The following is a 500,950-nucleotide window of genomic DNA, read 5'->3' as shown; positions in this document are numbered from 1 at the left end:
GTGTCAATGTATGTATATGGAGTAGGTTAGGGTGTAGCATTATTCATAGTCAGGTTGTAATTTAATGGTGATGGTGATTGGTGGTTTAGTTGCTAAATTATGTCTGACTCTTGTGATCCCGTGGTCTGTAACCTGCCAAGCTCCTCTGTCCATGGGATTTTCCAGGCATGAATACTGGAGTGGGTTGCCATATCCTTCTCCAGGGGATCTTTCTGACCCAGGGATAGAAGCTGCGTTTCTTGCAATGCAGAGTTCTTTACTGGTCAGCCATTTGGGAAGCCCATAATTTAAGGGTAGTAGACATCACCAGATGGTCAACACCGAAATCTGATTGATTATATTCTTTGCAGCCAAAGATGGAGACGCTCTATACAGTCAGCAAAAACAAGACCGGGAGCTGACTGTGGTTCAGATCATGAACTCCTTATTGCCCATTCAGACTTAAATTGAAGAAAGTAGGGGAAACCACTAGACCATTCAGGTATGACCTAAATCAAATCCCTTATGATTATACAGTGGAACTGAGAAATAGATTTAAGGGACTAGATCTGATAGACAGAGAGCCTGATGAGCTATGGACGGAGATTTGTGACATTGTACAGGAGGCAGGGATCAAGACCATCCCCATGGAAAAGAAATGCAAAAAAGCAAAATGGCTGTCTGAGGAGGCCTTACAAATAGCTGTGAAAAGAAGAGAAGCAAAGGCAAAGGAGAAAAGGAAAGATATTCCTATTTGAATGCAGAGTTCCAAAGAATAGCAAGGAGAGATAAGAAAGCCTTCCTCAGCAATCAATGCAAAGAAATAGAGGAAAACAACAGAATGGGAAAGACTAGAGATCTCTTCAAGAATATTAGAGATACCAAGGGAATATTTCATGAAAAGATGGGCTCGATAAAGGACAGAAATGGTATGGACCTAACAGAAGCAGAAGATATTAAGAAGAGGTAGCAAGAATACACAGAAGAACTGTACAAAAAAGATCTTCACGACCCAGATAATAACACTGGTGTGAACACTCACCTAGAGCCAGACATCCTGGAATGTGAAGTCAAGTGGGCCTTAGGAAGCATCACTACGAACAAAGCTAGTGGAGGTGAAGGAATTCATTGAGCTATTTCAAATCCTGAAAGATGATGCTGTGAAAGTGCTGCACTCAATATGCCAGCAAATTTGGAAAACTCAGCAGTGGCCACAGGACTGGAAAAGGTCAGTTTTCATTCCAATCCCAAAGAAAGGCAATGCCAAAGAATGCTCAAACTACTGCACAATTGCACTCATCTCACACTCTAGTAAAATAATCCTCAAAATTCTCCAAGCCAGGCTGCAGCAATACATGAACCGTGAACTTCCTGATGTTCAAGCTGGTTTTAGAAAAGGCAGAGGAACCAGAGATCAAATTGCCAACATCTGCTGGATCATCGAAAAAGCAAGAGAGTTCCAGTGAAGGAGGAAACAGACAGAGCTGGGCTCCATCTTAGGCCAGGCTTCGAACATTAGGCTACACACATGGCCACCCTCCCAGTGGACTCTGAACTTTGTGCCCAGTGTCTATAGAAGTGGCATACCAATGGAAAACCAGACCCCCAATAAAAGAGCCTCAGGACTTGTACTTGGACTCTCTGTTACCTAAAAGAATATGCTAATTATCTCTGTAACAGAACAAAATGGTAAATTCCTTTATGTTTATCGGGATATGACCACCAGCCTATTGATAAATATCCACTGTTTATCTAGTCTGTGACACATGAATCATGGGTTACCTTTGATCGTATCTTTCTTTTCCATTGTCCAGACTAGTTTCAAGGAATTTGGGGAGGTGGGTTTGAGAAAGTACACTTAGGGTATATAAGGTTTTCACAAAAACTGGTTGGAGTCCTTGGCTAAGAGGATACTCTGCCTTGGGTCCGCCGGTGTAATAAACTGCATTCCACTATCTGTATTGTCCTGAGTGAGTTTGTTTCCCGGAACGCATGGCTACAACACCAGAAAAACATCTATTTCTGCTTTATTAACTATGATAAAGCCTTTGACTGTGTGGCTCACAATAAACTGTGGAAAATTCTGAAAGAGATGGGAATACCAGACCATCTGACCTTCCTCTTGAGAAACCTAAATGCAGGTCAGGAAGCAGCAGTTAGAACTGGGCATAGAACTACAGACTGGTTCCAAATAGGAAAAGGAGTACGTCAAGGCTGTATATTGTCACATTGCTTATTTAACTTAGATGCAGAGTACATCATGAGAAGCGCTGGGCTGGAAGAAGCATAGGCTGGAATCAAGATTGCCGGGAGAAATATCAATAACCTCAGATATGCAGATGACACCACCCTTGTGGCAGAAAGTGAAGAGGAACTAAAAAGCTTCTTGATAAAAGTGAAAGAGGAGAGTGAAAAAGTTGGCTTAAAGCTCAACATTCAGAAAACTAAGATCATGGCATCTGGTCCCATCACTTCATGGCAAATAGATGGGGAAACAGTAGAAACAGTGTCAGACTCTATTTTTGGGGCTCCAAAATCACTGCAGATGGTGATTGCAGCCATGAAATTAAAAGACGCTCACTCCTTGGGAGGAAAGATATGACCAACCTAAATAGCATATTAAAAAGCAGAGACTTTACTTTGCCAACAAAGTTCCATCTAGTCAAGGCTGTGGTTTTTCCAGTGGTCATGTATGGATGTGAGAGTTGGACTGTGAAGAAAGCTGAGCACCAAAACATTGATGCTTTTGAACTGTGGTGTTGGAGAAGACTCTTGAGAGTCCCTTGGACAGCAAGGAGATCCAACCGGTCCATCCTAAAGGAGATCAGTCCTGGGTGTTCATTGGAAGGACTGATGCTGAAGCTGAAACTCCAATACTTTGGCCACCTCATGGGAAGAGTTGACTCATTGGAAAAGACCCTGATGCTGGGAGGGATTGGGGGCAGGAGGAGAAGGGGATGACAGAGGATGAGATGGTTGGATGGCATCACTGACTCGATGGACATGAGTTTGAGTAAACTCTGCAAGTTGGTGATGGACAGGGATGCCTGGCCTGCTGCAGTCCATGGGGTTGCAAAGAGTCGGACATGACTGAGCGACTGAACTGAGGATTTATTTCTAGGAACCCTGGTGGCTCAGATGGTAAAGAATCTGCCTGCAGTGCAGGAGACCCTGGTCGGATCCCTGAGTGGGGAAGATCATTTGGATTTTTCAATAAGATGTTGCAGAAAAAACCAAATGAACTTTTGGGCCAACCGAATAACTTGAGAAGCAACCAGTTCGTAACAGAGCTCTGGAAAATGCAGGTGCCTACTAATAGACTCTATGTGAATCCTGTCTTTCCTAAATTTATCAGATAGCTTTCTAATCTAAGGACTGAAGAAAAAAAAAGGATACTCATTAGCATTGTGGGAGCTTTCTGTTGTGCAGGAGGCCAGTGTCAGAAAATAAACTCTTTTAAACAGGTTGTTGCAAATGAAAGGACCCCCTCAGGTAAGAGAGGAAGAGGGGGAGAGGAGGTTATAGAAGAGGTAACAAATAAGGTAACATCCTTTATCTCAGCAAGCTGCATAGAGGGAGAGCCAAGCAGACAGGCTTTTCAAAGTAGATGCTCTGGGACTTCCCTGGTGTCCCAGAAGCTAAGACTCCCTGCTCCCATTTCGGGGGGTGGGAGAAGGGAGGGGTGCGGAGTTCGATCTTAGGTCAGGGAACTAGATTCCCACATGCCAACAAAGAGTTTGCTTGCTGCAACTAAGATCCGGTGCAGTCAAATAAAGAAATAAATAAATAGAACATCCTCTCATGGAGGATGGCACTCAGAGAGAGTGGTAGGTAGACGTGAAGCCCAGGGGAGCCAGAGGAGAAAGAGTTTGTGAGGGTATGGGGGATGGTGGTAAGCGTAGAGAAAACCAAAATAAGGAAAACTTAGTAATTCAGAGAATTTAAAGAAGCTCATTGATTTTAGCTGGAAGATTGCTTTCTAGGGGCAGGAGTGGGAGTGTTTAGGAGGAAGAATGGAGAGACAGCTAGAGAGGTAAGCAGATCATGCAGAATCTTCTAGGCCATGCTTGAAAATTGCACTATATTCCACAAACAATAGAGAGGCATTGGAAAGACAATGACAAGATCAGATTTTTGCTTAAGAAAGACTACTTGCTGCAGGCAGGAAAAAAAAATGAGGACAGGAGATAGGAACGAGAGAAAACAGGGAGAAGAGCTTTAGAAAGGGCACCTGGTCAATGAATGTATTGTTGCGTTAGTCACCCAGTCCTGTCGGACTGTGACCCCATGGTCTGCAGCCTGCCAGGCTCCTCTGTCCTTAGGATTATCCAGGCAAATAGCAGCTTGTGGATCCTCATGCCTTTTGGTAATCCACCCCACAAGACGTTCACAGAGACACGAACTTTTCCTGATGGAAGGGGTGGAGGGAGGAGAGCCAGTGATTGTCAACAATTGAGAAATAATAGATGTAAACAGAAATAAGAAAGAAAATGGTCTGTTTGGGTTTTCTGGTTTTTGTTTTTGTTTTTTTTTTTTACAAAGCACTTTATTTATACATAACTCTATTTCATATAGACTTCCTTGGTGGCTCAGATGGTAAAGGATCGGCCTCCAATGCAGGAGGCGCAAGAAATGTGGGTTTGATCCCTGGGTCAGGGTCAGGAAGATCCCCTGAAGGAGCAAATGGCAACCCACTCTAGTATTCTTGCCTGGAAAATTCCATGGACAGAGAAACCTGGCCCGTAGAGAATCAGACATGACTGAGCACATCCTTAATTTTCCTTCATATTTTTTCTTTTCTATTTCTCCTCTCCTCTTAATTTTAACTACCTCTTCATTGCTCTTTTTCCTTTTTTCCTTTCTCCCTTTCCTTTTTGCTTCATTAATTGACTCACAGATATTTTTGTATCCAGTATCTATCTTGTATTTATATGGTGCAATCTACTTTGATACTGGGGTAAAAGCTGAATCTACAAATAAGTCCAAAGCAAAAGCCTTATCCTTGAATTCATAGTGGATTGTATGACTCAGGAGTCTATGGTTGCAAGTAATAGAAATGCAGTCAACATAACTTCGGGAGGGGGGAGGGGAGGGGATTGTTTAAGAGGTAACTGGTCTATCACCTGGAAGCCAAACATATAGATACAGACAGGCTTCCTCAACAATCTGAAATGGGAATTGAATACAATCAGGAATCTCTTTCCTTCCCTTCTTTTTTTCCCCTCAAGTCTGAGAGCTGACCTTGACTGCCTGCACACACCTTGTATCTCCCAAAGGGGCAATTTCTAAAATCCCATGTGACCATGTCACAGGAAGACTCTGCGGCTCTGGGCCTGTGACCCTTCTGCAAGGTCTTCCTGTCTCCCCCCTGAACTTTGGCAGATGCTGAAACTCCCCCAGGTGGGAGAAATAAACTGTCTGCTGCCCACAAGCAGGGAGACAGACCCCAGACTGGCTGGAACCAGCCTGATGATGCTGACTCACAACTGCCTCATCACCAAGCAATCAAAAGAATGCCCACGAACTGATCACATCTTCCCCTTTGAACCCATGACAATAAAACTCCTCTCTGCCCCTTCCAGGTCAGGACACAGTTTTGAGGGCATTAGTCTGCTGTGGTCCTCTTTGCCTGGCAAAGAAATAAAGCTGTTCTCTTCTACTTCATAAATAAGTAAGGAAATAAATCTAATAAGAAGAGGAGAGGAAATTCCCTGGTGGTCCAGTGATTAGGAATCAGTGCTTTCACTGCCGGGGCCCATGTTCAGTCCCTGATCTGGAACTATGATCCCACAAGCCTCGCAGCATGGCCAAAAATAAATAAAAATAAAAAGAGGAGAGGTGTGCTAGAGAATGGGTTTAGCTTTACTATGTTGAATTTCAGATAAAAATGGGATATTAGGTGAAGAAATATAATAGGCGATTATAACAGTATGATGCTCAAAGAGCAAGTAAGTTGTCCAATATGTTGATTTGGACTTTATTAATCTAGACATCATTGATACCATGGGTGTGGATGAGATCACCCAGGAAACTCACATGTAAGGAAGCAACCAAGGGTCTATGGGGATCCCTGAAGAACACCAACTTTGAAGAGGATGGCAGATGAAAGATAGCCAGCAAAGGAGGAGACCCAAGAGAAAGCAAGTACATGCAATTCAAGAGAAAAAACTTTTGAAAGAAGGGGTGGTTAAACAGTACCAAATGCTGCATAAACAAAGTAAAAAAATAGTAGTAGGGCTTCCCTGGTGACTCATTGGTTAAAAAAAAAAAAACAACCTCCTGCCAATGCAGGAGAAATGGCTTTGATTCCTGGGTCAGGAAACACCCCTGGAGAAGGAAATGGCAACCCACTCCATTATTCTTGACTGGGAAATCCCATAGACAGAGGAGCCTGGTAGGCTTTAGTCCCTGGGATCATAAAAGAGTCAGACACAACTTAGTAACTAAACAACAATAAAAAGTACGTGTGTGTTAGTCACTCAGTCATTTCTGACTCTTTGCAACCCCATAGACTGTAGCCCACCAGGCTCCTCTGTCCTTGGGATTCTCCAGGCCAAGAATACTGGAGTGGTTTCCATTTCCTTCTCCAATAAAAAGTATAATAAAAAGTATAGGAGTTTCTAAAGAAGTCTTTCAGTTGTCTATTCCGAGATCATTATTGGTCCTTATGAGAGCAGTTTAACTGGAGTGCTAGGATACCAAAATACTGTACGTTGCATTAGATTAGGATTTCTTAATCTCAGCACCATCTTTTTGTTTTTTGATTGCACCAGGTCTTAGTTGCAGAATGTGAGATTTTTTTTTTTTTTTTCTGTTTTAGTTACGGCATGTAGGATCTACTTCCCTGACCAGGGATTGAACCTGGACCCCCCCTGCACTGGAAGCCCCAGAATGTTAGCCACTGGACCACCAGGGAAGTCCTTTCAGCACCACTGATATTTTGAACCAAATAATTTTTTGTTGTGTGACCTGTCTTGTGCATTAAAGGATGTCTAAATAGCATCAAAGCCTTTACCCAGTAGATGCCGGTAGCATCCCCCCTCTATGTGTGACCAACAGATGTCTCCATGTTGCCAAGTGTCCCCTCAGGGTATAATACCCTGTCCCCACTGAAGACTCACTGGATTAGATTGAGATGGGAAGGGGAAAGAGACAAAAACCAGTTTATTTTTTCCAAAAAACTAGTATTAGGAGGTAACATCTTCTTTAAAAAATAAAAAATAAAAAAACTTTTTCTTTTCCTAATATGCAAACATCTGTTTATTCTAAGTTTCATTTTTTAAACCCAAGCTGCCTTGGGTTTGAGTGGGGAAGATACCCACTCCAACCTTCTCTAATTCCTTTAAATGAGTCATTTGAAAAAGGAAATGTTTTATTTATAAAAGTCTATAGATTCAAAATAGAATTTTCGGGGATGGGAGGGGGAAAGGAAGGGCCTGCAGCTTGCAGGATTTTAGTTCCCTGAACAGGGATTGAACCTAGGCCCTCAGCACTGAGAGCATGGAGCCTGACCACTGGACCGCCAGGGAGTACTGGACAGAAATATTTTAGAGTTACACATTTATTTTCTAAGAGAACACTCCATTTTGACAATCTTGTGACAATGCTGAGGATTTCTAGCCAACTTGCAGTGGAAAATGTTTTTCTGCTTCTGATATTATGATTCTGCCAGTAGCAATGTCATTAAATATAAACATTGAATATTAGTCCATAAGCGGAAAAACCCCTCTCAACAGAGATGATCTCTTTTATTTTACAACAAACAAAAGAAGTAATATCAAAGCTCTATCATCACTATTTCTTTGGTCTCATACCATGAAACAATTGATAAGGATATATTAATAAATGTGTTACAAATGATATTTGCTAGATTTAGAGCAAAATTAGATACTAGGGCCAAAACTTGGTAACCACTTATTCTTTGTTCTATAACTTATCTTACCATTTCTCTTACCATTTCCTACTATTTACTATGAATAGTCTTCTCTGGCTATTGTCAGAGCTAGAATATCCAGTCTATCAACCAACTGGATATCATTGCATTCACATATTTTCAAACCTAATCTCAAATTACTAACCTGTGGACTTTGGCTAACTCTACCAAGATAGAGTATGATATCTTGTTTTTAGAAGAGTCAAATGTGTCACTATATTTATGTTTATGACTGGGTTAAAATGAGAATCTGGTCATCGGTCATGAATAAGTCACAATCATTTACAGAGCTGATATTGCTGGAAGGTCTTTAAATAGCATCCAGACAACAGCCTTATGCCACTGTCTTAGAACCCAAAGGGGATATATTTCAATTAAACACATATTTTAAAAGTATTTGTGTCAGGCATTGTGCCAAATACTGGAAGAGAATAAGTAGCATGGACGTGGGCTCTGCCCATGAAACCTGTAGTCTGAGAAAGAGAGATACGTGTGTGTAAGAGCTAGATGTGTGCAGAAGAAAGATAAGATATCTGTGTGCAGTAGATGTAAAAACTCCTCAAGGCACAAATGAAACAAAAAACTTAAGAATCAGGATTTTTAATGTTTCTAAAATAAAACTGACAAATATCTTCAAGCACATTCCCCCATTGATCTCAATGGTAGCTTATTTGGTTGTAATTATGATATAGCCATGTCACCAGTTACTTCATATGTGCCCCCCGGTTGCCTAGACTCTTTGCAGTTAGGCAGGGTGGTATGACCCATCTGGCCACTAGCCAATGAGCAGAACCTTAGAAGAACAGGTACAAGTTCTTGTGCTATTCTGTTCCCCTAACATTGTGAACACTAAGGACTCATATTGAGATGATACCTCCAGACCTAAAGGAGCTTAGAGCAATCATTAAACCACAGGAAAGAAAGCCCCACGGAATTGCCTGAACTGACCAAGAGCTTTACAGAGCAAGAAACAAACTTTCCATTGTTAAACTGTAAATTGTTTAACTGCTCTTAAGCAAACTTTTACCAAAAGAATCTGTCTTATTCTGATATATCAACTCATCACAATAAACAAAAAAAATGCTCTGAATCTTAACAATAAAAAGTTGTTTTCGTGTCCATGCAGTTGGCAAATCCCTATTTCTTTTTCTTTGCAAATCCCTGTTGATCACTTACTAGGTGTCAGGGCCTACTTCAGGTGTCAAGAATACTGTGATGAACAAGAGAAAGTGCCTGCAGCCACAAGGAGCTTACATTTTAGTGAGGAAGACAGACAGTAAGCAACTAAAATTTTCAGGCAGTGATAAATGCAACAAAGGAAAGAAAGACCTTCCTTCTTCATCCTGCCCATTTTCAGTATGTCTCACCCCTCTCATGTTCCTTCCCTCCCTACTCAGCTTTGATTCTCTGCTCCATCATTATGTTCATTGTCCCACCCACATCTTCAACTCACCTTTCTCTCCTGTCTTTATACTTGTCTGACAAAAGGCAAACCTGGTTAAATCCAAATCTTCACTACCTCTACACCTACTCCTAGTAGCTGAATATGGATGCAGAAAAAATATAATCCTGGCTGGTCTCACTCTGACTTCTTGGCCACTAATGTCAATGGCTCCTCCTCACCACTGCCTGGCAACCCTACCACATTCATCCCCCCTTCTCCCATATGAATAGCTCCCATTCCTCTCTCTGAAACTGCCAACTGTCCTCTTCCACACTCACTGTCAAGGATTCTACTCCTGATTTCACTGAGAAAGTCAAAGGAGTAAGAACTTCTAAAGCTCCCACATATCTGCCAAACCCACCAGCTCCTCTCCTTTGCTGCTTCAGCTTCCTCTCCTGAACCTGGAGCTGGTCAGCTCCAGTGTACAGCCTTGACCCTCTCCTCACCTCCGTTGATATTCACTCTGCTAGTGAGGCCCTAGTGAGGTTGAAACCTAGACAGCATACTAAAAAGCAGAGACATTACTTTGCTGACAAAGGTCTGTCTAGTCAAAGCTATGGTTTTTCCAGTAGTCATGTATGGATGTGAGAGTTGGACTATAAAGAAAGCTGAGCACTGAAGAATTAATGTTTTTGAACTGTGGTGTTGGAGAAGACTCTCGAGAGTCCCTTGGACTGCAAGGAGATCCAACCAGTCCATCCTAAAGGAAATCATTCCTGAATATTCATTGGAAGGACTGATGTTGAAGCTGAAACTCCAATACTTTGGCCACCTGATGTGAAGAACTGACGTATTGGAAAAGACCCTGATGCTGGGAAAGATTGAAGGCAGGAGGAGAAGGGGACGACAGAGGATGAGATGGTTGGATGGCATCACCAACTCCATGGACATGAGTTTGAGTAAACTCCGGGAGCTGGCGATGGACAGGGAGGCCTGGCATGCTGCAGTCCATGGGGTCGCGAAGAGTGGGACATTACTGAACAACTGAACTGAACTGAATGAGGTCCTTCAGGCTCAGGGCTTTAAATACCATCTACTGGATTGCCATTCCCTTCTCCAGGGGGTCTTCCCGACCCAGGGATTGAACCTGGATCTCCTGCATTGCAGGCAGATTCTTTTTTTTTTTTTTTTTGCAGGCAGATTCTTTACCATCTGAGCCACCAGAGAAGCCCTCTTATATAGTGACAATTCCCACATCTATATTGTGAACTAGAGCTTCTCCTGCATGCAACTCTCACATCCAATCTGAATGTGGATTCAGATGTGAATCTGGATGTGAATCTCACATCCAGTCTGAATCTCCATTTGGAGTTAACAGGAATCTCACTGGGCTTCCTGCCACTGCCCTGATGGCGCAAGTGGTAGAGAATCTACCTGTGATGCGGATTGCAAGTTGGACATGACTGAGTGGCTGAGCTAACACAAAGCCAACAGGCCTAAACGAAATAACTGATTTCCTTCCCCACCACTCCTTGCCCCTCCCCACAACAAATACCCCTCCTCCCCAACCCCTGAGGTCTTCCTCATCTCAGTAAATGGCTGTTTATTGGGGCCTCTCTGGTGGCTCAGATCTAAAGAATCTGCCCGCAGTGCAGGAGACCCAGGTTCAATCCCTGGGTCAGGAAGAGCCCCTGGAGAAGGGAACGGCAACCCTCTCCAGTATTCTTGCGGGGAGAATTCCATGGACAGAAGAGCCTGGCGGGCTCCAGCCCATGGGGTTGCAAGAAGTCAGACACGACTGAGCTACTAACACTACGTTGACTGAAAACCTCCAAATCATCCATAAATCACATTCAAAACTCCAGAGGATTCTTAGAATATATCTACTATCTCCACTACTCTCATTTATTAGTAGTTAGGATCTCTTTTCAAATGCCATCTTATTAACAAGATCTTCCTTAAGTATCAAATACGTAAAATAAAACCCCATCCATCCTACTGGTACTTCACATCTCTTTTAATCTACTTTACTTTTATAGCTATTCACAGTATAGTGTATTCACTTGTTCACTGTCTCAACTAGAATGTAAGCTTGAAGATGGCAGGTCTTAGTGACTGACAGAGAGGAGGTTTGCAACAAATATTTTTGAATGAATAAGTTAATTACTGAAAAAGAATGGAAAGAGAATAGTGATGGTACTGGAGAAGGAGAAGCACTTCAGCATAGAGCTGTTGGAGTTTTAAGCAAGAGTAAATGAAAACAAAAAACTCCCATAGATTACCTTGGCTGCTATGTGACTAGTAGGAGGTGGAGACAGCAACGGGGAAGCCACCTGATCAGTGAGGAACTATGTCAAAATCCAAGCAAAACAAGAGAGTGGACAGGATTGAGTGGCCCCAGAAGAGTGGGAGATGGTTTAAAATTTGAGGGAAGAAATGACAGAATTTGCTTGTTTTCAGACAGAACTCGCTTATGTTTTCTGTAGGGGCACAAAAGGAAAAGAGAAGATTCAAAGACTATGTCTAATATTTGCCATACAAAGCGGAATCCATTCGGGCAAATTTAACCGACCCTGTTTCTAATATAAGTACGTCCAATAAAAGGATCCTTTGGGCAGACAGTGGTTTTCTGCGGGGGGCGTGAAACCACGGGGATCACAGACACAAAGGCGGAGCATTTGAGCGGGGTGTAGGGAAGGAGCAATGTTCCGTTTTAACAAAGCCAAGAGTGAGTTTATTGCGAGGGTTTCGACCTGCAGGCCGGGAAACTCAAGGCTATGGGAGCAATGTGTTCATTGTTTTTTTTTTTAAGTTTTAAAGGATTCTGAGGAGATGGCACACGTCTCCAGGAGAAGAGTCTGGACTGGGCGATACCGGTTTTTCTTCTATTGTAACGAACACACACGACTTCCCCCTAATATTTATGGGTCTGGAAATCTTTTTGTCTCCGGTAACGCGAACTTTCTATGCAGTAGGATCTTTTTCCTCGCGATGCACTTTGCAAGCGATGGGGTCCTCCTAACAGCAGATTCAGGAGTCCTCAGCAGCAGCGTGATCTCTGGGACCCAAAGGAGATCACTCACTTAGTAATTCCCCTCAACCTCTGGGAAATAACTGTAGCAGGGACTTAACTGCATGTAAACTTCTTCACCCTCCCTCCCTCCCGCCGCCTCCCGGACCCACGGCTGCTCCTCCTCCTTTCCGGGAACGAGCCGCGGAGACAATACACAGGCAAGCCCCCTAGCGTTCTTCCGCTCAGCGCCGCCACGCCGGCCCCGCGCCCGCTCCCGCCCGCCGTCCGCGACGCGGCCTGTCGGCTTTCCCCGCGGACCGCCGGGACGTCACCGGGGCGGCCCGGGAGCGCGCGAGGGCCCTGCGCCCGCGGCAGGGGCGACCTCTCGAGGCTCCACCCCGGCCCGGCGGGCTTTCCTCAGAGGCGACCGCCCACCCCGCCCCCCCAGCCCCGCGCGCGCCAACTCCCAGCTCGCGGCCCTGATTGGCTGCCGCATTCCCGCTTTCCTTCCCGAACCGCCATTTTGAAAATCTTGTTGATTCTGGGCAGCCGAGAGCGCGGCGCGAGCGTCACGCCAGCGAGCGGCCCGTGCGCGTCCTCCTCGGCGCCCGTCGCCGCCTCCGGGAGCCTCTTCGTGCCCTCGCGCGCCAGGCCCGCGGCCGCCGGGACCCGCGGTGAGGGCCGCATCGGCCGAGGGGAGGCCGAGAGGGCGCGCGGGGCCCCGCCCGCACCTCCGCGGCCATTTGGACAGCGGCCTGGGGCGCGGGGGGAGGGGAGGGGACGCGGGGCGGCCGGCGGCGCGGGGCCGGGCGGTGGGAGGGGCGGCGCGGCGGACGCGCTTTCCCGCCTCGGTACGCGTGACGGCCCGCGGGGCCGGAGGGAAAAGCCGCCCCCCCGGGGGAGTGAGCGCCACCGTCCCGGCTACGCGAGGAGGCAAACTTTGAGGTCGGGGCTCCTCGCGGCGGCGCAGGGTGGGCCAGCCGCTCGGGGCGGCCGGGGGGCGAGAGGAGACCGAGTCGAGGGGTTTGGTGTGCTCCGCGCCCGCAGGTCCACAGCATGTCCTCCTCGGGCACAGCTGCGGAGGGAGAGGCAGCCCCCGCCCAGCCCGCGTCCGAAAAAGAGCCCGACATGCCCGGCCCGAGAGAGGAAAGTGAAGAGGAGGACGAGGACGACGACGAGGAGGAGGAGGAAGAAGAGAAAGGTGGGGAGCGGACGGCGTCTTTCCTAGTGATGGATTGTACCGAAAACGCTTTTTCTGGCTCTTTGTGCACTTAAAGACGCTCAGTCGGAGTGATTTTTTTTTTTCTCAGTAAGAATGTGGAATTATCGTGTGTGTGTGTGTGTGTGTGTGTGTGTGCTCCGAGAGCAGCGGAGAAAATAACTTTGTGAATTCCAATTTGAAGAAAACAAAAACAAAATCCTCATTCCGTTGTTGTTATTTCGGAGTGCAGTTTACGTCTCACCAGCAACAGACGTTCATAACATTTCACAGTTTAGCAGGAAGTTTGTAAGTTTCAGATCTGGTTTTTTGTTTGTTTTTTTAATTGCTGGCCTTGGGGGTTTGCTACGGTAATGTTTTATTTTTGCTCTTCAGTACACAGCCTTTGCATTTCGAAATTGTAAGGCTCTGACAGTAAGAATTGAAGTTGTTAATGCTAGACCTGGAAATATTTTAATCGTTCTAGTATATTTGCTGAACTTCAGCAGACGTTCGTTTCAGAGGCTTTGGGGAGTTGCTTTCGCGGGGAAACACCGGTGAAAGCGGTTGCTACTTAAAGTAGAGTACGAAAGCAGTGAACTGTGAAAAGAAAGTTAAAGAGCTCAGAGTTGTTTCAGTTTTGGTGTGGAGGGAGAACAGTAGTGATCTATGTGACTGGACGCTTGAAACGGGGAGAACCTTACAGAATTGAGGAGTGGTCCTGCGGTCAATTTATCCAGGATTCACGGGGCAGTGCGTCTTGAGGTATGCCAGCTTCATGAAATGTTTCCAGCCACTTAAAACTCCGTATTGGAGATCTTAGCATTCTCTTAGGATATTAGCCCAATCTGGATTTATTTAATACTTGATTACGACTCAGCCAAACTTGGGAAGAGGTTTGAGATTTTCGTCTCAAACCCAAGTTTCGCTGTTTTTCTCCCCCTAGCCTAAACCAGTCCATAATCAGCATTATATGAATACAGTCTGGGTTGACATTACTTGGTGTGCTTTTGTTTGTGTAAAGTGGTAGGTGCTCTAAGAGGGGAAGCCTGCCCGCATTTAAGTACAGAAACGCTTGGGAGAAAAATACGGATTAATTTTAAATTATTCATAATCTAATAACTGAAAATTGGCTGCAGTATCTCACTGCCAGTACAAGACTTTCTCAGCACTTTTTCCTCCAGTTTTTGCTTTTGGATACCACTGAGATGATGAATTTCTTCACATCAGGAAAAAATTATAGAAGTCATGTGTTCAATAAGGGCACTATAAATGACCAGTACAGTAATGCTTGGAAGATTGATAGTTCAAATTGTGATTTTTTTTTTTTTAAAGACGTGAAAATTATTTTTAAAAAAAAGCTCAGGAAGTTCTGTAGTTTTCTTAAATTTGTTACTGTTCTGTTTTCCTCTGAGGTGTTTGTGTGACAATTTAAATCGAGGATGTTTTTATTCTATTTAGCCCTGAAAATACAGCTCTACTAGTGAGGCATCATAGAAACACGGAACTGAAATTTGTGCCAAATAAGGGGTGGAATTGACTTGACTTGGCAACGGTTTGGGGAGTGAGGGGAAAGGTGGCAGGAGATGCCTCATAAAAGATGACTTCTAGGTTTCTGTCTTTGGGAGCTGAGTAGATTTTACTTCCATTTTCTGAAACATAGAATTCACGAAGGTGAGTGAGTTTGGAGACAATTATGACTTCTGTTCTGGGTGCATTGAGTTTGGCGCCGGTAGGACATGAGCTGTCCAGTTGACAGTGAAGCACAGGAGACTGCTCTGGACTGGAGGTAGACCAGGGAAGTCATTAGCTTATAGACGGTAATCAACGGCCAGTGAAGGGCATACATCCTTCAGGGAAGGGAAGCCGGGCGATCTTCAGAGTTGCTTTAGAGTGCTTGGTTCAGCTAATACACGCATGGCCAGGACACACCTGCGGGAGGCCCTTTCTTTTTATTAATTCTTTCTGGGCAGAGCCTTACGTCTGCAGATCCTCCCTGTCCTTCAAAGCCAGCTCCAATGTCTTGATCCTTTTTCCATAATCCTAAAAGAATTACTCTTTCATCAACTCACAGAACTTCAATTTTATCTTTCTTGAACTGTATTATCTTCTTTGGAGTATATTTGAGTCTCCTAGACTCTACTAGACATGGTCTCTTTCAGGAAATACTGAATTTTTTTTTTTCTTTAATTTATTTGGCTGCACATGGTCTTAGTTGTGGCATGTGGGATCTGGTTCCCCAACCAGGTCTCAAACCCAGGGCCCCAGCATTGAGAGCTCAGAGTCCTAGCCAGTGGACCACCAGGGGAGTCCCTCAATTTCTTAATCATCTGTTGATGCCCCCTTATTATCTGGTGCAGCTTTGCACAAAACAGGCCTTCAGGTGAATGAATGGAAGTCCTTCCAACAATATGTAGTGTCCTCTTATTTGTCTGAGTTTATCTCAATCAGAAAGTAAATGGGTTTTAGAAAATCCCAGCTTAATGTTTTAAGTGTTAAAGTATATACTACCTAGCTTAAAAAAATGCAGTCCAGCCTAAACATTGCAAAAATTTTTTCCCCCAAGGTTTTATGACTGTTATTATGAACATCATTTATTGAACTACAAAGTAATGGCATCCCAGCTGCTTGCCTTAAATGTTAACTTGAGAATTTTACCCTAGCTGTAGTAACCTGGGTGCTCTGCCTTATTCTTGTTTTTCTTTCTTCTGTCTGCTTACTAAATTATTGCTTTCCTTGGTTATCTCTTGAAATTCTTATATCTCAATTTTAACTTGCTGTTTTCTGATGTACAGTAAACAGAATCCCAATAAATAGAATATGTCTTAATCAAATTGTAAGTTAATGAACATCTTGGTGATTTTTCACAAATTCTGTAGCAATAATTGTAGCTGGATAAAAGTTTGCTTTCTGATTTTTTTTTTTTTTAAACACCAGTTCCTCTGTGAGGTTGGCCAGGTAGATAAAATGTTACGTATTAAAAATTTTCAGTGATGGAGAAGGAAATGGCAACCCACTCCAGTATTCTTGCCTGGAGAAGTCTATGGACAGAGGAGCCTGGCGGGCTGCAGTCCATGGGATTACATGACTGAGCATGTGTGCACGAGGGTGGAGGGAGATGGGTTGGTAGCAATAAAGTGGTAGAACTTAAAAAAAAAAAAAAATGATGGGTTGGTAGCAATAAAGTGGTAGAACTAAAAAAAAAATCTTTTTCAGCGATGATACTAACATACCAAGTATTTTCACCTTTGTTGTGTCATTTGCTTCTCAAAATCATACTTAGGAGTAAGATACTAGGTTTCTACAGTTTTTGTCCCCCTACATGTTGATATAATACATCCTTTAAGCTTTTCCTTACTTAAGTGTTAAATTAACTTCTAGAAAAGAGCCTCATTGTGGAAGGCAAGAGGGAGAAGAAGAAAGTAGAGAGGTTGACGATGCAAGTCTCTTCCTTACAAAGAGAGCCGTTTACAATTGCACAAGGTGAGTTTATATTCCTTTCGTTCTGCAGTGAAAATGCCTCAGTATACAAAATGATGCTTAGCAGTGTTTATTTAGTTTTTAGTGTTTACTAAGTACTAATATATTACAGGTGTAATTTAATTTGTCCTATGAGAGCAGAAGTTATATGTAAATTAAGCTCTAAAAATAACTCTCATCATATGTTCTAACACATAATGGGTGTTTAACATATTTTTTTTTATTCTAGGAAAAGGGCAGAAACTTTGTGAAATTGAAAGGATACATTTCTTTTTGAGTAAGAAGAAAACAGATGAACTTAGAAATCTCCATAAACTGCTTTACAACAGACCAGGAACAGTAAGACCTTTTTTATACTTTTTACCTAGTAATGTACTTATGTGTTAAAATACTTCACAACAGGAACATAATTTTAGTTCTGGAAAGGACTTTAGTTCCAGAACTAAATCAACTAGATCAATCTCCATTCCGCACAAGTGAGCCAACTGACAGTTTAATGATGTATCCTAAGACATGTAGCTAGATATAGCCATTAGTATTGTAACATCCAGAGCTCTTTATACTGTAGTTGTTTTTAAATGAAAGTGAAAGTCGCTCAGTCTTGTCTGACTCTTTTCAACCCCATGCAGTATACAGTCCACAGAATTCTCCAGGCAAGAATACTGGAGTGGGTATTCTCCAGGGGATCTTCCCAGCCCAGGGATTGAACCCAGGTCTCCCGCATTTCAGGCAGATTCTTTACCAGCTGAGCCACAAGGGAAGCCCAGGAATACTGGAGTGGGTAACCTATCCCTTCTCCAGCGGATCTTCCCAACCCAGGAATCGAACTGGGGTCTCCTGCATTGCAGGCGGATTCTTTACCAGCTGAGCTATCCGGAAGCCCATAGTTGTTTTTAAGCCAAACTAAAATTTCAGATTGTGAAATCAAAGTTTTGATTTAGTGATCTTTAACTGTGTTAGAAGAAATTTATTTTTTGAATGTTTCTCGCCATTCAGAATAAACGATACAGAATATTGCGTCTCATTTTGAGGAAATATCTGATAAACCAGGGGATCATTTTTTGCTGACAGTTTGTTAAAATAAATCTGTTTCATTTACTGATCATAATACTGGTCACACAACTTCAGTATTGCATACAACTGAGGACACTTCGCTTTGGGCTATGCATGGGCGAAGTAAAGCTTGACATTGTTAGACTTGTCTGAAGCGTGGTAAGCTTTGTTTTCCTGTGTGTTACCTCATTCAACCCTGACAACAGTCTGATCTACACAAGTCCCATTACTGTTAAATGATACTGACTTTTGGAGGTACTCTTCTTAAAGAATAATTCCCTGACTTTCTTGTTTGAAAAATTAATATTACTGGTAGCTTGTATTACTCAAGGAAGGAGGTTTTTTTTTTTTAAGCCATTTATTTATTTTGGCTGCACTGCCTGGCTTATAGAATATTTATTCCCCAACCAGAGAATGAACCTGGGCTTTGACAGTGAGAGCTGGGAGCTGGAACCTCTGAACTGCCAGGGAATAAGAATGTTTTTTAAGTAGTAACTTTCCACTTCCCTGGATGCTATCAGATAACATTTAATTGTGGTTTTATAATTACTCGGGAAATTTCCCAAATGAAATACATTTAAATTCAAATTGTTATTTTCAAAGAATTAAGTTTGTAAATGTTTTATAATGTTAATAGTTTAGTAACAAATGCAGTTTTCCATTGTGAATTTTAAAATGTGGGTTAAACCAGTATTGTAACATGGAGACAGATGTGAAAAGAAAAATGTTGCCTTTGAAATTTTTCTTGTATACATTACTGAGTAATAAATAGCATTAATAATAGGAGAAACGTTTTCAGGTGTCCTCATTAAAGAAGAATGTGGGTCAGTTCAGTGGCTTTCCATTTGAAAAAGGAAGTATCCAATACAAAAAGAAGGAAGAAATGTTGAAAAAGTAAGTTATCTTTATAAATAATCACTAAGAATGTGCTTCAGCTTTTTTTTTAAACATTTAAGTATAACTGCTCTTAAATTTTCAGTAGACTGCTGATTCTTTGCTTTAAATTCCAAGACCATGTCATCATAAACTTTTTTTTTATCATAAACTATTAACTTGCTTTCTGAAAAATAGTGACTATAAAGATTATTGAAAGCTCAAAGACATTTCTGTTCCTTAGAAGAATGATACACAGTGGTAAATTATTCACCCAGCCCCAAATTCAGAAAGTCCAAAGGGAATGTAAATGTAGTAAAAACTCTTCCACTCCTATTCTGTGTCAGCCACTCCATTCCCTCACTTATAAGTGCCATTTAAACTATTTTGAAGATAATCAAGTTAATAGAAATAATTTCCACCCTAATGCAGACAAGATGATATATTCTTTTTAAACAATTTTTTAATGAGATGATACATTCTTAAAAGGTTTTTACTAAGTCCCGTGTAGTTTAAAACTCTTGAGTATTAAATATGATTACCTATTACCTTGTTTGAGACATTGTCAGTAGGAATACTCAGGGGAAAATGTAGTATTTAATCACCAGCCAGAAGAATTAACAAGTTTGTGAATTTTAAGTAATGAAAAGTTTTACATTACTTTCTAGTGAATGAAGTAAGTTTTTTCTTATACTGCCATTAAAACTTAAATGGTAAATTATGTTTTCTGTTTATTAATAGTACCTGGTTATATTTTGTGCATGCACCAGTCAAGAGTATTGGGAGTATTTCTAAGATTCAGAGAAACACTGGCTGCTTTCTTAATGTTTGTGGCTGAGCCAGTTGGGGTAGCTCTTATCTTTATATTGTGGAGAATGTTTATAAATTTTTCTACGTAATCACATTGGCTTTTTCCATTTTCTGTTTCAGATTTAGAAATGCCATGTTAAAGAGCATCTGCGAGGTTCTTGACTTGGAGAGATCGGGTGTAAATAGTGAACTGGTGAAAAGAATCTTGAATTTTTTAATGCATCCAAAGCCTTCTGGCAAAGTGAGGATCAATTTTTACTATTTCAGTAACAAATCAATTCTGTTTAGCCTCTCCTTTCTCTCTCTTTTTTAATGAACATTTTAATAGTTAGCAGCTTTGCTATCGATATTCAGTAATATCTTCTACATTCAAAGAATTTGCCTTTGGTTGACATACCCGCAACAATTTTGATAGAGAAAACAGAGAAGGCATACAGATGTGTTCTCCCTTATCAAGCATAAAGGATGTAACATTAAGAACGATAGATAATTGTTATGTAAATGTCAAATGGAACAGAAATGCAAAGAAACCAGAGTTCTGTATCTAGAAGACTCTTGAACAGAAATAGGGCTGAGGAGGAAGTATTGGGCTGGTGAGGGAGGGTGTACAGCCTGTAATCAGATCCAGAAAGACAAGGCGGTGTGTTAGAGCTGGAGATTTACTAGATACTGGAGTAAGGTTATGAAAAGGGGGTGGAAAAAAGCTGGCTTTTTGAAGTTGTGTTGGATTTCCAGAAACATCAAGAGAGCCCAGGACGGGGGAATGAAATGGTCTTAACGGTTTTTGCCATTCTTCTAAAATCTGGATTCAGTTCAGTTCAGTCACTCAGTCGTGTCCGACTCTTTACAACCCCATGAACCTTAGCATGCCAGGCCTCCCTGTCTATCACCAGCTCCCGGAGTTTACCCAAACTCACGTCCATTGAGTCGGTGATGCCACCCAACCATCTCATCCTCTGTCGTCCCCTTCTCCTGCCTTCAATCTTTCCCAGCATCAGGGTCTTTTCAAGTGAGTCAGCTCATCATATATGGTGGCCAAAGTATTGGCGTTTCAGCTTCAAATCTGGATTAGATTTGCCCTAATTGTTTAACAGTAGCAAAGGACATCAGTGAATTGAAGTGTTAATTATCTGAATTTGCCTTTTCAGCTTAAGTCTTTCAGCAGTTATTTTCTTTATTTTCTCATCTTAATCGGAAATAATTGAGAAGAGATCTAGAGGGCCTAGGAGCTCAGAGTCCCATTAATGAGGAGAGAAGGGCGTTAAGATTAGAAAACTGGGAAATAGCTCTGGGACTTAATTTTTGCCTGCTCTTGGTCCTGTTGACTATTAGCTAGACAGTGATCCCTAAGGATATTTTTGTCACGTAGCTACAAATTGAAGAGGTGTGGTAATAGGGAGGGAATTCTCATTGGTTTATCTAAAAGATGAGTTTGAACACTGTTTCCCCAGAAGCAGTCACTAAGTTGCCTGAATTATGAAGGATGTGTTTAATTCAACTTTTCCTCAGTGGTTTTCAAATGTATTTAGCTTCAAGACCCTGTCACTCTCTTAAAGTTAATGAAGACTTCTAGAGCTTTTGTTTATGTGAGTTACTTTGATATTTGGTAGTGGTGACTTAGTCCCTAAATCGTGTCTCACTCTTGGTGACCCCATGGATGATAGCCCACCAGGCTCTTCTGTCCATGGGATTTCCCAGGCAAGAATACTAGAATGGGTTGCCATTTCCTTCTGCAGGAGATCTTCCTACCCCAGGGATCGAATTCAGGTCTCCTGAATTGCAGACAGATTCTTCTTACCGACTGAACCACCAGGGAAGCCCATTTTGATATATACTGTATTCTAAATTAAAACTGAAAAATTCTAAAATAGCAGCAGACCCACTGCATGTTAACAAAAGTAATATTTTGTCTGAAAAATAGCTATACTTTGCAAAATTTTAATGAGAGTGACATTCTGTTTTTGCAAACCTGTTTGTGTCTTGATTTAAGGCAGGTCTATTCTCATTTGCTTCTGCATTTCCTTCTCTTGGAATAATGTATTTTTTTGCTTGAAATATAAGAAAAAAAATCCACCGTCACACAGCTATGTAGTTAGAAAAAGGGGGGATATTTTAAAAAGCCTTTCGGGTAATTTTGGATAGTCTCCTTTGATACAGCATAAACCTCCACAGTTTGGGGAGGGGTGGGGGAGTCTTAAAGGTTAGTTCTAACGTGGTATCTAAAACCATGTTAATGAACTTGAACCTTTTACCTGTGTGTGATTTTGTAATACGTACCCTCCATTTGGAAAATACTGATTCCCTGAATTACTCGTATCTTCCAAATGTTGGCACTTTTCACAGTCAAAAAGCCAGATTCACTGACATGACTATTATCAGGGACAAAAAAAATCTTTAGGTACTGGGAGGCTGTCAGGCCCATGATATTGGAGGTGAACTTTCCAAAATTTAATTTTCACTTGAAACTTTGAAATTTATCATTGGAAACAAGTGCTGTTAGTTTGGTGTGTGTGTGTGTGTTTTTTTTTTAGGTGACAAACTCACATTCATTTTTGAGAATATGTCTATCAAATACTAAGTCTGAATAGGCATCATTTTTCACTTATCCTTTTAAAAATGATGTTCCAAAGAAAAAAGTAGCTAACTTTGCAACCCTGTGGACTGTAGCAGCCCCCCAGGCTCCTCTGTCCATGGGATTTCCCAGGCAATTTCACTGCTTAATTGCACAAATGCTTTTTGTCAAGAAAATCAGTGCACTTCCTTATGCAGCCAGAGTACTGTGTGTGTATCTCCCATTTTGTTGTACAGATGTTGTAAAGACGTGCTCAGAGGTTGAGAGTTAACATCAAGGACTAGTGTGTGGTTGCTTATGAGGTGGTGAGGAGTAAAATGACTACAAACACAGGTTTCTGCCTCAGTCTCGATAGGGTATCAGTAGGTTTGCCTGCCTTCATTCTTGAGCAGTCACTACAAATGTCAGGACAGTGAAAAGAGCAAATAAATACTCTTGATATTACTATGAAAATAGTTCTGACCTTTAGTGCTTCTGGTAAGGTCTCAGGAAACTCCAGGGTCCATGAACCATACTTTGAGAATCATTGTTTTATCTTTTTTTAATGACGTCTTAGTCTTCTATCCATTTTTCATATCTGATTTTGTGATGATGACTCCTTAATCTAATGGTATCAATCTCAGGCCATTTTCTATGCTACCATATGCTTCCATCATTTAAGGAAAACACTATAAAGTCATTAGTATTCATCTTTTCTGCTCTAGAATAGTCCTAAAGGTGCCTAAAAGTGTTGATTTAACATTGTTTTACTCCTGTTGTACTTCTACCTTGTTTGTTAATCAGATTTTGTTCCTCAAACAGAATGATGCTCTTGACACTGGTTTCTGATGAATATATTCAACTATTTTTAGAACCACTATAGGAAAGTTCTAAGGCACTTTTATATTATTACTTTTTAAAAATGAAGATCTCTTCATTTATTTTTAGAAGTTGCATTTTCTTGATTGGGTTCTTGAATGATGAAACATCCTTTCATTTTCTTGTGTAGATTTATCCAGCATCCCCGCCGCATTCCAGTCCTCATCTTAACTGATTTCACATACAGATTATTTTCTCAACACCTGCATCTGGTTCCTGAGCTGACATAGGGAGATCACTTTTTTCAAATATATTCATGTCTTGGATTTCATTTCATGAGTAGTGAGTTTAGACAGTGAGAGTTAGCTTTTCTCCAAACAAACATAAAAGAATTCATCAAGATGGATTGGTTCCTGGTAATAGATGATAATGGCAGTAGTTCACATAATAAGATTATCTGTATATGTTTATTCTAGGAGATTTATGGAGAACCTCTCTGAGAAATATCTTTGTCCACTAACTTAGTTTCTGGAGGCACCTAGATTGACTATTTCCCAGTCTGCCTTTAGAATTGTAGGTTGGGCAAGCTGGAGGCTGTCCCGTGGGTTGTTGATAGCCTCAAAGTGCCACATGACACAGAACAGCCACTTCTTAATTTTGGTGTGGGTAACAGTGACTCCGAAGCCTGGGAGTTCCCGAAAGGGGAGGGAGCTGTGGTTCCGCTGTATTCGTGAGAGATGCTAAAAGTTACTGAGAGTGTGTACACAGTTGCATATCTTAAGGTTATGTTATGGAATTTTCCTTAATGTTTCTGCTTATTGTAAAAAGTAACACAGGCAAAAACAAAGACAAAAGATACCCATAATTTTAATTCCTTAGTGTATATCTTTTCAGAAACTTTATGCAAAGTTACTGTATAGTTTTCAGTTTCTGAAGTTACCAAATACTCCCCTAAGAAAGCATTTAAAAATTAAATTTGTTGGTTAATATAATCAAATCATTTTCCTCATGTGATCTCTGCTTTTTAAATATGCAAGGTTTAATTGAATATCAAAGTAATGGCAGTGGCACTTATTTTGTAGTTCCTAATTAGTTTCATAATTAACATACTCAACACTTAGAGCGTGTTTAAAATCGTAAGTGAGAATATAATCCTGGCATTACTGAAAGTAGAACCCCTAGGTAATATGAATATAAACTATATGGTTCATAAATTCAGGACGTGTAAAGGTTTTATTTCCTTTATGGATGATGTCTCTCGGTCTGTTGATTGGAGGGTCCCCTAAAGCAGGAAGACAGTGACAGTTTTATTGTTGATAGGAAATAAATTATGAGTCTAACTGAAAGTATTGTCCTGATGAAGTGTAAACAGACGTCTTAAACGTCACGCAGTGTGCACTCAGACTTCTAGTCCTATATCAGTATGTGAAGAGTCTCTTGCCTGGATGTTTAAAGTTCTAAACAAAATGAATAGCTATTGGCAATGCAGGCAAAAAGGTTAGCATGACACGTGAAGTTAGAGGTGTATTACTCTCTGTAAAGCTGCTAAGCTTGTGTCAGGAAAGAAGCATGATTTAAGAAGCTGTTGAGTTGAGAAGTAGTTATCAGAAACAGGTGATTGACTTGGAACTGTAATATCTCATTGGTATTCTTTATAAGACCTCATTGGTATTCTTTATTTTACACAGCCATTGCCAAAATCTAAGAAAAGTTCTAGCAAAGGCAACAAAAAGGAACGGAACAGTTCTGCGATGGCCAGGAAAGCTAAGCGAACCAAATGTCCTGAAATCCTGTCAGATGAATCGAGCAGTGATGAAGAGGAAAAGAAAAACAAAGAAGAGTCCTCAGAGGATGAAGATAAAGAGAGTGAAGAGGAGGTAAAACGTTGGCACTTTTTCCTCATTTCTTTTCATGAGGAGAGTTAAATATTTGTCTGTATAATAGATTGGTCAGGAAACACATATATACCATGTTGGTGGTTTTTAATTCCAAAGACACAGAAATGATGAAGTGTAAGCCCTTTCTTTTTCTTAAGGAGCTTTTAGTTTTATTACTGTGCCAGAGTGTAAAAGTTGGAAAAGAGTGAGGTTGGTGTGGACTTGATTTGCACTGGACCTTGTAGACTAGAGTACATAAATGAAGGTGAGGTGGGGGTGTGTGTGAGACAGGAACATAAAGGAGATCTTACTAGAATTTTTTCTTGTATATCAGTATTTTTTGATTGACTTGTGCTTTTTTACTGTTTTATGCAAAAAAGCAAGGGATTTAAGGACCACCATTTTATCTCATTTGGGGGTTATTTAATGAGACTGGCAGCATTTGAAGTTTATTTTGTTGATGGGCAAATTTTGTATCACTTAGGAATGCCTGCCATTTTCTTTTGCTTGGGAGTATTTTTTAAATGTTGGGGCGTCCATGGTGGCTCGGTGGTAAAGAATCCTGCCAGTGCAGGAGATGTGGGTTCAATCCCTGGATCAGGAATATCCCTTGGAGAAGGATATAGCAACCCACTGCAGTATTCTTGCCTGGGAAATCCCACGGACAGAGGAGCTTGGCGGGCTGCAGCAATCCACGGGGCAAGTAGATGAGGATGAGTGGGTACAAGGAGTGATTTCCTGTTGTTAGTAGTGGTTTGCTGACTCTGTTTTCATGTTTTGGTGCTCCCTTTTATGATCAGAACTTGCTTGGGTAATCTCCCTTGTTTTCCTTAGGGACTTGGTTAATATGGCTTGACCTTCTGGGTGGAGATGATTTTTCAGTGTGGAGGGAGGGAGGACTGTCTTGTGCATTGTAGAGTTTGCCTACTAGAGGCTAGTAAGCACACCCCTGCCCCCACCCTTTAGTTGAAATCAAAAGTGTCTTTAGACATTGCCAAGTGTCCCCTGGGGACAAAATCACCTTCAGTTGACAACTACTCTATTAGAATAAAGATGTGGTAAACTATGTTTTTAAAGGTTTGCGCTTTGTGTTTATTTGTCTTTAGGTATTTAAAAATCCGTACGTGTTTTAATGTCAGATTCTATAAAGACGTCCGTAAAGCTAAGTATGAAACACTTCCTAATTTTAAAAAGAATACTACAGATCCAGCAGGTGTTTCATAAATAGTATCTTAATATATTTTTGGTGTGAAGGAAGATGAGTAATCTGAGCACTGAGGTTTTTATGAAATAGATTTTACGGAAGTGGGAGGAAAACATGTTTGTTTATATGTGAATATGTATTGGTAGTAATTCTGCAATAGATTTCCTCATTCAACACATTTTTGGTTATCTATCTACTATGTGTGTTCATTAAACTTTGCAAAACCTTTTCAAAGGCAGATTTAAAGCATGAAAGGTTGTCTTAGAATATAAACATTTAATTTTTTCATAGAGGTACTATGGTTAGGAGCATGGCCTTTGGAAACTGAGTTCAAATCCCAGCTGTGTTCTGATCATCACTGTTTGGCTTTGGGCAAGTTACTTACAAACTCTGTATTTCAATTTCCCATCTGTATAATGGGGATAATAGTAGTAGTAGTGTCTTCCAAAGGTTGTATTAAGCACTTAGAGCAGTGCACAGCACAGTATTAAGTAAATATTACTTGCTGCTATTACTGTTATGATTAAGATGACATTTTATCATATGTAAGATTTCTAAATCCAATCTTCTGTCATTACTAAGGTGTAAGTTTAAAAGTGAGGATATTTTACAGTCATTTTTTTCCTTGCTTTCCAGATTATTGTCCCTTTGTTCTGAGTAGAGTTAGTTGTTGTCGGTGAATGCAAATAACTCTTGATTCATGACTATGTTGGTTGTCATATAAGGATCATACATGGAACTGTCCCACTACAAATCAGAGCTTTTCTTTCTACAGTGCCTTAAATGAGGGTCTTGTTAGAAATCCAGGTCAAATGATGAAAATCCATGAAGGAAAAAAACACAAAAATGCTTTTCAGACATTCAGAATTAGGTTGGTGCAAAAGTAATTGCGGGTTTACGTTGTTGAACTTTGCCATTCGATACTGGAGTACTTTTTTTTTTTTTTTGGAATACACTCTTATATGGTTCTATTCATTTAAATATGCGTTTCTCACTTTTTTTTTTTTGCTAATGACTTATTATTTGCTGTTTATATTTATTTTAGACTTTAGAAATGATTCTTAGACATAAAGCAAATTTGAGCAATTTTTTTTATTCAAGTTCAAAATGGCTTGTAAAGCAGCAGAGACAACTCAAAATCAACAACACATTTGGGCCAGGAACTGCCTATGAAAGTACAGTGCAGCGGTGGTTCAAGAAGTTTTGCAAAGGAGAGCAGAGCCTTGAAGATGAGGAGCGTAGTGGCCAATCATCAGAAGTTGACAATGACCAGTTGAGAGCCATCATCAAAACTGATGCTCTTAAAACTACGCGAGAAGTTGCTGCAGAACTCGTTGACCATGCTGTGATCATTAGGCATTTGAAGCAAATCTGAAAGGTGGAAAAGGTTGATAAGTGGGTGCCTTGTGATCTGACCAAAAATAAAAGTTTTTCTTTTGAAGTGTTGTCCTTTCTTAGTCTATACAACAACGAGCCGTTTCTCAATTGGATTGTGATGTGCAACAAACAGTTGATTTTACACAACTGGTGTGGACCAGCTCAGTGGCTGGACTGAAAAGAAGCTCCAAAGCACTTCCCAGAGCCATACTTGCACCAAAAAAAGGTCATGGTCACTGTTGGCTGGTCCCGTTTGAGCCACTACAGCTTTCTGAATCCTGGCGAAGTCATATCTGAGAAGTATGCTCAGCAAATCAGTGAGATGCACCAAAAACTGCAACGCCTGCAGCCAGCAGTTGTCAACATGAAGGGCCTAATTCTTTTCCATGACAACACGCGACTGCATGTCACACTTAACACTTCAAAAGTTGAAAGTGTTGGGCTACAAAGTTTTGCCGCATCCACCATATTCATCTGACCTCTTGCCGACTGACTACAACTTCTTCAAGCATCTCGACAACTTTTTGCAGGGAAGACGCTTCCACAACCAGCAGGAGACAGAAAGTGCTTTCCAGGAACTCGTCGAATCCCACAGCACGGATTTTTTTATGCTACAAGAATAAAGAAACTCATTTCTCGTTAGCAAAAATATGTTGATTGTAATGGTTTGTATTTTGATTAATAAAGATGTGTTTGAGCCTAGTTATAATGATTTAAAATTCATAGTCTGAAACCACGGTTACTTTTCAACCAACCTAATATACAGTCCCACAGCATAAAAGCTGTATCATCATGCTATATCGCTTTTCTGCTTGGGCTGGTAATGATAGACTTCATAAAATATACTAGTAAAATCTGGACTGAAAAGTCTTTGTTTTTCCTGTTAAATCACCCTCTCACAAACAGTAATTTTTCATTTCTCTGCAAAGACTTTAAAATTTAGGGCCATAAAATTTAGGGCCATTCTCACAAACTTTATTGCTGATTCTGTTACTGTGAAAGGCTCCAGTTTCCTTTGAAAGGTAAGTGCTGGCAGGAGGGATAGTATTTCTATAGTAACTTTGTTTTCCCTTTTTCTTCTATTTTTTGAAGACTCAGTTAAGTGGCAGCCTCATTAGGGACTTCATAAATGGAGATATTTTTGTTCAGTACTGTGAAAAGACCTCTTATTTCTAAGAGGCCATACAGAAGAGTTGCTGATTGATGGGAAAAGTTGAGGATTGCATATTGATAGAAATTCTTTTGCAGATTTTTTTTCATGGAAAATTACTTCATTAATAATTTTTATTTTTCTTTCCTGAAGTGAATTTTTCCTTCATAGGTAGAACTTTTTTCCCTGTTAAGATTAGCTTCTTGTTCTATTTTAGCTTCTTGGAGTAAATAAATGAGCTTGTTTCTTCTTTGCTCTGTGAATTGAGAGCTTTGGAGCATATAATTTACATCCTGTTGCTGAAGTCAGAAGTCTTAAGCAGAAATCCAGTTCCAGTTATGGTGTTCAGTAGCCAGTTAAGTGAGGCTGAGTATCACTCACCCGGTCCTTTTCATGTTTAGCTGTGTGAAAGAGCAGGATGCTTAATTTATAGGTGAATTTATTATTTCTAAAATACAGGATTAAACTTACTGAAAACTGTACTTAAAGAATGGGCAGGGTTTTTTGTTACTTAGTCTTTTGTATGAAGTGTGTCGCATTTAGCGTGTTAGCCAGCGATTGCTGAAGTCCTTTGTTTGAGGTTCTCTGTACCGGTACCTCTGTTTCTGTGAGACACAGTGAGGGGTTCACAGCCAGTTTTCATTCTCTCTTTCTTTAGAATTAACTCAGACAATAAGGTGCTGTTTCTGATAGTGACTGGGTAATAATTTCTTTATAAAAGAGCTGTTGTAAACATCTCTATCATCTTGGCTCTTGGACATTTGCTTATTACTCAGGGCGGTAGAAGGAGAGCATTTTGGAACCAGGCAGAAACTGGTACGTGAGGTTTCTTTACACAGAGAGCAGAGGTTTAATTACTTATTATGAAAATCAGTTGATTCCCGTATTGGAATAGATTTTTAGGAAAAGGTTGCTGAGATTAAACCACACTCAGGCATGCCTTTCACTCCGTGTCACCTTAGGCGCAGAGAACTCACAGGAGTGCAAAGAAAGGAGAAGCAGTGCTTTCCACATTGGAGACGACGACTCTGATAATGTTTTAGACCCTTAAAAGCCAGCTTAGTGCTGCCTAAGGTTTTGTTTCCTAGTGTTTTTATAAACACTATATCTAGGAAAGTGTAAAACTAACTGAATATTTACTTTGTGAGTATTGAATTTATCTGAATATTCCCAAATACATCAGGAATAACTTCAGCTCTGTACTTAAAACCCCTACTAATAATGTCCGAAACAGGAGTTACTTTTTCTTTCAGGACAGGGAACCCACAAATAGGCAATTCTGGGCCAGGACAGCAACTCAAGAAAAGTATTAAGAATTTAGGGACTATCTCTTCTGAGCCCTCATCTTGACATGTGCCATTTAACCTCATGATCTCAGGAAGATTGTTTTACCTTTAGGCATTGTGTCCCTGTGCCAGGTAGAGAAGCCAAAGAGATTTCTTTTGGTGTTTTCTCCCCTGGCAAGGATACATTTTACCAGAGATCTCCATGTGCATTGCATGGGCCAGAGCATTATTACCTGGCCACTGCTGGCTGTAGGGGAAGCTGGAAAGACCCAGGTGTTAGCTCCTGCATCTGTCGGAGGAAGACATAAAAAGTGGGATGTTGAGTGAGCCATCATACAGTGTTTACCCAGTCAGAGAATTTTGCAGTTACAGTTTTGGTAAACATTTGGACCATTTGAGGAATTATTTGGTAGTGATGGGAGGGTGAACATGAAAACTTTGTTGGTCCTTAATTATGTCCTAAAAAATTAGAATCTTCTCCCCCCCCATATGATCAAAGGAATTACAGAATTATATAAACTATTGGAACCTTTTGTTGGAAGGCAAAATTGAATAATTACCATAAAAAAAATCTATTTAAACTTGCTTTCCTGGTCTCGTGGAGTAGAGCAAGGCTTGCACATTCTTTACTCTTGGCGTTCTCGAATTTTCTCAGCCAAGTTATTAAAAGAATAGTGTATTAGAAGCTAATACTTATTTTGTTCATCTGTTCACCCAGTACAACCTTTCTGCTGTGAGGACAGGATTCTGGCTCTGTGACAGGCGTCTTTTTTGGAGACCCTCCTTCAATAGCCCTGCTGCCTATAAAAGATAGGTAAGCCTTCTCCCAAGGGTGGTTTTTGTTTTTGTTTTGTTTTTGCCTCCCTTCAAAAAGTGCTTGTGTCATTCCCCTGCTTCTGTACCTTCATGGTTATCAGACACATGGAAAGTCTCCTTCAAATTTTTAAAAGTTTCTATTATTACTGTACATTGTGAAAAGTTCAGGTTACAGTACATTGTACTGTCTGAAATTAACTGGCAGCAGTTGGTTTTATCTGTTTCCCTTAAGCTCATCAAAAACACTTACAATACTGATGGTTCTGATTGAATCGCTCACAGCATCTTCAGAAATGGCAAGCCAGAATCTAGAAATAAATCCCAATTTGGAAACTAGCTGTTTCTTTATTCTTTTTTTTTCCTTTTTTCATTTTTCACCTAATTTTTTCCCGTACATTTTTGCTGAAAGACTCAAAAGTCTTACTTTCAGTTTGATTAAATGCAAAAGGTATTAACTGTCATGAGTACTTCCAACATTTTTCCTGTATAATGCCTCATAATGTGTTTATTGTAATTACTAAAATATTCAGAATATTTTTTTATATTCTTCCCTTTTTAAAAAAAAAATAAGATATAAAAAAATTACCCATGTTTGAATATTTGCTACTACCACCAAGATCTGCACCTGCGGCGGCTCCACCCGGGCCCGCGCCCTAGGCTTCAAGGCTCACCGCAGCGGCCCTCCTACTCGTCGCGGCGTAGCGTCCGCGGGGGTGGGGTGGGCGGGAGGGTGTCCTCCCTCCCCACCCCTTCCTCCCGGGCTCCCGTCCCTCTCGCGCCTCTCTGACTGCCGGCAACGGCCGGGTATGGGCCCGATGCTCCAGCGTCATCCATTTTCAGGGCTAGTTGATTAGGCAGGTGAGTTGTTACACACTCCTTAGCGGATTCTGACTTCCGTGGCCACCGTCCTGCTGTCTATATCAACCAACACCTTTTCTGGGGTCTGATGAGCGTCGGCATCGGGCGCCTTAACCCGGCGTTCGGTTCATCCCGCAGCGCCAGTTCTGCTTACCAAAAGTGGCCCACTAGGCACTCGCATTCCATGCCCAGCTCCACGCCAGCGAGCCGGGCTTCTTGCCCATTTAAAGTTTGAGAATAGGTTGAGATCGTTTCAGCCCCAAGACCTCTAATCGTTCGCTTTACCAGATAAAACTGCGTGGGTTCGTTGTGAGAGCGCCAGCTATCCTGAGGGAAACTTCGGAGGGAACCAGCTACTAGATGGTTCAGTTAGTCTTTCGCCCCTGTACCCAGGTCGGACGACCGATTTGCACGTCAGGACCTCTACCAGAGTTTCCTCCGGCTTCGCCCTGTCCAGGCATAGTTCACCATCTTTCCGGTCCTAACACGTGCGCTCGTGCTCCACCTCCCCGGCGCGGCGGGTGGGACGGGCCTGTGGTGCGCCCTCGGCGGACTGGAGAGGCCTCGGGATCCCACCCCAGCCACCGGCTAAGGCGGCCTTCACCTTCATTGCGCCACAGCTGCTTTCGTGAGAGCCCCTGACTCGCACACGTGTCAGAATATTTTTTAAAAGACTTAAAAGTAGGAGGCCAGGTCTTAGTTTTTAATGTAATCACTTTTCGATTGCTCAGTTCAGTAAATTGAGCGTGTGCTCTGTGCTGTTGAGTAATACTTGGTACAGGATTTTGAAAGAAAGAGCATCTCTGTGTTGATGAGGGAAAGCTTTGGGAAGAGGTTGGAAGAAAACCAGTTGTAACTGACTTTGGGGATAGAAAGGAAAGTTGGACATGTGAACAAAGATGGGGAGTAGAAAGATACTACACACTTGTTTGTGGTTAGGTAGTTTGTCCAGAAGTAAAGCGGCTAGAGGTAAAGCTAGAGCAGTATACACTGAAGCCAGGCTATAGAGAACCCACGTGGTTTGGCCTTGTTGTGTGAGGAGTACAACCTCTGGGGACAGATTCAGCATTCTCGTTCCTTCAAAATGATTGCTTATTCTACCTGAGCGTTTTGCTAAGTGGAGAAAAAGAGACAGAGCCTCTTTCAGGGACTGACTGACTAGGTGGGGAGAGCTACCAGTCTTTCAGTAAGCCTTTATTGGTGCTTGCCAGGGAGGATGGGCTTCCCAGTGGCTCAGCAGTAAAGAACCCTCCTGCAGTGCAGGAGACCTGGTTTGACCCCGGGTCAGGAACCTCCCCCGGGAGAAGTAAATGGCAGCCCACTCCAGTATTCTTGCTTGAGAAAGCTCACTGATAGGGGAGCCTGGCGGGCTGCAGTCCCTGGGGTCACAGAAGAGTCAGACACGACTGACGACTAACGGCAGCAAGGAAGATGCTCTTGAGAATCTGTTATGTGCCATGTACTTTCACATCTTGTACCTTGTGTAGTCTTGACTCCATGAGAGAAGGTGGTACATTCTTATTTTTTGCTTTGACGATATAATTAATATCCAACTTCCCAGAGCTGCTAGTTCATATACTTCTGTCTTCAGCTCTATATCCAAATCTGATTTTAGCAGTAACTTTAGGAAAGTTTAACATGGGCATACATCCACTTCTGCTGGTGTAAATTTCAGCCTGTTGATCTCTCTGATTCTGCCTATTCTCTGTAATTAATGACCAGGAGTTGGCAAACTATGGCCTGTATGCAGATCCAGTTTTCATACAGCCTAGAAGCCAAGGATGGCTTTTCCATTTTTTAAATATTTGTAAAAAAGACAGAAGAGGAAGATTGTACAACAGTGACCATAAGGGGCCAGCAAAAGCTAAAATATTTGCTATTTGCACTTCATAGAAAAGGCTTGGTGACAGACCTAGACCATATATTTCTCTCATTTTACATGGTTTATAGCTAGGTGAGTAAGCTGTGGGGCTTTTAAGAAATACACAGGTCTCCAGCCCCCACCCTTAATTTTTTTCTCTCTCTCTTAAAATATACAACCTATTTAGATAAGTTGTGCCAAAAGACTGATACTAAAAAATCAAGAAGTTTGCCTAACTGCTATTGGTAGAAAAACTGTCTTAGCAAGCAGAGTGATTCTAATGAAATAGAACCTTGGAGTTGGAATAGATCTTGAAAAGTTATCTATAGTCTCCAAGTATCTTTTCCCATCTCAATTTTCCAAATAATTACATAGCAACAGCTAAGTGGTAGTTCTAAACTTGGCAGTGGAGATCAAGAAACAAGAAAGAGTCTCGGTGTTAAGCCGTTCAATCTGGTTGGCAGGAGAGGAGAGGTCAAAGATTAGGAGGGGAAAAGTATGGGAAAATAAAGAGTTAAGAAATTGGTTTTCTCAAGCTGGAGTATTTCTCTCTTTCTACGAGCAGGTAGGGAGCAAAGATCCAGACAGGGAAACCTAACAGGAGGTAACAGTTTGATCTGAGCCTTAAAGGATAAACAGGAGAGGCTGGCATAAGGAAAGAAAGGGGTTTGGAGAAAATGATGCAAAACTGAATTACATGAGAGGCCCATCTTAGCTTCACCAAAAAAAAAAAAAAGATTCTAGAGAAATGATCCTGGAGCCTGTACAGAGTTTGGAGGAAAGGGCCAGAGATAGCCCTAATACTGAGTTTGGTTACATTTTATTGCCTTTCTGTATTTTCTGCCAGCACTTTTAATTCTTTGTTATTCTCAGTAACATTTGTATGTAACAATTAGATCATGGTATCATTGACTTGCTGCACTGGGTCAGTTCAGTAGTTTTCACCTGTGGCTTACAGAAAACTAGCTACTTTGGTCTTCTCTGTAAGCAGCTAGTGCAGTAGGAGGGACACTGGACCTAACCAGGGTCTTGCTTCTTACTAGCTGTAAGGCATTGTTTCACTTAACTGCACAGATGTATTTTCCTCATTTATAGTAACGTCAGTTGTTTGTCATTGTGGGGTTTTTTTTTTTTGGCTTTGTTTTTTTTTTTTTTTTAGGTCATATGATCGTGTGTATATGAAAGCAGTGCTGTAAAAATGCCTTTTTCATTTTCCTTTTAAAAAAATTTTAACCATATTCTGGGTTCAGAGTACAGATAAACCAGATCCTGCAAATGATGCAGAGATGAACATAGCCAGAAATATTGAAGTGGCTACTTTATGGCGGGTGCTTTTGTAGTTTCTAGGGACAGAGCTAAATTAGATATTTGGGTGTCTCTTCTCATGGAGATTGTCAGCTAGGCCCCTAAGAAACTTGCAGTGTAGTGGGAGAACAGACATGTAAATCCCTACACTTTGAAACACATAAATATGTTAAATGTTTTCTTTGGTGCCTTTTATGTATTCGATCCTCACAGAAGTTCTACAGACATGGCCATAGTTGGTTGAATCTGCAGTGCCTGGAAGGCATCATTTAAATGTAGATTATAAATGTATCCCAGTATCTAAGATGTGGGAGGGGGCAAATGTTAAATTTAGCCAAGTCTGGTATTATTACCTCTACTTTTGCAGATGCAGAATCAGACATAGGAAGGATAAGTGATTTGTCTGAGAATTCAAAATTGCTCACTGATGGAGTCAAGACTTGAATCAGGAAGTTTGGCTCCAAAAACCTGTTTTCTAATTCACTGCTTCACAAAACCTTCCATAAAGACAGAGCAAATGAATTGTAGGTCAAGTACTGTGGGGGCTGCCGATTAATCAGATTGGCTGTACTATGAAAGATTTGGAGAATGTGATTGCTGAGAGAGGTTTAGACTCATGTGTGAAATTTCCCTAAGTAGAGGAGAGGGGATGAAAGTAATGAAAATGTGAAAGGTTGTGTAGAATTTAAGTGGGCATCGTTTTTTACTTTCCTTCTCAGTTTTCCCAGGGGCTCTTTTCATTATCTCCAAAATACTAGGTGATCTTGTTTGCCTTAACTTCCAAAAATTGTCTGTTGTTGCAATGTCAAGGTCTATCTTTTTGAGATTCCCTGTTTTCCGAAGTTCCTAATATATTTTTCCTGTACCCAATATCTTATCTTCAGGGCAATTAAAGTGGTTTTTAGCACCTGTAAGGCTAAAGCACGTGATGTGAATTATTTATCTGATTGTCTCTCTGCTCAAGATGAAACACATGAGTTCTACAGTTTATGTCACTACTCAGCTTTCACTGTTTCCCTATGCCAGTACTTACATTATGAAAAATATACTTTACTGAATTCCTACCATGAGTTTGTTACATAGAGTCATGGCCACCCCCTCCTGCATTCTTGCCCGGAGAATCCCGTGGACAGAGGAGCCTGGCGGGCTGCAGTCAGTGGGGTTGCAAAGTCAGACACAGCTGAGCGACCGACACACTAAAGATTTTTTAAAAACTGTAGTTTTGTCATTTTAATCTCCGTGTGTGTATATTTGCTTTTATTTTATTAGCTCTGAGTTAGTGTTTAAGAAAACAGGATCTGGAGTAAGATCTGTTTGAAGCTCTCATCTTTATTTTATTATGTGACTGTACAAAACCTCTCTGAGCCTTCATTTCCTCATATGTTTATAAAAAGTTACTGAGAAACTACTTTGCACTATTTTAGGAGTTAGGGATACATCAGTGAACACAAAAAGTTCAAAAAAATCCTTGTTCTCATGGAACTTACCTTTTAGTTGGGAGAGATTGACAATAAGTAACAGAATATTAATAGTACTTAATATTTTACAGGTTTTTTTTCCCCCAAGAGTAAAGTCTTCTGCATATAAAGTTTTCTCTCCATAGTGTGTAAGAAATGTGAGCACTTTATAAATAATAAGTTTGATTCTTTACCTCACTTGACTAGTCTTGTGTTGGGATAAAATTAAGTTTCTTGAATGTTACTCATCTCAGAAGTGGACAGTTAGTAATAATTTTCCACTGGTGATATTGACTACGTTAGGTTTCTCTACTGTTGTTGAGGGGTGTGGACAAGTAGAGGGATGGCAGTTAATCACTCATCAATGTATGTACTTTGTTTTTATTTCCAACAGCCACCAAAAAAGACATCCAAGAGAGAAAAGCCCAAACAGAAAGCCACTCCTAAAAGTAAAAAATCTGTAAAAAGTGCTAATGTTAAGAAGGCAGATAGCAGTACCACCAAGAAGAATCAAAATAGTTCCAAAAAAGGTATGTTAGAAATGACACATTTTCAGCAACCCTAAAGCTACAACTTAATATGCTATAGTGTGGTTTTTAAACATATGTGAAAAATAGGTAAACTATGAAGAACTTTGAGGGGAGTATACCAGTTTTGTGTAGTTTATCATTTTTCAAAATCGACAAAAATTTCAGTGCATGTTCTATAGGTACTATAGAGCAGTGATCTATAATTTTTTTAATTTAGTACCTTTTCAAGAATCTGATGAATGTTTATAGAATCTTTCCTAATCTGTCTTGAATATTAATTTATTTTTCTATGTAAGAAAAAATTTATTTTCATGTCATAAAATATCTTACTTATAGAAAGTGAATCTGAGGATAGTTCGGATGATGAACCTTTAATTAAAAAACTGAAGAAACCTCCTACAGATGAAGAGTTAAAGGAAACAGTAAAGAAATTATTGGCCAGTGCTAACTTGGAGGAAGTCACAATGAAGCAGATTTGCAAAGAGGTAATTGGACAGATACTGAGATCATTTTCCTTTTATTTGAAAAAAATCTTTCACCCATCCCTCAGGTTAAAGCTAGATTCTTGCATGCTTTCATTCATTGAACAAGTATTTATAGAACTACTACATGCCAGGTGTTCTTGTAGGCACTGGGGCACCACTTTCAGTAAAGTAGTCAAAACCTCTGCCCTATTAGAGTCATTTTATAAACAAATAGTAGAATGTATACAGTGACTGAAGTTAAAGTGATACATTCCAAACTGCATAGGAATAATCTTTTTTCCTAACCTGGAAACAATTTTTATTGATGCATCCCTAGATTATGTTAGTTTAACCAAGCAGAATCTCGTGGGCTACCTTACTTTCAGTACTACTATGATAAATGAGGTTAGATTCCAGGTTAGATTCTTAGCTCAAACTTTTGTGAAATTCTGATATTTCTCAGGAAATGATCTAGTCTTGAATATGATTCCATACTCTAGGTTGAGATTAGAAGATTTTAGAATCTGGTTTCTTATGGTAAAATGAAATTAAAATTTGAAATGTACTAAAGGTGGAATATTGTTAACTTTTTAAAGATATCAATTATTGTTTCTCATATCCATTCAACATTAGCTGAGCCTCTGCTACACATCAGGCACTGGGATAGGTGTTAGAAGTGGTATAGGGAAATGTGTTGCATCCTCTATAAGTTGTAACAACTTTGGGGAATAGTTAGGTAATAATGTTAAAACTTAAATGGCAAGTACCCTTTAACCTAGCAATTCCATTTCTAGGTCTCTATCTTAAAGACATAGTCACATCTATACAAAATGATTTCAATAATGTTCAGCCTGTCTGTAATACTGAAAAATCAGAAACAACCTAAATGGCCTTCGATAGGGAAATGTTTAAACTGTACATCCACACTTTTGGGATACTGTGTAGCAGTTCAAAAGAACATCGAAAAACCTTCCAGGTATTTTCAAGTTTTTAAAACAGAGGTATTTTCCTGTTATGTAAATACAGAAAGACTATATTGCCATTGACACATTTATATGTTTGTATATAAACTTATTTCTAAAGATCTGGAAGAATAATAGCAGACTGATAGCTCGATTCCTCTGAGAGGAGAGGCTGAAAGGAAAGTTAAAGGAAGACAAGTACTGTTCATTTTAATGACTTTGTGAACACATTTATGTAATTTTAAGGGGATTATTAATAACAGAGAGGTCAGGTGAGAAGAACATGAGGGTTTTTTTGGATTCCGTAAATCCAGAGGAAATTGTTGGCCCAATAGCAGTTCTGCAGGATGGTACATGCCAGGGTTATCCCTTTGACTGAGAATTAATAGGAAAGTGAATTAAAGTTTCTGTGTTAGTAATTAAATTGGAGAATGGTACAAGCTGATCAAATATTTTTTAAGGTCAGGGAGGGAGAGTGGAAGCTTGTGTTAGGCTAAGGGACAGTTGTGAGAAAGGAGAAGCTGAAGGTCCTGAGCCTTGAGAGATGGGTCCCTGCAAAGGTAGAGACAGAACTGTTGATGGATTCCGTACACATGAATTGGAGAAGAGGCAAGTCAGAAAGTTGAGGAAATTCAGAGTAATGCCTTCTCAACTGAGAGCAAGTGTGTGGGGCACAAATAAGGGGACGTTGCTGCTGGTGAGAATGCAAGGGGGACCTCATTAGAACTCCTTGGGATTTCTAGGGGGCTGTGACGTTGAATACCACAAACTTAAAACAGGACCAGTCTTTTTTTAACTTTATTTAAGTATAGTTGATAAAAGACCATTCTTTTCAAATTTGTTATATTTTCCTACAGAACTTAACCGTAGAAAATTGGTAGTTACACAAGGGTTGGAGTTTTGCAGAGAAAGAACAAAAGGCAATCAGTTAGAGTAATGGAAATGATTGACCGTGTTCGCAGAGGTTGGCAAAATACAGCCTGTGGACCATTGTACCACAGCTATACCCACTCCTCTGAGTATTGCCTATAGGACCATTTATGCTGCAGTGGCCTGGCTGAGTAGTTGTGACTGAAACGGTCATTGGAAAGCTGAGATCACTTCTAGCCCTCTGCAGAAAATGTTTGCTGACCTTGAATTGTACGATAGGAGTGAAGCCAGCCAGGTGTATATGGGCAGGTCAGGACTAGAAGTCATTGTGAAACCAAGTAGCAAGTATCAGATTGAGAAGTCTAGAGGCTAAAAATTTAGGAGTGGACTCAAAGATATAACTAGATCTCAGTGATAATAGCTTCGGGGAAGGGATGGAACAGTGATGTGGAGGCTGAAATTCACCAGAGTTGAAGTTGAGGAATCATAAATGTGTTAGATGCTGTAACAGAAAAAATAAAAGGATACCTTTAAAAAATGACTGACAGGTAACCTACCAATATAAAGAATTTAATCCACTTAACTAAGATCTTTCTAGATGGTTTCCTCATGCATGTTTATTGTTAACTCAGCTGTACTACTATATAAAACTGAGAATGTTTGCACGCTAGTTTATTTTCTACTCTATATACAGTATTATTAAAACTACTCATTTGCTGTAGAATTCTACATGGTGAATGAACCATTGGTGGTCAGCATGTACTGTTCAAAGCTACATGTAGCTCTTTGTCCATAGCACAGATTTCTTCATTATCTAAAGAGAATATTATTGGGTTTTTAAATCTACTTTTGTTTTCCCTTTTCACTATAGGTATATGAAAATTACCCTGCTTATGACTTAACTGAAAGAAAAGAGTTCATAAAAACAACTGTTAAAGAGGTAACTATATCCAACTTTTCCAGTTTTTATCATTTTAGACTTATACTGCATATTTTTCAAAATATTTATGTCATGATTTGTTGCTCAAAATTTCCTCAGGATAGGAAAATATAGTAATTTTCATCCCCATTTTAGAGCTTAAAAATAGAACATTAGTGACAAAACTTGGCCTCAGATGAAGATACGGGCTCTGTGTACATGGGCAGGCAGTCAGCTCCAAGGAGCTCACGCGACCACTTGAGCACATGTTCCTTCCTGTCCACCAGTTAAAGGCAGGAGAAAATCAGCAGTAGCTGTAGTCTTATATTGATCCCAGCTGATTTCCCAAGGTCACAGTAGTAAGGTAGAAGTTAAAAAATAAAGTGAGGTTTTGATTTATGTGTACCACATACTGTATTTTGGATATGAGGAAGTGTTTTCTCTTTTGTTACAGCTGATTTCTTGAGAAAGAGGACAGAGACAGATGACCTGTACCCATGGAGCTAAAGATCTGACTTATATACCATTATACCAGCAAAGAGAATGTATTTCCTTTTCTAAATCTTTGCAAGCATTGTTGGTAGAACTTCCTGCTGACCTTTTTATCTTGAGTGTTAGGTGAATTGCGTTTGCCATTTTAAATTGCATTTTTATGCAGTTTTTAGTTTAAATTTTTGCATGGCTACAGTAATTGTCCCTTGCTTTTATAGTTGTATTTTGTACATTTTGGATTTCTTTATATAAGACTAGATTCTTGAACTGTTGTAGTTTTTAGTGTACGTGCGTACTATTAGCTTAAGTCATACTTTTAATCAAGTAGAACAGAAACTATGGTAATTGGCATTTATACATGCAGAGACTGTTGCAGTATTTAGTAGCTGAAATATTTTGAATACACATCTGTCAGTGTTAAAACCAGTGGCGGTGTGTTCATCATGTTAAAAATATATGAGCTTCAGCTGCCCAGATGACTAAATTGGAACTTTTCTCCTGCATGTATATATATGTCAAATTGTCAGCATGACAAGAGTGACAGATGTTATTTTTGTATTTTTAAAAACGAATTTGTTGTATATAAAGTTTTTTTATTTCTTTTGTGCAGATCAATTTTTAAACTCATATAAGTAGGTATCTTTACAGTTACAAACTATGAAACGACAGTGTTCAGCCAGATGGTATGACGGAGCAGTGAAAGTCAGAATTCAGTGAAGAAAACACTGAAGCAATAGATAGTTCTCTGCTTTGCCTTGAAGTGTCATCAATTTATAGTTTTAGTGTTAACTCTGCAAGTGTCTGTAGATACATTTTATATTAAGGGTAGACCAAAATCAACACATCAAAACTTCAGAAATTGGGGGGATCTGGATCAAGTAGAAGCACATTTGGCTTCAAATAAATATACTGATTTTTATTATTAACTGCTTTTGCCCACATAAAAAGCTGGTATTTACAGGAAACCTGGCCACCTTTGTAATTATGGTTGAAAGTATCAACTGTAATGCCAGAAGATGATAATGCATAGACAGTAGTGGGTATCTGACAAAGTATTTTTCAAAAGTGATGGACCTATTTCTAACATTAAAGAAAGGTAACATATTCACAGAATCAGGGGTGTTAAGTTTTGGCCAATCAGGATTCTAGGTGATCAAAACATGGACCACTCCTGAATTGAGACTAATTTTGTCTTTTGATTGTCTTAACAATTTATTAAATAATCTCTGAATTTTAAAAACTGCTGCTTATGTGAGAATTAGGCCTTTGATGAACCAATGAGTGTTTAAAATATCTTTGCATCATAGTACAGAAATATATAAAAATATGTTGACTGTTAACAGGTATTTTCACAGGTTTGACTTGTTTCTTGATAAAGTTATTAAGATATTAAAGAAAGGTATACTTAATACAAATGAGTGAAATAAACAACTAAATGAGACTTGAGAACTGGCCTTTGGTTTTAAATACTTGATTTGTTCCTATAAACCTTGTCAATAAAAACAATAAATCAACGCCTCTGTCTCTTTACATTTGATATGTTAACATGTATTTCAGAGTAGAAATTTTTTTAATGGATTTATTAGCCTTGTAGCCCATATAGTTTGGAGTGCTCATCACTGGTAATTGATTGCTTTTACTTTGAAAAAATATATTACAAAGAAATCTGGGCGTGGCAGGGGTGGTTTGTGCTCTCACAAAACTAAGTTGGTCAGAGTTAACTGTGATCATTCACTTGAAAAGGATACAGTATAATGCGCACAGTCTAAAGAGGTTTGGAGGTTGAAGGGATTGAGTTGGTGTGTGTGAAAGACTGTGGTGAAGATGTATCTGCTGAGTGTGTATTCATCACTATAGTGCACAGTGTATTTGAAAAACATGTTTTATTAAACAGTTTTACACAATCAGCTGTTCACAGTCTGCAGTTAAAACACATCCACTGCTGTTAAACAAAATCTTCAGGTAGCAGTGAAAAACATACTCAAGAAAAAAAATTACCGTGGCTCCTTAAAGAACAAAATGTTAGGTGACATCACTTGAGATAGGAAGTGAGGGTTTTTAAAAAATACACATTTACTGTACTTTCTTTAGGTAGATCTCCCTCCTTGTTTGCTTATAGCACTATACAAGTTTAAGTGCCCAGAAACCAAAGTAATGATGGACTGTGAACCATTTCAACTTAAAGTGTTTTGCATTTATCACTTGACACATACTATTTAAACGTTTTAATACAGGAAACATTTGAAGCAGAATACTTCCCAATCAGTACCAATGACTTTCCTTAGATAACCCTAAGTATCAACCTTTTCCTGTTAACTTTGAAACCAATTTACTGCTGTTTGCTTTCTTTCAGCTGTATCATACTTCTGGGGAAGGAAGTATGTCTTAAGTTCTTTCTAAAGTTCACGATATATTCTTTGCATAAAATACAGTTTCTACTTACAACCTGGCTTTAAAAATACCTAATATTTTGAAAAGTGGTTTCAAAGTCATTTTGAGTCCTTTTTAAGCTGACCAACATACTGAAAGAATTCTTCAAAGACTTTTTAAAACAAAAGCACTGAAGTTACCCATATTTCTAACCTGTAAACTGAAGTTTCTTGGCAAGATGGGCATCCTGAAGACCCTGAAATCAGTGTTTATTTTTTTGTCATGAGTGAAAGAAGGAAAAGGTAAATATTTACTATGTTCTCAGGCTTTTAAGATATGGCTTATAAAATGTGTAATATTTATCCCAGGATATTTCACATTTTTCTGCAGTTTTCCAGTGGACCTGCCTATGGAATACTGAAAACAATTCTATAAAAAATATTCCTAGAGACTTAATCAGTTATTTTAAAAAGAGGCAGTAGGGAGAGACTTCTATTAAATTATTCTGACCCTTTTACTAGTGGTTGCCAAAGTTAAGGCTATTTAAAGTGTCCCATCTGCACAAACATGGCTCTAAGGAAAATAGCCATATTTTGTGTCTAAAGGACGAAGACCATACTCTCTCTTCTCCATTCTCAGTTGTACCACACCTGTATTGTTGAATCGAAAATTTTGCCAATGAGTGCACAGATCTAATATGTTTTATTATAAAAGATACCTGAATTTAAATTTCTTTTGAACACCTAATGGGAGGAAATACGTACAATATAAAATAGAAGTTTTATTTACCTTGGAAGAGTTTGTACTGTATCCAAAAAGGGAAGATTTCTATCTAAATTTAAGTAAAAGCTCAATATTAGAACTATATAAAAATCTTAAGGCTCATTGGCAAAGATACTGATAAATTGTCACAGAAGTACATGGCTTTGTTTTTTTTTTTTTTTTTTAATGATTCCTGCTTGACTTGGTTTTTCAATGTGTGAAAATTGGTCAGCCAAAAAAAAAGTCAGATTTCAAGGGATTCTCTTAACCATGGAAGAATCATATCCAAGGTCATACCTGAAGGTTATATTCTGCCTTACTCTGAAATTGGAACATTTAGCACTAGTCAGACCAAAGGAAAATGCTATTAAATATAAGTGCTTATAAAAGGATTCGTGTAACCCATGCTTTCAGAATGGTAAAAACTGGTTTATATTACCATACCACCTTGGAACATTTCAGTTTTGCTACCTAGAGAGGATTGTTTGATTTTATCAAAATGAGGTCTAACATGTTTTTCAAACCTTTCCATTTGGGATACAGAAGAAAGCTGCGTCCAAACAAATTCTATTTAAAATGCTGCGATCTTGCTTGCTTCTCGAACACCACTCAAATACGCCCCTGTAACAGTTTGTGGAAAATGCCTGTTTGTTGCCTGTTTAAAAAAAAATTCGAGATCATGTATAAGAAATTTAGATGACTATAAAAATATATCAAAATATAATACGAACTTATACTTTCCTCCCATCCTCCTAAAATGTTGCCACTCCTGTGTGCTCACAGGAACACTCGACTCACCCATCACAGGACCTAAACATTTCTGGCTTATCTCACCATGTTTCACCAAATTCATTCTACACAGTCAGCACTCGTGTGAAGTACTGTGACATTCATGAAGGTATTATGTATGCCAGGTACTGGAGTTAAGAATAATGACTAAGACACAGCCCCCTCCCATCAGACAATCAGTGGTAAGTCAAAACGAGCACAAGAAGTGAATCAGTTCATCCTTGGCTGGAGTTTTGCTGGATGGGTATTAACAAGAAGAGGTAACAAGGGGAAAGACAAAAGGTGAGGATTATCAACAGAACCTCACCTGCAAGGAGGTTATAGTGGGAAGAGAATAAGTAATGAGGTCAGGAAAGTCAGGCTTGGATTTACAACTGTTAGGTATTTTCTGTCCTTGTTGTTAGGTATTCTTGCCTGGAAAATTTGATGGACAGAGAAGCCTGGCATATATAGTCCATGGGGTCCTGAAGAGTCGGATATGACTGAAGCGACTGAGCATGCATGCAACCAAGACAGAGTCTGGGATGTGATTATGGGAGAAGAGTAGCTAAAATGTAGTCAAGTAGGTCAGAGAAAAGGGAATATAAGAAACATGAAGTTCTACGTGAATTTAGGTTCTATGTCACCCAAACTGATGCTGGAATGAAATGGAAAAACATCCTGGTGCCAAAGACTTTAATAAGTGGGAGGATGATCAGGAGGCCAGGGGGAACACCATTACTCGGGAAAAGAGTAGCAGAGTAATAGAAACGTCAAAAGAAATGGGTTTTACAAGAAGTACTTAGTTACTTCAGTCGTGTCTGACTCTTCGACCCTATGGGCTGTAGTCTGCCAGGCTCCTTTGTCCATGGGACAAAGAATATGGGCAAGAATAATGGAGTGGGTGCCATGCCCTCCTCCAGGGGATCTTTCTGACCCAGGAATTGAACTTGGGTGTCCTGCACTGCAGGCACATTCTTTACCACTGAGCTACTGGGGAAGCCCTTTTATAAGAAGTTGAGGCAGCAACTGGAGAGAGTCCCTTGGACTGCAAGGAGATCCAATCAGTCCATCCCGAAGGAAATCAGTCCTGAATATTCACTGGAAGGACTGATGCTGAAGCTGAAACTCCAATACTTTGGCCACCTGATGTGAAGAACTGACTGACTGGAAAAGACCCTGGTGCTGGGAAAGACTGAAGGTGGGAGGAGAAGGGGACGACCGGATGAGGTGGTTGGATGGCATCATCAACTCAATGGACGTGAGTTTAAACTCTGGGAGTTGGTGATGGAGGAGAAGGTCTGGTGTGCTGCAGGCCATGGGGTCACAGAGTCAGACACAACTGAACGACTCAACTGAGGTAGCAGTTGTATCAAAGCAGCAAAGAAAAGTCAAAACTTCTAAAGCCTGTTCATGGCCCTTTGGCCCTCTTAGGGCCATCTCTTGGAAGCAGTCAACAGTTGTGGCCTGGAATGCAACCATTCTGCTCTTTTCCTACAAAGTTGGTGCTTTACAGGCCAAAGAGGAAATCAAAGTCAGCTGGTTTTAAAATGATAATTTCTTTGTAATAATTCAAAAGCCCTGAAAAGAAAATATTAAAAACACTATTTTAGATGAATCAAGGAGAACTATATAATCCTAAACTGTATTAGGGTATGAAGACAGATGAAAGAGTGCTGAGAATTTACTGTATTTTGATGAACTGGATGGATGTGGAGGGTGGGAAACGGGTGATGGGGAATAGCGAAAGCAAACTAATTCAACCCCAGAAATCTTTTTTTTTTTTGTTTACCATTAATTTTAAAAATAGATACTGAAAAGAGGGATCTAGGAAGTGTGAACCCAAACCCTGGAAAGTGGTAAGGAGGAATCCTGGAAGGACAGATCTGCAGGAATCCCCAAGATAAACCAGAGCAAAGAGAAGGTGTCAGGAAAGGGGGTTTCAAGGAATGGAACCTACAGGCCGTCTATAGGGATTCAACTATGAACTAGAGAGGACTCAAAGTGGGGAGGCTTGCGACATCCCTGGTAGTCCACTGGTTAGGATTCTGCAACTCTGTGTTTCCATTGCAGGAGGCATGGGTTGGATCTCTGGTTGGGAAATTTAGATTCCCAGGCATGGCTCAACAACAACAACAAAAAGTGGGGAGGCTTAAGGAGCGGTATAAAAAGAGTTATGGAGAAGGAAATGGCAACCCACTCCAGTATTCTCGCCTAGAGAATCCCATGGACAGAGGAGCCTGATGGGCTGCTGTCCATGGGGTCGCACAGAGTCAGACACCACTGAAGCGACTTAGCATGCATGCACTGGAGAAGGAAACCGCAACCCACTCCAGTGTTCTTGCCTGGGGAATCCCAGGGACGGAGGAGCCTGGTGGGCTGCCGTCTATGGGGTCGCACAGAGTCAGACACGACTGAAGCAAATTAGCAGCAGCAGCAGCAGCAAAAGAGTTAAGCTAATGAAAAAAGAAGCTACTATGACTGAAGAGGAAACAGCTGTGTAAGAAAAGAATCGCGGTTGCCTTCCTGGCTCAGCAGTAAGCAACCACATCACATAAGCACTGACACCAATTTAAAATTGAATTGTGAAGTAAACAGACGGAAGAGATCAAACAGGCTAAGTCTTTAACCTGACAGGAAGTCTGGAGGTAATGTCTTAATTTCTTAAATCCAAAGACAACAATGTAAAGATCTTAAGGCATGATGTAAACTCCAGAAGAAAACAGCAAAAAGAGTTAAAAATGGCTGCTCAGGGAGTTTGAGGAGGATGTAGTCAGGGTACCTGCCGTTCGTTGCCGTAAGACTTTTGACGGTATTTGACGTCGCTTTTAAGCTCTGAACGCAAACCACTTCAGCTAAAAGCTAGTGATCCAAATGAAAGCAAGCGGGGTGAGAGTGACGAAACCCACCTCGCCAGCAAAAAAGACGGTTCCTTGTATTTCCTCAGCAAGGATGTCGTAGGCCTCACCGCTGCCCCCTGTCTTCACGAAGCTGTATGCCATCTGGATCCAGGGGTCCGTGCTCCAGCGGGTGACAAAGTACTTGTTGGGATCTGGGACCTCCTGTGTCGAGCAGAAGGATCGGAAGTGACTTGGACTGGATGCAACCCAACCGTTCTAAAATTACAGCCCTCCCGCCATCCGGAAAGTGAGTTAATCCCTGTGGCATTCTGGGATAGCAGTTCCCAGTATGACCCTCCTGCCCGCCCGTTGCTCTGCCCAAGGCTCCGTATCTGTGTCTCTTCCTCTATCGCTGCCCCATCTTTCTGACCTTCCCCAACACACACGTCTCCTCACTTCAACACCTTGTCCTTCTGCCAGAGACAATTTCCCCACCTACCAGGGGTCATCACCAAAGGCTAAGAGTCCAGGTATTCCTCTTCCCTGGGGCTTCCCTGGCGGCTCAGAAGGTAAAGAATCTGCCTGCCAATGCAGGAGACCCAGGTTCCGTCCCTGGGTCGGGAAGATCCCCGGAAGGAGGGCGTGGCAGCCCACTCCAGTATTCTTGCCTGGAGAATTCCATGGACAGGAGCCTGGCGGGCTACAGTCCATGGGGTCGTGAAGTCGGACATGACTGAGCGACTAACGTACACACACATTCCCCTTCTCATCACCTGGAACGCGCTGGACCAGAGGAGGGGAGGGACGGGCAGGGTCTGAGGACCTCTGACTGGAATTCTCAACAGGCTTCTCCACAGAACAGCTACACCAGTCATGTTTCACTCTTAAGTTTCAGATAATTCTGTAGGCTGACCACTGCCAAGCGCCACCGTGAAACAGATTTCTGTGCAAACTGTGTGCTAAGTTCCAAATAACTGATGTGAAAACGAATTTTGAGACAAAAGTCCCAGGCGAGGGACTAATGTAAGAGAAAATTGCACCATGTAAAGTAAGCAATACCGAGGGCCCCCCTCTTTCTAATGTACTTTATGTTTTGAGTCATTTCTTTCTACTCTGCTCCTTTATTGGAAAAAAGATATACATCATGCCATTTATAAATCTCCAGAGACGGTGAGATTTAGTAAACTGGAGAATACAAAGTACCTTGAGCTTCTTGGAGAAAAGGGAAAGAGACTAGTGGTGGGGGTGCAAGAAAATTCTGGACAAGGTCCCTTTGAATGGAAAACTGCTGTCAAAGCTTGCTAGGGTTTGGGAACAGGATACCCAAATATAGGATCAGTGGAAAATGCTGAGTCTTTTCCCTCTCGAGGAGAGAAAGGGGGTGTGCATGATGTAAGGAAAAAAAGGAAGAGAGTTAGAGGAGGAATGGGGCACTGTTATGAGCTTCACTGTGTCCCCTACTCAACTTCAGATGATGAAACCCTAACCCACAGAACCTCAGAAGGCGACTCTATTTGAGACAGGACTTCGATGAGGTAAGTCAAAATGACGTCATTCAGGTGGACCATAACCCAGGATGCCAAGTGCCCTTCTAAGAAGAGAGGATTAGAACACAGACGGCATAGACCGAGGCGAGACAGCAGGAGGACATGGGGGAAGCCGCCATCTGTGAGCCAAGGAGGGAGGCCTCAGGGGAGACCAACCCCCCACCCCCACCCCCTCGATCTAGTGTCCAGCCTCCATAATTGTGAGGCGATGGATTTTTGTTGCTTGGACTATCCAGCCGTGCAGTCTGTCACGGTGGCCCGGGTAAACTAATGCAGTTACTTCAGTGGAAAGCTGGGGCTTCCCTTTACTCAGATGGTAAAGAAACTGCCTGCAATGTGGGAGACCCAGGTTCGATCCCCGGGTCAGGAAGATCCCCTGGAGGAGGGAATGGCAACCCACTCCAGTATTCTTGCCTGGAGAATCCCATGGACAGGGGAGCCTAGCGGGCTACATACAGTCCATGGGGTCGCAAAGAGTCGGACACGGCCGAGTAACTAACACTTGGATGTTAAAAGAGAGGAAGACTGCGGCCCGCGGCCCTGAGCCCCTTCGTGCTTGGCATTGAATGGATTTGCTTTGGGTCCGCGCCACCCTGAAGAGCACGGGAAGTTATCGATAAGCATGTTTCTCTTTTCAAAGAGTGTGTCTGACCTGCTCCTTGAAGAGCTCGCGCAGGGTGGCCATGCACTGCTGCAGCACCTGCTTGTCCTCCAGGTTCCGGACGGCCGCCACTGCCTCCCCCGCGATCACCGACATCAACACGCTGTGCTGCTTCTGGACACGTGACAGGGAAAGGCACTTTACATGCTGGGCTCTGCGGACCCAAGTCTCCAGAGGCGCGGGTCTAAGCACTGGGGTGGCCCAAAAGCTCGTTCGGGTGTTTCCATCTGATCTCATGCGAAAACCCGAATGACCTTCTGGCCAACGCAACAGACGTGACCCTCATCCTCACAGGTCACATGACATCATTTCCTACTGTCTTGTGACCCAGACCACCCACCTTAATTTATGCATTTTATTGTTCCCTGCTGGAAAAACTCAAGAAGTCATGTACGTATCAAACCCCCAGGTTCTCTTGGCTTTTCCCTTCTAAGAACTTGTTTTAGAAGAAATGGAATGAGATTGAGAAGGGAAGTCTGCAGCTATAATAATGGGTGGGGGGGGAGAACCCTTCTTGAACAGTAAGGACATTCTGCTTTTGGCTCCCATGTGGAACCTTTGAAAATAAAGTGTCTTGGGACAGACAGGCAGGAGGAAAAACAACTGTGAGGGTTGGCAGGACATCAGCACAACCATCACTTTCAAGCCCAGGTAAAAGTCCTCTCCTCAGTCCTCCTCCCCCAATCAATCTCATCTAGTGAATCCCAGACCCACCCTCATGTGGGCCAATCATACCCTGCCCCTCTCCCCCCTGGAGGACCCTTGGGGAGAATATTTCAAGTACTATTCATTACTGTGCTATCACCAATTCTCCCTAAGAGGTATTTTTCCATCAGGAAGAATTCTTCCACTTCCATGGCAATGAATTCATTTCCCAGGGACCAACATTAGTCCTATATGAGAGATACGGGGGCTCCTTTCCTACAGGAAGACATGCCCTGCAACTGTCCCCCCAGCATACAGACAGACATCCAGAGCGTCTACAATGTCCATTAGTTCCTGGGCTTGACACGGAAGTAACTACCAAACCAAATTCTAAACTGTTAACAAGGGAATCCAAACCACGGTCTAACACCCATGACTTTACCTGGGGATCCATGTCATAGAACACGGCAAAAAGCCCTCGCTTGCTGGCACTAGGAGGAACGTGACCAAAAAAGTCAGCCCCTTGAACTTTACTGTCCCAAAACCTATAAGGAAATTGCAAGGCAATCTGGAAAGCAAGCAAGAGAAAGGTGGTTATTAAGAGTTCACTGAAATCAAAAGTGTGGCAATCTCTAAGAAGCCACCCATAGCTCTTAAATACTTATGTTTGAAAAAAAAAAAGATGTTCCAAAAAACTCAAACACACTCCCTTTCCGTTCTTCTATCCTTTGTTCTCCCTGTGACCATCTGTTTTTTAATATCATTCAGTCCTGTCCTCCCACGGATAATGGTGGGACCCACTGACAACCTCTAGGCTAATCCGAAGATGCAGGGCACTGCTGAGACTTAGTCTTGAAGCTTACGCTCAGGAGATAAAAGTCTTACTACTCATAAGTCTGCTGGTACCTACTGCAGCACTGGCAGATTCTGCTAAAGCAGTTTTTCAAGGCAAAGGAAGTGAAACCCTCTCCTCGTTGGGGTTAATTAATGAAGTGTACTAGGGGTTCCCTGGTAGCCCGGTTGGTAAAGAATCTGCCTGCAATGCAAAGAGACTGGGATCCAATCCCTGGGTCAGGAAGATCCCCTGGAGAAGGAAAGGGCAACCCACTCCAGTATTCTTGCCTGGAGAATCCCATGGACAGAGGAGTCTGATAGGCTACAGTCCCTGGGGGGGTCACAAGAGTCAGACATGATTTAGCGACTAGACTACTACTACTGGTGAAGGGTAGACATGGAAAGCAGGAAAAAAAAATAAGAATTGCTTATTTATATACCCAGTTCAAATCCTGAATAATGAAAAGTCTTTCTCCTGAATCAAAACTTGCAGAGCTCAGTCCGCTCTCCTCTTTTTGTTTTGATAACATCCTTCTGAATTCTTCAGGAACAATTACTCAAAGGAAGAGGGAGTCTTTGAATGTGACGTGGATTCAAAAATCACCTATTTCCCAATACCAGAGGTTTGGGAATCCCTGTCATCTGATACTCATCTCTCTAGTTGCCAGGGTTACGTAATTCAGTCACCTTTTCAATGATGCCTGCTCCTAAGCTGTTGATGGCCTTCATCTTCTTGTCTGACAACGGTGGATTAAACTGAATGGCACCTTTCTGCAGTAAAGCCAGCGGCACAGTGACTAACACCTGTGGGAAATAATGAACCGTTCACATTTTGTCAAGTGTTTATCAATGCACCCTGTTGGGCTGGAAATCTTTCACTTGTAAGCTGGGTAACTTCCAGTTGAAACTGTGATGTGTGCTGACTACTAAAAATATCTGCTTTCATCATTTCAGAGCAGGCTTTTTGAGTCACAGCCTGAAACTCCACCCTAATTTCTCTAAAAGCCAGAATACAAAGAAAAAGAGCAAATGGGCCAGGTCAGGGTCAGGCAGAGGGTGACACAGCAGGGTTAGCATACCTAGCATGTGGTCCTGAGCCATGAGCTGACTTGCAATTTTACAAGGCCTGTGTGTGTTAGTCACTCAGTCGGGTCTGAGTCTATAGTGACCCCATGAACTGTAGCCCACTAGGCTTCTCTGTCCTTGGGATTCTCCAGACAAGAATACTGGAGCAGGTTGCCATGCCCTTCTCCAAGGGATCTTCCCAACCCAGGGATTGAACCCAGGTCTCCTGCATTGCAGGCAGACTCTCTACCATCTGAGCCACAGGAGAAGCCTGCAATTTATAAGGCAGTATTTAAAAAAAATTTTTTTTACCATTAGGAGGAATACTAGATATTGGCCTGATTCTCACCTGGGGAGTCACAAATATGGATGCTACTGACAAGTGGTTTTCAACTCTGTCACATGTTGGAATCACTTGGGAAGCTTTAAAAACACAACCAGACCAGTTCAGCAAGAACCTATGTGGGGTGGGACTTTGTAACCTTTCTTGTTAAGCACCTCCCAGGTGATTCTACCCAGGGAAGGAAATGGCAACCCACTCCACTATTCTTGCCTGGAAAATCCCATGGACAGAGGAGCCCTGTGGGTTACAGTCCATGGGGTTGCAAAGAATCGGGCATGACTTAGTGACTAAACCAGCACCACAGGTGATTCAGAGGTGCAGCCAGGGCTGAGAAGTACTGCTAGTCCAAAGTCTATACGACCAATACTCACTACCTAGCTAATTAATGGCAGGAACAATATGAGGAATTATTCCATCCCCCCTGGAATTATACACTACCCTGTCTTTCCCATTTGACATGCAATCCGTCATTTCTGTATGAATACCAAGGACTATGAAATATTTTTAGTTAACTGAAAAGCATAAAACACAGCTAGTCTAGGAACCAGTGATAGTTCATCAGTTATACTTTTCGGTAAACACTTCAGACATAATTAAATAAATCTATGGGGGTTATTAAGCCCCCTCCACCCCAACACTTTGTTTTCCAACACTACAGAAATCTCAATGTGATTTCTTATATTACATTACAGCACCATTCACAGTCCGCCTACTAAAGTTGTTTACAAAAAATTCAAATGATATAAAAGTACTTCTGCCAGTTTCAAGATAAAAACACAGTGTTCTTGATCTGAAAAAAGGTTCTGTGGTACAGAAACAAACACACCACCCACTTAGAAACCACTGAATTAAACAAAGGAAAAACAGGTTGCTAAAATGCAGGACTTCTCAGAGCCTTTAATATGTTCTTATTTAACTTGAAACGTAAACTCATATATCATACTTACAAACTTGTTTGGTCAAAGAATTTCTTTTCTTGTTCAACTCTCAGAACTAATGCAGCACTACCCAGAATTCCATCTGCCTTGAATCTATATGCTGGTCAAATAATTAAATCCGATTTGTACATCCACACACCACTAGTGGAGATACAGAATTCTTCAGAGGTCAAATAAGGCTCCAGGGAGATGGCTAAAGGCAAGCCACTCGGTGGAAAAGCCTGGTCTCTCTCACTCCCAGGCCACTGGCAGCACCCAAGGGAAGCACAGTGCTTACCTTCTGAGCTGGACACGCTATTCCGTCCGTAGTGGTAACTTGCACTTCATCTCCAGAATAGTCAATACTCTGTACCTGCTCAAGAAAAGCAATTATGGAAAACATAATGAGGGATGGAACCACACAATCCGGGGTCCTCTCCAATTCTCTTATGATGGGAGTTTACATTTCCAAGGCTATAGGAAACCACTTCCTGGCATTCGAAGAACTAAACAGTTATCGCTTCCTTCAGGGAATTCTCACTCCGTCATTGAAATTTATTAACACTATGTCAGAATATAGAAAAATCTTTACAACATCGTGTAAGGTGAAATACAGACACATATATGTAATTGCCTCTATGATTATAACCATGTACAATATATTTGAGGGGAAAATTTAAGTGTGAAAAGAACCACGCTGGGTCAGGGAGGTGGTGAGCCACCCAAACGCTTGATTATTAATAAAAGTGCATCTCAGTCACTATTGTTTCCAACAACAGCAGCGACCTAATCGACAAAGAATGCAACTGATCACAGTATAAAAAGTACCTGGAGACACTGGCTGAACGTCAAAGCAGGCGCCTGTCTGCTATGTAACCTACATGTCCCAAACTTCACATGCTCCAAATGCCACCAAACCCGAGCCACCCGCCGCTGTGGACACTCACGGGAGACCTGAGCCGGATGTCCAGTCCCTCAGCCAGTTTTTCTAAGATGACGGAGTATCCGGGAGTGAGGAGGGTGTGGTCACCCGCAAACTGGGCAAAGAATTCATTGTGGTCCCAGGAGCGAGCAGACACCTGGGAAACACCAGGAGAGGTTGGAAAACAAGAGGTGGTGGAAAAGCTGCAGCCTGCACCTAAGGGACAAGAAAAGGAACCCAGGGTGGGGAAAGCCATCCCAGGCAGGAGGACAGAGGGTGAAACAGGAAGGAAGCGGGGAGTGACGGACGAACAGATAAGGCCAGGTGGATGCTGCTGCCAGGGGAAGGAAATTTCTCAGTAATGCATAGGAAAGCTTATTTTAGTACAAAATGTAGATATGATTTGGCCATGGGTACCACTCCCCGACAAAAAGATGTATTATACATCAACAACACTGGAAAAGGACAATTCTATGGAAAAGGACAATTCCTGCATCTGATCAACTCCATATAGAAATATGCCATCTAGATGTCTTCAACATGGGAATTCCATAGAAGCTGAAATGCAGCATGATTCTGGGAAAGTGTTATTCCAATTGCAAAGAATCACTGAATGCAAACATCAATTGTTGTCCCTCCCCCACCCCTACCATAGAGGATAATTAAGTCGGGGATCATCCACAGAACTGTGATTCAATGGTGCAGCATATCCAAGTCGCATGATCAGAGCTGGTGACATGAATTGAAAAGTGAAAGTTAGTTGTTCAGTTGTGTCCAACTCTTTGCGACTCTATGGACTGTCGCCTGTCAGGCTCCATGGAATTCTCCAGACAAGAACACTGGAGTGGGTAGCCATTCCCTTCTCTAGAGGAACGTCCCGACCCATGCAATTTTAAATTTATTTTAGCAAGATGAACAGATCCTAATTGCAAAGGTGCTCTATTCTGGTTTCTTAAGAGCAGTGTTTTCAGCCCCTTGTTGCACAGGCATGCCTTGAGGGCCCCCCCGAAGAGGGCAGTGGACAGACACAGGCCCATGACCCCTCCCCCTCAGCACAACAGCCTTCCAGTCTTCAGGTTGACAGAGTGAGCATCTTCAAAGTCACTATTTGCAGAAAGGCTTCTCCTGCTTTAAAGAATTTTTTGTTCAAAACCACCATAGGGTTCATACACTCTAAAGTTGTGGTTTGGGGACTTTTAAGCAGCAGACCCGTGGAACTCTGTTATCCAGACCATCACGGGCTCAACATTTCGATATGTGAACACACACACACAGAAAGAAGCATGTTCAAAGCCCACCTGATGAAGGTTGCTGCCACAGGCATATTCCAGGTTACTGAGATGGAACTGAAGCACCTGCTCCTCCAGCTCACTGAACTGGATTCCAGACTCTTTGATAAAAGCTTTGTAGATCTCCTCTATCTTTTCTGCAATGGGAAGGGAGCAAAGCAGAAGAAAAAAAAATAGTTTGAACATTATGGTCCAATTCCTTATCCTTTGCGCTCCACCTCCTTCAACCCGCAAGAACCCAAACTTTGGAAGATCTTTCCCAGGTAGACACAGGGGAAAGGGTAAATGTCTTGACAAGGTTGGTTTCTCTTGGGAAGGAAAAGCATATCTTAACGGGGAACGAAGCTATGAGGGTCCTATGTCTTCAACCCTGTTTCATTTCTGCTTAGTGGAGAACCAATTTTTCCTTTTGCTTGAGATAAAGGAAAAGTGACCTCTGTATATATACACAGAGAGAGAGAATTCCCATTCCCTTTCTGCTCCTACTGCACCACCTTAAAGTCAAGTTCTTATAACAGCTCACCTCCACCAAAAGATCTATCACAGACTGACAACTGGCTATCGTCTCTCGCAAACATTCCAAATATTCCACCATGGACTTCCACGAAGGCAACTCTCTGGCTCAACACCTTTAATTACTGGTTCTCCATTGCCTATGTAATAAATTCCAAAACCCACAGCCAGACAGAGTGAGCACATTTTTAGCTTTTCCAAAGACAGCAAACCCCACCTGCCCACTCACTCAATCTTTTCCTGGTAAATGCCAACCCTGCCACGTCTGCTACTACCATGCTTCTCCCTGGAATGCCCTGCCCCTGCACCCCAGTCCCGTCCATCCTTTATAGACCAGCATCACCTGGTCACCACCAGTCTCAGGAATCGCTCCCTGGTTATCAACCCCCAGCACTTATCTATCCCATTCAACTGGAACTTTCAACTACACATACACATCCTTGTGTTATTCCGATGACTGTCTTAGATTCCTTTCAGGGGGAGGTGGAGGAGGAAAAGGCTTGTGCCTGACAAATATCTCAGCAAAAATGACCTCTTTAGAATGTTCCCAGTGATGACAACCATCCAACAAAGACGGGGCAGACTCAAAGCTTCTATAAGGCATTCTGCACATGCTTGACTAGAAACAGAACTGGGTATCAGTTCGCTTTTTTTTTGACAACTGAAGGTTCTCATTAATATGTTCCATTCTTATGCTAGACTGCTGTATGGAGATGTCCACGGCATCTTTGTGCTACACTCTTGTTCCTAACCTCTGGGTTTTTTCCACTTTCAGTACCTTCTCATACCAATCCCATCCTGGTCTCCCACTATGTAGTTTCTGTTTTCCTTTGGGTTTCGTAAAGGTGTGGGAAGAACCAAGATTGCTAAAATAGTACATAAAATTAAAGTATAAGCAGGCTGAGAGAAGCCTTCATGTGATTTCGACGTAAATAACATTTTAAAGCTTTAGTCCATTTGCTTTGTGAAATTCACTCTAGCTTCTAACTACTTATACTTTTGTCTTCTGAACTAAATCTAATGAGGTGAGAGCTCAGACAGCTGAGATACTACACTAGGCAGGCTCTAATGTAACCTCATGTAGAGATGGGGGCATTATTACTAAAGCTTTTCAAAAAATATATCAATATGATGAAACAACTACTTATAGAGTAAATATTGCTGATCTTCCCTTAATAACTTGTTTTAAGTAAAGCCAAAACATTACTAATTTTTGTAGATAATGACCCTGAAAGAATCATGACGAGAACGCCACCCAGCGACTGTCACACACTAACCAAATTCTGAGAACATCCTGGAAGTCCACCTAGTTGCTGTCTTCCAGAAAATTCAATTACCTGCCACTTGGCCTGGGCACTACCACATTTGACTAAACGACCCCAGTCAACCCCAGGACGTTTCTAAAAATGTTCTGTTATGGTTTGTCTGTCAACACTTTTACTAAGGGCAGTTAGAAAGTGGGTCGGTCTCAGAGGTGAAGACTTGAGATAATGGGGGGTGGGGTGGGACGTGATGAGAGGATTAAAAAAGGAGACAGACAGTCCCTGCTGAGAAATTTACCCCAAACAGAGATGGTGCCTATGCCAGAACCCTCACACAGACACACAAAGTTGAAGCCAATTAACACCCTGGCAGTTGAGTTAAAATGCTCACAATGTAAGAGACTCCAACATGCTCCCGAGAATTACAAATGAATACATTCAGGTCATGAAATCGTAGGTTAAATAAATATCAATTTAAGAAGCAATATAGTAAGATCTCAGCTGGCACCCTCAGGAAATGAGCTGTTACTGTTAGGTTTTCTAGAGGGTTGTGGTGAATATGGTTCATTCGGTACCAAAGCCTAAAAGTTTTGAATTACAATTCTTAAATTATAATATAGAGTCTTGCATTCTTAAACAAAATATATGTATAAAATAAATCTTAACCTTCCGTCTGAAAAAGGAAAAGAAATCCTGGCACATAGAAACTCTTATCTAAAGTCATTACATGGTGGCTAGTTATTCACATAGGGCTTATCACATGTTTTCTTAAAAGCAAGCTCTTCTGGGAAATTGAAAATTAAACACTTACATGATTTTTTAAAACACAGGCTATTGTGTGAAGTAAGCTGTGTGCATGCATGCACATGCACACACACACATCTAAAGGTCCCTGAGGCAGTTTTGCTCCCCTTTGTGGAATGGCCAGTTTTCCAAAAGGGATGCTCCGAAGGACTATTCTCACTGGGTCCACCCAGGCTTGTGGATGGATGATGCTACCGCTGATCAAGCTTAAGTTAGAATGAGACTCAGATGGAACAATCAGAACACCATTCTCCCCATACCTCCTAAAGGGACATCTTGGAGCTGAGTCTTATCCTTCCTCCACTCAGAGACCACATCCAAGAGAGCATTAAAATGAAAATCCATGCGCTTGTCAATAGTGGGGTCAGTTATTCTTCCACCTTCCTGAATTAAGTCACATCTTTCTCCAAACTTATGCATGCTGATGCCAAGCTTCAAAATAATAAGAATAAGAAGGTGAAAAGTTTTCCCTGGAAAAAATAGGTACAGGTTCTAAGCTGCAATCAGACAGAGCTCTCGTGGAACAAAGAGTCAGTAAGGATCTCTCAAAAATACAGGCTGATCAGGGCATGGCCACAAAGGCAGGCAGTGAAAAACCAGCATGGGACCGGAGAATGGGAGGGTGCCAACAACAGCTTCGAGGCCATGCCCTCCACCAAGGTTTATCCATGCTTCAGATGCTATCACTGCGCACCGCCCCTCCCTGCTCTGACATCCTTTCTCCTCTGTGGAATCTCACAGGAAAGAGCACACAAACGCACAGACATTCACAAAAGTTGAGGCTGAACTGACTGTCAATCAACAGTTCACAAAAACCCTTGGGTCTAGCACAGGTCTTCAAAGAAATCAGGTAGGGTTACCCGACGAGAGACAGGAAGCCCCATTAATTCTCAGATAAACAATGAATAGTTTTTTTTTTTAAAGCATAAGTAGGTCCCAAAGAGTGCATGCAAGATATCCCATGTGATACTGGGACATACTTATATCAAAAAAATTATCGGTGTTTATCTGAAAGTCAAATTTAAGTTGGCATTCTGTAATTTTGTTTGCTTAATTGGGCAACCCTACAGCAATGAGCTAATCAAGTGACCTGCAAATTAACATGCAAATATAATTACAGACCTGGGGGGGTGGATTAAGTCTTCCAGTTCCGCCTTCGGAGAAAGAAGAACTGTAATTGTTCTTATTTACTTTTCAGAAGGGATGAGGGGCAACAAATCATTCTGGGTTTATTACGTATTATCTAGAGGCATATTAATACTGCACACAAGCAAACTGAGGGCGTCTTTTGTTCATCTACAGTACAAATCTTAAAGAAACTCACTTGTTCACACATGAGTGCTACTGGGTTGTTAACACAGCCATTGACAATCTGGGCTCCTCGTCCCACCGTGACGCCTGTGAAAGACTTATCATCCCATACTCGGCCTCCGATTCTGTCTTTGGCCTCCAGGACAGTCACCTAAAAAGACAGACAATCAGAGAAGCTGAAGAAGATGGAACAGTCATAACCAAATGCAGTACAAATGTAAAGTGACACAGTAAGATGAGTTTTGCATCTAGTTAATACATTATCATATTATTAGAAAAACAACTTTTAAAAGAGGGCAGTGTGTCAAGGATCCAGCAATTCCATTCCTAGGCGTCTCTCCGGAAAAAATTATAATTTAAAAAGATACATGCATCCCCATGTCCATAACAACACTATTCACAATAGCCAAGATGTGGAAAAAACCTAAGCATCTATCGACAGATGAATGGAAAAAGATGTGATGTATATATATATATGTACACACACACACACACACACACACACACACACACACACACAGGAATACAATTCAGCCATGAAAAAGAAGAAAATAATGCCATTCGCAGCAGCATGGATGGACCTAGAGATGATCATACTAAGTGACGTAAGTCAGAAAGAGAAAGACAAATGCCACATGGTATCACTTATATGTGGAATCTATTACACAAATGAATGTATCTGCAACACAGACAAAAAAAAAAAATCACATGTGATTCTAAGCACGACCACATGGGCTTGGCCAGCACAGACTGGTCCCACAGCCAGATTACTTTATCTCCTCCAAATTTCTGATGCTGGAGGTGGAAGCAGCTGCTCTCAGGTGGACAGCCCTGTGCCTCAAAGAGCAACCCTGCCCTTGCTTGCAGAAGCTGAAAACGGGACGCCTCCTCAGTGCAAAAGCAGTCCTTTTGCTTCTGGAGCCCCAGGAGCAGTCCTTCAGACGGCTCCAGGAGGCTCCCGAGCTAAGCATCTCTGAGGTTACTCAGAGGAATCTATTTCCTAACCAGGAGGGGTGGTTTCCCCAGAGAAAGGGGAGAACAACAGAGGTCCCCTGAATATTCTTCTTCCTCGGACCTAAATTTCTCACTCTGTCCAACTAGAAAGGCTTCAGCTCTCCACCTTCTCTCTGACTTCAGATGAACCCAGAGCCATCCATTTCTAGTTTCTTTTTTAGTTTGTAAGAGGAAGGCTGAATGTTAAAGAAATCTCCTCCTCCCCCGACTTTGGCTAGAAATAACTTTTTTTTTTAATCGAAATATAGTTGACTTATAATGCTTCTGGTGTACCACAAAGTGATTCAGTTATACATATGTATATATATAATTTTTTTCAGGAATAACTTTCCCTGTAACATAATGTGAATTTCCCAAGCAAAAAACAAGAAACCTTGGCCCTAATATCTATTGCTGAAATATACATATGGCCAATTAAAATACCTCACAGCTTAATACAACCTCTCAGACAATATTTTGAAAGGCAAACACACTTCCTATAAACTCAACTCAGATTCTCCTGTTTTTGTTAGTAGTATATACAGAATCCAAGACGTAGATCTTGCTTCCCACCAAAAGGAAAACCTCTGAGGCACAACCACTGAAAACTTTCTCATTTCTGAAACTCCGCCAGCAGAGAAGATGCTGTGAAAAATGTTGATTCTTTTAGCCACACAGAGCACAGCAAAAGGCTAATTCAATTCTACCAAATTGATTTTCATGTTTGGTTTAATGGAAAACCAAAGTCCTTGCAAAACAAGTTTTTAAAAAATGGAGAAATGAGTCAGACCTAGGAAGTCCCAAAAATCTGGGAGACTTGAATGAATCTAATGGAAATTAGATACTGAATTGCACAATTTTTTTGTAATCGACTCTATTTTGGCATTTTACAAGTAGTTATTCTACTAAAAAGATAAATAGATAAAAAGAAATAATATAGCTAGCTAGTGGGAAGTTGCTATATATCACAAGGAGCCCAGTTAGGTGCTTTGTGATGACTAGGGATGGCAGGGGGAGGGAGGTCAAGAGGGATGGAATATATATGTATAATTATGGCTAATACTCATCATTGTATGGCAGAAACCAACACACACAGAAAATAAAGGATTCCTAAAATTAATAAAAATAAAATACATTTTGACATGAAAATTAAAAAGAAAGAGTATCTTTCCTTGGGGAAGAAGGCTACCCCAAATACAGTAATTTAGTCGCTAAGTCGTGTCTGACTCTTGCGACCCCATGGATGATATAACGTAAGTAGCATTCTTTGCTAAAATCAGGAACTAGTTTCCAAGTCTTAGAAAATTTGGACCAAAGGAGCAGTTAACCATCTGTTTTCATCTCCATGTCCTCCAAGTCTTACCTTAATTCCAAAGTTATGCAGTTGCCTAGCAGCTGCTAATCCGGCTGGACCAGCCCCAATAATGATGACTGATTTCTTTACGAAAAGAAAAAAAGAAACAAAAATCCAATTAGAGCAATGAAAAAAAATGTACTAGAAGGGGCCAACTGCCAAGCAATGTTAGTTCATCTGTATTTCTTTATTGTCCCGTTTGTAGAAAGGTACTTCCCTAAAGAACATAACAGTACTTGTCCTAAGTCATCCACCCCTTCCTCTTTTCTACCTTCCAGGGGAACAGTGGTTAATATTCTTTTCCCTGAAGAAATGCATAATCTACAAAAGTCTCACTTTATAACTTTTAGAGCGATAATGTGAGTTTTATTTGTATTATTAACATTCAATCATGGATCATGACCATTGATAGCAGCACTGCTAGAGTGACAGTCACCTACATTGTGGTAATCTTTAGGCAGAAGATGCTGGTCGGGGCCGACGCTGAGAACTCCTGTGTTGATGAGACCTTTCCTCGTCATAAAATAAAGTATCCTCTCCACCTCCTGAACGCATCGAATGCGCACGAGACCCCGGACGATGATGTGAGGAATACATTTCTGAGGAGTAAGAGCTTCCTGTGTTTGGAAATAAAACCAGATTGTTAAACTAACTGACCGAAAACAAGTCTTGGTTCCTCAAAAAGGGAAAACACAAGAATGACCATATGACCCAATAATTCTATTCCTATGTGCGTACTGGAAAGAACTCAAAAGTTAGTTTAAAAAAAAAATGCATGGTAGCATTACTCGAATTGCCAAAAGGTGGGAATGATCCAAGCGTCCACCAGTGGGTGACAGTGTAAAGCTAAATGTGGTCTATCCATACGTGGACTATGATTTGGTCATAAAAGGAAATGGAGTACTGACACATACTACAACAGGGAAGAACCTTGAAAACGTCATGCTAAGTAAAGAAGCTAGTTGCAAAAGGCCACATGCTATACGATTCCATTTATGTGAAACACCCAGAACAGGCAGATTTTATAGAGACAGGAAGCAGGCAGTGCCGTGCTTAGTCAGTCGTGTCCGACTCTGTGCGACCCCATGGCCTGCAGCTCACCAGGCCCCTCTGTCCATGGAATTCTCCAGGCAAGAATACTGGAGTGGGTGCCATTCTCTTCTCCAGGGGATCTTTCCAACGCAGGGATCGTACCCTGGTCTCCTAAACTGAAGGCAGATTCTTTACCATCTAAGCTACCGAAAAAAACCAAAAACCTCCCAGGGTAACTGGAATCCACCATTTATCACTAAGATAGAGTAAGACCAAAGGGAGGTCTGCCTGGAGAAGAAGGAAAGGAACAGAAGAGGCACATAGCAATCTATGTTTTATCACCTGTTTCCGCTCGCAGAGAATGACCGATACGGGGAGTGTGGGTGCAGCGCACACCACAAATATATTCCTGACTCAACAAACCACAAAACAAAGGCCATTATAGAAACCCAGGCTGCTGTTGGCCCTGGGATCTGAAAAAGCTGGGTTCTCATCACTGATAAGATGAAGGAGGAACGGACTTAGGAACTTTTCAGAAAAAAAAAAAAAAGACCCTGACCTTGTTTACTCCAGAAGCTTTGGTAAGGGTTGGTTCAGCTCAAAGATTCAAGAGTAAGGTGGCCTCCTCGCAGGGTCGTGAAGTTAGAACAGGTTTGGGCCACGGGGCACAGAGGGGAGGTGCCCATACTGGTCTTTCCTCTACTTGTCCCCAACCCCCAGCTCCAAGAGAATCTGATCAAGCACAGGAAGATGACTACAGGCTCAAAATACGAGAGAAATAACAAGTACAACATTGGCTTGGATTGCAGCAGAAGATTAAAAAATGTGTTTGTATTCATGACTTAAAAAAAAAAAATCATAGTCTGACTCCTTGTTTTTCTGACTCCTTAAAAGCAACCATATTTTAGTTTCCCCACTAGAGTATTAAACAGACACATCTTATGATCCTATTACAAATGAAAACAGATCCACACTGACAAGTGGAGGACTTTTTAAATAAGTCTTCCACAGCATAAGTCCAATTTCAAAGTCAACTAAAAAGAAATGTCACGAAAAATGAACCCAAGGCTGTTTCTGAAAAATGCATCTTCACAGCTTATTTACAGGAAAATTCTGACCACAGTTTTGTTTTGTTCAGCAAATGTTTACTGAATACCTACTTTAAGGCTGCTGGAGAGGAAATGAGTAACTCTACTTTGCCCAACCCACTCACCTGGGTATAATTCATATCAACTGCATTTATAGCTGTAACTTAATCCAATTATCTAGGGCTGGGGTCTAATTCAATGAAATACCAGAGCAGACCCAGAATATCTTTCTTTAACCAAGACTGGCAGTCTGGCAAAATGTTCTACATTCAGCAGTCACTCAAATAATTGCAGAAGAAATTAATAAATTGGAAAAATACTAGGGTCAGGAAAGACTTTGCTTAAAAAAAAAACTGTAGAATACATGTAAATCCATGGCTAATTCATTTCAATGTATGACAAAAACCACTGCAATGATGTAAAGTAATTAGCCTCCAACTAATAAAAATAAATGGAAAAAAAAAAGCTAAACTAAAAAAAAATAAATAAATAAAAGATAATTATCATCAAAAAAAAAAAAAAACCAACTGTAGTCTCCCCACCCATCCATCCCCCAATTTATCTTTATCCCTTTCAAGCTAAGTGCTGTTTGAAGTCCCTAACATTCATTCAGTCCCAGAAAAGAACCAATCACTGGTTTCAGATGCTTAAGGAAAACACACAGAGTAAGAATTCCTGCCCTCCAGGGGGTTTATGATCCAATCGTTAATGTTTTATTCTTTTTTCTCCTGGCATTATCATTGGAACTCCTTGACCCAACTGTGCACCGTATACTCACTCACTAGAGCGTCAAGAGTTCTGGTGACACATGGTCTAAAGCAGTGGTTCTCAGGTGCTGAGACGCGGCCCCGTTTGGCAATATCTGGAGACATTTTTGGCTATCACACTGGGTTGTGGGGTGGGGGGTTGCTATGGCATCTAGTGGGTAGAGGCCAGGGATGCTGCCTCAACACCCTACAATGCACAGGACAGCCCCCACACAGACAGTATCCACCCAAACGCGTGGTGGAGACACACGGATCTAAAGGAGACCACGCCACTCCTCTAAGAGAAGTCTGTGTCCACGAGCTGCTGGCCAGCCTGCCCTCCACTCACCTTGCAGTTAGTGAACCACAGGGCGAGGACAAGGTTCCGCAGAGCCAGATACATGGTGGGGTCCCGAGAGTACTCCGGGAACTCGTAGAGCTCATCCAGCTCCATCACGTCTGGCCGCACGCACAAGGCTTTGCCGCACTCGTTGGGCTGGTAGAAAGGCTGGAAGTACCGGTTCATGCCTGGAACTGAGGGGAGAAGCAAAGGAGTAAATCTCACAGGCTGTAAATTCCAAGTCTGGGTAAGTGTTAGTCGCTCAGTCATGTCCGACTCTTTGCGACCCCATGGACTGTAGCCCGCCAGGTTCCTCGGTCCATCGGATTCTCCAGGCATGAATACTGAAGTGGGTTGCCATTTCGTTCTCCAGGGGATCTTCCCGACCCAGGGATCAAACCTGGGTCTCATGCATTGCAGGCAGATTCTTTACTGTCTGGGCCACCAGGGAAATCTGGGTAAGCAGAAGAGCAGAAAGAAAACAAGCCAGAAGGGAGGGCCCAGACAAGCTTCCCGGTCTGTCCTACGTAAATGCTTTCACTTCCTCTGTCCAATTAGACCTGCTAGGTGGAAATTAAAAAATATTTCCCCATTCTTTCTTCACAAATTCAACTTCTGTGGCACAGAAATTTAAAAAAATTTTTGTTAAAGAAAAACATGTGCTATAAAATCTGCCATCTTAATCATGTTTGAGTGCCGCTGCTGCTGCTAAGTCCCTTCAGTCGTGTCCGACTCTGTGCGACCCTATAGATGGCAGCCCACCAGGCTCCCCCATCCCTGGGATTCTCCAGGCAAGAATACTGGAGTGGGCTGCCATTTCCTCCTCCAATGCATGAAAGTGAAAAGTGAAAGTTAAGTCGCTTAGTCGTGTCCGACTCGTAGCGACACCATGGACTGCAGCCCACCAGGCTCCTCCATCCATGGGATCTTCCAGGCAAGAGTACTGGAGTGGGGTGCCATTGCCTTCTCCTTTGAGTGCTAGATATTCACATTGTTTCTCAACAGATTTCCAGAATGTCTTCATCTTGCAATCTGTGGTGTTGCAGAAGACCTTGAGAGTTCCCCTGGACAGCAAGGAGATGCAACCAATCAATCCTAAAGGAAATCAAGCCTGAATATTCATTGAAAGGACTGATGCTGAAACTGAAGCTCCAATATGCTGGCCACCTGATGTGAAGAGCCGACTCACTGGAAAAGACCCTGAGGCTGGGAAAGATTGAAGGCAGGAGGAGAAGGGGGTGACAGAGGATGAGATGGTCGGATGGCATCATTGACTCTATGGATGTGAGTTTGAGCAAAGTCCAGGAGACAGTGAAGGACAGGGAAACCTGGTGTGCTACAGGCCACAGGGTCACAAAGAGTTGGACATGACTTAGCAACTGAACAACAACTTCATCTTGCAAACCTGAAATTCCAAACCCAACCGAATGCCAAATCCCCACGGAAATGTATCTTAAAAGAAACTATTATTGAAGTTTTTCTGATTAGAAGACAGGCTCACAGAAGTAAATAACCAATCACTAACCCCTGATAATCCTTGAGTGGTGTTAAACCCAGACTAACCTACGTTCTGCCTCTATGAAAGAAAGAAAAAAAGCCCAAAAAAATGCACTGAAAAGGGTTTTTTTTCCTACCTGCTTTTCAAGAACACTGTCCCGTATCATTAAACATGACTTCCATGCACATACAGTGCTATCTTATTTATTATCTACTCCCCTATTTCTGGGCATTTTTATTTTATTCAATTATTTCACTACTATAAACACCACACATCTTTGGACTTACTTTTGATAATCTTCCATAATTTAGGATAAATTCCTACAACCAAAGAGGATCTACTGTAAGGTTTTTGATTCACACTGCCAAACTGCCCTTCATATATGTACACACCAACTAATTAGTGTCTGAGGGCCTGTTTCATTCCACCTTCGTTAACACTGGGATTTATCACTTCCGTTGTGATTTCGACCACATCTCGACTTTTGGAGGGTCCAGTGCTACTAGTTAAAACCTTAATAAAAGGCCACAATGTAAAAATCCACTTGCACCAAAGATGAAGTTGGTTAGTGCGCAGGAGATGATGTAGAATTCTCACTCGTACACAGAGATTTCTGACGGAGAATTTTTTAAATCCCTTGAAAGTAAACAGTCATCAGTCAGCTTGCCTTGACCTGAAGTTTTTTCAAGAGTGGGTCGTTTTGACTGTAATTATCAATGGCATAATTAGAAGCAGAATGACTCAAAGAGAAAAAAGAAAGGTGGCTCATCGAGTCAAAACTTTCTTCTGGCATGCCAGAGTGAGTAGGCACTATCATCAAATTACGCAGCTATCCAACTTTCAAAGAAATGCTCATTAAACTCCGTAGGTACAATTCCTAGAAAAGTGTTACAGGCGTTCCCAATGATTAAAGGAAAAATTAACTAATGTGTACAAATAATATGAGTGATCCACAGTAAAACCAGATTCATGAAATAATGAGGTTCTCGGTATCAAGTGAACACATTTAAAACAAACAAACAAAAAAACCATCTTTTCCATTCTGCTCACCCACACATTTCCAGGGCAAGGTAGGGGAGGGAAGGCAGGGAGGGCCAGGCCCAGCGCTCACCCAGCACAGAAGGGACCGCCTTGGGGTGCTCCAGCTTCCCGGGGCTGGCGTCGCTGGCCACGCGGTGCGTGCTGGTGCAGGATGGACTCATGCCCACGCAGTCTGGGTAGTAGGCCGAGAGCAGGGGAGCAGCCACGCTGTCTTTCAGCAAAGGAGGTAAGATGAGCATGGAGTACCACCAGTGGTTGGACACTTCCGACACTCTCTGCAAGGGGGCAGAGCAAGACAAACAGGGACAATGGCGGACAAGAAACAGACATGCAGGGTCCACCAAGGACAGAGGGTTCTCGTTCTGTCATTCATTCTCATTCATCCTCCACCCTTGTCCTGTGCCTTTGCTCAGTCCTAGACCAGAGTCCTGCACAGGCAGACTGAGAAATAAAGACCCCTGATGAAATCTGGAGAGCATGTTTCTTAAGCCGAGTTCCTTCAGATCAACAGCAAGAGGTCTCCCTTTCCCCCCGGGAAAAAACTTCACCAACACCAGGTTAAGTCTTTTTTTTTTTTCTGGCTGCGTCCTGTGGCATAAGGGATCCTAGTGCTTGACTAGGGATCAAAAGCATGCCCCCTGCATTGGGAGCACAGAGTCTCAGCCACTGGACCACCAGGGAAGTCCCAACATCAGATAAGTCTTGATGGTGCCTCCACTGACTCTCCAGGAAGCCTAGGTTTGTTTAAGTCTGACACGAGGAACTTCCTTCTGTTCAGGAATCATGTATCACCTGGCCCTTCCCCCTTTTAACTTAGGATCTAAAGCTAATGGAAACTGCAAAATTCAGCAAAAAAAAAACAAAAAAATTCTCTGAAACAGCAGTCAAATATTACTGCTTTTTGCCAGAGGTTACGAAAATTTTTTTTCAGAGGGAAAAATACATGACAATCAGCAAAATAAGATGCTCCATGTAGACTGAAGAAACTATTTTTGGTCTTAAAATATGTGATCATATTCCAGATTTTGAATTAACATATGGAGTCATTCGATCAAAGCAGCCTGGTGATGACTGTTGAGATAAAAATAAAATTTACCTGCTTCTAAAGCAACACTCCAGAAATCCTATAAGAGGTAGATTTTGCTAAACATGATCTTGAATGTATGCTTCAGGAATTCCAGGAATCTAATAAAGAAGAACCCTGGGCTCGGGAACCCTCTTGATGTTAGTTCTCCAGTCTCCAAGCAAATGCCACCTGCCATCAAGCTGTGGTTTATGAATTAAAGATGCATTATTTGCCCTTCAGATTTCAGAGTCCAAATCTCAGGCAAGCATTTTCTCAGCTTACTACAAGCCCCAACATCCCTCATAAATTATTCCCAGCTGGTTCACACTTTCTTTTCTTTTTTTGATGCAGACCTTTTTTTTTTTACTTACTAAATCTGCTACAATATTGCTTCTGTTATATACCTTTTGTTTTTTTGGCCATGAGGCATGTGAGATCTCAGCTCCCTGACCAGGGGTCGAACCCCCACCTCCCTTCGCACTGGAAGGCGAAGTCTTAACCACTGGACCACCAGGAAAGTCCCTCACACGTTCATTTTACTTGCCTGGCCCCTGATAGCTTTTCTGTTTGCAATCTTTGTCCTCGAGGCTTGTTTTAGGTGTGGCTACCCTTGACCAGCCTGCGCTGGACCAAAAAGAAGGAAAGTTCCATTTCATAAACCTGCCCCAGAGTCTTTCTTAACTGAAGACAAAAATAAGTAACTGGCATATGAACATCCAGGGACTTTTGGGAACTTTTTAAGGTTCTTTTATCCTAAGAATATGGCCTCTGTCCTAAAGTTCAGATTCCTTGAGAGCACAATGGTCTGAACACTAGGGGAAATATTCATAAAGTAATTTTTTAAACTGTATTTAAAGTTATTTTTTCCTTTGTTTCTATAATGTCATCTCATTTACCCTGAATCCAGAAATTATTTGGGCCACTGCTTTAGTGTAGAAATGTTTGAGGTACAGTTATTTATTTATTTTAATGTGGCTGTATGTGTGTGTCTCACATAGCCCTTTATGTAACAGAACAGACATGCCAGGGGTCAGTTCTCCCTCTGCCTGAACATCAATCACATTCCCTGAGTTTCACATCTAGAAAAACCACAAACTAACAATCTGAATCACTGTCATGCATAATAACTCAGAAACTCATAATTTAAAAAAAAAATCATCTTCTGAAATAGCCGTTGGATCTGGCTCTGTGGCAAAACCAGTCAGCTCAGGGAGCAAAGTTTCCTAAGACAAGCGACACGTGGCGAGGCTCTGCCAGCTGCTGCCCCTTCCACATCTGGGCAGAGACGGGACAAAGCAGTTACACTGAGGTCAGAATAACACGAGAACCCTCTCACAGCTGAATCTGGGCCAAGACCATCAAATTATGGGCCTCTTGTTCGTTTCCTGGAACGATTCAAGTGGCGAGAAGGTCATAAATTCCCCCCTGGAAAACAAGTATAACAAGTCTGATCCTTGTAGGAAGGCACGGCGTCAGTTTCTGCCTTTTTATTTCCTTTAAATATAAAACAATAAAATTTTAGTGTTTTTTTTTCAAGTTGGGTGAGGATCATTCATAACACCATTCCTGCTAGCATTTTCATCACATAGTTACCACGTGAGATTAAAAAGCCTTTGATCAGCAACCAAATAGACACTCATAACATTGTTACTGTGTTTTACTTATCATACTTATCACTGAAAGTGTGATGCAGGCTAATCTGAAACGTGTAGAAATACTCACTAGATCCTCTGGGAGGGAACAATGGTCTGAGGTCTCAGGCTGCAAAAACAAGACAAAAAGTATTAATTAAGTTTAATTATAAAATATAGTCTTTTTTTTTCAAAGATTCATTGATGTGGACCATTTTTAAAGTCTTTATTGAATGTGTTATACCATTGCTTCTGGGTTTTTTGGCCTCAAAGAATGTGGGATCTTAGATCCCTGACCAGCACTCAAATGTATACCCTCTGCATTGAAGGTGAAGTCTTAACCACTGGATCACCTGGGAAGTCCCTAAAATACAGTCATAAGTGTCAGTTTACCTTTAATAAGATACCTCTTTTCATCACTTAGATTGGAAAAGAGAAAGTGTGATAAAACACCCACATGAGTGAGAGTGTGAGGAAGACAGCTCCTCTTGCAAGGATGTCCTCGGTGGCAACCTACAACAATATGTAATAATCTGGAGAACAATCTGACAAAATATGAGACCTTTAAATGCATGATAATTTGGCATTATCTTGTATAACTGAAGATGTACATGCTATGATCAGTTCTACATCCACAAATTCAGTCAGCCTCGGATTAAAATATATTCAAAAACACTGCAGAAAGTTCCAAAAAGTAAAATCTGAATTTGCCGTGCACCAGCAACTATTTATATAGAATTTACATTATATCAAATATTAAAAGTAATCTACAGATGAACTAAAGTACACGAGAGGATGTGTGTAGGTTACATGCAATACTATGCCATCTTATACAAAGGACTTGAGCATCTTCAGATTTTGATACCTGCAGGGTCCTGGAATCAAGCCCTGCAGATATGACTGCATTATGCCCAACAATTCTAGTCTTGCTATACAGACATATCTCAGAGACATCGTGGGCTCAGTTTGAGACGAACCATTGCAATAAAGCAAGCGTCACAATAGAAGTGACTCAAAAGAGTTTTTTGGTTTCCCAGTGCATACAAAAGTTATGTTTACACTATACTGTAGTCTATTAAGTGTGCAATAGCTTAAAAAAAAAAAAACCTGCACATACTTTAATTAAAAAACACCTCAGGGACTGCCCTGATGGTCCAGTGGTTAAGAATCCGCCTGCCAAAGCAGGGGACAGGGATTTGCTCCCTGGTCAGGGAAGATTCCACATGCCTTGGGGCAACTAAAGCCAGTGTGCTAAAACTACAGAGCCCAAGTGCCCCAGAGCCCCTGTGCCAAAATGAAGACTCAGCACAGCCAAAAATAAATAAATAAATAAAGTAAAAATACTTTATTGCTAAATATGCTAACCATCATCTGACAATGCAGAGTTGTCACAAAGTTTCAATTTGTAAAAAAATGCATATCTGTGAAGCGCAAAAAAGCGAAGTGCAATAGAACAAGGCATGACTGTTACTTTCGGGAGAGACGCTCGTCCACATGGCACCAAGAAAAGGATTAGAAAATGCTCGAAGAAGCATAGTTTGTAAGAGAGAAAACCTAAACACAAACCAGAAGTCCATCAAGAGGAGAAGGCAGAAACAAACTGTACTACAGTCAAACAATGGTAGGGCAATGAGAGTAAACTGCAACACACATCACGGCATGGATGCACCTTCCAAACATGACAGTGAGTTGAAAGAAGCCACACCCAAAAGCATGCATATTGTATTATTCCATTTACATAAAGTTCAACAGGAAGCAACATCCACAGTGTTGTAAGTTGGAAGGGTAAGTAGGGACCTATAGCCACACCACCCTGAAAGCTCCTTTCCTCTCTGATCTCAGAAGCTAAGAGGGGTCAGGCTGGTTAGTATTTGGATGGGGAAGAAGAGGAAGTTAAGTAGTTACTCTGGGCAGGGGGAAGGGATGGACTCTTTAAGTGAAAGGTGGTGCAAGGGTGCTTCTGAGAGGCTGGTCAATTTCTTTACTGTTCAGTTGAGTTCAGTTGCTCAGTTGTGGTGACCCCCATGGACTGCAGCACGCCAGGCTTCCCTGTCCATCACCAACTCCTGGAGCTTGTTCAAACTCATGTCCATTGAGCTGGTGATGCCATCCAACCATCTCATCCTCTGTCATCCCCTTCTCTTCCTGCCTTCAATCTTTCCCAGCATCAGGGTCTTTTCCAATGAGTTGGTTCTTCGCATCAGGTGGTCAAAGTTTAGGAAGCATCAGTCCTTGCAATCAATATTCAGGGTTGACTCTTTTCAGATTGACTGGTTTGATTTCCTTGCTGTCCAAGGGACTCTCAAGAGTCTTCTCCAACACCACAGTTCAAAAGTATCAATCCTTTGGTGCTCAGCTGTCTTTACTGGGACCTGGCTAAATGTAGACTCTGAAAATTCGCTGAGCTATGGCATTTTGACTTGTGTGCTTTCTGTTTGTATATTTCAATTTAAAAAATTACCTAAATAAACTGAAGATTGGCATACCATATCATCTGGGAAATTTAGCCCTTGGAATATATTCCAGAGAAACTCTTTGCACGTGTGCACGAGGAAAACTGGAACAGGAAATGGCAACCTACTCCAATATTCTTGCTGGAGAATTCCATGGATAGAGGAGCCTGGTGGGCTACAGTCCACAGGGTCACGAAGAGTCGGACATGACTGAGCACAGCACAGGAGAGACATGAAAGAACAAGAGAGCCCCAAACTAGAAACAACCCCCACACACCTATGAACAAGAGAACAGACACGCTAAGGTAGATCCACAGCAAAATTACACAGCAGGGACAAGTAATGACTCAGAGCTGCAGGCATCAACACGGAGGCAACCGAAAAGCCTCAGTGTTAAGGAAAAGAAGAAAGCTGCAGAAGAACGCAAACAACAGGGTACAATTTCCAACCAACATAAAATATGCAAAACTTCACATGTTATTTAGGGTTTCATACATATGTATCAACTCAAAAACAAAAAGCAGAGGAATAATAAATACGAAATTTGAAATACTGCTTGCTCTTGCAGGAGAGGCAGAGGAAGACAACCACTGCGAGGCACCTCGGGAGTTACGGAGGCACCGGTCACGCTCTGTTTCTAAAGCTGGGTGTGAGGACACGGTGAGTGTTCAACTTTATTGTTTACCCCTTACACACAAGTTATACATCCTCTTGTGGGTCTAAGGATTATTTCAAATTAAAACAGCTTGATAGGACTTCCCTGGAGGCACAGAACATAAGAATCTGCCTGCCAATGCAGGGGACACGGGTTCCGTTCCTGAGCTGGGAAGATCCCACATGTCTCGGAGCAGCCAAGCCCGGACGCCAGGGCTCCTGAGTCAGAATTCTAGAGCTCACGAGCCACAACCACTAAGCCCGCAGGCTGCAACTACTGCAGCCCGTGAGCCTCAGCCCGTGTCTGCAACAAGGGAAGCCACTGCCACGCGAGCGAGGCCCTCGCACTGCGATGAAGACTAGGCCCACTCACCACTACTACAGAAAGCCTGCACACAGCAAGGAAGATCCAGGCCAGCAAAAATAAAAATACATAAATAAAACTGTAAAAAGCTGGATATGCTCTTTGACAGTAATGTTATTTCTCAGAATGGATCCCACAAATACACTAAAAACCAGCAAAGGCATGAAGCTATTCACTACAGTGCACTCACTGACGCTAAACGTTTAAATGTCACCTAAATGCCCTTCGACCACGCCAAATTCATCACAATCTATCCATTCAGTGGACTACGTACTATACAGTCTTTATAGGAGAAGAGCTCTTTATGCACTGAGACAGAAGCATCCTCAAGATACATTAAATGACAAAAAGTGAGCTGCAAACAGTGTGCATTGTTTGCTACCATTCTTTGTAATGTTTTACAAATAATCCTTTCCAGACTCTGTCCTTGACAGAGGACCAAGCTGAAAACCAAAGGGACTCTGAGTCAATAAACACCATTTAAATAAATATTTCAAAAGTTGAGGCTATAGACGGTAATCAATCAGAATGGAGCTAGAGGATCTCAAGGGAGGATTTCTTGGGCAGAAGGGATTTAAAAGATAAGATACCATCCTTAGAGGCTATGATCACTCTGAGCTATATTTCTTTAAACCTTTAAAGAGTAGTTTAGATATTTGTTTCCAGTGCTTAAAAAAAAAAGTGCCCTACCATAAATACATAATGAGAGCATAAAGAAAGTTCCAGTAGCATAAATGAATCATTAAGAGTTGTTATCTATCAGAGTGGGAAGAAAGAGATGGTTTAAAGGGGACTTTCATTTTTTTATTTACATATTATGTGTGTGCATGTACTTACATATGCACACATATGTTCAATTCACTTTTTTAAACTTAAGGTTATATTTACGTAATGCTTATGTAAAATTTAAAACTATAGAAAACAGAACTCCTAAATATTCATACCATTTTTCTCACCAGTTTACTCTGCAAAATCTTCCAAATATACTTATAATAATTATGAGTCACTTCAATAATATTTGTATCTTAAATCCCAGGCTTTGAAAAACTTGATCATAAACTTTATAAAGCTTTTCAAATGTTTCTCATTCATTCTTTAAAGCAGAATTTGAACTAAGAAAATATTTTGCTGGTGATAAATGCCTATCTGTGAATATATTAGTACCACAAACCACTTATATATATAAGTATAAACTTATATACTTTAAGAGGGTGAATTTTGTGAATTAAGCTATGTGAATTAAGTCAAAATTTTCAGAAAGGAAAACCATCTTGCATCTGAGATTACAATTCTTGAATATTCTTTAATGTACTGATAAAACAAGACACACTCTATAGATGAATGCTTTAACACTTTGAAGCAATTAGCACATTTTTCAATGCTAAGCAATTGTCAGATCTCCAAAGAGGCACAATATACCAATTAAGAAAGACTGCTAATAGCCCAAACATATGGTTATTGTCATTCAGTCGCTAATTCGTGTCCGACTCTCTGCAAACCCATGAACTGCAGCATGCCAGGCTTCTCTGTCCTTCACTATCTCTCTGCATTTGCTCAAACTCCTGTCTACTGAGCCCAAACATATATTCATCCTTCACTCTTTATTAACAGGATCCTAATTTTGATGCTGCTACGAAAGATTTCCCTCCAGTTATAAAATATAAAACATGCAACAGTTACGGAATATCTTCTTCCTTTGTCACCACTGTTGTTCAGAGTAGCTGTGAGATCCTACCCTGGCCGAAGAGCTATAAATAGAAATCTACTGTTGGAACTTCCAGGAAAGCTCCTGGTTTCCCAGTAAAAGGAGGAGAGACTTGGCTTATGATACTCCAGCCTTTCCCATCTTTTCTACTTTGAACTTGGAATGATGGCTGACAGTGCAGTAATGATCTTGTGAGAGAGCTGGCAACTAGAAGGAGAATTCCCTGGGCAACTATACCAACTCTGGACCGCCTGCTTCTAAACTGTCTATAATGAGAGAAAAATAAAAGCCTTAATCAGTTAAGCTATTGTAGTGGAGGTTCTCTTATACATGGGATAGTACCATCCTGACACAATGATCAATACGATAAAGGAAAAATTTACGTCATTACTACCGACTGACAACTAAACTAACCCAACAATTAATTCAAACAGAAAACCAAAGACATCTTACCTTAACAGCAGTATTTGGTTTCATACCACAACGGTAGGTCTTTGCTATCTGGGGAGTCAGCTGGATCTCCTTGGTAAGCTGCCTCCATTTCCTACACTCAGGTTTGGTACATTGAACCTAGATGGAAAGTAAGAAGTCAAGGGCAATGAGTTGGTACCTCTCGAGCGAGCATTTCTTCTATCTCTTCCTTGGCCATCTCCTCCACATGATCTGGGTTAACAAAGGTTCAGCATCAAATGCATGAGGTTAAGTGAAAGAAGCCAAATGTAAAAGGTCACATACTGCCTGATTCCTTTATATAAAGCATCCAAAATGGTAAATTCATTGAGACAGCAGATTAGTGGTTGCCAGGGGGTGGGGGTAGGGAGGAATGGGAGGTGACGGCTGAATGGGCACAAGTCTCCTTTGTGGATGATGAAAATGTTCTGGAAATAGATATAGGTGGGGATTGGACCACACTGTGAATGTACTGAATGCCACTGAGTTGTACACTTTAAAACGGTTAATGAAAAAAACTTTTTAAACTTGTTTTTTAATTGGAGGATAACTGCTTTACAATGTGTTGGTTTCTGCAGTACAACAATGTGAATCGGTCAAAAGTGTGTGTGTGTGTTCTTCCCTCTTGAGTCTCCCTTGTGAATTTTTTGTGAATTTAGAGTTATGTAAATCTCACTTCAATTAAGAAAAATTTTTAAGGGATGCAGAGAAAAGCTCAAATTACCTATAACATTAAATAAATTAGCAAATTTTTTTTTGCAAATAATTTATTGAATGATGGTATACTTATATATACAATCACTAAAGTGTGTTTTCAAAGAATGGCTAAATAGAAAAAATAAAGTTAAATTAATTTAAAAAAACTAAAAAAGCTACTAAAAACTTACATGCAAAGCATGATTCTAAACCTAATTAGGATTTGCATACAAAGCGTGAAACTGTGTTTAAATAAACACAGAAAAACACGAACAGAAAAAAAGAAGAGAGATATGGACCAAACTTAGCAATGGCTATCACCAGCTGGCAATGAGTCTAGTTTCTTCTTTATACTACAGGTCAAGTTAGGTGATTTTTCCACAAAAATAAAAAATTCCTTTAGTAGTTACAGAAAGAATAAATGGAATTAAAGAAAACTTTCCTAAAAATTGGAATTTTCATCCATTTCTTCTGCATTTAATGCTACAAATGCTTTTGCTGTTGTTTAGTTGCTCAGTTGTGTCCAACTCTTTGTTACCCTGTGGACTGTAGCTTGCGAGGCTCCTCTGTCCATGAGATTACCCAGGCAAGAATGACTGGAGTGGGTTGCCATTTCCTTCTCCAGGGGATCTTCCCGACCCACAGATCAAAGCCCTGTTTCCTGCTTGGCAGGTGGACTCTTTACCCTGGAGCTACCAGGGAAGCCCTACAAATGCTTCACAAAATAATACAGTTTTATCTTTTTTACCCAGTAGGGGAGCTGCTGGTCTGCCATGAAAGCTTTGGGACTAGGTTCAGTTTTTCCATTGCTTGTCCATATTTTTTTCCATGTAGTATATTTGTCATATCCATCCTTATGGCTGAAAAACAATAAAAATAAATACATCAAACAATAAGCTATTCAGGTTTTCAAAACAGGAGGCAGACAGAAATCTTATGTGAAGGACTTAACTAGCCATATTATAAGTGGGGAGGGGTAAGTTATCATAGCACGCATAAAACAGGTTGCATTTCTAGTATCTAAAACTATCAAGAAGGGAAGGTTACCTGTCTGTCCAGCACCCTCTGTCAGAATCCCCCACAAAATCTTTTCATTCCTGCCCCTTTGCATTGGCAAAGAAGAGCAAAGCAACTCCTAAATTCTTCAGAATTTGTGAACTACAGAGAGTAACTGTCTCATGGCAGATGCTTTCTCAGCTCTGAGTGTGCACACACAAGCATATATACATGCAAACTACAGCATCAAAGTTCTGGCACACCTGTAGTCAGCCCAGGTATGGAGGAAACAGTGAAATAATTCAGTAACCCGGGGAGGGGGCTGCTTAACCATCTGACCCCCTCCACTGCCCACTGCCCAAGCCACCATCCCTTCCACCCCAGAAAACTCCAACAATTATCAGAACAAACCTTCTGTAGTAATGGTCAAAGCATTCATTACAGAAATGCTCCCCACAGGAGAGGTGATACCATCGGGATGTGTAGCCATTTTTGGCACATCTGAAAATAGCAAAAACAGATAGCTTTGGTAACAAATAAACACTTCTCAATTTTTTTTTTAACATTTATCAAAGACCTCCTAGGAGCCCATTTTGCCTTACCTTCACTTAGAATCTTAATGACCAGGAGATTACAACAGAAGAAATGGAATTGTTGATTGGCACAGAAGAATGCATGGGGAAGACACAGGGACTTAGATCAGTGGTACCCAGCTGCCTGCTCATCAAAAGGGCCTGGTCTAATTTTATCAGGACTCCAGGGAGTGATGATAGGGTTTTGTTTGTTTGTTTTTTAGTTGGAGGCTAATTACTTTACAATATTGTAGTGGGTTTTGTCATACACTGACATGAATCAGCCATGGATTTACATGTGTTCCCCATCCCGATCCCCCCTCCCCTTGATGACAGGGTTTTAGGACATGATAGACGGGATGGCCGTGGGCTTGCGGCATGTGTGTGAAGGAGGGAAGTGTGGTCTCTAGTAGCAACATCTGGAAAGCTGGGATTGGACCATCCTGGGGGCAATCTGGCAAATAAAACCTGCCACGCAGCCAATAATGTAGCAAAAGAATGAACTATAAAGCCACTATGAACACTACCACCACCACTTCTTTGTGATTTAAAAAAAAGAAAGAAATTGTTTTCCAGGTTTCATTAAATCTTAACTGAAGTTTTTTTCCACTGGAAGTAAAAGGTCATGCCTGGATCATCCCAACAAAAATGGCAAGAGTGCAGTTAGCTACGTAGTTTGAATGAGCCCTGTATGTATCTTTGGAGGAGGAGGTATGGTGTAAGATGGAGAAAAGCAACCCAGAGAAATAAGCAAACATTGGTCTCTGTAGGAAGCTCAAGGTTCTCTCTACTCCCCCCTCACCTCCTACCCCATTGCATCCTCAAGCTATACCCCCATTCCCGACCATCAGAGGTACAACTCTGGGGGATGCGACGTGAGCATAGGTGGTTGGTCACTGTGCAGAGCTGATACAGGCCGTATCAGCTAGTAGGGAGTGAATAGCGGGGTACAATGTGTACAAAATGTACCGGCAATGTCTCTACTGCAGGATAGCGGTATCTCTATGTATCTTTAGGAAGGCTATCTTTGAAGATGAATGGGCTCATTGGCAGGAAGGTGAGGCCAAGACACGCCGTCTAAACAGACCTTTCAGAAGTACTTGCAAAGCACACAGGACACGTGGCCGTACAGCCTGCTTTTTCACATTTCCTGTACTTTTTCTCTGACCCACCGTCTTCATCCTCATCCGTCGTCTCCGGGGCCTTTTTCTTCGCCTGAGAAAGAACCAGCTGAGGTTGAGATCAACACTGGCCACGGCCCAGGGTGGAGGCGGTGGGATATTTACTCCTGAAATCACTTCCAGGTTAGAAGTTCTAAGTGTGAAGATCAACAGCATCCTGGTAGTAGGGTAGGGGCTGACGATAACAGCAATTTCCTTGAGACTGTATTGTGCAAACAATTCACTAATCTGCTAGAAATTTGGAACCAGCACTTCGACAACAGGTCTCTGAGTAGAGACCGAAAATGCATTCGAGTTTCTTTTAGGAAAAAGCTGTTTCAACTCTACTTCAATACTGATTATCTAACCCAGATAGTCTAACCAATAAAAAATGAAAAAAAAAATTCTTTACGCTGTATCATAAAAAATGAAAGCCACTTTCAAAAAAAATGAAAGCCACTTTCAAATTAAGATTGTTCTCTTTGCTTAGAGAAGTTCTATCCTCTCAGTATTGTAGATTTAAAAACTACAATAAAGATCTGTAGACAAATTCTAGAGAAAGAATTACATCATTCAATATTTTCCTTTAAAAAAAAAAAGGCCCTACAAGAAAGATGGCAGCGAGTAAGCCACAAACAGTACCCAACCAACCACTACAAGCTGAGGTCTAAATTCCTATGAATGACATCAAGCCAAGCATGATCTGGCCCTAGCTCACATCCTGGAGGCAATCACACAGCTGAACACCCTGTGCTGATTCACAGCAATGCCTTTATCTCCTCCAGATAAGCTTTTTTTTCCTACACTCTATCACTTTATCACACTGGAAGTCCCAAGGTGAATTTTTCCACTAGACTGCAAGTTCCTTGAGGGCTGGAATTCTGCTCTTTCATCTCTAATTCTTCAGTCCCAATCACAGTAAGTTTGTTGGCTCAAAACAGGGTCAATGAATGAACAAATAAGCGATACCTGCCTACCGGAACTCCTCAAAGGAAGGCTATCTGGAGAATGATCAAAAGATGCTTTTTTCTTCGTTCTCCCCCGTGAGGTCGCCATTGTATCAGAAAATCTGTCAAAAAAAAACAAAAAAAAAAACAAACCAGAAAACATTAAATAAGAGCATCTGCTAACACTTTCAACACTCTGGAATCAAGTTACTAAGTAGTTTTGGTGGTAAGAGTGCATGCCGTACAGTTAGATGGCCTGAGTGTGAAACCACTGCTTTCAAGTTATTTAAGCTAAGACTAAGCCTCAGCGTTCTCATATATAAAATGGGCACAACTAGTGTGTACCCTAGTATTGGTGTGAGGATTAAGTAAAATAATTGAAAGCACCAGGCCCAGTATAAGTACTCAATAAATGTTACCCATTAGTAGTATATACATTTTACATATATACAGGAATGAATAACCTATAAACAAAAGACACTACTGTTTATAAAATTCAATGAATAAAAATATCTTATTTTTGTTTATGTTCCTCTCTTTCTCACTATGTCTTAGTTCCCAAATTTTGATCTGTTTTACTTTAAAAAGTATACGGGCTTCCCTCATAGCTCAGTCAGTAAAGAATCTGTCTGCAATGCAGGAGACCTCGGTTTGGTTCCTGGGTTGGGAAGATCCCCTGGAAAAGGAAATGGCAACCTACTCCAGTATTCTTGCCTGGAAAGTCCCATGGAAACAGGACCTTGTAGGCAGGCTACAGTCCATGGGGTGGCAAGAGCTGGACATGACTTATTGACGAAACCACCACCCACCACCATACTTTAAAAAGAAAAAGCATTCATTCCTTCTCAGTAAAACCCAACAAATAAATCTCAGGTACGCTATCTGGTCACTACTGAATATAGGAATCTGGGTTAGGCAGTCACTGGACAAATTGAGTTCTCAAACTAGTTTCATCACAGCACAGTTAAAACATTAAGAATCAAAAGTCTACACAAAAACATAATGCATAAATCCATGAATGATTAAGACTTGTCATACTAGCATTTTTTTCAATTAACTTACATAAGGAATGAAAAATGCTTAGCATAACTAAGTACTGTTTAGTATAGGGATCCTACAGTTATCAGACATCTCCCTCCCTGATCTGTAATCAACTTTAAATATAATCACTCCACACACATACTCACAATAGCATGAGAAATAAATAGGACATACCTACAGATAAGCAATTGAAAGTGGAATTTGAAAGTGGAGAAGTGTTGTTATCTTAAGATACAAATCCCACATATATGATCCTAATCTTGGGTAAAAGCTTTGAAGGGCTTGTAATCCTATTGCTTCACTATAAACTGTGATCCTACTATTGACACTAACATTTGTAAGTGCACTTTTTATGGATTATGAACATCACATGTAAAAACTTTCAATCTGCCATCTACATCAGCTTTGAGAAATCTTGACACCAGCGTTATGGATGTTTTTCCTTTGACTCAGTCTTCCCTTTCTCAAAACCATTATGTTAGTATACAAACAAATATACTGTATACAGATTCTGAAATGCATTACAGCTCTTAGCCATTTAAAAAATTGCCATTAGTCCTACAACACTCATTATGTAGCTGGATAAAGCACTAGTGGTTTTAAAAGTACTACTGTCTACCTTAATTCTTATACCCTAAGAAGGGCTCCTGGCTCACATTTTCAAAATAATTTACACTCCCTTTACGTAAAACATATAACCTACATTATTCATAAAATGAACCACAAATAAAGCATATGTAAACATGTACACTGTATATGTTAAGTATTGCAGCAAAAATATTTGAGTCTAATGTGCGGTTTAGGAATGCAAATAAAATCAGTTCAAGAAACATTTGACCGTGTTACCTGGGAATGCAAGCACTCTCAAAAGAAAGCATAATTTCTGGAAATTTCATCAAACATTGTAACCCAATTGTATACTGAAAAACATATTTTTGATTGCAAAAGAATGATGTAATCCAAGAAATGGTTAAGAGGAAATGAAAACATTAGCTATGAAAGCCGTTAAGAAATCTGTGTGGTCTGGGAAAAATACGATTGAAGATTTTCAGAGTAGTACATTTTCACCTTTAATTATACAATTAACAGTTATGTACCTTCATTCTTTTTTGACACTGTAATTTCTTTATTTTCACTGCTGCTGGGTTCTTGGGGCCTCAAATGGAGGAAAAAGTTTTAAGTTGGGAGGTCTACAGTTACTTATGCTTTTAAATATAATCTTAGAAATATTGACCAAGCGTTAGTAAAGCAAATTAGTATACTGGAAGTGCTTTTCCGCCTGGTTCTTCAAATTAATAAACACACCTAACTTTAAATATAACCAATTTGTTTCAGGTCCACTATGACCTTATAAGCATAGTTCTTCCTAATTTTAAATTCGTAGCTTTGGTTTTCTCTTAATATGACAAAAGAAAGGGAAAAATGGTTGGGGGGGTACCTAAAGATGTGTGAATATATCAATGTCTAGATTTCTAGTTTAGTAAGTTCCAAGATTTTTTCAGAACTAACTTATTCAAAAAACTTAAAAAAAAAACCCACACAGAATCCATAAAAATATGAATTAAAGGACTACAGGTTGAAATAAAAATATATAGTGGCATTAGCATAATTTCCCGAAACTGGCCAAACTACTAGAAACTTCTCCAGAGACAACAGGAGCAAAAATTCCCCTTCGGGCCACTTAAAACTGCACCCCCAAGAATCAACTTTCAGACATATGGATCCAGTTCAATTGCCCGAACGCTTTGTTGACGACTTTCTCTGCACGGAGGATAATTAATTATTGATGGTCATTTTCTCCGGTACCTCCTGAAGAAAACCTTCCCTCCCACTCACCTTTCTTCCACTAAAGTCGGTTTAAAAAAAAAAAAAAAACACCAACCAACCGGAGAGTAAGAGCCCTGAGCTGTGTGCGCAGAGGTGGAGTGACCGATCCCCCAGATGAAGTGGCCTGGACGCCTGCACGCTCTCCCGAGGGAAGGCCTGGCCTCCATCTGGCTAGGTTCCAGGTCACAGAACCCCCAACTCGCTACAGCTGGGCCTGTCTCTTCCTTCCTCTTTCACCTGCCGGCTGCTGGGCTGTTGACTAACAGTTACCGAAATCGGGCCGCCCCCTCGGGGTCTCGGGTCCCGGAGGAGTCACCCCAGCAACCTGGCAATGCCGATCGCCTCTTAACGCGTGGTGCCTGCGCCGCAGTCCAGCTAACAGCACCTGCGAGGCCGTACCGGCTTCTCGCCGCCACGCTCTCAAAGCCGGGAGGCAAGCGACGGAGTTCCAGCCCCCGGACGGTGGGTGCCCCCTTCCTCGCAGCAGCCTCTCCCCGGGTGACAGGGCTCTGACAGCCCCCAGGAGGGAGCCCCCAAAGGCTCCCTGTGCCAGCGGCAGCCGCCTCGCTTTCCGAAAAGCTCTCTCGACTCCTCCGAAGTCGAAGAAGCCGCAGCCTCCCCAGGCTCACCTTTGCGCTGGAGGCGTGCAAGGAAGGAGTCGCGGGGAGACGGCACCCCTGTACAGAAAGCAAACATTGTGGGGAGGGGGATTAACCCGCAACACCGCGAGGAAGCGGGGAAGCCGGTCGCTCCAACACCCCAGGCCAGGAATCCACCCCCCCGCCCCCATTCCTCGGGCTGGGACCCTCCCCCGCACCCCTCGCCCCTTTCCAACCTGGGGACGGAGGGAGAGCCCCAAGGGACTAGTCCACCTCCCACCCGGGCGAGGAGCGCGGCACAGGGGCAGGAGAGCTTGCACCCCGGCCAGGCTGCTTTGTGCAGAGCTGTCACCAGAAATCCGCCGCCGCCCCCACGCCCGCCCCCGGAGCCGCGCGTCCCCCCCGCCCCCCCCACCTGGGAGCGCGGGCGAGACCGAGCGCGCCGCCCCGGGCTGCGGGCGCCTCTCCGGGGCCGCGCGCCGCGCGCACAGGACAGCAGGATCCGCGCCGCGAGCCGCAGCCCCAACTCCGCCGCCGCCGCCGCCGCCGCCGCTTCCGCCCCTGTCACGACGTGACCCGTGGTGGGAGGAGCCGGCGGGACCGGGGAGGAGCCGGGTCCCCGCCTTCGCCTCCGCCGCGCGGCTCGCCCCGCCCTGGCCATTTCCGCCGCTGCGCAAAGCCAGGCTGCCGGGGAGGGGGCGGGGTCTGTGCGCCGCGGGAGGGGCGGGCCCGGGGGCGGGGCTGAGCCGGGGGCGCGGGTCCACAGCCCGTGCGGACCCTGGGCAGAGCCAGAGTCAGTGGCCGGCGGGCGGACAGCACACGAGGTAGGGGCCGCTGGGCGCGGAGGAGGGTGCGGTGATCGGCGGGCCGTTTGCGAGTGTGAGTGTGTGATCGGAATCGGGAACGGGGCACCCCACCGTGCGCGCACCTCCCGGCAATCCGCGCCCTGAAATGGACTCAGGGAGCCTGGTAGGAATGAGTAATGAATGACCTTTCTGAGTCCCTGATTAAAGTGACCTCCAAATCACTGTCGGGTATGGTTGATTTTAAGAAAATAGAAATACTTGCCAGAATAGTGAGTGATGCGCTGGGGGCGGGGAAGTGGGGGAAATGGGGTGTTGTAAATATCCTGTGTCTTGCTCCATGGTAGATGCATAGGTGTATGCATATGTAAAAGGAAATCACTGATCCACACTCTTAAAATTTGTGCACTTGAGTTTAAAATCTTCAATTTTAAATTTACTTCAGTTTTTTAAATTCTACAATTTACCAAAATTTTAAAATAAATTTACTGAATTTTACTAATTTTAATTTAGGAAAAAAAAATTTTTTTCATTTATTTTTATTAGATAATTTAGGAAAATTTAACTTCAATTTACTAAATTTTCAATTTACTAAAATCTTAAATCTAAAGCAGAAACATGGTTTTATTGAAAAAGTGAGGAGGAAACTAGTCTTGGGAGAACACCCAAGGAGATTTGGGCACATCTGCTGTTTCTGTGTATGGGTAAGAATGATTGTGAAATTAGCCTTTCCTGATTCTTATAATTTTGCACTTTTATCTTGTTATAGAAAGAAATTTTTTCTTTCTCCAGAAAGGGACATGGACAAGTTAAGTACATGTTGAGAATCTATGAGAACAGCTAAGAATTGACTAAATTATATTCATGATACCAAGTCTGTGTGAGAGGGGTATGTGTGTCAAGTTGCTTCAGTCGTATCTGACTCTTTGCGACCCCGTGGACTGTAGCTCACCAGGCTCCTCTGTCCATGGGATTCTCCAGGCAAGAATACTGGAGTGGATCACCATTTTCTTCTCCAGGGGATCCTCCTGACCCAGGGATTGAACCAAGGTCTCTTATGTCTCCTGCACTGGTAGGCAGGCTCTTTACCACTAGCGCCAGCTGGGAGGAGATGTTGTTAGTCACTCAGTCGTGTCGGAGCTTAACTATTCCAGGCTGCGTTGCTCAGCCGCGTCCGACTCCTGCAACCCCATAGACTGGAGCCTGTCAGGCTCCTCTGTCCATGGGATTCTCCAGGCAAGAAGACTCAAGTGGGTTGCCATTCCTTCTCCGGGGGATCTTCCCGACCCAGGGATCGAACCCTGGTCTCCTGCATTGCAGGCAGATTCAAAGAGAATATTGCTTGTGTCAGTCAGATTCTTTACCAACTGAGCTACGAGGGAAGCCCAATAGGCTGCCCTTGTTCCATGATAAAATAATGCCTCCCTTTTAAGTAGAGAACTGTTTTAATAAGGCTCAAGTTCAGGTGTCAAAATTTGTGGCTGAAAATGGAAATGGGAAAACTACGACTCTCTTTTGCTTTTCTGTACCGATATAGTCAGATACTCCTCTCACCTCTCAGAAGACTCAAGAATCACCTCCTGACATGTCAGGGCCTTTCAAAAGCCATTTGTTAACAAATGTTTGCTGGAAAGTGATTTGTGTTCTTAATTCCAAGGGAGGTGCCTTCTCCTTTAAATCCTAAACACACTGAAGCCCAATTTGGTCATAAAGGGAACTTTTTCTTGAAGAACTTCTTTTCCGTGATGTTTGCTGTTCTCATAGATGAATCATTAACTCCACTGAAATTAGCCTGCTAGTGTAATCCAAACCAAATTAGTTTCACTAATGGTTCAAAGGATATATTAGAACTATTGTGTTGTATTGTCCTTACGTAACAAATTTCATATTGAAAAGACAGACCATCCACATAACTTCGGGTAGATTTGCAGTTATGTTCACATGTCTTTTTTCCTTAGTTCTCTTTGTAAAGGAAAAAAAAAAAAGGAACAAAGAGTATTGCTCATCATGCAGTTATACTAAGGGTTAAATTGCAACCCCCTGCAGAGAGTGATATTCCCTAAATGTTTCAGGACTTCAGGAAGGAAAATAAGAGTGAGGCATTATGTGTTTTGGATCAATGGCCCCTAGATAGCATGTTTCAAGGAGAATTACAGTGGTCCCAGATTCCTGCAACTTTTTGTACACAAAAATCACTAAAATCATTAACTTGAAGTATCTGTTCTTTGTGATTAGCAGTAATCTTTTATGCTAGACTGCGGGCTTCCCTAGTAGCTCAGCGGTAAAGGAGACACAGGTTCAATTTCTAGGTGGGGAAGATCCCCCTGAAGGAGGGCATGGCAACCCTCTCCAGTATCCTGGAGAATCCCTATGGACAGAGGAGCCTGGCGGGCTACAGTCCCTAGGGTCGCAAAGAGTCAGGCACGACTGAAGCAACTTAGCATGCATACACATGCTAGGCTACATATTTTTCCTAGTTAAAAAAAAAGGATCTTAGGTATACAGAACATACATATTTGAAACATTTTCCCAGAGCTATGCTCTGAAAGGCTGTGCCCCTAAAAGGCTCTCTCCCAGGCTATCATCCTCAGTGAGGTCCCCAAATAAAATTGAAACTCATAACTCTTAGGTTGTGTGTTTTCCTTTAGGTCAACACCTTTGTATGCATTTTCCCATTTAAAAAAAAAAAAAGGTTTAAGAAAAATTATTTGAAAATGCAGACCTATGGGATAGAGGTGGGATGCTGAATCCATGCATCTTCTTTTATCCCTTCCTGAAACTCCACCAAAACAACAACAGGATTTTTAAAAGCATGACGGACAAAAGAGCAGAATAAAATTTCTAAATCAAGAAAGCAGATGGACAAGTGGTGAAGGATTTTGCAGACTGAAGAAAGCTAAATTCTAAACCAGCAATGGGGAAGCCAATGAGCAATCCTACTTGCAGTGTAGAATTCCCCAGGGCTCAGGGGTTAGCAGCACCAGGTATCTATGGGAAATGGAAGGGTCTGGTCTAAATTAAGGCAATTGTTTGAAATTCTGATTCCTGAAAAGCTAAGTTCCTGATCCCTTCCCCAACTTCCTGCTCCTCATGGCATCAGCAGACGTTTGGGGGTTTATTCCCTGGAGAGGGTACAGTCTTTGGACTGGGAAGATACAGTTCACAGTTGGGGATGGGAGTACCATACTGAAAGTATGGAAATTAACTGAACATAAGCAAATGAACGCTGGCATCTTCTTCCGCTTTTATCCTTTTCTCATGTGAGTATAGAATCATGGTCCCAAGGACTCAAGCTTTCAGCAGGAATTAGAAGGTCCATTTATGGAAAGTCTTGAGTCCAAAAAAATAATAATAATAATAATAATAAAGATCATAATATCTAAGTTTCCAAATGATACCTGCTCACATCATTCTACAGTAAAGCTTAGAGTCAGTAAGCTCCATCCACAAACTTAACCTTATAATCATCTTTTTGGTATTTACTCTTAAATGTGAGTAGGTAATGGGGCTTCCCTGGTGGCTCAGTGGTAAAGAATCCACCTGCCAAGCTGGAGATGCAAGCTCAATCCCTGGGTCAAGAAGATCCCCTGGAGAAGGAAACGGCAACCCACTCCAGTATTCTTGTCTGGAAAATTAAATGGACAGAGAAGCCTGGCAGGCTACAGTCCATAGGGTCACAAAATCAGACATGACTGAGTGACTAAGAAATTGCTAGGCATTTAAGGACAATCACTAGTTTGGAAGACAGAAGACAAAACCAACAGAAAAAGTGACTCAGTAACAAACCATGCAGGTAAATAAAAGAAAATATTATAGCCATTCTGTACATAAAATGAGAATAAAACAAAATGACAAGAGAGCATCTGAAACAAAAAGGAGCTCTTAAGAAGTAAAGACTTGAAAGCAGGAAAGAAAAACTAAATAGAAAGATAAAAATAAGGTGATCTCTCAAAAAACAGGGCAAAACGATGAGGAGCTGGAAAATAGAAAAAATATGAGCAGTTTACAGTATTGGGTCAGGAGATTCTATTGTTATTGTTGTTTAGTCGCTCAGTTGTGTCTTACTCTTTTGGGACCTCATGGATTGCAGCCCGCCAGGCTCCTCTGTCCATGGGATTTCCCAGGCAAGAATACTGGAGTGTACTGTCATTTCCTTCTCCAGGGGATCTTCCCAATCCAGGGATCGAACCTGTGTTTCCTGCACTGTAGGCAGAGTCTTGACCACTTGAGCCATTTGGGAACTTCTACAACCACATAAAAGGGGTCTGAGAAAGAGAAATAGCAAAAAAGGGGGGGATCAAAATCATCTGAATAATTCAAGACTTCTTCCAGAATTGAAGAATATGAGCTTCCGGATTAAAAGAACTACACCAAACAGATGAGAGTGGATCCAGAGTAAGGCGTAGAACTATGAAATTGCACAAACTAAGGGACATAGAAAAGCTTTGCGAGAGAAAAATATTGGCCACGTGGAAAAAGCATCTGAATCCGAATGTCTTTGAATTTAAGCATTAACTCTGCAAGCTAGGTAATAAGGGAATGATTTCTTCAGAATTGTGAGTGAAAATGTTTTCTGCCTGAGAATTCTTACCCAGCTAAACTAGGCATCAAGTCAGTCATGTCTGACTCTTGGCAACCCCATGGATGGTAGTCCTCAGGCCCCTCTGTCCATGGGATTTTCTAGGCGAGAGCACTGGAGTGGGTTGCCAGTGGGTGGGGAATAGTGTGAAGATATTTTATACATGCAAAGTTGCAGAAGAAGCCCTTTTCTCCCATCCACCCTTTCTCAGAAAAGCTGCTGAAGGTTATACTTTACCAATATAAGGGTGATAACAAAAAAAGGTGGGGGATAGCCAATTAAGGAAACAGGGGATCCAGCACAAGATAAAAAAGAAAGCTTCAGGATGATGATCAGGAAAGATCCCAGAAGCCAGCTGTGTACCAGAAGAGAGCATCCACGTTAGAAGGCTCTTCTAAGGTGACATTGATAGGATATCTGATAACTGAGGACACTGAGCGTGTACTGATAGGAGATTGGGAGAACTTAGCATTGAATTAGTAATAAATACATAGAAATGTTATAAATGAAAAAGCCAGACACTTATTAACTATAGAATTAAAAAGTTGTACAGAACAGGAAAAGTAATCATAGAATTCTACTTGGCTTAGCTGAGAGTAGTATTTCTCTAGTCATTGAAATGTGTACTTGAAATATTTAATCACAAATATGCTATGTGTGTATGGATACAATAAGAAAAATGAGAAGGTGGTGTGTGTGTCTGTGTGTGTGTTGGCAAGTTGAAAGAGGGCTAAATGCTGATATTTTCTAGATGCTTCCTAGAAGTGAAAAATTAAGATATAAAATAAGCATGGTATTTGAGCTGTGTTTTGACTTATATGTCAATATTAAGCTAAAAGAATTAAAGATGGTTGCCTCTCGTTAGAAATGGGGACTGCTGCTTTCATAGCTCTGTTGAACTCTGAATTGTGTACAATATAATATTGGTTAAAAACAATAAGTAAACATTAAAAGAAATTTTAAAAATTAAAGAATGAGATGTTAAAGGGACTTCCCTAGTGCCTCAGTGGTAAAGAATCCGCCTGCCAATGCAAAATAATGAGATGTTAGAAAAAATTCTCAGCTAACAAAAGTTATACTGCCTGTTTATTTTTTTTTTATCCTCTCTCTTCTTTTTTAAAAACTTAAACTCTTTTACTCTAAGATGTAATTCAGTTTATTTAAAGATCCTTCCTAAGATGGATTATGAGGTATGCCTTTACCATCAGACTCACTGAAAAGTAATATTTGTGTGACTTTTCCTTTAATGTTGAAATATTTTTTAAATGCTACACTGCTGAAAATATTAGGATTTTATTTCATTTATCATAGAATTGAAATGCCCTTAAATGACAGCATTACAGACATTTTTCATTTTTAGGCACTGGGGACATTGGTTTGTCAGCCAGAGTCATCTACAAAACCATGGACGATACAAGAGCGGTGCTTGACAGCGAAGAGTACCCCAACAGTGAGGTTCAGAAAAGCCAAGTGCTGACTCTGGAAGAATGGCAGGAAAAGTGGGTGAATCACAAAATTGGATTTCATCAAGAACAAGGACATCAGTAAGAAATGCTTCTGTTTATATTAAATGCTAGTCTATAACAGAAATGCCCCATCAGAAACTGACTTTGGAAATAGAAATAGTAATATAGGTACACATTATTTGACTCATTTTTAAGATGCACAGGTTTAGTTTTTCACATCTGAGCATCTCTGAAGTCAGAATGCATCTGTGGCATGTCATGGTTTAATTGGCAGTGATATTTCTTCCCATGGAGTATAAATCATGGTGCAACCTACAGTTGATGGTCTCTTCAATTCTTGAAATATGTCTTTCTTTAATCCCCTGTAACATCTATTTGTTGGTCTTGTGTGTTTATACATACCCAGATGCTCAAGCTATATTAATTCTGCTATCTGTTTATATTGAAAAGTAGTGGTGTTGTGACTTTGCTTTCCAATAGCATATGTTCAAATGTTAAAGTACTGTCTACATGGTGGAAGAAGAGAAGTTGAGAGAAATGAATGTGAGCTAAACGCTGATCAATGTAATAGTAGTAGAAGTCAGCTTTGAAGCAGCAGCAATAAATGGCCCATTGCCGAGTAAAGTGGTCATGACAAATGTTCCTTCGTCCAGGCAGCCACCCTGACTGCCCAGAGGACACTGTTATTATTATTACATTTGCACACCTAGTAATAGTTGGGATATCATTCCAGAACCATTGTATGAGTTATCTCTGTCTTGTTGCTGGTCCCAGAACATACACATAGATGGTGGTGGTTTAGTCGCCCAGCGTGTCCGACTCTTGAGATCCCATGGAGCCGGTGTAGCCAGGCTCCTCTGTCCCTGGGATTCTCCAGGCGAGAATCCTGGAGTGAGTTGTCATTCCTTCTCTATCACATAGGTATACATTTTTAAAACATATCAACTAACGAAAAATAAAATTTTGTTTTTAATTACTAACCAGGAAAATCCCAGATTTTGGGTCAGGTTAACCCCTCACTAGTGACATGACTGAGTGAGCTGCTTAATTTTCCTGTTTTCTTCATATGTAAATTGGAGATTTTAATAACCAAGGTTCTCTACTGAGTAAAAGTTGTTGGGAAATATTATGTGAGATAATGCATGAAAAGTACTTAGCATTGTATGATTGTAGTCCTTTCCTCTGTGCCTTGGGCTAATTAAAACATTTTTTTTTCTTCCCAGGCTATTAAAGAAGTATTTGGATACTTTTCTTAAAGGCGAGAAAGCCCTGAGGGTATTTTTCCCTCTTTGTGGAAAAGCAGTTGAGATGAAATGGTATGAGCAGATAAGCATGAACATACTTTCTTGTCTTGATGATAAATACTGTGCGTGAATATTTAATAGGATGTAAGTTGAAAAAGTTCCTTTCTCAGGAAATGTACAGGGATTCTCTATTTAGTAGACTATTACTGATGGGTTCATAGGGGTAATATTCTCAAACAGTTAAGACACTGCCGAAAAAGAGGGGTGAACTTGTCTTTCTGTATTGAGTTAAGAAAAAGAATTAGTTTAGAATCATTGAGATGGGAAAGGGGAAGATGGAACCAGTCTTCCATCTTAAATCTCCTTCACCTTTGTGCATGGTTTAGTTTTTGTGGGTGTTTTAGGAATGTGGCTAAGTTAATTTTAGATATTTTAAAGAGAGGTGGACAGAAAAATGAATTACAGCTTTTTGGCAAGAATGTGTATAGTTCACAGTTCAACTCAGCCCTTCTCTCCCTGAACCAGCATGTAGGAGTTTTTGTTTCCATGAATCATTGCTAATAAAACCAGTGATAAAAGAACATGTTCTTGTGAGTAATTCTCTGTGAAAAGAATTCACTTTAATTAACAAGCCACTCTCACTACAGGTTACCCTAAAGTCACAAACCTGACAATTGTTTCCTATACAGAATTTGTTGTAATGATTGATGGACAGACACTATCTTATGTGCCAAGACGTACTATTCATTTATAAGCGTGAACGCTGAGAACTTTGATGATCAAGAGGAAAGAAAAATAAAATATATGAAATAATGATTAGTAAGTGAAAAATACAGTAACTTAAAAATGCTCTGTTCCCTATGCAAATATAGGTGGCCAAACCACAGAATATGTATGCATTGGGAGTGGATTTCTGAGTGGGGACAGTGACATTTTTGCAGCCTGCCACCATTCCCGCAACTTGTAGCTGAGAGATTTTGTGAGTGGCTGCTGTGGCTTAAAAAGTCTAGGTGGCCACGAAATTGAGAACGTTACATCCTAACCAACTCACTGAATCAGACAAGACAATTACTTTGGAAACTACCTGCAAGAAAAGCATTAACTCTATGAACAGATTGTCTTACTGTCATAAGTGATAACAACCTAGTTCTAGGAGAAGCTTTGAGGCAAGATCAGAAAACAGTACAAGGAAACAGCCGATTCAATGTGATTGCTGAAGATTGCTTTAGACTTTAGGGTCTAAAGTCATTTGCAATAAGAATGCCAGAACTAAGCTACTGTAATTGTATGGGCTTTCTCGGTGGCTCAGTGGTAAAGAATCTGCCTGCCAATGCAGGAATCATAAAAGAGGAGGGTTTGATCCCTGGGAGGGGAGGAAACCCTGGAGTAAGAAATGGCAACCCGCTCCAGGTTGCCTGGAGTGTTCCATGGACAGAGGAGCCTGGTGGGCTACAGTCCATGGGGCTGCCGAGAGTTGGACATGACTATTATTGTATAAAAGTTGTTATATTAGAGGATTTTTCACTTACCTAATAAATTTGTGTTTTAAAGGTCTGTACAGATATCCAGTGTGAATAGATAATCTATTAGCTGAAACTCAAAAACAATAACATAGAGTGTTTAGGACATTTTCTTAGATTTTGGGTTTTCTTAGGGCAATGTATTACAGTATAATCCAGTCTGCACAAGTCTGCAGTAGGCTATGCTTCATTTTTCCACATGTAAAAATTTGCACTTTTTGACTTCCTTCACCCATTTCACCCATCACTCACCCCCAGGCTCTGGCAACTATCAGTCTGGCCTCCGTGTCTATAAGCTTGTTTTTGTTTTTGTTAGATTCCACATGTAAGCAAGATTATATGCTGTTTTGCACTGATTCATCTAACTTAGCATAATACCCTCAGAGCCCATCTATGTTATCATAAATGGCAAGAGTTCAATTATTTATGACTGAATAATATTCCACTGGGACAGTAAAGTTTTTTTAATGTGTTCCCCCACTCCCATCCCCATAAACTTCATGATTTTGTTGCATGATTTTGCATGGTGCAGTGATTTTTAAGAAGGTATGTATTGCATTATAGCATAAATGACTTAGGTGTTTATTTACTGTGGCATAAAAATCAATACTGTACCTGGGTATTTGTGCCACGAGTGTTGTTCTCTCTGAAGTCTTAAGATCCCAGACTGAATTCTGTAACCATAATGCTAATCAGGAAAATACTAGCTATTTGCATCTGGTAATGAAATAAATTTCTGGATAAGGTTTAGTGTAAATAAGTGGAAATTTTAACACTGTTACAGAAATGGATGCTAATGTTCTAGAGCAGTGTACTCCAGTACTATATCTACCAGCCCCACGTGGCTGTTTAAACTGGATCATACAAGCCGTGTCTCAAGGGCCCTAGGCTATGTGGTTAGTGGCTGCTGGATTGAACAACACAGGTAGAGAGACTTCTCTCATCACTGAAAGTTTTAATGGACAGAGCTGATTTCGAGAAATTGAAAAGCATATCAAATTCATAGGGTGCTATTAAATAAAAAACTCTTCTAATCCAGTCCATTGGTAGTAAATCAACATTTTAAGGTATAATTTTCCAAGCTTTTAAATTTGCCCCCAGGTCCTATAAACCCTTTCCTCAGAACTCCACATAGCATAGGGTTTGCGAATATATAGATTATATTATATAGAATATATAGAGAATATATAAATCTACTCTCTGTGGATCTATGTGTTCTGTGAAACCCTATGAGTCTAAATTCATGCAAATCTCTTAAAATTAAGGAAAATATATGCTCATTGGTGTATATCCTTTTATTTAGCATTGTACTCGAAAGAAAACTTTAAGTGTAATTATATGATTTTCTGCAGGTTTGCAGACCGAGGACATAGTGTAGTAGGCGTGGAAATCAGCGAACTTGGGATACGGGAATTTTTTATGGAGCAGAATCTTTCTTACTCAGAAGAACCAATTATGGAAATTCCTGGAGCCAAAATATTCAAGGTGTGTTTCAGTTTTGGCAAATGTTATTTCCATACCCCCCAAAAAGGTTTTCCTCAGCATGAGTAAGTGAAGACACTATACATGTCAGCTGACCCCTCTTAATCATCAGATTCACTGGGACTTTACATAGCATAAGGAGCAGAAAAAGAAAAACCATAGCTGTTTTTGGTTTGCATTTGTTGGCTTTTTAATTTATCAACAAATGTTCTGAGAACCTGTCTTGTGCCACACCCTGCATAAGACACTAAAGAGATGAAAACAGTCCCTGCCCTAAAGAATCGCTTAGCTTAGGAGGAAAGAGAAGAGGAGGAGACTGTTTGTCGTTCGGGAGCTCTCGGTGAAATGACTTGGGGTATTAAGCAAACCGAGGGGGAAGTTTCCTAATGCAGCCTCTGGGGAGCTTCCTGAAGTGTGGTGACAGTTAGGGCTGGGACAGGCAGGGCATCAGGTCAGCCAGCTCAGATGCCCTGTGAGGCTGGTACCTCATTCTGCACCACAGGGTTTTAAGCCAGGTTTTCTTTTGCAACCAGCCACGGTGGCTCAGATGGTGAAGCATCTGCCTGCGATGCAGGAGACCCGGGTTCGATCCCTGGGTGGGGAAGATCCCCTGGAGGAGGAAATGGCAACCCACTCTAGTACCCTTGCTGGGAAAACCCCATGGACAGAGGAGCCTGGTAGGCTGCAGTCCCTGGGGCCGCCAAGAGTCGGACTAGACTGAGCGACTTCACTTTCACTTTCACCCTTGTAGCCTCAAGGGAAGTGAGTCTGAAGGGCGGTAGCCCCCTGGCAGAGAGACTAGATAGGAGGTTGTGAGCAGTGGTCCAGGAAAGAGAACTTGAAGGGCTGCACTAGGAGAGCGATGGGGTGCTTAGAGGAACAGATGGCTTAAAGCCATGTTTAAGGTGTCACACTGGGAAGTCTTTGGTGATTAACTGAGTGGGAATCCAGAGGGTGATGAGGTTACATTTCTAGCTCACATGACTGGTTGGGTGGCAGAGAATCAAGGAGAAACAAGTTAAAGAGCAGAGAAAATGAGCGTTGTTCTGGAGATGATCAGTTGAAAAGACGTGCGGTATGATAAGGGGGTACTGGCAACTGTCTCCGAAGCACGGGGCAGCGTCTGGGCTGGAAATGATAGATTTGAGAGTTGTCTTCCTCCTGTGACCAGAATGATCCAGTGAAACTGCTGCACTGGCTTGGAGTAATAATGTGGAAATAAACAGAATCCACCCGAATGAGAACAAGTAGAGACTGTTTGTTCAGAGGGAGTCAGCCAATTGCATTTGGCAGAGGCTCAAAGCCTGGCAGTGGGGTGGGAAAGCTTCCTGGTGAAAGATGTGAAGGCTTCAGGTGCTTCGGCTAACAGCACCCCGGTGACTGCTTTGGGAAGCATGTTTGAGTTGGAAGAGAGGGCGAGGAGAGGTGGTGGTGTAAATCAGGGAGGATGGTGGTCAGTTGACCACTGTCCTGCAGGGCTGTGGTCTGACTTCCTGGGCTGCTTGCTGCAGAGGCTATGTATCCAAGTTCTTTTATCAGACTTGAGTTGTTGGTACGTGCAGTCTGGCCACCGTGTGTTTGTACATTCAGTCTCTCGCAACGTACTCGCTTCTAAAGATTGAAATTAATCGCTCAGGTCAGTAGGAAGCTTGAGAGTACTTTATTTTACAGCTTCTTCCAAGTTCATTCTTAGATCATCTAGGAATCCCAGTTGCCTCGGTCCAGAGAGGCTAGTCCTCCTGGGGGCCATGGTTCTCAGCCCTGCTGGCACCTTTGAAATTGTCTGTGGATCTTTTAAGATTCCCAGTGCTCAGGCTAATTAAATCATAACCTCTCAAGGTGGGGCCTGGCATCAGGTCTGTGTAAACCTCCCCTGTGAGTCCCATGTGCAACCGGAGTTGACATTCATGGGCTGTTCTCCTGGCCTCTAGACCCCTCCTCCCTGTGTCTCTAGATGGGTCTGCAGAGACCTGCTCGCCTCTCATCGCAGCGTCTGTTGGCACCTCATTTCAGAATAAAATCCAGTCTTTTCAGGTCCTTTAGTACCTCCTACCCCGCCCCTCCCCCAGCCCCAGGCTCCTAGCCACCCACCCGCGCGGTGTCAGCAGATGCATCTAGCCGGTTCCTCCGCCTTCCCCAAGCGAGGGCAGTGAAGTGAGGTCCCCGCTCTGTTCCCACAGTTCTGGGCACACAACCAGAAGAGCACAGCCCATCCTGTGCCGTGGTGGCTCTCTGTTCCCACGCCTCCCTGCCTCGCCAGGCCGTCCTCACCGGGGTCAGAGCCTGCATCAGCTTCACTGCAGTATCTAGAACCCGGGCTAGCCCTGTCCACTAGACGCTTGGGAAATAAATGCTCATCGGCCAGTGAAAGAAAGAGACAAACAGGGGAGTCAACAGAACTGCAGTTTTAAAATGTCTGCCTGAAAAATAAAATAAAATAAAATGTCTGCCTGGTGACTGAGCGATCTATGTGCTGGTCTTTAGGGAGTTAAAATGTCAAGATTCTGCTAAACGAAACCTTGCTAAAATTTAACAAGTTCCAGAAGTGAGTGAGTGCTAACTGATCTTCAGGGTTAACCAGTCTCTGATTTTCCTTTTTGAGTTGATCCCAAAGAATCCCATACTGGTTTTTAATTTTTTTAAGTACCATTAAAAATTATTTTCAGTTAAAAAATATTTGCGAAAGTTGCAAGGTGCAGGAAGTGAGAGGGAAAAAATGGAGAGGAGCTCACCGAAATGATTGAAAATCACTGTTCAGATGGTGGCAGGCAGGTTTTTTATTTATTATGTAAATTCTTTATAATATGGTCATATTTATTTTATAATTTAAAAAATAAACATCTAAAAAATGATGTGTAAAGATGGTTTGCCATGAAAGTATATCCTTTATGTTTAATTACATATTCTCTCCCTACTACCTATGCTCTGTTTTGTCCCCTCTTTTTCTTTTTTTTCCCTCTGACCATTCAGGTACCTCCTAATAAAGTGGATATGTTTTTTTTACTTTTTCATTGCAGAGTTCTTCAGGGAACATTTCATTGTATTGCTGCAACCTTTTTGATCTTCCCAGGTAGGACTGATGTCTTCCTCTCCACTTTTAAAAATTTGAGTGTTTGCTGGACAGTGATGAGGTAGGTTAAGAATCTTTTTATCACTTCCATCCAATTCGCAGTAGCATCCAAGAAACATTCATTTGAGTCTGGTTCTGCAGCTGTTTTTACTGGAGCCTACATGTCTGCACATGTGATATCTTTGTCCTTGGGTAACTTCTAAGCTCTGGAAAAATTATTTTGATCCTAGGAAGGTAGGGAAAAGGAGGGGAAGAAAATGTCTTCCACTTCACACCTGTGTCTATAACAGAAGTGCATTTCAGTCTCAGATGGACAGAGGAGAGATCTCTTCTGAGAGTTCCTGATACCTGTTCCAGGGGCTGAGAGCAGAGTTGTTGCAAACTGTTTCTTGTTCCCCTGTCTTGTTAAAGATTCGGTTATTCTTACAGAATTTTTTTTTCTTTTTCTTTCTGGTAGAGCAAATATTGGCAAATTTGACAGGATTTGGGATAGAGGAGCCTTAGTTGCTGTTAATCCAGGTGATCGCAAACGGTTAGTGATTTGCTTTCTTTAATTATGTTGTTCCCCCCCCTCTACTTTTTAGTCTTAATTCAGTATCTAGTACTTTTTCTGGTTTCTGAAGATTCATAGACTTTTACTAGTTTGGAATAGGTTGTTGTATTTGGAAGTAGAAGACCTGTATCCAACAGTATCTTGGTCTAGAAAGTATAGGATTTGGCCATGGGGACACAGGTGCAAGACTTGTGGCTCTGTCACTTCTAAGCTGTGTTACCTTAGTCAGAACATTCAGTTCCTCTAAGCCTCAGTTTACTCCTCTGTAAAACTGTAATTTTTCTACTCATACCACTCTCATCACTTCCACTGACCCTACCAGCTAATAATATTTGTTGGATTCTTGCCATGTGCCAGACTTTGTTGAAATACTTTATGTCAATCAACAAGTTCATCCACAAAGTAGCCCTGTGAGGTAGTAAGCTGTCATTAGTCCCATTTTACAGATGAGGAAAGTAAGGTCAGAGAAGTTAAAAGTTATATGTCCGTAGAGTGGCAAGCAAGTGCATGACAGAATTGAGATTCAGGGACTTCCCCACTGGCCCAGGGATTAAGATTCTGCACTTCCACTGCAGGAGATCCCTAGTGTAGGAACTAAGATCCCACACACTTTGCAGTGCAGCCATAAGATAAAATAAAATAAATAAAAATAGTTAAAGCCACGCCCCCCTCCTATGGTTGTTGTGGGAATGGAAAGAAATGACATGTGCAGAAAGTGCCGTGTCAACCCTAAATGACAGTTTAAATATTAGCTGTTACTGTATTAGGGCTTTTGATCTGGATATTTTGAGTGGCCATTCGTCTGCACCTGCTCTTATTAGAAAATTAAACTATGAGAAGGTGTATTGAGTAAAATGTGATCTTTCCTGTGCACTTTCCAATCCAGATGTCATTCACAGACTTATCTGGGTGTGGCACATAAATATTGAATTATTTAGTTTTATGGGGGCAGACTCATAGCACATGGCAAAAAGGGTTGGGACTATACATCAGTGAAAAGAAATCTCAGATTTTAAAAGTGAATTGTTTGACAAATTCCGCTTGTTGCCACACCTCATCTTTTTTTAATTAGACAGTGCCGCATCCTCTTAATATGTATTTTTCCCTTTTCTTCCTGACGCTGCGCCTCTCTTCTTCCTTCTCTGGGGCCCTTCCCTACCTCACATGCTTGGAAGTCTTCATTCTCTGAGGGACCATCCTTAATGGGACTGTTCCTGCCTCCCTCCTGTGCTCCCTCCTCCAGTGATCGCTTCAGTTCTCCTGTTACTGGAAACTTCCGTCCCAGTGTTCAACAAATACGCATTAAGTTCCTACTGTGTCCAAAAACACACGATGCTGGGGAAATAACTGAACAAGCGCGCATTGGTATTGGCCCTCGTCATTTCTGTATTTCCGGTTCTGTTCTTTTCCAAAAGGTGCTATGGAAAAACCCAAACAAACTTTTTGGCCAACCCCAAATAGATATAAAATGTTAACGTGTAGTAAATGAAAGTGAAGGTGCTCAGTCATGTCTGACTCTTTGCGACCCCATGGACTGTAGCCTACCAGGCTCCTTCATCCATGGGATTCTCCAGGCTTCAAGAATACTGGAGTGGGTGGCCATTTCCTTCACCTAACACATAGTAAAAGTTTAATAAATATGTGTTGAGTTGATAATTGAGAACAAATTAGACTCAAAGCCAGGGAAATACACTGTTTCCCAGCAGCCACTATTGCCTCCTCTGTCCTAGAAATGAAGGCCTTCCAAGTGGCCCCTGAACCCTTTAATTCATGGTAAGAAAGTCATGAGGCTCCTCCGGAGCTCTTAGAGAATCTGGGTCTAGTTTGGCCACAGACTCTGTATTCCTGGTGCCCTTCTGCTCTTCTCCCCTTTTGGCCACCTGTGTCTGTGTGTATCTGTGGTCACAGCCCCAGGAACTCCTGAGAACACTTCGCCTTTGTTTCCGGAATAACTGTTTATTTTGAGCCACTGGACAGATCCACGACTTTATCTTACATTTAAGGTACTTGGTGCTTTATCCCACTCCTGCCCTCAGTACTGGGTGTCTTCCTGCTGAGATTACATGTGGGCAAGAACTGCTGTGTTTTCTGCTGTGACTCTTAGGCCTTTTGTCTGACATCAATCATATCTCTCGTTTTTCTGAATTTTTGGAAACAAGTTGAGAGAGAAAGTCTGCATTCCGAGAAGAAGGATGCTTGTGAGCCCCAGGACACCCTGCCAAACCCGTCTGACTCATCACTTCATGGGGACAGCAAGTTCTTTCTTCCTAAACATGCGAATCGGAAAGTTAAGAAGCGAAGGTTTCGGCTCAGAAGTTTGCTTAGGGCTGGTTCTTTCACATGCAAGGAAGAGCGACCAGCTCGGACCAGCTCGCGTTTTAGAGGAGTTTATGTCGTGGATGCTGAAGGAAGAAGTCACTGACTTGAGGGCCTACTACATACTGGGCAGTGTTCTAAGCACTTTCTATGTGTGAGCTCACTGAATCCTCACAGCCGCCTCTGCGTTCATTGCTAGTCTTATCCCCATTTAACAGATGGGGAAACTGAGGCACAAGGGGGTAAAGACTTCGTCAAGCTTACACACAGCCAGTAGATGGAGGGATTGGACTTTGAGCTTGGGGACTTTGCGAAGCCCATTCTCCTAATCCCGACCCTGGACAGCCTCCTTGATTTCTCCCAGGGCTCCAGACAGGGCTGGCAACACATCTGGACCCGATGGAAACCTGGACACCAAGTGCCAAAGCTCCTCCCCCAGAGCTCTGCAGCCTGTTGACCTCTGTCTGTCTGTCTCTCACGGCCACTCACCTCCTCGTGTGCATCTGCTCTGTCCTGCCTCGGCACTCGGCTTTCTCCACTGACACACCCCTGTTCACGCGTATCTGACTCACAGCCCTTAGCTTTCTCAGTTCCAGCCACCGCCCAGCACAGCAACTCCAGTGTTTAGTTCAAAGACCACAGCGAACCATCAACTCCTCTTTTTTTTTTCTTTTCTTTTCAACTTTTTATTTTATATTAGGGGCTTCCCTGGTGACTCAGTGGTAAAGAATCCACCTTCCAATGCAGGAGACACAGGTTGAGTCCGTGGGTCAGGAAGAGCCCCTGGAGAAGGGAATGGCCAAGCCATTCCAGTATTCTTGCCTGGAGAATTCCATGGACAGAGGAGCCTGGTAGGCAGCAGTCCGTGGGGTTACAAAGAGTCAGACACGACTTATCCACTAATAACAGCAAACAACATTTGATGCTGAAGTATAGCCCATTAACAATGTTATGATCGTTTCAGGTGAATAGCAACGGGACTCAGCCATCCATATACATGTATCCATTCTTCCCCAAACTCTGCTCCCATCCAGGCTGCCACATAACATTGACCAGAGTTCCCTGTGCTATTCGGTAGGACCTTGTTGGCCATCCATTTTAAATCCAGCAGTGCGTCCATGTCCATCCCAAACTCCCTAACTATCCCTTCCTCCATCCTTCCCCTCTGCCCCCGGTAACCGTGAATTTATTCTCTTAAGACTGCGAGTCTGTTTCTGTTTTATAAGTAAATTCATTTGTATCATTTCTTTTTAGATTCTATATATAAGGGTGTCATAGGCTATTTATCCTTCTCTGTCTAAGTGACTTCACTCAGTATTAAAATCTCTAGGTCCTTCTGTGAGCAACTCCCCTTTGGATCTCTTAACTCAGTTTCCCAGTGGAGTCATCTGATGGGTCAAATTCATCATTCTGTCTCCTGGTTGGTCTGCTGGTGGGCCCTGTTAGCATCTGGTCCCCACTCTGAACCCATCAGACGTGGCTGGGAAGTGGTATTGCCTGCCACCCAGGACACCTGCTCCAAACCCAAAGGACAGTTGCTGTAGCACCCAGAGGTCATACCATGCTTGCAGAACTTTAATGTCATCGTCCCTTGAATTTTGACCTGTTTATCAGTCTCATGTGAGGGCGTGCTAAGTCACTTCAGTTGTATCTGACTCTTTGCGACCCTATGGACTGTAGCCCACTGAGCTCCTCTGCCCATGGGATTGTCCGGGCAAGAAGGCTGGAGTGGGTTGCCATGCCCTCCTTCGGAGGCTCTTCCTGGCCCAGGGATCGAAACTGCATCTCTTATGTCTCCTGCACTGGGAGATGGCTTCTTTACCAATAGCATCACCTGGGAAGTCCGTTTATGAGTCTTCTTTCCAGCTAAAAGAGAGGAAAGGGATTGTTCTGTGCCTCTTTATCTGAGCCCCTGGCGAGCACCCCGTCACCCAGAATATTTGTTAGACTGCGGCATCCCCGGCCTCACAGCAAACCTACTGACTCAGTCTTGGGATGACTGAAGCCCAGGCGTCTTTTCTTCCCACAGATGCCCAGAACTGGCAGTGCTTCAGGACATATGTGTTCAAAGCTGACCAGCCTCCAGGGTCCACGTCACTCTGGAAGGAGCCTCTCCTCCACTTTATTTGACGTCTTCTGGTCTGAGGGGCTCCTTCCTGAACCCAGCTTCCTTTTCTTTTTTTTTTTTTTTTTTTTGGTCTGTTCCCTGAAGCATTTGGGTCTTAGTTCCCCTATCAGGGATTGATCCCATGACCCCTGCTTTAGAAGTGCAGAGTCTTAACCACCTGACTTCCAGGGAAGTCCCAAGAGCTCCTTTTGATTCCCATCTTCTCTATCTCCCAGCTTAGGCGGGTAACATCATTTGCTGAGCCCATTTCTGGCTGTTTAGAGTAAGACTCGACTTCATGTGATTTTTCGGAGAATTAAACTCAGTAACACATGAAAGGAAAACTGGCTTCCCTCCCTGCCTCTCGTCCTCCGCAGGCCTTGACTTTGTAAGGAAATGTAACACATGCCTTTTTGTATTCTTTTCAGCTACTCAGAGGTGATGTTGTCCCTAACGAGACCTGGATTTCAGTACCTCTTGTCTGTTTTTTCTTATGATCCAACTAAACATGCAGGTAAAGTTTCCTTTTTATTCTTTTTCCGGTTGCCTTGTTTCCTGATTTCTATGATGGGGATAGCATTATTTTCTCCTACTTTATCTCATGGGAGGCATCCTGCCTGTGTCAGCCATGATGGGGGGATGGGATGCGTTGGACTGATGCCAACAAATACACACAAATACATTTTCATAGGAAGATGGGGTGAGAGGTGCTTGTGGGAAGGTAGGAGGTGGGCAGGAAAATCTCTAAACTGTTGCTGTTTTTTAATTGCTGGAATTTTACAATTTATTGCATGTTAAAAATGTTCTTGTTCAGTCACTAAGTTGTGTACAACTCTCTGTGACCCCATGGACTGTAGCACGTGTTAAAAATAACTATATAGTGTAAAAGGGATGTTTTCTTCTGGATTCATTTCAATGTGTTTGAACATTAACGCTTGACCTTTTAAGTCCTGGCTTTTCAGGAAGACATGAAAACCAAGTGCATAGACTTTCAATTAGTAAACATTCCCTTTTTGATTTTCAGTGGAGCTTTTTAAAAAGTGCCTTGTTTTATACATATTAATGTTAGTTTTTTTTTCTGTTTGAAGAAGTCAGATCTTAAAAACTCATTAAAAGATGAGACCTAGTGTCCATAATTAAGTCTGGGAACAGTCAGATGGAAATAAAAACTAAGGGAGACAGACATCAGCCCCGCAAATGTGATTTAGCAACTTACTGACCAGAGAGATGTTAATACATCTTCCCTTTGTGTGTTTGTGTGTGCTCAGTCATGTCCAGCTCTTTGCAACCCCATGGACTGTAGCCCGCCTGGTTCCTCTGTCCATGGGATCTACCAAGCAAGAATACTGGAGCAGGTTTTTATTTCCTTCTCCAGGGGATCTTCCTGACCCAGGGATGGAACCTGTGTCTTTCATGTCTCCTGCACTGGCAGGCAGATTCTTTACCACTCTGCCACCAGAATATTATTGACTGAGACATTTCAGAATTCACTTACATAACAAATTGCCAGCCACAGGTGTTAGTTTCAGCAAAAATCCCCCAGTCAGTGCTCCCTTCCTGAGCAGTAGGCCTAAGGAAGGGCCTGTGGGAAGGAGGCTCTGTCTGGGGTGGAGGCTCAGAATCCCTTCTAGAACGGGGCAGAAGCTGTTTCCTTTAAAGTGCCTGCAGCAAAATGGGCAGAGTGTGTAAAATGAGGGTCAGTGCATGGTCGAAAATCTTTACTCTGGAAGCAGGAAGTCCCAGGGGAATCTGTTCATGAACTCCACGCTCACGTCCCTGTTCCCAAGTCCCATGGCTGACTCAGTGTCTCATGTAAGCTGGAGGTGTGCATCTGCCATTACCAGTCGTAAGCTGGTCTTTGGTATAAGATGTGCAAAATAAGCAGCAGAAGACGTGTCCTATCCTCACCTGTTTGGATAATCGAGTTGTATGTGGAATGAATATCCCTAGGTCATTGGGAATAAGCTGGGAAGTGGGCCCTGAAGGCTTGTTTCTCTTTAGAATTAGATCTATAGAACTTACTCTTCACCGTGTTTCTCTTTCACTTAGGTCCACCATTTTATGTTACAGATGGTGAAGTTAAAAATTTGTTTGGTAAGTTATGGATGTGTGCTATAATTAAGTAAAGTCAACTGTTTTCAGCTTTTAGCAAACTATTAATATCTCAAGTACTTAAAAGTCCAAAGCCATTTTATTGGAGACTATTTTAATCTCCCCCAAAAGGGACCCATCTCTGTAATATGCCTTTTTAGCTAAATGGTAGATTTATGTTAAAGACACCTCAATTCTTCTAGAGAGATGGTATATTTATTTTAACTCTTAGGAGTTAAAAATGATAATAACCATTCAGAGTTGAGAAAATGTACTCTCAGTATTTTCCCATTTTCATTAAGAAAGGAAAAATCTTCAGTACACACTGTTTTTAAAATCACTTGATATGTTTTTGAAGAATTGATCATATTCATCATAAAATTTTAACTTGCCACTTTCTTTTTGTTTCAGGTTCAGTATGCAATATTCAATGTCTGGAGGAGGTTGATGTTTTTGAAGAACGACATAAAAGTTGGGGAATTGACCAGATTATTGAAAGGTTATATCTATTTACAGAAAAGTAAATGAGACCTAAATAGAAGCAAATAATATCAAAATGTTTTTGAGCAATTGAAAATTGTGCTAAGGCATGAAAATGGATGACTTTTGGGGAAAAAATTGTTCACTAATCATATTGTAGATCTTTGCTAAAAAATGCTTATAACTTTTTAGAAAAAGCACATATTTTGGAAAGGAGCGTATGGCTGAGAATAAAAGATTATACTTGCATGTCTTACAGATTGTAAGAATTTTTTACAATCAACATGTATTATATAATTTAAAAAGAAATGCAATGTATATAACTTAAATATAATAGAAAAAATGGTATCTTTATGAAATTTAGAAACATTGAGGAGATGTAACACTTTTAATAGGGTTCAAGGTAAAAGCTAGCCATCTAAGACATTATAATAAAACATTAATTTTTACTATAAACCCTCAAATTGTACTAAATCCTAGCATTTCTTTTCACATTTTTCTTCTTATATAATTTTATATGCGACAGAATGAAGAAAAAAATTTTTTAACTAATGAAATTGACCACTCTATATGGAACAAAATATTTTTCCCACTAAAAATAAACTATATTTAGAAGTTTTTTTCCTGTGTTTGGCAGTTTTTTGTTTCTCTTAATTTAATCTTGCTTAAATGATAGTCTTGAGAAGTGAGGTGTACTTAGGGCTGGGTTCATGTCTGTTCATTATGACAGTTTAGATTCAGAACTTTTCAGTTTTCACTAACAGTCACGTTTTGTTAAATCAGACATTCCTCTCTTACTGCACTACCTAATACCTAAATGATTTAGCTTATTTAGCTCATCTTAGTAGGCTTGTGTGTATTAGGAAAATTATTTAATGGTGTGTGTGTGAAAATTTGAGAAGCGTTGAAGTGTCCAGGTTCTCATTTCCAACCATACAGCTCCAGCTCATTTTTCTGTGGGTACTCACCTTCAAGCCTCTACCACTCACCCCTCGCCACCAATCCCTCACCGCTGGAGCCAGGCAGGTAGCGGGGACGAGTTTATGAAATTAGATAGGCGGGTGAGTGCTGGAAGTCAAGGTGCCCCGGGGGGAAAGCAGAGCTGGAGATGCCACCAGAGCCCAGATCGGGTCCAAGGAATCACGCAGGTGACAGGGGCCTGCCTATTACGGAGGTGCCCCGAGGCTGGCCCAAAACTCAAAACTCACCAACCCAGGAGGGGTTCAGGTTGGCAATGGTAGCAAGGTTTTGCTCCTGTGAGCTCACAAGCCCGAGCTAAGGCGGCTTCTGTCTTTGCTCCTTCTCAGTTCAAAGGCTGCATCTTTCCTCCTGGACTGAGATGCTTCTAGTCTATGCCACTTGCTCCCTTCCTGCCTCTCTGGTCATTGTCAGATACACTCTGCGATATAACTGTGTCCTTGGACTTGTTCTGGGATTCCTTCTCAACTGCATGTATGTGGCGTGCCTTCCCCTGCCTGCAAAACCAGCAGCCCGCCTGCCTGCACGCTGACTCCATCCCCAGACTCCACGGCCTGTCGCCCTGCGCCCCCTTTCTGCTTTCAGCGCCTGAGCTGGGCCTCCATTTCCCCTCCTCTTCTGCCTGGTACTTCGCATAGGAGTCAGCCACAACCACAAGACCCATTCTTCAAACCCTTTGCCCCCTTTGGGGCTCCTTCTAGGTGGAAGCAGGAAGAGATGGTTGTGCTATTCCTGGACCCTCTAAGGGAGGAGTGTTGGAGGAAAGTACAGAGGAAATCCATGGAGACTTCACCACGGAGGAGGAAAGATTCTTCATAGCAAACTCAGAGTTAGACTCAGGGAATTTCTTTTATTAATCATCATGTGTGTATATGTGACAAGGATTATACTCTATAAGGTACTTGAGAAACCTTTCAATATGGACTTTAGAGATAAGCAACTGATTAGCATGATTCCTGGATAAATGCTATTTTCCTAACAATGCTATAAATACTAGAGAACCATCAAAGGATAGGTATAACATTGGGGTTTGCTGCCTGTATGTAGCATCCTTTTAAGTGTTCATTAATTCATCCATTTAAAAAACATATGTTGGAAGAAAAGCTATGATCAACCTAGACAACATGTTAAAAAGCAGAGACGTTACTTTGCTGACAAAGGTCAGTCTCGTCAAAGCTATGGTTTTTCCAGTAGTCATGTATGGGTGTGAGAGTTGGACCATAAAGAAGGCTGAGCACTGAAAAATTGATGCTTTTGAACTGTGGTGTTGGAGAAGACTCTTGAGAGTCTCTTGGACTGCAAGGAGATCCAACCAGTCAATTCTAAAGGAAATCAACCCTGAAAATTCATTGGAAGGACTGATGCTGAAGCTGAAGCTCCAATACTTTGGCCACCTGATGCGAAGAACTGACTCAATGGAAAAGACCCTGAAGCTGGGAAAGATTGAAGGCGGGAAGAGAAGGAGACGACAGAGGATGAGATGGTTGGATGGCATCACCAACTCAATGGCCATGAGTTTGAGCAAGCTCCAAGAGCTGGTGACGGACAGGGAAGCCAGGTGTGCTGCAGTCCATGGGGTCACAAAGAGTTGGACATGACTGAGAGATTGAACTGAGAACTTCCCTGGTGGTCCAGTGGTTAAGATTCCACATTTCCACTGCTGGGGGACAGAGGTTCCATCCCTGGTGGAGGAAGTTCCACATGCCACACATAGTGAGGCCAAAAAAAAAAAAAAAAAAAATTAAATAAAAAATAACGTGTTGGTCTCCCTCTGAGTACACGGGCAAGCACTAGGCACCGCTCTTTTGAACTTAGTTTCTCTCTTCAGAAAAGGAAAGAAGGGATGAAGATAACAATTTTAAGATTAGATAGAAAGGGAAATTGGACTCCATACACTTGGTAAAGTAGAAAAAGGATAAAGTAGAAAAATGACAAGTGGGGGTGGGGGGTTGGGTGGACAGGAACCTGGAGCAGTATCCCAGCTGTGAAAGACTGCAAACCTTCACGTTTTTAGGTCTGAAGCTTTGCGTCACGGAGAAGGCCTCAGCTCTGGATCAGATGCCACAAAGTTAGATTTCCATACTTTACCGATTAGAGTCCTGATAGCAAATGGTTGGGGTCGATTGTGTGTATATGTGCCACAGTGCTTTTCCGGAACCACTGTGCTGTCTTCCGGGACAAGTGGGAGACCGATTATCGGGAACATTCTTGAAGAAGGCGGATTTCTCGCCCGTTTGTCTGGTGTAACTTGCTGAACACCTCCAACCTCTTGGCGCAGTACCGCCGGCTGCCACGCGAGGGCAGCACAGCATGAAGAAGAAGGCGGTCCTCCCCCAGCGGAGCTGCGGAGAGGATGGAGGCTCCGTCGGTCAGCAGTGAGTGCCAGGGCTGGGGTGGTGGTCTTTGGATTCGTTCTAAAACAATGCGGGAGCAGAGACAACTTAAAGGCACGTCAGGCATCCACCAAACCCGTCTGGAAAGCATCTTGAGAAGGTAATACACCACGACTTGGTCTAGATCTCTAACTAGAGGTCTAACTGTTCCCCCGCAGCAATCACTCGTTGCATGGGGTTACTGAGCTGAAAAAGGATGTGCTGTAAGTTTTAAATACAGACTAGACTAGTGCTAATAAAACAGAGTGTAAAATATCTCATTAATAATTCTTACAGTGATTATATGTCATAAGGATAGCATTTTGAATATTTTGTATTAAATAAAATACACAGATGCAATTAAGCTCAGTTCACTAGCTTCTTTTTCCTTTTTAAAATGTGGCTACTAGGAAATTTAATATTATATACGTGACTCTCATCATATTTCTATTAGACAACCTTAATTCTAAAAACTTTCCACTTTTAGGTGGAATTTAGATTTCCTGAATGTTTTTTCTTAAGGATTACTGAAGAAAGCAATTTCTATTTGGAATGAAAATCTATTATAGTCTGAAATTATAATATTAAGTTGATTACTATGTCCCAATACACAGATAATCTTTGAATCTTGTAACACTCGGTAGGAAAATGTTCTTTCTTAGCTTACATTAAATCTTCCTCCAGGAGATTTAATGGGATAAAGATTTCCTGTTTTCTCAGAAGTCTAGCAAATAAGAGGGTGAATGATCATGGTAATTATCTCTAAATGAGGAGAAATGATCTGCTAAGTGATTTTGCCAAAGACAATGTTCATGCAGACATTGGGAGAATTCCTGAAAGTGACTGGTTGTAGTTCCACAGTGATTCCTGAGAGACTATGTTATCTCCTGTTTGAAGATTTTTTTAAACATATTGTATATTCCCTATGTTTTCCATATTGATTGAAGTTGAAAGAATTTAACCTGATGTCACTTGAGGGACTTTGTATCACTGGTTCTCAAACTTGGCTAAGCTTGAACAGATAAGCTTGAAGGGAACTTTAAAAAAATCCCAGCTGCCCAAAGACTTCCCTGGTGGTCCAGTGGCTAAGACTCCACACTCCAAATGCAGGGGGACTGGGTTCGATCCCTGGTGTGGGAACTAGATCCCACAAGCTACAACTAAGACCCGGTGCAACCAAATAAAAGTAAGTATTAAATAAAAATAAAACATCCCAGCTGCCAGACTACACCCTGGACAAATTAACTGTTGGAGGATGAGACCCAGGTATCTATCATGTGCTGGGATAGTTAAGAATGTGGGGTCTGAAAACTGACTGTCTTCAAATCCCAGTCTGGTCGCTTCCTAGCCCCATGACCCTGAGCAAGAAACTTAACCTCTGCAAACACTATGGCAGAAACAGGAAATAACACATCTTGTAGGACTGCCATGTGGTTTAAACAAGATAACCTATGCAAACCACTTAAAAGAGGGTGGGCATGGAGTAAGTTGATCATTAACTACCAACTTTTAAATTTCATATTCATTTCTCGGGAACGCATTTCCAGCTGTGGTCCTTGCCTCTAACACAAGTTCACCTGTGTATTTCCTGTATCGTCCTATGACATTCCTTCATTCACATTGTCATTGTTCAGTCGCTCAGTCATGTCCGACTCTTTGCCACCCTGTGGACTGCCGCACGCCAGGCTTCCCTGTCCTTCGCTACTATCTCCCTGAGTTTGCTCAAACTCATGTCCATTAAGTCGGTGATGCCATCCAACCACCTCATCCTCTGTTGCCCCCTTCTCCTCCTGTCTTCATTCTTTCCCAGCATCAGGGTCTTGTCCAGTGAGTCAGCTCTTTGCATCAGGTGGCCAAAGTATTGGAGCTGCAGCATCAGTCCTTCCAATGAATATTCAGGGATGATTTCCTTTAGGATTGACTGGCTTGATCTCCTTACTGTCCAAGGGACTCTCAAGAGTCTTCTCCAGCACCACAGTTCAGAAGCATCAGTTCTTCAACACTCAGCGTTCTTTATGGTCCAACTCTCACATCATACATGACTACTGGGAAAACCATAGCTTTGACTATTGGGACCTTTGTTGGCAAAATGATGTCTTATATAAATTCATTTTGCAAGTGTTCATTGAGCATCTGCTTTGCTATGAGAGGGCTTCCCTGGTGGCTCAGTAGTAAAGAATCCACCTACCAATGCAAGAGTCACAGGTTCGATCCCTGGATTGGGAAGATCCCTGGGAGAAGGAAATGGCCTGAGAAAACCCATGGACAGAGGAGCCTGGCAGGCTACAGTCCATGGGATCACAAAAGAGTTGGACATGACTTAGTGGCTAAACAACAAAAACAACAACTTACTATGAAAACTATACAAGGTTCAAAAGAAAATACATGCACCTGCCTCATCCACTTGGATTTTAGTTTCCCTCGTGCATCTGTGCTTTCCCAATAGATCATAAGCATCATGAGCTCTGAGACTAGGTTTCACACCTGGTCAGCCCCAGCCCCTAGCATCCAGCACTGCTGACAGGGAATTGGAGGGCAATTTGCTGGGTACCAGAGAGCCACCTGCTTGTCCTCAATAGGTTTCCTCAAGAGTGAAGGGAAGATGCTCCATCCAGGACTGGTGTGAAGATTACAGGTCTGACCACGTGTCTGGATTGTTATTCAGTCACTCAGTCACATCCGACTCTTTGTGACCCCATGGACTGCAGCACGCCAGGCCTCCCTGTCCATCATCAAATCCCAGAGCCTACTCAAACTCATGTCCATTGAGTCGGTGATGCCATCCAGCCATCTCCTCCTCTGCGGAGTTTACTCAAACTCATGTCCATGGAGTCGGTGATGCCATCCAGCCATCTCCTCTGTCGTCCCCTTCTCCTCCATGGATTAGCGCTTGTTAAAATCCACTGTCCGCCCATCCGGATACAGTGCCGCGCGCGCCCACCAGGGGGCAGCAGGTCTCGGCCGAGCGCCCGGCCAAAGTGGACGTCAGGCCCAGCGCCCCGCCCCATGACCGTGACCCCGGGCCGCGCCGGCGCCGCGTCCAGCTCGGCTGGCAGACGGAGCGGCCGGTGCGTGCGGGGCGGGGGCCGCGCGATGGGGGCCGAGGCCTCTGGGAGCGGGCCGGCGCTGCGGGAGCTGCTGCGAGAGGCCGAGACCAGCCTGCTCGAGTGCAAGGTGTGCTTCGAGAGGTTCGGCCACCGCCAGCAGCGGCGCCCGCGCAACCTCTCCTGCGGCCACGTGGTCTGCCTGGCCTGCGTGGCCGCCCTGGCGCACCCGCGGACGCTGGCCCTCGAGTGCCCCTTCTGCCGGCGGGCCTGCCGCGGCTGCGACACCAGCGACTGCCTTCCGGTGCTCCACCTCCTGGAGCTCCTGGGCTCCGCGCTGCGCCCCGGCCCGGCCGCCCCGCGCGCCGCCCCCGCCGCCCCGGGGGTCCTCATCTGCCAGCACGCCTTCGGCGGCTGGGGGACCCTGGTCAACCCCACCGGGCTGGCGCTGTGTCCCAAGACGGGGCGGGTCGTGGTGGTGCACGACGGCAAGAGGAGAGTCAAGGTCTTCGACTCCGGGGGAGGCTGCGCGCATCAGTTTGGAGAGAAGGGGGATGCTGCCCAGGACCTTCAGTACCCGCTTGACGTCACGGTCACCAACGACTGCCACGTGGTCGTCACCGACGCCGGCGACCGCTCGCTCAAAGTGTTTGACTTTTTCGGCCAGATCAAACTCGTCTTGGGAGGCCACTTCTGCTTGCCTTGGGGTGTGGAGACCACCCCGCAGAATGGGGTCTTGGTCACGGACGCGGAGGCGGGGTCCCTGCACCTCCTGGAAGTCGACTTTCCCGAAGGGATCCTCCGGAGGACCGAACGGTTGCAGGCTCACCTGCGTCGCCCGCGGGGGGTGGCGGTGTCCTGGCTCACCGGGGCCATCGCGGTCCTCGAGCACCCGCTGGGGCCCGGCGCCTGCAGCAGCACCACGGTGAAGGTGTTCAGCGCCACCATGCAGCTCATCGGCCAGGTGGACTCCTTCGGGCTGAGCCTCTTTTTCCCTTCCAAGATCACCGCCTCCGCCGTGGCCTTCGATCACCAGGGCAACGTCGTGGTGGCTGATACTTCCAGTCCGGCTGTCCTCTGTCTAGGCAAACCGGAGGAGTTTCCAGTGCTGAAGCCCATCATCACCCACGGTCTTTCGCATCCCGTGGCGCTGACCTTCACCAAGGAGAGTTCTCTTCTTGTGCTGGACAGCGCGGCCCATTCTGTAAAAGTCTACAAGGCTGACTGGGGGTGACGGGGTGTGCTGGGAGTCCTGGGACCTGTGCCAGAAGCCCTGGAGCCGCCCCTGTTGAGCCCTGGATCAATGACTTAATCTTATCTGTTCGACAGAGATGACTGTAGCTGCCTGGTAGACTTAACAAAGGTGGGGGCCATTATTAAAGAATAATAATGAAATCTACCATTGATGGATTATGTACTCAGTGCTAAGAAATTTGTGAATATTAGCGCCTTTAATCCTTTCAACGACCCAGTGGTAATTTCTATTATGAATCTCATTTTAAAGATGAGAAAACTAAGACCCAGAGAACTAAAGAGATTTACCCAAGGTCACATTTATTTACTCTGGCAGTCACAAATGGAACTCAATTCTGACTCCAAAACCCCTTGCTCTTAAATAAGACAGTAGATGTGGAAAAATATATATGAGTGTATATTGTTGCTACATGCACTCTATTTACACGTAGCTATTTACTTAGAGGCACAGAGCAGGAAACTTCATAGAGTTCAAGAGAAAAAGGATTTTGTGGTGGATGTCAGTTTAGTTCAACGTACAATTCCTTTGATGGCTCTTTAGATGGAGCTACTGTGGATCCTGAATTACTTGAAAAACAAAAGCAATCAGCTTTGCTTATTCAAAAGGTCAACACTTCTCTTAGTACCTGTATCTCGTCTGCTATAGGCACATAGAAAATACTACTTGGTTGGTTGAGAAAGGTTTGTGTTTTTTTTGTTTGGTGTTCTAAGAAATCTTAATCAAGATAAATAAGATTTTTTTTTCTTATGTTTTCTTCTACAAGTTATATATTTTTGGGTGTCCCATTTCGAGTTGATTCCTGTCTATGACATGAAGTATGGGTTGAGGTTAATTTTTTTTTTTTTTTTGGCATGAGGCTGCCCAATTATTCCAGCACTATTTGTTGAAAATATTTTTTTGGGGGGGGGCCTCCTTGTGGCATGAGGGATCTCAGTTCCTTGGCCAGGGATTGAACCATGCTCCCTGCATTGGGAGTGCAGTCTTAGCCTCTGGACTGGGAGGGAAGTCCCCGAGAAACACTTGTGTTGGTGTAAGTTCTGAACTCCAGTGGAATGCTCTACACATGTACTTGTGTTAGAGGGCTGGATGGTATTTCTGTTAATATAAGAGATAAGTCACCATAGTCAGTTCATGGCAGAAATTATTTTGCTTGCCTTTTTATGATCAGTGGTAATCTGAAGAACTATTGTGATGGCGTTTTTCTCTGTCCATCTAAATCTGTCCCACATGTTGCAAACACCAGGCACTCAATAAATTATTCCTTTGATCCTAAGTTGGTATTTAACCAGTGACAAATCCCTCGTGGTTCAGACAGTAAAGAATCTGCCTGCGATGCAGGAGATAGGGGGTTTGATCCCTGGGTCAGGAAGGTCCCCTGGAGAAGAGAATGGCAACCCACTCCAGTATCCTTACCTGGGACATCCCATGGACAGAGGAGCCTGTCAGGCTACAGCCCGTGGAGTTCCAAAGAGCCAGACATGACTTCGCAACTAACACTTCCACTTTTCACTTTCAGACACTTTAACTACTTCTTGAATTGAAGTGATGGCTTGACCAAGATGATGCCTGCTTTAAGGTTGCATTGATTAAGTGAATAGGTGGAGATTTCAGGTGAAGCTTATAGAAGCTGTGTGTCTAGCTGGTGTAAACATTTCAGAGTTGAGGACTGTTGGAAAAATACCAAATAGCCAGCGTCTCAGAAGCAGTAGCAAAACTTTTTCCTGAGGGAGGAAACAGTGGTTTTGAAAAGTGAGGGTCTGCTTTAGGTAATAACTGATGCTTTATCAACAGTAGGATTCTCATTTACAAAGCATTTTCATAGATATAATGTACATTCTAGAAAAAGATTGTAGTTCTTTGAAGCTAAAAGAGAGAGCTAGGCTCCTGCAACAGTTCACAGAAGCCCATTTTGCCTCAATGCTCCCATCATGGAGCACTGACATGATTTCAGGCATCATGGACCAACCACCATCTGTAAATGTATCATCCCAAATAGGGGTTCTGGGAACAGCCCCCACCTCCCCCACCATCACCCTATCCTTAGAAATCATCCTCAGGTCAGCGACATCACAAGTATTCTGAGTTGTCTCAGGTGGAGATGCAGGTTCAGACTTGGTCATTTGTGAGCAGGGCACCGTGGATTGATGTTACAAATGTTTTCCTTGGGAACAATCACATTTTAAGGCCTCCGGGTTCTTTGAGCCAATCAAGAGACCTTCTCTTATTTGGAATCATCGGTGGTATCATGTTTGGCTCTAGAGCTGCATGTATGTCTTTTTTCAGCCCAGGTGTGGAATACATGCAGCACATATCGAGAGATCTCGTTATCATGTGGATTACCCAGCCACAAGAGTGGGGTGTGAGCTCCCAAGATGACATGGGAACGAATCAGAGAGGGGATCACAAGTGGTCTTGTTAACGGCTACCTCTCCTTGGTAGATGATCAGGCTGCGGATAGTGAGCAGGGTTTCCGAAGACACAAGTTTTGCTGTTTCTAATTCACAGGCATGCACATGCTAAGGGGATAAGTTCAGTAACCTGTAACGGAGATGCTAAATTCACCTTCTGGGCCGTGCTCTTTAAAGCAAGCTGGTTTAAGCGCTCGAGCCCCACTCCTCTGAATACTGGGTTGTTAGAGGAACTGGAGAGTCTGAGATGGGCCAGAGGAAATCATCGCAACAGAAAGAAAGAGGTCCCTCAAAACTGTGCCTTTTGCAGAGACCTGGATGGACCTAGAGTCTGTCATACAGAGTGAAGTCAGAAAGAGAAAAGCCAACACTGGATATTAACGCATATGTGCTGAATTGAGAGAAACGGTACCGATGATCTTATTTGCAAAGCAGAAATAGAGACACAGACATAGAGAACAAACATATGGCTACCAAGGGGGAGAGGAGGGGGCAGGATGAACTGGGAGATTGGATTGACTATATATACTATTGACACTGTGTATAAAGTAGATAACTAGTGAGAACCTGCCGTGTAGAACAGAGAACTCTCCTCAATGCTCCCTGTGACCTAAATGAGAAGGAAATACAAAGAGGGGGTACACGTAACAGCAGCTGATCCCCCTTACTGTACAGAGGGACTAACAACCTTGTAAAGCAACTACACTGCAATAAAAATCAATAAAATTAAAAAATATATATATATGAGGTTCCCAGGTGATGGAGGAGAGTTGGAATGCCTCTCCAGAGGTCAGAGACAAAAGAACTCAACCACAAATAACTGGAGAAGGAAAAGGAATGGACTTTTCCTGAAAATCCCCCTCAATCAAACACCTTTAGGCCAGTGCTACCCACCACCCCTCGCCACCAGGTGCGTCTATAAAAGCAAGCAGAGGCCCAGTCAGCAGCGCCCGTGACAGCGTCCATTTGTTCTTGTTTTGCCCCATTCCTGAGGCTCGGACTGTCTCCTGGTTTTGGCCTTGTTCTGCCCTCTGGACTTGATTTTCAGTCTTCTTCCTTGGCGTTTCCTAAGGCCTGTGGCTCAGAGTCACACGTCTTCCCTCCACTTAGACACACTCTCTCTGGATCCCAGGACCCAAAGCATCACAACTTGTCTGTGCCTCATCCAGACCTTCCCTGGTGAGTGGGGTGAAGACCTCACTGGAAGTGCATTATGTGCCTTTTGAGGAAGTATTCCATATACCTCGGAAAAATGGGGAGGACCCACTGATGATGGCAGTTTAACCATCTTCCACCCGCCACCAAGAGACAAGAGGTAGGCAGGTGGCTAGGGCTCCACTAATAGCGACCGCTCTGGGGCTTCTGGGGCATCCCTGGTAGCTCAGTCGCTAAAGGAGACTGCAATGCAGGAGACCCAGGTTCAATCCCCGGGTCAGGAAGATCCCCTGGAGAAAGAAATGGCAACCCACTCAAGTATTCCTGCCTGGAGAAATCCACGGACAGAGGAGCCTGGTGGGCTACAGTCGATAGGGTCGCAAAGAGTTGGACACAACTTAGCAACTAAACCACCACCCCCCTGGTGGTGTACTACGGTTGATAAGGAGATGAAGTGTCTTCTTGAAGACTATATAGAAAATATGAGGGAGGCTGACAGGGCTCACCACAGTGACTGTGCTGAGCCGTCCTGGTTGTCTACCATGCCCACCGCCCCTTCTGAGCAAAACCCACTCCCCCCGCCCCCCAAAGGCCCTGCTGATGAGCTGGCCCTTGGCCGCCGTGTTTCCTACTGGCTGACCCTCTCTACCCATAGCTAATTGGATAGGAGTGCCCACCAGTATGAAGAGCAACCTGTCCATCAATGTCCTGCCAAATATTCAATTAGATCAAGAAGCTAGCCTACGACTTGGCCTCAGATGAACAGTTTTTCTCAAAAGGGACAAGGAGATCCAATGAGATTCTTTTCTTGAAGTGGCAGGATTGCCTTTTTTTTTTTTTTAATTGAAGTGTTGTTAGTTTTATGGACTTCCTTCTTGGCTCAGTTGGTAAAGAATCTGCCTGCAATGCAGGAGACCAGGGTTCAATTCCTGGGTCAGGAAGATCCCCTGGAGAAGAAAATGGCAACCCACTCCAGTATTCTTGCCTGGAGAATCCTGTGGACACAGGAGCCTGGCAGGCCACAGTCCGTGAGGTCACAAGAATCGGACACAACTTAGTGACCAAACCACCACCAGAGTTGGTTTACACTGTTGTTTTAGTTTCAAATATATAGCAAAGTGATTCAGTTATACATGCATCTTTTTAAAATTCTTTTCCCTTATAGGTTATTATAAAATATTGAGTGTGGTTCCCTGTGCTGGGTAATCTATTTCCATTTTCAAACCGCTGATGGATAAATCTGGAGGGACTAAAAGTGATGATACAGGAAGGCCAATTCCATTCCATTTTGGAGTTAATTTCCACAAAATTGTACCAGTCCCCTCTGGTGGACACTAAAATGTAAATCTTAAAATTAGTAACTTTTCTTCTCTGACCAGTCAGTGAGAAATACATTATTTGAATTTGTTAAATTTGCTAGCAGCACTGTCTGTACAAGTTGAACACATGAGGATATTCAGATGCATTCTGATTATGGACAAAGCCTATTAATTCATAAGGGTTTTGGGGAAGAGGAGAGAGTTATGTCTTTGTCAGGTTTTACCTTTAGTGTTGTGCTGGCCTCATACAATGAGTTGGGAAAGTTCCTTCCAGCTTTATTTCCTGAAAGAATTTGTGTGACAGTGTTGTCATTTCCTCTTAAATGTTTGATAGAGTTCATCAGTGAAACCTAGTGGCCCAAGAAATTTCTTGATGTGTGTACGTTCAGAGTTTACGGTTGTTTTCTGTAGAAAGATGGGCAAGTTGGAGCTTATTCAATCATACTGGAACAGGAAGTTAATTAAAGAAAACCTTTTAAATTTCTTTGATTTTTTTGGCAAGCATTTTATCATTGAGTATTTCCTGTGTGCTCATTTTGTGTTGAGCAGGGTGCGAAGCTGTGAGGATGTGAAGGTTCCCAGGTGCTGATGGTCGGGGGTCGGGTGTAGAGATGGACAAGCTAATCAGAAGAATACGGCACAGGATGGTGAGTGCTCTGGAAAGAACATGCTGGGGGGTGGGGCTGGGGGAAAGGGGCCCAGTGGCCAGAACAGAACAGATATTGGAAGAGATGACATCACCCTAGGATTCCAGATTGATTCATTCCAAATTGATTGATGTCATCAATGCTGGTCACTTCATCCAAAACAAACTAAAAAACTAAAAGTAAACATTTGTCTTTAAGTATTGATTCTTCCTGGTCCTGGCATTAGGATCTATTTTTCTGTCACTGTGGCCTGTCAGCGTTCTGGGACCATGTAAAGAAGGCAGGATGACAGCTTACGGTCAGTGATGCTCAGCTGAGTTTTTGAGCATCTCGGGGTATTTTTTGATATTTTTACATTTAGCTAAACACCACAGTAGTAAGTGTATTCTAAAAAGGTCAAAAGTGCCCTCTTTGGACAATGCTCATTTGTTGTTACAATGAAATCCTCCCCGCAGTGAAACATTTTATAATCCTCTCCCACATTTAGTCCTTTCCCATCATTGTGGCGGTGACAGATTTTATGGGAGGAGGAGTCACGTGGACATAACACGCACTTCCCTGATACAGAGACGCTTGCTATTGGAAGTGTCCTCCTGTTTCCTGTGGTTTGACACCTCTCAATGCTTGGCACCTGCTTCGTTGTTAAGTCAGGACCTTGCTGGGCATCTTGGCACTGATTACTCGAGTCGTCCCCTCCCCCAGCTTCAGCCACTCAGGCGACATCCCTCCTGATCCCATCCCTAACCGGTCAAACAGAGGCACAATATTCAAGAGAAAGACACTGCAGCTTTCACCTGGAGCTATTTTTCATGAATCGTAGACTGTATGTCAAAAGAGGCCAGAAACAGGGACTACTTTCAAAGAACCAAGATGGAGAAACATGAAACATTAGAACACTTTTGGCTCCAAGCACCCAGCACTTGGTCAGAATATGAGAAAAGCTTCTCCAATTATTGAGGATTAATTTGATGGGATATTTCACAACTGAGTTCGGAAGTATTTTGCGGGGGCTGGGGGATACCAGGACATGTGTCTATAAGATCCTATCTTTGTTGTGGAACGTGCCAAATAATTTATGAATACTGCTTAGCACCATCTCTTCTGTACACACCATCAATGAAAGGCTTCCCATCAGGACGTGACCTTTGCTTGGGTTCCATGCTCTCCCAGCCAGGTCGACTCATTACCGTCTCCCTCACTGGGAGAAGGGCTCCTGCCTGCAGCTCTCCGGTGGACACACTCTGAAGTTGGCCCCTGTCCCCCTAGGAGGAGTATAAGAGGCTTCCAGTTAAAGGCTTTCCTGTCTGGTGCCTGGGGCCTGCCATCCAGGGCATAGGCCTCACCACTGGCTCCCATCTAGGCTCCAGGGGCAGCCTGGACTTGGCTCTTACCTTCAGCACTGTGGTACCAACCCAGATATGACATCTGGGCCCCAGCTTTGCTCTCGTTCGGCTGCTGTAGGCATCCTTGCCTCCATCCTTAGCTGTGACCCACGGTGACCCTTTCTGTCTTACCTAATGCTGTTAGAGACCAGGGAGTATATGAGGTTGAGTTTTTTTAGACCGTTACTGGGACAGAGGCAGAGGATAAGAGAGTAGCAAGTGGAAACGGTACCAAGAATGAATGGCTTCTCATTGGATGCAGAGACTCTACACCGGGTACCAGCCTTCAGTTCTTACACAGACTCATCTCATCCTCATCATAGCCTAGGAAATATTGGGTTGGCCAAAGGCTGATTTGGGTTTTTCTGTGAGATGTTATGTATGTCCATAAGATGCTTTCCATAATGTCTTACAAAAAAACCCAAAAGAAACTTTTGTCCAACCAGTAGTTGCTATTGGCATTTTTTACAGGTGGGAAAACTGAGGCAGAGAGAAGCTAAGTAATTTGGTTAAGGTCACATAGACAGACAGTAAATAAACTGTTTAATCTCTCTGATCCTTAGTTTCTTTCTGTAAAATGGAAATTTAATAGTACCCACTTTCTAGACTTGTGAGACCTACATAAGTTTATGCGTGTGCAGTAGAACACATGATAGGTGTTCGGTCTCTCATTATTTTGCCTGAACTATTTTGGGGTAAGGCAGTACCCCTGTTTTTAAGCACAGAGGTTAGTGATCATGAAGCTTAGACCTGCAGGAAGCCATCTGTGCTCGAGTGTAGGGAGAACGTGCCCAACAACAACGCCCGTAGAACAGAAAGCAGAGCTGAAAGCCGGAGGAAGATGACATCCGTGTAACATCAGTTTTTCTATTCCTAAAGCTGGGCATCACCCTGGATGTCATGTATATCTGAGCTGACAAGTTTTCTGTTCTAAAACAAGTTTGAGTTGTGTGTCTGTGTTGTTGTTATTGTTTAGTCGCTCAGTCGTGTCCGACTTTTGCGACCCCGTAGACCATAGCCCTCCAGGCTCCTCTGTTCATGGGATTCTCCAGGCAAGAACACTGGAGTGGGGTGCCATTCCCTTCTGCAGAGCTTCTTCCTGACCCAGGGATGGAACCCACGTCTCCTGCATTGGCAGGTGGGTTCTCTACCACCGAGCCACCGGGGAAGCCAGCTGGGTGTCTATGACTTTCATCTAAAGGAGCCTCAGAGAGTCCAAGGTCAGGCTCCTAGAAGCCGTCATGTATTCATATTACAAGGACTTTGCTTTACACCCTATGTCGAGGCAGCACAAAGCTGGCTTTCAGTCTGTACTCAGAGACCCACAATAGAAGAAAATGATTGGCTCCTTTGAGTTTTGAGTGAGGTGTCAAACTACTAATAAGTTGTTGGACTTTTTTGTTTGTTTGGCCACACCATGTGGCCTGTGGGATCCTAGTCCCCAGACCACTTCAGTTTGAAATGCAGACTGTTAACCCCTGGACCACCAGGGAAGTCCTTACGCTGTCTGATTTTTTTTTTCTTTTTTGAGGAGTGGGAGAGTCACCTGCTACCCATTGAAAGGATTTTTTAATTTTTTTTTGGATTATCAGAGCTCCTGTGATACAAAAGGTTTTCAAATTTGGTAGGATCATAGAAAGGGCTTCCCAGCTGATGCCATTGTAAAGAATCCACCTAGCAGTGCAGAAGATGTAAGAGACACAGGTTCAACCCCTGGGTCAGAAAGATCACCTGGAGTAGGCAATGGCCACCCACTCCAGTATTATTATCTGGAAAAAAAAAAAGATATGGAATGCTTCAGGAATTTGCATGTCATCCTTGCTCAGGGGCCATGCTAATCTTCTCTGTATTGTTCCAGCTTTTAGTATATGTGCTGCCAAAGCGAGCATCCGCTCCAGTATTCTTGCCTGGGAAATCCCATGGACAGAGGAGGCTGGCGGGCTACAGTCCTCGGGGTTGCCAAGAGTCAGACATGCTGAGCTGGAGCACCCCCACACAGCCACATACACAGGGTAACAGAAATCTTGATGCATAAGTCCCTCACTGTCTAAATAAGTAAATGGAAGCCTGGAGAGGTTAAGTAACTTGGATAAGTGATTAATCTTCTTAGGAGAAAAACCAGAATTCTAAACCTTGCTGTCATTGGAATTCTCTCTGATTTTTGGATTTTCAGCAACATAAACTGCACACAGTGTTTTTTCTACATAGATATGCAGAATCGGAGAGTCAGCAGCTGATGTCAGCTCTCCTGACTCCTAACCAAGTTTGGTTTTCCCATTGTTATCATGCTTTTTCCTACAAGTAAACACTTTTCTTGTAACCAAGGTATTTACTTATCTTACTGTAATGTATATAAGCATATGACAAACATACAGTGTAGAATTCTAGCCCTATAGGATGTTACCAGGGGGTAATGTGGAAAAAGAGGTTCAGTATTTAATTAAATTTATGAGTTAAATGGGTTTCTTTATTGCAATAGATCTCAAAGCCATCAATAAGCTATTTTGCAATATAAATTGCAAAAATAAATTGCAATATAAATTGCAATATAAATTGCAAAATAAAGGGAATGGTTAGATACAGGGTACAGTGTTTTCCAAACTTATCCAGCCGCAGGTCTGCTGCTGGAAATACTGTTCTGGCAGCCTGAATGTTCATATTTTTTCCTTTTCCCCCATGATTCCATTCTGCCCTTTTCTTTGGTGTTCTTGTTTCTGGGTCTTCATTTTTTAATTTTTACCTTCAATTCTCATCCTCCCTCGCAGTCTTCTGTCACTCCAAGTTCCTACATTTGGGTGCTTTCCAGTGATAATTTCCTTTCTGTCAGTCTTTGTGTGTGGCCTTTTTTGGGGGGGTGGGGGGAGGCGGGGGAGGGGTAAAGAACGCCAATGAGCCAGTGTCTCTTGCAGGTTTAGGGAAGAATGACCAACCTGGACTCACTCAGATCAGCCTTTCCTTAATTGTATCTCAATATATCTGCCGGAGAAGGTAATGGCACCCCACTCCAGTACTCTTGCCCGGACAATCCCATGGACGGAGGAGCCTGGTAGGCTGCAGTCCATGGGGTCACGAAGAGTCAGACACGACTGAGCAACTTCTCTTTCACTTTTCACTTTCATGCACTGGAGAAGGAAATGGCAACCCACTCCAGTGTTCTTGCCTGGAGAATCCCAGGAACAGCGGAGTGTGGTGGGCTGCCGCCTATGGGGTCGCACAGAGTCAGAAACGACTGAAGCGACTTGGCAGCAGCAGTATATCCACACCCCAAGGTGGGCTTGTGGGAAAGAGCAGCTCGTACCGATGCCTTCCAGGGCCTGCCCAGAAGTGCCAAGAGAGCCGCTGTCCCCCTTTGTTGAATCCTCCTCACCTTTCCAGGAACAGCCCAGCAGTGAAACTTCTCTGCATATTATCCAGCCATCGGAGGTTCTCTCCAGACATGAGGTGTCTCACCAGCAAGCCAGTTCCAGCCCCACGTTCACCCTTTTCTCTCCAGACACAGGAGCTCTGTGTCCAAGGTGGCATTTACACTTTCACTGTGCTCTGCATTGTTGCTCCTGCTGTGGTTTGGGCACTGCTTGCGGGATCTTAGTGCCCTGACCAGGGATTGAACCCGTGCCCCCTGCAGTGGAAGCCCAGAGTCCCTACCACTGGACCCCCAGGGAAGTCTCAGCATTTATACTTTGACTCGGAGACTCAGCCTCCGGATTAAGAGCCCCAGCAGTTAACTCTGAATGTGTTGCTGTCTTCCATCTTTCTCAAGTGTTCTGTGTTTTCTACATCTGCCTTATTGTATCCACAAAATTCTAGCAGTAATTCTGAACATACTTTACACATAGGTATGATTTCTCTTCATTTAGAGTGGTAAGATTTAAAATCCCCTAATTTTCAAGGTTCTTTACAGACTTCATGGTAGAGTTTCGAGGAGTACCATGCTTCTTCCATCAAATAAATGGTGTCAGAACCTGCATTCATGCTGATTCCATTGAATGAACACCTCATGAACTTTTCTCCTTCTCACACTTTTCCCCCCAGAATTTTTCCTATTCATTCTGACACTGAAATGCATCCTACACAAATCACTTTTTTTGAGGAGTTTTGGGACCGTGGCTTCATTGTGGAGACCACAAAGCCAAACAAGCCATTTCCAAGGCCAGGTGTGGATTATTGACACGTAGCACTTTTGGTGGGCTTCTCGGTGGCACTAGTGGTAAAGAATCCACCTGCCAATGCAAGAGATGTGGGTTCAATCCCTGGGTTGGGAAGATCCCTTGGAGCAGGAAATGGCAACCCACTCCGGTATTCTTGCCTGGAAGATTCCATGGACAGAAGATCCTGGTGGGCTACAATCCATGGGGGGTCCCAAAAAATCAGACACGACTAAGAACACATACAGCAGGATGTACAGGATAAACAGGATAAACTTAATACTCATCCATGTTCATTTCAAAATTTGATACTATCTGTAAGAGTAAATAGAAAGCAAATTCTGAAATGTTGATGGTAAGCAGACTTTTCATGTTTTCTATTTTAATGGTTTCCTAGAGACACACATACCCTTCTTATTATTTTATATTGAATCAGGCCTTCCTATGGCTGTTTCTTGACACACAGGGCCATCAGCTAGTAGCTGACCATATGTCATCTTTAAGCATTTTGGCATATGTTGGGATTTGTCCATAAGGAGTATAGACTCTAGCTGGAAATAGGTAGAGAGCTACAACCAGCCACAGACTCTCCCGTGTACCCCTCATCCAGCCATCCAGCCATACCTTTGGGACTCACTAAGTGGTGACATCCAGTGCATACTCGGAAGGCCCTCTCCAGGTGCAACTGAAGGAAACCGTAGCAGAAATGATGCCTGATCTGATAACACCCAGATCCAGGAAAGACGAAGCTAAAGAAGGTTACTTCTGCTATATATCTGAGCCTCAGGTAATCTGATCAGTACTACTTGGCTGGCTATTAGTTTAACTAAGTTACTCGTTTGGGCTCAGGTATCACGTCAAGGTGTTAAATTTAATCTCTAAAGACTTATGTGGTTTGGACTCAGAATGTACTATGAACTCAACTTCTTTCCTTTCTAGTGTTGCATCTAAACTCTGTAACTGACCCAGATTTCAGGACTTGGCTGGGAACCACAGGGAAGGTTTGAGGCAGATACAGGATTCAGTTCAGGACGCCTCCAGTTCCGGTCTGGCTCTTTATTTATTTACTTTTTGGTTGCACCAGGTCTTCATTGCTGCTCATGGGCTTTCTCTAGTTGTGGCAAGCGGTGGTGGCTTCTCTTGGGGAACACAGTTCAAGGGCTTCAGTAGTTGCGGCACATGGGCTGACTCGTGGCTCACAGGCTTACTTGCTCCATGGCAAGGAGGATCTTTCCGGGCCAGGGATCGAACCCATGTCCCTGCATCACAGAGTGGGCTCTTAACTACTGGACCACCAGGGAAGCATTGGTCTAGCTCTTGATAGTCCAGCTTGTCCAAGGTTTCCAGTTTTCTGTCTCCCCTGTGATCTGAATGAAACTTAAAACCGTTGGACAATAGAGTACCAGACTTTCATCACGAGAGTCCAGGGTTGAAGTCTGTTCAAAATCATGGCTCTGTTCCTTTCTTCTATCGTCATAGATAAACATGGCCACAGTGGCGAATTCCAGTGGCCAGTTATTAGCTCACACTCTTCTTAGGATACTATTAATCACTTTGTAAGCATTCAAGTAACTTTTTGTTTGTCTTCTTTTCCTTCCTTGGACTAGAGTGTTCTCTTTCATACATAGAATAATACAAGCAATTTCTACCTCTTTTCTACATAGAAATTTTGGCCTTGGACACACCACTAACAATCATAAATCCAGAGGTTTCCAGGGCATCATTCAGGTAACACACTGGATTAGCCAGGATTGAGAACCACTGACTTAGATGAACCAGGACTTATCCCCGAACCACATCAGGGAGAAGTGAAATCAGAGGTCAGCCAGAGGACAAGGGGAAATAGCCCTTAGGTAGGCAACTCACAGGTGACAAAGAAATGTTTGTTGAATTTCTTCAAAGAAGATGCACAAATGACCAATAAGCACATGAAAAGAAGCTCAGCCGCTAACCATTAGGAAAATACCAGTGAAAATCACAATGAGATACCACCTCATACCCATTAGGATGGCTACTATTAAAAAATCAGAAAAAAGCAAGTGCTGTGGAGCAGGGAGAAATTGGAACCCTTGTGCACCACTGGTTAGAGTGTACAATGGTGCAGCCACTGTGGAAAACAATATCGTACTTTCTAACAAAATTAAACATAGAGTTACCGTAAAAAGTGAAAAAAGTTAAAGTGTAAGTCTCTCAGTTGTGTCTGACTCTTTGCAAACCCCTCGACTATAGCCAGTCAGGCTCCTCTGTCCCTGAGATTTCCCAGGCAAGAATACTGGAGTGGGTAGCCACTCCCTTCTCCAGGGGATCTTCCTGACCCAGGGATTGAACCCAGGTCTCCTACATTGCAGGCAGATTCTTTACCATCTGAGCCACCAGCAATTCCACTTCTGGCAAGGGCCCCGAAAGAATTGCAAGCAGGATCTGAAGAGATGTTTGTCCACCATGTTCATAGCAGCATTATTCACAATAGCCCAAAGGTGGAAGCAACATAAGTGTCCACTGACAGATGAATGGATCAACAAAACATGGCCTGTACATACAACGAAATGTGATTCTGCCTTAACAAGGAAGCAAATTCTGACACACATGACAGCTTGAACAAACCTGGAGGATATTATGCCGAGTAAAACGAGCCAGTCACAGAAGAGCAAATACTGTATGTCTCAGTCAGATCCATAGAGACAGAATACAGAATGTGAGTGCCCAGGGGCTGGGAGAAGAGGGTAACAGGGGGTTGTTTAATGGGTGTAGAGTCTCAGTTTCATAAGATGCAAAGAGTTCTGGAGATGGACTGCACAACAATGAATATACTTACCACTTCTGAACTGTACACTTAAAAGATGCTTAAGATGGCAAACTTTATATCACATGTATTTTGCCACAACTGAAAAATAAAATGTTCACCAAGAGACGCAGAGCTGAGAAAACCACCTGACTTGTGCGCTGGAGACTTGGTGGTGGAGAACCCAGGGGAAGAAGCTGCATAGGCGGGGAGAACCCTGAAAGCAACATGCTGCACTTCTTCAAAGAGCAGTGAACTTCAGATCCCTATGGTGTTCAGAGAGGAGGAAGGGCGGGAAGTAAGAATCCAGAGAGAAATTCCAGCAAGAGCCTGCACCTAGATAGTTATCGGCCTGCAGGGGAACTCCCGCCAGGTGTTCTTTGCAAAATGACCTGAGGACCTGGCAAGACAAGGCAGCCCAAGACCCCATGGATTTTCTAAGTCTCAGAGGGGATTTTGGAAGGGGCAGGCTGTCTACTCACCCCTCCCTTTCCCATTCTAATGAAGCCACCGGGCCTGGGCAACCCTAAACCACCCGTGGTAGCAAAGCCTCTTCTGTTTGGCTTAGGGCTGTGTTTGAGTACTGATGTTTACATCTGAATGGATATGATGGAGAGGGAATTTGTAGCCCATAAAGGAAGAAAATGAAGTTGTACTTCTAAGCTCCAGGTGGCGATGCAGGAGACACAAGAGGCAGGGGTTCAATCCCTGGGTCTGGAAGATCCCCTGGAGAAGGGGATAGCAACCCACTTAAGTATTCTTGCCTGAAGAATTCCAAGGACAGAGGAGCCTGGCAGGCTACAGTCCATGGGGGTCACAAAGAGTCGGACACAACTGAAGCGACTCAGCATGCACACTAAGTCCTGGCGATGTAAGCTGGAAGCTCTCCCGTCAGTCTCACCTCTCCAGGCCCAGCAGAAGCCTTCGGCTCAGTTCCTCCCTGCTCACGCTCCCCAAGGAGCGTGGACAGCATTCTGCAGGCCAGTGAAAACCACCAGCTTTCCCCACCCTCTTCCACCACTTCCACACCTCCTCAGCTTACTGTCTTTTTTTTTTTTTTTACCTCAATACTTCCTCAACAGGGCAGAGCACCTAATTAAATATTTTGGTGTAAAGGGGTTTTGCTTTAGGCTGTTGCCGATGAAAGGGAAGTCGTCTTAGTGCTAAGACAAAGACTTAGAAGTTTTCAGACTGTGCTTCCAGAAGTGTGGACAGCTAGCCACCTGACTCGGAATTACCTGAGACAGCTGTTAAAGATGACACTTCCTGGGCTGTAACCCAGACCCACTGTTCCATGGTGTTTGGAGGTGTGGCCTGGAAACTGCCTTTTAACAAGGTGATTCTTAAGCCATTGAGCATTGAGATAGTCTTCAAAGAGCGGTTGCCCGAGAGAGGCTGCTGAGTGAGTGACCTTGAGGCAAACAGGTACAGAGACAAAGGAGGAAACATTGATTGATTATCTCCTTTTAAGTATTTTGTATATAATTTATGCCATTTAAAGTTATCAATGGAAGATTGCCAACAAAGGTCCGTCTAGTCAAAGCTATGGTTTTTCCAGTAGTCATGTATGGATGTGAGAGTTGGACTATAAAGAAAGCTGAGCACTGAAGAATTGATTCTTTTGAACTGTGGTGTTGGAGAAGACTCTTGAGAGTTCCTTGGACTGCACGGAGATCCAACCAGTCCATCCTAAAGGAGATCAGTCCTGAATATTCATTGGAAGGACTGATGTGGAAGCTGAAACTCCAATACTTCAGCCACCTGATGCAAAGAACTGACGTATTGGAAAAGACCCTGATGCTGGGAAAGATTGAAGGAGGGAGGAGAAGGGGACAACAGAGGATGAGATGGTTGGATGGCATCACCGACTCAATGGATATGAGTTTGGGTAGACTCTGGGAGTTGGTGATGGACAGGGAGACCTGGCGTGCTGCAGTCCATGGGGTCACAAAGTGTTGGACACGACTGTGACTGAACTGAACTGAACTGAAGTGACTTGCCTAAAAGCTGAGAAAACTAGAACATGAATCTAGTTTGTCATTTGTTTGTTTTAGACTGAAACACATGACTTAGCAGGATCTTAGTTTTCCAACCAGAGATTGAACCTGGGCCCCTGGCAGTGAAAGCACAGACTTCTAACCCCTGGACCAGGGAATGCCCTGAATCCAGTTCTAACTGAAAGCCCATAGCTCTGCCCGCTCCCAAAATCTGTCCACTTTTGCATTTGTCAGGAAAGCCTAGAGTGTGATGAACTGAGTGGCTGTCTCCTGTTTACCTTCAGACCCTGTATTCATTTACGTCCATTGTACCCAGAGACCATTATATCTGTAATGCAAGCCCTTCACCCAATAGGAGGCTCAGGGACCTTCCAGGCACCTACTCCTTTAAAATTAGAATGTATAAACAAAACATTAAAAATAGAAACAAACAGCTCCTCCTCATGGGGCGAGTGTGACATCTGACAAAAGGAAGCAACACACCCTCAAATAAGGAAGAACTAGCCAAGTCCATGGGTGTGGTCTGATAGCAAATGCTCCCCTTCAGATCACATTTGAGCTTTGACCAGCTGCCGTTTTCATTCACCAGGACGACTTCACTTTCTGAGCTCTTGTGTAGTCAGTGCCTCGTCCTTTACATCCTCGTCCGTGGGAAGGTTCTGGTGGTCACAGTGGTCACAGTTCTTGGAAAGGCGATCAGGCACTGAAGCTAATCAGATGGTCATCCCACCAAAGTTTAGTAAGAAGCTGCAACTGTGTGCAAAAGTTAAATAAGGCACCAAACCTGCTCCCAAGGAGCTTACAGTCCAGAGGGGGAAGCCGCAGGAGACAGCCTGCTTTAAGAAAGATCCACACACAGTGAGTTTGGGGAGCACTGTGGAGCAGTGCTGAATCATTGTGGCCCAACCCAGGACCGGGCAGCAGAGAGGGCAGGGAAGGCTTCCTGGAGGAAATTACATCAAGAGAAAGGCTTAGAGGGATGAGGGGAAGTGACTAGCTGAAGGGGACTGGTAGAAGAGCCGCCATGAGCAAAGCCAAGAAGGGAAGAAAACAGTGTTGAGACTAAGCATAAATCTGCATCTACTGCAGAGATTCCCATCAACCATTTCCACGTCGCTACGTCAGCACATTGTTTTCTAGCAGATTTTCCCCAAACCTTTACTTCCCCAAAGGCCTTTGGCTATTGCCCTTTATTGTTTCCCTGGCCAGCTTATTAACTCTGAAATTAGCAGAAGTTCATCTGGTCTACCTTTCCCTCCATGCAGAAATCTTTTTTCCATTTGAAGTTTAGAGCACTTGTATTCTGCTTTCCATCCGCACTCAGTAATTCCTTAGTGTTTAGACATTCTGTTGGGAGACTGGTTTTAGTTGAAAAGGCTGAAACTATCCTATTTGATTATTGTGGGATGAGAGGGAAGAGTAAGGTATGTATCTGTTGATGTTAAATCTGGAAAGCAGAAAGCTTTCTTGAAGAGGTGTGATGACTCTGAGGGAGAGTATTGCCCATCCATTTGAAACACCCCCAGTGGGGTGTGAAATGCTTTGGCCTGGCCAACCAGCAAATGAGAAGAGTTCCCTCTTTTGGCCGAAGTCTTGAATTTTAAGCAATGTATTTCGTCATTCAGAGCAGGCCCAGCGCCACACAAACAATCTCCCACGTTTCTTTTAATTACTTCCTCATGAGAACAGATTTTTATGGATTGAAAGTCTATATTAACACAAATAGGATGAGAAACAGGAATCTGAGCCAACTGACTATTCCTATGGGAAATGCCACCACACATCTAGAAATTGACTGGAAGGGCCCAAAGATGTGGAAATCTTTAGAAATTTTTCTGCAGGAAAATGAAAGTTTGTGGAATTGCAATAATGAGCACCGGGCCAATGGAGCATCAGTGATGACACATTACAAATATAATAAGCTTTCTTTTGACCTTAAAGGAATAATCTCAACCCAAGCTATGTGATCACCAATGAAAGTCTTATAGCACGAAGTGTGACTCCTGACAGAAGAGTGAAATTCAGTTGTTCTCTTAAGTTCTCAATCATGCCTTTTTAATAGAACGATGAATCATAATTGCAGAGCCCAGGAATAACACAGTTATTAAGGACCCCAATCCTAAATGGAAGGCTAGACCACTGTCTTAAGTTGTGTTCAAGACTGACTACATAATTTGCAGAACCCAGTGTGCAATAAAAACATGGGGCACCTTGTTTATGAATTATTAATAATTTCAAGATGGCAACAGTAAAGTGTTAAACCAGACACAAGATCTTTCACAGGTCACACACACATGAAGCTAGCCCTAAAGTTCTTCCTTTGCAGACCCAGAGACTCTAGGTTATTTGGGAGGTAATTTCATGTAGCATCAGTAGGAGGAGTGGGGAAGTGCCATGGAACTGAAAATGTACCGTGTCCCTGGAGAAAAAGAAGAAAAAATTAAAAGGTTTTAATATCTTTGTTATTGATTTGTTTAAAGTATTATTTATTTGGTTGCACTGGGTCTTGGCTGCATCATTGAAGATCTTTGATCTTCACTGTGGCACGCAGCATGTGGGATCTAGTTCCTCCCCAGGGACCAAACCCAGGCCCCATGCATTGGGAGCACAGAGTCTTAACCACTGAACTGTAAGGAAAATCCCTACCCTACCTATTCTTGCACAATGTCTATTTTTTCCATTAGACCCCTTATCATATTAATCATAGTTATTTAAAATTCCTGACCTGATAATTTTAACATCTCTGTGATATCTCAGTCTAATCTCATGCTTGATCTGTCTCTTCTGTTTTTTGCCTTTTAGTCAGTCTTGTAATCTTTCATTCAATGCTGGATGTGGTATACTGAGTTTTTTAAAAAAAAAACAACTCCCATAAACAGGCCTTCAGTGATGTGGTGTTAAGGGGTGACAGAAAGGGGAGCATTTTTTTTTAATCACCCTATGATTAGGACTCAGTCTTTTTTTTCTTTTAAAAAATTTTTTGGCTGTACCTTGCACATGGGATCTTAGTTCCCCAACCAGGAATCGAACCTACACCCCCTGCAGTGGAAACAGAGTCTTAACTACTGCACTGCCAGGAAAGTCCTGGGACTTGGTCTTTTAGTGCACCTATGCCTCTGGACTGTGAGCTTCACACGTAATTCTCAGTTTCCCTCCTACTCCTCAAGTAGGGCAGGATGACTGGAGTGGGCTCTGGAATTGGGTATTTCTCTTCTGTCACGTGGAAGGCTCAAGCCAGCTAGTTAAGTATTTTTCTCTCCCAAGATCAGTTAGTCCTTGATAAAAACCCTTGAAGATTAGCTCTGGTTAAACAGTTTCTCCCGAGAACAGAGTGTGTTAAGTGCAGAATGTATTTCAAAATGACTCCTCTTCCTCCTCTGCTGGAATCACAAGGGGATTTTTCTCTGAAACTCACTGTGAGGACCTGCTAGAGATTCTGAAGGCAAAGCTCACAAAAACGTGGAGTGGCTCCCAAGTACTGGGTCCCTCTGGAGTTTTTATCTCTTAGTCTTATCTGCATGGAGCCTCCAGCAATTTGTCAACTACAGCTCAAGTTCCCTACTCCAGCCCTGGTTCCCACAAAGGTTTCTGCTCCAGTTAATTGTGATTCTTCTCATTTGCCTGTCAGTCTCTCTAATTCTGGGGGCAGCAGTTTGTCCTGTGACCTCCCTTCTCTTACAGACTTAAAAAGAGTTGATTTTCAAGTTTGTTTCATTTTTTACTTGTTGTTGGGACAGAGAGGTGACTTTTAGCTTCTTATATGCTGGACCAGAAACCAGAAGTCTTATTAGAGTCGATCTTTGTTTTTATTATTAGATAACAGATTACCACAAATTTAGCTACTTAAAATATTACTGATTTATTATATCACAGTTCTGCCAGTGTGAAAACCCGGCACAACATGGCCAAGTTCTCAGCTCAGACTCTCACAAGGCTGAAATTATGGTGTCAGCTGGGCTTGATTTGGAGACTTGGCTGATGAAGAATCTGCTCTGAGGCTCTCTCAGGTTGGTGACATAATTCAGTTCCTTGTGGTTGTAGGACTGAGGTCTCTTGTCTTCTCGGTAGGTGTTAACCTCAAGTCACTCTCGATTTTTAGAAGCCTTTCCGCTGTGTCCCCCTCCATCTTCAAAACCAGCAGCAAAGAACCTTCCTGGTATTGAGTCCCTTTCCTGCTTTCAATCTCTTCTTCAGGGTGAGCATACATGATTCAGTCAGACTCAGCAGGTAATCTCCCTTTCTTAGCTCTGCCGTACAACATGACCCAATCAAAGGAGTGATTCTCATATCACAGTCACAGGTCTTGAGGATTATGCAGGGTGTGTGCACCAGGGGCAGGAATATTAGAGGCCACCATAGAATTTTGCCCACTACAGACTAAGTCCCTTGAGGGCAGAGACTGTATAGAAAATGCTTCAGAACGTAGCGCAGAGTCAGCCCATAGAGTTGTTGTTCAGTTGCTAAGTTGGGTCCGACTCTTTTCGACCTCATGGACTGCAACACACCAGGCTTCAGCGTCCTTCACTACCTCCCGGAATTTGCTCAAACTCATGTCCATTGATTCAGTGAGAACTGAACAACTATTGTTGAGCTAAAGAAGTACATCACTGACCATTGCATTTAAAATGGCCCGCACTCAGTAACGTTTTATGTACTTTATCTTCTTAGCACTTGTTACCACCTGACATTATATGTGTATTTGTTTATTTATGTAGTATTTGTTCATTTTCTGCCCTCCTATCACTCCAATGAAAGTCCCATTGAGGCACGGACTTTTTCTAGCTTATTCACTCACCATTGAGTCCTCAGCGCTTAAAATGGACAGTGCCTGGCTCCTTGTGGCACCCATTAATAAAAATTTGGTAAACGAATGAATCGCAAACTGTCCACATGTTAATGAAGGTGCTACTTTGGGGCTGTAGAGTTATATAGTAGGTGTTCCAAATTTCAATCAAGGATAACTTGCATGTATTTGGAAGACACAAAACATGGGCATTCATGGAATGCATACCGTGTGCTCAGCAGGATGCCAAGTATCTTAACCAGCGTGGTCCATAGAGCACCCAGAGACAAAAAACTCAAGACCTAGATCAGACCATGTCCCTCTTCGGCTCAAAAGCTCCTAATGGCTCCGATCTCACTCTGGGAAAAAGCAGAGGTCGTCCTAATGGCCTGTAAGGCCCCAGTGACCTGCCCCTTCCTCGTTGCCCTCTTTTCATCTCCTCCCAGTTTCCCGCTCTGACTCCCCTCCAGTCCCCCTGGCTCCTGCATGTTGCTTATACCAGGCTTGCTCCCAGATCAGGGCTTTTGAGCCTTCTACCGGTCCTGCTTGTTCCCCAGACGCTTACATGATTAGTTCCCTCAGCTCTTTCAAGTAAGTCTTCACTCAGTTTCCACGTTCCAAGTGGAGACTTCCATGGCCACTCTATTTAAAATCATAGGTATTGATTATCCCTCCTCACCTAGAACTCTCTCTCTCCCCGCTGTTCTAGTTTTCTCCTTAGTACCGTGTACCACATATATTTCCTTTATTTGTTTTGTTTATTGTGTTGTCTTCTCCCACTGGAATGAAAGAAAAGCAGGGATTTTTGTCCATGTTGTTTGTCCATTGCTGTATCCCCAGCACCTGGTGCAGTGCCTGGCACACAGTAGGTCCTTGATAAATATTTGTTATATCCTTGAGAGCTGACAAGGATACAGCAGCAGCTCCTGTGAATTCTGAGTCAATATTTACCTGGTTAATTTCAAACTCCCAGGTTCTCAGGCTCTTATCCCAAGGAAAAATACAACCCCATCTCCCACCCTTTAAACAACTCATAAACCCCTCAGGAGAAGAGATTTTGATGTCTTCTAAGAAACCTGGTCGTCTTATTCTTTTCAATAGCAAAGTGCTTCTTAGCAACTCCTAGTAACATCTGAGCCTCCTGTTGCCTTTGTAGTTGGCAGGAAGAAGTAGGTTAAAGTAACTGAGCCTTTTATCTGAGCTAATGAAAGCACTTTGAGTCATTGTTTGCAATGCCTCGACCCTCCTTAGGAGAACCGTTGAACAAAAACATAAATGTGAGGTCTTGGGAATTCAAAGCAAAGATCCACAAAGGCTCAGGGGAAAGGGGAGTGTAGAAAACCCTGTAGTTATTACGATGCCTGGGCATCATCCAGAGGATTTAGGTTTGGACGGTGGAGCTGTGTTTGAATCCAGTATTGGCAGTCTGTGATTGGCTCTTCTCTGCACAGCCCCTATTTTCATTTCATTCACTTTATAATAATGCAACCTCACATTTCACACAATTGCAGCTCTTGAACCTCACTCCCAGCATGACTTTATTCTAATAAGCTAACCACACACAGCAGTTTCTAATGGATTCTAAACAGTGGCTGGACAATGTCTATAATTTGGGGTTTTGAAGAAAGTGAAAGAACCGTAACGGTCCTCTCTCCTTCTGAGTCTCTCTCTGTGGTAGATTTGTCCAATCGAAACTCCGTGCATGCTTGCAAGCCTCAGATACCTGGAAGAATAGACACATTCCTTGGTGTTTCCTCAAGAACTAACCCCCTCAGAGCCTGCTCTGGTTAGCCTGACTATTGATATCTTCCTCAGACATAAGGATGAGCCAAGATCTCGTTTAACTAGTTGATACTATAAGAGATGAGGTCATTTGTACCAGCCAGGATGTATGTTGTTTTTGAGTCCTAAGATGGATGTTGTGTTGTCTATATTGATAATTGCATTTTATATAAACAAAAGCACCTGCTTATATGTCCAGAACAGAAAAAAATGTGGAGAAAGAGAACAGATTAGAGGTTTCCTGGGATAAAGAGGTGAGAGCAAGGATTGACTGCGGTTTACACAAGGGAGCTTTTTGGGGAGATGCAAGTATTCTAAAACTAGATCATGATGAGCCTTGCACAATAATATAAATTTACTAAAACTCATCAAACAGCACATTCAAAAATTCCGCATTTTTAAAATTCAATTTACACTAGCATCAGAAAGAATAAAATGCTTAGGAATAAATTTAATCAAGAAGATGTAAGACTTGTGCTCTGAAAACTATAAAACGTTGCTCAAAGAAGTGAAAGAACTCCTAAATAAATGGAGAGACATGCTTTGTTCATAGATTGGAGTACTTATATTGTTTAAGATGTCAGTACTCCCCAAATCGACAGAGTCCGTGCAATCCCAATCAAAATGTCAATGGCCTTTTTTGCAAGTGTCCTCAAATTCACGTGGAAGTTCAAAGGATCTCAAAGAGCCAAAACAATATTGGAAACGAAGCTCTGTAAGTGACTAATGAGCACGTGAAAATATGTTCACCTTCACCAGACATTAAGGCAATGCAAATCAAAACCACAATGAGATACTGTTTCACACTCATTAGGATGGAAATGGTACCACCACCCCAATAACAACAGAAAGTAACAAGCTTTGGCAAGGATGTGGAGAAACTGGGACCCTTGTACTTTGCTGATGAAAATGTAAAATGGAACAATTTCTGTGGAAAACAGTTTGGTGGTTTCTCAAAAGCTAAACATAAAATTACTATAAGACCAAACAATTCCACTCCTAGGAATATACCCAAAAGAACTGAACGAAGAGAGTCAAGTGGACACTTGTATGCCAGTGTTCACAGCAGCATCATTCAAAATAGTCAAAAGACGTAAGCAAACCAAATATCTGTCAACAGGTGAATGAATAAACAAAATATGGTGTATACTTACAATGGGATATTATTCAGCCTTAAAAAGAAATGCTGAAGTCCTGACCCATGATCCAGCATGTACTATAAATGCGTGAACCTTGAAAACATTTTCCTAAGTGAAATAAGCCAGACACAAAAGGGCAAATATTGTAGGATTCCATTTATATGTTTAGATGAGGCAAATTCATAGAAGCATAAGATAGAATGGTGGCTGCCTGGAAAATGGGAAGTTATTGTTTAATGATTACAGAGTTTCTGCTTGGGGTGATGAAAAGTTTTTGGAAAAGATGGTGATGATGATTACACAACACTGTCAGCGTACTTAATGCTACTGTACACTTAAACTGGTTAAAACGGCAAGTTTTATGTTATATATATTTTACCACAGTAAAAAACAAATAGAAGCAACCAGGTCACTCTGGAGAAGTTAATTTAAAAACTCTGATTTAAAAAAATAATAATAATGTGTACTGTGGGCAACTATTCCCTCTGTTTCTTATCACTGCCGAGTACACCCAGTCCTGTGTCGTATAGAATTTGAGATACATGAGCACTCATTCAATGCTGACTAACCCTTTAAAATGGGATGATAGAAAAATTAGTTATAAGGGGGATAGCTCTAATCTATAAAATCATGTTAAGATTTACCAGGTAACATTCATGGGGAGCAATCTTCCAAGCAATAAAACATGTTTCCCGAGTGACAGAAGAAACTACTCTCTATTGAAACAGTTGCTAGTCTGGTATGCTGCCGATGATGAAATGTGGAAGATGCTAGAATTTTCCATGGACATGAAAGACAAAAATGATAAATAAAGGGCACCAATTAAAGCATCTTCCCTACTTGTTAAAGCAAAATATGCCCTAAAACACTGCCAACAATTTTCTGATGTCAGTCAGCAAATGACACCATCATCAAAACTCTGCTAAAATTTATTTTTCACTCTTGTTCTTGCCAACCCAAGCTTTGTCAACTTTGCATCTGTCACACAGGCTGATGAGGACTGTTCCTTTGCTGGTGATGGAATTTAGGGCAAGGCTTAGAGAGATGCTGGCTTCCATGGTGACTCAGATGGTAAAGAATCCGCTTGCAATGCAGGAGACCCAGGTTTGATCCCTGGGTCAGGAAGAACACCTGAAGAAGGAAATGGTAACCCACTCTAGTATTCTTGCCTGGAGAATTCCATGGACAGAAGAGCCTAATGGGCTACAGTCCATTGAGTGGGACTCGGCTCACTGACTAACACTTTCACTTTTCTTTAAAGGGCTTGGTCTGAGGCTTCCTTGTATCAGCCACATGTGAAGTACTACTGACCTGAGGGATCATCTGCACTGGTTAGAGGGGCCACCGATGGGAAAAATCTTATTTTTTTTCTTGTCATATACTGCTTTCTGTGTTACCATATTCCTCTTTTTTTTTTTTTTTTTTGATTGAAGTGTAGTTGATTTACAATGTTGTGTTAATTTCTGCTCTACAGTAAAGTGACTCAGTTACATACATATATGAGGCTTCCCTGGTAGCTCAGCTGGTAAAGAATCTGCCTGCAGTGCAGGAGACCTGGGTTCAATCCCTGGGCTGGGAAGATCCCCTGGAGGAGGGTATGGCAACCCACTCCTGTATTCTTGCCTGGAGAATCCCTATGGACAGAGGAGCCTGGCGGGCTATAGTCCATGGGATCTAAAAGAGTTGGACATGGCTGAGTGAATAAGCGCAGCATATACATATATACATTTGTGTGTGTGTCCTTTTCTATTACATTTTGTCCCAGGACATTAAATATTGGACCTTGTTGTTTATCTACTGTATGTGTGGTGGTTTGTATCTGCTAACCTCAAACTCCCAATCCATCCCTCCACCTTGGTAACCACATATCTGTTCTCTCGGTCTGTTTCTGCTTCATAGGTAGGTTCATTTATGTCATATTTTAGATTTCACATCATATGGTATTTGTATTTCTCTCCGTGACTTACCTAACTTAGTATGATAACCTCGAGGTCCCTCCCTGTTGCTGCAAATGATATGATCTCTTTCTTTCTTAGGGCGGAGTATTTCATTGTAGATATGTACCTTATCTTCTTTATCCATTCATCTGTTGAGCGACATTTAGGCTGTTTCCATGTCTTGACTATTGTGAATAGTGCTGCTATGAACATAGGGGTGCATGTATCTTTTTGAATTATAGTTTTGTCTGGGTACATGCACAGGAGTGGGATTGCTTCTGCATTGCCTGCATTGCAGCCGGATTCTTTACCACTGCAGGGGATCTGGGTTCAAAACCCGGCCAGGGAAGTCGATCCCACGTGCCTCAACTAAGATTTCACAGGCTGCAACTAACGATCCTGCTTGCTGCAACTGAGCCCTGGTGCTGTCAGATGAGTAAGTATGGTACATAAGGAAATATTTTAAGAGAAGGCGGTGAAGCACTCATGATTCTCCCTAAAGAGCGCCTGGGGCCACGCCGAGGACCAGGTTGGCTCCTGGAGTTCTAACAGTGGGGCCTGCTCTCCTTCAGCCAGTGCTGGGGTTGGCCTTGCCCCTGTGACCGCCTTGTCAAGGTCACTTCTTGGTATGGCGCTGACTTCGCCTACAGCAGCAGTGTGGTTGGACTTAGAGCCCACGTGGCCTCTGAGGAGGAAGGGCCCCTGGAGCCGCCAGCCCCAGTGAGATCAGGAGAAGACGAGAGCGGCCCGTGGCAGCTGGGGAGATGTTGCCCCACCCCGGTACCCCAACACGCTGAGTATCTCCCGTCCTCAACACGGGTTCCATCCCAGACCCCTGAAGATGAGGAGGGGCTGAGGAGCCCTCCCTTGTCATGTGCCCTCCATGAAATATCCTGTCCCACCCCCCAAATTAGAGATGCTTAGATGCACCATTAAGTGCTTAAGCAAATATGCTAAAACATTAACAGTAGCATCGAGGGGGCAAGTATATGGAGATTAACTGCACAGTCTTTCCATTTGCCCATGCTTTTGAAACTTTTCCACAATTATATGTTGGGAGGGGCCTTACTACAAGATTGAGACTCATAATGTAATACAGGTAGCAAGTTATCTGGAATCGTGTTACCAAGGTGTTGAAGCAACCTGAAATCAGCATGAGAATTAATTATACATGTGGACTAATAAGTCTGTTTACACATCACTGTCATCTAAAGACTTAATTGAGTGCTTATCCAACATGACCTTTGCTTTTAATCTCTGATGGGAAATGATTAAAGAGTGTGCCAGCAGAAAAACAGCAATCAGTTGCTACTGTGTACAGGTTAAGTCCTGTGCAGTGAAGACAAAGAAGAGCTTGTATTGCAATTCCCTGCCCCCCTCCCCAAGCCCAGGATGGTGGGTGCAGGAAAAAGATTTGGATTATAAACAATTAGAAAGTATTCAGTACTCTTATACTTCAAATGCTTTCTGTGGTCACTCAACATTCTTATTTTATTTATTTTTGGTTGTTACTGGGTCTTTTGTTGTTGTGCTCAGGCTTTTTCTAGTTGGGGCAAGCAACCCACACCACTCTAGTTGTGGTGTGCAAGCTTCTCATTGCAGTAGCTTCTCTTGTTGTGGAGCACGGGCTCCAGGGTGCATGGGCTTCAGTAGTTGCAGCGCATGGGCTCAATAGTTGCAATGCACAGGCTTAACTGCTCGGAGGCATATGGGATCTTCCCAGACCAGAAATTCAACCCATGTCCCCTGCATTGGCAGGCAGATTCCTATCCAGGGTACCACCAGGGAAATCCCATCCAATCATTTAATTTATTGGACAACTATTTATTGGAAGCTCATGATGTTGGCTCTGTTCAAGGTGCTGAGGATTTTTTAGAAAGCAGTGACTAAAACAGTAAAATAATAGTAGCCCTTATGGTGCTGACATTGCAGTGAAGAGAAAAAGACCAAAGAAATAAATAAAATAGATGTCACCTGGTAGTGGGTGCGATGGAGAAAAATAAAGATGGGAGGGAGTTAGGGGGTGCTGGGGTGGAGATGGACTGGGTTGCAGTTCCCAGGATGGTTAGAAAGGGCATTTCCGGAAGGGAGCTCTTGATCAAAGACCCCAAGTTGGTAAGGTAGTGAGCCAGGTGGGAACCTCAGAGAGGAACATTCCAGGAAGAGAATAAAGACTATTGTAAAGGCACTAAAGGGAGAACGTGCCCAGTGGGTCAGGGAATAAGATGGAAGCCACTGTGGGGTGGAGTAACTGACGGGGTTGTGAAGGGAGGTGAGGGCAGAGAAGTGGGGTACAGGCTGGGGAGATGATGCCAGTCCTTTGAAACCTTCATAAAAGCGACTGTGGCCACTGGAGGATTTGCGACAGAAGAGTGACATGATTTGCCTGACATTAAACATTTGTTGGCTACCAGTGCTGTTCTAAAGGGTTTGGACCTTCCAGGCATGGAAAACCATAAGCACAGGGCTAGGTTATTAGTTAAAGTTAATCTGGACAGTGAGATTTTTCCTTTCTTTGGAAATAAATTTTTTAATTGTGTTAAAAACACATTAACATAAATTTTTACCATCATAATCATTTTTAAGTATGCAGCTCAGTAGAGTTAAGCCTGTTGACACTGTTGGTCAAAATATCTCCACAACTTTTTCATTTTGCAAAACTAAAACTCAGTGCCCATTAAACAACACCTTTCCATCACTTCCTCCTCTCAGTCCTTGTCAACCACCATTCTGCTTTCTCTCTCTATGAATATGACTGCTCTAGGTACTGCATATAAGTGGAATTATACAGTATGTGTCTTTTTGTGACTGGCATATTTCAGTTAGCATACTATTTCTCAAGTTCATGCATGTTGTAACAGGTGACAGGATTCCCTTCCTTTTCAAGGCCGAATAATATTCCATTGTATGGTTCTTGCATATATTTTGTCTATTTATTCATCCATCAATGGGTACATAGCCATCGCTTCTATCTCTTGTCTGTTATCAATAATGCCATTATGAACATAGGTGTGCAAATATTACTTTGAGGTCCTATTTTCAATTCTTTGGATATAGGCCCAGAAGTGGGATTGCTGGATCATATGGTAATTCTGTTTTAAAATATTTGAGGACTCACCATACTGTTTCCATAGGGCTGGCATTATTTTACATTCCTACCAACAACACACAGTGGTCCTAGCTTCTCCACATCCTCACCAACACTTGCTATTTTTCTAGTTTTTTGATAGTAACCATTCTATTAGAAATCTGAGATTTCTCTCTTTCTTTTTAAATACCACAAATACACAGATTAATTTTTTTAAGATATGTATTTTTTTATGTGGACCTTTAAAAAAAACCTTTATTGAATTTGTTACAATATTGCTTCTATTTTATGTCTTGGTTTTTTGGCCACAAGGTGTGTGTGGAATCTTGGCTCTCTGCCCAGGGTTCAAGCCCACACCCCCTGCATTAGAAGGCAAAGTCTTAACCACTGGACCACCAGGGAAGTCCCTCTTTCTTTCTTTTTAATTGAAGCAGTCACTGTTCTCCAGTTCTCTTTACCACTTCTCGTTTTCTCTCTTACACCAAGCAAATTTCCACTACCCCTTCTATTTCTATTTTTCTGGAACCGGTTGTCTGGATACGGAGGCCAGGCTGGAAAAATTCCCAGTGGCTGCAAGTCCTTCTTTCCCCCGCCCCCCACCGCCCTCCCCGTTTCATATCAGGGGAGCTGAGCATAAACTTTGCTAGGTTCTGGGGACAAAAGGTCATTTTTAGCACTGTGTGTTAGCCAGATTTCACCACAGAACACTTCAGAAATCTAGGAGAGAAGGAGTTTGATTTGTATCAATAGTTCCCTTAAAGCGAAAGCGGCGTCCTCTGGGCACGGTGATCGCCACCCGACCAGAATGTGTTTTGGCCTCTGTCGTGATCCATACTTAGATCGCATCCCGTGTTTATTGTCTGACCGTTAAGATGTGTGTCTCCAGCTGATTAGATAAGGAATTCTGAGCACGGGTGGAGGAGGAAGATGATAACATTAAAGACTTTTCTCTGGCAGTTCCTCTCAGTGAAGCCGGCCTTCACGCTCTGAATTTCCCTCAAGGAGAGCCACTTAGTAACCATGTCCTTGGCAAGTGTTGACACGTGTTTAAAAGTTTTCTGCTTTGAATAAAAAGTCTTTGATTTTTTTTTTTTTCCCCTTCTGCCCTTAAAATAAAAAATGCTGTAGTTAAGTGCCCTGGGCCAAATTCTGCTCTTAGTTACTATTTCTATGGCATTTGTATTGTACACACAAGCAAACCCTGAAGTTGATTCCACTGCAGGGTTTTAATAACAGTTTACATCTTTGTATCATTTTATGTTGTAGAAGAGGATTGCATGTACATTTGCTCATCTGATACACACACACACACACACACACAACTATGCAATAGGTAAGGTAGAAATATTTAATCCTATTTGATAGGCAAGATAACTGAGACTCAGAGAGGTTAAGAGGCTGGTCCGAGGCACACAGGCAGAGATGGGGCTCAAACCCAGACATTCCAATTCTTAAATCTGTGCTATGGAGGGTTTTGTTTTTGTTTTTGATGATTATGGAATTATCAGTACACATCAATAATTATATTATTCCCACATCATGTATGGTGCTTCCAAAAGATGTAAAAAGTGAGGAAGAAAACATAATCGAATGAAAGTAACCAAATTTGTCATCACACAGCTGGCTCGGGGGTAAAGAATCAGCCGGCCCATGCTAAGAGACACAAAGGACGCAGGTTCGATCCCTGGGTCAGGGAGATTCCCTGGAGGAGGAAATGGCAACGCACTCCAGTATTCTTGTCTGGGAAACTGCAGGGACAGAAGAGCCTGGTGGGCTACAATCCATGGGGTCGCTAAGAGTCAGACACGACTGAACATACTCACATGCAACAAAATTTGTGAAATGCAGGATACAAGTAAGAACTTTGCAGGAACTGTTTGAAAAGATTATGATAGACTGCAAGCTACTAAAGGACAGTGACTGAGGCTTATTTATTTTTGCATTTTGTGTAATCCCCAGCACGGCATATCTTGCATCTACTGAGCACTAAATGTATGAAAGAATGAATGAGAACAATTACCTCAAGTCCTAGAGGAAGCTCGCCAAGGACTCCAAGTGGCTGGCAGAACTTCATGGAAGTTTAATGAAAAAAAAAATTTAATAAAGAGTTTAATGAAAATTTCATGAAGCTCTTCAGGAAATAAGGCCCAACTAGCTAACCGGAGATTCTGCTTCCGTGCACCCAGAGAACAGGAAGAGGGGAGAGAATAGATGGCGAGCTGGCATTGATTTACTGTGACTTTTATTCCGTCCACCTAAGGATCATATGGGTGATAACAGGTGCAAAATTGAGTGAACAACTTGTGCTGAGAATTTCCATTTTTTTCTAACCTGTCATTATTGCTTTGACCTATATGGTAATGTTAATAATCCACCAGTTGATCTGAGTGTCTGGGGTCAATTGGGGCAGCACCTGACCCAGAGCAGGTGCTCAGTAAATGTTGCTGAAAGAATGAATGAAGGTCAAGCATTAATCAGATGAAAGCAGCCTGCAGGGATGCCCTGGTGAAGGATGAGCCTCAACACCCTCTCTGCTAATAGCTACTGAAGAGTGCAGCCCCTGGATTGGAGGAACAGCACCCCTCTGCCACTCTCTCCTTCAGACTTAGGAAGGGAAAAACCCATAATCACCAGGCATGCCCTTTGGCAAGAGCTCCTTAAGAGGTTGTATGTATGCTGTTCACATCGCCAGTGACATCCACTGATGTTTTTGAGGTCCACTTTTCCAAATATCTAGAGGGGATGATGATGGTTTATTTTAAAAGATACAGGAAATTTCTAAATGGATTCATAATTTAAATGTTTGGGTGTGCCTGGTTGCTCAGTCGTGTCCGACTCTTTGTGGCCCCGTGGACTGTAACCCACCAGGCTCCTCTGTCCGTGGGATTTTCCAGGCAAGAATACTGGAGTGGGTTGCCGTTTCCTACCCCAGAGGATCTTCCCAACCCAGGGATCAAACCCTTTTCCCTTGTGTCTCCTGCATTGGCAGGCAGATTCTTTACCACCGAGCCATCTGGGAATCTTTAAATGTTTAAAGGGAAAATTTAAATGTTTAAAGGGAAGTTATAAAGATTATTAGGCACAATAAAGAATAGACATACACACTTCAGCAAATTGAAGAATTCTTTTATATATTATCGCACCTAAAGTTACTGGTTTCCTAAGTGTGTTTTTCATATTTCCAATTTTGTTTAAAGTCAGGTAGCCTATATTTTATAAATGTCAATTAGGTCCAGTTGATTGACAGTACAGTTCAGTTCAGCAATGTCCTCACTGATTTTCTGCCTGCCAGGTCTATTAACTACTGATGGAAGAGTGTTGATGCCTCCAGCTATAATAGTGGCTTCATCTATTTCTCCTGGCAGTTTCTGCCTCCTGTATTTTGATTCTTTGTTGTCAGGCACATATACATTAAAGACTGTTATGCCTTCTTAAAGAAATGACCCCTTTATCATTATGTAATACTCCTTTTTATCCATGATAATTTTCCTTATTCTGTAGTCTGAAATTCACATGCTACCCTAGCTTTCTTCTAATGAGTGTTGGCATGGATTTATCTTTCTCCAGCTCTCTACTTTTCATCTGTCTCTGTCTTTATACTTAAAGTGTGTTTCTTGGATCTTGTTTTTAAATTCGCTCTGACAGTCTGTATCTTTTAATTGGTATTATTTAGACTGTTCACATATAAGGTGATTATTGATATATTTGGATTAATATCTACCATGTTTATCACCATTTTTTTTGTTTGTTGCACTTGTTATTTTTGAAAATTTTATCCTGTTCTTTGGCCTCTTAATTGAGCATTTTATGTGAATCCATTTCCTCTCCTTTCAGCATATCAATTACACATCTTTCAAAAAAAATTTTCTTGGTGGATGCCCTAGAATTTGCAATACATATTTGCAACTAACTTAAGTCTACTTTCAAATAATGCTGTGCAGATTCATGGGAAGTGCAGACAGCTTTTCATAGAGTGTTTCTGATTTCTTTCTCCCATCCCTCATAACATTGCTGTCATTGATTTCACTGACCTATATGCTATAATCATCTAATACATTGTTATTACTATTACTTTGCTCAGTTGTCTAGTAGATAAATTAAGAATAAGAAAAATATGGACTTCCCTGGCAGTCTAGAGGTTAAGACTCCAAGCTCCCACTACAGGGGACATGGGTTCAACCCTGGTCAGGAAACAGAGATCCTACATGCCATGTGGCATGGCCAAAACTAATAAATAAAATAAAATAAAAATAAAAACAACTCTGTAAAAAAGAATAGGAAAATAAAAGATCTTATTCTATTTTCATTTATTCCTCTCCAACATTCTTCATTTCTTTACATAGATCTGAGTTTCTGACCTATATAATTTTCCTTCTCTCTGAAGAACTACTTTTGATGTCTCTCATAGGCAAGTCTACTGTGGTGAATTTTTTGTTTGTCTGAATAAGTTGTTTTTCTCTGTCACTTTTTTATTTTCTTCTCTGTCACCTTTGAAGGATAATTCCACTGGTTATGGAACTGTAGGTTGATGGGGTTTTTTCCTTTAAATGCTTTACATATTTCACTCCACTGTTTCCTTGCTTGCATGGTTTCTAATGAAGTCAGATAAAATCCCTATCTTTGCTCCTATATAAGTAAGACTATTTTTTTTTTTCCCATGCTGGCTTCGTTTTTTTCTTATTGTAAGAATGGGAGGGATGACTTCCAAGCATTTTACATGTTGTCACTGAAACTGGACCTCTATACTTAGAAAGATGCCTACTCTCTATTCACCCTTCCTTCTGGTAGGGAGCTGGGAACACTAAAGCAGAAAGTTACCAAGGAAGGGAGGCAAAGTGATGACCTTCAAGCCACATCATTCTTAGTTCCTAAGCCTTGATGCTATAAATTGTGTGCTTATCAGATATACTCCTCCTTCCTCTTGACTGGGTTATGATAAAAGAAAATACTACCAGGAGAAGAGACTTGAACAAGCTTTTCTACTCTGCCAAGGGTTTCGTTTAAGCATGCACAAATAGGTCACATAAATCAAGGGCTTCAAAGTCTAGAGGAGGGAGTTGTAGTTGCCTTGTTGAAAGAAAGCCATTCATGGAATATATGTGATTGAAGACAAGGGAGGGGGAGTTACTTGGCTCGATCTCAAGATCTGACTAAACCCACTTCAGATGATGAGGTTCCACTGTTTTCAGACAGAAAAAGTGAAACTTAACAATTGCCATGATGGCCAAGTCAACTTTGAACCCTAGACATGAGGTTTGAAGGGAAAACAATGGGAGAAGAATCTGGGGTTGGGGGGGCGTTTGTCTTTGGAATCCTCACACGTTTCTGTTATCTAGGCTGCCTTTCTCTAGTTCTTATAGCACAATCCTCTCTTCTGTCTTCTTGAAAATATCCAGTACCCAATTTTTGAAAGTCTGATTCTCAGGTAGTCATCAGCTACAGTAATGACCTTCTTGCTTGCATGACCAGCACATCCTAGAACATGCAAAGGTATGACCTTCCCAAAGAGCATGTAAATCTTGACAAGGGATCCCTTAGCATGAAGAAACTCCTAAGATAGTCACCAAGGATATATAGACTATGTTTCTCAGGCAGAGGATCCTACCTGACCTCTGATACATCCTCTCAATGGTTGTAGATCCTCTCTTTTCATAGAAATGATTTACCCTGAATCCCTTTCATTAGTGGACAGAGGAAAAGCTTAATATTAATCTCTTTAGAAGAAAAAAGTAATTTTAGAACCACAGGAAAAGTGCCAAAGGAAGAGACACTGGAATACAGCCCATGGATACCCTACTTCTCCTTGAAAGGATAGCCAAATACCATTATTCACAGCATACAATTTTCATTTTGAAACTGGTGGAGAAGTTTTTCAGAGAAAAGAGAAACTTGTGAAAGAGCTATTTAAAATCCAATGTAGAGTAACTTCCTGGTTTTCACCTTTTTCTTTTGCCCCTGTTTTACTTTTCAAAGCAAATGTCTTCTACATTTTGGGGAAAGATGTTAGGATCCAGATTACTTTTCTCTATCATGACTTTATTCTTGTCCACCTCCAGTATGACTTTGAAGTGGAACTTATGAATGTCAGTCCTGGACAAAAGCTCATATTGTAAAAGAAGAAAGAAATCTTTATTTTTAACTAGAGAAAAAAATTCCAAGAATTTTTCATCACTGAATGGGGAAGAATACCCATACATCTACAAGCCCAAACCTGTAATAATGCATTTAATCCTAGGCAATTCTTTTCTAGAAAGATAGATAGAAAACAAAGAGTAATTCAAAGAGGAGTAATATGTAACAGTATTTTAGTGATTGAGTTAAAGGAAAATAAAAAGACATTTTGGATACCATGTACTTATTTTTAGTTATTTAGTTGCTATTTAAGTTAGTTGTTATAATGGCATTGCAGTGACATTTTAAAATATCCATAAATTCTGAGATGTATTCTAAAGTATATAGGGGTAAAAAAACATGAAATGTGGAATTTGCTTTAAAACATTTCAGAAGAGAGAGAGTATTGAAGAAAGGAAAAAGAATAGGTAAAGCAGATATTGCAAAATTGCGGTTTTTGAATCTACATGATGGGTATATATGGGGCATACCTGTTTCCTGAGACTGTCATAAAAAAGTCACTCTAACCTTGGGGGCTTGAAACAATAGAAACTTATTCTATTACAACTCTGGAGACCTGAAGTTTGAAACCAAGGTGTTGTCAGGCCCGTATTCCCTTGGTAAGCTCCAGGGGAAGGACTTTCCTCACCTCCTCCAGCTCCCGCTGGAGGCATTCCTTGGCTTGTGGCTGCCTCACCCTGCTCTCTATTTCCACGGTTACGTCTGCTTCCTGTGTCTGTCTTCTCTTCTGTCTCTTATGAGGATACTTATCATTTGATATAAAACCTGCTGGATAATCCAGGATGACCTCATCTCAAGATCCTTAATTACATCTGCAAAGATCTTTTTTCTGAATAAGATCACATTCATAGATCCCCAGCGTTATAGCATAGACATACCTCTGGCGGGGGTGGGGGGGGCTTCCCAAGTGGCACTGGTGGTAAAGAACCCGTCTGCCAATGCAGAAGACGTAAGAGCCACAGGTTCAATTCCTGGGTCAGGAAGATCCCCTGGAGGAGGGCATGGCAACCCACTCCAGTATTCTTGCTTGGAGAATCCCCATGGACAGAGGATCCTGGGGGGCTAACGTCCATGGGGTTGCACAGAGTCGGACACGACTGAAGCGACTTAGCACGCATGCACGCATACTTTGGGGGAGGTGGGGGGACCCCAAATGGAACCAGGCAGCCATATTTTCCACTGGCCTCTCCTGAACATGGCTGGTTGGAGCAGGAAGAAGTACCTGAGCCAAACAGGTGTGGGCTGTCCCTGGGCTGCCCATGACTTGCAGCCTGAACTTGGCCAGGCAGCTACTCTCTGCCCCCAATTTGAACAGAAAAGCAGCCAGAAGAGGGGCTGGCAACTGGAAGGACAGAAGCCAAAAAGATACAGAGAGTGTTGCCCAAGGTCCTTGCTTTGTGGCCATGAGGCCAAGCCAAACGTAAGGAATAGAAACTGTGACTAAGCAGAAGAAACTCCCAGAGGGGAGAAGAGAAGTGACAAAGAGAGAAACAGAGGGACCCAGTGTTCCCTGAGAGATGACAAGAAGGCTCAGATCCCTGGAGGAGCCCCACTCCTGGCTCCTTTCCAGGTTGAGGGCCAGTGCCTATGAATTGTTATCATAAATCCCATTTTTCTCAAGACAATTTTATCAGATCTTTCTTACATCCAAAGTATCCAAGTCACATCACTTCCCAACTCTGTTCTGTTACTTGGAATCAGTTGTGATGGTGAGAGTGTTTATACCATGGATATAGGCAAATGGTGCCAATCAGGACTTTCTCCCACCCAACCTCCTTTGGCATGAGAGAGAAGGGGTAGGAGAGAGAGGAGTCCGAACTGACTCCCAGGGGTGTGTATAATTTTGGTTTACTCCAGTTACTCTTACTCCTGTTAACATCCCTAACTTGTAGAAACATAAATGTTAAGAATGGATTAGCTGTAATTTTCTTGCCTGGAAAATCCCATGGACAGAGGAGCCTGGCAGGCTCCAGTCCACGGGGTCATAAAGAGTTGGACATGCCTGAGCAACTAAGCAAAACTAAGCACCTTTACTTTCATTAGGCTGTTGGGAGGCAACACTGAAGACAATTACTTAAATGTCAAAAACAATCTAGAGATGTACTCCTCTTTGAAGAAAGAGTATATTTTCACTTAAGTTTTAGAAATTGCTTCCTTATTCCTTTAACAATATTATGTTACAAGCGCAGTGGTTATTTTGTTTGACTTGCGAGTCTATAGAACATTCTAACACTGGCCCCGTAAAGTCTATGCCCAGAGTTCCTTTTAGTTAAAAGTTTGGGAGAGGCTATAAGGAATGTTGAGGGGATTGAGAATAAATAGAGTTGTAGAGAACAAATAGGCTTCCAATGACCCCCAGAATTCAGGGCCCCAAATTCCTAAACCCTCTCCAGTTGCTAATGAAACAGCTGTCCTCCCATGAGTTTCTCAAGAGACATATGTGCATAGGCTCAGGAACACTTGATGAAAATGACTTTGGATCCCGAACCTCAGTGTTGTTCTCTAGTGAACTAGGCTGGATCTTATTGGTTGCATCACCTTAACTTGCTCCTCTAGCTAAGGCTTACACTTTAAGTACAAAATAAGTCCTTTGTGCTTCTTCCCTAGGTCAGAACAACCAATATCTCACACATCCACGGCCACTCCCACTTCTGTGGCTGTAGTGGATACTGTTGTATGCTACCCAGACCTCCCTTCAGGACCCACACATGCATTCCCCCAAGTGCTAGGAATGTTGGCTGCTGATGGCTTACAGTTGCATCCTTCTCCAAGGTTACAGCCCTCCAGGGTCAGTGTTGGGGAGAGTTGGGGAAAGGGGTTAGTGTTCAGGCCTGGCACTTTGCCTGATTTGGGACAGCCCAGTTCCAGATTCCCCCGTGAAATTGGCTAAGGCCTTCATTGCCACTGCAATGTCTCCTATTACTTCCCTCGTTTCCTTGCAAGTGTTGTTCTTAGGGATACTTCCTGCAAGCAAGTCTCTAAATCTCAGAGTCAGTTTTTGTGGAATCCACCTAAAACAGTGGCCATTTTGGAATATATTGCTAATTAATCATGTTGCTTGCTTTCTCTTGCTGAGCAAGATTAAATATTAAGGGTCCTCAAAATAGCCTTCTATATAATTACAAAAAAAAAAACCCCAAACTGCAGTGATAAACAAGTTCAAGCCCATTTATCATCCCTGCTCCAAGCCCTCACTTGGAGGGCTTCTTTTTTTATCACTTCTTTTTTTTTTTTTTAAAGATCAGTTCTCTAAATCTTAGTGTTCTAGTGGCAGGAAGAGACAAGGAGAGATAAGTCTAAGGAAAGTGCATCAAGGAAAGAAGAAGGCTACTTGAATTTAGCTTGAGCAAAGCCAATATAAAATGTTTTCCTCCAATTATTCATGGGTCCCCTAAGTGCGAAACAGCCATGAGCCAGTCAGCTATTTAGGAGAAGCCAATCCCAGTGGGTCAGTCCAACAAGAGGACCTGTCACTTATTTTCAACAGCTCTATTGTCTGTCTCATCAAATTTCTACTCCCTCACACCAGAGCCATAAAATATCCTTGGCCTTGACCATTCATGCAAAGATCCAAGAACTATCCCTTGAGGTCAACATGGACTAGAAATCTGGTGAATTGTGGTCTGTTCCCAGCACTTGCAAGAAAATCTGCTTATATTAGAGTAAGACACTGGCTCGCTTGCCCAGTTATGAAATATCTTGGTTAAACAATAAGAACCTAAATACTTGCTTCATTATAAGACCTTAGTAAAATCCTTTGATGTCTCTGAGCATTGTTTCTGAATCTATCAAATGGACTGTATTTGTCAGAGATTTTGGTTGTGATGTCAGAAACACAACAGAAAATATCTTATACAGTCACTCTAAGCTCACATCTTTCTAGCTTAACAACTCCAGAGGAAAACAAGCTTCTGTCTCCAGGAGCGACTCTGAGTAGTGAAGCTGGGGTCACAAGTCACAAATCGTCCCTGAGATGATCACTGTGACTGACTGGAGTCCATATACCCTTAGAGTCAGGGAAGAGGGAACACCTCTATTGACATCCCCACTGGTACTACGTAGAGTAAGACGGTTTTCTTCAAGAAAAGATACTGGTAAAAAACTTGCTTACTAAAACAATGAAGATGATGAGAATGATGATAACAATAAGGCCTACACCAAGGCACTTAATTATAAGTTTTCTGAAAACCTGGGGATAAAGGAAGGATTTAGTTAATTTTGGATGCTTACATGCTGTCGCTTCAATTGTGTCTGACTCTTTGTGATCCTATGGACCGTAGCCCACCAGGCTCCTCTGTCCATGGGATTCTCCAGGCAAGAATACTGGAATGGGTTGCCATGCCCTCCTCCAGGAGATCTTCTCGATTGAGGGACTGCGCCCAAGTCACTTATGTCTTCTGCATTGGAAAGCGGGTTCTTTACCACTGGCACCACCTGAGAAGCCCAGTTTTGGATAATCATCATCAAAAATACTCCTTGGTGAGGACTGAGATGATCGTGTGTATGTTTCCTGCAAATGCTATGTTTTCTGCAAATGTTCTCTTCTCTTATTGAAAGTCACTATTATTTTCCTTCCTTCTGCCCTTTAAATTCTGCCCACCACAAAATAATAAGCCAAATCTCTTTTCTTTTGCCAGCAGAAAATTGTCAAATATTCAGGGCACTCATTCACAGAGCAGAATTCTCAAAGGAAAGGTCTGGAGTCCTGTTGCATGTTAGGGTTGGCTAAAGCAGGTAATGAACCTCAGCCAAGTGATGCTTTTAAATTCATAACTCAATTGGAACATAAAGGTGTCCTTCTCTTGAAAGGCTATTTTTCAAACCCTCTAATGAAAAAGCTAGGGAATATTGCTATCAATTCTTCCTTTCCTCCCCAAGCAAATAGCATTCGTCCGCCTTGGACAGATGGGGCTCTGGGTGATAAATGGCCCTGCGTTTTAGCCCAGCAGCGGATGGCACTGACATCTTGCCCCCAGTGTTTGTAAGCTGGGCTGTCCCTCTGCCTTCATGTCCTTAAGAACTCATACACGGCAGGCGTTCGTTCCAGCCCTCCTCGAATTCCAGCCATGCCTTAGGATAATGATGAGCAGGGTGAGTGCCTTCTAGGAAGGATTCTGGAGAGAGTGGGAGGTGCGGAGGAGGAGAGAGCACAGCCTTTCGCCGGCATTGCTTTAGTGCTCGCTTTATTAATAGCTCGGGCACGGACTGCTGCCGTGAATTGCTATTCCCAGAGGGTTCCGCTGGCTTTCCATTTACAGAGGCAGTTCTAACAAAGAGGGTACACACACATGCGTGCCACACACACACACACACACACACACACACATACACACATGCCACTATTCCTCTTCTTCCAGCTGTCTCTTGATGGTCTTCACTGGAGGCCCCCAGACTCACCATCACTGCTAAAAAGAATGTCAATCACCACGGAGTGAGAAAATCACCCATCTCTTAAGGAACATCAGACCAGAGTGTTTGCTGTTCTAATGATTTCACCTGCATTGGATGGAGCTTAGAATATGATTAACGTGGCATCAAACTCCCCATTGTCACGCTCTTGCAAATAAGGGCAGACTGCAGCAGCTATCTTCCAAAGGAGAAGGGATGGGCTATGTGACAGTCAGCGATGGAAAGAGCCAATTCGTTCTGGAGCAAAGGAATCAGTGTACATTTCCAAGCCTGTGATTTGTTCCTGTGATGTTGAATATTCTTCATAAATATTGTGGGTTGGTTCAAAACCAATGACATTGACATAGTTCTGCGTATAAGTACCTTTGGATACGATTTTCCTTTCTGCCTCTGTTTGACACTCATTAAACAAACAAGAAAACAGGTAATGAGGACCAGGTGCCAAGGGCATAATGTATATGATCTCTAAACAGTGAACCTCAACAAATCTTTCTTGATAGGCTCTGAATGCTAGGTGCAGGGGATTCTAGCCCTCATGGAGCTTCCAGTTGGATCATTTGACGTGTCTCATGAGTGTAGAATCCAGGTTGCCTGGGGTCAGAGGTGGGAGGAGCAGCTCTTTAAGAAAGACAGTCCTGGGGAATTCTCTGGTGGCCCAGGGGTTAGGATTGGGTGCTTTCACGGCTGTGGCCCGGGTTCAATCCCTGGTCCGGGAAACTAAGATTGCAAGAGCTGGACAAACTATCCCCAACTAGTGTGGCCAAAAAAGAAAGAAAGAAAATATAAGTTTACTATGGCCACTATTTAGAATGAATATAGAAATTAAGAAAAATCTGTAAGAGAGGCCCAGCTGGGTGAAAGACCCATCTAATAAACCTTAAGGCTCACCTGTTTCATGGCAAACCCTCTGATGGGAGTTAGGCATATCTTGTCTCCGTTTGGGGCTTCCCTGGTGGCTCAGAGGTAAGGAATCCACTTACAAGTCAGGAGACGCAGTTTCGAGCCCTGGGTAGGCAAGATCCCTGGAGAAGGACCTGAACCCACTCCAGTACTCTTGCCTGGGAAATCCCATGGACAGAGGAGCCTGGTGGGCTGCAGTTCACGGGATCTCCAAGAGTCAGTCACAACTGAGCACTGAACAACAAAAACATCTCAGGTTTACAGAATATGAACAACTGATACTCTGCGAGTCAGTGTCTGCTCTGGGTTCAGTAAGCAAAGCATTCCACTACTCATCAGTCGGGGAAGTATAATCAAGGGCCAGAGGGTATCCAAGTGGAAACTGCTCTTCCTCAGCCAAGGTACAGCTCAGATCCTGCTGGCAGGAAAAACAAGAGGCTGCCCAGACATCTCTGCTTCCGTCCAAACCAGGGGACAGTTTGCCCCTCAAAACATTTATCACAGTCTTCGATCTTATTTTCCATAGGGTTCTGGTCCTTGCAATTCGGATATTTCTGACTTTCATTGTGGTCGAATGTGCTCAATTGCTTCAGTTGTGTCCAACTCTTTGCAACCCCATGGATTGTAGGCTGGGGCTTCTCTGTCCATGGGTTTCTCTGGACCAGAATCCTGGAGTGGCTTGCCATGCCCTCCTCCAGGGAATCTTCCTAACCCAGGGACTGAACATGCATCTCCTGTGTTTTCTGCATTGCAGGCAGATTCTTTACTGCTGGTGACTCAGATGATAAAGAATCCACCTGCAATGCAGGAGACTTGGGTTCGATCCCTGAGTTGGGAAGATTGCCTGGAGGAGGGAATGGAAACCCACTCCAGTATTCTTGCCTGAAGAATCCCATGGACAGAGGAGCCTGGCGGGCTACAGTCCATGAGGTCCCAGAGAGTTGGACACGACTGAGCGACACTTCTTTACTGCTAAGCCACTGGGGAAGCCCCTCACTCTGGTTGGGCCTAGTTTAAAATTCCATATCTGGCCTCTGTGACTGGTGTGTAGAATAAAGAAGATGGACTAGGTTATCATTTCCCAAGGTTTTCCCTCAGAGCATTAGACCTGCAGGATGTGTACAAACACGCATAGCCTTTTGTATGCTTTATGACCTTCTAACCGAAAGTGGTGACAGTCTCTAGATTGTTCCATCGTCTGCCACTAATAAGGTCGGACTATTCTTGATGATGATGATGACAGTTATCATATGTTTCTCTTCACATGTATCATCTGTCATCTTTACAAAGCTCTCTATGAGCCTGAGAAAGGATGTGTTATCTTGCCCAAGGCCATACAATTAAAAAAATGGATCTGGGATTTCAACCCATGTCTGTCTGGATCTAAAAGCCATCCCTGGTACATTTCACTGCTTTAATTCCCCTGGTAGGAGTTTCTTTGCTACTGCTACCATAGTCTTCTCTTAATTCCAATGGAACCCTGAACTTTTTCAAAAAGAAACTGCCAGAAACTTCTTACCCTCAGAACCTCCTCAGTCAACGCAGAATAGGGCAACCCCTCTAAGCCTTTTCCTGTCTTTTGTGTAGCACCTCCTTCAGTCTTGCTAATCTGAACTGCTCCTTGGCACTTGATAATATTCATCTTTATATCTGATAGCAACATAGACGGATTTATCTTTTTAAATATATGTCATATGCTATTTACACCAGTAGATTGGTAAACCTATTGTATTTTTTGGAGGACTGTTTGGCTGCCTTTCAGAAATCACTAAAATAGTCATATTCTTTGACTCACTAGTACTATTCCTGGGACTTGATCATAAGGAAAATACATTTTGAAAAAGTGACAGGTCATGATGCTTATAGTGGCATTTATAGGATATTTAAAAAATCAAAGACCCCCTCAAACCCCAGGTGTTTAACAGTTCAGAGTGATGAAGTAAATTACATATGAATGCTGAGATATTATATAGCTACTGAAAAGAATAAATGTGATAGCTGTCCTAACATTGAAACCAGTGAAAGAAGCTATGATCTAACTATGTGAAAGCAACATGCATATATCAATACAGGTTGGAATGAGTTTCATAATTAGAAAATAGAGGTACAGTTAAAGTGGTGTGAGAACAGGTAGAGATTTTTTCTTTTTTATTAGAATTTCTTCTTTGCAATGTTTTAAAATTGATGGAATGGTGGATTGTTAAAGTTCTAGAACAGTTTCGGGGGGGTGTCTCTTCATTAATACTCAAGTTCATCTATAGGTGGCAATGGCTTTTCACGCCAGTGAGCAGTGCCAGTCCCAGGCATGACAGCTCTGGCTTCTCAACAGATCTCATATCAAGAGTAACCTGCTGGAGAATTTAATTTGGGAGGAATGCATCCCATTGACATTGGAGTGTGAAGGGCCAGGAAACAAGAAAATGGGATTGATTTGCACATCATTTTCAGCTAGAATACCAAACCAGGCTGGTCTGTAAACAGATAGGAACCTCTGAGGCAAGCTCAGTAAAAATGAATAAGGTAACCTAGTAAAAATTCAGCCTTTCCCTTAAGTCAGAGATTGTTTAATTTCCTCCTCCCTAAATTCTTTCTTAGGTGAACCCCACCCCCATATGTTGCTCAAACACATTCTTCTTTGCACAGTTGAAAAAAAGCTGAAATTTTTAATGGTGATAAATTAAATGTCTATCACTGACCCACTAGGATCCAGATAGTAAAATGTTAATCAGAGAAGTTAAGTAAACCATTTAAAAAATCCTCTGTCATACCAGTACTTCATCAGCAATGAAACAGACATGACTGATCTAGCCCCAGAGACACTCAGAGGGCAGACTCACCTGCAGAAGTCATCTCAGAGACATTCCACAATGATGGTGCATCATACAGGCCACGACGTGAAAGTGTTTGGTCAGGTTGGGACTCAGCAGCTCTCCTGGGAAGCACCTCATGCTTAAAAACTAATAACATTATCCCAGAACTCGGAGGAAAAATGAACAATTGAGCTTCAGCCTTCAGATCACATGTGGTTTCCCCAGAATATCCGAATCCTTGAAGCTGGAAAAAGAGGAAGGATGTTTGCAATCACATCATAGCTCTGGAAACACTGAACTTCCTTCAAAAAGGCAGGATGGGTGGATGTTGAACTGAATTCAAGGGTGTGTCTGTTCATCATGGGGTGGATCAGGATGATGCATTAGTGCTGCTTCACCTACAGACAACAGGGTGATCTCAGCCCCGAGGAACAGCTCTGTTCTTCAGGTACAGCCCCTATGAAGCCCAGGTTGAAATAGCTTCTTTGTATTATTAGTCAGGCACCAGCTGTTTTTAAGATGAATACTCCATTCATCCTTGCCGTGTGACCACTGCAGTCTGAAGGCCCTGACTCACGGCCCTACAGATTGTTCTCTGGCTGTATCTCTATAGTTCAGAGGCGAGATGCTGTGCTTGGCTGAGAAAAGGAGCGATTCCTATTGCATGTCCAGAGACTGGGGCAGGTGGTCAGGAGCCGAGGCTCCAACATGCAACTCGAGTTACGATGGGTATGGAGGGAAAGTACCAATACTTACCTTTAATGGCTACAAGAACAAGACGCCTGTGTTAGCTCAGGTCCTCCAAGAGCCAGAGGTCAAGTTGGGATTAAAGTGAGATAAACTGAGAAAGAAAAACCCCTGTGTGAGAGAAAATGAAGAGAAAGCCATGTGAGGCTAGGAGGACCTTCAGACCATCATGCCAATCTGGTTCCAAGTGAAGGTGAGAGGGAAGGAAGATTGGGTAGAAGTGTCCTCAACTGCCATGCAGTCAAAGGAAGGCTCAGCAAACCATTGGGTAGCCCCCAAACCACAGTCGTCAGCTGGAGAGGCATCCCCTGTCTTGCTGAATGGCCCACCTCAGCATCCTTGCTTCCCGCAGTCCCCAGCAGCCCGTGGAGGGGCCTTCCCTTAACCCTACACACTTTAATGGGTTTCAGAGCACAGGGCTGGGGTCCTCGGTCAGTTACACTCGCCAGAATTGAAGGTCTGTAAAGCATAGTCTCAAGGCTGTCTCCAAGTTGCCTACAAACCAAAATCCCACCAGTATTGGCCAAAAGAGTGGTTTGGGTTAGGATATAGATTATTTTTTTCCTTTTTCTTTTTTTAAAAAAATTAATTTATGTATTTGGCTGTGTCAGGTCTTAGCTGTGGCACATGGGATCTTTAGTTGTGGCATCTGGGATCTAGCTCCCTGTTGTCGTTCAATTGCTAAGTTGTGTCTGACTCTTTGAGACCCCATAAACTGCAGCATGCCAGGCTTCCCTGTTCTTCACTATCTCCTGGAGTTTGCTCAGATTCATATCCATTGACTCAGTGATGCTATCTAATCATCTCATCCTCTGCTGCTGCCTTATCTTGCCCTCAATCTTTCCCAGCATCCGGGTCTTTTCGAATGAGTTGGCTCTTCACATCAGGTAGCCAAAGTACTAGAGCTTCAGCTTCAGCATCAGTCCTTGCCATGAATATTCATGGTTGATTTCCTTTAGGATTGACTGGTTTAATCTCCTTGCAGTCTGAGTCCCCTGTGTTGGGAGTGCAGAGTCTTAGCCACTGGGCCACCAGGGAAGTCCCTAGATTAAGTTAATACAGGAAACTGATGGAAAACAAAACAGGAAAACCAAGAACCAAGCTTTGGGAGAAAGTAAGAAGGTGAAAGTAAGAAGTAAGGTGGAGAAAGTAAGAAGCTACTGGGGCTTCCCTAGTAGCTCAGTTGGTAAAGAATCTGCCTGCAATGCAGGAGACCCAAGTTCAATCCCTGGGTCAGGAAGATCCCCTGGAGAAGGGAATGGCAGCCCACTCCAGTACCCTTGCCTGGAGAATTCCACAGACAGAGGACATGCCAGGCTACAGTCCCTGGGATTGCAAAGAGTTGGATATGACTGTGTGACTAACTTTCCTTTTCCTTTCCAAGAAGGTGAAAAGAGAAATGGCAGGATCAATATCTTACCTTAACTTTGAGTGTAGCCCACTCACCTGCTCAATTAATCCACAAAAACAAACTGACACTAGCCAGCTATTTTGCTGTACAAAAGTCAACATACACTTACTACTCCTGATTGTTGTTGTGGTTTGGACTTCAGTCTCAAAAGATGAAGAAGATTGTATTTAAGCAAATGGAAGTTTTTAGAATATTTTCCCTGAAGAACAACTGACCTGTTGGATATATTGCTCTGGATGGAGTTGGAATAAATTTCTACCAGAATCTTGGCTATCTGCCTGTTTATTTTGAATAATACCAGACTAATAACATACAGGCCAAAGCATCACCCTGAGACAGATCAGTCAAATCAAATGAAACATATGGAAAAAGACCCATGTGCAAATGAAAATGTACTATATGATAAAGCTGGCATTTCTAATTAATAGGCAAAAGATAATATGATTATATTGTGTTGAAACAATTGGTAGCCAATCTGGAAAAAAATTTTTGGATACTTATCTAATATGTTATACCAGAATAAATTCAAGAAAGATGAAAGATTTAAATATCAAAAATAAAATAAAAGTACTGATGGTAGAATTTTAAAATCCTCTCTCAGTGGCAAAGGACTTTCAAAATGTGAAACAAAACCCAGACACCATGAAAAAAATAGAAATATTAATTTGATACAAGTAATTTTTGCATGGGGGAAAAAAATCCTTAAAAACAGAAGACATAAACTACAAAGATATTTTTGCAGTTTGTATTTCAAAGGCCCAAACTCCCTAAAATATAAAGAGATCCTATAAGTCTGTAAGAAAGACCATCAACCCAATAAAAAAGATGGGCAAAGGAGATGAAGAGCTATCTTATGAAAAAATATATATATAAATGGTTCTTCAGTATAAACATGCAGCTTCACTCATAAGAAAAATACAAGTTAAAATTATGCTAAAAAGTGAAAAATCAGAATTTTTTGAGATGCTAGATTTTTACCTATCATACTGGCAGAGATGACCAACATGCTGTTGTAACTCTGGTTTCCTGAAAAACAGGGATCAAGATGGGATTAGACATGCAAGAGATGGACTAGGGGAACTCCAGTGAAGGCAGAAGAGAGCCCTTTAGCCCATGAGGCTAACCTGACTTGGGAAGGCAAGAGGGGAAGGGGAAGGAGGATGGGATAGGGAGAGTCTCAGGCTTCAGCACTTCTAAGAGTTTGGCCAGGCTGATGGAGAGTGTTTGAGCTGAAGTCACCTGCAGAACAATCCCACATCTTTCGGGACTGGGCCTTCCTGAGGGTCCTGGCTGCACTGAGCCCCTGCCTGGGAGGAGCCTCTGGGAAGCCTGGACTCCGTGCCTGGGCAGTGGTGGATTCCGACCCTTCGGAGATTACATTTTCTGCAGCACGAAGTCTGAGTGGTGCATTTTCAAGGCAGTATCACGCATGCTTTGGTAGCAAAGGTAGAGGAAAACAGGCATTCTACACCGCTGAAGGGGCTGTAACTTGGTATAACCACTCTAGATGGCAATGAGCAGCACCTCTCAAAATTTTAAAGGTACAAGTCATTTGAACCAGCAGTCCCACTTCTGTGAATTTTCCCTAAAGACCTTTGTATGTTTGAGGGCATTCACAGTAGCAAAAGGCTGGTAAGAGCCTCAATTGAGCCCTAATGCAAAGGTGTAGGCTCTGATGAACATATACCCTTGGCCCTGCAGACTTCTTGCCCCAGGAGAAGGGGTCTGGCTGGAACAGGGCAGTCCTCTAAAGCAGAGCACCCAGGTCAGGGTTCTCAGATGCCCAGGAATAAAAAAAACAGCCCAGGGTAAGAGGGCAGAAGGTGCTGGAGAAAGGCAGCTATTTAAGACAGATGGTCAGGGAGATTGTGAGACATTTTCTACTACTTTAACCTTCCAATTTCTTTATCACGGTCATGCTCCTGTGTTCAATATTGTCATTGTGTCTGATCATGAATTATTGACGAAGTTCATGGAAAAACCTAATTTGCTTTGCACTGGGTTTGCAAATGACCTGTTTTTGATTCATCATTATCTCCATTTGCAAAATACATCTACTTGTTTTGTGAGTAATGATCTGTTTCTAATATTAGAGTTTTCTTTAGAAATTTTTAATTTGCATTTTTATTTTGAGAACACTTTATTATGAAATCTTCTTAAACATTATGAATCAAGAGAATATTATAATAAACCCCAGCATAACAGTCACCCATATTAACTGATATTAAGTCACTTTTGCACCATCTGTGATACATATTTGATAAAGAATTTAAAGCAAATCCCATACATATTTGCCTTTAACTATTTTAGTATATATCTTTTTAAAAAATGACATAATTTACATAACCAACCTATTATTATCACTTCACAAAAGTAACAATTTTAAAAATGTTTTACTTAATTATCTTGCAATACCCAATCCATATTGAGATTTCTCTGATTGGCCCCAGAATACCTGTTCATAGTCAATTTGTTTGAACTGGGATCAAATGCTCCATACTCTGGATTTGGTTAAGTTTTGTATAAAAGACTTTTATAGGAAAATTTATTATCACTCCTTTCTCCCTTTGTCAAATATATGAAGATATTTGACCTTTTATAATAATGATTTCATAGACTATGGAGTCAATACATACATATGCAGCTAAAGCCTTTCCAAGGTCAATAGATGCTTGAACTTCGTAGAGCTCTATGGAGAAAGCATTCAGATAAACAGCCAGGGTCTCAATAGCCTCACAAGTGTTGCCTTACAATCTATTTTTGGAAACACATCTGTCCGTGGCCACTTCAGTGCATTACTCCCTCCACAAAAATGTGGGGTTTTTTAATTCAAAAGGGAACAGTCATTTTTAGTGCTGTTTTTTTTCCGTTTGTCTCAGAATTTTGCCAAAGTCTTTAGGAAATGCTTTCTAAAATTACAAAGCTGTACCAGCAGCGCTACCTGGAAAGCAGAGCAAGTGAGAAGGGAAATTAACCATCCCTGAGCAAATGCTTCATATGGAAACCTGAACACCTCAAAGATCTTGCAGGTTATTCTTTTCCTTCCATCTTAAACACCTTCTGGAGACAACCACAGTCCCTACCAGCAAAGATGTGTAGAAGTGTTTAAGGAGGCCCTTGGAAGTTAGGAATCCTAGTTCAAGGATCGGGCGCACATCCTGAATCTTTTTGAAGGAAAAAGGGATTTTTCACTCCCATGGGAGGGAAATATTATTTCATTTTGGTGTTCAGTCGCTAAGTCATATCCGACTCTTTGCAACCCCGTGGACTGCAGCACGCCAGGCTTCCCTGTCCTTCACCATCTCCCAGAATTTGCTCAAACTCATGTCCATTGAGTCGGTGATGCCATCCAACTGTCTCATTTACAGCTGCCTTTCATTGACTCCAAACATGGTCAGTGTGTTACTTTCCCATGAAATTTTCACTAGTTTATCTTTTAAATTTTTTCTTATTTTTATTTGTTTTAAGATTTTTGTTTAATGTGGACCATTTTTTAAAAGTCTTTATTGAATTTGTTACAGTACCGCTTCTGTTTTGTTTTGGTTTTTTGGTCATGAGGCATGTGGGATCATGCCTGACCAGGGATCAAACCTGAACCCCCTGCACTGAAAGGTGAAGTCTTAACCACTGGACCACCAGGGAAATCCCTGTCTTTTTTTCTTTTAATATGAAAAACTTTTAGTAATTTACTCAAGTATCTAATTGTTACAATTCTAGTAACAATTAATTTATCGATCTATAAAACCCCTTATTATATGTATTATATTTTAGTTTGTATTTCACTCTTTCTTGCATTTGTTCTGATCTGTTTTTCCTATTCTACTCATTTAAAAGTAGATTATTTATTGAATTTATAATTACTATTATAGTAAATCTTATTTTATTATTTTAAATCACTATCAGTACTTTATGTTTTAATATTTACTATGTATTAGGCACAATGCTAAGTGCTTTAAATGGATTATAGCACTTAATACTCAGACTGCTACAAAGGGCATGTTATGTCTATCTTAATCAACTGAAGTAACAGTGGTTCAGAGAATGTAACTAAATTATCCACAATGACATAGCTAGCAACTAGTTATCTGTCTTGATAGTAACATGACTAAAAGAAAGCTGTTCTTTTTAAACAAATGTGTCTGTGCTTATTCATTACCAAGAGCATGGTCTTTATTGAAAATCCCAACTAGGCAGGGGTTTGTGGGAGCTGGGGGCAGGATCAGGGTAAATTTGTATCTTTGGTTGTATCAGATCTCGGACTCTGACAGATTAGTAATTACAGGAAAAGCCAAAAGGAATCTTTCTTCACCTGGTTATGCAGGGGAGTTAAGCTCCAATGCTCTGAAGTATCCATTGTATATACTGAGTTAACTTTTCTCCCAGGCATCTAGAATGGGGCTAGTTAGGTGTTAACCTTGGGAGAAATGATTAAAGTGTCACTGGAATCATTTTCTTAGCTTTGTGGCTCAGAGGAGGAACTTGGGTTGATGCAAGTCTACAAAGCATTAAGTTAGAAGGCGTGGGCAGAGTTGAGGTCAAGTAAGATGCTGAGGCTCTCCAGGCCTGCAACTTCACAGAAAAGGAGTTTTAGATGAAAAACCTGTGACCTGGCCAAGGGTTAACATCCTGAAAGATGTTAGGGGTTGTGGGGGGTTGGTGTGGACAGCCCTCTTCAAAGCCAGTTCACACATTCCACTGATGACATCTTAGCACTTTGGGGACTCCTCTTTTGGAATTGCCATCATTCTTAAGAGAGAGAGACGGACTAGTTTATTTTCATTTATATCTTGGTTTTGAACCAACCAATATTACCCAGAAGATTCACCCGTTTTATCTCCAGACTTAACTACAAATAACTTGAGGCTGTTTATGAAAAAAGTGAGAAGACAGTCCATGGAATGGGGAAAAAAATTTGCAAATCATATTTGGTAAGAGGTTAATGTCCAAAACATATAAATAACTCATATAACTCAATAGCAAAAAGCCAAATAACACAATTTAAAAATGGGCCAAGAACCTAAAGAGATATTTCTCCAAAGAAGATATAAGAAAGGCCAACAGGTACATGAAAAGCTGCTCAATGTCACTAGTCATTAAGGAAATGCAAATTAAAACCACAATGGGCTATCACTTCACATCTGTTGGAATGGCCATCATCAAAACCAGACAAGAGATAACAAATTCTAGTGTGGATGTGGAAAAGGGAACCCTTGTGCACTGTTGTTAGGACTGTAAATTGATGCAACTGTTATGGGAAACAGTATGGAGAATCCTCAAAAAATTGAAAATAGGGCTACTGTGTGATCCAGCTGGGAATATAACCAAAGGAAACTAAAACACTCACTCAGAAAGATACCTGCACCCCTATGTTCATAGCAGCATTATTTATAATAGACAAGCAAGCCATGGAAACAACCTGTGTCCAGCAATGGATGAATGGAGAAATTGTGTGTGTGTGTGTGTGTGTGTGTGTGTGTGTGAGATGAAATATTATTTAGTCATAAAAATGAAGCAATCCTTCCATTTGTAATAACATGCATGGACTTTGAAGGCATTATGCTACATGAAATAACTCAGAGAAAAACAAATACTATATGATCTCACTTATATGTGGGATTTAAAAACCTAAACCAAAAAAACAACAACAAACTCATAGTAAAAGAGATCAGACTTGTGGTTACCAGAGGCAGGGGGTGAGGTGGAGGGGGGCGGAAATGGAGGAAGGTGGTTAGAATGTCCAGATTTTCACTTATAAGCTAAATCAGTACCAGGAATTCAAAATAATGTACTATAGTGAACACTGCCAGATGATACACAGGAGAAGATGGATGTTTGCTGAACCTATTTTGGTAATCATTTCACAACATATGTAAACCAAACCATCATGCTATGCGTCTTAAACTTATAATGATGTATGTCAATTATTTCTCAACAGAGCTGGAAAAAAATCATACCTATCTTCCTGGCCTTGTTACTGACCGGCTGTTTAACTTCAGTCTCACCACCTAATGTCTCAGGGGCCACTTTTTCTAAGGCAGTGACTGGATTAAATGACCTCTAAGATTCCTTCCTGCTGGAAAATCCCAGGACCAGGTAACCAGTGAAGATCTAACAACGCTGAGAATGTTCAAAAGAAGGCATCACAGACTCTGAAGGGAAAAGAATTTGAAAACATCACAATAGCCTATGCGTTTACTTCCATGTTATTTTGCAAAGGACAGAGAACCTACTACTCCATTCATTCATTATGGACTGGCCACATTCAGACGGGCAGGGCAAGTTTCTCCCATACTCAAAAACAGCAAGGATGAAAATAACTACCTTTTACTGGGGTCCTTCAAAGTGCCTGTCACTTCGTAGATTCTAATTCTTTAAGAAGTTCACAGTCCAAGAGGGATTTCAAACCAATGGATTACAGCTGCCTTTAACTAACTCCAAGTAAGTTTACTAATTTCCATGGAATTCTCATTGCTTTGAGTCTGTCTTGATACTAATTTGACTAAATGAAAACTGTTGCTTTAAAAAAAAAGTATCAGTGCATATTCACTGACAGAAGCATTGTCCAGACTGGACATCATTACTAATGATGTTACTAATAATGCCCTGTCATCCCCCATTTTTCTCATCTGTCTCCCATAATGTTTTATGACCCTTTTATGGAAGCTACATAGTGCATTAAACTGTAAATCATAATAGTAACAGACTATTATTTATATTGCCTATTTAATTTTTTTGCGCCAGAAAAATATAGGTGAGTCAGGGGAAATCTATTATCCTTTTTATGAAAATCACTCACATGCATGTTTCAATTTGTATGTGCATTGAAATCCCAAGGCTGCCACTTCCCTTCCTTGAATAGCTTACCTAAATTTTCTCTTTATTTTTTAACCTATCATATAATGCAGGATAATAATAGTGTGTGTCTCAGAGGGTACTGTGAGAATTAAATAATGAACCTGTGCTTGGGAGGTAGTCAATGTTGAATAAATATTTGCTACCATGAACCATTGTGAGATATAAATGTTATTGTGGTAGATGGCTGGAGCCCTTCTCTAAAGGAAAAAACACACTTTCTTGTCCATCTAGTCACTGAATACATCTGTACTCCAAACAGGTAGGGTTTTTCCCCATACTAAGCAGTTCTCCAGTTTTCAGGAGATTCCAACTGGTGCCCTACAGAAGTGTTAGTCACTCAGTCATGTCCGTTTCTTTGTGACCCCATAGTCTGTAGCCCACCAGGCTCTTCTGTCCATGGAATTCTCCAGGCAAGAATACTGGGTTGCCATACCCCTCTTCAGGGGATCTTCCCAACCCAGGGATTGAACCCAGGTCTCCTGCATTGCAGGCAGCTTCTTTACTGTCTGAGCCACCAAGGAAACCCAATTTAATTCCGCTCTGACAGCATCCACCTGGATGTAGCATCGGATCCCACAGGTTAAGGGCTCTGTCCCTCAAGACTGTTCTCCCTTCCCACTTCAGACATCAATAGCAAGTCCAGGTCATGCTACACATTCCCATGACCCTCTCCTCTGTTCAGTAATTTGCTAGAGCAGCTCACAGAACTCCAGAAAAAAGCTTACTTACTAGATCACTGGTTGATTATTAAAGGATACAACTCTGGAACAGTCAGATGAAAGAGACACAAGGGCAAGGTGTGTGGGAAGTGGCAGGGAGCTTCCATGTTCTCCACGGCAAGCAACCTTCCCAGCACCTCCACGTGCTCACCAACCTGGAAGATTCCCAACCACCATCATTTTTTTTAAATGGATGCTTCCTTGTATATGACTCACTTGAAAAGACCCTGGGAAAGATTGAAGGTGGGAGGAGAAGGGGACAACAGAGGATAAGATGGTTGGATGGCATCACCGACTCGATGGACAAGAGTTTGAGTAAACTCCTGGAGTTGGTGATGGACAGAGAGGCCTGGCATGCTGCAGTCCATGGGGTTGCAAAGAGTCGGACATGACTGAGCAACTGAACTGAACTGAACTCCTTGTATACATATGGTTGATTCAATCACTGACCATTGGTGTTTGATTCAACCTCCCTGCCTCTGAGATAGAGGTAGAGAGGGTAGGTGAGCTTTTAATTCCCAGCCTTGTAATCACATGGTCGGTTTCCCTGGCAACCAGCCCTCATCCAGTGGTTATCTTTCCAAAAATCTCCTCATTTCCCCTTTAGTGCTCTGGAGCTATTTCAGGAATGAAGGATTAAACCCAAATATTATAATGAAAGATGCTCCTATGCTCTAATCACTTAGTTAATTACAAGAGTTATAAGGAGCCACGAGCCAGGACCCATGATGAACCCCAAAATATATATTTCTTTAAAAAAACATTTTGCCAAAAAAAACCAAAAACATTTTGCATCTTTGATAGAAAACGATAACACAAAGGTGCACTAGAATGGCCACACTTTTATTTTGATGGCAGTAATTTTTCCTATCAGTTTCTCTTGGGAAACAATTTTTCACCAGATATAAATACATTCCTATCTGGTTCTCAGCATTGTGGGAATCTTTCCTGGCTTTAATAATCCCAAATGCAGAAGGTCCACGAATGGAGATGTTTCTTGGTCCAGTGAAAATTGAGAAATGATATGCATAATTTCTGAGCAAAATCTTGAAGAGCCATTGTGTGGTCTGCCATCCTTTGCTTTCCTTCCGCCACAAAACTGGCATTGTCCCAGGTGGAGGCTGTTTCATTGGCCCGGGACTTGAAAGTGACAGGAGCAGAGCCACAGCCGAGCTTTGGTGGACACGTCACCTGAGTTGGGCATAAAGCCTCGTTTACACAAGCCCCCGAGATTCAAAGGTTGTGGGGTTACCACGGCATGACTTAGCCTAGGCTGACGGATACCGCTGTTAAAAGTAGATTTATGGAAATCCTCTTATTTAAGTATTTGCCTATGCCATCATTACTCTTTGATCCTCTGTAGACTTAAGCCATTAGCAGTTTTGACATCAGCCTGGCAGCCCCCTTTTGGCTGAAATAGCTTGAAATCAGATGATTCCAGAGTCCTCGGAATGTTTGTGATCAGGTGTCTGTTGGGTTCTTCAGATCCCAGGGCATTTCCGGTTTCTAAAGTAAAGGCTCTTCCTAACAAAGAGCATGTGTGTAAAGTGCATAGACTGGGTGGATGGGGGCGTGTCTAGTGTCTAGTGGACGCAGTAACTGTATGCTGGACTATGGGGATTGTAGAGATGCTTGAAAAGAAAGTCTGGGCCAGGCTGTGCTATCAGCAAAGCTCCCCAAAGCCTGTGCATAGCTCGGACCCACAACCAGGATCTTCTCAGTCTAGATCAGCTCTCTGATGAACCTTTAATTCTATACAGCAGTCTCGTGACTGCAGAAACCCCAGTGGTTGTCCATCTAAGAAGGATGCTGCCTTGCTGTTCCCTGAGCTGCTTGGTCCTCAGACCAACCCCAGAGTGTGACACTGTCTGGTCCCAGAACTCCCCTTGATGCCACTAGAGGAAAGCACATCCATTCTTTTATCAGCTTTTTTTTTTTTTTTTTTTTTGCTGCTTACTTCAATTAAACAAAGATAAGAATAAACAACAGCAAAATCCAACAAAGCCTTATGCAATAGAAGAGTCCAGATTCTTTTGAATAAGCCCATCCAGTTAAAATCCCTGGTCTACAGCCTCTGACACCTTCTTAGATCGATAACCACTGGGATTTCTGCCTGCCAAATGCCTGAGGTCGGGTTTCCCATAAGCGCTCCTCCCATAAACACCCTTTGGGAACTTCTTTCTTTGGAAGAGCCCTGGGAACGGCCCCCACCTCATCCCCTCGTAGCAAACCGGCCTGAAGAGCCAATTGTGGCAGGACGACAGGTTCCTTTGCTGGCCTTGAGTGGGCCATGTGCACGTTTGAGGTGTTGCCACTGCGCATGTCAGAGCTGGAATCGGAACGCCGGCTGCATGACCCCAGGGAGAATGCCTTCGCTGCCTGCACTGTGCTGCCTTTCATTCTCATTGTGTTTATTGTCTGTGTCCTTCCTCCACGTACTCCCCTTCTCTGGATAGAGGTCAATGCCAACAATATTTTGCGTCACTTATTGACATTCTCCAAGTGGACAAAATACCATTGCTACTGTTCCATGAGCATCTTCTGCCTTCTCAGGTCCATTGCACTTTTTCCCAGGTTAATTCTCTTCTCAGTGTAGATTCAAGGAGCAGGAATGGAGCTCAGCCTTAACAGAGCCTAGAAGAAGAACCTGGAAGGGTCTTAGAAACCTGGAAACACAAACCCAAACAGTTCTCACTTCCCTTAATGTCCTGCAACAATGACTTCTGAACTCTTTTTCAGTGTGAACCTCCCTGTGATCATGAAGAATAGTCTTTCCAGAGCCCTCAGGTTGATTCCAGGGAGGTGCCAGCTTCCACTTACAATGCTGAGATGAGATCAACACAGATATGAACTCCTTTTATCCTCATAACAACCCTATGTAGTAGGGACTTTTTCTATCATCGATTATCATCATCCGAATTTTTCTCCATGAATGCATCTAATCTTTATAAGTAAACACTGGGCTTTATGGGCTTCCCTGGTGGCACTGCGGTAAAGAATCCACCTGCAATGCAGGAGATGTGGAGACATGGGTTTGATCCCTGGGTTGGGAAGATCCCCTGGAGAAGGAAATGGCAACCCATTCCAGTAACCTTGCCCAGAAAATGCCATGGACAGAGGAGCTTGGCAGGCTACAATCCATGGGATCGCAAAAGAGTTGGACACAGCTGAATGACTAAACAACCACAACGTCATCCAAATAAGGAAACTGAGGCCCAGAATAGTTAATACATATTTTCTTGCTCAGAAAACGAAGTTTCAGAATTCAAACCAGACAATTTGATTCCAAGAGTCATACTTTCAGTCACAACCCTCTGAATCCCAAGCCTAGATTTCCAGGGGGAAGAAACAGATAGACTCAGCTTGTGGCAGGAATGGCCCTTGGGGTCCACTGAATTTTACCAGGAATGTGGGGTTGTATCGAACAAACATGGTAGCTGAGGTCCAGAAGTCAAGGGGTGAAGGAGGGAGAGGGAACAGCTGCTCTCAGAAAAAGTGAACATTGTATGCAGGCATTTACTCAAAAAGGTGTTCAGTACATCTTGTGGGAGAGGAGTACATAGTTCTTCTTTACTCATGAACCAGTTGAAAATTTGTTGTGGGGAGTTCAAATTTGTTCCAGGCTACATGTGAGACAAGATTCAAATACAGTCTATCTCATTCCTAAGCCTTATCTTTCTTGTTTTGTTTTTTTGGCCACACGGAGTGGCATGTGGGATCAAACCCATGCCCCCTGCTTTGGGACCGAGGAGTCTTAACCACTGGACCACCAGGGAAGTCCCCTCACTTTGTTATAGTTTTAGAGAAGGATGCCCACGACAGTTGAGAGAATGCAATATGTGGCAAGCTGCACTTTCCAAAAAGGGCTACAACAAATGTCTCCCACATCACAAGATCTTGAAAGATCCACTCTGACATTTCCCCCACTGAGATAAAGGGACTGTAGCTCTCTCCTGGGATTGGGGAGGGCTTGTGAGACTACAGAAGTGGCACTACAGAGCGTCTAATGTAAGGTCATAAAAGCTGGAGGAGCTTATACTGTGACTCTTAAAATGCTCACACTTAGAACCTAGCGACCATGCTGTGAGGAAGCTCAAGCCGCCCATGCAGAAAGACCATACTGAGAAAGCTTGAAAGGACCTAGAGAAAGAGGAATGTCTGCTCTGCTCCAGCTGTTCCAGCCCCACCTGACTGCCATCTCTGCAATCTCATGATTGAACCAGATGAGACCTTCCTAAATGGTTTTAAGATGCTAATCTGCTGGGAGGATGCGTTATATAACCACAGTAACTAGAACAACATATTCTTTTAAAAAAAAAAATAATTTATTTACTTATTTGGCTGTGCCAGGTCTTGGTTGTGGCATGTGGGATCTTCTATCTTCATTGCAACATGCGGGGTCCTTAGTTGTGGCCTGCAAACTCTTAGTTTTGGCATGTGGGTTCTAGTTCCCTGACCTGGGATGGAACCCAAGACTTCTGCATTGGGAGCATGGAGTCTTAGCCACTGGACCACCAGGGAAGTCCCTAGTACAGCATATTGTGAAGAAAGGTCTTCAGAAGAGCATAAGAGCCATTTTCAAGTGTCTGAAGGGCTGTTGGTGTAGAAGAGGAGTTTAATTTGCAGTGGGGGAAGCTCTAGACGGCAGCGCTGAAATCAACAGTTACAATTTACAAGGAGGCAAACTTGATTCTTCATGGTGGTTTAGTTGCTAAGTCGAGTCAGACTCATGCAACCCCGTGGACTATAGCCTGACAGGCTCCTCTGTCCACGAGATTCTCCAGGCAAGAATACTGGAGTGGATTGCCATTTCCTTCTCCAGGGGACCCTCCCGACCCAGGAATCGAACCCCGGTCTCCTGCACTGCAGGCAGATTCTTTCCCTCTTTACTAGGAGGGAAGCCCTTGTACAGAGCCCTTCTCTAACAGTAGGATGCTAGAGTCACCCATGAGAGGGCACTCTGCCAGCAAACGAACTCAGGCAGAGGGATGCCCGCTTGGGAGGAGGGTTGTGGAAGTGTTGTAGGGACGTGCTAAGTCACGTCCAACTCTTTTGTGACCCCACGGACTACAGCACACTAGGCTCCTCTGTCCATGGGATCCTCCAGGCAAGAATACCGGAGTGGGTTGCCATTTCCTTCTCCAGGGGATCTTCCCGACCCAAGGGTCGAACCTGCGTTGCAGGTGAACTCCTTATGGACGGAGACACCAGGGAAGCCCAGTCTCACATGAGTTAGGGTGAAAACTGTTTCGAAGAAGAAACACTTGGTAAACTCTTCTCAGAGGAGGTAAGGATTGATTTGGGACTTTCAGGTTGGAGAGGGTGGAGAAAGATGGAAAAACAGAAGGACCACTTGGCAAAAACAAACAAAACCCCAACCAACCAACCGACCAAAAAAAAGAGGAAACTATTTAACCAGCAGTAGCAAATTAACCATGCCCCTCTCACCTGAAGACCTCTTATTTATTTATGCTGTGTTATGGGACAGTATGGGCTTTCCTGGTGGCTCAGAGGATAAAGAATCCGCCTGCAAAGCAGGAGACCGAAGTTCAGTCCCTGGGTTGGCAAGATCCCCTGGAGGAGGGCATGGCAACCCACTCCAGTATTAGACATCACACACACACACACACACACACACACACACACACACACACACCCTCATGTCCCAGTGGCTGCTGAGTTATTTCACTCTTATCTCCATAGTAAGTCCTGCTTCCTGCATCTTTACCACCGCTGGCTTTGCTCTAGCCATCATCACCTCTTATCTTGATGATAGTCTTAGAGTCCGTCCCCGGCTCCAAACCCAAAGTCTCCATTCAGTTTCCCCTTGCCTTTCGAATAAAGTGGAAATTTCTTAGGTATTCCAGGCTTTCGTGATATGACAGAGGATAGGGGGTGGGGTGGGGAGAGAGTCAAGCCCCTACTTGGCACCTGTTGGAGACAGAACTGAACCTCTTGAAGCATCTGCCAACAGTCTGGCGTCACACCTGACTCGGTTCTATTTTTCCCGTCACAGAGTGTGTGTCTGCAGTACTGGATGCGTGACTTTATTCACGTTTTGGCGTGTCCTCCACAGCACCTTGCACACAGTAGGCCCCCAAGACAACTTCGAATGACCTTATGAAAAATTGAATTTCTACATTTAAGCGAGCTAGAAAGATTTCCCCTGATCTCAACTCGGGATTATGGACTCTGTGTACGCTTCAACAGGCCGGGCACCTAGTGCACGCCCAAGAAGCACTTGTTGAACCGCGCAGAATAAATCAGATCCCCCCCTAGTCCCTCCCTGGCAGCGAGGTCGGTCTTTGGCAAGCGCGACCAAAATCCATGACTCTTAAATTCTTATGTAAGAGTTAATGACCCTTCCAGCCCACACTGGACATCTCTCCTGCCGGAGACGCGCAAGGGCCGGGAAGGAAGCGAGGGCAATCTTTGCAAACACGCTCATTTGGTGGCGGAGGCACGGATTGACCTCCAGCCTCGGCTCAGCATCGGAAAACGCCGCTGCGCGCTGGGCGCGGGGCGGGCGGAGGGGGCGGCCGGCCGGTGGAGGCGCATTTCCCCCGGTGGGTAAGGCCTGCCCACCCGGCACGCCCAGGGGCTCCCGGGGGCTGCGGTGACAGCGGCCCCAGAAGGTGACTGGAGTTCAAGGCGGTGCCCGTGGGGTCCCCGCCTGCGCCGGGGGCGCGGGGGACAGGCCGGGCCCCCGGGGAGAAAGCGAACGCCCCGATCCGGATCGCGGCGGCGCCCCCAGCCCCGCGCGCCGCCCGCCGCTCCCGCCCCGGGTGCCGGCCGGTCGGGTCTCCGGGCGCCGCGAGGCGGGGAAGATGGCGGCGCGGCCCGGCCCGGAGCGGCCGCGAGGGGCGGCGACGCTGTGCGCGCGGCTGGGCCGGCGCGGCTAGAGCAGCGCCTGGGCCCGGGCGGCGCGGCCTCCTCCCCGCCCGCCGCCGCCGCCGCCGCCGCCGCGGCCGCCGCGCCCCGCCCCGCGCGCCCGCCCGCCCGCGCGCCCGCCCCTCCCCGGGCCCGGCCGTGCCCCGCGTCGCGCTCCCCCGGGATGGCCCGCGCGCCTCGGCGCTGCCTCGCGGAGCTCACGGTGGAGCGGCGGCGGCCGCGCTCGGGGGGCGCGCGTGCAGGGGCCGCCTGGGGGCCGAGCGGGCGCCGCCAACATGTCGGATACCAAGGTAAAAGTTGCCGTCCGGGTCCGGCCCCTGAACCGACGAGGTGAGCAAGCTTTCCGCTCCTTTGCGCGTTGCGATCGGGGCTGAGGGCGGGGACTGGGGGGCAACTTTGGAAAACTGCGGGGCCGCGGGGCTGGGGGCGGCGGGAGCGGGGAGGCGAGCCGGGCCCGGGGTCGCTCCGGGGAGGAGGCGGCGCCCGCCGCGGCCGCGGGGACCCGGTGCGCCGGCTCCCGGCTCGGGCCGCCTCCCGGGGGAGAGCCCCGCGCGGGCGCGCAGAGGCGGGCTGCGGGAGCGGATGCTCGGCTCTGCAACGCTGTGTCTCCCCTTTTGCTTTCAGAACTGGAACTCAACACCAAGTGCGTGGTGGAGATGGAAGGGAATCAAACGGTCCTGCACCCTCCTCCATCTAACAGCAAACAGGGAGAAAGGTAAAAGCGGGTGCAGCCCCGCCGCCTCCTGCAAGTTTGAGCCAGGAAAATGGGAGTGCTCTTTCCTATTGTTAGGAGGACGGCTTCAAGTTTGTCGCACGCTCCCGTCTGAAGCTGTTGCAAGTCCAAGTTCCTCTCTGCCCTCCCTCTGCCCCCCTCCCCTTGTCCCCTCCCATCTAGAGGCAGGACTCCCCGGGCCAGAGTCGGGAGCAGTCCGCTGTCCCCGGCCCGCGGTGAGACACCCCGAGCGGGCCGGCTGGGACCCTCGAGATGATGGTCCCATCGCCACATTTTACAGATGAGAAAACTGAGGCCTGAGGCGAGGAAGTGACCACCCAAGGCCGGCACCGTGGAACCCGGTGCCCTGGTTCTTTCCACCCCTGCGCTGTTGGCTTTATTTGGCAGACTAGTTAAGGAACTTTGTGTAAAATAGGGAGTGGGAGGGAACCCCCTCCCGCCCCCGCAGTAAAGCAGAACAGTTTTGTACGATGCAGGCTCAGGCCTGGACCATTTAAGATCTATTATTTTGTTGGTGCTGGGTTGAGATAATGTCTGAATGTAATGCGCGAATTTTGATTTTCAGGAAAACAAAAGTAGTGCCCGGAGCTGTGTAGACACTGGGGGGATGTTTAAGAGGGGCCGCATTTACTAGATGGCAACATATTTGCATTTGAAAAGTGGTAACTGTTGGATCCTTATTAATTCTGCTCTATTCCACGCAACTGTATGGGAAAATGCCCTAAAATAATTTGAATATTTGGCATTTTTCTGGTAAGCCCCTGAGAAGAAAACGGTTGGAATTCATTCAGTAAAGCAGTGCAGTAGCTTGGAAAAATAGGAACGAGAAACCAGGGACATTTGAAAAATTAACTCCTCCGGAGTGAGTTTGTGTTTCTAAAAGTCACCTGTTACCTGTTGATTGATGTGATACAATTTAGCGATTTTTTTGCTCTCTGGAGTTTTTTTTTTTTCACTGAACAGCAACTCTGAAGTAGGGTTTGTTACTTTATTGCTAAAGGAAGCAACTGCCTTCATTCTATAATCATGCAGTGTCCAGGCATAGTTTACTAAATTTGGGGGAAGAAGTTATCAGGAGGTAAGTTTTGAGAATTTTTTGCTTTTTGTGCTGAGGCTAGAAATTTTTATCCAGTGTGCAGATTGTTACGGTGATAGTAAATAGCTAAGTTATATTTAAAATGTATTAAATGCTTTTTAACAGTAATGGTTGTATCCTTGGATAATATTTTTAGATACATTTTAAATATTTATAGTATTTTAGATCCATGTATAGCAATATAGTTGTATATTTCATGTTAATAGCAAGTAAACTCATGGAGTAAATTAAGAAATTTACAGATTACATTGGCTGCCTAGATCACCAGTACATTTCCCCCATCCCCTCACCCCCAAACTGAATATTTTCACATATTTCAGAAAAAAATTCTGCTGGGTCAGATTCTTCAAAGCAATCTAGGAAACAGGTAGAATTGTCAACTCCTATGTTTCTGTGGCTTCTATTTTTCCTTGCTGGTTTGGCACCTGCTTCTTGCCACTCTTAACCATAAGGATTGTTACTATTAGCTACTATTTGATGTTATGAAGCTTTGTCCATTGTGGACAAACAGGGATTTAATTTTGTGGAATGTGGATAGACTTTACAACTGCAGACACTTGGCTGGAAAGGCTAAATAATCAGTTGATCATTTTTAGGGCCACCACCGTCATTATTAATCAGAATCTTTTAAGTAGTGATTTGAAGGGTGATTTGGGGATTTCTCCATATGCTTGCTTCTTGGAATAGCCAGTTATCTGGAGCTATAAGAATAGCGCTGAAACATGTTCTGACCTCCTGACAGAATTCTTTGAGTGGTGGATGGGCTCTTTCTGTGGGTTTTGCCTAGGTACCTGTCATTCAGTTTATAGACAAACTGGGAGGATTCAGCCCAGCAGTACTGCTTGCACGTTAGGATTACTGTCTTTGCAAGGATGGAGACATCAAATGCGTTTTGATTTTCATTATGCAGCTTGGTTTCATCTTTCTCCAGTGGGTTTTCCCTTAAAGCAACAGTGCATTTAAAAATAGACACAGTTTCTCCCTTGAATTCTAGGTTGATTAATTGCAGCAATGCTTCTTGTTATGTTTGCAATTTATTTCTTTCATTTGTTTTGGAATCGAGCTCAGAGCAAGGTGAGACTAGTATATTTCTTACCTAGAAGTCCAAGGCTTGAAGTGTAAGAAGTTTTTAAATGAATCTTGTAAACCTTATCAAGTTGAAATAGCTGTTTTTCCAAATATTGCAGGAAATTACTAATGTATTAATGGTGATTGGAATTTTAAGTTACTAGGTCCAAGTTTTCAGTCCTACTAGTAAAAACAAGCAAGAGTACATTGGTTTCCAGGAAGAAACGGAGAGGCTTAGCTTTCATAATTTCCCCCTTTATGGAATCAAAGCCAAGACTACATGTTAAGGTCTAAAAGATCACAGGGCTTCTGACGTTAAAAATGTTGGTTTTGGTCCTAAAATTCTAAGATTATAATGTACCACAGAAGTCTAGATTAATAGTTGATAGTTAATAAACCATTCTGAAACATTAAGAGTTATGTGGATGGGTTTCTTAACATACCATTCCATTACAATGCAGGAAACATGTATGAAGTTCATTATGAAGTTCAGATCATGCAGGTGCCATGCTCAGCATGGGGGATCCAAAGACCACTGTGGACCCAGAGCCTATGCCGGAGGCTCACTCCTTTGAGAGATGTGAGAAGAGAGAAGTAAAACTAGTTAAAATATAGTGCGGTAGATCATTTAGCTTATGCTTTTGCCATTATATATACCATATCCCTTGAAAATTGCCTGTTTCCTCTTCTGTCTCCTCTCCTTTCGGCTGTGAGCTCTGGGAAGGCAGGAACCTTGTCCTACTGACTTTTGTCTTCAATACCTACCACCGCACCTGGCACATAGCAGACCCTCAGCAAATGTCTGCGTGGTGATGGTTTGCACCGTGATGGGAATGCTGAGGAGGGGCTGTGGACGTGACCTGGGGTCTTGGCATCCTGTAAAGACAGGTGGCATTTGTGCTGGTCATGGGGGGTGCTAAGAGTGCAGGTTCACTTTTTCAAGATCGGTAGAAAGTCCTTAGTTAAAGAAACTGAAAGCATACCTGCCACAGATTACTTCTGGCTGATTGTGTGTGCGTGCGTGCAGAATGTGAAGCAGGGTGCCGGAGCCAGGCAATTCAGGAAGGAGGACAGAATGAGAACCCTTAACTTGCCAAAATATGTAATAGTTTAAAAATCAAAGTATCCATTGCAAAATCTTCCTCTCATTCCTGCTGTCATCCTTACACTTTATATCCTCTCACCTCTCCCAAAACAAAAAAGGTGATCTCTGTTATTGATTTCCCATGCATACTTTCAAATACACACACAAATATATATATATATATTTTCCACAAATATCTTTTCTATCCTTTAATAACAGTAGGTTGACTCCTTTAAAAAAAAATCCAGTATGGGTGGTAGTTGTGGTTTTAAAAACATACATGTTTGTGTGTGCTCAGTCATGTCTGACTCTGCAATCCTGTGAACCGTAGCCCACCAGGCTCCTCTGTCCCCAACTCCTGGTAAGAAATAACTGGAGTGGGTTGCCATGCCCTCCTCTAGGGGATCTTCCCAACCCAGGGATCTAATGCATCTCCTGCATTGCAGGTGGGATTCTTTACTGCTGAGCCACTGTGGAAGCCCATAAAAACTATATATACCCATGTATATATCAGTCTGATCTTTGTAGCTTTTAGGAAGTGAAGCTTTATCATCAGAATGTAATGGAACTTGCTTTGTACAGAAATTTTTGTACTTGATTGTTTTAAACCAAGTAAATTGTAGGGTAAGCAACTGAAGCAGTGTGCGTATATAACCTAGCTAAGTTAAAAGAAAAATTGGATAAATTTAGGCTCTTAGTAAAAGAGCATCAAAGTTTTAACTTCTGGCCCAGTTTTTCCATATTGGAAGGTAGGCAGTGTAGCTTACAAGGTACACGAAGGTTGGTTAATGGAAGAAAGCTATGGCTTGGTCGATTCGACTGCATCTATATTTTCCAGTTTATGGATTATATGTTGCCAGTTTTTGATTGTTTATTCCCCCAGACTGGTTTCGCCTGCTACTACAACAGTTTCTAGGATGGTTTCTTTTCCTCAAGTAAAACTGTAGAGTGAAAATGGAAAAATTAGTTGAAATCATATCAAATGAAAAAGATCCATCACCAAAGAATCAGTAATATTCTACATTATCTAGGTGACTTTGAGTTTTAGTGTATTTTCTGTGTTGTTATTCTTCTCTATGGCTCAGTATTACAAAGTTGATTATAAGAAAGCAGAGTATTTAGATTTCACTAATATAGGAGTGAGCATTCTTCATGCATGATATCAGTGGTATTTTGAAGAATGTTACAATGGAATATTTTCATTAGATGTCCACGGTTTCCATTTTTGTTTTAAAATAGATTGTCATCTCTCACTTTAAAAGACAAGCCTAAAAGTACTTATAATGTACTAAAGATTAGTGACTTAAAATTATTTTGTTCACAGTTAAAAATGTATTTTACATTATGCACTGTTGTGTGCACCTATATAAAGGTTCATGAAAAAATTTACCATGTGCAATATCTCTTATTTTTCTACCCCTTTCTGTTCTCATTCATTTTAGAAACAAACCTGCTAAAGGGTCACAAGTTTATAATCTGAAAAATACAAGTTTAGTGGGTAAGACTTTGGGTTCTGCATACATACATATGTATAAATATTTTAAATCAGTGTAAATACTTTGAAGTGTGGAGTAGTTTTATAATTTATAAAGGCTATGCCTGATGCAGCTATCATCCTGGGGGTTCCTGCCACATCATTCTGAGAATTCCTTTTACAGACTCTTTTCTGTGTGGAATCTCTTGTTTTTCTGTTTCTCTTTTCTTTCTTTCTTTGCTGCCTCAGTTTTGTAGAGCATATCCTTTGGTTGCTTCCCCAGAAAGAATTTTGGGAGGTGGAGTTTTTCATTTCAAAAATGAGAATATCTTCATTCCACCCACTTACCTCGTTAATAGTTTGGATGGGTAACAAATTCTATTTTAAAGATGTTGGTTGCTTTAATGTTGTCTTGCCTCCAGTGTTTCTGTTGAGAAGTCTGAAGCTATTTGGATTTCCAGCCCTTAAGACATGACCTAGATTTTCCCTTTCTGGAATCCTATAGAATATTCTTTCTTCTCCTTTTTTGTGAAATCACAGTGGTGGGCCTTTTGGACCTGGAAGCTTGTATCCTTCAGTTCTGAAAAGATTGATTGAATTAATTCATTAGCAAAGGCTCTCTTTTTATTTATTCTTTTCTGGAGCACTTATTTAGACATGGGGTTTCCTGAACTGGACATCTGATTATTTTATTTTTCCTTTCTGCTTTTCATCTATTGTTTTTGTTCTGCCTTCTGGGAGGTTTATCCACTTTATCTTCCAAACTTTATGTTTAAATTTCTCCCCTGATATCATATTTTTAATTTCCAAGAACTCTTTTAGATTAAAAAAAAAAAGCATCCTGTGCTTATTTTCTAGTTGTGGCATTTTCTGTCTTTCTGAGGACCCTAATGATACTTTTCTCTATATAGTAGGCCTTTTCTTTCTTGTTCTTTTTAAAGTGCATAGTTTTGTTAGTGTTGGTGTCTGCCTTTTGTGTTAAAGGCTTTTCTCAAATATATAGATTTGGGGCTTTCTCGAGGACAAGGACTATATATGATTTATCTTTGTATTCTCAGGGCCTAGATTCAAGAGTGCCCAGTGGACAGAAAGCATTTTTGTAAATTCTTTGTTGTTTTTAAAAAAATTATTATTAAATGTTCTGTCAAATCCCTTTTCAACTTTCAATAGTAGAAATAAAATTGTTTTTTTCTTAAGAGCATGTATAAATGCTATAATTAAAGGTAGTAGTTGCCTTATGCAACTCTTAGTTACTAGCATTCATGAAGATAATTAGTTGTAATCAGTACAAAAGTTGAAAAAAATTAGAACATCCTACTTTTGTATTACTATTACAAAAATATTAGTTGAATTTTTTTCTTTTTTCTTTTTTTTTTGGTTATTGTTAAGCTTAAAATATATATGCTTGTTGGACTGGGGAGATTTTTCAAAATGATACCAAACTAGCCAGTTTATCATTCTACCACTTGGATTCTTCTGGCAAAATCTAGTCAGAGAAAAGTGGATAACTTGAATTGTTTCCAGTTTTCAATAAAATTGAAACATATGCTATGCACTCATATTTTAAAAACATTTATAAGAAAACTTCTTCCCCAAATAGTAGGCTTTCTGAAGACATCAAGGTTTCTCAGTTATTCAGCCACAGTTACCCTTTCTCAAATCTTCCCTGGAGCTAGAACAAAGAAGGTGTTTCTGCATTTAGAATTTAAAGGACTTTGGAGACCAGCAGAGGAAACAGAATGGCAGAGAAACCAACAAGATATATAGAAACACTCAAAGAGAATTTTGTACCTTAACAACAAAAATGAAATTTACTAACAACAGAGCTATCAGTAAAGGAAGTATACTAAAAGTCACATAAAAACAATTAAGAGTTGATTTATATGGAATTCAAGAGCTATCTTTTCAAGATCACTCTACAAAATATTATATTTCTGGGAAGTTAGCTTTGCAAATATAAGAGGAAAATATCAGAAATTCTTCCTTGGGTATTAGTTTATTTGGCGTTTTACCATCCAACAATGATATGGAAACCAAATAAGCATGGAAAAATGTTTTCATATCTCTAAAATTTTATTGTAAAAATGAGTAATTTGTTTATTTGAGTGTAAGATCTAAGGTTAAAAAAAAAAGGAAAGTTTTTTTTTTTCCTTATAGGCCCTCATAGACCCTCAGAATTAGGAGGATAAACAGTCCAAGCCTCATCATTTGCTTGAATGCAGTCTCGATTTTATGTTTTACCGGCTGAGCCACCAGGGGAGCCCCCCAATTTTATTTTTTGCACTGGAGTGTAGTTGCTATGAGTGTTGTGTTAGTTTCTGCTGTTGATTTCCTTTTACTATGAGATGCACAGTTCGGTGAGTCATTAATAAAGTACTGGAAGTATTTTACCAAATCGTTCTTGAAGTGAACTTTTCACATCAAAGCACAATTGTATCTTTTTAAAAGATTGCTTCCTTAGATAGTCTAAAATGTTTTATAAGAAGCATGGCAGAAATTTTAAAGCGGGGGTACGGGGAAAGTGTCATTATTCAACCAAACCTAACTTCGTTATTCTTCTTTTTCCCCTTCCTTCATCTTGTCCTTGTCCACAAACATAAATATTTGTAGTTAAAATTTTGTGTCTTGCTTTTGTCCCATTTACATTTGTCAGGCAACATGGTTTTCATAATTAAAATTTTAATAGTTGAGTACTGTAGTCTGTTGAGTTTCATAACTTTAAAACCATATTTCTATATTTCTGGACCTAAAAGTTGCTTCTCTTAACAATTATAAATAACAGAGAGCATAAAAATAACTGGAACTTTTTAAGAATCCTTTGCCAATTGCAAGGCGTTTCTTCCCAAGCGAACTTACTCAACACAAAAATGCATCTCTGAAATTGTATGACAACATGAACCATTCCCTTACATTACTGTGGAGTTCAAAGTTGATAGCTTTCATATGTAGGTATGAGCTAGGCCATGGAAAAAATGATTTTGTGTGGACAATAACAGCCAGGGGTTCTCACACTTGAGAGTGCATTAGGCTCATTTGGAGAGCCTCACTCCGAAAAGTTCTGAGCCATAGCTCGGCCTGATATCTTGCACTTGTAACAAGTCCCCAGGGGATGCTGCTGCTCTGAGCTCAGGACCAAGCTTTGAGAATCACTGCTGTAGACCAGGACTGGTCCATTAGAATTTTCTGTGATGGTGGGAATATTCTACACATCTGCTGTCCACTATGGTAATCGCTAGCCGTGTATGATGACTGAGCACTTGAAATGTGGCTAGTACAACCAAAGAATGGACTTTTAAATTTTATTTCATTGTCATTAAATTTATTTTACTTTTAGAATTTTATTTATTTATCATTTACGGCTGCACTGGGTCTTTGTTGCACTGGTTTTCTCTAGTTGCGGCAAGCAGGGGCCGGTCTCCAGTTGCAGTGCGTGGGTTTCTCCTTGCGGTGGCCTCTCCTTTTGCAGAGCATGGGTCTAGGGCTTGCGGGCTTCGGTAGCTGCAGCCCACAGGCTCAGTACTTGTGGCTCCCAGGCTCCAGAATGCAGGCTCAGTACTTGTGGCACAGGGGGCCAGTTGCTCTGGGGCACGTGGGATCTTCCTGGATCCGGGATCGAACCCGTCTCCTGCTTGGCAGGCGGCTTCTTCACTACTGAGCCATCAGTGAAGCCCATTAGTTTAAACAGCAGCTGGCTACTGTGTTGGACAGTACCGGCCTGGACATGGTTCTAAACCTTGGTTGCACGTTAGAATCGTCTGGCGTGCTTTAAAAATGGATGCCTGACTCCTAGCATTTCTGGCTTCATCGGGCTGAAGTGCACCGTAGGCATTGGGATTTTTAAACACTTGCCAGGTGTCCCAGTTACTATTATTGTTTACAAGTCAGCCCCAGAGTTAGTGGTCCAAAAACATTATTTTTTAATGCCCCTGAATTCTGTGGGTCAGGAAATCGGACAAAGTAGACATGACTTGTCTCTGCTCCACGGTGTAGGGGTCTCATCCTGAAAACTAGAAATCTGCAGGTGTAGTTATCAGAGGGCTTGAGCTGGTGGAATATCCGAGATGGTTAACTCACATGGTTGGCAGTTGAGTCTCATGTGTAGCCAAGGTTGATAAACGCTGATCTAGTTTAATAAATTAGGTTTTAAAGCCTGGTTTCACAAGTTGTTCTTTGGTTTATTTCCCTATTTTGATTGTGATCATGTATGTACATTCTCAGAACCGTTAATGCTCTCAAAACTAAAATCTGAAAGCCTCAGACAGTAAGCCTTATTTTACCGTATTTACCTTACTAAGTTAAGTGTTTTTCCTATTAAGGCAACTTATGGAAATTTCCTGAAGTCTTCCTGTGCCAAGGGTATGTATGATTGTGCAAGTGAAGTCTCGCAAAGTTAAGTTCTGTCCCATTAAAAAAAAAAAAAGCCTCCTATTCTCAAGCCAGGTGTATTTCATCAAAATGCCTCTTTTTATTTGTTTTTACTTGGAATTGTGGCAGAGAGGGAAGAAATTACCTCACTTATCTAGATGCAGGGTACTTGCTTATCCTTCAATCAACCGCTTCACCTGCCTGCTTGGAAGGCACAGGTTTTTCATCTTTCTAAGAGCCTCCTGATGAAAGTGAAAGAGGAGAGTAAAAAAGTTGGCTTAAAGCTCAACATTCAGAAAACGAAGATTATTGCATCCAGTCCCATCACTTCATGGCAAATTGATGGGGAAACAGTGGAAACAGTGGCTATTTTTTCGGGCTCCAAAATCACTGTAGATGGTGATTGCAGCCATAAAATTAAAAGACACTTACTCCTTGGAAGAAAAGTTATGACCAACCTAGACAGCATATTAAAAAGCAGAGACAGTACTTTGCCAACAAAGGTCCGTCTAATCAAGGCTATGGTTTTTCCAGTAGTCATGTGTGGATGTGAGAATTGGACTATAAAGAAAGCTGAGTGCCAAAGAATTGATGCTTTTGAACTGTGGTGTTGGAGAAGACTCTTGAGAGTCCCTTGGGCAGCAAGGAGATCCAACCAGTCCATCCTAAAGGAGATCAGTCCTGGGTGTTCATTGGAAGGACTGATGCTGAGGCTGAAACTCCAATACTTTGGCCACCTGATGCATAGAGTTGACTCATTTGAAAAGACCCTGATGCTGGGAAAGATTGAGAGCAGGAGGAGAAGGGGATGACAGAGGATGAGATGGCTGGATGGTCTCACCGACTCAATGGACACAAGTTTGGGTAGGCTCCGGGAGTCGGTGGTGGATAGGGAGGCCTGGCGTGCTTCAGTTCATGGGGTCACAAAGAGTCGAACACGCCTGAGCAACTGAACTGAGCTGAATGGCCTGTGGACCACGGTTCCCTGCTTCAGGCCCTGGAACTGTATGGCATTCCCAGCCTTAGCTCCTGTACCCGTTGCAGGATCCCAGGCACCCCTTCTATGAGGAGGGTCAGGATGGCATGAGAGCTGGATGGAAAGTCTGGAGGCTGCCTGGTCCTGCCGCTAACATGCTCTACACCCTTTGAGCTAGTAATTAATCCTTTCCATCTGAGTCTTCATCTGTCAAACTGCAGACTAAACTAGGTAATCTGTAAGGTTTTTTTTTTGGTTGCGCTGGGTCTTCGTTGCTGCACACGGACTTTCTTTGGTGGTGGAGAGCGGGGGACTGCTCTCTAGTTGTGGTTTCTAGGTGTGGCTTCTCATCGCAGTGGCTCCTTTTGTTGCCTAGCATAGGCTCCAGGCACACGGGATTTGGTCGTTACAGCACACGGGCTCAGTATTTGCCGCCTGCTGGCTCTAGAGTGTTCAGGCTCAGTAATTGTGGCATATGGGCTTCGTTGCTCCATAGCATGTGAGATCTTCCGGGACCAGGGATCGAACCCATGTCCCCTGCATTGGCAGGTGGATTCTTATCCACTGTACCACCAGGGAAGTCCTGTAAGGTCTTTTTAGCTTTAAAATTCAGATTTATCTCAACTGCATTTACATGTAGGTGGTAGTGGTGGTTTAGTCGCTAAGTTGTGTCCGACTCTTGCTATCCATGGACTGTAGCCTGCCAGGCTCCTCTGTCCATGGGATTCTCCAGGCAAGAATACTGGAGTGGGTAGCTATTTCCTTCTCCAGGGGATCTTCCCAACCCAGGGATTGAACCCAAGTCTCCTGCATTGCAGGCAGATGATTTGCCAACTTACATGTAGAGTTGAGTCAAATAGAGTCATAGGTAACATTTACAGCGGCTGAAATGGGTTGGGTTGTAATTTACTTCTTGTCAGAGTGTTAGGAAAACCAGGGAGAAAAGGTCACTTTTCTTGGGAGGCTGAGTTAGGCTGCAGTAGCTGATGGGAGAGTGGAAGGTGTCAAGTGAAAGAAGGCAGCCACGAGCTCCAGATAGCAGAAGCCAGTATCAGCCAGCTGGGGAGCATGGGCTCCTTGCAGACATTCTACGAGCCTCTTGTCTCAGTTCAGACAGCAACTTTTTCGTGTGCCCTACAGGGCATTATAAATCTTCTGACTTGGACCTTTCGGTTAGTTTTCATCTGGTACAGTTGTGTTCTGTTGGGGGAAACCAGTGATTTTAAAGCTATTCTTGCAGGCATACAGCTGTTTTATGTGATAAATATGTATGTATACGGGGGTGAAGAAATGACATTTCCAAAGCTTGTTAGCCTACTTCCTCGGGCAGCTTGTTTTGTTTCTGAGGGTTCTGTTGGCACCCTACCACAAGTATGGTTAATCCCCAAGATTTCTTACCTTCCTTTGTGAGATGAATTCTGATCAACAGGTGAGAGAAAGAGAGAGAGAGAGACGGGGTGAGAGAGAGAGAGACGGGGTGAGAGAGAGAGAGACAGAGAGAGGAAGGGAGAGTGGGTGTGTGTTTCCCTTCTGGTTGTCCTCTTAGCCATTCTTTTGAAAGCAGAGTGGAGTTATTGATTCTGTCTGGCCCGTTAGAGCCGGGTCTGTAGGTGTGATGAGCTCTGCTGCTGTTAGAAGAGGCTGAGGAAAGCATCTGTGCAGTTCCCTTGAGGGAAAAAGTTCTTTTTTAAAAAAAAAAAAGACAGGGAACAGGAAGAAGGCTTTGAGGAAAGGGAAGCTTTGCTGTGGGCTCTTTGTGCTGTCTTGAAAAAAAAAAACAAAACACTCCCTAGGTTGTCCACCCACCAGGAATGACCACAACCGTTCGTGTGGGGAAAATCAGAAAGGGCAAGCCATGCTGAGCTGCTCGGGCGTTCCGCTCCAAGTCCTGAGTCGATTCAGCCCCAGTTTTGGAAGGGCCATGCAGTAAACCCTCATGTGGTTCGTTGAGCAGATTAACAAGCCTTTAGTGTGCTTAACGTTTTGTAGTTTAATAAAACAGGTCCTCGGAATCGATGCTTTGGTGCCCACCAGTCTCTAATCCCAGCTCAGTAGAGAATGTGTCACAGAGCTAAACTTGTAACTGCCCCTTTTTTAAATTGGATAACAAACTGTTAGGGTTTTTGTTTTGTTTTGTCTTTTGTTCTCTATCCTTAACGACTTCTATTTATATAGTTTAATTAAAGTTTAGTAGTCACTATCCAAATTGTAGTGGGGATGGTTACTTTATTGCCTCGAGAAAGATCCTTAAAATTACTTGTTTCAAGAGCAATGTTTTGAGTAAAGAGGGAGGAGAGTGGTGGGGAAAGCTTATCAAGAGAATGGTGTTAAATTTGAGCAGCCTTATCCAGTTTTAAACATCTGCTTTTTTTGATCTAGAGTTACTGTAACAAATAGGTAACATTAGCATGGTAAGCTAACTAAATTTTTTTTTTTTTAAAGCCTTTAAGTATTCCTGGCTTTGAGAGAATAGTATTCCCTTCTTTACAATGACAGCTTAGTGTGCGTTTTTTTGTGATGAATTAGGCACTGCAAATAACTTCCCCCATTTTCCTTTTAAAGATTGAACAAAGATTCTTCCCTGTATGTGTGTATAATTGAGCTTTTTGAATGGCAGGGTACATCTTTGCTTTTGTAGTTTGATACATTGAACTAACCTCACCTATCTATTTAAAAATTAGCCTAAAGTTGAAACGTTCATGAGCATGTGAATTACTTTGTATTTGAGCCAGAGTTTATACTCAGTGAGAGGAGATCTTGTGTTTGCCTTTTGTGTGTTTCTGTGGCCATCCACGGGGTGTAAATAACTAGTTGTGTAAAACACTGTCAAGTACTGTGACAGAGTGATGTGGTGGTCAAGAGACACTTGGAGGACTTGGGGGGACAAACTGATTATATTTGAAACTGACCTTGCAACTTACTAGATGGGAAATGTTTGGCAAGTCCTTTAACCCTCTGTGCTTGAGGTTCCTCACCAGTAAAATGGGAGTAATAAAATTGCAGACCCATAGAGATTCTGAAAATTAGTTACCCAAAAGACTGGGTTCACCTCTTGGTGGCTGTTAAACCAAATGATCCAATCAAGAGGGAGCAGGAGAAGGAGGATTTATTACTGGTAGCCAGTTAAAGAGACAATCAGGGATCTTTCCCAAAGCTGTGGCTCCCCCATAGCAGAATTGGGGAATTTTTAAGCCCGGAGTGAGGGAGCTTGGGTAGTGTATGCATATTCATGAAGGGGCTTGAGCCAGGAGAATTCAGCATAGAATTGGGGCAAAGGTCAACATCATTTCCATCCTCCACCTCGGGGGTGGACTCAAAAATACGTCTGCAAGCTGCAGTACTTTGGCCACTTGATGCTAACAGCCAGCTCATTGGAAAAGACCTTGATCCTGGGAAGGATTGAAGGCAAAAGGGGGGAGTGGCAAGGGATGAACTAGATAGCATCACTGACTCCGTGTATGTGAATCTGAGCACACTCCGGGAGAGAGTGGAGGACAGAAGAGCCCGGCGTGCGACAGTTTGTGGGGTCGCAGAGTCGAACACTTGATTTAAATGTGGACACTTCATGCGGTGTGTGTTTGAAAGACCACCTTTGTGGTATCAAATCAGCCATTTGCCATGTCTCAGCTGACAGACCACTGCTCTGTGGGGATGGGCGTGTTGAATTTTCTTGAAAGGGAAATTCCTTCTATAACAGCTGTTCACCAGTCTGGTCATTTGTCAGTCATTCATTTAGGTAAAGAGTATACGTCCAGAAATTGTATGGGAATACATTGAGAAGTAAAATGTTCTTGACCCAAGTGTGTGTGTGTGTGCGTGTGTGTGTGTGTGTACACTCAGTCATGTCCGACTCTTTGCGACCCCACGGGGCTCCTCTGTCCACGGAATTTTCCAGGCAAGAGTACTGTAGTGGGTTGCCATTTCCTTCTCCAGGGGATCTTCAGCACCCAGGGATCAAATGTGTCTCTTGTGTCTCCTGCATTGGAAGGTGGATTCTTTACCACTGAACCACCTGGGAAGCCTGACACAGTTTTGATGCTTTTGTAAAAGTGTGTTTGGGGAGAATGAGGGGCTGGCGATGGGAGGGCACTGGCGTCCTGGAATAAGATCCGAGGGGGAAACCTCACGGCAAAGAGCCTGCCCTGGAATCTGACCCATCACCAAACTATCTGAGTAAAAGGAGAGCCTGTTTGGAGACCTGCCCTGGGCCCCAGGGATGGGACTGTGGCTCTAATCCTGCAGCTTCAGCTCTAGATTCTAGGTAGTTCATTGTTCCCGTAGACATAATGCGTTCTCAGTTAATATCTGTTGTATTTGATCATACCTATTAATTGGATACATGTTACCAGCCTGTGGCTAATATAGGAGATTTGTAGATGGTTAGCACTACCTAGTCATAGACTGACTTCTGAGGAAATGAACATCTGAAACTAACAAAACATGGTGTTCAATAATACTGGGTTTCTATACTTTTAATTTTTTTTTTTCCTGAGGAAACTGACTTTGTTGTCCCAGTTGGTAGGCTTGTGACTCTCATTCCAGTGTTTACCATACTGGAGACATAGACTCAGGGCCTATTAAAAATTCAAAGTGGAGAAATAGTTTTACTTGTATATCTGGTTCTCTGGCATGCCTTAAGTGAGTATATTTTATCGTGAACTCTCTTATTTATCTGTTTGTTGTGAACTTTTGGTTTTTAATAGCCTTCTACTGACACTCTAAAATTCAGAAAATATATTCAGGCTATTTCATAGAAACATTCGCATTTCCTTTCAACTTACTAGTCATTGTCTTCAACATTTTCCCAAAAAGATGTACAAATATGGAAACCTGAATACATGCAGATGTTTGGTGTTTCTTTCTTTCTTTCTTTTTTTAATAAGGGAGAGATGTAAGTGGTCTCAGAAATTTTGATCCGGTTATCTAATTTCCTGTGTGCAGAAATACACAAAAACTAAAGAAGAAGATGAAGAAAAGTTTTGTTGTTGTAAATACTTGGTGCCTTTACGTGAATGAGCATCAAGTGTGTGCTTTGCTTTTCTCCTTTCTCCCTCTGTGTGTAAAACATCTCAGCGGACATCCCCCGCCTGTCTCTTTGTTCAGTGGGGAAAACATAGGCGTGTTGCTCCCATGTGCCTTACCCTGCTCTCAGCTGTGCTGTCTGATGTCTTCCAGGCTCTCTCTAGTTCACGGCTGCTGCCCTTGTTCCACCCCTGGAAGCAGAGAGTTTGGTGGGGGCGGTGGGGAGGAATTAAAGAATTTGATTGGCCTGGCCCCAAGCCTTGCAGGCCCTTCCCAAAGCCTTCTTGGTGATCTGGGGTCAGCATTGGGCCAAGATTGGGGGGGGACAGGCTCAGACTTCGTGTGCTCCATTCCACAGCTGGAATGATTTTAAAATATCAGAGGTATGTATTAGATATCTTGAGTTTTCAGTTGGGAAGATAAAGCCCTTTACTTGATTAGCCCTTCGTGATTAAACAGCTGTTGATTGGCATGAGTCAGAGGCAGTCAAAGGGTATCATTCCAGGTGGGTCCCTGGATGCAGAGGAACATGTTAATTTTCAGGATTCTGAACACGAGATCTAATGACAACATGAAAGTGAATAGATTTCAGATCAGTTCCATGCTTACAGCGGTTGGCCTGCTTCAGTTGCCAGTGTGGTTTGATTTTGATCAGTTTCAACACAGCCTTTGAAAGGTCTGGATCCTGGATAGTCCTGGCTCTGAGTGTTAGTGAGGAAACTCCTTCCTAAGCCTCTTAGGTAGTGAATTCTTTCTAGGGATGTCATTCATAGGCCCTTGTAGGAGTGCTGAGTGGGAATAGGGTACAGTCCTTTAAAAGCCTTGAATCTGTTCTCCTGATCACTCTGCCCTTCCTCCATCCATGTGGTCAAAACCTGTAGTCAAAGAAGTAAGCATCACAGAAGGCCAGCTTGTTCACAGTGCTCGGCTCCGTGGGCTGCTGTGAACACGCAAGCAGATTGGTCCTTGATGTGTTTCAAGGTTTGGTTAAGTAGGAGTCAGGTGGCATTCGTGAGGGGACTGAAAACTCCTGTTAGTATTTGGACGTGTAGAAACTTAACCAGACCAAAGCTACCTTTTCTGGAATCTCCTCCTTTGTTTCCCCAGGCGCCTGGGTAGAATGAGGGAGGGTTACGCTGCGTGTAATGTGTGCAGCGCAGGTGCTCCCTGGCGGGGGCCCCTCAGTCCCACGCTCAGAGCCTCCCTCAGCCCTGCTCCTCACTCAGGTGCCCTGTGTCCTCAGGACATCGCGGGCTGCCCTTTCTCTGAACAGCGTGGAGTTGAGAGAAGCTGTAGTTCAGGAATTGATGTACATTTTGAGGCCTGTGCATTGGGGGTAAAAAAGGTGCCATTCATGTTTCTCTCTGTGTGTGTGCTCACTTCAGTTCAGTCGTGTCCCACTCTTGGCGACCCCATGGACTACAGCACGCCAGGCCTCCCTGTCCATCACCAACTCCTGGAGTTTACTCAGATTCATGTCCGTTGAGTCGGTGATGCCATCCAACCATCTCATCCTCTGTCTTCCCCTTCTCCTCCTGCCTTTAATCTTTCCCAGCATCAGGGTCTTTTCCAATGAGTCAGTTCTTCTCATCAGTTGGCCAAAGTATTGGAGTTTCAGCTTCAGCATCAGTCCTTCCAATGAATATTCAGGACTGACTTCCTTTAGGATGGACTGGTTGGATCTCCTTGCTGTCCAAGGGACTCTAAGGAGTCTTCTCCAACACCACAGTTCAAAAGCGTCAGTTCTTTGGTGCTCAGCTTTCTTTATAGTCCATCTCTCACATCCATACATGACTATGTTTGGAAAAAACCATAGCTTTGACTATATGGACTTTTTTTGGCAAAGTACTGTCTTTGCTTTTTAATATGCTGTCTAGGTTGGTCGTATCTTTTCTTCCAAGGAGCAAGCATCTTTTAATTTCATGGCTGCAGTCACCATCTGCAGTGATTTTGGAGCCCCCCAAAATAAAGTGTCTCACTGTTTCCACTGTTTCCCCATCTATTTGCCATGAAGTGATGGGACTGGATGCCATGACCTTAACTTTTCTGAATGTTGAGTTTTAAGCCAACTTTTTCACTCTCATCTTTCACTTTCATCAAGAGGCTCTTTAGTTCTTCACTTTTTGCCATAAGTGTGGTGTCATCTGCATATCTGAGGTTATTGATATTTCTCCCAGCAATCTTGATTCCAGCCTGTGCTTCTTCCAATCCAGCGTTTGTCATGATGTACTCTGCATAGAAGTTAAATAAGCAGTGTGACAATATACAGCCTTTATGTACTCCTTTCCCAATTTTCAGCTAGTCTGTTGTTCCATGTCCAGTTCTAACTGTTTCTTTCTGACCTGCATACAGATTTCTCAAGAGGCAGGTCGGGTGGTCTGGTATTCCCATCTCTTTCAGAATTTTCCACAGTTTATTGTGATCCACATAGTCAAAGGCTTTATCATAGTCAATAAAGCAGAAGTAGATGTTTTTCTGGAACTCTCTTGCTTTTTCAGTGATCCAATGGATGTTGGCAATTTGATCTCTGGTTCCTCTGCCTTTTCTAAATCCAGCTTGAACATCTGGAAGTTCACAGTTCACGTACTGTTGAAGCCTGGCTTGGAGAATATTGAGCATTACTTTGCTAGTGTGTGAGATGAGTGCAATTGTGCAGTAGTTTGAACATTCTTTGGCATTGCCTTTCTTAGGGATTGGAATGAAAACTGACCTTTTCCAGTCCTGTACATTTTGAGACCTGTACACTGGGGGGAAAATGTGCCAATCATGTTTCTCTCTGTGTGTGTGCATGCTCAGTTGTGTCCAACTTGTTGGTACCCCATGGACTATAGCCCACCAGGCTCCTCTGTCCATGGGATTTCCCAGGCAAGAATGCTAGAGTGAGATGCCATTTCCTTCTCCAGGGGATCTTCCTCACCCAGGGGTCAAGCCCAAGTCTCTTGCATCACCAGCATTGGCAGGCGGATTCTTTACTACTGGCCACCTGGGAAGCTCTTATTCATGTTTCTAGTTTTCTGAAACACTGTCTTTCATGAGAGCTCTTCAGTTTTCTTGTGGCTTCTCACTTGCAGAATGTGGCCCTTTAATGAAGGCTTCTGGGGCTTCCCTACTGGTCTAGTGGTTAAGAATCTGCCAGCCAGTGCTGGGGACATGGGTTCTATCCCTGGTCCGGGGAGATTCCAGGCTAAGCCCGTGGGCCACAACTACTGAGCCCGCGTTTTAGAACCCAAGAGCTACAGCTCTTGAGCCTGTGTTGCCTAGAGCCCGGGCTCTAGAGATGCCACTGCAATGAGAAGTCCTCGCAGGACAGCTAGAGAGCAGTCCCTGCTCGTCACAGCTAGAGAAAGCCCACACGCAGCAACGAAGAGGCAGCAGAGCCAACAGGAAATAAATAAATAGGAAGTTAATTTTTGGAAAAAGACTTCTGCCTTGAAAGCAGGTCCTTCCATCAGCACACACAGCCACGTGGCACTGGCGTCCTGACTGTGAATGTCCCGGTGTGAAAACTGTCAGTGGGAGCAGAAGCCCCGGTCAGTGTCTGGACCCACCTGCTCTGGGGGCTGTAGCATGGAGACCAGTCAGGTGGAAGGTGCCTAGAATCTTCTATAGTCCCTCTGACGGGGGCGGCAGACAGATGCTAACAGGGCACCTTGCTGCCCTGCAGCAGCTTAGTGAGTGATCTTTGGGGTGTGGAATCTTCCGAACTTGAAGCACCTGTTTCTCCTTTTGGCAGGCTGTATCCCTTGACATTGGGCTGGACTTCTGGGAGGGAGCTTGGCATTTTTACATCAAATAGACGATCCAGTCTTCTTTGTCTCTCTCGGTGGTTGGGAGGCTCTGTGGATGGTAGAGAAGGGACAGAGCACATCTAGGGATCACGTGGGTACCTTGGTCCAAGTACACTGACCACTTGCCACCTCCATCCCTTGGGAGGGTGGGTGCATCCGGACAGACTTGTTCTGAAAAGGGTACCCAGGGGCTTCAGGTTATGTGGCTCAGGAACCGTAGGTCTGTGAAGAGCTATTCCAGGCTTCAGTCCTTCCTCACTAGTTTCTAGAGTATTCTACAGATTTGAGACCTGGCTTAGTGTGAACATTCTGTTAGCTCATGCATGCATGCTTCTGTACTTGCTTGATTATTTGTTTGTTCTGCTTATTTACAAGCAGAATGATACTTGTCTAGTGCCTTGTGTTCACTTGCTGACAGTTCATTATAGCTCTGTGAGTTCTGTCATGGAGTCCTGAGTCAATATTTTGAAATACTTGAGTGTAAGAGACTAATAACCAATTCCATGGCCCTGGAGAATTTGTGCAAACAGGTTGCTGCCCCTGCTAGATCTAAGCTTAGGGGAGAACCCCTGATCTTATTTATCTTCAATTTTTCCTTTGTAACTTTCCTTTAGAAGCCAGCACATGCCTTGTACATAGTAGGTGTTCTCTAGATGTTTATGATCGGACATAGTGAAAGTATGGATATGCATTTTACAGGAAGGCTGTGCCTGGTACGTGAGTCTATGGGTGGAGTGTTTTTATTTGATCCTCAGGCTGTGTCTGTCATGTCACTAGTGGTTCTGCTGCTTTCAGTTGGGCCCTACGAGATCTTTAATTTTTGCCTTCTATTGTTACATCATAATAGGCTCTGCACTGTTTTGTGATTTGTCTGTTTGTTTCTGATAATGGCAGCACACATACGTCTCCTGAGTCTTACAACTTTGACTAACACTGCCTGGGGCTGACAAGCAGAGATGATAGCTGCTTAAGTAAGTGTTAGTCGCTCAGTCGTGCCTGACTCTTTGTGACCCCATGGGCTGCAGCCCACCAGGCTCCTCTCTGTCCATGAGATTTCCCAGGCAAGGATACTGGAGTGGGTTGCCATTTCCTTCTCCAGGGGATCTTCCCCACCCAGGGATCAAACCCGGGTCTCCTGCACTGCAGGCAGATTCTTTATCGACTGAGCTACGAGGGAAGCCCATAGCTGCTTAGTGTCGCTTAAGTAAAGATCCGATCCGGCCAAGGTGTCACCCAGACTTTGACAGAGTTCGCATGTTTAGTGTCAGCAGCACAGCATACGTGGCAGCCTCAGCAGTGAGCAGGTAACTAGCAGAAGAGAGTCCTGTTCTGGGCAAAGTCGTGAGGCTGGGTGCCTTTCGCTTGCTGCAGCCCGAGAGCTGTTATCTGCCCCAGAGTATGTGGCCCCAGACTTGGGTGGATCCCGCAGCAGGCTGACTTGGCAGTGGTGTGAGTCAGTATGGGAAGCTCAGAGGAAGTGTTATGGGGAGAGCGGGGTGGGGACACGGAACGAGAGGAAGGAAAGATACTGGGGTGGGGGGGTTGCCCATGCACCTTCTTCCAGCTTTACCTGGAGTCCAGTGCCAGGTCACCTGGGTCAGCTCCCTGGGTGGCAGGGGCTGCTGGCCCACGCCCTCTACTTTCTCCTGGTGGGTTAGGGGCGCCTCTCATCCTCTGGTTCCTAGGCAGTTGCGTTGATACCACATCTGCTTGTCCTTGAGGCAGTGTTTCTGTTGTTAATTCTGAAGCACACGTACCAAAGGATGCTCCTAAGGGTATCACTCCCCCAGGGGTTCTTCGAGGGTGGTAGGCAGTTTGTACCATATTGTCCAAGGATGCATATGGGAGTGGAAGACATGTGAAAATGGGCCTCTGTAGGGATAGCCAGTCTGTTTTTATTTGTATTTTAAGTGAGTGATTACAGACTTTATTGTCTCTCTGAAGTCTATACAGACTTTATTACATAAGCACTTTATTAACAAGTTACTTTTGATACATCTCACAGTGATTACCAAACAGACACTGGTAATAGTCCCATGAATGAGCCTTGTTGCTTCAGAGATCAGAGCAGGAAGGCAGAAGGCTCAGAGGCGAGCTAGCTGAGAGCAGCAGAGAACCCTGGCTGCAGGTCTTACCAGTGAGAGAGGCAGGGCGGTTACTGGGCGTCGTTGCCAACAGCGGTCTGTATGGGTCAGGTATTTCTTGACTCTGGAGAGAACCAGGCATCCAGGCCCTCAGAACATACAGGCTTCTGGAAAGCTTTGGAATTCAGATAATTTACTCTGCTTTAGTCAAGTTTTTCTAGTCCTTGAGCAATCTAGTGTAAGATGGGATCCTGCTGTCTTTCCTTCTTCACAGCACTTTTGAAATGACAGAGAGTAACAGATAAATCTGTTCTACTTTCATTGTTAGTTTTTATAACCCAAGGGGCTGGGTAGCTGACCTCTTGGGAGCTTACAGCTGACTTTTGCATGGCTTAGGGCTTCCAAATGCAGGGAAGTAGGAGGCATATGTCCTTCCTTCTCTTTTTGGAATCTCCAGTAACTTTTTTAATATCATTTTTCTTCTAATTATAAAAATGATGCACATTCAGTGTTAAAAAGCTTAGAAAGTATAGAATATTAGAGAGATGTAATAAAATTTGCTCCTCATCCTGTTAATATTTTGATGCAGTTCCCTTTTTTTGTACGTGATATTTTGCACCACTGAATGAAGAACTTCCTTCTTTGGGTTATGAAAACACAGCAGCTGCACACTGTCTCTAGGCTCTGATGCTGTCTAAAATTTCAGAATACTAACTTCATCTCAGTATTTAGTCTAAATGAGTTCTCATTAGACATTTTATGTGTGTGATACTTTAATATCTCCCTTCACCAAAGCCTTCCCCTCCTCAGACTGCTTTTTCCTCGAGAGAGAGCTCAGCACCAAAGGGAATAGAACGTTTACTCAGTCAGCCACGCAGGATCTGTGGAATATTTGGAATGTTCCCTCCCTCATTGATGAAGCAGCATTAGTGGCACTAGTTCTGGAATCTGGGCTCCCTGGGTGTCAATCTCAGCACCTGCTTAACCTCACTGAGTTTTAATTCCCAACTTTGTTTAAAATAGATAAAGCAGTTAAAACAGTTTCTAGCACCTGGAAAATATTGTGTTAGCTCTTTCTATCGGCACAGTGTCACTAATGCAATATAGTAAGAACCGTGAGAGGGATGACGCTGATGTAGTATGATGAGTAATGATGAGAAGAACAAAAGTACTTTGAGATAATTTCTCAGTTATTTGATGAGAGGATGCAGTTGTCTGTGCCTGATCTATGTTGAAACAATCAGACATTGTGCTGTATTTGGATTAGATCTGGTTATATTCATACCCTCCTTTTTGTAAATGCTCAAATGGTCACCAATAAGAATCTTCTGAATTGTGTTCTTTCAGCTACGCTTCAGAACTTTTGAAAGTGTACTTTGCTTACTGGCAAAAGTATGTTCCAGAATCTTGAATACTTACTGTGTCAAGCTATAAACTCATTTGGTGGAAAAGAACATTAGAGACAAATTCCAGTGGATGTACCAGGATATTTCTCGTAAGTATTAAAGTTGCTAGGTTAGGTCACTTTAGATATAGACTTAAAAATATACACATGCAGATTGTTTAACTTTTTTGAGTTGACATTGCTAATTTTAATTTTAACCTTTCCATGATCATCTTTGCATGAAAGAACCATGGACGGAGGTTCGCTTGCTCCTTGGATGAAAAGCTATGACCAACCTAGACAACATATTAAAAAGCAGAGACATTACTTTGCCAACAAAGGTCCATCTAGTCAAAACTATGGTTTTTCCAGTAGTCATGTATGGATGTGAGAGTTGGATTATAAAGAAAGCTGAGCGCTGAAGAATTGATGCTTTTGAACTGTAGTGTTGGAGAAGACTCTTGAGAGTCCCTTGGACAGCTAGGAGATCCAACCAGTCCATCCTAAAGGAGATCAGTCCTGAATATTCATTGGAAGGACTGATGCTGAAGCTGAAACTCCAATACTTTGGCCACCTCATGTGAAGAACTGACTCATTGGAAAAGACCCTGATGCTGGGAAAGATTGAAGGCGGGACAAGGGGACGACAGAGGATGAGATGGTTTTATGGCATCACCGACTTGATGGACATGAGTTTGAGTAAACTCCGGGGGTTGGTGATGGACAAGGAGGCCTGGAGTGCTGTAGTCCATGGGGTTGCAAAGAGTCAGACACAACTGAGCGACTGAACTGAACTGCCATGATCATACTACTTACCTGTCTGAAAGTTTTTAGCCTGACTGTTGTATTTCTTTTTTATTTGATGAGGTTGTGATTATTCCTTAATCTAAAACTGTGACAAAAGCTAATGTGTGCTTTATCACTACAAAGGTAAATTTAAAATAAAGCAGTAAGGGCAACATCAACCCTGATAATAAAACTACTGAATAAGTTATAAGATTTAACATCACAGATGTCTTCGATGGTTGTACTCGGAAAACATCTCACTAATGAAGCAAAGTTAAATTACTTTGTTTTGAGTCACTTGTAATAATTTTTTTCCCTTCCTGCTTCTAAAAAAAGAATGGAACTTTTGACTTAGTAAAAGCTATGTGAAATTTTGTAAGGGCCAGGGAAAGGGTTTCTCTGTCTGAACAGTTTCTCTCAATAATTGTTGAAATACTGGCCAATAAAATGGCCTTTAGGAGACTTGAATCAAATAGAACAAAAGCCTTATTCTTCCCCACTTATGATTTTTAATATTTGAATACTGTTCTCAGATAGTCAAGTTTTAGTATGTTTAGCATTGCTAGAAGTGTTTCTTTATCACCATATTAAATATGTGGACAGACCATATCTAGAGATTGACCGAAACTAAGAACTAGCAGAGAAAATTAATCCAGCATTTTCAGTTAGGATGCTTTAGTTTCCTTTGATTTTTCTTTTTTTTAAATGTATCTTTCAAAATTCCAAAAACATTTATCTGGAACAAAATCAAGTAAGCTTTGAAGATCTTCAGATGGTGATCACCTTAGCCTGTGAAAAATTTGTCAGATTAGTATCATTTTTGTCCAATTAATACCAGAAACAAAAACGAAAACAACAACAAAAGAAACCCCAAACCAAAATTCCCGAACAAACAAACTTGAAACTTCTGTGTTTCTTTTCAGGAAAGTAGCATCAGTGTATGCTCAGTTTGACAGCATTCTACTTTTATTTTCTTTCTCTGTGTAATTCAGTAACTATTTTGATGAATTTTATTTACTTCCACTTTATTAGTGATGAGGTTCAATACTTATTATCTTTGCTTTTTCTACATTTGAGGGCAATAGGGAATAAGGTACAGTTTCCTGATGTTAACTTATGAGAATCACAGACTGACTTATTAAAACATCCTTTTAGGCCAGTGAATGATCATAGCTTCCGAGAAGTAGGCGAATGGACTTACTTGAATATTATTTGCATTTTGCCTATTTTTCAAATGGATTTGATTTGATGTATTGATTTGATATATTTGCATATTACAAAATGATCACCACCTTAACTTAGCTCACAGCTCCATCATGCCTCATAATTCTATTTTGTGGTGAGAGAATTTAAGATGTGGTTTCTTAGCAACATTCAAGTATGTGATAGAGTATTATTAACTATCATTGCCATGCAGTAGATCCCCAAACTTTAAATACAGTCTCTTTGATTGGAGTGTTTTTGTCTGTTTCATGTGTAATAGTCGGTAATAAGTGCAGTTTGCATCTTGGTTTGGCCTAATTAAAGGATAATATAAAGGGCTTAAAATATGTTTGGTGTTTGTTGGGCCAATTTTGTGGTGATTTCAAGTCTCTGACTTGCTTGCTGGGATTTGGTTTAGCTTGTATCTTAATAACTTGCTTGATTATCTCCACATCAGTTGCTACTTCCCACCTTGGTCATCTCAACTCCTTGCTGGGTTTCCAATTCTCTCCCGCAGCCAAGACTTTCCCCTTAGCATGCCCACATCTTATTAAATTACACATTCAAGTTCTTACATTCTTATTTTCTCCAGTCTAAAATGTCCTTTTAGCCTCATGTGCATTCATGTTCATTACTTCCTTCTAGATAGTCACCTAGATCATTAATTCAAAATTAATTTCATTCAAAATCCATCCTCTTTTCTATGAACCTTGTTTTAATGTCAAGTCCTCTTAATGTTATTTAGTTTAGCCATGTTATCATGAATTCATTCACTTACCTTTTTATAAATAACCCCCCCTTTATTTCTTCTTGAAAGAAAGCTTATAAGTTGTCTTTACTTCAATGCATCAAAGGTGTTTAATGTGCCGGAGGACACTCAAAAACATAGTGGGGGAATTGGTGATTTGTGGTACTCGGGGCTCTCTTTTTAGTGGTGGAGTCAGAAGGGCCTTCTTTTCACCTCCCTTCACTTTTGCTTTGCTCTTTCTCATGCATGGCTTCATGATGGACAGTACATCACGAGTCTACTTACCTGAATTTGCCAGGGAATTCTTACCTGTATTTTTCTGCAGATAACATTTTTCTCCTGAGCAATGACATATAAAGTATTTCTCAAACATTTAAAACCATGGCCCCTTTGGATCACCCTGAAAACCTCACATCCCCCCGAGAGACAATATTCTCATATATCCTCTGAGAAAAGGGAGGGGGAATCCTTGTAATTTTATCCCAAGTATAACTGATATGACTCTCCTCTTACTGACATTGAAGGTTATTACTCTAAAATAATGGCTACTTTTTAGGCCAACCTGATTACATTCATAAATGTATATTTAGGGTATGAAAGGAAAAATTGTATTTGTGGAGAAAGACTTACTAAACGAAGAGGTCTTGGTTTTGAAGCTCATCATGGTTGTTTTTAGTTATATTCATTTGTTAAGTTCACAGCAAACTGGGAAATTCTTAAAGAGAGATGAATACTAGGCCACCTTACCTGTCTCCTGAGAAATATGTATGCACTTCAAGAAGCAACAGTGAGAACTGGACATGGAACAACTGATTGGTTCAAAATTGGGAAAGGAGTACAACAAGGCTGTATATTGTCACCCTGCTTATTTAACTTACATGTACATCGTGTGAGATGCTGGGCTGGATGAATCACAAGCTAGAATCAAGATTGCCGGGAGAAATATCAACAACCTCAGATATGCAGGTGATACCACTTGTAATGGCAGAAAGTGAAGAGGAACTGAAGAGCCCCTTGATGAAGGTGAAAGAGAAGAGTGAAAAAGCTTGCTTAAAACTCAATGTTCAAAAAACTAAGATCATGGCATCTGGTCCCATCACTTCATGGCAAGTAAATGGGGACAAATGGAAAAAGTGACAGACCTTATTTTCTTGGGCTCCAAAATCACTGCAGATGGTGACTGCAGCCATGAAATTAAAAGACGCTGACTCCTTGGAAGAAAAGCTGTGACAAACAGATTGCGTTTTAAAAAGCAGAAACATCCCTTTGCTGACAGGGTCCATCTAGTCAAAGCTATGGTTTTTCCAGTAGTCATGTATGGATGTGAGAGTTGGACCACAAAAAGACTGAGTGCCAAAGAATTGATGCTTCTGAACTGTGGTGCTGGAGAAGACTTGAGAGTCCCTTGGACTGCAAGGAGATCAAACTAGTTAATCCTAAAGGAAATCAACCCTGAACATTCATTGGAAGGACTGGTGCGGAAGCTCCAATACTTTGGCCACCTAATGTGAAGAGCTGACTGATTGGAAAAGACTCTGATGCTAGGAAAGTATTTCCAGTCAAAGTAAAATCCAAAATTATTTTTCATGACCCTCCGTCCCCAAAAAGTTTTCAAACTGAAATATATTTGTCATATAACTTTGTGTGAGTTTAAAGTGTACAACATGTTGATTCGATAACCTTATGTATTGCAGTATGACTGACTGTAGTGTTAGGCACTGTCTCTATCATACCACATAATTATCATTGCTTTTTTGTGGTGGAAAAATTAAGATCTAGTCTCCTAGCAAGTTTGATGTTTATAACTCAGTGTTGTCTATAATTGCTGTACTGTGCATTAGATTGCCCGGATTTACTTATCTGCTAGTTGCAAGTTTGTATCCTGAAACAGCATCTTTCCCCACCCCTGATAGCTACCATTTTATTCTCTCTTCTTATAGATTCGGTTTTTCTTAGATTCTACATGTATGATAGCATATACTATTTGTCTGTCTGCTTTTTGCGTTTAACATAATATTTTCAAGGCCACCCACATTGTTGCAAATGGGAGCATTTCCTTCTTTCTCATGGCTGACTAATATTACACACTCACACACACACACACACACACACACACACACACACAGAATCATGATCCATTCATCGGTTGACTGGAATTTAGGTTGTTTCCATTTCCATATCTTTGCTATTGTGAACAACGTTGCAATAATCATGTGAGTGCATATGTCTCTTTGCTGTCTTGTTTTTATTTCCTTTGGGTGTATCCTCAGAAGTGGAATTGCCTGATCATATGATAGTTCTGTTTTTAAGTTTTTGGAGAAACCTGTGTGTTGTTTTCCTTACTGGCTGCAGCAGTTTACATTCCACCAAGAGTGTACAAGTGTTCCTCTTTCTCCACATTCTTGGCAATGCTTGTTATCTCTTTTCTTCTTGATGATAGCCATTCTAACAGATGTGAGATGATATTTCATTGTAGTTTTCACTTGCATTTCCCTCATGGTTAGTGATGTTGATACTTACTTGTGTACCTGTTAGCCATTGGGATATCTTCTTTGGGAAAATGTCTCTTTCGTTCCTCAGCTAATTTTTAAATCAGATGTTTGGTTCTTATTATTGAGTTATATGAGTTCTTTATGTATTTTGGATATTAACTCCTTATCCCATATATGGTTTGAAAATATTTTTTCCCACTCTATTTTCATCCTTTTCATTTTGTTGAATGTTTCCTTTGCTCTGAAGAATTTTTTATTTTTGATTTTCATTGACTCATACTCTTTTCTTACAATTCTGCTGTTGGTAACTTTTAACTCCTAACGTTTCTCTGCTGGTTGTGGAATCACAAATGCCATCAAAAATGAATACACAATGCAGCTTTTCCCAGACTCTGACCATAGTGCTCTTGGAGGGGTCATGCTGTTTGGTGGAAACTGAGAACTTCTAATTGCATGAAGAAACCTACCATTAGATGTCTCCAACATTCATATTCATTTTGGGGGTGAATGCAGTGGTTTAATAACTGTACATTGAAAATAACCTGTCTCACCTAAAGAGAAGTCCTCTTTACTTCAGGCAGAATGGTGTCTCAGCAGTAAAGAATCTGCCTGCAATGCACTAGATGTGGGTTTGATCTCTGGGTTGGGAAGCTCCCCTGGAAGAAGAAATGGCAACACATCCCATTGTTCTTGCCGGGAAAACCCCATGGACAGAGGAGCCTGGCAGCCTACAGTCCCTGGGGTCACAGAGTCAGACACAGCTGAAGGGACCGAGCACGCACACAGGATGCATCTCTGCTTCTTGGGGAGAAAAGTACTGATGCAAAGGGGGTGGGATCATCTTATTTGGGGATTGTTTAGTGACTGCCTGTTTCCAGCCGGTTTATTTTTCTAAGAATACATTCTTTCCTCTCCTGCTTTCCAACTCTTGACTTGTATGTGTCCATACAGAGAAACATCTGGTATTCTGAGAATTTTATTTTTGGTGGCAACTGAATATTTTTATAGCACTGTGTTTGTATTGTAGCTCCCAAGCATAATGGGGCATGATTAATAAAGAGCAACTTGCAAATGTACATAACATACATGATTTTGTATGAGTATGACTGAATGTTCAATGAGATTCTGTGAGCACAAACGAGAATTTCTCTCTAGAAGCACTCATGAGCTTCTGGCATCATGTCAGTTTTACTTGTCATTGTGTACTTAGCACAAAGACCTACAGTAAACCTTGAATGAATGGTAAGATGTGTATAGTTCCTAAACATGACTTGTATGTGGCTTACCAGCATATTCATTTTTTACTTAGCAATAAATACATGAAATGTTTGCATTGCCAAAGTAAGCTCACAGTTGGATTTTTATATGTTCAAGAAAATAAATAGGGGATGAAAATCAGTTTAATGTTTGGATGACTAAAACCATGATGATGGGTTAGATGGAATAAATGAAGTTAAAATATAAGAATAAGTCATACATCAAGAATTAATCTGAAGTATCACATTATACATTCAAGGTGATGATGAAGCAATTGAATAGAAGTTTGAAATATGAAATGCTATGAGGATAGTAGATTGGAAAAAGTAAGTTGTTGTTAGAATATCCAATTGTTATGGTCTTTGCCTCTCAAAATTCAAATAACAGCTGTACTACATTTATAGAGAATAGTCTTCACTATTTATAGCTTGAGAACCAATGTTATAAGCAAGAAACTATGTATTAAGATATTTATAGAGATTTTACTTCACAATTTTAGATGCGCAAAAGTCTGATGTATCTAGTTTTCACCAGTTTTGGAGTTAGATGTGTGCTGTGCAGAACCCTCTATGCAAAGAAACATTTTCTAAAAGAACAATTGCAAGAAATTTTTCTGCCTAAGAGGGGCCAGAGACCACATTTTCCAGGGACAGTTTTTACAAGCCACTTTGGTGTGTTTTGAGGAGTCTAGGTTGATGTGAGGGGTCATCTGGACATAGTAGATGAAATCAATATCACGAAGACAAATTGATTAGAACGGGTGGTGACTGTGCTTTGGCTAAATCCCTCACTGTGCAGCAAGGTATAATTGTAACTAGATGAAAACGCAGCGGCTTGTAGAGGCGGGTGTCTGTTATATAAAGAGACTTCTATTTCTGTGTGAGGTTTCGGACAGAAGGCGGCTTCAATAGCAGGGCTTGGGGATAGTTTTTAGAGACATTTCTTGGTTGAAATGTCTCTCTGTGATTGTTTCCTGGAAGAATACAGGTGCAAGACTGTGGGAGCCACTGTGATAGCCAGTTTCATGACAGTGTGAATGGGGAGGAACAAACCGCTATCAGGCTGTTAGATGCTCCACACATAGCATGTCTTCAGATGCTGTGAGAACCCCAGCACTGCTTTCACTGATCATTTCGTTTAGGCATAACTTGTCTCCCTAAATTAGGTGATTGCTTTCTTATATATGAGATCCTGTCTTGGATTCCATGTTTCTATGTTGGTTATTCTTACAGTGCTAGGCAAGAAGCGGATGATCATAAGACTGCTAATTCATGTGGAAAGGTTGGCCCGTAAGCAGGTGCACTCACAGCTGCGTGGTTGATAGTCCTTTGAAAGAGTGTGTACACAACTGGATTTCTGTGGACCTTCCTCACAGTGGACCCACAGGGCGGGGGTTATAAGCAGAGACTCTGGAGCCAGACTATCTGAGTTCAAATCCAAGCTTTTTCAAATACTGCTGTGTGACCCTGGACAAGTTCCCCCATCTGTCCATGCACGTTTCCTCATCTGTCAGTGAGGATGACAGGACCCGCTTGGGGTGGATGTAAGGATCACAAGAGTTAACACTTGAAGAGTGCTGAGAACAGTGCCTGTTGGGACTTCCCTGGTGGTGCAGGGGATAAGAATCTGCCTACCAGTGCAGGGGACACGGGTTTTTCCCTGGTCTGGGAAGATTCCACGTGCCGCAGAGTAACTTAGCCCACTGGCCAGCGCGCTGCAACCCCTGAAGCCCGCGTATCTAGAGCTTGTGTCCCACAACAAGAGAAGCCATCGCCGTGAGCAGCGAAGAGTAGCCCCTGATTTCTGCAACTCGAGGAAGCCAGCGCAAAGCAGTGAAGACCCAGAGCAGTTAGAAGGGGGAAAACCCAGCACCCAGCGCTGAATCTGTCTATCAGCTTGCCCTGCTTTCTGTTCACCCTCAAGTTGTTAGCCAATAAGATTTAACGTAATATTTACTTTTAAAAATTGTATTTATGGTCTGAAACAGATGGGTGTCATTTCAGAGAACCTGTTCACAGGGATAGCAGGCACTATCAGTGGCATCGTCTTAAATATAAAAACAATGGTTGGCTGGGGTGATGAATAAATTTGCATGTATTTAAGCAATTATATGGATGTGTGAACACCAAGTTGGTATAAATTAACTCACAGGTTAATGCACGGAAATAAACCATATTGATTTGGTGCAACCTCTTCTTGGGACTTGGCAAGGAGTCGCAATAAACAGGGGATTTATTATTTACACATAGCCCACAGCCTCTTTTGGTTTATCACATCCAAATGGCCAAATCATTAAAGATTAGTGAAGTAAGATAAATTTTGACCCAGAAATGGATACTTCTTCTTTTTTTTTTTTTTATTTATTGAAAGACCATAACTTTTAAATTTTAAAAATTATTTATTTTTCAAAATGAAGTATAGTTGATTTACAGTGTTGTGTTAATTACTGCTGAACAACAAAGTGATTCAGCTTTACATACATACAGACAGACAGACAGACAGACATAATACATACATACAGACAGACAGACATACAGACATACACACACACATACAGACAGACAGACAGACAGACACACGTACATACATACACACATACATAGAGATTCCTTTTTAAAATATTCTTTTCCATTTATGGTTTCTCACAGGATATTGAATATAGTTCTCTGTACTACACAGTAAGACCTTGTTATCCTATATATATCCTGTATTAGCCATCCTATATATAATAGTTTACATCTGCTAATCCTAACCTCCCACACCATCCCTCCTCCAAACCCCTCCCCCTTGAGAAATGGATACTTCTTGTGTTCCAAACACTGAGTAAATGCATATTGTTGTGTTTGTTTAAGAAAGGCACTTGTTCAAGAATATTCTGAAATTACAGGGAAGATTTTACTTGGTGTCTATGTGATTTGTTAGCCAGATATCCAGATTGGTGTGCAGGGAGAGAAATTCACATGAAACTTTGTCCAGTCAGTTCTTTACCTGAGTGATTCAGAGGTGAAAGAAAGCAGAGTGGTCTGTTCAATGAATTGGTAGAATAGATTTGTTGTCTTGTTATGTTTAAATAAAAACAGATGGGTAGATATACTCCTAAGTATTTTATTCTTTTTGTTGCAATGGTGAATGGTATTGTTTCCTTAATTTCTCTTTCTGTTTTCTCATTGTTAGTGTATAGGAATGCAAGAGATTTCTCTGTGTTAATTTTATATCCTGCAACTTTACTGTATTCATTGATTAGCTCTAGTAATTTTCTGGTAGAGTCTTTAGGGTTTTCTATGTAGAGGATCATGTCATCTGCAAACAGAGAGAGTTTCACTTCTTCTTTTCCTATCTGGATTCCTTTTACTTCTTTTTCTGCCCTGATTGCTGTGGCCAAAACTTCCAAAACTATGTTGAATAGTAGTGGTGAGAGTGGGCACCCTTGTCTTGTTCCTGATTTCAGGGGAAATGCTTTCAATTTTTCACCATTGAGGGTGATGCTTGCTGTGGGTTTGTCATATATAGTTTTTATTATGTTGAGGTATGTTCCTTCTATTCCTGCTTTCTGGAGAGTTTTAATCATAAATGGATGTTGAATTTTGTCAAAGGCTTTTTCTGCATCTATTGAGATAATCATATGGTTTTTATCTTTCAATTTGTTAATGTGGTGTATTACATTGATTGACTTGCGGATATTAAAGAATCCTTGCATTCCTGGGATAAAGCCCACTTGGTCATGATGTATGATTTTTTTAATATGTTGTTGGATTCTGTTTGCTAGAATTTTGTTAAGGATTTTTGCATCTATGTTCATCAGTGATATTGGCCTGTAGTTTTCTTTTTTTGTGGCATCTTTGTCTGGTTTTGGAATTAGGGTGATGGTGGCCTCATAGAATGAGTTTGGAAGTTTACCTTCTTCTGCAATTTTCTGGAAGAGTTTGAGTAAGATAGGTGTTAGCTCTTCAGACAGTATGGTACTGGCACAAAGACAGAAATATAGATCAATGGAACAGAATAGAAAGCCCAGAGATAAATCCACGAACCTATGGTCACCTTATCTTTGACAAAGGAAGCAAGGATATACAATGGAAAAAAGATAACCTCTTTAACAAGTGGTGCTGGGAAAACTGGTCAACCACCTGTAAAAGAATGAAACTAGAACACTTTCTAACACCATACACAAAAATAAACTCAAAATGGATTAAAGATCTAAATGTAAGACCAGAAACTATAAAACTCCTAGAGGAGGGGGGAGGAGCCAAGATGGCGGAGGAATAGGACGGAGAGACCACTTTCTCTCCTACAAATTCATCAAAAGAACATTTGAATGCTGAGCAAATTTCACAAAAGAACTTCTGATCGCTAGCAGAGGACATCAGGAGCCCAGAAAAGCAGCCCATTGTCTTCGAAGGGAGGTAGGACAAAATATAAACGACAATAAGGGAGTCGAAAGAGCTACGGACGGAGACCCGTCCCGGGAAGGGAGTCTTAATAGAGGAAGTTTCCAATCACCAGGAAACCCTCTCACTGGCGGGACTGGGGGAAGTTTTCGGCACTGTAACTGGGAGGAAAAATTAAACAAGGCCCACAGATTACGTGCCTAAAAGCAACTCCCAGCAGAAAAGTACCCCAGACGCCCGTACCCGCCAGCAACAAGCGGGGCGGAACGGAGAGGAGCGGGCGGCATTGCTTGGGGTGAGGTCCGGCCCGAAGACCCTGAGAGCAATCGGAGGGAGCTTTTTTAAACTGTGGGATAGCAAGGGTCAAAATTAACCGGCCCGAACACACTGCCGGCAGTTCGCAAAACAAAGGGACTGAGAATCTCCAGAGAAGAGCCGGCCCATCCCCGCTGGAGGTAGGAGACAGGGGGGAGGGGAAAAGGGCAAACTCAGCCCCTGAGAAGCCACCCCCTCCCACACTGCAAACAGGCCTCCGGGTTCTGGCTAAAGACTTCCTGAGACCCGACTGGCGGTGCGTGCTGGGGCCGCGGAGGGAAAAAGCGCGCCGTACCGGGGAGAGAGGGCGCCCAAACCTCTGGCTGCCTGGGCCGCTCGCTGCGGAGGGAAAAGGCGCGCCGCACCTAGGGAGAATACGCCCAAGCCTCTGGCTGCCTGGGCCGCTCGCCACGGAGGGATAAGGCGTACTGCACCCGGGAGAGTGCGCCCAAGCCTCTGGCTGCCTGAACCGCTCAGGCCGGGGAAGGCACAAAACGCAGGAGCAACCGAATCTGCGCATTTGTGGAGTACCCGAAAACTGGAACCGCACTCAACGCAGGGCCCGCTCCATATAGAGCAGCCGGGAGCCTGAGCAGTGTACACGGCGAAAGCACAGACACCCGTGAGCGGGGCAAACCCAGTGTGGCCGGAACACGGTGAGTGCTATCCACACAGAGCGGTATCTGTCTGCAGCGCCCCGCCCTCCCTGTAGCAGGACTGAACTGAACTAGAGAACCTAAATAAGAGATCACCTCCGCCCGCCTGTGTCAGGGCAGAAATTAGACACCAAAGAGACAGCAAACAGAAGCCAAATAAACAAAGGGAACCGCTTCAGAAAGGACCGGTGCAACAGATTAAAATCCCTGAAGGTAACACCGACTACACGGGAAGGGGCCTACAGATATCGAGAAGTGTAAGCTGGAAAGAGGAGCTATCTGAAATTGAACTGAACCTACGCTAACTGCAACAACCTCAGAGAAATTCCTAGATATATATGTACATTTTTTTTTTTTAATTTAAAAAAAAAAAATTTTTTTTTTCTTTCCCTTTTTTTTCTTTTTTTTTTTTTAATTTTTTATTTTTTCTCTTTCATTTTCTTTTATAATTCCCTATTACTCCCCCATTACTCCTCAACTTTCATTTTCATATATTTTTACGATTTTTTTATTTGGGGAAAAAAAAAAATTTTTTTTCTTTTCTTTTTTTTTTTTTTTTTTTTCTTTTTCTTGTTTCTCTCTCCTATTTCCTTTTAGAGTCCTCTAATACTCCTCTATTATTCCTTAACTTTCATTTTCATTTCACTATAGCCACAAAAAAAAAAAAAAAAAAAAAGAGAGAGAAACCCTATTTTTAAACTGAACTTCATATACAGTTCTAAATTTTTTTGTGTTTTTGTTTTTAAATATTGTATTTCAAAGAGTCTAACCTCTACACTAGATTTTCAATCTTTGTTATTCTCCCTCAGAACACCTCTACTTCCTCCATTCCCCTTCTCTTCCCAATCCAACTCTGTGAATCTTTGTGGGTGTCTGGGCCACAGAGAACACTTTGGGAACAGATAACTGCGTAGATCTGTCTCTCTCCTCTTGAGTCCCCTTTTTCTCCTCCTGCTCTCCTCTATCTCCTTCCTCCCTCTCCTATTCTTCATGTAACTCTGTGAACCTCTCTGGTTGTCTCTCACGGTGGAGAATCTTTTCACCATTAACCTAGAAGTTTTATTATCAGTACTGCATAGTTGGAGAAGCCTTGAGACTATTAGAAGAATAAAACTGAAATCCAGAGGCAGGAGAATTGAGCCCAAATCCTAAGAAAACCAGAAAACTCCTGACCACACGGAACATTAAGGAATAAGAGACCATCCAAAAGCTTCCATACCTACACCAAAACCAACCACCACCCAAGAGCCAATAAGCTCCAGTAAAAGACATACCACGCAAATTCTTTAGCAACGCAGGAACATAGACCTGAGTGTCAACATACAGGCTCTCCAAAGTCACACCTAACACAGAGACCCATCGCAAAGCTCATTACTGGACACTCCATTGCACTCCAGAGAGAAGAAATCCAATTCCACTCACCAGAACGCTGACACAAGCTTCCCTAACCAGGAAACCTTGACAAACCAATCGTCCAACCCCACCCACTGGGTGAAACCTCCACAATAAAAAGGAACCTCAAACCACAAGAATACAGAAAGCCCACTCCAGACACAGCAATCTAAACATGATGAAAAGGCAGAGAAATACCCAACAGCTAAAGGAACATGAAAAAAGCCCACCAAGTCAAACAAAAGAGGAGGAAATAGGGAATCTACCTGAAAAAGAATTTAGAATAATGATAATAAAAATGATCCAAAATCTTGAAAACAAAATGGAGTTACAAATAAATAGCCTGGAGACAAAGATTGAGAAGATGCAAGAAATGTTTAACAAGGACCTAGAAGAAATAAAAAAAAGTCAATTAAAAATTAATAATGAAATAAATGAGATCAAAAACACTCTGGAGGGAACCATGAGTAGAATAACAGAGACAGAAGATAGGATAAGTGACTTAGAAGATAAAATGGTAGAAATAAATGAAGCAGAGAGGAAAAAAGAAAAAAGAATCAAAAAAAATGAGGACAACCTCAGGGACCTCTGGGACTATGTGAAACGCCCCAACATTCGAATCATAGGAGTCCCAGAAGAAGAAGACAAAAAGAAAGGCCATGAGAAGATACTCGAGGAGATAATTGCTGAAAACTTCCCTAAAATGGGGAAGGAAATAGCCAACCAAGTTCAAGAAACCCAGAGAGTCCCAAACAAGATAAACCCAAGGCGAAACACCCCAAGACACATATTACTCAAATTAACAAAGATCAAACACAAAGAACAAATATTAAAAGCAGCAAGGGAGAAACAACAAATAACACACAAAGGGATTCCCATAAGGATAACAGCTGATCTATCAATAGAAACCCTTCAGGCCAGAAGGGAATGGCAGGACATACTTAAAGTAATGAAAGAGAATAACTTACAACCTAGATTACTCTACCCAGCAAGGATCTCATTCAGATATGAAGGAGAACTCAAAAGCTTTACAGACAAGCAAAAGCTGAGAGAATTCACCACCACCAAACCAGCTCTTCAACAAATACTAAAGGATCTTCTCTAGACAGAAAATGCAGAAAGGTGGTATAAAAGTGAACCCCAAACAACAAAATAAATGGCAATGGGACCATACCTATCAATAATTACCTTAAATGTAAATGGGTTGAATGCCCCAACCAAAAGACAAAGGCTGGCTAAATGGATACAAAAGCAAGACCCCTATATATGCTGTCTACAAGAGACCCACCTCAAAGCAAGGGACACATACAGACTAAAAGTGAAGGGCTGGAAAAAAATATTCCACGCAAACGGAGACCAAAAGAAAGCAGGAGTCGCAATACTCATATCAGATAAAATAGACTTTCAAATCAAGTCTGTGAAAAGAGACAAAGATGGACACTACATAATGATCAAAGGATCAATCCAAGAAGAAGATATAACAATTATAAATATATATGCACCCAACATAGGAGCACCGCAATATGTAAGGCAAACGCTAACGAGTATGAAAGAGGAAATTAATAGTAACACAATAATAGTAGGAGACTTTAATACCCCACTCACAACTATGGATAGATCAACTAAACAGAAAATGAACAAGGAAACACAAACTTTAACGGACACAATGGACCAGCTAGACCTAATTGACATCTATAGGACGTTTCACCCCAAAACAATCAACTTCACCTTTTTCTCAAGTGCACACGGAACCTTCTCCAGAATAGATCACATCCTGGGCCATAAATCTAGTCTTGGTAAATTCAAAAAGATTGAAATCATTCCAGTCATCTTTTCTGACCACAGTGCAGTAAGATTAGATCTCAATTACAGGAAAAAAATTATTAAAAATTCAAACATATGGAGGCTAAACAACACGCTTCTGAATAACCAACAAATCGTAGAAGAAATCAAAAAAGAAATCAAAATATGCATAGAAATGAATGAAAATGATAACACAACAACCCAAAACCTATGGGACACTGTAAAAGCAGTGCTAAGGGGAAGATTCATAGCACTACAGGCCTACCTCAAGAAACAAGAAAAAAGTCAAATAAATAACCTAACTCTACACCTAAAGCAACTAGAGGAAGAAGAAATGAAGAACCCCAGGGTTAGTAGAAGGAAAGAAATCTTAAAAATTAGGGCAGAAATAAATGCAAAAGAAACTAAAGAGACCATAGCAAAAATTAACAAAGCTAAAAGCTGGTTTTTTGAAAAAATTAACAAAATTGACAAACCATTAGCAAGACTCATTAAGAAACAAAGGGAGAAGAACCAAATTAACAAAATTAGAAATGAAAATGGAGAGATCACAACAGACAACACTGAAATACAAAGGATCATAAGAGACTACTACCAGCAGCTCTATGCCAATAAAATGGACAACTTGGAAGAAATGGACAAGTTCTTAGAGAAGTATAACTTTCCAAAACTGAACCAGGAAGAAATAGAAGATCTTAACAAAATGATCACAAGCAAGGAAATCGAAACTGTAATCAGAAATCTTCCAGCAAACAAAAGCCCAGGACCAGATGGCTTCACAGCTGAATTCTACCAAAAATTTAGAGAAGAGCTAACACCTATCTTACTCAAACTCTTCCAGAAAATTGCAGAAGAAGGTAGACTTCCAAACTCATTCTATGAGGCCACCATCACCCTAATTCCAAAACCAGACAAAGATGCCACAAAAAAAGAAAACTACAGGCCAATATCACTGATGAACATAGATGCAAAAATCCTTAACAAAATTCTAGCAAACAGAATCCAACAACATATTAAAAAAATCATTCATCATGACCAAGTGGGCTTTATCCCAGGAATGCAAGGATTCTTTAATATCTGCAAATCAATCAATGTAATACACCACATTAACAAATTGAAAGATAAAAACCATATGATTATCTCAATAGATGCAGAAAAAGCCTTTGACAAAATTCAACATCCATTTATGATTAAAACTCTCCAGAAAGCAGGAATAGAAGGAACATACCTCAACATAATAAAAGCTATATATGACAAACCCACAGCAAGCATCACCCTCAATGGTGAAAAATTGAAAGCATTTCCCCTGAAATCAGGAACAAGACAAGGGTGCCCACTCTCACCACTACTATTCAACATAGTTTTGGAAGTTTTGGCCACAGCAATCAGGGCAGAAAAAGAAGTAAAAGGAATCCAGATAGGAAAAGAAGAAGTGAAACTCTCGCTGTTTGCAGATGACATGATCCTCTACATAGAAAACCCTAAAGACTCTACCAGAAAATTACTAGAGCTAATCAACGAATACAGTCAAGTTGCAGGATATAAAATTAACACACAGAAATCTCTTGCATTCCTATACACTAACAATGAGAAAACAGAAAGAGAAATTAAGGAAACAATACCATTCACCATTGCAACAAAAAGAATAAAATACTTAGGAGTATATCTACCTAAAGAAACAAAAGACCTATACATAGAAAACTATAAAACACTGATGAAAGAAATCAAAGAGGACACAAGCAGATGGAGAAATATACCGTGTTCATGGATTGGAAGAATCAATATTGTCAAAATGGCTATACTACCCAAAGTAATCTATAGATTCAATGCAATCCCTATCAAACTACCAACAGTATTTTTCACAGAACTAGAACAAATAATTTCACAATTTGTATGGAAATACAAAAAACCTCGAATAGCCAAAGTAATCCTGAGAAAGAAGAATGGAACTGGAGGAATCAATCTGCCTGACTTCAGACTCTACTACAAATCCACAGTCATCAAGACAGTATGGTACTGGCACAAAGACAGAAATATAGATCAATGGAACAGAATAGAAAGCCCAGAGATAAGTCCACGAACCTATGGTCACCTTATCTTTGACAAAGGAGGCAAGGATATACAATGGAAAAAAGATAACCTCTTTAACAAGTGGTGCTGGGAAAACTGGTCAACCACCTGTAAAAGAATGAAACTAGAACACTTTCTAACACCATACACAAAAATAAACTCAAAATGGATTAAAGATCTAAATGTAAGACCAGAAACTATAAGACTCCTAGAGGAGAACATAGGCAAAACACTCTCCGACATAAATCACAGCAGGATCCTCTATGACCCACATCCCAGAATTTCAGAAATAAAAGCAAAAATAAACAAATGGGACCTAATGAAACTTAAAAGCTTTTGCACAACAAAGGAAACTATAAGCAAGGTGAAAAGACAGCCCTCAGATTGGGAGAAAATAATAGCAAATGAAGCAACAGACAAAGGATTAATCTCAAAAATATACAAGCAACTCCTCCAGCTCAACTCCAGAAAAATAAATGACCCAATCAAAAAATGGGCCAAAGAACTCAACAGACATTTCTCCAAGGAAGACATACAGATGGCTAACAAACACATGAAAAGATGCTCAACATCACTCATTATCAGAGAAATGCAAATCAAAACCACAATGAGGTACCATTACACGCCAGTCAGGATGGCTGCTATCCAAAAGTCTACAAGCAATAAATGCTGGAGAGGGTGTGGAGAAAAGGGAACCCTCTTACACTGTTGGTGGGAATGCAAATTAGTACAGCCACTATGGAAAACAGTGTGGAGATTTCTTAAAAAGCTGGAAATAGAACTGCCATATGACCCAGCAATCCCACTTCTGGGCATACACACCAAGGAAACCAGATCTGAAAGAGCCACGTGCACCCCAATGTTCATCGCAGCACTGTTTATAATAGCCAGGACATGGAAGCAACCCAGATGCCCATCAGCAGACGAATGGATGAGGAAGCTGTGGTACATATACACCATGGAATACTACTCAGCCATTAAAAAGAATTCATTTGAATCAGTTCTAATGAGATGGATGAAACTGGAGCCCATTATACAGAGCGAAGTAAGCCAGAAAGATAAAGACCATTACAGTATACTAACACATATATATGGACTTTAGAAAGATGGTAACAATAACCCTATATGCAAAACAGAAAAAGACTCAGATGTATGGAACAGACTTGTGGACTCTGGGAGAAGGAGAGGGTGGGATGTTTCAGGAGAACAGCATCGAAACATGTATATTATCTAGGGTGAAATGGATAACCAGCTCAGGTTGGGGACATGAGACAAGTGCTCGGGCCTGGTGCACTGGGAAGACCCAGAGGGATCGGGTGGAGAGGGAGGTGGGAGGGGGGACTGGGATGGGGAATACATGTAAATCCATGGCTAATTCATATCAATGTATAACAAAAACTACTGTAATGATGTAAAGTAATTAGCCTCCAACTAATAAAAATTTAAAAAATTTAAAAAAAAAAAAAAAAAAAAAAAATCCCATTAAAAAAAAAAAAAAAAATAAAAAAAAAAAAAAAAAAAACTCCTAGAGGAGAACATAGGCAAAACACTCTCCGACATAAATCACAGCAGGATCCTCTATGACCCACATCCCAGAATTTTAGAAATAAAAGCAAAAATAAACAAATGGGACCTAATGAAACTTAAAAGCTTTTGCACAACAAATGAAACTATAAGCAAGGTGAAAAGGCAGCCCTCAGATTGGGAGAAAATAATAGCAAACGAAGCAACAGACAAAGGATTAATCTCAAAAATATACAAGCAACTCCTCCAGCTCAACTCCAGAAAAATAAATGACCCAATCAAAAAATGGGCCAAAGAACTAAACAGACATTTCTCCAGGGAAGACATACAGATGGCTAACAAACACATGAAAAGATGCTCAACATCACTCATTATCAGAGAAATGCAAATCAAAACCACAATGAGGTACCATTATACGCCAGTCAGGATGGCTGCTATCCAAAAGTCTACAAGCAATAAATGCTGGAGAGGGTGTGGAGAAAAGGGAACCCTCTTACACTGTTGGTGGGAATGCAAACTAGTACAGCCACTATGGAAAACAGTGTGGAGATTTCTTAAAAAGCTGGAAATAGAACTGCCATATGACCCAGCAATCCCACTTCTGGGCATACACACCAAGGAAACCAGATCTGAAAGAGACACGTGCACCCCAATGTTCATCGCAGCACTGTTTATAATAGCCAGGACATGGAAGCAACCCAGATGCCCATCAGCAGACGAATGGATGAGGAAGCTGTGGGACATATACACCATGGAATATTACTCAGCCATTAAAAAGAATTCATTTGAATCAGTTCTAATGAGATGGATGAAACTGGAGCCCATTATACAGAGCGAAGTAAGCCAGAAAGATAAAGACCATTACAGTATACTAACACATATATATGGACTTTAGAAAGATGGTAACGATAACCCTATATGCAAAACAGAAAAAGAGACCCAGATGTATAGAACAGACTTGTGGACTCTGGGAGAAGGCAAGGGTGGGATGTTTCAAGAGAACAGCATCGAAACATGTATATTATCTAGGGTGAAACAGATCACCAGCCCAGGTTGGGTGCATGAGACAAGTGCTCGGGCCTGGTGCACTGGGAAGACCCAGAGGGATCGGGTGGAGAGGGAGGTGGGAGGGGGGACCGGGATGGGGAATACATGTAAATCCATGGCTAATTCATTTCAATGTATGACAAAAACTACTGTAATGATGTAAAGTAATTAGCCTCCAACTAATAAAAATAAATGGAAAAAAAAAAAAACAGATGGGAACCCAGGTTCTAGTTCTGGCTCGGCTGCTGACTGCCTGATCCTTGACAAAGCAATTAACATCTGCAGAAACAGCCCCAGTTTGTGAATTCAGGAGGTGGTACCAGATTGAGGAGGTTGGGCCTTAGGCCTCATCTGACTGTCTTGTTCAGCGATTGTGAATTTAAAGAATTGTGTGAAAGTCCTTGTAAAAGGGCAGGTACTATAGTCAGTTGAACTTGGGTCATAGAATCAATATAATTCTACCTGTTGTGAAAATGTCTTCAATGTAAAGGAAGATACAATGTTGAAAACCAGGTAAAATCAGGTAATTAGAGTGAAAACTAAGAAAAGGTTTTCAGAACAAACCTAGTACTGTGTTCCTCTTTCTTTGTTTTTGTCTGTACTGGGTCTCTGTTGCTGGTGGGGCGCTCTCTTGTTGTGGAGCACGGGCTTCAGTAGTTGTGGAGCAGGGGTGTAATTGCTCTGTGGCATGTGGAACCTTCCCCAAGAAGGGATCAAACCTGTGTTTCCTGCCTTAGCAGGAGGATACTTTACCACTGGAACCCGACGAAAGCCCCTAACACTGTATTTTGGTGGTGGTGGTTTGGTCACTATGTCATGTCTGACTCTTGCGACCCCATCGTCTGTAGCCTGCCAGGCTCCTCTGTCCATGGGGATTCTCCAGGCAAGGATACTGGAGTGGGTTGCCATTCCCTTCTCCCATACTGTATTTTAAGGTATGCTATATATTATACTTTAAAATGTAATACTGGTAGCATGTTTAGTAAGCTGTGTTTATTGAGCAGTGTTCCAAACCTAAGGAAGGATGAAGTTTATGAAGACCTTAGTTCTCCTCCCCTCAAAAAGCAGGGGAAGATGTTGTCTTTGAACCACAGGAGTTTATTATCTGTTCAGAATTGCTGATCTAATAATTGTCTAGTTTCCAAAGAATTTTTGCAATTTTAGTTAAGTGATACCTCTCACAAGGGCTTAACCTTTTTTTTTCTTGCCTTTCCTTCTGGTTATTAGGAGAATAAATGATAAGCAAGAAACCTCCGCTTTCCCTTTTATTCCCTAAAGGCAATCGTTTTTAAAAGTTTGTATCCTTTGAGAAAGAGGCGGACTATGGAAGTGTATTCAGGCACGTGTGTTTACACGTATATGTGTGTGTGCTCAGTCACTCAGACATGACCGACTCTTTGTAGCCCTCCAGACTGCTCTGTTCATGGGATTTTCCAGGCAAGAATACTGGAGTGGGTTGCCATTCCCTTCTCCAGGGCATCTTCCCTGGTAGGACCAGCATCTCTTGCATCTCCTGCCTTGGCAAGTGGATTCTTTACCACTGTGCCCCTGGGAAGCCCTTTTACCTAAATAAGATCATCTATATGAACTGTTCTCTAAGTTGCTTTTTAATTTAACAGAATAATGCCTTCCTTTCTCTGTGAATGTGTATGCAGCTACCTCAGTATGTTTAACTGTTTCATTTTATGGAAGAATGATAATTTATTTACTCATTCTCCTATTGAAGCATACACATGGATAACTTTTACTATAAACAGTACTTTAATGAGCCTCATTTTTCCTCTTGAAGCCAAAGAGTGAGTTTATTTGGGGTTTGTTAGGACTGCAGCCCAGGAGACACAGACCCAAGAAGCACTTGAATTGTGTTCCACCAAAGTACAAAACGGGGCAAGTTTATTCCAATGAACATCGTTGTATATTTATCTTTACCTTCTTAGTTATTTCCTTAGAACAAATTTTTTGATATAGAAACCCGAACAAAAGGTTGTCAGTATTTACAACTTAAATACAAGCCATCAAACAGCTTGCAGAAAAGTTGTATATAAAATATTTTTGAAAGTTTAAAATTTGTTTAAAAGTTCATTTTTAATTTTTAAATTAAAATATATGTAAATAAGTTCAAAAAAAATTTAAGCACAGGGAATATAGCCAATATTTTAAAATAACTGAATGAAGTATAATCTATAAAATTTTTGAATCACTGTGCTTTATACTGGAAACTAGTATAAATCAACTATATTTCTATATATGTGTGTGTGCATATATATATAACTGAATCTCTTTGCTGTACACCTAAAACTAACACAACATTGTAAATCAACTGTTTCAATAAAAATTTTTAAAAAATTTTTCAACAGAAAAAGATTTGATGAATATGAGGCCCTGAATGTCTTACAGCTGACGACTAGATAAATAAAATATGATCGGTCCCTACAATGGAATATTACTTGGCAATGAAAAGGAGTGAAGTACTGACGTGGTAAAGGACCACATATTGTATGATTCCATTTATATGAAGTGTCCAGACAGGCAAATTCATAGAGACAAAGTATGCCTGGTGATTGTCTAAGCCTGGTGGAGGGAAGGAGCTGAGAGGAAATGAGGCTGCAAACAGGGGTAGGATTTTCTTTGAGGGTGTTGAGAATGTTCTACAATTAATTGAGGTGATGACTGTGCAACCCTGTGACTATACCAAAACCCTTCCCTGGAGTCTCAGATGGTAAAGAATCTGCCAGCAATGCGGGAGACCTGGGTTTGATCCCTGGGTCGGGAAGATGCCTTGGAAAAGGGAATGGCCACCCACTCCAGGTTTCTTGCCTGGAGAATTCCATGGGCAGGGTTCCTGGTGGGCTACAGGCCACGGGGTAGCAAAGAGTCGGACACGACTGAGTGACTAACACTTTTCAAAGAATTGTATACTTTAAATTGGTGAATTGTATGATATATGGATTATATCTCAATAAAGCTGTTATTTAAAGATGGAGTGTATGGAGAATTGCATCAGAGCAGACATGGAGAGTGGAGGTTGGCAGCAAGGAGCTCCTTAGGCATGGGTTAGCAATACCCCACATATTTAGTCTTTCACAGCCAATAGTATTCTTTTAAGATATTTGAAATTAAGAAAAAAAAAAATAAAGTCCTTTAGTAATTAGAGGCTTTTCTAGGTGGATGGTTAAGGGATATTTCTAACCTTTATAAGTTTTAAAAAAATGTTTTATTTGGATTTGGTTAGGTATGATTAAAGTATACTTGAGGATTATTAGAGGAATAAGGATAAATTCCTAAGATTGAGAGATAGTTATCGCTTTGTGGTTTTGCAGATGCTCAACTGTTGAATAAATAATGCTTTTGTTAAAATTCCATGGGGCACTCATCCGGAAAATAGGGTATAAGAAAGGAATGTGTGTTCGTGTGCATATGTTCTACTATCTGTTGGTCCTAAAGAACGTAAGAAAGTAAGTTTGACCAGTGAAATTCATAATTATGGTGCTTTATTTGGTAATCCATTAATGAATTATTTTGTAACATCACATGTATTTGCGTAATTATATTTTAAATCTTCTGTTTCTCTAATCAGAAATAAAGTTTGCAGTCAGATTTGTTCAAATCCCTTCTGGTTTGTTAGAATTGAATCAGCTCGCTCATAGCTCCTCTCTTCCTTGTACTTTAGGAAGCAGAGATTTGTAATTTTGTATTTACGGAGATCAACAGAAAAGATCATTTGCCCCACACTCTGAGACTCTGCCAGATGTAATTTACATTTGAACAAGGATTTACAAAAGAACAAGGATTAAGTTAAACAATTAGAGCAGTATGCTACAGACTATATCCTAGGAAAACTATTTGGGTCAATAGTTTTTGTTTTCAACAGGCTCTTGCATTGTGAGTGCCCAGTAAATTGGTTGTAATTAATAATGGTCTTAGTGCTATTCTTTGTTTAGGAAGAAGGGAGCTAACTAAAAGAAGTTTCTGACTGCATTTTGTATCATCTTGGTTAATCAGAGAATTTTATTAGTCTAACAACCATTATAATGTTTACTTTTAAAGTCCCCAGTAGTGTATTTGTCATCTCTTAACTGTGCTTACGGTTTCCCTGGTGGCTCCGTGGTAAAGAACCCACCTGCTGATAATACAAGAGATGCAGGTTCGATCTCTGGGTCAGGAAGATCCCCTGGAGGAGGAAATAGCCCACTCCAGTATTCTTGCCTAGAAAATTCCCATGGATTGAGGAGCCTGGTGGGCTACAGTCTGTGGCACGCACACACACACACACACACGCATACAGTCACCAAGAGTCAGACATGACTGAAAACACACACACACACAGATGTGTTTGTGGATGCATGTGTAATTTCTAAGGGTGGAAGTTCATATCTTTCAGCAAAATATCAAAGATCTCCACAACTGCAGAAAATTAAGAACCCCGATGTCAGGTGTATTTTATGACTGTGCTTAGAAGCATGTTTTTCTTTTCCTATCCTAACTGGTTTCTTATTCCATCCTCACTAACAGCAGAATACATTTAGAGAGCCAAGGTCTCTAGACTTCAGTCACTTTGTTGTTTTTACCAAAGTGCTGAAATATAACAGCAGCTGCCTGTTATTTCTCTAATCACTCAGTAGCCAGAATTAAAATGTTGTGGCTGGCTTTCATTCATTGCAGAAAGGCCTTTGTGGTCACTATAATAAATATTAATCAGAACTTCCCCAAAAGCCATTGGTCACATGCTTTGTCTCACTAGTAATTAACTTATCAGTGAGCTATGGCACACTCTGGTGACGTTTCCCTAAAAGATTTATATTTAAGGCAAACCAGGGCATGATAAATTTTTCTATGCAAAGTGCCTTTTTGACCCAGAGGAGGCTAATGTAAATTTCTAATGAGCTATGATGTATCGTGGTCGGTGAGTTTCAGCACTTCCTTTGAGATGGTGTACACCCCCATCTCATCTGGTCCTGTTTTTCCTTAGGCCATGTTGTATAGTGTACATTTGACTTGTGTATTCATAGTGAATGTAATATTCTAAAGTAAGAAACTATTGTTAGCTTTTGCTTTCAAAGAGCTGGTAATCTCCTGCATAGCCCTTCTGTGCTGTGAAAGTGGACCTGTGATCCACTATGTGTCAAGTTGGGAAACAAAAACATTTCCCTTCAGTGTTCAGGCAGCATAACTTATTTTGCTCTAGAAAATCCACAGTGCTAGAGAGAGTGAATTGATTCCTGTCTCTGTCTTCAGAAGTTGGCAGACATTTGTCTTTTTGTATTTCTTGGTCTGCAAATAAAACAGTGCTCTTTGTAAACAGACGTTTGTGAATCTACAGTGTCCTCATCCAAAGCACCAGCACTTGTGGTATCATAAGAAAGCGCTTCACTATTATGACAGTTTTAGACCAGGACCTCTTAATAATGTCCTGTTGGGTGCTTTAGTCTGGTCATTCCAGAGTCTCTTCATCTGAGACCAGTGGGAGGGACCAGTGCGATTCTTTACAATCCAGCATGATTAGAATAGGATCGAGGCATTAAAAAAAGCATCCTCAGTATCCAGTGACATTTCCTATGCTGAGTTTTTAGTCTCTCCTTTTCTTCCCCCCCGCTCAGTCGTGTCCGACTCTTTGTGACCCCATGGACTGTCCATGGAATTCTCCAGGCCAAAATACTGGAGTGGGTAGCCTTTCCCTGCTCCAGGGGATCTTCCCAACCCAGGGATCGAACCCAGGTCTCCCGCATTGTGGATGGATTTTTTTGCCAGCTAGGCCATAAGGGAAGCCCAGTCTCTCCTTGGGCATCAATTAAAACAATTTTTTAAATTTTGAAAATATGTCAGGTTGCAGATTTCCACCTTTTAAGCCTTTGTTGCTTTTGCTTTATATCGTTCTATGTATATGAGATATATATATATCAAACATATATATAATTTATTTTTTAAACTGTTTGAGAATAGGTTGCATACATCTTAGCCCTTTAGCCCTGAATATTTCAGGGTGTATTTTCTTAGAAGATAACCGAAATTAGAAAATTTAACAATCAAATTTTGACATTAAGGAGGAATCTAGAAATAAAATGTGGATCAAATCCAGGTCTCCTGCATTGCAGGCAGATTCTTAAACAGCTGAGCTGCCTGGGAACAAAATAAAGTAGCTAGCCTTAATTATTATTTGTTATCACATTTTGCTCAGATTTGTTCTTTTACAGTCAAGCTCTCTAAAACAGAACTATGTAAATTTCCTTTATTAAAAAGTTTTTGAAGCATTGCATGTGCAATAAAGGAGTGCATCATTTATACATGTTGGGTTTTAACAGTAAAGAAAAATGTTGAAGTACTCAGTATCACTACCCAGTTTGTACTTTTGAAGTCCCTTGTACTGACTTTTCCTCACTCCATTCCTCTCCATGGCCCCAAAAGGAAACTACTCTCTGACTTTCGTGTACCTCTTTCTCTTCATTTTCTTTATGACATAACTAGATTTAATTTTCTGTTTGCCTGATAATCATGAAATTAAATCTTTTTCTAAGTGCACTGATAACTCGTTGTACTTTCCTCCCCACTTAATTTCCTTAACTTTTGTGGGGGAGAGCTTTATTAAGGCATAATTTGCATGCGGTAAAATTTACCCACATATTGTACAGGTTTTGGTGCATGTTGGTAAATAGACACCATTGTGCAGCCATCTCCACAGTCAACTTTGTTTTGAAGATTCATTTGTTCAAGTTGATGCAAGTAGCTGTGGTTTATCCACTTCTGCTGTTGTGTGGTACTCCATTGTACGAATATACTACAGTTTATCCTTTTGTTGTTGATGGACATTTGGGTAGTTGTCAGGTTTGGGCTTTTATTAACAATGCTGCTATGCACATTATTACTGGACTGTGGGATGTGTGCGTCTGTAACGTTTTTTCCAAAGTGGTTATATCACCATCAGTAGTATAGGAGAATGATACTACTTGTGCCAATGATCGTACTTGATATTATGCAACTTTAAAATTTTTATCAATTTGGAGCATGTGAAATACTGTCTCAATTGTGGTTTTAATTTGCATGTCCTTCACGACTAATGGCTTTCCTGGTGACTCAGGTGGGTAAGAATCTGCCTGCAATGCAGGAGACCCGGGTTCTTTCCCTGGCTTGAGAAGATCTCCTGGAGAAGGAAGTGGCAACCCATTCCAGTATTCTTGCCTGGAAAAGCCCATGGAAAGAGGAACCTGGCGGGCTACAGTCCATGGGGTCACAGAGAGTCAGACTGAGCAACTAACACTTTCATTTTCACTTTCCTTCATGACTGATATGATGAACATCTTTTCAAGTACTTTTTGGCTATTAATTTGCTTTCTTTTTAAAGTGCTTGCTCATTATTTTGCCCACTTTCCTTATTTTTTGCCTTTTTTCTAATTGCGTCCTAGAAGTTATTTTCAGACTGTTCATATCACTCTTCTGTCATATACAAATATCTTTTCCCCAGCTTGTGGTTTCTCTTTTCACTTGGTTTTAATTGCTTTTGATCATCAGAAGCTCTAGTTTTATTTTTTTTTCCATTTATTTTTATTAGTTGGAGGCTAATTACTTTACACCAGAAGCTCTAGTTTCAAAAATACTCAAATCTTCTGTTTATCTTTATCTAAGATTAATATCTTGTGTGTCTTGTTTTAAAGGGTCCTTTACTGCCTGAGGGCTATAAAATATCCTTGAGTTTTCTTCCATGCATTTTGAAGTTTCACATTTCACATTTGAATCTTTGAAATCCTTGAAATTGATTTTTAAAAATATGGTATGAGGCAAGGATTAATTATCCCTCTGTATAGATAACCTGTTGCCCAGCACTGTTTATTGAATAGCCCAGCCTTTCCCACTTATCTATTCTACTAATTCTGTCTTATCAGGTTTCCAGATAACCAAGGATCATTTTCTGAGCTCTTGATTCTGTTTCAGAGCCCTTTGTATCTTTCCCTGAATACTCCATCCTCTGCAATACTGATAACCATAGGGCCAGCTTCCCCTCTTTGTTCTGCTTCATGGGTAGATTGGTCCTTATAGATTTCCATTAAGAAATTACGTTGTAGATCTGTCTCCCAAGGCAATAGAAATAAAAGCAAAAATTAACAAATGAGACCTAACCACACTTACAAGCTTTTGTACAACAAAGGAAACCATAAAGAAAACAAAAAGGCAGCCTAGGGACTGGGAGAAGATATTTGCAAATGATGCCACCAAGGTCTTAATTTCCAAAATACACAAAAAGAAATTCTGTTGTGATGGCTTTGGGTGTGTAGCTCCAGGTGGAGAGAACTGACATCTTTATGGTATGGGATTTTCTAACCCGAGAATATGGTGTCTCTCTCAATTTCTTCTTTAACAATGGGTTTTAAATTTAAAAAGTCTTCATCAAGTTCTTACACAGATTTTCTCAGATTTGCACATAGGTCCTTAAATTTGTTATTTTGCTATTATTAATTGGTATCTTTAAAAAACTTTTATTGCAGTATGTAGTATGATGTGCAGTTTTTTTTTTTCTGTATGTATAAATGCACAGTTTGCTGAGTTTTAGGACGAATCACCAGCACCCTGATCAAGGACCAGAAGATTCTGCAGCAGCTCTGCTCATATTCCTTTAACTACCAGCCTCCTAAGGGCTGCCCACTCTCCTGACTTCTAAAAGCACGGGTCAGTTTGGCCTGTTTGTAGACTTGATGCCGATGAATCAGAGGGTTTGTGTTCTTCTCTAACTGGCTTCTTTTGCTCAATGTTTTATTTGTGTTCATCTAGTTGTAGACGTACAATAGATTCTCAATGTGTAGTATTCAGCTGTGTGCCTGTACCACAAGTGGTCATTTTAAGTTGCGTTTTCTGAGTCTTTTTGTTATGCTAATGACTGTAGCATATATTGATTTTTATAGGCTGTAAGCCTGCTAAATTCTCGTTAATTCTAACATCTCTTGGTAGATGGTTTGAGGCTTTCTTTACAGTTGCTCATATTGTTTGTTGATAATGATTTTCTATTTTGGGTTTTTTTTTTTCCCCTTAGTCCTTATATCTTTCATTTCTTTTGATTAAGATAAGAAACCAGCAGAAGAGAAGCCAGATGCTAAAATCATGGGATATGTATTTTCTGAATAAGTTAAACAGGTTTTCCTTAGATCTTGGAAAGAAAGTGGCTGGAATTTCTAGTGCTTTTTGTGTTTTCCCGGCCCTGAGTTCTGCTCCCTTCCAGCGCCTGTTCAGCTTGGACAGGAGAGTCTTGAAGTCGGTGAGACCAGGGGCGGTAGCTCCTTTGCCTGTGGCCTCTGGTTCACATGTGTGTGACCGGAAATGAGTCTTTTTCCTGGGGATCTTGCCAGCCTGTCATAATTGGTTACTCTGTTCGTGGTTTACCAGTACAGTTGGAGAGCCAAAGGATGTGGAGGTCATCTGTGTTCTAGCATATGTTTGTTGTTTAATTGAATGAAAATAGATTTGGGATGCGCTGAACCCAGAAAGGCACAAGGAAGTTCCAGTCTCCTGGATCTGCATCTGAAGCACTCCAGTGTATATGAATCAGTCACAACTCCTAGGAAACAAAGTGAAGTTTTCAAAGAAACTTAAAGTCACACAGAAGTCTTGAATCACAAGTGATAAAGACAGTAAGGCTCACCTGTGAAGTCTCAACAGGGAATTTTTATACCTACAAAGGAAAGCTGGATCAATCATCCTGTATAGTAATGTAATTATAGCTTGAGATGCTGAGTAGTGAAAAAAGTCTTAAATAAGCATGTGATGATTAGAAAAGCACATTTCTAAGTCATGATTCTTTCCCCCTGTGTGTTGAAAGTGGATGTGGGAAAGTGTCAGGCATCATCTTAGTACAGTGGAAGTTTTCTTAACTGATCATCATTTGCCCAATTCGCAGCATTGACTGGTGTTCCCTGCTGTTTCTGTACCACAAATCAACTGATGTCCATGGTAGGTATAAGGTTAATGGACATTCCAGTTGGACCCCCAAGCTTTTCCACCCCTCCCAGTGGAAGCTACCAAGCATTTGTCCTCAAGTTGTGGAATTTAAGAAAATATTATATAGGTCAATGAAATATGAATGCAGAAAGATGCCCATTCTGTGAAAGATGGAAATCTCAAATCAGCAGCATCAGCGTCTTCTGGGAATTGTTAAAAACGTAGACGCTTGGGCCTCATCACAGACCTGATGAATCAGAAACTCTGAGAGAAAGGCCCAGGAATCTCTGTTTTACCACCACCACCACCCCCCAGCTGATTGTGAAGCATGCTAATGTTTGAGAACCACTGTGCTGAGAAATATTGCAGTTGGAGGATTCCTTGGGGGTCCAGTGGTTAGGACTCTGGGCTTTCACCGCCAAGGGCAGAGTTCAGTCCCTGATTGGGGAAACTGAGATCCTGCAGACTGCATGGCGTGGCCAAATATACTGCAGTTGAACTAAGTACAGGAAGGAAGCGGGATTATAAAAATATAGGAAGCTTCTGCACCCAGATTGTGTTTCAAAGATCTTTTAGTTCTTGAGTGTCTCTAAAGAAACACAAGCCAAAAATTGATTACGAATCATGATGTAGTTTACATAGAAAAAAACAACCAGAACTTCATTCAGCAGACCATTTTCAAAGAAATGGCCTTTGCCTCACAACTTAAGGTTGAGGAATGAATGAACATATGACATCAATTGACATAAACGTGTTTAGAAGTGCCAGTATCAGTTTTTATGATTCTCCGCTTTAATCTCTTTTTCCACTGACTGTCCAGCTGCTGAAGTGAGTCTGTAAATGAGGAAAGCTTTGACTGTGTTTGATAAATCTAATAACAAGGGCTGATAGACATCCCGTACACACTGGAAGAGCTGATCAGCCAACGTCTGTTCTGAAATCTGTTGTGTTGTTTAATTCATATCATACCTTTATGAAGTAGGTACCCATTTTAGAGGTGGAGGGGGCTGAAGTTTGAAGACTGTACAGCTAATTAAATGGTGGCACCAAAATTTAAATCTAGGTGAGCTGCAGGTGGTTCTGCTGATGGCTTTGTCTAAATGCTGGTGAACAGAAGTATATGTACTGATATAGAATACCTAGCATCGTTAGGTAGAGAGAGAACAAATACTTTGGTATCTGTGACAAGGCCTTCTAATTCTCACTAGGGGCTCCCCGTGCTCCAAAATTGCTTCAGTCGTGTCTGACTCTGTGCCATCCTATGGACTGTAAATTGCCAGATTCCTCGGTCCATGGGTTCTCCAGGTAAGAATATTGGAGTGGGTTGCCGTTCCTTCTCCAGGGCTTCTTCCTGACCCAGGGATAGAACCTGTGTCTCTTACGTCTCCTTCATTGGCAGGCAGACTCCTTACCACTAGTGCCACTTGGAAAGCCCTAAATCTTAACATGATTAACTTAAAAGATTTTATAATAAGAAAGTGAGTAGTCTTCTTTGAATCATACATATAGGAGTATAGTGAGTTTCTGCTGTCTTTCACTCTGACTTGAGAATGAAAGCAAAAAGCAAATGTATTAGTTCGCTAGGGCTACTGTAATAAAGTGGCATAGACTGGGTGGCTTAAATAACAGAACTTTATTTTCTTGTAGCCCTGGAGGCTAGAACTCTAAAATCAAGATGTGGGTAAAGTCAGTTTCCTCTGAAACGGCTCTCCTTGGCTTATAGATGGCTGCTGTCTGCTCCTGTCTTCACGTGGTTGTCCCTCTGTGTGTGCCTGTATCCTCATCGCCTTTTCTTATGAGGACACCAACCATAGTGGATTAGGGCCCACTCTAACAATTTCATTTAACTTAAAGACCTCCCCACCTCCAAATCTAGTCATGTTCTGAGGTACTAGAGATTAGAACTTCAACAGAAGAATTTTGAAGAGACCCAGTTAAGCCATAACATCAACTAAGATGCTTTTGGTAAATTAGAGTTTTCTTCCAGAAGGTCAGGATCCTTTATTTGAGATTTGAATGTCCTTCCCTCTTTTTTTCAACACAATTAGACCAGAGTTCATGGAACCAGGCTAATTCTAAATCCAGGTAAGAGCAAACCAGCTTCTTAATGGGTTTGAGGAGTCATCCATTTGGGTAGCAGAATGGATTCCATCCTTCAAAAACCAATTAAAGACTCTTTGATGATTTAGAATCACATGCGTTAATCCTAACCAATTAAAATTTCATCATAAAAACTGCCAACTACAGGAATTTGTGTTATAGAGGAATAGACTTGTAGGATTTGAAATGTAAATAATCCTGTTTTACGTCAGGTTAATTATTCAGTCATTACTCCAAGTCATGCCTTCAGCTATATTTTACATACGCCCCTCCTGTGAGAGCGGCTTCTGAAAACACGTCAACTGTGTCTGCCGAGGAGAAATGGGATTTCTCCCGTCACTCTGCTGGTGCATCTCGAAAGAGGGGAAACAGTCACTGGCAGGACAAAGTATACGCTGCATATGATTGATTTTTGACTGCTAGTTAGGTTGAGTCTTAGGTTCACTCACAGTGTTTTCTTCCCACGTGTAAAATCCACTAACAGTAAAGCTTTCTTCTTGGCAAATAATTCCTGTGCCCTCATGTCTCATTACTCAGTGTGACATGTGTGAGAAATGTAGAATCTCAGCCCCCAGTCCCAGGTTTCATGAGCCGAAACCTGTGTTTTCACACGATTCACAGGGAATCTGTTGCATAGTCATGTGTAAGAAGCACCACTTTGAATGATGAGAGCAGCAGGACTTTATGGAATTTTTTAAAAATAAAAAATGCCCTACAGTGTGCTTTGCCTCTGTTTTCTGTTCCAATGTTATATCCAGCAGATCTCAGCAGAATTCTGGAGGACTCTGTGGCTTGTAAGTTGTGGCTTGTTGGTAAGGCTTCACCTACCAACTATATAACTTTGTTTTCCTTTTCATTTTTTCCTCACTTATAAAAGAAGATAAGATCTTAGGAAAGATTAAAGGAGTAAATGTACATAGGGTTCTTAGAACAGTGCAGGGCACAGTGAGTTCAGTCACGTTGACTTTGTTGTCATTATTATCCTCATTAATTATTCCTACCAGTCACCATTACTGCTACCATAACTGAATCAAACAGCAATTACTTAGTCTAGTAAAATGCCCACTACAGTAGTGTGTGATAAATGTCATGATTACTTTATGAAAAGCAATTCCTACCATCAGTACAGATGTCATACCAACCTATCAGATAATTCACCCAGGCTTTTAAACCCCGCTTTGAAAGAAACACCAAATTACAACAAAATATTTAAAAGCTTAGTGGAGAAAAAGTGTGCATGAAACCATCCATTTTTCCCTTGCCTGTCTCCTATGAGGAAACTTGAGCTCTGTGTTCAGTCAGGATGTCTTTAACAGAAACTGTCGTATCCTTAACCAGAGAAGTTCTGGCTGCAACAGTATTGGTACAGATGGTAGTCCAGAAACCTGGGCTCTGCTCGGGTGTGCCATTGACCAGCCATGCTGACCTGAGCGAATTTACACGCATGTGAAATGAGATTGGACTCCATCATCGCTGTGGTTCTGATTCTGGGTGTCTGTAGCATTCTAGCCAGTACAACCTTTGTGAGCCTCATTTCCATTTCAGATGGTTAGACTCTCAGACCGCAGAAGAGTTGAACCATAAGCTTCTGTTTGAGGAGTAATTACAAATCAAAACACATCAAGTATAACTTCTATTTCTTTGTTATGTCACAGCGAGGTTTATCATCTCTGATTTGGATGATACTGGATTTCAGATGTACTAAAACATCTGTTACTAGGATATGCACCAGAATGCCTTATGTCTTCCTCACAGGAAATGTTGTTTATAGACGTCTTCTGTTGTTTTAGTATTGTTAATATGTAGCAGATGCATGGGGTGGTGAGGGGAGCAGCAGGCGAGGAGGGGGAAGCAGCCTTGAGCACCTTAGAATTGTTCCAAGATTTAAATTTGTTTCTCTTTGAATTTTTATTCTATAGGAACAAATAACAGAGGTCTTAAAGAAGAAGAGATTTGTGCCAACTTGCTTGCATAGCAGTTGCATATGTATTAGGGTGAAATGACACTTGTCTTTATCACCATGGGGTTTTTGACATGTAAAGACTATAAAATTGAATGTGATTGGTTGACTAAATTGAACTGATTTTACAGAATGAGTAAATAAAAATTAACTGAGTACATCCTACATATTAAAATAGTGCTTTTACTGGTTAAAGATGTAGCTGCTTCAGGAGTTAGATTCTAAAGACTTTCAATTCCCAGAGACTGGTTCAAGGAAAACCTACATATGGCAAGGAGATAGAGGAAAGAGGTTTTTGGTTTTTTTTTTTAAGTACCATATTGAATCCATTATAGTTCAGAAAACTAAGGTACTAGTTTCTGACATTTCGGTGAGACTTAGTTGCCAGGTTTCGAGGGAAAGATATTTCAATTAGTGCTTCTTTATTCTTTGAATGAAATTAATTTTAGATCAAGTCATAAGTGTGTTTCAAGGCTGCCAGAATAGAATAAGCCCTATTCTTCATTAGGTGAAACAGTAGACTGACAAATTGCCTCATCTTTCAGGGCCAGGGTGTATATTCCATCTTCCTAAAGGCATTCATGATTTCTTCTGCTGTCATCTATGTCTCCACCCCCCAAACTTCAGGAACACCTCATACCTTTCTTATCCCATTGTGCACATTTTGTGTTATTCTGCCATTTTTTCATACGTTTATTTTATCTCCATCTCTCCCTCACCCCTTCCTTCCTTCCTTCCACAGGTCTTTATTGAGTACCTACTGTGTGTCAGGCACCCTGATTCCTAATTGGCTTGTCATCTGTTTAAAAGCAAGATGGGTTCTTGAGCATTCTTACATCATACAACTAATAATTAAGGAACTTTGGTGCTTGAGGTGCTGAGTCTATCTCTAGAATTCTCTAATTTCACTTGTCAAAGGCCTGAATAAATCACCCTAGTTCTGCACTTAAAAGTCACCTTTATTTGCTTCCCATAACTACACGAAGAGACCTTCTGTCACTTTTCCAAATGTTGCAGTTAGACACACAGTCTTCAGGGCTGTGGAATAAGCTCTTGCAAGCTATGCTCAGCAGTTGCAAGAAGCGTCTACATGGGTGTCAGAGTAAAGCAAACACAGATCATTGCTATTAATACGTCAGAATGTAATCCATACTGAGGGTGTGCTTTCACTAGAATTTAGGACCAGCCAGCAATAACACCTCTTGGAATTGCTGGAGACATCAAATTGCTGTTCTTGGCTTTCGGTTGTTGGTGGTCTATGTGAAATCCTGACTCCCTTTTCTTTTCCCCTAACAAACTTTCCAGTTGTTGCTCTTCAGTTTTCCTTTTACCCCTGATGCTGCTGCTGCTGCTGCTGCTAAGTCGCTTCAGTCGTGTCCGACTCTGTGCGACCCCATAGACGGCAGCCCACCAGGCTCCTCCGTCCCTGGGATTCTCCAGGCAAGAAGACTGGAGTGGGTTGCCATTTCCTTCTCCACCTTTTACACCTAAGGAAATGAAAAAATATTTAAATGTAATACATAAACCTGCTTCATAGAAACCCCACCTTTGCATTAAAAATAAGTGTTTTTAAAAATAGTATGTTAGTGTTATTGTTGTTCAGGTGCTAAGTCATGTCAGCTCTTTGTGACCCCATGGACTGCAGCACACCAGGCTCCTCTGTCCTTCACTCTCTCCCGGAGTTTGCTCAAACTCATTTCCATTGAGTCGGTGATGCGACCTAGCCATCTCATCCTCTGCCATCCCCTTCTCCTGTTGCCTTCAGTCTTTCCCAGGATCAAGGTCTTTTCCAATGAGTGGGCTCTTTGCATCAAGTGGCCAAAGTATTGGAGCTTCAGCTTCAGCATCAATCCTTCCAATGAACATTCAGGGTTGATTTCCTTTAGGAGGACTGGTTTGCTCTCCTTGCTCTCCAAGGGGCTCTCAAGAGTCTTCTTCAACACCACAGTTGGAAAGCATCAGTTCTTCAATACTTTTTTATGGTCCAACTCTCACATCCATACATGACTACTGGAAAAACCATAGCTTTGACTATATGGACCTTTGTCAGCAAAGTGATGTCTCTGCTTTTAATATGCTAGTTACTGTTGCTCATTAATTTTACTTGTGAATATACTTGAGGCTGTTGCCTTGCTGATTTTCAGGAGGTTTGTTAATTTTCATGAAACTCTTCTGTGAACTAGGGTAGTGGTAGTGACGTCATGGGATTATGGTGCTCAAATGAAATGATACTTGGCAACAGGCCTGGCACATTGTACTGGGTTGGCCAGAAAGTTTGTTCAGCGTTTTCTGTACCATCTTCAATTTGTTTTAATCTCCTTTCTCTTCTTACAACATTGCTCATGACTGTGAAGCCTAAAACAGTGCTTACATTTAAGCCTCTCAAAGATGAGAGGCTCGTGTTTGGGGAGTGGGTGGGGTGCAGAGACACCTCACTGCCTTACTGAAAATGTAGGGCAATGTGAAATAAGAACTGTGTAAATAGCCTTTGCCTATGTTCCTGACAGAGAAATCCTTAAATCCATTGGAGCTTTCTGGGTGATGAGGACACCTTTTGTTCTAATGAAGGGACTCTTGGTGGGCTCCTGGTTGAGGACTGTTCACAAGAAAGACCAAACCATGTATAGAAACTTGGACCCTTCAGCACCTTTCTCCCCTTCTGAAAGGTGATTGGAAATGTAGTTAATAATCTATCATGCCTAGGCAATGGAGCCTCCATTAAAAATCCAACAGTTTGGGATTTAGAGGGCTCCCAGGTTGGTGAACCAACATCCATGTGCCAGGAAAGTGGCCTGTCCCCACTCTATAGGGTATAAAAGCTCCCACAATCGGGACCTTTGTGGATCTCTGTCTACGTAACTCTTCATCTGCTTGTCATCCATATCTTTTCAGTTCAGTTCAGTTGCTCAGTCGTGTCCAATTCTTTGCAACCCCATGGACTTCAGCATGCCAGGCCTCCCTGTCCACCACCAACTCCTGGAGTTTACCCAAACTCATGTCCATTGAGTCAGTGATGCCATCCAACCATCTCATCCTCTGTCATCCCCTCTCCTCCCACCCTCAATCTTTCTGAGCATCAGGGTCTTTTCAAATGAGTCAGTTCTTCACATCAGGTGGCCAGATTATTGGAGTTTCAGCTTCAACGTCAGTCCTTCCAATGAATATTCGGACTGATTTCCTTTAGGATGGACTGGTTGGATCTCCTTGCAGTCCAAGGGACTCTCAACAGTCTTCTCCAACACCACAGTTCAAAAGCATCAATTCTTGGTGCTCAGCTTTTTTTATAGTCCAGCTCTCACATCCATCCATGACAATTGGAAAAACTATAACTTTGACTAGATGGACCTTTGTTGGCAAAGTAATGTCTCTGCTTTTTAATATGCTGTCTAGGTTGGTCATATCTTTTCTTCCAAGGAGCAAGCATCTTTTAATTTCATGGCTGCAGTCACCATCTGCAGTGATTTTTTTTTTTATTACACCCTTTATTACCTAATGAACCAGTGTGTATGTTTCCCTGAACTCTGTGAGCTATTCTGGCAGGTGACTGAGCTTGAGGAGGTGGGTTGGGAACCCCCGGTTTAGAGCTCGTTGTTCAGAAGCACAGGCGGTAACCTGGACTTGCATCTGGAGTCTGAAGCAGTGGCGGAGGGCGGGGGGCAGTCATGTGGACCTGAGCCCTTACCCGCAGGGTCTGATGCTCACTCCAGGCAGACAGTGTCAGAATGGTGTGGTGGGGAAACCCACAGGCCTGGTTTTGGAAGAGCTGTGAGTGTGAGCGTAAAAGGCGAACAGTGGGGTTTTTCTAGACAGGCAGTGAAGAGGCGGCCCAGCTCTCTCCTGTGATGTCTGATCAACTGTTCTAATAGTGTCAATTTATCATTGACTTTTACATAAGTGATAAGTCACCATTAGTTATTCATTTCATTTGTGTTGGGTGTGTAGGGGCTTCTGTGTTATTCTCATTGGAGGAAATTTCTGTTTTCATTTAAGAACGACCTCCGCACTAAGATGACAGGAGGTGAGGTTTAAAAAGTAGAGGTCATATGGTTTTAAGATCTCTTTAAAGCCAAGTAAACCACCAGATTCTGTCTTAACTCAGAAATTGGGTTGGAAATGAGTAATTTCTCTTTTTAAAATCCTCATTTATATGAACCAGTGTAGTGGAAGTTAACTTTTGAATTTCTAAATGAGCCAGTGTTTGTTGTACCTGTATAAACTGAAGAAGATAACAGAATTTTATTTACAAGATAGTCTTACGGAACTGTCAAGGGCAGTCTTCCACCGCTCCCCCTTCCCCTCTTCTGTAGATGAGGGCAAGAGTCCCGGGTTAGAAAGAGCTGCAGCTTCCCCCTTGGAGGCTTGGTATTAATTCTCCATACCTGGCTACATGTTAAAGTCACTTGGGTGCTTTTAAAGACATATTCTGCATAGCCCATCCTTAGAGCTTCTGAGCTTCATCACTTCATGAGGACAGAAAGATACAAGATGAATTGCTTTTGTGGGGCGGTTGGGAGAATTGTATGCCCAGGTATTCCACACCCCCTTCCTCAGGCAAAGTTGCAGCTGAGCCAGGGGTCAGGGGCACTGAATTTCCTTCCCTGAGCCCCTGGGGACTCAGGGTTTTTCTGCTTCCTCCTGCCTTGGGTCTCAAACTGGCTATACTGAGCAGGAATTATCTGCCAAGGACAGGAGGTGGTTAAGCAGGAACTTTTTTTCCTGATGAGTATAAATGTTTCTTTAGCATCTGCTTGTGACATTTACTCAGGAGAGTAACTATCTTAAAAGAATACTAAGGCATTAAAATGCTCATTATAGAGAATTTGAGAACTGTGGAAAAGCAGAGACAAGAAAAGAAAAAAGTATCTGCAGTCCCCCCTCCATGAAGGAGAACCACCGTTAGCATTTTGACCTTTTAATGCCCCTTCATCTTGCCCAGGTAAATGGAGAAAATGACAAAAACAGGCAAAACTAACCTTTCATTTATTGAGTACTCATTTGGGGCCAACAAGTGAAGGTGTTGTTACCCTTAGAGTGGTAAGAAGCCTGAAGTTCAAGGTAGAAAGGAACTGGCTTCATGTGTTGCAGCTGATAAGCCAATACAGGATCTACCTGGGTGCAAGGTGAGGGCTTCTGATCCCTGGGAGATGGATATATTTATATTTGTGTAATGCTTAAAAAAACAAAACAAAACTGGGTCACATTCTACATTGGGCATTGGCCATATGACATGCAGCAGTTAGCACAAGATTATTATTTTAGGATGTTGTCTTTCTATTATGACATTATAGGGGAGTCTGTATTTATAATTTTAGAATATTGCCAGAATATCTCCTTTGACATTCTAGCTGTGGAAGCATGTACCATGGGGAGAGTTCAGAGTTCCTAAATTAGGAATGGGGTAGTATTCAGCCTCGTTGTCTTTGGTAAGCAGCTGGCTGAGGTTTCTCGCATGACCACCTGCCAGAGGGTAAGAGCTGCAGTCTGGACTCTGCTCTGACCCCGCTGGGGTCACTTAAGGATTTGAAGAAGGGCATCACCCTCTGGCCATTAGGCAGTAGTGACCAAGATATTGCCTCTTTTGTAATTACAATGAAAATCTGCCCTAGATTTTATTTTAAATTTTTTCCCTTTTAAAATTTTTTTCCACCTAAATGCTTGTTGCCTCCATTTTTTAAAAAAAATGAAATTGACCCTAAATGACACAATTTACATGGAACTCAGTGATAAAAAAGCAGCTCTTTTTGTTTGTAAGAGAAAATACAACTCTTAAGTCCTGTGTTTCCATAGTTACATTGCATTGTAATAAGATAAAAGTCAGGCTGAAAGATTGGAAAGGCACTCCACTAGCTGACGGAGATCAATGTGGTTAGAAAGCCGCAGTGCCAGGATCTTAGTCAGGCATTCGGCGGGCAGGCTGAGCTGGTTGAAATTTCGCATTAGAAGAAAGGCATTTCTGATGCTTTGTGTTTAAAGGTAAAAACGAATCAGGAAAACTTGGACCATTACTTCTGTGTTGGAAATTTGTATTTTACCAATACTTAGAAACACAATTTGCTCATGTTGTTCGTATTGAAAATGTACACAGTTTTCTTCCCCCATGTGGGAAATAAATGTGAACATCTTAATTACCAGCTTGATCATTTTAATTTCTGCTGCTTCTCAGCTCCCATTCATTTCATTATTTTCTTTCTTCCACGAGTCCTGGAGACTTCAGGCCAAGTGTGTGCTTTGTATGCATGTGTGTGCTCAGTCACCCCGTCGTGTCTGACTCTTTTCGACCCCGTGGACTGTTGCCCACCAGGCTCCTCTGTCCATGGAGTAGTCCAGGCAAGAATATCGGTGTGGATTGCCATTTCCTACCTTACTGGACCCAAATTTTTTGTTTCTTTTATTCTGCTTATTCAAATAGCATTACCAACAAGGACCTAGTATATAAAACAGGGAACTATACTCAGTATCTTATAATAACCCATAATGGAAAAGAATCTAAAAAAAGAATATAATGTATGTACATACATATATATATATAACTAAATCACTGTGCCGTACACCTGAAACTAATACAATGTTGTAAATAAACACTATTTCAATAAAGAATTTAAAATAAATGGCATTAATTTTAAAAAGTTATTTAATGTGCTTTTGTGATTAGATTTCTTGATGAGACCTGGAGTGGGAGAGTGAGGAGGAAATGGCACATGATCAAAAAATTCAACAGTAATATTTTCTATTTGAAGCATTTATTATTGTTTTGCACAATAAAACTAGTGTGAAGTCATCCAAGTTGTTTGATTTTTGTTTCATTTTCTAAGCTTAATAGGAACTCAAAAAGGATAGATTCAAGATTGGGTATAAAGATTTCAGTAGTGATTAATAGTCTCCACTATAGAGTTGTAATAAAAGTGTTCATCACTCAGGCGTGTCTGACTGTTTGTGACCCCATGCACTGTAGCCCGCCAGGCTTCTCTATTCATGGGATTCTCCAGGCAAGAATTCTGGAGTGGGTTGCCATTCCCTTCTCCAGGGGATCTTCCTGACCCAGGGATAGAACCCGGGTCTTCTGCATTGCAGGCACATTCTTTACCATCTGAGCCACCAGGGAAGCCCTCGTGAATTACCTTTAACTCAGTCTTTTTTTTTAACAGTTTAATTTTGGCTGTGCTGGGTCTCTGTTGCCGTGAGGTTACTCTCTAGTTGCGGTGCGCGGGCTTCTCATCGCAGTGGCTTCTCTCGCAGAGCACAGGCCCTCGGGTGCCAGGGCTTCAGTAGTTGCAGCTCGTGGGCCCAGTAGTTGCGACTCCAGGACTCGAGAGCACAGGCTCAGTAGATGCGGTGCATCGGCTTCGTTGCTCCGTGGCGTGAGGGATCTTCCCACACCAGGGCTTGGACCCTCTTCGCCTGCAGTGGCAGGCGGATTCTTTACCGTTGAGCCACCAGGGGAGCCCCTGCCTTTAACTCCGTCCACACTGGACCAGTGTGAACACACTGCTCTGAGGGCTGGTAATGGTGCTTGTTTGCACAGCTGTCCATAGTTTATAGATTCACTTATGCTGTTTTTGGAGATTCATAGCTGCTCTTTCTGTTTGATGTATCACAATTCAGCCTGATATGTTTTGTGTAAGAGAACATAAACAACTAACTCTGAAGATGTTTTTGGAATTTGAAGCAGGAACTTCAGACGGGCCATGAGTGGGATCTTATCATTTACGAAGTTACTAATCTCATGGATGATCATTTCCTTAAAAATCTGCTTTGTAGGATAATAGTTATTCTAATTTACAAGAAAATGGAAGGTATTCCCTGCTTTTTTAAAGCATCCCTTTCCTCTAAGCAGGGGAAGTATACCATTTATTATCCATGGCATCAAGTTAAAAGGACATTTTAATAGCATAAAATGTCTAAGGGTAAAAAATGAGGTTGGAAAACCTGATTGAATTACTCTCTTAAGAAGAAAAGTATAAAATTTCTTCCATTTCCCCCCCTCTGCTTTTTTTCCTGTGATTAATTTCAGGAAGTAGCTGCTCAGAACTTTTCATATTTTTCACATAAAGTGTATTATAAACATGGTTTTATTTTCAGGGCAAGGGCCTAATTATTTTTATGTTTCCAATTTATTTAGTAATGGTTTCAGTTATCTATTATGGTTCCTTCTTTTAACTTTCTGTCAGTCTTTCAAAGCGATTCTCCCTGTGGCCAGTGTCATTCATTTTCTACCCTTATGTTGTGCTTGTATTTCCAGGGATTGCTGCTGGAAATTGTTTTCAGGAGCCTTTGTCTCATAAACTGTGTATGACATTTGCCTACTGCCTGAAAAATAGCCATTAATAAAATGATTTTATTGTAGAATCAAATAAGATGGCTTTCTATGAATGAAATTCTTCATCATGTCATATCACTGCCTGATAAGAACAGTCAACCAGATTATGGATGGGGCAAACATTCACGAGGAGAGTTGTGTCCTGTCTTTTGTTTCCTAGTTACTTGATAGGGAGAGTGATGGCTCCATTCATTTTGGCCCCGGCCTATGGATTGTGATACTACTGGATTGGCCAAAATGTTGGTTCAGGTTTTCCATAACATCCTTTGGCCAACCCAATACAAACTGCCATTATTATTAATACAGATGACATGGTTAACTTTTAAAGAAACAAAGTGTGCAATGAAAGCAAAATAAAACATTTAAGACAGAAGAAACATAGCTATTTTTGTAACCCAAAGACAAAAAAATATTTTGGTGCGTGGTTTTGGTTTTCAAGGAGGGTGACCTCTGAGCGAATCGGTAGACTCTGTGGTTTGGCCTGAGTCAGGTCAGCACTGCTCCGCTCCCTTTGGGTCATCTCTGCCTAATGCAGGCCACTTTCACCTTCCTGGTACAGGCCATAACTCTCAGTTTAAGCAACTTGTTGGAAGCCACACAGCTCAGAACTGGAGGTGCTGGGTTTGAACTTAGTTCTCTTCTGACCTGTAGCCTTGAGTCTTTTCTTGGAGCTGCTTTGTTTTTGTTTTCGAACTTTGTGTTTTGTCTTGGAGAATGGCCGATTCACAATGTGATAGTTTCAGGTGGGCAGCAGGAGGACTCAGCCATACATCCACATGTATCCATTCTCCCCCAAATCTCTGAGCCACTTTGATCTCTAGATGTGGGTGGACACATTGCCCTTTGAAAAATAGTGCTGTCGTTCACAGAGTAGGTAGTCTCCAGTAGGATTTAGGGCTAACTGACCCAATCCTTCGTCTGCCTTGTTGGTGTCCCAGGTCATCTGAGTACTTATTATGTGGTTTCTGGCACAAGCTACATTTTAGTGGTGCTTGCAGGCCATAGCTGCTTCATAGTTTCTACCTCTTAAGAACATCCAGTAGTATTACTAACAATATTGTTGATCATTCTAATAGCTAAAACACATAGATAAGAAGTCGTCTTACGTACTTTTCACAATCACTTAATCCTTGCAAAACTCTGTCAATCCCATTTTCTAAAGGAGAGAACCGAGGTTCAGTGATGGGTGACTTGGGCAGTTCACCCAGTTGGTAAGGGGTAAATCCCGCTCTCCGGTCTGGGCATTCTGGCTCCAGTCTGCATGTTAGCTGTTCTCCACCATGCCTTTCATCCTTTGCCTGCAATACCTTGTTGAGCTCTACTTGTGAAGTTTCTCACAAAGAAGAATGTCCTCGGAATGGATTCTTTTCTTTGTTGTTGAGGGGAGAGAGTGAAAGTCTTTCACAGATGGCTGCAAATCTTGTTATACTCATAGCCCTGTCTTGGGTTTCCTTTGTGGCCATTGCTTGTCAGCTCTTCAGGTCACTTTCTCCAATCACGTGACTCTTACAGAAGAGGAAACTGAGGCCCAGAGAGATTTAACAACGTGCCCAAGGTCACCAAGCTTATGTGTTTTATAAAGTAATAAGGACAGAGTACCGATATTCTTATCTTACCATGCATTTTTTTTTTTCCAGTTAGGCTTTTTGGATAACCTTGAGCAAATGAAAAGGTTGCCTTTTCCCTCTGCTTTCCTCTGTTGTGGTTTCCCGGGGGCTGGCATAGATTTTCAAAACTTATGTGTACCGGGACTCGAGAAACAACTTGGCAGAATTGAGCAAAATCTTCATTGGATGTTGGTGCCACTGGCTCCAGTTTTCTTTTCTTCCTGTTCTCACAGACTTCCTTCTTGCTTTGACCCTTGCCTCATTATCTCATTCAAAGACCCTGGCCTGAACACAGGCTTCAGGAGCTTGCAGTGCTTTTCTGGAATTTGTGCCGTGGTGGTCTGCTCTGGTGGGCGGAGGTGACACGAACAATATTTGGGTGACAGTTCCGGTGTGTGCAGACTGGTGGATCAGGGAGCTGCTTCTAACCCTGGGATGTTGGAAAACAAAAGTAAGTTTCTAAGTAACCCCAAAATAGAGTCATGGACAGGATAGAGAAGCTATTACACATGTTCCTTCTTTCTTTCTTTCTTTCTTTTTTTTAAAAGATAAGATCTAAAAACCTTATGAAACTGTTTAGGGATTTTTTAAAAGTGGAGTTGTTAGGTCCCCACGTTGCTAACTGACTTGTTTATTATTCAACCATCAGTGTTTTAGGCTGGCCGACTCTGATGTTTAATTGCATTTGTTACATGAACCATTTCGTGATATTTTTCACTGAGGCAGAAGACATTCAGGCATACAATAGAGTGTGCAATATTTAGGTAGCTTATGAAGTAGAAGTTTAATATGGGTTTAAAATTTTAAATAATGTGTATATCATAACCCCATTTTGGGGAGAGAAACGTGTCTGTGTGTTTTGTTTGTCTGTGTGTGTGGCCTATGTTAGAGATTCTCAAACCTTGGCACACATCAGAATTATCTATACATAGGATTTCTTATTCTGTAGGTCTGGGTTGGGAGAATTTGCTTTGCTAACAGGTTTTCATGTACTGATGCTCTTAGTTGGGGTCCGTGTTTTGAGAACTATTGTGGGAAAGAGAAGCATAGAAAAAAGTCTTCAAGGATGCTGCACCATAATGTTGAACCTCATTTCTGGCTTCATAATGTGTTAACCTCATTTCTGGGTAATGGGATTACAAGGGCTTTTTAGTTCTATCATTATGCTTGTCTGTATTTACCACCCCCCACCCAGTGACTATTACTGTTATCATCAGAAGAAACAGCATTTACAGTTTTCTTAAAAGTTCTAGTATTTCTATGCTGATGAGCACATATAGAGTCTATTCTCCATTATACCACTGCCATTATTTTTTAAAAGTTTCAAGAACTCAGTGTTTTGTGTCCATTGTTTTTATTTTGTCTTCCCAAGATGTGATTGTTTAGTGGGCCATTTTTGTCACATGGAGTTCTTCCCATTCATGGTGCTAAACATGACCTATTCAGTAACATGTCTCAGTTAGTTAGAATATCAGATTCTTTTATGCCACATCAATTCTCTTGAGACCCCATGGGATCCTATTTCATGAATCCAAATTGTATTTGACATGCCTTTGGAAGAGGAAAGTCTCCTCAGAATCTGACAAAAGAGTAAGAAATTTGTCTAAGACAGCCAAAATAAGTCGAGACCAAAATGATTGTGTTAACTCTCTTGACCTCAAAATAAATCAACCAGCCACCAACCAAAAAAAAAGCCCGGAACTGAACAATCACTTTATTATGTAAAAGGTTCTCCCTAGTTCACCCCTTACAGTTTTCAAAATAATATGTGCATAACAGTAGACATGAAAAGCAAAGCCTCAAGAATGCAGTGCTTTGCCACAAAAGAATAGCAAGGGTATTATGCATATATATGAGTTCCATTGATGTTTTAGAAAGGACCTCTCTTAATTGAAAATATATTTAGATGTTGACTCCGAAACACAGGACTTAGAATCTAGAGAACTAGTTTCTGGGTCCAACTCTATCAGACTGTAGGCACGTTACTGAGCCCCTTGGATTAAACCCTAGTCGGTCAGTGGGTATATCGGCCCTGTGAACGCCCTGGGTATTTACCATGATCAAGTGAGTCAGCTGTCAGGAAAGCTGGTTAAAAATGTTTTACAACCTAAGGCAGTGGTGTGGACTGAACAGAGACCAGCGCTGCCCTTTCTCTTCCCCAGCCCAGGGGTCTCTTGTGGAAGTTGACGTAGCTCGTGGTCTTGTGCCTGAGAGAAGGTTGTGGCTCAGCTTGGCAGATCCAGGTGCTTGTCCACCCCTCCATCCTGCCCGGCCCTTGTGGCCGTAACACTGATTGACCTCTGGATGACCTCTGAAGTCAGCTTTAGAGCAAGCAAGATCTTTTCTGAAGGGTGTTTTTCCTGATAACACTGTTAAGTTCCTTTCCAATTATGATGTCTCCAGGAAGTTAAAGTAGTTACAGTCTCTATGGAAATACATAAATCTGTTATATAAAAAAAAAATGATCTCTCACCTGAGGAATTTGTCACTTCATTGTTCACTCCCTGTCTTAGGAAGCTAGGGAACTAGGCCTTTGTGAGCCCTCCCTTATAAGTTCGTTCTGTTCTTCACAGTTCCAGCTAAGCTGACACTTCATCCATCCCCTTCCTAAGTATTAATAAATGTTCCAGAATGGTTTAATGTGCATTGATGAAAATGTCAAAATTGCGAATTCTTAAGAAAGGGGTGGTTTTGCTCTGTTTTCTGGTTCCCATAGCACCTGGCCAAGTTTGGGGGTACCTCTTAATTCTACCCTTCAGAGTAGAAGGATAATGCGCTTTAAGAATGGTGCCATCTTTTTAAGCATTGCCAGCAGACTATAGCACCGTGTGTCTTAAGGTCTTTTCTTTGTCTTAAGGGCTAGAGAGTCTCATGTAACTGTCTTCCTGCTCATCAGCTGTCCTTCAGTTGTATTCTGTTGACTGTGTGTGGTCTGTGGTCATGGGGTTGTTGCTGTCATGAAGGTTGGTTAAGACATGCACACACCAGTGCTTCATTCCAGCTGGAAAAGGAGGTCAAAAAGGTAAAACCAGGCAACTGGAGTGTGGTTTTTAGTCTAAAACAGACATTATTCTGATCTCTACAAAGCCGTTAATGATTTAGAACATTAATTATGGGAGTCTTATACCTTTTTCTTGAAGAACTCCTCTACTTGTTGGAGAAACTCTTGTTGGAGTTGTTGCTTATGACATGAGCTTGTTCTGGAATGCTTCCGCAGTGTTTGTCATCTTGTTTAGCTTTTATGTTATTTATAGTGTCTGTGATCTTACCTTAAATTCTTCCTCAATATTTCCATTGCATACTGGTCTTTCTATTAATAAGTTCACCTTTAAAATATTAGCATGACTCAAATTGTTAAGTTGAAGTTTAGGATTTGATGTGACCTCTATGAGGTGTTTTTGCTAATGTCTTTTTAAATATTATCACTTTTTTGGTTATCGTATGATGGTATTTAACACAGTAGGGAAGGAAAAGTCATTTTCCCTCTATCCTCTTGTGTTCATGGTTGAAACCCCCTGTAATGAAAGGTTAACAAGAGAAAAACATACAAGTTTGTGAACATATATACATGAAAAGGGGCTTTCCCAGGTGGCTTGGTGGGAATCCAGGTGGCTTGGTGGGAATCCACATGCAATGCAGAAGCCCAGGAGGCGTGGGTTCGATCCCTGGGTTGGAAAGATCCCCTGGAGGAGAGTATGACAACCCAGTCCAGTGTTCTTGCCTGGGAAATCCCGTGAACGGAGGACCTGGTGGGCTACAGGCAATGGGGTCACAAAGAGTCAGACACAACTGAAGTGTCTTAGCACACACGCACGCATACATGGGAAGAACCAAGGAAAAATGAGTAACTCCCTGATACCTTAAATACCATCTTCCGCTAAAGACAAAAGAAAAGGGTGTGTGTGTGTGTGCGTGTGTGTGGTGGGGCGGTTACGTGACGTTACCAGGAAAAGAACAGTGTAAATAAGAGAGGGTAAGATCTGTTAGGCTGAAGACCGTGCCACGTCCATTGAGTTTCTTGTGATTTAAAGTCGTCCTTCTCTTCCTGGTACAGTGAAAGAGGTAATCTTAAACAATGGTTATTTCTTTTATAAATGGAGATGTCCCTTAAAAAAGAGGAACGTCTCTGTTTCCTGAGCTTCCCCTACATCTGCTGTTTCTCAAAATAATCCTTATGCCAAAGAAGCATGTTCTGGGGCGGCACGATCTGCTACCCTTCAGCGCACGTGGCCTTACTTGGAGCAGGGAGGTAGTTCTTGCTTCATACTGTTGTGATAGTAAGATGTCTTGGACTGCCTGATACAGAGCAGCGAAGAGAAGGTATTTATAGTCAGGCTCTTGTTGCCTTGCCATCTACTTGCAGCATACAGATGTGGAGGCCTGACTGTACTTGGCCATTTTATGGAAGGGATGGACTTGAGCACCTGCAGATTTTGGTATTTGGAGGGTGTCCTGGAACCAATCCCCTGCAGATACCAAGGGATGACTGTCTATAGCTGAATAAGATGAACTCTGGACTATCTTTTCCTTTGCTCCATGAATAGCACTCTGGTCAGTGAAGCAGAACTCTCTGTAGCTTGTTTCCCAAAGTGTCCTTCGGTGGTGGCCTCTGATGTAGCAAGCAAACTGGTATTGCCAGCTTCTAATTTGTTTCACCGAATCCCCAGGTTTTTAGCTCCCTGGCCCTACTGCCGCCGCCACCCCAGGCGTTCTGAGACCATCCTGATGCTTGTTATCTGTGCTAACTGGTGTGAAAAGATTCCTTTGAGCTCCATCCAAGACTGGTTTGGAGCACTTGAAACATTGTGAAGAATCAGAGACTTGAAGACAGCAAGGGCAGTATAAGGGTAGGGGATTAAGAGGTACAAACTGTTGTGTATAAAATAACCTACAAGGATGTATTGTACAATGCAGGGAATACAGCCAGTATTTTGTGATAACTGTAAATGTAGTATGGGCTTCCCAGGTGGCTCAGTGGTAAAGAATCTGCCTGCCAATGCAGGAGATGCAGGTTTGATCCCTGGGTTGGGAAGAGCCCCTGGAGAAGGGAATGGCAACCCACTCCAGTATTCTTGCCTAGAAAATTCCACGGACAGAGGAGCCTAGCAGGCTGCAGTCCAGGGGGTCACAGAGAGCCGGACACGACTTAGTGACCGAGCACACAATAGCACACACTGTATACCTGTAACTTAGATAATATTTTGCATCAACTCTACTTCATTTCAAATAAAAATGAAGCTCCAAGAGTACGTTTGCCCAAAATACCCAGGCTGTAGAGAAGCATATACATACACAAGTGTTGTTCATTTTGGTTCCTAAAACCGTATTTGGCAAAATCTGAAAGTGAGATGTGTTGGTTCAGCTTACTATCAACAGTTCCCTGACTCTGACTTATTTTCATGCTTAAACCAGCCTGGGAAGTAGAAGCCTCCAATTCTTCGAAGATTTATAGCTTTCAAGTATTGTGTTTTCTCACAGCTTGCACTTTAACCCCATGTACCTAATAGGATGATTCCAAGTGGCTTTTTTCTTCTAAGTCTTCCTTCACTTATCACCTGGCTGCTGATGGTGAACAGGTCAAATGTCACTGCTCACCAGCGTCTGTCCCCAGGGTGTTTGGAGGTTGGGGCGCCAGTGCTTCAGGGGTGTACGTGGCTTGTTTATACCAGGAGTCTTCTTCCCTGGGCCAGACTCCTCTGCACTGACACCTTCCTGTTCCTTCTAGGAGAAATCTTGCTCTCTTATCCGTCTCTGAACTCAGTGATTATGAAAGTAAGGAATTACCTATGCTCTGGTTAGATTGCTTATTGTGGTGAAATATTCATGACATGCACTTTGTCATTTGAACTGTTTCAGTGTGGAATTTGGTGGTTTTCAGTTCGTTCACACTGCTGCGCAGCCATCACCATTTTCAGAATGTTTTCATCATCCCAAACAGAAGCTTAGTCCCCATTAATCAATAACTTCCCGTTCCTCCTCTCTTAGGCGCTGGTAACCTATAGTCTACTTTCTGTCCACGTGAACTTGAGTATTGCAAGTCCCTGATAGAAGTAGAATCTTTTCAGTATTTGTCTTTTTGTTTCTGGTTTATTTTGCTTAGCATAAGGCCTTCAATGGTTCATCCATGTTGTGGCATGTATCAGAATTTCCTTTTTAGGCTGAATAATCTTTCCTTTTGTGTAGACATCTCGTTTGGTTTATCCATTCTTTTGTTGATGGTTATTTGGGTTGCTTCCATGTTTTAGCTGTTGCCAATAACGCTGCTATGCACATGGGCTTGTAAATATCTCTTTGGGTCCTTCCTTTCAGTTCTTTGGGGTTCATACCCAGAAGTGGGATTGCTGGAATCTGAATACATTTTAAGACACCATTTTCAGATCTGACCACAAGGTGGTCTTCGTCTGAATATTCCCTAGTTTACTTAAGCACTCTCTAGTTATTATGCATTTAAATTATAAGTAATTTTTATATCACAGAAACTATCAGCTTCCTTCTTATTAGTCCCCTGCTTTCTCAGTGAGTGTGAAATTAGCAATATGGTCTAGTCAAGAAGCAGCTAGCTAAACTTTCTTTTGAATACTGGAAAAAATGGTTGTGTTCTCAGAAATGCACCAGGAAATAGATAAGTTTTAGGAGCTCATGGAGCTATTTAAGAACTGAATTTCTTGGCAGGCTTATAGTTCAACAAAATATAATGTCTTTCTTCTCTTTAATAGAAACTTGGACATAATGACCACTTCCATTCCATGTTTGTTTGACATCTTCATTGTAAGATGAGTAGGTTACTCGAGGATGAAATAAACAGGCCTGCATCTTCTGGTGTGATGGGCACAGCAGATTCTCTTGAGAGTCGGATTAGGGGTAGGTAGAGATAACTGACAGCTTTAGTAAATGTCACTGTTCGTACTAGCAAACAGGTTTCCTCCTGATTTGCCTCTCTTCTAGCGAAATAGTCACTTTAAGTAAGTAGTTTCCAGAACACACTGACATCTAAGTATCTCTTTACTAAGTGTCCCCTGCACTTCTAAGAAGTAACACTGTTTGCTTTTATCTTTCTATGGCCACCCTTCATGGGAGACTGCGGTCAATTGAACCTGTTTCTTAATGGAGTGCTGAGATGATGAACTTCTTGAATGCCGCGGGCACATACGCTCACACGATCTGAGATCTGCCCCTGCCTCCAGGGATGTGTTGTTTAGATGCTCTCCTAAGTTCAGTGTCTGCAACATTCTTCTGCTTTCTGATGTGAGACACCCACTAGCCTGTGTCTTTGTAGTCATGGAGAAACCATCTACACAAGATCAAATATAATGTCATCCAAGTACGAAGCTTAGAGGATCGTCTTTATTCTGACCTCTTGTATATCTGGACTGCCCACCTGCCTTCTCCACTTACATGTCTAATTGGCATTTCAGACTCCTGCTTTACCTACAAAACTCTTCTCACAGTCTTCCCATTTTAGTAAAAGACAATCCCAGGCTTCCTCTTGCACGGGTCTAGCACGTGGAGGCACAAGTCTCATCAATTCCTCTCTTTCCAGACATTGCATGTTGGTTCATCAGCACATCCCTCTGCTCTAATTTCAGAACATGCCCTGGAGGTGACACTTAACATCTTGGTCCCCAAGTGTGGACTTGCCTCTGTTTTTGCTCTTGTCAGTCCCTTCCACTGGAATCTCGTCCTCCCTGGTATCTGGTCTTTGGATTTGAAGCCTTTGTTGATTTTTTTTTTTTCTTTTGAAAGACATGTTTGGGGAGGGGTGAATTTAATTCGATTCTTATATGGAGATCTTGTGTAGAGATAATAGATTTTCTTAAGACTATAAGTCTATCTCTCCCTTTTCCTCTTAGATATTGCACATTGTAAGGTGTAGGGGAGCTTGCTTAACCCAGGTTTTAGGCATTTGTTACCATCACTTCTGTTTTTATTTATTTATTTTTTTGTCTATGCCACATTGGCTTATGGGATCTTAGTTCCCTGACCAGGGATCGAACCCACACCCTTTGCCTTGGAAGCTTACAGTCTTGACCACTGGACTACCAGACAAGTCTCCTGTTGCTATCACTTCCAAACCAACTAAATGTTGCTAAATATTCATATCATACCCACCTACAATCAATAATATGAGAAAAAATTGTACACAAAATATAATAATAATTATGTTGTGTATATTTCCATCTACACAGGGAGACTTTGCTGTTTAATAGCTTTCTTTGAAGGTTCTTTTTCTCCGTCTTGCCCTTTCTAATCCATGTCTTCTCAGATCCCAGTGCTGCCCTTCCTATAACTCTTTGTCCTTGTTCTGTTATTTCTAAGGGAGACAAATTTTTTCTTTGGGCAGAGAAAGAATATTTAGTCCTCTGAAATGCAAGCTTTATTTAAAGGAGGCTCTCCACAGTAGAAATGTGTTTATTGCTTATAGACTTTTCATTTTACCTGCCAAGTCCTATTACTTGAGGGACTGAAAAAAAAAATCTTGCAAAAGTACTTTTATTGATTAACACAAGGAGAAAATTAAGCTTTTAAATCAGACAAAGGGAGAACGAGGCCCACTAATACACTGAACTGTAAATTAACAGCATGGAGTGCATCCTATGAACCCATAGCATAATTTACTTCAAATCCAAGACTGGAAGTCATGCAGAAAATCCCCAAAGTGTCTATTGTAAGCAGCTCTAACAAGTGTTGTAATTAATGGCAGGAAAATATTCCGAACCAAATACAGGTCCTGCTGGAACCTGTGGGTGTGACTTTTCTAAAATGTTAGTAAACTGTATCTCAGATATTATATAACTAGAAATATAATCTCTGCTCATGATAGCATCTTTTAGTTTTAACATTTATTCAATAATCCTGAGTTTTTAAAAAAGTTTTAAATAGAATTAATTTAAAAATCCTAGAATCTTATTTTAACGTGAAAGATTTTTGAGCACCTCCATGTATCAGCTATTGAAGAAGCTGCTGAAGATGCTGTCGGACTGAGACCTGGCTGACCTAATGTGCTTACTGTATGTGTGTGCCTACCGGTTACTATCTTCCTGGGGCTGCTACGCTGGATGAATCTCAGGGAAACATTCTTGAGAGTTTTGCCCTCCCCGCCCATCTGAGATCAGACACCAAGGCTGCTGGCATATTCCCAGCTGAGATGCTGGTGAAAGGTGACTGGAGAATTGGGATATGTTGGGAAAGAGTTAAAGAGCTTTTATGTGAACCTTCAAGTGCAACTGGTGGGAGGTTTTGGTCTCCTGCCTTTTTTCTGTCCTTTGTCATTTGTCTGTATGGTTCATCTGAAAAGTTGTCTATTAATGCAGTAATTATGTGAGGAGGGTTTCTCCTAATCACCATATATTGTCTTTCCACAAGCATGAAAAAAATCTAGACTGCCAGCTCCTGAAAAAACCACAGGGACTTGCATCTGGCAGCCTCCAAGTCTCTGGTACAGGGAAGATGTCATGGAATTTCCTGTTTTAATTGCAAAGACCAATTGAATTCCTGGGGCATTTTTGACCTCACCTTGGTTGATGAGTCTCCTGACTCATCCACTTTATTAAAAAAAAAAAAAAAAAAAAAACAGAAACTTTTTTTTTTTAAGAAAAAAACTTAAGGAAAGTCAGTTATTTTAAGTTTTGAAATATATCATATCTGTGTGTGTGTTAGTTGCTCAGTCATGTCAACCGTTTGCAGCCCTGTGGACTACAGCCTACCAGGCTCCTCTGTTCATGGAATTCTCCAGGCAAGAATACTGGAGAGGGTAGCCATTTCTTCCTCCAGGGGATCGTCTCGACCCAGGGATCAAACCTGCGTCTCCTGCATTATAGGCAAATTCTTCACTGCCGGATCCACCAAGCATATAAAACACACATAATGACTAATAATAATAAAAATGGAACACCCATATGCTCTATTCATCTGAAGAAACAGATTACCTGTGCTTCAGAAAAGGCGAGTAGACAGAAAGCAGTATTGCTTTTAAAATAACCACATTCCTGATTTTTGTGTTCATTATTCCTTAGCTCTTTTCTTTCATTTTTTTTAAAGCAGTTTTACTTTTAGCTCTGTATCCCCCGGATAATACTTGGTTTAGTTTTGCCCTTCTTGGAGAACTTTATAGAAATGGAATCATGCTGAATATTTGGGGGGACTTTTTTCTTTCTCTCAGCAATTGTTTTTGAGATTCATTCAGATTGATGTGTAGTGACTGTAGTTCATGTTCTTGCACTGCTGCAAAGGATCACATTGCAATACACCACTGTGTATTTTTCCATTCTCCAGGTTTCTTTCTTTACTGGAGTTTGGAAAGCAATGTGCTGTGCTCTGCTGTGCTAAGTCGCTTCAGTCATGTCCAACTCTGTGCAACCCTATCGACTGTAGCTCACCAGAGTCCTCTGTCCATGGGGATTCTCCGGCAAGAATACTGGAGTGAGTAGCCGAGCCCTCCTCCAGGGGATCTTCCCCACCCAGCAATCGAACCTGCGTCTCCAAAGTCTCCTGCATTGACAGGCAGGCTCTTTACCACTAGCATCACTGGGGAAGCCCCCTGGAAAGCAGTATGGACCCCAAATTCAGCAAGTCAGCTAGCCATTGAAAGCTTCAAAGATTGACCCCTTTCTAGCCAAATTCCCAAGTGGTTTGCTTTCCTTTGTGGGAATGGTGAAGGCCCTCATTTCTGGAGACTTTCTAGAGAATGGACTTGCTTTTTGCCTTCTCCAGGGGCTGTTAGCTCTTGACCTGATTCTACTCCGTCCGGAATCACAGCCCTGTTTCTGCAGGATCTTCCGGAGGCTTTCTTCCCTGTGTCTGAGTCCTTCCTCCCTGTTCACCACACTCCTTTTAAGGACTGATCTGTTTTGGCGGTAGGGAACAGCTAGGAAGCCAGATGCTGTAGCTAGAAGGAGGCTAGTCTTCAGAGACAGGAAGGTACTGAGACTTTCTTCTTCCTGCACTTGGCTTTCTAAGGGCCTTCTCCTTCCTTCCGCTCCGTCCCCACCTTGTTTCTCATCAGAAATTGGCAGATGTTCTGTTCCACCCCTGTCTTAGTGTATCTCTTAGTAGTAACCCTCCGCAGAATACTCCTTGGGAACGGCATCGTTAATATATTTTCCAGTTGTTTACATTGGCTCCTTTTACCTAGATCTCAGGAGTGCAGTGGAATCTTCTAGTACCTTAAGATAAGTCCATTTATCTTGAGGGAGAATGTGAACCATTAAGAGCAAACTAATTTTCAGTTTGCATTTGATTTAGAATGTATAGGCCAAACGATTTTGTGTGTGTGTGTGTGAATGACAGTAGGGCAAAGAAGGAATTTTGTAAGTTGACAAGAAGAATACAGTCTCAGCTTGTAAAGGATATTCATTGCCCTTGGAATTATATTCTGTGAAAGTAGGAGAGTAACAGAAAGGGCCCAAACCAAAATTATCTTTTTGTAAATGTCTCCAGACAGAGAAAGATTTTGTACATAAAAACACTATGAAATGGTTGATCTTCCTAATGATGGTAAATCAAAAATTCTACCCTCTTTCCACTCCTTCCCTCCCACCCTCCCTCCCTCTCTCTCCCTTCCTTTTTGGTAAGTGGACAGAAGTGAAGGTGAAGAAGTCAAGGACACTGATTTATCCTTTGTTAAAAGATTTTGTTTTATGACTGGTACACGCTCTGCTGATCAGGGTATATTAGATAGATTTTATTTGGGGCTTTGTCCAGAATATGTTTTCTTCTGTCGGTTACTTTTCTATATCCTCTTGACTTTGAATGGATAAAAGAGATGGAGACTGAAATGAAAACTGCATCTAATTTCACCTTTTCCGCCAAAATACTAAACCCCAAAGCAGAGAAGCTCAATTCTGAATAACTGAAAATTGGGTATAATCCTTGTTTAAAATACTTCTTATCCTGATTTAAAAAAAATTTTTTTCAAGCTCTTCCTGCTGCTCAGATTTTCTTACCCATAAGTATTTTAATGTGAGTAAGATTTCCAGCCAACTGGCTCCTCTTGCTTCAAACACCAGGCCTGAACCATTTTGCCCTGTTTGCCTCCCTGTCCTGAGCAGAGGCCGGAGGTGACTGGACGTGATCACGAGCAGCTGTTGCTTTCCGGACGGTGAAGTGAGCTTGGCTTGCTCTCAATTTCCCATCTCTTGTCACAGCGATGGGCTGTCAGGAGACCCATCCCGCTGTCGCCTCCCTTTCGCCCTGTGTAGTGGCTGTCATATCTGCTGCGTGCAGGAAAGCCAGATAACAGATGGGAGTGAGTACCGCAGCCTCAGAATGGATGAGTTAGGAGTGGAGGCGCGGCTGACCCCTTGGGGCTGTCAGACATCTATTTCTGGGGCTCCTACGCTTTCCTCTGGACACAGGAGGACTGAAGTCCCTGGGAAGGAGTGCCTACTATTCTCACTTCCCTGTAAAACCTTTGGAAATTTGTAATCTACTTGTTTGTTTCTCCAATCTGCATGTGCATCTGCCTTGACATTAATAGAATTTTAAAAATTCTCTAATAGCCTTATCTCAGGAGCATCAGCTATTCCCTATCTACACAAGGCTGGCTGTGTATGCATACTTCTTAAGGATGGGTTTATTATGCTCTGTTATATGGTGGATGTGGTGTGATGTTCCATGATGCTATATTACACTATTCCCTTTCCATTTGTGTGTGTTTGAAATTTCCCCCAGTAAAGCTTTTGTGAAAATGCAACACTGCATATATATTTGATTGATCTTCAGACAAACCCTCAAGAGTAGAGTAACTCGGGGAAACATTGCCATTGTCTCAAATGGTACTATTAATAGTGATCTGGTGACGTGTCTTCATATATTCATTCACTTATATTTATGGTGCCTGATTATGTTCTAGGCACTGGGGACAAGCTAGAGGGAAGCCCCTATATCTATGAATCTTCTAACCATTAGGTCCAGGGGAGAAGGTCTGTAGATCGGTAAGTAGGTAGATAAACAAGATGGTTTAAGGTGTTGCAAGGTGTTGAGGGAAACAGAACCAAGTACTGTGAGACAGTGGAGGTGATTTGGTGCAGACAGCTAACATGAAAGTTAAAGAAGGCTTCCCCAAGAAGGGGAGCCAGGGTCGTGGGGAGGGAGGGGTCCCCAGGCAGAGGGAACTTCTGAGCAGGCATCCTGGGATGCCAGTTCTCTGGGGTGGGGGGTGCCTCTCACTTTTAGGAAGGCAGCCCCAGAGAATGTGCAGTCCAGCCGGTTCATCTGACATATGTACCTCCCGACACCCAGAGTTGGAAATTAGCCTCCAGCCCAGTACCTGCTGCTTTAAGAGCTATCAAGTGAGCCAGTAAATAAGCCAGTAAACATATCCTTATTAAGAGGGCTTTCAAATTAGTGGTTAACCAAAACAGTCACTTTTCTGCAGTAGTAAAATAAACGTACCCAGTTATTTGCATACAAATAGGCTGCCTTTCAAGTATGACCATCATAAATGGCCTTGTGGGACACCTGCCTACTTTCTGAATGTGGTTCTGAGGTTATCTTTTAATGCCTCTGTGTGTGTCTTTGGTAAATGCATGTTCCGTCCTGGGTAGCAGGCGCCGTGGAGACTGGACAGGACAGAGTATGACCCAGCCTCCGCCTGGGGGGCACCCAGAGAGGGAAGAGGCAGGGGGTCTGTGACCAGGCCAGATGCTTACCACGTGCCAGGCGCGAGGTCAGTGGTCGTGAGCAGAGCAGACAGTCCTAATGCAGCTCAGCTTCAAGTGGATGAGACAGACAATAAATCACCACGCTGACAAAGTACAGTGGATGCCAGGAAGAAAATTGATGCGGAATTCCAGATGGGATGGTCAGGGAAGGGCTCTCTGGGGAGGTGACGGTCACACCTAGTGTGAAAAAAAGAACCGAGGGAGAGGACGTTCCTGGCAGAGAGAGCGGCGTGGGTGATGGCTCTGAGTCAGAGAAGAGTTTTATGAGTTCACGGTGGGTAGAGAGGAGGAGACGAAAGATGGAAAGGTGAACAGAGGCCAGATCCTATCGATGACGTTAGAGAACTCATTGACATTATTCCAAGTGCAATTGGAAGTTATTGCAGGTGTTAAACAAGGAGAATGGTAGGAAATTTATTTTCAACATATCAATTTAGTCACAAGGTTAGATGTAGGGTTAAAGGGATTCACCAAAAGATCCTAATCCTAGTTTTTGCCTGGTCTTTACCCTAGCCATGCCATTTACTTAGCTGTGTAGGTTGCTTATTCATCTGAGAAATGGGGGTAATACAGTCCACCTCCTGTTGTGGTGAGGATTGAGTGAGTAAGATAAGGTGTCAAGAACCATGTGCAATGGGCCAAATGCACTCAATAACATCAGTGCCCTCCTCGTTGTCCCTCCTTCCCATGGAGTAAAATCTAGGTGCAAAGTGTTCTGGGGTCAGTCTCTGGTGGCCCTGGGGCCAGCATCACCGAACCTAGTGGCAGCTCCATGAGGTGATGGCCGCCATGTCCTGCTGTGGGGCTGAGTGCCGAAGAATGGATGCTTCTGAGCCGTGGTGCTGGAGAAGACTCTTGAGAGTCCCTTGGACTGCAAGGAGATCAAACCAGTCCATCCTAAAGGAAATCAGTCATGAATATTCACTGGAAGGACTGATGCTGAAGCTGAAGTGCCAGTACTTTGGCCACCTGATGCGAAGAGCTGACTCATTGGAAAAGACCCTGATGCTGGGAAAGATTGAAGGCAGGAGGAGAAGGGAACGATGGAGGATGAGATGGTTGGATGGCATCTCCGACTCAATGGACATGAGTTGGAGCAAACTTTCGGAGATCGTGAAGAACAGGGAAGCCTGGCATGCTGCAGTCCATGGGGTTACAAAGAGTCAGACACGACTTAGTGATTGAACAACAAGTTCAGGGTTGATTTGGCTCATTCAAGAGCTGGATTAGTATTGGTGGCTTTATTAATGACTTGTTCTAATTGAGATGATTGGTTTAGTCTAGCAGTTTCTCCTTTTTTCTTGACATCTTTTGAAGGAAAGAACCAAGTTGCAAATGGAGCACCACTGTTGCCCTTTCACTGATAATTCAAAGTTCTCTTAAGACAAACCTTCATGCTTCTTGTCTGAGACTCTCATTTAGACTAAAGACATGTTCTTCGCTTGATTTACATGGACTTTCTTGTTGTTTTGAATCTCTAAATGTCTTCTGTAAATAATCAGTGTCTTATACACTTTTGAGGGAGCATTTAATTCTCATGAATTCCATAATGGTGTTCATTGGGTTCATGTTACAAGTTTGCCTCGTGGGTGTTAAGGTTTATTTGTTTTTAATGATGTAAATAAAAGATGTGAAGAAAATGCTGTTCAGTGGTGTGGGGGTAATAAATACGACCCGAGAGAGTAGCAGCTTCCCTCGAGGTGCCTTGTAGTATGATAGCAACCTGTGTTAGGAATCCTGAACCTTCATGAATCGGCATTAGACTTGCCCATAGTCAGTTCTGCCCTGGGATGGATAGGCATTGTAAGGAGGTTTACACATGCAGTGCTGGTTAGATGGTGGTGTTTTTGGTGTTGTTATTTTGTTTTTGCTATGTTTTTGAGGGGGTTTAATTGTTTACTTTTGGCTTAGCTTAAAAAATCTTCTTGAGTAAAACCTTTTATTAGAGCCATTTGAGGTTCACAGAAAAATGCAGAGGAAGGCAGAGATTCCCTGTGTGCCCCCTGCCTCCACTCATCCATAGCCTTTCCATCAGCATTGTGCTCTTCAGTGGTGCATTTGTTCCAGCTGATGAACCTACACTGACACGTCATAGTCTCCCAAACTCTGTAGTTTCCATCAGGAAGGGTTCACTGTTGATGTTGTACGTTCTATGGGTTTGGGCAAATGTATAATGAGATATATCCATCATTAGATCACACAGAATATTTTCATTGCCCTAAAAATCCTCTGTGCTCTGCCTGGTCATCCCCTTCCCACCCTTCCAAACCCAGGCAACCACCCATCTTTTTACTGTGTCTGTAGTTTTGCCTTTTCTAGAATGTCATGCAGTTGAAGTTATACAGTATGTAGCCTTTTCAGATTGGCTTCTTTCACTTAGTAATATGCATTTAAGGTTCCTCCATGTCTCTTCCTGGCTTGATAGCTCATTTCTTTTTAGTGCTGAGGTTGGATATAATTTAATATCGACCCATGCATCCTGCCTTGAATGTTTTTAGATATACCTGGGCTCTGGAATCAAAGTGTTCCTAGTGGACTGTCCACAGTGGAGGTTGAATTGTAATTTTCCTGCCTTCATGATTCAACTCATTGTGACCTTGAAACTTAATGGTTCTGCACAGACATCTTTCAGCACATGTGGGCTGCTGAGTCGTGGGTGTCTTGGTCCCACAGCCCTCGAGGAGGTGGGTCCTGCAGGCTCTCAAAGTCCACAAGCATCTGGCGTCTGCAGTGCAGCTGTTGCTATGGCAGATGGAAGGAAAGGGATTATATAAAATAAATGGCTAAGTAGGTAAAATAAATGGCTGGAAGTGGGAGAGTTCCATTACTGGAAAGTGGTGGTGGCAAGAAAAGAACCCCAGCGTCTGGTTTCTGCATCCCTGCTCTTAGCCACCATGCTCGACTGGCTCTGAGAAAAGGCTGTTACCTGTCTACTACTCAGCTAACATCTCTGCTTTCATGAGGCTGTTGCATGGAGCGTGATGTTTGGTTCTGACTCCCTAATGTAGGAAATGTAAATGTTGTTCATGCAGCTATAAGCTTGATAACATAAGTATATGCTGTGCTGTGCTTAGTCGCTCAGCCGTGTCCGACTCTTTGTGACCCCATGGCTGTAGCCTGCCAGGCTCTTCTGTCCATGGGGATTCTCCAGGCAAGAATCCTGGAGTGGGTTGCCAAGCCCACTCCAAGCAAGAAGTATATGCTATCTAAGTACAAATTCTCACATAAGTGGAAAATTAATCCTGGAAGGACAAGTGAAACTGATAAGATGTATGCTTCTCCCAAACAGCATGTTAATTGAGGTCCTGTCTAGTAGTAGCAGCTGAGAACTAGCCTGAGAATGGCCTCACAGAGGGGCCTGAGTCTTGATTTTAAATCAAGAATTGGTGCTTACTGCTGCTGCTTTTTTTTTTTTTTTTTTTGAGCTTCGCTGCATGGTCCTTTTGAAGACACAGCAAGAAAATTGCACAAGAGCCGTGTTTTCTCTGCTCAACTTTGTTTTGGTTAATCTAGTGTGAGTTCTTGCCAGGCTCCCCCGCGCTGGGAATTGCATCCATGGTGATGAGAAGCTGGAGCTCTGGGCAGTGGCTCGGAGAACTCTCCACAGAGATGGCCAGGGGCTTCTCAGAGGCCTGTCACCCACAGCAGTAGCTGGCTGTGTTTCGTTAGTCAGGGGGAATAGTTCAGGCATTTTCCTTGACAAATATCAGGAGAAAAAAGGCAGGAAGGCTATTATCAGTGGATAGTAATTCCATCAAATAATGCCCTGTGACTTGCTAACCTTTCCATTTGCTTTGTGTGTCCATTTTAATTTTGGAAACACACACACATATACACATATGTTGAATGAACATCATTAGGTTGAATTAATAGTTCATGTGGATATGCTTGTGTATTCCCCTCAGGTTTTGCATTGTATTGTAGCAATCTATTTGAATTAACCAGTTCATTAATTCTTTGGCCATTTGCATTCTTCTTGTGGTGGGTGTCAAGAGCTCTTCAAAATGTATATGTAACCCCATCTGCTTTTTGGGCTTCCCTAGTAGCTCAGATGGTAAAGTGTCTGCCTGCAATGCGGGAGACCTGGGTTCGATCCCTGGTCGGGAAGATCCCCTGGAGGAGGGCATGGCAACCCATTCCAGTGCTCTTGCCTGGAAAATTCCATGGATGGACGAGGAGCCTGGCAGGCTACAGTCCATGGGATCGCAAAGAGTCAGACACGACTGAGCAACTTCACTGGATCTGCTTTTTATGACTCGTAGAAGTGCTTGCTATATAGTTTTGTCTACATAATATGTTCATTTGTTGGTATACAAGTATATGAACTTATCTTCAAACTACACTTAATAAATCATGGTGGAAGATGAACCTTTAGAGCCTCCCATCAAACACGGTCCCAGCCCTGTGTCCTGCTGTCTCTTTCTGTGGACAAACTACTGAGCTCTACGATGCTGTGGTCCTCGAGCAGGCTGTGTGCTCCAGCACTTTTTTGCACTCACAGTTCTCCCTGTTGACGGGTCATTTCTTTACCCTGTCAGCTGTCACCCTTTACCCTTTACCCTGTTACCATTTCTTCACCTCCTAGATACGGCACAGGGGTTTCCTTCTCTGAGAAACTTCCCTTCTTTCCCAGGTGATCTTTCCCTCTGGGGCTGCTGTGCATGTCATATTGTATCATAATTGTGTGTATAAGTTGCATTTATTGTTGTCTGAAAGGCAGCATGTCTAATTTATTTTGTTTCCCAACAAAGCACACAGTATGTGTTAAATATTTGTGGACTCGAATATAGCTCTTGGTTTCTGTCTGTGCTCCATCCCACGCATCCCAGTCTACTGGATATTAGTTCTTCATGAATGTATCTGTCTCTCTCACAAGGTGTTGAGGTCAGAGACTATGCCCCATTCCTCTCTTATCCCTCAAAGCACCTATGATGTTCAGTGTAGTGATCGGTACTCAGTAAATGCTTGCCAGTTTAACAGGGTTACCTGGACTCTGATGTTTAGTTCTCAGAGTGAAAGTGGAAGGTGAAAGTCAAGGGCTTTATAAAGTGTAAGTCCTTAGAGTAGTCTCTAAGAGTCAAATGTCATTTAATTCTGTATCTTTCCGGTGTAGGTTGGCAATTTCCAACAATTAGTCAAAACATTTTTTAGCACATGGAAGAGAATTTTCTGTTTCTGAAGAAGGCACTCATCATTCTTGTCTCTTGAAGCGCTGACTGGGGTTAGAGCTTGTGGGTATTGGAGTTTGGGGCCATCTGACTTGTAAGTAGCTCATGCTGTAGTTGATGGGCTGTAAATACTGGACAAAAGGCTCCTTGCCCTGAGCATCATCTTTTGGTGTAGGGTGTGAAGAGAGAATGACAGCTACATAGGATTGTTGTCATTGTAATATGCTGTTTATACTGCCTTATTTATTTCAGTCTCTTGTTAAACTCTTATACAGCCTACTAAATTCAGTACCTACTGCTCATTTCAAGACCTGGCCAGATACAGGTCCTGCTTATCTTTACAGTCCCATATCCGTGTGTGTGTGTGTGTGTGTATGTGTGTGTCTTGTATCATCAAACTGAACCTGCATTTCTGAGTCTAGTTGACTTCTGAAGCTCTTGAGGACTCAACGCTAGCTAACATCCCATTTAACTTCTCTGTGTGAAATGCTGATCTAGAGAAATAATTATATTTAAATAAGACATAGGAAATGGTCTCCATTTTCTGACAGTCCTTGACACCTTCACTGCTGCCCCCCAAACTTTGAAATTGTGAGATTGTGGTGGTGATGAAAGAAAGGCTTCACATCTAGATTATGCTTAAGCCACAATTGTACAAACTTACTTCTGAGTTCTTCCAGTGATTTCAGTACTACATAACTGTGTGGGCTTGAGGACTGAGATATCATGAAAGTAGTACATGGCAGGGCCTCTGCTTTCAAGGGTTTAAGTCTTAAGGATACACAAGACTCAAATTCAGACAGGATCACAGAAGACTGCAAGACTTTATGTGTGGCACTGATGTTAGGTTGTTTTGTTCAACTATCTTCAGCTATCAGAGCTGCTGAAGGCGAGTGTGGTCTCAAACAATTGGTGAGGAATTGAGGGTGGAGCCTGGAGCTGGGCTTTGGAGAGGGGCGATTTGGTCAGGCCGAAGGAAGAGACCAAGTGGGTGAAAGGCATGGAAGTTATAAGAGTTTTGTGGGGAGTGCATCAAGTGTGGGTGACCTTGAAGAGACCCATCAACTTGTGTGTCCTGAGAGTGGAAAGAACCTTTGGTGTTTTACATAGTAGGGTTACCATCAATCAGTGGAGAACCACACGTTCTTATTTTCTCTCTAAGCCTGTGTCTGCAGGTCAGTGAGTTCTTAAAAATATATATATTTTAATATTGATTATGTTCATGATAGATGTTTATATTCATCTTTTTTCATAGATACATGAGAGAAAACTTTTATCTTTACATTGCAATATCACATTAGTTTTTCCTCCCCCCCCCCCCCCAAAAGATAACATGCTGCATTTGGTTATAGTATCAGTATTACTCATGTTGGAAAACCTTTTTCTTCAATTACCAGAAAATACAGAGCCTCTGGAAATTGGGGCAGTAAACTATGGTTCTGGATTAGGATGCTTAGTTTCTTATCAGCTAATTCAAACCTCAAGAAATGTTTATCAGTTAATGAAGTATAGTTGTGATAAACCAAATGACTGATTTTTCCTTCTGAAGCCAGGATCCTTGATCTAAAATGATGAGTAATTTGGGTAGTAGCAGTTTCACTTAGTGACCTGCCTTTCCCCCATGCATCCTGGTCTCCATTTTTTATTATTAACGTTTAATATTTATTTATTTGTTTTGGCTGTGCCAGGTATTGGTTGTGGCGTGTGGGTCTAGTTCCCTGACCTGGGATCAAACCCGGGCCACCTGCATTGGGAGTGCAGAGTGTTAGCCACTGGGCCACCCAGGAAGTCCCTCCATTTATTCCTAACAACCATCCTCAGAAACATAAAAGAAGGTAGAGGAATTATATTGGCATTCCCATATTATGTGCTTTCTTTCTAAGCCAAAGAGATACACTTAACAAAGTACTTAAAATGCTGAAATAGGATTGGTTTCCTAATAGGAATAAAGAAAACTGTGTTGAAATGTCAGTAGGAAAGGATCGCTCTCTTATTGGGTGGCAAAGGAGGTCAGGGTACTACTGGCTAAAAACCAACACTTATTCTTTGCTGCGGGTGATGATTATTATACAGTCGTGAAGCACAGGAGAACCCTGGGGAAATCCCTGGGATTTCTGTTAGCATGTTCCACCCCCGTTAGATTCCTTGGTTCATTGTAGCCTTAATGTGAAACATGTATTTTACTAATTTGTCCCATGCTGTCTCATATGGTTGCTTTATTGTAGGCCAAGTCAAGTGGCTTTTCTTTACCTCGTTAAATAAAGCTGTGATTTAAATGGCTTTTAAAAAATAAAGCAGGCAGTATAAGAGAAGGCTTTATCAAAAGTACTGTGAGTGATGTTTTTATTATTATTATTATTATTATTATTATTATTGTTCTACCTGTTCAGAACAGATGCCTTTTAGAGCAGTTGTTCCACTAAGAAATTTTCTTGGAAGAAACCTCAAGCTTTATGTACAGAGCAAAGGCCCATGGCTCTCTTAGATTTAAAAACATGCGTGCATTGTTATAACAGCATCCATAAATGTTTGTCTTGTTTAAAAGGATAGATGCACAGAAGGTTGAAACTTCTTAATTGCAACTTGATATACCAGTTTTTCTAGGTAGTTTCCCTCTGAAATCACATTCCTCTTATCTCTGCCTGCGGTCATGACATAAGGATTCATTTCTTTTTAGCTAATTCATGGAATTTCAAGAAGATAATTCTTTATCTTCATCATTATAAGAAATGTCATGGTTTTCTTTCCGCAGATTTAAAGGTTAGGGTTATCTACCTAATTGTGGAATCCATGGAGTTTCTTTTCTTGATATTGAACTCTGGGTTTTATTTGGGGGGCCTCAGAGTTCTGGGAGGGATATTGAACACAGTTCAGTTCAGTTCAGTCGCTCACTTGTCCGACTGTCTGCAGCCCCATGGACTGCAGCACGCCAAGCCTCCCTGTCCATTGCCAGCTCCCGGAGTTTACTCAAACTCATGTCCATTGAGTCGGTAATGCCATCCAACCATCTCATCTTCTGTTGTCCCCTTCTCCTCCTGCCTTCAATCTTTCCTAGCATCAGAGTCTTTTCCAGTGAGTCAGTTCTTCACATCAGGTGGCCAAAGTACTGGAGTTTCAGCTTCCGCATCAGTCCTTCCAGTGAATATTCAGGACTGATTTCCTTTAGGATGGACTGGGTGGATCTTCTTGCAGTCCAAGGGATTCTCAAGAGTCTTCTCCAACACCATAGTTCAAAAGCATCAATTCTTTGGTGCTCAGCTTTCTTTATAGTCCAACTCTCACATCCATACACAACTACTGGAAAAAACCATAGCTTTGAGTAGACGGACCTTTGTTGGCAAAGTAATGTCTCTGCTTTTTAATATGCTGTCTAGGTTGGTCATAACTTTTCTTCCAAGGAGCAAGCGTCTTTTAATTTCATGGCTGCAGTCACTATCTGCAGTGATTTTGGAGCCCCTCAAAATAAAGTCTGTCACTGTTTCCACTGTTTCCCCATCTATCTGCCATGAAGTGACAGGACCAGATGCCATGATCTTAGTTTTCTGAATGTTGAGTTTTAAGCCAACTTTTTTCACTCTCCTCTTTCACTTTCCTCAAGAGGCTCTTTAGTTCTTCTTTGCTTTCTGCCTTAAGAGTGGCGTCACCTGGATATCTGAGGTTATTTATGTTTCTTCTGGCAATCTTGATTGCAGTTTGTGCCTCATCAATGAACACAGTGATGGAGAAAGGGCAGGGCACTGTGCTGTTCGTGCCTATACTTTTAGTTCCCATGCCCTCTGCCCTGGAAAATCCTTTTTTTAAAACATTCTCATGGTTCTATTCCCTATGAAGAAAGATTAAAGCCACAGAAAAGCCCCCCCCCCCATTTCTTTTTAATAATCATTTTGGAGTTTCTGAATCAATGTATTGGAGACTAGTTAAGAATAACCACGTCCAGAAGGTCAAGCCCCTGTGATAGGATTACATACCATATAAATCATAGTTCAGCTCCTTAACTTTGTACACAATCAAAACATTTACCAAGCAAGTTAGTCTAATGTTTTGTTACTTTGAAAACTATTTCCTTTTCAGAGATTTTACTGGATGCAGAGGTGGTTTTTTTTTTTTTAATACAAAATTGAATGATAAAAAAATACATGCGTGGTTGATGATAAGGATGCAATTTGCTTTTAAATTTATATTCAGGGTTGAAATATGTGAAAATTGTCATCTAAACAATGCTTTCTAAATGGGGGAGAAATCCCATATTGATTAGAGTATTTTTCAAAGGAAATATATATATATATATGCCAATTTAAAAAAAATTCAAATATGAAAATTGATTTTGAAGTATTTGACCACAAGCAATATGATTGCAGCGTATTTCTTTTTTTTTTTCTTCCTGATGCTCTTTTTTTGGCCATTTTATAATCATTAAAAATACCTTTGAATGACTGGATAGATTCTGTTAAGCCAAGGAAGAAACTTATTATGCCCACACTGTGTTTTTGAGCAAATATAAGAGTTTATTGCTTCAGGCAGTGGAGTAAATTTGGCTTCTGATCTTTGTGAAGTAGAGCATATATTAGATCATGTAATCAAGATGCTGAGTTTGCCTTGTTTTTTTTTTTCTTTCATTGCTTCCTTCTGATGTATCGCTGCTGTGTGGACAACCCTCTCTACTTCTGCTGCTGAAATTTTTTGTTTCCGTCATTCAGGAAACCTCCCAAGGTAAGCGCCGATACGGAATTTGGTATGCATGCTGGCCAAGTGTGCCAAAATTTTGAATTTCATCTGTCACAATGACCCCTCTGAAACACCTCTGCTTTTGAGAAGACAGCTGGGCATTCTAATGTAAAACTTAAACCATGAACAGTTAATGTTGGTAATGATATTAAATGTGAATGGTCCTCTTCATCTTATAAAGCACTTTCATACATTATTTCATCCTTGGAACTAATGCGTGGGTTTTCAGGACAAACCTATCTGACTGTTGTTTATATTTTGTTGATGATGACATGAGGCCCAGAGAGAGGAAATAATTTATAATAACAATAATTCACAGATAGGGTAATGGAGAGTGAAAGTGAAAATTGCTCAGTCATGTCTGACTCTTTGCCACCCCATGGACTATAGTCCATGGAATTCTCAGGCCAGAATACTGGAGTGGGTAGCCTTTCCCTTCTCCAAGGGAAATCTTCCCAACCCAGGGATCAAACCCAGGTCTCCTGCGTTGCAGGCAGATTCTTTACCAACTGAGCTATGAAGGAAGCCTTCATAGGGTAATGCAGAACTATATAATATCACCACCTAGAAAATGGGAAGACAGAAATGGTAACATCATGGTAGGTTGGTAACTGGGTTATTGACTGGACAGACCATCTTTTCTATGTCCTACTAAGAATCATTGATATCATCAGAAAAATTCTCCAAACTTTTAGAGTTTCAGCCATCTGCCAACTTCCTGTGCTCCTTTGGAGTTTCTAGCCCATTGCAAAGTCCACTAATTAGAGCTAGTCCCCGTGCTCCGGCCAGCCTTTGTTGACATGTGTGCCAGTGAGAAGCCTCAAAATTAAAGAGTAGGTAGAAAAAGAAGACAGTGAGAAGCAGGACATCATCTGAATGATCAACTCTTGAATGAATGAAGGCTGATTTTTATTACTGGTGAGTATTTTATTGGTTATCCAAGGGACACTTAGTACCAAAAGGAAGGAGAAATGCAATCAGCCTCTGACCAGTGATGCTGGTTGTAGCTTTGGTTTTTGAGATGGGATCAAGTCAGGTTACACCCACATATATTACATGGTCAGAATCTAAGACACATTGGGTAAGGAGAAGAAATCCAGGATAGATTAGACTTACTTATCTCTGGGATTATGAAGGAAAAATCTAACTTAGTTTTTGGAGTATTGAGACCTCCCTAAAATGCTAAATGTCATCCTTTATGTTTATTTAAGGCAGTATAGGAATTGTCCTTGGCGTTAAGAGTTCCAGCTCCAGTAAGGAAGCCGTGCATTGAACAAATAATATGAAATCTTTTAAGAAAGAGGCAGTGTATGATGTTTAGAAATAAAAGCACTCGCATCCTGGCCAAATCTGAGGGATTAGAAGGTTATTCCTGGGCAATCATTGATGTGCTCAGTCATTTCCGAGTCTTTTGTGACCCCATGGACTGTAGCTCTCCAGGCTCCTCTGTCATGGGATTTCCCAGGCAGGAATGCTGAAGTGGATTGCCATTTTCTACTCCAGGGGATTTTTCCGACCCAGGGATTGAACCCGCGTTGACTGGCGGGTGCTTTACCACTAGCACCGCATGGGAAGCCCCTATTGATATGGAAATGTGTAACCAAAAATGTCTCTGCTACTCAGAAAGATGTGAGCTCCCCTTAAGTAGCTCTTTCTTCCCTTGCTGTTGGTTCCTAAAGGTTTCAGAACAGACAGCCAACCTTGTGATGTATTTAATTCTCTCCCTACAGAAAAAGGCACTAAAATCCTGAGCAGTTCCGCATAGGGTTACTTAATGAAGGAGAAGCAGTAAAATGAAAAAGAGGCACAAAACCACATTTTAAAAAAATCACTAATTGTTTTATATACAGAAATGTTCTGGTTACTTTCTACCTGGTATATAATAGTTTCGTGGTTTCACTAGGTATCCCATTAATAGTTCCTATGAAGTGTCATGAAATTTCCAAGGTAAAATGAATGACATTAAATATAAATATACATATATACATGCGCACACCTATGTGTGACTGTGTGTGTGTGTGCCCGTGCGCGTGCATGCCGTAAGGCACATCTGGAAAGTATGAGATCATCTTAAATTCAAATAAATGACATAGCAAACTGAAATTTTTAAAAAAGATGCTAAGGTAGATAAGGTCTTTTCATGCAGAAACTATGAATATTGAAAGCAAATGGGAAACATATTTTTAATGATGACTATATAAGCATGAACTTTTATTTATTTCAGACAATGAGATTTTGACATGCATAATTAGTAAAAGCATCAGAGAAGACAAGTTGGTTTCATTTAACAAATATTCTGGGCAAGGGCCAAGTGCTGCATGAATCAGACCAGATCCTAGCATTCTAATGAGGTTGAAGTACAGAACATGTGCGTAATGTAATAGAAAATCAAGAGGAAACTATCTGTCAAACTCATAGGATAGAAAGTCCTGTTCTGACTTCTGCAAAACTGACAGCTAAGACCGGACAAAATATTAAAAACCTATACTTGAACCTTTACATGGCATCTACACAATGGCTGTTGAATGAATGAAGAATAAAAAGAAAAACCTGTTGTACCAGAAGGACACTTCACCAGTTTAGTAGAAAGAAGGTTCAAGTTTAGCTAAATCATGTGTTCCCTTCACTGGTGGACAGAACCACTTTGCTAAAGACTGAGCCAGAGAATAGGTGGGGAAACAATGGAAACAACAGACTTTATTTTGGGGGGTTCCAAAATCACTGCAGATGGTGGCTGCAGCCATGAAATTAAAAGATGCTTGCTCCTTGAAAGAAAAGATATGACCAACCTAGACAGCATATTAAAAAGCAGAGACATTACTTTGCCAACAAAGGTCCGTCTACTCAAAGCTATGGTTTTTTCCCATAGTCATGTTTGGATGTGAGAGTTGGACTATAAAGAAAGCTGAGTGTCAAAGAATTGATGCTTTTGAACTGTGGAGTTGAAGAAGACTCTTGAGAGTCCCTTGAACTACAAGGAGATCCACCCAGTCCATCCTAAAGGAAATCAGTCCTGAGTATTCGTTGGAAGAACTGATGCAGAAGCTGAAACTCCAATACTTTGGCCACGTGATGCAAAGAACTGACTCATTAGTAAAGACCCTGATGCTGGGAAAGATTGAGGGCAGGAGGAGAAGTGGGTGACAGAGGATGAGATGGTTGGATGGCATCACTGACTCAATGGACATGAGTTTGAGTAAACTCCGGGAGTTGGTGATGGACAGGGAGGCCTGGCGAGCTGCAGTCCATGGGGTCACACAGAGTCAGACACGACTGCGCGACTGAACTGAACTGAACTGAGCCAAACACTCTGTCCTAATTCCATTCTCAAGGAGACCCAAATGCCCGGCTGGGTCGTAATCCTGATCGTCTTCTGTGGCCTGTCCCCAGAGGGAAAGTGCCCATTGGACCTTACAAATCTCACCGGTAATTTGGATTCTCTTGTCATTATATTAATTTGTGTTTTCCTGAGGAATATCTGCCTTTTCCTGTAGTCTGTGTTTGGACAATTATTGAAATTATGCCTAATGATGTTGGTAAATAATAATCACCTCCCTATAGTATTTTCTGTTTCTATTATGCGTGAGGATTTTGCACATTTTATTTAAAAATATTCTAAGGTAGAGGTGCTGATTAGGAGAAAGGAGGGGCTGTCTCTTGGAATATTTGGTTGAGTTATCACTGTTCCTACCCAGCTGTTACACAGGAAAGAAGTCTCACAGTCTTTTTATCTGTCCTTGGAACTGTACTCTTAGAATGCTATGCTATTTTCATTGTTTCTATTAATAATAGCTATCTTTAATTCAGCACTTAAAATATGCCAGATCCACTTTAAATCCAAATTAAAATTTAATGCAAACTTGGATGCCTTCAGAGAAACAGGGGCAAAAGCAGTGGTTGCCAGGAGGAGTGAGAGGAGAGGAGAGATGAATAAATAGGTGAAGTACAGGATTTTTAGAGCAGTGAAACTATTTTGTATGATACTGTAAAGGTAGATATATGACATTATGCATTTATCAAAACTCATAGGACTATATAGCTCAAAAGGGTGAACCTTGACGTATGGAATTTAGTTGTTAATAATGTATTGATATTGGTTTATTGATTATAATAAATATAGCATAACTAATACAAGTTATTAGTAATAAACTGCTGAGAGGGTGTTTATGAAGAGGGGGTATATGGGAACTCTTTGCAATAGCTGATCAGTTTTTCTGTAAACCTAAAACTGCTTTAAAAAATAAAGTATTAATTATGAAAAAATAGATGTACTTCATATTCACAGAATAAAATAGAAAAAATTATGTGAAAAGCATTTGAGAAAGTTCAACACTTGTTTATGTTATAAACTTGCAGCAGGTTGTAGTAGACAGAAACCTCCTCAAGATGGTAATGGGCATGCATTAAACATATACAGCTGTCATCATATTTAACAGTAAAAGACTGAACACTTTCCATCCAAGATGCGAAATAGGTGAGGATTTAGCCACTTCTATTCAGCATTGACTGGACTTCTTAGCCAGTTTAATTAGGCAAGAAAGAGAAAAGAATTCAGATCGGAATGGAGGAAGCAAAAGCATCTTTATTTCTAGACAATAAGGTCATATATTTGATAAACATTTAAGAATCTCCAAATAAGCTTCTAGAACTTACAAGTGGCAGAGTGGCAAGAAAAAGGTCAAAATACAAATTGTACCTCTTTAAAATAGCGTGAGCAATTAGAAAATAAAAATTGACAGCAACCCAATAATTTACAGTAGATTCAAAAACATTAGATATTTAGGGATATACTTAGTTGAATATGCACAATACCTTTCTATTAGCATCTCAAATATAGATGACCATTGGATTGTAGGCAGATGTGCAAAGAGATGGAGAAAATATCAACTGTATTCAGAGAATGACATAGCATAGAGTTGGACTGCTGGTCCGTGGAAGGGAACCCTGGGTGACATATTTAGAAGGAAGTTGAGGAACTTCTCTGCTGGTCCACTGGTTAGGACTCTGAGCTTTCACTGCCAAGGGCATGATTTCAATCCCTGGTCAGGAAACTAAGATCCCTGGTCAGGGAACTAAGCTGCGTGACATGGCCAAAAAAAAAAAAAAAAGGAAGAGGTTGAAACCAAATCCTGCTGTGGAGGGCCTTGATACCAGGGTTGCCTCTTGATATATTCCGTGTCTCTGTTTTGAACAAAGCAGTGGCCTGATTCAAACTCCCTTTCAGGTTAATCTTAAAGCAGAGCATAAAATAAATTGGGTTTGGTCAGTGGGTGGGAGCAGGATGGAATGCAATAAAATGAGCCAGGAATGAGGTAGATTCATTACCTCTTTTTCAATAAAATGAGAGATAATGAGGGCCTGCATTGGTGCGGTGCCATGAGAGAAGAGGAAGGGAAGAATGATCAAAACATTGCAGAACTAAAGTGTCCAGGACTTGGATGCTGGTAGCATGTGGGAGAAGACAGTGCCCCAAGAGGAGGCAGAGATGAATCTGGAGTTTGCAGCTGAGAAACTGAAAATTCGGCAGGAACTGAAGAAGAAAGACCTGGTTTGGTGCAAGGCAACGTGAAAGAGTTTAGTTTTAGAGTGAATTGAATTAGAAATGATGACAAAGCATCTGATGGGGACGCCTCGCAGGTAATACACGGTTTGTAGTCTGCCCTACAAAGGTCAGGTACATCCTGATGGGAAGGAGATAGGAGGTAAAGCAAGAGGTATTGATTATGTTGTCAAAGAAGAAAGGATTAAGTGGGATGGAAGACGTGGGAGAATAGGGGTGAGCAGGCCCCGTCCTGTTTTCGGGAATGGATGGGGAAGAGCCAGTGAAAACGCAGAAGAGAAACCAGGTGCCCTTATGGTGCTGCTTCTCGTGGGGACTCTCAGGACGCTTAACTCGTTCTCGCCGAATTGTGTTTCTTTTGTTCTTCAAAGTTATTTTCTCTAGTGTTGTATTAGGACAAGGAGAAAACATTCTTCTGGTTGAACTTGAGAGTAAGATTGAACATTTTTTTATATTGCACGTGCATGTACAGTAGAAAGAGAAATTTCCACAAATGTATCCTTGTGTAAATTGTTTGGTACTATTTATTTGGATTTTCTTTTTGGTGTTACATTTTGTAAATTTGTACTCCAGAGTAGAGAAACATTTATTTCGGCCTGGGCCTAGGGCATACCATTTAATCCTTTCACCAGTAGCATATCATGCAATGTTTATTGGAGCGTGTTCTACTTCCCTTAAAAAGAAAAATAAGCTTTTAGACAAACATAGAGACACCTGATTTATGCCTCCTCATTAGTTTAAAATAAAGAGCCTTTGTCTCAGAATTTTCGGAGTTGGAATAGGTGTGTTTTTCCTTATTGTGTGTGTGTGAAGATCTCTGTCTAAATATGTGTTATGCACGCTCTATTGATGGAAACCAGGAAAATGTCCCAGTCAAAGGAGCTTTGCCTTTAGAATCCCAGTTCCAGGTCTCCCTGATGACCCTCCGAATGTCAGGCATGTTCTAGGACACTTCGCTATTCATGCTTCTGTCATCTCTGGCACAAGTATCTTACTTTCCCAGGGAGCTATACTGAAACACATGCAGAGAAAAACAAATGAATTCTTCCTCCTTTTTCTGTTTTCTTCTTCGCCCTTCAGTATTTATTGAGAACTATCCATGTGCCAAGTGAGCACTTTGGAGCTGGAAGAAATTTCTGAACTGAGACCATTCAGTCTGAGACTAAGGAGATGGAGGCTTAAGGAGTGAATCGGCCCAGACCATTCAGTGAGAGAGCTTTGGGCTACAATTCTAGGCCTTCTGATTGCTGCTACTGTCTATTACACCGTGTGCTTGTAAAATGGTTTTTCTGTTTTTTGGGTTTTATGGAGTAAAAAAGCAGGAAAGAGTAAGAAGGAAGAGTCTGAAGCAAAAGTAAATATCTGCAAGATCACTTTGTTTACAATCACATTCTTCTTTACGCCATTTGCTCATTTTTAAAGCCATGGTCATCATTTTAAGATCTCCATAAGTTAGGTTAAGAATCATTTGAACAATTTGATCTTGTTAATTAAACTCACTTTGAAGTGAAAGCCTTAGTAGCTCAGTTGTGTCTGACTCTGGGTGACCCCATGGACTATATCCCGCCAGACTTCTCTGTCCATGGGATTCTCCAGGCAAGAATAGTGAAGTGGATTGCCATGCCCTTCTCCAGGGGATCTTCCTGTTTTTTATTTACAAGCCCTGTTTGGAACTATTGACCTTAAGGATGTTTAATCCCTCTTCTAGTTGCATAAGTTTGTTGGTAAAATCTTGAACAGGAGAAAATGACAGCATAACAAAATAAAATTGTCACTTTTTGGAGGCAGTATTCTTTAAAGGATCATCCTGCCGTACCAAAACACCTGACTTTACAAAAAAAAAAAAAGGCTCAGAAATAAGGAGGGAGAAATCACTCTATATAGCTTATGCTATCTGAAGTGCAGTTTCATTCAGACTCATTTTACAGTCTGTGACCACCATCATTTTCATCATTCACTTTGTGCATTTCTGAAAACTGAGTGGTGGCCTGGAATGAGATGAGTTCTAGACATGTTCTGGCCAACAGCAGCCACTTAGCCACACATAGCATTTGAACATGTGCTATGTGACTGGTCAAAACTGAGATTTTTGTGAGTGTAAAAATACACACCAGACATCAAAGACTTGGTATGAGGAAAAAAGTAAATATTTTAAAAAGCATATTAGGTTAAATGAGAACGTTATTTAAATTGTTTTATCTCTTGACTTTTGAGTGTGCCTACAGATGCAATTTGAATTACATTTGTAGCTTGGATCATGTTTCTGTTTCAGACCAAACATATAGCTGAATATGGATCTTCTTTTTAGCATCCATCCTGAGGTTTTTGCTCAGTTTCTCTTACCCTGTTAAATGCAGCCACTCTACCGTCACCCCTTACATTTCTGCCTTTGTATCTGAGCCCATGAGTGTTGCAGCTGCGTGAATTGAATGGCAGAAAGGCGGCATAGCCCTACCACTCTGCATTTTTTCCTAGGAGGCATTTTTACTTTATTCATTCAAGTGTCATTTATTAGATGACTATAATTGAGAACGTTTGCAAAAAGTACAGTCTGAAGAATTTGTGGGGCTCAAGAGGCAACTTAACTAGTGGTTCCTGCTCTCTGGAACTCACAGTATGGTGAGGAAGGTTAAACATGTATAGCACTGTAAGTGGTGGAAAACAGATCATGCTAAACATCATCATTTCGACAGGACAGGAAGGTAGGGCTGTAATTCTTTTTGGTCTGGTTCGGTTCTCTAACAATGTGTCGTGAGCACATTTGGCACACCACGTCTCTCGTGGTCATCATACTCTTTCCAATGAACAGAGCTGAAAAGTAACCACCCACAGGACATGGGTTCGCCGATATTTATAAAACCGGAGAAATGGGGTTTATGGAGAGATCTCAGGTGCAGTTCCAGAGTCGACAGCAGGCAGGACAAGCTGTGAGCAGCAAGCAGCTCAGTCCGCAGACGTGAACAGTGGGTGAATTGTACCCGGAGAGGAGGGTGGCAGGGCCGTGTGAGCACAGAGACACACTCCTTCGTGCAAAGCCCAGCCAGCCCACTTAGAGTGGACATTTTCCTCCCCCATGGGAAGCCCTTTTCATTCTGGACTTGGGGGCCAGGAAGTACACAGTGAGTCTTGTGTTGATCCTTTTGACGAGGAACTCGGTGAACTGTAGCAGCTCTCTTCTCGTGGCCGTATGAACCTTCTTTGCCTTTTCATTTTTCTTTCTTTCTTTGACTGAGCAAATACAGAGCACCTATCTACTGAGTCTGTGCCTGTAAGGATTAAAGCAGTGAATTAGCACAGGCCCTGGCCCAGGAAACCTCCAAGCTTGATGAGAAAGGAACACTCTTAGGATGGTGCTTGCTCCATGATAAACACTCTGTAAATGGAAACTCTGCTCTACTGTTAACTGGGAGAGGAGCCCGACAGTGTTGTTAACTGGGAGAGGAGCCCATCCGTAGAGACTGTCAGAACGGATAGCAGTAGCTGCCATAGACTGAGTTTTACTGTGCACCATGCATTGTATTGGTGGACACTTTGCTTAAATGCCCACAGCCCTCATTTAATATAAAACGTGTGATTACTTCGGTAGGCTGTGTATTCGAGAAGTGAGGCTATTGACTGAAAGAGCACAGAGGAGGGAAGTCGAGGACCCACTGGAGGAGGTGACCTTTGGGCAGGTCTTGAAGAATGGCCAGGGGGCGAAGAGAGGCTAAGAGTTGTCAGAGGGGAGATTTTCTTAAGACTTCCACATTTTCTCTTCTCCCTTTTTCCCCTGGACTTCCCATGGTGCTCATCCACCCAGAAGATTTCTTGGTCATTGGTGGAAGCTCTCAGAGCTGGAGAGATGCCTGACTCTTGACATAATCTGTAAGTGAATAGGGGAACTTGCTCCTGTCTTTTGGGGAAGGAGTGGGAATCCAGTAAACACACAGATCATGTCTGTATGGAGACATTGGTCTTGTCACTTTCACAGTCGAGTGGGAAACAGCCTTTGACCAAGTACTGTTGGGTAATCTACTACCCTACTCACCAGTGTGGGCTGTTTTATTTAAGTAGCCGTTATGTGTGATAACACAGATTTACAAGATCGTTTTTAGGTGAATAGTCATTCACTGTGAAGTTGCTGTAACAAGTAAATTCTCAGAGTATTTTTGTTTAGTGGAATTATGGGCAATAAAATCATTAGGAAAACCAAGGTCTTGACCTCTCAGAATTAATAATGTAGAAGAACAAAGGGACTCTCTTATACATGCTAACACATCCAGTCTGGCCAGAGAGGTATGAAATTCAGAGTAAGAAGAAGTAGTATCCTTAAGAAAGGTTTCATAAGGGAGTGACATTTGAGATGATGCTAAAATAATTTAATAAGGAGAAATTAGAAAGGGAGTATGCTTTGATGCATTTTGCAGAAACTCTGATATGTATGTTTGGAGGTGCTTCTTTGCCTAAAATTAAATTATCTTGAGAAAAGTATTGGGTTAATCACTTTCTGCCTGGAGAGGAGTTGAAAGGTACAAAGATGATTTTTGGGGGGAAAAAAAGTGCTTTTTAATTTTCAAGAATAATTCTTTTGTTTTGTCTTTGTAACTAGACCAAAAGCGACTAGAGGACAGAAACACATGCCTAATGTGTATTTGAGTTCCTTGAAGTGCCTCAAACTGAGAGCAGTGGCAACTAGGCATTACTTGAATGCTTTCTGGATGAACTATTTTATAATTAGAGAACATATTAGTGAAAGTGTGCAAGTAGAAAGAGATATGCAGTTGAAAGTACCTTTATGTTTGGTATTTATGGATCAGAAAAATGATTACAGATCACATTTCTTAGAACCCTGATGTCCTCTGTTTCTTCAAGGAACATAAAAGATGCTTTTTTTCTTTTTTTAAAATGGCAACTTGAATTTTGCTGACATGCCAATGAAATGAGCCTTTTCGATAAGAGTGGGGTTTTTCTGTGGTGCGTCCTGTCTCTGCATCCTAAGGCACGTTTGCCTCAGAGTGTGTGTCACCCAACACATCTGCCTTATTGAAAACAGCTTGTGATCACTTTACAGGATGCTCAGTGGTTCACAGAGATGCAAAGAGAACATTTTTAGAAGTGTGTTGAAGGTGAGACCAATGTGTCCAACAAGCTTCAGGAATTAAATACTGGTCTGAGTTTTACAAGCTGAAACTTAGAGGAGGGCGTGGGATTCCAAGCAGGTGGAGTCACATTTCATTGAAAACAGTGAAGACAGTGGTTTTCAGATTTTGAAAACAACTGGGGAGCATCTGTACTTTTGGTTCTTTTTCTAGTTGAAGGCTCTTGGAAAATGTGGGTTGCTTTGCAAAAAAAGTTCACAATGTTGATTGGCATTGGTGAAATATGAAAATTATACTTGCTTTCCAGATTTGATTTTTTGTGGGGGCGGTCAGTTGTATACATTAAAAAGTCCCCCATCTCCTATATTCAAAATGCCAGTGACTTCATAATGAATAGGTAAAACAAACATTTAGGAATTCTAATAAAATTAGAAGTCTTGAATAAATATATTTCTCTAGTATAATGTGCTGGCTTCGAAAAAAATGATTTCCTTTTTATTTGAAGTGGTTAGTTTCCAAAGAATAACTCTCATGAAAATAGTTATCTCTTTTGAAATGTCAATGATTTTTTTTGAACTTTTTATTTTGTCCTGGGGTATAATTGATTAACAACGTTGTTAGTTTCAGGGGAACAGTGAAGGGACTCAGCCATACATGCTTATCTATCCATTCTCCTCTAAACCCCTCTCCCATCCAGCTGCCACATAACATTGAGCTATACAGTAGGATCTTGTTGGTTATCCACTTTAAATATAGCAGTATATACATGACCTTCCCAAACTCCCTAACTATCCCTTCCCATTGGCAACTGGAAATGTCAATGATTTTTGTATTAGAAAATCAAAATTTCTTTAAAACCTAAGAAAACCATGTCCTCTTTTGTTACAAACCTTTGTGATTAAGTTAAATAATTAACTTTTTTTTTTTTAGCCAGGAAAAGAAAGATAATTGTTTGTGAACACTAGTTTATTTATAGTACTAACAAGATTGCAGGGGAAATAATCATGCTACCTAAGATAAATTATTTTAAACTTTGGCACACTGTTTTCATAAGTCATACCAAATAATTATTCTCACAACAAATAATTATACTTGATGTGGTCGTACTAGTTTATGCTCGTGAACCCTGGAATGATGGTGCCAGAGAGGACTCATCTAGTGACCAAATCGGTATTTGGCCATTGAAGGCAACAAGTTCCCTGAAAACCTGCATCTGAAAGTAATGAAACATCTAAAAATCTTTCAGTTTGAACTTCTACTTTTTCCTAACAGTTCCTCATGTCCATTCCATGTTCTTGTCTGCATTTCCACTTCTCCTGGTCTTATGTTTGTTTATTGAGAAAATATCACGTACAGTGCCTGCTCTGTATGAGATATTACCCAGACACTAGCATAAGACAAAGCCCCTGCCCCCAACAGGTTGGCCTTGAAGTGGAGCTGAGACCCACACAAGAGCTAAGCCATGAAACAAGACCACATGTGAACTAGTGCCATGGGAGGTGTAGAGTGCTATGGAATTTCATAGACGGAGTGGCGGGGAGTCACTGGCAGCCTTTGTTAAAGAAAAAAAATGACAGCAGAAATCTTTCCAGTTGCTTTGAGTTTTTAGGGGAATCCTTCAGATTTCTGGGCTTAACTTTCTTATGATAAGTGTTGAGTAAAATCATAACCCGTACTCCATGACTGGCTTGAGGCATGCCCATTCTAAAATGCTTGTGATCGCAGGTTTTAAAATTTGAGACATAATTCAGTCCAGGGAGAGGCCAGTATTTGGCAGGCAAAGAATGAGTATGTCTGCCAGTACTATCAGAGCCCTTTGAAAAAAACGTTTTTTAACATTTGTCTGAATTTGGGAGTGGGGGCAAGTGCCTAAAATGAAAATTTTATCTTCCTTTTTATGATCAAAACCAACTTTAGACTATTAACTAGTTTGTTAGAAATAAAAGTTGGCACAGAATTTGAAATGATTCTTATTAAGGGTAGACCCCTGGTTTGGGAGTGGATTTTATTTTATTTCAAGTGACATTACTGTGAATATAGATCTATAGCTGTCTAATCTTGTATGCAGAATAGCAAACTGTTATCAGTAAGTTTCTGGTAGGTATGAAAAATTAACATACAGGAGATAAATTATGATTTCACTGTATGTAGCAACTACTAAGAGGAATTCATTGGTGTCTAGAGGGAAACAGTACCTAAAAATTGGAAAGGAGCCTCTGTTGGCCGTTTAAAGTCAGGAGAGTTGACTTAAGTCAAAAGGAAAGGAAAATACCCTGGAATTGAAAGTTAAGTGTTATAAAGATGCCATCAAAGGGAGGTTGTGGAATCTCCTTTTCTGGAAATGTTTAAAAACAACACAGATCTTCATCTCTCAGGAGAAATGTTGAAATTCTGTCCTGCCTTGAGGCAGGAAGATTAACTGGATTATGCCTGTGTGGTCTCTCAAGTCTTTGGAAGAGCCCTAGAATGCAGTAAATATTTCACACTCTTTTGGCTGGAACTGTTGTTTCATAGCTGTTCATTTTAACCTTGGTTATTATGAGACCAGAGTGAGTGTTTGTATACATAACAAAATTGAATTTGGATTTGAGGTTGATGATATAAGTTGTGTGTGGACCTGAATCCATTTAAAAGCACTGAAGTACAGATGGTGCTGAAACTATTCAGAGTGTAACTTAGTCTTTTGATGATGTGAAATGTACCAAGGTCTTAATGCCAGTTATCATTTAATAAATAATTATAAAGCAACTACTGTGGACACTGCATGATACAAATAAGAATTAGGTATCGTCCCTGCTTTCAAGGACTTTGTTTAGCAGTGGAGGTAAAACCTATGCACAGATCATACACATGGTAAGTGAAAAAATAATTGGTAGGAGTCACAAAAATAGGATTTAACAGTGTTGTGAGAGTGCAGAGAAGAGAAAGCTAATCCCTTTGGGTTTAACCAAAGAATGCTTCCTGAACGAAAAATATATTGGCATGGGCCTTAAGGAGTATGAAGCATTTTGAAGGGTGGAAACGAAGCAAACGACAGGGGTGGAATTATACCTAGTAACTCCGAGGTACGGACAAGTTCAGCTGAAGCATGTGGCTGTTGGGAGGCTTAGGCTGGAACATTCCCTTAGGGCCAGTTTCTAGGATCAGGTCAGAGTGTTTGTTTCTTGCGTGCCCAGTGTTTACAATCCCTTGGAAATGATTAAACCTTCAAGAGTCTCTGTCCACAGGAGGATTGCATTTTACTATTGGGGTTGCATGGAGGAGCGGCGAAGGCTGGGACAAGGAGCCAAGAAAATAGCTGCTGAGTCACCTGCGTCAGTTAGCTTGAGGAGTAGGAGGGTGATGCTGAGAAACACTAGCTTCAGGGCACGTTAATGGGTGTTACTCAAGAAAGGGTCCCTGGGCTTCCCAGGTGGCTCAGTGGTAAAGAATCTGCCTGGGAGACACAGGTTCCATCCTTAGATCAGGAAGATCCTCTGGAGAAGGCAATGGCAACCCACTCCAGTACTCTTGCCTGGGAAATCCCATGGACAGAGGAGCCTGGCAGGCTATAGGCCATGGGGTCACAAAGAGTCGGACGTGACTTAGCGACTAAACAACAAGAAAGGGCCTCCTCATCAAAAGAAACTGGAGAAATAAAGTGACACAACCAAATGGGTTTATGTATGGATACCAAGGGGGAGAATTGGGAGATCGGGATTGATATTTAATACATATACACTGTCGATACTATCTGAAAAATAGATAACTAATGAGAACATACTGTATCGAACAGGAAATTCTATCTAATGTGCTGTGGTGACCTGGATGGGAAGGATAGTCCAGAAGGGAGGGGATATATGTCCCTCCCCATATATCCCCTTTTATATCCCCATATATGTCTCCATGGCTGATTAATTTTGCTGTACAGTAGAAACGCAACTTGGTAAAGCAACTATACTCCAATAAAAATGAATTTTTAAAAAATGGATTTATTTGCTGAAGACTTTCAGCACCTTTAATGTTGAGAATTGCATAGAAAATCTTAAACAGGGTAAAATATGTACCATTTCCAACATGGTGTAATCTTTATTTCATGGACTGTCTCATGAAACTGCTGTTCCTTGGTGCATACTGTGGGGAGCGTTGCCCTGTACATGTGGTAAAGATGGCTGGAACATGAGTGGTGGTCATATGCATGGAAAACAGTGATTAGATGTGTGTCCTTATGGAGCAGGGAAGCCTGGAGTGCTACAGTCCATAGGGTCGCAAAGAGTTGGACACGACTGAGCGACTGAACTGAACTGAACTGATAGGGTAGCATCAACTATTCCTAGCGCATAGTAGGCATTCAGTAACTATACAGAAAGCTAAAGCATGCAAGAGTGAATTGATACATTAACAATACTTGGCCCAGGATTGGGAATCTGAGATTTCTGGAAATGTGGAAAGTTTTGACAAACCTTTAGCTATGCTAGAAATGATAAGGTCATGGAAAGTTAGATGGGACTGATTTCAGTGAAAGTTGATCACTTTAGTGTTTCTTGTGAAGCCATGGAACACCCACCATGGAAGGTCTGCCTGGTCCACCGTTTCAGCATCTGCTGAAACTGCAGACTTGGGAGACAAGCCATTGTCTTTTCTCACCAAGTGTATAATTTAAAATATTTTGGCTAAGAAGTCTGCTTGTTTGAATGTGAAGTAAGTAGCAATTTTCATATACAATTTAGTCTAATACAAGAAAATAACCTTGTATTTCTTGTAATACAAGAAAATAGCCAATTTAGTCTGAAAGAAACTTCAGGGTTAATAAAGCGTCAGACTTCTGGTTTTTGTTTTTTCTTTTAAATCAGACAGAAGCAGGCATCCTCACCGGTGAATTTTTTTTCAGTCTGATTTACTCATGGAAGTTAATCAGTTTTTAAGTTTAATATTCTGTTCTTTCATCCAGGTATTTGCATTTGATTATTGCTTTTGGTCCATGGATGAATCTAACACTACAAAATATGCTGGTAAGTTGATTGTCTCTCTGTACTTAATGTTGGGCCTCTGGCCTCTTCTACCGTTACGTCTGTTTTCTTTAATTATTCTGGAGTTCTGTTTTTTCCATAAAATTTGCACTCATTCTTTCCAATTCTAGCATGTGGGCTTTGAATCCAGTAAGATTTGGTTTTAGGATCTGGCTCAGCCACGTACTTGCTAAGAAACTGAAGACAGGTTCCCCCTCCCTGCCCCCAGCTCCTTAAGCTTCAGATTCTTCACCTGTAAAGGGGATATGAAGTGTCTTTAGAGATGTTCCAAGGATTAGAGATAACAGGGAACCACCTCAAGCTGTCTTGTGGTTACCACACAAAGAGGAGGTTGAATGTGTCCTGTCTTCCCTCATCTCTGACTTGTAGAGGATGCTCTGCTCATTTAAACAAGCAAAGCACAGATGCCATTGGTTTACAGGACCCTCTCACGTCCTGAGTGTTCTAGAGTAGTCAGTGGTGATGTGAACTAAAGGTCTTCTTTCTTCAGGGAAACATGGCCTCCTGGCCCCACGTTTTGCTACTGTTCCTTCCTTTTGAGGCATTTTATCCCTACTTCATTAAATACAAATGACTGCTATTAATAATTTTATTATTTGTGATCACAGGTGAATCTTCACCTTTCCTAAGAGTTAAAATAAGCTCAAGAGGGAAGCACTTGTTTTAGTGGAGGAGGTCTTCATTCCTTTCCTTCTGACTGTGACCCCTTTTCTTAAATACATCGTCTTAATGAGTATTTTCTACTTAAGAGAATCTCAGCTGGGACTTCCCTGGTGGTCCAGTGGCTAAGACTCCAAGCTCCCAATGCAGGGGGCCCAGGTTCCATCCCTCATCAGGAAACTAGATCCCACATGCCGTAACTAAGAGTCCACATGACTGACTAAGACCTGTTGCAGCTAAATAAATACATACATACATAAATATTCAAAAAAAAGAATCTCAGTTGAATGACTTTTCCATTTACTGAACGAAAGGGCAAGAGGATAATGGAGAGGCTGTAGATGTTAAAAGATTAGAAGGCAAAGGAAGTCATCTGCTTGTAGGAAATTTTGTTTCTAGATAACCTTTTCCTTGCCACGTAAAGAAAATTTGCTGAGAAATGATTTGATATATAGCTTTTTCAAAAGTTAATCTTGAAGTTGGAAAATTCCTTCCGGGGCTCACATTGGGTAAATAAGCCTTCTTTCCAAACATCATTCCTGCAACTTCAGCAGTGTATTTTATTAATGTGAGTAAATAATTTTTAATGTTGGCTGTAATTAATTTGTCTTTTTATTAGTCCTTTGGGATGCTCGATAATATATTCTATGGACTGCCTTGACTGTTAGCACTGTGTGTACTTTCATTCTGGATGTGTGCTTTTGGATTTAAATAAGACACTTCATACTGTGACAGAAATAAATGAGGACAAATGCTATGGCTATACAAAGCACAGTCTCTGATTCTGTTCAATGGATATTATTCAGGATGTAGTCAGATATAGCTCCCTGGATTAAAACTCTTAATGAAATTCTCGAATGCTTTAGAGGACTCCTCATCACTTATAGATAAAATCTATACTCCTTGGATGACATTTAAGGTCCTTTATTATTAATATATAACCCCGTCTACCTTCCCTACCCACTGCTCCCTGTCTCCCTACCGTCCATTCTGTGCCCCAGCCCGGTGTGATTGTTTGTTCTTCTTATTTAACCCAGGAAGCCAGAAAGATTCAGAATAGTTCCTTAAATATTCATCAAACCCCTACTGTGTGTGCAACCAAGGAAGCCCTTGAGAAATTAAAACCTAAGCTGGAAAGCAAAAGAATGCAAACAAATAGCAGTAAGCATTTGGAGATAATATTTAACCTCAAAATTTTACAGGTTGTAAGTACTATAGAAAACCCAAAGAGAGGCAAAACCTGAGAAGACTGAAGTTGCCTGGGAAGAAATCATAGAGGAAGTGTGGGACTGTAACTGGACGTAAAAGTTTCGCATAGATTTAACCAAAGGGCAGTGTGGCAGGCAGGCTTCCCAGGTGGCTGAGTAGTAAAGAATCCACCTGCCAGTGCAGGAGATGCAGGAGATGCGAGTTTGATCCCTCGGTGGGGAAGATCCCCCGGAGGAGGAAATGGCCACCCCACTCCAGTATTCTTGCCTGGAGAACTCTATGGACAGAGGAGGCTGGCAGGTTACAGTTCATGGGGTCACATAGAGTCGAACAGGACTGAGCACACACACAGTATGGAGGGCATCCCGACGAGAGGAAGCGTATGGTGTCAAGGAAAGCGTGTGGGCTCTGAAGTCCACTCTGGTTTAAGTCTCAGGAGGCTTGCTTTAATTCTCTCAGACAATTTAATCTTTCTGAGCTATAGTTTCTTTTCTGTAAAATGGGAAGCATGTCAATGATAGGACTTAGATGTTGTTATAAGGCTTTAGTAGGTACCTTCATGAGCTGACCAGTGGAAGGTGCCCGTAAATACTTCATTTGGCTTTTTCATAAGTGAGGGTGCAGAAGTGAAAGTGAGCATGGTGTGTAAAACTGGTCCAAGCAGAAGATGCATCTTATGGGGAATCAGTGAGAGACTTCCTTGTACATGTTGAATGAAGCCAGACAACAGGAAATTTTAAAAAGCTAGGCTAAGAACTGTAAAAAAAAAAAATAGAGGCTGTTGGAGTGATGTGGTTAGTAGAATATTTTAGGAAGATTGTTTTCCTTTCTTTTCCACATCTCTACAATCATGTCCTCCATTAACTGCCCATAGAGACCATCCTAGCATTCTGCAATGTATCACTCATACTTCTGAATGTAAATTTTTTTCCTACTGGAAATAACCTTATTAAGTACAGATGATAAAATTCAAATGTGAAATTCAAGATTTCTGTAGCTTTTCACTACATATAGTATGTTGATGAATATATAAAAAGATAAAAATGCTTTCTAAACATACTGATAGCCTAAACTTTACTAAATCTTTGCTTGCTTGATCACAGTAAATTCCAAGTTCCAATTAGCCTTAAACAGGATTTTCTTGATTGATAGAGTAGAATCTATTTACAAAGTGTGGGGTGAAAGTTTCTTATTCTTTAGACATTCCTGTTATTGTACAAATGCTGTGATCACCTCAGCAGTAAATTGTTGCTCACCACTCTCTCAGGTTTTTTGGCACTCATTGCAAATAATCTGCCCAGTAAATATATTGCTAATAGATTAGTTGAATGGTTTCTGTACTAATTTGATTTACTTTTTTAAATTCGATTTTTATTTTTAAAATTTATTTATTTTTAATTGGAAGATACTGCTTTACAGTGTCGTATTGGCTTCTGCCGTATAGTCAATTTTTATTTTATATTGAATTATAGTTTGATTTCTTTTCTCTTTAGTAAGGAAAAAAAACGTGATTCCTTCTTAATTGTGAATGGAAACATTAAGATAGAAACATTCATTCTCTGATCGGGTATAGAGGAAACGGAGAAGGGGAAGCACATAGTTCCTGAAACCGACCTATTTGTCAGGCTCAATAAAGAATGGCATCATTGATACTGAATCAGAGCTGTTGAGGCAGCTCTCAAAACTCGGGGGGCAGAGAGGAGGTGGGAGGGAGAGAGATGAGTGCCTGGACTGAAAGAGCAAAGGGAGGCTCTCAATTTCACGGGGTGTGTCAATGTTCAATTCTAAGTTATGTTTTATGTTACTATATTTATTAAAGGCTACTACAGCAAGCAGGAGCTTCCACTCTCAGGCTAATGTAGAAATCCATAATTCTGTAGTAGGTTTAAGGGCACAGCACTGTGTTGGGTGGAGCGGTGGAAGCATGTGGGTTTTTAGATCAAACTGCCTGGGTTCCAGTCCCGCCTCCAGCACCTTTTTATCTGTGTCAGGTCAGGCGAGTTCTGTTTCTTCTTAGGTTACGTAATTATATTAATCCTGCTCCCATAGGTTGAACTGAATGACCTGTTCATGTAAAGTACCTTAAACCATAGGAAAAGCTCACTTAATATTTATCATCATCTTTATCACTGTCTCGCTATAGCAGTAGTAAGGATAGTAGCATCAGTATCTTTGGAGAGAAAATGCGTTGTATGTGCTGGTACCTATGAGACCTGCTTTTGCCACAGACTGCTAAACTTTGGGAGTGTCTGTTTCTTCATCAGTAGAGGGAGGATCTGTGGCCTAGAATGGTCTCAGATCTCCTCCAGCTCTCGGATTAAACATGAATCAGACATTTTATGCTGGCCGCACAGCTGTTGCAGTGGACTTTTCAGAGGCAAATCAAAGGCTTGTTTGTTAAGCCGTTTGAATTGCATTGAATCATGCTTTGAGACATTGCACATTTTAATTATATTATTGCTTATTACTACCTTTTGGTTAGTGAGTCATAATAATGCTTGTCTGTGCATTGTTCTGAATCTTTAAGCAAAAACCTCTGTGACGGGGCTTAAAAAAAAAACAAGTAACCTGCAGAATTAGGCGTTCAAAACATGGCATTTCTACGTAAACCCATTTCTCCTCCCCTTCCCAAGCCCATAAATACATATACGTAAACATAGATCCACACTCAGGATTAAAAAGTCAAGTAATCCTGCTGAAGGGCCATTATTAAGAAAGCCATTACCTCTCCATTATTTTCAGTAATTAAAAAAAGCTTATTATAGTGAAATTTTAGAGCACCGTAACAGATAATAGGTCTTTGTAAATGTTTAAATCACCATTAATTTCATTTAAGGGCTTCTTGGCCATAAACCAATACATTTTTTATCATGTGCCTAAAATGTGTCAGGTTGGTAAATAACAATGACTTTCAGTAACCTTGGTTTCACTTTTCTTCCTATTAGGAGAATATTTTTCATAAACTTGTTTTTCTATAAATCTTCATACCAAATAGAAATTGGTCTGTGATGGCATTTCTGGGGAATTTATGTGGACGGGAACGTTTCCTGACCTGAGAGTCTAAACTGTTGACTTAGAAATTATATAACAGTTCTCACCATATGGTGTGTTGCTCAGAATTGCTGAAGCCTGTGTTTTCAGTTATTGTAATACCCTGCAATTCAGGACAAATGTTTTTCATCTGATACCTGTTCTGCTAATGTTTCTTTGTACCGTGAGGGCCGGCTGAGTGCCCCCTAGCCATGGGCAATCTCTTTGGGGAGAGTAGCCATGTCTGAGTCTCTTCTCTTGATGGGAGAGTTTATGTGCTCAGAGGTAGAAGTGATTTCTGTTTCATATTATTTAACTGTGCATCAAAATTTACATTCTGAAAAGTGACAGTAGCCAAAATAAAACCAGTTTTTTAAACAGAGTTCCAAAATACTCAATTTAGCATATTCTTTTTAAAAAAATATTCAAGTATATATAAACCCTCACCAAGTACCTTGCATAGAATTAATACTCAGTAATTGTTAGCTGTTACGTTTGTCCAAACTGTGGAAGTTTTCCCTGTGGTTATGAGAAGCAATAGTACTTGACTATGTGAAAAGTTAAGAGAGAGATTCACTAGAAGTGGAGCATGCCATCTGAAAAGACATTTATGAAACAATCTGACTGTAGAATCCTTCTAGATTTTTCTTTGTCTTTTCCAAATTCTCACCCATTCCTAACTTGACATTTCTTTTAGTGACTCACCTTTATCAAGTTATCCCTAAGCATCCAACCTAGTTTTCTTAAAACTAGCAACTTCCTTTTTGCATGTGTTAATTATGTAATTATGGAGAAGTGCAACTGATATAAGCCAGTCTAGGAGCGAACACAACTGACCCTTTGTAAGAACATAACTCATCTGCTGGGAGTCTAGAGAATTGTCTACCAGCTGGATGATTTAGTATGCAGCAGGCATGCCCCAGTGTATTTTACTGGGGAAGAGAGAATGTTCGTTAATTCAGAAAATTGGATAAGTGAAGGTCAGTTAAGAAAAATTTCTCTGAGTAGGCTAGGGTGATACTGTTAAATTTTTTAAAAGAATATATATAAATATATATATATATATATATTTATATATACACACTTTTTTCTCATTTCTACTCCCAGATTTTTTAATCCCACCCAACCATACCTTCTTCCACTTTCCTTTCTTTGTCCACATCTATTCCTTGGGGCTTCCCTGGTGGCTCAGAGGTAAAGAATCCGCCTGCAATGCAGGAGATGTGGGTTCAGTCCCTGGGTTGGGAAGATCCCCTGGAGGAGAAAATGGCAACCCACTCCAGTATTCCTGACTGGATAATTCCATGGACAGAGGAGCCTGGTGAGCTACAGTCCATGGAGTCGCAGATTCAGACATGACTGAGCACACATACAGGTTCCTTCGAGCCGCAGTCCCCAGGCTTTTTGACACTAGGGCCTGGTTTCATAGAAGACAATTTTTCCATGGACTGGGCGGGTAGTTCGGGATGATTCAAGCACATTACATTTATTGTGTGCTTTATTTCTATTATTGTTACATCAGCTCCACTTCAGATCATTAGGCATTAGATCCTGGAGGTTGGGGAACCCTGCCTTAGAGTTATTTCTTGGCACCCAGAGACGTCACTTAACTGAGTGCGTTTATAGGGGTGGATAATAATAATAGAGAATAGAATCCTGAGCACTAGGTTCCCAGCACTGCACTTACTCTTACCTGCAGCAGATCATTTAATTGTCAAAACACCCAATCAGTGGAATCTGATATTGGCCCCATTTTACAAAAGAGGAAACTGAGGTTCAGAGAGGCCCTGCTACTTGTAGAAGAGCTGAAAGCAGTGGTAAAGGTGGATTTGGGGCCATGACAAGTACGTGTGAGGACTTTATGGATTCTGCGGCAATTCTGGGCCCTCCTCTCTTTTCTCTCATCCCAGCAGTAGGCTGTGCTTAGGAAATCATACTGCTGAAGTGTTCTGGCTTGGCACCTAGCCAGGAATAATACTGTTCGCCTTCTCCCTCCTGTCGGAAGTTCTCTGGAATCCTGATTGCCTGTGTTTGGTTTGGCTTTGTTCTCCCCTCCCCTCAAGTGCTGTCAGTCCGGTGCACCCCACAGTCCAGAAGAGATACTGAGTCAGGCCTGCCTCCGTGTCGGAGACAGTGGCAAAGCATTGAGCAGGTGGAGATGAAGCACAGCGACTTTTTCAACCGCTGTTGAATGTGAAAGCACCCTCCTGAAAATGACTCCAAAACGCATTTTCTGCTGAGGCGGGCCTCACAGGTCTTTCCTCCGGAGCCCCCGACGCCTGACCCTCCTCCCCCCGTGACTCAGCCACTTTATCAGGTGACAGAAAAAGGCGCTAAAGTTCACCGCCAGCTCGTGATGGGCCCCAGCGCTGTCGCTGGGCTGGGCACGTCTGTCTGGGTGAGTCACCCAGGCCGAGCTGTGAGGGAGGCCGCTGCGGACTGCGGGGCTGGCCGCCCCCAGAGGCCACTGTGGGAAACGGCCCGCGTCGACCTTTACGCTCCAGGCCTAGGTTCTCGGGGTCCTGGTTCTTACCCTGCCCCTTGAGGGTAACCTTCTATAGTTGATTAAAACTTAAATCTCATGTCACTCAGTCAAGCCTTGAAAGCCCTAGTTCCTCTATCTAAAGTCTGTAGTTTTTGGTCATTTAATGCAAACCAGGTTTATGGCCTCTACACGTGACCATTTCTGAGAGTTGCACTAATTGAGGGAGAGATTTACTGAAACGTAACCCTCGCCCCCTCGGGTTTGTGTGTGGAGCCTCACGGCTCTCACCCGGCCCAGGTGCTTGGCTTGGGAGCCGTGCCACCTGCCAAGTCCAGACTCGTCACAGTTGCTAGGGCTGTCAGCCTCGGTTAGGAGTGGAAAAACACCCTCCCAAATGCGCAGGCCCAGGAATTCCAGGTCATAAATATATGGTGTTTTTTTTTTTTTTTTCACTCTAACTCCAGTGAGAAAAGAGATGGGGAGAAGAAGGAAGACTGGAGGTTCTGTTTAAAGTGATAAAATGCTGTTAAAATTCTGACCGCTCTTCCACGTCACTACTTTAGAAATATTCTGTGCTTATGTCGTGTCCAGCCCTGGATCTCCAGACTGAGTGCTTTGGTCAGCCCTGATCTGTGCGAGGCTGGCTTGATTGATGCAGATTGTGAATGAGACAAGGTTGTGCCCTCTTCGGGGCTTTCCCGGTGCTCAGTGGTAAAGCATCCGCCTGCAGTGCGGGAGACTCAGGAGATGCGGGTTCGATCCCTGAGTTGGGAAGATCCCTTGGAAAAGGAAATGGCAACCCACTCCAGTATTCTTGCCTGGAGAACCCCATGGACAGAGGAGCCTGGTAGGTTTCAGTCCATGGGGTCGCAAAAGAGTTAGACATGACTGAAGTGACTAAGCACGCATGCACATGCCCTTTTTGAGTTTCTGGGGGCTTTTTTGGCCACGCCACCTGGCGTGTGAAATCTTAGCTCCCTGACCGGGGATCAGACACCTGCCCCCTGCATTGGAAGTTCAGAGTCTTATCCGCTGGACCACTAAGAAGTCCCTAGTTATGCCCTCTTATTTTGTTCTCCCTTTTCCTAGAGTATAGCTCCTGTGAAGAATTGGCATCTGTGTGGTGTGCACTTCCCCTCCCAGCCCTGCTTTCTCTTCCTCTGTGCTTCGGTACCAGGGCCCTGCTGTAGAGAGAATTCCCTTGGTTCCTCAGCTCCCAGCGCACATGCCTGGTAGCTCTGAGGACATTGCTTTGTTCCCAGGAGGGACAGGCTATGCACAAGAGTGGAGACTCAGGGTGTTGGCGTTGCAGAGGTCTGTATCATGTGTGACTCAGGGCTGGGTGGGTCCGGTCTTCTGTGACTTGGCTTGCAGAAATTCCAATCAGGAGCCCTCTCTACCGTTCTGACATTGTGTTGTGGGTTGCTGCAGGCATGCCTGTATTTTAAGACTTGTCCACACGGTTATAGGCGTCTAATCATAAGCCCCACAGAGGAAATTGGCATCTTGGTCATGGTTCTGAACAAGTGGGGTCAGGTTTGCCCCATGGACTCCCTGCGCCAGGCACATGGAGCTGGCATCGGCAGAGTGGCTGTCTCCTGTTGGGCAGGGGTCCTGCGGAAAAGCCGCAGGCTCTTGGGTTGGACCAAGTTGTGCCTCCGCATGGATTGTCTGGGATAGAAAGAAATTCTCATAGATCCTTCTGCTTCCCTCGGGACTTCTGGGTTTTCCCTTCTGGGCTGACATTTATTCTCCTGGACAAGGGCACTTCGTTCCATTTGTGAACTGGAGTCAGGAAACATTAAGGGTGGGAGTAGAGCATCTTTTATGAATCCCCTGATTCCCACCATCCAGCATAAGCAGCTCCTTTTTTGTTGTTCTTGTTACTTAGCTAAGCTTCTAAAAGCAGTGGGCAAGTTGCTTTTTCCTGTACTGAAAAAAAGGGATTCCTGTGTTTACAAAGGAACAAAGTAAAAACAAACACCTTCAGTGTTTTGGATAAACCAGACTTTCCTTTCTCAACTGTGTAAGGGTCTTTGACGGTTAATATTTTCTGTCCATCACAGAGTGAAGTGTAGGCACTGTTCATGTGTCATGGAAAACTGATTATGCTGAGGAGGGCAGAAGAGCGTGTAGCATTCCTACGTGGAATTTTTAGGCTCTGGAGACAGTCTTGGCTTTTTTAAAATAATTGTTTATTGTACCAGTGGTGACTGAAAGTCACCAAACCAAAGAATTGATTAAGTATAACCCCAGCCAGGTATTCATAGAGCTACAAAGGCACCAGAATTTAAAAAAAAAAAGTAAGGGGAGCTCCGTAGAGAATATTTCTGTTTAGTTTTATGATACGATTTATTAAATTGCTTTTTTCCCTGTACCTTTCTGAGATATCTTAATGTTATTAAAAAACGGTAAATATCTTTCCTCCACTGAACAACCTGGGTTGGCATATCCTGCTCCGAATAATTAATGATACTGTTCCTTCTTCCTCTTCTCATTATGGCCCAGAACACACACACACACTTGTTCACATACCCCCCTTTTGCTCTCACATGCGAGTACACCATCATAAAACAGAAAGTGGGACTCCTAGAGGCGCTAGAGAAATAGCAACAAATGATTCCTTTTTTTTTTCCTAAGAATAAGTGTCTTTTATCTCTAAAATGGGATTGGATTGTCTCACAGATTTGTTGCAAAGATGGAGGAGCTATTTAAGGAAAAATAATTAGATGAGTACCTCCATCTTTATACCAAAATTAGTTTTAGTTGGTTAAAAATTTAAGAGATGATATTAATTATGGATATTAGCTAAAATATATTCTAGACTTACAATGGCCAGACACTCTGGTAAGTGCTTTACTGTACTGCCTTATTAAATCACACCAGCAATTCAGTAAGAGAGCAAGTATTATTCCTGTTTTATTACTAAAGGAGATCTTGCCCAAGGTTACACAGCTGATAAGAAGTAGCGTTCAAGCTTGGAAATAAAACTCGAAAAACCAAAATAAGACTAGAAGAAGATATGCATGAATAGCTATGTAATTTGGGGTAATGATAATCCAGAAGGATTTTGAAAATGTAATGTATACCATAAATGAAAATCATAAAGGAAAAGATAAGAGATTTGAATGTGAAAGACCAAAAGCTTTTGTATGACAAAGAACAACATAACACTGAAAGGTAAATGACAGACTGGGAGAAATATGTACAACATGTGACAGACCAAAGGTTAACATCCTTAATATATGATGGGCATTTTTAAATGAATTCTTAACCAATTACTAAACCGATTGATTTATACAAGTAAACATAGGACTCAGTCAATTTACTAAAGGGTAAACACAAATGGACAATAAACTAAGGAAAGGAAAGTTTTAATTTAACAAAGCAAGGAGCTTGCTTTTTCTGTTAATCAAAACCAGGAAGAATGATAATAGAATTGTTGAAGTTGTAGAAAGAAAGACTCTTGCATTGCTAGAGGAGTTAGTAATTCAGTGTTTTTGGAGTTTTGCCTAGTAAAGTTAATAGAAAAGTGTATATAGATAAATATGTAAGGATAAATATTGCAGGAAAAAAGAAAAAGGAAACAATCTGAGTATCTCTAGTAGGAAACTGCATCAGTAAAGCATACAGGGGAAACTAAGTGGGGCTCTTAAAAAATGTAATGTTGATGTATTTTTGTAGAACAGGGAAAGTGTTCATTATTTCTTGTCGTAAGAGTAAATTTCCCTCGAGACATGAAGCCATAGTGATAAAATGGATTCTAGTCTCGCTAGAATCCAGCCTTGCTTAGATTTGTAAAAATCCATGAACTTTACAATATGGTTCTTTGTATTTACCCTTTTATAAATTGTGCTTTGGGGTAGCTATTTAAAGACAGAAAGAAGAAAGATTCTTTTCAGAAACAGAGTATAATTGTTTTCTACTTTTTCATATTCCATTTTGTGTTTCCAGTTTTTTTCCTTTCCTAGTTATAACCAAAACTTTATTAAATACACTAAGTCTGAATTACATTCTGTCTGTCAAATGTAACTAAGTACTTAACTAAAAGACCTTGACTTCTTGGAAAACTTACATATACATTTAGTAGACATCAAAGAGACTGATTTTTTTTTTCAGTCACATAGATTTGTTTGTTTGTTTGTTTTCATTTATTTTTATTAGTTGGAGGCTAATTACTTTACAATAGTGTAGTGGGTTTTGTCATACATTGACATGAATCAGCCATGGATTTACATGTATTCCCCATCCCGATCCCCCCTCCCACCTCCCTCTCTACCCGATCCCTCTGGGTCTTCCCAGTGCACCAGGCCCGAGCACTTGTCTCATGCATCCAACCTGGGCTGGTGATCTGTTTCACCATAGATAATATACATGTTTTGATGCTGTTCTCTCGAAACATCGCACCCTCGCCTTCTCCCACAGAGTCCAAAAGTCTGTTCTGTACATCTGTGTCTCTTTTTCTGTTTTGCATATAGGGTTATTGTTACCATCTTTCTAAATTCCATATATATGTGTTAGTATGCTGTAATGTTCTTTATCTTTCTGGCTTACTTTGCTCTGTATAATGGGCTCCAGTTTCATCCATCTCATTAGAACTGATTCAAATGAATTCTTTTTAATGGCTGAGTAATATTCCATGATGTATATGTACCACAGCTTCCTTACAATGACTAGGAGATAATGTGGGTGTCACTAAAATCTGTAATTTTCATCAAAATTATTCAATTAGTAGTTACAGATGATGTTGACATGTGTTCACACCCTAGTACCTTATTCAACAAAGACTATTGTGGTCTTTGGGGCTCATTGGAATTTCAGAAACAGCTGTACTTTGACCAAAGTGTAAATTCTACAATTAACTTTTGAAAGTTCAACAAACAGTATTTTGAAAGCTTTGCCATCACTAACAAGGAAAGGGGCCCCCAATTAAATACACATTAGACAGACGATGAAGGATCTGGGTAGCACTGAAGGCTTTTCAGCTTCCATATACAATCTACTGATGCTGTTTATAACGTATTTAAATAAAAGTTTTCTCTGAAAAAAAGAATACACATTAATCTGAGAACAGCAATGTCACCAGGGACAATTCCATAATTAAGAGTGCATACTGTATGCCAGGTACTCTGCTAAGATGCCACAGCTCTTGTTTTCAAAGGAGCTCACAATTCAATGGTGTAGAAAGATGTGGGGAAAAAAGTACTGGAGTGTAATGAGTTCTGAGAGTTTGTTTAAAAAAAAAAATTACCATGGAAACCAGAGATGGGAGTAACTGATTTCCAGTGTCATGCAGCCTGAGTAACTGATGATGGATGGACCTTGGTCCATCTGGGAGTCATCACCCATCGACCCAGGTCCTGCCTCTCTCTGGTGGCCATGTCTTGGGCAAATGACTTACACTTTCATAGTGGCCCCCTCATCTCCTTACTGATCACAGCCCATACCTGCCCTATCTGGGTACTGCACAGATTCAGTGATACGGATAGAATACGTAAATTGTACTGCAAACAGAGCAGTTGACCAAAAAATTAATTTTTCTTCTTAACATAAATAGTAAAGGTATATAGGTTTAATGGGCTTCCCTGGCAACTCAGTGGTAAAGAATCCACCTGCTAAGCAGTAGGTGAATTCAATCCCTTGGTGGGGAAGACCTCTTCCCCCTGGAGAAGAAAATGGCAACCCACTCCAGTATTCTTGCCTGGGAAATCCCATGGACAGAGGAGCCTGGCCGACAGAGTCAGAAAACTCAGGGACAAAACAGCAACAGTAATACAGGTTAAATAGGTTAATTCATATCCTGTTTAATATTTGCGATAATTTAGAAATAGATCAAACAAATTTATTCTTGTATTTTTACCTGGAACATTCTTTCATTATTTGTTATTTTTAGTTCAATTTTAGTTTACATACCCTGAGTTGTTTTATCAATTGATTCATCATAAAACTATTTCATATAGCTCTATAGCCTTCATTCTTGGGTGGTTTTTTTTTTTTTTTTTTTGTTAATGATCTTTGGTTTAAAAAGGCCATTCCTGCCAAGGTAAATGAAAACTCATGACCTGGCCTTGAAAAAAAATTGAGAAAATAATCCCTCATAATTCCAGCCTACTCAGCATCAGAGCAGAAACCAGAAAGTATTCCATCTCACTCCCTGATAAAAGAACAGATATAAATCCTTGATGACTTAATGACTTCAAACTCTGTGAAACCAGAGTAAAAGCTCTTTGACCACAGTGCTTCTCCGCAGTTAAGTCCTTTCCATCGAGTCAGGTTCTTGCTTTTTTATTTTTATTTTTTCAAGTTACTAAATATGAGTCAAAATCATGAATTACAGTCAGGATGTTTGATCCAGCCAAGTCTTAAAGCATCTTGTCCCCACCCTCACCCCACTCCCTTTCTGGGGGCTGGTTAACCAGTGTGGAAGATCAAACGAGATTGCTACACTCATCAGTTTGTGCCAAGAAAGCGGTGCTTATTGAAGGCTTTCGATGGCGCTTGAGTCCTGGCGAGGAACCACCATCAGTTTTCACAAACCTGAGCAGAAGCTGTGTTTCATTCCCCCATTTTCTGCACTACAGGGCTTAGGTCCAGATTTAAGCCTGTGTTTTGGCATGGGCCTTGGGACTACATGTGGAATAAGGAAAGTCCTTTGAGCAAATATATGAGAAAAAAATATCAATGGATATGAAAGATTGGCAACAGGGTGGGTAAGATATTTTCTTTTTTAAAAAAATGAATTTATTTTAATTGGAGGCTAATTATGTTACAGTATTGTAGTGGTTTTTGCCATACATTGACATGAATCAGCCATGGGTGTACATGTGTCCCCCATCCTGAACCCCCTTCCCACCTCCCTCCCATCCCATCCCTCAGGGTTGTCCCAGTGCACCGGCTTTGAGTGCCCTGTTTCATGCATCAAACTTGCACTGGTGATCTATTTCACATATGGTAATATACATGCTTCAGTGCTGTTCTCTCAAATCATCCCACCCTCGCCTTCTCCCACAGAGTCCAAAAGTCTGTTCTTTATATCTGTGTCTCTTTTGCTGTCTCGCATATAGGGTCATCATTACCATCTTTCTAAACTCCATATTTATGTATTAATATACTGTATTGGTGTTTTTCTTTCTGACTTACTTCACTGTGTATAGTAGGCTTCAGTTTCCAGATACTTTCTTAATGAGCACAATACTGTTATACTTAACTATAACAAAGGCAATTTTGGAAATGTGTCTTTAGTGGATAAGAATTTTGACAGTATTTTATTCTTCTCCATGTATTTGTGTATGTGTGCATACACATAGTCTTTAGGTAGTCTTCCTAACCCTTATGTTTAAGAAGCCTCTTACAGTTATATTCTTCTTTACAAAAAAAAATCCACATATTCCACCAACATGTTTTAAATGCCTCTTTGGTAGAAGTCAGAAGTTGAGAAATAAGTTTATATAAATTTGACATATTTTCTTCTGATCCAATTTTTTCTTTTACTTTAGCACACATAGAGAACACACATACATACTATTGGACATAAATTTTTGTATTATATATACAGCCTGAACATGACTTTTTTAAAAACTCAACAATGTTTTTGAATTCTAGCGCTGCTTAACACATAGATTTGTTTTGCTTGTTTTTTTAAGATGGTGTATTTAAATATTCCATCATATAAAATACATTTTATGTATCTACTACTCCCTTACTAATTGGCATTTAACTTGATTCCAACTTTCAGTATTATAAATAGTGCTGTGTGAACATCCTTTTACTGGGGTCTCCTAGGGAGTGGGTCTCTAGGACAGATGCCCCATAGTGGGCCAGAGAGCCAGGACATATTCCTTTTTCTTGGTACTGTGAGGTTTTCCTTAGAATGGCTGCATTCATTCATTCTCCCACCAACAGTTTATGAAAATACCTATTTCTTCAGTCCAGCTATATTGGATATTGTCCTGTGTTGTTTTATTTTATTTTTTTGCCAACCTGATGATTGAAAATATTGTTTCATGTTTACACTTTTGAGTCCCATTCTGCAGCTGTGATATGTCATAATATAATGAGACTGCTAAAATCAGATGCATGAAAGAAAAACATACACCCAAGAGCTTATGTTATATTGCATTATTTCCAAATGTAAAAGGAATTGTCATTTGGATAAAAAGATTAAACCGACTAATTCTCTGGACAAACATTTATTAAGCATTTCATACTAGGCACTAGGATTACAGAGATAAACAGATTATGGACTGACATCAGTCAGGGGCTCCAATAGAGGAAAGAGGTACTTCAACCAGTAATTTCTGCACAGAGGAAGGAGAAAATCACTTTAATTCTCTTGATGGTGGGGATTGCATGTTAGAAAGACATCAATTTTAAAAGGCAGTAAACGCCTCATTAAATGTTTAAAAAGATTTTCACACGTTTACTCTTCGGCTGGGCACTACATGATATAAACAGTCCATGACAGAACACCCCTAGGAGTCGCAGTGAGCTGTAAAAAGACGCACAGATGAGAACTTGTCCCCTAACCCCCGTGGGAACACAGTTAAGAGGTTACCTGTGCTCAGCACACCCCCTCTACCAGTAATGAAGTTTCTCAGCACGTGGCATGGACTTAGCACCACGCTAGGTGCAGAGGTGCACACACATACCAAGATGTGGGCGACATGGTTCCTGCTCATCAGAAGCTCAGAATCCAGGTAGGGAGACAAGGCAGTTTATATTGAATGACCCTTTCATACTAACTCAGGAAAAGGAACTGAACCGAATTCAAATGATACTTCCATATGACCCACAGACAATGGACAGGAAACTTGAACACCTAGAGAAATGTCTTAGAGGGAAGCAGTGGGTAGAATGATAAATTGTCCCAGGTACAGAGTTACAGTGTAGAAGAATAAATAATAAAATTGCATTCATTATGCTCTTAATCCACAGCCCTGCACATAGTAGGTATGCAATACACTCAACATCTTTTTGGGGTTGAGAGAATGTTATTAGTGACTGGGGCTCAGTTACTAATACAAATATGTCAAGAAAAATCAATCTTTTTATTTTTGTTTTTTTAGGTCAAGAAGTGGTTTTCAAGTGCCTTGGGGAAGGAATTCTTGAGAAAGCCTTCCAGGGGTATAATGCTTGCATTTTTGCATATGGACAGACAGGTAAGTAGCTGCTTTTCTTTACAGTCAGTGATATTAAATGTGCATTTCTTAAAACAGAAATAGAAAACACTTTGGGAAGTTGTAGAAAAATGCTTCTGACTTCACAGGTTTAGCTGAATTAAATGATCAAAACTAATCTTTTTGAAGGTTCAACAGTTGTGAAATGAAGTAATTTAAGTGTTAATGAGCATGCTAGTTTCAAACTATTAAGTGTCATTTTCCTAAATTATAGTTTTAACCTGTATTTGAGCTAGGAAAATAATTACCAGTTTCTTAGTACAAATGTTATAGTGAAAAACTGTAGAAAAACTCTTAGTATCTATCATCCTATACAGAGTACTTCACTAGAATATAGAAAAGATGATAGGTTATTAAACAAAACTAGACTAGTGGTTCAGCAATTAACACTGTAAGCCATCCACTATTTCAGCTATAAAGTTGGAATAAATTAATTAAATGGTAATAATACTGCCTATTGTCACATTACGGGACATCAAGGAGAATATATAGCCAAGCACTTTCAAAAGTGTGAAATATTTTGTGGGTAAAATATGTTAATGTTACTTGATGTATAGTTGATATTTACACACTTTTTAAAGCTTTCTGTCGTATATTGGAGTATAGTTGATTAACAGTGTTGTGTTAGTTTCAGGAGTCCAGCCAAATGATTGTTGTACATATTTAGGCTGTTAGATAATCTCAAACAGAGTTCCCTGTACTATACAGTAGTTCTTTTTACTATATATACTTTTAGAGATTACATATTTGTAGCGCTTACATTAGTACGCATCCATCTGGAGGTACCCTCTGGGTCTCACACTGGTGGTCAGGAGTGTAATAGTGTAAATAGTAACTCTGGTGTCTGAGGACCTGGCTCTGGGGGCCAGATTGTCTGTCTCTTTCTGCTGTGTGACCTTGGCTGATGTGTAGGATACACTTGTACAACTGAAGTGTTACACGTTGCCTCCTCTTCCATTCTCCTCTCTTTCTGCTCACCTTTCTCCAGGCTCAGGAAAATCCTTCTCCATGATGGGCAATGCTGAGCAGCGAGGCCTCATCCCAAGGCTCTGCTGTGCTTTATTTCAAAGGATCTCTCTGGAGCAGAATGAGTCACAGACCTTTAAAGTGGAAGTATCCTATATGGAAATTTATAATGAGAAAGTCCGGGATCTTTTAGACCCCAAAGGGTAAGTTAGTGGTTGACACGAACCTTATAATGGGGGTAGTAATTTTAAATGATCCTGAAGTTAAAGTTGCAAGTGAGTTTATGTGTTTGAAGCCCTCGGTCACCACTCCCGTTTCAGTTCGTTTACTGAGAGATCATCAGCTTCTCAAAGTCTGTCGATATACCCAGGATTCATAGTTTATCCTACACTCATGTATAAAGTTGCTTACCCATGCCATTTAGATGACTGTTTTTACTGTTTTGGTATTTTTGCCACTACAGTTTATTTGTATTTATTCATTGAGTTAAGAATGACACAGTGGTCTTTCCATCTGCTCTAAATTAGAGGTAAAGTGGTCGAAGATTTTGAATGACCTGGCCTAGACAAGCCATTTTCTTCCATGGATGTACATTGGAATCACTCGGAGGCTTTTTAATGCAATACTGGTCCGAGCCCCTCCCATAGGGCTGATGATTCAGTAGACCCAGGAGGAAACCCAGGCATCTGTATTTTTTAAAAACTAGGTGATAAAAGCCAGATGAGTTTGATTCATAGAGGAAGGAAAGGGCCGTTTACCTTTTAATTAAAATTTTTATTGATTTAAGAATAATATATATAAAAATTTAGAAAGTAGGTAAAGTGTAAGAAGAATAAAAATGGCCTATAATCCTCAAAAATAACTGCTGTTAACACTTTATGCATTTTGGTGTCTTAGATCTATGGAGTGGATATGTAGTGTGTGTGTTGAGGTGCTTCTCTAAATACAATTCAGTATCCTGAATTTTTTATATAATATGATGAATACTTTCTCATGTTATTAAAAATATTTTTTAAATACTTTCAGCAGCTGTATAATCAAGGGTATAATCAGAGGTGTAAGATAAAAATTATGGATGGCAAGGAAGTGACCCAGTCACCAGAAATGTTTTTACTTTTACCTAATAACTGTGTAATGCATATGAAAGAACATTTAGGGATTGGGATGGGGAACACATGTAAATCCATGGCTGATTCATATCAGTGTATGGCAAAAACCACTACAATATTGTAAAGTAATTAGCCTCCAACTAATAAAAATAAAAAATTTAAAAAAGAACATTTATAATACATGTAAAATATAAAGAATAATAAAATCAATGACTGTTCTGCTCACCATTTGGCTTAATAAATGGAACGTTTTTATGGTGCTCATTATCTCCCTTCTCTTTAAGAGTCTATGCGTAATTTTGCAGTTTTTGCCTATATATGGCTTCATAATATGTTTGTCCTTTGATGACTTGCCACTTTTCCCCTCAGTGATTTTTTTGTTCTGATGTATGAAGTAATAATTCATTAATTTTTACTGCTCTTTGGTATTCCATTGTACGAGATACCATAATTTATTTACTCTGTCTCCTCTCGTTCCTGTGGTTTCCACTTTTTACCACAACTGTCCTTCTCTGAGCATTTCTGTACATTCCTCCTGGCGTACAAATGCAGGAGTTTCTAGGGAATGTGTCTAGGAGTGGAATTATGGGTCACAAGCTGTGGAACCTTCAGCCTTGGTGTTACAAAACTGTTCCCCAAAATAGTTGTACCAGTTTACACTCCCCCCAGTGGTGTACAAGAATCCCAAATGTTAGACACCATCAGAAGGGCTTGATATTGTGCTTGATTTACTTTTTCATGCCCATGAATAGCGATAATCTCTGATTATGCAAACGGAGTGAGCCAGGTTCTGGAGGCATGGGCAGCTAGGCAGCTCTCTTGAACTGGTGCACTTGGTCTGCCCTTGTTTCAAAATACAACAGAATTGCTCATTGTCATATTGCATTCTTCAAGCTTAAAATAAAGTTAGTAAAGCCAGCTTTATGGAGTTGTGAGATTAAGATTGAGATAACTGAGAAGTTTTTAGGGAGCAAGGTCTTGATTTAGGGATGTGCGCATTCTTAGTTTCTTCTTGCCACACTTGAGTGATGATAGGCATTGACTCTTGGTTTGAAAAGTGATCAGTATTTGATGCCACAAAATATGTGACATAATGCAATATGGCCATAATATATATTATATATGGTTTTACTTTTCATCTCAGTTGTCTGTTGATAAGCTCTTCAAGTGGGTCCCAAACTAGGTTTGCCTTTTAAAAATTCAGGAGTCCTAAAATCTTGACCAGCAGAGCCAGTTCTCAATATAGAATAATAATTATCAGTAACTACAAACAACTGCTATCCTATAGCATCATTCTTTGTATAAAATGGTCAGCACAGATCAGCATAAATCAGTGCTCCTAATCTGAAAGGGTAAATTAAAACATTTTAATATTGTTCAATTCTTGCTTAAAACTGTTAAGACATTACTTATTGAGAATATGCTTACTTATAAAATAGCCTAAAGGTTAAATTCAGTACTGTTTGTTCTTTGCTTCATTCCCCTCTCCCCACCCCATGTGAAATTAAAGTTCATCTACTAAAACAAGTTAGCCTAACCTAGTATTCTGTGTGCTGGTTGTTTAGTTTGGGAGTAGAGATAGAATTTTTAAAACAGTATGTTACTTTAAATAGAAATCAGAGTATAAAAGGCATTCCTCATAAGGCATGCTGTTTTGCTAATCCAAGTAAAGTAGCTTTTAGAATAGTTTTTGATCATTAAAAGAAAAATTCTTTTGAAATTGCAATCCTAATTTCTGAGTACTTTTGCAAGTACTTTTTTTTAGAGAGAAAATCTCCAAGTTGGGTATGATTCATTCGTTCCTTTTTCCTTTCTCTTGAAGGAGTAGACAGTCTCTTAAAGTTCGAGAGCATAAAGTTTTGGGACCATATGTAGATGGTTTATCCCAACTGGCTGTCACTAGTTTTGAGGTAAGTGTCATTAAAAAAAAAAAAAAAAAAAAAGATATTAAAAGCTGACAGTAAATTGAAGTGTATAGGTCATATTAAATATATTTTTATGTGAATGCTTTATAGCATATTGTTACAATTGAGGGTCTCAGAAACCCAGTATCAACCACCCCAAACAGAAAATAAAGGCTTTTAATCACAGCCTTCAAGCCGCTTGGTTTTGAAGCGTTTGCAGTGTTGCCGGGAGGCCCAGCATCCTGAGGTTGCTGAAGAGTTTCATGAATAGCACTCTATTGAAACTCTTCTCCCTAAGGTTGCCAGTGATGTCCTTCTGGACAGATGTAGACACTGTTTGGTAGTTATTTCAACCATTTCTCTTTGACAGTGTCTCCGATCTTAGTTTGCATTCCTTTTCACTCTTCTGATTCTTCTGCTTTTCTGAACTGATCTCCCTCCGTTGACCAGTCTGTTTCTTTTTCCTACTCCTTGACTTCTGAGCTTTCACACAATCCTGGCTTGATATTTTGTCTGTATTTTTATTGTCATTGCTTTGGGAATCCCATAAAAGACACCGCTATCTGTTACCAAAGAATGCAGATAAATAAATGAGTAAACACATCTGTCTACTTAGAAGCGCCATCTCTGGTTATTTGTCCCTGCATCACTTCAGACTCAGTAGAACTAAAATTAATCTTCGAGGTAACTCTCTTCAGCCATTTAAATATAGATAGTTTTAGTACTCCTTAAATAAAAAATAAAGGGCAGTCATCACTCAGTCATCAGTGAGATCTGGAAATGAACGAAGACCCCTCTGGCGGGAAAGTGCAAAGTCAGCACTTGTGCTTAAGTGCCTGGCTGAGCGTCACTGGGGCCAGTGACCGTCTCCTCCTGTCACTTACTAGTAAGAGTTGGTGCGTCCGTGATTTATATCCAGTTCTGCCTGTTATTGGGCTCTTCAAGTGGCTCAGTGGTAAAGGATCTGCCTGCCAAGCAGAAGATGTGGGTTCGATCCCTGGGTCAGGAAGATCCCCTGGAGAAGGAAATGGCAACCCACTCCAGTATTCTTACCTGGGAAATCCTATGGATTGAGGAGCCTGGTGGGCTACAGTCCATAGGGTCGCAAAAGAGTCAGACATGACTTAACAACTAAAAAGCAAACAACTGCCTCTTATTAGATGTGGGAAGAGTTATTTGACCTCCATGAACTTCAGTGTCCTGTGTGTATAATCAGATAAATACTTCTTTTGTAATATTCATCAAACATTGTTTAAGAGTCTTAGGTTCCGGGTGTTCTAAAGCAGATTGTTCAGGGTCGAATGAGGAACATTCCCTGTCCTGGGAGAGCCACAGTATTGTAAATTCACTGCATGAAAGTGTTGGTCATTCAGTCATGTCCAGCTGTTTGCAGCCCCATGGACTGTAGCCCACCAGGCTCCTCTGTTCATGAGATTCTCCAGGCAAGAATACTGGAGTGGATTGCCATTCCCTTTTCTAGGGGATCTTCCCAACTCAGGGACTGAACCCAAGTCTCCTGCATTGCAGGCAGATTCTTTACTGTCTGAACCACCAGGGAAGCCCCTTGTTGGAGAAGGGAGGCTACTAATCATACAGAAAAGAGCTGTGCAAGAGAGTCAGAATAAAATAAGGTCATCATTGCTATTGAGTATCTGAGCACAGTCAATGTTAGCTCTTTTCTCCTTAGGAACTTGCAGAGGGAAAAATAGGTACTCAACAGAGAAAGAAGACAGCTGCAGTTTGGAAAGAATGAGTGAAACATTTCATCCACTAGAAAGCACTGAGGGAGTGGAAGTTTGAGCCGGGCTCTGTGGGAGAGAGGTGGGAGGTTTACATGCAAGGGTGGTGACGGAATGCATCATAATTAATATATCCACGGGTGGGCAGGACACTGTTCTTAGGGATTTTTTGCTTAGAATGTTTTTCTTGTGCCTGCCTCTAGGACATTGAGTCATTGATGTCTGAGGGAAACAAGTCTCGGACGGTAGCTGCAACCAACATGAATGAAGAAAGCAGCCGCTCCCACGCTGTGTTCAATATCGTCATCACGCAGACACTATACGACCTGCAGTCTGGGGTGAGTGATTGGGTAGAATGGGTGACAGTGAAGGGACTCACAGTACCTGCCTGGGTGAACCGCTCCTGGATTCGGTTCCTGATGACGTTAGGTCAGCTCTTCTGCTTACTGGATCAGCTACTCTGCTTACATCATGTAATGTGTTAGGTCTTTCCCTGGTGGCTCTATGGTAGGGAACCCACCTGCCCATGCAGGAGACGTGGGTTCAGTCTCTGAGTCGAGGAGATGTCCTGGAAAGAGAAATGGCAACCCACTCGAGTATTCTTGCCTGGGAAATCCCATGGATAGAGGAGCCTGGTGGACTGTAGTCCATGGGGTTGCAAAAGGGCCAGACTCAACTTAGAGACTAAACAAAGCAACAACTTTATATATAACATTAAAAAAATGGAATCCTTGTATAAACGCTCTAAAGACCATGATGCTGTCACCATACCTCTTTTAATATGTATCCTTCCATAGTGAAATTCCCCTAGAAACAGCAGGGTTTACCTCATAGTCACTAAAAAATATGAAAGAGGAAACCACGACATTCAGGCTAAAGATAGCTTAAAAAAAAAAAAAGTGAAGGATTTGACCTGAATGTGCAGGAACCCTCATGTCCTAGAATGTTCTCGTGGACGCATAAAAGCTCCAGCTTTCTAAATATATTCTGGAAAGGCCAGTGCACTTGCTACCCAGCTACAAAACAGAATCCCATGCTGCCACACCGACTTTTAATTTTTACCCTAAAACTGCCAGTCCAAAGAACTCTTCTTACCATTTAAAGTCTTCTCAAGTTTGCCGCCTTGAAGCAAGATGGCTTCCGGGGCGGTGCTGACGTCTGCGTCGGTATCGGTTGGTTTCTGCACTCACGTCTGTCTGTCGTTTCTCTCTCGTCTCCCGCAACTAGAACTCAGGGGAGAAGGTGAGCAAAGTGAGTTTGGTGGACCTGGCGGGCAGCGAGAGAGTGTCTAAAACCGGAGCTGCGGGAGAGCGCCTGAAGGAAGGCAGCAACATTAACAAGTAAGGGGCCTGTGCGATTCCCACGGGGAACCCCCACGTCCCACCAGCTTCCCGAGTGTCCAGGGCAACTTGTCCCCTTATGGTCAGGTGGCTCTGATCACAGGTGGTTCAGCGTCTGTGTAGCTTTAGTGAAATGGGTTGAAGAAAAACATCAGCCTGCCTCTGTTGAGATGCATGAGGTTTATTTAAGTGAAACAGAACGAGGCAGCCGGGTTCCAGCATTGTCGAAACACCCAGAATATCATTGTATAATGTAATTAATCTTACGTAAATGCAAGTAGCAGTTTTAGAAGTCAAATCATAGCTTAGATCTAACTCTAGGAGCTTATTCTAAAGAGAAAATCTACTTCAAATCCCTTTGTAAGGCTAATACTTGTCTTCCCTGGTGGCTCAGTAGTAAAGAATTCACCTGCCAATGCAGGAGATGCAGGTTCAATCCCTGGATCAGGAAAATCCTCTGAAGAAGGAAATGGCAACCCACTCCAGTATTCTTGCCTGGGAAATCCCATGGACAGAGGAGCCTGGTGGGCTACAGTCCGTGGGATCCCAAAAGAGTTGGACATGACTTAGCAACTAAACAACAGAAACAATAACTTCCCCCCAAAAGTAACAGTTATAGAATAACTGCCATGCTGAAATCTCATTCTTTGCCTTGAGTGCCTGTAGCATGCCCAGGGATGCGGGGAAGGCTGAAGGAGAGCTGAGGGGTGCAGGGTGTGTAGGAGTTGGCCCATTAGACAAGGAGGTGAAGGCTTTCAGGGAAGGGTACAGCAAAGGCGCAGATGAAGGATTAGTTCATTCATTTTCTAATTATTTATTTGTTTGCACTGGTCTTAGTTGTAGCATGTAGGATCTCAGTTCCCCCTACCAGGGACCGAACCAGTGTGCCCTGCATTGGAAGGTGGACTGAGTCTTAGCCACTGGACCACCAGGGAAGTCCTAAAGGGCTGGTTCTTTGGGACGTGTTGTCCAAGGATGCCCCGATATCTAGAGAAGTCCGTCTTCCCCAGCATGAGAGGGAGCAGAGTTTGCCCTTTTAGTCTTATATGCTTGAGCAGGACTGCCTGGGTCAGTCCTGCCTCTCCTCCACTTACTAGATGCATATGTATCCCAGGCGAGTGAATATACCTTCATTTTTCTCATCTGTATAATGAGGACAGTAACAGTATCTGCTTCATTGAGTTGTTGGGGATTAAGTGCCCGGAATGTGCTTAGAACAATGCCTAACATGTCATATGCACTGAAGAAATAGTAATGGCTCTAGCCATTATTTTTATAGCTTGTGTAAACAGCATAATCATTATTTCAGGTTCAGCAGAAAGAAACGTGGTTTGTACGTGTATGTTTCTTTTGAGACATGATAACTTGGGCTTTGTATGTATACCGGATAGCTGATTCACTTTGCCATACAGCAGAATCTTCAGCGCAATGTTGTAGAGCAGCTATGTTCCAAGAAAAAATTAATGAAAAAGAAAGAACTTGGGGTTTTGTTTAGGCAAAAAGGGGACAAGAGGTAATAGATTCAGGAACATCTTTGTGCAGCTTGCATTGCAAAATGGCACTAGCACATTGTAATCTCACAAAAGTTTGCAAAAGTAGCAGTGAAATATCACCCCCTCTATGAAATGGACATAGCCATGCTCACTGCACAGGCTGCTGCTTGAGGGGGTCAACTCCCAGTCATTCTGTCTCTTGCTCTGATAACAAAGGATTTTGCTCTGTTTCATGACAAAGCATTGTAGGAGCCCAGACTGGCAGACAGCTCTGCATTCTAAAGTGAGTACAAGACAGGGAACTCTGCTCAGCATTATGTGCCAGGCTGGATGGGAGGGGAGTGTAGGGAAGAATGGATACATGTATACATATGGCTGAGTCCCTTTGTTCTCCACCTGAAACTATCACATTGTTCATCGGCTATACTCCCATATAAAATAAAAAGTCTTAAAAATACAGAATAAAATAAGTAAATGAGTGCAAGCACCAGGATGGAGAAACAGAAATGGGGGTGTGAGGAAGTAGGCACCAAAGAAAAGATTGTCATCACTCCTGGAGGTTTGTGTACTGGCGCTCAACCATGCTAGCTGTCGGCCTGTGCCTGCACTTATGGGAACACACTGGGAGTTCTCTAAATTCATGGAAATCTGGAGTATGGCTGGCCTTGACGTGTAAGGATCACCAACTTCTGTTGCCCTCTCACTGTATGCTAGGCACTGTACTATGTACTCTGTATGTAATAATTCATCTGAGCCTCACGTCACCATTTTATAGACGAGGAAACCAAGGCAGAGAGCAGTTAAATCATATGGCCAAGGTCACAGGGCTCTAAGCGTGGATCTTAGACTTGGTTGTAGGTAGTTTGGCTCCAGAGCCAAGGCCCACTCACTGACCTGCCCAAGTGTTGTGTTGGCCTGGGAGAATCCTGACTGATTTTGTCCCAGAGGAAATGTTAATAGTGCCCCCCCCTCAATTTGGACACTAAATTATATAGTGTCTCAAACTGGCCTACCTCAAGGCCACACATAACATGATTTAGATATTCCGGCTACTGGCTCTTTTCCATTATGATTTAATGAATTGAATGGATTTCTCTTAGCATCCTGCTGTCTTTCCTTATGTGGCTCTTCCACAAATGGATGTATGTATTCCTTACTACTAGTCTGTGAGATACCTACATTTTTAGGGTTCTTTTTAGTTTGGGGACACTTTCATATGCATTATTTCATGTGACGTTCATTATATGTATTTATATTTCTGTTTAAGGATAAGGAAACTGATGGTTGGAGATATTCATTTATATAATATGAATAAAAGCTGAGCAGGCCTCTACTATGTGTCTGGCACATTAAATGTGGAGATGCAAGAGGAACTTTGTTGTTGACAGAATATTGCCTCCCTGTCCCCAAATACATCCAAGTCCTAATTCCCAAAACATGTGCCTATATTACCTCACAAAGGGATTTTGCAGGTGTCATTAAGTTAAAGATGTTGCAATGAGATTATTTGGATCAGTTCAGTGCAGTTCAGTCACTCAGTTCTGTCTGACTCTTTGTGACCCCATGGACCGCAGTACACCAGGCCTCCCTGTCCATCACCAACTCCTGGAGCTTGCTCAAACTCATGTCCATCAAGTCAGTGATGCCATCCAACCACCTCATCCTCTGTCATCCTATTCTTCTCCAGCCCTCAATCTTTCCCAGCATCAGGGTCTTTTCCAATGAGTCAGTTCTTCACAGCAAATGGCCAGAGTACTGGAGCTTCAGCTTCAGCATCAGTCCTTCCAATGAACATTCAGCACTGCTTTCCTTTAGGATGGACTGGTTGGATCTCCTTGCAGTCCAAGGGACTCTCAAGAGTCTTCTCCAACACCACAGTTCAAAAGCACCTTTTCAGTGCTCAGCTTTCTTTATGGTCCAGCTCTTACGTTCATACATGACTGCTGGAAAAACCATAGCTTTGACTAGAACCTTTGACTATGCCTTTCTTGGCATAGTAACATCTCTGCTTTTTAATATGCTGTCTAGGTTGGCCATATTTTTTCTGCCAAGGAGCAAGTGTCTTTTAATTTCATGGCTGCAGTTCATCATCTGCAGTGACTTTGGAGTCCAAGAAAATAAAATCTCTCACTATTTCCATTGTTTCCCCATCTATTTGCCATGAAGTGATGGGACTGGATGCCATGATCTTAGTTTTTTGAATATTGAGTTTTAACCCAGCCATTTCACTCTCCTCTTTCACTTTCATCAAGAGGCTCTTTAGTTCTTCTTCGCTTTCTGCCATAAGGGTGGTGTCATCTGCATTTCTGAGGTTATTGACATTTCTCCCAGCAATCTTGATTCCAGCTTGTGCTTCATCCAGCTCAGCATTTCGCATGATGTACTCTGTATGTAAGTTATATAAGCAGGGTGACAGTATAGAGCCTCGACGTACTCCTTTCCCAATTTGGAACCAGTCCGTTGTTCCATGTCTGGTTCTAACCTTTGCTTCTTGAGCTGCATACAGATTTCTCAGGAGGCAGGTAAGGTGGTCTGGTATTCCCATCTCTTGAAGAATTTTCCACAGTTTGTTGTGATCCACACAGTCAAAGGCTTTACCGTAGTCAGTGAAGAAGTATATGTTTTTCTGGAATTCTCTTGCTTTTTTGATGAACCAATGGATGTTGGCAATTTGATCTTTTGTTCCTCTGCCTTTTCTAAATCCAGCTTGAACATCTGGAAGTTCTCAGTTCACTTACTGTTGAAGCCTGGCTTAGAGAGTTTTCAGCATTACTTTGCTAGCATGTGAGATGAGCGGTTCTGTTGTAATCACAGAGATCCTTACAAGTGAAAGGAGGTCGGAGAGCCAGTGTCAGAGTGACATGGGGTGAGAAAGACCCCCATAGCTCACTGCTCACATGTGGGCGGAGGGAGGGGCCATCAGCCAAGAGGCAGGGGCACCCGTGGAAGCTGGAAAAGGCGAGGAAACTTCTAGCCCAGAGAAACCCATTCTGGACTTCCAGCCTCCAGAACTATAAGATGATTGGTGTGGTTTTGAGCCACTACCCCTGTGATTATTTGTTACAGCATGATCACTGCCCTCGAAAAGGAACACATAGGTTGAGATACAGTAAGTTATTAATACTTAATCTGAAAAAGCAAAAGGCACATTAAAAGTGCTACATCACCCAGCACTGAAGCATGAAACTGTTTTTTTTTTTTAAGACACATTTACCAGTCCATGGGTGTCTGCCAAGTTGGTCTTGTGCTTTTCCCAAAATAGCTGGCTCAAAGGGAGTGGAGCTGCGTCTGAACCCTCTCCCTTGAACCTCAGTCCAGGGCTGTTTTCATCCCCCCACCTGTCTCTCTCAGCTCGCTGAATGGGTCCATGTATGCCAGGCTCCCGCCACGGATCCAGATCTGCACCAGGTGTCCTCCAACTCTCCACGTGGTCACTGGTTTAGTGGGACATCTTCTCACAGTATGATCATGCCCTGAGGTCTGCACAGCTGTCTTAGAGACCTTCATAGAAAGAGAGGCCCACAGGTTTTTACCTGCAGTTCCAAAACCCACAGTGAAGTCACTCAGTTGTGTCTGACTCTTTGTGACCCCATGGACTGTAGCCCACCAGGCTCCTCTCTCCATGGAACTCTCCAGGGAAGAAGACTGGAGTGGGTTGCCATTTCCTTCTCCAGGGGATCTTCCTGACCCAAGGATCAAACCCTGGTCTCCCGCACTGCAGGCAGACCACCATCTGAGCCATCAGGAATGCCAAAGTGCTCTGAAAACCAAATGCTTTTCCTGCTTCCCTCGTAGTTCACTCGTTGGTGAACCCTCACCTGAACTTGGATGAGGTCTTTATCTTCACTTATGGTCTTTATTTAGTCATTTAGTGTGGCCATTCATACGTTTAGCTGTAGAAATGTTCATGAATTTTACTATGGGCTGCTGTCCCAGATCCCCCCAGTGGTCATATGTAATAGTGTATGCACTGAACTTCCTAAAATCCAAAAACATTCTGAATTTCAAAACAAATGTGGCCCTAAGGCTATCAGATAAGAGAGAAATGGACCTGTACTGTTTTGCTCCATCTAGCAAATAAGTGTCGAACACTGACTGGGCATAAGAAGAAAGGGGTGACGAAGATGAGACCCTGGCCTTGGGAAGTTCAGGATCCAGTGGGGAAGGAGATCTTTGGTGGGGGAGTGGAGGAGGAGGGAGTGATATTAATACATTAAGTGCCAGAAAACTTACGTACAAGGTGAGGTGGGGACATGAATGACAACACAGCCGGAAGGTTTGGGAGGCTTCCCAGAGGAGACACGGGAGTTTCTTAGTTACAGAAACTAAGGGTGTGACCCTTTTGTGCCTTAGTTTCCTCACCCATAAAATGTGGATGAGGAAACACTCTGAGTAGGGCTGTTGTGGGGATTAAATTCGTGATGACTTGTAGCCCACTTAGAACACTACCCACTTAGAGCCTACCGGCAGGAATCTCTCTCTAAGTGTGTCCTAGTAACGAAAATAAATAATGTATCGAATCTGCTGCCCATTAGTTCCATAAATGGCTTTCTAAGCCTTAACGTCAGTGCCGAGTGGAGGGCTAAAATGAAGGAACTCTCTGACACGTTTCCTAAGCTTTCTCTCGGCTGCCTGTTGAGGTTTCTTTGGATGAAACACAAATAATCCTCTTAAGCAGACCTGGCGGGGACTTCTCACAGACATTAGTGTCTGCTTAATGGGCTGTGGATTTAAGAGCTTCATCTCTCCTTAAGCTCTTAAGAGCTTTGCAGCGCACGTTGCTCCTTCACGTGGAGCGCTGAGGCCCTGTGTGGATGCTCCACCGTGGCCTGTTCAGGGCTGGGGAGGGACGGGTCGTCTGGAGACTGTCTTCACAGAGGACACACCAGGGGCTCCGTCTGCTGTTCACCCTTCTACTGAGGGTGGAAGGACGAAGTCTTTCCCTGCTGCTGGAGCCTGGCTGGTTCAGCTTCTCTGAGAATTCACTTGTATCATGGGACGCTCTCATACCCCGAGGGATGTCACCAAAGATGGTTCTGTTTCATCCTCAGCAACAGCCAACCTTTAAATGCCAACAGTATTCATCTGATGAGTATCTTTCCTAGTCTTTTTTCTATTTCAGTTACTGCGGTTAATAGAGTATATACCAAACATTTCTAAAAAAATGGGTTCTACTGAACACTTGTTTGAGGGATATTAATATATGTTATCCCTAGGATTCTGTCTTATAATTTATGTTGTCATAACTTTTAAGCACAGTGTTTCTAATGTTTCATGTGAGCCAGTCCTCCTTTTTTTCTTCTTGAGTACCCTCCATGGCGCTTGTTCATTTCTTCCTGGAAACCTCACGTCAGTGGGTTTTGCCGGCATAACCTGACATGAGCTTGTATCTTGGAAGAATAAAAGTGACCTGCCTTCTGTCCATTATTTGAGGCTGCGTGGTGGTACTTGTTAATTTACCACTTGTACATCGCATGGTCCACATATGTGAAGAAAGATATCCACATAATCTTAACAGAAGAGACCCACGAGGGACATAGCAAAAATCTGCTCCTGGGAAGGTAGTAGCCACATCTTTGAGTCATGTGCCTTTGTCACTTTAGGCTTTCTCAAAGAATTTTTGTGAAATACTAGTTCTTCAGGTGGCTCTAAGGAGAAAATGACCCCTAGATAAATAATTTTGAGAAAGATTACTTGTAAAACCTTCCTTCAGAGGGACTTCCACTTTCCTTCCAGTGGCTAAGACTCTATGCTCCCAATGCTAGGGGCACGGGTTTGACCCCTGGTTAGGGAACTAGATCCCACATGCTGCAACTAAAGATCCCACACACCACAGTTAAGATGGGCAAATAAATTTAAAAATATTTCAGGGCTTCCCTGGTGGCTTAGTGGTAAAGAATCTGCCTGCCAAAGCAGGAGACACGAGTTTGATTCCAACAATGAAGACCCAGCATAGCCAAAAATAAATAAATAAAATTATTTTTTAAAATATTTAAAAAACAACAACAAATCTTCCTTTGGAGATTCCCATTGCTCAAAGCTCTGAGAACCTGCAATGAATCTCATATAACTCTATCATTCATGATTTTACTTGATGTCAGAATTCTAGGTGTAACATTTTAATGTGTCCAGAACAAATGTGCAAAAGAACCTTTCTTTGAAAATGTTAGGACAGGCTTTTTAATTATACCACAATCACTGGGGTGGAAACGAGATTGGGAATGACACTCATTGGATGAACATTGAATTTAATGATCTCATCAGTCACTGGATAACAGTAGTGAGTGGAAATGAGGCCCGTATTATAGATGTCACTGTTTTCTTTCCTCTCCTGTCATAGAATGGTGCTGTCCTTTCCCCATAATTTGCCACATTTTGTGTTTCTCCTTTCCCATAAGGAGTGGGGACTTTCTGGGGAGGAGTGCTAAACTCAGTGCCACTAACTTAATCACCTTTCAACTAATTCTGTAAAAGCCAAGGATTACATTCTGCTGCAACAGAAGGAGAAGGCAATGGCACCCCACTCCAGTACTCTTGCCTGGAAAACCCCATGGACGGAGGAGCCTGATAGGCTGCAATCCATGGGGTCGCTAAGAGTCGGAGACATCTGAGCTACTTCACTCTCACTTTTCACTTTCACGCTTTGGAGAAGGAAGTGGCAACCCACTCCAGTATTCTTGCCTAGAGATTTCCGTGGACAGAGGAGCCCGGCAGGCTACAGTCCATGGGGTTGCAAAGTCAAACACGACTTAGCAACTAAACAGTGACAACCAAGTGGTGAGCTCATCCTTCTCACTTAAAAAGGAGTCCAGAGGTCAGTCCAGCTCCTCAGAAATGCCTGCAGGCACACAGCTCTACTAACCTCAGTGTGTGTTCATGTGGTTTTCCTGACCCTAAGGCAGCTCTACCATTTTAGGCATCGTATCCACATCTTTGTTCTGAACAAGATGGGGAAAGGACCTCTAGCTTCTATAAGCTGAATATGTGCCTTTTTATCCAGAGAACCATAACTTGCCTGGAAGCCCCTCCCACAGATGTCTCCCTCTCTGCATCTCATTGGCCAGAACTATGTTTCATGGCTTCTCCAAGCTGCAGAGGACTCTGTAGAGTTCTTAGCTTGACGTGTGCTTCCCCGCATATTCAAGTATCCATTAGCAGGTAAGAAAGGGAGAATGGGTATTGGGCCAATAACCATAAAGTGTACCAAAACCATCATTGAATTAGTCCTTTCTAGAAAGAGGTTCGTGTTCTGTTCTTCAGTGTATTCTAGAGTCCCTGTAACTTGGCAAATATTGACTGCATGCTTTTTGTAAGCCGGGCACAGTCATCTCTGCTACCAAGGTGATCACAGTCTATAGAAAGAGAAATACACACCTAGCTCTGATAAAGTTTCATAAGCACTACACTTATTATCTTAGAAAAAGGTCACTGGAAACATGGTAAAATAAATTTGAAATCCACCCTAGGCAATACAGGTAAGTCACATCACATCATACTGCTATGGGAAGGAATCTGATGATTAGAGTTTCAAGGAAACTAGGTTTAAGGAAGGTATCAGTTCAGTTCGGTCTCTCAGTCGTGTCCAACTCTTTGTGACCCCATGGACTGAAGCACAACAGGCTTCCCTGTCCATCACCAGCTCCTGCAGCTTGCTCAAACTCTTGTCCATTGACTTGGTGATGCCATCCAACCATCTCGTCCTTCATCGTCCCCTTCTCCTCCCGCCTTCAATCTTTCCCAGCATCAGGGTCTTTTCCAATGAGTCAGTTCTTCACATCAGGTGGCCAAAGTACTGGAGTTTCAGCTTTAGCATCAGTCCTTCCAGTGAATATTCAGGACTGATTTCCTTTAGGATGGACTGGTTGGATCTCCTTGCAGTCCAAGGGACTCTCAAGAGTCTTCTCCAACACCACAGTTCAAGAGCATCAGTTCTTCGGCACTCAACTTTCTTTATAGTCCAACTCTCACATCCATACATGACTATTGGAAAAATCATAGCTTTGACCAGATGAAAGAAAAGCAAAAAGTTGGAATTATGACAATTTTTTTTTTTAGTGAGTTACTTTATTTTGCTTTTGATCCACCCAGGTTTTATTTACTTTCTTTTTGGTCCTGAGTTCTCCCTTGTTATAGATAGTTGTTTATAGATGTTATCTCCTGGCTTAAGTCTTCTTTCATCCCCAGCCAGCCGCTCTCCCTTCTCCTCCCCACCACTGTGGCCAAGAATTTATGGTGAGAGATTTACTGATTAGGCGCTTCCTCACGATCTCCAGGCTTCCCAGGTGGCGCTAGTGGTAAAGAATCCACTACTCAATGCAGGAGACATAATAGATGCTGGTTCAGTCCCTGGGTTGAGACCATCCCCTGGAGGAGGGCATGGCAACCCACTCTAGTATTCTTGCCTGGAGAATCCCACAGACAGAGGAGCCTGGTGGACTGCAGTCCATGGGGTCGCACAGGATCGGATATGACTGAAGCAGCTAAGAGCATGCACACACGAACACTATCTATACCTCCAGCAAGTTCAGAAAAGGAACACTGATCTGCTAGAATTAGAAGATTCCTTTTCAGCCCCTAAAATTGACCAAGAAACTCCCACCCATCCTGATATCTGTGAGCTGTTCATTTGCCTCCAGGCTAAGATGACAGGACTAGAAGGACCCATAATTAGTGATTTTGTTTTATTTTAAGCTTCCTGGATATAAAATTCCCATTAAAATATATAAGCCTGGTGTTCAACTTTCAGACATTGAACTTTCAAATGGTTTTTAGGATTCTAGAAGCCCCCAGGTTACTGCTTCTAGGTGGGACCTGGAAAGGGGTGTTGGTATGGACCCCTTGTCACTGGTGATCTGGTGACCTCTCAGGCATCTCTGAGTCCCACTCACCCTGCAGCTTATTTCTTTTCGTTTCACAGAGACCATAATAGGTTTAGATGAAGTTCTTGTTTTGAGGATGTGCACACTCTTAGGTAAAGAGTGTGGCCTCTGTGAGTAATAAGCTTCTCTAACTGAGCAAGTTATATAGAGCTGTAAGTTCAGTTCAGTTCAGTTGCCGAGTTGTTTTGCGACCTCATGGACTACAGCACACCAGGCTTCCCTGTCCATCATCAACTCCCAAAGCTTGCTCAAACTCATGTCCATCGAGTCGGTGATGCCATCCAACTATCTCATCCTCTGTCGTCCCCTTTGCCTCCTGCCTGCAGTCTTTTCCAGCATCAGGGTCTTTTCCAATGAGTCGGTTCTTTGCATCAGGTGACCAAAGTGTTGGAGTTTAAGCTTCAGCATCAGTCCTTCTAATGAATATTCAGGACTGATCTCCTTTAGGATGGACTGGTGGGATCTCCTTGCAGTCCAAGGGACTCTCAAGAGTCTTCTCCAACACCACAGTTCAAGAGCATCAGTTCTTCAGCACTCAGCTTTCTTTATAGTCCATCTCTCACATCCATACATGACCGCTGGAAATACAGTAACTTTGACTAGATGAACCTTTGTTGGCTTGCGCAGTTATAAAGAGCTTGTATGTAAACCTGTTCAGTTATATAGAGCTGTAGGACCCCTGTTAACCTCAGAGTTGCTGATATTGACCCTTGAGTCACTGAGCTCTTTATGGATGGTATGAGTTAAAGTAATTTCTGCTGCATTTGGGTATTAAAAATCATGAAGAGTCCAAAGGATTGCTTCCAAATGAGAATTCCATTTTCATAGTTGCAAAATGTGAAAAATGCCCTATATTCTTTATCTAGGCAGAAATGTGTTTTTGCCTTATATTGAACTCTTTTTCCGCTGTTTCATATAGGCCACGCACATGTTTCTTTCTTAAAATTGTTAACCATTGGTTGGGGACCTCCCTTCTTGGACCAGGGATTGAACCCATGTCCCCTGCATTGGCAGGCAGATTCTCATCCACTGGACTACTAGGGAAGTTCCTCACTCAGCTTTAAGAAACGTAAAAGACATTCTCACCAAGAACTTTATTTAACAACATAGTCACTAATTGAATGAGCTTTCTGGCTAACCCAATAATTATGCAAGGACCTTATTTGCAAAAGAGGACACACCCGAGGCTCTGGTGGACATGAATTGGATGGTGGGGGGCACTGTGTAACCCAGGACAGTGGCTTTTTGTGTTTGGCTTCTTTCTCTTATCATTTTCAAAGTTCTTCATGTTATCGCACATGTCAGAACTTCATTCCTGTCATATGGCTGAATGCTACTCCACTGCAAGGACATATTGCATTTTTTTCTTCCCTTTATTATTCAGTGGACATTTGAGCTGCTTCCACACTTCTGGCTGTTGTGACTATTGCTGCTATGAAATTCTTATGCAAGTTTTCATATGGACATACGTTTTCGTTTCTCTTGCGGTGGATTTGTTTAACTTTTTGTCAGTTATGATGTACATCTTTATGTCACTTGGCAGTAATGGCTGTTAGTTATTAAAATTCTGGCTCATTTTCTGCCTCTTGGCATTGCTTTGTTGAAATACAAAGTGAAATACAGTGACTTCTCCAATGACTCACCTTTGGAGAATTGTATTTTGTGGGAAATAACGATTTTACTCCTTTCAGCTTATTTAATGGAAATCTACTGTTAACGTTAGGAAGAAAGCTATATTGTCTTTCACTTCTAACCTCTAGTCCCTTCCTGGTTTTTATAAATAAGTAGTAACATTTAATTTTTTCATCATTTACAACGCCTTTTGTCTTTGTGGTATCATGTTACCTTCCTAGCAGTCCCGAGAGATGTCCTGAGACTGATCTTTTCTGGCTACTAAACTTGGAATCCAGTTGCTTGCTTTTAAAAGAACAGTTGGTACTTAACTATGATATGAGGCTGTCCTTCATTCTTCAACACCACAGATCTGTTGTTTCTATGGTGATCTTTTTTCCAAGCACAGAGAATGTATATTCACCACCAGTGGAGGTTCCCAGGGGGCGCAGGTGGTAGAGAGCCCACCTGCCAGTGCAGGAGACATGAGAGATGTGGGTTTGAGCCCTGGGTCAGGAAGATCCCCTGGAGGAGGGCAGAGCCACCCGCTCCAGTATTCTTGCCTGGAGAATCCCATGGACAGAGGAGCGTGGCGGGCTACAGTCCATGGGGTCACAGAGAGTTGGAAACAACTGAGTGACTCACACTTTCACTTCCACCAGGGGAAGCTCATTAGCCTAGACCAGTGGTTCTCAGACTCTTCTTGTGTTAGAATCTTCTGGAAGGCTTGCTGAAGCTCAGCTTTTTGACTCAGTAGGTCTGCATGGGTCCAGAGATAGTGCATTTCTAACAAGGTCTCAGGTCATGTTGATGCTGCTGGTCCCAGTACCATTTTGAGACTCAAAGCCCTGGCACCTGAATGTACGTATCACTTTGGGTGTTGTTCAGCCAGTGCTTCTCAAAATGTAATGTGCATGTGAATCACCTGGAGATACCTTTAACTGGTTCTGACTCAGTAGGCCTGGGAAGGCTTCCAGGATTCTGTTTGGGTGGTTCTTTCCCTGGTAGCTCAGACAGTAAAGCGTCTGCCTACAATGCAGGAGACCTGGGTTCAATCCCTGGGTCGGGAAGATCCCCTGGAGAAGGAAATGGCAACCCACTCCAGTATTCTTGCCTGGAAAATCCCATAGACTGAGGATCCTGGTAGGCTGCAGTCCATGGGGTCGCAAAGAGTTGGACACGACTGAGCGACTTCACTTCACTTCATGGTAACTCGGCATTGAAAAAACCTTGCCAGCTTTAAGCAGATTAACAGGATATACCTTGTAACCTGTGGTGGTAGTATGCTTTACAAGTTACATGGTTACTCCTAGAAAATCAGAGGCCAGAGTAGTCCTGGTTAGACTCAAAGAGCAGATGGTTGAGACTTTAAATGTAATATTCAGAGTAAATTATAATTCTCTCGAGGAATCTTTTAATTGTATGTTTCCAGGTTCTAAAATGTTTCACAGCTCGTCTCTTGAACAAAATAGATTCTACAGGGATTCTAAATTCATTCTTTTAAACTAAGGGAGTTACTTTTTGTTTTTCATTTTCTCAACTTCTCCAAGAATGTAGACTTGATGAGATCAACTTTGGGGACTTAACTGTTTTGCATAATTTTATACTTAGTACCTGGAAGAATTATTATATAAACAAAATAAATTCTCCATAAAACTAATTTTTTTCTTTTTCTCTTGGCAGATCACTTACAACCTTGGGGTTGGTTATCTCATCGCTGGCTGACCAGGCAGCTGGCAAGGGTAAAAACAAATTTGTGCCTTATCGCGACTCAGTCCTCACTTGGCTGCTTAAGGTAATTCATTGCTCTCATGTTCTTTTCCAACTAGAAATTGGCTGTTTCAGTGGTGACAGCTGAGAGATGTGTGCAAAGCTAGCCAAAGACAGCATAGCGAACTTCTGACAGTAGTGTTACTATGATTCCTAAACACGCAAGGATGAAGACTCATTCCTGTTGCCATTTTTCCATTATAATGCTGTTCCACAGGCATTGTGCTTTGATGTGAATAGAGAGAGATCACCGTTCCTCTTGTCACAAAATTTTTTGTGAAATACAAGCCCATTTCCACATCAGGTTCTCTTCACAGAGAAGGTCATCCGTGCACATTTGCCGCTTCCCTGTTGCGTTGTGCCTGGAACAGGCTCTGTTTCCTAAGATGCTGTTTGAAATACATTGCAGGACAATCTTGGGGGCAACAGCCAGACCTCCATGATCGCCACCATCAGCCCAGCAGCAGACAACTACGAAGAGACCCTGTCCACGCTGAGATACGCAGATCGGGCCAAAAGGATCGTTAACCATGCCGTCGTGAATGAGGATCCCAACGCGAAGGTCATCCGGGAACTGCGGGAGGAGGTGGAGAAGCTGAGGGAGCAGCTCTCGCAGGCTGAGGTACGGCGAGCCCTGCGCGCCCTGTGATCCGGGCTCCCTGGCTCCTGGTGTCTGAGGGTCGAAGATGAGCTCGCTGGCAGCTCAGCTCACCTAATATGGTTCAGCAGTGCTGAGCTACTGAGCATCTTCTCCGTGCTAAACGCAGGAGAACAGCAAGCATGAAATGCAAGGCTGCATCCCAGGCACTGACCGTCGAGGAAGCAGACAGTTAAGAGAGTTGCTGCCGCTGCCTAACTGTTCGCTCCAGGCAGTCAGTTGGCCCTTGAGCCAAGATCTCTTCCAGCGTGAAATCCTAAGACCCCAAAGGTGCTGCTTTGATTAACATTGTAGATGACAACTTCCATGTGGCCTTGCCATTTCCAGAGATGTTAGCTCTATATCATCTCCTTATTAAGTCGTGGCAGACAAGGTGGTCAAGAATAATTAGCATTAGGAGTAATTCATTTTGTATTTTGTTCATTTGTATCTGCTCCTGACAGGGAGCCAAATCACTTTGCATTGTTACCATCTTTCCTTGGCTTTACCCAGACTTCATAACCATACCCACTTCCCAATAGCTGTTGCCAGGGGAGGCACTGTCTCACTGCACTAGTAACAGCACTGAGATGGGGCCAAGTGCCTCAACTTCAGTTGCATGCTTCTGCCTGCCAGGACTCGGGTGTGTACCTAAGGCTTCTGAGTTCACTTTCCTTCATACAGCTGTCTTCTGACCCCACAAACAAAAGGAGGTAAGGGCTAGGAACCTGAAGATTCTATCTACTGGTGATCATGGAGTTGCATTATAACTGTTTGTTTACATGTCTTTCTCCTCTTCTGGGCCACAGGTTCCTCAAGTGCAGGAAGCATGTTTTATTAATTGTGTTTATCCCTAGTACAACAGTGATACTGGAAAGCACTTAGCACAATGAGTTGCCCATGGGAAGTGCTCAATGAATGGTGTTCTTTTTTATCATTCCACTCATCATTGAGTGCATCAAGCTTAATTTGTTTTTCACTGATGCCAAGAAGGGTAGCAGGACACCTGGAAAATTAAAATGCTGATTAACTGTGATGAGAGTCATTCCTAGGAGGAGCATGATGACTCTGGAGTTTGTCTGTAGGGGGATCATCTCTGTCCTCCCTCCTGTCTCTGAATCTGCATTTCTGCTGTGACCCTATAATCCAGGCCTGGTAGCCAGGACAACGCCTGGCCACACGGTAGACCAGAGGAACCACAGCAGGTTCACGCTGTAGCTCAGTCATGTCTGACTCTTTGCAACTCCATGGACTGTGGCATGCCAGGCTTCCCTGTCCTTCACTATCTCCTGGAGATTGCTCAAACTCATATCCATTGAGTCAGTGATGCCATCCAACCATCTCATCCTCTGTTGTCCTCATCTCCTCCTGCCTTCAGTCTTTTCCAGCATCAGGATCTTTTCTAATGAGTTGGCTTTTCGCATCAAGTGGCCAAAGTATTGGAGCTTCAGCTTCAGCATGAGTCCTTCCAATGAATATTCAGGGTTGATTTACTTTAAATCAACTGGTTTGATCTCCCTGCTGTCCAAGGGACTCTCCAGAGACTTTTCCAGCACCACAGTTCAAAAGCATCAATTCTTCAGTGCTCAGCCTTCACATAGAATTTTCATGTGTGTCCCCTTGGACCCAGCACTAAATGTCACTCTCAGGTTCTTTTAACACAGTGAGACACAGTTAACACATCCTCAGCCAGACCCACATCATCGCCACTTCAGCTTCCAGTCCGAGCTCTGCCATCTTTTTTGTTCATAGGGTTATCCTTTGCAGAGCCTCATGTTACTATAGAGTGTCATAAAAGCATAGGGGGGCCAAGGAAAGGCCCCCCAAGATTTCTTAAGCTGCGTGTCTATATTTAGACCTCTTAATTATTCTCACTGAGCAAACTCAGAGGGAAATTACTGCCCTTTTAACCAGATGTCCTATTTCCAAGTGAGTAGTAAACATGCTAAGTTTATTACCATCAGTAAGAAAAGTAGTTCAAGTGGCCCAGACTCAGCTCTTAAAATAACTGAGAAGAGTCTCTACCTTTCCTGGTAAGTTAATGTAAGTGGGATGTGTTTATTAGTGATGTGTGTTGGTCTTTGTTTTTTTTGAAAAAGAAATCTACTCAAGTAATTTGTTCTCATACTTTTCTATTTTGAAGGTGAACTTTAGCATCTTTGAGGTCTTTAAATGTGAAATTTAAGTATGATGGATAAAATTACTCTGGGATGATTTATATCAGTTTAATTCAGGGCACTGGAATTTCTTTTTTCTCATTTTAAGAGGAGCAGCCATTTATTATTTCATTTCATTTGATTAATAAAGGTCTAAAACCTCCCCTGACAGTGTGTGGCTTAATTGCTTCCAACAGACAGTTGATAACCTCTTAAGAAGGACAATAAGGGATTGTCTTGTACATAGTGGTGGAAAAAATGAGAAAATCAGATATCTCTGCTTTCATTTTAAAGGCTATGAAGGCCCCTGAACTGAAAGAGAAGCTCGAGGAGTCTGAAAAGCTGATAAAAGAACTAACGGTGACTTGGGAAGAGAAGCTCAGGAAAACAGAAGAAATTGCACAGGTAGCTTAATAACCCAGGCCTAAAATATTGTGATTCTTTTTTTTTTTTTTAATTGAAGTACAGTTGACATAGAGTGCTATGCCGTACAGCCAAGTAACTCGGTAGTACACATATACACATTCTTTTTAAAAATACTTTTTTCAATCATGGCTTATCACACAGGATATTGAGTGTCATTCCCTGTGCTATAGTGATTCTTCATTTGCCATCTTTTCTGTTAAACTACTTATCATCCTCAAAGAGTCTTAAGGGGATTTCCCTAGTGGTCCATTGAGTGACTCCGTGCTCCCAATGCAGGGACACGGATTCAGTTCCTGGTCAGGGAACTAGACCCTGCGTGCTGCAATTGAAAATCCTGCATGCTGTAACTAAGACCCAAGACAGCCAAAAAAAAAAAAAAAAAGCCTTAAGGAGCTTTTTCTGCTGAATTAGAGCCTACAAAAATTCCATTTTTAGACACTGAGTCATTGTCTTGTATCAACTACTGTTTGGTCCCTGTGTTTGCTAGAAGTGTTGGAGAGTTCAGAATTTGTGCAGGCATGGTACAGGAATCATCTCTAATGTGTCCTGCTTTTCACACTTTAAACAAAAATCTGTGATTTCAGATCACCTGACAAAGCATTGGCAGAGAATTTATAATATACAGCACATCATAGGCTCTTCACTGTGTCTGGTTCTTTGGCTCCTTAGAAAATGCTGCCATGATCTTTGAGATAAAAGGCAAGGACCGAGCATGCACACATGTGTGCATGTCTGCGTGTATGAGATACGAATTCTACACTGTGCATTTCATGACATTTTCATCTCATTGACCACTTGTGAGCATTGGACCACACCGGTCAGGTAGCTGGAAATCAGTAACTGGAACCTAGACCAGCCTTCTGCTTATATGTTTTTTTATAGATATCATAAGCACACACCTAACTTTCTGTAACTCCTACCTTGCTTTATTTTTCTTCATAGCACACATCACCTTAGGAAATTCCGTATTTAACTTGTCTATTTTGTTATGGTCCATGTTCTTCCACTAGAATATAATTTTTTGTGAAAGAAGTAACTTTGTTTTGTTTGCTCTTGTAACCCCAGCCCGAGGTTAGTACCTAACACAAAAAACATTTCATGAATAACCTGAATGAATTCAAGGCCCTCTGCAAAAAGGAGAGGCCTGCTCTTCCAGCCCCATCTCCCACTACTTTCCCACATTGACTAGGGATTCTTTACTTTTTTTGAACTTTTTATTTTATATTGAAGTATAGCCGATTAACAATGTTGTGACAGCTTCAGGTGCACTTCAGCCATACTTACACATGTATCCATTTTCCCCCAGCTCCCCTCCTATCCAGGCCGCCCATAACATTGAGCAGAGCTCCCTGTGTTTCACTTGGGGTCCTTGGACTAGGGGTTCTTAACACCTGCGTTCATCCAATGCATCCTGAGTCCTTAAAACCATACTGCCCTCTGCCCTTACCTTGGCACTCCCGGTTTCTTCCTCTTGAAATTCTTCTTGTGCCTCAAAAACCATCTCAAATGTGTTCTCTTCCTGAAGCCTTTCCTGGACTCTTAACCCATCACAGTCTCCCTCCTTTGAAGCCCCGCTTCAAAGGCTCCTCTTCAGAGGCTCGGGGTCTCCTCTTTCATTTCCAGCCGAGGGGGCTTATCCCCTCCACTGGACTGGAAGCCCCTTAAAGGCAGGACGGTACCTGGCTTGCCCTCGGTGCTCCTATGACACTGTGTAGGTTAGCTCAGAAACTTGGTTGAGCTCAGTAGAATCTGTCATTTCACTGGCACTGTCCCCAGAGGTAGTGACTTAAGCTCTCCGTAGGTACATCTCCTGACTCAGGCAACCAACAGAGCTTTCTTGCTTTTGTTTGTCTCTGCACAGGAGAGGCAGCGGCAACTGGAAAGCATGGGGATTTCCCTGGAGACTTCTGGAATCAAGGTGGGAGATGACAAGTGCTACTTGGTTAACCTGAACGCAGACCCTGCTCTCAACGAACTTCTGGTTTATTATTTAAAGGTGAGAGAGTAAATTAATAGATAGTTGCCACCCTGATTCCTTCACGTACAATCCCACTTGGGTCTGGATACCTGTCCCCATGATTTTACTTTTTGTATCCAGCTTAGTTCTCCTTAAAAAATAAGAGGAATGGTATTCAGTCAAATTACCAAGGTTGTATTGTGTCGGCCAAAAAGTTTGGGTTGGCCAAACATCTTTTCCATAAGATGTTATGGAAAGACCCCCAACAAACTTCTGGACCAACCAATATTATACTGGGGCTGCCTAGCTGGGCTGATTTCAAAGGGGCAGGGGAGGCCACCGAGGGTGTCAGGGTGATCTCTGCCTATGGCAACAAGATTCTGAGAATCTCTGGAGAGTCACCATTATGCTTCTGAGTAATCCTAAGGGGATCTTGAGGTCAGCACAAGCCTGAAGCAGACTGATGGGAGATTACACAACTGGGGTTTTTCCCTGGGGTTCTTCCATATCCATCCCTTCTAAACCTGCATCCTCAGGAAGTAACTCTTGGTCCCATGATCACCCTCAGGTGTGGATATGGGTGTGGACTTTGGGGTTTGGCCCTGTGGCCTCAAGGTCATGTCACTGACCATACTGCAGGGGTCAGTGCAGTGGTTGTTAAACTCCTTTGTTAGGGATTCTGAGCTGCCTCATGAATATGCAGAATGCAATGGAGAATAAGCTTGAAGTGAAGAAAGGAGCCTCAGTCTTCTAGAATCCTTGATATTCTACTTTCTCCAGAAACCAATATGACACAAATAGCCACTGACTTATTGAGAGTCCACTCACAGACTTAAGATCTGTTCATTTAGGAAAGGATGAAGCGGTAAGGGGTTGTTTCCGAAATCTTGATTTTGAACGACCATGCGTTGTACTTTCTCTGTTGAACAGGAAGTATTTTTATTATCTCAGGGACTGCATGAGTTTTAGAACAACAGAACAAGCAAAGAGGCTGCACACTGGGCCCAGTCACCAGGAGTCACAGTCCTCACATGCCTGAGTTTTGAAGTACTGAAGAATCATGCTAATCTGTACATTGTATAACTCACAGGCACGAATACTCTGTAATTTGTTATTAGCAACTCACCTGTTTATCATTTTAAAAGTTGTATATTTGAAAATATCGTTTTCCATGAAACTATTTTCAGTGGTTCTTGAATTTATATAGTTTTTCTCAAAGACTTTCACTGTTAATTCAGGTGATCCTTGAGAAAGAATCCTATTCATTAAATCATAATAATACTGTTTTGGTTTTGCAGGAAAAAAAAACAAACAGGCTTAGAATGAAATGGCTTGGCCATGGTCACATAAATAGTCATCAAGTTAAAATTGGAGCTCAAGGTCAGTTCAGTTCAGTTTAGTTCAGTCGCTCAGTCATGTCCGACTCTTTGCAACCCCATGAATTGCAGCACACCAGGTCTCCCTGTCCATCACCAACTCCCAGAGCTTACTCAAACCCATGTCCATCGAGTCGGTGATGCCATCCAGCCATCTCATCCTCTGTCACCCCCTTCTCCTCCTGCCCCCAATCCCTCCCAGCATCAGGGTCTTTTCCAGTGAGTCAACACTTCACATGAGGTGGCCAAAGTACTGGAGTTTCAGCTTCAGCATCAGGTATTCTAGTGTCAAATCTGACTTCTTTGTGTCCTAAAATAATAGCTAATCACAGTTAATTAATTTTTTTTTCTATAGTGTTTAAACATATTTTAAATTTAGTTAAAGGTAAATTTTTGTTAAGGTAAGTTTTTGACCTACAACGCACCAGATCTTGCATCTCCTGTCTGGTTCACCTAATGTTGTCATGCGTGGTCTGTTAGGTTATTCACATTGACTGTGATAAACTTTTACTGAGTTACCTGCAAGTGTAGATGTTTCTTTCTTGAACGATCTGTTACCAGGACCACACCAGGGTAGGTGCCGATACCTCTCAGGACATCCAGCTCTTTGGGATAGGAATTCAGCCTGAGCACTGTGAGATCGACATTGGCTCTGATGGAGAGGTCAGCCTTACGCCAAAAGAAAATGCACGGTAAGAAAAGTACCATATAGATAACTAATGAGAGCCTACTGCGTAGCGCAGGGAGCTCTTCTTAAATGCTCTGTGAGGACCTAAAGGGAAGCAAATCCAAGGAAGAGGGGATATATGCATCCACGTGGCTGATTTACCTTGCTGTAAAGCAACTATTGTCGGCGTCGCTGTTGAGTAGCTAAGTCCTGTCCAGCCCATTAAACCCCATAGACTGTAGCCCACCAGGCGCCTCTGTCCAGGAGTTTTCCAGGCAAGAATACTGGCGTATTCTGTTGCCACTTCCTTCTCCAGGGGATCTTCCAGACTCAGGGATTAAACTCGTGCCTCCTGCATTGGCAGGCGGATTCTTTACTGCTGAGCCACCTGGGACGCCCTAGACTCCAATAAAAATTAATTTTAAAGTAATAAAAATAAAGAGATGTCAGGGAAGAACAAAAAAAAGAAAAGTACCTTAACATAGCTTAAGTGCCTCATTTTCAGGAGCAGACTGCCCCTGTCTGTTTGTTCAGTTATCAAAGTTAAGGCGACACTAGCTTTTGCTTTCTGCTTGTAGAGAGCTGTGTAAGCAAAATTTAGAGCACCAGCTTCGGCGTGGCTGATTCTGCCTTCACTAGCTGGGCAATCTTAGATAAGATACCTCTTTTATCTAATCTTCAATTCCCTCATGTGATAAAAAGGCTAAGGGTAGACAAAACATATAAATCACTTCCCTCAGTGCCTGACACACATAAATATTGAATAAAGTTAGTTGTTACCCATTTAATGCATTATATGAAAAGCCATTATTAATCAGATAACCCCATTATATGAAGAATTCCTACACTAAGCTGTAATATGTAAAAATTTGAGAATCAATAGGGTAATATATTTACTTTTTAATTTCTACTAAATGATGTCTTCAGTTATTTTATAAGCACATATAAAATGAAGTCTTAAAACAATATTCATTAATGCACAACATTATAATTCAGAACATACACTTTTATGAAGAAAACTACATTCTTGTCAAATTATTCTGTTAATATCAGCCATATACATTTCCAAGTGATGAAAACCTGAGACTAAAACTACTAAAACGCAAGATTCATGGAATTTGTAGGTCTTGTGTTAAAGTGATATATTGTTAGCTTATTAAATGATAAAATGATACTACTCCTTACTTTTTATTTATTCCAAGTACAAATAAAATTTATCTTTGTGCTATACTCCACCCCCATTAGAAGCTCTGGAGTTTTTTCCTACTTTTTTAATTGATAAAATTATGTGTGTATATACACACACACAACGTGACAATTTAATCATTTTCTCTTTCAACTCTATATCTGAAAATGATCTTATTTAGGAGATTTCCTCATACCTGATTTTACCTCCAAGTGTTTTTACCCTGCTTTTCTTCCGTTCCCACCATGCCCCATCTCCTCCTTTCCTATAACCTGAGGGCAGTGGTTCATTCATTCAGTATACTTGCTTTAGGCTCTGTGCTGGGAATGCCCAAGTATAGTGACTCAAAGCCTAGTGGAAGAACAGCACTGAAACATGTATATTATCTAGGTGAAACATGTATATTATCTAGGGCAGATAACCTGCCCAGGTTGGGTACATGAGACAAGTGCTCGGGCCTGGTGCACTGGGAAGACCCAGAGGGATCGGGTGGAGAGGGAGGTGGGAGGGGGGACTGGGATGGGGAATACATGTAAATCCATGGCTAATTCATTTCAATGTATAACAAAAACTACTGTAATGATGTAAAGTAATTAGCCTCCAACTAATAAAAAAAAAAAAAGCCTAGTGGAGGAGGATGTATAGAAACAACAGATATTTTACAGGAAGCTAAGTGCTCCTTCTAAAGTGATCTTTATAACCTGCAAATCTGATCACTATAGAAGTGTGTGGGGTTTGCAGGACTTAGGATATGCTATTGTCATGGGAATGCACAGTAGCAAAAGAAGCGAAGAACAAAATATATTTTAGAATTGTGTAAGAGTTGGCGAGATTTAGTGACGTGCTCAGGGACAGCATAGGAACTCAGTAAAGGAAAATAAGTCAGCGATATTGAATTTCTGTCTTAGAAATGAGATAAACAGTGGTGCTACTAAATCAAGATAAGGTATATTAGAGGAGGAACAGGCTTGCAGGATGATAGATAATGAGTAGTAATGAGTTCAGTTTGGGATATTTTGAGTTTAGGCTGTCCTTGGGGTATCAGTGTGAAGATTTCCAGGTGCACATTGGATTTAAGGCTATAGACGCTACACTAAAATACAGAGCTGGGTATTATGTGTTGCCTGTTTTGAAAGTGGATCTAGAATGAATAGTGGAAGCATTAAATCAATGTCTATGGGACGATCTGAAGATAATCCATGAAGGGGGCTGAGACAGGGAGTCAGAGAGGCAAGGTACAATGATGGATTCCAAGGAAAGAGAACATTTAAAGAAGAGGTCAGTATAGAAGTTAAAGAGTTTCTTTGGGACTTAGCAGTTAGGAAGACATTAACAACCAGGGGATGTTTGAGTACCAGGCAGTTGTGGGTGTGGAAGGAAAAAGTACAAAGAAGTAAGAATAGCAGGTGGGGAAGTGGGCAGAGAATCTTGGTTGTGTTGATGGGAGTGGGATTGGAGACACAGCAAGAGAAGGATGTGGGGTGAAGGGATAGTCCTTATTTCCTTGGATCTTCCCCAAGTTCACCGGTTCTCTCTTCACGTCTTACCTGCTGCTTAACTACATTCTATTGAGTGTTAATCTCAGTGTCTCTGTTTTTCATGTGTAGAAGTCTAAGAAGTCTTTTTTAAGATATGCCTGCTCTCTATTAGTAGAATTTTGTTTTTACTCCATTGTATGCTTTAGTAATTTTAGTTTTACTTATTTCATTGCCTTTATTTGGAAATGCTCTTCTTTGATGTTGTTGGGGCTTCAGTCCAACTTTTGCTGTATCTGCTGATAACTTTGCTTCCTAAAGCAGTTCATGATTTTTTAGATTTGTTCCTCTTCAGCGGTTTGTAGGAGTCTTGTGGCCTGGATGAGGCTACATAATTTCCTGCGAAGAGAATTTATATTTGCTTCCTCCATGTACCCCTGGCATGTGTCCAAGTGGAAATTACTTCTATGCTAATTTCTTGGCTTGGGTACATTGCCAAACCAGGCACTTTTCTGTAACTTTTTCTTTTTTATATTATTGTATTAAGAGCATGATATGTTCGTGTGTCTGTGTGTGTATAAGCAAGCACCTAGAATAGGGATCCTCTAAAGATACAGATGATCACAAAAGTGATAAGTTAAAGAAGTAAAGCTTATTATATTTCTCTCTGATTTACTCTGGAACTGTTTTTAGTTTTATTCTAGAAGAACGCTGCTCAGTAGAACTTTCTGAGACCATGGAAAGGTTCTCTATCTGCTGAGACCGTTTTGGTAGGCACTGTCGAGGTGGTGTGGGCTTTCCTGGTGGCTCAGTGGTAAAGAATTCACCTGCCAATGCAGGAGACACAGGTTCAGTCCCTGAGTCAGGAAGATCCCCTGGAGGAGGGCAGGGCAACCCACTCCATTATTCTTGCCTGGGAAATCCCATGGACGGAGGAGCCTGGCGGGGCTACACTCCATGGGGTCGCAAATAGTTGAACGTGACTCAGCAACTGAGCAGGTGCACACACAAATCGAGGTGGGGCTCTTGAGAATTAACGTGTGGCTAGTGAGCATGAGAAGCAGGGTTTTTAGAAGGATCATTCAGTGTTTAGAATAATAAAGGACACGGCGTGACACATTACGTCTCTTAAGGGAGAGTTCCCCCACTTAACCTCTTGAGCTCCTGGGTCGGAGTTTCCTGCTCGTTACTGTTCAGCTGACGTATCCCCCGCTTCCGTGTCCCCCCAGGTCGTGTGTCAACGGCACGCTCGTGTGCAGCACCACCCAGCTGTGGCACGGGGACAGAATCCTGTGGGGAAACAACCACTTCTTCAGGTAACTGCTTTGTGCTCACTGCTGTGTTCACTGACACATCTTTTCTGTTACCCGAGTGTGAAACACGTTGACTTTCACTAATGGTCAAAAACCCCACAGAATTAATTTGCCTAAGAGGAAACGGCGAGACTGGTTGAAAGATTTTGAAAAAGAGACAGGCCCACCGGAGCACGACCTAGATGCGGCCAGTGAAGCTTCTTCAGAGCCAGACTACAACTACGAATTTGCCCAGATGGAGGTTATCATGAAAACGCTGAATAGTAATGGTGAGACCCTAAACAGTTACTTTCTCTCTCTCCTCTTTAAATGACTCTGAGAGGAATTTGAGCATGGCTAGAGAATTGTCAGATTTCTGGCAAATCAAATTGGGTATTCTGTTGCAGGAATAAAGATTTTGATCTTTTTTGTTTATTTCTGGATTTTTAGCTTCAAGGATCCCTCTTTTTAATTATAAAAATGAAGTATCTAGAGGCTAGATGAGAAAACAAGTGTGATATATTACTATGTAGAGTATAGAATAATAGAAAAGAGCATCATTAAGATTAGGGATTAAGCATCATTAAGATTAGGGATTAAGCATCATTAAGATTAGGGATTAAGGGACTTCCGTGGCGGTGGTTAAGACTCTGCCTTCCAGTGCAGAGGGCACAGGTTCGATCCCTGGCCGGGGAACTAAGGTCCCACGTGCCATGCTGGAGCCAAAAATTTAAAAAAGATAAAAAGAGATTAAGATTAACTGTGGGGGCTTTTGACAGCGCAGCACACGGAGGACCATGGCTGGGACTCAAGCTCCAGCCTCTCTGCCACTTGCTCACCAAGTTGGGAGGAGTCCCGACAGACATTTCATGCTCAGACAGAATCACGTTAGTGGGTCATTTAACAACATGCCTGAGCAGCAAGTCTCCTGTGAGTGGTGGTTTGGAAGCCCCAGTAGGTGCAGGGTGTGACAGGAGGGAGGGTGCAGTTCCAAACTCCAGGTGAAAGAACACCCATTAGAAGAGAGCTTGTTCTTTAGATGCAGTTGCAGACTTCTGGATGTCTCTGTTCTCCAACTCTGTGAAGTATCTAAGTGGTAGCTATTTAATCACCTATCTATCATCCCATGTCACACATTTCTAATTTCTCCAGTCACTACCTGCTTATCCTGTATGTATATAATCCCCCGGGATAACCAGTGAGTGTGTAGTACTTGTTAATCCCTCCATCCTTCTTAGCCGGAGCAATTAGTCATCAGTGGCGGGGCTCATGGTGTTAACGTGAGTATCCATTTGTGTTCTAGATCAGACTTTGATCTCTAGTGTTGATTTCATTCATGTAAAAGTAATGCTTCCCCGTCACTATGCTTTCCCCTCTCCCCTTGCTAAGTGGAGCTCCCCTGTAGGGCACACCACTGTGCTCCGATAGGATACTGAGATGCCGGCGGCCGGCAGAATTCACGCTCTTCACCTCTACTGTTAGGTGGCTTCCCGATCATAAGCCTGTCTGCCTGGTGGTCGTCCCCTTGGTGGTCCTATTTGAAGATTCTCTTCCCTCTCATGTGGTTTCAGACGAAGCTCCTCCACAAACACTGGGATAAAGGTTTTAACGCATTGGCTTTCGCTTGAGGGAGCTTGGCTGGTTTTTAGCAGGAATGCCTGCTGGCGCTTGTGCTTCATGCTTTGGCCAGGTCTAACATGATGGGGGAGACTTTGCAGTCTTCTGCCTGGCAGAGGTGCTCTGAATTCTTGTTGGGGGAATGTTCCCTTTCCAGTGATGACCGCTTCCTCCCCGTTCCTGAATTCCACGGCCTTCCCAATGGTTAGAATCTGGTGGCTGTTCTTTTCCTCAGGTAGCCGACAGCCAGAAGTGTCTCTGGTATTTTTATTTCTGTCGACAGGACTGCAGTTCAGGATATGGTACTTCTGGGTAAATAGTCACCTGCATTATCCCAGTGATAAACTGAAATAGCGTATCTTCAAATCTCTGGAATAATTAATGGTCTAAAACCCAATTCATTTGAATTAAGAGTGAAAGCAAACCTAGTATTTTTAGACCATGATACGTTTTTCTCGACAACAACTGTTTTCACAGAGTCAGTGGCAGCTCCGAAATAAAGAAGAACTGAGGGGCTGGTGAAGGGCCCAAGAGCTTATTCCATTTGAGATTAAAATGTTCTTTTTTTCCCTTGAAGGATCTATTCTGCCCTTCAGTGCCTTAGGCATCTTGATATGAATTAATTCTAATTTTCTGGGTCACTTTTTTTTTTAATTTTCTGGGTCATGGGGCTTCCCTTGTGGCTCAGCTGGTAAAGAATCCTCCTGCAATGTGGGAGACCTGGGTTTGATCCCTGGGTTGGGACGATCCCCTGGAGAAGGGAAAGGCTACCCACTCCAGTATTCTGGCCTGGAGAATTCCATGGGATGTATAGACCATGGGGTCAAGGGTCGGACACAACTGAGTGACTTTCACTTTCACTTTCCTCTGGGTCACATAAATGCCCTTCAACCTTTACACCATCACCCTCTCTCTTTCCCATTCTCAGAACAAACAGGGAAGTTTGTGCTCATTGCGTAGTTATGTACCAGGCAGAGAATAAAGTAAGGAAGAAGGACGCATGCTATGCCCAAAGGAAAAGAGGTCCTTTCTCTCCTCCTAAAACACTTACCCCTTTGGTTTCTTGGCCTGAGGCTTCAGGCTCACTGAGTTTTAAAACAGTTCATTCAAGAGAAAGAAAGTGATAGGGAAATGAAGGAAACTGTTAACAGTCTCTTCATAGTGGACTGGTGATTTGAGAACAGGCCAGACCATCTTTGGTTTCTGTCTTTGCCCATATCACAGAGTCAGACTGACAGGCTGATTGGGATGATCTTTTTAAGAGTATGCGATATAGGGAGAACAGATACATGTATAGGTATGGCTGAGTCCCTTTGCTGTTCACCTGAAACTGTCACAACATTGTTAATTGACTATACCCCAATACAAAATAAAAAGTTTAAATTTAAAAACAAACAAACAAAAAAGAATATGCTGTATAGGGAATTCCCAGCGGTTAGGATTCAATGCTTTTACCTCCAAGGGCCTGGGTTCGATCCCTGCTCCGGCAACTAAGATCCCACAACCTGTGACATGTGGCAAAAAAAAAAAAAAAAAAAATGCTGTATAGTGAGAAGGGCTTAAAACAGGTTAATTAATTCAGAAAGAAAATGTTATCAAATACGTCTAAGGGAAAAATGTTTCCAGACTTGTGTTGGGGTCAGAGAAAAAAAGAAACCTCAGCCTCTGTAGCTGTTCGGGACTCTGTGTATCCCGGTCACCCTGGAGTCCCCGAGCAGGGCTTCCCGGGCTGGTCCATGGCAGGCGAGGGGAAGGATGCTTGGAGTTGCCCTTTTGTGCATCTGTGTGTTGACCCGTGGCTCCTGAGAAGGCCTGGTGAGCAGTAGGGGCGCTATGTCATGACCAGTCACATCACTTGTACGTTGGCATGGAGCCCCCTCCTCAGCCACTTGGCATATGTGTGTTCCTACACACCATTGACCAGCAAGCAGAAATGAGAATTAAACATCTTATTCAGTGTCTTTTAGCCAAAGCCCTAGAATATGATTTTATAAAAAAAAATTGGTGTGTTTTCCAGTTTTCTTTCTCTGAAAAAAGGTTCATACACACGAAGTTAGGGCCCTGTAAATTGATGGTGAGGACCCTGTCCTTTCTTTTTGACACCTAGAGCCTAAATAGAGAGAAATATATTTATAGTTTGAGAAATATACATATATATAAAATTCTGAGAGAACTTTTCTTCTCTCGCCCTTACATGTAAAATTTTTTAAAACTCACTCAAAAAGCATTACCATATTATTCACAATTTTTCTTCCAGAGGTTATAAGACTGTATCAGAAGTTCTAATCCTTTGGAGTATGTCAGCTTTCACTACGGGAAAAGTCTTACGCAGCCATGGTCTGTCTTTGTGTGAGAGGGTTTTTTTTTTAAGAGTCCATTTCTCACTGGCCTTTCAGGTAATGCATTTCAGGGACTCTTACATCAGGAGTCTGTGAATAAAAATATTCCTGCTTTGAAAAAAAAATGAATTTTAGAATTTTACATCAGCAAAGAACAGTATTTTTTAAACATCTGTTCTTTAGCAGAGTACTAATTCTGAGGAAAACATTGGAGGTAAGAGTATAATTTATTACTAAGTGTGTTTCCTACCCCAGATAATTAACTCTGGCCTGAGTGCAAAACCTGGCTCTGCTGCTTTTCTTATCAGCTGTGCCGCCTTAGGTTGGCCTCTTAACCTTTCTGAGCTGCAGTTGTCTCGTCTTTAAAATGGGAATGCTGTCCACCCCTAGGTGTGTTTCAAGGCTTTCATGAGATGATGCATGCGAAGCATAGAGTGCCTCTACCCTGAGACATAAGCCAACAGATAGTTGAATTATTATTGCTGTTTGTGGTCATCATTTTTATTAAAACAACTCACCTATACTGTGCATATCTAGTGATATTTTAAAATTACTTTTACTCTGTTTTGTATTATTTAACTTTCTTTTTTAAGCTAAAGTGCTATTTTTTCCTCTTCTCATATAGAAAACTAGTAAAATATGAATGCTTATTTCACAAATTGATAGGGTCTTCTGGTCAAGTCAGTCAGTATCCATCATCAGGTGATGTGAAGATTCCTCTTAATTTCCTTCTCTTATCCCAGAAATTAAAATGAGAGTCAATTTGTAGAAATAGAACACTGCACTGAGTAATAGGCAAGTCTGTGAATCACAAACTAGTCTGAGAATATAAGTAAATCTCCTAGGTCCTATGTACTTCAAGGAAATACTCACCCTTATGGTAAATTTCTTTCTTTACCACCCAGATTGTCTTAACATACTGTTTCCCTATTATGGCCTCCTCACTTAGATGTGTCATAGCTTTCTCTTTCATACACGTGATCTGTGCTTTCCTTAATCTTTGTCCACTGCATCCAGGTCATTGACTGTTACCAAGCTAATGTCCTGGCACAGCCAGCTAACTCTTTAGGATTGAGCCCTACCTACACCATAACCACCCCTCGTCATAGTCAGGGCCCCTTTAAATAAGATCTATTAGTGTTTCTAATACCTGTTCACCCACACGTATGTTGGTCATCTCTCAATCTGCAAAAGCAAAAAAGCAGAAGTAGATATTTGTTTTGACAAGTGAATTGCTTTCTTGGCTATTAACACCTGAGAAATTGCCAGGCCATATACGCAATTCATATTTTCAAACAGATGCTGTGATCTCTAAGTTTCCTCCCACATTAGAGAAATTCAAGAGAAATAAATTTTTAGCCAAATTGGAACTAGAAACCCTTTGTCAATGGATTTGTCCATGGGAACTATAAACCCTTTGTCAACTGAAACCAGTGCTAAATGCACCTAAAAAGTGACGACATAAAATCAAATCTTGTGTGGCTCTGTCTTTGAAACCACCTTAGATTTCATCGAGTCTTTCTTCTTGGTGGAGAGAATACCATCGCTTTTTCCTTTACCCTCTTCTTTTTGTAGTTGAACCACCTATGTAGACATCAGGGCAAGCTCATCAAATTGAGGAACGTAATAATAGATGTGAGGAGTGTTTCTATACAAGGTGTTTAATCTGAAATGTTAAGAAAAAGGAAATGGAGAGAATTCCACCTGGCCGGGCCGGGCCGGCCGCTCACAGACAAGCCCACGGAAAGGCTCCGTCTGGGGGAGGAGACGGTTCTTGTTAGAAGCCTCGCTGGGGTTGGGGGGCGCTGCCTGTCCGAGCCACCGCTGAAGAGCCCCTTGCCTTGTCTCTTGGTCACCAGACCCAGTTCAGAACGTGGTGCAGGTCCTGGAGAAACAGTACCTGGAAGAAAAGCGGAGTGCTCTCGAGGAGCAGCGGCTCATGTACGAGCGGGAACTGGAGCAGCTCCGCCAGCAGCTGTCCCCGGAGCGGCAGCCCCAGAGCAGCGGCCCCGACCGCCTGGCCTACAGCAGCCAGACGGCGCAGCAGAAGGTGACCCAGTGGGCCGAGGAGAGGTAGGAAGGGGGCCCGGGGGCCGGGCAAGGCCTCAGGGCCTCAGGGCCTCAGGGCCTCGGGGCCTCGGGGGAGGCCGTCGTAAGGCACGTCAAAGGGGGCAAACCTAGCAAAGAGGGAAATCTTACTTCCATGTCTGAATTGTTAGTGGTCGCCTTGTCTTTCAAGGAAGATCCCCTGGAGAAGGAAATGGCAACCCACTCCAGTCTTCTTGCCTGGAAAACCCCATGGATGGAGGAGCCTGGCGGGCTACAGGTCCATGGGGTCCGAAAGAGTCGGACACAACTGAGAGACTTCACTTTTCCACTTTCAAGTATGTTTACTGTGACGTCGGTTGTTAAAGATTACACCTGCCCCGTTACCCTTCAGTAAAAATGGTTCCAAGTTAGAATACCACTAGTTTTGAAGTAAAGAACAACTGAATGGTTCTCAAGTATAAAAACGGGCTTCCCCGGTGTCTCCCATGGTAAAGAATCTGCCTGCAGTGCAAGAGATCCGGGTTTGATCCCTGGGTCCAAAAGATCCTCTGGAGAAGGAAATGGCAACCCACTCCAGTATTCTTGCCTGAGAAATCCATGGACAGAGGAGCCTGGCGGGCTACAGTCCATGGGGTCCCAAAGAATTGGACATGACTTTCACTCACTCAAAGCTTAAAAAGCATTTCTTGTTATTTCTCTTACTTTGAAGTCAATTTAAATGCAGTTTTAATGTTAAGAAATCTGAATTTTTTAAATTTACAACTTTAAAATTGTAAAGAACTGAGGCAGCGGTGGAGGAAATGGTAACAGCAGTAAAGACAATAAATTATTGCAGAGCTCTGTTGTGTTCTTGCCGCAGTCTAGGAATGGTGCTTTTTTATGATCCCAACAGCACCAAGTCATGGGAAATATTGTTTCAATCAATCGAAATATCCTCTCAGTCATGCATTCAGTAAATGAAAAGGCCAGGCTTTGTCAACAGTCCATTAGTAACCCCTCTGTTGTACTAATAATAGCGCTGGATATTTCTTAAGCATTTATCGTGTGTGGACACTGCATGCCACAGAAAATCTGTGACTTTGCAGTTGGTCCTTGATATCTGCATTCCACACCCATAGATTCAAACAACCATGAATCATAAAGGAAAAATTCCATATCTAAGTGGACCTATGCAGTTCAAACCCATGTTGTTCAAGGGTCAGCTCTATTCTTTCTTTCATTCACTGGGTAATTTTTGCATATTCTATGATGGGCCATGTACTTGGCCAGGAATTAGCTGTAGTAACAAGCAAAAAAGACATGGTTCCTGCCTTAGGGGTGCTCACAGCTTCATAGGGGAGATGAATGTTATTAGTCAAATAATTATACAAATAAGTGAAAAATTGTAATTATGATGAAGACTGAAAGTGAAAGTCACTCAGTCATGTCCAACTCTTTGCGACCCCATGAAATAGACCATGGAATTCTCCAGGCCAGAATACTGGAATGGTTAGCCGTTCCCTTCTCCAGGGGATCTTCCCAACCCAGGGATCGAACCCAAGTCTCCCACATTGTGGGCGGATTCTTTACCAGCTGAGCCACAAGGGAAGCCCAGGAATACTGGAGCGGGTAGCCTATCCCTTCACCAGCAGATCTTCCCAACCCAGGAATCGAACTGGAGTCTCCTGCATTGCAGGCGGATTCTTTACCAGCTGAGCTACATGATGAAGACTACTGAGGCAAAAGATGTGGCTCTGGGAAAATATGTAATAGGGTTTTTGGATCTGGTCAGGATGTTAGAGACACATTTATCAGGAAGCACTACCATTTAGAGTTGAAAAGCAAACTTCTGCTGCCCCAAAAGTACCTACTTCTCACATTTACCAAGTGAAGAAATCACATAAAACACTTTCTCCTTATTCTAAACCTCCTCCACTGCAAAGCTTACAAAAGTCATAATGATTTCTTTTTCCTAAAGAAATGCTTTATTGAGCTTTTTTTTTTTTGCATTTTCATTTCAAAATTGATTCTTTTTCAAATATTATATAATTTAAAACATGGTTGGAAGTTAAGTTACCCCACACATTTGCTCCTCATCCCTGGTTACAAGTGAATAGCCTATGGAACCCTGGTGGGAAGAGGGAAGAATAAGAGGTGAATTGGCAACGATAGGTTGAAAGATAATAGTCTGAGAGGAGATTCTTACTACTTTCTAATAATATGACTCACTTGGAAAATGGGATTGCAGTTTTCTTCCGGATGTTCTCATTTCCTTCTCTGCTGCTCGCAGGGACGAACTCTTTCGCCAAAGCCTGGCAAAACTGCGGGAGCAGCTGGTGAAAGCCAACACCCTGGTGAGAGAGGCAAATTTCTTAGCCGAGGAGATGAGCAAGCTCACCGACTACCAGGTGACTCTGCAGATCCCTGCCGCGAACCTCAGTGCCAACAGGAAGGTGAGAATGCTCTCAAAGAGGAAGAGGGCAAGAGGCGCGGCAGTAGCTTCTGAGAGGTAGAACATAACCTTGACATCTGCAGAACACCTGTGAAGAGACCCTGATGTGAGCCAGAGGGTTTGTTCTTTTAGAGACCCCCTCTAGAAACCTCTTTGGGTATATATGATCAGAATATGAGAATCCAGAGGGCTAAAAGACTTGCTAGTTTAAATGCTTTCTTTAAAACATTGAAACTTGGGAATTCCCTGGTGGTCCAGTGGTTAGGACTCTGCTCTTTCACTGCTGTGGTCCAGGATTCACTCCCTAGTTGGGGAACTAAGATGCCACACGCTACACAGTGCAGCCAGAAATAAATAATAAAACATTGAAACTAGAAATGGATATAACTAACTCCTCTTGCTTTTCTCTCTCATATAAATGCCTCCTGAAATGGGGGATTTGTAAATATCTTATAATAGTACCATTCTGAGAGAGTAACAAGAAAGAAAAACTCCTATAATCCCTGTTTTATGTACACAGAAGGATTCTTTGCAGCCCCTCGGAAGTTTCCATCATTAAAGCTTCAAGAATTTTTTCTTTAGGGAGAAACTTTGAAAAGTAATTTTTCCCTCCGTTCATTTTTCCCTCCTTACAAGTGAGCGAGAAATGAGTCATAGGGTATCTTATCAGCCTTCTTGCATTTTAGTCTTTTGACCAAGTAGTTCTCCTTTGTGAAATTTACTCTAAATCCATACTTATAGAAGTGTTTGTAAAGGTTTATGTGCTTTTGTACAAGGATGCTTATCATAGTTACCTTTGTAATAGCAAACATTTGAAACAGCCATGATGTTGGGCAGTAGACTAATTAGTCAAATGAGTGATATATCCCCATAACAGATCACTTTGTTGCTATTGAACATTATATTTCTGAAGAATATTTAACCACACAAAAAGGTTAACTGTGGAGAAAGAATTGGGATGGGAAATCTGTATTTTTGCTTGGTTCTGATTGTGATTAAAAATAAAACATGCATGCACAGCCCTACAAAGAAGATTGAAAATAAACTAAAATATTCCATATATGGTAGATTTCATCTTTCTTTGTATACATTATGTGTCTTTTTCAAACTTTCTACTTTGTGATAGTGCATATTGCTTCAGCAGTCCAAAACGTTATAACATGATTTGCTGTGTTTGTCTTTTTGTCTTCGTTTTCCTACATTCTACAGAGAGGAGCGATAGTGAGTGAGCCAGCTATTCAAGTGAGGAGGAAAGGAAAGAGCACCCAAGTGTGGACCATTGAGAAGCTGGAGAATAAATTAATTGACATGAGAGAACTTTATCAAGAATGGAAGGAAAAGATTCCTGAGGTAAAAGGGGCAAAATGTCAAGGAGCTTTGGTTGCATTAAAAGGGCAGAATATAAGTGATTTAGCCATCAGAACTGGAGAAGGAAATGACAATCCACTCCACTGTTCTTGTCTGGAGAATTTCATGGATGGGGGAGCCTGGCGGGCTCCAGTCCACGGGGTCACAAAGAGTCGGACATGACTAAGTGACTAACACAGTCGTCAGAACACACACACGGGCATCACTGAATATCTGTAGTGATGCTTGGGACATTTATATTAGAAATGTAAAGTGAACGTGATCTTGAAAGGTCAGTTGGATGGGTCATAAAATATGTGATCCTCACACAGATAGGAACTAAGTGAAGAGAACATCTAGCACCTTCTGCATCTTGAGTACATTTCAAGTGAAATGAAGTGGAACAAAGTGGGTTTGTGCTGTTTTGTAGGTGGTGTTAAAAGTCAGCTTAGATGGGCCAGCATGGATTTTGTATTCATTAGCATATGCTCATGCTCCCCTAGCGGTGTTCATGGCTAGGTACATGCTAAGAATAATTTTAGAGAGCATGGTCCATTGTTCTGACATGAGTAATGGAAAAAAGGTAGGCTGTGCCAGGGAAGACGGGGAGGGTTGGGGTGGGGTGTGTGGTGGGTGGGGCTATAACTGAAGAAAGGCTTTCCACGCCTTTTCATTAGTTATCGCCCTAACTAACAAGCCCCTCCCGTGTGCTAGTTTTGTTTTATTTTATGACATGATTCTAATTTTACTTTTAATTGATGTGGATAAATGCTTTCTTTTTGAAACATTTTAAAATAGATGGTTTTAAATAGTTATTAGGTTGATGTTTTCTTTCCTACTCACCCCCTACCCCCAACCCCCTAACCTGTCCTGCCACTCAGGCTAAGAGACTCTGTGGGAAACGAGGTGACCCTTTCTATGAAGCCCAAGAGAATCACAACCTGATTGGTGTCGCTAATGTGTTCCTGGAGTGTCTCTTCTGTGATGTGAAGCTTCAGTATGCAGTTCCTATCATCAGCCAGCAGGGGGAGGTAAGGACGAGCCAGCCTGGGAGAAAATGACCATGGCTCAAGTGTGGGGTTTTTTTTGTTTGTTTGTTTGTTTGTTTTAACTCGATTTAAGTTATGTTCTTGATTTAGACCCAGAAACTAGGGTGAAGCCTCAGGATCACATTATTTTCCTCTACTAACATCAGTAGAAACTATCAACATTAACTCATGGCTTTAAAAGATTATTAGAACATGATTTTGTTTGTGGTTCACAAGGATTTTCTTTGTTTTAATTGAATTAGAAATCTTTTGGAAACCAGATTCGGCTCTGTACCCCACATCGACTTCTCTTTGAAGCTCTTACCTCCATAATACCCTTTAGCTCCTTCCTGGCCCCCAAGTGATCTTTACAGGATATAAAAATGAAAGTGAAAGTTGCCCAGTCATGTCCAGCTCTCTGTGACCCGATGGACTGTATAGCCTGCCAGGCTCCTCTGTCCATGGAATTCTCCAGGCTAGAATACTGGAGTGGGTAGCAGTTCCCTTCTCCAGGGGATCTTCCCAACCCAGGGATTGAACCCAGATCTCCCGCATTGCGGGCAGATTCTTCACCATCTGTGTCACGAGGGAAGCCCTTATAAGATATAACTTGAGAGGATTATTTTGAAATCTGAAATATTCAAAACAAGCTTAACCATCCTATAGTTACCACCTCTTTAAAAACAATGCCTCTCATATTTCAATTATTTCATTATATTGGCCTTATGTCAGCCTGAAACATTTCAGAAAAATGTTCAAGTTCTAACTTTTTTTTTATTACCCAGTTCATCAATGAATGTCTTCATTTTAAATTTAGTAATATCAATATTTCATGATGCTACTAAATTTAATTTGTTCTTTAATAACACGCAAACTTGGGAATACTAAGTTGCTTTTCATGATTCTTTTTTTAAGTTACATTTTTATTTTACTTTTAAAATTTATTTTTAATTGAAGGATAATTGTACAGTGTTGTGTTGGTTTCTGCCAAGCATCGACATGAATCAGCCATAAGCATACGTATGTCCACTCCCTCTTGAACCTTCCTCCCACCCCATCCCACCCCTCTAGGTTGTCGCAAAGCACCAGTTTGAGCTCTCTGCATCATACAGCGTATTCCCACTGACTGTGTAGTTTACGTATGGTTTGTGGTTCTTAGAGCAGGCTGAGAATAGGGCTCCACTCTGCCTGAAGTGAACCCAGAAAATAAACCCAAGGTTCCCAGCTGTGATGTGTAAGTACATGGCTCATATTCCCCCACATGTAAGCCCCCTGTGAACACTATGCTATAGGAAACTAATGAAGTAAGTTACTGTTTGCCATGTTAAAAATGGGCACAACTCCCATGGCAAAGGGACCTAGTAGCTGAGTCCCTAGTCAGGGTTACTTAAGCTAGGTTCCATGGTGGGCTTTGAGTGTTCCGTTGATCCCCCTAAAATTTTACTAAAAATATATTAGGTTCTCAAAAAACATTAGGGGAAAAAAGCTTAAGAAGTACCATCTTCTAACTGATTTCTCCTATTTCCTTTCTTCCCTTTCTCATACTCCTTCCTCCACATTTGTCTCACTTGTCAAATACCATCAACTCATTTCTTGCAGGTCCTGGGTGCCAGGGCCAGTTGCTCTGCAGAGGGTGATCTGAGCTATCTTTGAGAATGAGCCTCACTGTTTAAGATGACAGCAGCACTGCCAGCGCGTGTGTCCCCTTCACGACTTGTCATTCTAGCCTTAAAGTGTGGTCTCAGAGATAAACCTGGTCGATTACTGCACTGCAAGTCTGCAAAGGTTGGGTGATTCCACCCATTACATTCAGTTCTGTGCTAGCAGTTACAGGAGAGATGCTGCTGAACTCTCAACGATCCAGAGAACCGTTAAGGGGATGGAGACTTCAAGCCCCACCCACCCCCTTTTTTCAGAAAAACCACCTTAAAGGAACTGTTTCCTTATAACTTAGTGGCTTTGTATTTGTCCTCCCTCCTGGAGTAGGTCTCACCCTTCACCCTGCTTCCAGCCACTATGTGAGGTCTGTTCGCCTTTTCTGCTCCCAAGAGAATAGAGGCCATATGAGCCCAGTGGCCTGACTGTTTGGTTTACTGTTGTAAACGCAATGCTTCGTACCTTCCCTGGCACCCAGTCACTTCTCTGTAAATATTTGTCAGGTGGATAAATTCGTCTCGTGACAACCTGCACATATCTCTGTTAGAGTAGTTAGTCTATACTGCTGTTCCTGGGTTTTTAATTCTCTGTCTCCTCGTTTGACTGTGCGCATCCAGACAGCAGAGCCCGTGTCTTTATCTTGGTGTTCCCCACGATGCCAGGTATTTGATCAAATGAGTATGTGAATGAATATATGAACAAGGGAAATAGATGACTCCAAGTAGCATGTGTTAGCTGCCTTTGTGCTGTTCATGAACTGTCCTGTAGAAGAAGGGTAAGAATGAAGATGATTCCAGGAGGCACATTTTGCTCCAAGTAAAGCCTGGTGATTTCCGAGCAGGTGATGGAGTGGACTAGCGCTGGAAGTTTCCTGTTGCTGGAGGTGGCCTAGTTGTCACGGTGGAGCTGCTCACTGGGGATTATGGTTGCATCCTTTCCATCTCAGGCTGGTTTTGTCCACAGGCTGCCTTTTAACCCCTCAGTGCTCTGGTTCCTTGACCCAGGTTGCAGGGCGTCTCCACGTGGAAGTGATGCGAGTTACAGGTGCCGTCCCGGAGCGCATGGTGGAAGACGACTCCTCGGAGAACTCCAGTGAAAGTGGGAGCCTCGAAGTTGTAGACAGCACTGGGGAAATCATTCACCGAGTCAAGAAACTGACATGCCGGGTGAGAGGGCGGGGCTGCGGAGGCTCGAATAAGTGATCTTTTCCATTCAAACAATTTGATGGAAAATCTTGGGCATTTTGCATATAACATGAGTGAGTGAGTGAGTGAAAATCGCTCAGTCGTGTCCAACTCTGCGACGCATGGACTATACAGCCTATGGAATTCTCTAGGCCAGAATACTGGAATGAGTAGCCTTTCCCTTCTCCAGGGAATCTTTCCAACCCAGGAATCGAACCCAGGTCTCCCACACTGCGGGCGGATTCTTTACCAGCTGAGCCACCAGGGAAGCCCAGGAATACTGGAGTGGGGAGCCTGTCCCTTCTCCAGCAGATCTTCCCGACCCAGTAATCGAACCGGGGCCTCCTGCATTGCAGGCAGATTCTTTACCAACTGAGCTATGAGGGAAGCCCCTGCATAGAACATGGTACAAGTTAAACTTTCTGACAGCAAACATGGTAATGGACAGTACTTTTTCCAGAAGTATAGCACACTTTATGATGACAGTTGTGTGAAGTTTCAAAAGTGTCTATGCATGTGAGCTGCAAGGAGTGTATATTGTTTAGTGAATCATGCTTTTCTAGTAAAGGTTGCAGCTGTATCTGAAACTCAGTCATCGGGAAAATTTGAGAGCGATGTGTGCATTTGTCACCATGCTCATATACTGTAGTTACAAAACTGTGATACAGATGTCATTACAGACGCTCTTGTATGCGTGTGTACTCAGTCATGTCCGACTCTTTTCGGCCCCATGGACTGTGGCCCACCAGGTTCCTCTGTCCATGGAATCTCCCAGGCAAGAATACTTCAGATGTCAAATGGATGACTGATTTATTTCATCCCTATGAAAAGCATGCATAGTTTGTTTTCTTTATGAGAATTATATTTGCGTGTTTTTTTTTTCTCTTCAGGTAAAAATTAAAGAAGCAACTGGGCTGCCCTTAAACCTCTCAAATTTCGTCTTCTGTCAGTACACGTTCTGGGACCAGTGTGAATCCACGGTGGCAGCCCCTGTTGTGGACCCTGAGGTGCCTTCCCCGCAGTCCAAGGATGCCCAGTACACCGTGACCTTCTCTCACTGTAAGGTACAAATGCCACTGCAAAGTGAACTACCTGGGAGGCTGCCGGCCGGAGCCCAGTTCAGAAGTCTACTCGTAACTTATAGGTTTTCCCCATTATGAAATATAATATGTTTATTAGGCTTTTTAACCTCCAAGTGTACTTTATTTTTTACATACAGTTCCACTATATATTACAGTTATTTTCCATGGACAATTCATAATAGATTCTCAAGACTACTATTTTTTTTGAAATTGTGCCCATTTTTTCTTGTTCAACACTTAGAAAACACATCCATATCATCACTTGTAAAATTTCACATATGTAAAGTCTGTCAAGTCATTCTTTTTTTCACCTTTTTAAATTTATTTAATTGATGGATAATTGCTTTACAGAACTTTGTCGCTTTCTGTCAAACCTCAACATGAATCAGCCGTAGGGGTATATGTGTCCCCTCCCTCTTGGACTTCCCCCCCATCTCCCTCCCCATCCCCTTCCTCTAGGTTCATACAGAGTCCCTGACTCAGCACCCTGAGACCTACAGCAAATTCCCACTGTCTGTCTATTTTGCATATGGTAATGTAAGTTTCCACGTTACTCTCTCCGTGTGTCTCACCCTCTCCTCCCCTCTCCCCATGCCCATAAGTCTGTTCTCTATGTCTGTTTCTCTATTGCTGCCTTGCAAATAAATTCATCAGTTGTCAAGTCATTATTTTTATGAAAACAAGTAGCCCACTTTTTTTAAGCGGTGTTCACCAAGTCTATTTGTCAATTCTTTATTAATCTTTTATTGTTGTTGTTGTTGTTGTTCTCTGAATATTCTTTTAATTATTTCTCATATTTCTTTAGAGCCGAAAAGTTTCTCCTTTAGAAGGGTGAAACCTGGATTTAAAATACATCCTAACCTAGAGAAATCAGGTGGAGAGGGAGGTGGGAGGGGGGATTGGAATGGGGAATACATGTAACTCCATGGCTGATTCATGTCAATGTGTGACAAAACCCACTGAAATGTTGTGAAGTAATTAGCCTCCAACTAATAAAATAAGTGAAAAATAAATAAATAAAATAAATATGGTCTAAGGTTAAAAAAAAATACATCCTAGTTAACAACTAGCTTAATAAATACTAGTCTCAGAGGCCTTGGACTCACTATGTGACCTGGAATTTTTTTTCACCCCTAAAATGTGTAGTTTGTGCTAATTGGTCATTAAGTTTATTTTCCTTTTAAAATTCTGGCCCTATCTTCAAATATTCCAATCCCAAAGAAAGGCAATGCCCAAGAATGTTCAAACTACCACACAATTGCACTCATCTCACGTTCTAGCAAAGTAATGCTCAAAATTCTCCAAGGTAGATTTCAACAGTATGTGAACTGAGAACTTCCAGATGTTCAAGCTGGATTTAGAAATGGCAGAGGAACCAGAGATCAAATTGCCAACATCTGCTGGATCATAGGAAAAGCAACAGAATTCCAGAAAAACATCTACTTCTGCTTCATTGACTGTGTTAAAGCCTTTGACTATGTGGATCACAACAAACTGTGGATAATTCTGAAAGAGATGGGAATACCAGACCGCCTTACCTGCCTCCTGAGAAATCTGTATGCAGGTCAAGAAGTAACAGTTAGAACTGGACATGAAATGATGGACTAGTTCCAAATTGGGAAAGGAATACATCAAGGCTGTATACTATACTGTCACCCTGCTTATTTAACTTACATGCAGAGTACATCATGTGAAATGCTGGGCTGAATGAAGCACAAGCTAGAATCAAGATTACTGAGAGAAATACAATAATCTCAGATATACAAATGACACCACTGTTATGGCAGAAAGCAAAGAGGAACTGAAGAGCCTCTTGATGAAAGTAAAAGAGGAGAGTGAAAAAGCTGGCTTAAAACTCAACATTCAAACAACAAAAATCATGGCATCTGGTCCCATCACTTCATGGCAGTTAGATGGGGAAACAATGGAAACAGTGAGAGACTTTATTTTCTTGGGCTCCAAAATCACTGCAGATGATGACTGCAACCATGAAATTAAAAGACACTTGCTCCTTGGAAGAAAAGCTATGACCAACCTAGACAGTATGTTAAAAAGCAGAGACATTACTTTGTCAACAAAGGTCCATCTAGTCAAGCTATGGTTTTTCCAGTAGTCGTGTATGGATGTGAGAGTTGGACCATAAAGAAAGCTGAGTGCCAAAAAATTGATACTTTTGAACTGTGGTACTGGAGAAGACTCTTGAGAGTCCCTTGGACTGCAAGGAGATCAAACCAGTCAGTCCTGAAGGAAATCAACCCCGAATATGCATTGGAAGGACTGATGCTGACGTTGAAGCTCCAATACTTTGGCCACCTGATGTGAAGATCTGACTCATTAAAGAAGACCTTGATGCTGGGAAAGATTGAAGGCAGGAGGAGAAGGAGACAACAGAGGATGAGATGGTTGGATGACATCACCAATTCGACAGACATGAGTTTGAGCAAGCTGTGGGAGTTGGTGGACAGGGAAGCCTGGCGTGCTGCAGTCCATGGGGTCGCAAAGAGTCAGACACAACTGAGTGACTGAACTGTACTGATCTCCAAATGAAATAAGTTAGGTAGTATAACGTTAAACCAATACGGCACAGCACAGCCTTTCCGTTTCCTTCCCTTTCCTGCTAATGGGAAGGAAATGAAAGTTCCTTGCCTTTCTGCTTTGTTCTGGGTGATTTGCTTCACTGCTCCATCCATTCCGCATCTATTTCTTCACTCATCTGCGAAAAGTTGGAGTGAGAGGGCCTTCCTGGTGGCTCAGTGGTAAAGAATCCGCCTGCCGGTGCAGGAGATACGGGTTCGATCCCTGTTCTGGGGATCCCACATGCCACATGTCAAGGAGCAACTAAGCCGGTGTAACAACTACCAAGCCTGTGCTTCAGACTGTGGGAGCTGCAACTACGAAGCTTGTGCACCCTAGAGCCTATGCTCTACAACAAGAAAAGCCACCACAGTGAGAAGCCCGAGCACTGACATAAATAAATAAGTGAACGTTTTTTGCAAAGTTGGAGTGGGAGAGTTTAAGAGCAAGAGTGCAGATGGGTGGAGATAATCATATAAAATTTAATTCTGTTTTTAGTCTCCTAAGCCATAGCAAAGAACAATCATAAATTCCTCTTTTTTTTTTTTTTCGGCTGTGCTGATCGGTCTGTTCCAGCTGAAAGTCGGAGTGGTGTGGGGAGAAGAGACCGAACCACAAGGGAGGACAGGTTCAGCTCTGCAACAGCAAGCGGTGTGACGTGGGGCAGCTACTTTCCTCAGTGTCCTCTTGTATTAAAGAAAGGAACTCAATGCAGTTAGCTCGGAGTATCCCTTCCCATCTAGTAATGCTGGTTTCTTTGCCGTTTTCTGTCCAACAGCAGCAGTGGGTTTAAAGTCGGGATCAGGCTAACCTACTCTGAAGTGAATCTGTCCAGTTGAAAGGTAACAAGGAAATTTCACAGATTCCTTTCTGCATAATTCCTGTCCTGTTCCCTTTCCCCTGCTTATCCCAGGACTACGTGGTGAACGTAACGGAAGAATTCCTGGAGTTCATCTCAGATGGAGCACTGGCCATCGAAGTGTGGGGCCACCGGTGTACCGGGAACGGCAGCTCCATCTGGGAAGTCGATTCCCTTCACGCTAAGACGAGAACGCTGCATGACAGGTGTGTGCTTGGCTGAGGGCTTCAGACGCGGGGTCAAGGCTCACGCTTGGACAGCAGTTGAGAATTAGGACTCTCTGAGCCTATTTCCTCCTTTGTGAAATGGGAATGATGAAAGAAACTACCCGGTTTTGAAAAAATTCAATGGGGAAAGGAACATCTTTTCAATGAGACTGAGACATCTGGGTTCTATTTGGAAGAAAACAACCTTGATTTTAATTCACATGATTCCACAAAACTTAATTTGAGATGGAGCATGATTTTAAATGTAAAAGATAAAACTATATAGCTTATAGAAGAAAACAGGAGGGTATCTTCTTTTAAAGTTGATCATTTGCCTCTACCATGACCCAGCAATCATCCTTCTACTTATTTGCCCAAGAAAAATGAAAATGCAAGTCCATAAGCAGCCTGGTACATAAATGTTTATGGCAGTTCTATTCATAATGTCCCCCAAACTATAAACAACCCAGATGTCCTTCAGTGTGAGAAATAAACTGTGTTATTAGTCACACAATAGACTATTACTCAACAATAAAAAGGAAAAGGACTCTGTCCCACTCTTACCCATTTGGACAAATCTCACAAACTTTATTCTGAATCAGAGAAGCTAGAGCTAGAAGAGCACAATACTACATGATTCCATTTATATGAAGTTCTTGAACAGATAAAACTAATCTGAGGTTATACAGCTATTGTGAATGGTGTGGGAATTGATGGGGAAGGGGCCTGAGCAAACCTGCTGTGGTCATGGCCAGACAAGGGGCACAGATGTGTGCATTTGTCACGACTCATCCAGCTCTACGCTTGAGAGCTAAACAGTTCACTGAATATGTGAACTGTCCATTTTATTCACTCAATAAATTTTATTCACTCAATAAAATAAATGAAAAGAACCTATACCATAGGAGGTTGTTTTGAGAGTTTATTAAATAAGAAAATAATTTGTGTGATACACATAGCACAGTGCCTTACGCATAATAAATGCTCAGTGACTTGGGGCTTCTTCCCATTGCTAATAATGTGTTTGATTAATAATGACATGGATGGGACTTTCCTGGGGCTCCAGTGGTTAAGAATCCATCTTCCAGTGCAGAGGACGTGGATTCAATCTGTAGTCAGGGAAGTTACACTCCTACTTGTTGAGAGGCAACTAAGCCCATGAGCCGCAAGTAGAGACTGTGCAACTCCTGAGCCCAGGTGGTGCAACTAAGGCGCTTCCCAGGTGGTGCCATGGTAAAGAATTCACCTGCCAATGCAGGAGATGCAGGTTCGATCCCTGGGTCAGGAAGATCCCCTGGAAGAGGAAATGGCAACCTATTCCAGTATTCTTGCCAGGATCATCCCATGGACAGAGGAGCCTGGCAGGCTATACAATCCATGAGGTCGCAAAGAGTTGGCCAAGATTGAGCACACACACATGCTGCAACTAAGACCCGACAAAGTCAAATAAATAAGAATAAATAAATGTTAAAAGAATAATGACTTGGTTGTTTGCTGGGACGTGTTTCTGCAGGTGGAATGAAGTTACTCGCAGAATAGAGATGTGGATCTCCATCCTGGAGCTGAACGAGCTAGGGGAGTATGCCGCCGTGGAGCTTCACCAGGCCAAGGACGTCAACACAGGCGGCGTCTTTCAGCTCAGACAGGTACTCGGTTTGCCTCGGCTCGCTTCATGCTTTCTCCCTGTCCCACTGTCACAGGCATTTTCTGGGACTCTCTAGTTCTTGCCTCTCTGTTCCCTAATTCTTCCCCCTCTCCTTTATCCTCTTCACCTGTCCCTCCCGGTTCCCATTCCTGCCACCCATTTCCGCATCGCACCCCCACCTCTGCAGGGTCATTCCCGGAGAGTCCAAGTCACAGTGAAGCCTGTCCAGCACTCCGGCACGCTGCCGCTCATGGTCGAGGCCGTCTTGTCCATCTCCATCGGCTGCATCACTGCCAGGTCCACCAAACTCCAGAGAGGGCTGGACAGCTACCAGGTGAGACCAGCAGGTTTGAAATCATGTTTAACAAAGATTGGACCTGGGTCGGGGTTTCGTACGTAGCAGAGCAGCTCCCTCGCTGCGATCTATTGAAAGTCAGCCCTCGACACAAGGGTTTGAAAAAAAAAATTAAAAAAAAAAAAAAAAAAAAACAAAGATTGGTCAATACAGAACTAAGGCAGTCCCCTATAGGAATATAACTAAACTCTTTGCCTTAACCATGTATTTGCCCCACCCCCACCCCATTCATGTGTCCATCCGTTGCCTTTTTTACTAGGTTTAAAATACCATATTGGCTTAGTGCTGCATAGTAATAATTTTATTTATAAACACACATTGATGCTATTGTGCTCATTTACTTTAGGCAGGTTTTATTTTACATCAGGCCCAAATTATGTTGGGTGTGTGACTTTTCTGGCTTTGGCCTGATTCCACTTTTATTAATATAAAATTGCCCCCAGATGCTGCCATAATTAACCAGCTCTCTGAAAGCTTTCCTTTTTTTTAACTTGAAAGTTGTCCTCATGATCGTTTATTTTCATTAAATCTCCTTTTGCTAAATCTTCTGTTTTCATTTTTTTTTAAATTAAAAGGTGGGACCACCTAAGAATTCATCACATTTACCAATCACAATAAACTTTGAGATCAGGGACTTGTCCCCAGGGGCCTGAAAGAACTCACAGACTTCACTGAGTCCCTGGTTTGCCATCAGATATAATTAGAGACAAGCTTTGCCAATGGCTCAGTGGTAAAGAATCCACCTGCCAATGCAGATGGAGAAGGCAACGGCACCCCACTCCAGTCCTCTTGCCTGGAAAATCCCATGGACGGAGGAGCCTGGTGGTCTGCAGTCCATGGGGTCGCTACGAGTCGGACACGACTGAGCGACTTTACTTTGACTTTTCACTTTCATGCATTGGAGAAGGAAGTGGCAACCCACTCCAGTGTTCTTGCCTGGAGAATCCCAGGGACGGGGGAGCCTGGTGGGCTGCCGTCTGTGGGGTCGCACAGAGTCGGACACGACTGACGCGACTCAGCAGCAGCAGCAGCCAGTGCAGAAGACCTGGGTTCCATCCCTGGCTGGGAAGCTCCCCTGGAGAAGACAATGGCAGCCCACTCCAGTGTTCTTGCCTAGGGATTTCCGTGGACAGAGGAGCCCGGCAGGCTACAGTCCATGGGGTCGCAAAGTCAAACACGACTTAGCAACTAAACAACAGCAACTTCATTAGAGACTTGGAAGAATCAGATCATTAAATCCTGGCTCCCTCACTGCCACACGTGAAGGCAACATGCTCCATGTCATGATGGGGAGAAAAGGTTTCTCTGCAGAGTCTGGGCAAAAGCCCAGACTATCCTGAGAATGATTCATCTTCCAACGCAGTTTCCTTTCGGCTTCATGGCAGCGAGGACTTTCCTGAAAGCTGAAAAGGACATTGGCTTGGACTGTTGGGCCAAAAGGAAGGCACAACTTTGGGAGACTCGCCCCAGGCCAAAACTGCCTCAGGCTCAAAGCCTGGGAAGAGTGTCAGTGGGGCTGTGAGGCTGGAGTCTGTTGTCTCCAGGGAGGCTTCTCCAGCAGACTTTTCCTTGTGTGTGGAGTAGATGTTATTAATAGGCTGGCCTTCGCTTGGCCATCAGCTTTGAGGGCAGCTACAGGGCCTGGTAGAAAGAGCTCAGACTTGAAGTGAGGATACTTAGTTTTGTTTGATTTAACCGAGTCATTAAACTTTGAGTTCTGGGACTTCCCTGGTGGTTGACTGGTTAAGAATCTGCCTTAAAATGCAGGGGACATGGGTTTTGGTCCTTGGTCGGGGAACCAAGATCCCACATACTGCAACTAAGACGCAATGCAACCAAATAGATAAATATTTTAAAAAAAAAAAAAGACTTTGAGTTCCCTTTTCCTTTCCTCCAAGACTATGAGGTAGATATGATAATTCTCTGAGGTCCCTTTCTGCCATAAAATTTTGTGGCTTAATGAATCTCTGGTCTTAGATAAAACCTTGAATCTGTGTGTCCTGAACCGTGACTACAGACGTGGGTCATTAACTAATTGATTATTCCCCTTTGAGGAACACTGTAAAAGTGAAAGTCGGCTCAGCTGTGTCCAACTCTTTGCAACCCTGTGGACCATACAGTCCATGGAATTCTCCAAACCAGAATACTGGACTGGGTAGCCTTTCCCTTCTCCAGGGGATCTTCCCAATCCAGGTCTCCCGAATTGCAGGCAGATTCTTTACCAGCTGAGCCACGAGGGAAGCCCAAATGAATGCTATAAGGGTTGATTATCTGCACTTTCTAAAGCAGCTATACGTCTTGAGTGAAAGCCTCAAAGAATATAGTACCTGCCATGCAAATTTAAGCAGTGACTGTTTTAAAGCTTTTGTTTTACTTTGCACCATGCTGCTGGTCATATCCAGTACAATTTTTGTTGGTGGACTAGGATATTAGAATTATTTTGATGTGATAGCTTGAGCCAGACCAGAAAAAGCACATTTCACAATAGTTCTGTATCATGAAAACTCAAGCTGATTTTCAGTGAATAGAAGTATCTCCTTGGTCTAAGAAATAATGATAATTTAGGGATGTTTGTACATTATTCATTAGCAGGGGGAATTAATTCGAGGAAAGTTATTGCATTATTGGGCTTGCATTTAATAAGTTAGAGTTATCCAAATGAAAATGATGATTACCAAACTAAAGCTGAAGTTTAAAGTCTACACAGAGAATAATTTTAACAGTATTTTTTTAAGCAATTTTGAAAAGCAGTATATTTTGAAGTATACTTCAATATGAAAACAATGTAATTATATTTTTTAAACTGCTTGGAAAAAATAGTCTTTTATATGACCAGGCCACTCCACTTCCTTTTTGATATTAATCCTCTAATAACCACAGAAAAATGAAAGAAGGATGTTTCATTTTAAGTATGAACCTACCTCCATAGAGATGTATATTCTCTAAAATCGGGATTTCTTTATTTTTGCTTCTTTCTCTTTTTTGAGGGGCTTGTAGCTTCTGGGATGTTAGTTCCCTGACCTGGGATCAAACCCAGGCCCTCGGCAGTGAGAGCCCAAGAGTCCTAACCACTGAACTACCAGCGAATCCCTTTTTCCTCCTTATTCTTAACTCAAAGGAAAATCATCTCAACTAAAACCCTTTAATTTTCAACACAATCATTTTGTTTGGCAAATGTGTTTGCCAAAATGCTTATTTTATGTAGCTATTGTAAAGTGTTGTCATGGGTTTAAGACAGTTTTGGTTTTTCTCACCTGACTGATACATGAATACTGGTCTGTCCTACAGTGGTGGATGATAGAGCCATGTATCCAAAATCGTGGGCTGTGTTCTTACCACGAGTGAGTAATAGTCGCTCAGTCCTGTCCGACTCTTTGCGACCCCATGAACTGTAGCCTGCCAGACTCCTCTTTCCATGGGATTCTCCAGGCGAGAATACTGGAGTGGGTTGCCATTTCCTTCTCCAGGGGATCTTCCCCACCTGGGATCCAACCTGGGTCTCCTGCATTGCAGGCAGAGTCTTTACCATCTGAGCCTCCACGGAAGCCCCACATAGTCATAAACTCTTATGTAGTGGTTTAGTATAACAGAACCCCTGCAGTCTTCCCTTGGTATCCAGGGGCAATTGATTCCAGAACCCTGCTTTGGATACTAAAATCTGAGAATGCTCAAGTCTCTTACATGAAATGGCCCAGCACACTCCGCCCTCTGTATCCGGAAGCTTCTGCAGTTGGTTGCATCTGCAGATGGGGGACTTGTGGATGCAGAGCACTGACTGGACGTGGAGTCTTAGCTTCCCAGTGGTTTTCCGCTGGGATCATGTCACAGTGGCTGAGGCGTGGTGCCAGGCACAGACCTGGCCTCAGTCCTGACCCTGCCACTATCCGTGTGAGCCTTGAGTTCAATCATTTTATCCTTCAGACCTCAGCTGCCTTGTGGCTAAAACCAAGAGACTGAGCAGGAAATTCCACAAAGTCCTTTCTAACTTTGCACACTCTAAATCTCAGTTGACAGCTCACCCAGAAACTAATAGCAACTTTGTATAACAGTGGGGTAAGTCTTGACCCAGTGGGGTTGGCTCCTCTCCCCAGCTAAGAGAATCTAATACAGTTCCTATTTTTAAATGACTGCTTTCTCGATGAAATAAAAAAAATAAAATCTTAAATTCTCTTAAGTTAACTATAGGCAAGGGAATTAAGTCCAGTTTTTGAGATTCAGTTCAGTGTTTTATTATGCCAATGCTGTTTGTGTGTGCTGTCCTTTGTAATGTGTGTGTTAAGCTTAAAGACCTGTTTTCCTTGTGTGCTGTTTGAGAACCAAAATGCATGTCCTTTGTGTTTATTTTTTTCCTACCAGAGAGATGATGAGGATGGTGATGATATGGATAGTTATCAGGTATCACTGCTGCTATCAATCCTGTGGCATGGGGCACAGCTGCTGCTAATTGCCCGCATCCGCAAAGCCGAGGGCAGGGAGGAGGAAGGACCATAGAGCAAGATCATGCCGTTTTCACTCGCTTTTGATTCGCTTTCAGCATAATCAGGGACACAATCCTGTTGCTACAGATTTTCCCGTCAGTTTAAAATGTATACACAGATACTTCATTTTTGCTATGCCATCTCGAACTGCCAGCTTGTAAAGCCTTATCTAAGCAAGACCACTATCGCCGTATTAAATTGGTGATCTTAAGAATTGTAGTTATCCATCCATAATCTTTAAACAGACCTGTGTTTCCTATGCGAACCTGCAGTTAGCACCTTACACCCGAGCACGTCATATTGTTCTAACATGCCATTTGATTTTTAAAGATTTTTGCCGGATAGGAAAACTGGAGACATTTTAAGCACATAGTTTTGTTTAGCCAGTTTTCTTCTTTCTGTAAGGGCAACCTTAGTTATTCATAACCTGGAGAATTTAACTCTCAGCCTTAAATCTTTCTGGAAATGTAGAGGAAAAAGTACACAGGTGAAATCTTACTTAGTGCTGACCAGCCTGCAGTCAATGGGATGTGGGATTACAGTAATGGGCAAGGTGACAAACCAAGATGAAGTTTTCTAGGTTGGTTCCCCATCTCTCTACTGATTCTCTACATAAATGTCAAGAGCATGTTTTCTGGTGTGCCTTCCTCTAAGTAAAGTGCAGGTCCATCATAGGGGACACCTCAGAAGTCCTCAGGTGTCTGCTCTTAATGGACCATCTTATGGGTTAGACCGGAATTAGGCAGTCAAAGCCTTCTGAATAGGGTTGGTAGGTGTCTTTTCTGCCTTGTAATTTTACTGAGAAAGAAAACAAACAAGTAAAAAACAAACCTTAGGGTAAATACCAGTATCCCCTTGAATCTCAGCAACACCATCAACTAACGTCCTGTGGCTGGCTGTGCACTTCCTGCCCCGTGGTTCAGAGTCAGGTCCAGCATCCGCTTCCAGGATTTCTCAGCATGGCTGACTGCATGTTGGCTTTTTGCATGGGGCATTTTTGGTTAGCCTCAAGGTAGCGGTTAGAGGTAAGATCTTTGCAGCAAGTGCAAGAGGTTCTCTGCTGATCTATTCTCTGCCTTTCAGAAAATACATGTTACCCAGCCATTGAGCTATGAATGGTGAAAATGTGATTCTCCATTCCATTTGCTGTTTTGGAATTGGGGGTCTGTTTCTGGTGCCCTTCCTCTTAGAATCACAAACCTCTTCAAATGAACAGCTACAACTTAAATACATAGACGCACATATTGGGTAACAGTTGGTGTAGTTGGAGCTTCTCCTGCTTTTAAGTATAATTATCCTTTCAGAAGTCCAGGGGCTCTGATTTTCTGAAAATCAGGATCCTCAATCAGCATGCAGGGTTCCTAAGGCTTCTGTGCTTTCTTGCATATTAATCACACGGCAACGTTTAATGGCCTTTTCTAATGAAAAGTTTCCTAATCAATTGAAACATCTTTTGTTAAAAAAAAAAAAAAGAGTTGTCTGTGCACTTTACAGGAAAATGTTTTCCCTTCCTGATGCCAGGAAGAAGACTTAAACTGCGTGAGAGAGAGGTGGTCGGATGCCCTCATTAAACGGCGAGAATACCTAGACGAACAGATTAAAAAAGTCAGCAACAAAAAAGGTACATGAGATGAAACTCTTGGCTGGGAGTTGCTTTTTCACTCTACAGTGGGGCTAGGCTGTTTTCCTCTCTTAGCTGCGCAACAGTATCTCAGATTTTTAACACTGTCACGATAGATATTAGTGAACTGTTGTTGTGCAAGGTTGGTTTAAACAGGCCTTGAATTTGAAAGTAGTAAGTTTCATTACTTGGGTTGACTGTGACATTAAATGTTAAATGCAATTTTTGTTTTTGATGAATGCAAATGTCGTAAATATCAACATGTCCATATGAGGTATTCCAGGCTCAGATCCTGGGACTGACAACAGCGAAAGGGTCACTTCTGAACCCATGACACGTGGCAGGTGGGCCCCGGCTTCCACTGGCCGGTAACCACATGCCCGGCTTGTTGAGGGTGGCCAGAAGTCAGCCTGCGGCTCTGCTCACCACTACCGAACTTCGAGGATTCCATTTGCTTCCAATGGGAACAGCCATTTGGATTCTAGAGCAGAAATATGCTCTTAAAACGCCGGTTTCTCATCCAGATTGTGTGCTTCACTCACTGAGGTTGATTCTCCACCGCAGGACATGTCCTGAATGTGAGTCCACTTCACATAGAAGTCAGCAGGTGTCCTCTCTCAGGACAACATCTTGGTGTCGGTTTTTATATGTGCTCAACCTGCTAATGAAAGCCCACTTTGGTTTCCCTGGTAATCCAGTGGTTAAGAGTCTGCCTACCAATGCAGGGGACGCCAGTTCAATCCCTAGTCCGGGAAGATCCCAAATACCGTGGAGCAGCTAAGCCAATGTGCCACAAGTACAGAGCCTGAGCCCTAGAGCCCAGGAGCCGCAAGTCCTGCAACCCGTGCACCCCAGAACCCGTGCTCCACAGCAAGAGAAGCCGCTGCCGGAGAAGCCTGCTCCCCGCAACTAGAGCAAGCCCGAGCACAGCAATGAAGACGCATCACAGCCAAACATAAATAAACTAATTAATTTTTTCAAAAAAATAATAAAGCTCTGGGAGTTAGAGCTTCAACATATCTTTAAAAAAAGCAAACTCACTCCAGAGTTAAATTAGGCTAAGAGGATTGCAAAATAGATCAAATAAAGTCCCTTGCATTGCAAGTATGAAGGAGAGTAAGTTCGTTTTGCAGAGTGCAGGAGACCGTGTTTCATCCTCTGTAAAATGATGTGTGGTTTCATAAAGCAGTGCTCTGTTATTGCACTGGATCCTTCTGACCGGTGCATGAAGTTAACATGACTTGTAGGATCCCTATTTGACCAAGTAGGAAATGAAGACCCATCTGTGGAATAACTGTCCCAAATGACAGAGCTCTTGACATGACCCAGGTCTTCTCATTCCTGTTCCACTGCTTTTTCTACTCTTCCTGGCTTAGGCTCTGCTAGGCCGGTGTTCTAGCCTCCATGAGCTGCTCAGGCATAGACTTCAGAGCCTCAAATCCTTTTTTTGGGAGGTGGGGGGGGGGGGTGCATCATGGATGGTTAAGCCACTCGTGGATACCACCCGGTGCAAACCGACTTAAATTTAGACATCATCCCTCCTCCCCCGTGGTGCTCACGCCCCCGTTTTGCCCGCAGAGAAGACGGAGGATGATGTGGAGCGGGAAGCCCGGCTGGTGGAGCAGTGGGTGGGGCTGACGGAGGAGAGGAACGCCGTGCTGGTGCCTGCGCCGGGCAGCGGGATCCCCGGGGCGCCTGCCGACTGGTGAGCCCCCTTTCCTTCTGTGGTGGCCTGGGGCAGGTCAGGCGAGTTACCTGCCGGGATTGTCACAGAAAATGTTAAGTAATACAAGCTGCCCTGGGAAGGGCCGCCCAGCCCCAGTGCCCCTGTCTTTGTTCTTGCCCGCTGCAACCACCATCCTCTCACAGGAAGCCAGAGATCATTATCGCTGGCCAGGAATCAGATACCATGCTCCTCAGTTCCCCGGAATGAGCACCTCGGACATGACTTCCTGATCTCCAGAAATTCTTGTTGTTGTTCAGTCACTCAGTCATGTCTGACTCTTTTGCGACCCCATGGACTGCAGCACGCCAGGCTTCCCATTCTTCACCATCTCCCAGAGCTTGCTCAAACTCATGTCCATTGAGTCAGTGATGCTATCCAGTCATCTTGTCCTCTGTCATCCCCTTCTCCTCCTTCAATCTTTCCCAGTAGCAGGGTCTTTTGCAATGAGTCAGTTCTTCGCATTAGGTGGCAAAAGTATTGGAGCTTTAGCATCAGTGGAGATCTTTGCTTACATTGAATTAAAAACCGAAGCAGTTCACCAAACTCATCAATACTTATGGTTCAGTTCAGTCGCTCAGTCATGTCCGACTCTTTGCGACCCCATGAATCACAGCACGCCAGGCCTCCCTATCCATCACCAACTCCCGGAGTTTACTCAAACTCATGTCCATCGAGTCGGGGATGCCATCCAGCCATCTCATCCTCCGTTGTCCCCTTCTCCTCCTGCCCTCAATCTTTCCCAGCATCAGGGTCTTTTCCAATGAGTCAGCTCTTCACATGAGGTGGCCAAAGTATTGGAGTTTCAGCTTCAGCATCAGTCCTTCCAATGAACACCCAGGACTGATCTCCTTTGGGATAGACTGGTTGGATCTCCTTGCAGTCCAAGGGACTCTCAAGAGTCTTCTCCAACACCACAGTTCAAAAGCATCAATTCTTCGGCGTTCAGCCTTCTTTATGATCCAGCTCTCATATCCGTACATGATTACTGGAACAACCATAGCCTTGACTAGATGAACCTTTGTCAACAAAGTAATGTCTCTGCTTTTTAATACACTGTCTAGGTCTGTCTTAGCTTTTCCTCCAAGAAGCGTCTTGTAATTCCATAGCTGCAGTCAAGAAATTCTTATATCTTGACTTAAAAGAAGGGTGCTTCTGCAGCATACTTGAAAAGGGCAGAAATGTCTTCTTATTTGTCTTCATGCCTGTTTAGTTTGGTTACCAGCATAGAGTCAACACTTAAGCACTACATCAACAGTGATCCATCCATTGATTTTCAGTCAGTCCTGATGCTCAAAAGAAGCTCGGCAAATCAATCCAGCTTTCTGTACCACCTCTAAAATAGTCACTTCTCTTTTTCCCATCACTAGAATTATTCTCAGAAAGACTTCAGATAATCTTTGTTTCAATTAGTTACATGTAATTCATATAGCTGGTAGTTCTTTATAGAAATCACACAAATCCCATGATTTGTGTTAAATAAGGATGGTAAGAATTGGGAGAATGTTTCATTTGTAAGAGCTGTGTCTCTCTCCACAATGGTTCTCTTCTGCTTCCCTGCCTCTGTGATGTTTAGTTATTTAACAAGGGACAAAACACGTATTTTGTTATGATGAAATATTGTTATTAAATCTAGGATCCCACCACCTGGAATGGAAACCCACATACCGGTTCTCTTCCTTGATTTGAACGGTAAGTAGACACCTGTTGTTCCAAGGCTTGTCACCCTGAATGAGGTTTGCAATCTAGTCAAACCCACATCATTTTAGCCCTTAAATGACATGTCTGATCACTCGCATGCCTTATCGAGGTAACAACCAAATGCATAAAACCTGATGTATAGAATCACTAAACGACAGATGTAGAAATTTATTCTTCAAAAAGCACTTGAGAGATAGAGAACTGCATACAAAAGCTGTAGTTCAGCTATTGCTCGGAAACGGTAACAGACATGGAAGTTGCACGAGAAGGTCATCACCCGTAAAGTTCTAAATCCTTCTGTGTTGCGGGTGCTCAGGAATCTGCATTTCTGACTGGTGCCCTTTGCTCCCCACCGCCAGTGGTGGTGCTTCTAGACCATGATGACTTGTAACCCTACCTGAAGGGTTATCTGTTATTGTAGCAACTAGATTGAACCTGGGTGAACCTAGGACAAATGTCTTCAATGTGTTTTAGCAGCAAAATCTATTTTCAATATGAACTTGTAAATGGAACCCCATGTGTGGAATATGAGAGGAGAGCTGCTGAGTTTAGGGATGGGAAGGCCCTTCTGCAGGCCCCTTGGGATTCTCAAAGCACAGCCTAAAAACCTCTCTTCTGGAGGGAAGACCAGGAATAGATGAAGACATGGGAGGTTGACTTTGTCTCTTCATATGGGCAATTATTTTAAAAGCTTAGAAGTAGACTGTTACTTCATGAAGCAGTGAGTTCCCCATTATTGGAGGTTCCCCATTATACAAGTAAAGGCTGAATAACTATATCCAGAGATCTGTAAAGAGTGAATCCTTACATTGGGTAGGGCATTGGAGAGGATGGTCTTCAAATTTCTCCCAAATGAACAGAACTTTGTTTCTAAGTTGGTAATTTAACCAATCAAATCTCTAATTTAGTGTAAGTTATATAAGTAGGACCATAAACTGAACACTAGGTTATAAGAGGAATTGGCATCAGAAGGCAGCACAATTCTAAGGGTGTGTTTATGTAGTGAAAATGTTTGCTCCTGGGAGTACATATGGAATATATTCAGTCCATTTTATAGGAGAGTTGCAAAGACATCTTTTTGGCTCCCAGAGTTGTTTCTGTAAAGGATAGAAGCTGTTGTGGACACTGGAATCATTGTTTTAACTGCAGAATAAGGGATGAAAAAGATAAATAAATTGCATTACCTATAAACTTCATCTATAAAAAGCATATTTAAAATTTTGGGGTGCTTGCTTAAAAAAAATCTGGTGTTTCCCCCACTTTTGTATCTGTGCCCTGGACTTCGTCAGCGGATGACCTCAGTGCCAATGAGCAGCTCGTGGGCCCCCACGCATCAGGCGTGAACTCCATCCTCCCCAAGGAGCACGGCAGCCAGTTTTTCTACCTGCCCATCATAAAGCACAGTGACGAGGAGGTAATGGGCCTTTAAGAGTCTCTTAAAAGGGCTTCAGGTTAATGCACATGCCTGTGGGCCTGTCTGCCCATTAAGCTGCTGTGGTCTGGGCTTTTGGGGAAGTGGACTAGGAACTTTAAAAAACAGAATAGATGTGTTATCCAAAAGGTGAGAGAAACCCATCTGTGATTCAGTAGAGTTGCATGTGGTTTTCTAGCTCATGATGTAAAACTGCTACAGCTGAGCTGTCTTATTTCCATGTCCCCCTCCTTCCTGGGTCCCTAGGTTTCAGCCACAGCCTCCTGGGACTCCTCAGTGCATGACTCTGTTCACTTGAACAGGGTCACCCCACAGAATGAGAGGATCTACCTGATAGTGAAGACCACAGTCCAGCTCAGCCACCCGGCAGCTATGGAGCTGGTCTTACGAAAACGGATTGCAGCCAACATTTACAACAAACAGGTAGTAATGGGGCCTGATTCTGCCATTGCATGTTGTTGTTGTTGAGTCACTCAATCGTGTCCGACTCTTTGCGAGCCCATGGACTGTAGCCCGCCAGGCTCCTTCACCCATGGGATTTTCCAGGCGAGAATTACTGGAGGGGGTTGCCATTTCCTCTTCCAGGGGATCTTCCTGACCTGGGGATGGAGCAGCATCTCTTACGTCTCCTGCATTGAAGGCAGATTCTTTACTGATATTTCCCTGGTAGCTCAGCTGGTAAAGAATCCGTCTGCAGTGCAGGAGGCCCCGGTTCGATTCCTGGGTTGGGAAGATCCACTGGAGAAGGGAAAGGCTACCCACTCCAGTATTCTTGGGATCCCCTGGTGGCTCAGCTGGTAAAGAAGCCGCCTGCAATGCGGGAAACCTGGGTTGGGAAGATCCCCTGGAGAAGGGAAAGGCTACCCACTCCAGTATTCTGATCTGGAGAATTCCATGGACGTATAGTCCACGGGGGTCACAAAGAGTCAGACACTACCGAGCAACTTTCACTTCACTTTACCACCCTCACCACCTTTATATGAGCACTAAGTTTCTTGCTCCTTGCTTTCACAAAGTGGTGTTTGGGGGTGTTAATTCAGTGGTTGTGCAAATCACTAACAGGTTATAATCTGATTCTCATTTATCTAAGATGACAGGGTCTGAGGATAGCAGAGCTAAATGTCATTCAGCAAAGAACTCTTCCACCTTGACCAATTTGAGACCCATAATCCTAGGAGGCAGTGAAGTTATGACATTTCTCTGTTTTAAAAATGTTAAATGCCTGGCTCAAGTAGGTTAATGACAAAACCAGGACAAAGGCAGGCTGCATATAAGTCCATCTCCTAATGCCTCCCCAGATCTCATCCCAGAGGCACTGTCAGCAGAACAGATGCTCTGAGCTGATTTCCGATGCTTCCAGGATGGACTGATTAAACCCTGACAGCATCAAGAAGAAAGATAGCAGATGGGATGGGAAAGAGAAGCAGTGAATCCCAGATTTCTCCTAAGAGAGAAATTTTTCCAAATGTACTTTTCCCCCTGGAGTAAAAGATTTTTTTTTTCCTTGAAGAAATTGTACAGCTTAAAAATCACTTTCAGTTTTTTTTTTTTTAAACAGTGGTAAAACTTTTGACAGGCAATATCAATTACATATGATGATGATGTATAGTATGTTAATGTATAATGTGGTCTTCCCAGGTGGCTCAGTGGTAAAGAATTGGCCTGCCAGTGCAGGAGACACAGAAGACCTGGGTTCCATCCCTGGGTGGGCAAGATCCCCTGGAGTAGAAAATGGCAACCCACTATAGTATTCTTGCCTAGAGAATCCCATGGACAGAAGAGCCTAGCAGGCTAAAGTCCATTGGGTCACAAAGAGTCGGACACAACTGAGCAACTAAACATACACACAGTAAAGAGAAGCAACCACAGAAAGCCCTGGCTGGACTGCAGATTCTGTCATCTAATCCCCAAATTTAATAGCTGGATGTTACTGTCCTTCAGGATTAAGGACAAAGATTTTTCCATTCAGTGTTCTTCTGTTTTACTGTGTAGTGTATGTGTATCAAAAACAGTCATTGGTTTTTCTTTTATAATTTATAAAATACTAAATAGCTTATATTTTCCACATTGCTTAATTTAGCTTTCCTTTTCTACCAGAGTTTCACCCAGAGTTTGAAGAGGAGAATATCACTGAAGAATATATTTTATTCCTGTGGTGTAACCTATGAAATAGTATCCAACATACCAAAGGTAAAAAGCATGTGTTACTTTTTTGAAATGTCAGAATCTGAGTATTGGAGAACGAGTTAGGTCTCAAAACTTTTAAACCATTTTCTCACCACAATTTTGAGAGAAATATTGTTCACGTAACAGTAATCTAAGTGCCTGCTTGTCTCCTTAGGCAACAGAGGAGATTGAGGACCGGGAGACGCTGGCTCTCATGGCCGCGAGGAGTGAGAACGAAGGCACGTCGGACGGGGAGACGTATATCGAGAAGTACACTCGAGGCGTGCTGCAGGTGGAGAACATTCTGAGCCTGGAACGACTCCGGCAGGCAAGTGACTGCAGGGTCTGGACTGGAGGGTGGGATCGCCAGCAAGTGAAAACTGAAAGTGGTAGATGCTCAGTCGTGTCCGACTCTTTGCGACCCCATGGACTGTAGCCCACCAGGCTCCTCTGTCCATGGGATTCTCCAGACAAGAATACTGGAGTGGGTTGCCATGCCCTCCTCCAGGGGACCTTCCTGACCCCAGGGATCGAACCCTGGTCTCCTGCATTGCAGGCAGATTCTGTACCATCTGAGAGATCACTAGCCTTCAGCCCAAATGGATAAAGATGAACTTATTTACCAACACACCTTCTCTTTCAACCCATGAGAGAAGGAAGACTTGAGTAGCCATCTCATTAGACAAAACAGTTACTTTGACAAAAGAGTGACACAAATTCCGATGAGTGCCTTTTATTGAACCCCTCCTAGGAAAACCCCATTATTTCATCTTCAAGATGGATGATTGTGGGAGTTGGGCAACAGTGTGAATGTACTTTTTGCCACTGAACTGTACAGTTAAATATGGGTAAAATAGTATATTTTATATTATGCAACTTTAACCACCATAAAAATTTAAAAAAAAATAAATAACCCTGCGAGGTAAATACTGTCATCATTTCCATTTGTAAATGAAAACATTGAGGCTGACAGGAGTTAGCCACCCCGCCCAAGGGCACCCAGCCAAGAATTGGTACAAAGTCAGATATAAACCCAGAACGCTTGACTCTGAAGTCCACATCCTTAACCGCATAATCTCTCTATCCCTAGTTTTTGGACCAAGCTTAACCTCTGTGGCAAGATACTGCCAGGTGAAAATAATCCACTAGGTCATGAAACTCCAGAAGAGGTGTCACTCGATAGAGGCAGTAGAAGTTATGAAAAGTGTGCTTTGACCAAAAAGAGGACCAAGATTGGCATCTGTCAGGAAAATCTTCCTTTAGTGGAAGTCCCACCCAAACTGTGGCAGAGTGAAACACAGAAGCATAAAAGTTGATTGTAATTTCACAAGTGACATGTATCGTTAGTGATATTTCATCCGTGTTTTCTCTACCCACCTATATGTAAATCTGCAGCATAAAATACCTTTAGTGAAAACAATAAGATCCAGTTTTGTAAATACAGGGTGGGGATGGCTTGTAGTGTAGGCTTGAAATGACGTTTATTTCTATACTTTTGAAATCTTTCAAAATAAACATATATTCCTTTTATCATCAGAGGAAGAAAAATCAGTGTCATTTTCAAATTTGCAGGCAGTCACGGTCAAAGAAGCGCTTTCTACCAAAGCTCGGCACCTGCGGCGAAGCCTCAGCACGCCCAACGTTCACAATGTGAGCTTTCTCGTCCAAGTGACTCATCTCAGGGTTTGGGGTGCGGCAAGTCAGGGGAATCAGGTCAGGGTTTATCGGCGGGGAGAATTACATTTGGCCCAGGGTGTCAAGCCTGCGCCTCTGTTCTAGAGATGCCCACCAGAGAGCCATTACAACTAACAGGACTGAGGTGTGTGTGTGTGTGTGTGTGTGTGTGTGTGTGTGTGTGTGTATGTCTGACTGTTTTGCGACCCCATGGACTGTAGCCCACCAGGCTCCAGTGTCCATGGGAATTCTCCAGACAAGAATGCTGGAGCGAGTTGCCATTCCTTTCTCCAGGGGACCTTCCCAACCCCAGGGATCCAACCCAGGTTTCCCGCATTGCAAGCAGATTCTTTACCATCTGAGCCACCAGGGAAGCCCCAAGCTTTTAGTGGAATCTTGCAAATTTCTCTACGTAGAGTTGCATATCCTTGGAAGAAGTTTCTTGGGATGTGACTTGCATGTTGGTTTAAAGATGGTGGGGTCAGAGGTCCTGTGCCAGCGCTTCTGAGTCCTGCTCTCCAGTCTGTGCCTGCTTCTAGCTGCCCCAAGGATCTCACTGTCGGTGTGATAGGGCGCCAGGCACCTCCATGTAGACCCTCCCATGGTGCCTGCTGTTTAGGTTGATGACCTTCCTCAACAAACCATTTCAGCGAGGAAACCCAGTTGACAGACACTGTGTCTAGTGGAAGGCAACACTGTCACAGGAAGAAAGGACAGAGGAGTGCGTGGACCACTTCAAAGTAGGCTCTTTCTCGAAGCCGCAGAGTGAAAGACAGATTCTTTCAAGGAAAACTATGATTTGCTTTCCTATTCTCAAGAATTGCCAGATAATGGTCACAAACATGATGAACATTTATTTAATATTTTTTGATCCTGCATGACATGTAGGATCTTAGTTTCATGACTAGTGATTGAACCTGTGCCCTTGCATTGGCAGCTTGGAGTCATAACCACTGGACCTCCAGGGAAGTCCCCTTGGTGAACATTCATGAAACTTGTCTTACAGTAGTCCGAAAAGCAAATCCCTATAATCACTTTCACACAGATCACTTTTTCTGACCACATTTCAGTTCTTTTAATTGATGAGACTCATAAAGTTGTGAATTGGGGGGGGTGGGGTGGACACAGTTTCTAATTAATTTAGGCATCAAAGAAGAGATCATAATGGAAATTAGGATGTATTTAGAACTGAATGATTAAAAAAAAAATGATACATATACCAATACTTGAGGGATGCATTTAAAGAGGGAGTTCCTTAGCCCTGCTGCTGCTGCTGCTAAGTCGCTTCAGTCGTGTCCGACTCAGTGTGACCCCATAGATGGCAGCCCACCTGACTCCTCTGTCCCTGGGATTCTCCAGGCAAGAATACTGGAGTGGGTTGCCATTTCCTTCTCTATCTTTAGCCCTAATTTTCCTGTTATTTCGTTTGTACTGCAGAATGCTAGATGGTAGAGAAAATGAAAGCACTAGAGCTGTTGTTGGGGATAAAAAAGGAAAACTCATAAATTAAAAAAGACTTATGATATATATCATCCAGTTGCAATGGATGATCTGCTTTGATCCTGACTCAGAATTAGCTGTGATAGTGTTTATAGACATTTAACCACTGGGATATCTGATACTATTTCAGTTCAGTTCAGTTGCTCAGTTGTGTCCGACTCTGTGCAACCCCATGAACCGCAGCACGCTAGGCCTCCCTGTCCATCACCAACTGCCGGAGTCTACCCAAACCCATGTCTATTGAGTCTGTGATGCCATCCAACCATTTCCTTCTCTGTCATCCCCTTCTTCTCCTGTCCTCAATCCTTCCCAGCATCAGGATCTTTTCCAATGAGTCAGCTCTTCGCATGAGAAGGCCAAAGTATTGGAGTTTCAGCTTCAACATCAGTCCTTCCAGTGAACACCCAAGACTGATCTCCTTTAGGATGGACTGGTTGGATCTCCTTGCAGTCCAAGGGACTCTCAAGAGTCTTCTCCAACACCACAGTTCAAAAGCATCAATTCTTCGGCACTCAGCTTTCTTTATAGTCCAACTCTCACATCCATACATGACTACTGGAAAAACCATAGCCTTGACAAGACAGACCTTTGTTGACAAAGTAGTGTCTCTGCTTTTTAATATGCTGTCTAGGTTGGTCATGACTTTCCTTCCAAGGAGTAAGGGTCTTTTAATTTCATGGCTTGAAATCACCATCTGCAGTGATTTTGGATCCCCAAAAAATAAAGTCTGCCACTGTTTCCACTGTTTCGCCATCTATTTGCCATGAAGTGATGGGACCAAGAGTTCCTTGGATTACAAAGAGATCCAAACCAGTCCATCCTAAAGGAGATCAGTTCTGGGTGTTCACTGAAAGGACTGATGCTGAAGCTGAAACTCCAGTACTTTGGCCACCTCATGTGAAAAGCTGACTCACTGGAAAAGACCCTGATGCTGGGAGGGATTGGGGGCAGGAGGAGAAGGGGACGACGGAGGATGAGATGGCTGGATGCCATCACCGACTCGATGGACATGGGTTTGAGTAAACTCCGGGAGTTGGTGATGGACAGGGAGGCTTGGCATGCTGCGATTCATGGGGTCGCAAAGAGTCGGACATGACTGAGCGACTGAACTGAACTGAACTGATGGACCGGATGCCATGATCTTAGTTTTCTGAATGTTGAGCTTTAAGCCAACTTTTTCACTCTCCTCTTTCACTTTCATCAAGAGGCTCTTTAGTTCTTCTTCATTCTGCCATAAGGGTGGTGTCATCTGCATATCTGAGGTTACTGTTATTTCTCCTGGCAATCTTGATTCCAGCTGATACTATTTAGGAATTGCTTCATCTTTTAAGATGCAATAATGATATTATGGTTTTACAAGAGAATAGGAATTCCTTATCTTTTAGAGAGTCATAGACAAATATTTATGGATAAAAAATTTTAAGTTAGAAAAAGAAAATATGAATACTTTTTTAAAGGTAATGATAAATATTACAGCACAATTATGATAAATTCAAATAAATAAGGAAATAATAAATGTTAGGAGAAAGAATGAGGAGAAGGAGAAGGTCATACAACCTTCAACTGTATGTGTGATATTTTATCTAGTTAGTTATGTTAAATGTATAAACCACACTGATGAAACCATTCATCTCTTGCAGGTCTCTTCCAGTCGACCAGACCTTTCTGGCTTTGACGATGATGATAAGGTGTGTGCCTGTGGGCATGGCCAGGTTATTAGTGGGATCTAAGTCTGGAAATTTAGTTTATTTTGGTGTTTTTAAAATCTCTGAACTTCCCACCTTAACCTGATGCAGATCATTGTCTCCACGTGTCCATTCCCAAGTTCAAGTACTTGATGTGAAATTGCTATGCCCTCTGAGTATTACATTGTTACTTAGCATGATACGTTCCATATCAGGATCATTGCATACATAATCAAATAAATATGTGTTTATGGGTCTAACTCTAAATGACTACATCCACCATAGCAAAATCAAAATTATTTCAAATGGGGAAAATTAGGAACTTGAAGTTAAGGATATTGTACAGCATTATCTTATTCATATGTAAGTTATTATTCTGGGGACTATAGATGATTCAGAAAATATCAAAACAGATTATGCCTTCAAGCATTTTAAAATCTAGTCCTTAGAGATGACATTTCCTGAGAAGCTGAAATAAGGTTAGTTAAGTGTATGATAAAAAGGAGGTTTCCCCCTTTAGTATACCAATATCTTTGCCAGCTTGGAAAGTTTTACATATCAAGTATATGTAGAGTAACCATACCACCTAATTTGCCTGGAGCAGTCCAAGCTTATGCCAGGCTACCTAGGAAAAATTATCAATGGAAATGTTTCACTTTCAAGTGTTGTAGGTTGATCTTTAAATTATCTGGTCATCTTAGGTACATAACAAATTTATAAAAGTGGAGCTTTAATGAATCCTGTAGGGGTCCAAAAGAGGATTTCACTATATCTGTAATGATTTTATTAAATCTTGAACAAATAGAATAAACTACCAACATTTCTTCACTCTGGGTATAACCTTGGTTATGATAACACTGGTCATATTGTCCAGTATTTTTCTACATGTTAGATCTATTTTATAATTTAAAAAAAGAGCACATACTGCCATAAAAAGAAATAGGAAAAAACTCCAATCAGGAGTTTTCTCATTTTAGAGGAATGTAATTACACTTAACCCGTGTTTCTACCTTGTAGGGTTGGCCAGAGAGCCAGTTAGACATGTCTGACTACAGCCCGAGTTACCAGGATGTATCGTGTTATGGAACTTTGCCTAGGGATTCACCTCGAAGGAGTAAAGAAGGTAGGGTAAGATATTTTTTTCTGTGTTATCTCTCTATAATTTCTTAGGAAAGGCGTGGGGGGAAATTCTTTTCTAAATAGGCATTTAATAAGATAGAAAGCTGAAATTCTAGTTTGCTAGATGATCCAAAAAGTGTCTTCTTGAATAGAACATATCCTGCTCACTTATTTAATTTTCTTTTCTTTGTATCCATTATATCATCCAATTAATAATAGGCTTTTTGTGTAGCACTTGTAATTTTCAAATCACATTTCATATATCATTTCCTGATTTTGAAATCAGTTTTGAGACACATACAAATCTTATTATTACATTATGGTTAGAGTTCGTTCTTTACCAAAAGCATATCCACCTCCATCATGGTTTTGTGCTCAAATCAAAGTATGTTTTTACAAAAATATGTCTCTGACTCCTAACGAAATTTAAAAAAATGATACCAGAAATGAATTTGGTCAGTGACAACATTATTGCCTAAATATGTAATTTCCTAGTGCCCTGAAAGGAATAGCATTCTTAGAATTTTTCAATCAGCTGTTACCTTACCTACACCTTATATTTTACCTACTATGTTCCTTTGTACCAGTGAATTGAAGAGAAAAATATAGAAGGAGAAATAGAGACCCCAAAAAGTAAAAAATGAGTAAAAGCAAGAAAAAAGGAATTGTCCTTCCGTAGTCATATGGAGCAAGGTGGCTTGAGGGAACAGTGGCTTGCGAGAGAACTCATGTAGTACTCGGTTACTGAGTTAAGATTGAGCCTCTCCTTGCCTTATGCAGGGACAGAAACCAAAAGATGCCAAGATCTTAAAATCCAGCTATGAAAATGAGATATGTAGAAAATAAGCCAGTAAATCAGAAAGTGCCAAAATGCATTTACAGATAATACAGGCTCTGAGAATTCAAAGAAATAGAAAATCAGTGTGAGTTGAAATTGGTCTGTGAAGTGATGCTCAAGCTGCATCTTGACAAGAAGGTAGAAAATTTGGTTTCTGATTTCTTTGCTGCTGTCCAGGCCTTCGATGATTCTTTTTAACTTTGTAGATTCATCTCCATTCTTGCCGACCTATTTTAATGCTCAACCAAATACAGCCATCAGTCAGTATCTGAGGGCCACTGGTTCCCAGAGCCCTTGCGTACAAGTCCCATAGTCAGTCCTCCGTAATCCTCGGAGGCAAAACCCTGAGGCTACTGAGGGCCAACTGTACATTTAATGAAAAAAAATCTATGTGTGAGTGGACCCATGCAGTTCAGACCCGCGATGTTCAAGGTCAGCAGTATTCACACACTGATTCTTTTGTTCCGCCAGATATCCCTTCTGGCTCCATCCCTGCCTCGCTCCCTGTGGGTTGGTTTAAGTGCTGTGTGCCTGTAAACCCGTGCCTTTTGTCTTCCCCAGGTTGTACATCAGAGAATCCTCATGCCTTAACAGTCAGCCCTTTCAAAGCATTCTCTCCTCAGCCACCAAAGTTTTTCAAGCCCCTAATGCCTGTAAAAGAGGAGCATAAGAAAAGGATAGCACTTGAAGCAAGGCCTCTTCTAAGCCAGGAGGTAAATGCTTGACTTGTCTGTACTGTGTACAATAGAATGGACGCTCTGTGCCCCTGCAGAAGTAACGCTTTGCATTAACACAGTCAGATGCCGCAGGTTGGCATGTATGGGTTATCACCCCGTGGATCCTGTTCAGAAATAAATAACCTCTTTCTCAAGCACACAGGGTCATGGTAGAATTTCTTGCTTGTTGTTATTGCTGTTATGTTCCTTGTGCTTATGGCTTTTTTCAGAGTATTTCAAATGAGAAAGAGATGTTCCCTCGGTGTTTTGCAGATAGAAAAGACTTTTTTTTTAATGTGATAAATTCAGTTACACTGTTTGCATAGAATCTGTGTAGTCTTGGGAGATTTTCATCAGTAGCTGAACTCAAGCCTACAGAACTGTTGGCTGCACTAACACGTAATACAAGTGTTTGTATTGCTTTTCTAACGTGCACGTACATACTTAAGGTGTGTCTCGGCCATGGCCGTCTCCTGTGTGATGCATCTGTGTGTCTTAACCTTTGCAGAGCATGTCTCCACCTCAGGCACATAATCCTGGCTGCATTGTGCCCTCGGGAAGCGATGGCAGCCGCATGCCAGTAGAACTCAATAGCAAACGTGAGAAGAAGATTGTAAGTCTGGAACCATTTCTGTCCTATTGCCTGGTGGTGGGTTTAAGGCCCTTTCACAGACAATCATCCAAATACTTTAGAAGAAATTAAGAGATGTATTGAGTCTTGGCTTTTTTTTTTTTCTTCTGACACATGTGACCATCAGTAATGAAATTTTGCATGAATGTGGCTGTGACCTGTGATTTTTCTGTGTTCCATTTACTGATTTATTATTATTTTGCTTAGTATAAATTTGCTTAGAAAGAAAAAGACACCTTTCATGATTCTGGTCTTTCAAATGTGTAACAATCACTTGAACTAATATTGAATCTTTCTAATGAACCTGTACATGTTGCCCAGATTCTGAAGTTAATCTACCTTGAGGAATTGCACTTACTTGGAGTAAGTAATCCTGCATTTAGGTGTGGGTGTGTGATAGCTTTTCTTGTGTTGCCTGATGCTGTTGCCAAGATTATCCTGTAGTCTGTTGCTGCTCCGCCATCCATCACCGGCCATCCCCGTTATCTGGATCTCTCAGGTAGCCTCTTTACATTCGCTGGCAGAATAGATTCCAGCTCCCTCGGTGTCAGCCTTGCTTTCAGGATGGCTTCTCTGTATTTTACCATGGGTAGGTTGAAACTCTACCTTAAAAACCTCATTCCCTAGCACTTGGTTTTCACATTTCAAATTTGAGAAATGTTTTTTAGAACACGACATACTAGGCACTGGGGATCATAAGTGCCACCTCAATTTAAAAACAGAAGTGTGTGCTCTGGGGCCTGGAGAGAATTCTCAAATTCTATGTCTCAGCTTTCGTACTCCTGTGGTTCCCCAGGCTTCGAAAATGGGAGGCAGCTTGGAGCAGGAGGGGTCTGCTTGCTGCTCTCGTCTGCATGCGGTCGGCTCTGCGGGCAGAGCGTGGGCCCTTGCCTTCCCCAGCTACCCCATGTCAGATTGTCATCAGCGCGGGGTCTTTTGTTTGAACCTCTAGATTCTAGAAGATGCTGCTGATGCACACGGTGTGATGCTAACTAGAACCTCCCCCTGGATGTGCAGCAAGCCAGGCTCCTGCATGCTTGGAGCGCTCGGGGATCATAAGAAATGAGCTGCTCATTCTGCCTGTCCATTGAGGAAAGAAGGAAAGGCACCATTGTCCCCTTCCGTCTCTCTCTCTCTCTTCCCCACTTTGTGCTCTCTCTGGTCCCCTCCCTAATCCCTGCGGGAGAAGAGCTTGCACACCAACAGCCGCTCCGCGTCTCCCCCAAAGTTAGCGAGCTCTCCAGTCACACACTCGACTCCCGCTGCTTAACCTAAGGGCTGCAGCCTGGGCCAAAGAGCGTGTGTGCGCGCGTGTAGTCGCTCAGTCGTGTCTGACTCGGCTACCCCCTGGACTGTAGCCCGCCAGGCTTCTCTGCCCATGGGATTCTCCAGGCAAGAGTACCGGAGCGGGTTGCCACTTCCATCTCCAGGGGATCTTCCCGACCCAGGGATCAAACCTGCGTCTCCTGCATTGGCAGGTGGATTCTTTACCACCACGCCACCTGGGAGGGCCCAGGTTAAAGGAGCCAGGGCCTAATTTTGTTACCGCTTCAGTTCTCTGGCTGGCTGACTATCTGTTTATTGACATGGCACCCACCTACACAGTGCATGGGTACTCCATTGTAACCTATCTGAACCATACGTTTTGGTAGAACACACCATCAAGAAATTGCTGGATGGCCCTTCAGGGCTGCCCCGCAGATAGTCTCACAGTTCACAATCTGCTTCGTAGTTGTTTTCTTCACTTTCCTTTAATTATTTTAAAATAAAACCCATCTCAGGACTGTTAGCTAGCAGAGAGTAGGATAGAACTAGATTCTCTTGATCCAAGTTCTGAGCAGCAGTTAGATTCTCTGTGATCAGACACACCATGAAACCCACTAATCAGGGTTTGATGGAGCCATTTTTCTTGCTGAGGTCTTACTTGAGAGACTTGCATCTACTTTCTTAGAAATCTGGCTCACTGCAGACTTTTCATCTCTGAAACTATTGAACCATTTGATTTATTTCAGATAGCAGCTTTTCCAGGATGTTTCAGTAGATTTTAAGGGTATTACTTGCTTGAACTGAGGTTCTAGTTTCTGTTTGGGAAGCTTTCATTTTATTTCTCCTCTTATAAGTGGATATAAACTGATTTATTCCTGAGTTCCTATTCACTTTCTTTCCTTTTCCACTCTTAGAAAAATAGAAGGCAAATCAGTGGTTCAGTCTGATCAAAGGAGTTTGAAATCATGTTGAGAAGCAATATGGGGACATTGTTTCTTTTATTTTTCAGCCCATCCAATTACCAAAGTAACCTGTCATTTCACATAAAATATAGTAAATATAGCTGTGCTTGATTCTTCAAGCAATATTTTGTTGTCTCATCCAATTTAGGAAGATAGACAAATGTACGTTGTGCCTTCCATGACTAAGATAAAAGTAACAGGACGTCTTTGCAGTCTCTCTTTTAAAGTCATGAAGCAGACAGAAGAGCAGAAAGAAAGTCAGTTCTCCCTCTCTTGAATCCTGCACAGACAGCATATGGTTTTTGTCTCTCATCTTACAGAGGAAGAAACGCGAGACTTGTTGAGTGATTTGCCCAAGGTCTCACAGTAAACGAGAACATGGGAACAAAAGCCCCATCCATCAGTAGAATGGGCTGACATCCCAGTGACTCCCGGGGCTCCCAGTCACAGGGCAGTTTCATCACCCTGCTGCTGCTCTTTCTTCAAAGGGTCCACCCTCCCCTTAGTACCATGGACAGAAGTACTAGGGACCCTTGACTGATGGAGTCTTTCTGAAAACAGAGACCATCAGGTAGATAACTCATGAGAATGGGAGTGCAAATGACTTTCATCAGGGAAAGTCCTTACAGAAGGTCACTGCTTTAATGTGAGTTTTGATTCTCCTTAAAATCAAGGTGTTTCCTCTAGAGGTAAATATCAGCTGCATAAAGTGAATCTCAAAAAATCAACTCATGAACATAATAGCCTCAGAGAAGCAGGAGAACTTGACTCTTGAGTCCTACTTTTAGGATGAGTTTTCACTCTGTCCTTAAGACATAGTAGGGAGGTGCTTAGTTTAGTCTCCTTTAAGGTAAATGATAAATAATATCACTAGCATAAAATGTTTCTAATATGTAAAATGGATAAACAACAAGGTCCTACTATATAGCACAGGGAATATATTCAGTACCTTGTAATAACCTATCATAGAAAAGAATATAAAAAAGAATGTGTGTGTGTGTGTATATATATATATATATATATATATATGTATGTATAACTGATTCACTCTGTTGTACAACAGAAACTACCACAGCATTGTAAATCAACTATGCTTCCATTTAAAATTTAATAAAATATACAGAGTGAAGAGATCCTGCCAAAAAGAAAAAGTCTGTCTAACCAAATTCCTTTAAAATTCAGTTTAAGCCACTTAAGTCCTCTTTTCTCCTTGGAAACCATAACTCCATAAACTTTCTGTTTCCCTTTACATGTTGGAAAATGATTAACCTCTACTCAGTTTTATTTTTTCTGGAACTAGTTGTTCCTATTCCTTTAGCCTTTCTCTTTAGGTCACTCCCAACCCCACCCCAGGTGCCTCACTTTGTCCTGATCCCTATTTGTTTTTGTAGACCCTTCAGTCTTACTAAAGTCATTCTGAATTGTCTATCTTTCTGATTTTAATATATGTATACCTATTTCTACACATTAAATTTGTGATTGAATGTTTCACTCCGCAAAGTTATATTTTAGGTTGACCTTTCCTCGGTGTTCAGAAGAAATAGCTGCAAGCATTAAAAGGGACCCAGAATATTTAATTCTCATCTTCAAATTTGGTTTTCTTCCAACAACTAACTTTTTAGTAATCAATTGCATCATGTACTCTTGGGCTTGGGGATTACACTTCTTTGCCAGCTTCAATTAGAAGGAATTATAAGAGAAACAAACACTTGAAATCCAATTTGGAATCTGAACAAGTCTAGCAGTGTGTGTGCTAAATTGCTCAGTCGTGTCTGACTCTTTGTGGCCCCATGGACTGTAGCCCTCCAGGTTCCTCTGTCCGTGGGATTTTCCAGGCAAGAATGCCGGAGTGGGTTGCCATTTCCTACCCCAGAGTATCTTCCCAACCCAGGGATGGAACCCTCATCCCTTGTATCTCTTGCATTAACAGGCAGATTCTTCACCACTGGGAATGAAGTCGAGTAGAGAATCTAGAAAATAGAGCGAAGGTTACAGATGCAGACAGTTCTGTCCAATTTGTGCCCTTTTTTACAAACGTTTTCCCCAGCCCCTGGGGAGAGCAGTCTCTACCCCACCCCCGTTTAAACAGTGCTGTTAATACTTGATTAAAATATAGTTAAAGATAAGAAAGCAAGGTCAGTATTGCCAAAAATTTGGTTTGCTAATTTCTGGAATTTTATCACTGATATTTAATAGTCACCTCTGATTAACAGTCAAGGAATGAAGACTAGTGATGCTTTTAAATCATTTATATTCAGACTGTTTTAAAATCTTAAGAAACATTAAAACACAGCAAGCTATTTTTTAGGTATTTAGCATCTTGTGAGATAGGGAGTGTTGCTGTGAAATTCAGTGGATGAAATTTATGTTCATTTGTGAATTCCATTTACTGTTTCTGTGGAGTGAGTTCTTCCTTCCCTCCCCATCCTTCTCTCTCCCCAACCTCTTCGCTCTCTTGAAATGAATAAGGGTAATGTTTTCAGGTCTTTACAGTCACCGTGTTGTTTTACTGAGTGAAAGGTCATCCACCCAGCAGTGTCCAGGGATGTCCTAAGAGCAAGGCCCCACTGTTGTAACTCCCCGAGGGCAGGGGCCATACCTGTCTTTGCTCAGCATTGGTATTCCTGGTTCTTTGGACAATGACTGGCACGTAGAGGATGCTTAATGCATATTTGTTGAACGAAAGTCACATTTTAGAAGAGAAACGGAATACTTGCTGTGTCATCAGATGTTTATAAGGTTAATTAGAAATGACTGGATAGTAACAGGCAAAAGGAGGAGATGGCGACAGAGGAGGAGATGCTTAGATGGCATCACTGACTCAATGGATGTGAACTTGAGCAAACTCCGGGAGATAGAAAAGGGAAGCCTGACATGCTGCCTGCAGTCCATGGGGTCACAAAGAGTTGGACACGACTTAGCAACTGAACAAGAAGATAATACTATTATTTTTTATTTGAAAAGTGTCCTACATTGTTTTCCACCAAATATAAAAGAATCATTCACTTGGGAAGAGAGTGGAAGTTGATAATACCTACTCTTGCATATTTACCAACCTTTATAAACAGAATCCTAAAGCTGTTTGACAAAGGAGATTTTCATGTAATTCATACTGTCTTCCTCACCTTGTAGTCAGAGGCTTTATCTCTGCTTCTCAAAAACCCTGGAATAACAGTCGTTGCCAGATTTAGTATTTTACACACAGTGTTTGGTGGAATACTGAGAATGGCTATTGAAATTGTGTTCTTTGCCCTTTTGCTCTTGTGGGGGCCTTTATTTCCTGCTTTTCCTTCTCATAGTATAGCCCAGAAACTGTTTGCAAATCATCTTATTTTTCTGTACTCTGCTCCCCGAGGTGAGGATTGTGAGAATAAAACAGCAGCCTTCCCAGCCTCTGTAGTCCCTCTGCTCATTTAATTAGAAAAGGGAAAACCTCCAACTGGAAGCTAATCATGAGGAACTAATCAAAAGGCCACTGTACTTCCTTCCATCCTTGCCCTTAAAGCAGGAAAGGTTTCTAATTATTAGCATTGAGTGGGCACCGAAGAAATAAACCTCCTGCATCTTGAATGGTAAGCGTTTCATGCTCATAGATCTCTGAGGATAAGGTACCTGTGTCCACAAACAGGTGACAGGATTTAACCAGACTCAGGAAGGAAAAAGAAAAATTCCTAAACGTGTGAAGGCCAATGGCTTTAACAGTCAAGTATTTGAAACTTGTCTCAACCATCCAGTCGCTATGAGGAGCTCATGGCTGACTTGCTTTGTTTCCGTAGGACTCTGAGGAGGAGGAAAACGACCTAGAAGGTCTCAGCCGGAAGCTGATAAGTTCACAGCCTTATGTACCTGTGGAGTTCGCCGACTTCAGCGTTTACAATGCCAGCTTGGAGAACAGGGAGTGGTTTTCTTCCAAGGGCGATCTGACGAACTCAAAGGCCCTAGAGAAGGAGGTGTCCCGCAGCCCCACCACCAGCAGCATCACCAGCGGCTACTTCTCCCACAGTGCCTCCAACGCCACCCTGTCCGACATGGCGGTCCCTTCCAGTGACAGCTCAGATCAGCTGGCCCTTCCGCCGAAGGACACAGACTCCAGCGAGCATCCCGGACCGTCCCTCGTGCAGGATTTCAGACCATCCTCACACAAAGAGTTGACAGAACTAGAAAGAGGCTCGGGAAAGGAAAAGATGACCGAGGTGCCACTCAAGGGAAACAGTGCCTTAGCCAAAGGGAGCCCATTGCCCCCCAGCATCCCAGAGGAAAACTCCAGAACCCCCTGGAGGACCAGCTCGTGTTCAGAGCAGGATGCCGGCTCCAGCAAACACGGCCAGCCGGCCAGGGAGTTCTGCCCCAGGGAGGTGACCGTGGAACACACCACAGACATCCTCGAAGATCACTCTTTCACAGAGTTTATGGGTGTGTCAGATGGGAAAGATTTTGATGGTTTGACAGATTCTTCTGGAGAACTTTCTAGTAAGAGAAACCTACCAAATACGACAGACAGCAGGAGTGTCTCACATGGGCCACAGGACCCTGGCCAGCTGTGTTCCTCGGCAGAGAATGACCAGGTGACACATTCCAGGGGTGGTCCTTTGGGTCCCGTGGTATCAGTGATGGCCGCTCATTATGCCCCAACCCCCAGAGGCCCTTCCTCACGGTGACTTAGTAGGAGAGATTCATCCAGGTGTTTCTGACAGGGTCCGTGAACCCTCTTGAACCATGCTCACATGCTGCCCAGCTAGCTGGCTATGGGGGAACACATCTGTAAGTCTACTTTCTTAGTCTCAGAGGGGAACTATGACTTACATAGGACCTATGGCTTTTTTACCTGATATATAGGTTCCTGTTGAATTAATCATTCACATGGATAAGGATCGATCTCGTATTCATTCCCTGAGATGTTTAATTCCTGGCTATCTCAAAGGGTTCTGATATGAAATGTGGTAGATTTCATCAAATCAGTGATTTCTTTTATTAGATACACCTTTTTTTTTTTTTTTTTTGCCAAACCGTGAGACATGTGTATCTTAGCTTCCCAACCAGGGATCGAACCCATGCCCCCTGCATTGGAAGTACAGAGTCTTAAACCACTGGACTGCCAGGGAAGTCCCGAGATACACCATTATTTTATGTATCATTAAGAAAAAAAATACTTCCAATTAAAACCAACCATATCAGCAATTTCAGAGTTATAAAACACAGGCAGGTGGAAGGTATGCCATACAGATTTGATAAAATATAGATGTTTGGTGCCCATAGGATAAAAAATGCGTTGGGGAAACAGAGGTGGGTTCCCTGAGAAATTAAAGTTTGGGCTTTGGAAGTTACCCAGGCTGGGTTTTTACAGTATTTAATTTTAATAGTGGAACAACAAAAAAAATGGGGTCTTGCTAATATTCCCAAGGAAACTAGTGAATTACGTAAAAAGAGGTGATGTGCTTCTGAGTACCACTATCCCTTCTCATCCAGGACCACTGTTTTGGTCCCAGACCCAGCCGCAGCTGTGTAAAGGGTATTGAAGCACCAGGCTTAGCAAAACAAAGAGCTCTCAGAACTAGGATGGCTCTGGGTGAAGGCAAAGGTGATGGGGTGCCCTTCAGTCTCCCTGTTATGCGGAGGAAGCAAAACAATCCAGTTTGGTGCTATTTCCTGCACCCCGCCCCAAGTTTTCTGAATAAGCCCTTAAAATTTCAGTCTGTGGTCACATATATAGCATATTCATAAATAAACTGCAAATACCAAAGAGTGGTCTCTTTTACAACTCAAAAAAGACTTCTTTGCCCAACATAAGCATAAAGTTACTCATTACTTTTCTAACAAGCTAAACATTCATTTGTTTCAAAGTCTTCAGCTTCCTTTTACACTGATCTTAAGCAGAATCTGCTTTGCTAGTACATCAGCTTTTCAGTCCTTTTCCCAAGAAGTCCAGGAAGAATGTGGTCCAGGGGTTAATTCTTCAGTCTGGAACAGTGCTTCTCAAACCTAAATGCGCAATAGACCCACTGTGGGGTGTGGGGAGAAGAGACTTCTTAAAAATGCAGATTCCCAGGGGCTTCCCTGGTGGCTTGGTTGGTAAAGAATCTGCCTGCCTTGCAGGAGACCCAGGTTCGATCCCTGGGGTTAGGAAGATACCCTAGAGAAGAGAATGGCAACCCACTCTAGTACTCTTGCCTGGAGAATTCCATGGACTGAGGAATCGGGCAGGCTACAGTCCCTGGGATTGCAGACAGTCAGACACGACTGTGCGACTAACTATTCCCTGGTGACTTAGTGGTAGAGTCCGCCTGCCAGTGCAGGGGATACGGGTTTGATTCCCGGCCCAGAAAGATGCCACATGCCGTGGAGCAGCTAAGCTCATGTGTCCCAACTAGCGAGCCTGTGCTCTAGAGCCCAGGAGCCACGATGGCTGCAGCCCGAGTGTGCTAGAGCGCATGCTCTGCAAGAAGAGACGCCACCACCACCAGAAGCCCAGACGCCGCAACTGGAGGGTGGCCCTCACTTGCTGCAACTCGAGAAAAGCCCGCACAGCAACGAAGACCCAGCACCCGCCAAAAATAAATACATAAATAAAATTATAACAGCAGCAAAAAAGTACCGATTTCCAGTCGTGGCTGCCCTGCACACCTCAGATTGTGCTTCAGTACCAGGTTGGGGGAAAGTTGTTTTCACCAACCTTCTGCTGGAGGAATATGGGGTAGGCTGTCTGAGGGCCACACTGTTTGAGGCACGGCCCAGAGAGGAGGGAAGGGGACCACGACCCCCTCACCCCTTACTCCTTGTTTTGTGGCTTCGATTATTTAGAAGCCAGTAACGGGAGCAGTACCTGAATTCTGCTCCAGAATAGCGTGTCCCTGCCAAAGATCTTGGTTTAAAAGTGAAATTTACAAAAATATTTATTGCATCAGGGTAATAATGTTGGAAATATGGTGAGTTTTATCTTTTTTTTTTAATTACTTTAGTGTTTTTGTTATCTTTGTTTTAATCAGTTGTTTCAACTGTGTTAAAACCGGAGGACTTTTGAAGTCCTCAGGTTTGACTTTTGTTCTCACCCTGACTTCTGGTGTGGGCCCAGGAGTGACGTGATTTTCACTCTCACTTTGGGGCTTGCGGTCATTACTTTTCCTAGAATCTTCACCTTGGAGCTCGATTCTTCCCAGTACAGTGTAAGCTCCAGAACTGGATTCCGCAGTAAACTGGATCCTGTGGTTTCTTCTAGGAAGAGCCCCTCATGGGGATGGGGGGGCCGCCCGTGGGTGGGGAGGGCCAGTGGGGACCGGAGCTTGCACTCACCCGCCTTTGCGTTCCAGGGGAGCACCACTGCTCGGTGAGAGGCAGTGAGCACTTCTTCCGAAGGCCACAGCATCTCTGCTCCGGTCGCGTCCCAGAGCACCAGCCCATCTATCAAACACGCCGCGGCCCGGCCGGACCTCACACCAGCGCGGAGAAGCCACGGCTTCCAGGGCCACCTCCTCCCCTCTCCCCTCCCGAGCCGGGAGAAGCGGCACTTTGTCACTCGGGTGACTCGGCAGCCTCTGCTTCCTTCCAGAGAACCGAAAATCCTGGCTTCACAAAGTGACAGTATTTTTGTTTGCACTCACTACACACCCCCACGGTGTAGAAACCTCCACAGATTCAAACAGACTTTATTCTTGTACAATTTTAATCAGTTCTTACTGTAGAATCTGGAGTCAATGCTCTAATTTTTTTTTTATAAATAATATATATTATGTATATGAAATGTATATCTATAGTATGTCTGGAGAGACAGGACTGCACACTAAAATGGATAAAAGTGGTTTGTAGAAAATCGTAAGGTACTGGACTTTCTTACAAAGCAGCTCGGGCGATCTCTCAGAACACAAGCAGATGAAAGAGATGGTCTTGCCTGAGAATGAGGTTGCAAATCCCTCTTTGCAGCAAAGGTTACAGAAGGCCGTTCTTTATAACCAAAGAACTTACCTGAGACTGAATGTTTTTTGCTGTCCACTCTTGTTTTGTGTGTACATACGTGTTTGACTGCAAGTTCGGTGCCATATGCCCTGTGGCTCCCAGGCCACATGCTGCCGTTCTCTGTCGCGTTTCCCAAGCACACTGAAAAATCTCACAGCTCCGTTCTTTGGTCTTCCACCTGGTCCGCCGCCTGCTGACTTGACGCGGGAACCCTTGACAGCGACTGGGGCTCTGATCCCCGCCTTTCCTGTCCCTCGGTCCAGCCCAGCCAGGCAGCGGGATGCAGAGAGCAGTATTACTCTAAGAAAACACAGGGAAAAACCAAGAGTGGGGTTGGGAGGGTGGGTGTCAGTTTTCGTCTCTTTGTGGTTTCGTTTGGGGTTGGTAGGTGTTTGTTGTGGTGTGGTTCTGCCGTTGTTTTATTTCATTTCTGGAAAACACTGAAGGGATGACATGAGCTGTGAAGTCCACAGGTGCCCACTTCACAGTGTTCGCAGGAGATGGTTGAAGACAGATGACCCTGCTGTGTGTCTTCATTTGTAGAATTCTTTTACTGATGGAGACCCTGAAGAATTATGTGTGCGGAAGTTTTTACAAAAGTGCTTTCTGTACCTATTGTGTAGATGCTTGTATAGCTGGTCCAGATGTAGAGCAATAAATGTGTCGTGGGAGCGAGCGAGGGTGTACAGCCTGCTGTACCTTTGCCCTGGAAGTTCATAGCATCCGTAAATGAGTAAGATATTGGAGATTTTAATGCGAAGCTGCTGTTCATGATTTTTGTGTATAGTGAGCTGACTGTAGTATTTTACTATTGACTGTTTAAAAAGAGAAAGACTGTAATTTATATCCCCTTTCAACTTTATTGTATTTAATTGGTACAGATTGTGTGTGCGTGTGTGTGTGTTTTAGAATACAGACTGTCTAATTCCGATTTTAAAACATCCATTGTTTGTCTTTAATAACACTGCCACTAGTTTCAGATCAATTTTCCAAATTTGTTTGTATGCGAGTCCTTGTGACTTAAATAATAATAGTAACAGCAAACATTCATTGGGGGTTTACTATGTACTAGGCACTATTCCCACCTTTTGATATTTATCTCGCTTAATCCTCACAGCAGCGGATGCCATGGGTTCTGCTGTTATTAAGTGTTGGATAAAAGGAAAACAGAAGTGGAGTGGCTGGCGACAGGGAGCAAGCGGCAAAGCTAGGATTCAACCCAGGCTTCCATCAGCATCTCCTGGTGCTGGGTCTGGTGACGTGGCGTGGAGGGACGGGCCCCCGAAGGGAGGGGAGAGCAGGAGGGCTGTGGCAAGAGTCCCAGGTCTGGACTGAGCGACATTAGCAAGGAGCCAGTGCGGCAGACAGGCCGCGGTGGGTTACACAAGGTCCCGACACTCCAGCACTTCTTTAGAGGAAGGAGCAGGGCCTGCCACCCCGGGAGCAGTGGCACATGATCACTTCATCTGAAAGAGTTATTTAAAAATGGTTTTCCAGAATCCTTTCAGAAAAAGTTCCATTCACAAGAGCCTTTCTGATGTGATCAGGAACTAGTTCTAGCCTGTTCTGGACAGACCGTGACTTTCGTAGATTTCCAGGAGAAAGTAGATGGGGAAGAAAATTCAAATTATTTTCATTGTATAGAATGGGAGTTGGGGGATGGAAGCAGCTATTTAATGTTTAAATCATGACAACCACAAATACAGTTTAAGACAAAAGAAGCAAATTGTCACTGCCTTTACTAGTATGAGATAAGTGGTATTTGGTCATGGGTATTGTCATTTCTCATTGGCTATGGGAAGGCACACTGGTTTTAAGATGTTTTGGATAGTTAAACATAGCCCTATGTTTACCAGTTCATTTCCAAAGTACAGTATTACTGCTGTCATCGCATTGGTTTATCATTGTTTGGACACACATTTAGCATAGCAAAAATTTAGCTTTGTGTTTCTAGGGCACCAACTTGTGGGAAGAAAACCTTTTCATAAAAAAAAAAATACCTTTAGGATAGCTAAAGGCTAGATATGGTCTCCTAAAAATTACCCTTTCTAGCCAATACTTACTTTGAAAATTATAATATTCAGCTTTAGAACTGTGTTGGGGGGAAAGGCAACTATTACATGATTACTCTTTATTTTTTAAAAGTAAAGCTTTCTGGTCATGTACATTTGAACAGTCTTCAAAGAAGATATAATGGAGTAAGAGTTCTTGCTTTTTTTTCTAGATCAAGAGATAAAAGTAGAAAAGGATGCTACCAGTACACAACCACATAGAGATTTTTGTATTAAACCTTGAACTTACTGCACTAGCACAAGTGTCTTTCTGTAATATTGAGCCTACTTCCTGAATTTAAAAAAAAGACAGGAAGTCAGTCTGAAATGTATAGTAGTTTGTCTCAGGGTTTCTCCTAACCTGGAGAAAAGGCAGTCTATTCTCATGCCCAGACATCTGGGGGTGGACAGCATCCTGCTGGCAGGGGAAACTGGAATGTGGAAGATACCACGAAAATGCCAGGAGGCAAGTTCTGCCCTTTAATACAGTATGAATTGGAGCTAACAGGAGTGGAAAAATCCCCAAATCTTCCAATCAGCCTGCTCGTCCTTTGTTCTAATCCTCTGAGCTGAGGGGAAATATAATTGTGGGCTCGAGTGCCACTTAATAGTCTCTCTTTTTTTTTTTTTTGCGGACTCTGTGAGTTAATTTAAGTTGAAATAAAAACTTACTCTTCATCTTCCTGATGTTCTCAGACATACACTCACCTCTCTGTATTTTTTGGAAAGACAAGTTATTCTCCCTTTTGTGAGGGGTGCCTGGATCATTGTGTCAGTTCTAAGACTGGAGCTCAAGAAGATGCTTGGGATGGCTCAATCTGTGGAATCAGCCCAGCCAGCCACGGCCACCATCTTGGAGCTTATTACTCTGGGTATCTCATCGCCAGGTGGCCTTTCCGAGAAAGGAACTCTCAAATCATTGTGAGACCCTATGTATGAAGAAGACATTGAGATGCTGATTAATAGAACAATAAATGTTTCACATACAACAAAAGGTAAGTTAGAACTGGAGTCTGGGGAAGAAGATCAACTTGAAGGGGGCTAAAAGTCCAGTTTGGTTTAGAATTAGAATAGCACAAATCAACTTGACCCTTTCATGATACCTAAAACACTTGTAACTGTTTATGTTTTAAACCCAGAGAACATTGGTGTTTATAACAACTTTGTGTACCTGAAGCAAATCATATAGGGATGTTCTTAGGTTTGTTATTGTTTGTCTTTTCTTAATCTAGCATGTGTTTGGGGAACTGTCACAGCAGAGTAGATGTAATTTTCTTTGAATGTCCTTGGAGAATGAATCTGAGCCAAAAGCCCCACCTTTGTGTGATAGATTAGTTACACTTGTTGAATCAGCATAATCTTTACCAAGTGTATGGTTAACCGCAAGTAATCCAAGCTCCTTAGAAACACTGAAGTTAAAGTACTTAGCCACAGCAACAGCCAAGAAGAGAGCAGTTCACCGAGAATGATTTAAGATCTAACCTCAGCACCACTTGTGTCCAAGGCCGTCTTAGTAACAGTATGAGAATCCCAAGTTATCAACACTTTTTTTCCAGTTCTTCTACATGTAGTGGTGTATATTTGTGAGAAAGCCAGTGCATTAATATCTAGTGCAAAATGAATTACCCTTGAACTCAGCAGCTTAAAACAATACAAATTTATTATCTGACAATTTTTGCAGGTCTGGAATTCAGGCGTGGGCACTTGTAGGTGGTTCTGCCTCTACCTGCTCATGAGGTTGCCATCAACAAGTCAGCCAGAGCCGCAGTTATCTGAAGGCTTGACTGGAGCTGGGAGGACCCACTTTTCCGGTGATTCAGTCATGCAGCCTGTGAGCTGGTCTTCCTCCCCACACGGGCCTCTCTTTGATCTTTGAGTGTCCTTCCCCATGGTGGCTGACTTCCCCCACAGTGAGCAGCTCTGGAGAGCAAACACAAGCCACGGAGCCTCAGATGTCACATTTTGTCAATCATACCGTGTTCTGTTCATTTGAAATGAGTCTGGAATCCAGGGTAAAGAACTGGGCTGTTTCATGTCTTTTCATCTTTTTTTTTGTCTGCACCATGTGGCTTATGGGATCTTAGTTCCCCAACCAGAGATAGAACCCGTGTCCCACTGCGGTGAAAGCATGGAGTCCTAACCAACTGGACTACCAGGGAATTCCCAGACTCTGCCTTTTGAAAAGAAGCGTCTAAGAATTTGTAGGCATATTTTATTTTATTATTTTTTTTGTAAGCATATTTTAAAACGACCGTAATTTGTTCAGAGTTATAGGCTGAGGCCATGGGGCCAAAGTGAAGCTAACTGGAATCTATAAATGAAAGTGGGAATCCAGCTCATTTATAAACAATGAGGTCACATGGAATAAAAAGGGAAAATACTAGAATTATCTGACTATGTCCGTTATAGCCAGTAATCATACTGCACCAATGTTTCTGGTAGATATTTCCTGGCAAATGATCAGGAACTATTAATTATGCTTCTATTTATAGTTATATTTTCACCTTTGATTCTTTTCAGATTTGCTTCATTAGAGGAACAATGAATAAATTTTATGGCTTTGCTCAAAATAGAAAATGAATCTTGGGAAATTCAAATACATTACTTATGAAGGCAAGCAATACTAGTGATTTAGCTTTAGAAATCAAACTGCCAGCAAAAGAAGAGTTCATGAATCTAGTAATCTTTTTTTTTGGTAAAGATACTGAGAAAGGTAGGATTATTTTACTATGAAAATGTCACACATATCCAAATGTTTGGAAATATGCAAAGGGGTTGGTTTAAGGCTCTTGAAGCTTGTAAAATAAAACTTTAAATCCAAAAGAGGATGACTGGGGGGGAAACTTCCAAATAAAGGGACTTTTAAAGATCATTTAAAGAAAAAACAGATTAGAAAAGTAAAAGTAGGTGAACAAAAGGTGGTACAGATATGTAGAAAAGGATTCTGAGTGGTTTCTTCCTGTTTAAAATTTGCCCAGTTGTGTCCGACTCTGTGACCCCATGAACTGCAGCCCACCAGGCTCCTGTCCATGGGATTTTTTCAGGCAAGAAAACGAGTAGTTTGCCATTTCCCTCTCCAGTTTAAAATTCAGTTCAGTTCAGCTCAGTTCAGTCGCTCAGAAGTGTCCAACTCAGAGTAGGGTAAATATTCAGTCAGCTCAAACCCTGCTTTAGGGCTGTTTCTCCCTCTCTCTGTCCCCAGACCCTGCCTTCCACCCTGCCTTCTAGTCCCCAGATGGGTCTAGAAGCACCTTTAGTTGTTCAGTCAGCCAGGAGAGGCGCCTGTAATCTGTTGCCTTCTGCTGCCTCCTGCTGGCCCCAGGGTGTGTGTGTGTGTGTGTTGGCCCCGGGGTGTGTGTGTGTGTGTGTGTGTGTGTGTGTGTGTGTGTCTTGGCCCCAGGGGGTGTGTGTGTGTGTGTGTGTTTGTGTGTGTGTGTGTTGGCCCCAGGGTGTGTGTGTGTGTGTGTTGGCCCCAGGGTGTGTGTGTGTTGGCCCCAGGGTGTGTGTGTGTGTGGGTGTGTGTGTGTGTGTGTGTGTGTGTGTAATCTGTTGCCTTCTGCTGCCTCCTGCTGGCCCCAGGGTGTGTGTGTGTGTGTGTGTGTGTGTGTGTGTGTGTGTGTGTGTGTAATCTGTTGCCTTCTGCTGCCTCCTGCTGGCCCCAGGGTGTGTGTGTGTGTGTGTGTGTGTGTGTGTGTGTGTGTGAGTTGCTCAGTCGTATCTGATTCTGTGACCCCCATGGACTGTATAGCCCGCCAGGCCCCTCTGCCCATGGAATTCTCCAGGCGAGAACACTGGAGTGGGTTGCCATGCCCTTCTCCAGGGGATCTTCCTGACCCAGGGATCAACCCCAGGTCTCCCGCACTGCAGGCAGATTCTTTACCATCTGGGCCACCATACCCCAGCTGAACAATAGCTTTTGTCATCTTAATTTGGGGGCACAGATTTCTGCCTTCATCCACCGCTGTTGTCCGTGATGGTTTGTCCTTTAAGAGATTTTCTGCAGGCTGGTTGTTCGCAAGAAACCTGGCAAATGTCCTCTATTGGCCTGCTTCCCCCGCGAGCCTTGCCCTGGAACATGTGAGGCTCAGCTCTTCCTGCTCCAGGGCTGGCTGTCCAGCACACAGCCCCTGCCCTGGCACTCCTGCGCCATGCCCACGCATGGCGGGTGAGCCCTGGGCGGTCACAGCGACTTCATGCTTCTGCGTCACTCGTGGTGTCTTTCAGGGACCACCTGTGCCGCAAGAAGGACCAGCGGGGTGCTTTCTGGAGCCCATCGCTTCCGTCCGTCCAAGGCAAGGCTGGCAGGGCGCCGGCAGGGAGAAGCAGACATCAGCCTCACCCATCTCAAACTCCCTCTCAAGCTGTCCTACGGTTTTCCTAACGTCTTATCCCGAAGGCTTGGCGAACTGGGTTTCTTCTCACAGACCAAGAGGCATCCCCACAGTGCTCTCACCATTTAATTGCCTCTGTCTCCTCTCTCCTTCCCTTCCTGTCTCACAGGAACCGCCTTTATACCACAGAACCATTCTCTCGACACTCTGACTCATAACAAAATGCTCAGACCTCCTAGCTTTGAATACATAAAGGAAGGCTCTTGGAATTAAAACAACTCTTTCCTCGTTCAGTGAAACTTGGCTCTCAAGGTTACTTATCACCTGGGTGAGGTCTGAAAGCCACGCTGTGTTCAGGAAACTACCCACCTCTCTGTGAAGGCAGGCATGGCTCTGACAGACTGTGGAGAACCAGAGGGCACCATGATTTGTAGGCAAAATGATGCCTGTGTTTAATATTAACAAACACCCCCATTGCATCATTACTGAGCATAAAGGACTTCGTATGTAGCATCTCCTGAAGTCATTTCAGCAACCCTGTGAGGTAGATACTGTCATCACCCCCTACTTTGTAGATGAACAAACAGAGTCTTAGGTTAAGGATTTGTCAAGATCATAAGGGCCAGAAAATGATGGAGCTGAGCTTCAGATCCAGCAAGATGGCCATATTCAGGCCGTCAGTCCCCAAATCCTGTCCAGAAGAACCGTATAGTGGTTGTCCCGATATATTTGACTCCCAGTTTTTTGACTTTCCAGCGGAAAAGGGAAAACTACAGGCGGTGTGGCGTTCCTCCTTCCTCCTAGTCAGAGGCTTTGCTGTCTGCACCACCATTATTGGTGATCTCCAGTCTGTAAGGAAATGAAACAGAGGTCCTAACTAAAGGTTGGGACATCCCTGATGATTCTGTAAAGGGATAGGTTGGATCATTCATCAAAAAATAAAAAACCAACAACTTAAAAAACTCGAAATAATCGAGCTTATTCTAGTTTAAAATCACTCAAGGTCAGACGGCAGGTGAATGGCAGCTTCAGACCTGATGTCTGTCTGATGTCAAAGTCCAGCTCTGGACTTCCTGGTGGCTCCGATGGTAAAGAACCCTCTTGGAGTGTAGGAGACCTGGGTTCTGTCTCTGGGTTGGGAAGATCCCCTGGAGGAGGGCATGGCTAACCACTCCAGTACTCTTGTCTGGAGAATTCCATGGGCAGAGAAGCCTGGCAGGCTACAGTCCATGAGGTTTCAAAGAGTCAGACATGACTGAACGACTGATACTTCACTTCAAGGGGTGAGTTATATTCTCAGTGGGGGGCAACTACCCCCCCAAAAAAGGCCAGATCTTTCTGTGGATTTACGTTCGTCCTGTCTGACCTGACCCCAAGCACATTTTCAAGCCTACTGCTCACTGGTCATCCCCTTGCTCCAGGATCCTTCTGCTGAATTTAACTATCTGAACCATGCTTAACTGGATCTCTAAGACTCGTGCTTTTTCATGAAGAGAGCAGTGGAATAGCTTCAAAATTCTGAGAGAAAGTCAGTCTGTACTTCAGTTTCTGGTTTGTTAATAATTCAAGAACAAGGGCAAATAATAACATTTTAGGCTGAGACACAGAATTTACTACCTATAGACAATCCCACTGAAAGTCGATTAAAGGAAGTACTTCAAGAAGAAGAAAATTAAACCCGGAAGGAAGGAATAAAAGCCAAGAAAGTGATGAGCAAAGACACTGGCTGATATATGGCTAAATCTAAAGAAGCATCAACAAGGAATTCCCTGGTTGTCCAGTGGTTAGGACTCCTGCTTCCCCTGTAGGAGGCCCAGGTTTGATCCCTGGTCAGGGAACCAAGATCCCACAAGCTGCATCCTGCGGCTGAAAAACAAGCAAAAAAAAAAAAAGCACAACAGAACAAAACTTGTGTGGAAGTGTGAAAATGATGTGGGATAAAAATATTGTCAACAGTTGAGAGGTGTGATTACAGTGAAAGTGTTCTATAGTGCTTATATGTCCTGGAAGAGGAAAGACTGATCGATTTCAAATGATTTGTGTTAAAATGGAAGGAAGGAAATGTTACAGCTTTCCAACCAACAGCTGGGAGGAAAGGCAGAGAAAACAAAACCATTAATCCATTAATAGGCAAAAAGGAAGGGAAAGGCAACATAGAAAAAAAAACAGGGTAGATAATTAACAAGATGGTAAATCTAACTAAATCCATAATCACAATATTTGTTCGTTCTTTCAGTCGCCCAGTCATGTCTGACTCCGCATCCCTATGGGCTGCACAAGTATTAAACTTACCAGTTCTGTCAATCCTTTGTTGCACTGATGAGAAATAAGAGATGAACGTTAAGAAGAAACAGTAACGTATATGTTTCAGTGCTATTCTCTCAAATCATATTGGTATATGGCAAAAACCATCACAATACTGTAAAGTAATTATTCTCCAATTAAATAAATTTTATAAAAAAGGAATAGTAAGATTTTTTTAAATTACTCAGTGAAACCAAAGACCACATCCCAAATAGTGTAAAACTCACTGGAATTTGAGTCAGGAGATATCCAACCTGTTAACTAAGTCACAAAGTTGTGACCTCAAGTATATAGCCTAACCACTGTGGATCTCAGTTTCCTATAATGAAACACAAGACTATCTCAATAAAAAACATATTATATGAATAAATAACAGAATGGAAAAAATGCTTCAAAATCTGGCAAGCCATCACAGAGAGCAAAGTTTTTATCTAAAGCATAAATACATAACACAAGTATTGAGAGAAAGTCAGTTTTCGGTCAAGAGTGCACTTGTTGGCAAGACTTGCTGATGAAGTCTCCCTGGGGATTAGGTCCATCCAGGCCAAATCCCCAGAGCAGGTCCAGAGCTCATCAAGGAGAAGCAAGTGGCCCTCTTCCTCCCAACTCCCACTAGAGATAACAGCTGTCACCAGCCAGGGCCACTCTCCACCCCGCAGGAAGCATGGGTCTTCATTTATGTAAACAATAAAGCCCCAATGCAATGGACACTGACAGAGCTGAAGACAGTCCACTCGTGCGACTGGCTTAAGCAAAACTTGATGGTTGGTTTCAACCTGTGAAGTCTGATTTCTTTGGTTCCTAATTCCATGTCTGTGTTGACCTTTTAGGAAAGAATTGGATACTTTGGGTAGGAAAGCTAGCTTCCTTTATTTACAGCATCTAGCAGCATGCTCCGTAGACAGTTGGTATCTGTGATAATATTTCCTGATCAATCAGCTTTGAACAGATACTGCTGCTTAATCGACTTTTTTTTTCCAATTTTATCAAGATGTAATTGATACATGACACTGTGTAAATTTAAAGTGTACACCATGATTTGACTAAAATCATGAAAAGATTATCACAGAAAGTTTAGTGAACATCCATCATCTCATATAGATACAAAAGTTAAGAAACAGAAAAAAGTGTGTGTGTGTGTGTGTCTGATGACAACTCTTAGGATTTACCCTCTTAACAACTGTCTTATATAACATGTGTGCTAAGTCACTTCAGTTGTGTCCAACTCTGCAACCTCATGGACTGAAGCCCACCAGGCTCTTCTGTCCATGGGATTTTCCAGGATTTTCCAAGAATTACTAGAGTGGGTTGCTGTGCCCTCTCCAGGGGACCTTCCCAACCGAGGGATGCTCGAGCATCTCTTCTGTCTAACCTAAAACGGCAGGGGGTGGTTCTTTACCACTAGCGCCATCTGCAGTGTTATCTATAAATATCATGTTGTACATTATATCCCTAGGCCTTATGTATCTTGTAACTGGAAGTCTGGGGTATCTTTTGACCACCTGCATCCAATTCCCCCTCTCTCCTTACTCCTATCCCCACCTCTAGTAACCATAAATCGAATCCCTTTGCGTTTGTATATGTATTTGTTTTTGAAGTATAATTGACCTACAACACTATGTTATTTCCTGTTATACAACACAGTGATTTTTTTCTAGATATTTCAAAATGTTCACCACCATAACTCTGGTTACAATATGTCATCATGCAAAGATGTTGTTGTTCAGTCACTAATTGGTGTCTGACTCTTCACAACCCCGTAGACTGTAGCATGCCAGGCTCCTCTGTCCTCCACTGTCTTCAGGAGTTCACTCAAATTCATCTCCATTGAGTTGGTGATGCTATCTAACCATCTCATCCTCTGGGGAATGACCGTATTCCCCATACTGTACATTTCACACCAAGGACGCACTTATTTTGCAACTGGAAGTTTGTCCCTCTTAATCTCCTTGTCCTATTTTTTTATTCCCCCCTCCTCCCTCCCCTCCAGAGACCACTGACTGTTCTCTATTATACATAACGCTGTTTCTATTTTGTTACATTCATTTATTTTTTAGATTCCACTTATAACTGAAATCATACAATAGTTGTGTTTTTCCGTCATTTCTTAATCTTTTTTATTTATTTTAATTAATTAATTAATTTTTTTTGGCTGTGCCAGGTCTTAGATGTGACATGTGGGGTCTTTAGTTGTAGCCTGTGGGATCTGGTTCCCAGATCAGTGTTTGAATCTGGGCCCCCTGCCTTGGGAGCGTGGAGTCTGAACCACTGGACCACCAGGGAAGGCTCTGCTCAATCAACATTAAAGGGAAGGATACATTTCTCAACAATTTAAACCTGGGATGAGATAGGCAGTGTAAATTTACTTTCCTAAGAAAAAGGAATCGTGGGTATCTCCTACATTCACGTCTCCGCTTCGGCTCAGTCTTCCCACCCTCCTCATTTTTCAGAACCTTTGCCCTGTTATTTAATGTGGAATGGTATTCTGATGTCACAGTAACAGTACATGAGTTTTTGTTGAGTCAAGCCAGTAAGCATAGCTGACTCTTACAAATATCAACTACCATCCCAGGGAGTGAGTGCTTCCAGTCATTACTTGTGAATGATTTTCAGTTAGTGTGTCTATTATCACTCCCTAGGATGTAACCCTATAAGAGCCCCAGCTTAGCTCAGTACTCCTAACCTCACTGTAGAAAAAAATAGGCCAATGATATTGCCAACCTGACACATCCTACCTGGCCATATTCACTTTTTAGAAAGGTGAACTGGTCTCTCCAAATAAATTGACGGTGTTTAACAATAATTTAAACAAATCAATACAAGCAATTTTTTTAAGAACCTTCCTTTGTAATTTACATACAATGGGAATACATCTTAATCGTATAAGCCTTTCTTCTGGAAGTATCCCCAAGCTGTGAAAAACTGAAATGCTTAGATCTGCTGATGATTCTTCCTAAGAACCAAGCAGCATCTAGGTCTCTGGAAAACAGGTTTGAAACCGGGCTCCAAAGAGCTCTGGTAATGTCTCAGCACAGAGGAGAATTCAGCAAGAGCAAACAGTAGATAAGAAGTGATTTATTAGAATAGGATGCTTGTGAGGCTGACAAGTGGGTGGGTGAGAAATGCTGCGTCCCAAGAATTTACTGGGCTACAGTTGTACAATAAAAGATGTGGGGAAGGGGAGAAGAACTTCCTTCTTTTTCTTGAGTAGATATCATGCTTTCATCATCAGTTCCTCCTCCAGGTTGAGCAGGGGAGTTTTCTTGTGAGGAAGATTCCCTGGAAAAGGAAATGGCAACCCACCCCAGTATTCTTGCCTGGGAAATCCCATGCACAGAGGAGTCTGGAAGCCTATACAGCATGGGGTTGCAAAAGAGTCAGACACCACTTTAGCGACTAAACAACAGCACACAACATCCCTAGATACTATATCCTAGGGGTCATTAACTTACTGAGCTCACTGGGAAGTTGTGGGTCTCATGTCACCAGTGTTTTATTGTTTGGGGGCAAGTCTTGTGCTTCCATTGCATGGTTTTGTGGTTAAGCAAAACTGCTCTCTTGAGTAATTATTAATTACAGGGGTCTCCCATGTTTTTCCTACCTACAATCCCCTAGTGGGATTAACTAATCATCTAGTTTTCCCCTGTATTCTGCCCCTATCAGTTTTGCATTTGAGATAGGATGGAAACATGTTGTTGGATGCTCCTGTTTGGTGGGCTAGACTAAGATTCCCTTCTTGGAACATGGACAGGACACTGAAGGATGAGAAAACTGGGATAAGAGATAAATAAGAGGAGATAAGACTCTTCAACATCCTCTCGCCCTCTTCTCTTTGAAAGATGAGTACAGAACTCCACACTAGATCTTGGTTTTATGCAAGGAACTTTTAACTGGAAGTTGCCACAGCAGGGATAAGAAAGAAAAGGAAAGAAGGCAGAAGATGTGGGAAAGAAAGGGGAGTTGTCCCCAGAAGCAGGCCAGTGGACAAGAGTAACTGAGCATGTAAGAAAAATGTCCAGTTTTTTAAAAATACACCTTCCTAGATTCAACCCTAGAGATGCTATGCATCTGGGTGGGATCCTGACATTCCATGTTTTAAATGCTTCCTATCTGATACTGATGCCATATTTGGGGACTCCGTGGAAAAGCAAAGTTTGTGTCCAAACAAATCAGGACTTAATTCTTAATATCTGACTTTAGAGGGGGAAAAAAAGGAGGAATGGGGCCTGAGGATGTTTAAAGTCAGGTGGTTAAAATACTTCCTTCTGTTCTAGCCTTATCCTCTCTCTCCCTTCCAAGCAAAATCTTTTGTATTCATTGTTGGTGTGGTGATGGTAATAAGTAAGGGTGAAAAGGAATGACCTTCCAAGTCTCCCAAAAACCTAAGATCGAATATGCAGGAAAAATATTGAGAGCTGGAGGGATGGGCCATGCCCAGAAAAAGATGGTTTAGGCAGAGGCTATTCAGAGGGTGGAAGGGAAACAAGAGGACACAAATGCCTGGAGTCCTCCAGAGAAAAGACGTGCCCTTCCCTAGGGGAAGATCCCTGGGGAGAAGGCAAAACCTGAGATAGTAGGATTTGATGGCAAAGAGCATCAGGCTTCACTCCCCAAAGCAGATGCCCTGGGGTGTAAGGGGACCCTGGGGAGGGATGGGTGACCCTGTGCATCTCAGCCCAGTAGGAAGGAGAGCAAAGCGGGCAGAAGGCCAGGAAGGCAAGGTGCCTTGGCAACAATTTGCAGGGCCAGAAGACATCAAGAAACAGGTGCCCCGCCCCCGCAACAGGGCATGCACCCTAGGAGCAACTCTAGGAAAAGGCAGTGTGTTGAGACCTGACTTGAGAGTTTATGTTTGTGCTACCTCTAAAAAAATGGGGTTTTGGAACAGAATCCTGTTGAGTTAAAGAAATGGGAAAATTCCTATTTATAAATACATGTCTCGAACACCTGAGTCATGGACACGCTCATGTCAAGACATATCTGCTGCACCAGAAGCTAGTCACATGAATAATAGCAGCATCCCGTAATAATCCACTGAACAGCCTGGGTAGGTATTGGGCAGGTATGATGTGTTGTAGAGTTTCCTACAATTCTGGTCCATAGACTGGAATTCTAAGCTGAAGATCACCTGTTGTAATCTTTAGAGTTGTAAGTAGAGTTGTAAGTCGCTTCAGCATGCATGCAACTCTTTCTATCTAATTCAAGACTTTCAAATAGGGTTAAAAAGCAGAGCGGCCAGATTTAGCAAAGAAGTTGTCCCATGCAATATTTGCACGACTGGGACATTCTTATACTAAAAAATAATCATTCAAAAAAATAATAATTATTATTCATTGCTGTTCTAAAAGGCATGTTTATCTGGGCATCTTCTAGGTTGTCTGGCAACCCTACAAAGAAGGGAACTCACAGGTGAGGGGGCCCACTAAGACATCTGCCACTGTCCCCTGAGCTGGTTAGCCGAGCTCTCACTTCACTCCAGGAGCCCTGCCAAGGCCCTGGCTGAGAAGCAGCAGCTGGACAAACCTTGGTGAGAAGAGGCAGGAATGTCAGTGGGCTGAGCAGCTTCCGTAAACATCTCAGGCTTCACTCCCTGCACCTGCCCACTGGCAGTGGGAAGTTCTAGAATGCTGCCTGGATTAAAGAAAGGAATGTAGGTTTTGAAATCAGTCAGACCTGAGTTCAGAGCCCATCTTGTCAACTACCAAGTATATGACTTTGACTGAAGTACTTTAACCCTCCTCTTTTAGCCGACTCCCTACCAGACGCTTTAAGGATGAAGGAGAGTGCATGAAAAGCACGCAGTGAGGTGCATGGCGCTGGATTCACCTCAGTGCTATTATCTCACGCGCTTAGTTACTAAGTAAGCGTGTGTTGCTATTTAGTCGCTAAGTGGTATCTGACTCTTTGCAACTCAATGGACAGTAGTCCAACAGGCTCTCTGTCCATGGGATTCTCCAGGCAGGAATACTGGAGTGGGTTGCCATTTCCTTCTCCAGGGGATCTTCCTGGCCCAGGGACTGAACTCACGTCTCCTTCATTGGCAGGTGGATTCTTTACCACTGAGCCACCAGGGAAGTCTAAGTAAGAGCATAGGAAACTTGAAATCACATTCCTCGGTTTCTGCCTCCCCTCTGGAATATCCTACTTGGATATGGCAATTATTCGGGCACACAGTTTGTCCCACTGAAACCTCAGTATCTGTCTACAGTTTACATTTTATAGTATTTTCTTTTACCCTTGTCTGTTATACTGAAGAATTTATCTACATCTAAATAAAGGAATAGAGGAATTCCCTGGTGGCCCAATGGTTAGGAATTTGTGCTTCCACTGGAGCGGGGCTAGGTTCCATCCCTGGTATGGGAACTAAGATCCCAGAAGCTGAGCAGCCATAAATACATAAAATGGTTGATTTTAACAATAAATAAATGAATAGCACTCTTACGACATTCCCTAGTTCAGCGTCCTGATCACAATTCCACCAAGCCCAGGAGGTAAGAACAATGTTGGTTTTGTTGTTCAGTCGCTCAGGCGTGTCCAACTCTTTGTGACCCCATGGACCGCAGCACACCAGGCGTCCCTGTCCATCACCAACTCCCAGAGCTTGCTCAAACTCATGTCCATTGAGTCGATGATGCCATCCAACGCTGGTTTAAGTGTAGCTTTTTTTCTGACTAAAAACTGTTTAAAATAAAGAATGTAAACTTATGGCCATTTATGCAATACAAATTTCCAAAGGGAAACTTATCTGCATAAGTATTTATTCAAAACACTTAAAAATAAAGTAAAAGTAGAGCCATTTCTACTTGTCCCTGAATGGCAGGACCTATATCACCATCATGTTTCTATCTGCAGAACATATGGCTCAGAACATAGTAAATATTTGTCACATGGTGTTCTGAAAGTCTGGTGGTAAAGGCTATACTCTCCTCTTGTCATTCACAGTCCCTATTTTGGTATAATCCCTGAGGGAGAGTACTATCTTCATCCGATTACATAAAAGTGATTTTTTTTTCTATTTGCCTCGGACTCAGCAAGTAGTTCAGGGTCCGAGGTAAGCTGTGTTTAAAAAGAAAGGGAGGATCAGCAGACGGATGGATGAGGAAGCTGTGGTACATATACACCATGGAGTATTACTCAGCCACTAAAAAGAATGCATTTGAATCAGTTCTAATGAGATGGATGAAACTGGAGCCCATTACACAGAGTGAAGTAAGCCTGAAAGATAAAGACCATTACAGCATACTAACACATATATATGGAATTTAGAAAGATGGTAACGATAACCCTATATGCAAAACAGAAAAAGAGACACCGATGTACAGAACAGACTTTGGGACTCTGTGGGAGAAGGCGAGGGTGGGATGTTTCGAGAGAACAGCATCGAAACATGTATATTATCTAGGGTGAAACAGATCACCAGCCCAGGTTGGATGCATGAGACAAGTGCTTGGGGCTGGTGCACTGGGAAGACCCAGAGGGATCGGGTGGAGAGGGAGGTGGGAGGGGGGATCAGGATGGGGAATACATGTAACTCCATAGCTGATTCATGTCAATGTATGACAAAACCCACTACAATATTGTAAAGTAATTAGCCTCCAACTAATAAAAATAAATGAAAAAAAGAAAAAGAAAGGGAGGGGGGCGCTCCCTGGCAGTCCAGTGGTTGGCACTCTGCACTTTCCAGTTTGATCCCTGGGGGCCCCCACTTGGATCCCCGGTCAAGGAACTAAGATTCTGCAAGCCAAAAAATTTGTGCTTACAGATATAAAGAACAGACTTTTGGACTCTGTGGGAGAAGGCGAGCGTGGGATGATTTGAGAGAATAGCATTGAAGCATGCATATTACCATATGTGAAATAGATGACCAGCCCAAGTTCGACGCATGAAACAGGGCACTCAAAGCTGGTGCACTGGGACAGCCCTGAAGGATGGGATGGGAGGGAGGTGGGAGGGGGGCTCGGGATGGGGGACACGTGTGCACCCGTGGCTGATTCATGTCAATGGATGGCAAAAACCACCACGATACTGTAAAGTAATTAGCCTCTAATTAAAATTAATTAATTTTTAAAAAAGAGGAAAAAAAATGTGTGCTTACTTAGTTGCTCAGTGAGTCCGACTCTTTGTGTCCCCATGGACTGTAGCCCGCCAGGCTCCTCTGTCCATGGGATTCTCCAGGCAAGAATACTGGAGTGGGTTGCCATGCCCTCCTCCAGGTGAACTTCCTAACGGAGGGATGGAACCCAGGTCTCCCACATTGCAGGTGGATTCTTTACTATCTGAGCCACTGGGGACATAAACAAAAAGAAAGGGGAGATTAGAGGTGTTTTAATAATAATAAATTATTTTGATAGATTGTAAAGTATTTTTGAAATACACCAGAAAAAATTCCATCATATAAAAGTTGTTGAGGGAAATAATGAAACTGCAAAACCTCTGTGAATATGCATTCAGCCTTCTAGTAAATATGTAGCCAATTTGCACCTGGTCCTCTGGATATGGAACTCAGGACACCATGATGTGGCAATACGGAGGGGCTTTTCTTTCTAATGTATTATTTATCAGTCCTTCATTATTTACGACACTAGTAAGTGATCCTCTGCACGTCCGAAGCACCTTTCTTGCAAGGTACCCCTCATCTCTCCTTCATTTATTTTATAGCGTTTGAATTTGGGTCAGTGAGGAGTCGATGTAGATTCAGAAGACTGATTTGAAGAGGGTCAATCCACCAAAGGTGAGTTCAGCTCAGCCTCAGACCTAGCAGAACTTTTGACTGCGAGTTTTCAGAAATTGCTTGTCGTGGCTATCAGAATTCACAATTTGCTCTCCCCTTTCTCTCCTCAGCCTTCCATTCTGCTCTCTTACATCACCCCTTAAACATTTCCCCCTTTCTTTTTCTATATTGCTGGCGCAGGTAGGAAGTTGTCAGTGAAAGTTGCTGAAAAAAAAATCTAAACAAAGGATCTGACTTGGCTTGTTTCAACCTGATGTGGAACTGGCCACTGCAGTTTTTCTTAGCTTCAACTTAGAAAGCTTTTAGGAACTATTGTATATTTTGTCCATCTTGGTCTTTTAGACTTTTCTACGAATGCTGTTTCAAAGTTAATGATAGAGCAAAGGAAGGGGGAAAGTCAGTTTGTTTGTAAACTCAAAGCAAGCCTTGAGAAAAAGAAGCTGTTATCTGAGGAAGTATAGCAAAGGTGAGGCCCAGATAATGAGAGAAAGGAGAGGCCTGTGCACAAGGGCCGGCAGGGAAACAGAAAAATGGCTTTTCCTTCCCAACCGTCTGCTCCTAGTGGCCTTTTGTAGATTTGTGTCCCCTCTACCTGTTTACAGAGTAAGTGCCGTTCAGCATGGCATTACCTAATCAGGAAGAAAAGGGGGTTATACTCTCACATTAGAGGCAGAAAGCTAAGACCACGCATTGATCCCAGCACCTCAGCAGAAAGCCATGGGCCTAAAAGCAGGTGCTTCTAATACTAAGTGCTTAGGAGTTACGTGCTGACTCACAGAAAGGGTAAGATGTGAGGACCAGGCAAGTGAAAAAATGCTAAAGTGTCAAGTTGTGGCTTGGATCTCACCATGGCTGGTAGAGGCTGTGCATTGGCTTGGTGAGAGCCTCTGTGGAGACTTTGGGTGTGCTTTGATGTTCTAATTCTGAACCCAGACCTTCGTAGGCCTTACCTTTTCCAAACCAGAAGTGGGTCTGTTTAACCAGCTTTGCTCCATGGCTTCAAAGTTGCCTTCTGTTTGTTTGGCAATACTACCGATCTAATATTGTATATAGAATAGTATAACTCCACTCGTGTTTGCTTTGGAGAATGTTGGAGGAGTTCTTTTTGATTTTGGGTTTTGAAGAACCACATTTGTGCTGGCTCATGGTATCCTGTTGTCCTTATAATGGACCCAAACAAGGTAAGATACATTGAAGACAGGCCGCGGGTTTTAGGTACTGAATTTGAAATCATCTTGTTAACCATTATGTTTGGTCAGTTGAACCAGCTCTCCTACTTATGGTAGTATTATAGACAATAAGAATGTACTAAATCCAGAATTTCATTTCAGCTGATAGTCTAGCTTCCTTTGGAAAAAAGCTGCTAATGAAAATTAAAAATGCTTACTTTCAGTTCTGCCCACCTTGTGGTAAAGATGAAATGTACCAAATGTTAAATAAGAGGGGGAAAAAAATCAACATATGCTTCAAGCTGCTGGTTCATCAACTCTTACTTAAATAGCTGGCTGGAGACTAATGACAAGCAGGGATTCCTCAGCCTGTTCGCAGAAACTTTGGTTAACTCCATTATCTTGATGTTTTGATGCGTAAGTGTTCTTATGAATAAATGTATTTATGTTTAGCCTATAGGAGGGGAGGTATGTGTGAGCCCTTTAAAAAATGATTTTTCATTTCTTGTATTTCACAACTTTTTAGGCCTTCTCTGTTGTAGAGTTAAGAGCTGTAGCTTTGTTGTGGAAAGAATACTTTTGATGACTAATGTTAGGGAAGGAATATTTAGCCTAAAAATCCACTGTTAGTTTTTTTTCCCCCAGAAGTAATTTTTGGAGAAAACACTGTATCTGAATTTTGTTTTGACTTCAGAGCACCTATGTAAGACAGCAGACTATTAGTAGGTAATTATTTAATTGCTTTTATGGTTTGTTAAGCAGAAAGCTGCCATCATTCCTGTCCCTACAGTTTAGGAAAGTGACATCTATAAAGATTATACTCCCTGTTGCTTGACTTTTTATACAGCATTTTAGATATTAGATGCTTACCTAGTACCAAGAATATTCCCTCTTAGAGTTCCTACCTTAAAATTAGTTTTGTGAGTGCCTGGAAAAGAGAAAAGCCACAGCAATTCTGAGGAAGTAGTCATATTTTTCAGAATTTCTCTTTGCTCACAGCTTCTTGAATTTTAAGATGGTTTACTGTCTGTCCATGTCTTTTGTTTTTTCATGAATTAATTCTAAAAGAAAATTTGTACAAATGAAGAAGGATGGTTGGGAATTAGCAAGGTGCCCTTTAAAGTGCTCAAGTATATATCTAATGTTTAGTTTCAGACTGCTAACACTTCAGATGGGTTTTATGACTTCTGCAGCACGGTTAATTCTTGAAACAGTGCTGCTTCTCAGATGTTCTGTGCATACGAATCACCTGGTGACCTTGTTGAAAGGCAGATTCTGATTAAGCAGGCCTGGGATGATCCTTTATTCTAACAAGCTCCCAAGGAATGGTGTTGTTAGCCCCTGAGTAGCCAGAGACACCCTTAAAATGGGTAGGTTCTGCCTTTCTGGTGATGGGGGGTGACGTGTATAGGAGGGTTGTTAACACAATAATTAGTAGACTGTTCTTGAAAAGTGGTCTTAATGAATCTATTAAATTCCAGCATCCTCTACAAATGCTTTTGAAAAATAAAAAAGCTTGGTCTCAGTGTGAGTAAATTGAATTTCGCAAATGTTAAGTTTTACATGGATTGCAATCTTAATAATAAATCCAGTTTTCTAATGTAATGAAGGAATTATATTTAAAAACTTAAACTAAGTCATTAGATTTATTGTATTGGATGAATTCAGTAGCAGGTGTTTAGAATTTAGAATGTAGAATTTGGGGGTAAATTATTCGTGTTACGTACCAGCGGTTAAAAGAGCACAATACAGTACATTTTAAGGGAATTCATTAAGATGATAAAGTATAATGTACTACATGGACAGAGGTTGTTTTAATGTTTTGTACACGGACATATATACTGAATGCTCAGATTCAAAATGAACACATAGTGCGTACATGCTTAGTTCTGCACAACTCTTTGCAGAATATTGGACTGGGTTGTTTTAGGTTCTTAATACGTGTTAATGTTTAGATTGTGTTGATAAATTGTTTGTATATATTGATATCCTCCTTCAGCCTTGATCTCAGTTGTTTGTTCTAGTTTACTTTTCGCCTGTAGGTCAATGTATGTTTAATCTTTGTTGATTCATTAACTGTCTTAAATATTAGGATGGGACTGGTCTTCCTGAGTTTGGTTATTTCATTCAGTAAAACTGGATTTCCATTTAGTATTGATGAATTTAAAATGTGGCTTCAACTTTAATGGAAGATACATAAACACGTATATGCTAAAGACTACTATACATTGACATATGCGAAGAAGAAAATACCTTAAATGGCATGTTGGAATTAAGTGATATAAATAGTTAATCAAAATTCGATTATATTAGTTAATTCTTTTAGTCTTAAGTATTACTTTATTCCCAAAAGCCAGAGAACACAGTAAGTTAATGAAAGTATAATAATGTACATCTTTAAATATCTTCCTGATGCTGTGACCTCTCTGTCCCTAAGATACAGAAACTCCAATACCTTTGTAGAATTCCAACCCCTTTTTCAAGTTTCTCCCTCTGAGATTGAAGTTCATTATAATCATAATAATACATTTGGAAAAAAATCCCCACTAGTTTAACCTTATTTTTCTATCTAATAAAATGCTTGGTAATAATTATCACATAGAAATATCTGTGTAATATCATAGAGATAGATCTAAAATTACTCTCGATAAAATAAATTGCTTCAGTACATGTCATAGCAAATATCACATTTTGTGTAGGTAAGCTAAACACATACCTTTCTAACTTCTCGTAATTTTCATTTCTAAATACTCCTTTGGCTAGAATTTTCTTGCCATTTGAAGAAGATAGAAATGATGGGTTTTTTTTGTTTGTTTTTTGTTTTAAATCCTTGTTGGGTGTAGACCAAGTTTTATTTCATTTATAATTGGTGGATATTTCTTATCTCTAAAGAAAGGTCAGCAATCTATTTGCAAATTTATAATTGGCAGACGGATACCATATTCTATGAGGAAAAATAAAGACTTCTTGGCGGAGAGGGACCCTCGTAGTAATAGGCTTGTCATAAATTAAGATTTTTCCCAATACACCATCTGTTTTAGCTGAAAAAAACTGGATCCAGATTTAAGAAAAGTAAAGTTCTAATTTTTGTTTTCAACTAATTGAGAAGGAATTCCTATCCTTCTGTGTTTTGTTTCAGTTTCTGCCACTTGATCTGAATATGAATAGCAGTTACTTTTTCCCCCCCTTTATCCTTCATAGAAACAAACACATTGAATTCTACTGATATTCCTAACGTGGCTTGTCTTTGTGATTTGGAGGTCTGTTGTACAATGCCCTATCCAGTCAAATGCCCCTGTTGATGTCCTCTTCACTCCCTTCCTTCAGTATATCCTCATATCCCCATGCCTTGATGGGAATCCTGTAATTTCCAGACGATCCTAAACCAGCTGTTTGAGTTTTGTCTTTCCAATGGCCATCATATCATACACTAGGGAAATACCTATTCTCATTATGCAATAAGACAGTACTAGGAGCTAAACATTTTAGTCAGTGTGAAGGCCATCGGAGATAGAAATTTCTAAAGTGTGGAATTCTCCACTGAACCAGAAAAAAAAAAAATCTTTAAAAAAAACCCCCAAACTTAAGTAGCAGGTAGGTTCCTAAATTGGCTACAAAAATGACAGAGTGCTGGCAAAGGTAAAAGAATAATAATTCCTGCATAACTTTTTCATAGGGATTTCATAATGTTCGTGAATGCTTTATCATGAGTAAATGAATGAATTTGAGAAATATTAATGTGTTATGGTGTACTGAAAAATAATGTATGCAAGCTAGGGAAGGTTATAGAAGGTAGTTAAGCTGTATTCATTGTTCTATTTATTATAATAAGATGGAAACAGTTGGCACTGCTCTTAATCGGGTTTTGGGCAAATGAGCCATAGTATATGTAGAGTTGCTGGTATATGTCAACACTGTTTTATGTGTTCAGATTATAGCAGTGAGGGAAAAAAACCTGAAGTCTGAAACCTAGAAATTAGTTTCTAATTAGAAACTAGTAGAAATTAGTTTCTATTAAAATACTCCCAGTGAAACAACCCAAAACATAAGATCACTTCTCAGAGCCATTTCAGTTTTGTCTAGCCCAAAAGACTAATGAGAATATAAGTTATGAATAAAGGATGATTAAAGAAGATAGCTACTTTAAAACAGAAAATCTACAAGTGATAGCTTCCAATTCTGTGAACTACAGAATATCATAGGTTTTATAGAGATTAAATTTTATCATTTCTAGAAATTGTTAACTGAAAATATGAAATAATAATTATTCCCTTCCCCCTAAACTTAACGCCTAATAAGCTAGAAGGTAATCAGGAATCCCTATTTTTAGTCCATGACATTTGATATTTTCCCCAATTTACATATATAGTATCTCTTAGAGAAATGTTCAGTAATTATTTGTATGTTTGAAGGTGGGCAGTTTTTTGTTTCATAATCAGAATAATTTGTTATAACTCATTCTACTTCTAGTAATTCCTAACTGAACAATGAGTTCGGTACCAAAAATATGTGAAGAATTCTAGATTTGTTGATTTGTGACTCCAAACTGAATTTCAGCACAGAAACAATGTTAGTTTAGAATCTCAAATTACATGTAAGAAATTATTTCATCCCATAGTTGAGGCTGATACTATTTCAGGGTAAAATCAGGCAGTGGGATGTTTAAAATGCAGATTTCTTTTGTTTCTTATTCCTTCTCAAGCTTGGAAAAGTTGCCAATAACTCAGTTACCTGAATCTGGGACTAATGCATTATTGTTCCCTCACATTTGCTTAACTTCAAAAAATTATCATAAAATGAGGTAAACAATTGAGATCAAGGCTAAAGGGAAATGTGGATTTATCTCCCTAAATCCTGCTAATCTTATATTCTGAAGTTTTATCTGAATTTATCCCCATTCTTTGCATGTCCTTTCTTTTCAGGGCTGGGATAGGAATGCTGTGTGCACATGCGTGTGTGTTCGCTCAGTCATGTCTGACTCTTTGGGATCTGGTGAACTGTAGCCTGTCAGGTTCCTCTGCCCATGGAATTTTCCAGGCAAGAATACTGGAGCGAGTTGCCATTTCCTACTCCAGGGGATCTTCCCAACTGAGGGATCAAACTCATGTCTCTTGTGTCTCCTGCATTAGCAGGCAGATTCTTTACCACTTGACCATTTAGGAAAACCCAGAAGTGCTGTCCCATATACCAAATAACAAGCCCTGAACAAAGGAATGATTGGTGAGTCCCAGCCAATCTCCTGTACTAGAAATCTTGAGTTTGGTAGGTAAGGTAATGGGATACTAAGAAAAGGGTAAATGGGATGTGGCTGCATTCAATCTTTTATATGTGTAGTGCAATTAAAGATTCAGTTACGTATCTTTCACTGGAAGGACTGATGTTTAAGCTGAAACTTCAATACTTTGGCTACCTGATGCAAAGAACTGACTCATATGAAAAGACCCTGATGCTGGGAAAGATTGAAGGCAGGAGGAAAAGGGGACGACAGAGGATGAGATGGTTGGATGGCATCACCGACTCAATGGACAAGAATTTGAGTAAACTCTAGGAGTTGGTGATGGACAGGAGGCCTGGCGTGCTGCAGTCCATAGGGTTGCAAAGAGTTGGACCCGACTGAGCAACTGAACTGAACACATCTTTCCTGGAAGTTAGATGATTATGAATTACTTTACTCTGCTTGTCACATTCCTAGCTAAGAATCTTAAAAGACAAACAATTGTACTGAAGAAAGATGAAATGCTTTAGGGGGAAGAAAGTGCTTTAGGGGGAAGACACTGAAGCACAAAAAGGAGGTAGATTAATTTTGTCCATCATATTTGGGAAATTTTTATAGTCTTGGCGGTTTTAGTCAGAGATGCCATTTGTTCTGTAAACCTATGCTTGATATAGCATAGTTCCTTAGGTGCTGGAAGGTACTACAAATTTCAAGGTATTGTAGTTTCGCTTCACATTTTGACTTATATGATTTATACAGTAATTGGAGTCATGCAATTTGGTGGTAGAGACGGTTTAACAGTCTTACAGTTAATTATTTGTATCTGATAACTGGATGCTATTAGCAGCTTTCTAAGCAGTTATTATGAACTATATATATATATATATATATAATCCTTTAATCAGAACCACCATCCTGTTGAGGTTAATACTCATTCTATTTGCCGACGAGGAAACTGAAACTTAGGAGACTGCTAACTTTCCCAAGGCTACATAGCTACTAAGTGATAGATTTAAAATTAAGTGTGTGTCTGGCTGCACAATCATGTCTGGCACTTGGAGACCCCTTGGACTGGAGCCCTCCCAGTTCCTGTCCATGAAATTCTTCAGGCAAGAATACTGAAGTGGGTAGCCATTTCCTTCTCCAGGGGATCTTCCCCACCCATGGATTGAACCCTGGTCATCTGCACTGCAGGCAGATCCTTTACAGTGTGAGGCACCAGGGAGGCCAAATGGACCATTAAGCCTATGTTTTCACAGGAGTAGATTTTCTTCCTCATCATTCGGTTACTTTGTTTGAACTCTTACAGAAAAGTTGAGTTATAGTCTTGGCTTTGTCTGCCCAGCTAAGGGTCCTCCAATATGCCACCTGAATTCTCTGGACCCCTGTCTTGTCCGTTGAATGAGGTCTAGACCACCTGATCACCAAGATCTATTTAACGGTCAACTCTTAAAATATCTGTACTTTGTGGGTTCAGTGCTTGAGCCTAGCTCACTTACTCACTTTCCTAAATACGTCTTCTGTTTGGGGCAAATATATGTACAGTTTTATTACCGCTAATATACCCTTTACCTCTCATGTAAGCTGACTGCTGTAGGTTGTCATTGTACTCATTTACTGCATTCCCCATATACCAGGAAATATACTAAGTGCTCCAATCGGATGACCAGAACAGCTCTATACGGTGGATATTAAAGTTCCCATTTTATACGGGGGAGGCAGGTTTTGACTTATCCAAGGTCAAACCAGAGTGGTGGAAGCAGAATTTGCGTTCTTCGACAACAGCTCTTATGTAACAATGGAACATTAATGACACTGTATGTTTTTCTAATTCTGCTTTAGGCTTAAAGATCATGAACATTGTTTTTTTCAACCAGTTTTTTTCTTTTTGTAAGATAATGTTCGCTCCTGTCTGATTTAACTACCTGCTCGCTTTCTGTCCTCTTTACCAACCACGAGGAAGGAGGAGAGTAAGAAGGAGGTTACTGCTTCTGTGTTAAATGTATCTTTCGAAGTCTGCGTTTATAGCCGAGCACAGGAAAAGGAACGGAACCCCCTGTCTTTGTGCCTCTGCGGCAAACCGTGGCTCTCTCCTTCCGCGTCCTTTCCGAGAATTCGCCTTCTCCTCCCCCGCCCCGAACTACATTTCCCAGCGGCCCGCGCGGCCGAGAGCGCGGGCTCGACCAGCCCTTCCTTCCTTCCTTTCCTCCCTTCCTCTCCTATCAGCCGGTCGCAGCGTGATGACGCAGACTCGCCGGGCGCTGACGAGTGACGGCGTTCTGGCTCGCGACCGCAGCGGCGGCCTTAGCAGCGGCAATAGACGCAACAGCGGCGACTGCAGGGACGACGGCGACGACGGCGGCGGCGGCGGCGGCGGCGGCGGGGCGGGGCGGGCGCTGTGCGCAAAGGGGAGGGGTAGGCGGGCGGCGCCGGCGCCTTCAACTGCGGCAGCTACACGGCTGGGGCGTGCGGAAGAAGAATCCCCATCAGCCGGCGGCAGACTTAGGCCCGAGCAGCGCCGGGGACCGCTCGCGTTGTCCTCTGCGGGGGGATCTCCATAGAGACGGTGACACACAGAGGCGGGGGTCCGCGGGAGCCTGCGGGACCGGAGAGCCAGCTCCTCGGCCTCTGTGGCCGTCTCCCCCCGCCCCCCCCCCCCCACCTCGTTGCCGCCGGCGCGCATTCTCTTCTCCGCTCCTGCTCGCCGCCCCGCGGTTCCCGGTGGGCCTGGGCCCCCGCTGTGAGGGCAGCGCGGGCGGACTCTTGGGGGCTGGGGCCGGGCGAGGCGAGGCGGGGGGCGGGGGTCCTCTGAGGCCGCCTCTGCCTCTCCCGCCCCGGAGGGGGAAGCCGCGGAGGCTCCGCCATGGCCTCGGGAGCCGGAGGCAGAGGAGGGGGCGGCGGCGGCGGCAAGATCCGGACGCGGCGTTGCCACCAGGGCCCGATGAAGCCTTACCAGCAGGGGCGACCGCAGCACCAGGTAAGGGAGCACCGGCGCCGTGTGTGAGAGGGGCCCTTCCCGGGCCCACGGGGCGGTGGGGGGGAGGGGAACTGGGCGGGCGGCGACGGGGTGGGCAGGGGGGGCGGCCCTGGCGCCCCACGTGGAGCGTCCGGGAGGCCCCGGGCGAGGCGGCGGGAGCCGAGGCCGCCGGGGCGGCGACGGGAAGTGGGCTTGAGGCCGGCCAGCCCTGCGGCGCACACGTGTGGCTCGGCCGCCTCTCTCCACCCCCGCCCCGCACCCCGGCCCTCCCTGCCCCGGGGCTTTCCCCGGGCCGGGGCGCAGGGCGGGAACACGAGTGCGAGGCCCACGGTGGGCCCAGAATTCTGTCCTTTTTTTTTTTTTTTTTGGCGGGGATTAGGAGCTTGGAGAAGGGGGGGTAATTACTCATGTCCCTTAAGGGAAAAGGGAAAAAGCTGTGGCTGGGAGCCCCCCCTCCCCCCACGCCTGCAGATTTCTAGTCTCCCGCGTTTCAGCGCGTGCGGGAAGGGGGGCTTGCCCCAAGGGCTCTGATCCTCACCCCGCCGGGGTACCTACCTGGGGATTGGCGGGGGCGCTGTTACAGGGAAAGTGGAATAACTTATTCTCCATCCTTTAAATTCTCCATCTCCCCGTGGCCCTCCCCGCTCTAAGAGCCCTGGCTTATTTTTTTATTTTCTTCTTCAACCGGGTTATGGTTAGTGGCACTGGGGCATTTTGAAAGATCAGCCCTCCCCGGTCTAAGAGCCCTGGCTTATTTTTTCTTTTTTTCTTCACCCGGGATATGGTTAGTGGCACTGGGGCATTTTGAAAGTCCCTCTCCGGACTGACGTCTTTTTTTTCCGTCGCGAGGCTCTTCCTTCCCCACTTTTGTCCAACCTTTCTTCCCCCCCCGCCCCACCCGCGCGTTTTATTTTCTAGACTAGAATTGGCCATTATGCACAGTTGACCGGGACTCCAGTTCTGATCTCATGCACAAAATATTTTAATATTGCAGTGGGTATTCTAGAAGTTTAGGTACTTCGACACTACAGGGATGTTGGTGGTCTTGAAATTTAACCGCCTTGTGCACTCGTGGGTGTTTGAAATTATAAAAAATGAGTTTATCCTCAGACATTTGATTCTGAGAAAGTTCAGTATTTTAAGTTTTGCTTGTTTGTTACGGGGGATTGAGTGGGAAAATGTTGAAAACCTTCTAATAAAAGTCACTTATAAAACTTTTCACTGATACTAAGGTAGAAAGTAAGTGTGGGCCTTAAACCTATACAAATGAGTATAGCAAAAGGGTCTTATAACTTCTTGCATACTGTTAAAGGTAGACTTCTAGATGGCTTTATTCCGGATGATGATAAATAGTTAACACTTAAACATGTTTGGTGCTGTTGTTAAATTGTATCATTAAAAACAATTTTAAAAGTAAAGATTTGGGAGAAGTTTCTTAATAGTGAGATTCGTAGTTTATAATATTAGGTAGCTCTCTACTAATGGTTACAAGTCTTCTCGTTACTGTCACCTCCCACCAGTGTTCCCCCAGATAGACTTGGTTTTCAAATTTTCTTTGTGAGTAGCAAGATTAGAATTCAGGTCACAAGCCTGGCCCTTTAACCTAATCCTTTTGTTGTGAGGAAGTTTGACACATGTGCTTTCTGGTTTTTCTGAAAAATAAATTGTCTGAGTGCTTTCCTTAGGAGAAAGTTACTACATAAAAAATGAAATATAAATACAGATCACTGGATAGTCTGGATGGAGTTTAGAAAGGAGCTCGTATATTCCAGGTGGCAAAAGCCAAACTCACACCTTATTTTTAAATATACTTGGATAAAAACCTAATTTGACGGAGATGATGCCTTAACAGCATAACAGTTGTGATCCAAATTGTCTCTAAGACAATTTGTTTTGATTTGACAATTTGATTTCAGACTGTGCAGTTTTATTTTAAAGTTTGGTAGTTTATCATTTCCCCCTGTCTAAAGTATTCAGCTTTTTGCCACATCCATTTAATTGAAAAAAGTACATTTGTAGCTTTTGAACTGGGATTAAATATGTTTGGGAGTTTCTTAATCAACTCTGCAGGTATTATTAGTATTGGCTAATACGGTTGGATAGCATAACTCACTGACTCAATGGACTTGAGTTTGAGCAAACTCCAGGAGGTAGTGAAGGACAGGGGAGCCTGGCGTGCTGCAGTCCATGGGGTCGCAGAGTTGGACGCGACTTGCCACTGAACAACAACAATTAGTGTTGACAATTACTACCAAGAAAAGTATCCAGGCATATACAAAAGAATATTTAATTTGAGAATTTTTTAAAATCTTAAAATAAGGATGTTCTTTAGTCCTTACCAAAACTTTTGTGAACTTGTAGACTATCTGCTTGCTGTCAGCTATCCTAGGCTGTCACCTCTGTGTTTAGCAGCAGCTGCTGAGTCATCATGAATAGCATGGAGCTTCATGACATGGCATGTTTTATACTAATGTATTTTATTAAATGTCCACTGGTTTCTGGGCAAAAACAAAGTTTTTCGGTTGTGCAGTTGAGGGCTGAAAGAAGAATGAGAGATCTGGCTCAGTTAGTGGATCTTTGCCATTGCTTGTCAGGATAACTGGCTTGTGTAGTCACATAGTACCTGTGACTTTCACATGTGTTCCACTGACTTGCAATTTCCTGTTTTGACTTCTGGTTTAGCTCTGCTGAGGTATATCTGAAGTTTACATTTTTTTCCTTTGAACTTCTGAGCTTTAAAATGACATCTTGCTTGAAGTTGTGGAGAGAAAAATTCGTTGTCAGTTAACTAACTGAAGGGTGGTAACTTAAGTGAATGTGAAGAACAGCACTGAATGATTAAAAGTTGATCATTTTCACCTGCTTTCTTCCCTACCCCTTAACTCTTAGCCCAGATGCATTTAGGAAATGGCATCATTTTTCTAGTGGGAGTGAACAGGTCCCTACAGAGTGTGTGGTTAGTTCTTGTTGCCTGTTCAGTCTCTTTTCCCATTTCCTTTTTGTGTAGATTGTCACATCCAGAAAGTGAGCTCTGGAGAGGTCAAACTGCTTTTCTTAATAGCTGCTACAAAAAGCGTGAGCCCATGGGCAAATCAGAACCTTGCCTCTTGAAGAATCTACTGCCACCTCCTGGTGAGAGGGAAACTACTTATTTTTGCCCTTTTTTGGGGGGTGTGCTTCAGAGGTTTTTGTCTTCTGGTTTGGAGCTAAGGGAATCCACTCATTTTATCTTCCTAGAGGCAGCTTGTCTTCCAAGTCAGTTTCTGCATTTAGCTATTTTTTTGGTGGGAGTGGGTGGCGAAAGCTCCTTTATCTATTCAGTAGCTTAGATCAGGAGTCTATAAACTTCTGTAAAGGGCCAGATAGTAAATATTTTAGGTTTTGTTCCTGCATGTTCCTTGTTTTTATAACTCTAAAATGTGTAAAAATCATCCTTAGCTTGAGGCCTGTATGAAAACAGGCTGAGGGCTGAATTTGGGCCGCAGACTATGGTTTGCCTAGTATTGGCTTATAAGATTGTGTGGTGGTTTGCTGTTTTGTAGCTTCTGTATGATATTTTGTCCCAGAGAATTATGTCCTGCTTGGTATTGGATGTCTGAAGAGAGTTCTCAGTTTTGAAAAGGAGGGATATTTAAAGATTGAATGCATAACTCATCCCAGAAATCCCTGAGTATTTTTGACTTTTATCTTTATTTGCTTTATACTAGATGTTTAATACTGTCAGCGAAAACAAATGGACATAGTTTTTGAAAAAAGTGCTGTAAACCAATCAGAGCATCTGGGTTTGAATCCTTGTTCTGCCCAGGCTTGAAAAGTTCTCTCTGCTTGATTTACTCATCTGTAAAGTGGAAGTCTGTTGTGAGGGGTTGAGTGAGATAATGTAAGTAAAGAAGTAAAGCTCTTAGAACTGGGCCTGGCGTATATAGTAAGGACTCCTTGGAAACTGTTGTGGTTAAATAGAACCTTTTGATTTAAATGTTTAGTCTCTGATTAGTAGAGATATCTGTATTTTATATACCCACATTCAATCTTTTATAGGCTTGTATTGGATTTTACAACTTGTTTTCTGAGTAATGAGGCCAAACCTTTAAACAGCCTTAGACTATTTAAAAATGTGTTATTTTTAACATTTTTCTCATAGATGCCAGTCATTTAAGTGTATAGGAAAATAAATCCACATACTGTTTAATGCATAGTAGAAAATTTTGTTTGTGATGAGAAGCCCTTGTGTAATAGTTTATCAACTTACTCACCAATTTTTCTCATGACAAAAAAAGCCCAGATGTCTGCATTTCCTGGAAAGCTCTTTGAAGCAGTTACCTATTAGTTTGAAATAAAATGGTCTGATGTCACTAATCAAAGCCATTTCATTAGGCACAGAATATTATTGGAAAGATGTAATATTAATGACCTTGTATTTTCAAAAGTGTTTTACTTGTAGCTGCTTAGGTTATGGTTGTGGTTGTAATATACTTTTCAACGATTCTTCTGTGTTGGGAAGCCCAGTTGAAAATTCTTGCCACCAGATACAATTCACTGTATTTACTGTCTGAAACAGAGTGATAGAATGTCTCTTCTGTCTAAAGATATTTCAGTTTCCCTGCCTATTTGCTTGTGACTTAATACACTTACCTCCAGTTTCCAAATAGATTGTGAAAGGAAAGCGACAATATCTTTTTGGATAACTTTCAGTGGGTTAAATTGCCTTAGGCTTTTATTGGGTCTCCTGTTGCTAGTTTGGAGGGTCTTGTAGGGAATCCTTTTTTTGCCCTTGTTGTTTGATTACTGTTAATCATCTATTAATTCTACTTCTGTAATATGGATCTCTAAAAATAATTTTCATGTTTTTCCTTCCTGAATTAGTGTTAAAGAGCCTTAAAGGAGGTTGAAAATTGTGGCAAGTTATAGTTTTAAATTTTTTTTAACTAGAATAACTTGCATGCTCATGTTTTTTGACTTAATCTCTTGACATTGAAAAGAGAAATGAAACGTATAAAGAATGGATGGAAATCCATTTACGTGGCTGGAAAGATTTAGACTTGTTGGATAGGGAAAGCTTAACTATAGGTTGTAAAATGTGACAGATAACAGCTTGGGTTAAATTCAGATTATTGAAATCAGGTTCAATATTACTGCATTAGAATTTGGGTACTTTCTAATAGATAAATTTTTAAAGTAAGTAATGTAAGAATGGATGTATTAAAAACTGGAAATAACTGAAAGATTAGAGTAGCATCTAGGTTTTTACTGTTTAGTGTTAAAGATATTTTATAGTTAGATATTCAAGTCTCACATGAAGTCTTTGGTTCTAAGCCCTTGTTCTTCACTTGGGGTTGGATGGAGCAGGGGGAAAACTGATTATGGAGTCTATCTGAAATGAGACTTACAAAAAGAGTGGAAAGAGAAGACTAGTGACATGGGAGTTGAGGGAGTTTGAGAGAGAGTTCACAGACCCCTAGAAGAAAATTAAGGGTCACTGACAAACTTCAGCAAAATCTAGCCCAAAGAGCAGATGAAAGTCAAAACAACAGTGTCTTCTGGGAGAATAGGGCCCCAGAACTTTCAAACTGATGATTATGTTTGATATTTATAGTGAGAGATCTAGTAAAGTTTATGTGAGAAAAGAGATTTTATAATCTGAATACTACTGTTTAATGAAGATAATGTGAAGAAAAGAGTTGAATAGAACTGAAATCAAGAAAACTATTAGGAACAGAGCTAGATGTAAGAAGGAGGAAGTGCTGATACGGAGAGTGTCTGCTTATTCTGAGACTGGACATTGATGAGACGATGTATAGGCAAAGAATTTCTTTTTCATTACAAATGAGTTCTGCGTTTGGATTGTAAAAGAGCCTTACCTTACCTCAGCCTTCTTTCATTAACCCTTGAACTCAGGTTAAATATAATTCGAAAAGCTAATGTCACAGTACCTTACAAATTGAATGTACTTACTGTAAGTGTATAGTATTGAGTTGAATTTACTTCTGGCCGCCAAGTTGAGTACTTGTTCTAAATCTCAGTGGCAACATAATGAGGTTCTTGTTGTGGTTTGTTTTGCCAAATGAAGAATCCTTAGTTCTTCGGGAGAAATCCAATCGTTTTAACCTGTCTAGGTTTAAAGTTTTCCACCTATAATCCTTGAATTTAGCTTCATTACTTAGGATCATCTGGTGTAGACTTTGCTTTGGGGCTACAAGAAGTATTTTTAAGATTTTAATACTCTGTTTTGATGCTTTTTCGGAGCCATTCACTAATTTTTTCTTTGACTTCTCTGCTTCTCTTCATGTTCTTTGTGTTATTTATCGTTTCAAAGGATGGTTTGGTTTTTCCCACGCTCTTGGGTAGTCTCACAAATGGTTTTTTGGAGGAAGGGCTATTAGTGTGGCAATGAAAATATTTAAACTGAAACTGTTATACCAAGCAAATGTATTATTTATTTTTTGAATTCTAGGATTACTGATGTCCCTTTTTTTAGAAACTTGCCACAGCATATCCCATGTGGGAATAAGAAGTTGGTTGATTATTGCACCCGTAGATAAACCAAAATCATGCAGCAGCTAATCTGCACTGTATAGACCTGTTGCTGCCTTCACAGAGCTGGTCCTGTAGCGGAGGTGAGAGATTGTCATCACCATCCCACTTGACAGATCCCCTTCACGTAGGAAGTACAGGACACTATTGGTGCATGTGAGTGAGTGATGGTCCTAGAGTTGGGGGATCAGAGAAGCTTTTCTTTAAGAAAACTACATCAAGCCAATGAAGCCTCAGAAAGTGGAGAGGAAGCTACTCTGGTAAAGTTGGGCTTGAGTATTCACTGCTTAGCAGACCTTTACTCCATGTACCTCTGTTTCCCCCTGAAGGTTAGGTTGTTTGTGTTTAATATCACAATGCAGGGAATTCCCTGGCTGTCCAGTGGTTAGGATTCTGAGCTTTCACTGAGGAGGTCATGGATTTGATCCCTGGTCAGGGAACTAAGAACTCAGGCTGCATGGCCAAAAAAAAAAAAAGAATATCACAAAACGTTCTTTCTCCTGGTTCCATACAGGAAGCTGATTTGCCCCATTCCTGGAAAGACCTGAAACGTCTTATCTAAATAACTCTTGAAATAATAGCCTTTATCTCAATAAAAAGGCCCTTAATTGGTAATAGAGTCAAAGAAACCTTTGGTAAGAAAACAATTTTTCCCCTTTTCTAGCTCTCCTTTTTTTCCCTGCTTTCTATTAGTGCCTGAAATTCATAAAAATTGGCAGCCAAGGAAGTGCTTCTCCAAACCTGTATGGTAGAGAGGGTTTCTCACTCTCTGTCTGCCTTGTTCTCTGCGTGGTCAGCTTTCTTTTCCCTCACAGTTCTCCAGGGCTTCCTTGGCGGCTCAGACACTGAAGAGTCCACCAGCAGTGCAGGAGCTGTTCTTTAAACTTGGAGTATCCGGTAGTAGATTCTTTACTATAAATAAATGTGTTAAGTCTTTCAGTTCAGTTCAGTCACTCAGTCGTGTCCCACTTTGCGACCCCATGGTCTGCAGCACGCCAGGCCTCCCTGTCCATCGCCAGCTCCCAAAGCTTGCTCAAATCATGTCCATTGAGTCAGTGATGCCATCCAACCATCTCATCCTCTGTCATCCCCTTCTCCTGCCTTCAGTCTTTCCCAGCATCAGGGTCTTTTCCAGTGAGTCAGTTCTTATCATCAGTTGGCCAAAGTGTTGAAGCTTCAGCTTCGTCATCAGTCCTTCCAGTGACTATTCAGGACTGATTTCCTTTAGGATTGACTGGTTGCTCTCCTTGCAGTCTGAGGGACTTGCAAGAGTCTTCTCCAAAACCACAGTTCAAAATCATCAATTCTTCAGCGCTCAGCCACCTTTATGGTCCAGCTCTCACATCCCTATGTGACTACTAGAAAAATCATAGTTTTGACTAGACGGACCTTTGTTGGCAAAGTAATGTCTCTGCTTTTTAATATGCTGTCTAGCTTGGTCATAGCTTTTCTTTCAAGGAGCAGGCCTCTTTTGATTTCATGGCTGCAGTCACCACCTGCAGTGATTTTGGAACCCCAAAAAATAAAGTCTCTCACTGTTTCCATTGTTTCTGCATCTATTTGCCATGAAGTGATGGGACCAGATGCTGTGATCTTAGGTTTTTTGAATGTTGAGTTTTAAGCCAGCTTTTTCACTCTACTCTTTCACTTTCATCAAGAGGCTCTTCAGTTCCTCTTTGTTTTCTGCTATAAGGGTGGTGTCATCTGCATATCTGAGGTTATTGATATTTCTCCCGGTAATCTTGATTCCAGCTTGTGCTTCGCCCAGCCTGGCATTTCTCATGATGTACTCTGCATATAAGTTAAATAAGTAGGGTGACAAGATACAGCTTTGACGTCGTCCTTTTCCGATTTGGAACCAGTCCATTGTTCCATCTCTGGTTCTAACAGTTGCTTCTTGACCTGCTTACAGATTTCTCAGGAGAGAACAAAGGTGGTCTGATATTCCCATCTCTTAAGAATTTTCTGCAGTATGTCATGATCCGCACAGTCAAAGGCTTTGGCGTAGTCAATAAAGCAGAAGTTGTCTTTAACTGGGAATAAAATAGATTCAGAAGTATGCTTTTTTATGTTTTACTTCTTTTCTATGTTTGATTTTCAGAATTCATACTATAAAGTAGATAGATTTGAAAATTGGTATAAGTGGCATGGCATTTGAGATAATGTCAGAAATGGTTTAATTTTGTTGTTAAGCTTATTCTCACGGTTATGTTTATATTGGCCTTAGCTGGGAAACCTGTAATTGAGTTTTTAGATGATTTTAGTACAGTGTTCTTCAAATTTAATTTGCATAAGAATCACCTCAAGAGCTTGTTAAAACAGATTTCCATTTCTAACGTGATCTTAGGTGACATAGAGGCTGCTGGTCTGAAGACTTCCAGTTTGAGGACCACTGTTTTCGGTTTTGGAACAAAAGGTTACACACGGATTCTCTCTCTCACACACACACTCGTGCGTGCACACACACACCCATATGATCAAAGGGGAATTTCGAGGGATTTAAGTAGTTATTTCAAGTCTATTAGATTAAGCATTTGTTACCAAGGTTTCTAGAAGCTTGGATAGCATGTGCCAAGGGCACATCTACATTTGGGTCTTTGCACTTTTTGTTTCCTAAGTCTGTAATACTTCTCTGCCAGAAATGCGCAAGGCGCCTCCTCACTTTTCCCAGGTCTTTGCCTGTATAACACAGCTGCCCTGTTTTGCTTTCCTGCTGTATTGTTGTCCGTAGCACCAAATCACCGTGTCCTGTGTTACATGTGACACGTGTTTGTCTCCCTAACTTAGAGTCTCAGTTCCAAGAGGGCAGGGACTTGTTCCCTGCTTTATCCCCAGTGTTCTTGCCTGACCTGTAGTGTATGATCAGTAAGTATTGATTAAATTAATCAAATGAAGTAAGACAGTGTTTGCTTTTATCTCTGTTAGATAAGATTTTGAAATATTCATCAGGATAAGCCTCTTTCCTGGTCCATTTATGTACTGTTTTACAGAGATAAAAGTTGGATGTAACTTCTGGGTAATAAGTGCTTCCTGGGGCATCCCTGGTGGCCTCCTGGTTAGGGCTTGGTGCTTTCACTGCCGGTGCTCCAGGTTTGATCCCTGGTCTGGGAACTGAGGGCTTCCCTGGTGGCTCAGCTGGTAAAGAATCTGCCTGCAATGTGGGAGACCAGGGTTCGATCCCTGGGTTGGGAAGATTCCCCTGGAGAAGGGAAAGGCTACCCATTCCAGTATTCTGGCCTGGAGAATTCCATGGACTATGTAGTCCATGAGGTCACAAAGAGTTGGATACGACTGAGCGACTTTCACTTTGACTGGGAACTGAGATACCAGCATGCTGCCAAAAAAATGTGTTTCACCGAATATGGTACATGTGTTCCATTGTTGCTAAAGAAGATAAATCCAATGAACTGGCTGACTTTAATTTTCATGTTAATTAGAAAACAAATTTAACGAAAGCACATTGCTGTATCAGTTAAGGACCCAGCAAAAAACAGTTAACTCCAGCTGAAATTTCTTATAAGAGTCTGCTCAGAGATAAATGCTGGTGGTTAAAGGAATACATAGGATGCCCAGAGGCTAGCAGTGGTGGGAAGCTGCCACCTCCCCTAGGACTGGACAGATAAAGGGAAGAAACCATGTAACTGATGTGGAACAAGGGCTGGCTGGCTGGAGCTGTAGTTTTAAAGATGGGGTGTTTGAGCCGAGAGAGCCCAGGAAGAGAGACTTCACTTTCCTTCCATCCTCTGATAGCTAATGATCTCTAGAATTTCTCATGAGCCACTTTGTTGAGACAATTATTGGAGATGGTGTCAGGCAAGGGCAAGTGAGGACTGGTACAGAATCAAATTTGTGATTTGGTAGATTTTATTGTGTAGAAAGAACTGTTTATTAAGAGAAATAAACTTCCTGGTGGCTTTCCTGGTGGCTCAGAGAGTAAAGAATCTGCCTGCAATGCTGGAGACCCGGGTTCAATCCCTGGGTTGGGAAGATCCCCTGGAGAAGGAAATGGCAGCCCACTCCAGTATTCTTGCCTGGAGCATTCCATGGACGAGGAGCCTAGCGGGCTAATAGTCCATGGGGTCACAAGAGTTGGACGTGACTGAGCGACTAACACAGCCAGATAGAAAACCGTTAAGTAACAGGACAGGTGAGAGTCACGGCTCCAGTTGGGAGATGCGCAGGAAGTAGTTCTGTGAGCCACATTGTACTCAGCGCTGTCTACTCTAAGCCTTGTTTTTCTGGTTGGTGGCTTCCTGTTCTGATATATTTTAATTAGTGTCTGACTAGTGCCCCACATACGCTTTATCACGGTAATGGAATATTAAGATTTAAGTATACGCAATTTTATTCACCTCTTGTAGAGGTAATTGTATTGTGATTTCCTGAAATGTGTTTAATTTCCTAATCTCTTTAACTAGATTGGTGGTTCTCAAAATATAGCATACATCAGAATCACTTGTGAGGGTTTGTTAAAACAGGTGAGCCCTACCTGTTTTAGGGTTTACTGAATTAGGGTTTACTGAGCTTACTGTAACTTTTCTTGATTTTCTTGATGACTTAGGGTCATTTACCCTGTAGAGGGATATTGAAGTATGGGGAGTATTTCTTTCTAATCGTGCTAGTATCTCCTCTCTCTCTCACTGTAATATTATACTAAGCTGCTCTGTGCTGTGGTTAAATAAATTGCTTACATTTTAGTTTAGAGAAAAGAGAGTTTGCAAGCAAAATTCATGAGTTTCAGTGTGTGAGCTTTTAATATCTATTTTGACTGTTGAATTTTTACTGATTTATTCTCAACAATACCTACACATGTGTGCATGTTAAGTCACTTCAGTTGTGTCCTACTCTTTGTGACCCTATGGACTGTATAGCCCTCTGTGAGATTCTCCAGGCAAAAATACTGAGTGGATTGCCATGCCCTCCTCCAGGGGATCTTCCCAACCCAGGGATGGAACCTGCCTCCCTTACGTCTCTTGCATTGGCAGGCAGGTTCCCTAATGCTGGCACATCAGTGACCTTTGGTTAAGAATGGTGTTAATTTAATTTGTGCTGTGCTTGCCTCCTTAGGTGAGTAGAGATCACAGGAATCTCATAATACTTTTAGTAGCTAAACACCTTAGAGGGAGTTTACGCAAGGCTTATTTTACATATTACATGAATTTTTCCTATAATGCTTCATATCAGGTATGCCTTTTGGGTGTCAGGGAATGTTTAACAGAAGAATTCCTGTGTGCTGTTTTTTGTCTCCCATAAACCCTCTGCTCCTTATCAGTTCCGGGTAACAGGAACGAGTGGGGCGGCACGCTGCTCCCAGGGCTGAGGTCACGGGATGAAACGCATGCATGGATTTCCTTTGGTAAACTTCTTCCTTACTACAAAACCGCCTAGTCACGACCCACTTTCTTGAGGTATGGATTGTCTTCTGACCTTATGACCATTGTTAATTCCCTGTTTCCTTGGTAACGGTTGCTGTAGTCTGGTTTTCTTATCTTTATCATTGTCAAAAGAAATTCCTTGTACTACAGCCTATGTATACCCACACAAAGATCATTAAAGCACCTTTGTTCCACTAGAGACTTGGGTCCCCTTGTCGTTCTTTCTCTCTCTCCCTCCCTCCCTCCCTCACCCCCCACTTCGGCTAATTCTTCTCTGGAGCGTGGAAACCTGCCAAGCTCACTTTCCTGCCTGGGCTTTCAAGACCTCCTCGAGAGGACGCCCTGTGCCTTGGTGAGCAGTACAAGCCCTGTTCAGGGCTTTATTGGTTCTCTGCGTAACCCGGGGAAAATCAGCCTCTTTCTCTCTTTTGTTTTCTTATTGTCCACTGCAGACCACCAGGTTCCGGTCCTTTAAAGGACCGCAACATTTGGGTCCTTGCCTGGTGGTCCAGTGGCTGAGGACTCCCATCTTGCCAGTGAGGGGGCCCAGGTTCAGTCCCTGGTTGGGTCACTAGGTCCTCATGCCACAACTAAGACCCAGTGCAGCCAGATAAATACGTAGGTGCATGTATTTTTAAAAGTATGCCTTTTTGAAAATTTATATCTTGAAAGCACTTTCAAGAATTTTGGAATATGGGGGAGTAAATTAATATTTAAATATAAACAGCAAAATAATAAATGTGTTTTTATAAATACTAAATCTTGGAGTAGGTATAAAATCTTTGCCAGAAAAGCTAGTACTGTGTAACACTAGCATAGAAAAGGGGAGCAGTGAATTTGTGTTTCTCAATAGTATTCCATGACTGTTGGCTTCATGTGTTGCTAGAGATTTTACATTACAGATCTGTTCAAAAATTCTGTTTGGAGCAAAAATAATTGCTTTATTTCCTAGTTGTTACCTACACCTTTTCAGATAATCAGAAGATACTGTCCAAGTGCCTATATCAGAAGTCTCTTCCATCTTTTCTATTGACAGGATTTTTCAAGTCCTCTTTGTCTTGGGTTTGCTTTCAACCTTTATGTATCCTACCTTAACTTTATTGCCTGAAACTGGTTACCTCACCCCAGTTTGTTTCTGCTGACTTTTTTGCTCATTGGTAATGAAATTATCAGTGTGTGTTTCTGTTAATATTTAGTAAATTGTGAAGTGCTTTCACATTATTTCATTTGTACTTCATTATAATTTGTATCGAGTGATGGTAGGAAAGGATGTTGTTCTTATCTTACCTAGAGTAAATCCTAGTACAGCCTACTGACCCCCGAGTCTATGCTAGATATTCCACAGCAGTTGTGTTTGTACCTTGGGCACATTACTTCATTATTCTTCTTCATTCGTCAAGTGGCACTGTTAAAAGCAGTTTTATAAAATTGTTGTGAGGAGTAAATTGAATAATATGTATCAACTGCTGAGAACAGTGTCTGATAATGAACATTAATAATGCTGATAGTTGTTGTACCACATCTTTTTCTCCCTTTAAAAGTTGCTGTAATAAAATTCTTGGTTTTTAGGCAACATTTAATATAACAAACTTTTACTATCAATGAAAGTCTTAGATTTTTTTATGTTGAATTTGTTGTTTTACTGCCTTTTTATTTGTCTAAATTTTTGTTGTTAAAGAATGTACAGTAAAATATTTGCTTGAGGAAGCTGTTGAAGGTATTTCTCTTGCTTTAATATGCTGGGATCAAGATGGCTACCTTTTGTCTGGGATTATAGCATTTTAGTGCGTATCTTACTACTAAATCTAAAATTTATATTGTTTAGTTGAAAGCCTGTTGGAGTATTGGCTCATGGACACATGCATGTAGAAGAAAGAAAAAAGTAGGAATTTCATGAAGTCTATAGAATTTGTAAAATGCATTATGTCATTGTTAACTCAAGTAACTAAATTTAGGAAACTTTGTTGGAAATAGTTATGTTTTGCTTAGTATGACTTTCTGTATATGGGTACTTATTTTAAAAGATAAATTTCTAAACTGTCTTCCATGTTTTCCTCTTCAACAGGGCATTCTTAGCAGGGTTACAGAATCTGTTAAGAATATTGTGCCTGGATGGCTACAGAGATACTTCAGCAGGAATGAAGATGTATGTAGCTGCTCAACTGACACAAGAGAGGTGCCGCAGTGGCCAGAAAATAGGGAAGATGACCATGTATACTCCGATGAGGAGAGTGCGAACATTCATGATGGGAGAATCACTCCTGAGCCTACAGGCAGTAATACAGAAGGTAAATAGAATGTGGATATTTTGTTTTAAATGATAGGCTTTCATGCCTTAATCTAAAATATTTTTATATTGCCTAGCTGTGGTAAATCTAATTGTGTAGTACAGAAGCCATGTTGGAGGCTGATGATCACCTTCAAATTGGCATCTTTTTAATTTAGCAGTTTTCTGTTCATTAAGGGAGGTTAAAATACTGTATCAGTTGAGCACCAGCTCTGCTGTTAGACATTGGGTTTGAATTTTCATACCACCAATTGTTAGTTGTGTGATTTTGGTCAAGATAATCTGTTCCCCTCTGTACCCTCATAAGTGGTTTTGAAGAGAGTGAGTGTGAATGGGTCCTGGAACTAAGAGAGCAGTGTGGTAAGGCCCCCCACAGCACGTGGATTTGGGTGTGGTGGCTCCCGTCCCACTCAGCTGGGCTGTTTCCTTAATCTTACAGTGAGCGGCCCTGTTTTAAATGCGTTTTGGATTTACTTAAGGCGTTTTGTGAGGTTTGCAAATATTTAATAGCTTCAGGTAACCCGTGAATGTGGCATATTTGGGACTTTTACTCTGTCATTGCACTTTATGTATTTTGTATAGCTTTAGTGAGATGTACGTCACGTAACAAAGGGTTCACCCATTTAAAGTGTATAGTTCAGTGATTTTTAGTATATACAGAGTTGTTCAGTCACCACAGTCGATTTTAGAACATTTTAATTGCCATCCTTCCCTACCCCATCCCCCTAAAATCCTATACCCATTAGTAGTCACTGCTCATCCCTACCCCTCCAGCCCCAGGCAACCACCAGTCTGTATCTGTAGATTTGTCTAGACTGACATTTGATATAGATGGAATCATAAAATATGTGATCTGTTGTAACTGGCTTCTTGCACTTAACATGATGGTTTCAAGGTTCATCCATGTCATGGCATGTATCAGAACTTCCTTTTTATTGCCAGATAATATTTCATGGCTTGGATAAACTACATTTTATTTATCCATTTACCAGTTGATGCACATTTGGGTGGTTTCTACTTTTGGAGTATTGAGAACACTGCTTTTTAAAGTATTCCTGTGCAGGTGGTTTCTTGGATTGTGTTTTCTCCTGGGTAGGTACCTAGGAGTAGAATTGCTGGGTCATCTGGTAGTTGAACATTTTGAGGAAAAAACGGTTTTTCTAAAATGACTACACCATCTTACCTTCCCACCGGTGGGGTGTGAGGAATGCAATTTCTTTACCCTGGCAGTGTGTGAAGAATGCAGTATCTTTACAAATACTTCTTTGTTTTTTTTAAATATAGCTCTTCTGGTAGATGTGAAGTGGTATCTCTTCGTGATTTTGATTTGCATCTCCCTGATCACTAATAATGAGCATCTTTTTGTGTGCTTACTGACCATTTATATATCTTTGGAGAAATGGGCTATTCAAATCCCCCTTTTCCATTTTTCACAGGTTATTTTTCTTTTTATAATTGAATTGAAAGAGGTCTTGACATATTCTGGATATAAGTCTCTTATCTCTGTATGACTTGCAAACATTTTTCTCCCATTTTAGCTTCTTGATGTGTCCTTTGAAGCACAAAAATTTAAAATTTTTGAGGTCCACTTTATCTCTCAAGTATACATTTCTTTTCAGTTTATATAGTTTTTTCTTTCACCGCATGTTTTGACTTCCAATTACAGCAATTTTTTTGATAACTTAAATCTTGTCTTGCCTCAGTAATTGATGTGAATATGTGCCTATTAATTTTGGTATACCTAGTAACTTATTTTCCTGCCTGATTTGCTTTTAGTGAAATCTAGTGAGAGTAAAATGGGCTCAAAGAGGGATTCTCTTAAGTTTTCTTAGTGATACTCATTTCGGCTTAGTCTTTTTTATTAGAGTAACTTAGGGAGTTTTAGTAGCTCTACTTTTCAAGATCTCTTTCTAATATACTTGCAGCAATCATCTGGAGGTTTTACTTGGTAGGTCTCTAGGGTGACTGCTTCTGACATCGACTGGGACCCCAACTTCTCTCTTTTGACTAGAGACTTGTAGTGTGCACCAGAATATATCTACCGTGACTGAAGCTTTTTCCATCCTAATGCTTGTGGGGATTAACTAACTTGAATAATTCAGTTTAGGTGTGAGATAAATGGAGTGTCTCATTGTACAGCTGTGAGGTTCCTTTTTGTGTGTTTGTACTTTTGTTGAAATGATGGCAGTGGTCTGCCAAGGTTTATTTCCACTTGGATTTTATTCATTATGTTATTAAGTTTACACAGTAGCTTTCTATTATATATATATATGTGTGTGTGTGTATATATATATAGTACACACACCTTTGTGAATAATTTCTAAATTTAAATTATTGTGGAAATTTTCAAACTACAAAAGGAAGGAGGTGGATAGTACATTAAACCCCTTGGACCTGTTAGCCAGTTTCAAGGACAGCCAACTTATGGCTGACTTTGTTTTCCTTGTTTCCACATCTGTTCACTCACCTTCTCACTCGAACTCCTCTGATTTAGAAGCAAATTGTGAGCAGCTTTTGATACTAACTTCAAAAACTTGGCATTTTCCCTCTGTCTTGTCTTAGAGCTGACTCCTGCTCCTGTCGTAAAATCTGTAAGTTCGAGACAGTTCTCGTCTGACAGTCTGCCTCCGTCTTTCTCAAAGTATTCAGTACTTACAGTCACATAATGTGTGACTACAGTATCAATTGATAACTCTGTGTGATCAATGTAGATCTTATTCGATAACGATCTAAATCACTTTGTTTACTCTGTGAAACATTCTTAAATTTGACAGTGCATTCTCAAAACAACTTAGACATACTTGCTCTTAAAGTAGTGTAAAAGTATTGAAAGCTTAAAATAATTTAGAGGTAACAGTCCTGCATATTGCTTACTAATTACAAGTGTAACTCATATTAATAGTAACTGGAGCAGGAGAATATTGTACATCCTTCAAATAGCACAGTGCAGTACGAACAGTTACAGAATCTGTAGCCTCTTTCATATCTGTTGTCTGCAGCTTTCTGCTTTTATGTACCTCCTTGTATTGCGTGTTTTAATGATGGTGAGCCATTAGGTGTCTAGATTTCTTTTACTCGGTTAATGGCATTAATCGGTGAGGAACCTCAAATAATGTACAGGATAGATTATTACTGATTCAGTGAGAGTTCAGACCTCTGAGGGGGAAGCCCATTATGGTGCATCTAACATGCTGGTCAGCCGTGGATTGAAGTTGTAGACTATACTGGCTGATTAATAGTGTGATGTCATAGGTGTCCTCTTAGAAACTGAGCATTTATGGTTGATGTGAATCTGTAGATGACATGACCTAATTTAGTCTTACTATCCCCAAATGTGTCCTTTATTGGGCCTGGTTTAGAGGGTAAGGAAGCTATATAAACCTAAAAAACTGGCATTGCTGTTAGCAGCATGCCTTCCAGTAGAAGTGTATCATACTAGATTGCTTTTTCTCTATGGCTTCTGTATATTCTAGATTGAATAGATGTCTGCCAATATCTAGAAAATATCCTATGGGATAAACTGCTGCAGGGGTGAGAGAATGGGTCAGTAAAAGCACTTTTAGGATCTACTACAAAATTAGAATACTTGATGCTTTAAGAACCATTTCAGCCTATGTGTATATGAATCCTGACTGTGGAGAAATTGAAATATGATAATCTTTAGATACCAATAGATGTAAGTGCCAATACCAGTAGATTTCGAAGCTCCTGCCAGTTTCTCCCTTAACTTGAGCAAACTGGGTAAGAAGTTATTGCATTAAACACTAATTTCCCGCTCCCTTTCCCTCAGCCCCTGGGAGACACCATTGTACTTTTGCTATGACTTTGACTGCATGCTTCAAATGAGTATAATCATAAATATTTTTCCTCCAGCGACTGACATCTCAGTTAGCAGAATGTCTTCAGAGTTCATTCGCACTGCTGTATGTATCGGAATTTATTTCCTTTTTACAACAATAACATTCATTGTATTTACCACATTATTCATTCATCTGTTAATGGACACTTAGGTTTCTTCCAGCTTTGGCTCTTGTGAATAATGCTGTTAGGAACATGATTGTACACATCTCTTTGAGACTCTGCTTTCACTTCTTTTGGATATATACCCAGAAGTGGAGTTGTTGGATCATGTGCTGATTCTGGTTTTAATTTTTTCTGATAGTAGCTGTCCTTAGGAGTGTGAAGTAGTATCTCGCTGGTTTTGATATGCATTTCTCTGTTTAGAAATGTTGAGAATCTTTCCATATGTTTGTTGACTGGGTATCATCTTTGGACAAGAGTCTGTTCAAGTCCTTTGCCCAGTTTTTAATCAGATAATTTGATTTATTGTTGTAGGAGTCCTTTTATGTTCTGGGTATTAACACCTTATCATATGTATGATTTGCAAACATTTTCTAATTTTATTTTTATTTCTATTTTCTATTATTCCTTACGTTGCCTTTTCACTCCTGATTATCGTGTCTTACTGCACAAAAGTATTTCAGTTTGATACAGTCCCACATGTCTTTTTTTTCTCTTGTTGCCTGTCATATCTGAGAAATCATTGCCAAGATCAGCATCTTAAAGCTTTTCTTTTTTTTTCTATAAACTTTATATTTTGGAGTCTTATGTTTAGATCTTTAATCCATTTAGTGTTTATTTCTGTGTATGGTGTAGGAAAGGGTCCAGTTTCCTTCTTTTGCCTGTGGATATCCAGTTTTCCCAAAATTATTTATTGAAGAAGCGATTCCACTGACTGGTGTTGGCGCTCTGTCAGGGATCATTTGGGATCATTTGACCGTGTATGCAAAGGTTTATGTCTGGGCTCTCTGTTCTGTCCTATTGGTCTACATGTCTGTCTTTATGCCAGCACCATGCCTTTGATTGCTGTTTTGTATAATTTTTTTAAATCAGGAAATGTGACATCTCCATTCTTATTGTTGTTTTTCAGGATTATTTTGGTTATTAGGGGTCCATTGAGATTCGATAGGAATTTTAGGATGGATTTTTTTTCTGTTTCATCAAAAAAGGGTCATTGGGTTTTTTAAAGGAATTGCATTGACTCTGCAGATCACTTTGGATAGTATAGACATTTTAAGAATTTTAGGTCTTTCAATCTAAGCACATGGGATGTTTTTCCCTTTATTTACATCTTAAATTTCTTTCAGCCATGTTTTGTAGTTTTCATCATGCAGGTTCTTTCACTTCCTTAGTCAATTCCTGAGTGTTTTATTCTTTTTGATGCTGCTGTTTATGGAATAATTTTCTTATTTTTCATTGTTAGTGTATAGAAACAAAACTGATTTTTGCATGTTTATTTTCTATTTTGCTACCATGCCAAATTTGTTTACAAGTATATTTGGTCACTAAAGTGTATTTTGACAGTAGATTAAGCAAGTTAATTTCAGTTAGTTGAAACCTTGCTTGGCTAAAGAATATCTTAAATTGGGCTTATCACAGGAGGCTTCAGTGTTTTGAATTGAAGTTATATTTATTATATAGTATATTTTCTTGAAGCAAACACTTTTACTTTGATGGTATGTTGCTTTTCTAAACTCAGTGTTAATAATGTTGTTGCTGTTCTCTTTAGAACCGTCAACAACTAGCACCGCTTCAAATTACCCAGATGTGTTAACAAGGCCTTCTCTTCATCGGAGCCATCTGAATTTCTCCATGTTGGACTCTCCTGCGTTACACTGTCAGCCCTCCACATCTTCGGCATTTCCCATCGGCAGTTCTGGATTTTCCCTCGTAAAGGAAATTAAAGATTCTACCTCTCAGCATGATGATGATAACATCTCAACCACCAGTGGTTTTTCTTCAAGAGCTTCTGATAAAGGTATTCTTAGCATTTGGTAGTATATAATTTTGGTATTTGGAAATAAATTTCATGGGATAATTTTTTTCTAACTTGGCTGTCATTTTCATTTTCTATTTATAAAAACATTGGCCTTGTTATTAGTGTTAGCACTGTGCATTGCATATTTTTATTTCAGATATAGCTGTTTCAAAGAACACTTCGGTGCCACCTCTGTGGTCCCCAGAGGCTGAACGTTCTCATTCACTCTCACAGCACACTGCCACCAGTTCAAAAAAACCAGCATTCAACTTGTCTGCCTTTGGAGCACTTTCTCCTGTGAGTCCTAATTTGATTTGATTTAACCACATTAGTTTTGAGTGCTTGTCTTATAATTTATCGTTATGTTTCTGTGCAGTCACTTGGGAACTCTTCAATTTTTAAAACAAGTCAACTTGGAGATTCTCCTTTTTACCCTGGAAAAACAACATATGGTGGGGCAGCAGCTGCTGTAAGACAGTCTAAACTACGAAACACACTGTATCAGGTCAGTTTGAATAGAAGGGCTTATACCTTTTTTTCTTTTAAATAATAAGTAACTATTGTCACTCAGAAAAAGTTTTGGTCCATTTATTCTTTGGTGAAATGATAAAACTGTGGGTTACATTCTTTTCATTTAGGAACTATATTATTATTTTGGACCAAAGTGAACATTTTATCCATTATTTGTGTGTGTGTGTGTTTTAGAAAGTATGGTAGTTAGTTCCTTTTTTGAAAAACTGAGGTGTAAGTAACATATAGTAAAATTTACCCTTATCACAGTATTTGTATTTTAACTAAACACATACAGTTGAATAACCACTTCTGCACTCAAAATACTGAATAAACATTTCCATCATACCAAGACATTACCTTGTGCAACTCTGTAGACAAGCCTTCTTTGTACTTCCACCTCTTGGCAATCAGTATCTCTTTTCTTTTTCTGTAGTTTTGTTTTTTCCCCCAGGATGTCATAACTTTAATCATACACTATGTATTTTTTTGAATATGGCTTATTCTACTTAGCGTAATGCAGCTATGCATTATGCAGATCAGTCTGTTTGCATATACCAATACTTAATTGATTTTTATTGCAGAGTTATAATACAGTTTGCTTATCTGCTCATGAGTAAAAGGATGCTTGAATTATTTCTAATTTTTGTCCATTGTGAATAACACTGCTATGAACATTAATTTTCTCTTCTCTTGGGTATATTCCTAGAAGTTGGACTGCTGAGTCACATAGTATATACATTAATTTTATAATAAACCACCGAAGTGTTTTCCAAAGTGGGTGCTATCCCTTTGTGTTCTCACCATATGGTCAGCACTTGTCATCAATTTTTTATAGGCATGTAGTGATTATTCCAGCTTACTGTGGTTTTGCATTTCCCTAATGACCTAATGATGTTGGTGCTTATTTACCATCAGTATATCTGGGATGAAGTATGTGTACAAATGTTATTGCCCATTAAGAAAAATCTGAATTTTTTTATTGAGTTATAATATGAAATATTAGTTTTAGGTATGCAACATAGTGATTTGATGTTTTTATACATTATGAAATAACCACAAGACCAGTTACTATGCATTGCCATACAAAGTTGTTAAAATATTGTTGACTATATTCCTGATGTGTACATTACATCCTTGTGACTTATTTTATATCTGGAAGTGTACACCTGTTAATCCCCTTTGACAATTTAGTCTGCCCTTTTGCTCATTTTTAGATAAGATTTTGTTTCTTGTTAATGAGTTTTGAGAATCCCTTGTTCAGGGTGTGTGTCCTTTATTAGATTATGTTTTGCAAATGTTTTCTCCCATCCTCTGGCTTGTCTTAACATTCTTCGTCAAGAGAAATTTTTACTTGTGATGACATTCAGCATATCAGGGTTTTTTTTTTTTCTCCTTTTATGGTTCATGCCTTTGGTGTCATGTCTAGAAATTTCTACCCAACCCAAGGTCACAGAGATTTTCTTCTTTTTCTTTTAAAAGGTTTATAGTTTTAGATTTTAATTTAGACCTTTGATTCATTTTGAGTTTAAAATTTTTATGTGTAGTATGAAGTGTGGATCAAGATTCATTCTTTTAAACAAATGAATGTCCATTTTTTCTAGTACATACTGTTTGTTGATAAGATTGTACTTTATCCATTGAATTGTATTTGCACTTTTTTTTGAAAATGAATTGACCGTATACTATTTCTGGACTTTCTATTCTTTTGACGTGTGTCTGTATGTGTCCTTCTGTCAACACTGCTTTTGTCTTGATTACTGTATCTTTGTAGTAAGTCCTGAAATCAGGTACTCTGTGTCCTCCAAACCTCCCTCGCCCTTCACAGGATTCAGAGAATTGAATTTTTCAATTAAGGCATAAAGGAAAAAAGTTGAATGTGAGCTTAATGATGGCACCCAATGACAAGTTGCTGTTAACAGTTAATTCTTTTTCACTTTGCACATAAAATTCTGTTTGGTCGGGATTTTCATTCTCTGAAATTTGGGCTTTGGAGTATAAAGTTCCAGTAAATAACTCAAGGTTTACATTATAGGCACCAGTCAGAAGACAGATGAAAGCTAAGCAACCCAACGCACAGTCCTATGGTGTGACTAGTTCAACAGCTCGAAGGATATTGCAGTCCTTAGAGAAGATGTCAAGTCCTCTAGCGGTAAGTTTTTTAAATCACAGTTAAATTCAGGAGTATAGCAAAATTTAAGCTTAGTGAGAAATCTTAATTTCGCTATTTCAACATTTACAGGATGCGAAAAGAATTCCATCTGTTTTTTCTTCTCCACTGAATTCTGTAAGTTGACTTTTAAATCTTGCATTTTCACATGTTGGTGATGTCATATTTTTCAGTTTCCCGTCCATTCTAATGGTATTTTATTTCTTTAGCCTCTTGACAGGAGTGGGGTGGATACCACCACAGACTTTCAGGCCAAAAGGGAAAAGGTAAGCCTTCTTTAACATTTATCTAAGGTACTGGCAGTTTTGTATTTATTTTTAAATACACAAATTGGCTTTAGTTGATGGTTGTTAGGGAACATGTTTGAAAAAATGGATTTTTTTTTTAAAACTTGGATTTTGCAGTTTCTTGTGAAGGCCTTAGCACATGCTGTATATGTAGTAGATAGTATATATTGATTGTGTTTTGGCATTTCCAGTTTCAGTATCCTGGTGGTCTTGTTTTTTATAGTTGATATACAATATTGTGTTAGTTTCAGGCATACAGCAGAGTGAATCAGTTATGCATACACATGTATCCACTCTCTTTTTAGGATCTTTTCCCATATAGGTTGTCACATAGTCTTGGGTTCCCTGTGCTGTACAGTAGGTTCTTACTAGTTAACTCTTTTGTGTATTTCTGGCAGTCTTTATGAGTAATTCTTACCTTTTGATGAATGAAGATAGGCGTGAACAGAGCTTGACATCTTTAATTAGCAGTTCAGTGAGCTAAAGTTCTCATCGAATATAGTTACTTTGTAAATTTTCTTCGTAAACATTATGTCAAATCAGTTATGTGTGATAGGATTTCCAGTTTGCATATCTTCTTCCATCAGTCATCCAAGACAGCAGAGCTAATGAAAAATAAAATAGTTATATTGTGATAACCCTTTTTATCACATTCTATTTGGTTAAAGTTAGTTTGGGGTTTTACTGTGGGAAATAAAAATGCTTGATAGTTACGTTTCAAGAGGTGTGATTTCTGTCAGTTACATTTATGGCTAAGTGCCCTTAAGGGGGAGCAGACTCCCGCACCCTTCCTCATAGAGCACTTATCACACCTCCAGGTCCCCCAGGAGTGATGGATTAAAACTGTCATAGTCTCTGAATTAACTGGAGAAACTCTGTTTGAGATATTGGTAAATGACAGTTATTTTACTGCAGTTCTGATGGAGAAAAGAAACCTTAATTGAATTCTTTCTTGGGATAGCATTGTTTCTCAATTTTTAGTGTTACCTTATGGCTCAGCTGATAAAGAATCCTCCTGCAATGTGGGAGATCTGGGTTTGATCCCTGGGTTGGAAAGATCCCCTGCAGAAGGGAAAGGCTACCCACTCCAGTATTCTGGCCTGGAGACTTCCGTAGACTGTATAGTCCATGGGGTCGCAGAGTCGGACATGAGTGAGACTTTCCCTTTCAGACATTTGTAAAAGGCAAGAGGGAATTCATTATTGGCTGCTGTGATGGGATTAAGTTATCTGCTTTTCTGTGACTCATTTATATCAGATTGTTTAAAAAGAAGTAAAATTTTAAAAATTGTGTCATAAGAGAAGTTCTCATCAACAAAAATTTTCTTAGTGATTGAGTATAGTATCAGTTGATGGGGTTGCAAGAGTCTGACACAACTTAACAAGTGAACAATAACAATAGTAGTTTCAGTAAAATTTTGGTAGCGAATGCTAGGAAATATAAAGGCCAGGATACAGTATTGTTCAGGTTTCACAGTTGTAATCAAAACAGTCTACAAAATAGACTTTCTCATTGAATTATAGGCTCACATTTGTGATGAGGATTTAGGGAAGAGCTAGTGACTAGATGGAGGCTTTGCCCTGGAAACCAGCGTTGTTCACAGCTGCTGCTGGGTGAAAGGACTGTATTCATAGTATCATAATCTTTGGACAAAGTAGAAACCCTTGGCTTTGTAGTCATCTCACACCAACTGGAGTTTTGCTGTGTTTCAGTGTACCAAAAGACGTTGACATAACACTTGTGTTCTGATAACAAAGTCAGTTCATCTTAAGATTTGGAATTCTTCACTGTGCTTTACTAATTAGACTTAAATTGTAAAGACTTGGTTTTTAAATAACAATGGAGGAAAATTTACTTGAAGAGATTTGCTCACATTTAAAATGTGAGCAATTAAAGTTTTCATAGCTAGTTAAATATTTATAACTGAAGAAAATAATAGATAGTAATTTGGGGAAAATGTGGCAAAATCAATTTTGGTTCATATATTTGAAATTCATCCTGTAAAAGCGTATTTTATTCAAAATGCTCTGCAGAAGTTTCCTTGTGTGTGTCACATGTGTGTGAAAAGTCATTAAGTTTAGAATAAAATAGTCGGTGAAACCATTTTGAAAGTATATGTATATATAGGTATATGTCTAAATTAGTCTTTACATAAATTAATAATATAAGTGTTAATACACATTCGTTTACTTTTAGTTTTTCCTCTTAGTGTGGGTTTGCACGCACTGTATATTTCTCTAGAACTACGTACTCATAGGTTATATTAGCTATTGTCAGATACTTTTTAGATATACGTGGCTGGTATATGAAAATAAAAGTTTGTCTTTGATTTCTGCCTCTCTGTAAGGTGGACTGTCAGTACCCCCCTGTTCAGAGACTCATGATCCCAAAGCCAGTTTCCATAGCAGCAAATCGAACTGTTTATTTTAAACCATCTTTGACCCCATCTGGTGAATTAAGGAAGACTAATCAAAGAATAGATAAAAAGTACAGTGTGAGTATGTGTTTATTTTCACTTTGAGTATTGATTAAAATGAGTAAGAACACATAAAGTACAAATAATTTACTATTGCAATCTAGCAACTAGATAATGTGTAAAGTTTATGAATTAGTGATTATGAATTGGTATGGCTTTTAATGGTTGGCACCTTGGTCATATCCTGAATTAGTGTTTACTAGCAAGCTTTGTTTATATTAAATAATTTTGCCACACTAGCTTTATTTGTGTTTTGTCTGTGTTGTTGAACTATTTCAAAATTTCTCATATCATGACTGTTCACCCAGAGTACTTTGGTATACTGTATGATACACTAATATCTCCAATGTTTCCATGTTTAAGAAAGTTACTGTCAGTTCCTTCTTAATATTACCTAATAATCTAATTCGTATGTTGTTTATAGCTGCTGCTTTTTTGCCACTGCTCAGCTTGTGTGATCTTAATTCCCCAACCAGGGATTGAGCCCTGGGGCTCTGGCAGTAAAAGTACTGAGTCCTAACCACTGGACAGCCAGGGAATTCCCTATAGCTGCTTTTTTGAGCCGGTATCCAAACAAGTATATTACTTTTGGTTTTGTCTTTCTAGTCCTCAAATCTTACCCTCACCCCACTGTTTTTATTTTTATATAACTTCTTTATTGAGATATAATTCTCATACCTTGCCATTCACCTTAAAGTTTATAGCTCAGTGGATTCAGTGTATTTAGTTGTTCAAATGTGTCACTAGTCAGTTTTTGAACATTCTCATCATCCCCTCCCCCACATCTCATATCTATTAGTAGTCACTTCCCACCCCTCCACCTCCAGCTCGAGGCAGCCACTTATCTTTCTCTTTAGATTTACTTATCTGTACATTTCATATACATGAAATCTTAAAATAAGTAGTTATTAGTGTTTGGCTTATTTCACTTAGCATAATGTTTTTAGGTTCACCTCATACCAGAGCATCCTTTTTATTGCTGAATAATACTTCATTGTTTAGATGTAGCGGTTTTGTTTATCCATTCATCAGTTGAGGGACATTTGGGTTCTTTTCACTTTTTCACTGCAATGAATAATACTGCAATGAACTTTTATACAAGTGCCGGTTTTTTTGTGGACATCGATATTCGTTTCTCTTGGGTCTTATACCTTGGAATAGAATTGCTAGGTACATTGGTATTTGAAAAGGCCAGATCATTTGTCTTCTACTTTGTTTCATATCCTGGGTCTGTCTGTTTTCCTGTGTCATTTAACTAAAGTGTGTTCTTTTTCCATTTATAAAACATCTTCCTATTTGTGCCTTTGTTGGTTTAAGTTCATTGAGTCTTTTATGACAACTCAATTTCTTGAAAAATTTCAAACAAATTGAGAGAATAGTACAGTATTTACCCATTTCCTTTAACTTGACTCACCAGTCTTTAACATTTTGTCATATTTGCTTTATCAGACTTTAAAAAATAACTTGAATATAATTCAAAAAAATAATTTGAATATAATTTTGGACTTGCAGGAAAAATCTTAAGAATTCCACATTTTACTACATTTCCTTTATCTTTTTCTGAGTTTCTACAAACAAGAAATTCCCTCACATGCCTGAAGAAGTTACCCAAACCAGAAAGAAACTTAACATCAGTACAGTACTGATAATTGCAAATTTTGTTAAGATGCCGGTTGTCCCAAAAGAACAAAAATGGAAGATCATGTCTTACATTTGTCAAATCTCTTTATCTCCTTTAGTCTAGAGCAGGTGTTTTGGTTTTGGGGGGGGGGTTGTTTTTTGGTATTTCATAACATTGATATTTCTGAAGGAGTACAAGGATGTTTGTTTGCTCATGATTAGATTCTGGTTAGGCACTTTTGGTAGTAATACCACAGAACGAATTCTGAACTCTTCTCAGTATCATATTACAGCGTACTTTCTGCCAGTTTGTCCCACACTGGCACAGTTTAGGTGGTGTCAATGGGATTTCTTCACTATGAAGTTGCTAGTATTGTACCTTTTATAACTAATAAGATAACTTTAAGAGGATAAATATCCTTTTTACCCACCACTGTTAGTAGTTTTGATGATATTTGCCTGAATCTTTTTATTTGTAGATGCCAAATGGTGATTTTCTAATTCTATTTCTTCTACCTTTATGAAGTTGGTTTCCTACTGTAGGAAGTTTTCTCTATTTATGTATTTCTCTATGTATTTATTTGTTTAAGTCAGTGTGAATTCTTAAACTTGATAAGATTGTAATCTTTTACTAGTATTATTTATTTTGATTTTCACTGTCCCATATTTGGCCTTTGAACCGGTTCATGTCCTTTTAATATTTTCACATCATTTTTCAAGCACTTAGTTGCTTTTTGATATTATAAAACAACCCAGGCTTATTTTTCAGCCCCAGCCCTGAAATCAGCCATTTCTCCAAGGAACCCTGGTTCCTTTAGATGGAAGAACTCCTTAAGTTGCAGAGAATCATTTTAAAAGGACCGTCAATGGACATTTGATTGCACACGTGTTTTAAATTTGTATGCTACAGTTTTGTTTAAAAGACAGTTGTGCTTATTATCAGTTTGTATATAACCACACTGTAACTCTTGGTCATCATTCAGGTGACAGGGTATAAGTTGCAGATTTTAAAATTCATTAACTAAACAACTGTCAAATTCCTGACTCCAAATATTAAAGTTCACAGATAGAAGGGTGGTGTTAAAATTAAATAAGCAGCTATGTAAATATGTTATGTTCTTTTTTTTAGACTGATTATGAAAAGAATGCAACACCAGGACAAAATAGAGAGCAACAAGAAAGGTAATGTCATCTTTATAGTGAAGCTTCTTTATATTTTTTGTAAGGCCTATATTTGATTTGTATCTGCCTTGAAGATTAAGAAGTTTAAAGAAATAGAAACTACACATAGAAATCTACACATAGAAATCTGTGAGCTTTTAAAATCACATTCAGCTGAACATTTATTTTCTTAATTGTTGGCAGATCTTTTTTTTTTTTTAAATTTTTCTAATTTTTTAGTATTAACAAGTTATGGACCAGAGTAATATATCATTTGTTTTAATTTTCTTTTTCTTTGCCTAGTGGCTTTTCTTATCCAAATTTCAGTATGTCTGCAGCCAATGGTTTATCTCCTGGAGTAGGTGGTGGAGGTGGCAAGATGAGGCGAGAGAGAACACGTGTTGTGGCATCTAAACCTCAAGAGAAGGAGGTAAGGTTATGCTCTTTAACATGTATTTTGAAGTATCCTGATACCTTGAAGTTTATTATTACACGTTTTGATGAGGTAATGAGGGGACATCTGGAGGTCCCTTGGAGGGATGAGGTTTGGGGAGACCCACCATAGGAATTATCTGCCATTGAAACAGTTCCTTAAAAGTGTGTGTGTGTTTTAAACTATCAGGCTTTTTAAAATATCTTCACTGTGACCTAATCTAATACCTTAAACTTCATGGGTATAACTAGTCTAAAGCCATAAAACTATTGCAATTGAAATTATTTGACCCTTGAAATACTATTATGTAGTTAGGTTTTGCCCATTCCTGAAACATGATGTGTTTGTCTCATGGTTCTTTTCCTTATTATTTGTGAAATTTATCAGTCTTGGGGAAAATAGCAGGTTTTCCCTGTTCTATATTTATCCAGTATGAAGACTCAGCACAGCCCATTCTGCAGGGTGCATTTGGGTTGATTGCGATACACACCAGTGTGAGCATATATGCACATCTCCCCCAGCACACATGCAGTACTTTCTCCAGGCTACTTATCTAGGAATGGAATTGTTGGATTGTAGGGGACGATACGAATCTTGCCTTATTGCTCTTCAGGGTAGTTTTACAGTTTAATGCTTCCACCTAACAGGTAGATCTGGTTTTCCTTTATTTTTACCAGTACTTGGTTTTTTTTTCTTTTTAATTTTTATTAATGTTATGAATGTGAAGTGGTGTACCATTGGATTTTTAATTTGCATTTCCTTCTTTACTAGGATGAGGAGACATCTTTTTGTGAGTTTCTTGGCCATTTTGCGTTTTCTGTTGATCCATTTTTTTCCTCTGGGTTATTTCTTTTACTGGGAAGAATTCTTTATGTATTCTGAACATGAAAGTTTGAAAATGATAAGGACTAACTGAAGATTGGTTAAATTAACTTTTCTGTCTAGGTTGCACTGTGTATTTTCGTTATAACTACATTGAGTTGCATATGGGTCCATTTCAGTCTTCTGTAAATCAGTTTCAGCCTAGCTGAATCATTGAAGTTATTTACATTGTACTTTCATTTGTGCTTTTTCTAATTGCAATTGTATTTGTGACTTTCTCACTGACCCATGAGAATTAGGAGTATGTTTTTAGGCTTTTAAATAGGAGGTCTTCTGTAACAGTTTCTGTTGACTGAAATGAATGTTTTGGAAAAAAAAGAAAAAGATACTAATGTTTTGATTGAAATTGCTCTGTGTGTGTGTTTCCTTCCTATCTATTGGTATTCTGTTTTGCAGTCTTAATTAGAGTGAGAGGTTTGTGTTTTTCATGATTTTTTTTTTTTTTTAAATCTCCCCTTTTCCAGTATAAGAGTCCTGCGCTTGTGCCTCTCTGACTTATCAGAAGCTTAACTTTGGCAGTTGGGCTTTCTGCCATATGCCTGTTGGGTTCTGATATTTGAGATCATGCTGGCGACCTTGGCTCAGTTACCAGTTTTGAGACTCTTTGCCCTTAGGTTCTACTTGTTGCTCCGCTAGAGTGTGGGGAAGGGAGGGAATGTATTACTGCATTACACCATCTTAAAAATAAAGTTGATCATGTAGCATATAAAATTTTGTACTTAGCAAATTTTTCTTTTCTGCTTAAAACTCTTTATATAGATTTGATTCACTACATTTAGAAAATGAGTTATTTGCCTTGCCGTGTATACATAACAAAGTGAGTATCTGATTAATAAAGGATTAGGTAGTTCTTTAGAAAAGCTTTTATATTTCTTAGTAAAATGTGTGGCCCCACGTTCTTAAAAGTTTATCCTGATAAGAGGAAAGCATTAACTTGGTTTAGTGTTTACCAGGTGACAGATTGTGAATTTTATTTCCCTTTAGTTTCTGTTTTTAAAGATACGGTTTCTAAGATCTTCAGCTGTAGCTTAGAATGATCTATGTAGCTCAGTTTTAGCTGTCTTGCAGATAGATATGTGTTTAATATAACTTTGCTGTTTTGAGACATTTGGAGGGGGATTAAAAATTTGTTGACTTTTACTATCTGGTTTACTAACTGTAAGGAGCTTTATGAAAAGCAACCCCCCTTTGTCACCTCCTCCCTTCTCTGGGCCCCCCTTCTCCATTCCTGCCAACTGCTGGTTTTGCATCCCAGGATGCCTCCCCTAACCTGTCCCTGCTCTGTTCTACTCTCAAGCTACAGTCTCCACATTTCTAAGGAAACAGATACTAATAATGAGTGGCTGCGCAAAATTGTTTGCCTAGCCTGTGGGTTTTTTTTCCCCAAACTTTTCATTTTATGTTGGAATACTGCTGATTTACATAATGTTGGGATAGTCTTAGGTAGACAGCAAAGATAGACATGAAGTTCTGAGGTTATATGATATGTGTTTAACTTTTTAAGTAACTGACAGACTGTTTTCCCCAAAGTAATTGTAACAGCCGTGGATGGGCATCTTTATCAATAGTTGATTGTCATCTTTTAAACTTTAGCCATTCTGCTTTGTGTGTGGCGATGTCTCATTGTAATTTTAATTTGCCTTTCCCTCTTGCTTAATATTTTGTTCTTGTTTATGTGTTTATTAGCCATAATGTCTTCCTTTGAGAAGTGTTAGTTTAGATCTTTTGGTCTTTTAAAAATAGGGTTGTCTTACTATTACTGAGTTGTAGGAACTCTATAATCCAAGTACTTTGTTACGATACGTGTCTTAGAAAATTTTTTCCCGGTCTGACTTGCCTATTCCTTTTCCTGACAGTGTCTTCTGATTAGCAGATATTCTAACTTTTATGAACTCGGAACTTAAAGATTTTTCCCATTATATTTACTGTTTGTATCCTAAGAAACCTATCCCTGTCTACAAAAAAAGTCTTCCTGTGTTTTCTTCTAGAAGATTTATAGTGGTGCTTCTGTTGAGAAGTTTTTCCTAGTTTTCTTTTTGATTTCGTATATGATCCATAGATTATTTAGAAGTGGATTTATTCATGATTTTAATGTTTTGAAATATATTGAGACTTGTTTTGTAGCCCAGCACATGGTCTGCTTGTTGAGTCTTGACCATTGTGTAGACTATGGTTGTTGAGTGTCAGATAAGATGACTGATAATAATTCTAACATCATCTTTGTTCTTACTGAATTTTGCAGGCAGTGGGGAAGGGGGAGGTATGTGTCTAGTGAATTGTTGAGATGTGAGTTAAAAGTTGTCAGCTTTTACTTGGTGAATTTGTATTTTTCCTGTTAATTATATCAGTTTTTGCTTGTGTATCTTGAGGCCCTCATTGGTGTGTACACCTTATCTATGGTGACCTCTCAATAATTTGCCCCTTTTAATATTACTAAATGTCCTTTAAAAAAAGTCTTCGGAAATATTCTTTGCCTTGAAATCTACTTTATCTGGTATTTAATATAGCTAGCCACTCTGATACTAAAATGTGCCTTCTTAGGATTACTATTTGCAAGTTAAATTTTTGTCCATCCATTAACTTCCAATCTATTTATCTGTCTTTATGTTTAATGTAAGTAAATCTCTTACAGACAGCATGTAATTGAGTCTTGCTTGCCCTTTTTCTGATTTTCTAATTGGCATGTTTACTTATAAATAATGTAATTATTGGCATGCTTGAATTAAGGTCTTTTTTAATTTTCTATTTTCCGCATTTGTTTTTTGTTGTTCTTTTTGAAAGCTTTCTTCTTTTGGGTTAATTGGATATTTCTTAGCATTCCATTTTACTTATTTGTTGGTTTTATATCTCTGACCCTTCTCATAATTTACACAGTCCTCTTGGGATTATGGTGTTTTTGACTTTTTAAATTCTACTTTGTGTTAATATTGTATTGTTTCCTATAAGATTTAAGAATCTTGTAACTTTATAGTTTAATTTACCACCCCCCCTTTCCTTGGTATTTTATGCTGTATATCATTTATATTACATTTAGATATGCTGTAAATCCACAATACATTTTTGCTTTACATACTTAACGTGCATTTTAAAGAAACTAAGAGGAAGAGATGTTTACTCACGTATTCTCCACTTCTTCCAGAAATCTGAATTTCCATTTGATGTCATTTCCCTTCACCCTGAAGAACCTGTAGAACAGGTTTTAGTTTCGGTTTATCCAAGTGCCTTTATTATGCACCTGTAGTTTACACAGATTTGCTCTGCCAGAGATTTGGAGAGTTTATATGCAGATTTGGGACTCCCCCCCTGTGGCACTTCATCTCCCCTTATTTTCTAGCTATTGTGGTCACCCTAGTCTGTCCTTTGAATGCCTCAATTAACAGGTTTGCAGTTTTCTCTGAATTTCAACTGTCCAGCTGGCACCAACTCAAAGAGGACAAGAAGCTCCTCCCTCTTCTCAGTATCTTCTTCCCTCCAGTATCTACTTGCTTTTGGTTGCTTTCTATTGTTTTCAGATGGTTGTTTTTAATATATTGTCCAGCATCCATAATTGTTACTTGTCAGAGCATTGGTAAAATGCAAGGTCTTCTGCCATTAGCGGAAGTGGAACTCAATTTTTGTCTGTTCTTATGTGGGTCATTTGAGACTAGTGGAGATCTTTGCTTACATTGAATTAAAAACCGAAGCAGTTCACCAAACTCATCAATACTTATGGTTCAGTTCAGTCGCTCAGTCGTGTCCGACTCTTTGCGACCCCATGAGTCACAGCACGCCAGGCCTCCCTGTCCATCACCAACTCCTGGAGTTTACTCAAACTCATGTCCATCGAGTCGGGGATGCCATCCAGCCATCTCATCCTCCGTTGTCCCCTTCTCCTCCTGCCCTCAATCATTCCCAGCATCAGGGTCTTTTCCAGTGAGTCAGCTCGTCACATGAGGTGGCCAAAGTATTTGGAGTTTCAGCTTCAGCATCAGTCCTTCCAATGAACACTTAGGACTGATCTCCTTTAGGATGGACTGGTTGGATCTCCTTGCAGTCCAAGGGACTCTCAAGAGTCTTCTCCAACACCACAGTTCAAAACCATCAATTTTTCGGTGCTCACCTTTCTTCACAGTCCAACTCTCACATCCATACATGACCACTGGAAAAACCATAGCCTTGACTAGACGAACCTTTGTTGGCAAAGTAATGCTTCTTGCTTTTTAATATGCTGTGTAGGTTGGTCATAATTTTCTTCCAAGGAGTAAGTGTCTTTTAATTTCATGGCTGCAATCACCATCTGCAGTGATTTTGGAGCCCCCAAAATTAAAGTCTGACACTGTTTCCACTGTTTCTCCATCTATCTGCCATGAAGTGATGGGACCAGATGCCATGATCTGAGTTTTCTGAATGTTGAGCTTTAAGCCAGCTTTTTCACTCTCCTCTTTCACTTTCATCAAGAGGCTTTTTAGTTCCTCTTCACTTTCTGCCACAAGGGTGGTGTCATCTGCATATCTGAGGTTATTGCTATTTCTCCCTGCAATCTTGATTCCAGCTTGTGCTTCTTCCAGCCCAGCGTTTTGCATGATGTACTCTGCATATAAGTTATCAAATGCTTATTTTACATGCTAAGACTGAAAGTGACTTTGTTTTGTATTTAAACCACAACTCTGATATGTTAATTTTTTTTTTTTTTTTTCCATTTTCACCAGCTAGGAAATTGATAACTGAGGACAGATAGGTTCAGAAAGTCACATTTCTGGCTTGTGGCACAGCTGGGATTCAAATTGTTTAGTTTTTTCTTATTCAAGAGCCTACATTGTTAACATTGCATAGTCCTGCCTCATCCCTGTTTATTCTAAATTTATGTGTAACTATATCCGTTCTATCTGAAAATATGTTGATACAACAGAATGACACAAAAGATGAAATTTGTCATTATAAAATATGTTGTGTTTTAGGAAGTGGAAGTACCAGTATTACCGAAAATCTCTCTACCCATCACCAGTTCTTCACTGCCTACCTTCAGTTTTAGTTCTTCTGTGATCACAACTTCCTCTCCATCACCCATTAGTCCTTCACAATCATTAACAAATAAGGTAAAAAAAAACCCATTGTTCCATAGAGGTGCTTTTTGCTTTTCTTTATTTTAAAAAAGATAATCTGATTAAATCAGTGATTAATTTTCACTATGGGAGTTAACTCAGAAATTTGAGAAAAACGGAAATAGCATTTGCTTTTTTAAAAAATTACGTCATAATGGGAGCATTCTTCAATTCTTATGATTGTATTAGAGGAAGAATGTATTATAAGTGTTTTCAAACAATATTTCCATTTAAAATACTTTATTTTCGGTTAATAATGAATTTATGCTTTTTAAAGAATTTTCTCAAGTAGAATTAATATCTTTAATCTGCTCCTAAAATTTGTATGCTTTTTTCCTGACTTTTACTTTTTCTGAACATTTTCTCATAGATGTTATTTTTCTCCTTTCAGTAATTATCTCCCTCCAAGATCATGTATATTCCTCGTTGAAGAGGAAGCCAGATCTTATAACAGTTACATGTTGAATAGTTTTCAGAAGTTAAAAGTGATTTTTTAAATTTAAAAGGGAAAAAAATGCTTTTGACTTCTTTTAATTTGCTTAATTTTAATTAATTTTAATTAATTTGCTTAACGTGTATTTCACTGCCAATTTCTTTTTCTAAAAAGCTTTTTGTGTCATTTCTTTAATAATTTGAAAAACCAGGTACAAGTGACCTCTCCAAACAGCACTGGCAGCCCCTTGTTTAGATTTTCATCTCCAATTGTAAAATCTACTGAGTCAGATGTACTACCTCCATCATCTGTAAGTAGCAAGCAAAGAGTATTTCATATTGATTGATTCCAAAGGCATACTGTATTTTTAAGCTCTAAGATACCATTGGTGGTAAGAAATGCATTTTTCTTACCAAAAAAATTCCAATGTACAGAAAACTTTTAACACCTATACACAAAATGTATGTGTATGTATGTATGCATGCATCTTCTCATGTACCATTTGAAAGTTAGGATGGAGATATTTTAATATTTTCTTTATATCCGCTTTAAAAAAAGATACTTCTTTGTATTACCCACAATACAGTTGTCATACCCAAAAAATGTAACACGATGTTACTAGTAACATACTGTGCACATTCAGATTTACCCATCAGCCTCAGACTCTCATTTAATTGCTGTTTTGTTTCTCTTGGTACCGGATCCAGTTACAATTAAGACTTAGCAACTAAGTCATATTGCATTTAGTTAGCATGTCTCTTGGATTGGCTTTAATATAGAAAAGTTGGAAGGTTTTATGTGCCGCTATGTATCTGTTTCTTCATAATAAATAGTTTGAGTAAGAATGGTGTATAAGTTGGAGACTTCCCTGGTGGTCAGTGGCTGGGACTCCGCCTGCTGCACCCAGCGCAGAAGGCCCAGGTTCGGTCCCTGGTTGGAGAACTGGATCCCTCATAGCACAACTGAAACCTGGCACAGCTAAATACATAAATAGTTTTTAAAAAATAGTATGTAAATTTAATGTTCTAGTTGCCCCATCTGTATTTGTCATGTGTATCATTTTAACATGTTATCTTCTGTTTTTTTACTGTGTCCTTGTTTTCTGTTACAACTAGATATTCCAGATCATTTTGTAATGTCCCTGCCAAATGCCTGAAATCTACTCAATGTCCATGAAGTCTCATACTTTTTATTAGGAAATGGCATTTAGAAACCCTAAAGTGGGCATCAGGAACACATTATTATTTTATGTAAGGCTTTGAATGAAAAAATGCTTTAGAAATTTAAAATGCTCTTGTTAAACTAGGACACACCATTCATTATAAAAAGCACACCGATTTTAGAGATTTAAAATAGGAAAAACTGAATCTTAGAGTTTGTGAAATCCAGTATACTTTTTTGACTTGAAATAAAATAGAGCTTTGTATTTGATGGATTGTTTAAATGAACAGTTAAATGACACCTTCTCTCTCTACAGATTGGATTTACATTTAGTGTGCCTGTGGCAAAAACAACAGAACTTTCTGGCTCTAGTAGTGTTTCAGAACCAATTACAAGTAGTTCAGGTAAGAAACTTTTTCTCATAGTATTTTACATAAAAATAGGTTAATATTTCAAATTACTTCTTTTACCTTTGGCCATTCTTGTAAATGCTTTTATGTGAATATAATTAGCTCCCTAAATGTGAATAAGTTACAGCTTGTGAAGGGGATGGTCACAATACCTAATTTATCCAGTCTTTGTTTAATCAAAGAAAAGTGACAGTTTATTATAAATGAAATCTCAGTATAGGAAATTCAAGAGTTCTCCACATTATATTTACAGTGGAATCCATCTCTGGGTTTCTCTTGCATTCACAAGCATTTTTATGCATAAGGATTATACCAGCCACTGCAGACAGTAGTAGTACATAATTTCTCAAAAAATGGGCTATTTCTCAAAAAATTACCTACCTGAATAGATAATTAGACTATAGGAATTTGCTATGGTGGTCATGATGTGTGCTCTCAAGTATTGGGTGATTGGGGAATGAAGAATCATCTGGGCTAAACTACTCAGGTCAAGAATTGAGAGGAAGGGCTTTTCCCCCAACAAACAGCAAATACAAGAGAACAAGAGGAAAAGCCTGATGCACTTTGAAAATAGCAAATAATTTGTCATGAGATTGAGAGGTAGCTTTAAGTTCTAAAGATTCTTGAGCGCTCTGCTAAATAACTGACTTTTAATTTGAATGATAGAAAAACACTGCATGATTTTTATACTGTGGGGGGTGGAGTGTGAGATGGTTCCTTGGAGTAACAGCAGTGTGTTGAGGGGGTGTGGGTGGGAGAGGGGTATTATGGACTGAGGTATCAGTTATGGGGCTGTTGCCTTATTCAGAAGTGTTTCTTTGACTATCTGCTGAGTTTGGGAATCTTAAAAAACTAGATCTTCCCTCATAGATAGATTTTTTTTTTTTTTTTTAATCAGAATATCAAAGAACCAGGACCCATAAGCTGAGAAGGTCTTTGGTTTTGTATGATCTGGAAGACAAGAGTATAGGTTCTGCAAGTAGCACAGAATAAGAATTTGACTGGTATGTTTGCAGTCCTAACTTCTATTGAATAAAATAGTCCTGTGTAAGAGAAAGTAACAAGTCTATTTCAGGTGTACTTAACATATGACTTTTTTTCTTTAATGTTACTGTGAATTCAAGAAGGAATAAACCTATTCAAATTTCATTTTCATGCCTGGTTATGAGGGAAAGGCACTAAATGCTTCCATATTTACTAATGCTTTACTAATGGTCCCTGAATGAGTAACAATTCGTTAAAACAACTTTTGTGTTTCATTTCATGTGGGGAAATTACTCCAGAGTTTAAGACGTGTATTATAAGTAGTATATATAGAATTGTTCTTATATTGACACCTCTGTTTCTCACCACTTTGGTAATTGAAAAGCTGATTGAAAATGTGAAAGTCATGGTTAATTACTGTATGATAGGAGCTAATTTTCACATTATCATCTTTTTCCATCTCTTTGAGTACACTTGAAGAAATCCTTAAAATTTACCTTAAATTCTAAAAGTAATTCAGTTTTGACTGTAAAGGAATACAGAATGTGATAATGAATAAAAGCCGATTTTTCTTTGTTTTGACACAGTTGTAAGAGGTAGGTATGGTGTTTTGGTTTTTGCACATTTTTATTATTGAGGTGAAATTGAGATAAGATGTAATCATGGGCTTCTGTAGTGGCTCAGTGGTAAAGAACCCGCCTGCCAATGCAGCAGACACAGGTTCGATCCTTGAGTTGAGAAGATTCCCTGGAGAAGGAAATGGCAACCCACTCCAGTATGCTTGCCTGGGAAACCCCATGGACACAGGAGCCTAGCGGGTTACAGTCCATGGGGTTGCAGAGTCGGATGTGACTCAGTGACTAAACAACAACAGGAACGAAGTCGATCATTTAAAGGGAAAAATTCAGTGGTGTTTACTACATGCACAGCGTTGTGCAGTCAGCACCTTTAAACTAGTACAAAACATGTTTATCACTCCTAAAAGGAAGTCTACCCATTAACCAGTTTTTCTCCATTTCCTGTTCCCCCAACTGCTGGCAACTAGTAATCCATGTTCTATTTCTGTGTGTTCACCTATTCTGGAATCATACAGTGAGAGTTTTTGCATCTGGCTTCTCTCACATTTTCAAGGTTCATCTATGTTGTAACGTGTACTGTTAACATCATTCCTTTTGTGGCTGAATGACGCTTTGCTCTTTGGATATACCATAACTTATCTTTTTTTTTATTGGTGGACATCTAGGTCATTCCACCTTTTGACTATTGTGAATAGTGTTGCTAATAAATGTACATGTATTTGTTTCAATATTGGCTTTAGTACTTCAGAGGATGTACCTAGGAATGGAGCTGATAGGTCAGATGGTAGTCCTACATTTAACTTTTTGAGGAGTTAATAAAACTTCTTCTCAGCAGCCAGCCTGTTTCACATTCCCACCAGCAGGATTCTCTATGTTCGCACCGTGCTTATTCTTTCCCATTTTTTGATGATAGCCGTCCTAGTGGGTATGAAGCGATGCTTCATTGTGGTTTTGATTTGCATTTATTTCCCTGAGGACTATGTTTAGCTTTCTTTTTTCTTTTTAATAGAGAAAGATTTATTGCAGGACCAAGCAAGGACGATGGATGGCTTGTGCTTTGAAAAACTTGAACTTGTGTTTGCATCGTCTCATGTGCTTTTGGCCTTTTACATATCTTCTTGGGAGAAATGTCTGTTGAATTCCTTTGCCCATTTTTTAAATTGGTTTCTCTTTGTGTTGCTGAGTTATTTGCCTTTTTGTATAGTCTGGACACTAGATCTTTATCAGATATATGATTTGCAAGTATTTTTTCCTGTTCAGTTGATTGTCTTGTCACTTTGTTGGTTGTGTCCTTGGATGCACAGAGATTTCAAATTTCAGTGAAGTTTAGTTTTTTTTCTTGTGCTTTTGGTGTCCTAAGAATTCATTGTCATGGTCATGAAGATGTGCCCCTCCTAGGTGTTCTTTTCAAGAGTTTCATGGTTTTAGTTCTCTTGTTTAGATCATCAATCCATTTTTAATTAATTTTTGCTTATGATGTGAAGTAAGGGTAGATAGGTTTTCTTGAACTGCTTTACCCACTACTACTAAATTGGTGAAAACTTAAAAAACCCTGGTTATTTATAGTTTCGAAAATTTCAGGCATTCTCAGAAATAGAATAGTAGACTGAATCCCCAGATACACTTTACTGAGCTTCAGCCTTTGCCATATTGTGACCAGTCTTGTTTCTCCCACCTTCACTCCTTCTCTCACACAGATGCAACTGTCAGGTAATTTTCAAACAATACTTCATCTGTAAACAGAAACACTCCCCCTTAAAAATGTGTTGACAAAATGATTATCATACTCACAATGTAGAGTATTTTAAGTATAAGAATATTATACTTATTTTAAGTATATGTTCATTTTAGCAAGTTTGGGAAATATAAGAAGTAACAGCATTACTCTAGATGTAAACAGGCACAATCTTCTGGACTTTCTAACCTACTCTCTCCCGTATCTGTTCTTCTGAGAATGATTTTTGGGGCTGCATAGCCCCATTCCATCATTCCATCATGTCAGTGGTCTGTAATTTATGTAGCTAGCCCCTTTTATTGAGTTTATCATCCAGGTTTTCAGCATAATAACTGACAGGTATTTTCAATCATAGGGTGAATTTTTAGAAGAAATATTTGACTTAATCATTTTAAAAAGCTTTAAACATTTCTAAAAGCTTCTAAAAACTTTAGTTTTGACGGCACTGGGTCGTCTTTGCTGCACGTGGACTTTCTGTAGTTCCGGCAATCAGGCGCTACGCTGCTTCTCATCTTGGTGGCTGCTCTGTTGGGGGAGCACAGGCTCTAGGGGGCGCAGGCTTCAGTAGTTGTGGTTCATGGGCTTACTTACCAGGGCATGTGGAATCTTCCTGGACCAAGGAATCGAACCCATGTTCCCTGCATTGGCAGGCTGATTCCTAACCACTGGACCACCAGGAAAGTCTGAATTCTTTTTTAAATCAGTTGTTAGAAGTTCCTGTATAATCAAGGCATGTTTCATACAGTGTTGGAGCATGTCCCAGTTGCCATATCCTCTGTAAGATTTGTTTTGATATTCTTGATTACTGGTGAACTCATTGACTCTTATCATTATAGTGGATCTATAACTGACTCATTTATCAGTTATATATAGTTTGTATGTATATTTTTTTACTGTTTTGGAGGAGAGATGTACAGTCCTTTGTCGTCGTTATCTTTGGGTTATGGTAATTTTTTTTTTAAGAAGTTGATTGAAAGATCTTTCAAATGCATGTAACTTGCTTTTTCTTGTCATAATATCTTTTACAATTAAAAAAATTACAGCTCAAGATACCACTGCAATGAACAGGACAAGCTGTAAGAAGAAGCAAGATGAAGATTGCGAGAGCCCTTTCAGAGCGGCGAAAACCCTGAAAGAAGGAAGTGTCTTAGATGTTCTGAAGAGCCCTGGTGAGATGCCCTTGAGATAGTCAGAAATCTTAATTATAAAATCATGATCTCATCTCAGTATCATTTGTTACACTTGGTTGTATTTCAGGCTTTTAAAAATGGTGTCTAGTTTGATTGGAGATAGTCTTTTGAATGTAGCGATAGTTCAGGTGTAAATTTTTTAGGTGAAAGACCTTAGAAACTATTCCTTTAGAATTCAAGGACTGCACTAAAATGGAATCTCTAAGAGGCAAGTATAGAAGAAAAAAAGTGTGAATTGCATGTTAATAGAGATGGGCCAATAATTGGAAAAAGTAAATAAACTTGATGATCTACTTGGACTTGTCTCTCTTGAGAGCATTGAACTGCCTTGTTCTTCTCAGTTTATTCCCCAGTTGTAGTGTATATATATAACAAAGCCAAGTGGAAAGAAAACATTTGCTAATTGTAACACACGCAAGGATGTGTGGGGGCAGGGAGGGGGTAGTACTGGAAAGGAAAGAAGATATGAATGCTGGTGGGTAATATTTGAAGGTGATGAATAGAAGTATGTCCTCAAATTGGAATGGGTTTTCAGTATGAAAATCAAAGGATAGCATAATTCCAACTGGGCTGTGTATAGTAAGAGTATAAAAGGATTTATAAGATAATGTAGTAGCTCCGAAAGAGTTTATATTTATCCAACATGTGTGTTCATGTATAGGTGAATAGGAGTTTTAGTAATAAGGTTGGCTGGTACAAGATATAGAGAGATTAGGGGGTTTTTTGTGTGTGTGTGTGTAGCTCCCACTTTATAGATTAGTATACTGCTTACTGGAGTCTCAGTATAGACAATTTTATGCAGTTACGGGCAGAGCTCCAGAATCCTGTGCTGGGATGAACCAAGTGGTAGTCAGCATCAAATGCATATATTATATAGCCTGTCATCGTAGAAGTTTCACTTTGCCTGGATCCATAATGCCCATTCCCTCTTTTAAACTGTTTCAGAAAGCAAAAATTTGGAGTAGTTATATGTTCTCTTGAGGGAAATTTTTGAAAATCCAAAAAAGAAAAAACTAACACCTTGAAGTGGTTGCTGTTAAAATTTTGCCAACTTTGGTGACTCAGGTTAATCATTAACAAAACAGTACATTGTTGTCTGTTGGAAGTAACTGAAGTATGTGGAATTGTTTTGTCTTTTGGGGAAAAATAGCTCTAGGCTAGATTATTTCTTGGGGCCACTAAAAACCTCTAACAAACCTTCTGTATCATCTTTCCCTGTTTTTCTTTCCTTTGATGTTACAGTCTAGAGAGAGGACTGTTTTTTTGGTGTATGTAGAATAAAAGTTAGTTGGTCCAAAGTAAAAAGATTGAAAGGTTGTTTCTCCAAATAAAGTATAGCTTGACTGAATCAATTAAATGATACCAGTTTTATTGCACAAAACCTTTCCTCAGTATTTCGTGATTCTACGTGTATACCTTCAGTTCAGTCGAGTCGCTCAGTCATATCTGACTCTTTGCAACTCCATGGACTGTAGCCTGCCAAGCTGCTCTGTCCATGGGATTCTCCAGGCAAGAATACTGGAGCGGGTAGCCATTCTCTGACCCAGGGATCGAACCTGGGTCTCCTGCATTGACAGGCGGATTCTTTACCATCACAGCCAGCTGGGAATCCCCAGTCATAAACTAGGTATTGACTGAACTAGAGTAAACTAAAGTTCCTAGAGGATGATGATACACCATAAACAGAACACCTCCTGTAGACTCTTGGCTGGGTTGTCAGTTCCTGACTGTGTCATTAGTGCTGGAGAGACAGCTTAGGTGAAAACTCGTAAGTAGTCCATCTTGGATTGTAATAACTCTGTAATTACGGTAAAAAATGTTTTCTCCCAGGAATAATATTACTAACAGCTATAAATGTATCTCATTATTGGGTTGGCTGTAAAGTTTGTTTCAGGTTTTTCTGTAAGATCTTACGGAAAAACCCAAATGAACTTTTTAGCCAGCCCAATAGTAATTAATGTTTTTAATATTTACTAACAATAAACAGGGAAACATTCTAATCAAAACATTAACTGACTTTTTCCCTCCCACTCCCCTCTTTCCCCCCGGTTGTAGGTTTCACATCACCGAAGGCAGATTCTCTTGCTGTTGAACCTACCACCACAAGCCCGGTAGTTTACACAAGACCAGCAATAAGTAGTTTCTCTTCTAGTGGAACTGGGTTTGGGGAAGGTTTAAAAGCTGGGTCGTCGTGGCAGTGTGATACTTGTCTGCTCCAGAACAAAGTCACAGACAACAAATGCGTAGCCTGCCAAGCAACAAAATTGCTACCAAAAGATACCGCTAAACAGACTGGAGCCGGGACACCAAGTAAAAGCGGCAAACTGACTCTTCCCACACCAGGGACGACAGGCTTCGGAGACAAGTTTAAACCAGCAGTAGGAACTTGGGATTGTGATACCTGTTTAGTGCAGAATAAGCCTGAAGCGATAAAATGTGTAGCTTGTGAAACACCGAAACCGGGAACTGGTGTTAAGCGCGCCCTTACGTTGCCAGTGGCTTCAGAAAGTGCTGTAACTGTGGCTGCCTCCTCCTCCAGCTGCACTGTGACCACTGGTGCCTTAGGATTTGCAGATAAATTCAAAAGGCCCGTGGGATCTTGGGAGTGTCCAGTGTGCTCTGTTTCTAATAATGCAGAAGACAATAAGTGTGTGTCCTGTATGTCTGAGAAACCAGGTACGTTTATGGCTGTTTGGAATAATTTTGTTCATTACTTTAATAGAACATTTTAATTCTCTGTAAAACAGCTAAGAACAACCTCAGTATTTTAAACGTTTCAGGATGAGCATTTCCTCATATGTCGTAATTTTCCAAACTGTCTTGAAATGGAAATGACTTGCTTGGAACTGGCACTGCATGTTCTCTTAGGCTCGGTCGTGTGTTTAATCAGTCCAGCCTTTGCTTTGGCCTCTTCTTTGTGTGCACTTTTATTAGAAACTTCTGGCTTTTCGTGATCATTTTCAAAGTTGGCTGATACAGATGCAAAGGTCTTAGAATGGAGCACTCTTTCTCAAACCTTTTCACAGAATAAAATACTACTCTGTCTCTTTTTCTCAAAGAGGAAGTGAGGGTGGCTAGTGGTCGTTTCCACAGCTAGTTTCATTAAGGAGTAGACAGTATTGCGTTATCAGAAGAGTGTGGCTGAGTACTAATGGTGATACCTGTACCTGTCTGTGCTATCTGCCGGAGATCCTGCAATGATCATAAGTTACTAAATCGTTAATGAAAAAATACTATTGGGCAGACAAAAAAATGGAGTTAGAGTTGAATTTTTCCTGTTTCTCTGTTCAATTTTGAAAGAGCTATTGAAGATTTACACTGATCTTTAATTCATTTGGAATTAATTCATTTGACTCTTTGATGTTTTTGTAATACTATTATATAATTATTTGGTACAGATACATGGTAACATAGATCCTAAATAAAACATGTTATGAGTGTCCTGGGAATTATACTTCCTATTTTTATTGCATAATTGATGGATGCGTGGTTTTGTGTCTACAATGAAAAGCTCTTAATAGCCTAGAACCCTGTCCTAACACAAGGGGTGAACTATATTTCTGATTCCTGCTAGACAGCTCTACAGGAATAAGATTTCAGAGTCTTTATTCTGAAATATCTTCTTCTTCTCATTTGGCATTCCTCATTGTCCCCTTAACAAAAAAAGAAAGCTGTTGATGCATGTCTGAGAGCAAAATTAATTGAGTTGATGGGTCAAACTTGTACTTTTGTTCAGTCACCCAGTGACTTTTTGGAGGATGGATTTGATGGCAACAAAATTTGGAGACGAGAGCACAGATTAGGAATTTGATCAATAATATAGGTAGAGATGGTGGTGATATGTACTAATGAAATCAAGTGGAGGGGGATAGAATAATGTATTTAGTTGAAGATACATTAAGTTCAAGCTGCTGAAGTTGACAGATATGTGTGAGATTTTTTAAGATATAAAACTGAGTATAGACCCTCTGGACTGGAGACACAGATTTGGGGATCGTTCGCTCATAATTTTCAAATAAGTGATGAGAATAGAGCTGATGTAAGGTGAGTGAATGGAGCAAACACAGAGGATAGCCTAAAACTGAACTCTGTTTAGTTTAAGAGAGTAGCAGGAATAGAACTTTGAAATACTTAATCTTTTAAAGGAGTAACCAGAGAGGAAAGACAAGAACCAAACAAGAACCGCGTGATACTGGTTGCTTCTTAGGAGGATGGGTTTCCAGGGAACCAAACCAGAAATCTCACTAAGGCTGTCCACTAGAAGAGCAGTAGAAGGGTCAGAGGAAGAGAATGAAACAGATTGCAGAGATACATCAGGGAAGAGTTGTCATCTCACCAGGCCAGCCAGGTGCGTAGTGGAACTACCATCAAAGAGAGAGTACAGAACTGACGCCGGAAGTGTGGGTCTTGGGTGCGAATGGGAAAGATTTTGTAGGTGATTAAAATTATCAGGGTAGCTGAGAGCTTGTGAGAGGGCAGTAGACCGAAGATGGCAGGATTTTATTGGCAAAGTGGAAGAGAACATACTGGTAAACCACAGAGCAGGTAACTGGAGAAGTGAAAACAGCTGGAGGACGCTGAGAGAAGCGGGTACCAGAGTGAACGGCTTTACTTGCAGCCCTGCATTTCTTCACACAGCTGTGCCTTACTGAGCCATCCCCCCATGCTGCCGCCTCTCCCCACGAAATTGCTAATTCTGCTTCAAAGTGTAAATATGACCTCTGTGAATCCTCCTCCTGTCTCGTAGTAATGTCTTCTCTGTGCGCTTCTTTAGATCATTGTCACTCCATCTTGGCAATGGTGGTACTATGCAATTATGTTTGTTTTACTTTCCCCTTTTTAGACCAGAAGCACCTTTAGAATCGACACTTTATTCATCTTGATATTCCCAGAACCTAAGACCATTACAGTGCTTTAATCAATGTCTGTTAAATGGCTACGCTTTAACAGAAATGCATTGAACATAGTAGGTCATGTCAACTTGAATTACAAAGTGGATAATAGAACACTTCTGTGCAGAAATGGTCATTTCAAAGTCAGAGATCTGTGCTTTGGAATCTTGAAATTAATATGGCCATGGCTGTGTATTTTATGTGTTAGGCTGTTGCCTACAATTTATAACTTATGTTTTATAATCTGTGATGCTTAACAAAATTTGACAAACATTATTAAGAAGAATTTAGTCTTTTATGCTCTGATCTGAGAGCATCATTTGAAAAAAAAAAAAAGGCTATTGAACCTTGGGGTTAAGAGGACACTCATCAGTGAGCAAGGTGAGTGTGAGTTGCTCATTTATAAGACTAAAAGAAATCTGAGATGTCTGGACCGTTTTTAACAATGTGATGTTTAGATTTCTGGCATTTTCTTTATCTTAATAGGAAACACTGATAAAAATTGTTCATTTGGACTTAGTGGTGTCATGGAGATCGTGACATGATGTAAATCAGAATTTTGTATTTTTGATTTGTTTTTTAGGAAGTTCAGTACCTGTTTCAAGCAGCAGCACGGCCCCCCCAGTCTCCCTGTCCTCTGGAGGCTGCCTAGGATTGGACAAGTTCAAGAAACCCGAGGGAAGCTGGAACTGTGAAGTGTGCCTCGTGGAGAATAAAGCAGATTCTACCAAATGTATTGCATGTGAAAGTGTAAAGTCACACACAAATCCCGAGTTTACAGGTGAGGTGTTGGTAAAGTGCCTCCTTATAAAGTGAAATGTTTGCACACAGCTTTGTTTTTAAAATGGTTCTTTCTTGAAAATTCTTATAAAATGAGGTGTTATCCTGGACTTGTAGCACATAATCTATCTCTGAATTACTGTGTAGTGGAATTATTTGGTGGTCAGGAGTGAGGATATACATTTGCTCTTTTACTAGTTTTTCTTTGGGAAGGAAAATGCTTGTTGCAGCCCAGTGCAGTAATGACATTGACTAAGGGTTACAGCTGGTTTGAAGAACACTGCACTTGGATTTTAGGAGATCACTAAAACTCATTCTGTAGCTGTTGCCTCATGGTCTCTTTCTTATTTTCCCCACCGGTAGTAATCACCATACCTTAAACCTTCTTTCTGAGGCAGAAGTGCCTTTGTGCCTCAACTCCTTTGAGGCAGAGGTGATAGTTAATTATTGTCTTTGACCCCTTTGTTTTTTTTGCTTTCTGTTTGACGTCACAGAAGGCATTTTCAAGCCCACGTTGATAGTAGCCATTTGCTCTTGAGATGCTGATGTAATTTTTCAAGTAAGTTTCTTAGGGAAAGAAAGTTGGGTGGGTAAACCATTAAAGGGAAGGAAATCTGAAGACAAGTGCTTTTACAAGTGTTTGGCTGTCACTTGTTAGTTTAGATGTGGGTAAGTGTGAACAGTGCATAAATACCTTGGTCCATTCATTGATCTCTGTGTGGAGCCAGTCAGTCAGGAGCTAATTTCTAGTTTATTCTGCTACGGAAAAGCATTCTGAAACCAAGACTTTGATCTTGTCATAGTATTTTTATCTTTTAAAATACTGCTTCCACTCATACAGTTCTGGTTCTTTCATGCGAAATACTTGAATTCTTAAGTAAATCACACATTTAGTCACAAGATTGAAGAAGCAGGTTATGACAGGACTCACAGTGAAAGGTCTGTCTCTTGCCCTCATTGGCTCGTTTTCCATCCTTCCTGCCCCACCAGCGGCAGTGGTCATCTGTGCTTAGTTTCTTGTCTCTCTCTCGCATTTCTTTATGCACATCACAGGCAGATGTGCTTCTCTTCTCTGCACTCTGACTTCTCTCTGCCTTGTTAGGAAAGGTTGTGGGCACCATCGCCTTTCTGCACCCTTGCTGTTACCACAGATTAGCTCAGAAGTGTATCAGTTCTTCATTTACGGCTGCCTGGGTGGCGTATGGCATTTTACATACTGTGAGTTTATCATTCGAATATACTCAGCTGCAGACTTGCTGGGTCAAAGGTACCTGTGTTTGTAATTTAGGATAAATGTTGACAAGTTGCCTCCCACCGACTTTTTGCTGATTGACATGTCTGCCTGACATATCAAGACTGTCTGTTACTCCTAGTCTGATCACCAGTACTGATGTATCAAACTTGTTTGATCTCTGTCAGTCTGATAGATGAAATGTGGCTGTGAGGATTGAGATGTACTTCTTATGCTGAAGGAGGGGCAGCTTGGTCCGTGTTCACTGTCATTGTTAAACTAATGCTCTTCGAAGTAGGCCTGGTCTGAGCTGTTCCTGTCTCCTCCTCCTTTTCAAGGTTGACATTTTGTTTGACTGAATGGCATTTAGCAATATTAATCCAGTGTCTGTGTGGTATCTTTGTTTTTGAAGGCTTCGGCACATCTTCCTCATCTTCTAACGCACCAACCTCATCCTTCAAGTTTGGCATCCCATCACCCTCTTCTGGGCCCTCTCAAACATTAGCCAGCGCTGGGAAGTTTAAATTTGGAGATCAAGGAGGCTTCAAAATTGGCGTGTCATCAGATTCGGGGTCTGCAAACCCCTTGAGTGAAGGCTTCAAATTTTCTAAACCCACAGGAGATTTTAAATTTGGAGTTTCATCTGATTCTAAACCTGAAGAAGTCAAAAAAGACAGTAAAAATGACAATAATTTTAAGTTTGGACTTTCTTCTTGTTTAAGCAATCCAGCTCCTTTAGCACCATTTCAGTTTGGGGTGTCTAGTCTCGGGCAGCAAGAAAAGAAAGAAGAACTGCCTAAATCTTCATCAACAGGCTTTAGCTTTGGTTCAGGTGTCATTAACCCTCCCCCCGCTGCTGCTGCTGCTGCTGACACTGCGGTGACCTCTGAGAGCAAGAGTGGCTTCAGTTTTGGAACCACAGACACTAAGAGTGTCTCTGTGGCTCCTTTCACGTGTCAGACTTCAGAAGCGAAAAAGGAAGAAACGCCTGCCACCAAAGGAGGGCTCGCGTTCGGCAGCGTGGCCCCTGCCCCTCTGCCAGCAGCCTCGTTTGTTTTGGGAAGGACAGAAGAGAAACAGCAAGAGCCTGTCACTTCCACGTCTCTCGTGTTTGGGAAGAAAGCTGACAGTGAAGAGCCGAAGTGCCCCCCGGTGTTCTCCTTTGGGAATTCAGAGCAAGCCAAAGACGAGGGCTCTTCCAAGTCGACCTTTAGTTTCAGCGCAGTGAAACCGGCTGAAAAGGGATCCGAGCAGCCAGCAAAGCCCACTTTTGCTTTTGGCGCTCAAACCAGTACTGCAGCTGGTAAGCATTAAATTTTTATTTATTTTTTTTTACAAGGTGTCAACAAATGCAGCAAGTCAAGGGATGGTTTACACTGGACATAGTTGAGAGAGTACCAGTCACAGAACTCTGGGAGGAGTAGAGAACTTTCAGTTTTAACTGCTCCATACCACCCCCGCCATCCCCTCCTCCACCCTCGTGATTCTGACGAAGTTATCTGCAGGTCTGAGTTTGAGAAATGTAGCTCTGATGGAAAGCTCACAATATTTGCACATTTGTCTGTGACTTTTTCCCTTCTGTTTGAGCTTTTAAAATCAGAATTGACACACACTATTCAGGAAGATAAGCATTTTTTTTCCTTAAGTTCAGGAAATACTTTCTAATAAAATCTTTATGTTCAGGCCTTCATATACAAATAGCAATAGCCAGTCTTCAGCTGGTGTTCAAGGAACATAGGCAACAAATAAAATAAATCCCTGAGAAATAGAGGTGGATATGAAAACTAAAATCACAAAGAAAAAAATGAAATAGCATTTTTTAAAAATTAAAAAAAAAAAAAACCCATAATTGGTGAAATAAAATCACTCCGTGGACTGAGTAGCAGAAAGAAAAGAAAGAAAAACAGCTGATAATCGGATTAGTGAACTGGAATTTCCCAGAACACAGTGTAAAAGAACAGAGTTCTAAGCCATATCCACAAGTTCCATTGGAATTGGAGTGCTTAGAAGATGAGGACAGTATGAAGGAAATATCAAAGAAGCGACAGGAGAAAATCTCCCACATGTAAAGAAAGACACTGGTCTTAAAAATGACATGTTCACTGCAAAGGACCAGTGAAATTTTAGGACACCAGAGCCAAAATCCTGAATGCTTTCAGAGAAAAGAGTTTGCCACAAATAGATTATCAGATTAGCATCAGACTTCTCATTTGTAACGTGGAATGCTAAAAACAGTAGAGCGCTGACCTCACAGTGAAGAAATGGTCTTGAGTTGAGAATTCTGTTAACCAGTCAAATGCTGTCAGACTGTAGGAGCAACACACAGATGTTTTTCAGACAAGCAAAGAATCAAAAGTCGAATACCTATGAACACTTTTGAATAATAAATTGGAAACACAAGAAAATGAAAAACTAACCTGAATATATTTGTATGGAATTCAGCACCTAGGTACGAGCAGTTTTTATCTATAAAATTTTACTTAAATTGAAAAACACCCTTCAAAGAAAGCAAAAACTAAATTATCCATTATTATTTAGAAGGAATAAAAATGAGATAGGGTCTAATCAAATTTAATCCTAGTATCACTATACTATTTCTATTGAAATATACATTTTAAACATCCTATTAAGCAACTTTAAAGTGACCTATCATTACATTTACTGTCAATTATACTGGTGCCCATACTGCAGTGTGACCAGCCCTGTCTAGTTTATAGTGCTGGAATTGAGATATTATTGGAACAAGTTTTTAAAAAAGTCTTCTACTAAAGATAGCTGGATTCAGGGTCACCATATTAAAAATCAATAGCTTTCCTCCAAATCAAAAGTGAATAGTTTGGTAGCATATCCCATTTATATTTTCTAACAGTTCCAACTCGTGTTTTATAATATCAGCAGAACCTGCAACATGATGACTAAGAGAACATAAAAGAGGTGTTTTATGCTTGTTCCTGAGCGAATATCCTTTCCTCTCCACCTCACCCCCGGTAGAATTTCAGTTCTTAGAGGAATTTTTGTGAACTTAACAAGTGAAAATAATTCTAAAAATTCATATGGAAGGGAAAACTTACAAGAAATGGTGGAGAGAAAGGCCGACATACTGTCAGGTTTGCCCTCCTAATATCCAGCGATACGGTAAGGCTTCAGTATTTGAAACAGTCTAGCAGCAGTAGCTGTAGAGGTTTGGAGGTTGAGTATGTTGTAGAGTTACAGATTAGTGAGCAGAGATTGCACTAGTCAGCAGAGATCACGAAGAATTGGCATTTGTTCAGAGAGACTGAAGTTACAGTCCTGCTAACGTAATCTGCAAAATCAAATTTAGGAAAGGGTAACTATCTCCCGCTAATCTGAATTTGCTGTCCAGACCTGGTGTCCAGTGAGATTTGGATTTAAGGAATATTTTAAAATAATGTATATTTTTTAAATACACATATGTATTATATGTATATGAATATTTTTATGTGTTTGACTAAATCAAAACTTAAAAAAATTCCATTCGATGAACTAATTGATATTAAAATCTTAATGATTCTATTTTCTAGTGGACTCTTAGATTTTGGGGTAGGAAAAAATGCCTTCTGGTATTACTTGTTCTTGAAGAATTTGTTTCTTAATTTCCATCTTACAGATCAAGGTGCGGCCAAGCCAGCTTTTAGTTTCTTGAGCAGCAGCTCCTCTAGTGCAAGTGCGCCGGCCGCTTCCGCTGGTGGCGGCTTATTCGGCAGTCCCTCCTCCTCCTCCAGCGCGCCTGTGGCTGCCTTTGTGTTTGGACAGGCCAGCAGCCCCGCGAGCAGCTCTGCGTTTGGAAGCGCTGCCGAGTCCAGTACATCTCAGTCTTTGCTCTTCTCTCAAGAGAGCAAGCCAGCAGCCACGTCAAGCACGGGTTCAGCTGTCGCCCCGTTTGTCTTTGGTCCAGGAGCCAGCAGTAATAGTACCGCACCCTCTGGCTTCAACTTTGGAGCTACAACCACATCTAGCTCTGCAGGTGCGTTTTAAAAAGACAAAAACATGTTGCAGTTGGATTGGCTTTCATTATATGTAGATGAACTCAGCATATAATATCACAAGAAAGCATGGCTGCATTTAGGTCATCTCTAGCTGGGATGTTGTAATAATTCAATGTGGAATGATGTACATTTTGAGTTTAATGTAATTAACTCTTGGAAGCAGTTTTCTAATCTCATTAGGAGTGTAATCTTTAGTTTGTTCAAGTGTTTTTTTAGTGTTGTAAATAGCCAGACACTGAAGATTATTTTATTAGACATTAGTCCTCTTTATGCAGTGGATACATGACCACATAATAGTATCTGCAGTATGTTGCTTTTCTGATAGGAGATCAGTCGTCTTAGATATTTAAAGACCTAAATATTTTTGGCTGCAAGATAGGAGTCTTTGTTAATTGAAGTTTTTGTTTATGGATTCTGTATGATTTTACTAAATAATGGTAGCAAGCATTGTATTTCTTCATCTGTAATTCAAAACTTGTCCTGATAAGATCTGTTCAGCAAGGTAAAAGTCTGCAAAGAATCTTGATATGTGCATTTCAGCTTACAGACATTTCTTGAGGATTATTTCCTGTTTAGCCGTCTGTGGTGATTTAAGTGTTTCTCTGGGTCTCTAGGATCCTCCTTTGTGTTTGGCGCTGGACCTTCAGCACCATCTGCCAGTCCAGCATTTGGTGCTAACCAGACCCCAACATTTGGACAAAGTCAAGGTGCCAGCCAGCCTCACCCCCCAGGCTTTGGATCTATATCATCTTCAGGGGCATTATTTTCTGCTGGTTCTCAGCCTGCACCACCTACTTTTGGGACAGTGTCAAGCAGTGGACAGCCTCCTGTGTTTGGACAGCAGCCTAGTCAGTCTGCATTTGGCTCTGGAACAGCTCCTAATTCCAGTAAGTATGTAGTAATGGTAGTTTGTATCCCTACTTGAGTTTTGGATGTCTTCAGTATAATTTTTTTTTCTTTGAATTTTGAAACCATGCATGTCTCTTTTCTTTGGTCTCTTGTACTTGGCAGAATAGAGATGTGTATGTTTAGAGTTACCTATAAACAGCATTCCCAACTCTTGCAACATAGTTAAGCACTTCTCTTTTTTTAAACAAAGGTGCAGTTTTTTTAAAAATTCTTTCCTCATGTATTTCTGTATTCATCCATGTATGTGTGCTGTGCTGCGTCTTCGTTGCGGCGCCCGGGCTTTCTCAGGGTGCCGTGAACAGAGGCTGCTCTGCGGTGCACGGCCTTCCCGCTGCAGCCGCTTCTCGTGCTGTGGGGCCCAGGCTCTAGAGTGCAGGCTTAGTTGCTCCACGGCACAGAGGATCTTCCTGGACCAGGCATTGTGTCCCCGGCATTGGCAGGTGGATTCTTAACCACTGGACCACCAGGGACGTCCCTAGTTAAGCATTTTTAAGGCAGTAATTTGTTCATTTTCATCCCTGTAGAGTAAATCACTGTATGAGTGTACCAGTTTATCTGTATCCTGTTGATGAAAGTTTGAGTTGTTCTTAGCTATCAGGACACGCAGCTCTGCACAGTCCTCTATGTGCCCTGGGACACACATACCTGTTTTCTTAGGGTCTATACCTGGAAAGGGGGTTGCACGTTGAAAGGCATGCGCCTTAGTACATCAAAAGATTATACACACTCTGATGGATTGTGCCACTTCACCTCCTTCCAGCATTAAATGAAGATCCTCATATTTGGATCCTACTTGATTGCATTTTTTGTGAATTCTTTTTGTAATTTTTTTGGGCCCTTATACTAATTGGTGGTTTTGTTTTGCTATTGATTTGTAGAAATTCTTTGTTTTGAATGTTAGTGTTTTGTTAGCTAGTACATGTAGCAAAATTTCTTCTGTTGTATGACACATGATAATCATTTTAATCAGGATTTAATGATTCCCAACCCCCTCCAATACAAAATTGAAGAGTTTGGCTTTTTTTCACACAGCTAACAATGCCTTCAGGCCTAATAGAGTGATCCTGTGTGGTTAGATCATGATGCTAAATATGCAAACGTTGTATGATGTACTGTGATTTACTTTCCTATACAACATTTTGTTTTTCCTAGCATCAGGGATTTCTTCTCATGGGTAATATTTTCTTCTCCCATTTGTACATAACTATTTTCAGTTTTTTTCAAATACTTTGGCTATTTCTCAGTATCTGAAATTTTACTGCATAATTTTTTAAAGTTTTTGTATTGGCTTTTATTCTTACTTTTTTATTGATCTCGATGAGCAGTGTTATGTAATTGTACAACATAGTGATCCACAATTTTTAAAGGGTATACTCCATTTATAGTTATTGTAAAATATTGGCCACGTTCCCCATGTTGTATAATATATCCTTGTAGCTTACTTTATACAGAATAGTTTGTGCCTCTTTACCCCTTTCTTCTCACCACTAACGACCAGAAGTCCTTCGTGTGTCTGTGAGCACGTTGCCTTTTTGTTTTATTCACTGGTTTGTTACATTGTTTGGATTCCTCAGATAAATGATATCATACAGTATTTGTCTTTCTCTGACTTATTTCACTCTGCATACTCCTTTCAAGCCTGTACATGTTGTTGTGAATAGCAAAATTTCATTCTTTTTGTGTGTACGGTGGGATACTACTCAGCCACGAAAAAGCACATACACACTACATCTTCTTTATTCATTCACTTGTTGATGGACACTTGAGTTGTTTCCTTATCTTGCTATAAACGTTGATTGTTAAGCATGTATTGTTTGGAATTAATGTCTTGGGGTTTTTTCCAGATATGTACCCGGGAGTAAAATTGCTGGGTCATACGCTAGCTCTATTTTTAGTTTTTTGAGAAAAACTGCCTTACTGTTTTGCAATAATTAGTGGCTGCACCAGTTTACATTCCCACTGACAGTGCATGAGGGTTCTCTCTTCTCTTCATCCTTGCCAACTTTTGTTATTTGTGTTCTTTTTGATGATAGCTATTCTTGCAGGTGTAAGGTGACACCTCATTGTGGTTTTAGTTTGCATTCTTCTGGTGTTCAGCATCTTTTCATGTTCCTGTTGACCATCTGGATATCTTCTCCAGAAAAAATGTTTATTCAAGTCTTCTGCTCAGTTTTTATTGGGTGGTTTGTTTTATTGATGTTGAGTTATGTGAGCTGTTCATATGTTTTGGATATAACCCCTTAATTTATCATATTATTAGCAAATATTTTCTCCCATTTTGATAGTTTCCTTTGCTGTGCAAAAGCTTTGCAGTCTAATTAGGTTCCATTTGTTTTGTTTTTGCTTTAGGAGACTGATCCAAAATATTGCTACAATTTCTGTCAGAGTTTTCTGTCTTTGTTTTCTTCAAGGAGTTTTATGGTTTCTGGTCTTACATTTAGGTCTTTATGTTTTTGTATATAGTGTGAGAAAACATTCTGATTTCACTTTTCTACAAGTAGCTATCTAGTTTTCCCAGCTCCAGTTACTGGAGTGACTGTCTTTTCTCCATTATACATCCTTGCCTCGTTTGTCACGTACTAATGACCCTTAGTGTGGGGGTTTATTCTGGGGCGCTCTGTGGTGCTCCCTTGATGTGTGTGTCTGTCTCCTGTGCCTGCGCCGTGTTGTTTTTATTCCTGAAGCTTTGCAGCGTCGTCTGAAGCCAGGGAGCCTGGCTCTTCCAGCTGTCGTCTTTTCTCAAGGGGGTTTGGCTCTGTGGGTTTTTTGTGTTTCCATACAAATGTAAAAATTATTAGGGACTTCCCTGGCAGTCCAGTGGTTAAGACTTCACTTTGCAGTGCAGGGAGTGTGGGTTCCATCCCTGGTTGGGGAGCTTAAATCCCATATGCCTTGCAGCCAGTAAACAAAGGATTAAGAAAAAAGAAGCAGCAATATTGTAACAGATGTGATAGAAAAATATTTTTAAAAATCTTAAAAATATTAGTTCTGTGAATGATGTTATGGGTATGGGTATTTTGATAGGGGTTGCACTGACTCTGTAGATTGCTCTGTGTAGTGTGGCCCTTTCAACAATATTAGTTCTTCCGGTCCACAAACTTAGTATATCCTGCCCTCTGTGTTGTCTGCGGTTTCTTTCATCAGTATCTTATGGTTTTGTGAGTACAGATGTTTTGCCTCCTCCTCCTTCTGAAGTTGCTCAGTTGTGTCCAACTCTTTGCGATCCCATGGACTTAACAGTCCATGGAATTCTCCAGGCAAGAATACTGGAGTGTGGGTAGCCTTTCCCTTCTCCAGGGGGTTTTCCCAACCCAGGGGATTGAACCCAGGTCTCCTGCATCGCAGGTGGATTCTTCACCAGCTGAGCCACCAGGGAAGCCCTGTGGCTTCTTCTACCTCCGTAGGTAGGTTTATTCTTAGGTATTTTACTCTTTTTGATGTGATGGTGAATGGGATTGTTTCCTTAATTTCTCTTTCTGATAGTTCATTACTAGTGTATAGAAATGCAGCAGATTTCTGTATGTTAATTTTGATTCTGCAACTTTACTTAATTCATTGATGAGCTCTAGTAGTTTTCTGGTGGTGTCTTTAGGGTTTTCTCTGTATAGTATGTCATCTGCAAACAGTGACAGTTTCCCTTCTTCCTTTATAATCTGGATTCCTTTTATTTCCTTTTTTTCTCTGATTGACTTCTAAAACTATGTTGAATGAAAGTGAGAGGGGGCATCTTTGTCCTGTTCCTGATCTTAGAGGAAATGCTTTCTGTTTAATATGTTCACAATGAGCTTGTCAAAATGGCCTTTATTATGTTAAGGTATGTTCCATCTATTCCCACTTTCTGGAGCGTTTTTAACATAAATGGATGTTGAATTTTGTCAAAAATTTTTCTATTGAGATCATATTATTTTATTCTTCAGTCTGTTGATGTCTGTCACATTGATTTGTGGATATTGAACAATTATTGCATCTCTGGGTATCATGGTATGTACTTCTTTTAATGTATTGTTGGATTCAGTTTGCTAGTACTTTGTTGAGGATTTTTGCATTGATGTTCATCATTGATACTGGCTTGTAATTCTCTTCTCCTGTGATACCTTTGTCTGATTTTGGTGTCAAGGTGATGCTAGTCTTCATATATCTTTTAACCTACTCCTTCCAGCAGACATTCTAGCTCTGCCTAACTGTGGTCTTGAGGGCCTCTCTCTTTTCTTAAATTTTATCTATTTATTTGGCTGCATCAGGATCTTCGCTGTGGCACAAGCGATCTCTTCTTCCTGTGCATGGACTTCTTCCTAGTTGTGGTGTGTGGGCTTAGGGGCCCCATGGCATAGTGGGGTCTTCCTTCCCAAATCTGCCTCCCCTGAATTGGCAAGTGGATTCTTAACTACTGGACCACCAGGGAAGTCCCCTTGGGGGGGGGTCTCTTTTTAACCATTCTAATGGAGAGTCCCTTTAGCTTCCTCTTAAAGGAATGTTTCCTGAGTGTCATATCTTTTTCTTCCTTACGCCCTTGTTTTGGGAGAATACATCTTCCCATGATTTCTTAAGGACACAAGGAAGAATAGTTTGAGACCTTATATTTCTGGAAAGATCTTTATTCTGCCCTCATGTTGGGGAAGATTTTGGTTGAATATATACTTAGAATGGAAATTACATTTTTTTTTTTTAATGATTTGAGGGCATTTTCCCATTGTGGATGTTCTAGCTCCCAGAGTTGTTCTTGAAGTCTCTTTATTTTTGCTTTTGATATGTTTTTCTTTCTGGATATCAGAGTATTTTTTTGCCTCCAGTTTTCTGCCTATGAGGATGTTCCTTGGTCTGGATCCATTTTTATCCTTGGATGATGATGTTAGGAAGGCAGTGTGTCCTATTTATTACAAGCTTCTTTCATGGGAATGTTCTTGAATTATTTCTTTGGAGATTTTATGCCTCATTCTTTTTTATCTTCTGTTTTTTCCCTTTTCCTCCCACTTTTTGTTGTATTTCCTGGGAAGATTTCCTCAATTTTATCTTGAAACACACCCGTTGAGATTTTACTTCTGCATGTATTGCTTATTTTTTTAGTGGAAATTGTTCTGTGGATGTTCTTTTTTATATCCTTCTGCTTTTGTTTTAGAAGTGTTATCTGTGGATTTCTTGAGGATATTAACAATGAGGTTTTTGTTTTGTTTTTCCGTCTGATAGCTTTTGCTTAGTTTTCTCCAAATTGCTTTTCTTTATTACTGCTTCAGTCTTAGTGTTTCTTATGAAATACTTTCCTCAGATGTCTGGTGCTTCTTGCCTCTTACTCATAGTGTTTGGGTTCTGTTTTTTTTTAATTGTAGTAAGAATGTTTAACATGAATTGTATCTACTCATCAACAAAGGCACGATGCAGTGTTGTTAACTGTAGGCACAGCGTCGGAGACAGAGTTCTAGAATCTGAGCATCTTGCATAACTGACACTTCACACCTGCTCTGAGCAGCACCTCCTCGTTTCTCCCACCCCCACCTCTCCCTGCCCCTTTCTTTCAGCTTGTGTGAATTTAGTTATTTCAGATTCCTCATAGAAGTGAACTCATGCATTGTTTCACTTATGTCCTCCAGATGTGTAAATGTGTTTTTCAAGTTGCAAGGTTAATATTCCATTTTATGTGGACACGTCATTTCCTTTATCTGTGCATCTGTCTGGGGATACTTGGGTTGTTTCTACTTAGGTTATTGTGAATAATGCTGCAGTGAATAAGAGTCCAGATATCTTTTTGAGATCCTGGTTTCAAGTGTTTGGGGTAAATACCTAGAATGGGATTGCTAGATCATATGGTAGCTCTCTCTTTAACTTTTCGAGAAGCTTCCATACTATTTTCCTTAGTGGCTGCGGCAATTTACATTTCCACCAATGGTTCACAAGGGTTCACTTATCTCCACATCCTTGCCAACAGTTGCTGTTTCTTATCTATAGCCATTCTGAGAGATGATATCTCCTAGTGGTTTTGGTTTGCATTCCCCCTGATGATTAGTGAGGTCGAGCATCTTTTTTATATGTACCCATATGTTGTCTTTGGAGAAATGTCTGTTCAGGTTCTTTGCCCATTGGGCAGAGGGTTTAATTTGAATATCATCATAGGTTTATCTTCCTGGCTTGTCCTCTTGCCAAGAGCTGAATGTTTGTATCTTTAGGTTTCTCCTTTTAGACTGTCCCGTTCCCCAGAGAAGATTCCTCAAGTCTCCTGTCTGAAGGGCATAAACACTCCTGATTGCCCATGTTTGGGGAGCTGAGTCAGGGCGGAAGGCCGCAGTTCTCAGCATTCATTGTACTCAGCCTACTCCTAGTCCTATTTTCCGTAGGTATCCTTGTCTCTGTGCGTGATGTGCCCCGGTCCAGAGGCCTCTCCAGAGACTAGAATTCTGTACTAGCTAGGGGAGGAGAGTTCTCATCCTGTTTGTTGGGGAGGGATTGATCTGGGTATCTGCTTCTTAAACAGATACTCTGCCATCCTTCCTTTTTTGTTTTTCCCTAGTCAGTCATCATTCTCACTTCCAGAAGTACCTGGAACCTAAACTTTGTGGGTATGGTTAGCATACATGGAACGACTTCTGTGTTTCCTCTTGCTACTAGATTAGTGTTTGGCTCCAATCATGCTTCGAGCTTCTAAATTTTGTTCTGTCGTCTCTTTCTCTCCCTATCTCTGTAAAATTCCCCTTACTGTGATTTTAACATAATTTTTTTTTTTGAGCCGACTTTTTTTTTTTTCCATTTATTTTTATTAACATAATTTTTGAAAAAGGTAGATAGAGCTCAATATGTTGATTCCAGAGTCTCAGTCAAAAGTCCACTTGGCGCTTTTTCCCCTTGGTCATGAGTGAGTTGGGTCACCTGTTGGAGGGTGTCAGGTATATATTTTGTCAATAGAGAAGCTACTTAATTTTCTTTAAGTGACCATATGAGAACTTAACCCTTCACATGTTTTTCTATGTAAAAGTCAGAGTCATTACTAGAAAAACCGTCATTTTTACCTTAATGATGTTTTTCTGCTTCAACTATTCCAGGTTCCGGTTTCCAATTTGGCAGCAGCACTACTACAAATTTCAACTTCACCAACAACAATCCATTGGGAGTGTTCACATTTGGTGCGAGTCCCAGCACACCCGCGGCCTCAGCCCAGCCCTCTGGCTCAGGGGGTTTTCACTTTAGCCAGTCTTCAGCGGCGTTTACTGTGGGGTAAGAGAACTCTTTGTTGAGATGTGTGCGTGTGTGTGTGTGTGTGTAGAATCACCAAGGTGCAGCATAGTTGAGGTAAAATCAAGTATGTTCTCCATCAATTTACCATATTACCATCTTGGAGGATCATAACCCGAGAAGGAGAGCATGGGGTGGGGTGTGTGTGCGTGCGCGCCTGTGTGTGTAGGTGTGGGGTGTAACAGAGTGTGCTTCCTTTAACACTGTCTCCCCACCCCCCCATCACCAGTCACACAGTGTTAGATTGTGAGATTTTTATGTGAGCATCATGTCACGTTACAGAGTTTTTATTTTTCACAGGTCTAATGGGAAAAACATGTTCCCTTCTTCTGGAACTTCAGTTCCTGGTCGAAAGATAAAGACTGCTGTTAGACGCAAGAAATAAAGGTCATGTTGTGTTACACACACTGTTGTAACCGCTGGTGCGCTGCTTTCAGATACTGGGTTGTCCTAGAATACTGGGTTCTCTGAAGTCACATCTGCCCAAGGACTTCTCTAATTTGGGAATTTTCCTCCTTTTTTCTTTATAGAAGCCCAACTTCTCCTCTCCCACCCCCCTTTTTAAAAAAATAATAGCTAGACTGGTGACTGATTATTCAGCAAAATTATTTTATGATCCAGCAAATTATTCATTGATTTGGCCTAGGCTGGCAGAACCCAGGAATCGAGCCTGCTCGGAGAATGGCTTTGTATAGAACCTCTTCGTCTGCACCACCGTGCACGTTGATATGCGTTTATGGAACGCATTGCAATTGTAATTATATCTGAGGAATTCTGTATAGATTAGAGGATGTTGAAATGAATGATTTCTATGCTGAGTTTGTGCTGGTGTATGTGTGAAGTGAGTGAGTTGGGTGTATCGTGCACTAAAATTTTCTGATAGAGGAAGCCTGATTAAAGAATGGTCCATGCTAAGGACTTGTTAGATCTAGTTCGTTCTCCATTTAATAATTATATGCTATTTCTATATTGTCATTCTTCTGACTATCACCTGTCTTGCCTTTTTCATTATTTTATTATGAAACTTGTGTAAATACAATCTTGTTTCTGTACTTTTTTGGCATAACATAAATCTGTGAACTTGAAATTTTAATTTTGTGTTAGAAATTTTTTTTTGTTGTTTGTTTAGTCTCGTCTCAGATTTTATTATGTAAATCCCATTATTCAAAGTTGCCTAAATCCATTTGGAAATCTTTAAAAAAAAAAAAAAATTGGGGATTCTTAAAGTGAGTTTATTGGCTTTTCTGATCCAGTTTTTGTTTGGACCAAAAACCAGTATTGTACAAAGTATTAAGCATATATTTTTATATTTACTGAAATGGACTGTGGTGACTTTGGATAATAAGGAAAAGTTTAATATTAAAGCCATGTTTATTACAGTATAATTAACATGTTAAACCATGGGATAAATGCCATCAATAAAAAATTATGAAATATTTTTTGTTCTAGTGTTACATTATAGTGAAGGTAAAAGTGTTAGTGGAAGGGAATCTTTTTATAGAAGTTAACAGTGGTCAGTTAGAAGAGAAATTCCAAAGAATACATTTAAGTGATTTGGACAGCTCCTAAGTGAAAGGGAAATGTCTGAAGGTACGCTCGCTGCATTTTTGTCTGGTGCTAGGAATCACGCCTACTTTGCATATAAATTGCCATACCTTTTTAAAGTAGAAAATAAATGCAAACAACCATTTCTGTTTGTATTTGTATCTTCCTTCATAGGTGACTAGACAATGTTTATTGATTGAATTTTTTGAGATACGTACCCAAAGTAGCCCACAAAAACTTCAATAGTCCTTCTGTGCAATTTCTTTTGGGTTGTTTTATGGAATCTTTTTTTTTTTTTAAAGAAGTAGATTTCTTTGTTCTTGCCCATAAAAGAGCTCTTAGGAGAACATTTGATAACTTTATTCTTCAATTTGAACATATAATTTTGTGGTGGCTTTTATTTTACTGAACTTGTGGTTAGAGTCTAAATTCAATACTTTGAAATGTGTGAGCTTTTCTGTGTTTCCAAGTAAAATGATTTCTGTTATTGAAATGTCTTAGGCCATCATCAAGTGCTAGCTTCAGAGTAGGAATTTTCTATTTATAATTCTCAACTTATTAAATAATGAATGTTTGACATGAACCTGTTTGTGGGGCAAGAGATGATGGTGAATACTAATGGAGTAAATTGGAAACGTGTGGGGTGTTAATGGCTTAACTAAATTGCATGTTCGCTCAGTCTTAGTCATTGTTTTAGACCCATATGGATGGGGATATTAAGCTTTCTATTCTGGGAAAGATTTTTCATTAAAAATGTACTAGAAATATTAATTTTTTTTAAAGCTAGTAACCAAAAACCAAAATAGGGTGAGTTATCTTATAAAAATGAAGTCTCCTTTCCCCCGAGAACTGAAATTTGTGACTTGGGACTTGTTTTTTCATCTCGACTGCTTTAACTCTCAGGCTGCACATGACAGCTATACAATACACTCCTGGTAGCAGTTCCAACCACAAATCTTTCCCTACTGAAGCCCAGGAGACGTGTCTCTTCGTCAGATTGGTGCAGGCTGCAGACCCACTCCCTGTGGCTCTCATAGCAGTCTTGGGTTCCATGCTCCATACACAGATGAAAGTCAAGTGCTGTTTGTGGAAGACGGGGAAACGTTACAGAAAGAAAATAAGATAGCCCACTTTTCATGCTGGATCAATGAGGAACTGTTTTTAACTGAAAATAATCTGACAGTAAGAAAGCCATATGCAGAAAGATTGAATAATCAGGTATGTTTATAATTCAGTTGATTTGCAAAAGTCAGTTCTCACTGAACGTGTATCAGTATGTTTGGTGGGGTGTGGCAAATGTATATTCTCGGACCTATGCACCAGAGATTTCATGCACTCACTGGGTTCAGACAGTGTCCAAAAATCATTAAATAAGTGCCTGGAAGACTTGCAATGCCTGAGATCCAGGCATGCCACTTCTAAGGGGTAGGTTTTTGTTTTTTGGGGTTTTTTTTTTTAGTAATTTACAGTTTGAGGTGTTAAGAAAAAGTACAGCTCAGACAACTGAAGCATGTCTTTAGCTAATATGTTATGAATTTCTCTTAGATTTATTCACATAATTAGGATTTTATTACTTGAGATAAAAGTGTTGGACTGATGTTAGCAATTTATAACCAGTCCATGAACTTCCTGGTTTAACCTGGGGAAGAACTTATGGTTTCTTTAATTATATTAGTATGTCAGGTGCTGGCCTTGTCTAATGGAAACTAACAAACTTGGTATAGAAAAAGTGAGAAAAATGGAATGTGTTGGGTCTAGCTACATACAACAGCTTTATGTCAGAGCTTTCATTTCCTTTTCACGTGGGGCAACTTTCAGAAACTTAATCTCTGACATCCACTATAGTTCCAGAGTGGAGTGGCTGGGTGCCTAAACAGCACATTGTCTACAGGATTCAGACCACACTGTAGTTTAACTCCATTTAAGTTTATCCTTTATTATCTTTTTATTTCTTGAGGAACCTGTTTTTTCTTATTTTGTATTTCTTGAGGATCCTGTCGATCTAGTTTTGTTGTAAATGTTTGAATAGGGAATGCTCATAAGACTGGAATAAGATTAAACTGCCCACCTCTTTGACTAGCTGTGACTGAATTCTTGTTCCTCATGTGTCATGTGGGTCTTTAATATCTTGCACGGTGGCTGGAATGGTTAACAGCTTTTGCCGAATGGACATGATTAGTTTAACATCAAAAGCTTAGTCATCTACAGCTAACTTGAGTGACTTGCTAAAAGAATATACCTCAAAGTGGATGATCTTTTTTTTTTTTTTTGGATAGACTTCTATTTCTGAAAGCACTCATCTCCTGAAGGCAGAGAATGCTAGCACAGCTGTATTTGGAAGCAAGAGATTCTAGAGCAAACCTCAAAGAAACAGGCAAAACACAAAAGCATTGATGACCAGGTATTTATTGAGACAATAACAAAGTGGTGGCATATAAATTATTAAAAATAGAATGCTGAATTTTTATTTATTAGGCAGGCCATCAGATTAGTTTGTGGGTCACACCATACTATAAATGAAACTGCAAGGAAGTATGCCTACAGTTTGAGATGAATTTTACCCAGGCAAGTTACATGTTGATAAATTTTGGCCTTTGGCATAGAGGGGTGAGAAGTGGCAAGTAATTGAAATACTTGCCAGATTTTAGGAATAATGCCATTATTTAGGAATATTCTTTAAGAGGAAGAACAGCCTGTTTTCATTGAGATTAGTATAGAAGGAAAATATTTAATACCCATGCTCCCATCAAAAAGCCCTTTATCCCCAAGTAGCAACAAGCAGTTTAATTTTTCAACTCCTGTCTTTGTTTTGCTGGAACTATTTATGCCTCCCATGAAACACCCAAGCAAGTTACTTAAGGGAAAAAAATCTAAGAGTTGAAACAATTTTTATTGTCATTTGAAACAAACACTGAAGACATTTATAAATTTAAACAAAACTGTCAAATGCTTTTTTTTTTCAATCCTAAATATTTGGGAAAAATGAGGTGAGTATTTAGGTAGAAAGCAGTAGCTTCTGGACCAGTGCCACACAAGTACCTCGGAAAGCACTGTCTCTTGCGTCACAGATTTAGAAGCACAGCTTGCTCGCCGCCTCAGCCTCAGCCCAGCGTGCGCTCAAGTGTCAGACTTGCCTCTAGGTCCTGGGGCCACTCGGGCTGCTTTAGGAATGGGTAGATTTTCTAGATGCCTCAATTATCTGCCTGTTTTGTGGTTTTATGTATGGTATGTTCATTGAAATGGTATTCTCAGCATGACTTCTAATTTTTGTTCCTTTATTATCTTGTAAAAGTGATGAATAATATTTATACTATGAAGACAGCTTTCTTTTTGCCTTTTTAGGCTGTAGAGCTTCAGTGTGAGGCTCTACACAGAAAAGTCAGCATTTCTACAAATGAAATATAATAACGTATACTGAAAATAGAGGGCTCCACCCCAAAAAACCTTCCCCATTTTGTCATTTATTTCTCCTCAAATTTGGGAATCCAAAATCTCCCTAAGTGCTGCATTCATAATCAGACTTGGATTTTCATGTAAAGGCAGACAGAATAATAATGTTTATTTTATAGGGCTACATAGTTTAACTTGAATCCTGAGATAGCTCTAAATGCATCTATATAGATACTAATCTGAATCATTTGTGTATAGCAGATGTGTAATATTTTAATGTATAAATCAAACTGGACCATGTATTTACTTTTGTTTTACTGTGTAAGTAAAAATAGCCCAGGTAGTTAACCATCCAATTATCTGAGAGGAAAGTATGCATTAAAGATGAATTCCACAGTACATAAGAGTACATTTCAACTCAAATTCCCAATCCAGGGCAAAGAGGTGTGTATATGCCAATAATGTATACACTACTAATTGGTTAAGTATGTAACCATTTATGTAATATTTCCTAATAATCTACTCTAAAAAAGTTAGTGGATGGTTTTGGTTTGTTTACTGTGAAGGGCCATAACACTTTATCTTCCCAGAAATGACAAGTGAATGATCTGTTTTAGTATTATAGCACATTTAACTAATAGGCTTTCTGTGATGTTTTTCAAAATAATTTTATATTAAATCCATGGTTTATGAAATTTTACAATCAAAAGTATTTACGACATTGTTAAGGTTCTATAAACAAACCGAAAATACATTTTAAATGTCAAAAAGACCCACTTTAAAAATTGATACAGTGATATAGCAATATATTTATTATGACCAAAATAAAGCCTAGATTGATCCTAAAAGCACCTGAGATATGAACTGTTCAGTACAGCTTAGTGTTTTGGGGGGAAAAAATAGAGAAAATGCAGAAAATGCCTAAGACCGACAACTTTTAGTTCAGATCTATCTCAGCACAGCTAACTGGGCCATCTAACAAAAGCACGCGCACACACAATTCAGCGACAGAAGAATAAAATAGCAACACACAGTATTACACATCTCCCTCAAAACATCATCCCTGACAGACTCCAAACGAGCTGGTGGCCCACAGAACCAAAGAACTTAGGACAATGGACATGCTCCTCTTCCTTGTTAGAGAATAGTCCCTAATGGGAAAATTGCTATTTCATAGGCTACTACTATTTATTTAATCATTGAACTCCTTGATGTTTCAGAAGTTATGGAGTACAATAAAACTAAAACTAGTATGTGAATATCCTGTATATAAAGAGAAGTTATACTCAGAACACTGAAAAGCACTAATACTTCATGCTGTGCACATACTGGGAATATTGTTTTACAGTAAATATGCCACAGTTTGATAGGACTAACTTTTCCTCACATATTTATAGTTTGATTTAGGGCACGGAAAACATCTGCACATGAATTTCAATTTAAATTTACAGTGAAAATTTACTCCCCCACACCCACCCCATTAAAAGCAATCACTAACTTACCTTTTTCTTAAAAAAAAAAAAAGATTGCAATATGACTTAATACTTCATCATCATGCAAATACTTATCCTGAAATACACGTGCAGGCATTAAGGATAGCTATGACGTCTCACTCCTGCAGTAAACTGCAGTACAGGTGTTAACATTTCGGATCGGGAACTGCCCGGCTGGCCTCAACCTCCCCCTTCTCTTGTAGCTAACTCACCGCCTCCTGCGATGGGAGCTAAGTAGATTATGAAGTGTGTCCCCACTCCCTCCCCCCAAAAATCAAAGACGAAAATTTCCTCAAGACGTGTTAACTAAAAGATGAATGTGTTTACAAAACACAACTGGACGTTTTCCATCATTTTGGGATAAACCAAAATAACTTTTTAAAGTTTCATTTGGAGATTTCAAAGCTGAAAGTGCATTCAGCAAATTCTAATACCTTAGATCTTAAGTATATACTGTCTGTTGTTGATGATGACACCACTTGCCTTCTGTTCAATATAAAAATTTTAACACTTGGACTTAACAGGTTTTTCTTCTGGAAAAGTTCTTTGGCATTCAAGTAACATCAATACTTTCAGCATAGTCACTTGCATCACACTGGATCGACTGCTTTAATTTCTAAATCAATTAATGTAACCCAGGGACACTGATGGCCTTGACACATAATTTAGTCTTGTCATTCCAGAGAATACGGAATTCATGGCTTTTCGGGGCATCATCTGACTCCATTTCTTTTTACTACGATGGTTCCTGCTACAATGTCATAGGCTGTTCGATTATGCTGAAAAAACAGCAGTGTAATGAAAGCAGGGAAAAAAGAAGCAATAGAAAAATTCTTGATCAAAGCTCGTATAGTGGACCTATTAAAAAAAAAATCAGATAAAGTTATATACCAACTACATATAGATTAGTAGACTATCAAGTTCAGAATGTATTTAAAATGTTCAAAGTATAATTGAGAGTTTTAACCTTTTATATCTAAATTACTTTCAAGTAGCATTATATTATGATCAAACCACCTGGGCCAGTTCTAAAGACTTCATAACATAAAATTAGATTTTTAGAACTTTCACATGAAAAGCAATAATGTCTTAGAATGTCAATTAAAAGTTTAGAGTATTTTCTAGTATTCTGCCAAAAGAACAGAGTAACTTCCCTTTACCCACCTTTTCTATGGTCACTCACTACTTTTAATATCTTTATTTTCTGTATGTTTTCACTGTCTTCTAAACTGAGTAGGTTTAGTACAGTCCCATTTTCTACCTTCTGTGAAGAGCACCAGCATTTCAAAGTACTGTGTTGGTTTATCAGCTCTCTGCTTTCTTTGGGGGGTCCTGTGGTTTATTTTGGCTGTGCTGTGGGATCTTAGTTCCCTGACCAGGAATTCTGCACCGCGCCCCCTGCAGTAACAATGAGAAGTCTCAAACACTGGACCACCACAGAGGTCCCTGTTGTCCTGTGATTGAGGAAAGCTTTAAAAAGCTTTCAACGGGAGCTTAGAATGGGGAATTATTCTCCTATCATTACAGTTTTGCCTTTTAGTGCACTGAACCGTTACAGAATAGCACAGCAGCTGAATGTGGGCTCTGAATCCAGACTGACTTGGTATTTTAGGTTCATTTTCTACCATTAGTTGTGTCCATGGCTGTAGTAAGAGGATAATATAATAGTACCTATAATATATATCTTACAAGGCTGTTAGGATTAAGTTAGTGAATACACATGCAGTTTTTAAAAAGTGCCTGGTTTACAAGGTGTTCAACAAATATTAGCCAATATTGATTCTCAGTAAAAGTAGTAGTCCAAGATTCGAATCACAAAAATAAGGAAATTTTGAAGATGTCAACAAATCCCAGGCTTCTTCTAAAGTCTCTTGTTTATATTTCTTTGTGTAACCATCTAACTCTGAATCATTCTGGCAGCAATTCCAGTCAGAACCTTGTTTTGTTCAGCTGATTACCATCTACTCACCTCCACAACTTCCATTATCACTATCTGTACACCTTACCCCAGAGCTAGATGCCAACAGCTAGTCATGAATACTATGAGTATTACAACCTCTTAAGAGCAGGAGCATGTCAAAACTCCTATTGCCTATTTAAGATAGGGTACTGACAACTGTTACCACCAAAAGGAAGCTTCGAGGCAGAGCAGTTAACTGAACTCCCTAACTGGAGATGTAGAGGATATAAGCACAGCTGGGCCTGGAGCACTGAAACAGAGAGCGCCACAACCCAATCCTCTCATCACCGTGGCCTCCAGTTCATAAAATGCTGACCCTTGAAGATGTGTATACTGAAAAGGAGTCAATAAATGTTATTGAAAAACATTCAAACTTTGTTTTAAACTTATTAAATGTAAGCCTATTATATGCCATGAAGAACCAACATCCTAAAAACACATCATTTGATATGTTTAAGTACAGTAATTCATAAGTACATAGTAGATTAAGAAAAGAACTTACGTTGTAATGCTAACATTTGAGGACGGAATCACTAAAACCCGACTTGGTGCAATAAGCACTGATGTATCACATGTCACAACTCGAAGTCCTAGCAGGAACTTCCCTGGGGTAGCTCCACCTGCTCCCCAAATGCAAATTATCTAAGGAAAGAAGGACAGTTGTAAAACAGTTTACTGGGTCAACTATACCAGTATTTTCCTGCCATATGATTCATGTTTTAACATTTTCAAGTTGGAAGAATTACAAAAAATACTCAAAGTTTAATCTTTTAATGCATTTCTGTAGGTCTCTAATATCCTCAAATACCACAAGATGTCTATTTCAGTTATTTCTCTATGAGCCATTACATTTTTTTAGCAAGTTGGTTCTATGGAAAAACACATACGTTCCACAACCAACTTAAAATATACTTGGACAAATGAATGAAATGTATTACTAAGAAATTGTACAATTTCTCCGCTCAGAAAATTTTAACTTGAAAAGGTACTATCTTAAAATTTAGAAAAAAGACATTTGACAAATACATGATTAAAAATCTCCATTACAATATTTGTCTTGGGCTGATAATCTAAAATTATATTGTTAAATATTTGCTGAAGTCAGTAGCTTACCTCATAGAAACAAACTAATAATCTGTATATAAGTGCCACAACCATCATTTTCTGCAAGTCTTCCATTGATGTGTCTTCATCTATTTCTTCTATTATATAATGCATAGCAAACTTAGAGATATCCCTACAAAAAACAGTTTTGAGTTATAGAGAATGTGTTACCAGAGCAGTTGTACTGGTATTTTGTCATCAGTGTAAGCCATAAACTCTAATTGAAATCACAAACTAATCTTTAGGTTTCTAATCATCTAGTTTCACAAAACATTATCTTATTCAACAAATAAGTAGCACTACCATGAGTAAGTGCTGTCCTAGCTCTGGGTTTAAAATGGCGAGTGAGTGAAGTGGGAAAAGGGTGTCATAGAGAAGCACTGAGTACCTGGAAACACATACCAGGAACACATCTTAGTGGAGGCTTCGAAAAAATTACTTTTAAGTTGGGATCTGAAGGATGAAGAGAAGTTGGCCTGCCTAAGGGAAACATTTGAGAGAGCGGGACTAATGGGAGAAAGACTTGAATAATGACAGAAGCTGTAGGCAGTTCAGTATGGCTCAAATACTGTGTGAGAAGTGACTGATCAGGAAATAAGGCATACATGCTCGGTCATGTGCAAGTCTGTGACCCTTCAGACTGTAGCCCGTCAGGCTCCTCTGCCCATGGGATTTTTCAGGCAATAATACTGGAGTGGGCTGCCATGTCCTCCTCCAGAGGATCTTCCCGACCCAGGGACTGAACCTGCATGTCCTGCGTTACAGGCAGATTCTTTACTGCTGAGCCATCAGGGAAGGGAGTGTAAGAAATAAGGGTATCTGTTAAAACATGAAGACATTAAGACTTTAATGGTGGCAATGAGAAACTACTGAAGTTTTTAAGGCAGCAGAGTGGCAGAATCAGAATTTATGAGATTAAATATAACACAGGAGATGGTAAACTGAGATACTGGTTAGAAGACTTGTGTTACAATCCAAGCAAGTGATGATGTGACTGGGCCTAGGGAGAAGCACTAATAATGAAAACTGAAATCCTGACAGAAAGGAGTTGGTACCTGACTGGATGTGTAGGGGCAAAGGGAGGGAGAGACACAATCATGGTAACCATTCAATTGAACCACCAGGGTCTGAACTTAACACTTTATTTTTTTTAAATTTACCTTTGTAAATTCTGGGCTTAACCTTTGTAAATCCAAATTTCAATCTCTCTAAAATGGAGGTATTAATCTCACTTAATAGTGGCAGCAAGAGCACGAGTCCATACAGGGACCCCCTGGTGTCCAGTGGAATCCATGCTTTCACTGCAGGCGGTGCGGGGGTGTGGCCAAAAAAAAGTCCATATAAAGCCCAGGAGGTAGAAAGTGCTTACCAAGTGATAACTGCTACTATGACTACTATTCTGAAAGGAAGACTATTCAAATAAATGGCTCACTTTGCAATTCATTTAGAACTTGCCTGATGTATACAGGCAGCCCCATTTGGAAATGGCATCTAGCTGATTATTAACAGTTTATGCCTTTGTCTTTAGGTACTCCACTCTGAAAACAATTATAAGAGAAAAATTTGTACCTACCCTAAGAAAATAGTGAATAAAATCAAACCAGGGTTGGAGATAGCTTTTACCTACTTTTATAGGTGAAATTTTCCCATATCTTGCAGGATTTATTGTTTTTCTCTTTTGTAGTTACTTCTTAAAACCAACAAGAAAGTAAATCTGACAAAGTTCCTATAAAGAAATTGTTGACCCTGGCAAACAAGTTATCCAATCACTGGCAAGCATGGGGAAAAAAAAGCAAGACCTCTAGACTAGACGTTAAAACCTTTCTGCAAGTGGCCTTAACTTACTTTATTCCACTCAGGTGCATAATGCTTAAGACAATGGTCGCTTTTATAAAGAAGAGAATAAAGAAATCCACCATCTCTGCCATAAATCTGTGGGCCAAGGATGGAATAACATACTCTCTGCCTGTAAATTAAAAAAAAAAAGTTAGGAAAGCTAATCGTTCCCTTGGAACCCAACCTAGGCAATGGAGAATGTAAAGTCAAGGTACAACTTGCTGATAAAAAGTTTTATAACCTTGAAACAATTACTGGTATTGACTTCAATAGGGCATGTTATTAAAACACAGCAATGCTACTTCATAGCAATTTAAAGCTGTTTTTACCCCCTTAATGTTTAAAAGTTATTTCACAGGTAAATTTCATCATTTAAAATACTCAGTACATTTCACCAGGGGTTTAAATGAGAACCCGGGTAATTACAAGCCTATGGCAGAAAATTAAACCCTGTGTGGCTCACCTTACCCCTATTCATTTGTCCCGCTTTATATGTATTTAACAAATTCAGTGATTAATAAGCTGCCATCCTAAATTCTGGATCAAATTAAGGCAACTAGGTCTTGTCCCATATTATCTGAATAAAATAAAAATAATAAACTAAAAGGTGTCAATTCAAAACATTCTAATATCCATACAGAAGTAAAGAGACTATAGAGACAATACACAGGATTAAGCCAAGGTTCATAATTCCATTTGAATTCATGAAAATCTTCTGTAATATCCGTCAGTTCCATTGTCGCTAATTCATAAAAGTTATAAACTATAAATCCATGTCTGGATTATTACCAGCATTACCGGCCAACACCTCCTCTCCCCCCAAACCGGCTTCACCATCTGAGAATTAAGCTCTGGGTCTCAGTCCAGAACGTGGAGAGCAAGGTAACAGCAAGTAGTTTGAGGAGCAAACATTTCTTTACATTTGGAAGCGACTAGTCCGGGGAGTAAGGGAATGGATCCGGAGCGCCAGGTCTAAAGAGGAAACGGGCCTCGCTGGACACCCTGGGAACTGAGAGACGCGGAGAAACTACGGCGAACGGCAGCAGCAGCAAGCGCAGGGCAGAGCCTGCGGGCTCCCGCCCCGACCCCGCCACCCCAGCACGTGCCCCGAAGAGCCTCTCACCTGCCTGCCGCCCCGTCTCGCTCGGGGCTCGCGAAGCGGCGGCCGGTCCCACCCTCGTGGCCGCGGCTGCGCGGACCGGCGGCTGCAGGTGAGGGGCGCGGGCTGCGGGGCCGGCGACCGGAGCCGGAGTGGTGATGCCGGCGGGCGCCCCTGGCTCGGGCCCGGCTGCCGCGGCGCTTAGGAAGTAGAAGGGGTTGTAATAGCCCAGCTGGAGGGGCGGCGGGGCGGCTGCCGGGGGAGCGGCGGCGGCTCCGGCGGCCGGGAGGTAGCTGGGCGCAGGCGGCTGGGGGCTGCAGTAGGCGGGGAAGGCGGCCAGGCCGCTGTGCCAGGTGAGGTAGCCGCAGTAGGACTGCCACAGCCACTCGTGCACCTGCCGGGAGTATTCGCGGGCGCTCAGCCGCGCCGGCTTCTCCGGCGGGGCCGCGGCCTCGGACGCCTCACAGCTTGCCGGCTCCTGCAGCCCCGCGCCGGAGCCAGAGTCGGAGCCGGAGGCCGCCTCCCCGCGATTCTCGAGCTCGCGCGGCGGCTCCAATTCCTCAGCCGCGGCCGCGAGGCCCGAGGCTGGGGGCCGGCCCGGGGCCTGGGGTTCGGCCTGCGGGCCGTCCCGGGACAGTGGGGCGGCGGCGGCAGGAAGGCCTCTCAGGGAAGGAACGGACTCCTGGTTCCCTCCGCCGTCGTCCTGCCCGGGAGGACGGCCTCTGGCTTCCTCTGGCCCCTCCGCCATCGTCGCCTCAGCTGCACCCTCGGCGGCCCTGTCACTGCGCCGTCTCCCTTCCCTCCTGGCCCCTCCCCAACGGCTCGGTGGCCACCGCAGCAGCCGCAGGCGTCAACAATCCGCCACCGGAAACGGAAACCCCGCCCCCGTGGACGTCACCGGGGCGGAGCGGAGCAAGGAGGCGGGGCGTGGAATAGGCCTTGGAGCTGCCGAGCCGGTTATGGTTGTCGGGGAGCTACTCAGCTGGACGTCCTGGGCTTATCGCTAGTTCCGCTCAACCGGCACCCCTTCGCGCCCCCGACCCCTCCCACCCACCCCCCCTCACACACCTCTTGCGGTTTTTAGCGAAGTTGAAGGCCCAAGGCTTCTTCAGATAGTCTCACGGGTTGTAGACTCCGGCTGCCCCTGGAGGAACAGCTGATGGAGGAGGAGGAGTTCAGAGAGAGGTCCCGGGGGTCAGCGCTGCCTTTTCTGTTTGCAGCCGCGACAGTTTTGGTCTCTAAGCACAGGACCTGTTAATTATTTCCGCCTGCATTCATTCCAGTTAACTGGTTCCCTCACCCATTTGTACTCAAGGTGATACAAGGCATATCCTCAGGGGTTAAGAAATTAATAACCAAACTGGGACCCATCAAGGTGGTATGGCTCAGCTGCAGCCATCTTGATTGTAAGAGAAAAGGGGTTGTGTTGATTTAAGAGCTAGATTCTGTCCTTGTCCTAGAGCCAATCTGAGCCTGCAATGTCTTACCTTCCACTGCTGCTGACACAAGCCTGCCTCAGCAAAACTGTGCCTTTTCTCAGACTCGTCTCAACCTTTGGCGCCTGCCCTTTATTTTCTGTTCAGGAAAGGCCTTGTTCATATCTCAGGGCTTTGGAACCTGAGATACCATAGCCCAGGCATGATTTCCCCTTCCTCTGAACTACATATAGCACCTTAACGTATTTACATTTTAGTATGCCTTCCAAAGTCCTGAAGTCGGTTAAGTGATAGGCATATATCTTTGTATCCCCTGTCCCACACAGGAAGGAGATCCACAGGTACTGTGGGTATAGTTGTCAACATGATGAATCCCAGAATCATTCTTGACTCTGCCCTGGGAAATGAAAGTAAAAGATTTAACTTTTGCCCTTAAGAAGCTAATGGATAGGTTAAAGGGAAAGACTTTCATGAAGCACTGGGAGACCTATTTAAGACAATACCAATATAGTGTGTATCCAAAACAAGGGAAAGATCGTGGTGGCCTATAGCTGGGTTTATTCTTACAAATGTGGTTTTAAAAATCAACTTTCCAGGTGCTCCAGTGGTTAAGAATCCACCTGCCAATGGAGAGGACACAGGTTTGATCCCTACTCTGGGAAGATCCGCCATTCCTTGGGGCAACTATGCCTATAAACCCCAAATGCTGAAGCCTACGCCTAGAGCTGGTGCTCCACAACAAGTGAAGCCACTGCAATGAGAAGGTCACGCACTGCAAGGAAGAGTAGCCCCAGCTCCCCGGCGCTGGCCGCAGCTAGAGAAAGCCCAAGTGTAGCAAAGAAGACACAGTGCAGCCAAAAATTAAATAATAAGTAAACAATTTTTAAAAAGTCAACTGTGAAGAGATTGTAATGTTTAAACATGCATTCCAAGTTTGGGTAGGGGAGGAAAGGGAAGAAAGAAATGAAGAGAAAATAGAATGAGTGTAAATATTGTGATTATTGGAGACACAGACTTTGTTTTGAATACCACTGATTAGGTAGAACCTGGCATAATGCTGCCCACATAGACATTTATATTAATCAGGACTCCACTGCAGTTGTCAGGAATCCAACTGTAACTGATTTAAGGGAGAAAAAGTAAATGAATTTATTGACTTGCATAGAAAGTTCAGAAATAGTTTAGGTTTCAAGAACACCTAGTTACAGTTAATCAAATAGCTTCAGGGACCACCTTTTTCTCTCTTTCTTTGCTTTTGAGAAAGTAAGAGTGTTCCTGTTTCAGTAATAAACCTAATTCTAATTGGCTTAAGTCAAGAATAAAATTATTGCCTTTTGTAACCAACAAATTCAGAGGTTCTATATATTATAAGACAGTTCAACAGTACATCTAATAGGCATTCCAAAAGAGGGAAAAAGCAATAATGGCCAGTAATTTTCTAGAATTGAAGAAAGATGACTCCTTACATTGAAGCAGCACATCAAGTCTTAGGTAAATAACATACATATAACACATACATGATGAATTTAAACAAAGAGAAAAATAATGATCTTAAGTAAGAGCAGTTAAAACATAACCTAACTAGAAAGAAATGGCATTTACAATGGAAGCCATATTGTCAAAAGTAAAAATATCCTGAAGATAGTGGAACGTTTATAGTACAGAGGGGAAACTGTGGACAACCTAGAATGTTATAACCAAGTAAATCATCACTCAAGAATGAGGATGTGATGTAATGCACCATTGCCAATCCAGACAACACCCTGAACAACCTTAGTACCTTCCTGTCATACTCAGCTAAGGACTGATGTCTCAGGGGCATAAAAAAGGAAGTATTCATGAGTCTTTAAAATATAAACAGATTCCGGGAAGAAGGCAGTACATGAATTCAAATCTCCATGAATCAGCACATCAAAACAGACTGTATAGTGAAACCAAAAATGCATGGATGGGGCAATGTTTACAAAACTAGATAACGCCACAGACCCCCAAATACAAGAGTATGAGATCAAACCACAAATAAAAATTGCATAGTGTCAATGCCAGAAAAAATCAGGTCAAAACTGTGAAGATACTAAAAAAATTATATAAAATGTGAAAGAGAAATTGGAATTTTAAAACCTTCAGAAAGTAACAATTGGGGAAAGAATTACAAATAAGAGGAAAAAGTGGTTTCAGATAAATACTGAACTAGAAGGAACACAGAAGTAAATACAGATGGTGCTCAAGAAAACTAGACACTGAAGATGAGATTTTAAATAAATAAAACAGGTAGAAATGATTTTAGAGAAAAAATATTGAGGACAAGTAAAGAAAATCCAACATATGAATTAAAAGTTCTTGATAAAACCATAGCTAGCTAACAATATAACATTATAATTCAAGAGAACCTTCCCTGAAATAGAACATATATACATATATTCTATTTATGTATTTATTCACATATATATTCATATTTATATTCATATGTGTATTTGAAGTCTCATGCTGAAAGAGTGTACTGTGTACCTGAAAACACTGAGAATAAACAAGATATATTCTAGGTAGTAAAATTACTATACTTTACATTTCTTAAAATGGTCATTTAGGTAAAAAAATATTTCTGAAAGAAAATTGTATTACCATAAGACTTCAAAATTACTACTTCATGTGAGGAGAAAATGGTGAAATATTTAAAATACTCAAAGAAAGAAAACGAGAACCAAGAGCTCTGTGTCCAGCAAAACTGACTTTCAAATATAAAAGTGTATTTGTTATCAAAATGAAAGAACTCAGAATATCATTTATTTGAGCTTTTCCTGAGGAGTGAAGCTCAGTAATCAAAATTACTCACAGTGACTTGAAATATTGCATTTAGAACCAAGACTAAAAGAAGGTTTGTCTCAATCAGGGTCTAGTCAAGAGAGCAAAACTACATAGTAATTTGAACAGAGGACTATGTTCAATACTATGACCAATTATCAATAGAATTGGAATAAAAGGAGGCTGGCTACTAACAGTCAAAGAGAACTCTTAGCATATAGGAGGAAGAGTAGATACAGAGAGAAGTCACCACTCCTAAACTGAAATAGAGTGGCCAAGAAACACCCTGGCCCTGGCCCCGACCCCACACCCCAGCTACCTCCTACTTGAAGAGGGCATGATTGCGGCTCACTGCTGTGGCCCTATCAGTCAGTCAGTCAGTTGCTCTGTTGTGTCTGACTCCACTGCAGCACGCCAGGCCTCCCTGTCCATCACCAACTCCTGGAGTTTACCCAAACTCATGTCTATTGAGTCGGTGATGCCATTCAACCATCTCATCCTCTGTCGTCCCCTTCTCCTCCCGCCTTCAATTTTTCCCAGCAGCAGGGTCTTCTCAAGTGAGTCAGTTCTTCCCATCAGGTGGCCAAAGTATTGGAGTTTCAGCTTCAACATCAGTCCTTCCAATGAACACTCAGGACTGATCTCCTTTAGGATGGACTGGTTGGATCTCCTTGCAGTCCAAGGGACTCTCAAGGGTCTTCTCCAACACTACAGTTCAAAAGCATCAGTTCTTTGGTGGCCCCCATGGAACCCATTAAATCCTCCCTGGAGTTCTTGGAGAAGCTACCCACAGAGAAGTGACTTTATCAGAGTTCACTGCAAAGTGCCCAGAGCAGCCACTTACAGGAAGGTGATATGCCAGCAGCATACCACTCCATGAAGCCATCTAAAAAACGGTGTTTGGGGGGAAACTACCCTGGGAAGCTGCTGCTTGTTGTTGGCTAGTGGGCACTGCTGGAAGGAACCACAGGCTCTGCCGGGGAGCCCAAAGAGATAAGCATGCAAGAATCAGAAAGAGAAGCCTCTTCCTTCTCCAGTACCTCTGCACCTCCACTCCCAAGAGTACCCTCCATTAACAAAGCCTAGCATTAAACCAGCTGATATTGGAGAAGTATTTGCAGAGTTCAGCTCCATTATTGCACAGCAAACAAAGATTTGGAGCTGAGAGCCACATAGAGTATAATCTGAAATGGATTTATAATCTGAAATATTGGTACAAAATTACTGTAAACTGGGGAGGAGTTTGGGAAGAGCATTAGCAAAAATTTAACTTTTCAGTGTATTGATGATGGTAATATTAGAGGAAATGGCAACCCACTCCAGTATTCTTGCCTGGGAAATCCCATGGACAGAGGACCCTGGCAGGCTACAGTCCCTGGGGTTGCAGAGTCAGACATGACTGAGCACACACACACACATATATGTGTGTGTATACATATATGTAATATGGGGTGAAATGAGTAATTATCATTAGTATCAAATATCTGGTTTCCTGCATTGCTTTCACTAGCAGTATTCACTCTTACCAGCTGGACTGCAGTTTTGAAATACCAACTCCCACTTAAATAAGCAAAGATTACTTGGAGAATTGGATGATTCTAGATCTGGGGCAGGAAATGTATAGAATGAACATAATATATCTTATCATACCAGAGAGCAGAGGAACTATTAAAGACTTCTAGGGTCATGTAATGTGTAAAATTCATGTAAAATTCATGTAAAATTCATAATAATGTGTAGTCTTAACAAAGAGATTAAACCTGAGTCTGATCAAGCCTCTGGATTCAACTGCCAATTTATAGGAAATAGAAGACAAAGACATACTGAAATACACCATTAGTGTGAAAGTTGCTCAGTCATGTCCAACTGTTTGCAACCCCATGGACTGTAGTCCGTGTAACTCTCCAGGCCAGAATACTGGAGTGGGTAGCCTTTCCATTCTCCAGGGGATCTTCCCAACCCAGGGATTGAACCCAGGTCTCCTGCATTGCAGGCGGATTCTTTATCAGCTGAGCCACAAGGGAAGTACAATTAGTGTACAATCTGCAAAATCCATAGTGTAGGGAGCCCAAGTCAGATAGCTGAGTTCAGTAGATAAATTGTATGAAAAAGAGTGAGGCGAACATTAGATTAAAGGAAATAAAAGACATTAGATTAAAAGGCATCAAATTATCCTAAATGATACATTAGAACTGTTAGACTAATTGATGGTTTCAGGACATTACAGTAACAAAACCTAGAATACACATGCTTTTCAAGTGCAAATGGAATATCCTCATGTTGTTGTTGCCCAGTTGCCAAGTCCTGTCCAACTCTTCACAACCCCATGGACTACAGCACACCAGGCCTCCCTGTCCCTCACCATCTCCTGGAGTTTGCCCAAGTTCATGTGCATTGCATCTGTGGAACATCTTCATACCACATACTAAGACACAAAGCAAGCTTCAACAAATTTGAGAGTGTATAAATTAATAAAGTCATCTTTTCTGACCACAAAAGCATTAAACAGCATGAAACTAGAAATAAACCACAGAAAAAGAAATGAAAAGGATGACGTTGAGACTAAACAACATACTACTAAGAACCCAATGGGTCAATGATGAAATCAAAGAGGAAATTAAAAAATACCTTGAGACAAATGACAATGAAAACACAATCATACAAAATCTATGGGATGTAGCAAAAGCAGTTCTTGGAAGGAAATTCACAGCAATACAGGCCTTCCTCATAAAATAAGAAAGATCTCAAATAAACAACCTTACCTACTACCTAAAAGAATTACAGAAAATAGAACAAACACAGACTAAAGTCAGCAGAAGAGAGGAAATAATAAAGATCAAAGATGAAATAAATAAAAGTGAAAGTGAAGTCGCTCAGTCGTGTCTGACTCTTTGCGACCCCATGAACTGTAGCCCTCCAGGCTCCTCTGTCCATGGGATTCTCCAGGCAAGAATACTGGAGTGGGTTGCCATTTCCTTCTCCAGGGGATCTTCCCAACCCAGGGATCGAACCCGGGTCTCCTGCATTGCAGGCAGTAGAGATTAAAAAACAATAGAAAAAAATCAATAAAACCTAGAGCTGGTTCTTTAAAAGGGTAAACAAGATTGACAGAGGTGTCAAAATTGACAAAGAGAGGCCCAGCTCACAGTGAAGAGAGGACCCAACTAAACAAAATAAATGAGAAAGGAGAAATAACAACCAATACTGCAGAAATACAAAAAATCCTAATCGAATATTACGAACAATTACATGTCAACAATCGACAACCCAGAAGAAATGTACCAGTTTCTAGAAACATACAACCCACCAAAACTGAACCAAGAAGAAACAGATAATTTTAATAGACTGAAAGTGAAATGGAATCTGTAATTACAAAAAAAAAAAAAAAAAAACACAAACCTCTCCACAAACAAAAGTCCAAGACCAGATGGCTTCACAGGCAAATTCTACCAAAAATACTATCTCAAACTCTTCTAGAAGACTGAAGAGAAGTGAAGACATACTCCCAAAGACAATCTATGAAGCCACCATCACCCTAATACCAAAACTAAACAAAGACACTACCAAAAAAGAAAGTTACAAACCAATATCCTTGATGAATAAAGATGCAAAAATTTTCAACAAAATAGTAGCAAACCAAATCCAACAACACATAAAAAAGATCATACCCCATGACCAAGTTGGATTCATCCCAGTGTCACAGAATGGTTCAACACACAGAAATCAATCAGTATGATACACCACATCAATAAAGGAAAAGATAAAAACCAATGATCATCTCAATAGATGAAGGAAAAGAATTTGGTAAAATTCAACATCCATTCATGATAAAAACTTTTTGCTAAAGTGGGTATAGAGGGAACACATCTCATCATAAAAGCTATTTATGACAAACACACAGCCAATATAATACCCAATGGTGAAGAGCTGAAAGCCTTCCTGCTAAAATCCAGAACAAGATATGAATGCCCACTCTCACCACTTCATTCAACATAGGATTGGAAATCGTAGTCATAGTAATCAGACAAGAAATAAAAAGTATCCAAATTGGAAGGGAAGAGGTAAAATTGTCAGTATATGCAGATGACACAATACTATACCTAGAAAACCCTAAAGACTCCACACAAAAACTACCAGAACTGATAAATTCAGCATGGTAGCCGAATACAAGATTAACATACAGAAATCTTGCATTTCCTTACATAAACAATGAAATATCAGAAAGGGAATGTTAAAAAGCAAAACCTTTTACAATCATGTCAAAGCAATAAAATATTTAGGAATAAACCTGACTAAGGAGGTGAAAGGCCTATATGCTGAGAATCATAAAACATTAATAAAGGAAACTGAAGATGATTCAAAGAAATGGAAAGATATCCTATGCTCTGGGACTAGAAGAATTAATATTGTTGAAGTGGCCATACTATCCAAAGCAATCTACAGATTTAATGTGCTCCCTATCAAATTGCTCACAACATTTTTCACACAACTAGAACAAATAATCCTAAAACTTATGTGGAACTGTAAAAGACTCAAGTTTGCCAAAGCAATCCTGAGGAAAAAGAACAAAGCAGGAAGCATAACCCTCCCAGAATTCGGCCAATACTACAAAGCTACGGTAACCAAAACAGTTTTTGTATTGGCACAAAAATAGACATGGATAAATGGGACATAATAGAGAGCCTGGAAATTAACCCACACTCCTATAGTCAATTAATCTTCAACAAATGAGGCAAAATACACAATGGGGAAAGACAAGTCTCTTCAGCAAGTGGTGTTGGAAAAGTTGGACAGCTGCATGTAAATCAATGAAGAGCACACCCTCCCATTAAAACACAGCAGGACACTAGAGCCTTGCCCCCTCCTGCACCATGTCCTCTGCCTGCCTTTTGTCTGTGGAAAACTTTAGTCAAAGACTAAGTTTCATCAAAGAAGAGAGAAGTGTAGCAACAAAGGAAAACAGTCAAAGAAGACCAAATAATGTCACTAAGCATAGTCAAGGACCTTTAGTTCTTTCTCAAGGGCTGTGACCTGTCTTATAGATGCTACAATATCAGGTGCAGAAGTTAACTGCATGATGATCAGACTGCATCCAGACATAAGCTGCCACAGTTCCAAGAACTGACCACAAAGAAATGGGAACAAATGAGCCCTGGAACTGAAGATTAACTATACCTAAAACAACCAAGATGATGCTGGTCAGACCACTGATGACCAATTTTAAGATGACTGTTAGAGATGACTGTGCTATTTCTGCATGTAGCCACTCCCATTTCTATCCATAAAATCTTTTGCCCCCTGCTTGTCGGGGGGCAGGGGGAGTTGGCCTTTGGACAGATGTCTGCCATCCTCCTCCTGTCCTCCTAGTGACTGGCATCTGAAATAAAGCAAACTTTCCTCTCCACCAGCCTAACCTCTTTATTGGCTTTTGAGCAGTGATCAGTCGGACCCCACACACACTCTTTCGGTAACAGACTTTGGTGGCCCAACGTGGAGCTGGCTACTGCTGGCTTCTGCTTTAAAGGCACCTGACTGTCCTGGGTTTTTCAGGGGAGAGCTGTGGCCATGACAGTGTATTAGCCTGTTGTTTATGGCTAGCTAGCCCCAAGTAGGGAACTGGGGGGACGTTCCTAGCTGCTGCCAAAACCATTTGTTTTGAGGATCCTCCCTGTTTCCCCCCTTTTTGGCACTGGTTGCCGACTTATGCTTTTCTTTGGTGGAATGGAAACTTGCATTTGGGATGAGCTGATGAGCTCCAAAACCAGGTAAATCCACTGGTGTGCACACAGGCAACCTGCCCATCTGTTAGTACTAGTGCTATTTGGGCATTCTTGCCAACTGGTTCTGACCGCCGTTGAGGACTGTTTGTGAGCACTGACTGCTATTTGGACATTTTTGCCAATTGGTTCTGATGTCTATCTGCCTTTGAGGACCATTTTGAAGCATGAAGTGCTATTTGGGCACTCTTGCCAACTGATTCCGACATCTGACTGCTGTTAAGGACCGTTTATGCTGGGGAAGTGTGTGTTTGGGATTTTGTAACGGTCACCCTCAGAGAGCATTTATAGTAGCTGTGTGAGTGTGTATTCCATTTGTATGACTGGTACTCTTGTTTGGTCCATTCAGTTTCAATTCATTAGGAAAAATTTTAGCCATGAAATTATAACTAAAAGAAATGGGTTTTTTTGGACAATGTATGTTTGGCAACAGTATTCTTTAGAGTCTGGAGAAGATAGGTTAAGATGAAACTCTAAAATTTAAAAAAAAAAAAAAAAAAGGTTCATTTTGCATATGCCGTTAGGGAAAGCCAGCTTGATAAAACACTTTTTTCAGACCCTGAGGAAACAAAAATATGCCTAGCAGAAAATCTGAAGTTAACACTCATCATGTCCTTGAAACACAAACACAGTCCACTTTGCCTGGATCTTCAGCCTTGGGTTAAGAGTAAAAATTCAAATCAAAAAGAAAAAAGGAGGGAAGCCTTTTAGAATTAAGTGTGTAAATTTGGCTATTCTGACTGATAAGTTTAATTGTAATACCTAATTTATGAAATGCAGAAAAATGAAACAGTGACATCTCTGCTTATCTGGATGTTTGTATGTCTTAATATGTGGTTTTTGTCTTTGGATAATATTGCTAAGGTTTATTTGTAAAAGAGCTCTATTTAATTGGTCTTAAACAGAAATAAGTACTTATAAATCAAACAAATCTAAATTTACCTGCTTTTGTCTTCTTGTAAGACCAAGAGGGAAACTAAAGATGTTTTGGTTTATTAAACATGCATGTTGTAACACTGAAGAAAAATTGTGCTATGAAAAAAAGTATTTTTTTTGAGGTTATAGAATATATTCTTAAGTTTGTCAAATAGAAGATGCTGGTGTAACGTTTTAATCACTTGTTTCTTGGTTTTGTTAATGTATTCAAGGATTAAAAATTGTGATATATCAGAATGATAAGGGGACCATTTTAGTATGTAAAGCAAGTCAGATATGTGTTGTGTGTGAAGAAAAGGTATAAAAAAATGGAGATATATTTGGTTAGAAAAAAAATGATAATAATTTTGTCCTACAGTTGTTTGTTTCTGGATGAAGAAATACAGGACAAATTTTTTTGGATCCAGAAGATGATAAAAGGTCTATTAAAAAGGAACTCTGAGAAAAGAATTTTGTATGTTGTCGGGATTAAGATTAGACTGAATTTAATTAGGTAAATGAATTTTGTTATTAACAGTAAACTGTTGCAAGACTGAATTTGGTTTTGTCTCTTTGTTAAGAAAGCAAAGTTATCCTGGAATATTGATCTGATTTTGGTTAACAGGGACTTCTAATGGAATATAATTGCTTTGTTTCTAACTGCATTTTTGACCCTAATGTTCAGGATGGAAAAATTGTCCAATAAAGATGTCACAGAGTATAACTACGCATGATCTGTAGCACTGCTGCCTGTAATTTACTGCTTAAAGCACATGTGCAATGTTTGTGTGACATTTGGGTATAGATGATAAAATGTGTGGTCTATAAAGCATTTCCCTATTAACCTCTGAGCCTGTTCATGGTACCTGATTAGTTTCCCCCCAACATGGACAACTAGGCAAACATATAAATAAAAAGAAGGCCTAGCAATGAGGGATGTGGAAGAACCAGAGCAAGCAAAAGAATCACTCTGGCAACACTGGAAAAATATATTGATTATCAATGCTTCCTATGAAAGGAGTTACATTTAAAAGGGGAAAATGATGGAAGAAATTTTCACATATTGAGGTGTGGGGGATCATTTTGACCTTTACTTTGAACTTTAGGCTAGCCAAAGCAGCCTGTTTGTGGCCTATGAAATATACATGTACATCTGCGTTAACCATTAAGAGAAAAATATATTCAGAGAAAAATACAAAGATGCATTTTTATGATTATCCTCATTGTAATGTGTCTAGTAATTTCAAAAGTTTGTCCAGGTACTCTGAAAGTTTATTCCCTGTCTTGTTCTGTACCTGTCCCTCCTCAAGACTGAGGAGGATCAAAGAAAAGTGGGGATTGAAATGGAGCAGGACCATACGGTCCTTGTCCCCCAGCCCCCCGCCCCGACCATGTCCTCTGCCTGCCTTTTGTCTGTGGAAAACTTTAAAGAGGCTTAATCAGCGAAGAGAGAAATGTGGAAACAAAGGATAACAGTCAAGGAGACTAAATAACAATAATGCGGTTATTTAGCATAGTCAAGGACCTCCAGTTCTTTCTCAAGGGCTGTAGATAATATTCTGAGCCACATCCCGTGGGCTGTCTTAGAGATACTCAAACACCAGGTGGAAAAGCTAACTACATGATGGCCAGACTGTACCCAGGACGCGAGCCGCTACAATTCCAAGAACTGGCCACAAAGAAATGGGAACAAGTGAGCCCTGGAAGTGAAGACTGCTGCTGCTGCTAAGTCGCTTCAGTCGTGTCCAACTCTGTACGACCCCATAGACGGCAGCCCACCAGGCTCCGCCGTCCCTGGGATTCTCCAGGCAAGAACACTGGAGTGGGTTGCCATTTCCTTCTCCAATGCATGAAGGTGAAAAGCGAAAGTGAAGTCGCTCAGTCATGTCTGAACTGAAGATTAACTCTTCCTAAAACCACCAAGATGACGCTGGTCAGACCACTAATGATCAATTTGGAGATGACTGTTAGAGATGACTGTGCTATTTCTGCATGTGGCCGCCCCCCACTTCTGTTTGTAAAATTTCTTGCCCCACTGCTTGTCGGGGAAGGAGGAGTTGGCTTTTGGACAGATGTCCACTACCCTCCCCCGCCCTCCGTTGCTGGCATCTGAAATAAAGCAAATTTTCTTTTCCACCAACTTGGCCTGTTTACTGGTTTTTGAGTGACAAGCAGCTGGACCCACCACACTCCTTCCGTAACATCACCATACCCAGAAATAAACTCAGAGTAGCTTAAAGACTTAAATATAAGACACGACACCATAAAACTCCTAGAAGAGAACATAGGTAAATTATTCTCCGACACAGACCTAAGAAAACATTGATATGATCTCACTCCCAAGGCAACAGAAATAGAGACAAAATTTAAAAATGGGACCTAATCAAACACGAGCAAAGGAAACCATAAACAAAATGAAAAGAAAACCTACAGACTGGGAGAACATATTTGCAAATGAAGTGACTGATAAGGGCTTAATTTCCAAAATATTAAAAGAGCTCATACAACTCAATATTAAAAAACAAATAACCCAATCAAAAAGTGGGCAGAAGACACAGACATTTTTCCAGAGAAGATACACAGATGCCCAAAAGACACATGAAAAGATGCTCAACATAACTATTTGAGAAACGCAAGTCAAAACTACAAGGAGGTACCACCTCACACTAGTCAGAATAGCCATCTTTAAAAAGCCTAAGAAATTCTAGAGAGGGTGTAGAGAAAAGGAAACCCTCTTACACTGTTGGGAGGAATGTAAATTGGTGCAGTCATTGTGGAAAACAGCATGAAGCTTTCTCAAAAAGCTAAAAATAGAGCTACCTTATGACCCAGCAATTCCACCCCTGGGTATGTATCTGGACAAAATTATAATTCAAAAAGAAACATGCATCCCCAGTGTTCATAGCAGCACTGTTCACAACAGCCAAGACATGGAAACAGCCTAAATGTCCATTGAGAGATGGATGGATAAAGAAGATGTGATGTATATACATCTTCGTTATCATACATACATATATACATACAATGGAATACTATTTTCCTTTGTACACTCCCAAGGGGTGAAGGGGTGGGAGAGGTAAGGGTTGGGAGCTTGGGAGTAGCAGATACAAATTATTATAATAGGCTAAACAATAATGTCCGACTGTATAGCGCAGGGATTTAAAACACTGTGATAAACTCTAATGGAAAAGAATATGAAAAATAATATGATATGTCTAACTGAATCACTTTGCAGTATAGTAGAAATTAAGACAACACTGTAAATCAACTACACTTCATTAAAATATTTTTTAAAGACATCAAATTAAAAACTAAGAGTAAGACGATAAGAGTCTAAATACATACTTAAAGGCCTTTAAAAATTGTGACTATCATAGTTAGGATAGTGACTGCTTCTGGGGCAGTGAGGGGTTTGTGATTGGAATGGAGAACACAGGCTAATGGTCTGGCTGACAAAACTCTGATTTGGGAAGCGAATACAAGTATGTTCACCTGGTAAAAACCCATCAAGCTGTTAATGAAAGTGATAAAAGATGGAGAATTTTTCATTCTCATACCTAAAATCTAAAGGACATACTTTAGTCAGAGGGAAATGGAACTCAAAAGGGATGAGAGGCAAAAATGAAACTCAAAAGGGATGATTTGAGAAAATCAGATCCTAAGGATCTAATTCCTGAGTTAAATGAATTTGGGAGTCTGGAAAAGCATGGTGAATTGACTACATTCACTCATTTTCTTTCCAAAACACCCACTGAAATGAAACAGAGGAATAAAGTTATAGAATTAAGAAGGTGGCTGCAGTTTTGCAAGACAGAAGGTCACTGACTTGAGGACAGGCTCAGAGCTTGGAGGTACACATGGGTTCTTTGGGAACTGGAAGTGGAGTACAGTGCTCACAGGGAAATGATAAGTGAGTCTGTATGCTGAATGTGTGTTATGTCTGTGTTCATTTGCCCAGGTGTATCCGACACTTTGCGACCCCATGGACCATATGAACTTTAGCCCACCAGGCTCCTCTGTCCATGGAATTTTCCAGGCAAGAATACTGGAGTAGGTTGTCATTTCCTACTCCAGGGAATCTTCCCGACTCGGGGATCAAAGCCCCGTCTCTTGCACCTCCTGCATTGGCAGCCGGATTCTTTACCACTGTACCACCTGGGAAGCTGAATATGTGATTCCTCACACCCCAGTTTTTCCTATTCCTTTTTTTGAACTCCCGTCAGCCAAACCCATGCCTCCCATACTGAATATTGGAGTGTTCTTTGGAGAAACCAAATGGTTGCAGAGATAGCCTTCTATATGTTGCCATTTGGAGTTCCAAGAGCAAAAGTCTGGTTTGCCAGCTTATCACTCCACCCCAAAACCTATTAGTATATAAAAATAAGAGTAGAAAAGCTTATGGAAAGAAGTCCCCTACACAATAGTGAAATCTCTAGATCTCAATCTATGAGTTTTGGAGAATAATAATTGATGACTATTTGACAATTAAAAAGATAATTGGATAGATATACGGAAAACCTGGGGAGCTCCCCAGGTGGCACTAGTGGTAAAGAACGCACCTGCCAGTGAAGGAGACACAGGAACCTGGGTCTCCTGCATCGCAGGCCGATTTTTTTACTGTCTGAACCACCCAGAAAGACTGAGCTCTACTTCTAAAAAAGATCCTGAGGAGGCTGGAAAGGAAGAGCAGGCTGCTGCTGAAAAAGGCTGTGACCTAGGGAGAATTTCGGGGTGAATGGGCTGCTCCAGCTCCTGGGCTGACGGCTACTGAGCCTGAGGGCACAGACTGGTCTCTGGGCACACAGGTGCCCCCTGTAGACGCAGCCCAGCAGTTCCCTACTGAGGACTGGAGCGCTCATCTGGCCACCGGCGTCTCACCTGCAGCTTCCACCACTCAGGACCCTGAATGAGGAGGAGCCAGCTCGGAGTAGGGCTTAAGATGTTCTCCTACAGACTCTTCAACAGAGAAAGGAAATAAGGATGACGGGAAAGAAACAGTGAAAAAAACACCAAGAAAAAAAGAAAGACCCAGGACAGGAAACATTAACCACAACTACTACTCAGCTCATCACTGAATAATAGGTACAGAGTCATAATAATATCAATACAATTATTTTAACCAAAATTTGTGATGTATTTACTATGAGAGAATGGGGAATAAAGGAAGTGGGGCAAGAGATGTCAGCTCAGTGCTGATCTCATTAAGTAAGTCAGTTGTTGACATCTCAAGCTGGGACTTCTGTCATTCTGAGTCATGGGATGAGCATGCGACCCGAGCTCAGCAAATTGGACAGGCTCACCCGGGAATTGGAAACTTGAACCAAGTGATCCAGGGATGACACAAATATAATGCCAGCAGAGATCCCTGATAAGACTTTTGATTGGCTCTTGCTACCTGCATGTCTTCCTTTAAGTTCAGAAACTGATGTTCTTCCAGTAAATTCCTCTTCCATGTAAGTTAGCAAGGGCTGGTTTATGATCCTTCTAATTAAAGAAACTTAAATGGATTCAGCCATTAAAATGTCTTCGATGGCTTTACCAGAGTAGTTCCTTGGGGTGAAGGGTGAAGGGCTGATTGAAGAAGGAATGGAAGGTGAGGAAGTAGACAAAGTACTTGCATTCTAATCTTCTAGGAGTTCATTTTGGAAGAGAAGGCATTAGGAAAGTAGCTAATAATTGTAAGCCGTGTTTGAATCCATGAAGGAAATGGCAACCCACTCCAGTATTCTTGCCTGGAGAATTCCATGGACAGAGGAGCCTGGTGGGCTACAGTCCATGGGGTCATAAAGAGTCAGACACGGCTGAGCAACTAACATTTTCACTTTTTCTGTGCTGATAACTGGAGTTCCTGAAAATTGGGCAGCCATGGAGCTGTTGTTTTAGAATTGATTTCTCTAATCTTTAGTGATATTTAGATTGTCAACGTATTTCAACTATTGTTAGTAATATTGAAAAACCCACTGCCTGATGGCAAATTGCTTTTGTCCAATATGATACACTGATGGAAAACAATTTGGAAAAAAAAAAAAATAACCACTACCAGAAGTTTCATCTGAAAAGATGTTCCATGTACCAAATAAAAGATTAAATATTAAGATAGTTTGATTTCTAAGTTTTATACACATAAAACAAGGTATCTTTTCCTTCTCCAGGCCAAACTTGGAGCAAGTCACTACATGATGCTTTTCTGCCCTCCAGTGGTTGTCAAGCAGCATTAAGAAATTTATCATTTGCTTTATAATATTTAAGAATACATTTTCTTCATAACAGAATTTTAGGAATTCAAAGTGATTTATAAAAGTGTCAGCATTCATAGAGGCACACGATATTCTTGAAAATGGGCAGACTCATAAAGGAACATTGATCTCAGTGCAAACTGACTTCAGACAACCAGTAGGTGGAGGAATTTTCAAAGCTAAGAACCACCACACTCTCCAAACCTGATTTCAGAACCTGAGATCTTAAAAACCATCCATCCAGTGTTGCCCATTTTATACTGACAGAAACCAAGAACTGTTGAGTAGCTTTGAGTCATGTATACATATACATTGTTGTTGTTGAGTCGCTAAGTCGTGTGCGACTCTCTTGCAGCCCCATGGACTGTGACTCTTTTGTGCCCCATGGACCGTAGCCTGCCACGCTCTTCTGTCCATGGGATTCTACAGGCAAGAAAACTGGAGTGGGTTGCCATCTCCTTCTCCAGGTTATCTTCCCGACCCAAGGATTAAACCCATGTCTCCTGCTTGGCAGGCATATTCTTTACCATTGTGCCACCCGGGAAGCCCATACAAATACATACTGCTCAGGAAATTCCAGCAAAAGGAAAGACCATTTTAGGTTAGGATTAGATTTTACTTGTGAAATATGAGAATTGGGGGTGAGGGGAAAGCTTTTTAGGTATGAATGGTTCGATCCTTGGGTTGGGAAGATTCCCCTTGAGAAGGGAATGGCTACCCACTCCAGTGATCATGCCTTGAGAATTCCATGGATAGAGGTTACAGTCTATGGGGTTGCAAAGAGTCGGACATGACTGAATGACTTTCACTTTCAACTTTCAAGCATGAGATAAAAAGCTGAAAATAAGTAGGGTGACTATGATGTAAGGGAGGAAAGAAGGCAGAAAGAGAGAGCCCTGGTGAGATGTTGGAAAGTGTTAGGATATAAAGAAGGGTCAGGAAAGGGGGCTGAGTTTGGCTTTGGTCCAGTCAACAATGGAACACTGTTATGAAACACAAAGAGAAATATTTATAAACTGTCGCGTGCTGATACATCATGATATACATGAAAACCATTGATTTGCCACTGTCTGCTGCTCCTTTATTTGTTAACACTGGAAGCAACCAACCCAAGGGGAAAAACCATGGAAGCTTTTGACCACCGGGTCAATTTAGCCCTCATCTTGCTAACTCAGATTCTTCCTTTGAAATTTCCCCCTTGACCTTGGGCACCTCCTGCCAAACTTCTTCCTGAGTTCCCTCCACAGCCCCATTATTACCTCTTTTACATGATTTTTCTTATCCTCATGATAGAGTGGCATTCCCCCTGAAGGCCAATTTGTAGTCATACCATGTAGGACATTAACTGAAACATCAAATCAACTTCATCTAATGCCAACTCTGTTCTTGGCCCCCGTCATTCTTGTTAAAGAATGAAAAATTCCATAATTCTGTTGGTTTCTTCTCCATTTTCTCCCTTATCAGAGAGTTTTGTTGACCTGTACACTCTTCTAAATTTAATATCCTAGCTCATTTGACTCTCATTTTTTAACCATGATAACGTACGTGCTTTTTATACAGGAGGCTGCCCCACCTCCACTCTGTCAGCTTTGTGCATAAATAGGCCATATCGTATTTTCACCTATCAGACTGGGAACATCACTAAGATTGGTGGTACCCAGTGCTGATGAGATATGGAGAAACAGGTTCACTCATAGTTTGTGGAAGTGTAAGATTACACAACTTTTTAAAAGGACAATTTCGCAGTATCCATTAACATTAAAAAAAAAACTAGATTTGTGACTCATTAATCCCCCTTTTAGAAATCTACCTTATAGACATATAAGCACTAGGGTATAAAGATGCAAGTCAAGCATATTTCCTGTAGGATTATTTATAATATTAAAACAATAAAGAAATGAGCTAGTCATCAAAATTAAAAGATCAGAAAGAAGAATGATAGTATAACTTGTCAACAAATCCAATAACTAGTTTTCTGAAGGGAAAAAACAATACATAAAATTCTGGCAATGCTAATTAAGAAAAAAGAAGAAATTACAACTAAAGCATTATTAAAAGGTATATGTTTAGAATATGTCTTTAAAAGTATTGGATGTTTAGTAATCACTAAGAACTATGAGAAATTTAATAATCAAGTGCTCATGTTTAGTCTGATAAATTCAAACAATAATAAGAATAGAAAGAGTGAAGATTTTTTCCTCTAACCCCATACTCCAGAGATAGCCTTTCTATATTTTTCTCTGTTATAATGATGATGAAAATAATATTGACTAAAACGTCTATAATTTTTACTATGTGGTATACATATATTAATTCATTTACTCCAAAAACAACTCACAGGGAAGGTAAACACTATTATCATCATTGCTACATTAAAGATAGACAAACCAAAGTGTAGAGAAGTTAAGTGACGTTTTCCCTCAAAGTCATACAGCCAGTAAATGATAAAACTAGGATCCATACTCTCAACCACTAAACCATACTAAATTGACTCATTGGAAAAGACCCTGATGCTGGGAAAGATTGAGGGCAGGTGGAGAAGGGGGGTGACAGAGGATGAGATGGTTGGATGATATCACTGACTCAATGGACATGAGTTTGCGCAAACTCTGGGAGATAGTGAAGGACAGGGAAGCTTGGCGTGCTGCAGTGCATGGGGTTGCAAAGAGTTGGACACGACTTAGTGACTGAACAGTAACAACAATACTAAATTGTCTCTCATCCAATATATATTTACATACCTTTATGTACAAATATAGGATTTCCCAGGTGGCACAGTGGTAAAGAATCCACCTGCCAATGCAGGAGACACAAGAGACTTGAGTTCAAACCCTGGGGTGGGAAGATCCCTGGGAGGAGGAAATGACAACCCACTCCAGTATTCTTGCCTGGGAAATTCCAAGGACAGAGGAGCCTGGTGGGCTTCAGTCCATGGCATCACAAAGAGTCAGATATGACTGAGCACACTTATGCAAACACAGTTATTTAATTGACATACATTTTAATAAAAATATTCTTACAATGTTTTTCTGATACATGCTCATTTTACTTAACGTATTCTGTACACCTTTCAAATTCTTTTTTTTGTTTGTTTTAAACTTAATTAAATTTATTTTAAACTTTGTCAGTCTTAACCATATACAAAACTTTTTCTTCAGGGAAACTTTCCACAAACCTTCTAATCACTTTTTTTTTCTCATTTATCTTTATTAGTTGGAGGCTAATTACTTTACAATATTGTAGTGGTCTGTACACCTTTCAAATTCTTAAAAGGTGTTTCTAATGACCGAATCAGTAAAAACATGGGTTTCCTTAGCTGGCGTATTAGTTTTGGTAGGTTAATGTTCTCTGATAAACAAACCCAACTATGTAATATCTTAAGCACAAGCTAAGTTTATCTCCCATGTGATTGCTTAAAGCAGGTTCAGGTCAGTGAGTGGCTGTCTTCATAGTGTGATTCAAGGACCCAGGCTCCTTCTAACTTGTTATTCTTGCATAACAGGAGCATATTGTTATCTGCATGATTAAGGCTGGTTGCCACATCCAGGATATGACTGGTAGAAGGGAAACGGAGCATGAGAAAATATGTGCCCTTAAAAGAGTAAGTCCTGAAGTGGGATTTATGTTACTTAATACTCACATTCCCTCAAGGAGCATCTACTCTCATGGCCATCAGACTGCAGTGGAGACTGGGAGATGTAGCCTAGTAAGGAAAGAAGGATAGATTTTGGTGGACATCTTAGTGACTCTGACACAGTTTTGTTGTATATTTGTTTAATTGTATTTTTAAAACATTTTGACCCACTGATATCATATTAAAAGAATCACGTCTTTAAAGGTGTCACAGGTACTTGTCAAGTGGGCACATCTCTGGTTAGTGGCAGGTTCAGAATGAAAATTGTATTTTCTGATTCCATGACAAAGCTCTTTCTGATTAATGCAACACTTAACTTTTTGTGAAGAGTTAATGAAGCTTGAGCTTTTTTTCCCCTGATGATAAGTTTTATTGGAAATATGTCTGTCTAGTAGATGTCGAAGAGAGACTTATTTCTGTAAACTATAGAGTATGGAATTAATTTGAGAAAATAGTTGTCTAGCCAGTTGGTAGGAACAGCCTGCAGAATGTAGACCATATTGCTGGTGTAATTATTTTAGATGCTAACAAAGGAACATTTTGATAACTCTCTAGAGAACCAGATTTTAATTGTTAATCTTGGGACATCACCCCCTGAATTCCACATCCAGTGAATGGGCTTATATTAACATTCTTCTTAAAGGCTTCAGATAATTACACATGACCCATGAATGAGCATATAGTAAAGTAGTGACCCCTTATTTAGTCTGGTAATTTGCATGGGTAATTTGGATACCTGAGGTTTTCAAATACTATTTCTTTTCCAAAAGGCATATACAATTACTTTCTTTTTGCTTACGTTAGTCAGATAAACATAAAAATCTCTTTTGATTTGCCCTTACGGTTAGAGCTAAAAAAGTGAGATTCATAATGGTGGAGGAAACTTCTGGTTATTTTATCCAACTTTTGTCTATCTCAGGATATGGAGAATATATATATAAAACTTACACCCCCTTTAAATATCATGTTTCCATAAACGTGTACCATTTTCCTGAAGATACATGTTGTACATGGCTCTTGTAAAATATTTCTCTGGACCTCTATACATCTTTTATAATGCTACAGGACAATATCTTCAAATATCCATAAAAGATTATAGATTTTATCATGCTTGATTGCAGAAGGCAATCAC

At 41.5% G+C, this 500,950-nt stretch overlaps 7 protein-coding genes, 3 long non-coding RNA genes and 1 other non-coding gene across 25 annotated transcripts; 7 read left to right on the top strand and 4 right to left on the bottom strand.

Annotated features, from left to right (window-relative positions):
• Positions 1-12,812: 12,812 nt before the first annotated feature.
• Positions 12,813-42,051, top strand: DEK (DEK proto-oncogene). 3 transcript variants are annotated; one of them, XM_070456194.1, is made up of 11 exons: positions 12,813-12,983; positions 13,357-13,510; positions 16,889-16,990; positions 17,217-17,326; positions 18,840-18,934; positions 19,844-19,964; positions 24,782-24,970; positions 36,679-36,814; positions 37,151-37,299; positions 39,982-40,050; positions 40,484-42,051. In XM_070456194.1, exons 2-11 carry the CDS (start codon positions 13,366-13,368, stop codon positions 40,493-40,495), a joined length of 1,128 nt encoding a protein of 375 aa, XP_070312295.1. In that variant the 5' UTR covers positions 12,813-12,983; positions 13,357-13,365; the 3' UTR covers positions 40,496-42,051. The 3 variants fall into 3 exon arrangements, with proteins under 3 accessions (XP_070312295.1, XP_020749369.1, XP_070312296.1); XM_020893710.2 differs by lacking the exon at positions 12,813-12,983 and having other exon boundaries at positions 13,296-13,510; XM_070456195.1 differs by lacking the exons at positions 12,813-12,983; positions 13,357-13,510 and adding an exon at positions 14,179-14,272.
• Positions 42,052-42,389: 338 nt separating this feature from the next.
• On the bottom strand, positions 42,390-84,221 carry KDM1B (lysine demethylase 1B). Of its 4 annotated transcripts, none has more exons than XM_070456190.1 (22): positions 84,043-84,221; positions 83,658-83,705; positions 80,183-80,282; positions 79,141-79,268; positions 77,893-77,982; positions 77,234-77,345; positions 75,793-75,909; positions 70,255-70,293; positions 67,537-67,741; positions 64,937-65,121; positions 62,162-62,338; positions 61,731-61,805; positions 59,388-59,525; positions 58,324-58,495; positions 55,494-55,621; positions 54,221-54,352; positions 53,572-53,646; positions 51,636-51,752; positions 50,557-50,682; positions 49,461-49,583; positions 47,331-47,483; positions 42,390-44,308 (listed from the first exon to the last, which is right to left on the bottom strand). In XM_070456190.1, the coding sequence occupies exons 3-22, from the start codon at positions 80,267-80,269 to the stop codon at positions 44,225-44,227; spliced, it is 2,463 nt and encodes an 820-aa protein (XP_070312291.1). In that variant the 5' UTR covers positions 80,270-80,282; positions 83,658-83,705; positions 84,043-84,221; the 3' UTR covers positions 42,390-44,224. The 4 variants fall into 4 exon arrangements, with proteins under 4 accessions (XP_070312291.1, XP_070312293.1, XP_070312292.1 ...); XM_070456192.1 differs by lacking the exon at positions 84,043-84,221 and adding an exon at positions 83,901-83,919; XM_070456191.1 differs by lacking the exon at positions 84,043-84,221 and adding an exon at positions 83,864-83,882.
• Positions 47,480-62,373, top strand: LOC139031399 (uncharacterized). The gene is made up of 2 exons (XR_011483846.1): positions 47,480-47,568; positions 48,151-62,373. It is a non-coding gene; the product is annotated as an uncharacterized lncRNA (long non-coding RNA).
• A 124-nt stretch (positions 84,222-84,345) lies between the features above and the next one.
• Positions 84,346-105,958, top strand: TPMT (thiopurine S-methyltransferase). 2 transcript variants are annotated; one of them, XM_020893721.2, is made up of 9 exons: positions 84,346-84,451; positions 90,370-90,553; positions 91,699-91,791; positions 94,592-94,724; positions 97,739-97,791; positions 98,249-98,323; positions 103,196-103,281; positions 104,817-104,861; positions 105,270-105,958. In XM_020893721.2, exons 2-9 carry the CDS (start codon positions 90,414-90,416, stop codon positions 105,380-105,382), a joined length of 738 nt encoding a protein of 245 aa, XP_020749380.1. In that variant the 5' UTR covers positions 84,346-84,451; positions 90,370-90,413; the 3' UTR covers positions 105,383-105,958. The 2 variants fall into 2 exon arrangements, with proteins under 2 accessions (XP_020749380.1, XP_020749388.1); XM_020893729.2 differs by having other exon boundaries at positions 90,353-90,553.
• A 5,657-nt stretch (positions 105,959-111,615) lies between these two features.
• On the top strand, positions 111,616-113,131 carry NHLRC1 (NHL repeat containing E3 ubiquitin protein ligase 1). Its single transcript, XM_020893777.2, has one exon. The coding sequence runs from the start codon at positions 111,695-111,697 to the stop codon at positions 112,964-112,966; it is 1,272 nt and encodes a 423-aa protein (XP_020749436.2). The 5' UTR covers positions 111,616-111,694; the 3' UTR covers positions 112,967-113,131.
• An 8,548-nt stretch (positions 113,132-121,679) lies between these two features.
• Positions 121,680-121,787, bottom strand: LOC139031649 (U6 spliceosomal RNA). The gene has a single exon (XR_011484154.1). It is a non-coding gene; the product is annotated as a U6 spliceosomal RNA (small nuclear RNA).
• Positions 121,788-131,031: 9,244 nt separating this feature from the next.
• LOC139031398 (uncharacterized) lies at positions 131,032-173,853 on the bottom strand. Of its 2 annotated transcripts, none has more exons than XR_011483845.1 (4): positions 173,712-173,853; positions 157,559-157,660; positions 156,830-157,046; positions 131,032-131,241 (listed from the first exon to the last, which is right to left on the bottom strand). It is a non-coding gene; the product is annotated as an uncharacterized lncRNA (long non-coding RNA). The 2 variants fall into 2 exon arrangements; XR_011483844.1 differs by lacking the exon at positions 173,712-173,853 and adding an exon at positions 164,915-164,994.
• Positions 165,084-380,633, top strand: KIF13A (kinesin family member 13A). Of its 6 annotated transcripts, none has more exons than XM_070456186.1 (40): positions 165,084-165,398; positions 174,050-174,140; positions 263,606-263,618; positions 279,202-279,262; positions 295,730-295,822; positions 296,829-297,009; positions 299,738-299,825; positions 301,762-301,896; positions 302,786-302,898; positions 316,565-316,676; positions 317,061-317,273; positions 319,739-319,849; positions 321,732-321,866; positions 323,765-323,895; positions 327,761-327,847; positions 327,947-328,113; positions 333,639-333,852; positions 336,098-336,260; positions 337,469-337,609; positions 338,488-338,637; positions 341,295-341,456; positions 342,365-342,538; positions 346,044-346,195; positions 347,709-347,841; positions 348,028-348,174; positions 352,552-352,590; positions 354,195-354,294; positions 355,873-355,999; positions 357,654-357,709; positions 359,008-359,132; positions 359,397-359,573; positions 361,248-361,340; positions 361,492-361,648; positions 362,893-362,966; positions 366,131-366,178; positions 367,193-367,298; positions 368,694-368,845; positions 369,357-369,461; positions 375,484-376,272; positions 379,012-380,633. In XM_070456186.1, exons 2-40 carry the CDS (start codon positions 174,082-174,084, stop codon positions 379,030-379,032), a joined length of 5,304 nt encoding a protein of 1,767 aa, XP_070312287.1. In that variant the 5' UTR covers positions 165,084-165,398; positions 174,050-174,081; the 3' UTR covers positions 379,033-380,633. The 6 variants fall into 6 exon arrangements, with proteins under 6 accessions (XP_070312287.1, XP_070312286.1, XP_070312284.1 ...); XM_070456185.1 differs by lacking the exons at positions 165,084-165,398; positions 369,357-369,461 and adding exons at positions 173,529-173,755; positions 369,801-369,842; XM_070456183.1 differs by lacking the exon at positions 165,084-165,398 and adding an exon at positions 173,529-173,755.
• Positions 380,634-405,861: 25,228 nt separating this feature from the next.
• On the top strand, positions 405,862-468,279 carry NUP153 (nucleoporin 153). Of its 3 annotated transcripts, none has more exons than XM_070456181.1 (22): positions 405,863-406,432; positions 420,404-420,626; positions 426,195-426,443; positions 426,601-426,740; positions 426,820-426,948; positions 428,989-429,105; positions 429,196-429,240; positions 429,333-429,389; positions 431,758-431,904; positions 434,636-434,688; positions 434,971-435,097; positions 440,920-441,057; positions 441,708-441,806; positions 442,974-443,061; positions 447,408-447,533; positions 449,610-450,230; positions 453,030-453,227; positions 454,870-455,760; positions 458,086-458,442; positions 459,079-459,351; positions 466,402-466,573; positions 466,892-468,279. In XM_070456181.1, exons 1-22 carry the CDS (start codon positions 406,319-406,321, stop codon positions 466,974-466,976), a joined length of 4,449 nt encoding a protein of 1,482 aa, XP_070312282.1. In that variant the 5' UTR covers positions 405,863-406,318; the 3' UTR covers positions 466,977-468,279. The 3 variants fall into 3 exon arrangements, with proteins under 3 accessions (XP_070312283.1, XP_070312282.1, XP_020749336.2); XM_020893677.2 differs by lacking the exon at positions 405,863-406,432 and adding an exon at positions 416,270-416,327; XM_070456182.1 differs by lacking the exon at positions 431,758-431,904 and having other exon boundaries at positions 405,862-406,432.
• A 2,247-nt stretch (positions 468,280-470,526) lies between these two features.
• Positions 470,527-479,869, bottom strand: FAM8A1 (family with sequence similarity 8 member A1). Its single transcript, XM_020893699.2, has 5 exons — positions 479,043-479,869; positions 477,929-478,049; positions 476,093-476,216; positions 475,482-475,621; positions 470,527-473,877 (listed from the first exon to the last, which is right to left on the bottom strand). Exons 1-5 carry the CDS (start codon positions 479,764-479,766, stop codon positions 473,733-473,735), a joined length of 1,254 nt encoding a protein of 417 aa, XP_020749358.1. The 5' UTR covers positions 479,767-479,869; the 3' UTR covers positions 470,527-473,732.
• LOC139031397 (uncharacterized) lies at positions 479,054-481,349 on the top strand. Its single transcript, XR_011483843.1, has 2 exons — positions 479,054-479,130; positions 481,051-481,349. It is a non-coding gene; the product is annotated as an uncharacterized lncRNA (long non-coding RNA).
• Positions 481,350-500,950: the final 19,601 nt, after the last annotated feature.

This window comes from Odocoileus virginianus, chromosome 27 (assembly GCF_023699985.2).
Source record: "Odocoileus virginianus isolate 20LAN1187 ecotype Illinois chromosome 27, Ovbor_1.2, whole genome shotgun sequence".
Taxonomy (NCBI): Eukaryota; Metazoa; Chordata; class Mammalia; order Artiodactyla; family Cervidae; genus Odocoileus; species Odocoileus virginianus.
The sequence above is the reverse complement of the archived record's forward strand: the minus strand, read 5'-3'. Positions and strand labels throughout refer to the sequence as shown.

Coding starts and splice junctions, on each gene's coding strand:
- DEK (XM_070456194.1), top strand. CDS start 13,366: ATGTCCTCCTCGGGCACAGCTGCGGAGGGAGAGGCAGCCCCCGCCCAG. Junction 24,971..36,678: donor ATAAAGAGAGTGAAGAGGAG/GTAAAACGTTGG, acceptor TATTTCCAACAG/CCACCAAAAAAGACATCCAA. Junction 37,300..39,981: donor TGAAGCAGATTTGCAAAGAG/GTAATTGGACAG, acceptor TTTTCACTATAG/GTATATGAAAATTACCCTGC.
- KDM1B (XM_070456190.1), bottom strand. CDS start 80,269: ATGGCGACCTCACGGGGGAGAACGAAGAAAAAAGCATCTTTTGATCAT. Junction 50,683..51,635: donor GAGCAGGCATCATTGAAAAG/GTGACTGAATTA, acceptor CTTGCTTTCCAG/ATTGCCTTGCAATTTCCTTA. Junction 49,584..50,556: donor TCTATGACATGGATCCCCAG/GTAAAGTCATGG, acceptor TCACGTGTCCAG/AAGCAGCACAGCGTGTTGAT.
- TPMT (XM_020893721.2), top strand. CDS start 90,414: ATGGACGATACAAGAGCGGTGCTTGACAGCGAAGAGTACCCCAACAGT. Junction 97,792..98,248: donor AACCTTTTTGATCTTCCCAG/GTAGGACTGATG, acceptor TCTTTCTGGTAG/AGCAAATATTGGCAAATTTG. Junction 98,324..103,195: donor AATCCAGGTGATCGCAAACG/GTTAGTGATTTG, acceptor TATTCTTTTCAG/CTACTCAGAGGTGATGTTGT.
- NHLRC1 (XM_020893777.2), top strand. CDS start 111,695: ATGACCGTGACCCCGGGCCGCGCCGGCGCCGCGTCCAGCTCGGCTGGC.
- KIF13A (XM_070456183.1), top strand. CDS start 173,701: ATGTCGGATACCAAGGTAAAAGTTGCCGTCCGGGTCCGGCCCCTGAAC. Junction 336,261..337,468: donor ACCTCAGTGCCAACAGGAAG/GTGAGAATGCTC, acceptor TACATTCTACAG/AGAGGAGCGATAGTGAGTGA. Junction 359,574..361,247: donor CCAACATTTACAACAAACAG/GTAGTAATGGGG, acceptor CTTTTCTACCAG/AGTTTCACCCAGAGTTTGAA.
- NUP153 (XM_070456181.1), top strand. CDS start 406,319: ATGGCCTCGGGAGCCGGAGGCAGAGGAGGGGGCGGCGGCGGCGGCAAG. Junction 426,444..426,600: donor TTCAAGAGCTTCTGATAAAG/GTATTCTTAGCA, acceptor TTTTTATTTCAG/ATATAGCTGTTTCAAAGAAC. Junction 455,761..458,085: donor TCAAACCAGTACTGCAGCTG/GTAAGCATTAAA, acceptor TCCATCTTACAG/ATCAAGGTGCGGCCAAGCCA.
- FAM8A1 (XM_020893699.2), bottom strand. CDS start 479,766: ATGGCGGAGGGGCCAGAGGAAGCCAGAGGCCGTCCTCCCGGGCAGGAC. Junction 478,050..479,042: donor CGAGACGGGGCGGCAGGCAG/GTGAGAGGCTCT, acceptor TTTAATTTACAG/GCAGAGAGTATGTTATTCCA. Junction 475,622..476,092: donor TATTAGTTTGTTTCTATGAG/GTAAGCTACTGA, acceptor TTCTTTCCTTAG/ATAATTTGCATTTGGGGAGC.